General features: G+C 46.3%; 6 protein-coding genes and 2 long non-coding RNA genes across 29 annotated transcripts; 3 read left to right on the top strand and 5 right to left on the bottom strand.

Annotated features, from left to right (window-relative positions):
- Nucleotides 1-16,673: 16,673 nt before the first annotated feature.
- On the bottom strand, nt 16,674-128,806 carry TMCC1 (transmembrane and coiled-coil domain family 1). Of its 9 annotated transcripts, none has more exons than XM_074914099.1 (7): nt 128,716-128,806; nt 124,938-125,176; nt 107,480-107,536; nt 104,046-104,290; nt 29,999-30,933; nt 23,457-23,592; nt 16,674-20,927 (listed from the first exon to the last, which is right to left on the bottom strand). In XM_074914099.1, exons 4-7 carry the CDS (start codon nt 104,247-104,249, stop codon nt 20,613-20,615), a joined length of 1,590 nt encoding a protein of 529 aa, XP_074770200.1. In that variant the 5' UTR covers nt 104,250-104,290; nt 107,480-107,536; nt 124,938-125,176; nt 128,716-128,806; the 3' UTR covers nt 16,674-20,612. The 9 variants fall into 9 exon arrangements, with proteins under 9 accessions (XP_074770200.1, XP_074770199.1, XP_074770196.1 ...); XM_074914098.1 differs by lacking the exons at nt 107,480-107,536; nt 124,938-125,176; nt 128,716-128,806 and adding exons at nt 43,064-43,076; nt 71,395-71,415; nt 81,463-81,488 and having other exon boundaries at nt 104,088-104,967; XM_074914103.1 differs by lacking the exon at nt 104,046-104,290 and having other exon boundaries at nt 19,719-20,927.
- Nucleotides 128,807-129,468: 662 nt separating this feature from the next.
- LOC141964201 (uncharacterized) lies at nt 129,469-186,064 on the bottom strand. Of its 2 annotated transcripts, XR_012634282.1 has the most exons (5): nt 185,961-186,064; nt 164,087-164,246; nt 161,676-161,734; nt 140,106-140,221; nt 129,469-130,203 (listed from the first exon to the last, which is right to left on the bottom strand). It is a non-coding gene; the product is annotated as an uncharacterized LOC141964201 (long non-coding RNA). The 2 variants fall into 2 exon arrangements; XR_012634283.1 differs by lacking the exon at nt 140,106-140,221.
- Nucleotides 172,013-175,468, top strand: TRH (thyrotropin releasing hormone). The gene is made up of 3 exons (XM_074914286.1): nt 172,013-172,093; nt 173,085-173,349; nt 174,475-175,468. Exons 2-3 carry the CDS (start codon nt 173,154-173,156, stop codon nt 175,059-175,061), a joined length of 783 nt encoding a protein of 260 aa, XP_074770387.1. The 5' UTR covers nt 172,013-172,093; nt 173,085-173,153; the 3' UTR covers nt 175,062-175,468.
- Nucleotides 186,065-186,212: 148 nt separating the features above from the next.
- On the top strand, nt 186,213-201,338 carry RBSN (rabenosyn, RAB effector). Its single transcript, XM_074914695.1, has 12 exons — nt 186,213-186,318; nt 186,683-186,963; nt 189,538-189,681; nt 191,104-191,204; nt 191,857-191,902; nt 192,011-192,172; nt 193,063-193,304; nt 194,124-194,194; nt 195,797-195,883; nt 196,359-196,461; nt 196,844-196,918; nt 197,808-201,338. The coding sequence occupies exons 2-12, from the start codon at nt 186,801-186,803 to the stop codon at nt 198,942-198,944; spliced, it is 2,331 nt and encodes a 776-aa protein (XP_074770796.1). The 5' UTR covers nt 186,213-186,318; nt 186,683-186,800; the 3' UTR covers nt 198,945-201,338.
- An 846-nt stretch (nt 201,339-202,184) lies between these two features.
- On the bottom strand, nt 202,185-203,611 carry MRPS25 (mitochondrial ribosomal protein S25). Its single transcript, XM_074914703.1, has 4 exons — nt 203,425-203,611; nt 203,225-203,331; nt 202,774-202,861; nt 202,185-202,548 (listed from the first exon to the last, which is right to left on the bottom strand). The coding sequence occupies exons 1-4, from the start codon at nt 203,556-203,558 to the stop codon at nt 202,356-202,358; spliced, it is 522 nt and encodes a 173-aa protein (XP_074770804.1). The 5' UTR covers nt 203,559-203,611; the 3' UTR covers nt 202,185-202,355.
- Nucleotides 203,612-203,747: 136 nt separating this feature from the next.
- Nucleotides 203,748-248,833, bottom strand: NR2C2 (nuclear receptor subfamily 2 group C member 2). 11 transcript variants are annotated; one of them, XR_012634315.1, is made up of 16 exons: nt 248,090-248,833; nt 235,318-235,428; nt 231,884-232,084; nt 230,572-230,674; nt 229,367-229,546; nt 227,348-227,495; nt 225,642-225,735; nt 225,097-225,230; nt 223,330-223,507; nt 222,198-222,319; nt 221,571-221,710; nt 218,570-218,707; nt 216,986-217,091; nt 214,567-214,819; nt 207,204-207,250; nt 203,748-204,896 (listed from the first exon to the last, which is right to left on the bottom strand). XR_012634315.1 is itself a non-coding variant. In XM_074914699.1 (16 exons), exons 4-16 carry the CDS (start codon nt 235,387-235,389, stop codon nt 214,645-214,647), a joined length of 1,791 nt encoding a protein of 596 aa, XP_074770800.1. In that variant the 5' UTR covers nt 235,390-235,428; nt 243,454-243,553; nt 244,783-244,866; nt 248,090-248,117; the 3' UTR covers nt 207,562-214,644. The 11 variants fall into 11 exon arrangements, 7 of the variants coding, with proteins under 7 accessions (XP_074770800.1, XP_074770801.1, XP_074770798.1 ...); XM_074914699.1 differs by lacking the exons at nt 203,748-204,896; nt 207,204-207,250 and adding exons at nt 243,454-243,553; nt 244,783-244,866 and having other exon boundaries at nt 207,562-214,819; nt 248,090-248,117; XM_074914700.1 differs by lacking the exons at nt 203,748-204,896; nt 207,204-207,250; nt 248,090-248,833 and adding exons at nt 243,454-243,553; nt 244,783-244,866; nt 246,799-246,809 and having other exon boundaries at nt 207,562-214,819.
- An 8,600-nt stretch (nt 248,834-257,433) lies between these two features.
- FGD5 (FYVE, RhoGEF and PH domain containing 5) lies at nt 257,434-361,971 on the bottom strand. Of its 3 annotated transcripts, none has more exons than XM_074914272.1 (21): nt 361,847-361,971; nt 349,460-352,397; nt 319,949-320,078; nt 310,724-310,782; nt 310,583-310,613; nt 297,837-297,988; nt 295,695-295,851; nt 292,829-292,916; nt 289,864-289,914; nt 288,256-288,314; nt 281,700-281,771; nt 280,128-280,196; nt 272,426-272,509; nt 270,739-270,818; nt 266,801-266,900; nt 266,195-266,332; nt 265,004-265,106; nt 263,573-263,703; nt 261,966-262,094; nt 260,307-260,455; nt 257,434-259,553 (listed from the first exon to the last, which is right to left on the bottom strand). In XM_074914272.1, the coding sequence occupies exons 1-21, from the start codon at nt 361,857-361,859 to the stop codon at nt 259,517-259,519; spliced, it is 4,770 nt and encodes a 1,589-aa protein (XP_074770373.1). In that variant the 5' UTR covers nt 361,860-361,971; the 3' UTR covers nt 257,434-259,516. The 3 variants fall into 3 exon arrangements, with proteins under 3 accessions (XP_074770373.1, XP_074770374.1, XP_074770375.1); XM_074914273.1 differs by having other exon boundaries at nt 292,829-292,913; XM_074914274.1 differs by lacking the exon at nt 281,700-281,771.
- A 69,484-nt stretch (nt 361,972-431,455) lies between these two features.
- LOC141964199 (uncharacterized) lies at nt 431,456-434,817 on the top strand. Its single transcript, XR_012634281.1, has 3 exons — nt 431,456-431,528; nt 432,600-432,716; nt 433,065-434,817. It is a non-coding gene; the product is annotated as an uncharacterized LOC141964199 (long non-coding RNA).
- Nucleotides 434,818-462,992: the final 28,175 nt, after the last annotated feature.

The raw sequence follows: 462,992 nt of genomic DNA, 5'->3' as shown, positions 1-462,992 counted from the left end.
TAACTTTCCAGTGAGCAGTTGCTCAATACGTGCTTAAGTAGACAGGCCACCACTACTCGTTAACCAAAACAAATGGGAAAGGGGGAAAGCTTACAACACAACAATTGCTTTCAATTAGAGGAAATATCTATTGCCAAACTATGTCAGCGGGATTTGACAGACTACATTTTTAACTGTGTACTACTGAAGAACTGGCTGCACTAAAATGCAGCTTAAACTAAACAGGGATTTAATCCCCGTCCCTTCCTTCCCACAGTATAATCACCAGACTGTAAATATATTATTACATCCCACACTGCCCTTGTTAATTCCAACCAATTTGACTTACCTCAGTGGCTTCAATGTTATTCTCTCCCACGATTACTGGGCTTGTTGAGGCTTCAGTGTTGGTGCTCATTGTGGGCTTTGAAGTGAAAGGGTTAAACGCGATTAATCGTAAAATTATTGTTTGCTTTGCACATCTTAACACAATCCTAAGTATTTGGTTAAAATTTCACGTTGCTTTAAAAGATACACCATGTTGGGCCGAGTCGACTCTGTATTTGGGGTGTCCAGCTCTAAGCACCTCTCGTCTCTATGGGGCAGAACAGAGCCAACCCCGGACCAGCCCCAGATGTGCCCGTCACCAGTAAACCTCTGTAAACCCTGGCTGGCATCTCCCAGCCCCATCCTACCTCCTCAATTCCGCCTGACAGGCCCCGCACTCCACAAGGGCTGGTGGGCTCCTGCAGCTCTTACGCCGTGTCCCGGCCACAAATGTATGTGCCCAGTGCTTTTTACTAGGAAACCTGAAATGTTTCCATACCTAGGTCTCGCAATGGCCTGCGATCTGCAATTTCAAGATGAGTCTTTGACGTGTGGCACCCAGCAGCATGTGTTTTACATTGCCTCTAATAGCTGTCTCTCATTATAATGTCACTTGTGGGGTGTCGTCTGGTGTTGTATATTTTTGGACATACTGTAAACAGCGTGATCTCATTCTTGACATTTCCCTGGTGACCCCAACAGTCTTAAAGGTTTGCATATTTCTCATGTGCAGTCAACACATTCATTAATCTTAGAGGTAAGGCAGAAGTTGAAAGTCACACACATACACATACATGTATAAAAAAAGACACGTGCACACACACACATTTAAAATACCCACAAGTCCTGTACTGGACTAGTTGTAGCATTTTGAATTTTGTAGCAGAAAAGGATGGTTTCAGTTTAACCCACAAAGATATGTCTATGTACAGTCTGCATGCCTCTGTGCATATACATGTGTTTGTGTCTGACCTCACCACAAAACTGATGATGTAAAACATGCGATGTTACAAAACTGCGAACTAACAGAAACACTGACACGAATCTTTATACAAGTGAAACCAACTTTTTCTTCGGACTATCTGGACAACCCAGTAAAACAGGCACCCAAAGCTCTTCACCCACCAGTGAACGTGGCCCTGAAACTGAGCAGAAGTAGCGGTAAAGCAAAGAGAGATGGAGCAGCCTGCTGATACGGCTGAGGAAGGTAATCAAAGGTAATCAAACAGCTGAAATAGTTAAACTGACCTTTTGACACTCACTCTGTTTAAAAACACCATACAGTTAAATATCGGGGTGCTTTTATCACTTGAACGTCAGCTGCTCCATCTTTCTATTTACGCAGAGTCTTTTTGCTGTTTCGCACACATCACGTTGCACAAAGGCATGCAGTGTATTTCAGGGATCGTGGGTGTCACAGGGGATTCCCTTTTCTCAGCATCTTCTGGCCCACAAGGGTGCAGGAGCCCTGCAGATAATACCGCCCTCCCACCCAAGTTCAGCGTACGCGAGGTAGAGGCTGACACGGCGCGGAGCAGCCGCTTCATTGCGCTGAAGGGCCTGCCTGGCCCTGGAAGGGCTACAGAAGCGGCGGCGACCCTTCGCTTCCCGGCGTTCATCTGAAGAGAGAGCAATAACGACCTTTAGTAATAATGAGGACTCACCAGCGCAGGCGCTGGCCCTGCGCTGAGGGTGACAGCCTGGGCGCTGAGCTCCTCTGCCCCTCGAGACAAGCTCTGTGTGTGGGGAGGGTTTGTTCGCCGGGGCCGGACAGAGAGGAACCGGGTTCACTCACCCCATCGGGTCAGATTTGGGCCCAGTCAGATTTTGTTCCCTCGCAGACCCGAACCTTGGACTTCCCGCCACTCAGCTTCTGCCTCCTGCGATCAGCAGCACAACACCCACCCCGGGCAGGGCCCGGTTCTGTCCCCCCCGGCTCTGCAGGGCCACCCAGCCCCGAGCGCGCGGGGCCAAGCCCCGTGTTGTTTCTCTCCTCCCCGCGAGCGCCTCGGCTGTCCCCGCCGGCTGGGCCGTGACCGCGGGTCTGTCAGGGGTCGCGGTGGGAAAACACGCGTTTCACTAGGGGACTTCGGAACATGTCATGAAACATGGGGGCTTTCTCCTCCCTGCCAGTGGGTCCTTTCAGGCCAGCCAGGCAGCGAAATACCCCAAATTTGTTCCCGCCTGGAGAGCTGCTGGCACACAGGAATTAGTTGACAGGTTTGGGTCAGTTCCCGGGGGAGAGGGGCGAGTAGCACCAGAACCATCACAGCTGGCACTCGTTAGGCTCTTGCCTGCAACCCACACAAAGGTGCCCAAGACAGAGCAAGCCACCAAGGTTTCTGTAACCTGGAATCTGACCTCGTAATCTTCTTATCTCCCTCTCGGCGCTCTCTGTCCTCTCACACAGAGAACAGCTTGTCATACGAGGGCAGACTCCTTTAACCTACTTAATGGTACTTTTCACCTTCAGGGTCCTCTCATCCACCGGGTTTATCTTTCGATCAATGTTCTTCTTCTAAGTGATGTCTATTTAAGCCTGGGTTTAAAAAAAACAGCAAAATATACTTCTGGTTTCAATCAAAACTGTCGATCAATTGCCTTACTCATTTTAGCCTTGCTTTAGTGTTTAGTGTTCTCTGTGTTTAGACTTCTCTGTGCAGCACTCACAAAAGAGTCTGGGGGCCAGTCCCCGAGCTCCTCGCACACACAGGAGGTTTCCTATCTCACAGACGGTCCCATTGATTTTATTTGCCAAGCAGTTCAATAATCATCACTAGCAGGGATGACAGAGCATGGCCCATAGTAAACAGTGTCTCTGTTTAAGCTCATTCCTGGGACCGCAAGAAGGAAGGGCACATTGTTCCCAGCAGATCTAACATTTCTAGGGCTTTCAGTTAGACACCCATCTCTGGCACCAACTCTGCTTAGCAAAACTAGAACTGCAGTCCCGGGGCCCTGTCCTGCCCTCCTCTCGCTTGCATGAAACCTGCGGAGTGGCAGGATCTGGCCTGGTGGCTGTTCAGATGCAGAAGGCTGAATAAGTGTTAGCGGTTAAGCTAGTAATTAACCCGCCAGTTGAAATATCCAACAGATCCCATGTTTTCCTCCCGGTTGATGCAAATGAGAGTTGATTGTAAACATCTCATGCCTAAATTATACCTTAGAGAATCCAAGTAACACAGTTGGCCTTGCCTGAATTATTTCAATGAAAACAAGGCAGACAAATGAGGGTAATTGTCCAACTTCTTTCACTCGCTAGCTTTTGCCTTGCTTGGAAACTCTTGCAGCTGGACGTTCAGGCAGGGTTTTGAATGTAAATGTACCTCTTGCCTCCAGATCCGGCACTATTAGCCAACCTGTTTTCCTTTCATTCTGTCTACGATAGAAAGTGGAGGGGAGTAAAAAATGGGGAAGAGCTTGTTTGTGGCCTGTATTTCAAAGGAACATTGCACTCCAGCTCCCAGACGATCATTAAGAAACTGGTGGCCAATACTTTTGTTGTTGTGCTGGGGTCTCACACTTAATCAGCTTCGGATCTAATAGCTCTGATCCCATGCAAGAGATAGGGAAAGACAGCATGTAAAAACAGATCACTTTCCCTATGCCACTTTACTTGTTGCATGAAACTTTGCATCTGTTTTACACTAAGACCTAATCAGAAGAGCTCCTGGCTGGAGCTTTTAGTTCCAGAATGAGTCAAAAAGAACCAATGTCTACTTCCTCCCTAAGGGGCCAATTCCTCCCTCCTTTCATCTGCATATCCTCCCTGGACACAGCCTGCGGAGGGAGGGGGAGGGAAGCATCAGAAGCAGCAGCCAGAGAATGAATGGGTCTAGGAAACACCAAGTAACGGAGGAACTGCTCCCAGCACAGCTCTGGTTGGCATTAGGTCTGCACGGCGCTCGCAGAGGGGCCAGACACGGACACGGTGACTATCACCCACCAGCCACAAACCGGGCCTCGGCGTGGTGCCCAGGTGTGCGCCGCAGTCCCCTCACGCCCAGACGCCCAACCTCAGCCCTGGCCTTGGCGCTGCCCGCGGGTGAGCTCTGCCCACAGATGAGCTCTGCCCGCAGGTGGGCTCTGCCCGCGACAGCAGCAGGTCTGCGCCATGCGGGAGATGGAATTTGAAAGCAGCAAATGCCTTTGCCGCAGCTTCACCAGCTCATCCTCACATATGTTGTTTACCAGGATCGCAGGAAGGCTGCTGTGGGGAGCTGCTTGTTGCAAGGCCAGATTAGTAATTTGTTGGGAAGAGCTGAGGGGCTGGGCTGGCTGCTCAGGACCAGGAGGGGATGGTTTTCAGTAGCATGTTAATCAGCCCTGATGCCGACGAGTGCCAACAGAGCCACAAACAAGGCAGACTGCAAGGTGGCCCTACAGATCCCTGGCTCTGTACCTACCAGGAGAGAAATGGCAGCATGTTGAGAGCATAGAAAAATACATTTGTATTATACGTTTGCACTCATTGCCCCTCTCGCAGGGAGCAGTCGTCTTTGCAAGATGTCTAACAATGCAACTCTATTGAAAAAAAGAAATAACTCTTCACTTCAGGAGGGATAATTGTGAGCTTAAAGCCAAACACACGATCAAACACCTTCCTGATTTGAGAAAGGAAGAGAATAGGGCATTCATTTTCGAGCAGCGCAGTACACAAACCCTTCTGCTTCGGAAAAACAAATCTACGTCTCCTTATCTTTTCCTTCGCTGCAGATTCATTGACTAATGAATTCTTACCAGCTGTAACATTCATCTGCACACTTAAAAACCAACCTTGTAAAAGTCTGCTTGTCCACAGTGAGCAATTCTTTTGACGGGTGAGTAATTTGTCTCTGTGGAGGGGCTTATGTTTTGTTTATGCTTTTGCTGCTTGGGATAACGTGCAGTGGGAGTCTGCCTATTTTGCATAATTGTGTACTTTAACTAAGTGTCAAGGGAACTCAGAGTCAGGGGTGGGTAATTTCGTTTTTATTGTTATTAATGGCAACTGAATAAATAAATACAAAATAAAGAAAAATATCAAATTATGATCTCATTCTTTGATTTTTCTCAAGATTATCCCAGTAAAGGATGCAGGAGACAATATGATGGCTGGGCTGGGAAATTTCCATGGCAGTTTTTCAGGTGCTTCCTAAAATGTCCTCCAGTGAGTGTCCCTAGAGGTCCAGTATTTGTGTGATTATCAGAAGGAAGAGGTCTTGATTTTTCTTTCCTTCTTTGGTTTCCTTCATCTAACAGCTCCTTAAGACTCTGCAACCCACATTTTTCTTTACAGATCACAAGAAATAGCATCCCTTGTTTTCACACTTCAGAGAAGAGACAAAAAGAGACCTTTTGGCAAAATGTCAGATTGTGTGACTGATAACACCCCCAATCATTTCAGACTATGACTTGTGGCCATGTTAGACTCGGATGTGAAAACAAAACACATACATTTTATGTTGGCCACTTCGCTCCATTCTATTAAATTAGGACTAGTCATTAGCTGGTGGAGAGGGAGAAACATTTCCATCAAGAACTGGGGCGGGGGGGTTGTGCCTGACATCCGCTCTCCTCCCTCCCCCAACTTTCCAGCATTTTCCCCTCCAGAGATATTGGTGTGAAACCAGCTCACATGACAAATTAAAGTGATTCATAACCCAGCTGCAGTCTCTGTTGACAAGCCCCATCGCAAAGCAATCATGCAGATTTTATGCATCCAGAGCGCCAGGGAAGAAGCCTGGTTAGCAGCACACACCGCGTTTCCAGAGAGGTCTGATACAACTTGGCTGAATTCATCTACAGCACGTGAAGGCCAAATAGCTGTCACTTGACAGCAGTTAATAATGTAGGTTTAAAAGGGATATTTTCCCTGCTAAATTAAATTTCCAAGACATCACCATGCATCTTCAGCCTTATCTTTTTGTCTGGATTTTTTTTTTTTTGGCTCCCCTATCAGTCTTTAAACACACAAACAGGGATTATACAGATAAGCCTGCAGTATGGTTCATTCTGGCAGTGGCTTATCAATCATGGTTAATTAACTTGGTGGATCCATAAACTAAACAATTCAGCAGCGATTCTCTTTTCGGCACTGTCAAGTTAGAAAAAGCTTCAGTGACCACCGCAGACGTGCCAGCCTGTGCTCCGAGGCAGCGCAGCAGGCGAAGCGCAGGACCCTTGCGCTCCACGAGGGCGCCTGGGCCTGCACAGGGACGAGCAGGATACACCCGCCTCTCCCCCCCCCGCTGCCCGTTACCTCCCCCCTTCAGGAGGGCTGCACCTCACTACAGGTCTGCGTTCCTTTGCTTGCAAGCATAAAGCACTTCTGACTGCGGGCCAGGCGGACTCGCAGTTACCCGTAACGGCCAGCCAGCTACGCTGGCCAATTCATTATTTTCACAAGCACCGATTTACACACCCTGCTAAGATCACTCTGAACTCGGTGCCCCAAAGCAGGGGCCACTCTGGCCCCCCACTTTCCCTCCTGTGCCCAGCTGGAAGACTTTTTCCCTGATGAGCCCCAAACGAGGGCACAGCTCTGATCCCAGGGAGCTGCTCCACCCCCAGCTGTGCCAGCCAGACCTCCTGTGCCACCTCACGGCGACCAGCAATGCTCTGGAAATCCTGAGTCATGTGAACCAGGAGCACTTCCTCAGACTTCACCAGTTTCAGTTCCCCAGGATGGCAGAAACATGGCTGCCCAGTGCTGCTGTGGTTGCAACGCCTGAAGACCCACCCAGCAAGAGGAGGACGTCCTGGCAGCTTCTCACGTGTTTACGCATCACTCACCTGCAGTTCCCAGCAGCTCCGTGGGACGCATCCAGCTCTTCCACAGCACTGCCCGTGCCCCCCAGCAGGCCACGCTTGCCTCTCTGTGTAGCTGTGTTTCAGAACCTGGTGTGAGGAATTTCCCTTGATCTCTCCTGACGATGCTTCCTGGGGCCAACAGATCCAACCGTCTGGTCGTGGCTCCGTGTGCGCAGCCCCCACTCCAGCACATCACCGGGCAGCAGAGCAGACCCAGCTCCCACTGTAGCGGGTCCCTGAGCTAAACAAGGGCAAGCTCTGGGTGAAGCTCCAGGCAATGTGTCCATCTGACGGACTCCTCTGCTGCGGGGCCCTGACACAGCCCCACGGCCTCGCTCTCTCCCGTGAGGTCTCTGATAGCAGAGATGGCATCTATTTCACTCCGAGGCTGCACCCTGTTCTGCAAAGGCTGGCTGAACCTGCCGTGTTTTGGGTCAGGAAATACTGTGTAAATAACATCACCGTGCTCACGCTGCATCCAGAGACCCTGGATACACAGCACCGCCCGAGTTAATGGCTCACTTAAATCATGGTGCTGGGGGGCTGAGCCAAGCAATTGCAACCCCAGCTGAGCACCACGGAAGGATGCCAGCAGAGCAGAAACTGCAACTCCGAGTCGTCCTCCCCACGCTGAGCGCCGGCGAGCAGCGAGGGCTCCGGCAGAGGCAGAGGCACAGCCCTGCGGGGGCTGACCACGGTGGGCAGGGACAGGTGACAGGGGCCATTGATGGCCCTGGGCAAGACGAGAAATGTGCCAGGTCCCGGTGTTACTGATTTTATTATCAATGGAAATTTAATTGTGTTTGATTTTAAGTATAAAGAGATATTTTAGTAAAAATCATTTTACATTTATCGTATTTTGAATATAGCAACTGACTGCTACTCTAAAAATCCCCTGTACAGCCCTGTACCAAGGCCAAAGGGACTGGTCATAATTGTTTAATGGGAATGGTTAGAACCTAGGTAACAAAACACAAGGTGATTTGTAAACTGATTTATAATACATACATAGGACTAGAAGAATGCAAGTAGTTGTCAAGGTCCAGGATTAATGGGAACCGAGGGAAGTCACCGTAACAGCTTGCAGGTACCTGCCAAGAAAACCTTTAGCAGAAGGTAACTCCGGCAGGGGGAGATGGCGACCACCGACCCATGGACCACCTACTCCCATTACACCCCAGAGCCATTTCTAGACATTTCTAACCTCTACTGCGCAGAATCGGAAATAGGAGGAGAATATGTTAATGATTTCTTGGAGATTGTATGTTTATGTATGGATACTTAATGAATATGTATGAGTAAGTTCTATAGAAGGTGTATGATTCTGGTGCCCGGCATGTGTTGTTGGTGAGAGCACTCCCCTGCACGTCCGGCTGTCAGTAAAGCGGTGTCTGCTTATCTACATCACACTGGTGTCGGTAAGTTTTTATCCCGGTTTTCGGTGACACTGGGGTCACCCAGGGGATCCCATCAGGAGCAAAATACAACAGGATGAGCCAAGGCTACAGCAGAGATCCAAAGCCTGTCCAGGGCTAACGACAAGGCTGGGGGGAGCTGTAACACACCATCGGCGGGGGCACCGGGAGATGAGGCGCCTGTGCTCCATCCAGAGGGCGAGGCCAGAGGCAGGGCTGGAGAGCCGCTCCTACCGCACGCGCCAGGCCAGGCCTGCCGCTCCAGCCCTGGGGTAAATGAGCTCCTGGCCTGGCCAGGGGCTCCAGGTGGGGCTGATCAGGGTCGTTAAGGCCTGTTGGTGCCCGACACCAAATCTGCCCCCAGGATGGCAGCAGCTCAGACGGGCCCTTCCAGCGAGCGCTGAGGGAGCCAGAGGGCCAGGAGGTCCTTGAGCAAGGCACCGCCATGCAGCAGAGAGCCCGGCCTGCCCGCGTGGGACTGGCAGCCGAGGGCGCTGCGCGAGGGAGGGCGCTGCGCCCCGGGCTCGAGGCCTGGGCCCTCAAAGGGCGCCTGCAAAGAGCTTTGGGCCTGGCCAGACCCACTAGCTCAGGTTGTATCTAACATGGGACGCTGTTGCTCCTCCTCAGAGCACAGTAGGGTCTGAAAAGCAGGGAATATCTTGTCAGGACCTCAAACAACCGTGTCTCGTGGAGCAGGTGGTGGTTGCTCTGCAAAAAACCCAAAGGAAGAGGTATTTAGAGGTATTTTCACCAGTGCCTCCACTGAAGGAGAGGGGAGGAAAATAAAAGATTTCAAAATAATGACCCAGGCTGATTTCAGCTCCAGAGTAGATGAAGGGAACAGAGCTGGGATCCGCTCCCATCAGATGGAAGCAAATTGGACTATTTCCCGGACAGATTGGCCCCAGCTGGGAAAGATAGAAAGAAGGCAAGGAAGGAAGATGGTTCAAGTAGGAGAACAGCAGCTCTGAGATACCGGGTTTTTTCAAGGAAGCCAGATTAGATATATTATCAAATCAACAGCATTAGACATGGCTGGCAGTATCAGAGGAGCCAAGAGACAGAGCTTGTCAAAGCTGATAGTAAATCAAGGTGGAAAAGCAACCAGGCTCCATGTGATTTTTTTCTGAGCACAACAGAACCCACTCTGCCCCCACCTGCGGCTCATAGGGCAGAGGGGACGCACTGGGGGCTGGCGGGTGCTTCAAAATCCCTCCCACCTCTGGGAGAGACCTTAGGCAGTGGCTGGAGTCCGATGTGACTCCCTAGGAGAGCGGGCACCCTGCCTGTCACCGCACCAGAGGGACGTGGCGGGAGGGTCCAAGCACCAACATCGGGGCAGCCCATGCCCACCTCGGCAGAGGAGTGCTCAGAGTGACCCTGTGAGACCCTTCGGTGCCCGTGTTTGTGCTGGCGAAGGAGCAGCCCAGCTTCCTGCCAGCAACCCAGAGGGCTCCAGTGTCCTGTACCCAGAGCTGCCACCCGTGCTGTCGGTGACCTCAGGGGGGTCATTCCACTTCCCTGTGCCTGGCTGGAAAAGGGCTGCTCTGCTAGGCTGCTTGGAAGGAGTCCTTGAATCTTAGTTAATTAATTTATCCTTAGCCAGAGCTTCAAGCATGTGTTAGAAGCTTCCTTAGAGAAAATCTTCAGCCCTCCCCAGACTCTCCTTCTCTGAAAGGTCAGGGATGGATTGCCTGTGTGTTGTGAGAACCACCTGCACTGTCTGAAATTCTCAGGGTTTTCAGATGCTCCAGACAAAAAAAAAAAAATCAAACATCTGCAAACACAAGTTCAAAGCTGACAATAAATAGAAACACAAACAGTGATTAGTGCTGGCTTGCTCCTCCTAAGAAGCCTGTGGGTGGGGAACAGAGCTAGGGAGCACAGGTCTGAATGAACCCCAGCCTGTGTCTGTGACCTGGCAAGTTCATGCTGAAGGAGAGACCAAAGCACACCAGGAGCTGCTCCACTGGCCTCCTGGACAGGAGCTCGCAGAGGGATCTCCTTCAGCAGTCGCCAAGACAAGCGGCGGTGGGAAAGGAAGTGAGTCAGAGCTGAGGCGTGCTAATAGAGAAGCAAAACCAGCACCTTTAAAAGCCATGATGTGGCTCTGGACTGTGGGATGGCCACAAGCAGCGGAAATGGGAATGTGGCAAGAAAAAACAGCAAGTTCCTGTTCTCCTCTGCCCCCAGTCCCTGCCCAAAGCTCACGCCCACGGGGAGAGACCCTTGCCTGGGGCCCAGCCCAGGCCTCCAGCCTCTGGGAGCAAAACCAGGGCCCCGAGTGCTGCTGCCAGGGGCAGTGAGCCCCGGGGATGGCCACGGGACCTTCCTGGTCCCCAGTCTGTGCCTTGAGCCTGGCCATGGCCCTGCCTGGCATCACTGGGGGAGGACTTGGGGGCACCAGCACGGTGTCCCCACTCCCCCCCGAGTCTGTGAGCCGCCGGCAGCCGATGCAGCGCTAGGGCCTCAGTGGGGCCGCTGGCTCTCTGGCTATGCAGGGGCACCCTGGGCTGTCCTCCTCCACCCTGTCCCTGGTCTTGCTGGGGGGAGATGCCTCAGCAAGGGGAAACAGTGTGCAGCTGGGAGCAACTTCATGGTCCCGGCTGGCCTTGGCTGTCGCTGGCCCCACGGCTCCTCTGGACGCCTCGGTCTCAGAGGGGGAGCAGCAGCCTCCCGCCAGCTGAGCCTCACCATTGCCCTGACAAGATCCACGGGAACAGCAGCTATCCCCATGCGCACACTCAAAGGGAATTCTTAAAAATAGAAGGCAGCGGAGCGCGTGCCAGCTCTGCCAGGTGCCGCAGCCGCAATAAAATCAGTGCGGGGCTTGAGCCAATGCAGCCGGGAGGGGCACGGGCTTCACCCACCCGCAGTCCCCCGGGAAGCTGGCGGGTGCGAGCACCAGCCTACGGCACCGCTGCATGGAGCTGGGGCTTGACGCCTGCGTGAGGCGGCTCCAACCACCCCGCACAGCGTCAGGGCAGGTCCCCAGGGCGCAGGCACCCGCTGCCTCCCCGCCTGCTGCTGCCTCGGGGCGGCAGGCCCTGGCGAGCCCTGCACCAGCAGTGCAGGAATCCACAGGCAGGGGAAGCGAATTGAGCATAATTAAATAAAAGCCCTTTTGTAACCCAGATAGCAGCAATCTATCTACTCCGCTGCCATTATCACTCCCGCTCACCGCTCCGTCCGCGTGTAAAACATGTTTAGGTTAGCCTAGCAAGAGCTATTATCTCAACCTGTGTTTCTGTATCAGACGTGGAGACTGGGCAAGTCCATCTTTGCCACTTCTCTTCATACACTTTGTGCTTATCAGCCAGAGCAGCGGAGAGGAAAAGCAGGCGCTCCCCATGTATCAGCACCCGCAGCAGCTGGCTCCAGGCCTCCTCATGAGACCCGCGCCAGGAACGGCTTCAGCGCTGCAGCACTTCACCGAGCCGGCGTGTCAGCTGCAAGCTGCTGTCCCCAGAGCCACTGCGGCTCAGCCCCAGGCTCAAGCCTCCACTCGCAAGCTCTGCAGGCAACGCACTGTGGGGCCAGGCTGACCCCACTGACGGACTGACCTGAGTCGTTTGGAGGCCAGATGAGAAGCCCAGCTCGCTCGCTTTTTGAGTTGGTGAATTCCTGTGTGGGGGTCCACAAACCCCTCCTGCCACTGTCCATGTGCCAGAGCAGAACAAGAGTGTCTAGGAGGGCAGAGCCCCAGGTTTCCTTTTGCTGATAGGGAGAGGGGGGAAGGATTTTTAGCCCAGCTGAAAGGCGTTTCCTAGTCAGCACCCTGCTTTTACCAGCTCACAGCCATGCCTGGTTCTCGTACGTGGGCAGCCCCTACTCCACACATCACACCTTCCCCAGCATCAGCTGTGTCTGCACCCTGCTCCAGTAATTAACCACGCTATTAGCACTTGGCAAAGACACAGCTGTAAGCAGTGCTTGGGTGGGGGACATGGCAGAAAGACAATGGGCGCTTTGCTAACAGGTGAGAGCAACCCCAGGCTGGAGCTCTGCAGGCTTATCTCACCCCTGCTGCCGTGTGCCCTGTGGCCACCTCCAGCCTGGGCACTCTGCAGCTCTGCACTGCGGAGCACCCTCCTTCCCTGGCTGGTGTCAGGAAATGGGGAGTTTATCAACGTGGCCATTGCTCCTGCGCAATCGCCATCCTGTCCCCAGAGAACCTCTGAATCTCATGATTCCTTCCCCTCTTTTTTTTTCGTTTGGAGCCAACCCTGCATCAGAGAAAAGGCGCTTTTGTGAGTGATCTCTGCTGCTGGACACACAACCCCGCCAGAGCAGGGCTGAGGCCGGCCCGTGAGGAGCCCTGGCCCGCGTGGCTCCGCTTTGCTGCCAGGGCGAGTCAGTGACCGGGACAACGTGCTGCTCAGGAGCCCGTCAGCAAACACCCAGCGCACCGGGCCGGGGCAGGAGCGACAGCGGCCGGGGGTCAGGCCTCTGCCCCGCAGGGCCCCTCCGGCACGCTGGCTCTGGCAGGAGGAGCGGGGAGGAGCGGAAAGCTCCAGATCAGCCAGGTGACTGATTTTCAGGGCAGTCACAGCCCCAGCCATGCTTAGCCCCCCAGAAGCAGAGCCCTCCCGCCTTTCGGGAAAGCTGCCTCGAGAGCCATCGGCGTGTGCCGCCGGCACTGTGCCTTGGGGCGGCTCCCGCCGGAGCCCCGATGCGCGGCAGAGCCTCGGCCCTTCCCGCGCAGAGCTCGGGGCTGGGCCAGGCCTGGGCGGGCTCTGGAGAGGCCAGAGCCGGCCCCAGCAGCGACAGCCCGCGGATCCCCCGCCGCCGCGGGAGAGGGCCCGGCTCTGGGAGCAGCTCAGGGTCGGTGACGTGCCGGTGCTCGCGTGACCGAGCGGGCCGTGGCGCCCAGCCCTTCTGCTCGGGGACGCCAGAGGCGCGGCGGAGCGGGGAAACCCCTCGGGGGTGTGGGGGGGTCTCCCCGCACCCACACGGCCCCGCCCGGGGGCTCCCGCGGGGCCGCGCCGGGGTCGGGCCCGGGGGGGGCTGCGGCGCCAGGCGGGCGCCAGGGGGCGCCAGAGACCGCGGGCGGGCGGGCGGCGCGGCCCGGCTACCGCCGCCAGGGGGCGCCAGAGGGGCCCGAGGCGGGAAGAGCGGCCGGAGCGGGGCCCGGCCCGAGGGCCTCGCTGGGAGTTTTTGCGGGGGAAGGCCTGGCGTTCCTCGGAGTAGCGTGAACTAGATCGGAGCCATTAACATCTTTTAGTGAATCCCCTGCAGTTACAGCGGTTTGGATGAGAGTGGGCCAGGGGCCCCCCAGCAGCAGCGCGGAGCCCCGGGGCCCCTGCCCTGGCCCCGGCTGCCCCCCGGGAACGGGATTCCCGCCCTCCGGCAGGGCCGCTTGTTTCTCCGTGTCGCTGCGGGCTCGGCGCTCGCTTCCCGCCCGCACCCCGCCTGCGCCAGCCCCCACGCGTGGGTCAGGGGTGCTGGGGCCCAGCCACCCCCGGGGTGGCTTTTCGCGCTCGGGGCAGGGGGCGCTCGGGCTGCACACACAGAGTCCTGCCATCAGGTAGTTACCTTACAGCCCCTTTCCAGAGAGGGAGGGAAATGCGGGTGAGACCAGTGCAGGAGCGGAGTTGGTCAGAAATAAGCAAAAGATCTTTCAAAGGAACATTTCTGGGAGTTGTGAGCCGTCTGGGAGAGCGCTGCTATCCCCGCGTGAGGACCGTAACTGCCTCAGGATGCATGAGGCAGCAGTCGGGAGGATCAGAGGGATGTCATTTCCTTGAAGATGTTTTCCACCTAGGAGCACTCCACCAGTGGACGTGACCTGCTCCTCACGTGATCCCTGTTCTCTTCCAAGGATCCCTCCCTCAGGTAAGCTGGATGTTCGTTTCCAAAATACCCACTTAGGTCTCAGGGTGTGCCTGGAATGAGGATGCGCGGTAGTTCCCAGTTCCTTCCCTGAGCAAACCCAGACACTCCCTCCCCCTCAGCCCGCTCACCTGTGTCAGCAGCCTCCCCTCCAGTAACGAGATGGAGCCGTGTGTCACAGTCACCTGCTGCTCTGTGCTGGCCAAAGTCTCACGGGTCACCTCTTCAGGCTCCCCCTCCCTACCTATCACAGCCAGCGTTGGGCGTAAAAGTTTTCTTCAAACAATGCAACTGGAGACAGGGATGTCCTCAAGGCTGTCACAGTGGAGATCTGACATTTAATCCCTGCGGGATTTAAGTGTTTTGGAGTGTGTAGTGGAGGAATTTTTGAACTCCTGCTGACCTTCTGATTGCAAGGCGAGTATCAGCTGTGCACTGGCAGGTCTACACAGCTGAAGCATCACAGCTTCCCACTTTGTTCTCACTTTTCTCCTCAGGCAGCATTCCCCATTTTGTTGCCTCTTCAGGCCAGGGCTGGCACAAAGGCAGAACACACACACTTGGTGACTTATTAATTCAGAGGGGAATTGTCTAGGGAATGAAGCCCTCAGCAGAGCTGGTTTGCCCAGGGATGCACCATTTCACACTGACTCGGGCAGCAGAGGACCCAGTTCCCATTTCAGCTGAACTCCACTCAGTGAGGGAGGCTCTGCTGAGGCCAGCAAACCATTAACCAACACCATCCTTTATGAGAAAGTAGGTTTGGTGTTTGTTAAATAACCTGAAGACAGATGCCTCGTGTCAGGGAGCTCTGTCTGCCCCAGTTTCCACAATCAACACAGTGTGTTGTGTTGTGATCTGAGCTGGGCGAGGGACTGCTCCAGTGAGAAAAATCAGCCACCTCCATCCACTGTGGCAGCCCAGCACAGCCACAGCCTTGCCACATCTGTTTGTCCCCCAGGACCTGGGTGGAGCTATCAAACCACTTCCCACAGACTAACCAAAAAGCTGAGTAATGACACCTAATCCTCTAAATTACGGGATTAAAACTGTTGACGTGGGAGTAGAAGGCCCCTGCTTCCACGCGCGGTCATTATACCCCCTGTTGATCCTGAGCCGTGTTCAACAACCGTAGAGTCCAACCAGCACCTACCAGGTGGCTGCCCCAGAACACAGAAACATTAAACTTCACAACCAGCACCCATGTCCTGTCTTGAGCCAGACAGCTCTAGCAAAAGTATGATTGCACTTGCTTCATCCATAACCTTGGAATTTGCATTCTGGTTGTGGGGAGAAAATCCCTGCAAATAGCTACTTTTGCTTTTTGACCTCTTGCTGGTTTTACAGCACTTGCAGCTTTTTGTGAAAACAGAGAAAAATACTTGGGTCTCTTCCCTCTTACAAAAGTGTTTGCTATTCCCTTCTTGGTTCTGTGTTCTTTAGGCCATGTGACCAAAAAACAAGTGGAATGAGTATTTTCTTCACATTGGTGAGGAATCTGCTCGCTTCCAGATTGTACAAGTACTAAAGAATTCAGAAATTCTTCTATGAAATGCAGTAGGCAGAATACTTGTTGAGTGATGGCCCAGCCAACATCCTCTGGGCTGTCGCCGTTCCTCGGAGAAGAGGGGGTGGGCTCTGGGTGAGGGAACCCCGTCCTGCCAGCTGGATTCTTCCCCGGCAGAGCGGAGCCGGGGCCCAGCGCTGCTCCACGGCAACACCCGGTGAGAAGTACAGGCCAGGCTAGAACTGCACCTCGCCCTGCCTGTGCCGCTGGGCACCGGCCTGGGCCCGCAGCCCGCCAAGGGTTTTAGTTTTCATTTGCACTATCCTGTACAACTCCGAGAAGCGAGAGGCAGCCCCAGCCCTCCCCAGCCGGGCAGCCCGGGTTACAGACCCGCGCAGAGGGGGGGCACCCACCAGCCCCGGCTCTTCCGAGGCAGCCGCCTCCGGGCACGTCACCTCTCTAACGGCACCCGGCTCCGGGACGGGGGCAGAGAAACGCTGCCGGGTGCAAACCCCACACCTGCGGGCACGGCGGTGACCCTGGGAGAGGCAGGGAAGGAAACGGGTGAGGAAGAATGCAGTGCTGCTCCTCCTCTTCCTCTGCCCGCAGAGACCAACAGCGCAGCCAGTTTATTCCTGCCTGTGGCGTATGGTTGGTGCTGGGATGAAGTCGGGTATCGGGTCTATGGAGAACTTGTTCAAATTTGAAGTTATTAGGGCTCAGTACGGTTTTAACACATTCCTTTTTCTTGCTCACCAGCCCCCTCCCCCCAGTCCCCTCCTGCCCCAAACATCCAAACCAGGCCAGTGTTAATAGCTGAGGTCTTTATTTAAAGTTTTTTATATACAGTAAAAGTGTCACAGATAAATCTGCGACAATCAGACAAGACAAATGTAAATCTCTCTCAACAATTAGCAGCTTAAGACCTATAAACTACAGTGTTACGTTCACAAGTGTCATTTCTGTACTTTTCAACCCGTGCAAGTGAGTTTTTCTGTTTATTTTTTTACACTTTTAAAACACACTTACAGCTAAGTCAATTGCCTACTACTATACCACCTGGCATACACAACACAGACACACAGGGTTTTTAACTCTTTAGCCACATTCAGAATTCACTTAAAAACTGGCAAAACTACTCAGTCTTGAACCCCTTCATAGCTTGGCTTCTTTTGTTATAATGCTGCTTGTTTAATTAAAAAATGCATATTTTCAAAGCTGAAAGACAGTGCTTTTCTGTCCCAGTGCAACATGTACAGAAGTCAGCATTTAATCTGATCAGACCCTAAGAACTCATAGGATTGGAATAAACCAATGAAATAACTGCTGTGAGCATGCCGAGTATCATTAAACTAAATTAATGAGCCTGAGAGAAAAGAGAACTTTATAAAATTTTACATGGTAAATTTTTTTGCATCAAGATTTTCTTTCTTTACACTGAGAAAGGAAATGGGGGAAGCAGATGAACTTCATCTGAACCATGGAATTTCAATGAAGAGCTGCTGCTTTTTGAACTAACACAGTCCATTATATTCTTCCCTTTTTATAGCCAAGTTGATGTGTGCTAAACATATCTAAGCAATTTCAGAATCATGTCAACTCTGAATATAAAATGCTTTGGGAAACATTCTGCAACTCCGAGATGGCCACTAAAAAGTTTACACCCATAAGGAAGGCTAATAAAAAAGGTACTCACACGCACACTCACATCCATGGCGGAAACTGTCCTCTACACGTCATCCAGAAACACTTCATCAAGAAAGCAAACACAACCACTTACAAGGAGAGGGAGCTTTAAAGCTAGAATCACATTTCCAACAATATAATCATTGTTAAGCTATCGGAAATCATCACAGACCTTCAAATTGAAGAGGAAGGGAAACCCCAAAATGTTCTGCTAATGCAAAAGGCAAAACACATGGCAGTTGTGTTAGGATATGAAAAGTGGATGCAGCATCATACATGGCATTACTGCAGACAACTTTCTGGAATGGAAGAAACTGTCGAGAGAGAAAGAGACAGACAGACAGACATTGTCCAGAACCATATGTACATGGCCTTCACCAAACAGTTTTGAGGTGATAAGTTTCTATTAAGCCTGTGCCTTCTGGCAGATTAGCAAATGATATTTACTGAAGACAACACAGAGTTGAGACACTAAACAAAGTCGGGATATAAAGGAGAGACAAACACTTCTTCAGATACTATGGATGAGTGGCACCGAGTGTCCAGATCCATTGGCTTTCAACTCCTTCCTACACTGAGCACATAAAAACCTACCATGAGCAATTCTAGTGTGATCAGAACAGAGAAAACCAGAGGTGTAAAGGCCAGGTTTCAGAAATAAAGGCAACAAAGCTTCTCGATTATGTGCCAAATCAGTTCTTACTGTTATTCACACCTTTGTTTCTGACAGAAAACATGTAAGGGGAAGATGATAGTTACCCACGTAATTGGAATCAGCCAGAGAAGGATGGTAAACAGAATGGTTTCACTGGAGCTAGAAGCATGGTCTAGGGAGGGAATGTTAACATGATCTTTGCTCCATCTGCAACTCTGTAGAAAGCATGACTATTTTTGGCTTGAGTCAGCTGCAATTGGCAATCTGTGTTTTAAGTAGGACAGGAGCAGATTAGTGCAGGTGGTGACAGAGGTGTGCTGGGATCCCTGGGAGGGCTGTACCTGAGTTTCCTGTGACTATGGAAAAAACGGACAGAAGGAGGAAGGATGGTTGGGCAGCAGAGGGCTTGCCTCCACTGGCAACCAGAAGACCCTCCAGGCTGTTAACCTAGTTTGAGGGAACTTCTCAGAACCCAGAATTTGTGTCATAGCATAAAGTCCTAGGCTTCCATCTACATCCATCTATCTATCTATCTATCTATCTATCTATCTATCTATCTATCTTTGATGTACATGTTCTGTACAGGTGTATGTATGATTTCAACCGGTTTAGGTCACTTGGGCAACATTTGGTTCCTAGAGGGAACTTAAGCCTGGAAGGAAGGAAAACAGTAAGATCTAACTAAACACCATAAATGGTTTGAAAGAGAATCCTGGAGTCTTTTTGGATTTCATGGAGACAGAAGCTGAATCTTGGCTTTGCTACAGTGGACACCAGTCACAAAACCAGCAGAGAGCAAACACCGCTGCCTTGGACAGGAAGCCTGCCTGCCAGTGCCAGCAGGGCACCAGCAACAGCGTGCTGCCAGGCCTCGGGAGTTACACTGGAAGCTGGCATCGCCTTCAGAGCTTTGAAGAGGAATCTACACCCAGCCCTTGCCCCCGCGGCTGGAGAAGAGGGTGCTCTCCATGGCACACCGCACACACAGTGTACAAGGAAGATCTCGACACAGACACACAAATGGTCTTACCAGAGCCTGACAGGAGGAAAACTTTGGTTTCTCTTTTTAGGGGTTTATTTAAAAATCAGAGATATTTCTGAGACAACCATTCTTTTAAGTGGACTGTTGATTCAGTATTTCTTCCTTAAAAGAACCTGTCTTTTCCCTAGGAAGGGATGAAGAGAAATTCCTTATTCTTATCCTGAGGCCAGGAATGAGAGGTGACGTGCAAATGAGAAACATAAACATACTCTCATTCACATCTGGAAAAAGAAAAAAAAAGCCCTACATGGCAAAAATGTGTGGAGAAGATAGATGTTTTTCATGATGCTGCATCTGTATGCTCAGGAGGACAGATAAATGGCATATGAAGAGCGCTGCGTTCCAGACAGGCTGGCACTAGAAACTACTCTCTGCCCTCCTCAAAACTGTTTCAGGACAAGACGGCTCACAATTATTCACGCATTTCTTCATTTAAAAACATCACTTCTTTATTTAAAAGGAAAAAAAAGTAATGACCCTCCCAACCCCTTCCAAAAAAACCCCCAATAATAATAATAATAATTATAATAAAAAATCCTATTAGAAACAATAAGGAAGCACTGAGAGTTTGAGTATTACACTCTTCAAGTATGCTGTTTGGATTTTTTTTAAATCTGTGAATATACATATATAAAAAAAACCTTAAAAGTGCGACCAAGGGCTTCTGCTTAAAGATAAGTATTTCAAGGACTACTTCAAAATACTGTAGCACGACTGTGCAGTTACTGTGTATGGCATGAGGCTTCCACTTCATACGCCCAGCAAAGTCAGCCAGCCTTACAGAGTTATTGTGAGTCAGGTTAGCACAGAGCGCGAACCCAGACGCTGAGCTGGGAGAGAGATCCACACGCTGTTGTTTTTCTCGTTAAGGAAAGAAACCACTCTGAATGCATACATTTGGACATGGAATGTGAGCAGACTTCACAGTAAAAGTTTAGTGTTACAGGTTTGCTGTGGTACCATCATTCAAGGCTGTGCACTAGATTTAGCTTTGCTCATCTTAAGCTAACCACGTTCTCTTCTTCCTGACAGGTTTAGTACAGTAGTTCAAGCCACAATTTAAATTGCCCATTGGTATGCTCCAAATTTCTGTATTTTATTTATTTCTTTTGTACACTTTAAAGAATCTTAAGATTTGCATCCAAAGAGAACCATGCTACATAAAAATTATCCAGGATTCTCGCCAAAAAGAGTTCTTGAATAAAATCTAAAAAATACTATTGCAATGCATCTCGCAGAGAAAAAACGTTATTCTAAATGTAAACAAATTCACTCGGACACTTTAAAACTTCAGCGGAGTAGTTGCTGACTAATCTTTGCCACGCTTGCTCACCAAGAGCGCCGGGAGGAGGCCGACGCAGCCAATTCCTGCCGCCATCATCTGGGGGGAGACAAGAACCGTTCCAAGTAGCCGGTGATGGCGTCCCAGTGCTTCCACAAAAAGGCAATGAAAACCACTATAAATAAAGTGCTGAACGTCCTATTGCGAGTCTTCATGAGGGGCACGACGCAGTTGGCCACAGTGGAGACGAAGACGAGCAGGACGGCCATGACAGCCAGGAGGATGTTGATGAACTTCCCCAGCAGGTTCCTGGCCGTGGCGTTCTCCAGCCCCTCCAGCTGCACCACTTGCTGCTGCTGCTGCTGCAGCTCCATCTTGGAGATGCGGGTCTGGCACGCTTCCAGGGCCTCCTGCCAGCAAGAACACAGCGCTGGGCCACCAGCACCCACACGTCCCCCGCGGCGGGCGGCCCACGGCCCTCCCCTGACCGACGAGGCCGACCCAGGCCACCCGTGTGCCTTCCGCACCACCCGCGGGACACGGGCCGCCGCGCTGGGCGCGGAGCAAGCCGCGGCACTGCACGGGACCGAGGGTGAGGAGCCCCTCATGAACAAGGCACGGCAGTCTGTAACGACCACGGCACCTCACTGACGCCAGAGAGGCTCGTCAGAGAGCTGACAGGCCGGGCAGGAGTCAGCCTTAGTCGAAACACACTTCAGCTGCCTGTCCCTGCACGGTTGGACCGTCACCTCAGGCCCCACCATCCTCCCTGCCCTCCTGCCGGGCCCAGGGGAGGAGGATGCTGACAGCCCTCAGACAGCCCTTGTCCGGAAGGGGGGGGCTACCCAGCGAGCTGCTCACTTCAGCCTTGGTTTCAGGAGAACACTGAGGGTACCGAGGTGCTGTGTCTAGCCAGCACTCCTCCTCCTCCTCTTCTGGGATGTGTATTCCCAGAGCCTCTCATTTCCATCCCTTTCCTTGCAGTGGCTTGTGCTTATCAACGCTTCTGTGAGCCCATTCAACTCTCTAGTCAACCTGACAGAGAAAGTCAACAAAAATAACTAACCAAAAAGGCTCGGCCACGCTCTGCTCACTCAGGGACCTGAACGAGCCCAGGGAAAGGTGTGAGAGTAGCGAGGGTGGGACTGCACAGCTGGCGTCACAGGAGGAAGATCCCCTCCTCCAGACTGCAGCAAGCTGGGGCACTGGCAGAGCTCCAGGTGACACTGCAAGGGCTGGAGAAGGGAGATGTCTGGGAGAAGGGTCGGAGGCATGAGATTTATGAAACAGCCTCTAGGAAGTACGTGGAAGGAGGAGACTGTCCTGTACAAAACAACACCTCTAAAGCAGCGCTGACTTGGGGGTGACTGAGACATTTCTACTCTTGCAGATACAAAGTTAGAATTTTCCCATTAATCCTGACTCAGAGTTGCTTTTCTCAGACATCAAGGCCAACTTTGGTTAACACCAAGAAGTCTGCAGCAAGCAGCAGTCTCTCTCGGGCTGATCACTGAAAAAAGAACTGGGACTGTTCCTCTGCAACATCAGCCCATGCTCTTAACTGGTTTTTCATGCAGGAAAACTCAACGCTTACCTTTTCCTCAGCACTGCTGAGGAACAGTCTGTCCCAATTTGCAAATTTACACTAAAAGCACTGAATCATAAAGTGAAGATTTAAAAAAGCTATTGAGAAATCCCCATTTCAGTTTAAGTTTTCAACCTTGCTTCTTCCTGCTGTGTTAAATTAGAGAGGAGAACAAAACCTGAATATTGGAACATTCCCCCAGGCCATGGCACCACTGTCCACAGACACTGACTTGTTTTAACCTGAACTTAGAGGTCACGTGTCACCCGCTACCTTTCTCTGTCACAGCATCGTGCCTGTGGAGGTCAGTGAAACACAAAATCACAGAACAGGCTGGGTTGGAAGGGACATTAAAGATCATCTCCTGTGAGGGCTTCTCTTCAGTTACAGTCCCCGAAAGCACGGGGCAGAGGTGCTCGGCCTCCTCCAGCAGCGGGCAGCCTGGAAGGCCACTGACCCAGCTGGACCTGCAGCTGGACCTACAAGCGTGCTGGAAGCACAGCCTGCTCTGTCTCCAGAGGAAACCACCTGGCTGAAGCACTTCGGGGGGAGGAAGGAGGGAGAACTCTGACCTACAATTCTCTGCTCACGCTATAAATATCTCACATCAGTGATCAGAACCGAGATGCCTGCTAAAACTAGCACAGAAAGTATTTAAAATGGACGATAGACCTAATTCTGAATAGGCCTTTCTTTGTGAGGTTTAGCGGCTGCTCAGATCATTTCCCAGGTCTCTTGCTCTGTGGAAGGCCCTCCAGCTTCAAAATCCCCGTTTCCATAGCTTTGGTCTTTTACAGACCGAAAGAAACTTCTTTAAAAATACCTCCTTATTTGGGCAAAACCGACAGAAAGAATTGTTTCCTGCCTCAATGCAGTGGATACACAAAGCCATTTTTCCTTAAACGCTCGTGACCGCTGCTCTAAAATTAGTGACACAGAAACACACCCTTGAGAAACAAACCTCGGGTCCGTTTACTGGGAACGCTACTGTAAAAAGAAGTGTTCAGGTCAGTGAACCCTACAAAACCCTGTACGAAAAGTGGACGCAGGCCTCCACTTGGCTACAGCTCATCTGGAAGCTCTGCTCCGGACCAAGCGGCAGGCTCGCTCTGCATCGAACCCGTCTGCCGGCGCACGGGCACAGCCCCTCCTTACACAAGCCCTTACTTGGAGAGATGCCCGAGGGGCAGAGATGCAATAAAGGCCCTTCCAGAACTCGTCGATATGCAGTTTAGCAATAAAGCTACAAGGCCTAAAAGCAAATATCGAATGACGGAAGTATTTCAAAAGCGAGTGAGTTCCAGAAAGAGCGGGTGGAAGGCAGGACTGGAGTCTCCTCGTGCCTGTCACCCACCTGGATGTCCCGGGCTCGCTCGTAGGACTGATAGGCAATTTTCTCCTCCATGCTGGCCAGCTCCTGTTTTAAATTGAGGATCTCATTCTGGTGGAGCTCCGTCAGGTCATTTAGCTGCTCTTCGAGTCTTTCACATCTAAAAATGACACACATGGTTCAGCAGCTTTAATAAGAAGAGGACAGCAAAATTACACCAGTAACAATGGAGCAATGGACATCACAGACTTGTTACTGAAAACCAGTATGGCCCCCTCAGTCATTACAAACACACACATTACAGTGGAAGGCCTCTTAGAATAGAGTAACTTACTCCCCAAACTTCTGTGTAAACCAGTTTCCTTCTAATACTATAAGCTCTTCAGCATTTTCATCTACACTAGGAACAGCAATGGGCATAAAAATGATCCAGAAATAAAACGTGACCAATGCCTCAGAGCACACGATCGTCCTGTCTGAGCTCTACATGTGAGGTCACGTGGGTATCCTTGACTTATTTTTTCTTTATCTCCCATGAATGATGCAACTTAACCAGCAAAGACCATCTCATTTATAAGGAGGGCACATGAATCATTAACCTACAGGCTTGTTTTTCAGTTTGCTACTGGTGAATGGCCTGGGCGCCGTCCCGAGGAAGAGGGTGGCCCAAAATAACTGAGTTACAACAGTTCTGAGATACAGTTTTGTTTCTTATTGAGGGAGTTTTAAATTGACTTCAATGATCGCTCCATAATGTTATTTTAGCACTTTCAAAATACATTAGGGATACTTTGCATTTGTACATAGCACTTCATTTTTGGAATTTCAAGTCCAAATTTACAAGCAACTCGAGCCTTAGTACCTTTTTAAATTCAGTCAACTATTTCTAATACTTCCAAAAGGTAAACACAGACAGAGTGCAAGGCCACAGCCCCAGGGTCAGGCGCAGCAAGCTGGGCACCATCCACCCCCCCCGCTCGTTTCTCACTCCTGGTTCATGAGGAGCGACGGCCCCGATGCTCGCTAAGGCACGGGTACAGCTACTGTGGGCCTTGGGGTTTTCCACTCTGATTTTCACCATAGCAGCATGGAAAAAGCTTACTGTGCAGCTCTTACCACCTGACCCCTGATACTAGTAACTGAGAAATTTCTAAGGAACTCAACGTAGATAATTCCTTGGTTTAATCTCAGCTCCTCTCTGACTCCAACTGAATTTAATTCATACATGCACACACATGCATAAAATGAATAAACAATATTTATCTAGAATTAAGAGTTTAATTACAAGTTCTGAAACTACAACAAAAATACTGTTTCTCGGTTTTTCTCAATATTTTTTTGGTGCTTCACCAGCCAGATACTCAGAATCTGTAGGCAAAAGCTAGCCTTTAAAAATAGTCTTGGGATTCTGTTTTTAGTTGCAAAGTCTGAAGAGAATTTTAATTTCCATTCCCAATGCAATATTGCTCTAAACCAAGGAGTGAGACGTAGCACAGCATCTTCCAGGAATGAAACACGTGTGGTCAGCCAGGAGAGAGACTGAGACAAGCGCCCGCTCACACGGCTCAGGGCAGTCCTGGCAACCCAGACAGGGCACACGGGAGAACTGGTTCCCCAGGAACAACGAGCTGCAAACAAGGGAATAGCCACGTGAAGGCTGGCTAATGAAGGAGGAGCCCAGATAATTAATATTGCCATTTGTTCACACCCAACTTAAAAAAACCTCAACTTGACAACAACCAAGAAATCACAACTAAACCCACGCTAAATCCCAAAGGCAGCATCAATTACTTGAAATATATTCAGTTTGTTAATATATTACAAAGGTCTCCAGGGGCTTTATTACATAAAAAGGGACTTAAGCATTTCTGAAAATATAACAATTATGTATTTTAATCTCCTCCCACATAAATGCCCTTCATCAAAAGGCTGTTGCCAGGCAGCTTAAATCCTGTTCTCCAACAAGAAACAATTGTATTTTAATTATTTCAAAACTGTCTCAATCTACAGGAAACTTAAGGAGCCCCTGCAAATCCATACAGTTAAGAGTTCAAGCGCAACGTGCTTAGCGGAAGGGCTGGCTCCGGCCCTCCCTGCCCTGAATGCAGGGCTACGGCTTGTCCCCGAACCACGCTGCACCTCCCTGCCTGACCCCAGAGCTTTTGCAGTTTGCACCCAAGAACCATCTGAGCTTTCAGAGACTGCTGTGCTAGGCAACTGCTGGAACTGGGTTATTAAAAAAAAACAACCCACACCCCCTTGCAAATGCACCCACTTATTTTTTAAATTACATTTCCTCCACTCATTTACTTCTCACTCCTTGTCCCATTATCTACAATTTCGAAAAAGATTTTTTTTCCCTGCTGTTTTCTACTGGTGTTCAAATTAGAAAAGCTAAGAGGGGTTCATGTGACTGGCAGGGCCCAAAGCCAGAGTTTTCCTACTGGAGGATGGTTCACATTTAACTCAGAGGTATTACAAAAATAAAAGGGATGGGACACCTGTCAATAGGGTTCAGTTATACTCGCACTTCCCTCTCTAACGTGTGAGTGCTGGTGTCTATGCAACAGACTCTAAACCTCTCTGTGAATATAGCAGTGGCCCGAATGATCAAATCCCAGTTTATTTCAGGTACAGAAAATTCCTCGTTGGATTTCAGGAATTATTTTTTCACTAGCTATGTGAAATTGCTAGCCTCTCGCTTAACAAGCTGCAGCACAGAAACTTTTCTGTGTAAGAGACCAGTGCTGACTGTCGCAAGTCTCTGGGGGAAGGCCAGGGATGTGCGTACAGCAGACACCAGAGCGGTGCTGGGGTGTCGCTCTGGGATGCGGAAACACTTCCTATAGAGAAGCCACGTCACATTCCCACCCATGTTCTGAGCCCACTGCCTGGGAATCAGAACTGATCTGAAAAAGGCCATCTCATTATGACCATCTCACTTTTTAAGAGCTTTAAGGTATTTTGAAGTAACAACTTCAAAATACACAGCTAATGGAGCATAGGTAAGGGAGGGACGTGATGAAAAAGACATTTGATCTGCACTCAGCAAGGGCTCTGGTGAGTAAAGGAAACTCTGACCAAACCGACGCTAAAAGACCTTCACAGCACACTGTGGACACAGCTCAATACCTCTCTCCAAGCATCGCCCAAGATGGATCTTCTTTTTATACCTATGTTATACAAAATTTCATCTGGTCTTTATTTGTCACCCAGATGCGCTCAGCAGCGGAGTCTGTCTGCAGGGGCAGCGTTGCCCCCGTGCCCGCGTCGCGCTGTGCCTCCAGCCGGCCCTGCCCTGGCAGAGGGCACAGCTCCCCGGGACGGCTCAGGGCCTCCACGGCCGGGCCAGCCCCGTCCCACCCAGCGCTGCCTCTGCTGCCCAGCCACGCTCCAGAGAGACCTCCCCAGCCCTTCTAGGCCTCGAGGGTTCAGCACCTTTCATCTATTATAAAACAAATCAGGAGAACAGACTGAAGTCCAGCAATCAGACTACAGCACAGATCAGATAAATGAAAGCACCAGCGTCCAGCATTTTGGCTGAAGGATTCCTCCTGACAGGAGCGTGGGAGACCTCAATGCCCTTTCCAAGGATGCCAAGTTTGGGAAGAAACCCAAACCCTCGGGCTGGCTACACTCCAAATGTGTGAGCTCATGATTTCTCCACATGCAAACAGGTTCCTAAAGGGACACACAGAAAGAAAATACTCAGCAGGAACTTTACTTCAGTCTCAATAGCTCGTATCAGTAAACAACCACCACCTTCCAACCGCTGAGATCAGCAACAGCTATTTCATGGCCTGCTCCTGGTGCAGAAGGAACACAGCGATGGCCAAGGCGCCACCAGAATCTTCCCTGCTCACATCTCAGCCGCGGCGGAGCAGCACGGTGCGGTCCTGTGCTGCTGGCTGCGGGCAGGGCCTCGCCGAGGGACCACCCTGCACCACCAGGGTGGGGGACTGGGGCGACCGCAGCACCGAGTCCCTGCCCAGGAGCCAGGCAGCAAAGCGGCAGCCACAGGGACTGATGGGCAGGTGCTGGAGGCAAGGAAAGGGAGGGAGGAGATCCAGGGAGTTGTGGAAAACCTGCGACGCAAGCCACAGCTGATACACACAACTGCACGGACACGCAAGGAGAAAAGCTCAGAACTGTAAAAGGCAGAACATCTAAGAAAGAGGAAATGTACAAGGGCCACGAGACAAAACGTCACAGCACATGCTTTGTTCCAGCTTCCAGGTACAACGCGGACACTCAGTGCTGCCCTGCGAGCAAAGGCTTCTCCAGAACACTTCTCTCTGAGAGCCCTAATGGAACTCAGTGCTTGTTTTTGAAAGCTTCCCAGAAACAGAGCAAAGTTACGAGGTATTTATAGCTTTTAAAGCCAGTTATGATTAATTTGGATCTCCAGCCTCCCAGCTTCAAACCACAACCTCCATTCCCATCTTTTCATTTTTCCAGAAGAGAGCTGAGGAATGAGGTGGGTTCCGAGTCGTCGGAACAGGCACCAGCCCTCTCCAAGGCAGCGGCATCCTCTGCCCTCAGACACGTGACGTAACCTTCCAGTTCTCAGGGTGATGTTGGCTTTTATCTTCGCGATGGTTTAAAACACAGCAGCTATCAAACAAGAATCTAGATTTGTACAATAAGGCATTAACCTCACTGTAATTAACCCGTGAGCTCCCTGCGGATCCTGCAGTTACCTGCTCACCTCTGAGAGCCTGCAGAGACAAGGCCACTTAGTGTGGTTTGACTGGTCCTCTTGAAGGGTCACATCTTTAATTAATTTGCATCAACATTCCAAATGCCAGGTCTAAATTACTATCTTTTTAAGCATTTGTAAGCCAAACACAAGTTCCCTCAAAGCTTTTCGCTTGAGGCTGCCTTGGTTAGTGGTGAGGCTCTGGGCTCCCCTCAGGGGAGCACTCGGTAAAGGTCAATGGCCCATGGCAGATGTGACTGCCCATGGCACGGATGAGGACCTCCATGAACCTGGCTAATGCTTTGAGGGAATAACTAGCCAGTTTAGCTGGCAACATACACCAGTCCCCAAGGGCTTCTACTGTATTTTCAGGCCTCTCCTTCAGCTGTACTGTGATTCCACCATGAATGGCTGCTGCTGTACGTGTGAAAACCTGCACAGTGACAGACAACAGGCCCCTCTCTGCTGGAGAGTGAAGACCAAACTCCAGGTCGTTAGGTGACTTCACAACAATGAGGCACTGGGAACCAAAGCTGCCGTGCTGGGCGCCAGCGCCAGGCAAGTCGCTGATTGTCGCAAAGCAGGATTAGAAAGTGGCGTTGGTCTGGCTTTATCTATCCAAGCTTTGCAAAGCCCACAGAAAGCTTGCTGTCTCTACAGGATCGCAGCAGGCTGAGCCTTTCCAAATGTGTTCCCAAAGATCTGGCACCAGCATGTCTGAAGAGCTGTGGGCCAACTCCACGCCGCGCTGCGCACACCATGGCGGCAGGCTCAAGCGGCTGTCCCCAGCCCAGCAGCTGTGCTGAGCCTCGCAGGCTTCACAGCCCGGCCACGGGGACAACGCCGCTATGAAAGCCTGAGGCGCTCCATCGGGACGAGGAGATGGGACCCTTGCGTTTGTTATTTAAAGTTTAAAAAGTGTGGTTTAAGAATCCCGTGGATTTAGGCTGCAGCGCCCCAAATGGCTGCAGAAGGGCAGCTGGTGGCTCTTCCCTCCGGAGCCTGGGGGCGAGCCCCGGCTCCTGGCATGCGACGGGCGGACACGAGGCCGTCGGCTGGACAGGACAGGGCGGCACGGGAGCTTGCTCCCACCAGCAGCACGGGGAAGGGAGTGGGGAAGCCCCCCAGCAGCCCACAGGGTGCCTGGCGGGGAGGCAGGAGGAGCAGGCGACTGCCCCACGCTGCCAGGCTGCCTCCCTGAAGCCACCGTCACCTCTCCCTGGGGACCTGGTCAGGGCCTGGCCCTACTGCAGCGAGGAGAGGGCTGATGGGATGATGGGTTACCCACACCCAGAGCCATCCGTGACAGAGACACACGTGACATCAGCACTGCCAGCACCTGATATACAATTTAACGTCACTGAACCCTGCCGCTACGGGGCTGAGCGAAGGGGACACCCTTGCTCTGGCACACGGGCAAGGTCCCGTCCTTCTGGGGGAGCCCTAAGAAAGCTGATCTCTCTTCCTCTGGCAGATACGGATCTGAGTGTTGGAGAGGCAGGGTTGGGATATCGCCCACGTACAGTCCAGTCTCTCGCCCTGACCCAAACCCCTGCAGGACTGTTGCAGGGCACAACACTGTCTGGATAATAGTAACCTCCTGATCTTGTGGGACACCCTTCTAAACCTCTCTGGTTTGTCTTTTGGTCTTGAAAACACCATGAAATAACCTCTTTTCCTTGCTATTTCTTTCTTGTACAGAGCAAGACAATGGTATTTACAAAAGACAAAGCTGGGAGGGCAAAATCCTGAGAACTTCCCACCTCAGTGAGGCTGCTGGGAACAGCCTGCTGAGCAGCCGAGCCAGGACTGCGCCGCCCTGCGACTCACAGTGCTTAGTACCGAAACGAAGGACAACAGCACATACCTGTACCGCTCCTCCTGCAGCGTCTGCATGATTAACGAGTAATCCCGCTGATAGCGAACCTTAAGGTCCTCAAACGATTCTTCCAGTCTTGCTTGTGTCTCCCGAATCTCTTGAATCTCATGCAGTATTGCATCAAACCCTGAGCTCTGCATATCCAGAGTGTTTGTTTTGGAGCTAGAAGCTCCCACAGGGCCCCCCGTTGTGCTGTTGGCTCCCACCGAGCCCGATGTGGCACTGGAGCAGTCCTCTTCACTGCCATATTTTGGGCTTGACTGGAAGTTCTGAATAACACCTAGAGCCTTGCCTCCCGTCCCATCTTCCTGGCCTTCTTCCAGGGAGTCTTTCAGATTAGCAATGTTGTCTGCACTCCCAAACTTGTTCCTTATGAGGGAGGCAATCTCCCGGGGTTTGGAAACCACGGCTCCTGCTGCTGAATGCGTGGCTTGGGAGAAGCTGGAAAGCCCCCCTTTTACACTGTCTACAACTCCCTCGCTGAAGCCGGTGACTTTCGCTCCCACATCTTTCAAACCCTGATGCATATCCCTGAAGACATCCTTCGGCTGCCGAGGGATCCCATTCTGCTCAATCTCTCGCAGTTTTCGATGGTAATGTTCTAGTTTCTTCTGCAGCTGCAAGATGGTCTGGGCTGACTTTTGATTTTTCTTCTCAAACACTTGCTTGATGCGGGCGCTCTGCTGCTTGTCTGCATTGTTGGCCAGTTTCAGGTACTCTGCCACGTTGTCATCGCGGGCCGTTTGTTCGATTTTGATCTGCTCGGTCAACTTCAGGATCTTCTGCTGCAGGTGTGTGATAGCCACTTTCGTACGCTGCGGGTCCGGGGTCCCATCCACAGAGTCCGCGTTGATGCTGCCATCGGTGCTGGAGGCCACCGCACTGGAGGTCTGCGCGAGGCTGCTGACTTCCAGCCGCTCGATCTAGGCAGGGAAAGAGACAAATGTAAGCGCTCGTCACCAGCTTCACCGACACAAAACCTTTCCTTTCTCGTGCCACCGACTTGACAAGCGGATCTAATTCTGCAAAAACGTCCCCTTTTTCAGCTGGCTGGGGTACAGCATCAGTAAACTGAGCTTCGCGTGTTTTACGGTGTCCAGTACAAGCTGAGGAGAAGGGAAAGCTCCTCGAGCTTCAGCTGACCCGACGGCCTCAAACAACCACAAACTCGGGCACAAGCGAGACGGGGCACCGGGGTTCGGCCGGCCGAGTTCTCTGCGGCCTGGGAGTAAGGGCAGGAGTTCTATCAGCCGGGAGGAAAGAGACAGAGGCAGAAAAGAGAGCAAAGTCGGTGAAAGGGCAAACGCCGCCCCGATGCAGCGTACAGCAAACCTGCGCTCCCGCCCGCGCGGCCTCTGCGGGGCGACGACGAAACCGCCCAGAAAACGAGCGGCCTGCCGCGGTCCCGCGCGGGAACGCGGAGCCCCCGGCGCCCCGGTAAGGGGCCCCGCCCGCCGCCGTGCTGCGAGCGGCCCGCGGGGCCGAGCCCCCTGTAACCGGAACGGCGGCGGCGAACGGCGCGAGCTCCCCCGAGCGCGCGGGTCCCGCTCAGCGCCGCGGCCCGGCCGAGGCCCCGCGCCGGTGCCCCCCCCCCCGGTACCTGGGCCCGGCGGGGCAGCGCCGCCCGCCCCCCGCGCATGGCCCCGCCCCCGGACACGCCCCTTAAAGGCGCCGTGACCGCCCCGGAGCGGCCCCGCGGAGGGCGCCCCGCTCCCGGCGGGAGGCCCGGCCTCGGGGCGGGGGGTCGCGGGTGGCGCCGCTTGTCCCCGCTCTGTCGCCGGGACCCACCGGGCACGGCCCCCGCGCCACCGTCATCCGCGCTCCCCAAGGCGGCACCCGCGTCCGGGCTCCCGCGGCCGCGGCCCCGGCCCCGCGCGGGTCGGACAGGCGGGTCGTGGTTCAGCCCCGCGCACCCCCACTGACGCCCCAGGCCGTTTCATTCCAAGAGCCGCCGCCGGCTCCCGGTCACCCCCCGCACGCAGACCCGGACCCGGTCGGGGAACCCTTCACAAATCCAAACCTTCCCCGGATCGCGCCCTGCCCCGTCTCACGACCCCGGATTTAGGGCCCAGCCGGGCTCCTGCAGCAGCTCCACGCCGTCCCCGCGGTAGGAAAAGCAACCAGACACCCAGAAAACTCATCTGTTCTCTAGAGGGGTTCGGTTGCTGAAAACCACAGGGTGGGTATCAGCTTCCAGTCTGTAGCGACTGCAGAAACAACAACTGCTCCCTTAGGCGGGTTTAGCTGCAGAAACCCGGGATCTGGTCTGAGGGATCAGAGCCAGCGCTGAGAATTCCTGTTAACAGCGGGACGGACACTGCCGGGCGTTAGCGCTGCGCAGGGAACAGGCTGTCTCTGAGACCCGGGAACGCGTACCCCGAAGCAGTACACGCTCGTTAAGGCGCCTCTTCTTGTGATTGGGAATTTCATTAAGATTTTCCAAGGACTGTCACTGATCTGATTTCTTTGTGCGGTCTAGAAGAAACAAGGATCCTGCGTGCACAGGGCAGGCCTGGCCCAAAGCACCAACCAGCTCCACGGGGCACAACTGCGCAGCCCCTCGTCCACGGACCCTCCGCGTGCAAGAGCATGCGGCTCCATCTGCTGCTTCACCAACTTGCTGTAATCCGTGAAGCAGCACAGTGAAGACTTTTTTATTCAGCACACCGATACAATCTTATTACGCCTCTTAATTGCCTTACAAAACAAGCTGGCTTCTGGAAGAGAACCTTATCAATCCATTTGTAATGATCTGGATCTACTCCAGATCAAGGCATTTTAGTATTAATGGCCGATGAAAAAAAGAAAGATCCACAAATTTGATGCAAATTTTTCAGAAAGTAATTTGAAATAACTCTTCTTCCTTTTTTCCCCCATAAATAAATACTTTTGCACTAGACAATGGTAAAGGTGAGAGCGGGTGGGATTGACCCAGCGTCCCAGAACCAAGAAGCGGTTGGTCATGTCGGGCTCTCAGCTCCTCCACAGCACAGATTTGCTCTGAGGTGGAATTTGCACATTTCAGAATGTGCTGCACAGTGTCAGAACTAAGGGGACTTCAACGTCACTTTGCAATGAAGAGTTTCTCTCAGCTTAATTTATTCCCAGTTGGGTCTAATTGGTGTGTGTATGTGCGTATGTATAATTACTATAAATTACACCAATAGTACACTCTTCCTCTAAGACACGAGTTTTGTGAGAGAAAAATTTTGTTAAAACTTTCTCTTCCCTCCCCCCCCCCCCTTTAACATCAATTGACTCCAGCATCTCCCCTCAGGTTACCTTCCTGTACCTGTGACAGAAAACAAACCAGAAGAGATAGAGAAGAATAAGGCATGTTGGGATAATTACTTCATAATTACCAGCTGTGTGGATATTATTCTGGAATAACAAGAAGGGGTCTTTTTCCAATTAAAAAGTGAACGGCTGCACAAAGTGCTATTCTGGAACAGAACTGAGATAATTTAAGTACTTTCTCTGTACTGACAAGGCTTTAGAAAGGGAAGACTCAGCACAAACTGGGTCCCTGGGAAATGCTGGTGACATATAATTGATTTAAGATGACTGGCAATCTGTCCCGAAAAAATGCTAGTAAATTAAATACTGTAATGGTCAACGTGTGTATAAAAATAGAGATTACAATTCAATTAATCTATCTCCCCTGCACTGCAGTTTTCCCGTATATTGACTCAGCGCAGAGGGAGTGGAGCTGCACAACCTCCCAAGAGGAGACACACACTGAAAACACCTCGGTGTCACGCCGTGCCTCGACCGGAATCGTGAGACCTTACGCTCTCCTCCCCCTCGAGAGCTTATTGAACCCCCAGCACTGCCAACACTGTCCGTTTCCCTCCCGTTCTGCAACGCACAGCCCCACAAGAACCCGTGATGTTGCCTTTTGGCGCCGCTGAAGATTCAACACAACAGCTCCTCTAAAGGTGTCTCACCCTTCTTTCAGAACTAGTTCAGCAAACGCACGCACCAGAGTCACTCACCAAGACCACTGGTTTTTCACACAAGCAGGGCAGCTGGCTTAAGCAAGCGGAGCGAGCCTGCTGTAAGGAGATTGCTCAGCTCCTGCTTCCTCCTCCCTTCTTTGGAGCTTTAAAGATGTGACAGAAAAACATCACGTTACTTGGAATAAAAGCATATATAGGGCAAGGTGATACAGGGGAGCCCGGAAGGCAGCTCACAGTGCCTAAAATGCCCGGATTAATCAGCTTCCTGGTGACTGAGCACCAAGCAGCAGGGAAAACTAATCACAAAAAAATTCCATTGTTGTTTTGCTTCCTTTCCCCCGCTGTACAGTGATACGAACAGCAACATCCGAGGGACTCAGAGCAGGTCCTCAGTTGTAGCCCTCCTGTTGGGAGATGCTGCTGGCACAGCACAGCGGGCCAGCGGGGCCCCCCACGCCAGGCTCAGGCACACAGGTGGGAGCAGAGACCTGCAGTCTCCAGCGACAGAGACAAGTTAGTTCATAAAAAGAGTGTCTGTGGTGTCTGACCAGGTTTGGGGTTACAGAGGCTGCGACCCCGCACCCCAACGAGCGCCCGGCCTGCGCCCGCATGTCCAGAGACCGCGGGTGGCCCGGGGGCTCACGGAGTGTCCTCCCCCCCGACCCCAGACGGAAGGAGGGCCTGAGCGCTTCCTCTGTGTATTCCCAGCACTGCATTAACCCAGCGCTCCACAGGTTATTACTTTTCACTTCCCTCAAGCCTCCTTACCCTGTCAGCTGGACACAGAGTTATTTACGTCCTGCCCCCATCTGCTGAGCGGTGGCTCTCAGTTCCAAACTGACAAAGTACCTTTATATGAAATTTTTAGGGAGAGGAAACCTGCCGCAAATTAAGGCAAATAAACCAGTGAAAAATACAAGTGCTTGAGGAAGTTCTCCACAGAAAAAAACCCTAAAACCCCAAAAAACGCCAAAACCAACACAAAACAGTGGGGTTTGAAAATGGACGGCACTACTATAAAAATAGGATCAAAATTGTTTTGGAAAATATTTTACTTGACCAGTTGCTTATAGTTTTCTGCTGAGGGAGAAACCAAATGCCAGGGAATAGGAATTATTTTTCCCTTGCTGCTTTGCTATGAACGATAGCGAGGTGAACAGACCCTGGTGAATTCTCACGTTTCCAATGGATTTATTCCTGTATATTTGCCAACATGGAATACTGTATATTGTTTTTCTCTCTAAAAGAAAAAGATGGCAAACAGCACTAAGTAGAAGATTTAGAGAAAGTCTGTCTCGACAACGTTCAGGATCAAGCCCCTTCAGATCCAAGAAATTCTGTGAGTAGGAAGATACCCATAGCAAAGGGAGCTTGAGATTACTTCAAATGCAGGATTCTGAAATTTAGCTTTGCTTTTCTTGTTTCCATCCCAACATGTTCTTGGCAATATTTATTATTTTGAGGATTCAAAGAGGCTTAAAGAGACTATCTTTTACAGGTTTCACGCAGTGGTGATTTAAAACACTAGCAGACAAACATTCCTTCAACAAGCAATGTGTCACATGAAGCAGATTCAGCCTTTTGGATGCTGGTGCAGTTTCCACTGAATTAGTAACAACCCCAAATTCACATTAGTTCCACAAGTCCCACTCTTCAAGAAGAGCTGTCTTTTTAAGAGGTATGAAGCTGAGAGCTTGACAACCTACAGCTGTAGAAAAATCACAACTCTTGGTACAGGGACAGGGCTGTTAACCTTGGTGTAATTCCTCGTTTGGCCCTGCATTCCTCCTCTCTCTCTGCTTCGGTACTTGTACAGTGCCAAAAGCATCATTACAGATCTGCATTAAACCATCTCACTGCACGTTTGTATGAAGCCATGCACAGCGTGCCTGTGAGGTGCAATGAAGAGGTATTTAAACATCACCAATTACTGTGAGGTACCTTCCCTGTATTCAAATGAAGCACAATCAAGAGCCAGCAGTCACCTGCCCGCACAACACCGGCAGCACATGACTCTGAACACCGAAGTCAAGGTGGTATCAGGCCTCTGTCCCGTGAGCAGACGGCGTGTAGTGTCTCTCCTGGATCACTGCAAAATTCACCGTGAGTCCCAAAGTAAACAAAAAGGTAACACAAATTCCTCTGCCTGACCCCCCTGGGTGAGGCATTAAGGGATTTCTGACCTGCAGCTGAGAGCTTTTTCTAATGCTTTGCCTTTAAAGCTGTTACAGAATCCCAGCCCAGCTGCGGCGGGCAGGGGGCTCTGGAGGTCACCTGCTCCCAGCCTGCTCAGGCCTGGCCGCCAAGGGCCAGCAGTCCAGGACCACGACGGGTGGTTTCTGAGTATCTCCAGGGGCAAAATTTCCACACCCACATCCTGCATTCGTGGATGTGTCTGTAATCAAAACTTGGACCTGTAACCCCTTTTGTCTGTCTGCTACAACACTGTCGCACATTTGACAGTACCAGCTCTTTGGTTCACTGTTTTTCTCAAACTGGATGTTTGTATCATTGCAAATCCTGTGTAACAGCATAAGGGGGATTTCTGTTCATTCACATCTTGACTAAATACAGACAGGAGTTCTGAATAGTGCTGCACTGAACCACCCCTAGAAACAGAACTGTCCGCTCACATGTGGATTCACATAAGAATCCACTTCCCACCTTCCCTCAGCGAGTGCCCAGTGCGTGTACGTGCCCCTGCACTATGTAACATCCGCCTTGGCTTTACTGCCAAGAACACAAAAGAAAAAGAACAGGTCCAGCATGATTCCTCATGACGCATGGTACAGTTACCCTGCAAAATTTTACTGGCCGATTGAGTCTTCAGAACTACAGCAGCTTTGCATCTTAATAGGCCTCCATCTACTTACCCACAGAACTGCTGGTCGGCGTTGCCAGCAACTGGCAGCTCAAAGAGCTGTCCCTGCTCTGCTCCTAAATCCAAACCAAAACCAACACTGGCTAAGGAAAGCACACAAACAGATGGACAGCTCAAGGAAGTCTGGCTGTTTGTTTTTCATACTACAGCTCATTGGTTAGATTATAATTGGGGTTTCTAAAAGAGATAAACAGCCTTTGCCTGTGCGCAATTAACCCTCAAAGTGGCGGGAAGGTAGTCCAGGTTATGGAAAAAAAAACACCATGAGAAAACGAAAATGAAAAATGACCCTGAAAAAAAGACAAGAAAAAATTCCAGTACAATCCTTTTATCTGCCTAAGATAACAGCGAGAGCAGGGAACCAACGCTGGTAATACCAAGAGGAAATGGCTTTACACCTTGCTCACAGTAGTCAAACAATCCTGAGCGAGGATTGCTGCACCATGCGTGCGCTCAGGTACCCCTGCCAAGGCAGAGCCACGCGCGTGGCCCCCGGCAGTCCCACATGGCCCCCACGTTCTCCCTGCGGAGGGGAAGAGGTGGCAGACACCTCCCCAGGGACAGAAGGGCCTGGTGACAACAGGGCAACGTGTTACAATACACCTGAGAGCCCCGCGTGCGCTCTGGCGTTCCCTTTCTCTGGGGGTGCCAAGTGAGCAGCTCCCTGCCCGACGCCGCGCTGGCACAGCGGGGACACAGCACGAACCGCTCCCCGCAGGCCGACCCGCAGACAGGGAGATGCTTTTATTAAGTTCCTAAACCCAGTTCGCCATAAGGCTCCACAGACTCCACACCAGCAGGTCTGCAGGAACTCAACAGGAGGGACAAGTGACCTGGGGCTGCTCGAGCTGGCAGCGGGGCCAAGAGCAGCAAACAGCCAGGTACGGCCACAGGTCCTCGCACAGCCCCACGCCCGCAGCCCGGCGGATGGATGGTACAGCCGGCTGCAGGTGGCTCTGCCACGGCCTGGCCACCTAATTCAGTCCGAAATGGAGATGCGACTTCATGTGCTACTTCAAGTGTCAAGAAACAGAGCTGAGCTACAAAGCAACCACCTGTATTTTCTTCCTATCTCTCAGCAGCACAAATACCCAAAATAAACCAATATTTCAACTGCAGCAGCTGCTGGGGACAAGGGATGGTGGAAGATGCTGCTGCCACGTGACATCATACTTGCTGTATCAGAAAGAATTACGTGCAGCATCTGTCACAACCAACCCCACCCGCTTCCCGGGGGAGCTTTGGGAGAGTCAGTCCAGTTCCACCACTGGTCTGGGTGCTCCCCGCAGCGCAGCAGGGCTCGCGCTCTCTGCACGGCCCCCCTGCCTGAATCGACCTGCCCGGGGCACCGTGCCCCTCAGGAGGCAAATGCTGTCGCTTACCAAGGGGTTAAGAGGCAGCTGAAGCTACAAAGCTGACCCCCACCTCCCCCACCTGCGCTCAGGCACACGCACCCCTGACCCCGCTGCACGCTGTCCCCTCGGCGGGATGGAGACATGCAGGACCAGGCACCAGCTCTGCCCACTAGTATTTATTTACACCCTGGGGACAGAAGGGGACTGACACAACACAGCTCAACATCTCCCTGAAGATGGTATCTGTGGCCCCTTTAATTGTTTTAAAAAACCCAACTGCTGCCAAAGACCTCAGACTTCTTAAATTTTGAGAAAAGGTATTTTTGGATGTAAAAGAGTAAGGCTTGGTGGTCCAATTCTGTAATGGTTTTCCAAAGCTACAGATTAGTCAAGAAGAAAATCAGCAGTGCTGGTTGAATAAACAGGGCAGTAACATCAACGTTAAGGGTAAGGCAAGTCCAAGGGAATGAAACAACAATCTGAATGGAAAAATAGGAAAGAACTGAATTATACACAAAGGCTTGCAGGAACTCGATTTTTGAGGTGAAAAAGGATGACACAGCAAAAGATACAGCCAAAATAACATTCATGGCTGTTTATTTTAGCAGCTGCAGATTTTTAATCAAGGGAGGGGACTGCCAATCAGGCCAGAAATTACAATGATAAGGAAAGGAAAGGAGGTAAAGCTGAACAAAAATGAAGTGTAGGGACTGGGAGGAGAGGTTGGATTTGGAAACAAGCTTTTCTCAGAAAGTGACTATATAAAATGACAGAGTTGTTTGTTTGATTGTTTTAAACTCATTCTCTTTTCCCCAGCATGTCCATATCACATCCCAACACCTTAGAGACAAAATTACTGTTAGCACGTCTGCCCACAGAAACCTGGGAGGAGAAAACCCTGCGCAGTGGGTCAGAGGAAGGTGCGCTCAAGGGATGGCGAATGCCCAGAGGAGCAAGGCAAGGGGCACTTCTCTCGAAATCCATAGGGAGCACTGAGTAACTAAGTGCTGAAATCACTACGTATGCTTGTACAAACGATGCAGCCTCACCCAGGACTCCACCTAGAGACAAGTGTCACTGCAGCAGCACCTCCACAAGCCGAGGTGAAAAGCTGCTCCGGCGCGCGGGCGCAGCGCTGCCGCCCGGATCCAGGGAGCGCAGAACGCGGAGCCCTGCGCCCACTGCCTCCCTCTCCAGCTCAAGAGGTGATGCACTCGCCTGGCATTACACCTGCCAAGATGCAAAGCGTAGAGATCTACCAACCTGGAACACGGACTGTAAACAACCCCCTCCCTTCTTACCGCCCCCTCCAGCTCCATCTGCGCTGCCTCAGCTCGGCATTTCTAACCGAGCTGTTCCCAAGAGCCACCTGTGTGTCACTTTTATTAGGAAGACTGATGGATGAATGCAGTGAGAAAAGTGCACGTCCCAGTACAGGAGATCCAGATCCTCCTGAAGGACAATGAGTCCACTGAATAAATGTGATCAGACATAGATGCTTCAAACACAACAGTAACACTAGCCAGTTTTTCAACCATGTCTTTGGCAGATGGTAACAAACCCTAGTGACCATCCATCTACAGCAAAGGCAAATGGAAAAAAAAAGTCTGGATGCTGTATTTCTTTTTTCTCCTAACATTGGAGCCACAATGCACCGGAGAGTGAACTGCAACAACTCAAAGAGAGGCATCTTCTATTCTGCAGCAGAGATCAGTGTCAGAGACCTTACTGTCTCTCTCCAATTATCCAATATTCAATAAAGGGGGAGAACACATCTTACAACCTGCGAAAGGGCAGTGCCTGGCTAAATGAAACCAAAGAAAAGTACTTATTCATTTCTGAAGGTCACCGACTCCATGGAAGCAGTATGCTCTTACTCTTTTTTTACCTGGAAGAAAAATATGATTCTGCAGTTTGTTTACTACTTCCTGAAAATACATTTTGCACAGCTAAGTCAGCAAAACAAGAGGTCTCATTTAAAAGGTTATCAGTGCAAACGTCTCTCTCTGACACCGGGCTGCATTCACTAGCTCCGTCTTCATTGTATCATACAAAGCAAACCCCAAACCAACAAAAACAGAAACCCCAAAAGAGCAGCACCACGTTTGATCTTGTTTATAGATTGCAACACTCACTCAGACAGGAGCCTTTTTCATACTTCCCAGCTGCCGAAGTGAAGAGAAGCTATACAAAAAAACCAACCACAGAAATCCAACAGCAGCGCCTGGAGGAAAACGCAGCATTTCAAGGCTGATGCCATAGAACGAGGTCAAGTTCCACCCGAGATTTAAATAAAACAGGCAAATGAGACAACTAACGCTGCTCTAATGACGCTCCACCAGCTTCTCACCTTCACGGGCTCGCAGAAGTCTCTCTCACAGCACACGCAGGTACAGCAGCACCACATGAACATCACCGCGGGGCCATGCGCGGCGCTGGGCACTGCTGGGCACCCTCCCGCAGCGCCCGCCCGGCCGCGGGCCCCGGCCGCTCGCTGCGCACGCGGGGCCCCTCTGCCAGCCCAGCATGGCCACGCCGGCTCCTCCCGGCCTGCCCGGGCAGACCCGCGCCCGCGCTCCCACCTGGGCACCGATCCTGCAGCCCAGCCCCTGCTTCAGGCGCAGGCGAGGGCCAGGGCTGTGAGATTTAAAGCTACAGGGCTTCCCTGCTGCCTGCAGCACACCACGCTATTTTTAAAACTGCACCTTTGAGCCAGAAAAATTATACAGGATGACAGGCAGCCACAGTGGGAGCAGATCAATAGAATCGAGGCGCCACGGGCGCTCCCCAGCACGCTCACAACAATGGACTCGGCACCGAGATTCAAACCGAATTAAAACAGGTTCAGAGATGTGCAGTAGAACATAAATCCACCTATAAACTATACACTCTATTTATAACACCACTGAAACACTGCTTTTTAAAAATCACTAAATAAAATTCTCAGAAGATTAACATGCTCTCCCGGAAGGTTGAAACTGTAATTAGAAAGTACTTGTCACAGCAAGGACTCAAGTACAAAACAGAGCCAGCAACAGCATTTTAACCACAGCTGATGAAACCACCACCTCTTAACCACTACCCACCACCTCCCTGTCAAGGAAAGGTTGGCTTACTGTTATATTTAGAAGATGTAAAGCAAAGATTCATCACCCTGTTTGTGACAGCTCTGACCCACAGTACCTTACGCCACCAAGCCCTGCTCCTGCAGTCATTTGGAACAAGCTCCTCTCACTTCACGGCTGCTTCTCCCCTCGCGCTGTCTCCCTGCTATTTCCTGTTTGTACAACTGTTACCGCTTACTAGGATGGAGAGAGATGAGCACAAAGCCAAGCCTATATAAGCTAAGTTTGAGATCTTCAGAACCATTAATTCAGAGCATGCAAGGTGCTCCCAAGGCTAAAACACCAGGAACTGCCAAAACCGTCCCAATTAAAGTGGGCTTTTAATTCCTTGCGGCGTTAGCCACGCAGCGTGCTTGCAGCCAGCGTGGATACGGGGACATAACCCCCATGTTTTCTTTGTCTGTCCCTTGGAGCCCGACGACTCTTGGAGGCTCTGACAGACATTACAGTGGTTGGGTTTGGTAGGTTTGGGGTGGGGGTGGTGTTAAACCATTCTCTTAATTTGCAGTAACGCACAGGTACTGTGAAGAAATTCTGCACTGAAATGTTAATCCATAAAATATAAATTTCTGCAATATGACAGAGGAGAAAACTCTTGACTGACTCAAAACATGGGCAATATGGAAGAAAATATTATTAAGAGCAAAATTCAATTTTCATTAGGAAAGAAGAGATAAAAGAGGAATTAAAACCTGAAAATGTGTTCTGTAGGAACCAGGGTTAGAGAAAAAACAGCTAAAAACTCCATTGTCTTAAACTATACTGGTATGTCAGGTGGCATTTTTGGAAAGAGCAAGTATACTGTAAGGGGCATTTAGAACAGGAATTGAGAATGAAAACATTATATAAAAAAAGGACAATAAAGTCTGATTCATGCAGAGACAAGCCATGCTGGTGTGGAGATACCGAACGATACATCCACAAAAGCATTTTGTGACGTTAGAGGACACGCAGGACAAGGGGAGAAGGGGGAGGAAGAAGGAAGGCGGCAGCCCAAGCGGTACGTGGTGCAATTCTGCAGCGGGGCTGCACCCGGCCACCAACCCGTGAGCGCTTGGCACCAGCCCGGTGCAGGTGTGGGCTCCGTAGCCCAGAGCCGAGTGTCCAACAAGCACCGGCGCCGCTGTACCGGAACGGCTGCTCCTGACCCCGTCCTGTGAGGGGCTGCTCCAACACCTGTCCCATCGCCCCCCCAGCCACACCTGCCCCAGCGCCCCTGTGCAGCGTGTCTGCGGGCGAGGCGCGGCTCAGCGAGCGCTGCTGCAGGGGCCGGGGCAGCAACAGGCGCCAGGACACCAGTGAAACGAAAACAAGGGAAATTTGCCTATTGCCATACATTGAAAACTGCAACGCAGTGCCATGAAAATGATTGCAAAGACCAGAAATTAGAGGAAATCTAATTCAACTGACATTTATATTGCTAATTCTCTGCGGGTATTCTCAGGGTTAAATGGTAAGAGGGTCTCCAAGAACTGATCACCTCACGGGAATATTAGACATGGAGATTCTCCGATCACGAGAGCACGGCTCTATTCAGCCTGGCAAAGCCACTGTGAGGAAGGCTTTTACAGAGAAACGCTGGCGTAGTCACTGACCTACACCAGCTGAGGGTCCCACCCCACCTCTGCAAAATCTTTGAAATCAGCCAGACATCCTGGGCAAGCAGAAGAGTTTTACACCAATGCACTGCACTGCATTGCACAATGCTGCACGCCTGCCAGATAACTTCTGACTTTATCAGCTGTGCTCCAGACCAACTAGGAGCAAGAACCAGGCCAAAAGGCACCCACCCTGTCACAAGAGTCTAGTGAGAAATGTCCACTAGAAAAATGAAAACTGTCTGGGCTAAATACAGAAACTGAAACAATCTCTATACTTGTGCAAGTTCAGGGCACACTCTAAAATTGGAATTGTGATCTAACACAATGACAAGGCATTAAGAAAAAAAAGTCTCATAATTCACTTTTTCAAGGAACTGTTTTACATTTTTATGGCAGATTTCACTCTCGAAAACAGTATCTATACTGAGAAGCCTCTAGATTTCTATGACCTTTCATCTATTAGTGAGGGCACATCCCATCTAACAGAGAAGGGGAAGGGAGGTGAAATTCCTTGTACAGAATGTCATCAGCCTTATTCAGGAAGCAGTTTATGTTGGGTACAACCCAGCTTGATTCACAGCAATTCTACTATTCAGATAGAGCATTTTGCCACATAACGCAACAAATGAATCCATAAAAATATGCTCATTATTCTACTTAATATAATCATACAGCCTTCATGAGCTTTCCAGAGCAGTGAAATCAAAACCAACCTACCAGGCTGAATATCACCTCCATTAAGAGCAACCAGTTTCCCCCCTTGTCAGAGAGGAACGCACGCTCTTTGGTAAGTTCTGTTCCATCCCACAGCGCGGCAACAGCGCCCTGATGTTACCAGCTGTTAAAAGCAGACTTCTATTCCCAGGAAGAAATAGAAACATCGTAAAAAGAGCACCGACAGTGACTCTTCCATGCATACAAAATTCAAACGACTGTGGCAGGTGGCAGCCTGGCAGCGAGCCTGTGCAGGTCTCGGTGCCGCAGCGACGCCCGCGTGCGGCTGCCCTCGCCTCGGTTCTCCCGCTGCCCCGCTCGCAGGACCGCCGAAGCCGGCGAGGGGATGGAGCCTCAGTAACGCCGGGGGCCACAGACGCTCCCAGATGTCCAAGCCGAGAACAGGAAAAGCCTCGTAAAGGGAGCCAGCGCTGAGGGGGCAGGGAGGGGCCAGGCCCTTCGCCGCTCCGGCCGTCTCCCTGCACCTCCCCACGGCGTGGCAGCGAGGGACCTGCAGTGACGGGCAGCTTGCTTCTCTTCTATGGCATTTCCTTCCTGAAATTACTTAGTAAAACTGGAGAGAGGAGGGATGGGGGGGGGGGGGAGGGACGGACACGCAAATGAGCTTTCATACAGCTTAAAAACTTACGGAGATTAGATGCTCATATGACCCCTATAACAAGACGAGAACTCTTTCCAAGACCCGTTAAAACCAGAAACTTTTGGGAAAACATACAGCAGGAGCTAGGTCCATGTATTGGGGGAAAATCTGAATGCTGCCAAGTATTAAGTAATGAGAAATACGAATCAAGAGAGTGCGAAACTAGTGGAAAATTCAAGAACTGAGTTGTGATCTTTCCTTCCCTATGCCGTTCCCTAAAGTGGAGTTCCTTCGGCTGTGGAGAAAAGGTGACCTCTGTGCCCTCCCCCTCATCTAGAGCTTTTCATACCTGAACTGCCGTTTCTGAACACCTGAGGTGCACGTACCACTGATGGGAAGAGAAGCCAGTGTTAGCCAGCTCCTCACCGCAACAACGGAACAGTACGCTCTGCATCAGTGGAACTGGGAAATGAGGACACAAACGTAACAGTTACAGGAACACAAAACCCTGAAACTGCAACGGCAGAGGAGTCCGAACAGGCAAACCATAATTACCAAAAAAAAAACGGGCCAGCGCCATAGCAGGACATCCCTGATTTGTTTCCAAGTCCTCAAGAGACACAAGGAGCCAAGAGCTCAGGCCTGGGGCTGCGCACAGCGGGGGCTGCCCCTGCCCCCCAGACCCACCCCGGGGGCTCCCCCCGCAGGACTGACCCACCCCAGGGGAGCCCAGTGCGGCAGCACGTGTGCCCCTTCAAAGAGAAACAGCAGATCCACAGTTTGCTAGTTCATATGAAATAGGTGACTTTGTCCTGTCGAGCTTGGGATGTTGCTGTCTCTAAAGCTTTCTGGTTCAGATTTCTAAACTCCTTTACTCGCTCTGCAGCCACTGGAATACCGGGTACAACTGATGCACAGCAGGTAAGTGGGAAAAACAAGGAGGTGCTCAAACCCTGCGTGCTAGTGCTCAAACTCAACCCTTCCCAGAGCTTGCCCTGGCACAGCCTTCTCCTGCAGCAGGAACTGCACCGCTCCATTTAACACAAAGCTACATAAAATCAGAGAGGAACATTGGGAGAAATGCAGGCAGAGCCCCAAATTCAGCAAGTGCAAACCAGAAGCTTCAGTAATCTGTGGCAAAGTAAAATTTTTGTTGTCGTTGTTGTGTTTTGTTTTCTTTTTTAATCCAGTATTGAAAGTAGTCGTTAAGATCCTGGGTTTGGAATACCTGTTCAGACAGAGGCTTTATACTCGCACAGGTCCTGCTCCCAGAGGCTCGGAGAGGATGACTAAGAGGCCAAGCTAGTGCCTGCACACAGCACTTCAGTAACAGGAGAATAAGGCAGAGTATCAGCCCCTTTCACTCTCTCCTTCTGGGTACAGGAAAACTGAAAGGCTCAGGAAATCAAGATCTGCATTGAACCTTCTGAATGAGCTTCTCCAAGGGAAGGAGAAAGGGCAGGAGGGAGGGAGGAGAGTCGGAATGCCAAGCAAGTGGTATGAACCGAATTACAAGGCAGCAAAGCGTGAGCACTTGGTATCAGCACATCAAATTACATGTATTAGGTTAAACATCTAGAGATATCACATGACCAACATCATAAATGGGGGGGGGGGGGGGGGGGGGGATCTGACTCAGCCTTCCCTCATGCCCAAACTATTTCATCTCTTCCTCTGCATCAGATGCTGACAAGACCGATCACAAACATCAGAAGACTCACAGGTGATGGACTCTTTCAACGCTGTGTAGACACAAATGCAGGGCAAACACACTCAAGAAAAACTACACGTGTATCTGTCTGCTTCCATGTATGCAAAGGCTCTTGTAGCACTTCTGCCTCTTTACACATCTGGAGATTTTTTACACTTCTAAATGCAGTTACAAAGAGGGAAAACGTTAAGTGAATTGTGCCAGGGAAAAATGTCCCCCTCCCACTGTCCTTGAAGGGGGCACTTCAGCAGGAGTACAGCCCACATGTTATGAATGTTAGTCATAAAAAGCCAGCTGAGGAACCTGTTTCTGTCACTGTGTCACTCCCAATAGTTTAAAGACTAAAACTTCAGAGAATCTCTTCGAATATAAGCATCAATCAGCCATTTACACATGCACGATGCAGCTTCGGTCCTCCCCTCCAAGGGAAGTGGAATTACAGAGCTGGCAGGATCCAAGAGCAGAGGCACCTGCAGGTGGGCACTGCAGGAAGGCAAGGCAAGGCTGCGGCACCCAGAGCGTCCCACCACAGACCCCCCAATGCCAGCGGCCGGGCCGGTGCAGGGCAAGGGTGTGCGTAGGGATGGGCGGACAGATGGATGGATGCACAGGAACGAAGGAAGGGAAGTGTGTGCACACAAGCACATGTATGAGGAGAAGGAAGGAAGGAAGGGGAGAAGCAAAGGAAAAATGGCTTATTAATACCTTAAGGCAGAAGGACTGGCTTGGCAGCCAGCACATTTAAACAAGAATTACATCCAGCAGCTTATGCCTGGATGTGTATGTTAGGTTTCCATTTTCTTAACTCTTGATAGTCACAGGAGCAACAGGTTTTAAATCAATTTCTTCATCATGTACTTTTTGTGCCTGACTAAATCTGTGGTTGTATATTTTAGGTACTTTTTCATATCCAAACTAAACAGATTATGAGTATTTATCAGAACACCCGTGAACTATACAGTGCATGCTTTAGTTTTATCCACTTGCAATTGTAAAACAGTAAAATTATTGCAAACATTGTCATAGTTTTCAAATTAATCATCTATAATGTGTAGTGTGGTTTTTCTGCCAGTTCAACTAAAGATTTATGTGTCAGCAACTAAGCACAGAGCACACGGACTAAAAACAAAGCTCATAAAATCAGCTAATGTTGCCAGAGTTCAAGTGGGACTGCACACTCAACATCAGTCAACTCATTTTCAGGACTTCAGAAAGAAAACATTCTTCCTAAAGTCCAAAGAATTTGTAATTCTCCTGATCTGCTTGAAATGTAACAGGCTCAGCTTTCTTCTAACTGAACTAGGAAATCCCCCCATGACAAATCCAAAACGATTGCATTTTTACAGAAGGGTACAAACCACCTGCTTTACAGCGTACTTAAAGATCACTTTGGCTCCCGAGGACTCTGTTTAGACAGACAGCAGGGAGGAAGACGCTCAAGCAGTTCAACTCCTTAACCAAAACACAGACTGCCTAGAAATATGGATCTTCAGGAACCACCTTGCACCTCTTACTAACACTGCAAACCTTATTCCTGATACGGCACCTGAATCCATCAACAAAAAATGTCATCCTCCCTCCCTTCCCATTAGCTCGTTCCTGAAGAAAGGTTCATTTCTGTGGCTTTTTCTAAGTCAAGGTAAATGGGATCCTTAACGCTGGGAGCTGCAATAGACACACGACTCATCTCTTTAGAACGCTTCACCTCAGTTTGGGAAGTGCTGCATGACACAGTGACAAACAGCAAGGCTTTCCTCTCCTGCCTCGCAGCCTCTGCGATGGCTGTCATCAGCTGGGGTGGCATCACTGCCCACTCGCAGGTCCCAGTTTTCTGAGTACAGTTTCCCTTGCACCTGGGGTAAAGGGATCTCCGCCACACTGAAAAAATACGGAAGAGGAAAGAAAAATAGGAAAGAGAAAGGGACCTCACTTGTGCTCAATACTACTTCTGGACCCACAAACAGGTATTTTCTCTCAGGAAAAGAAACCTCTCTCCTAAACTTTTTTAAAAGCTGCTGCTACTGCCTTCAGGGGAAGGAAGATCCCCCTTAAAAAACCACTGACTTCAAAATCTTATTTGTCAGACAATAAAAGATGTCTTTAACATAAAATGGCACAATGATAGTTTGCAGTGAAGGTTTAAAATGGGCCACACTCCCTACTATTTCTCTTCACAGGTGGTAAAGCACTAAGCCTTCAGGTAAAGATCTCAGCAAGGCAACTGCTGACAATACATGCTGAAAATACGATCTGATAAGCCATTTCAGCTCAGGTTTTGTGCCTGTTTTGCAGCTGCTGACAACCTTATAAGCACTTCGAGCAGAACAAGGATCTCTCTTGGTAGGAGGTATTGATGAATTCCACTGTCTCAGTGCAGATGGAGAACCATGAAATCAGACTTTGGCAAGTAGTCGGAGGAACTAATGGAGTTTCAAAATAATTTTATTTAAATATGTAGTTGAATCTTTGCGTCTGTTTCTGCAATATGTGGTATTAAATATTTAAGAGCTCTCAAAGAACTGGATGTTCACTTCTTAGTTTTGTCCAGATACAAATTAATTGGTTATAGTGAACTCTGAATTTGTAACTTACTAAATTTCCACAGAACTCCTGTAAAGAACAACATTTACCAATGAGATTTATATCATCTAAACTTACCAATCCATACTAACAGGATGTCAGAGTATCTGCACAGATAATTAATTTACAATATTTTGCTTAAGTAAACAAGTGGAGAACTTGGATGACTTGCTATCATAAAGTCTTAAAATGAATACAGATTACTGCAAACTCAAAGCCACAAGATTTGCCTTTATCGACTGGAACTTTATATAGCCAGTGAAGAGTTAATAATCAAACACTACTCCTGGATCAATAATCTCAGTGATAAGGGGCATCTTGCATAAGACTTTCTGGTCATTATGTGGTGATGAGTAAGTTTCTGCACAGCTGCAAGACGTACTCACAGATATCTGAGCTTGATCCACCCTAACCCCCAGGCCTGGAAAGGGCCCCCCTGTCCCCTGCTCACCACCCAGGGACGGGGGCTAAAGCCACCTTAACGTTCTTGCTGGCATCTACAAATTACAAAACCGTGTGTGATGGTGAAAGCGGCAATAACCTAACGGTATAAGGTACCATTTGGATCAGAAGCACTTTAAGCTAATGCATTATTTAACATCTACCTTCTAATTTAAGCTCCTAGATTTCAAAGTCATGGCACAGGACTGGAGTTCCCCTCCTCTGTACATACCCACTGAATAAAGTCAGTTTTGGCTATATTTGTCTTTTTTAGATTTCACTCTGCACAGGACTTGCTTTCCTTGTTCCCGTTGGTAGTTTCTTGCCTCAGTTTTAACCCCCATAAGAAAAACAGCCCTTCCTTTCCCCACACACATTTCTGGAAGTGTACAAAATGTTTCTACTGGCACTTAATGAGAGAGCAAAAGGTTAGTCCATAAACATTGCATCCTGCAGCCTGATGCGCAGCGCGGCCGTACTGATGGTGCTTTTCATAACCCATTTATCTCTCCATACCAAGACGCTGAACCTCGAGGGAGAGCCCACGGCCGGCTGCGATGGGGCAGCTCAGCACTGAGCCGCTACCGAGTGACAACCCACAGCCAGAGCTGTTACTGGCCAGTACACGGCTCCGTGAACTAGGGCAGAGAGTAAACTTGTGTACCAACAGGCAGCTCATCCTTCAGGAGGCCACCAACACCAAGGACATTTCCCAAGGGCATTCACCTGATACTGCTGCACCAAATCAACTTTCCCACAGGAACGATGAGAGAAACCTGGCTACTGCCTGCCAAATTGCTACGAGACCAGCTCTGCATGCATGGTTAAGATGATGTCTACTTAGAAAAGGACTTCTCAATGTTTATAACCTAGTGTGGAGAGACTTTTAAGGGTTTTTGCTGAGCTTGTCTATTCCAGCTATTCATGCAGTGATCCAAACCCAGAGTTCAGGCCAATCTGTCCGTGCTCTGCACACAGAGCTATGGAGGAGGCCTTCGACACCCTTTCGGAGAGGGAAGAAGCTCACCCGATCTCAGCCTTTGTTCCTTTTGATTTTCCCAGGTACTGGAAAAACTGACAAATCCAGGATGACTGACTGCACCTCAGCGCAGAACCAGCAGCTGGGGGGTTCACTGACTGCTGTGGCTTCACAGCCATCCGGGACACACCACACTTCCAGCCAGGGGAAAGCAAGGGGAAAAGAGAATCAAACTTCAGCAGAGCTGGGACTCACAGCACGAAGGGGCCGCTCCTGGGCCTGTGTGCTTCCTCCACCAGCTGCTGGGGGACAACAGCAAGGGACAGGCCTTCAGAGAGAAGGCAGCTCTGGAAGACAGGGGCTCCGTTCCCCTCAAACAAGGGTGTGGGATCAGAATGGAGATGCCTTCAGTGTCCCAACACTACATGCTTCTCAGCTATTACTTTTTCCTGCTGTGACCTTATGGCTGATAGCAGGTAACAACAATACTCTTGAGGCAGCTAGAGCTGCTGGCGTGGTGTCCACTGCCTGTCTGTGACGTACGACCCCGATGGCAGGAGGCAGACCCTCGCAGCACCGCTCCCCGCAGCAGTGGTGCACACGCCGGAGATGCTCCGGCCGAGCCTGGGGCACTGCGCAGCTGGCGGCTCCCGGCCCTGGGCCACCGCCACTGGAGAAGCTCCTGGAGGCCAGCCTGGCCCCGGGCTCACCAGCACACACAACCCTTCCGCTGCCACACCCACAACTAGAAAAATCCTGAAACAGCGAACGTTGGGACGTTGCACCACTAAGGTACAAGTCTTCCTACTGGGAAATAAAACCCATAGAAATCCGTATCCCTTTAGGATATTGCTTAGAATTTGACTTTAAACCTGTGGGTGTGTATCGGCACAATTATTTTTGCTCTGGTATAATCAATGACCAACCATCACAGGCCACCATCCCAGGGAGATGATGCGCCCCGCTGAGCACGGCAGGCCCTGTCTGCCCCCGGCACTGCTGCAGGCGCTGAGCCACGCGGGTAAACACGGCCCCACGACAAAACTGGTGATGTTCCTGCTCTCCTCTAACGTCTACATTTGATCATCAGCTGCCATCAGCTCCGAGCTCTGGGGCACTGTCCCTTGATGGAGGTGAACGAGGGGATGTGGGAAGATGCGCCGAGCTCCCGAGACCTGACACGGTGGGTCTGTTCAGGACAGATCAGGGAGGCAGCTGCTGGCACCCACTGTCATTTTCTGGCGTAATGCTCTATCCCAGCTCTGACCAGCGCTGCAGAGTTTAAAACTCTGAACCACTCCTCTGCTTATTCAAGTCCACAGAACTCTTATATCCTTGCCACAAGCCACAGAAATTTCCTCATAACAGATTTATTTCTGTTTTCCACTTATCTTCCTTTGTTAGGTACAAATTTATTTCTATTTACCGCTTCTCATCTTCCTCTGTATTTTTGTTAGGTACAATGGTCCAACACCTGCAGCTGTGTGAGCCATCTCCTGTCTCGCCGGCCGCACCAAGAGTGACACTTGCCCAGCAGTAACCATCAGGCTGTGCCTGCAAGCAGGAGGTGTGTCTCCAGGACTACTCCTTCTCTCACCAGGAGGTGACAGCAGACCAGGCCTGAAGCACCTGGCTGCTGACAGGAAACAGCTCGGGTTTGAGGGCACCTTACGCTGCTATTCCCGGCCTCCAAGAAACCACTAGAGGCTGCCACTAGCGTCCCACAGGCACCACGGGGCGCAGGGCAGGGCAGAGTGTCTCTGCAGTGTCATTCACCCTGGGCACACCTACTTGCACAGCTCTGCTTTTCACCAAATGTAAAATCTGAGCATTCACAGTCCAGTTCCAATTTTTGACACAGCCTAAGATGTAATATACCTGATCAGTAAATGGGTGATGGTCTTTAAACAGGTTTAGGGTTTTTTTTTTTAATAAACAATGAATTGGTTAACCTGTTAGAAGTCTGCATATAAAAACCTTTCTTCCTTCTTCCTGATGTGGTAAAATACAAAATAAAGACTTTTAGCATACTATGCAACATTGCTCTGGCTCAGCAGAAACCACAACCAAGGCAAAATGCCCAGTCTGCATAAAGGATTAAGTTTACCAATAAAGCTGCAACCTAAAAACTGCACAGTGATGAAATGGAAAATTTCCAAGTAGGCTTGGTGTTTCATTTCTCAACACCATTGGCATGGACATCATCACACTGTCCGATACAAGTCTAACTGATAGAGAATACACCCACCCCACCAAAACACATTTCTTTTAGTCTTAACACTCTGCCTTCCTCAGTAACAACCTGGAAGGGCAAACAGCTGCGGCTGAAATCACTTTCATTTCCTTTAAACAAAATTTCACTTGTCACCTTTCAGTTTTACTGCATATCTATGTATCAAATTGATTATTTTTGGTTATCGCTGTCAAAGATTTTTGAACTACCAAACTTCACCCACTCACACTTTCTTCTTATTAAAATATTGGAAAAGAACAAAGAAAACCCCCACATCCCAACAAAAAGCATCTTCTCATTTTTCAGCAACTGTCTTGGTGGTTTAGTTTTTAGCACTGAGTGACCGAACTTCCCTAAAGTGTCAGGAGCGAGCCCATACTGACACGTGAGCTTCTGTGTATTAGTCACAGGATTTGAAAACATAAATTGTCTTGGCCACTGCAATTGCGAGGCAGGATGCATCTGCCGGAACATAATGGCTGTAGATCAAGATTTAAGGTTTTGTTCCTACCTTGCAAAAAGCAAGTGCAGTAAGTACATGCCATGATGGGTTCCTACAGCGTAGCTGACATAGGCTAATTCATTAACTCATTAATAAACTGGTCTTCCATTCATTCACATGGCTTGGATACACTGAATTTGACAGCTTTCCTCTCAGCTCAAAAATGAAAGATAAACTCAGGAGATGCTTCTTGATTTCTAAAGGAGCTTCATGTCCACAGTCATTTACTTCCTCCAAAAAGCAGTATGTTTTCCTTTTCTTTCTTTTTGTTTGCTTCTGAATGCTCTTCTGCCATGAAAGCAGGCAAAAGTCACAATATGACTGAAAATTGGAAACTATGTTTGGAACTTGCAGAACTTCCCCAAAAATCCTAAAACCAGAAAAGCCAGTGAAACTCACGGACAGCAACATACAAAATTCATCAAGTCCATCTACCAGATTTGCATAATATGATTTATGAAGTAAACTCTTAAATTACATCGTTAGAACTAATAATGTGACAGGACTGTGTTGTGGAGGAAAGCAGATTCCCCACAAGCCGTATGTGAGATGTGAATACATTCCAGAGAAGGCTCCTTTATTCCAGAATACAAAACCAAGACACAAACACAAACTATGAAGAGGGCCACCGACCACGTGGTCAAATTCAGACAAAAGAAAAGGCTGCTGCTCTTGCAGGTTTCAGAGCGAGCACTGAACACCGAACAAGAATTCCATTTCTGTGCGCACTCTGGGTTCGTGATGTGCAAGAGGCTGCCGAAGGCAGTGGCTGGCACACAACAATCCCTATTTATTCCTTTCTTTAAAGAACAAAATAATAATTTGAGCAACTTCATTGACTGATCAATCCAAAAGTCACAAGCTCTGATAATCTTTGCTCATGGTGATCCTATCCAGAAGCTCATGAAACCACCAGGCCCCTGTATGTGGCCGGAGCGCCCACAAGGATCAAACGCCCTCGAGATGTGCGTGAGCTCAACTCACAGACAGAAAGCAGGAGAGATTCTGTCCTTCCCACAGTCTATAGAGGCAGGTGGCTATCACAGAAACTCGCATTTGTGTTTGAGTATTTTCAGGTTATATTTGTCTTCTCCATCAATCTCCTCCAATTAGCATCCCCTTTTTTCCAAATGGATACTGGGCTATAGCGCATGTGACCTTAAATCCAAACGGATGTTATTGATGGTGCAGACACGGCTGAATTGATACTGTCTCTGGAATCGAGTTCTTCATAAAGCAGGAAGCATTTGCTTTTGCATTTCTCTTTAATTTATTTGATTAAAAATCTTTTAATACTACCGACTGCTCAGGAAGATACCACTGTCTTTAACCTTTTCTCACTGGTTTGTCTCCCATATTACACCCATTGCCAGTACTGGCTTTTGGTGTTGCTTTATGCACTCCGACACCTTATGAATGTGTTGTTTCTACGTCTGCTGTTTTAGACAATGTTCTTCTTCTAGAAGCTCTCTATCTAGTGCTAGTCTCGAGAGCATCTCTACCTTCACCCTTACAGTCAAAAACCGTGAGAAATATCCCTTGAACCCACTGTACCACATCTTCAGAACCCACTGTACCATGTCCTCATCGAGAAGCTTCACCCTCGGCTCAGTCTTGCTCCTTCTGAAAGCCTGATCTGCCCACGGCTTCCCCTCTGCACTTCTGCAGATTTTCAAAACCCCAGTTCCTCATAGGAGAGCCCTGCCCAGCCCGAAGCCCAGCCCGCCTCTGGGAAGCGGAGCCGCCAGGAACACCCCAAGTGCTTCTGCTGCCTTGCCCTGACCCCCATCCCCACTGGCCCAAGCCCTTCTCGGATGGGCATCTCCTGCTTCCCAACGCTCCAGCCACACGTTCCAGACACTCCACTTTGGATTCATTTCAGTTCTTTTCTCCCAAATGTCAACCCTGCAATGTGAAGGTTGCTTCTTAGGGCTTTTCTGTCTCTGGATCCTCCTCTTCGCCTGCTGCCCTCTCATTGTTTTAAGACTTGCGATGTTTGTTTGTTTAAGATTTCATTTGGGTTATGATCACCTCTTCAGCTGTTCCACAGTACAGGAAAATCTGACTAGCAATTAAATTGTTCAGGATATGACCCTAGTTCTGTAAAAAAATGAACTGCTGTTTGTCCTGGCTATTTTAGCAGCTATCTTCTCTGGGTTAATGATAACAATGAAGCTTCCAATTCATAATATCCTGCTAATTTAATAGTTTGGTTAATGTGAGGAAGTTGGAGCATCCTGAATAGCAATGACAAATTATCCTGAACAGTAAGTCACTGTCCTGGGTCAATACTTCTTAGTGGCCTTGGTGAAAGTAGAATGTCAAAGCAGTATTAAAAAAAAAGAAAAAATAAAACCACAATAAAATAAACAACGCAGAAAAACCCAAACACCCACTATTCTGTTTTACAAAAAAAGAAACCCCCACAATTCAAAATTGTTTTCAAGAACAAATACGTAATTCTTCCTTGCAGATAAACTAAAAAAAAGTTTTTAAAATATGTAGCACTGTGCTATTTTTTCCATTGACAGCTTATAAAAGAACACACATAACATGTCCCTTCCACTACAAAAAAAAAAAATCTTCCCTTTAACCCACATTTCCTTAAACTGTGGGAATATGAACAGCAGAAAATCTGATCTTTCCTGGCTTTGTTGGAGTTGTATTGAAGACCCAGATACTTGCAGCTAAACTGACGACACAAGAAAGCTGAATTTTTAAAACCCAAAGTATTAGTCATTGAAATTGAATATGTACCACACAAAAAAAAGCTGAAAACAGATTGACTAAAAATATTTTTTCCTTTCACATAGATCAGTCGCCACTTATCTTTGTACTAGTTCTCCAGGCACCTTAGCCCAGCTTTGATAATGTCTCATACAAAAACATAAAACCCCTTCCTTGTAAGCTGCAAAGGAGCAAAAGCCACACTAGCCAAGATTTCTTTTCTACTCTCAGCTCACCTTTAAATTCTGTCAGCGGCTCTACATGCTGCTCTGGCTGCTCAGCAGAGCTCCACAAAAGAAAAAAGCTCCCCAAATAAAAAGAAAATAGTTTGAATGCCTTTAGTATTTTCACTTTCCTTTGTCCCAACAATGCGGCTCTGTCCTCCGGGAAGCGGCGTACGGGCCCGAACACAGCGGCCATTCTCCCGCCGCTGCGCGGGGCCGGGCTGGCACCCCGAGCCCGGGGGGGTCCGCAGCGGGGCAGGACCTGCCCCAGCGCCGGAGGGCGAGCGCCAGGCAGCGGGCTCAGCGGGCACAGCACCGCGGCCTGAGCGGGCAGGGAAGGGCAGCGCCAGTGCTGCCAGCAACCCCGCGACTGAGGGAATTCCCTCTAGGCCGAGGGGACTGCTGGGGTTCACCACTGCTCTCTTAATGAAGCACCCGATTTTAAAGGCAACCAAAGTATTTCCAGTGACGCTGGGATACGCAGGCAGACTTTCAAAAATCGCATTTCCCTCTTGAAGAACAGGGAGTTTCCTAGAACCACCTTACTGTCCTGATAAAACACAATCATGAAATGCTAAAGAGATTGTAAACGTTATTCAAAGTTGATCTCAGCCACGCTTCCTCTGCTGTTCACATTCCTTGCTGCTCACTAAATCTGTACATGGCACCTTCTGACAAATTCTCCACATTCTGTGCTGTTTGGGACAAATTCCAGAATTCTTCAGGACTACCATGAGGGAGCCTGACCTTGGGGCTCCCTGGAAGAAATCACTCACACCATAACCAGAGAATCTCGAACCATAAACCCAAAAGACACAGACTTCTGGTACTAGAAACCTTTTCTAATCACTAAACATTCAAACCACAGATTCTCTGAATACACGGGGAATCTCCCAACCCAAAATCTTCACCCCCACAGCAAGAACAGATCACACTCTTAAAAGACAAACAGCACTTCAGCAGGGCAAGCAGTTTTCCCTATTTTAATATTGAGCCCAAGCTGGACAACAAACACTGCTTACTACAGAGCAACAGCAGAGAATAAAAATCTAACCCAGTCTCCCGAGATGACAGACAGAAGAGACTTGATTTCACCCCTTCGGCGTCGCAATAGGCAGCAGCTCACAGACTGATTTTTAAAAAGCAGACTCCAGCAGCAGCAGCTCACAAAAGTGCTGAGCCTGGGCATTCAGCGGTGCCCCAGGGCCCTGCCTAGCAAACCCGCCGCACTCACAGCCCTGCTGCCGCTCCGCTGACATCCGAGAAAGGAGAAAGGCCCGGGACATACGCTCTGGGAGGCAGGCGGCGAGCCCTCCATGGCGGGTGCGCTGAGCCCGGCGCCCTGCGCCCGCCCAGCATGCTGCGGTGCGGGCACCAGCCCCGGCCCCGCCAGGCTGAACTCTGCCTTCACAAAGCAGGACCTTGTAATACGAAGCAGTAGGACCCTGGGTGTCTTGGCAGAAGCCCCGAGCGCGTGTTTGAGAAAGCAACTGCAGCTCTGCACAAGCCGGGCGTGAATGCACTGCAGAAGAGGTACCGCGTCTGCTAAAAATACTTCACCACTGACCCCGTCAGGAACGCATCTGAAGTGAGAGTCTTGTTTTCTGGAGAATAACAAAACCAAAAAGCGAAATACATCTGTCGGCAATAGTCTCGGAAGTTTATTTTAAAAAACAAACAGAAACCCAGCGTATTCCCAAAGAGAAAAACCCCTCACTTTTTCTTCCAACAGGGAGACTGCTGGGTTGAATCACACACTTCCACCCCTTCCAGGGCTCCAGGCAAGGTGCAACCTCAAAATCTCTCCCTCTGTAGCCTGCCACAGGGGGTTGCCCAGACTTCTATCACAAGTTAAGAAGCTTTAGGGTGCCCTGTTACAGTTAGGAAGCTCAGAGAAAAGCAGGAGCCATTGAACTGGAAATGAGGCTAAAAGACGCACTGCATCTGGTGGGACAGACAGCGGGTGTCCTGGGCAGCGGGCAGGGAGCGGGCAGGGAGCGGGCAGGGAGCGGGCAGGGAGCGGGCAGGGAGCGGGCAGGGAGCGGGCAGGGAGCGGGCAGGGAGCCTTCCCCTGCCCCCTCCGCCGAGCACAAACCCGCCAGGCGCCATGGGCAGAACAGATCAGGAGCAAGACCCGGGCTGTGAATGAGCCCTCTGGGGAAAACACATCAAGGTGAAGCTTTTATTTTACGGGTTGTGCACAGCAAGCACAGCTCGTACACTCTGGGAAGCTGTTGGATGGCGAGACAGTTTATTCTTCCGGGGAAGGAGAAGCAAGAGAAGTTCCTTCAGAGCTTACTTCTCCGCAGACAGACAACTGTGCTTGCCATCTATTCCTAACAGATCCATCCTTAAAAAGAAAGTTATTTTTAAGAGAATTTATTCATCTGTCATGTTTTCACATGGATTATGTTCTGTTAATTGCTAATCAGCCTGGTTGTCTGTACCACATTCGTTCAAGGAAAGCAGAGGTGGATACTAAGTCTAAGAGACACCACACTGTGTATTTCCCTCACAGTTTTTCAGGTCACAAACATGGATATCCGCATTAGTATATTCTCTGGATCTGTAGTTACTATCTACTCAGTAGTAGTCTGACAAGTTTATGACGATCCTGTTTCAGGGGAAGTCTGCTCTGTTACCAGCTGGCCCAAGGGCGGCCACCAGCGTTCGGGCCTCAACACCAACCTGCCAACTCCTCCCACCGCCTGATCTCTGCTTCTGCTCGCAGCCCCGCTCAGTAGCAACAGGAGCAAAGGCCTTGTTTAAAGACAGGAAAATGAAAAAAGTGCAAGAGCTGCAGGAATATTTAGAAAAACTGGTAACAACAAAAGATGAGCTTAAAAACAAGTGCTCCTCTGTCTGCTCCCCTCAACATCAAAACACAAGCTTCGTTTTCTGACTTAACTGCTACCTCACTCGGGTTTACAGTTTTGGGAAATAAATGCATGTGAGGTTTCGCCAGCGAGCGCTCCTTTTGTTCTCCTAGCAGCCCCTGCCAACTCATCAGTTTTCAAAGGGAACCGTGTCCCACCCTCCTGCTCAGCACAGGTAGTTTTAGGGCTGGCATGCTCTAAATCCACACCACCAGCAGGAACCTTTGCAGAAGCTGCTGTAGGACTGTTGACAATCCTACAGTGCACCAGAATTATCACGTTACTCCTTTCCCTCACACTGGTTTCCGCTATTGTACTGCTGAATATTTGGAAAGTGAGTCCTTTCTTGTGCCCGCCTTTTCTTTTTTTTTTTATTTTTAAATTAAAATTTTAAAATTCCAGATGCCTCAATCTGGGTTAATTTAAAGCATGTTCTAAAAAAATTTGCAACAATTAATCAAGGAAGCTTTGGTCTAACTCAGGCTGGTGTGTTTCCAGGGTTTACTGTAGTAACGCATTGATCCCAATACACATTAACTCATCCTTACTCTCAATTTCCCGGGCAGGCTCTGCCTGGTATCTAGCACTGACGGCTCGGATGGATGGTAAAGTCCCACCGGGTCACAGCGAGCCCCCCAGACACAGACACCTCTCCACATACGCTACTACAGCAGAGTATTCTTCATTAACCCAGCTCATTTGGACGAATGTTCGGCAGTTGGAAGAGGACACCAGAAGCACTCTCTGTCCCCCAGCTGTGCACCCCAGCACCCCCTCACGGAAGGGAGCCCTGTATGAGGCGGCCATGCACCAGCTCTAACTGCTGAACGACTCTCCCCATGCAAAAACCTGCCCTCAAAGTAGGCACTAAAACTTCTCTGGAAGTACCTGGTTGTTTTCTGCCTCCTGACTGGAGTTTTTCCACATGTTTTTAATGAAAACTGTCACTGAGTAGCTGAAGACACCTTTGTTGTAAGACAACAAAGAGTATGCACAGAAGATCACACACAAACCTCACCCAGAAGACAGTCAAAAGTAGTGCGTGAAAATGCCCTCTCAGAAGCAACTCTGATGAATAATTGCAGAAGAGTGTCTCATGTTGTTAAAAATAGAACTAATTTTTGCATTGGCAGATGGAGTTTCAGTCATAATATCCACTGAGCCACTTCAATAATTAAGTGTTGCTTCTCCATGGCATAACAAAGTATCTAATGCAATTTACTGCCCTGTCTATAAAATGTGATACAAATGCTGTTTGCTAATTTTTCAGCAATGAAATTAATAGAAATAAGGTGTATAGTACAGCAAGCCTCTAGCTGAACTACTACCATGGGTGCCAAGACAGCTCCATTCTCCACACACAAGCTATTTAATCTCCCAGGTAATTACCTCCTGGAGCAGAGCAGTCATTTAATCTAGAAATCAGGTTTACTCAGAAGGAAGTAGAAGAAACTCTAGACTGGTAATCCTCAGTAACCTGAAACATGTGGCTAGACAGAGTAACAGAGAGCAGTCAACGCACAGTAAGATTTTTTTTTTAAAGTGTAGATAAGGTTTTAAAAGAGGTACATGTAAAATGCAGTCTTCATGGTAGCACAAACCCCGAATACTGCACAAACTAGTTGTGTATCGCAGAATCAAATTGAGTTTTTATTTTTAGATCTTCACATTTCATTTCTATTTAGAGAGACTTCAGAAAACTGCCTCCTCTCACATACTAACTAGAACACACTACATGAAGTCCTGAATGGTTATTTACTTTTATTGCAGGCCTCCTGAAGGAACAGCTATGTACAGCTATGTTCTTTTTCATTTGAAGTATTTGCTCCTATTCCCCTGCTATCTCAGTAACCATTTTCAGTCTATACGGGCACAAAGGGCTCTACATCTTCCTTACAACCCACGTTATCATCAAAATTCTCTTCCTCAAAGTCTCAGTCTAACGGGATTTCCTAGGCTACAGCATTAAACCAACTGCAATTTTCAAAGAAAGTTTATGTCCTGAAAGAAGAGCAAATATCTTAAAAGATCTGTCTGTGCTGAAGCTGTTCACTGTGGAGTTATGGAGGATGAACAGGTGGCACTGTAAACATTAAAAAAAAAAAACAAACCCCAAAACCAAACAAAAAAAACCCCCAAACAAACAAAAAAAAAACCAAAACAAAAAAGACAAAACAAACCAGCATTTTTTTTACTGCAAGAGCATTCACACACTGCAGTAGGTTGCCCACACTCCATCCCTGGAGCCAGCCAAAGCCCAGGCCATGATCCTGGGCAACGTGCTTCAGCTGCCCTGGCCCTGGGCACGGGGCTGGACCAGACAATCTCCAGAACTCCCAACTTCAGTGATTCTGTGAGCTTCCAACTTTTGGGATGCATTTTAAAATCTTCAGTACACATAATTTTGGATCTACTGCCAAATTAATTCAGCCACCGGATCATCATTTACAATAATGAATTATACCGACCTCACAAAATTAATGTCTACAGAGCGTGATTAACTACGACAGAAAGAGTCTTATGAAACCAAAGCAGCTCTCCTTAAGTGGACATCAGACCAGCAGACAGGACGAACCAGCTCCTCGTGGAGTATGTTTATGACACTGGCTGCATGCCAATATTCCAGTGGTCAAGATCAGAGGTTATCTCCTCTGTGCTGCTACCGTCCTCTGGAGGAGACAGTCAATGGCTACTCGGGTGGTAAATGCCAGCGTAATAGCTACGCGCTGCCCTTACATCATTCCAGCTCGGAGAATCTGCTACTCCAGCCATACATGGGAAAGGGCGGCGTGGGGCACTGCTCTGGGAAACGTCCAGTCACCAGAGGCCCAAGGAGGTCACGTTCACAGGGTTGGGTCCTTGCACCCACTGGCAAGATTGAACCATCCAAACCTATAAAGTCTTTAGCATACATAGTATACATACATGCCCTTCAATAAATCTTAAATAGTTTAAACACTTTTTTTTCTCTAAACTTTGAAGTTAAATAATGGCAAATATCCCTTCACCTTCCTAAAACTATTAATTATATACAGTCTTAAAAAAAAAGAAAATAGATGAACAAAACCATCTTGAAACCAAACACCATCAATGAAACCTGATCACGAAAATCAGGTTCAGTTTCACTAGGGAAAATGTGGGCCCTCCACAAGGAAATGGGAGACCTGGTTACCCAGGCTAAGGGGAAGGCTGAGGTACTCAATAAGGAGTTCAACAAGGCCAAAGCAAGGTCCTGCCCATGGGTCGGGGCAATCCCCAGCACAAACCCAGGCTGGGCGAGGAGTGGCTGGAGAGCAGCCTCGAGGAGAAGGACTTGGGGGTGTTGGTGGATGGAAAACTGCCTGTGAGCCACCAACGGGCGCTGGCAGCCCAGAAAGGCCCCGTGTGCTGGGCTGCACCCAGAGCAGGGTGGGCACAGGGCCGGGGGGGATTCTCCCCTCTGCTCCGCTCTGGGAGACCCCCCTGCAGGGCTGGGTCCAGCTCTGGGGCACCAACAGCAGAAGGACACGGACCTGCTCCAGTGGGGCCAGAGGAGGCCACGGAGATACTGGGGGGGCTGGAGCCCCCCCTGTGAGGACAGGCTGGGAGAGTTGGGGGGTTCAGCTGGAGGAGAGAAGGCTCTGGGGAGACCTTAGAGCGGCCTCCCAGGGCTGAAAGGGGCTGCGGGAAATGGGGGGGGGAACTCATCATCAGGGGTGTGGGGATAGGACAAGGGGGAACGGTTTTAAACTGACAGAGGGGAGATTCAGATGAGCTGTAATGAAGAAATTCTTCTCTGTGAGGGGGGTGAGGCCCTGGCACAGGCTGCCCAGAGCAGCTGTGGCTGCCCCCTCCCTGGAAGGGTTCAAGGCCAGGTTGGACGGGGCTTTGGGCAACCTGGGCTGGTGGAAGGTGGCCCTGCCTGGGGCAGGGGGTGGCACTGCATGGGCTTTAAGGTCCCTTCCAACCCAAACCAGTCTGTGAAGGGCCAGGGCATGAGCAGGTAAGAGGAGGATGATCCTTGAGAAGAGCCCACGTGTACTAAAAATTGTCAATTAGATGAACTGTGACAGAATTCAGGATGATATCCTGAAACTACAGAACAGCCTGAACAACCAGGTTTAATGCACCATGAAGCAAAACTCAAGCGTGCTAAATAAAATGCTGGTACTGTAAAGCTGCACAAATTTCACTAATTGTTCATCACACGCCAGACTGGTCAGAGCCTCTTGGCTCTGCAACTAGACGTAACGCAAGGGAATGAGCTGGCACTTTGCTCTCTTTTCTGCCCTCTTCCCCCAGGCTCACATTCTCTACCCCACACTGGCAGGAGAGGCGCCTTCTCCTCCTAAATCCAAGCAGGCAGGGCCCGCAGGTGTGAGCCCTGAGTTGCGGGGCTGCCCTACCCCAGCAGGGGAAGCCGAGCTCCCGACCCCTGCCAGGGCGCGTGATCCCTTCGGTAATCCAACCCTGTACAGCTGTCAGCAAGAACCTGATCCCAGCCCCACCAGCAGCCACACAGCATGGCCAAGCACACAAGCAACTCAGCAAACAGTATGGTGCAGACGGCCAGCATCAGCAAAAAAGGACCTGCAGACTAGTCTGTCCACAGTAACTAAATGCAAGAGCTTGTTTAGTGAAAAGCACTGAAAGCAGCATTAAAATTTATCCCTTCCACTACCCTGTTTTCACCAATATATACATTTAACCCATCTTACACAGAAGGTTAAAAAAACCCCCAGCCCATGCCAGCTAGCAACTCACCCATCAACCTGAGCAACAGCAACACTCCACTCGGGAGAATGAGAGAGAGTACATCTAATCCTGAAGAACTAATATAGAAACAATACAGCAGAATAAGGAATACATTATTTAGAATTGAATTTTCATACCAAACTACAACATTTAAAATTAGCATAATCATTTCACTCACTTGCATGAAGCTCCCTGACCAAGGCAAATCTGTGTGGGCTTCCACCTCCCCTACACATAATTACAGTGTGCAGCGCAGGCACAGACTGAGCTAGACACTGCCAGGGAGAGAGTGCACAGCACCACTTACCAAAGCATCTACAAATATGGGCTTCTTTAGAAATTAAATGCTGGATTAGTAAATCTTCCCGAGATACCACAGCAGAGTTCTGAGTCTTTCCCTAAAAATATTAAAGGCAGAAGAATACAAACATTGAGACCAGAACAGTGGAAGAACCTGAAGTTCTTCCCCCGCAGTTTGCTAATGAGTCTAATTTCAAACTTTCTAATTTTAAAATCTCTCTCTTTAAACACTTCAGGTAAGCTTTATTACTGACAAATAAGAAACTGATAGAGCTCCAGGTTTGGAGTTTGGGTTAGGGTTTTTTCCCTACATGGGACTGTAAGATGAAACAGCTATGTAAATGGCACAAGGCTCTGTTAAATACGGTCTGGAATATGGAACCAAACAGCACCAGAAGAGAAACCAGACATCAAAATACTGCTGTGAGAGGGCAGGATGGGTGTTTGGGCTGGAAAAGATGGAGAAAAAGAAATAACTACGTGGCTCCAAAACACATTGGGAGCTCATCTGTCTAGTTAACTGCTCCTCTGGAAGGCAGCTGAGCCCCACAGGCACAGAGAAACACCAACACAGGGAGAGAAGGGAAGGGCACTGCTCGCCAAAGACACGAAAGCAGGCAATTGTGACGGACAACTAAGAATTCCTGTTTAGTCTCTCTCCCCACGCATCCAGTGTTTTTCAGTGATTGAGGCACGAGCGGGGGAATATCTCCAGCTCAGCTGATGAGGAAATCACACCGCAATCAGCAGAGGATCTACAGTGCTGAAGGACTGTGGCAGCAGTATCAGGACCCGTTTCAAGAAACGGCTGCGCGCAGCTACTTCACCAAGTGTAAAGTGTATTCTCCAGGCGCAAGCTCATGCAGACTGAGGTCACCTCTCACGACAGCAAAGGGAACCAAGCACTGCAGAAAATGGTTTGCAGCATGAAGCTATAACAGCAGAAAGGCAATGCCAGGAGCGTGCCTGCAATGGCTGTCCTCTGGTTTTCACATACTACGAATCTACAATAATTCCATCCATTTAAACTTGTGATTTTTACTTATCCAAGGTACATTTATTTTGCCAGACAAGAAGATTCTGAAAGGATACAAAGTTTAACAAGTGGGCTAAAGATCTGACTAATGCCCAGCAACTCTCCAGTGACATCTGCAGCAAGGTCCATTTTCTACATCTGTGAGCAGCAGGACCAAGTTCCATATTTCATGAGGAAATGATATGATCTATACGCCTATAATCTTACATTCAGTGTTTCAGACACACGTGCAGAGGAAAGCGCCTCAGGCACCGATGTATACACATAACTACGGAGGCCGACGCTGACAGGCACAGCCAGCAGCACCCCACAGCAGCACCCCACAGCACCAAACGGGCCTGAGCACGGCATGAAATTCCTCAGAGGACAGTAACGGGGGAGAATAGGAGGAACTTGGGGTGCAGTGGAGTATGTGTTGTTCTGTGCTACCTCCTGCCTGGAAGAGCATTTGGCCCAAATCTCAGGGTTTTCAGAGAGCAGCAGCATTCAGAAATTAAATTTGTGTGGAACACAAGAACTCTGGTGAAAGTGAGAAGAGCTGTGGGCAGGGACAGAGGTGTGGAGCATACTTACACAGCCAAGTGCTGCTGCAGCTGCAGATACATAAAATCAAATTTTTGTCTACATGCATAATGAAAACAGGTTATCTATCCTAGCTTCATCAAAACTGGCCAGGTACCAAGAGGAGTCAGCAGGTGCTAATGTGGACCAAGCCCCTCTATAAAGCACGGCAGTCCCTTCAGCAGCTCTCTGTTACAGGCTGGACTATTTAAAATCCCATCTTCCTCCTGGGAATCAGGAGAATTTCAGAGAGAACTCTCAGAGAATTTCAGCAGAAATGTTGAACATACATATTAATTACTTTCAAATTACAGCAAATTAAAATCCCAGGATGGTTTGATTTGAAAGGGACTTTTTAAAGTCCATGCAGTGCCACCCCCTGCCCCGGGCAGGGCCACCTTCCACCAGCCCAGGTTGCCCAAAGCCCCGTCCAGCCTGGCCTTGAACCCTTCCAGGGAGGGGGCAGCCACAGCTTCTCTGGGCAGCCTGTGCCAGGGCCTCACCCCCCTCACAGGGAACAATTTCTGCCTTAGATCTCATCTAAATCTCCCCTCTGTCAGTTTAAACCCATTCCCCCTCGTCCTGTCCCCACACCCCTGATGATGAGTCCCCCCCCTTTCCCGCAGCCCCTTTCAGCCCTGGGGGGCCGCTCTAAGGTCTCCCCGGAGCCTTCTCTCCTCCAGCTGAACCCCCCAACTCTCCCAGCCTGTCTTCATATGGGAGGTGCTTTAGCAAATTAGCTCAGGTTCCCACGATTTCATACTGCTTCAAACAGTCGTTAGGATACCAAAATACAGAGAGGATGCTCCTCGAAATTTATGTTCTGCTATTCTGAATGTCAAGTCAAAAATGAGCTCAAGCATGCATTTGGTGACATTAAAAATCAATGTGGTTTAAGCCCTTAAGCCCATTATTGCTTCTCCAAGTATGTTTCTTGTTTTTTTAACAGGCTATGTCCAACCAGAATTAACTTTCAGCAGAGAGACCGAGGAAGAAACAGTGAGACATACTGCAGAGCAGGAAAAAACCACTGACCTTACCTAGCAGTAAAATGTATTAATGCTGCATTCTCTTGAAGCTATAATAGCGAGTGTAGCTATCAATGTACAGGTGGGAGCTGTGGCCTCATTATTTCCTGCTAAAAAAATACTTTAGTGTTATTTATAGGATAAAAGGAAGAAAAGAAAAAGTCCCATATCTGAATGTCACTGTACTGCCACAATGCAGACAGGGATCATGTGTGACCCATGTAAGACCTTTCCTGTTTCAACAGTCTGGGCTGTTCAGCTGCCTCCAATAACACAAACAGCAGCTCTGAAGTCGGTTTGCCCATTTGTGGGTCACAGCAGACAGTCATTCAACAGTCACTCACCATAAATATTCCCTTTAAAGAGTAGACAGCTTTAGAAGTCAGCGGCAAAGAAGGTATAGACAAAGAACACCGGAGAATATGTGTTTAACAGCCAAGGTACTGCTGCACAAAAGCAGTTTAACAAAAAATGTCAGCTAATTTTTTCTTTACCCTTGAAAATGGGAAAGGGGGGTAGAGGTACTTGTCTACATGTTACGAATACAAAGCCTTGCTGAGACTATGTCTGAGCTACAGCTATGGTAGCCTGTAATTCCACATGTGTGAAAACATTGTATTTCTGACTTTATCAAGCCATTTCTTCCACTTTCCCTCCTCCTCTGTAACCACACCTGATTTCAATGCTGGCTGTAACATCAGTTATCCACTGCCCCTGGGGAAGCCAGGGGGGTTTCCTCACCTGTGGAGTACAGGGCTTCTGATCATGAAGGATACCCACAGAACTCCTTACTGAGATTAACACTGCCAGAAGTATCACCAAGAAAAACAAAGAAAAGCCTCTGCCAGCTTCTGAATCAAAACTGAGGAGAAATATACTCACAGGAAATTACCATGCACAGACAGTATTAGCCACTCTGCATCCTCATTAGATGCATCCAATTAAAACATGCCTAATGTATTTAATTTTCCATTTCCATGTAAATCACATCAGCTTATGGTGCCCGATGACCTCTCTGGTTTCTAATACCTCTTCACACCTTTTTTTGTACAAGTCTAAGCAGTGCCCAGGTCACAACAGATTGCCAGTCCCCTGTGAACTGGGCCTGTTGTGAGTGACCTGAAAGGTAACGAGGTTTGTGAATTTTCAGCAATTTCTGGAATGATGAGAGATCCAGTCAGGATGTTTAATATAACACAGAATAAGACTCTCACTACAATATTACCTCCTATGGATTATAAACTGTCAAAACATACAGGAAGTTTATTTTCCAGCTTTAAAATGAGGGTTTAAATGTGTTTATTTCTCAAGGAAAATTGTGTGGATCTGAAGGATGATTGTATTCTACACACTTTTGTAAGAAAATCTAATAAGAATTGGTATCTCACAGTAAGAAACTGGGTTAAATCCTCTGATGCTGAAGAGAGCAGCATTTCATTTTCCTCCTGCCTGACTGAAGCCGAGTACTCAATAATTCATAGCTTGCTCCGATCGAGCTCCAGCACAGGTGCTGCACAGTCAAACCTCAGGGAAGCTACCTGCATCGTGCCTGATCATCAGTCCAAACACGCAGAAAAGATGCGCAATGCCTGCTTCTGCAGTTGGGGGTTTTATCAATGACAATGCTAAATTGAAAAGGAGCCCTGCTTTGGAAAGTCCTTTGCACTGAGCCCAGCAGTTTCAGAGAAAGCAGAGGGGGAGGAAGAAATGTGGGGGTTAAAAGTGACTGACTGAGCTATGAGGATGTAACTGTGTGACAGACCCACTCCCTCCCACCAGAAGGTAATTCATTAGGCCCAGCAGCCCAGAAGTTTGTTATAGCCAGTCCCGCAGGAAGGTCATAAACAGCAATTATTTCGAGAACAGAGACTTTTTGTTCCCTCTCCTTTGTGCCAGTAAGGTGGCTCTGAAGAGCCTTACTGACGAAGAAGTGGTAGAAGCACTTTCCATTCTCCTCCAGGAAGAGTCAGCAGAACTGAGACACTGCCATGCAAACCTCCCTTGACAATCTAACTCCCAAAGCAGCTGCCAGCACTTGGTTTATGGTGTACTCCCAAACCAGAACACGACCACCATCACAGCCAAAGCACAGAACTTAGGGACACAAACCCACTCCAGAAATGGAAATAGAAAATTCTTCAGAAAATGAGTGTATGAACGGGGTGTTTTACCTAAACGTGTGAAACAGAGAACTACCTGACACAGAGAGACATCTGCCTTCCTGGTCTCCTTTGGAATTTCACAGCTTATCAGTAAGTGCGGGAGCTTATTTGCCCCTCAGATTGGAAAGAGAAAGGAACCTAATGCTGATGGGAGCAGGGCTCTGAGCAGGTCACTGGGCTGGTGAACTCCAGAGATACTGTCCAGCCTGAACCAACTGTGAGCAACCCCGGAGGGGCAGGGAGGAGACAGAGCTTCCCCCTGCCTCTGCCAAAGAAACTCCCCATTGACAGGAACCGTACCCAAGACAGCAACAGGATCTGAACTCCTATACTGCTGGTTCATAAATGACTCGCAGATGACTTCTGCTGAGCTCTCTCAATGCAGGCGGATACTTTTTTCTCATTGCCTTGATAAAACAGAGTGCTGAATCCACAGCTTTTGATCCAGTGCTGGAAGGCCCTCTCTCTATCGGCCTGCTTCTACATCTAGAAAGCACTGGTGCATTTGGATGGAAATCTTAAGCAAAGGAGAACTGAATTCCATCTATCCATCCAATTATTTGGGAGGAAAAGGGAAAAACCAAGCAACAGAAGACCATATTTATTCACCACAATTAGAAGAGTGACTCCAGCATCCACAAGTGTATCTGAGACAATCTATCTAGGATAATTAATGGCAAAAAGATCAGAAACACTGTTTTCTAGTCCTGAGCAATATAAGAGTCAGTTCAGCTGTCAACAGTCCCAAATGGTCCTTCAAGCCTAATCTTCAGGACTGGGTTGCAAAGAGCTTCCAGAGTACTCTGTATTAAGTGTGGTAACCTTCCTTCTGGGGAACCAGTTCTCTGAGCATCCCAGATACAGGCAAGAGTAACAACGCTCATTCCCCACCACCAAGGATCCTTATCCCGCTTGAATCCATTTCCCAAAACTAAAGGAACAAAGACTAGAGCCACCTGCTAACGCATTAACCCTCAGCTAATTAGCAGCTCACTAAACCACGAACACGTTAATGGCAAACCTCCCTCAAAGCTGCTTGGCTTTTCGGGGTAGAGGGGATCAGACGTGCAGCAGCGGCGAGCAGCCTGCAGCAGCTGGAAGCACTGACCGACCAGCCCTAAACCCCTGGGCTTGAGACAGACGCACCCCGCAGGCTGGACCCAGAGCCCCGCCTGGCAGAGGTCTTACGTGGGCTGGGTTCACGTCCAAGAAGCAAGAGCAACCACTTAATTCACAGGCAAAGCTTGATACCAAGTCACTTCTATTCATCATTTGATCTCGAAGACACAATGTACCCCATTGTTATTTATCAAATGCTTATACATTCTTATAAAGAAGTGTATATTTAAAAATCAGTTTGATGTTTTTGTAAGCATTTCCTGAAACATGGTTTTATACTCCTCCTCTGAACCTTGCTATTGTAGAACTACTGCTAGTGAGCCTGAAACCCAACTGGTTTTAATTTATGGTGGTGCTATACAACCATTTTAAGCTACATTCTCATTCTCTCCCTCCAAGGCTGGGTACATCATACCTTAGCTCGGATGATGTCCACACATGAACAGACGCACGGCATCACTTACCAGCACGAGAGCTTGTGCTGCAAGGCCAATTTCAATCAAATTCATCTTGAATACTGCTCCCTGACTGTGGATATTTGATCTTTTGATTTGGCTTTTAAAGAGGCATTTGCTAATGACACCAACAGCCTACTTTTAGATGTCAGAGATGTGAGAGATGAGATATGGAAGGGCTGCTTTGTTAACTAAAAGCAACAGCCTAGTTGTAACTGTTCAGAAAAGAAATGTTTGCGCTAATGATCTTCTACCCACTGCCACATGTACTGAGCACCTGAAGGTGTCTGCGTAAATGAGAACCCCACAAAGTGGAAGCAGACAAAAGCAGGAAACCCAGTGGGCTCTTCGCTGCCGGATGGGCTGTGGGGAGCAGCACACCCGGCAGCTCGCAGCCCGAGCCTCTGCCCATCAGGTCTTGAGATCGTGCACAACTCAGTCACCTGCACTGGAATAGGTGAAGGCTTCCACCTTCTTTGAGGGACTGTAATATTCTTCAGAAGTGATGTTTAGTAATAGAAATATGTTAAGGGTCTTTCTGAAGATCCCACCTGTAGGTAGCGTCAAGATAACTTTACGTGGCTTCTCACTAATGCTGCTTCATTGCAGTGCTGCTGAAACCAGTTCTCTTCAATTTTCTGCCTGACAAACAAGTACCACGGTGTCTGCTACCTGCAGCAAGTCTTCTGCACCAGTGTACATGGACAAATGTAGAAAATTAAGTTAACGTGTAGTGGATTGCAAGTCTGTAGATTTTATCAAAAGAACGAATCTTTTCTTTCTCCAAGGGCTATCACCAGATTGTTAACCTGTACCCTGAAAGTGCTCCGGCTATAACAAACCACTGGCATGTACCTTTTATGGGGAAAAAAAAAATTCACCCTCCATTAATATGTGAAAATCTTCCTGCAGGGATTCCATTCTGTATAGTACCTGGATTTAAGAGAAACGTGTGGAATTCCTGTAGGTGACTATTACATTCAGTACTGCATGTTATCACATTTTTTTCAAACCCCTTACCAATCTAGTCTTGGTAAACAACGCCTAGGGTTTTCTCTTAATGAACGCCAGAGCTTTAATTAGGCTGCCTAGAGGTGGTGCACAGTTACAACATACTGCGACAGTGTGATGTAAGTGTATGACATGGGTCAAACCGCCGACCCAAAGGACGAGCTGCCTTTCAAATCTGCCAGATACCACAGACCCAAAATGATCCAGAATTCTTGGAATCCCTTCCACGTCCGGCTGTATGCTGAGCCTCAGCTCTCCCGGGTCAACCTGAAATGCCATCGCGGCCTTTCTGGGCGAGGGAGCCAGCACTGTGTCACTGCAGCACCACCCGGGGTGGGGGGGTCCCGGGCCGCGCTCCCCCCGCAGCCCTCCCCGCGCAGCCCCAGGAGCGCTCGCCCGGGCAGGGGCTCTGCCCGCTCCTGGCGCCCACCAACGCGTCCCCCCGCCACCGCCCGGGGGAGCACAGAGCCCCGACTCACCAGGCAAACAGCTGTATGTCCGCTTACGAGAAACGGCAGAAAAGCCAAGCTGAAGCTGATCGATAGTCCGTGCGTTTCTCAAGTGTCGAGCATTCAAAACTTGGACATTTCAGGCCCAGCAACAAAACATGGTTACAACAGTCTTTCATAGGTCTGCTGCTCACTGTTAAAATGGCTTGAATGATACTGTAGAACCAGGAGGCCTTTTTCATCCTGATTTTTTTTTTTTTAAATTCTTTAATTATGCATAAAAAGTTCAAACGCCTTTGCTCCTTGGTGGCAGCTTTTAGTCAGATCCGGATGGCTAGATGAAAGCTACATTAAAGGGAATGAAAAACTGTATTCAGCTGAGTAATGTGGCAGTTGCTCAAACTCACGACATACATAAAGAATATCTATCTGCTGGCTACAGATGGTGTCTGAGGTACATCTGATTAGCTCGAGACATGACAGCATGAGACGGCAGGAGTAGTTGGAACCCGGCCTCCTCTCCTGCAGAGCCAACCATGTGTTCAGAAAGAGCAGCACCCCTTAGCACAGCAGGGACAGGGACACGGACACCTTCACTGCGGCGCCGGCGCCCTTCGAGGCTGGGACACCTCCCGCACTCTGAAAGCAAGGCACAGGTGAAAGGACACACAGAAATACCATCGTCTGTCCAGGGAGAAATCCTTTGCTCACTGCCAATTCGCTAAAACGTCTGGATAACCCACAACCTTCTCTACCTGTCCACTGGGCTACTGGATTTGTGAAATGCCTCATTTTGAGTCCTCTTATTTCATGCAATCATGTATTTCTGGCCATCTACGTACAAATGCTGTTCTCTCTTCAGCGCTGTTATGGTACGAAAAGACTCATTTTACATAATGTTCTATAGCTGGTATTAAACAGCATTTTAGGGCGAAAAAAAATTAAATTCCAAATTAAATGAACTCATGTAAACCAATGAAAACACTGAAGGATGCAACAAATCAGTTTCTAAGAGTATTGCCAACACATTACCTTAATTAAGCAACTATTTCATTCAGAAAAGTAATATTGAAAGCACTAAACAAATGGGAGAATAGCTCCAAATCTGACAAGTAAATTTATAGCACTTTATCCTACCACGTAATAACTATGACTAAGACATAATTTCCCTACTCAATTCCAGGACTCTGAGTCTCCACACCTCTGTGATGCACTATTATTTGTGAGATTAATGGGCCTGATCCCAAGATATGCCCAACTCCTACTGAAATTAATGCTTCATGCATAAAAAGCAGAGGAATGCCTCTCCTCTCCTTTTTTTTTTTTTTGAGGGGGGTGTTGGTCTTTAGCATAAAGAAAAAGGCAACCTACATTTCACTGAAAGAACAAACACCCCCCAACTACTTTAAATTGAGAAAATTGCTACAGTTTAGCCCCATTCCAAAACAGTAGTCCCAAATACTGAAGACCTGTGGGCAACAGTTCTGCACTAATATTTCACATGCTTCACAATCCAGCCTCCAGCTGAAACACCTCCTCCACACCAACTTGAAGCTCTTCATTTCCTCTGCTCCTATTGTCCTGTTGCCAATGTCATCAGGCTGAAATAATTTATTTCTGACAATAGAAATAGTTCTTTTCCCTGTAAGCTTTTGTTCGCCACCAATAGGATCCTGGGTCCTTCGTACTGATGGTGTAGGCAGTGGGTTTCAGCACACCCCCAAGGCAGACATGCTTGAGCAAGCAAAAAAATGTGCCTGCACAAAGGCTATCCCAGGCTAAAACAAGCACTCCTTGAATTTCATTTTCTTTGGAACAGTCAGTGACTCCAGAATTGAATCTTTTACTCATTAACAGATTTTCCAAACATGATATTGGTACTCACAGGCTTCTGAGAGTTAAAATGATGATCTATGCAGATAACATGGAGAAAATATTTTTCTGCAGTTGAGTGTTTACCAACAGCGCTCAAGAAAAAAAAACAACAAAAAAAACCCTTGTAGTAAAACTTTACAGCTTGCATTCCTTGGACTCTATAAGTATGTGTCCTTTGAATGCCCTATCAAAAAAGTCGAATGATAGCACTTATAATGTGCTGCTGAAACATTACTGATTTCAAAACCCAAAAATTTTATTTAGATGTATGCATATTAGAATGTTCATAGCAATTCTTTGAAGGATTAGAACCTTGCTTAATTTCCTTAGCAATTTTTCCTATTTTAAACAGTCTCAAAGCTCACAACTCAAGAAAGGAATGTTTTCTAAGCTGAATTCCCTATTCAAATACCAGCTGACCTCATTGATACCCAAATTGCATCTTAAGAGAAAAAAAAACAAAACAACAAACTTGCTCCTCTAGTTTTCCTGTCAATGTCTATCAAAGTGTCCTGGAACTTAGACTGTTTCCAAATGAATTCATTTCTGTCTTCATTAGATGGGCTGTTCAGACACACCGCTTCCAAAGCGAGCAGTCTGAACTGCACATACAACTTCCACTTACTGTATACTAACAAAAACTTCCATTGATTTAAAATTTACTTAGCATCAGTATGGACTGAGTTATTTAATGGGATTGATTCCAATTTCCTCTTGTCTTGAATTTTGTGGGGAGACTGGTTTTAGAACCTGGAAGACCTGTTTAAGGATGGGGCAGAAAGAATCAATCCAAACACAAGAAAGGTTAAATTGCAAGTATGCAGCACAGGGACTAATGTTTTACTTACTGTAGCATCTAAATCAGGTGATGAGAAGACAGGTATTTACTAAGCCCCAACAGGTATGAAACTGCATTTAAAAAATAATAAACAAAAAGCAGGCAGGAAATGTCACAAGGTTCTGCTAATTCGTAATTGCCATGGAATGCGCTTGTCCTCTTCCCTTTAATTAAGGGCTAACACACTGTAGGGCTGTGAATTTTTACCCAAAATAACAGCTCACCCAGTGACTATAGTTATAGCAAAAGGAGGTGTCCTGTGCTCTTGTGAACCCCATTTGGCCGAGGGGACAGGAGTGGCAGCTGCAGCGGTTCCACCAGCCAGGGAGAGGCTCTGTCCCGTCGTCCCGCAGTATCCCAGCACACCAGACTTCATTTAAAACGCCAAACAGCCCTGCAGAGGTGTGGACACTTGCCAGGATGTGGCCCAGGGCGGGGGGGCTGCAGAGGCCCGGGGGGCTGAAGAGGCCTGGGGTCAGCGCCACGGCTGGGGCCCGGGGTGCAGCCTGCCCTCCGCCCCGGCTGTTTGCTTTTCCCACACGTGCTCTGCCTAGCCAGGGGTCTGCAAAGAGGCAGAGGCTGCTGGGGAGGAGAATCTCGGTTCTTAGCCAAACCGGGATGGAGACAGACGCTGCCGCAGAGACGTACCGAGGCCGCCAGCCCCCAGCATTGCTGGTTCTCAGACGGCGGGTGCCGTCCGGCCATCCACAGCTCAGCGGGCACCTGAACAGAGAAACATCCCCAGCCACTTGCGACCACCAGCACTTTGGGGGCTTCCAGAGGGGCCACTCTGGCGTTCTGGACTGCCTTCGGGCTGTCGAACCCAACGAGTGCTCTGCCGTACCATTAACTCCAAGCTCCGAACGCTTTTTACCATTTTTCCCTGCTAACCCCGTGGGGCTGCCGGCGTTGATGCGTTTTCCTGCACACAACTGGTGACCAGCCGTTTCTGTGCCCGCCCAGGCGGCTCGCGTGCGGCCGGTGCAGACACACTGGCAGCACAGAGCTCTGCCCTCAGCCCCCCGCGCCCCAGGAGCACCGAGCTGCACCCCTGGGCAGGGGACACCGGCCCCCCCACCCCGACAGTGGCTGCAGGCAGGGCTGGGAAATGGACTGTGCAACCCTGGGCTTTTTCTAGCCCAAAGGCACCAGACACACGTGTCAAGGGAAGAAAGAAAAAAAAAAAGTCTACAGTCAAAACCACACATTGAAACAAAGACTGTGTTCACCCTGAGGGAAGCTGGAGGAATAGCCCCAAATGCAGAAGTCAGTTCAACAGAGAGAACTCATGGAGGGGCCCTACTACCTGCCAATTTATCTTAAATGTAATCCCAAATACGAAATTCATGGTGTGAAAAGACACTCTAGAACTTTTCCTATTCAAGTCAGGTGCTCGTGTGCCCATCACGAAGTGTATGATGATGCAGTTACAGTCTGGTAGGAACAGGAGTGCAACAGCCAACCCACCCTGCAGGAGACACAGCGGCCTCCAAGGGATGCCTCTGGGAAAACTGAGCAGATCTGACAGAGCGGGCAAAGCCCATCTTTGAACAACCAAAATCCTCTGAATTAAACCCCTACCATAGAATCCCAGGATGGTTTGGGTTGGAAGGGACTTTAAAGCCCATCCAGTGCCAGCCCCTGCCCTGGGCAGGGCCACCTTCCACCAGCCCAGGTTGCCCAAAGCCCCGTCCAACCTGGCCTTGAACCCTTCCAGGGAGGGGGCAGCCACAGCTGCTCTGGGCAACCTGTGCCAGGGCCTCACCCCCCTCACAGGGAACAATTTCTTCCTGAGATCTAACCTAAATCTTCCTTTATGCCAGGATCCATAGTCCTGAGCTTGGAGAAGGTGATCCCTGAATATCAGCCAGCCTTCTTGTGCCCCTCTTCCCTCCAGGGCTTTATCCCACTCTTTTCTCTGCTGATCAAACACAAGTGTTTCAAATTATTTTGGAGGCCATTGCCACATCTTTTGTCAAAACAGGGAATCCCAAACTGGATGTCATGTAAATGTTGAAAACTAACTCAAGTTCTCTTGGTCCCGTTATTTCATTTCCCCTACACTTCTGAGGCCTCCCTCCAGCATAAAAGCTTATCTAGCCTTTTTGAAAAGGACCTAGTTTACATATGCAATTTTATCACTGACTGTCACATCCAGAATGGAAAGATTTGCAAAATGAAAGCAAACTCTCCTCTGCCTCTGAAGAAACACTGGCTAAAGTAGCAGCCAGCTAGTTTATCACCAGGCACTGAAGGCAGAGGGGCAAATACTACACAAGCCAAAATCTCTACAAAGGACCCCTAAAGGTAACTAATTCAGAGTAAAGTTGCCAACACTTGTAATGCTTCTTTTGATCACTGCTGGTAGGAAATTCCAATTGTTATTGCTATCCAGCCCCATGTAAGCACCTATTATAAAGTATAAAGATACTCTGCAGAGCAAACTGCCACTAGCTGTGGAATTTAATTATTAAAAGGAAAGATGTGTTTACGTAAGCTGCATTCCACCTGTAGTCTCTGTTTACATCCTTGAACATCACAAGTCTATTTGGCAATGAGCCACCCCATGCAATTCCCCAGACCCCCAGCTGGCATGGATCCGGGCTATTCTTTGGATTATCAGTAACGTTTTTTCATAAAGAGGAGTCCCTAATCCTACCTCTAATATCTCTGCAGGTGTAAGCTTACATACCCTGGTAATTACCAGTGTGGGGAGATGCTTCAAGTCTATTTTGTTTCCCCACTGCCATGGCATTCATGAAGCTGCTACACTGAGACTGGACAAACTCCTCATGAAACCTGTAACTCCTACTGCTTAACACAGAGTGCCAGAAGCTCGTTTTGCTTTTGTAAGATGGAGGTGGTATCTCAAACATTTTTCTCCACATTCCTCCAAGCAAGATGATGCAATGGCTCCTTCCCTTCTTGAGGGACCCATCTTGCCTAGAAGAGTTGGTGATATTTCTAATCACTGCCAGTACTCACTCAGCACCAGCATGGCCAGCAATTACTGGAGACCCCACCACCTCCCAGCTTTGTTTAGACAAGCCTTTTGACCAGTAAACCATGCAGGAACAAATTCAAAACTAAACAGTATGAGGAGTAACACACTGAGATGCTCCAGCTGGTTTGTCCACAGCAGGGCACTTGAATGGCCAACACAAGCAAACTCACCCTTCCACGAGGAGCAACAGGAAATTCTGAATAACTGCCCTGGCATGGGCTGTGATCAGCTCATCCCCTGCCCGACCCAAGGGAGGGCACACACACCAGTTAGAGAGGTGTGCCAGGGACAGGCTGCAGCACAGGCTGCTGTGAAGGTGAGAGACCTTCTGTCAGTTCCTCGAGCTGCATCGCATCTACCCTGAGAAAACAGTAACCTGCCACGAGCAAGTGGTCACATACGTGTCCCTCCAGCCCTGAAGGTCCCGTTAGATCAAGTCACCCAGCTGGCTTCACCCCACCACGGGTACAGTGATGTTACTTCAACTCTGCGAGGAGCACAGAATTTCAAGAGCCACAGGAAAACTGTTTGCCTGCTGCTCTATTAAACATGAGGGAAGGGTTGAAATGCATCAGATTTCCAAACCCTCCTCTTACTTCTGCCTCTCCCCCACTACCAACTGTAGCCAAGCTACATTAGATATCAGCTCTATGAACACCTCATGAGAACTCAGTGAGAGCCAGTATTTTATATATTTTAATAGTGACCACATGCACTCTGAACACAGCCAGAATTGTTGATGCTATGTATCATAAAGATCAAGCAAACCAAACGGACCAAGCATTCACCTTTTGACCATTTTAGCCATAAAAGTGGAATCGGCATGCTTTGCTAAAAGTTTTTTCTCCTTTATATTGAGTATTAGGAGAGCTCTGCCCTGAAGTTATCACACTGGTTATCACAGCCTGATACTTCTTTATGTCTGGTAAGGGTTTACCAATAGAAGATGCTGCTGTAAAAATGAGCTTACTCCAGATAGGAAAAAATCCATAAGAGCTGAGCCCCTCCAGTAGTGGATCTTATCAATAAATGCATTTTTTCCACCTGCAGCACTGATAGATGGGAAACAGCCACAGACCTGGCCCTGGAGCTCAGAAATATCAAGTCACTCTAGTTTTAACTTCCTGAGTAACTGTTTTACTGACCCGAGAAAGGACAGGGTAATTTTATTTCACATTACAAGCTTCTTTATGGGATTTCCCTCCTCAAGACAGAGGCAGACACACAAGAAAGGAGGATATAGCCATGAGCAATTCAAGCAATACAGTCTGGAAATCCACATAACTTAGCAAAGACCATTATTTACCTTTTTTGTTCTGAGACAAACAGTTCTTGAATCCCAAGCCTCATGATTCTGCACAGGAATGTCTTTAGGTGACAGTTTAAGGGACACGGTCTGTGAAGCAGTTAATTGCTTTGATATTATATATTAGTCCATATCTGTTCATAGTGAATTCAGATTGCTAAAAATGCTCTTTTATACTACATTCATCTTTACCAAACAATTTCCATCTGTGGATACAGACTCCCACTGATGACCCTACACCCACAAAAATACAAGGTCAGCGGCATAAAGAATAAAGGAAACGATCTGTCAGCACTGTGTAACAACGAGAGCTGAAGAGCAGCCCCCTGGAGTCTCTGTGTGGGGCAGGTGACCCGGAGGAAGCCGAGGTGGCACCGCTGGGAGCAGCGTCGCCCACAGCCGTGAGCGGGGCAGCACGGGCAATGCTGCCAACCCGGCACGGCGCCCACCCGCCCGGCACGGCGCCCACCAGCCATCGCTCAGGCAGGCCAGAGGAGCCTCTGCAGCTCACCTCAACCTCCTCTGGCAGAACAGAACCTTCAGAAGACAGGGTATGCATTTCGACTTAAATTGAACTGTATCTGAGGAAGTTACTAACTCCATTACTTTCCTCGCATAAACCCAGCTAAAACATCTGGACAAAGCCAAGCTGGGTCAAAGCTGGACAAGTTTGGTACTCTCACGCCAAGAGTGAGGGAATTCCCCTGCTAAACGTAACACAGCAGCAACAGCACTTCCTCAGGGTTTGGGTGACAGTAATTGCAGGCCTTCCAAGGATTGAGTGGTTTGCAGCAAAATACGTGGAAAACCCTTTGGATACTTAGGGGAAAGGCGGGGGGGATGGGGGACAGGACAGACAAAACAAACAATCTGAGTTTGACCTAGGGAAGACATTTGTTGAAACCAATCCAAAAAAACCCGTCAAGTATTTGCTTTTAAGTCTTAACAGTAAAGGTGCAATATTTATGACTCAAATTTTTAACAGCTACAGAGATTTAAGTTGGCAAACTAAAACAGAATCCAAGCAGTAACCCACAAATACTAAATACTGATTTGGTGTAAAAGAAGTAACACTTGAAAATAAGTCTGTGCAAAACTTTGAGATTCCTGATATAAACAGGTTATCAAATGAAAACATTTCATAAATTAATATACAGAGTGCTCATCCAGCTCTCCCCACAACTGCATTTCAACATTTGACAGCCGTTATGTAAATAAGAGAAAGGCATTAACCCCGTTCATAGAGGGAAGACAGAGACAGGGAGAGCTTAAAGGATTTGACCAAAGCCACGCAGTGCAAACAGCCGTGTTGGCCGGGGACAGCAGCTATCTGAGGCTAAACCTGGATCACAAAGCTGTATTTTTCCTTCCTGCATGAAGTCCTACATTTCCTTTGCTCAAGTTTTAGACACACTGATGGCAGCATTTTCCAGTTTGTAGCTCTCAAATCTGCACAGTCACATTCTCTTTGAAGCCCCCACCATCAAATGGGTTAGGAACTGGAATTTTGACCTTGCAGCTGTGTAACACAGGAACACTATTTAACAATGTCCTGTTTCACCCAAGAAGTGAATCCCCCTGGGAGCAGGTGCTCCAGGTCCTACACAGATGTTTGCCAACTCTGAAGTCTTAAGTCAGCAACCATAAAGGAACCAAAATTTCTGCACAAGAAATATTAATAAAGTACTGCTTTATTTATGTAGCCTGGCAGTCACTGCATTTTGGCTGATAAATACATTAGCAAAATTCTATCTCTTAGCTACCATTTCCCCCCAGTGGATGACAGAGTGCTTTAAAACACCATTTGCTACCCCTCCCTCCCACCCCCCAGACTCAGACACAAAGGGCCTTCCCAATCCCATGCTAACGGGCAGCAAGGAGACAAAGTTCTCATCCTACATCCAGACCTAGATAAACACAATTCACTCTGTTCCTTTGTACAACTACACTTTTTATTTTCATAAATACAGACCAAGCACTCACTTCTTCCTTCAGTTCATCATACTGGAGGAGTTTTGCGCCTTTTACAATTAAAACAAAGATGTTAAGAAGCTGTCAAGGCTCGACAATTGTTTAAGGTAGGCTTGACACCACCAGAGCTAATTCAGTGCGAGACACAATTGTGTCAGACAACACAAAAACGGAGAAAGAGCTAGAAAAACAAATGGGGAACAGTTCTCCTATAGTAATAAATCAGTGCAAACGTTTTTCCGAAACACTCTGCCTGCCTTGATAAAGAATTAAAATGGAGTTATCCAGAGGAGTTCATTGAAAGCTATTTTGGATCCCCCATATAAACAAAGCTTAGATACAAAGTTCGTTACTAACTAGATCGAGTCTCTTTTGAGGGAAGATTAAACTCCACAGTACCTATGGAGACTTTTGCTGCTTGCAGGCACAGCTCTTGACGTGGAACAAGTAAAACCTTAAAAGATACAACTTATACTTTTCATACCCCCTAAAAATGGCCACATCAATTTCTTTAAGATGAGGAGATACTCAGAAAAATCACGAATAAATAAGAAAGATAACAACTTACTGAAAAGCTATAGCTTCTCCCAAGACAGTCTATGAGATGTGAATTCTGACCTATTTTAAATGCTGAAAGCAGCATTTTCAAATCTTGATGAATGCCTTTTAAAACCTTTACAGTCACACACTGGGGGGAGACCTTAAACGTAAAGTGAAAATTCAGCTTGCCATTCAGGTGTCCAACACCAGGGCAGTTCCTATGGCCAGAGGCAGGCCTGCCGGCAGGGGACAGGGGCAGGAGCTAGGGCAGGGGCTGGGGCAGGGGCAGGGGCTGGGGCAGGGGCTGGGCCGTGCCGCAGCCCGCACAAGAGCGATCTCTCACCTGTAGTGCGCTGCGCACACGCGCTTTTATACACCGACTGATTTTTTCCAAACATTTTTCAAACTACATGCGCTAACGCATTGATTCAGCATCAAAACTGCAACTCTATACGGATTCTCTCCTCAAAAGCAGCTTCCTGAAATAAACTAGAACACCCGTAATTACTAAACAGCAAAACCTGTTCCCAGCAACTCCTTTGTTCTTCAGCAGCGCGTTAGCAGCGAGCGCTGCGGAGCACTTCCGAGCGGAGGAGCAGCCCCCGGCTCTCCGCTCTCCTCCCGGTTTTGCAGGTGCGTCGCTGGGACAATTCCCATTCCCGACTACAACGGCCGTCCCGGCCGGGTCAGCACGTTAAACCGCCGCGGCCAACCACCGCGCACCCCGACCGTCAGACCCGGTGCCCCTCTCCGCGCACCCCCCAGCGCCCGGGTTAAAGGGCTCCAGGCGGCCGCCCCAACCCCCCCGGGCGATGGCAGCGCCCGCGGAGCGGGACCCGCGCCCCCCGGAGCCCGCCCCGGCCCCGGCTGGCACCGAGCCCCTTTGTGTCTGCGGGAGGCGAGAACAAAAGAGCGCGCTGCCTCCGCCTCCCCCGGGCCAGCGGCGGCTCCGCCGACGCCCGAGGCGGCGGGACCCACCTTGGAGAGCTGCCTGCGGAGGCTGAAGCGCTGCACCATGGTCTGCCCCGGCGGCACCGCGCCCCGGCGGCACCGCACCCCGGCGGGCACGGCCGGGCCGCCCCGCGGCGTCAGGCTGCTCCGTGCCCGGGGGGCCCCGGGGCGGGGCGGGGGGCGGGCACCGGCACCGGCACCCCCGCCCCGGCCCGGCCCCGCCGCGCCCGGAGCGGCAGCCGGGAGGGCCCGGCCGAAGGCTGCCCCCGCCCCCACGGACAGAGCCCGCGGCCCCGGGCGGGGGGCTCCCGGGCAGGGGCGGCCCCGGGCGGGGGGCTCCCGGCCCGCCCGGCGGGGCGAGGCTGGGCCCCGGCCGGGGAGCGGGACGGCCAGGGCGGCCGGAGGGGCGATGCCAGGGCCGGCCCGGTACCGCGGTGAGGGGGCACCTCGGCAGCACGGCCTCTCCCCCCTCGGGACAGACGGGCGGCCCCGGACCCCCCGGCGCAGCGGCTCCGGCACAGAAACACCATCCCGCGCCCCGGGCGGGACAGAGGCGGCCCTGCCCCGCGTCCCAGGGCCCGGCCTGGCTCCGGCTCGGGGTGCGCAGAGCTGGGGGGGCACAGAAGGTTCAAAGGAAAATGTCCCTGACTGGGCCAGGCAGCTCCAGGCACAGCACCTGAGGTGGGATGCGATGGGAACCAGCACAGAACACCCTGGTGCAATCACTAGGAAACACCCGAAGAAGGTATTTATTCCCTCCTACCACCAATGTAACAAAGATCGATGGGGAAAGAGTTAGGTACGCTTTCATTTCTTTCAATGTCTTGGTGAGAGTGGCTTCTGAATCCTTAAACCGTTCCTTCTCCCCTTACAGGCGGTGGGAGTGACGGACACAGCCCCATCCTCACGCAGAAAGGGGATTACAGGGCTGCATCACTGCCCTACAGAATCTGCAGCACTGCTCCAAGGGCTTCCCAGACACCACCAGCAAGGACACCAGCAGTTCCAGTTTGTGCCGTTCAGAGGTCTGGATCCTGATGAACTGGCTCAGGCCTCTGCCAGCATGTTCATAAAAGGAGGAGGGAAACCAAAAACCCCAGACACAAGGAGGAGCTCAAAAATCTCTGGCCATAAGTCAGCTTCTCACATAGCCCTGTCTCAGCATCTTTATTCTGGATTTAGGATTTTATTTCCAAGCCCTTTTGTAATTGCCTCCTGCGTGCGATTTTGCTCTTACTTCCTTCTATTCCTCTAACTTAAAACCACTGTGTCCTCCTGCTCTGGGTGTCAAAATACCCCTCATGACCCTCCCACAGAGCTCTCGCCTCACGCGGAGCCTTTCTGGAATGCACTCACGGCAGGAGTTTTCCCACCACGATCCACCAAAGCAAGTAAGGCAATACTTAAAACATTAAGTACATCTGAACAAAAAATAATACTCTGAGGAGCTATAAAATCCTACAGAACAGAAGCCAACAGGAATGCTTTCTTACTTTTTATATACAGTCAATAAATAAATGAATGTAAGACATTTAAAGACATATCCTGCATTCTCCTCTTAAAGAAAAATAAAAAAATGGCATACAAGCCATTGCACACACATAATATCTGGATTTAGGTGCAATCCAGAATGTCAGAAAACTGATGGGAGATTTTCTACTTCTGTTTGGAAGAAGTGGGGAGGCTGGTTTCAAAGCATCATCCTGAATTCACCAAGCAAGAAACTTTGCAAATGCCAACTGTTCGAGAATGCCAGTAAAACGTCACTTTCAGCTCCGTAATTTTCAAATGCCCCTACGGGCCCCCTTTATGGACGGAAAACCAGGCAAATTCTGGGGAAGGCCTGAATTCAGCTCCATGGCCTGTGCTGGGAGGATCTACCTCCTGAGGCGTGGGCACGCAGGTCGTTGCTGGAGCAGCTGCAGTCACTGCAGAGGGGTAAGCCTGGCATACACCCACATGGACAGACAATCACCGCAACATGAGAGATGATGCAACCGTGCAGCGAGCGATAGAAAAGGGCAACAGAAATGAGGTGGTGAGCCCACCTGAGATGGTTACACACACACCTGCGTGGTTTTACAGCCAGTGACTTGAGCAAAGACGTACCGAGCTTCCAGACTCGGTGTCTGTGTTGAAGTACTGTACTAGAACAGGGCTGAGAGTTTAGATCACCAGATCCTATGCAAAGTACCCTTCTGTAAAATTTGCCCCCCAGAATACCTTTTTCAGCCTCCTGTGCGGAGAAGGGCATGCCCTGCAGCTGCAATGCACACAGCCAAGGTTTCAGAGGAAGGACAGTCTTCTGGTCAGTCACCACGTTGAAAAGCTACAGAACTTTTATAAAAATGATCACACACCATGCAAAAGCCTCAAACTGGCAGACAGGCTTCAGAAATACTAGTCACAACTCCTATAGCACTTTTCTTTGTCTTCGATTTTTGTTAACACTAACAGAATTCAGCGACTGACTCGCAGATGTATTTGTTCTGCAAGCAGAGGGTCATCACACACGGGGTCGGGTCCCACACAGGGTCCCACACAGGTTTGCGTTTCTCAGCTCAGTGATTCAGCTCTGGTGAAGCCCCTGTCTGTTGAGTTCTGCCAGGCAGGGAGAAGACAAGAGGTGTAAAAAGTTGTGGTGGAGTTGTTAAATGGTGAACACTAGTCTAGTCCTGGACACTGTAGGAAAAAATGACATTTCTAAGCAGCATGGTCACCCTTCCAACTGCCAGTTCTTCTCACTGACACTGCTGGTGCCTTCCAGCACAAAGGGACAGCGACCACTGCGGCATCTCGGCAGCTGGGACAGCCCTTCCTCTGTCCAAAGGCAAAGCACATCTGCTTTATTTTCAGTACCACGCGTCTGCTGCTGCAATGTGGTGTGCTGTCTTCTGCACGGGCACAAGAGAAACAATGCATGCTTCCTTAGTCTTTTGGTTTTGCATTGTTTGACAGTCCCTAATGACAAAAAGCCTAAAAAACCCATTGTCTGTACTAAAACACTACCGATAGAGGCCAGACTGTTGCAGTTTTAAAACCACATAAATTACTCCTCCCTGTATAGATGTTATTTGACTCAGGACATCCAAAGAAGATCCGTTACCAGTATGGGTGATGCTGTCGGCTGGCAGAGATTAAGCTAACCACCCGCTATGAAAGATTTCGTATTCCAAGTCTAATTAAACAAAAGCTTACTGTTCAAACAGCATTCAGCTCCAATCATCTACAACAGCAGCAGTTATTCAGTGCCAGCTACACAGCCTGATTTACTAGTAAAACTTAAACCCTAATAGGCTGTCATTACGCAAATCAGAAGAACATGGAATTAGATCAAAAAGTCTGCTTGGGGTGGCAGAGTACTCACATCTGACTCTTTCTACTCAGCCCACAAAGCGCGTTCTGCACCAGCCCCTGAACGCGCTGCGAACACACTGCTAACCTGTAACTGCAGTACTGCTCTGCCCTGACTACATCTATAATCCATACTTTGCAAACCAATACATTTTCATGCTCAGCCACAAGAAAGTTACTTTAATAAACGCATGGGTATTTTTAGCCTGAAAAAGGCAAATAAAATCAATGCATCAGACAGTGATTTGCTGTGTTTCCTTTCACGTGCTGGGTACATCCTGAAACGTTCAAGCAATGGGAAATTTAAAAGGATTTGATATTGCAAGAAAAAAAATAAAATTGGAAAAAAAATTATGACCACATCACTGTTGCGGTCTCAGTCTACATGATACAGACTCGGTCTAATGCGAGCCGGAGCACTCATGATGCAAATGCGACCAGGGCATCACCTGTGCTGCACACAGCTAGGACCCGACGGCATCGGCCTCTGCAGCACGCGCTGCAGCACACAGTCCCCTGTAGTGTCCTTGCACAGAAAAGCAGTGACGTTCCGGGCATACAGTGGAAAGCTACAAAAGGCACTGGAGGACTATCACCAGGCAAGTGACCCGACCTGTATGCTCCCAGCAGGACCGGGAGACTGCTCACCCGAGCAAAAGCAGCACACAGCGGCCTCAGGGCCACGCACTTCGCTCTCAGCAGACGTCTGGGCTGACAGAGAAGGCAAACGGGCAAGACCTGAACCCAGCCTATGTCAGACTCTAGACTGAAGATGGATCCTACACTGCAAAGTAGGTTCCAGCTGCTTCAGAAAGTCAGGGTACGTCTGGTCTGATGCTGAACACCTCCAAAACTACACGGTTTTGTTTCCTTCCTGCTAATTTATCCATCCACCATTAAGTGACCGGGAGCCCACATACCTGAATAACCGTCTGCACCCTCAGCGTTCGCTCTGAGAACTTAAACATCATGTACAGTTCTTACAACTCAGACATGGAATTGCAAAATGTACCCAAAAGGGAGGGCTCCTTTTTGCATTACATTTAAACGGCTATAGCATTGTCCCTTCAGTATGTGGACTTCACTACACAGGAAAGTATCTTCTGAGTAACTCTAGTCTATGAGCAAAACTGCTGGAATCAGGAGCAGCTCCCAACTCCTGGGGCCAGAGCATGTCCCAGCTGAGTTCTGACCCCAGATGGGGCCAGGCTGGATTATCCAGCACTCTCCTCAGACCTTGGTTTCAGCGGGAGAGAAGAGGAAGCTGTGGCACAATGGCCAGAAGGTCCCACGGCACGCTGCAGTGTTGTGCACTGACCCCGTACAAAGTTACCCTCCATGGTCTGTGCTAGGAACAGACACTTTGCTGCCATGCATGGTTGCATGGTCCTGTAGAAAAATGAAGGTGACTTAGGCCAGAATATTTGCCTTGTTAAGGGAAAATGTTCTTATCCTATTTTTAAAGTCATCAAACAACTTGGAGGCTGGAGATAGAGGAGACATTTGCATCTGTGCCATGAAGGGTTATGAGAAGGGTCAGTGCAGTTCTCTAAATAGAACTTGATGGGAAACTTACAAAAAGATTAAACAGAGGTGTTTGTTTTATAGCTGCCATCTAAAAGTAACCTCTACAGATGCATACTTCAGCACTGAAAACCTCAGCTGTGATATGAGAGCATTATTTGGTAGCATTCTGCCCTGTCAGTGGTAGCTCAGAGGTTTCAAAATACAGAAGTGTGTTCTGTACAGAGGAAGAGTTTCCTGCCAGAACTCGGACTCCTTCTCAAAATGCTCACTTTGCTTGGAAATACCCAGACAGTCCATTACCCCGTTACTAGGCCTTGGTTTTATAATGACCACGTAAAGCCAACAGCAAAGGAAACTGATGGGACTGAGACACTAGAAAACCTCCTCGTGCTGGCAGAGCACATACCAGATGCTCGGGGATTCTGCATCCACCAGCTGCACCATTCTGCTCTCTGAACTGGGTCAGTACGACTTGTTCTGTAGCGTGACTATTCAGAAGCCTTGTGCACACCATTCAATTCCTACTGCAGGAAATCTGTACCATCTTGAGCAGGCTCTGTGGCTGGAGAGCTGCCACGCTTACTGCCGCAGAGACCACCAGGCTCGTCAGCATTCCCACAGCAACATCCACCCGGGACGGAAAACGGCTCCTCCCAGGAACTCCATCATCTCCTCATCTTTTCTGTGTGTACACCTAGGATTTCTGTATTTCCCTGGGAACCCAATGGCCAGCCAGACGGCTTGTGAGGGCAGTGCAGTCAAACTGTCTGTAATGCAGCGTGGGAGACAACCTCCCTCCACCACCACGTCAGCACAAAACGTCAGACGAAGGGCAGCCGGGGAGGGCTGCTCCGTCCGGCTATTCCACCTGCTGGACCTGACCTTCCCCGTTTCCACACTGCCAGACAGCAGATACGGGTGGCTCTGGTAACCCCTTCCCACCCCAGGGCTCGGTGCAGACCGCCCCGGTCCCTGCCCAACATGGACACACAGTGCCTTGGCTGGGCCAGGGCCACCCGGGTCCCTCCTCCCCAGCAGGCTGCAGGGCTCAGAGCCTGGGCGAGACCCAGAGAGGTAAGGGAAAGGAGCCAGCTGGCTGAAACCTAATCCACACCAGACCGAGATGGTACTGGCAGATTAGCAGAACTGATGATAGCAATATTCTCCTTTGCTTCCGTCGCAGAGGCCTCACACTCAGCGTTTCCAAACTGATTTTTATGATCTGCATAGTCAATTAATGACTCCTACTCTTACGTAGACACACACGCATCTTTTTTCCTTGGTCCCCTTTCACTGGGCTATTATAACTCTTTTTTACCTTCCTACAGCAATTCATTCCTGTGTAATAGATTAATTGGTGAATTCCTCTCTCTCTATTCAGCAACATAAAATGCTTTAACCATTCAGAACATCATGCTAACACTTCCAAAGCTGCCTATAATGTATAATAGTTCTAAAGTCACAGACTAAAGAAGTAACATGAAAGACTTGGACATACCCAACTTCTGAAGAGATATTCTAAACAGCTTACTGCATCAGAATTCCTAGAGGCAGTGGCAATTAAATTACATACAGATAAGTATACATAAATGTGTAATATATAGACAGTCGGTTACATCTGAATATTTAGCAAATATTGAGAAGGAGTGAACTAACAGAAAGCTTTCTATATACAAACTGGTATAAAATGTGGTTATAAACAACAAACAGTATGCTGTATAAATTAAAGGGAAAGATATAAAAAAAAATTGGGAAATATTTTATATTTTGCTGTATGTACAGACACTCCAGCATCACTTACCAACACAATATCCATACATGAGACTTCCACTATTTTAACCTACTTCCACCCAAGGTATTGTCTTCATGGTTTTAAAACTTCAAGAACCTCCTGAAGAAATCAAAATTTTCTCCCTGACGCTTCCTTTTCTTTAATAAATTGGGAGGGGTTATTACAATAAACTGCTGAGTTTACTGCTGAAACAGTAAATGTTTAGTAGCAGCACTTCTGCATTAAACAAAGACAATGAAATTACGGTTTGTTCAAGTGGGTTTGCTCTCTTCTCCTAGTTTACACAAGTCCAAAATGCTTGCAGTAGAATTCAGGGTCTTAACGCGAGTTTTGCCAACAAGTCTAGGCAAAAGGAGCACAGAAGTAAGCGTGTGCTGTGTGATCCACCCTAGCAGCCAAAGGCTGGGACTCTGGCCGCGGCTCAGACCTCGCCGGCTCGTCCCACAGGGGCACGGCTTGTAACCGGGCGAGTGGCACAGCCCACAGGGCTACAAGAGAGACTGCTGCCAGCTAACGCTTCACGGCCACGCCGCCCGTGTGAACCCAGCCACGCCGTGAAGCACGGCCACCTCTGCAGGGACATGCCTCTGTTGCTCTGTACAGGCCAAAAACTCCATTTGCTCCTCTCACAATAGAAACGCGGCAAGTGGAACTTAGGTAAGGAGAATGTAAAAAAAAACCAACCCAAAACCAAAAACCCCACTACCTTGGCCAAGTCAGCAGCACTAACACTTACGACTTTTAGCAAAAAACATGCAACTTTTCATTACAAGGAGCAGTCAAAACAATCTTACCCAGTAACCATTTAGCAATTTGAGATTTTTTTTAAATTATAAAACCAGAAAGATTTCATTCAGATTGAGAAAACACACTGAAGTGACCAGATCTGAGACACTGAAGCAATCAAAATGCTGCTTCTGTATATGGAGTTGGCACGTTCCGACCCTTTCAGAGGCTCTGGCGAGGCTCTGTGCAGGGCTGTGCCGTACACCGGCTCTTCCCAATGGCCACACAATGCCCAACAGTCTCCCGCACACATCGGCACTTCTGTCTATGTGTGCACTGCCAGATTTTTTTCTTAAAAAAAGCTTTGGTTACAATTTTTCACAGTTAAACAAACCTGCTCGGGCATCCACACCATTTATCAATCACAATACTATTTCTCGAAAAGAACAATGTCCCTGACTCCACGGCTGGATCAAGTCTGATGCAGTGCCGGGAGCAGCCTCTTTCAGTGAGAGCTTTGCCTCGGCCTCGCCCGGGCCAACGCAGAACCTCTGCGGCCCGTGCCCAGAGCGAGCAGGGCACCGGCCTCCCCCGGCGGGAAGGGCTGTCCACCTGCCTCGGCCACCCGCCTCCCCTCGCCCCCCTCCTGGCTGTCCTGGTGCTCAGCCCAGGCACCTGCCCTCCCGCGGAGCAGCCCGGGGCCCCGCGGGGGTCCCCACGGCTCCAGCCCCTCCACAGGCCGGCGACACGCACGTCCCCCCCCCGCCTGCGGCTGGTACCGTCCTGCTGTAACGCCCCAACCATTTCAGGGGGGACGTGACGATGATCTTGGCAATAAGTCTAAAAAAGTAATTCAGCAGTGTTGGAAAGTCATGGATGCTTTCCATGAAAACACAGCTTATCATACACAGTTATTATTTCTACACAGTCCCTCTCCCAAACCCTAAGCCTGCTCTCCAAACCAGGAAAACTACTTCTTTTGTTACCACATGCAGGATGGAGAAAATTCAGATTTTAGTAAAAGCCACCAGATTTTATTTTCAAATTTCAAATGAACTTGACCTAATCAACTAGAGCCTCTGCCCGATATATTCTCATGAGAACACACAACTAGAATTATTTTTAATACAAAATATCTTGTAATTATTTTTTTAAAAATGCTCAGTAAGAACAGAATTTTTTGTTTTAAATATCCCTCTCATTTAGATCCTCTAAAGATCTTTACTTGTACATCAAATTCACAGGTTTTAGCAGGTTTTAAAAATCTTTTTTAGCATTATATAATGGGTGAGCAGAAATGTATATATATATGAAAGTCAAATCATTACTCTGTAGATTTAAATGAATAGATGTCCTACTGATAACCTCTTACAGAAGGACCTGTTGGAATAACCAACAGTAGAGAAATTTTCTTACTGCAGAAACTTTGAAACAAAAATTTCATGTATTCAAGCATACACATTCTCAGGATCAATGCTTTCAGTTTATTTCATATATATTTCAAAATAAATTAAAATATTTTTAAAGGTACCTATACATTCTAAATTCATTACTATCAGCCTACAGTTCTCTGCATACAAGAGGGTTTAAGTTGCTTTAGAAAAACAAAATTAGATTCAAGAAACACGTTTAAATACTTTTCTTCTAGGTTAAACTACTTTCATAATCCCTTGTATTTTCCAGAAAACCTTTGACTGTGCTGTTGCATTAAGATAATTCTCTCTCAGGCAGGGCAGGGACAATAAGCGTTATCTCCAAAAGCCAATTTAGGAGCTCCAAGCACTCCATCCTCAGGTTTCTGTGTCCCTTTCCAGAGAACTCACAGCTCCCTCTGTTGACTGAGATGCTGCTGCCACGAAAACGCTCAGCACCGACGCGGGGGCACCTTGGGAAGGGTCCCCCCGGGCTCGGCCGGGGGCTGCGGGTGACGGGGACACCCGGCCCGTGCCCGGGGGAAAGGGGCACCGAGGGGCCGGCAGCGACCCCGGCCCAGACCCCCGAACCGCCCAGAGCCCTCTCCTAGCACAGCACTCACGTTTAAGGATCACCAAAAGCACTCTCCTACATAAAAGATGTCATCTCCATCTAAGAAAATCTCAGACAGATAAAGCTGACGACTGAGCAGAAAATAGAAGCCGACCTCCCCGACCCCCAGCGGCTCGGCTTTCAGGCCAAGGGAGCAGCTGCTCCACCAGCCTCTGTGCCTCGCTCGGCACCAAACGCTGCAGACTCACCCTGCCTCAGCCACTTTACTTTTATTATATTGATTTTATCTTTTTCCTTTGGGTAAGACTCATCTATCCTGCACATATTCAATACTGGCAGAAAGTGGGACACATACATAGCACTGCTTAGACGTATTTTTTAAAACTGGAAGTAAAAATGCCTTCAAGTTAAAAGTTTTACCAGGGACCACATTGCTGTTCCTTGTCAGCACCAGACTGCTGCCTGCATTCCGCTTCTCATCAGTAAAGCTGCAGCCTCCCCATCTTTGTAAAATATTTGAACACACCGCAGCGAAGCCTCCCTCCCTCCTGCACACTGTGGGACCAGGAGAGCAGATCAGCTCTTGTATTCGGGATCTCTGGCTGCAAACTGCACAAGGCCAATAAACACCAACAGCCAAAAGCCCTATGTGCTGTGAGCGCCCCGGCAGAAATGTCAGGATACCACCGATACCTCTTCTCCCCACCACCCACTTTTTCATTTGAAAAACAGCAAATGGAGGTAAAAGGGGTACTGCAAAGAAAACACCAAAGTTTTATTATTTCAACATTCATTTTCAACTAAGTTATGGTTAGAATTACCGCAGAACAGCAGTTTCAGGAAGCTTCAGAAAACGCTTATGACAACTCTGCAAAAACGTTTATAAATAAGATACGTACCTACTGCAATCCTACAATTAGAAGTGACTTTAAATGTTTATGAGTTGCCATGGAATTCAATATTAGCACAATAACTATCACATACAGTGTTGCTACAGTGCATAACAGGCAAACAAAGCATTATCTTTCACTTCGGTGACATCACCAGCATTCAAAGATAACGTGGATAAAATTGGTTCAGCACATTTCATAATTGCTCAAATCACCATTTTATTGAAATTCACTCCCATCCTAAGGGAGATTTGGGGATGATCTTGCATGGTATTCTAATCTGGAAGACGTGAACCTGTCAAAAATATTGGTTCCACAGCTCCAGCAGCTCTGCTACCAGTTATAGCACAGACGTGTCTCTACAGCTTGCTTCATCATGACTGAACGATGTCAGCAAGAGACGTAGGGCTGAGTCTTAACAGCACTGCCTACAGAAGTTTAAGTGTTCAGCTTTGTAACTGAGGAACCAAGTAACCAGCCATTTGTGGAGAAAGAGGTAACCACAAACAGCATGTGCTCTCAGCTAAAGGACACAGTACTGCATTACAAGTATTGATTGTATTGTACATACAACGCACTACATCGTCCTGAAGATGCACTATGCCTATTAAGTCACTCTTATCTACCTTCCAGCCAGTGTGGATTGTTCACCGACATTTTATTTTCTATTGTTTCATTCCATTTCATGTTATGGTGTTAGAAAATATCCTCTTAATTCCACATCTGCTGCTATCCACTCATGCTCCTTTGACCATAATGAATGATTCTTCCCATTCTACAGCATTTACTATTATTCACTAATACATAATTACTGAAGCAGAAAGTTTTGGAAAGTGTCAGGTAATCTTATCATAAACAGTGTCTCCCTGTTACTCTGGAAGACAAAGTAGCTTGGGCAGGAAAAGGTGCTCACCACACCAAATCTAACCCGTGAAGCCTGCGGGCTTGCCAAGGGCTTTCCATGTACAGCACTGCATTCTTGGGCCTTGCTGGCATTTTTAGTCCCTACCGGCAAAACAACCATTACCCGTGGAGTAAAAACCAGGAACTTGAGATAAGTTCAGGTATTCAGAGTAAGGACACAATCCTCAAATGAAAATCTCACACTTGCTCAAGAAAATATCAGCAAGCTTGTTATGGAAGGTTAACTTACTGCCAGTCACAAGGACTTGTTCTGACTCAACCCCCCCCACCAGACTACATTAAATACACATATTTACCTAAATCTATCATCACAGTGCCGCTGCATTTCTGGATGTATGAACATCCTTTGTAGAGGGCACTTTTCCTTATTTTTGTGCCCTGACCTGCCAAGAGCAAGGATCTTCCCTGATACCTGTGAATGCAGGTGGAAGGAAAGTCTCCCTGACCCAAGAGTGTCTGCAGGCCTTTGGAAAAAGAACTATGCAGAAGAACCACGCCTTCAGTTCTCAGCTGAAAAAAATTATCTTTCTGAAGTCAGACACAGAGAAAACTACTGCAAGTTGAAAATGAGAAAAAAGAAAAACAGTTGGATTGGAAAACTTCCCAGTTAAAAGCACGCTCAGCAGAAAATTTGCAAAAAACAGGTTTGAAAGGAATCTTTACAACTCTCAGATGATCTACTGCTCTCCTCCATGGAACTGAATTGTGGAAGAGAAAAAAAATGAAGAAAACTAGAAATAGCCACCACCTTCCAAAATTAACAACAACAATCATAGACAACATTCATACACTTGTAGATGGATTAACATATTTCTAGAATTTTTGGTTCCTCTGAGATGAAGTTTAGCTTGTATGATAACCCAAGGAATACTCCATTATCTGGGAGTGGAGAAAGTTATGCATTGGGGCAACAGTAAATATTACACAAATCTTCCTAACCATTGTTTTCTTAACATAAGCAGTATTCAGATAATAGTTAAACAAAATAACAGTGAGCTTTAGAGCTCCCCCAGTCTCTGTGAGCCCTGTAACACAGCACTGCCATCGCCAGTAACATGCTGCAGGCCTCATGCTCAGCTCACGCTGCCTCAGGACCCGGCTTGCTTGCTCAGAACTTTTCCTGACCTGCTTGCAGCTTTATTTCTTTCAGTTTAGCTGTGACAGGAATTTCCCCAACTGCCCAGGTGTCTGTGGCTCATCTGCCTCACTTGTGTTTATCATGGGGGGGTACAACCAAACCACAGCTTCGTACAGACTGCAGTCACAAGCGGTTTCTCCACGTGGAACAAGACACTCGCAGCCCCACAGCACTGCCGCAGCGTGGGGAAATGCAGCAGGAGAGGCTGCGACAAGTGGAGATGCAGGATGTGACCCAGAGGAGTGCAGGCACCGGTTGGTAAGAGACGGGCACAGACCTGGCACTGCAAACCTCACCCCTACAAACAACTCGCCAATGGCCAGTTAAAGAAATGTAGATGTGGGGCTCAGAACACTGTTGGGTGTGCAGGGGAAGAGAGAACAAAGAAACACTATGTCACATAGAGAAAAGGCACCATACAGAGTAAACCTGGATGCACTGGGAGCTGCAGAACAATAAATAAAGGTCTAAACGTGTTTGCAAACACATTAAAAAATACCCCAAGCACATCCTGGGTGAGGAAGAAGGCATCAACCCGAACACAGACTCCTTCCCCGTGAAGGACTCCAGAGGCTGACAGCCCGCTGTAACACCCTCACCCCTCCACCCTCACCAGGACAAACTCACCAACTGGGACGTGGAGGAGCAGCGGAGGGGTGAGCATCACCTGAAGAAAGGAGTCATAAACTAAGAGGTGTGTGTATAATGATTTTAACAGCTTTTTTTTTTTCTGTAACAATTTGATCTAGACTAATAATGATTAGACCCTTAAGATTTCAATTATGCTAAAATGAAATTCTTGGCTCTCCTTATATACAATGTGCCTCCTCTTTGCCAATAAACAAGACTTTGAGCCCAAGGACACCCTTGGGCTTCACAAAGGTTACTGTTACCAGCCGGGGAAAGGCAGCGCCTGGCACAGCACGGTCTTTCAGAGCAATTAAGCAACTGAAGATTAATTTCTGAGCTTGTGAAACAGTCCTCAGCCTACTCCTGAGCTATCTCCATCTGCAATTAAGCCATTACAGTGACCTGCTAGTATCTTATCTTGTTGCAAGATGCAAACAGTGCAACCCTATCTCCCTACGAAGCATTTCTGCTGGGGGAGGAGAGCAGCGGCCGCTGTCACAAGGGCCGGGGCGGGCTGGCCACGCTGGCCACGCTGGCTCACAGCACACAGCTCTCCATTCCCATCTGCAGGAAGCCCAGATCTGCAGCTCCAGGTGCTTGCAGCACCACTTTTAAGAGAGAGAATGAAATACTGTTGCCCTGAAACGTTCCTCATACAGCAATCCATCCAGATTCTCACACACCTCACTCTCAGGATACAGGTAACTCCTCCTTCAGCCTCCCAAATGAGTAAAAGCTCTCCCTTCACAGTAACCCTGCAAGATTAGTGCTGTTTTAACGTGGCTCGCCTACAGGTACTGAAAGCAAAACAATAGATGTAATTTCCAGAAGGGCTTCTTGACTAGCCTGACCTATTTATATCACAAATATTATTTTCAATTTAAAAACAGCCCTTTACAGTCAAGGCTACAAAATGTTTTACTCAGGATTAATTAGTTATGAAAAAATTGCAAAAATGGTTACCACCTACGTAAGTTGAATGGGAAAGCAAAAATTACAGCATGATGTTAAGACTGCCTGTTCTTCTGGAAAATGGGTTAAAGCCTAAGCGATCTTTTATAGATCTAAACCATACTGTTTATAGCCACAGTAGACTTTCCACACAGTTTTAACATTATAAAAAACCCTCCACCTTTTGTCTTTTCACAGGTGGTTGTCCCAGGTGTGTTGCATGGTGTTTAAGACAAAAGGATTTGTGAAAAATGTTTCTGGCAAATAAATTACTCCTTTAAAAGACTGTTTACAGTTGGAGGGAAACTTCATTCTTCCACAACTCTGCCATGTATACTGAAAGGGTGGCACAGTTGAATACGCCACCGTGTTTATATTAATATATGTAGTCTGCAGACCAATGTGACTACCTGAAGAGCCATTAAAAGTAACTATGAAAAGCAAGCTTACTGTTAGTAGGTTTTTGATACTCGTGGGGTCAACATCATCACTGGAAAATATCGAGGAGTCTGCAAACTAAAGACTGTAAACGGTTATTCCAGAAACATGTAGTCAGTTTTCAAAATGTGGACAGTAACAGAATATAGATTTAAGTTGTTAACCAAAATCCAAAGATATCTGAAAGACTTATGAAAACCGATCACCAAAACTGAAGAGTCTGAGGACACAGGAAGCCCCGCCAGGACGGCAGCATGAAGTGAGTGAGTGGCGCCTTGGAGAGCTGCCCCCCGGCGATCTCGGCCCTTCTCCTGTCACTCCTGTAGCCCTGAGGTAAGCAAATGGCCACCTAGAAATGTTTGGGCCTATGGAGGCAAAAAGCTGCCAGTGCACCAACCAGCTTGGTCCTCAGTGAACTGCGGCTGATCTATCATACCTTTCTGCCTTCTTCGCGGTACCACCAGGTGTCAGGCAAGGGCTTCCACCAACCGCCCTGCAAAGCGCTGCAGAAACCCCAGTGAAGCGCTGACCTCACCAGCACCCTGCTGTGACCCGGGGCTCGGCAGGTCAGGCCCGACGACAGCAAACCGTCCAGGGACCCCAGTGGTAAAGAACCGAGGTGCTGCACATCTGTGATGGTTTCTGTTTCAGTAAGACTGATCTTGTACTTCTGCTGTGAGACCCTAACCATGACAAAAGGCTCCATTATTCAGTGTGGAAGTATATACAAATGCCAGTCCTTCCAGCAGAACTAGAGAGGTCTTTGACTCTTCTTTCAACTAAAGAGAGCATGATCTCCTCCATTTTCCCGTTCCATTATTTTAACCCTCTTAGCAGTTCTGATTATTTGAGGTAATCCTGACTTTATTCCTCCCAATATCCCCTGTTACGTTTTTGATCACCTACTGGCTGCCACACTTCTGCTCCACACACTGCTCATCTAATGGAAAGAAAATTACAGGTTGAAGTGTCTCTATTATCTAGATAATAGCGTGCCAGTAACATTTCAAACGTCAAACAGGAGGATGTTACAACTCCCCAAGGTGGGGGGGACAGGGAGGCCGATGAAATGAACCCATTGAGCGCTCCTCCCCTGTCCCGAGGGGCCACTGCCCTGCACCTTCTGCAACTGGCCGCTCTGAACTGCAGGCACGGTTACCACCTGGAAGTGCCTGAAGCATTTTTATTTCTACTAAAATTATGGTAAGACTTCAGGGTAACACTTGCCTTTATTGTTGTTTGCTCATGCCCCCGCATTCTCCTCCCAGCAGGGAAGCAGCGGGGCATCGTTCGGAACTCCCCACCTCTCTACAAAAGCAAACGTCAGCCCTGGGATAACAACCACCACCAGAACTAACTTCAGAGGCACCGGCTGCAGTGCAGCGCCTGGGCACTGCACTGCCCTCGTGGCACTGATAGAAGTTCACGCGACACAATTCTCACCAAAGTACTGCTGCTATTCTATCTCTGGAACCCAAATACTGTTCTGTTTGTCCATGTCTTCACACACAACCCATTACCTCACAAAGCACAGCGTACCAAAACGAGACCTATGCAGGCTCCGTCATGTTCCAACCTGATTTCTCAGCTCAGTGGGCTGCCTCTACAAGAAAAGATTTATGCAAAAACAGTTAAATTTAGACTGCTTGAAATGTAAGACCAAGCGAAGTATCTCAGTAAGACTTTAATTATTACATTATTTTCCATGCTATGACAATCTCATTTCTCAGTTTCTATACAAAGCCTGACAACATGCCGCAGAATTATTACACATGCAAATGTATGTAAATGAGGTGTGAGAACAAATCCAATCTGTGGTTTTGGGATGACATTTTGCCCTTCTACTTCAACAACAAATTGAAGGAACAGAGAATGGAACAATACTGTGAACTAAAAATATTTTGCGTGCAGAGGATTATTAAGAATTTACTCTCCCTTATGCCACAAAGTACTCAGTGTCCTTAATTCCCACTGGGAGCAGAGGATCTCAGCACCACACAGAATGAGGCTCATTATTTTGGAGAACCATACAAACATGAGTTAACACTTACAGCATCAACCTCTTTACAAGCAAAGTTAAAGTAGCACCACAGTTCTCCACATTTACCTGAAAGGGACTATCCCACCCCTCGATAAACTGAGAGCTGTCCCAGGCTTAACCCTATTCTTCACATTAACTAGAGCTGTAAAGATACAGAAGAGATACTATGCTTTTGCTTGTATGGCAACAGAACCTCTTTGAAATTGTATGAGCACAGCAAGCAGGCAGCTCTGTTGTCTTTGTAAGCAGCAGTGACAAGGCACTAAACACTTCGGTGGGACCAGTTCACCCAGGGAACCCGCTCCCTCGCTGAGTCCCGACCTTGTTCAAGGGGCTTTGCAGAACAAACAAAAAACAAAGGCTCTTGACTCCAAAACCTTGAAGCATCCACACATAAAACATGGTGAGGGGAAGAAGACAAAAACAACGAAACAGAAAACTCTCTTGGGTTAACAATACAATATTTTGAGATTAACCTCCTAAGCTTTGGCAGTGAGTTTAGTGTGGGGGATGTAACAGGGTTATAAGTGTGAAAAGGGAAGTGCAGGTGTACCTAACCAGGCGACAGCAGAAGACTGACCCTGTCACATGAAATAAGCAGGCTGGAGAAAGCAGAAGCTCCTGGAAAAAGAAAAATGAAGCCTAAAGAGAAATCTATGGCACACCAGAGACTCTGTATCAGGAGTGAAGAAGCATGGTAGTCAATGAGGGCTTTCAGAAATTTAAACAAAGACAAAATAGAGGTGATACCGGAAAATATCAGTACCCTATCTGTACAGCCTCTCTCTGGGGAGAGATTGCACACAGCACTGACGTCAGGCAGGCACAGGGAACTTCTTCCCCTCAAGGGGACTCAGACAAGCAGGCTGGAGAACACAGGCTCCAAGGTCTGCTTCAGGTCTTCCCTGGTCTGAGGGGTCCTGGTCTTTCACTGCTGCCCCATGTCAGTGTGGCCTGAGTTTCTAAGTATATGAGGAAATTTAATTACAAAATTTTTTTACTTTCACCGCTTACCTCATCAACATGGCCATGCTGATGAACACAAGGGGTTTTTTTCCTCTTCGGAACTGTATCTCAGATACAGCACCTAGTGTTAAAAAGCAAGTGTAACAGTTTCCAGCAGGACCAACTGAGCAAGCAAATAAACCACAAACATTAATTAAGCTCAGAACAGCATTTACGTAGGCAGAGTCAAGCATAAACTTAAAATCACTGAACAGCCTCGCCTCGCACAGAAGGATGAAGCTGAGGGCTTGACTTTGCAAAAAATGGAAGATACAGAAATAGTGTGGATGTGTTTAACGGGTCTTAAGCTTCAGTAGTAAACTCCAGGCAGAAGCGCATGGGCTCCCACTCATTCACGCTTCACAAATGCCTTTGCAACAGGTAAAGTTCCTGCCGTTCCAGTAAGCAGCACTGACAATTTCACAGCAGCCCGCAGAGGCTTTTACATGCCTCATACAATAAAAATATAACTGAATGCTAATTTCTCAGCAATCCAAGTCGGCCGACTTCCTACATCTACATGTCACAAAATCTTCTGCAGTCGCAGGCAGATCTTAGACTTAACAGCCCCAGACACCATGCAGCACTACGTGGTAACTACAGGATGCCGTCTTAATAAACAGAACACACTGCCACTAATTTCATCATACCATAGAGCAACAACAAATCATTAAAAGAGAACAAAATGTCCGTTGCTTTTTCTGACTGACAGAAAACTGAACACTGGGAGAAAATAAAGAAAGAAGGAAAGCAGAGCAGGAGTTTCTGCTACAAGAGCAGCACCAGCCGCAGCAGTACGCCTGGGCAGTGGGAGCGGGGCACTCACAGCAGCCTCGTACACCAAGTATCTGATGGGGGCAGAAGAGCTCCGTAACAGATGGCAGGCATCTACTGCAGGCAAAAACAGGCTGCATCACAACAGTGGCAGGTACCAGCAGATCAAATGATGACATGAGACATGAATCAGAAAAAGGAGAATTATATTGCTTGACTACAAGTCGTATGTTAGGAAGTTTTTGTCATTGAATCACTACTCTTCCATTATGGACGTTGTTTCTTTGTCCTCGTAGCTTGTATAGCCCATATGTTCACAACAGATGTATCAATGTTGTAGCTCAGTGATATTTTTCTAATTATAGCTGGATTTATGAAATTCTTGAAGAATTTCAAAGGAAATACTCGCTGCTGAGGCAAGGTGAGTCAAAGTATTTCCACTGTCATCAAACACCAGAATCAAGGAAGTAAAATTGGTAGTTTTATGCAAAAATGAAAAAGGCAAACTTATTTAAAAGATAAGATCCTGAAGAGCTGAGGGAGACAAATAGGCAATGTCTTGAGAAAGTAAATATGAAACAAAACCAAAAATACCAAGTGAAGGTTTGCTGTATACACAATCCATATGGACTCGAGCAGAGCCCAGGCTCCAGAGAGCTCTAAACCCTGATCACTGAATGTTATCTGCCAGATATTTCACATAAATTATTTATATTTCTTAAGCTTCATTACACAATTTAGTCTCAATGAGATTAAGTAAATTTGGAAAATGTCGGGTTAAAGTAACACTGTGCGAAACAAAATGTCTCATAAATTAAAGACAGCATTTAAAGTTTGAGTTCACACTTCATCTCTGGTGCATTCAAGTTCACTCTAATATACCTGGCTCTTTACTGACTCCATCATTTGAAGTGTGTTGTAACTAATCTTGTGATACAAATCATATTTGCAATTTAGCAATTCATGAATTTAGTAAAAAATTATGACAGTGTGGCAAACTGAATGCTAAGTTGGCTTCACAAATGCCAAACACACTGATGTCTTTTGTAAGGTGGATTTAACAAACGGCTGCATCACGCTTTCCTGATTTCACTGAATCATAAACCAAGAAGCTCTGCTAGTAATTGTATCAGTGATTTAAAATTTACGTGTAGTTGATTTTTAAATGCATTACATCTTCATACCATAAAGTCAGTAAAAGCTGTCATATGTTATTTAAAGCTGTATAATCATCTGCACTTAACCTAGGAGCTGTCTACCATTAATTTGCCTTTAAGTGAAGTTCAAGTGAAATCAACACACTTTAAGCCTAATACCTCCAGACACATGCCACAGCCAAGAGAGCACGGCTCAGAGCAGAGTAACTGCAAAGTACTATGTTAATACGGCAACACACGAGTGCTTTTCAGATTCCTCCCTTCCTTATCCAAAATCGGTGAAGTCAGCCGAGGTACTTGAACCACCATGGGCAGCAGGTAAGGCTCGCTTTTAGCTGCCTGCAAACGGCAGCAGATGAACTCCCCAGTGAGGGGGAGCGGAGTCCCTCACCACCCCGCCAGGCGAGCACATCAGGCCCCGGCCTGGCAGCCGGGTTCAGCCAAGTCTGGATCACCAGAGAGCTCCACAGCAATGGAGCAGGTCCAAGGTTAATCTGGGAAGGCAGTCCACAAGTCCGGGCTCAGATCAACAAGTCTCCCCAAGGAAGGGACGCCCTTGCTGAGCCTACACCTCACCTTCCTCACGGCAGCTCTGACCAGCACCTAGCCCCGAACACGGACAGCTAACCTTGTAGAAGTCAGGGAGCACACTCAGGGCCCCGACGTGCACATACATATTCCTCACCCCAACCGACCCACCCAGGGTGGCCAGGATGGGTTTTAAGTCACACAGCCATTTTAGCAGTGATCAGCTCGCTAGACATTTTGTCTATCACAAATCCATTCAAAGTATTTATTTCTTCTCTTTGTAGTTCTTCTTGGCCTTGCACCAAAACCTGATAAAACCAAACACCAATGCACCCCATCACTAAAAAATTTTTGAGCATGGACTGTCAATACATTTACATTTATCTCTAAGCTATATACATGTACTACTGAACTATTATACACATTATAAAGCATATACAAAAACAGTCATTAAAAAGGAAAAGAAAGATAAACCTTACATTACTTCAAAAAATTATTTTACTTATTAATGGTGCAAAAATATTTTCTTCCCCCAGTCCAATGGATTGTCTTGCACGCAGCCCACTTTGGAGATCACTGATGTAGGCAAAGGTGGTCCCGTTTCATCAGACCAGCTGACATAGCTGGGAGAAAGGACACCTCCCTCCAGGTCTTTTCCCATATCCCATATTATTTAACTGACATGCTTAGGCCTGTTCAATCTCCCTGCTCATACACAAAGTAAAGGAACTACAGTTTTAAACCAACAAACCAGAGCTTGCTTCGTCATCTTAAATTGCTGGATTTGGGTACAAACTCAGAAAACTATCAACTTTCCCCAAAATTCTCCTGAAACAAAGATCATGAGTTCACTCACAATGAAAAGAGAGCCAGTAAGCAAACAAACCCAGGGCTCAATGAGCACAGCAAAGTTAACCCGTGCTTGGAGAGCGTACACTTTTCCTAATTACTTTATTACTATTTCTATTCTTTTAACTGTTGGCAAGAAACAAAAACCTCAGATACAGCTCCAGGCAGACTGCTTTAACACTTCTCCCAAGAGAAAACTTTATAATATCATTCTAAGGCAGTGAGTAATTTATGCTAATACTTTGTAATTACCATCTTTAAACGCAAGACACACTGATTTCCAGGTGACTGTCAGGGAAATACACTGAAAGCATATTATGCCACTGAATACTCTGAGAAGGTTTTCACCTAGAGTACTTCAAAGTAGGCTTCAAGGGAGGAAAACAATGTACAAGGGAACAATCTTGCTGCAGAGGCAAGGTGAGGCCACCTCCAGATGACTGAGGAGATCTTATTTGGCCCCAATCCATCATCATCTAGCCAACATCAAAGAAACTGTAGGGCATGAGAACAAATCTGCATAACGAAAAAATCTACATGAGCTTCAGGACCATGCTATCTCACAGCATCGAGCGCCAGCAGGGCTGTTTCGTTTGGTCACACCTAAGAGCATACAAACCAGAAATCAGTTTCCCAATGCTTCCTATCTTTATCAAAGGGGCTGACCTCCAATGAACAAGCCTGCAAAGCCTTTTAGGAAAATACAGGTTATAGCTAAAGTTAAATCATAAGTCTAGTTTTTAAAAAAAAAAGGACTGCTTCAACTAAATCGATCTGGGAAAGAAGAGAGATGGTAAGACAAACATTACTACTTAATACCGTCACTAGGCTGATGCGCAGAGCTTTGCCAGGACACGTCAGAGAGCAGGTGCTGTCGTTTCTGTGAAGGCTTTTTCCACACGGGCCAGACAAACTGAAGAGACAGCAGCGACTGCACATCAGCACAGCAGCCAGGCTGATCTTAATCTGATTCCGTCAACCTGGCACTGCAGTGCAGTTCAGTCACAGGCTGCAGCCAGCGCTCCCACAGCCTCTCGACAGCACCATTCACTCAAACTGGAATTCCTCCTTTTTACAAAACACACGATAAAACAAGAGGGGAAGAAAAAAGCCATCTACGTAAACGCAAGGCTTTGTTGCAGGAACCAGGTAACGGCTGCTAAGGAGGACTACTCTGGCTGCTGCTCATCCCATCACTCCTTGCTTGACCATGGTGTGCCATCCATCCAACCTAACGTGTTTCAAAAGTAGATCTCCCTTCACTGATCAAATACATATAAAACAAGCCACCTGCCATGTGAGAAAATGACTAATGCTTGCATCTTTCAAGCGCTTTGCTTCACCACTGAAGCAGCCTTTAAACACAGTAGCATTAGTGTTTGCTGAAAGAAACTTGCTTTTAAAAACAAGATTCAAAAGGCTTAAGAAAACATACAAGGGGATGATAAAGACCAAAGGTAAATCTGAGTAACTTACTGCTGCTGCTGTGGCCTCCTCTCCACCTACATAGATAGAAGCAGCAATCTCCATCATGGACAAGTTTGTGGGAGCATCTGTAGTAGATGACGATCTGGGCCGACCCGAGCCCATATCCTGGGCAGACCTCCTGTTGATCTGCGGGCTTCCTTTCGGGGCGTCTGCCTTGCCCCGCCTGCTGTGCAGGCTCGTCCCTCTCTTCATTTTAGGCGGCACTCTGATCTGCTGGAGCACCCGGTTCAGAGCTGTGGGGTGGGTGGAGACACCATCAATTTCAGCACAGACGCTTTGGCTTTCCAAGTCCAGGTCAGGCTCCAGCTCAGCCTGAGCTTGCTGCACATCATGTGGGGAAACGGATGACCTCCTGCGCTGATGCTGGAAAAGGTGCTTCAAGCCTTGACCAATCACATTAATGTTCTCCAAAGCGTTATGGGTTATTTTGGATAATTTTTGCTCTGATTCATGTTGTTTTTTGGTCTCTTGATCTTGGGCTTTGCCTCCAGGATCAGGGTCATCACACAACTGTTCAGTGCCAGAGGGCTCCATTGATGACACCCAACAGGTTTATTTGACTATTCATACATAAATATGTCCCCTGTCTTTAAAAAGGCTTGTGTTTTAAAAATGCCAAGATTGTCAGCCAATTAGGTGTGCATTTGCTTCAAGAGTGACTACACATGCAGCTGTGCCACGGTGATCTCATGCTTATCTAATGTTAAACAAAAGAGTCATTATTATACATCCATGCAGAAAGTAGTGGGTTAAAAAATCCAATGAGCAAAACATGCCATTAACAAAACAAAACGTATCAGTTTTCCAAGCATCCCTCCATGTGGCATTAGTTGCATCTAGGCTGTACGCAGAAGCCAAAGCTTGTATGAGGCAAGTCATTCATCGCCTGGGGGAAGAAGCCCAGCACAAAGGGTACAGGAAAGCAAGAAAGGTAAAAAAGCTGTTCAAAAGAGGGAGAAGCAAGGTGAAACCAGTGGTTTTTGTTTATTAAGAACAAGCCCATAATAATATCTAACAGAACATGAGGTTAAACTTCTGAAGAGCATGTTAGTCTCTTTGGCAGAATTAATTTTGTTCCTCAACAAAGATCTGATATTTTGTGCTTCAAATGTAATGTCTGCTCTGCCTACCTGATTTTCCTGTAGAATGCCTAACTGCACAGTATTTAATATATGCAAGAAAACAACATTTCCAAATCAGTTATGCATTTCCAAATAGTAAGAAATGGCTTATTACTGCCAACATCCGCTGATGGCACTGGAAACTAGATGTGAAAATCTGTCCTCAAGCAAGAACAGGCAAGTGAAATGGTTTCAATTGGCAGTCTTGTCCATAGCTCTCAGAGAAAACAAAATGCTTTTTAAAAAGTAGATTAAGCAACCAGTCTGAAAGGGAGCAGCGCCATGTACATGTAGCTCAGTCTCTAGCAGAGAGGAAACACGCAGCTCTTCTCCCAGAGAGCTCAGCCTTACCTATGAGCCGGGCTCAGGCAGGAGCTGGTTATAGGACATGGCTGCTGAGCACTTAGATAGCAACACTCTATTGGAGAAGTACAGCAAAGGAGTGAGGAAGGCAGGAAGGAAGGAAGGAAGGACACAGTATCTGAAGAGTTTCACATCAGCACCATGAGATCACATGCTCGGAAGCCGATCATTGTTTTCTTGCAGGAGAAAGCTTTGATTAGGCTTCTATAAATACCAGATCACAGAGGTCTACCTCAATCTTGGCAAAAAGCACCCTGTGCTTTAAAAAAACCCACCACATTTTATTTGAAATGCGACATATGTTTGGGATTTGAGAGCATTTTTTTTTTATCTTAAACAGCTGCAGAAGCATAATGGACTGAGGGTACAATTAGAGCAGTCTCAATTTTGTGCATCTGAAATCTGACACAAGGGGTTAAACAGATACTCCAAAATGCTTTCCAAATTGGCATCCAAAAATATCAGAAGAACTGCCTCACACTCTCTTTTTTTCAAATGCCGTTGCTATCAGCTGGAGGCAAGATGGAATTCAGTACTTACAGAAAGCAAAACACTGGAATCATACAGGATTTTATCTCAGCACTTTGAACATGTTATAAGCATTGAGTCTAAATATATCAGCCAGTTTAATCAGTAACATATTAAATGCAAAGTAATAATCTACATCCCAGAAAAATATATTTACCCATATTCATGCAGAAATTGTATGGCAGAACAAAAAAAACCCACACACAACCAACCTTTTATTTTTACATACTTAACACTTTCTTTAATGACTTCAAGTGCCTTTACGACTAGAATTATGCTTTGACTTTTGAGCTCGCTCTTTCTTGATATTTATTTTTTCTTATGTAACAGGCTTTCCAGAAAGCTGAATTGCAGGTCTCCACTCAATTTAAGTTTCGGGGTAAAAAAGGCAAAACCAGATTTTGCTTCTCATCCAACAGACCAAACAGTTCAGTGAGCAAAATTTACTGGCTAAAAAGCAAGAGTCCCAAAATTATTTGGTGTACAAAATACAAACCTGACAGCTGATCCATAATTGCCTTTTTCATTTTAGCTAATTTCCTCAGTATTCATTTTTCAGTCAGGACTCACTGAGGAACTGCAGTTCCTATCGAAGATGCCCAGTATAGTCTCTAACCAGTATCTTTTTGATCTCCTGCACGCTTTCTGTCCAGATTACCATTGGTAATACTACTGATATTAAAGAACACCACTTTGGTCTAACTAGAATTCCATGCACTACCTGCAGTAAACTGCTTAAATTAGCCTTATGCCAATTTACAAGCCAGCCTGAAACAAATCAGCCTACAGCTGGCTCACAGACAAGTCCCGACGACCCCTGTGCGTTCTGTGGCTGCCTTCTGAAATTACGCTGACTCTTGCGTTTAAGCAGCTCCTGTGGGAGCTTTGTGGTCAGCTGCCTATTCATATTTCCATATGATGAGTCTGCTGCGAGCCTGAAAAGAGCTTTTCAAATTGCATCTCTCACATAAAGATCCTTAAAACTACTTATTTGTCCTAGTATCTACTTTTGGGGAAAAAACTACTCATAAATGTGAAGAACTGTGAATCAGCAGAATTAATTAGAACATTTATTTGCATTAAGATTCAAGTTTTGTGCTTGGTTTTTTCCCCACTTACAACAATCTTTAAATTCTATTTGAGGGAGGAAATGGAGTGTTTTATAGCATGAAGTTCAAAACAATACATTTCTTATTCATGGGAGAATACAATACATCAGGGACAAAATTCACAATTCCATATACAGTCATACTGAGCAGATGTTATAACATTATTACATCCCAGAGCATGCTAATATAGTCCTTCATTTGTGCAATTATTTCACAGCAGCACTGGGAAACAAAACAGTTCAAAAGGAGAAACTGGCAAAAACAATATTAGATAATTGTGAATATATAAACTAGTACTTGCCTCCATCACTTGCCCTTTAGCATGGCTGACATACAGCAGTCCCTCCACTGAACAAAACTGCAAAAGAAATTGGGTATGAGATGCAATTCTGGAAATGGAAGGAAAGATGTACACAAACAACAAAGTGAGCATGGTTCCAACTTCTAATTTTTTAAAATTTTTAAATTAAATTTTTTTTCCCCATTTAAATGCAAGTGCCTCTGGAAGCTGGGCTACTTAAAACTCTTTCAAATAACTGAAGGGATACAAATAAAACTGAAGTTAAAGCTGAATCTTAGAGTTAATGGAGTTCTCGTGAGGGAATGTTTTCTCTTGGGGTTTACAGCCACCAGCATGTGCTGAAAGCACAGGTAGGTTTCGGGGCTCTAGCCTGTCCACACGGGTTTTTATTTTCTCCTCCTATTTAGTCATCCGAGCGTTCTGGGCACGCTCTTGATTACGCGAGTTCACCCCGCAGGACGCGGGAAACGCGCGGCTTCGGAAGGCGAGCCCCCTCCCGCGCCCGCCCGAGCGCGGCCCTGCCCGCAGGTAACGCACCCGGCCTGCGGCCTGCGGCGCCCGCTCCCACCGGCTCCGGCCTGGCTCTGCCCGCCGCCCCCAGAGGAGGAAACGGAACATTTCACGGGTATTTCGATGATCGGTTTAACGTTGCTGCACCCGGCCCAGGGTAAGGCCAGCCGCCTGCTACAGCAACCCAAGAGGGTGACAAAAGGGCAGCTGGGCGCAGCCGCGCTGACCCGTCTCTCCAGCCGGACTCGCGCGCCGGTCCGAAGCACAGCGAAATCACCCGGGCTTCCCAGGGGCAATTAGTTACTCAAGCAGTTTTTGGAAACAGGGACACAGGCTTCAGAATACATTAGCACTCCGGAGAATACTACAAGACTCTGCACAACTGGGGCGTTTTGACTATTTTATTACACGTCAGATTCCCACCTCCAAGAAGACAGCAGAGATAAAGAAACTGCTAATCAAAACCACTGAAGTGGGATGCTAGAATATGAAGAAAGTGATGACAGCAAATACGAAGAACTTAGAAAAAATGAATGAACGCATTTCTGAAAAGGATCTTCACACAGAAGAAATTGCATTTCTACAATAGTATGAGTGGAGAACCAGGCACAGTGTGGGAAGTATTGTTAACATATGAGGTGCTGCTACCACATAACTTCATAGCCATTTCACTTGGGGTTTTTTCTTATTTTTAATGTTACCTTTTATTTATAAAAGCTGTAAGAGCTTCTGCCAGTGAGGTCTCCATAGATGTGCCCCACAGCACTCTAAGACACTGCAGGTCAACAGATGCTTTTGACTGAAATTCATTCCCAGCCTTTATACTGCAGAGTCTACTTTCCAGAGCACCCACAGACTGGCTCCGAGGTGTAAGGTCATGAAAACTACTTGTACTTTCTTCCTTGTGAATCACAGCCTTCATTGACATACAAACCAAATCTCCCATATTCTGTCAGAATTCTGTCCATTTCCTGCTAAACGTTGAAGAGCTACTGCACTGGGCCAATCAAAAGTCCTTCACTTTCCTGTACTTATGAAGAGTAGACACAGTCTTAGCTTGGGTTTTTTCATATATTATGGCTCTACTGCAGAGCCACTTATTTAGCACAAATGCTACACATACATATTAGAGAACTTGGAGGGGCAAAAATAAATCAAGTCTTGCTGGTGCTGTTTTGCTCCAGACAACTAGACCGGATACGGGGAGGAAAAAAGTTTCTTCCCACTCTTTCAGTTTTCTTCATCAAATACTTCATAACACAAAAATTTCAGGAGTTTGTAAAGCATCCAAGATGAAGATCAGAAGTCAGAAAAGAGTCTGGCCCATCAGATTTCAGTTAAACTTTATTCAGGCAAAAGTTTACTCTAAATGCATCAGTTCAATGAATTCCCTTCAGAACCAGTTACTTGTAAATAAAATGAACTCTGAAGTTAATGTTGAAACTGAGCTCAGAGATGGCTTAGCTGCAACTGGAGTACTTGTTACAAACAGTACAGAACTGCAGAGACAGGGAAGAAAAATTATTTTCAACAAAACAGAAAAGACTGCCTTTTTGTAGAAGATTTCAAATACCTATTTTTTATGCTGTATTTGAATGTCTTGAACCCTTATCATTAATGTTGAAGTACAATTACCTAAGAAACCCTCACATTTGTTTTATTCCATAAGTGGTTCAGTTTAATAGCTCAACACAGAGTTGTAGCCCATGTTAGCAGGGATCTTAGGCAGGAGATGCCATTTTTCAGTTGCTTCAGAGTAAGAATTATTTTTAATAAGAAACAGCTCATCTTAATTTGAGAAATCTCAGATTATTTTCAGAAACTCATCCCAAAATGGATTCTGTATCGAGACACACAGTTTAGCAAGAAAGACTAAAGGGGCAATAGTCACACACTGGAAAACCACATATTATTGGAACTGGGAAACCTAGCAAGTGATTTATAGCCACAGAAGGATTAAGATCTTTTAAAAATCATCGTTGTTCAGCAGCAACAAGCAACAGAGCAAATAAGGAGAGAAAGCTGCGGGTGTTCACAGCTAATCCTGTCAGAGGAACTTGTGAGAAACTGAGATGGGTGTAAAATTCAAGGGGGCTGCTGTCTGGAAAACATTCAAAGAGGAAGACAACAGTAAGAGAGTAAATAATTTGACCCAAAAAAACAACTGGATAGTGGCACGACTACCCAATACCTGGAGAAACAGATATATAACTATTAGCACAACTTTTAAGAAGTCAGAGTGGAGAACTGGGGCAAGAATGGAAAAAAAGTATGTGCAACAAGTTACTTGATGCAAAGAACATCGGTAATATGGCAGAATACAGGGAAAAAGAGACCGGAAAACAATACTACTTTTAATGGAAAGGATACCTGTAGTTTTCAGGACGTAATTATTATTCTTCCCCGTCTAAAATTCACCCAAGGAAAGATTTCCTTGAATTTTAGTGAAGTCCAAAAGAAAAACCAGGGACAGAAGATACATATAAATATATTTAAATCCCCCACCTGGCCACAACCCTGACACTGACAGTGTAGCGAGATGCGAGAACAGAAATGGAGTATGTCTGAAAGAACACACTGAGAGACAAACCCAGAAAGACTCAGCATATTAAACACCGCAGCTGGGAGATGAGGGGAAAAAAACCCAGCTTCTGTATGTGTAAAGCAAGCCAAGCTTCTGCTGAGGTTCCGCATCTAAGATTCAAGAAAAGGGGAATAGTCCCAAGGCAGCTCCTTTTGATGAAAGGGTAGGGAGTGGCAGGCCCCAAGGAATACACTGAATTCATCCAGAGTGCCCCGGACCCAGAGTCCTCAGCATCCAATACAGCAAGGCAGACCACACGGGCTGGAGAGACACTGCCCCTTCAACAGGAGCAAGGGACACAGGGCAGAGCAGGAGACCTACAGCCTCCCCAGCACTACAGGGCTAAACCAACACAGCAGGGTAACGGTAGGTTTTACCGATTTCTGCCTAATGATTCCCCTACACCCTCCAACCCATTCCCATCATTATCCAGAAGTCAAGAACGAGGACAGCTGAATGATGCATCTCTGCTACCCTTGCTCTCCCTTCTCAGAGCACAGATGCAACAGGAACAGTTTGGTGGCTGAAGTACAGGCTGAGAGACCTGACATCCTGGGCTCAGTCAGCTTCAGCAGCCTTGTTAAAAGCTCCTGAGCAAGCCAGCCTCTGTGCCTCACGTCTTCCTACATGCAAAATATGAACCGCCCAGCTCGCTGAAGGGGAAAAACGCCCAGGGTAATACCAGCGAAGGCTCTTTATTAAAATGCTTTATAAATGGAGCAAAACGCTTAAGATCCCTCTGAAGGCAACGTGTACAGATACCAGTTAAGAATAACTCAAACTTAGAATGCTAAGCTCTGAATTTTCTAAAAGTAGCCAGCTGTATTCTTTCGGTAAAAGGACTGAGTCAGCTGACACATGCACTATAAATCAACTCTTCATTCAGCAGCCCCACAGCTTACACCGTAAACCACAGGTCACTTGTATGAATACCAAAGAACACAAAAACTCACTCAGCACACTGCTAGTAAAGTAAGAGGGGCTGGCAGTGTGTTTATATATGAATTACACGATCATCACCAAGAAGTAACTTAGTAAGATTTTAAAGATATACAGGGACAGACACGGCACTGTATCTGAGCCCATCCAAAATGAGACTTATAATCTCTCTCCTAGAATCCTCACGAGCCTAAAATAGATCCACACAGTCCATCCACTCCTTTGTTAGGGGGGGTGTGCTACAAGGAGGTGTGAGCAGACCCCTGAGGTCACTCAAAAGACATTAAGAACTGCCCTCTGGAGCAGAAGCGGGGAGGGAGAGTCACCTTTTCCCACGCCTTCCCCATGCACATTAACAAACGGTCATTGCAAAGGGTTCATCAGCACAAGGTTTTATGCTTTGGCACACCAAAATGTATTTGCCACTTCTACCGCTGCAGCCATTAATGGTTCACATGCTCGTGCTGTGCAAGGGTGGCATGTTCACAGACATACCAGAAAGTGATTTTTCAACATCAGCCTCTTCTCGGATCCCCTGTTGAAACATTTCCTTCCTATGACTTTATATTTAATACCGCTGACCAACAGAACTAATGTACACAGTTTTTTTGTTCCTGAAAGCTCAAATATTAATCCTGTAAATAAGAGGAAATTGCACTCAAGTCACAGATGAGCAGATATCAAACACCCTCTTAACGAGCAACAGATCCCTTTCTCCTTCCAATTACTTTTTAAGAAACATCTTCCTGAATACACCCACATGAGAATCAAGCACCTTCCCACGGGCAGTCTCGGAACACCCACGGGCAACCTCTAAATTCCTGCTGTCCCCTTAGAGGTACTGCTCATTGATTGCTGTGAATATAGAGACCAAGGGTTCTTCTGCAAAGGCAGAAGTTCAGAGTGTAAGGACTGTACACACAAATACCAAAGATTAGGTAAGTTTCCTTGTTTATTAGGAAACTGCAATGCCCTAAAGTCAAGTGACTGGTTTTCAGAAATGTTTCTACTGACTTGCAGCACAACCGATTGCCACTGAAATCTTTCCCATCCCTCTTTGAACATGCCAGTAACTCAGTGTTTACGCTTCTGTCTGAATCAAAGCTATGAAGCAGACATCAAGCCTTCTCCAAAATTAAGAACTGTGCGGAGATACCAATACATAATAAATCCAGTTTTGGTACATGCTGTAAACATCGCATGAAAATCAAAACAAAATATTTCAGTTATATTTCTACAGCTTGCAACCTGCAAATTTAAGAGAAGACTTTCAAGACTGTGTCGCCACATCTAGAGCTGGTATTCCATGAGAGTCTGACTGTGGGGCAATGCTACTGGTTCCACAGTTTAGCAGCCCTTCTTCTTCCTTCTAGAAAGCACTGGTTATTCTTAAATCACTTCCTTCACCCTAGATTAATTTCTTAGCTACATAATTTACAGGTCTACACTGCTAACGTCGTATCTACGTGATCTCTCACTGCTGCCACCTTCTGATTTGCTTATGAACAGGACAGTCTATAGTACCCGTATCTGGAACCTATCAAAACCATTTAAAAAACATATTTTCCCGGAAAAGGCTACACACAGGCTATTTTCCATCAAAAGAATAAAGCCAGTGCTTCAAGAAAGGTACATCAACGTTAAAGAAAGATTTAGCTAGAGCCTTCTGATTTGCCAACGTTCACCATCACGTACATGATACACATTTTCTAGAATTTTCTTTGTGAATGTACTTAAAATTTCAGACAGCACTAAAAATGCAGTCTGCAGGTATTTTAGAAGATAAATTAATTTGATGGATCTGGGTAGATACAAAGAATTTTTACAAAGACCATGTTTTACTAGACATAAGAGGAAACTTGACTATTAGCAAGTCTTTTTAACAAGATGGATTAAGAATTAGTAGTTTTACAGCGTCCACCACAAGTGCAGACACTGTGGAAGAAGTTACACGAGGCCACAGTTTGCGGCTGCGCGGTTTGCCATGAGACACCGACAGCTGACACTTTCACTTGATTTCATGATCTCTTTCAGAAGAGCCACATCCTCTCATACTCTTCTTCAAAACCAAATTGAAAGGAAAGGAAAGCCAAACTACAGAATTTCCTCAGGAACATCTCTGCTTTTTGCTAAGGGGATAAAAGCTGTAACCATGTTTACATGTTCTACAAAGCAGTCAAGTGCACATTGTGAATTCAGTGCTTCACTGGAGGGCAAATGAAGGGACCTTCTCCAGTTGCAGTTCAAGCCTTTCGCAACACAAGAAGTACGACAGAAATAGCAATCTGAAGAATTTCCAAGCTCTTTTGTCCCCTGCAGCTCATTTTCAGTCCCACAGCATGACATCCCACCATTTTAGCTGTTGTAGGCACAGCTGTTTACAGGGCTGTGACATGAACCAAAACAGAAAAAATAACTCAGCTTTGAAGGAAAACAGGACTGGGGGAAGGATATGACCCACAGAGGTGGTTATAAAATCCTTGGGGTAAGGTTAAAGAAGGGAGGTGGTAGAAACAGGGCACAATTACTCCAAAAATGGTGTTATCAAAAACCTCATATCTAGAGCTATGGCCACAACAGCTGGAGAAACAGGAACTCACATGACCTTCAGCAAGGACTCTTCAAAATAAAAATAATTTCATTTTTAAAGTTCAAATACAGCATTTTATAAACTGAGGAACTACCTTCCCTAAAGGAACACAGTAAAGAAGTATTAAGCAAATATTAAAAATATTGGGTCTTCCACAAAGAAAAGAGCTCTGTAGATATGTAAATAAGAAACAGATAGACCAGGATTATAAAACAGAGGTACTGGATAACATCGTCGTTAGCAACAAGTTGTTTTTTACTAGATGCCTGCATATACTCACAATCTGAAGTCAGAGCTCACAACTGATTTACAAACAGTGAAGATCTGCCTATTAGTTGTGGGGTTTTTAATAACATGACCTAACTCTCTACATTCCAGCATGCAGGGAAGCCATAAGCAACTGCAGTGTGATTACAAGGACCCAAACAGAAAAATGCAACACAGACACCTCAGTCCCAGGTGCAGAGCCCAAACTGGGCAGCAAGGGCTGGGTCCACCCGGGGCCAAGGGCAAGATCAAGGGGAAGCAAAAAGCCCCACAGCCCAGAGGATGGCAAGAGGGTGAACACAAGATCTGTGATGTTTCAGGAAAATATGTAAGGAACAGAGAGAAAACATGGTCATCAGCACAATCTGCTCCCCTCTCAACTCAGAGATGGTGAAAGCTCCAGGGTTAGTGTGGACCATTACAAGGAAAAACTGCTACAGCAATACACACTCATAGATGTCTCATTTAAAACACAGCTTTAGCACTGAATCCTGTTTGACAAAAAAAGCCACAGTTCATTATCTGAAGAAACTGTTTCAAGCTGCTTTCTTAATTTTCACTATTGCAGGTATTTACAACAGCAGAAATATGTTCCAGTTTCACTGCAGCAGATGCAACCGTTTCATTAACGTGGCTAAGACCAGCTAGGGAGGTATTTCCCTCTCAGGCTGGAGCCTATACTGAGCAGTATAAAAGCCTGCCTTCAAATAGCAAACGAATTCTGTAGGTGCAAGGGTGAAAAGGAGTAATCCAGTTTCTTTTAGCTTCCCCCTCTTTAAAGAAATCTTTCACTGGAACAGATTTAATTCCTTGAAGCATCTCAAATGTTTCTCTGGTCAGCTGCATTCCTACTATCCACTTTTCCTATTAATATTTGCATTATCTGGATCACATTCTCCAGCCTCTGGAAAAATACAACATTACTAGGCCATGCCAAACATTTTGGCAGGAGTTTTTCAGGAAAGAAGGGGCAGGGGGGGAGAGATCAAAAGCTGCTCTTATCCTCACTGCCGGTCTGTCAGGAGATGCTGTCACATTCAATGTGTCAAAGTCGATTCAGATGTCAGGAACAAGTGAACCACTGAGTGGAAATACAGGTATTTTCATTCCACTTCCAAGGGAAGACAAAAGGTTATACTACAGCTATTTCAGGCATTACACAGACACTTATAAGCATGCCAGTCAAAAAAAAAAAAAAAAAAAAAGAGATGGCCTCTCATTTTAACTCTAGCAGATTCATCTGTGACAATACCAGCACAGAAGCTGGCAAGATTTAGCACCTCTAGTTCTAAAAGAAAGGTTTATTCCAGGCTTGGAGTTGTAAGAGAGTTAAAGCAAGTTAAATTAGCAGGCTTGTAAAGAAAGATACCATCTACCACCAACCCACACTACATGCGATTTTAACATGTGCTTTTAGCCCTGAATTTTGGAAAGTATCATCTTTACAATGACTTGCGAAAGAAGAAAGTAGAACTAACCTGGCACAGAGTGGTAAAATACTCCCCCTGATGACTCAAAACCAGTATTAATTCTCTGATCTTTCAGAAGTGTTGACTCAACTTACTGAGACTAAAAGATCAAAAGAAGTTTTCATTTGGCTCAGCAAAATCACAGTGCTTTTTCCACTGATTCGGGCGCTCTCAGTACCAGGTATGTGAAAACCTTCCACTGATATTTAGCATCAAATGAGCTACAAAGTAGAAGTTTGACTTAAAAAAATTTACAAAGACCAACTCAAATGATATTCTGTCCCAAAGTGGTGAAAAGTCTACTAATCCAAAACACTGATGACCATCCCCACACTGCAACCCAGATCGTTAACACATCTCCCTAAACACTGCACCTTAACCACTCCCCACAGACATAAAACTTGGGCTCAGGAGGAGCAGGCACCTCCTATGCGACAGTTCTCTCCATGCTGTTGAGGAGGATACCAAAAAGCTCTACTGTCTGAAGACCACTGCCACTGGAAAAGCCTGCTTGCAGGCTGCAAAACCTGACAGCTCATTGCATTAGTATTGCTTAAAACACAAACCAGGCAAAAATTCCAATCAGAAGTTAACAAGACTCACTAACAAACCGATGGCTTGCAGTGCTCTACCACTTCCAAACTGTCCTTCATATTCATGACACGGCAGTTTCATTCTTGCTCTTCAGAGGAAAATTGTCCTTCCTAATCTTTCTCCAAGTGAGGTTGCCCAGACCTTAACCTGGGCCTGGTTGAAATGGCTCTTTTTCGAATTAAGCATTAGCAAGTCCCTCCCTGCAATGCTACAAACAAAATGTTTGCCCAGTGAACACTGGCTGGAGTACTTCAGCGGACACTCGACAAGAGGCTGGGAGGACCTACCAGTAAAAGACCACCCTATCCACACCGCCCTACCTGCACCCAGTCCTAAGAGCCTGCTCCCAGCTGCCAACAGAAATAGGATACAGGCATAACGTGGTTTTAACTGGACTTATAGCCACTTTTCTAAGTCTCAGGTAGCTCATGCAAAGCTTGAGACAAGGAACAACATAACTGAGTACGTACGTACCCTACCAGGCAGAAATCGTGGCCAAGGAGCCCCTGTGCCTCAGGAACACAGTCCGAGCAGTCACAAGTGCCTGTCCTGAACACACGGGTACGGTGCCAGGCTTCTTCCCTAGTGCTGAGGAAGGAACCCAGCGTAGCTGCAGCTCCTTGTTACTGCACAGCAACGTGTGTCTGGAAACAATCTGTGTCAGCTGCAGGCACAACTGTGTCACACGGGACTTGTGATTTCCCTGCTTTGTTCACTGAAGACGAACACACGCACCCCAAGCACGCTGAGGTTCACCTTATTGCTTGTGCCCTAATATGAGACCTTTTAGTTCAAGTTTTGATATACCAGAAGCGTGATCACTGTTCTGCATTTACTCTTAATCACCTTTCTTGGCACAGTCATAATGAATATTTCACTGCAAGGTGAGATATATTCAACTTTAGCTGACTAGTCTTGAGAAGACTTTTAAAAGCAGCAAAGGCCTACACTTTTTGGACTTAAAAATACCGATGTCCACCTATGGTCCTTTTCTTCCAATAGATCTAATTATGCCTTTTTAGAGAGAACACAAACAAACTGTACAAACACAGCACAGCTAAGCAGCCACACACACAAATATGCCAGCTCCTCAATATCCACCTCCACATCCACCTGCACAAAGACAGGAGTTAACTCAGTGATTTTCGTATAAAGAAACTGGGCATGACGACTTGCTTGCCAATTGGAATCAAGTAGTCATACACTTAAAGCCTCAGCCAAAACCTGAATGTTTCCTCCCACATTCATGGCAGAGTCCACATGAAAAAAAATCCACAAAATCTTCATCCAAAGCAGCACAAAAAAGGAAGCAGATTTGTTTGAAATGAGGCTGAAGTTTACCTACCACTGAGGAGATGCAGGCTTATAACCAGAACCAAAACCAAGACCCATGTCAAAGGCCCCTTACAGAGCTGTTCAACCTGGGTGTCCACCAGCACCCCCAGGTCGCTTTCTGCAGAGGTGCCTTCCAGGCAGTCAGCCCCAGCACCTACAAAGGTGCACAGGGTGGCCCATACAGGAGACACCACCTGCTACAGGGGGCAGCTCCTCCCCGGGGGCTGGACTCTGCATTTCCCTTTGCTGAACTTGGCGAGGTTCCTGTCTGTCCGTTTCTCAAGCCTATCCTGGTACCACAATCGCCTGGTGTATCAACTTCTCAACTTGTATCGTCAGCAAAGTTGCTCACAGTGCACCTGCCCCATCACCTGGGCCATTAATGGAGAGGTTAAACTGTACTGGGCCCAGTACCCACGCTGGGACGCCCCACTAGTGCCTGGCCCCCACCAGGACTTCATGTCCCTCTGAGCACAAACCTGACAAACTGAGGGGGAACAGGCTGGATATGTGGATACTGGGGTGATGGGAGACTGGCTGAACTACTTCTCATCCACCTCAGTGCCCATGTATCTAGCCCGTTCCCCCTCAGTTTGTCCATGAGGATGCTATGGGGGAGTGTGTTCAAAGTCTTAAGCCGAAGTAAACAACACTGACTGCTCTCCCTCACCTACCACCCAGTCACTTCTTTGTGGGCAGCTATCCAGCTGCTCAGGAGTGACTCCCCCTCCTACAGCCATGCTGTCTACTCCCAGTCACCTCCTTGTCCTTACCATGCTTGGAAAAGGTTTCCAGTATTATTAGTTCCATCACATCCCTGAGATGGAGGGAAGCTGACCCACCCACAGATCTCTGGATCCTCTTTTTCAAAAGATTCCTTCTGGAAGACAGAGGTGGCTCTCGCTTTCTTACAGTCCTCAGGCACCTTCCCTGATCATCTCAGCCCTTCTGAGAGCATCGAGTGGCCTTGCAGTGACATCAGGCAGCTCCCTCAGCACTCACGGGTGCATCCCATCAGACTTGCTTACACCCATGAACTTGCTGTGTTTCCTAACCTGGTCTGCCTTCACCAAGGTCTGCTCTGGACCTTCCCACTGTCAGAAGGATGGGGGACACTCGGAGGCTCATCTTCCCAGTGAAATCCAAGATGAACACCACAATCACTGGGTACTTCTCAAAAGCCGTGTTTAACTGACCAGGCCAAACAGCTGCAGGGGCTTTTTTTGTGAAACACAGAAAACATCCTGCCCTTCCACCACGCTAATGACCCACTCTTAGACAACAATTTCTGTGGGGTATCATTTCAGATTTCCCTCTCATATTACAGATACAGAACAAAACAGTTCACACAAAGGGGTTTAATTATTTTTTACATGTAACTGATTAATATGCAGAAGTTTTGTATCTTTAGAGACTTCTCCCACTACTCGCATTCTATTACCAAACTCTTTTTAAAGAACAGCATCAATACATAGCTATAGCAGTTACATAACTGAAGGGCTCTAAGAATAGAGAACTCCGTTACTAATTCTGCTATACCTGTTCCTCACCTATTTACTCAGGCTTTCCACCATGTCCAGAGATCAAGAAAATTATACCAATAAAAACACAAATGGGTAGCGAGCTCAAAGGACCTAAAACTCCAGAGAAAATTGTGCTTGACAAGCCTCAGTGAGGGACAGAAATTTACTACAGGATGTCTGGAAAGGCAACATCAACTCAGAGTCTGAAGCCATGTTCCTCACCAAGAAAGCCAGCAGTTCTTCTCCTGAACTGCCTATCTTGCTGTTTTCCTAATTTTAGAAATAACCAAAAGTATAGTTTTAGCAGCAACTTAAGGAAAAACAGTTATCATCAAGAATAAATCTCTTCCCTATATGGGGAACTACTCAAAGGGAGAAACATCACTCCCACCAAGTATTCCCTTTTATCTTTCCTAACAGGACAAAAATACACTTCTCAGCATGTAAGACAGTACTGAGTTTCTATGGTGGTCTTGGAAATCAAGTGGCTTTTTTTAGTACTGCTTAACATACAGACATGCATGTTACAACCTCAGCGTGAACCGCAGTGTTACAGGGAACTGTACAGACTAGCTCAGGTACTGGAACAGTCCATTACCCACCAACGAGCACATGACATTACTCTGCCAGCCCAAGAATGGTGCAGTCCAAGAATAATCCTGCCTTTTACCATTATCTGCAAGAGCTAGTAAGAAGCTGCCATTGAACTAAGAGTGTTCAACAAATGATATGCTAGTTGTCTTCTAACGAGGGAGTAAGTCAGGCTCCAGCTCCTCACTGTTCCCACACACCTGCTGGGCCTTCTAAATGAGGAACGGGGCCACGGGTGTCAGCGGAGCAGAGGTGCTCAGTCTAAGCTGCCAGTCCCAAAGCAACCCAACACGGTTAGCCATCGTGACAGCTCTTTTCTCTCTGGAACACACGCTTACCTTTTCAAAGTCACATATAACATGACCACAGAACAGAAAACCCATGCTATTCTAGCGCTTCCCAAATAGCCCTGCACACACAAGAGGTGGGTCAGCAACAGCGCGCCACTGCCCGTTCCTGGAGCTTGCTAAGACACAAGTATTTTTATTAAAAAAACAAAGTGCCAATTTAAAGGGGTAAAGATCCTCCTTGAAATTTCACAACCATCAGTGCCTATAGCAATTCTCCGTGCAAGTGCACTGGGGTTTTTTTGTGATGGGCAGAGACTGCCTGAGGAGACCAGGCCAAAATTCACTGTTGGTACAGCTTCATGCTCAACTCCAGACAGCCTATTTACTGTTACCTCCACAAACACACACAAACATAACAGGGAATGGCTAAAGTCATGGGATTATAAGTTATTTGTCTCTCTTTGGGTGGAAGCTTGTAGTCTGACCTTTTATTTCAGCAAAACCATTTAAAAAAAGCTGAAGAAAGACTTTACTTCCTGGATAAAAAGCATACTTCATTAAAAGCTTACCTTTCTGCAAAATGAGTGAAAATATCTCCTTGTATACCTGAATATCCACAGTTGTGAGGTTTTACCACTGAACTGTAAGGACAAGCATTAACTGTGTCATCACAAGATACTTGTCCATTAGTGACCTCGGAGTACCTACTACCTGGAGTTTCTCTTTAAACTATTTACAGACGAAGGGCAACTTTGGGCAGTCAGATGAGCACAGACTGGCAGCAGCCAACAAGCAAAAGCACTGCTGCTCCCCTTGTTACCCTCCACTTGAAGGCTGCTATCCCCTCTGTTCTGCTCATTCTCTGCTCAATTCCCTAACTCTGCTCTTTAAAGGGATCTAAATTTTAAACAGAAAAACTACCTTAGGAACCAGAGCAAGGGAAGACAAGAAAAAAGAACAATTTCTTAACTCATTTTAGCAGCAACCAAAAAAGCCTATTTGTCTGTTCTCTAAGCAGGAGTTTGTTTGATTTGCTGTTTACATTCCTATTTGAAGGCCTCCTTGGGCAGGTTTACTAGAGAATACACTCAGCACACTCGGAGAAGAGCCGAGGGAGCCTGTTCTCAGCAGAGGAGGACTGAGGTCAGTAGTTACCGGGACACACCACGACAGTGAATGCCAAAACAGACCCCTCAATGGGCACGTTTCTTTAGGAAGCCAGAGGAGGTTGTGAAGCTAGTAGAGTTTAGCAGTTAGAACTGGTATCTTCTGGGCACCAGCATTAAGTCTGAGCTGATCCTAAAAACTACTGGATATCTTCAAGTGACTCTGGGAGTCTCATCTGTGACACACATAAATTTTGCTTTTTAAAAAGAAATGTTGTTTTCTTAAGACTGTCTCAACTAGAGCAGACTCTTTTAAGAGATGAAAACTTGAGACACTTGTGAAGGAGTTAAACCAACAGTAAACCAAAAATCACTTTGAATTCTTCTCCCACAAACTGAAATTGCACATGAAGCATTTAAAGGACTCTGGAAAATCAGAATGAAAACCTAATTCCTTCAGCACAACAAACTCTGAAAAGCAACACCTGTGCACAAAGGTGACTGGGGTGTGAACTGCTCATCAGACTGGTGAGCAGCAGCTGTGGCAGCCTCCCCACCTGCACCCCACGCGACAAGCCCTCACTCCCCAGCCCTAGGACGCTGCAGACCAGGCACTAAATGTCTCACGGGTACTCGACATGAACTAGCCAAGCTCTCCCGTCAAGAGAAGGCTCACATATCCTGCTCATGCTCTTCCCCGGCAAAGAATTTCATGTTAATCAACAGCCACGGAGCCCCACCACGCCGCGCTGTCCCCTAGCAAGGACACAGACAGGGGCCGCGCTCCGGAGGAGGGTCCCGCCGCACTGCAGCTCCCACGGCTCAGCACCAGAGCACAGCTCCCTGCCCCGGCTCTGCGGAGCTCAAAGGGCACAACACGAACAGCTCCCCAGCTCCAAGGGAACACAGAAGACCGGAGCTAGAGGTTATCCCAAAGGGAAAGCAGACACCGCGCAGGATCACAGCACCACACGCCCTGAAGGGGCTGTTTTCCACCACCAAAGCTTTTTTTGCCTTACTAGCCAGACAACCCCTGCTGGCCTGAATCTGCTAAGTTCAGTCATAACAGATCCTGACCAAAAATCACTCTTTTTTGACTTCTCACATCTAACCATTATTCAGACTCATGGTAACACACGCTCGCTGCTCCTTACAGACCAGTGACACTGCGCCCTGCTGCTGCGACCCACCAAAGCACAAGACTTGCTCAGTGCTCTCCCACCCGCAGCGATTGACTAACACGGAGCCTCTACAGGCTTTCCGTCCTTCTATCCAGCCCAGAATAGGCTGCGGGTTTTTTTCTCCAAACTAGGATACCTGGAGGTCATGAAAAACACATTTATTTGCTAACAGGATAATCACCATGGCAACTAGCTTCCAGGAAAATAACAGCCAACAACTCCAGGACAAAGACAGGCCACTAAGGAATTTGTTAAGGGAAACCAACCAGTTCACACGAATCTTGAGAAATACTGAAACATGCCAAGTTTATCTCTGAAGAAACTCTAAGTAGGAGTCTGCAAACTTCTTATCATAACCCATGACACAAGTGCAATCAATGGCACTACCATCTGTCTCAACTTCTCAGTGCCCTTTAATATTCTTTGAAACTATTTAGACACCTTGTAGGGCAGTTTTAGGGCAACATTCTCCAGTGTATACAATTTCACCTTTCAGACCATTTCTTTATACCACAAGAAAACTTTATCTCCTACTCAAATTCTCTGCCACTCCACACATTAGTAGTATTCACTTTTAATCACATGAGTTTGAATAATGAAACTGCAGTTATTGCAAACAACACTTAAATGATGCTTTTCATGAAATGAAATGCTTTACAAAGGTAGATCAACCTCATCTTAGAGAGGAGGAAATAAAGATCAAGGCCTTGCTTAGGGGTATACAGTCAGGGACACAGAATCTATGTATTCTTACAGGTTTTCAGAGCTACTGCATGGATTGTTCAATTTTCACACAACAGCAGCTTTTTTGGGAAATGCACACCAATTTTTATTGATGGAATTAGACTGTGAAGTTATTGATACAGAACTAAAGAAAGGTACCTAGTTGGTTACAGAGTCCAAGTCCCTGGTACACCATCTACAACATGCATCGAAAAGGTGGTACATTCATTTATTATGATTTATTAAATGAATGAACGCTCAAACCATTTCACTCCTGAAGCTCTGGTGGGTGTCTCCAGTTTTCATGAAAGCAGCTCACAGGAAACAAAATCCCTTTTCTGCCCGATGCTCCTTTAGTGTGCTACCACAGCCAAGTAACAACGCCCAGGTTTGACTGAGGAACACGTCTGAAGCTTCCTGCACTAAGTTCTGCCCACTCATAACAGAGGAATTTACCGAGCCATCAGCCCCTGCCCCCAGCTCTGCTTGGAGTCTGGGCACGGCAGGAGGAGTAACTGTGTGCAGAGAGGGATCCCCTCCTCAACCACAGCCCCTCGCTGCCAACTACAGCTCACACCCGCGGGGCAGACAGCCCACCTTGCGTCCTGCACAGGACCATCACCATCAGGCTGTTAACCCAGACAGGTAGGTAGGTCAGATCTGTGTCCCTCCAGTATCACCTCAGCCTGAATTGCTGGAGCTCATGAAAAAAAGCTTTTAAGGGAATTGTCTGCTGAAGACACACTGTACAGCAATGCAGCATGCTGGACGATTCAGTTAGGTATTCACTTTCAGCACATTAGTTTTCCTTTAAAAAAAAGATAATGAATAATCAGTCTCTTCTGGAGGACAGAGATGTGTTTGGCGACCTTTCGCTGTAACCCACAATTAATAGATAAGACTGCCACTGCGCTGGTGTGTCAGAATGAATGCCCACACCAAAAAGATAACACCTCCAAGCAGTTTACGAAAGGAGAGTCAACAGATGTTATCAGCGCACGCTGGCCTCTTCTAAGGCCACACGGAGGAAGTTAGCCGACTTCCTCATTCCACCTTCAGAATTCAGTATGAAAGGACAGCTAAAAGGTGAAATACAGCTATGGAGGCTGGAGCATTTCTGCCCTTCCAGAGCTGGGGTTCTCCACCTCCTGCACCCGGCAGGACAAAGCTGCAGCCGCAGGCAGAGCCCCGCGGGTCTGCACGCCGCGGGCACACGGCCCTTGCCGTGGGCACTGCTGCTCCCCGGGGCCGGGACCGCGGCACTGGGGCCCGGGCAGCCGAGCGGCTCCTCTCCCAGCCCTCACTGAAGGTCCGTCCCAGCTGAGGGCAGGTGTCTTTAACTTCACCCAAACTCGTTATCTAGCCAAGCAGAGAAACATCCCCTGCCTCCCAGGTGAATTCAACGACTGCTTACTGCCTGTCAAATGCTTGGAAGAAAATCTCTACAGACCGTGGTGGCATTTAAGAACTGAATGGGTAAACACTGAAGGCTCGGGCCATACAGCACAAGCTCTTCTGGAAGGAATCTTTTGAATATTGCTACAGCAGGTTCAAACACAGTCACCCTCCCTATCTGTCAACTAGACATTCTGGTGCTTGTACAGACTCACTGCACACATGTATATTCCACTGCTGCAACATGAATAATGGTGCAGATCAATCCGAATCTACAACACATATGCCTAGAGTGCTCTTTGCCCTGTAATCAGATGGCCTTTTCTTCCCATTTGTTACAAGTCATAGTAGGCATACCTACCTCAAAATTGCTCAGGTTAGCTCATCTCTTTGCATAGATATCCTCACAGTTGTAATCCAAATGTCTTTGACAGAGGTCTGATTTTAAAAATACTTAGAAGTATAAATTCCACAGGAAAGCCGGGGAGGGAAGAAGATACCATTTATCAGCTTCTACATTTGCAGACATCTGCAGTCAGTAGTGTAAGTCATTTTCACGGCAAATCTTGGCAACAAAGCTTCTTTGTAGAGGAGAAAGACCTGTCAAAATTAACAAGCATAGTAAGAAACACCATTAACATCTGATAAACAGCAAAACAGCACCACAGATTGAGTGTTCTTTGGAGAAAATAATTAACTCTTATTTGCAATATTGGATTTCTGTTAGCTTTGACATATTTAAAATCAGAAGCAGCCTGTTAAGTTAGCTCATACTCTAAGTACTTTAACCTATTAATTACCTCAAGGAGGAAAATACTCTAACCATTCAGATAATGTTTGATTATAACAGGGCAATTAACACAATGCCACACCACAGAGTGCCTTGTTTCAGACAAAATCTCCCAGCTCATTAAATGCCTTGATATTCACTGCGAATTTTTACACAGGAATGCTTGTGTGACCCATGTCAGACTAAAGAATTAAGCTGCTGTCCAAAGCGAGGGCTAACAGAGGGAGTGACGGAAGACCAACACAGCACAGATAGAAGGCACATACGAGGGCAGCTCCTGCACAGCATAAACATTCAGGAGCACTGACACACTTCTGAACTTACCTAATTTGGATTTAAGTTAATAAAACAAACTCTTTGGAGCAGAGACCTTCTGTGTTTGCATTTCATCTAGTATGGCAGATCTAGGTTCCAAATCAAAGCTGTTCAATATAATTATCATACAAATTTTTGTACATTTGGTACAACAGTAGGACTCCTCTTTAGAAATAAAAAAGGTCAGCTAGTTTTGCATTATCAGAAAATGCTTCTGAAAGCATGAAGAGATTTCATTTTGCAAAAAAGACATTTCACTCCATACAATTACTTGTTTCCTCCTTCCCTTTTCCTTCTGTGACCATTTTAACATGCTTGGCCAGAGGAACAATTTTAATAATATGAAACTTATATTCAAGCTTAAAGAATCAGCTCACTGTGCTGTGGCAGCATCCAGTGTCTCAACTGTTTAGGGGGTTTAAGAACTTTAAGTATTTAAATCATAGCAGACTACTGACTTTCTAGTAGACCTGCCAAAGCACGGCTAGTCTGCCACCTTCACATTGGAAAAAGTGAAGATATGGGAGCGAAATGTAAAGATGCTGGTTTACCCACTATTAAACACTGTGCCAAGTTCAGAGAATCGCAGACTGGTTGAGGCTGGAAGGAACCTCTGGAGGTAACCTGGTCCAAACCTCTGCTCAAGCAGGGTCACCTAAAGCTGGTTGCCCACAAACCACTTTAACAAGCCGCACTGTTGAAATACTACCCTCTCACCCTCAAGAGTTAACATGAGTCCTCTATTAGTTCTGAAAAAATTAATATCCTCATCAAGCGGGTGCGATCCTCTCTGCGTTCCATCAGGCAGTATGCACACACACTGCAGCAATCAGCTTTCAAACACCGCAGAGTACAGACATACAGGAGAACCACTAGCTGTATTTTAGAGGTGAGGAGACTTCAGGTCAGTCAAGGGGAAGCAACCCCGCCTGAGCAATAACTTAAACTCAAGGATTCCACTTCCCAAAGTCCAGCTTTCATTAGAGGGGGACAGCCGTGAAACCACCCAAGAACACATCAGAGCACCACACTGGAGAAGCAAGTGGAGAGAAGATGCCTCCCCTGAGACCCCCTAAACAAAAATTCCTAGAAACCCAGCCCAAGATACTATCACACCAATTATTTTTGAATGGGTCAAAACCAAATCTCTGAAAGACCAGACAAGACACTAATAACAAGGTTTGCCTAACTCCCGTGCAAAGGACAGCAGCCCACTCAATACAAAACCACCAGCTTGCAGACAGGCTCCAAACCACTCACCGGACTAGTCCAGGAGCTGACCCGCTAGATACAACCCACTTCCTGAAGAACGTACCTCTTGAAACACACAGAAAAAACCCTGTAGTCTTCCAACAATTTCTATTTTGTATCTGAATTAGAAGCAGCTTTTAATTACTGGATCCCTAGCTATGATTAAACAAGATGTGAGAGCCCAAATCATGCCAGAGACCTGCTTAAAAATCAAAGCCCAGAAACTTTTATGTGGTACATGGGGAGGGAAGCCCCAAACTTTTTAATGGCAAAAACTCTTGTTTTTTTAAAATGGCATGAAAGCCCGATGTCCCAATCTATTTCTAACACAAAGTCTACACAAAGTAGATTTTCCTCTATCTTCAGTTTGCTTCCATATTTTGCACGACTTTCTGATCAGTTGAGTGGGTTTATCAGGCAGCTGAGCGGGATGCAGCGGATACAAAGCTCCAACAAACTTGTCCATTTGGCACAGGAACCCTCTGAGGCTGCGGAGGTCACTGAGTAGTGCAAGTCCTGCAAGCTGAGGGGCACCACTATCCCTCGACGAGAGAGGATAGGATCCCCCAGCACCGAGAGGAATAATCCACCTGGCTAGGACACCTGGCCTTCCTCACCTCCGGATATTTCCAGACAAAGACTCTACCCTGAGAGGAGCATCACCCTGTTGACTAAACATCAACCCATCCACAACACGCTGCTCTTGCTTAAGTGAGCAGCAAGGGCAGCACCACTTGCTCCCCAGACCCAGGAGGACCTTCTTGCACTGGCTCAGGGCATTACTACTCCAGCGGCCACACCTGTAGCCCAGACGTGCGTTACTAAGGGCCTCCACCATGCCGGAACATCCGACTTTAAGGTTTGTGGCTGATGGACACGGTTTCTGATGAAGTGGTAGTTACATTACTGCTCCTCTACTCTCCCACTCAGACCTCCGTACCTCCAGCTCATACCTTCACACCCTCTGCCCGACAAGGAGCCTCCTTAAGTTTCCTCACTGACCAGCTCCCGCAGTGACGCCGATCCTCACCCCGCTGCCCGCAGGATTTGTTACTAGCGCAGAGGGGGGATCTCCGGTATCACCGGCTGCAGTTGCACACACAAGTTACGCTGAGGGTTTCAGCTCCAAGCCTCATGACTTCTGGGACTTGTAAAGCTCGGAAGCCACCGCTTCGTATCTGAGGTTCTCTACGGGAGGGGCCTGTCTCCGAAAACCCGTTTTTAGAGGGCACAATTTGAGCTCACTTACATGTCAGCACAATGAAATAATTAGTATCTAAATTATCGCATAAAAGACGGCTGAGGTGGGAAGGGACAGGCGAAGAATGCGCCCAGCCTCTCGCTATCTCAAAAACCGGTAAGGTCAGCCGCAGCGGCTCCTCCAAAACAAAGAGCCCCCGCACCAGCAGCGCCTGTGCAGACGCTCCCGCACGCCCGCACCGGGCCCCGCCGCCTCCCGGGCGGGGCTGGGCGGCTGCCAGGGCCTCACGCCTCCCCCGGGCCCGGCTGCGCCTCCGCGCAGGCCGGCGCCGGCCTCGGGCCCAGCGAGAGGGCGGCGGCCCCGCCGGCGAGCGCCCGGGCCCGCCGCGCCGGCCCCGGCAGCGCGGCCAGAAGGGGGTGGCCGGGCCGGGCCGGGCCGCGGCCGGGGGACGCCGAAAACGGGGCGGCGGGAGGGGGCGCGCGGCCGAACAGCAGGTCCGGAGGCGGGTGAGGCCCGGCCCGGCGGGGGGAGGATCCCCTCGGCCCCGGCGGGGGGACGGGGGACGGGGGGTCGGTCACTCACCGCCCGGGCGCGTCACCGCCGGGTGCTCCATCCCCGCGCGCCGCCAGAGCCCTCGCCCCGGCCGCGCTCGACGTCAGCGCGCAGCCGCGAGGGGCGGGGCAAGGCGGGAGGCCACGCCCGCTCTCGGCGGCTCCCTGCGCCGCGGAGCCACGCCCCCGGCGGTGCTGCGGCCCCGGCGGTGCTGCGGCCCCGGCTCCGCGGGGTGGTGCCCTGGCCCCGAGCAGGCGCCGCCGGCCGTGACCGCGGTGCTGCGAGGGAGCAGCCGCATCGCTTGTGGCTCCAAGCGTCCTGCCGGCCCCCAGCCGGAGGCGCTGGCCCTGCCCCGCTCCTCTCCGCGCGGTTTTGACGCTTCTCGGCTCCGGTTCCTCTCCCACACGCGCTCCCGACGCTGCAGCCGTCGCAGCGGCCTCGCACAGCCCCGCCGTGTCCCGGCTCCGCGGTGGCCTCTGCCTGGAGCAGGAGCCGCTGCTGCCCCAGGCCCCTCCGCACCCTGGCGGAACGGCCCGTGTGCCCCCGGGACGGGTGGGGGTCACCGGGCTCCCCGGTGGGACAGCAGGCTCTAGGAAGGCTGCACTGCGCTGCCAGGCTGCGGACGGGTTTGTGACCTCTGGTTTCCTTACGGGATAGTGCTCGCGGTTGAGATGACCATACAGAAACTTCCAGAATAGTTTACACACGTCCCAAAGGCCTCCCCGATCAGCTGCTGCTGGTTTTCCACCATCACCATCATCTTATCGGCGAGCTGGACGAAGTCTCCAAGGAGACAGCAAAGACCTGACCATCTCTCTCCACCTGGGCAGCGATGTTACCCACAGGGGCTGTGCTGGTGTATTTTTAGAAGGCTTCACCCTTTCTGGAAGCTGATTCGATGACAAATTTGCCTTGATCTGTATTTGTCTGATGCAATTCATGTATTTAGCTGCAAAAAAGTTGGAATTTATAAAACCTGTCTTTTATTTCAAACCAGGGCTCATTACTTCTTATATTTTTTCATGTAAAGCTCAAGAGTTAATGAACACCAGCCAATATCTTTCCCACTCAAACCCCCTCCTCACTGTCCCCCGTTCTCTTTCCTCCCCTGTCCCTCCCAGGTCACACTCCAGCGTGCCCTGAAGCCGGCACAGAGCCTGGCTGTAACACATCGGGGGGTACGGGGAGGGCATGAGCTGTATATGCTGAATTCCAGCACTGGCACTTGAATTACAGTCACAGGGTGTGCCGAGAAGACACGGATCCTGACGTGCCAAGAAAACCTGAAGGCAGGAAATAAGAGATGGTGAATCTTTGCCTACTAAAGCAAATATGCACCAGTGGCACAGTCAGAGCTCCGCTGAGGAGTGGGGAGGTGATGGATGTATCATCTCTCAAGGGCCGCTCCCTCCTTACCACCTTCTTTCTATGAGGCTTCAGCAGCCAAAGAAGCTTCATGGCTTTTCATAAACAACTGGTCATCTGAGGCCTGGCTGGGCGTCGCGTGGTTTGCAGGACCTAGGAAACAAGGACAGTTTATTTAAAGCTGATAGGAACTTTGTTCCTTCCCCTATCTACTAAAAAAAAACATTTTGCAGAACTAGCATGACATCATTTAAAATTTCCTCTTTAAAACGTTTTTTTACCTCTCCTTCTTTTCAAAGGTGAATAACCCCGGGCTGGGATCTTGTACCAGCACATGAGAACGGAAAGTGAGAGCGACCAAAGGCAGCGAGTGCACCCGACTGGCCGGATTCCACTGGCTGTCCTCAGAGCATGTACGATGTAAACAGCACACATGGTGGCATTTATATTCAAAATATTAATTCATTTTTTTCTTATTTATTAATAACAATTATCCAAGTAAGTAACAAATTGTTAGTGTTATATCTCCAGTTGACATTAAATTTGGCTTTAAGTACATAAGTCTAATAACTACAACATGACTGAGAATATCAGATTCAAAAGTTCAAAGGAAATCTGTGGGTTTAGACAACATATAGAAGTGATGAACCAGGTAGCCAAGGAAGTAATTAGAGCCCAATTATCCCTTTCTGCAGGTACTGGGTATTGATGTTTTGGTTTATTAATTATCTTCCTTCTTTACATACTTTCTAATAGGACTTTCTGCCATATATTTCTGTATATGATCTTGTACTGTGTAATTCATTTTCAAAAAGTATATTCAAAGAGGAGAACATTGCAAATCTACAAATAGATATTCAGGGAACAGCTTTTATGTCACAGCTTTGTCACATCTCTGTTTTTTCAGAACAGCTGAAGCCAAGGGAGCTCAGAATCTCTGAAAGCCAGACAGCACAATGTTTTTGTGCACGCACAATCCAGATCTGTAGACCTACATGTACCCATGGACAGGAGCCAACACTTATTACAGAGACTCCTGTTGTGGACTCTGAGGTGAGCTATCGCTGTAGTACAGCTCGAGAGTTTCAGGTGATAAACATTCCAACATAAAATCAGCTCACTCCTCGCACAGGAGAAAACAGTTTGGGCCTCACTGGTCTCTGTCCAACACAGTGGCTTGTGCCAGTGCAAAGTGAATGCAAAATAAGCACAGCAGTTATTTTTCTGGGCTGGTGGCATTCAGCACAGCTCTTAATGCTCATTTGCACAGAAAGTCCTGTGACAGACAGACTATGGGTCTAAATAGAAGGTAAGAGGATGAAAGCTGGGCTAAAACACTAGAGCAAATGGCTTGCATGGGGCTGAAACTGGGGAGGGTCTCTTTGTGCTTCTATTAATTGATTTTGATTCCTGTGGGGAAAAAAACAGCTTGTGGACTGAACAGATTGACCTTTCTATGCCTTCCTCAAAACGTTACCTACACTACCCTGGTCAGTTCTTGGTTTGTTAGCCAGGCCCTTCAGTAAGATGAAAGTCCCCAGCCTTGTAGGCAGGAGCCATTGTGCCTCCAGACAGGATTATTTTTGGTCCTGTTCTTGTATAATTTTTGCTCTTTCAATAGAGAGTTGCTGGGAATAAACCAAGTAGCAGACTGAAGACGGACATGAAATAACCAGGTGAATTGAACGTAGCAGACTGAAAAATTACATTCAGATTAAGGTTTAGCTCTTTAATCTCCAGTCACTATAGAAACTAACCCTGCCTGACTGCTGGGATACCATTTCAGAAGCACCAGCAGGCATCAGCTACGCTGCCAGAAATGGTGAATAAAGGACATGAGCTACCCTGGGAGTTTGTTATAGAGAGAAACACAAGCTCAGGAGGGCAGTTCTGGTTAGAATGGTGAAAAATCTTTGCTGATCTGACCTGGAAAAAATGTACCTTTTAATTCAGCATCGGCTCTGAGGGAGGCCTTATAGCAACAACCAAGAGTTTGTTTTGTCACTGCCGTCCTCCTGAAATCTGATTCCCTTTACATTCACATGGCAGTCTCACTCCTTCTTGCAGAGCATCAGGAGATGTGGCTATGTTACAGATGTCTCCCAATATCCACGTGATACAGCTCGGTTTTGCAGTACTCTCACTACAAGGGAGTTACTACTTTGATATGTACCACCAGATGTCTGGGGATAGGGTTCGGAATGATACGGGGCAAACAGAGGAGAAAAAAGGAAATTTTTTAATGTGTCGCAAACTATTTCCAATAGTTGCAGGGGGTTACTTAACAGGGTTTGGATGCCAGGCACCTCAACACAGGCGGAGGTTGGGCTTGTTTGGCCACCACCTGCAGTGAACCTTCTGGCTTCAGTGTTAGACGAGGAAGTTTTCCAGTTGTTTAACTCCCACATCTGTAGTGACTGTCCCCAGCATCTCAATGCTTAGACCACATCCCCGGCAGTTCGGCTGAGCTCGGTAGTGTGCCCCATTTAGTCTGCTGCCATCTATCCCTGCAGCCTCCAGTGGTTCACAGGCAAGCTGGACCAGTGCCCAGAGAAGACCCTGATCTGATATGCCCCAGGGGCGACGGGAGCTGCAAGACCGCTGCCCTTGAGCTGCCTAAACCGAGTGTGGGTGCGCCCGAGCTCCCACCACCTTCCTTCTGGTGGCGTGTGCTCAAGGGCCAGGTGCCAGAGCTTCTTTTCCTATACAGCACCCATAGTCGCCGGCCAGTAGGGCTGTACCTAAATGTTAGCCACACCACTGCCCTGGGTGCCGCTCACGTGCTTTAATCAGTCGGCAGAAAGGCTACTCTGCTCACACAGAGGTGACTAATATGAAAATTTCTGTAGGGAAAAATCTATTTTCTTCTAGTAACGGTAAAAGAAATGTGTTACTGTGAGGGTGGTGAGACACTGAAACAGATTTCCCAGATGTGGCTGTGGATGCCTCATCATTCCAGGTCAGGCTGGATGGGGCTTCAAGCAACCTGATCTAGTGAAAGATGTCTTTGCCCACGGCAGGGGAGTTGGACTTAGATGATCTTTAAGGGTCCCTTCCAACCAAAACCATTCTATGATTCAATGAAATGTGATTGTTGAAACACAGTATTTGCTGTAACCCTCTTTAACCATGAGCATGAGCACTCTGACATCCTTATGGGCTGAAATCTAAAGCTCTGGGAGATGTGCTCTCACTCTGTCACACTCGCATTTCATACGCCTATCATATGACAGTGCCACGGAAGAAATCTCCCTGGACACATTTTCTTCCTCATCTAGCTGATTTATACACTAAAGCATGCAGTTTCAACCACACACTGAAACAGCATCACAGCCACTTATGCGAAGAAAAGGGCCTTGCCAAAAACACGGGGGGAATAAAATAAACATGAGCCTTGGCCAAAACTGTAAGATCTGAACTGCGTCGGAGGCTGCAAAAGGAAATAGAAAAAGGACACAGACTGTAAGTCTTGATTAAGGCTCTCCAAGAAGAGCGTGAAGAAAAAGGTGCAGCATCAGCTGGAGGATGACTGAAGTCCAGGGAGATGGCCCTGGGAGAAACACTGCAACTGGTACACATGGTGACAGGTGGGGCTGGGCTAGGAGGCTTCTTCCTGCAGGGTCTAAGCACACACGGCTCTACTCATCTCTACCCCTGCTACTCCATCGTGGTAAGAAGTGCAATCATCCCAGAGCGCAATCATCCCAGGGTGCAATCATCCCGAAGTTTTTACTTGGCTGACACCACCACATCTGAGTTCCTCTTTCCCACTCTTTTCTTCCTTATTCCCTTGTTTGGTGGCTGCCACTGAAAAACACTGGGAAAAAAAAAGACACACAGGTGTAGGACACACACCTTCAGAAAATAAATGACCTCCTAATGACTTCAGCAGCTTCTTGTTCACAGCCAGACTACTCTGGTCTTGTCAGGTTTGCTAGGCTGGGCAAGAAAAGCAGTGGTACTTGGAGTGAAGCTGTCCAGGAAAACAGATGCTGGATGACACGTGCCCACGAGTCACGTCAGCGTCACTGCCTTGTCCAAATGGCAGGAGGAAGCACTCCTGCCTTGAACTCCTGTCTTTCACGTGAGAAAGAAAACCAAAGTCTCTGTTGCTTACAGGTAAGAAAGGAGCCCTGAAAATTGGCAAGTGTATTCTTCTTCTCTGGCTTACCCACTATTATTTCAATTGGACTTTGCCTCCTGTATTCACCAATCTTTACATTTTTCTGCTCTGCTGTTAGACAGGCGACTGATCACAGACCAGTGTGTGTGCTCTAGGGGCTCGTATGGTGATGGGTATGCACAGTTGCATGGCCACAGACCTCTTTCATGCATGCAGTGATCATAGTTTCATGCATAATACTGCATGTGTAAAGAATAATTCAAATAACTCCTGTATGAAAGCACAAAATTAGGCATGTACATTTGAAATACACAATGAGATAATGCATACTGAAAGAGGGGAGAATAAATTCAAAGTTGTTCAGGTTAAATAAATAATTGCTCTCTGACAAGTTCTAGCCACACCAGCAGTTGCCCAAGAGCAAGAAGAAACTATCTGTTCTTTGAAAGTAAGAAATAAAGCAGAACATTGAGTCTTGCTCGCAAATACAATGGCAGCTGCTTTGGCATATCTTAACCTTCACTGGCAGGCTCCGACAAGAATGTCAGCAGTCATAACAACATTGCTTTTGCTATCATGGCAGGAGTAAGAAGTGCTGAGCTGCAAAGCTCACCATTTAAAAAAAAAAAAGGGGAAGGAGAAAAATAGAGTTAGCCTGCAGGGCTTAACTGAAAACAGGCCATCAACTTGGAAGTGTAGAATGGAGGACAGGGGTCAGGAGTTTGCTAAGAGGATTTTCACAGATAGGCGTGCGATGTCAGTGCTCTCATGGCAAAATGACACCTGTTACTCTGGTAAATCTGGAAAGGCTGGAAAACATAGGAGATAAAGTTCTCTGAGACAGTTCCACTGGAACCTGTGGCACAGCAAGACCCAAATACCAATTCAGAGAGAGACTAAGTAACCTCAGATCAGTGTTTAAAGCAGTACTGAATCCTAGGAAAGACTATCAGAAGTCAGGACTGTAAATCAGATGTGGACTTTAACCCCACAGAGTGAACTCATCTAACGTGTCAGATACCAAATGCTACAGTCAGCCTGGATTCAAACTGATTGGGACTGAATTTTGCAGCTAGTATTCATACCTCTAATTCATACCCATGCAGTTCCAGCTTCAGGGAGGGGAGTTTTGTTTGCTGTCAAGGATGCAATGTGAGATACGTGGCAACAAAGATCCTGTTCATCCATGTGCTTATCTGGATTCTTTGTGGCTTGTCATTTCAAGTGCTATTAGGGACCCTGGATGGCTCTGTTTGGGGGTTTGCAATATAAAACAGCCCTTAAGAACTGGATTTACAGAACTGACTACCACAAAGGCTTGTTAGGGCACCACGGGTTAAGTAACCAAAATGAATACAACACTTTGAAACTGCAGGACCAAATCAGTAATGCTCACCAGTCTGAGTGGTGCTTCCAGTGCTGCTGTGAGCACCAGTGTCCCCTGGAGTATGAGGGATGGAACCAGAGGTTCAATGAAAACTGTGCAAAGGCAGAAGTATGATGTGAGCACTAACTGGGTTATGTCATTGCTCTGGCATGCAGACTGTGTTTAATTAGTAGTAGGTATGGGTATCAAGGCTAAAATAGGCTAACTCTGTCTAAAAGCATATAATGGAAATTAAATATAACGAGCATGGGCCATAGGGTCCCCCCATGCAGGGCCTGTGCTGAGAAGAGGCACGGGAGCAATAATGCTGCAGTGCTGCACACGGGGAATAGCGCGGAGCAGAAGAAACTCTCTTTGCTTTGGAACTTCTTCTCAATGGAGCGGAAAAGAATGGAGCAGAGCTGGGCAACATCTTGTTTTTCATGCTCCGGAGACTGCAGGGCATGCTGCAAAGGCTGTAAATGAAGCCTGATTTCCATGTGGCTTTGCCTGTGTGGAAGGCACTGCAGAGCAGGGAGCCAAAAAAGGCATCTCCCCTGAACTGGGCAGGACTTACCTAACAGCTAAGGTCTGCAAACACTCTGGCTCATAAACCCTGCCAGCATGTGCTGTACGTGCACCCTGTAGTGCATAACCATGGCTTCTTCATTACCTCTAGATTTATTACCTGTAAATTAACAACGCAGGGGCTGGATTTCTGAAGCAAAGACTGCCTAATGGAAAGACCCTCCCCTGGAGGGAAAAACCTATGAGGCTGGACAATGGATGAGCATCTCTCCTAGAAGAGAGGATGACGTGAGTGCTGCATCTTTCTGCAGACTCCCTTCGGTATTCACCTTCACCAGCCAGCAGCCAGCTAAGCCCTTCACGGTTTGCCTTGTCTTCGCAGCTTCCGGAGACGCTTGGGCTGGCAAAGCATGAAGCCAAAATATTTTACATGTACCAGTTGAGCCTTTCATTACTTCAACAGAAGTAACTTGAGGGAGATGGAAGACCGTCTACTGAGGGATGTAACTCAGAATTTGCTCCACAAAATTCTAGGACCTCCCAGAAAGTATCCTTCTGTATGCTGCCTGCTCTGTTAGGTGCTGGGCTGATGCAGAGGACGTGGTTTGTTATGACTGATTTTGCCTGGTTCAGTCTCTTTATAAGAAACCTGGGGACTCTTTCCATACTGGCTGGTACTTTTGCCAAGACAGAAACTTCAACACTCAGACTGTTCAGTTAGAAAGGGGTACAGAAGTTTGAAGAAGCTGAAGGAATCAAAATTTAATTAGACTTCTTAAAAACATTCGGTATGTGTGGTAATGTAATTCAAGATCAAAGGAGTATCTACCAGAAAATATAAGTTTAAAATATTTACATCCTATTTCCCCTCTTATGTTTAGCGATGACTAACATTTAGGAGGCATGTGATACCCACATGATAAACAAAGTCACAGTTAATGTCATTTTAAAAAGCCTGCAAGGCATCTGGTTAAACAAAAGTCCAGTGAAATCATGTTGCTTTACAACAGAAGGGAAGTCTTGTGAGCTGCAGCATAACAGAGAGGGAAGTTAAACCAGAAAGTGCCCTAATAAAACAATTGCCACTGCAAGCAATTTGGAAGGGGTAACATGTAAAGCTCGTTTTTCTCAAAAGTGGCTGAAAAAAGGGTCCATCTTCCTTGCTCCAGCCTTTCCCCCAGGTCTCTGGGACCTGGGATTCCTCAAGGTCGGTCTTGCTAGTAAAGACTGAGGCAATTAGGCATTCAGTACTTGAACTTTCTCCAGGTCCTGTGTAACCAGGACCCCTGTCTCGCTGAGCAGTAGGCCCACGTTTTCCCTAGTGTTCCTTTTGTCTCCTATGTACTTCTAGAAGCCCTTTTTGTCTTTGACATCCCTGGCCAGATTCTTTCCATTTGTGCTTTAGCTTTCCTAACTTCATCCCTGGATGACAGGACAATGTTTCTTTATTCCTCCCAGGTCTCTGTGTCTTCCTTTTTAGGGCCAAGAATCATCAGGAAATGCTTCAACGGGAATCTTCTCAGGCTAAATCCCAGAAGTCCAAGAATGGTAACAGTGCTTTGCTTTGAAACTCTCCAAGAGTGGTTCCTGATCAGGGGGTCACTTAGTCCCAGGTACGTGTATGAACAACTTACAAAATCCCAGAGCAGAAATTATTCCAACACTGCTATGCAGACAGAGCCATGCCCTATTACTGTACCGGTGAGCCAGCTGCTTATGCTTCACAGCGAGTTCAAACCCAGCTCCAGGTATCACAACATTTCTGTGCTTCCAACTGAGCCGAGCACTGCACCCCACACCCGTCAGTGCAGTTATCCACAGAGCCCAGCAAGAGCCAGATGTGCCCAGCTACAACACTGGCAAGGAAGCAAAGAGGAGTGCTGCAAAATGTGAGGTGTTCATTGTAGAGCAATGAGACTCTCACTGTGTTGTAAGCAGACTTCCCAAGAACTCTGCCAGCGAGTGCCTTCCTGAAGTTAGCGGCTACCTTTGCAGAAAACATTTTCTCTAGGTAATTCTTCACTTTTGTTCTTCATGGCTCACAAAGCAGAGCACAGCCTGCCAAGGAGCAGGAAAAAACACACCTTCCATTGCCAAACAGACTCTTGGCTCTGACCTCTATGTCAGAGAAGCAGGAAAGGACAGTGATGCCAAGGTTGTCTCTGAATGGTTCCTAAGACTCAAAATGTTCCTAATCCATCCAGTTTCAGCACATCAGAAACACTTAATCCAACCTGAGGTGTATCAGAGCAATAGCATATCCCCAGTTGGGTATTAAAGGGCTTCTAATTAGATCTGCTGGCTCCTGTGAGTAAATTACTGCAGCTCAGCTCTTGTGGTCCAGAAATTCTAGGGAGCGTTCAATGAAATTACAGCTTGTTATAACTTGAAGGGTGCACTTTACTTTCTACATAATGGTGTAATGCAATAATATGATGAAAAATAATGTACTTTCATTTGCAAAGTGCTCCGTCTCTTCTAAGTGCTCCAATCCAGCCAAGGAAGTTAAGAAAAGTAATTAATGCAAATAGTAATAAAAATGTAGCCTTTTCCATGTGGCATTTCCAAGCAAGTCAGCCTCAAATCACTGCTCTGGAGCTAGACAAATATGATCAGCCCCCTCTGCAGATGGAGATGCTGCTTTAAAACACATGACGTTGAGCTGAAGGGAAGTTTGAGCCTGTCACAAACACTGTGTCTGCAGCTCATGGGTGCGCAAAGCATCAACCACTTGCCACTCACTAAAGAAGCAGGGAGGATAGCAAACAACCAGCTATGTACTTAAGAAAAACTTGTGGAATTTTTCAAGAAAGTTATTCTGTGTCCTTCCCATTTGAGGATGTCGACAGAGCAGTGAATTACTGGTCTACTTTCTCTGCTGCTGTGTTTCTCTGGCTTCAATAGAGTCACAACAATAAACCAATGGACTATTAGGCTCAAATCACTATTGGCCCACAGAATAAGGGGAACAGTTCACTGCTGCATTATCACTTTCTTTTCCAGATGGGTAGGAATGGGGAAGGGAGGAGAGAAAGGATTCTTCCTCTTAATGTGTGCATGCTCACCCGCTTTTCATAACACTGGTGAAACCTGCCCAACTTTGTCAGACCAGTCACTTTACAAACGGTTTCCTGAACAGGTCACCTCATTCTCTAGAGAATGGTGTAATGTAACACTACAATGAAAAGTAATGCAATTTGATTTTCAAAGTGTTCTGCTTCCTGTGAGCAATCAGGACCTACATTAAAGTTCCTACACTGAAAGTAAAATCACTGATATCAATGATTAAAAATACAGATTCACTCTCTGTCTGACGCTCATCAAGCGAACACTGTAGCTATTGCAACTGAAACCGCCTGTATTACTAAGTTCTGATGCTGGAATGGCAAAATCACAAGCTCTACTCATCAATTTTAAAAGTGCTTTTGTTGCTCCAAAAGGGCCTGTCTGGGGCCATTTCCAGATTCAGTAACAAAGTAAAGGCAAGACTCCCACAGATTTTGATTCAAACCACACAGGGACTGGGATTACGTGAGCGACGATTTCACAAGGCAAGATGTCCTGCAAATGTCCCAGACCCTTCCCACAAGCAGAGCTCAAGCAGAGTGCAAGAGGGTTGGCACATTTCAGGGGAATGAGGAGGAAGGAGAAGAGCAAAACACATTTGGTACAAGGTGAGGGCTCTGCAGTGTGCAGGCAGCATTGTTTCTCTGGGAAAACAGGTGAGAAAAGTGCAGGTATTGGGCTAATAACAAGGAAGCGAGTAATACCCCGTCACATGAATCAGTGAAAATTAGTAACATTCCATATCCTCTAAAACATGGAGGAAATGTATTGCTCTTGCATACTTTCAGGGGATGTTTTCCCCTGGTACCAAAAGAGATGGGCCTGGACCACATCTCTTCCCGACTGCCCTTCTGGGGTGAAGGTTCGGCCGGTAGCACTACGAGGAAGGGAGCCCCAGGCTTCCAACACTACCTAGAAAAGGGCAAGAGTGTTTTTTCCTGTTACTCTTTGTCTGGTTTAAAGACTGATCACCTTGGTTTTTAGTCTTCTGGAGCTATGGCAGGTATGCAGACTGGCATGCTAGGGAAGAAACGCTGGCACCTTGGCAGCTCTGTTTTCCCAGATTCTCCTTGGTGAATTCCTCGTACCTGCAAGCAAGTGGCAGAAGATGAAGGAGCCTGCTCAACTGGGAATCCCCAGCTTAGCTGCTATCTGCTCTGTTCAGTCTGAAAAAAAAAAGCAGCTTTCGTGCTGTACTTCTTCCTACAGTATCCAATTACAATCTCTGCACAGAGTGTGGAAGCATCCAGTCAAGTTCAAATTCTACAAAATCAGTGTAAAATATTTGTAACGGTATAGCCCCTCCCACGGTGAGGCATCCGCCGTTAACTGAACTGCCTTCCACCTGCCGAGGCAGGGCAGAGCGCTCCCCCGTTTCCAGGTGCGGGGGGTTGAGGCTCAGAGGACGGGGCTCCGCACCGGCTCCCGGGGGGCACGTCCGGGCCCCGCGGCGGCCCTGAGCTCGCTGCTCGCCTCCGGGCTTTCTCATTCCGTGCCTTGCCGTGATTCTGCTGCTGATTCCCGGCGCTTTTCAGCTAGCATGAGACCCTGGACGTTTTCCCCTTGGTGCGGCACAGCGCCCGCAGGAGGAGCGTGAGCGGAACGAACCGCCCGTGCCGAAGCTGCTTTTTTTACCCAGCAGTGCCACCTCCTGCTCCCGGCCTCTCACTGCAGCCGGGCTGACAGAGGAGCCCCCGGGCCGTGCCAGCCCTGCACAGCCGGGGGCACGGGGCGAGGGCTGCCGGGGGGCACAGCCGCCCGCCCCGCTGGGCCCGGCAGCTCCTCCTGCCCCTCTCAGCCGGGGCTTCGCCCGGGGCAGCCGGCAGCCCGGGCTGTCCGGGGCGCGGATCCCGCACAGCCGCGCCCGGGCGCAACGAGCCCGGGGGCCCCTCCGACACTGCGTGCCCCCAGCCAGCGGGTGGCGCCCCGCTCCCGGCCGCGGAGCCCCTCCGCAGCGGCGGCCCGCAGCAGCGCGGGGGGCGCACACCGGGGCCGTGGCGGCCCCGGGATCCCCGCGCCGAGCCCCCGGGACACCGGCACCGGCCGCACCTCCCGCCCGGCAGGGGGCAGCAGCGCCGCGCCGCGGGCACCGCCCTGCGCCTGGGCCTGGGCCTGCGCCTCCGCCGCGCCGGGGCCAGGCGCGGTAGCGCCCTCGCTGCCTCCTCGGAGCGCTCCCGAGGGGTCTGCCGGGGCCGCGCTCCCGAGGGGTCTGCCGGGGCCGCGCTCCCGAGGGGTCTGCCGGGGCCGCCTCCCGAGGGGTCTGCCGGGGCCGCCTCCCGAGGGGTCTGCCGGGGCCGCGCTCCCGGCCCCTGCACGGCCCGTCGGGGCTGCCGCCGCCGCTGTGCCCGAGGCAGCGCAGCCCCCGCTCTCCTCCCCCTGTGCTGTCAGCGGGCTGCGCCAGGAGAACGGGGACACTCGCACCTCGCGGTGCTTTTCTGCAAGCCGGGGCCTGGGCAGTAGCCTGCCCGAGTCCCAGGCATGCCGGAGGTCTCCCACACAGAGAAACCCTCACTGAGGAAGCAAAAGTTACAAAGATAGAAAAATATCCCATTGCTCTGTTGTCATTTTAGTGTCCGCAGAAGCACCGCAGAGCGTACGCTCACTGCTTTTAACGACAGGCAAGTCGGGTGTGCTGAAGCGCCCTCCAGCCCGCACAAGCCTGATGACATGGGCAGACGGCGGCTGCCTCCCGCCGTGGGCAGCCCCTACAGCCCAGCCGAGCTCGGGGGCTGGGGAAATCCCCTCTGGCTCTTCGGAAGTGACCGAGCCCGGCACCTAAGGCGACTCAAAACCCAAAGCCGCCTTTGACCAAACATGAGACATCGCTCACAGTCGTTCCTGCACAGATCACTTCCAGGGGGTATGCTTAATTTTCTAATCTGTGCCCTGAAGATCATCAAGAACAATGCCAGCAAATACAGAATTCACAGCACTCTCCTGTCACATGGTGCCTCTCCGTTTTTCCTGGTAGCTCTGAGCTCCCACCGTTCAACTGGGCCACACAGAACCTTTTTTTTTTTTAACTTGACAAAAACTAATTTTATTTCTCTGAAGAACAAAGAAGAATGAAATGGTTGGGAGATGTCTACACAACAGATGTCTGGAAACAGATAGGCAAGCTCCATGGCTCCTTCTGGCATGACTAATCTGCAGCAGAAACACACTATTACTGCACACAATGGGCATTATGAAGATACACACACCCCCAAAGAAAAGAAAAAAGGGTCAGACCAGAACTGCACATACTAAAAGCTTACAAGAAGAGCACACACTCAAATTAGGGCTCAAACCTGTCTTTCATATCTAGTGCCCGGGCTAGAGTTTCATACTGGTCCTTTATTGCTTACTACAGAATTGTCCCCTGGACTTGGAGTAGATGCAAGTATTATTTCCTGTCAAAAACAAAGCTATTATCTGATCTTTAGCCATTCTGGACATTTCCACCATTTTTATTTCACACAGCTACTGCACTTTTCCTTGCTTTTGCATTTTTAACTCAGACTTTGTTGTGTTGAACTCCCATCTGAGAATCAAGAAAGAAACGGTTTAATTCTTCTGTTGTACCAATTGCCTGAACTGAGGAGGCGGTGGACTGAGGAAACCTTGAGAGCCCATGGGGGAGGGAGGGCACACAGCACAAGTGTGTCAGAGCAGAGGTTACAGGGTCCCACACGGGCCAGACCTTCAGGTGGATAAATGCCAGCATCTGGCTGGGGCTGGCTGATGGAGCCGCGTGTCCCCCTAAGGCAAAGGAGCGGGCTGGCACCGTTCAGGCTCCTGTCCCTAGAGTTCACAGAGCTCCTCACTACAGCATGGCCAGTGACAATTAATCAAACGTTAACACACAATTCGCTAGTCTGAACTCTTGTAAACATACCCAACAGCACAGCATCCCTCAGAGGGATTGTGTTCAGCCCTGTCTGGGACCACAGGGACTTCACAGCCTGTTTGCAGTGTCCTGTCGGCAGCTGCTCCTGCGCCTGAATGCTCGTCCTGCCTCACACCTCAGGGTCACATAAAGGCTATGGAAGGAGCTAAGCTTGGAACACAGAGTTACAGACACAGAGAAGGGTGGATTAGTGAAAATGGAGCTTTATTCAAACTATTTTAGTGCTAAGATAGATTCCGGAAACATGGAGAGATTCAGGCCAATTAGAAATCAATAAACAAACCTGACTATTATTAATTCACAAATACATTTCTGCATCATTTTTTCCCCACAAAGTTCTTTTCAAACTCCAGCTGAAATACGTAAGAAATTTTATCCGCTAAAATGCAGCTACCACTGGGGATACAGCTGAAATGTGGAAACTGCAGGCCCTTGAGGTATTCAGGCCACACGAGCTGGTTCAGGGAACAGACTGTGAAGTACAGACTTGTATAGAGCATATTCTCTTCGTTTTCAAGCGGCTGCTGGGTGTAGGCTCTGCTTTGGCTGTACTGTGTGAGCTGAATATTCACAGTCTGCCTAGAAGCACAAATCAGGCTGGGAGAAAAAATGCAAGAATGCAGGAAGTCCTTGTTTTCTGTTTTTTTTTTCTTTTTTCTGTCTTCCATTTTAACTGTGTGTATGAGAGAGAACAAGGGAGTAAGACTGGCTTGAGAACAGCGTTAAGCACACTGTGTGCCCTGAGGGGTAGAGTATCAGTGAACTGAAGGATGGTCTGAGGTGAGCAACTGATGCTGGATTTTGTGATGGAATTCAGGTTATAGAGTTCAGATGTAGATGGAAACATCTGAATTTGGGATATTTTCATCCAGAATTAAAACTACAATCTACAGATAGGAATGAGGTCACAGTACCTTGCTGTAACTCAGTTTTCTGTGTTTCCAAGTAGCAATAACAAAATTTGCTTTTTGTTATTATATAAAAGACAAGATCCTTACATAAAGGCTTTAGAGAAACACCAATGGTTGTTCCAACAGCACAAAAAAAGGCCGTGACAGTTCCATTTCTAGGCTAAATAAAGAAGTGCTCAGAATCCTCTTTTTGAAAGCTGTCCACCCCGTTTTCAACCTCACTCAGTTTACAGTCAAACGTAGTAATGTCTTGCCTATTGCCTTATCTGAGCTAAGCTTGACTCTGGCAAAACTAAAACCTCCAGCACATTTTGTTTCCTCTCTCTAACAGTTTTTTACCTAGGGATGGAACATGACTTGATTTCTGGGGCAATCCTATGAGCTACATATCCCAGGGCCCACAGCAGATGTGACTGACACTTTGGAAAACACAAAATATTAAAATATTTTTGTATCAACATTAGAAAAACAAAAATGCCTAATGGGTCGGGTATGAAGTAACTCCTGTAGGGACCAACATCATTATGGAGCTGTTAAAGAGCATTCCCAGTGCTACTGCACTGGGACAGTTTGCCTTTACTTAATTCAAGAGAGAAGAAAACAGATGGGATAGAAAGCAGCGGTCTGATGCAGGAAGGGCGTTGTGGGACTGTGTCACTGAGGGACTATCTGACAAAAATCCAACATACCTGAGCTCTGTGTGAATCCCCACCCCATGGAAAGTGCGGAAGGCTTGCAGGGAAGCTGTTGATTCTTTATGGCAGGCTTTGTCAGTCTTTGACAGCTGACTCCCACCTAGTCTTGTCACTCTTCCTGGGAAGAGCTGCACACACCAAACCGACAATATCTCTAGCGAGATGGTGCTGAGCAACAGGAGATTGCCATAAAGGTTCATTCTGGAGGACGACCAACACAGGCTCTGCCCTTGCCATTTTATTTCACAGAACTTGGTCAGAACTCAAGGAGCGTGCTGCAGTTCCAGTGCCAGCTCTCTGCAGGCAGGATTATCGTGCCAGAGACCTGTTCCCTGAGTCTGCTCCGAGCACCTGGGCAGACTGGAGAGCAGGCAGAAAAATGAGGTGCTGCAGATACCTTGTCTGCCACAGTCCAGCCCACATAATAAGAAATGTGATGAATGCTGCGAGAACAAGTGTGTAGGCAGGGGAAATATATTTAGAACAATAGTTGTTTGGGTGTAAGTTGAATGGGTGACTGTGCTGTGCGTTTCCTTAGCAGATTGTCACTGTTATTTCCATTCTCTGAAGTTAAACTTTACTCCTCCCCAAAGAATTACAGAAGCAGCTAGGTATAGCTGTATTTGAGATTCTGAGCTGGAATGGATGGACACCAAAAAACTGCAGGCATTAAACCAATGCAGACAAAAAATCCAGGATGCAGCCTTCTTATTCACCAGTGCTCTCATACCATCAGACAAAGCACTGGCAGATCAAATTCTACCAGACATCCTTCCCTCAGAACAAAACCTTATTGTGGCCTATTTCTTTCAAGCTCCAAGCTATGATCTAAGAATGCAGCTTTTCTTTCAAGTGATGATGACTAAGAGAGTATGGGGCAGGATGCATTTTTCAATTTTGTTTATACTACTTTCTATAAAGTTTTTTTCTGTGCTACCATTACAGTCTTATGTATTTACACTTCTAGGGCAGATCCAAATACTTCTTAGTCTCCAGGTGTGTAAGTGTGCTAAAACCCCTTAAGGCCCTCCCCTCAGAACCTGAGCAAGATGAACAGGAGAGGCCCAGAGGTTGTGGCTAGGTCCTACCAAGAGACCAGACAAATTTGTAGTGATGAGGCAGGTCCAAGGTCAAGCTAGGAAGATTTTAACTTACTGTGGTGAGTGATGACATTAGAATCAGGCCAATAATCAAAGAAAAGATGAGAAAAAAGCAGAATAGCTGTAAAAAAGAAAAGCAAGAAGAAAGTGAGTGGGACAGAGGGGAGACACAGCAGCCCTGGGCCAAGCTGCTGGGTTATCCTGGTACCACAGCTGGAAGATCAGGAGAATGGAGGAAGACTCGGGAGAGTAGCTGGTGGCAGAGGGGTTCTTGGATTTGCATCAGGGTCTGCTCTCAGATTTGGATTCAGGGCTGTTCTCAGAGGACAGGAAGAGCTGAAGCAGGAAGGACACCAAGAACATGAGCAGAGGGAGGTGTTGACATGAAGCTCCCTGGCACACCACGAGGCTGGGCACGCAGATTCTTCCTTTATCCCCACACAGCTGGGAACACCGAGGGCTAAAGCTCTTCTCCAAAATGTATCCTGCAGCAACAGTGGCAGAAAAGATCAAGGAAGTCTGGCAGAGAAACAGGCTGCAGAAGCGATTGCTTTGAATATAACTGAAATGTTTCAGCAGGGTCCTGAGTGCACTGATAGGCCTTAATGGCCCTGAACAGCCTCATCTGCAGCTTCCACCCACACCCCTGTGCACAGGCCCAGGAGCTCCGGTTCGGCTCCTGCTTGGAGCTGCCCAAGCTACACTGAAAGGGTACTAGTTTCTCACTCTTCCATAGCTCTGCCCCACTGATCTGGATCCTGACCATGGACTGACTTCCCAGCTTCACCTCGTCACTATGGACCTGCCTGGCAGTCACCGGGCTGTGTCTAACCCTGGTTTGGGTCACAGGACCTGATCCCGGCCCTGAGCTGTGGACTGACTTCCCGCCTTGGCTTTATCCCCACAAACAGCCCGGACGATCTGGCTCACGCTGGCTGCCGTTCTCAGGCCTCTCCCCCCTGCTGCACTGGGGTCCTGCAGTGTGAGCTCTGGTCAGCGAGGCCCCTGCCCCACTGGCTCGCTGCCACCCACCTCCCAGTTCTCCCTCCCGGGGGGAGCCTCCAGCCTCGCTGCTTCCTCATGGGTTTGCTCTGAGCCTCTGGAAGAAAAGGGGGCCTCGGATATTTATCCCTGTTTCTGCTCAAAGGCAGCTTCATGACGAGCATCTTATGGACATTATGCCTGACTTCATGTGACATCGAGAGGAACCCTTCCAGCCTCAATGTATGGGACAGTGTGAAGCTAATCCTGACATTTGTTACAAGTGCTGTACATCCAAGGCTTCATGTTGCGTCCTGGCTGAGACCATAATGAGTGTGAAGTGGCTGACAGCATTCTCGCCACCACAGCGAATCGTTCCACTGGGCTCCTGATGAATAGTGGGTGATGCAGAGGTGCTGAGACATGACAGGAAGATACAGCAGGAGGCCATGAAAGACATTATTGATCCAGTCACTGGAATGAGATGTCCCAGAATCATTACGATCAACCACAGGGTTTACTTACTCAGGAACAAGGGATCAATATTCAGACAGACAGCTTGGGAGGAATGATTTGGTGGCATAATGACTTTCTCTCTTTGTGACAATGAGTGCTAAACTCCCAGTTCCCATACACTGGGAGAGAAAAAAACATGTTTCCACTTTTCAGTGTAAGTAAAACTTGACAGGTTTGCCATCTTATTGAGGATGCACGCAGAAAATGAAGTCTGTGGAGAAGACAAAATGGATTCAAGCAGGTGAGCACAACGGACTTAGCTGCTTTTCTCAGAAACTCAGTGCTTTCAGGCTTCACAAGGGAAGTACAAAGCGCATGTGTACTCCCCCAGCTCAATTTACTGGTAAGAACCTTTGTGAGAACAAAATTGAATGTTCTTACAAGAAGGAGCCCACTGTACAGGGAGCACTTCAGGAGAAATGCTGGAAGGAAGGACAACAATAATGATGAGGCTGCCAATTTTAGACTAAGTTGAGTAGTGTAAGATTACCTATTTAACAGGACATCCTGAGAAATTTAGGTTCATCAGGCCTTTTGCCCTAGATCCATGTATGCAATAAGAAATGAGAAAATGCAAACACAGATACAAGTCAAAAGCAGCAATAAAATCTGTATTTTATATTTGTGCTGGGGGAGATCAAGTGTCATTAAATAAAGTAACTCTTCTTCAGTATAATTGTTTCTTTTTATCAGCTCACTGTGTAAGTAGCAAAGAGGGATTTTGACTGGAGGGGACTGCTGTCTGACATTAATCCACTCTGTCAATGAGCTCCTACAGGATCTTGAGCAAGGCTTGCGAGACATTTGCACGTGCCAGCCGCCACTGCAGAGCACATTCAAAGCCTGATAAAGTGGCATGTGTGCTGGGCTGCTTGAGGTGAAATAGTTAGGAATTAACACATGCATGGCACAGCTGGAACTGCTGCTCACTGCTCCAAAACCTGTTCTTACCAAAGCGCATTCTGAGCAGCCACAAGTCCCACCAGGCCAGAAGCTGATCTCAATTATACCAGTACAGGCTCTGAGAAATAACTTACTTTCTGACTGTAAGACCTACTGGAAGTTCATCTAACTGAAGAAGAGCCCTAATAAAATCACCCAAGTCAACAGACCCAGCTCCAGCCATCCCATGGGGAGAGCTGGGGAAAGGGACAGGAGGGGCAAGGCGCGGGTGACAGAAATGTTCGTATTCCATAGAAGGCTCCGGGGGGAACCGCTGAAAACAGAAGTAGTGTGCTGGCCAATACTGAAGCTATTCCCTCGGCAACAGGACTACATCACAGTTAGGGCTGGGCAAAATACAGGATTACTTTTGGAAAGGGCAAGGATGCCTTTTTTTCATTTAGGCAAGGGTCTGGAGACCAGAGCAGCGGGTTGAGGTTATTATCCCCACTAGAAAGTGCCGAGTGATGGTAGTGAGCCAGCGTGACATTAAGTTATAAAATGGTTCTGCATTTGTAAAAAAGTATTTCTTCTGTTACGGCTTACAACTAGTAAAAATAACTAGGTAGACACTTTGTGAGACCAACCAGAATCCAACCCTGCCCTTCCTCATCAGCCTGTACTTGTAGTCATGAATGCTCAGAGACACAAAGGTGTTTTATTTGGGGATAGAGCATTTCACCAGCTTTCTTCACGCCCTTCCGCCCCCACAAAAAAAGTGAAGTAAATATGCCTCAAGCTTCCTGCTGCTGCAGCTTTGCTCAGCAAACATCTCATTTTCTGTAATGAAATGAGTATACACCTACTTGGAGTCCAAGATTAAAACTATCATTTACTCAAGTGCTACGCAGTGCAGGCACCTCCTGCACATAGTTGAAGATGCTTTAAGAAATCAAAGCAGCAAGTACACACAGTGGATACAGAACAGGAATTACCTGTAGAGCCCACCCCACACAGGCACTCTGTTTATTGCTTTGTTTTACAAAGATAACTAAAATTTGTCATGCTCCATACAACAAACTTTGTCTCTCACTGACTGGGTCAGACACTGAGAAGATTTTCCTGGTCTCACAAACAAGATGCCAACAAAGAAGTTTGTTTTACATGAGGCACTGCTGGATCAATAGGTGAAAGGCTGAAAGGAAATGTAACCTACCAAGGAATAAAGACGCATTTTGCAGGAACAATGTGTTGTCATTAGGTTTAATTGGGCAAATGGTGGTGTGATCTTAAAAGCCTCAGCTGATCATATTCCCTTGAGTGCGGTATCCAATTAGGGGAAAGGTGCGTTAGATACGCCTTCCTTTGTTGTACGGCTGAAGTGGAGAGCAGGTGTGAGAAAACAAACAAGTTTGTAATCCTTGCTTTGCAAATCAATTCTTAATCACTCTGGCTCTTATTTCCATACCAGATTTAAATTTTGGATATTTATGAGAGCAACTTGGCAGCTCCCCTTTCATGGCTTAGATGAGTAATAGCATTTTCATAGAATCCCAGAGTGGTTTGGGTTGGAAGGGACCTTAAAGCCCATGCAGTGCCACCCCCTGCCCCGGGCAGGGCCACCTTCCACCAGCCCAGGTTGCCCAAAGCCCCGTCCAACCCGGCCTTGAACCCTTCCAGGGAGGGGGCAGCCACAGCTTCTCTGGGCAGCCTGTGCCAGGGCCTCACCCCCCTCACAGGGAACAATTTCTGCCTTAGATCTCATCTAAATCTCCCCTCTGTCCGTTTAAACCAGTTCCCCCTCGTCCTATCCTTCCCCCTGATGATGAGTCCCCCCCCTTTCCCGCAGCCCCTTTCAGCCCTGGGAGGCCGCTCTAAGGTCTCCCCGGAGCCTTCTCTCCTCCAGCTGAACCCCCCAACTCTCCCAGCCTGTCCTCACAGGGGGGCTCCAGCCCCCCCAGCATCTCCGTGGCCTCCTCTGGCCCTGCTGGAGCAGGTCCGTGTCCTTCTGCTGTTGGTGCCCCAGAGCTGGACCCAGCCCTGCAGGGGGGTCTCCCAGAGCGGAGCAGAAGGGGAGAATCCCCCCCGGCCCTGTGCCCACCCTGCTCTGGGTGCAGCCCAGCACACGGGGCTGCCTCACAGGCAGTTTTCCACCCACCAACACCCCCAAGTCCTCCCACTGCTATAGCCCCATCATAGAAGGCCACCAAATCCATGAGGCACAATTTGCCCTCAGTGAAGTCACCTTGGCTGTCACCAGGCACCTCCTTATTTCCCGTGTGCCCCAGCACAGTTTCCAGGAGGATTCACTCCTTGATCCTGCCAGGCACAGAGGTGAGACTGACTGGCCTGTGGTTCCCCAAGTCCTCTTTATTTCCCTTTTTAAAAATGGGGATTATGTTTCTCCTCTTCCAGTCAGGCTCCTTCCATATTAATTCCTAATACAATGCATATGTATTTTTTCAGGTCAGAACCAGTAGCTGTAATGAGACACCCAAGCAAAAAAAGACTGGATGAAGCCTTGCTGAAAATGCGAGCCACAAAATGTAAGTGGATAGCTTATAGTTCCACCATTTCCTATTTCACTGTGTGAGTATACGAGTACTGTAAGAGTAAGACTTTGATATATAAAGCCCAACTTACATCTTCCATTCCTGTTAAGAAGTGACTTGTCTCCCTGTACTACTTCACTACAACTAGCATAGGATAAAACTGGAAGAGAGAAGCCTTCTGCCGGGATATTCATAGCATGTTCACCTTTGAAATACACTCAGGGACCACAGTCTGCTTACCTGGCTAGATATGGTCCAAGAGACATCTGCCAAGAGGCCAAAGGGTAGGAGGATGGGCATTGGGATGAGTAGGAGTTTTTAGTAAGTCTATTGACTAGAGAATTCCATGTGAGTGGGAAGGACATGTGTGTTTTCATTGTGTATTACCACTATGGCTGTTTTAATTTCTCTCCTGTAGGACATTTTTGTTGAAGAGCATTAATGTTTTGAACAGAGTAAATGAAGTACACCAGCACATCTTCTGCAATGCTGGAGGCGAGGGATGGGATTTGATGGACCACTGGTCTAAGACAGTAGTGTATGACAAACTGTGTGCTATGAGGTACTAAGATTGCCAGCAGCATCCCTACAAATTATTTTGTAATCTCCCTACACACAAGTGAATTCCTAAGCCCACCGTTCTCTGCTCAATTATCAACAGCAGTACACATTAACAGCTTGATTAATAAGGGAACTTTTAATTAAAACCTAAAAGAAACAGGCATTTGACCCACTGGAGAAGAAAGTGGAAAGTACTGTTTTATTGCTTAGTATTGGATTTCACATAACAAAGTTACTGCAAAGCTGACATTTTTCCTTCTGTGTCTAAGAGCCAGGACTGAGAGAATAAGCTGGTAAACTAGGACATAAATTAGACACAAGCAAAGATCACAGCTACCCCTGGGAGAGAAATTAAGCTTGTATAAAGCATTACAGCTAACATTTTCTGAGTCATTCTGTTTCACACATTGGTACAGCACCATGCACAGGAGCATGGGTACTGCACATAAATAACTGTGGCACGTGACAGTGCAGTCAGTCAGTCTTGGTCATCATTGCCAAAACACAACAGGCCACACCACGTGTCCTCCTGTGGCTGGCTGGTGACTTCCAGGGAGCTATGCCAACATTAGGAAAGGCTAAAAGTCAACCAGTTCGCTCATAAACCACCATGAAGATCCCTCCTCGTGTTGTGCCAGGCTCTAAGATCCCAGGAAAGTCCCCAAAAGAGTGTGAATAATTCTTCGGAACTGTCAGTGTAGAAGTAGTTGGGATGCAGCAGTATTTTATCACAATTTCTCGGTATTGTGATCTACCCTGTTTAGGGATTTAGGCTGCTTCTTTTGTCTAGCTTCTGTAAGATACAAACTATGCAAAAACCTTTCTGCTCTCAAAAATTCTTTGTTTAAACCTCCCTACAATTGCAAACTGAGTGCTGTTATCAAAGCAGAAAGAACAGTGCATGAAGAGAATTTAGATTTTCTTCTGATAAAACAACCATTACTGAAAAACCAGCGCTCAGGTAATTGGTGTGATGTTTTCAGATGCCTGGTACAACAGCTCCAAGAGGGATTTTAATTCTGAAGAAGCAGCTCCCAGACCAATCCAAGGGAAGAAAAAGCAAAGGCACTGCAGTTTGAAAAGTAACTGTCTCCTTCCAGTACGGAGTTCTGGCTCAGCAGTCACTGGCCCTGCTTTGTCATCACACACCTGGGGATGGGGAGGAAGAGAGAGCAGGCACAGCTCTGCCTACAGCCTGCCTGCAGGTGCTGTGACCCATGACAAAGAGAGAAACAGAAAAGGTCATCCCTTCAGCCAACGGACACCTAAAGGCTGTCTGAGATGTGCTCCCAACACATCCCTTTCATTCTGTCTTCCCTTCCCTAGCTCAGGGGTTGAGTGCTTGGCAGGGGGCCCTGCGCTGGGCTACAAACCATAATTATTACCTGGGGTAGTGCTATCATTAATGAGTGCAACATTTTCTCATTTGTGCAGAAAAATGTATCTAAATTAAATGCAGAGCTACTAATGAAACAATAAGATTTACTACTCACTTCACTACCTTGTCAGAGTTAAGCATAATTAAGTTGTGTTCCAATTCTACCTGGAAGCACCCTATGAAGAACAACGTCACAATGCGGCCCCAGAAGCCCTGGAATTCTCTCTGGCAAGTGGTAATTAAATAAATGTTTGGGATCTTTTCTAAGTAAGCAGATAACAATAGCCCCTGACCTTGATACAATAAGCAAAGATCAACAGCAGAGTTTGTTGCAATCCTGGAATTACCTGCACTGAGAAGCAGGTCTTACTACATCAGGATAAAGGCAGAATAAGTACCTCAGTCTTTGTCCTGGCAATGTCTAGCCCTGTGCCCAGACATCCTGACCCTTCTTGATCCATCTGACCTGTACACAGAATTAAATCCACTGGGACTGAGCATTCCCTACAATCTATGCAAACAAGAATATGGTATGGATGGGAAGAAAGAGGAGTGAGATTGTCTTTTTTCAGCAATTACTTGCAATTAGATCTGATTGTGTTTAACAGTGACCCGGTTGATGCTGGTCTAAAACCAGGCTGTCCCAATTCTACCCTCTCTACGCCTCCAGCAGTGTGACTGTGCTCAATCCCTTGCACCAACAATTAGTTATAAAACTAATTAGTTCCTTGAACCAATATAATAATCTGAGAATTATCATCAACTGCTGCTTAATTACAAGGTCACCAGTTGAGTATTCTTGCTTTCTCCTCCGTCCTTATGCTCCCCTACAGGTAGTTTGTTCAGTGTGACAGGTACCCTAAGGAAAAATCCTTCCCTGACGAAGAACCCTGGTGGAGGTGCAAGGCCTGTCACCTGGCCAAACAACCTAATAAAACTTCTTTCTCTGCTGTTTAGTGGCTAAATTAGGAAGTCAGAGTGTTCTTATTTTCAAGACTCACATGAAAAGTAGTGAGACTTAATTTAAAGACATCTTGTTCAGTCAGAAACATCTAAATTGTCATTGATTGTTTTTCCTTAGTTGGATGTGTGAATCTCTTTAAAAGCAGAAATTGTTTGTTATTTCTGCTCTGTTCCCTGTTGCTAGACAGGCTACAGGGCTTGTGTCAACATTACTGGAATAAAAAGTCAGAGTTTGAACAAGTCGAGCCTAAACTCTCACACTCCTGAGAACCAGAAGGATTGCCACTGAATTGAGATGAAGAAGTTCAGGCCCAGTGACTTGGCTTAGTTAGAAGCATCTGCAAGGACCCTGGAGAAGAATCACCCCAGAAAATATCCTCATGTATGGACATTTCACAAGGGCTGCATAGATTAGGTGCAGAGACCTGTAAAAACCCCTTCCGTTTTATGGGCAGAAAAACATAGTTATGCCAACACCTTGGGAAGGTTGAAACCTAAGTCCTTCTGGAAGGTGGCTTCAGAAATGTGCTCCTATCACTGGAATCTAAAAGCAAATTAAGTCCTCAAATGAATGTTATGCACAAGTAATTATGTCCTCAAAGAAGAGAACATTAAGGTAGTTGTAGTGTGCTATCCGTTAGAACAGGACAGAAGTGTTAAGAGTTGTTTCCCATTCATATGAAGCATTTGTATAAACACTCCCTATGCTGCTCCTGTTCCCTGTTCCTTGAGACAGTAAGCACAGGAGTGAGGTTAATGCTTTCACACAGCTCTGCCCATCTCCCCTGACAGGAGAGACAAGGTGCCCACACAGACTCCTGCTCACGTTTCTACACACACTGCAGATCAGAAACTACAGTAACAGAGGTAAAAGGGACATTGACCCTTGAGTCACACACATCATCGGGCATGTGGCACCAGGGCCCTGTGCCTTCAACACCTCTTACAAAGCAGATAACTCCAGCATCAGCTACCCACACCTGCAGTACTTCAAGGCTCTCTGTCCCAAAGTGATGCATTTCTTAAGTCCACAATTCCTTTGGTTTTTTTCCCCATGCTAAAGCTTTTGTGAGTACATCTCAAGAGGTCCCTATCGAAACACAGCACTGCCAGCTGTAACTCACAGCTCTCCACAACCCAACCAACCTCTTTACCATCTCTATGCTCCCTAGCACGCCCAGATGTTTCTTATGACTTGTCACTTCAGCCACATAATCCTAAAGATACAAACCCAAGCCCCAAAGCAAGAACTCAGAAGCCTGAAGCAAGATTTCACTGCTGTGAGAGGCAGCTGGTCCCAGCTCCCACATCCCACTGATCCAGCAACCCTGCTCTTGTCCCATCTCCTTATTCAGGAGATACTGCAGTGTCCCAGTGTTCCCAAAACTATGCTAAACATTTATTTGGGTAGTAGTTTTTAAGTGGCACGTTGTGCTAAGTGCTCAGTGAGGAAACATTAAATACACATCCACAAGTGTCAGGCTGAGCCCATGGGAATGGAGGTGCAGTTGGACTCTGTTCTGCCACACAGGACGGGCATTGCGGTTTAACATTCAGGATTGCTAAATCCTTTACTTGGTAACAAGAACTGACATTGCACAGACTCATTAACAGTAGTCTGAGAAATATTTTAAATGGTAAGGTGTGGTTATTTTGCATTTTATTAATTGCTTACATTTGATTCAAATGTAATTACTACTATTTGGATGTACCTAATAATTAGTTTTTAATGCCTGCTTAATGGTCTTGCCTGGTGATTGTGACCTGCTGGCCATTCTGCACGCTCCTGTTTTGAGTGAATTAGAACCAGGCCTTTCTTATAAAGTGAATAATTTGTGAGAATAACCTTTGCACAGTTTTGTTTTCACGTTGTAGATCTGTGCATTCTCCCATCAGCCTGCTCAGTTATTATGTCTTTACAACCAGGAAGCTATTCAAGCTGAAGCCATGGTCATCCTTTGATACTTGCACTGCCTGTTTGCCTTAGTTTACTCCTTCGCTGAGGAATTACTGTGATGCTCACCAAAACCAAGATCAAGGCTGACCTGTCTGGTGATTCTCTCTCCTTCACAGTTCAAGAGGTGATTCATAAAAGCAAGTCCTCAAGGAGTAAAACCAGACTCCATATGGTCCTTTTCAGCTTGTGGGAGTACAGGCAGGCCCATCCCTGGGCCTGCAATGATCAGAGCAGCCGGAAAGGCAGAGAATTACTCTCATTTGGTGGAAGCACAAACAGGGAAATGTCAGGCAACTGTTCACATGTTTCTCCTAAAGCCGAGATGAGAGACTGGAAGCTAGGCTGCTGAGTCACTGTTTGTAAAAGCAGTAAATCCTGATAGGTACTGCTTTGCTTCGCAACAGCTACATTTTCCATGTAAGTCTGAGATTATTGCTGCCGAAACTTCAGAGAACCCAAATTACCAGGCAATCAGGAGGAAACTGATTATGGCAGTGGGGAAAGCAAAAACAACTAGCACAAGGATCCTTTCCAGGCTGATTAATGACTTGCAGCAATTACTCACAGGATATTAGAAGTGAATATTCTGTAGTTCTACCAGATTTCAGATAAGCAACAGCTATATCCTACATGCAGGAAATAAACCCTCAAGCCTGAGCTGCAAGTAAACTATTTGAATAAAAGATGTTACTCCTACTTTGCTGCAATACAGCAGTACAGGCCGAGGGACTTTGTTGGATGATGCTGGACAACTAGCAACATCATTAATAGGTATAATTGTTTCAACTAACTTACGGGTCTGATCCTGACTTTAGACTGGGCAGAACCATCACTTTCTGTGTAAGTCCTGATGAAGGACTGCTAAATGAAGCTCTATGTGCCTCCAAAGCAGGTCAGATTTGTTTACTGAACATTTTACATCAGTGTGGCACCAGTGTCTCTCCTGATTCTCTAGGGTGAGCATGACAATGAGAGGAATCAGCCCAAGAAACACCACTAAAAGATATGCAACGTAGCTTCTAAACACCAGTTACTCCCAGTATTTACTTCTAAATGAGAAAAATGCAGCTAACTTGGTATACAAGCTGTGCAGCCCCTGCCAGCAACTCTGTCTCAAAGAAAGATCCTTCATGTTTCTGCACTTTCAAGTTTTTCTTGCACTTTGTCTCCATTGGAACAAGACACCCAAAGGAGTGTCTTGAGTGACTGACGTCTAAGAAGCACTGACACAAACCAGAAGCTGATCACTTCCCTGCAATGTCAGTACAGTCAGGTCTTGGAGCTGACACTAAAGAGATTTTGAGGGGTTTTCTGAGCTGTTCTTTTCATCACTGCTAAGTTTTCTCACTCTAGAGTTCAGTTTTCCTGAAACTTCAATAAAAACTTTAGTTTTATTTAATCTGATTCCTTCAACGATTTAAACATTTCTTACTGTGTTCATCTTTCCCTGAACAAAGAAATGCTCTAGAGCTCTAACAGAAAATTGAAATTGGAATCTGAGTACTGTGATCATTTTTAGGTAGCCTATTGTCAGATGGCTGAGCAGTGTCTTCTGCGGCCAGAGCCGGAATGCAAGGAGACAGGAGGCACGCAGAGAAAGGGGCGAGTCGTGCTTGGGAGGAGCTCTGATGGCACTCAGAAGAGCACAGCTGCATCTTGCAATGTTCGATCTGGGGTCACGCATTTCATTTCTAGTACAGCCCCAAAGGTAATTACTCAACTTCTTTTATTGCAGTTCTCACCATTTCACATTATTTTAGTGCTCCTTCTGATATTAACTGACACCAGACCACAGGAGCAGCTGAAACATGCAGGTAAGTGCCAACTCAGCATTGTTACAACCTATGTCTTGTCTTGCTTGGAGGAGATTTTAAAAAAATAAAATAGAACAGCTGCCCAAGAATGAAAAGCACATCTGAATTGAAAATTTTCAGCATCATCTGGAAAATTTAATACTACAAGGACAATATGAATTATCCCAGCTAAAGATGATGGATTGATACAGTTCCCATTTGCTTCACTGGGCTCTGAACAGCACAGCAGCACCAGCAAGTGCAATCCTCTGAAAAGTGCCTCTTCAGCTCTGTCAGTGCCACAGCTGCGACAGACCAAACCCTGGAAAGAAATGCCACTGAACAGAGGAGTTGCTGTGGTCTACCAGGTAGAAAATTTACTCCAGACTGAACCAGAAACAACAGACTATTTCCTATTCATAAGCAAAAAAAAAAACACATCAAAAACTATACCTCTATCCTCATGCTATTTAATCTTAATTGTTAAAAAAATTAGTAAATTCATCCACAGTATAACTCCATTGAAATTATTGCCTCAACTCAACCCTGAAGTTTCTTGACTGCAGTCTTGAACTTGAAATCAAGGGAGTTTTGACAGGGAGAAATTTGATTCTGCTGGGCTATCAAACATTGCTGATACCAAATTAAAATAGAGGGTTTACCAACTGCTGTAGCATCCACTGAACTGAGATTACATCATTTCTCTTTGGGAGGAAACTTATTCCAGAGTCTAAGCTTCACAAAACTTATTTTTTAGCATCGTTATATGGAAACTTTCTTCTGAGACTAGACATCAACTTCATTTGATCCCCCCCCCATATCACAGCAAAAATAATAGGCAGTCACTTCATGAGTGAGTCATTTGTTTATCTCAGCGCCTTTGAAGCATGGATGTGATCAAGGACATTAACACGTTTTCTGAAGCAGAAAAAACATTAAAGAACCAAAGACCTTTAGCAACCGCCAGGGATATCAAATAAGATTATACAATATCACTCATTTAACTTGATCTTTTCACTTGGGTCTCCAGGACATACCATCTAAATTCTGCTAAAATCAGACTGCTACAGATCTGTACTACTTCAAGGGCTGGAGTTGATTCAGAGGCTGCAGTAGAGCTCTGCTGCCACTGGCACCCCCAAGAGGAGGGGACAGTTGTCAGACACACCTGGCACCTAGAGGCTGCCACCCTTCATGTATTGTCAGATCCTCCAAAGACAAAAGTGCCCAAGGCAATGACCACTGCAGCAAACCTGGCTACTCCATTTGTGTCTAAATGGTAAAAATAAACCTTTGAAAATTTCATCACATAACTGTTTTTCAGTTCCCCATTACGGGCTGTATTGACCAATGCTATGTACCTTCAAGTAAAGAAAACTGCCACATTCCTTTTTTTCCTGGGCAGTTATGTATTTACACAGCTCCTTTTCTCAGTACCTGGCCCCATGCAGAACCCAAAGTGAAGAATGAGTTACTGTTTTTCAGTTAAAGCACAAGTAATTGTAAAAGGTCAGTAAGATTTACTTTGGTGTTGGCTTAGAGATCATTTGTTACTCAGATGACAAAGGTACTATTGTTTACAGAGTACAGCTAGTGATCAACAGCACTACCTGTTCATCACACAATCCTTGGCATTTCTGTAATTTCTCAGGCAATAAGACTTGAGCTTCTCTCACTCAACATGAGCAGTAAAGGCTCAGAAATAATCATAGATTATTGCTGAGATCTTCCAGAAACTATTTTAAAAACAGTCTATCAATCAGCTTCTTGTTCTTGATGAGCCATTTCAAATGTCAAAATGTTGGGTCACATTTTTTAATAATAGCTACAAAAATGTCATGTTATGAAAGTTTTAACTCCACATCTTCCATGATAGTCTCTGAATCAGAGCCATGGAAATGCAGGTCTGAAAAGGACTGCTAAGAATTTTTTTTTACTTTTTCTCGTTACTTTACTTTTTTAATGGTTTCTAGATCTATAAGCATTTTCAAGGTAACCTGTGGATCACCACTGAGCAAATTTAACAAAAGTACTACTTTTATTAATGATCTTTTACTCCTCCCTTTGAAGGCATTCTAAACCCTGCACTGTCTCATACCACAAGGTGAAAATTGCTCCTGTATTACAGCCCTCTCTACATCAAGGATATGAAACCATCACCAGCTATTCCAGGAGCGCATTCTAGAATTCCATCATACCATTTAGATGCCAACAGAGCATTTCCAATCTGGTGGCAGCTATAGACAAGGAAAGAAAGAAATTTGGGGGAGAAAATTGTTCAATAAAGCCATCAGTGGTGTGTAGAAAGAATCCTGTGAAATTGCTCATTTAACAGGATGTTACGTCATTGTTTATGGACCAAGAAGGGTTTGTATCACACACAGTCACACCAAAGCTTCACTGGAGTCCAATCAAGCACAGCTTTTCTGTTTACCATTTTCTTGACTTAAATTTGCATGCCAGGCCCACTGGGCTTGGTGAATTCTGCTTGCTTCCCCCCCAGAAAACCCCACCTGTTAACAACACTTTTGACTTCTCTGAGAATTTCAAAGCATGTCACAAGCACCAGAGCTCACCGTATTGTATCCCTTATCACTTATTTGTGGACAGGGAACACAGAAGTCAGGCATTTAAGGGTCTACCTAATTTCAATTACCATCTATGAAAAGTCTGACTGATTTTAACTACAGTTGGATTTCTGCCTTAATGCCCCACTAAGAGTCACAGAGCAATTCAATGGGAGAGACAGAAATAGAATACAGCTGTCCCAATTCTCAGACTCCATTCTAACCAAATGACCATGTGGCTTCCCAGCTTGGTGCTTATAAGAATACACCAGCTGCTGTAGTTTGCATCTGCAAACCATTCTCTAACTGCTTTTAAACATATCTTCGTTCATAGCCAGGCTCAGCTGAACAGGCCCAGGTGGGAGGGAGTGACAGAAGAGTTGAGAAGTGTATAGATTTTGTGCCTCACAGTCCTCTCAGCAGAACCAGGTGTCAAATGACTCAGGGAACTTTTACTCCAGTGCTGCATGTTCATTCACCCGGGTTCCCCTGGGGTGCACAGAGTGTGCCAGCTGGGCAGGTGTGAAGAGGATGCCACAAGAGGACCACAGAAGCCATTTCTAAAAGCCAATACTACTCGTGATCTCAGCATGTACCTCACCGGTCACGTACGTGCCTTTGTTGTCCCATAAAGCAAGACGTTCAATATTTGGCCTATAGAACAGCTTAATTACAATCCCTGCCTCCAAATGGCAGCTGAACACCCACCGATTCTCACTTCATGCTGCTTGCGTGTAAACAAACCCATTAAGCACCAGTGAGAAGTCTATTGTTATTACAATGACTATGAAAGTTAAAGATGAAAATTACATAAAGGTCTTTGTCACTGTGTAGCCAGTTGTACAATATGAAAATCTTACTTGAACAACTGGTCATGGGGATCTTCTTCCCTGCCATTTGTACATCCTCCATGCCCTGTTGTGCATCCAGCTTCACCTGAATGACTGTGAATGATGGGCAGGGGAACAGTTCTAAACTGAGCACTCTATGAACTTCCCTTTTATTAACCAGGTAATTCACTCAACCCTCTGAAGAAGGGACTTGCTGACCTACTGTGCTCTACGCAGTGTGCACGCCTCAGCACTCTATTAGAGCTCTGACCGTTTCTGCAGTTAGCCAAGTACAAGCTGTAGCGTTTCCCAGCTGATTTCTAGCCACCAATCCACACCCCTGATATAGTGAAGGCTTGGGATTTTAAGTAGCAGCTTCCAGTTTCACTGGTGCCATTAGTGATGGGTGCAAGTGATAGAAATCAAAAGCCCCTAACTAGTCTCTTTGACACATGCTTTGCAGACACAGTGGGACTAATGGTCAGTACCAGAAAGTGTGAACTGTATCACTACTATTTGCTAAAACCTTCCCATAAACAGTCCATGCTGGAATAGAAGAGCAAAAACCCCAGTTGTCTTCAACCTGCTGGTAATGCCAGGTGATCAGCTTTCTTATAAGCCTGTCCTGAGAAGGGGGAAGAAATCCTGGCCAGGGTAAAATGACTGTCTTCCTTCTTCCAAGTCTTTTTGAAACACTGCAGCAAAGCTTACAAATCAACTGTAACTTAGCCCTGATCAGCTTGATGATGATCTACAGCTACCAAAGCTCCTGAAATATCCTATTTATGCCCAACACAACTGACATGATTACTCCATCCTCTCACTTGCTCAACCATTCCATACACCCACAGGTGTATGTACGTATGCGTGGTAGGTGTAGGTATATGTAGCGTATGTATATACACCTACATTTCATTCTAACTCCCTTCGGGTAGATGGTTTCAGTTTTACTCTGTATAGTACTTACCATAATGGGATTCTGTTCTTCGCTGTTGCTGTGCTACGGGACTCTTAAAAACCGGTACCCTAAAAGATAAAATTAGTAATCTTACTGCAGGAAGATTAACACATTGCGAGCAAATTAAGCCCTCGCAAAATGAGCAGACCTAATAACTTAGTAACTACTAAGAACAATAAAGCCACTAGAAAAAAGTCAGAAACAGTTAGTTAGTAAAAACACAGACATATTGCATATGCATACTCACAGGCACACAGGAACAACAGAGGAGAACGGAGCAGTACTTGAACTAACCATTATCTATTCCAACCAGATCAGTCCATATGACCAGTACCTGAAGTTAACTTTGTTAACACCAGATCCCTGTTCAAAATTCCTCTCTACATCTGATTCCAGGTTGCACCTCCACTAAGAACAGCTGCTCCCAGGTGTTGTATACAGGTAGGCACAAATGCAGCTGCCTTGCTGATGAGGTCCTGCACTGGCCTCACCGCCCTTTATTATCAGACCAAAGACAACCTGAAGGCAAATCACAATTGCACTGCATCCTTAAAGCAAGGCTTGAGGTCACTTTACTGAATAATTTATACAAATGAACAGCTGTCTTTTACAGCAACTGAAAGCAACAATAGGGAATAAAATTCTTTCATTTTAAAAACTGCTATAGAAATGTCTGAATTTCAAGAGGAAAGTGTTCTACAGCCACAAGGGCCAGTTTCGGAACTCTACATTCTGCTTTTACTCCATCTGAGTTGTGCTCCCACTGCGGTCTCTGCTCTGACCCCTGGCATGCAGGGCAAGCCTTCAGGAGCACCTGAGCCTTCTGCCTTTGAGATCCGAACAAGCAGGGACTGGCAGGTGGGACTTTCAAATATGCTCTGTGCTGATTGCTCCCAGTGAACTCGACAGGAGAACTAGCTGCAAGCTGACAATTTAAAATCCAAACCAGCATTTTCAAACACTTTGAGCCAAACACTAAATCTCTTATCAACTCTTACTCACAAATTTGCTCCCTTTCACACCCAGTTAGGGCTCCTCTATAGTAACCACAGTGTAGTAACCTACTGTGTTAGTAGCAAGTGTAAAGGAACAGCATAAAGGAAACAAATTAGCATGTTACTCTAATTGCTATGGGAAGTAGTGACCTCCTATTTACAAACTTCTAACTGACTTTGCAACTTACTTGACAGTGTGAATCACTTCTTAAAGGGAAGCTGGATGTCCACCATTTCTATCATAACAAATCAAGTTTCCCAGAATCGCTTCTTGCTACATCATGAAACTTGCTTCAGCTTAAAAAACAGTATTTTGGCAAGGTATACTGAGCTGTGAATTTGCTTTGTCCAATGACTAATTCCCTGTCAGAAGCAAACAAGAATCTCTTGAGTGCTGTCATTAGCAGCTGTGAGAAAAGAACAGGCTGGACAGCTGGGTTTTTTGGTGCTTAGAGGCATAGGGTCTTGGCTGTTTCATTTAGTGACATTATTTGGTTTGAAAGATCCTGAACTATGCCTGAAACAAGAGACAGGGCACAGTGACACTTTTTCTGAAGATGGCCATTTTCTTCCCAAATCACAGGATTCTCTTGATTAGAGAACTATAGAAATGATCCTGCATAAACATCGCAGAGATAATTACAAAATAAAGAAACATTACAGTGAATCCATTGAGATCTTTAATTCCAAACTGCCACTATCCCAGAAGGAACAAACTGTGAGTTAGACTGACTCTTAAGTATACAATTAAACCTGTCAAGTTATGACTCCATAATATGCTGTTTAATATTGAAAAGTCTGTCAGTAAACAAATATGTGGGATTAATATCATAAGACTTTGGGTTTTCTTCCTCATGAAACTATAAAACAATTTATCTGATACAAGCAACATGTTATTTATACCCCTTCTGGCAACACTTCTAATGCTATGTGGGATACTCCCCCTTCCCTCTAACATAACAGCCTTCCCTGGCCTTTGTGGATTTAAACTGGTGAGGGGAGTTCTGCGCATTCCATGGGGAATTTACTCAGTAATTCTATTAAGAGCTTCCATACACAGAAATTAATGTTCCTATCTCATTCAATACTCGTCCTATTCATTATTCAAAACAGAAGATCTAATCTCTCCTTATACTAAGTTTCCTCAAAGGATTTTGTATTAGTTTCAAGGAATTCAAAAGATCAAGCTTCAACAATTCTGTGTTTGCAAAACTATAAGACTCTGGGGCTTACAGTTAGAGCAGAAGGCTTTGCAATTTCTGGAATTTCTGAGAAGGAGAGTGTCAACTGGAAGTTACAGAGCCTCCAGAAGAGGCCCTTTACTATTGTTCCTCACTGTTTCCCGGCCACACTTCAAGTGACATTCAGCATTAACTAGCGGAGCTTCTAATGACTTCACCAGATTCTCTTGGCCAATTCACTCACCCGGGTTTAACTAGCAGTGACTCCCACAAGGCCTCAGAGCTCCTGTAGAAACGAGCACGCCCCACCCCTGGGGCCTGCACCGAGCGAGAGCAGAACCGTCACGGCTGGGGCTCAGTGCTGGGACAGAGAACGCGGGAGAGGAGCTGCCTTCATCTTCCTCCTAGATAGCGAATGGAAAAACTGTTACTATTCCTCAGTGGGTTTGTTTTTTGATGAATCCCACCAAAGCCACCTGTGCTGTGACAGGCTGCGCTGCCACTGCCGCCAAGCTCCGGGGTGGGTCCCTCTGCCCCAAAGGGCTCCCTCCTGGGCGCCGGCTGTGCCTGCAGCGGGCTGCGCCTCTAAGGCAGCTCACCTCTCATTAAATCCACTGAATGCTATCCAGGCCCATTTACTTAGCAAACTAATTTTGAGGACTGGATAGACACAACTTGCCTGGAACCCTGTCTCCAGCAATGATTAATATTTAGCAAAGGATCTGTAGGTTATGTATAATACCTTTTATTATCGTGACTTCCGTCACTGGGAAAAGCTGACAATTTCAGGGGATCATAAGTCCTTTCTTAGCCCTGAGAGACAACTTTCAGACACAAGTGCCTTTCCTCAGCTCTGAGAAAGGTCTGTATTCCTGAAAGCTTGCCTGCCTTATAAAGCTATACTATTAGTCTAATAAGGATCATATGAACATCATTGTGGCTGTACCCACTCCAGCATTCTAACATCATTAAAATCAAGATGAAGAGAAGCAGGAATTGTACCTTTCACAAAAATACAGTACATCCTCCTGCAGGGCAAACTATTCACATGTTCTGATGCATGAGAAACTGCATTTTAGAAAGGATCACACAGGAAGAGAGTTGTCCATCTATTACTGATACCTATCTCCAGCATCTTCTCCCCGATTAGCTCAAGTCAAGAGACAAACAAGTAGGAGTGACATAAACAAGCTATGCTTTTAGATTTTCCAGAGAAAACAAAAGAGCTGATTTGCCTCCCATTTCTGTCAGCAAACAAGTCACTCCTAATTTACAACATTAACAAGAGGAGGTTCACACAAAACAGGTTAGATTTGTAGTCACTGCAAGAAACACAATTCAGTAAATAACCAAGAGGATAAAATTGTTTAGAGATGAGAAGCTAGAAACTACAGTCCCAGTGGCAGTGTGTACATTTAACAAAAATTAACAGGATGCTTTAAGTAGACAGTGGAGATATTTCTCTCAGCTTTGCACACATAAGTAATGTCATGTAGGCAAACATTTCAATGAAGATGTGTGTCTTGTGATGCACCACAAAAAAAAACCCCAACTGTTTTGCTAAGGGAATGCTAAGTGAATGGAAGAAGTGAATGGATTCTGGTCTGACTTCTTGACTTTGGCAGTACAGCTCTGTGACCAAGGGCAAACCACTTAAACATTCAACATCTCTCAGAGAATCTGGTAACAAATGCAATGGCAGGCAGCACATTAATTTCACATAACAATATTTTCTTATCCTCTAATTCAAGAAAAGAAGTTTCTGTAGCAACTTCTATATTTCAAGATTCCTAGAGGGATGACTATACCAAAGAAAACCAATGTGCTTCAGTTACCCTTCTCTGCCAGCAACCAGAGCAAGGTGTCCCAAGGAAGATGTAAAAACGCAAAAATCTGCCAAGGAGAACTTTCTGCCTAACTCCAGGCCGTCATAGTTGATAAACTGCACAAAACATGAGTGTTTAAAACAGATCAGATTTTGGTTAGCAGCAGATTTTCTCATTATTTACCTTTAAGATCTTTTTAGGGACCAACAGTGGTGTGCCCAGTGACAGCCCTAATGCTAAGGCCCGATTTACAAGCTCTGACACTGAGCTGGCAAGTACTCAGAACAAGCAGAGGACCCAGGCTCCTGGACACACGCAGGCAGTGAACTGAGCCAGCAATCCAAGCAACAGGCAGGCTGGAGGAGAAACACAAACCTCAATCCTCACAGCCCACGCCTAAGAGTCTGACTGGATTCAAAGGAGTTGCCTGTCTCTCCATTTCTCCATTTCCCAGCCCTTTCAGAAGCTGGTGTGCCCTTGAAAATGTTTAAAAGAAAAATAAGGTACTTCATGAACAGAGTTGCTCTGGGACTCAAGGGACTTGATGCACCTGTGATAAAAGACAGTGGTTGGAGAAAGGGCCTGAAATGCAGTATTTAGGTGTGAAATGGGACAGTTGGACATCTCCGCAATTCTAGAACCGACCACAGACATACATGCACACTGGGAGCCAAACCCTGTGCTGACAACAAGCTCTAGGCAAGTCTGGGGTGTCAGTGGGTTTGTGACAGGCAGTGAAGTAGAACTTGGAAGATGGCTCTGGAGTTTGAGAAAAGAAACTCTCCCTCCTACACATTAATTCAGCTCACAGTGTCATGAGTAATTGTGCAGTGAGTGGGAAGAAAGGACAATAACACTTATAAACCTCCAGAAATCTTTTAAATAGAAAAATCAGCTGCAGGGAAAGTGAAGCAGAAAAAATGTGGCCAAAAAAAGCAAAAAATTATTCTAAAAAGAAAGATAGCATGTTAAAAGGGACAGTATTCCAGCTGTGAAATAGGAAAAGAACATTGTTCATTAAACAAAAAACCCTTTGAGGTGCTTAAATTTAACTTTCTTATTTTAAACAAAGCATTAAAGCTCTACTAAATTAGTCCAAAATAATACAAAATAAGTCTGAGCAAAGGGCCGGATGCTTGGCTGGAAATCCTGGCCATTGCACTGTGGATATAATTTTGCACCTCCTGAGAAGCTTTGCATGGGGATGTAGCTGCAACACAGGATTTCATGCTTGTTCTCTAAAGGGAGTCCTCAGCTCAGAGGTGTCAGGAAGCAGATTTTAATGAGAATGAAAACAGGCTGACCTCTCTTCATGTGCTTCTGTGAATAAGTTTTGACATTTGGCTTCTGTCAACAGCTAAGGGAACTCCTTTTACGAAATTATAAAATGAGCGAGAATACAAGACAAATGTCACCCTGTAGAATTCTACTGAACCTGACTTTTGGATCCAAAACACTCAGAAAGCCTTCCCTTTGAGTTGTCTCCTAGGGGAAAGGAACCCCTGAGCAGCATAGGAAACAGCATAGGATTTCTGACCTAGTGTTGGACTGTACGGCTATTCATTCTGGCACAGAGTATTCCTCAGAGAAAGGGAATTCCTAGCTCCTACCTGCTGGAATGAGGGATTTGCAGGCACTTTTGTGCCATGTAGAACGCCTCTACCAGTGACCAGGAACTCACCTGCAATGTCTAGAAGCCAATTTGGAGCTACTACTCCTGTTCTGATCAGATACTGGAGGTCCTTAAGTGTTCCCAGACAAAAAGAAACAAAACCCACAACTTCTTTGGAGATGCCCTATTCCTCGTTTGTGAATCTGACATCATACTGCTGCTGTAGCTAGGCATGGAGGCCTAGACACTCTCTGTGCTCACTGCAGTACTCTGTGTAATATTTCTGTTTCTAAGCACACTTATCAAAACTGCATTGCAGTCTTAGAACATAGATGTTCATTGCTGGGTGGTTCCTACTTCAAGAAGAACAGAAAGGATCACTAGCTAAATCTAATCTAATCAGGTTTCACCAAGTACTTTACTTAGATTTTTAAAAAAATTGTAAAACTGAAATATTTCTGTTCCCAGAGCTCAGAATGCTGAGGAAACATTGGTCTCAGTGCTCCTATGAAGACAAAGAATTTGTGGCCAAGATGCCCTGATGATCCTGGGCATCTCAGCAACACTTTCTTCACCCTAAACATTTTTTCTCAAATGTCTTAGTCAAACATTTGTCCTGCCAAAAGAAAATGAATTTAATTTCTAAATCTCCAAGCAACACCAAGGCTACATATGGAAAATTACGTCAGTTTAATTATCATCATAGCCAGGAATCTGAATTCAATTAAATTTTTTATGTACTGGTCCTTCTCATGCTTTTACCTGCATCAGGACAGAAAATACCCTGTTGTTACCTTCTGCATGTGTAAGGACATAAATGCAGTAATCAAGTCACCTCATGCCTCTCTGATTAACTTGACTCGTAAGTTGAACAGGATGTATCCGGACAACATTGTGACTGAAGGCTGCCGCAGGCTGTCATGGATGGGGCTATTAATGGTAACTCTAAGTACAGAGACTGTGGGCCTGGAGGTATTGCCTGTCCTGCAAATCTATTCTCTATTTGTGATTTAGAGGGTGGAGCTGATGGTTTAATAAGAACATCCCATCTACAAGAGCTGACTGGGGGTGTACCACAGAAACAAGTTTCTGTCAGAAAATACTTATTCAAAACTGAAATGCTTTGTAAATACATTTTAGCTGAAATAAAATTCCACTGAGATTTGAGACTAGCTTCCTAGCAGGGCTGTTGAGGAACCAATGCCCCAAACATCTGCATTAAGAATCAAATCTTAATGCAAATGCTCAGATCTGCTGACTCTAGAACCTCCTGACTGCTCCCAGCTGCCTGACGGTCTGTGTGGGTGAGAGAACTTCCCACTGGGATGAAGGGACAGGCTCAAGATCTGTGGATACACTCCACTGGAGAATAACAATCAGTACAAATCCCACCTTGTGCTCCAAGGGCAAGACAAATTTTTAACCTTGTTTCTTCGCAATACGTAGATAGCAACCTAGCTATCCATGCGATCTAATTTTAAAAAATTCCTGGCAAAACAAGCCAATTCACTTCACATGCTTCTGGCCTTGTGGAAGAGAAACTCTGTGCGACAGTAGTCACAACGCTTAACGTGCTCCAAATATTTTGTGTTAAAAGACAGAGGAAAAGTGATTACCTGAAGAAAAAAACATAATGAAGTAAGATTAAGAAGCTATTCAAAATTACTGAAGCCTTCAACCACACAATGAAATCATCATTTTTTTCCTTCAGAAGGCATGCTTGGCTTCAGCAGCTTATCAAGAAAGCACTGTAGGGAGTCATCAACAGAATTCTTAACAACTTCACTGTTCTATTTCGCTTTCCTAAAGACAGGTTTAAAAACACAGTTTCCATTCCATCAATGCCCACTTTAACTTATAGGCCAATATATTAATTTTTTAAACTCAGGATCCATACCATAAGAGATCTTAAGGAGTGACTACACTCAAGAAATGCCAAGCAGATAGTGTCAAGTATATGTAATTCCTGAGGAGGTTCACTGTGAATGATGCAATAGCAGTTCCCAAAATCTATGCATTAGTATTTGACTACGCTAGAAATAGCACGATGGACGAGAAGACTCATGAGCTTGCACAGAGAAATCAGGGGCCACAGTTTGGTTTGTGATGGTTGGAAGAGTCTTAAAAAGAAAGTAACAGAGGGTTGGGCGACAGGCTGGGCATTGACTGCACAGACACATGCATTACAGGAATCAGTGAGGGGCTGCTGCTGGAGCGAGCCATGCAAGGCCTTTATGTGTCTGGATTAATTCCAAACTGGAGAGAGAACTACACATAACGAATTATTTCCAGCTCATAATTACATATTATGAGGATTTTCACACTGGAGATATGTGGCAAATGCAGATTTATCAAGCTGCAGTCATACAAAGTTCCAAAGCGTAAGTCTTAGCTAACCTGTCATTTCTAGGTAGCTGAGAAATTCAGTATGTCAACTGCTGTATCACAACTGAAATCTGACTCATTCACTCAGTGCTAAGATGAAATACATTCATATGGGAGGCTATTTTTAATATCAAATTCTTAGCTGTTCCTTAAATTAATTTGCTTATAAGATTTTGTATATGTGAAAGTGTTTCAGCTGTTTAACCTTCTCTTTCCCATCTGTGTTTTTCAAGAGCCATTCTTCAAAGTGTGAGAGGATTTTTTAAAAATTCAATTCAACATGTGGATCATTTCAAGTCACAGACAAGTTCTAAGGCCAACCCCACTCAAAGGAGAAATCTGGCTGCTTTCAGTGGACTCTGGACTAGGCATTTTGTTAGGCAAATCTGGGGCTAAGCTAGACAGCTATTGCTTTGTTAAACAAGCAACTCTGGTATTAATGGAAGCATTTCTAACACTTTCCAGAATTCCCGAGATTCCTGGAAGGCCCTAGTGCATCACTTACATCTAAAAATACATAGGAACTATCTTTACAGGGAACTTTGCTTTGGATGAGGGACTGTTAGTTGCCCAGTCCTTGTTTACTGGCCCACTATGGTAAATTGCCTGTTGATCTTTGAATTTAATTGCCTTGCAGATCTTTGGTTCTGATGCCTGCTCAGGGAAACAATATTGATGTGGTCTTAGATTGGCAAAGACAGTATCTTCATAAAGCCATAGATGTGTTCTGCACATAAAGTGCATGATGTCTCAAACTCCCTTAGAAATCCAAACAAGAAAGAAAATATGTTCCACTTTAAATATAAATGTTACAAATGCAGTTATAATGCTGTAAGCCCCAATCTCTGTCCCCAGCCAGAAATCTGGAACAAGTGCAGACACCCAAGACTGAGGTAACAGCTGCATTCCACTGGAGTCACCCCAAAGAAGTCAGGTTTCATTTCCTAAAGAACTAAAACCAAGATTCTTCTTGTCTATTTTCTGATCCATCATATAAAGTTGAATGGGGCAGGGAAAAGCAGCTCTGTAAGAAGATGACCATCTTTTGTTACATTCTGATGGGTAATAAGTCAACTTGATAAACAACTGACTTCACCCTTTTTTAGTTTTAGATGGTATTTCCATCATCTCTTCAGACATAAAATGCCTTCTGCCTTAAGGAAAATTTACAGACCACAACAAAATCCACATTAGCTATAAGCATAACTGATCCACATTTAAGTGCAATGCTGTTAAGAGTATTCCTAAAACTGTCTCAGACTGTGGCACAGCACCCTAGAGAGCTGCTAAAATGCCACTGTCCTACCAAGAAAGGTGTTCTCAAGCCACGGTGACAGGTTGTTGGGTTTTGTTGCTACTTAATGCTGAAGACAAAATTTAACTTAAACACTTTGATGGCAGTGATGAAGAGGGCATACAAAGGTGTCTTTGTGCTTGAGACAACAGTAGCAAGTGGGAAACCAGAAAAATACTGACTTCACTTGGCTGAAGCCTTCCATGTAGTAACAACAGCAGAATCCCGAATTGCTTCAGTACTGTGAGCAATCCTTACTCCAGTTTCAGTCCCACATATTGTCATCAGGATCACTAATATTATCAAAGAATCACTGGCTCTTTATCTGGGCCCCCTGCACGATCTGTTTTTATTATCACCGTGGGGAAGCATATCTCAAATAGACACATGGGTTAAAGAGAGGGAGTCTTATTTCTAGTTCCAACAGTATAATACTTTTTGAAGCACAGAGCAGCAACATAACTCTGCTTTAATATCTAATGATATGCACCCCATATTCTCATGTACTGTTTATGGAAGCCTGTGCCAATAAAATACAGAATTGTGAGCCAAAAGCTGCATAGTGTCATTCAGAATAAGAACCCATGGCATAAACTTAATATAATCCATTACATTTTTTCATCGTTTTTCTTCCTCAGCTTAATAAATCACCTGCCTCTCTGCATTTACTCCACAGTGATTGCTTAACAGAGGATACACAAGCATCATTTTGTTAAGCAGAGAAAAATCTCCTATTCTCTATGCTCTATTACATAAAATTCTATATAATATCTTTAAAGAATCAAAAACAGCAATTCCTGGGAGTCGAGCACAGATATACAGAGGTCAGCAAGTAACTATCAGAGTTCTGAATGCTTTCAAAATGCAGGTCTGACATCAGTAAAAGAAAAAAAGAGAAAACAACACATCACCTAAATTACCTCACAGCTATTTGCATAAAGGGTCCAGAGGCAGTACAGTATAAGTACGGAGACACAAGCCATCCAAAGAGAACTTAGCAACAGTTCTACTGGATACTCTGTGTGTCTGTAGCAGAAAAAGGGCAACTTCAAAGCTCAGATGTGCAAACATCTTTAAAGGACTGAACACTCTCTTGGCAGATGCATCAAGCAAAAACCTGAAACTACAAACCAGGTAATTTACCAAATGATTTCTTTTTTAGCCGATTCTAACTTTCCTTCTAAAGGCTGCTCTGAGCCAAATAGCCTGTGTCATATTCTTAGTGCTGTTACCCAAGGACTTCATGGGAAGTGATAGAAACCTGATAGTAAGAAAGGTAATAAACTCATTCTCTATTTTAAAAATTTGCAGAACTTCATAAAATTGTGCATTTCTTTTATGTTCTGAAGATATAATTAAGCTAAATGAGTGCTATACTACTATTAAAGATGTATTCCATTCTACTGAAGGAACTCTGCTTAGTGGAAAATAAATCCATGACAAGTGCATTAGGAATTCCAGTGCTATCTAGAAGGAATAGAAAAACACTTGTTATCTGGGCAAGAGGTAACAGAGATAATTGTTATGTCTCTGAAAAAAAAAATAAATGAGGTGCTTCCCCAATGCAAGAAATTCTCCCAACCAACAGAGCATAGCTATCTTGTACAGACAAATACCACAGGGCTACTTAAGTGTATAGAAATAGATATTAGAAAACTAATGGACTGTTAAAGCTGGGCTTTAACTACAGGTGGAATGACAGTGCTGCAAATCCCAGTATTATTTTAAAATGAACCCTTAACAAAGGAAATTGCCTGGTGGAGATGGCTAGTGCAGGTGTATATGTCTGTACCTCATGTGGGGCAACAGCTGACACAGAATTCAAGAGGGAAATTACTCTGCTTCTTGGAAGAAGGCAAAGCAAAAATCACTGGCTTTCAGAAATATCTGTGCATCAGGAAGGTAGGTGTTGAAAATGTTCACATTTATGAAATTATTATATTCATGAAAAATGAACAAGTGTCTGGTTCTAATTATGAAGGCTCCAGATTTTTTGAAGAATACCAAATGAGCTGAGAGGTTAGTAACAGAAGTGAGGAAGGACCCTCCTAAGAGACTTCAATCCCTACGGTAGGTAGTGCCATATTTCTTTCTCAGTGTCTGGAAATATTGCTGTTATTCCTAGGTTTGTTGGCTCCACCCTCCTCGCCCGTTGCTGTCTCTCCCAGGGAAGGTGCAGAACCCCTGTCCCACAATGCCATCCATCCCGCTGCCGCTGCTGCTCCTCTGCCTGACCTGCTGTGGCCTCTGCCGCAGCGGGGGGCAGCCCCTGCCAGAGGGAAGGGAGAACATGGGAAGAGGTCCCCTGGGTGACATCCTGCAGAGATCTGAAAGCCTCCTTCTTCAGTCTGCCCTCAAGAAAGCTGAAAAGGAAGAAGAGATGAATAAAGGTATATGTAACCCTGGGGACATCCATCTGATGACGCTGGCATAGTATCAGCTGGATCATTAGATCCAGCGTACAGTTCCCAGGTTCTAACGTATTCTAAGGGGATCGCAAGGATAGGAGGTCTGTTGCAATACACTGACACAGAGTTCTCAAAAGGTGCTTTCTTCCCTAAGATCCCCCCAGTTAGGCAATGCTGTACCATCACTAAGCAGCTGCTGCACCATAAGAAGGTAGAAGCCTGCCACAGAAAACTTGCATGTCTGGCAAGTCCTTCCCTAGGGCAGCTCTCAGAGGACCCGTGGAGGACACTCCCCAGTTGCAGACCCTGTACCTAACGTTAACTGGAGGCAGGAGTGCTGCCGTTCTCCTACCCCCCCCCCAAACTGGTCTCCACACCCCAACAGCACTGGGCTTTTCTGCTGCCGTGCCCACCCCTCCCAGCCTGCAGACACCCCGCTCTCTGGTCAGACTCGGGGGCCACAGGCAGCAAGCAGCACATAGGTGTCTGCCACCGACAAGGAGCACAGAGCTCTTCTGGGGTGGGAAGAGGAGCTGGTGCTAAGTGCCCACAGAAAAAGCCTTTCTCCCTCTTCACATGAATGCTGAGAGTCGGTCACGTTGATCCAAGACCTGAAATATTAGGAAGAGCTTAAGAATGAGTAAGAGGTACTAACAGAGTTATGACTGGTAGCTGCAAATACTGAGCTGGCTTTCCAATGTCCACATCCCTGCTTCAACTTGTGTCTCAGCCCTATCCTTTCCCTGCTGATTTCCAGCTCTTCCCCATATGCAGCTTCTGTGGCTGATTTCTTCCAGCTTCTCATCATCTTTTATTCACCTTCCTTTACCTGAATCTCACACATTTACCTCAGTCAACACATTAGGTTTTGTCATTGCATGTCTCCCCATCTGGCTGCAGCTAGTTCCTATTGTATCAACCCACCCTAAAAATGTGCCAGCACTGTTTTGACAGATGCCATCCAGAGTGATCAAGTTTAAGACCATACAGTTAACTGTGCAATAAAATGGGCATAATGAGAAACAGATTACGATCCTGCACCACAGAACTTCAAATTCCTTAGTGAGGATTACAGGGCTCATTAACATTATTCTTTTCCTTGGACAGAACCAAATGCACCTCTGCCAGAATGGCTTTCCGTAAGACAATACCCTGGGAAAAAGTACTTAAGTGACCTGGAGAAGAGACAGCATCCTGGAAAAAGAGATGTTGATGAAGACACATCTTATGGAGACATTCAGAAGAGGCAGCATCCAGGGAAAAGAGAGATAGAAGATGAGCTTGGCAGCTATCTGGAGCTGAAGAAGCGACAGCATCCTGGCAGAAGGTCGTTGTCAGATCAGTATGCTGACATCCCCCGTGCACAGCTAACCTACTTGAACGAGTTAGCCAAGAGACAGCATCCAGGCAGAAGGTATCTGATGTACAAGCACCAGCACCCCAGCAAGAGAGGCTGGAATGATGAGGTAGACCTACATGACCACTATGGTGAGAAACGCCAGCACCCCGGAAAAAGGCACTGGAATTCTGACAGCCCAAATGACGCAGGCCCCTGCAACTTCCAGGAGTCCTTCACCTGTAACAAAGGCAGCTTGTTGCTTGATTTAGTAGAAAATGTTAGCAAAGACAGGGTAGAAGAAAAACGTCAGCATCCAGGAAAGAGATCAGCATGGGAGAGTGAAACAGAGGAGTGAGAACATAATTGTGTATCATTTGCGTTTGGTGAAGTAAACTGCCAGATCACTAACAAATTCTGTTCACTCCCTTTCGGCTTCCTACTGCTGACCTCTGCACCCCTCTTTCAGTGCGTTAATGTTCCCATTTAAGTTAATAGCTTTGTCACACACTTAAAGTAAAGGAACCAAAGGGCCGAGCTGAATGGGGCAGGCAAGTACTGAGAATCTTCAACTCGGGCACTTTAGGAAGTTAAGAGCACTTTCTTATGGGTCCAGACCCCAGAATAATCCCACTATGTGTGTCCAATTTTCTGTTACTGAATGACTAAAACAGGTTCTTAAATATCTGTTCTGATGCTACTAAAGTGGAATAATTATATGGGTTTCTCTCACATCAGTGGAATCAGTAAATTGATAGAGACGGAGAAAAGAGAGCAACATACGCCAATTATTTCAAAATGAAACTGAATAGGTTTTCAATTCTAAATGATACATTAATGAGCCCCGAACCCTTGCACACTACAGTCTGCCCAGACAGTAAGCACGGAACAGAGACAGGAACAGTTCCAACTGGAACAGATTAGATGACTGATTTCATAGTTTGACTCAGAACTGGCACATAAACCCCCTTTTTATCTAAGGGGCTGCACAGTGCAAAGGGTTAATGCACCCCAGAGCATCTCAGCCCGAGCTGTGAACCTGACTGCCTATAGCCCATACTAGAACTCCCACCCTGGTGCCTCCACATTTCAGTCATGACACTTGAAATCACGCCTTCTCCTCTGACATCCTTAAAACATTCCTTAAAAAGGAAACAAGCAGACATCCTTTTCTTCCAGCACGGATTTCTGATTTCTCTCCTCTCAAAGGAATGCTTTTACTTTCTGTGATCAGACTCCCAAAAGTGTTTATTTGATATGAATGATTCAATAAACATCAATAGTTAACTCCGGGTGTCCTTACTGGTTCTGCAAACATGCTGTAATAAAGTGAAAAACAAATGCAACCCAATCTAAATAAAAATAAATAAATTAACAGCAAAAGGTTTTTTTTCTAGGGACAAGCTTCTTGCGTGCTGGTGGTCAGCACATGTTTATACGTAAAATTGTATTGCTACTGAAGGGGAAGGATGATTTCCATATGGAAAGATTCCCTTCTTGAATCTTCTACCTGTATGACACAGACAATTCTGCATCTGGGCTAAACCCACAGCAACACTGTCACCAGGGAACTTTACTAGAAGTCTGATTTCCTGTTCACAGGTCTAAATAATAGATTTACTGATTTTTGCAATTAATGCACACAGTCACTGAATGCATTGAGTTATTCATGTCACTTCTTGCACAGTCAAAGAATTTAGAGCATGTCAGCATTTCACTAGAATTTATAAACAAATGTTTTCCACTGATATTCATCCTTTTCAATACCATCAAGACACATTAAGTGCCTTGAGTGTTCCTTTTAAATATGACTGTTTCCCCACTCAGTGCCTCAGAGCTCTTCCTCCATTATACTAGCTTTGCCATATGGTTTAGTTAACCTGAAGAAGAGTAATTCATCATCGCAGCGAGTTTCACTGAAGTTAGATGCTCCCAGGCGGATCTACACTCAACATGGTCTATCAAACAATTTCTAACTCAGGAGATAATATGCTGTACTGTATGTGACAGCTGGCAGACCTCTTCTGTTGACAGGGGTTTTTGATTAACCAGTGTTGAAGAAATCCTCAGGGGAGGTAGCTCGGAATATTCCATACACTTCAAATTCCTTAGCACACTTTCTATGTATGATGCCTTTTAAAATGTTCAGGTTTCATTTCATAAGGGAAAAGGTTTCTCTAAAGAATACCATTTCATACAGCATTTCTGGCAGGGAATGAATGCTTCTTGAACCTCAGGGAATACTACTACACAAGACCACCACCACTTGTTATAAAATGTCCAAAATAAGTGAAAAACAGGAAAGAAAAAATTAACAAGTGGGTAAACGTGGGCAACAGCAACAACACATCATAGCTCCTGCAAGACAAGGATGCTGCTGTGGCTGCTACAAAAAAGCCAAGGTGGGGAAGGAAGAGAAGCATGAAAGCCCAAGATAAACATTTCTAATGTGCAGCTACAGCCGCTGGTTCAAGCTATGAGGTCACTGCTGACAAAATCTACCATTCTGAGTAAATCTCACATGCGCTTTATTGTCAGTAAATCAATCACATATTAAGGAGAGTGTGCTCTCCTCTCAGTGCAGCCAGTGAAAAGCTAGCATAACTGGTTTTATCCAAGTCTAATTTTTTCCATCTTCTGTATTTTAGGTTCTGGGCACTCCACTGTTTTCAGAGAGGACACATTTTGCCAGGGGCTAGTCATCTGTTTTAAGACCAAGGCTATCATTACTGTAATTTTCAAAGGAATTATGTCTATTAGTTTTGAGTTGTTTTGGGGATTTTTGTGTTGGTTATGTTTTTAAAAAAGCCAATCCTGAGCTGGCAGCATTTTACAGTAAATCAGATTTATCATGCCTGCAGATTTTAAAATTTGCCTCAGTTTGGAGCTGCTGAAAACATACTTGCCTGGCTGGGAGAGGCACAAGCAGATACTGGGAGAGCTCTTTTTTAAAAGAAATTGAAATCAAACCCAAAAAAACACAGTTACTTAAAAAGATCCCTTTGTTACTCCAGCAAAAGGTGTCTGGAACATGACAGAAACACTCTCAGGGATTCCTGGGCAGGGGTGAGATTTCCACTCAGAGAAGCACAATGCACAGCTCCTGATGCTGGCTTGGCATCTCCATGAACAGAAAAAGAATAATACGGAGATTGAAACATAAGACGAAAGTCCTGAGGTTTTGTTAATGACCTGGGTTTGAAAATCTTAGAAACTCAAAGAGGATGACCCTGGAAACAGAACTGAATACAGGACAACTTTCTGCTTATTTCCCATCTATGTATCAGTCAAAAGAGCCAGCAAATCTGCTCCCGAGGCACCACAAAAATGCAACCATCATTGCCAAGTAGCCAGAAAAGTGACAGCCCTGACAGAAATCCCAAGAGGATGAAGTAGGATGCTCTTAACCTTCCACAGATATTTGTCTAATTATAGCTAGTTATAGTTCTCCTTAACCCTGGGATACCTGCACCTACATGATTATTTTGATTATGCTAAACATGGTTCATGGAGCTACATTATCTCTGAAAAGACTTGGAGTTAGAGCTACAAGTACAACCTAGGAAAGGGTAAAATTAACCACCAAATTAAAATTTTACAGGTAGGTTAGAACTTGCACCTGATGGGGATCTGATAACCTTATTTAATCCCATACATTTGTTGAAACATAAGACCATTTACAAAAAGGGAACAAAAATCCCAGTTTTCTTCATTTTATATTAAATTTCCCCTTAAAACTTTCAAAAGCTAGCATTTACTTCCAATGGAGAAAATGACTCAGCCATTCTATTACTTGCATAAAAAGACTGTTACTCAAGAAAAGGGAAGAGACAGTTTTCACTGGGGAAAAAAATTGCATATTTTAAGAGTGCCACTTCTTTTTTTTAAATAACTCAATACAATATTTCAATCTTGCCAATAAAAATTTTCCAGATTTTTGTTTTGATTGAAAGTACATTTTCTCTCAGTACCTGCACGAACATTTCACCTCCCCATTAACTTCTACCTGTCTGCTGCAGCGTTGCAGACATACCACCACGCAGGTATGACACTCCTCCTGCAGCACCCTCTCAGAGGGCTGCCTGCCATTTGTGATTTGACACTTTGGGGACTATGAAACACGCATAAGCACAAGTTTTGAAGTTTGTCAGATTTACCTGCACCCTAAAAACTTTTGGGCTCTGGAGTCTGGCTAAAGGACCAACCAGAAAAAAAACAGCTTCTATACTATAATGCTCTGCTTCTTTGAATAGCAAATATAAAGCAATCTCTTAGCAACAGTAACTACAGACTATTGAGTTACAAGGTAAGAATTTATTAATTGCACATCCCTCATCATCTTATTTTTATTGTATACCTTCCCCTCACTGTCACTCCATATTTGACTTTAACATCCATGCAAACATCTACAGATGTTTCCTGCTTCGCTTGGTCACACATAAATGTAGTTGCACATAAGTGCTTAAGGGGCCTTTAAGTCGCAAAGTTCCTCGATGAAGGTCACTATGTGTCTGTAGGACAGCCTGTGGCTCTTCAGGAGTGATAACAGATCAACTGCAGATCTGGTCCAAAGGCCATGGAAGTCAGTGGAAGAGTCTCCCTTGTCCTCTGCAGAATCTGGACTAGGTCCACAGCTGTGCACTGGCCTGTTTTGCCAATTATCAGACCTAGCATAAAGGACACAGCCAGCATAAAGAGGAACCAATAACCAGATGGTATTTGACACAAAAGGGTCAGTACACAGGTGATTGCTGTGGGCACAAGTCAATCAGGTTACACATATCAACATCAATCCCAACAACGACACTACACGACCAGCAATGGCTGCAATGAACAGTGAAACGCAGTCTCCCATAGAAGGGACAGGAGACAACCGAGTCAACAAGCCAAATAGATAAGACCAAGGAAGCCACCCACTGAATCTCTCCACAGCCCGCGTTTAGAAAGGCCATACCTGAGTGGAGCCCAGTCCCAGGGGGGCGGAAGGTCCTTCCCAACAGGGAACTCTGCAGAATGCATCCACCTCACAGACAGACACTCCGCTCTTCCTGCCAGGGGTCCCAGCTGTTATCCCCGAGTGGGACACCTGACCCTTGTTTACTCAATGCGGAACACCTGGGGCACATTTACCCAATGGCTCTCCCTGCCAGGCCGGCCCCACCCTGGAGGGAAGCTTAAAGGGAAACTCACCCCCCTTTGTGAAGGGCTGTGGGAGTCACCCACATGTCAACCTTAATTTGGGGCTTGGGGTTGGAACCCCAGCATTTCATGGCCCTAATGTGGCACCGCAGTCATGCAAAATCTTATTTACGGCTTTAATTGAGACTAAAACAACCACGCACAGATGAGTTCTGTGTTTACTGCAGTTTTACATTTCTGGCATGTTACCAGTTAATTGAGACATAAGGGAGTTTGATTCTTAAAGAGCAACTTTTACAAGTGTCTTCAAAATGAGCTTTGTTTTCAGTGGGAGGGGAGAGTCGATGTGAACAAGATATATAATTAACATTTCCTGCAACTATTTCCAACTCCCCTCACCATTACTCTTCCTGTGCCCTTATCAGCCTTGACCTCTCTGCTAACCCACTGTAATTAGCACAGGCTGAGTGTTTCCAAGGGACATGTAGCCCCAACAAACCCCTTTATTACTACTTCTAATGACTCATTAGTTGAAGCAAGTTTGAAAACATCATTGCCACAGCTGAAGTGGAGTCACTGCTTGCCTGGTAACTTACTCAGTTAACATTAAACAGCCAGCTGCAATTTTAAAGCATCAGTCAGGACATTGCTATGATTAAAAACTATGATCAAAAGCAGCCAAGTGGAGCAGCACTGCAGAAGGGATGGGCCTGGGTGAGGTCTAGGCTGTCCAGAGACAGGACACAAAAGATGCAGACAGGGAAATACTTCAGGTTTTAGGAGACAGGTATGTGGACTATCAGCATTAGAGTGCAGAAGTCCCACTTCCAACAAGAACAGCATCAAGGCCCCAGGGTAATGAGGAAAGAGGTTGAACACAGAAACCTCTGATAAAAACAGACGGGGAAGTTCCTTCAGAAAACTTAGTTATCTACCTGCATTGAGATTGCTTTTAGACCAGTGTGAAAACATTTGTGGTTTGTTTCCCTTGATGAAACCATACAGCTTAAAAGTCTTAAGAGGGAAACCCAGAAAAGGACATTTATCAGTTTGACAATTCACTTTTCTTACATGAAATGCAGCAGCACAGACCGAAGGAGGGTAAAGCAGAACCAACATCTTACTGATCACAAATTGCATTGGTACGCTGGAGCTTAACATTGGTTCCTGACAGAGTCGGGCATGTCAGACTATATAATGGAATGATCCTAGCCAAAGGCAAAGACAGCTCCCGAGTTTATTTCAGCCACTTGGGTTTGAACTGACAGCCGGTGATGCTGACAAGAAAGCAGCACCTCACAGACACGGGCACAGGAGGCGTTTCCTCGTTTGCTCACCCTCTAACACACAAGACACCTTCCTCACCTTCACAGGAACTGGAGAGAGGGAGAATCTGGACTTTGTGAATCACACAAATACTCCTGCAAAATGAGATGGAGGTAAACTGAGATCCAACTTGCCATGTCAAGGGGAGGTAGTTCATAGCCACCTTCTGTCTATAATGGATGTCCTGACTGAACACAACGGAGTATGACGCAGCCTAGACACTTTAACGGGTGATCAGTATAGGGAAACTGCGAGATTATGACTGGGAAAACCAGGGAAAGTGACCTGCTTTGAAGAGGTTGTCTGAAATTTTCACAGAGAAGCATATGTTTCCAGCATAAGTTTCACAGAGAAGATTAATTTTCACAGGGAAAGCATATGTTTCCAGCATAAGTTCCCTCTTGATTCCAAAGCTGGTACTGATGTGTGGGGTGCCTGAAGAAGCTATTGTAAAAAGAGAAGAGGAGGAGGAGGAGGAGAGAGAAAAGCCAAGACAAATGGAAAATATAGTAAGACTTTATGAAAGGTTCTCTGAGCCAAAGCAGTCAAGACAAAAAGCAAGCTCTCTGAACAAGCAGTTGCTGAAGACAGCAACAACAGCCCTGCAAAAAATCACAAATCATTCACTGCTGAATACCCACTGCTGAGGACATTCTGCTTATTGATTTTATACCTGCTGCTTTCAGGACGGGAACTGCTTGCTGCACAAATTTGTATGGGAAATAGAAGACAAGAGAGGCTATAGGAGACAGCACCCAAATATGGGTGTGCTTGAAATCTGAAATGAGCCCTGAACATAATCTAGACATTGTGGCATATGGATCTTACAGTTAAGACATTAAATAAAATATAAACACAAAGGAATTCAGAATCCTCCTGTCTCCCTTCTTTATAATTCACCAACTTTATGTAAGAGTGGTGCCATTCCACGGCACTCAGAACCAACATGCCAGATTCTTCAGCAGTGTTAAGGGACCAGATAAACTTGTACAGAGGACTAGCCTGCCAGTACTGAAGCAGTTAATAGGCATATCAGATAAATGGGGCTCAACAAGTTGTCAGCTGCAGCTCTTACAATCACCATGCTGTCAGTTTTGATTGATGAGTCTGCAAACACAGGAAAAATCATGGGTTTGGCATGGAAATAGAGCTTCTATCCTCTCTACACAGACTAATTAAACAAATTTGTTTTGTATCAAAATGTTTACTATAAGCAGCTTGAGTATATTGAATATATGAGTTTTGTTAAAAAGAGCAGTGATATGCAAATTTTTTACTTCTCTGAACATAATTAAAAATACAGAAAACATTGGTTTAGGTCCACCTAAACAAACAAACAAAAGTTTTCTCAGATAAATTAAAGGATCATTTTATGTTGTAGGAAGAATTCTGTGGTACCCATTTCAATGTTAGTAGATTTTAAAGGAATTTAAAAAAATGTATTAAATTATAAAATTGAATTTAGGCCAATTTTAAACACAGCATCAATTTAAATTAACTGTTTGGTTTAGGGAATACTTAGGAAGATCATTCTGACTTTCCACTCTGCTTCTGCCCCAAAGTCTATATTGAACTCAACACTGTTAATTTTCAGATATTTAAAACCTTTTTTTCAGTGAGTAATCCATATTTGTGCAAAAATGTTCCAGTGCATTCCTTGAGAAGTAGACAGGCATCCTCAAGAATTACTTCTAGTCTACAAAGAGGTCTCCTGTGCTGGGATCAGATTCCACTACTTAACATTCCAAATGGCACTGAAGATACTCCAAGAAGTTGAAGAACACGTGTGAACCTAATGACCACATTTCTGAAAGGACTGTGCCACAGCTACAGGGCTGACGGTGTCCCTCTTCTCAGTTGTATTCCCACCAAAGTGTCTCCTCTTGGTCATTCATGACCAATTTAGCAACGGATCAGGTCCCAAAATTCACTGCTGGAGTTACTACAACAGCTCACAAACATATTTTACAACTTATTTACTCAGTGTTTACAAAGGACTTTGAGTGCAGCGGAGCAGGAGGAGTTACGTAAGGGATGTGGGGGTTTGCAGGCGGGGCAGTACAGGCCTGACTTTGGAAGACTTTCCTCTCCTGCCCTGCTGCTTTTGCATTGACTCACAATGGTGAGCCATTAGGGATTCAAATTCAGCCCCCAACGGCATCTGGAGCATTTCAGTAAGGTTTAATTTGTCCCCAAACACCTCTCTTCCCATTGCAGCTAGCTGGATGAAGACAGATTAATTTTTGAAGAAGTGTAAACTGGATTGCTTTAGACTGACCTGGATTTTTTAATTTTGTGAACACTCTCTGTGTGGTAAAGTGTGATGAGCCTGACTAAGTGACAAGCAGCCAAAGACTATCCTCATTTACACCAGCACAAATCTAGATCATGCTCCACCTCTCTAAAGGGACGTGGGGCCTTAAGGAGCCCAGGAGCCCAGATTTCCCTTTGGGAGCAAAGAGACACCATTCAACACACGGCTACAGCCAGCACACTAACTCTGTACTGTCGCTTGTGTCATTCTCTCTGAGAGACTCCCAGTAAGAGTCTAATACTCTCATAAAGATCCAAATCATTTTAAAGAGGTGCAATCATTTAATTAGGAATGAGTTCCTCAGGAAGTGCTAAAGACCATTTATATTTAGAAACATGCAAACAAGTGGCATTTTTCTTTGAAAATGTTGAATGAAATTCCTCTTTTCAAGAGTGATTGACACAAATGGTGTTTTATCAGTAATTCAAAAAGATTCATTTGGTGAGATGCATTCTCATGTGGTCAAGCGTAGAACAGAGCACAATTAACTCGCTAAAGATTCAGTGAAATGTTTGATTTCTAGTGCACGTCGCAGCATGTTACCACCCTCATCACAACGAGCTGCAGGCAGCCCTCCTCACTGCATTCTTTGTGTCCCAGCAGGAGGCTCTCAGACTTCCATCCTTCTACCCACCACTCCAATAAGCCTTTAAGGCTTCCCAGCAGTTACTGGAGCTGTAGAGAAGGACAGGTTTAAGGAAAGACCTTGTTGTTCAGTACAGCCTCGCTTTTCCTTAGACCTGATTCTTACTGCTTCTGAAGGAGAGGAGAGGCGCTCACAGCTCAGGAGGCAGGACTATCCTTCCTGCTGCTGGAGAAAAATCTTCCAAACAAGTCGCTAAGCGGCCCCATGTGCTGTGAAATGCCCTGCGAGTGCCCCAGCAGGTCTTCGGCCGCTCTCAGACGGGCTCGGTGTGCCATCTAGTGACAGGCACGTCTTCCCTTCCTCACCCGGCCCCGTTCTTGTCCCTTCCCTACGCAGTGAGGAAACCCAGGAGCTTTGATGAGATGTGCACGCTAGAAGGCTTTGCCAGCTCAGGACCATACTGAGCACATCTTGGCAGGCCTGTTCCATGTGCTGTTAAGTCCTTCCAGCTAAGCCTGGAAGAGGCCAGAAATACACTTATTATATAACAAAAGCAGCATGAAAAGTCAGGTGATTACTTCTAATTTTCCCTTTTCATCCGTTAAGTACCGTCCTTCCTTACAGATGCTGCTCGTTTCATTTCCAGTCCCAACAGGCTGAGTACTTTTCAAGTTTTAAAATGAAACTGGTAACACTTTAAAATATTTTCAGGTTCTTAAGACCTTGAGGTTAATACAGCTCCTTATTAAACTAAAAAAAGTATCAATCATACTTTCTTAAAAAAGCTTAACAGCTTATAATTTACCCGAGTACACTGTGGGGAGAGCACCTGACCAGGGCAGCTTTTACAGCATGATAAGATCTATTACAGTTTTTAGTATCAGAGAAATTGGGTCTGTGTTTTGCATGCTGAATAGGAAGGTGACTACAACCCGGGTTCTACATTATTTCCACAGCTGCCTATTTCTCTGTTCATAACTGAATCAAGACTGCATGGTTCTAGAAAACCAGAGCATAATAACAGGAAACTGTATATGTAAAAAATCCAAGAGTTTGACTGTATATAACATTCATTTACTCCTATAGTTAGATCAGTTCGGTTTGAAGTCTTGGATTTCCCATTATACTTTTGCTGGATGATGGAAGAATAAACACAAACCAGGTGAAATCCACTGGTGATGTGATAATGTACTGAGAGTGATCGTGTAATAGCCGGCCGACAAAGGCCAGATTGCACTCTTGCAACGAATGGAAATCACACAGCAAGATTTGACTTCTGAAAATATAAATACAGGCTGAAGAGAAATCATTCCTGTCTGGTTGCCTGTCTATGCATAACAGCCTTTACATACCTTTTTTCCCCTGAGTAGAGATTTTTCATATTATTTCCACTAATTTCTTTGTAACAATGATGCCCTTCCGTGCTAAAAGGATGCAACGCTAGAGTGAACAGCCCTTAGTTCAGTGATAAAGCAGCCACGCTCACCATCACCGTTACTAGTGATGTTGCTAAGGTCGCTGTCATCGATTTACACAACTGTTTCTCCGGCGACCAAGGCAAGCAGTGGTGGGACTCCTGGATTCTCTCTGTGGCTCTGAGTAGCATGTCATCTGGTTTACAGGTTTGGATTTTGAACGCCTTGGCAGGCTGAGAAAGGAAACAGCAGGCTTGCGGTTGTTAGCGCCGCTGGTCCTCTTCCCAGCACGCTCAGGAATGAGGATACAAAGCACAAACCCGCCAGCAGAAGAGGCGAGTGTTCTGTGAGGTGCCCCGAAGCAGCGGGAGGTCGGGGGACACCCCCCCCCGCTCCCTCCCGCCCCAGCGCGGCAAGGCCGCCCGCTCCTGAGGGGATTCTGGCGGCACTATCTCACACCGCCTCCCGCACACACACCTGCCAGGCTCGGGACGCTGGAGCAGCGACTGGGGCCCTTTCCAGGGGGGCTGAACACAGGGGGCGGGTATCGCGGCGCCGCCGCCGCCGCCGCCTCCTCCTCCTCCGCCTCCTCCTCCTCAGGCCCCTCCTTCCCGCCTCCATCGATAGCTCTGCGCTTGGCTGCAAACGCCTCAGCTCGGCCTGGCGCCCGGCCCCACCCTGTCCCACCCTTCCCGCCCATCGATCTCTCGGCGCTCGCCCCGCCCTCCGGCGGCCTGTCCCGCTCCCGCGCAGCCGGGCGCCGAGCGGGCGGCGGGAGCGCGGCGGCCGCGGCCTCCCTGCGCTGGGGACACGCACCTGCCGCCTCGGCCGGGAGGTGAGGCCCGGCCGCCCGCCTCGGGGCTCGCGGGGGCCCTCAGCGGCCGCCCCGCCGGCGCCAGCGCTCGGCCCCGCCCCGGCCGCGCGGGGGGCAACGGGCCCGGCGCGCGCTGCTCCCTGCGCCTGCGCGGGCGGCCCCGGGGCCGCGCCGGGCCGGGCCGGGACGGGCGGGGTCTCGGCGCCGGCGCCGTCCGCAGCCCCCGGGTGGCCGCTCCCGCCGGAGCCGCGGCGCGAACGGGCCGCCCCGCCCCGCCCCTGTCCCCGGGCGCTGCCCCCCGCATGCGGAGCGGCGGGACGGGGCCGGCGGGAGGGGGCGTCCCCCGGCCGCGCCCCGCCCGACGCCGCTGCCGCCTCTCTTTCAGGAGGCCGCGGAGGATGATGCCGCTGCTGCGCCGCTAGTCCCCCCGCCCCGTCCCCGCCGGGCGGCCGCGCCGCGCCTGAGCCCGGGGAGCCGGCGCTGCCCCCCGCCGCCGGGCCGCCATGGCCGCCGGCTGCCCGGCGCCCTTCGGGGACCCGGGGGAGATGCGGGAGGGCTTCCTGTGCCCCCTCTGCCTGAAGGACCTCCAGTCGTTCTACCAGCTGCAGGCGCACTACGAGGAGGAGCACTCGAGCGAGGACAGGGACGTCAAAGGGCAGATCAAGAGTAAGAACCGCGACGGCGCCTTAACGCGGCCCCTTCCGCCCCGGGAGAGACGCGGCGTGTGCCCGAGCTCCGCGGCGTCCGGGACGGGTCGCGGGGGGGCTCTGGGGTTTGTCTGTAGATCGCCTTAGGCCAAGGCATCATTTTTACGCTCTTCCCAATACTTACAGTAAGTAAATTCTAAAGCGGGCTCTTAGCAGGTTCCGCTCTTCCACTGCCTGATTTCGTGCGTGATTTTTATTATTGGCCTTTTGGGTTTCTGAAAATTCTTGATTTATCCTGTAACCCACACGAATTCCCAAACATTAACTTGAGGACCTGACAGAATACGGGGAATCCATGGCACTTGCCAAGTACCAGTTCCTTAAGCCCTTGTTAAGGTGTAGTCACAGTTAAAGTGTCAAGTTGAGGAAGGCTGTTGGTGGGAAAAGATGGAAAATAGTGTGGGTGCTGGAGCTGGCAGTAGATGCTGGGAGTGTCCCAGGGTCGTGCTGTGGATTACCAGCTTTTACTGGTGTTTGAAAAATCACTTTCAATTCTGCCTAACTAAAATATTTCTGTCTTTTTACCCCCCTTGCATACACAGTGTCATTTTTACATTGAGAGAGAAATGTGCAGAAATTGCTGGTAATTGTGTGTGTTCCCTGCAAACATCTTTCTGGTTTTATTATGCTAGATAGTGGCCTGACAGTCTTGAATTTTCACTCTTCACTGCCCCCCCCCCTCTTTTTTTTTTTTCCTGAGATTGATGATTATGACTTCAAAAGTCTCTTGATGAAAAGTTTGTGTTTTTAACAAGCGTATCTTAAGGGTAGCCCAGTTTAATACTTTGTGAATCTCTAAGTTGCTCTCCATCAGCCTGGCCACTGCCTGGCTGGTAGCGCCGAGCTCTGGGGGGTGAAGGCGGTCCGTGCTGTGTCACTTCTCATCGTGGGTACGGTGCTGTCAGAGCTGAATCACAGATGCTTCTGTGGAGTGTGTAAACCAGAACAACAATGTGTTTTTTCATTGTGGTAAGAGGAAAGCAAACAACAACTTAGGCTTGGTAAGATTTCCCAAATGCTTTTGTTACTTAGTACAAAACACCGGCATTCTGATTTTCGTTCTCTCTTGTGTTCTTTTGCTCTAAAATAGTGTACTGTGACTTCTCAGGCTGTCTTTTCCATGTGCTCTTGCATAAAACATGTTGCCTTTGTCTGCTTACTTTCTGTCCTCGTTGTTTGTGTCAAGGTGTATCCAGGGCAGTCCCTCCTAGAAGAAGGAAGGTCAGCAGAATCACCTATTGAAATGACCTGTTTTAGGGACTGGTGTTCCAGATGTGCATCACAAGTGGTTGCACAACTTTGTGCTGAACTCCAGCTATCCTAATTGTGGAGGAGAGGTGCTTACAAATCACCTCATTACTTAGTTGAGTCATACTGAGGTGGATAAGTTTGAATTCATAGCAAACAAGTTTGTGAAGTTTGTGTGAAAAGCTTTTGTGTCTGTGGCAAAGCCATGAGGTGTCTCTGCATCTTTGTGAGTATGACAGACTTTCACAGTCTCAAGTGCAAATATGTTTTCTATTTAGATAGTGTAAACTTAAGAAGCTACAGCATCTAACTGGTGTTTGCTATGCTGGCTTGAGAGGAGCTGGGGGAGGAGGAATCCTGTTTCTTAAATGATGTTACAGTGCTAGCAAAGCCCTTGCCAACCTGACACAGTTTTGTGGAGAAGTGTGTTTTGTACCACTGCGTGCCACTGGGGAGGTCTGCCTGAGGGGCGGGCTGGCACAGCCCGAGTGGCTGAAGCCTGGGGGACAGACTCCAGGAAGGTCAAGGGGGAAGTTCCATTGTTTTGGACACTAAACTAGAAAATCAGAAATATGAAAGGATATGCTAATTCATGGTTCCCAGCAGCTTGTTGGAAAGATTGAGGTATATAAAAAGATCTAGTTCACAGAGATACTGAATGTGTTTGGCAGGAGAAGTAGTAACCTCAACTTTTGCTAGCATCCAGAGAGGAACATAACTGCGAGGGCAACAAAAGCTCTGAAGTTTCAAGTTCTTGGTCTTTTTTTTTGGCCCAGGAGGCTGCCCTCCTCTCACTAGCATTCACAGGAGATAATGCAGTGGGCTCTTAAATACCTCTGAAATTATTTAGGTGTACAGGCGCACCGAAATTCTTAGTTTGTAGTTTGTGCAACCAGATAAAGTGTTGAACATCCTTGAATCCTAAGGAAGTTATTGGGAATTAAGAGAATTAAGATACTGTGTGATGTCCCAGAATGCTGTGAAGTGGGACCCGCATTATAAGGCAGCTTACTGTTTTATGGTGAAGTCCCTGAATGGAGTGTCTGAAACTACTGTTTTGTCATTTAGAAACCTTAGTGCTCCTTTATGACAGATAACAAAGAGCGTTTCATGTTGTCTGTGTTTCTCTGAACCACACTCTGGTTCTAAACAGAACATGAGGATAAACCTGTCATCAAGGAAAAAGACTTGTGCTAAAAGATGAGGAATATTCCATCCTGGTTTCCTGTGACAGACACTCTGTGGCTGCCTGCTGTGTTTGATAACTTGCATTTATCTTTTTCAGATCTAGTCCAGAAGGCCAAAAGAGCAAAGAAGAAATTGCTGAAGCGGGAAGGAGATGACAGAACTGATTCTGGATCTCAGGAACGATACGAGTCATTCAGCTATGGTGGAGTAGACCCGTACATGTGGGAGCCCCAGGAAGTAGGTAGGAGAGCCTGCACGCGGTACGCCCTGGGGATAACTTCTCTCTCCATCTGAACTGGGAAGGTGCTGCGGTATTACTGAAGCCGCAGGGGATTTTCTGTACTGGTTTGATTCGCTGTAGCATGGGGTTATGGTTTGCAGACTGATTTTGTGCAGCCTGCCTACGTTGTGTGTGGTGATGGGGAAAATGTGGATCATGGAAAAAAGAAAAGATGTATAGAAACAGTAACCCAACTAACCTTGAGAGCAGGATGGCTGTTTGTCATGTCACTGTGCCTGAGCTGTTGGACCTGCTGAGTGTATGTTTACCTCTGTGCATCTAGCTTTGTTGAGGTGTTCTGCAACTGTCTTGTGGTTTTTTGCAAAACAGATAATCCACTGATTAATAATTAAGCTATAGCTATATGAAATCTCCAGCTGTTGAGCTACACTTGTTAGTTTACATGACTGACAAAAAAAGCTTGTCCATTGATTTAGTCTTTCAGCTTTTTCCTTGGATTCGGTGTTGATAATATCATTAAGAAGAGGTTACTTTAAAAAAAAAAAAAAAAGGGATGGGGGGGGAAACCTAAATAAAAAAACCCTACCCTAAACCCACATCTCTGAATATAAATCTATGTAGAATTTCAAGGATGAGTTGACCAAGCCTGTAACTGCAAATGCTGCTACTGGAAATTGCCTCTTACTGAAAGATGAGTGTTATTTCCAGGGGGAGGAGGCAGCGCTGTCTCTGGTGGATCCTGGGAAAGTTTACCCTGTGCCGCTGACAGACTAGGACTTATTCCTTTAGGTCTGCAGAGTCTGAGTTCTGTGGAATATCAGCAGCAATCATAAGATAAATACGAGCTAAGAATAAATTCAGGCAGTGAACTAGCAGAAGGCTTTTGAACATTAGCGAAGTGAGAACTGTTTTCTGATCACAGTGGAGATGATGACCCTTAGGGATTTTAGGATGGGATTTGGTGGCTTTGTGAAAGGGACCGTGTGATGTCTCCAAAGCAGTAGATTAATTTACTTACCCAGAGCAGACACTTTCATTCCTGTGAATTCAGCTTTGGAGGTTTTTTGGTTTCATGGTTAGCATGAGGAAGTGAGATTCTTACATAGGTAGTATCAAACATCTGATTTTGTGTTCTACCAGTCAGAAGAAAGACTTTTTTGTTTGCTTGGGTTTTGTCTGTAACTGGTTTTTAACACCTGGCTCATCTTACTTGGAAAAGGATCAGAACTTAAACTTGAAACCAGTGTTGTCAAGTATGAATTGTACATTTCTTAAATAGGTGCTGTATTGTTCTTTTGTATACTTGGTGATCAGCTTTCTATAAACCTGAAATGTCAACATGGATTTGATTCGGACCCCTAATGCATTTAAATCCCTACAGAACACCTGGGTGACTGTGAAAACTTTTTGCTCTCTCTCCAGGTGCTATGAGAAGCCATCTTTCTGATTTCAAGAAACACCGAGCAGCCAGGATTGATCACTATGTAGTTGAAGTCAATAAGTTAATAATCAGGTTAGAAAAGGTAAATTTGCTGCTTTTTAATATTCCAGGCTTCTAAATGTTTCCTAGATTTTTTTTTTTTTTTAAATCGTATTTTAGTATGGTGTGCCCATTTATCTAGCAGTGCAATTTTTATAAAGGATACTAAACCATGACGCTCTTCACATGTTATTGTTTACCTTTTTTATCCTTGAGTACTGTGCTTGGTCTGACCCTGTCCTGTGGAGGGGATTTCTGTTTCTGTGCACTGTTTCCAAGCTGAAGATGCTGCTTCCGTGTGTTTCAGGAACTATCTGTTTTTCTGTATACCTTCTCCATCTTTTCCTTTACTAAGTTTGTTCCTAATGTTTCTGTGATGATTATTCCAGTTTCTCATTCTTCAAATTCTACCAGTGATACACTTAGATTTTGGCTCAGATGCAGTAGTCGGATGCTGTAAGGATTATATCCAAAATGCTCTGATTTGTACGGGCTTGGCAGTCATTGTTTAGCAATGCTTCAATGAATATGGTATTAGAAATAAATAGGAAAGTTGAAGGAATCTGGTGTAAAACACACTGAGACTCCTATCTCTTAAAAATGCCAGGTTTCCTGTTGAGCTGGGTTGTGTTGTTTGTTTTTTTTTTTTTCCTTGCAAAACAGTTTTCTTAAATGTATTGTTTATCTTCTACTAGCTTACATCGTTTGACAGAGCAAACACTGAGTCAGCTAAAATAAGAGGTTGGTATGAGCTTACCTCAGACTATTTGCTGCTGTAGTTTAACCAGCCGAGGAATTAACTGAATTAATTATACTGTGTGTATTCCCTCCCCTCTTGCCTGAGCACAGCTATAGAGAAGTCTGTTGTGCCTTGGGTCAGTGATCAGGATGTTCCGTTCTGCCCGGACTGTGGCAATAAATTCAGTATTCGGAACCGACGCCACCACTGCCGCCTCTGTGGGTCTATTATGTGCAAGAAGTGCATGGAGCTTGTCAGTCTTCCTTTGGCAAGTAAGTGCAGTGTGTGGTGTTAATTCCTCCTTTCCTTGGCTCACCCAGGGTGCTAACTGCATCCTGGATTTTTGTCATTAGAAAAAAAGCTGCTGGTAGTATTCTGCCTGTGTGGACAACTTGGTCCTTAATGTGTCATTCCGTTTCACGCAGACACTTGTCTGTGAAACAGTAAGAAGAATTTCTCCATTCTTTGTTCCTTCTTCAGCTCTGGAAGTGTTACATAACCATGAAAAAGTTACTAGAAGTGGTAGTAGTATATACTGCTAGTAAATATAATTAATATTTAGTGTTTTATTCTACTGAGTACCATAACTATGGAGATATTACCTTTAGGAATTATAACTCACGAGGTTCTTAACATTTAAAAAGCTATTGAGGCTATTCCCAGTCTTGCCCATGGTTGTCCAAATGCTGACATGAAGTAAATTCATCCACAAGCCTTTAAGAAACCCTTCAAAGTTTAATATCCTTTTAATTTCTGGCATGTTGGAGAGGAGACCGTATTTTTGGTGGAAATAAATTTGTGCTTTTTGGAGTGTTCAAGCACACAACATGGACAGCATTAACATAGCTGTTCTTCAGCTGCTGCTCTACAGCTACGCAAGCTCCAACATGAGATTGCTTCTAGGCATAAGGGAAGTAGCTGGTTCTCAGCTGTCTGCTCTGCAGCCGCTCTGAGAATGGAGCAGGATTTACGGTGAAGACCCAGATTCTGACTCGCAGGCTTGGTTGTCATGGGTTCCTTGCATGTCTTTCAGCAGCCTGTTTCAGCTTGGTTTTCTAATATTACCTGCATGTAAAGTTTCTGTTAAAATGCAATTAATTTGCATTGGTTAAAAGATATTGGCTCTCCAGTCACTGTAAAATGACCTGTGTATAACTTTTAGGCAAACTCACTAGCGCCAGCAAAGAGGCCTTGGGCTCTCACACGAGCCCCAACTCCTCACCCAACAGTGTCCATGGCTCCCGCCGTGGCAGCATTAGCAGCATAAGCAGCGTGAGCTCGGTTCTGGATGAGAAGGACGATGACCGAATCCGTTGCTGTCGGCACTGCAAAGATACCCTGTTGAAAAGAGAACAGCAGATTGATGAGAAGGAATACACTCCAGAGATTGTGAAGCTCTATGAGGTAAACCAGCCTCTTTGCCGCCGTCACCCTCAGTGTCTCTCTGCAGTAGTCACTACTTGGCTTTGGGCTTCTTGTCTCATGTCTGAGCTCCTACTTTATGATTTAATACTCACTTGTGTTAGACTCTGCTGGGTGCTTATGCCACATAACAAAGGTATATCTGAAATAACAGAGCCAGCTGCCATATAGCGTTTGTACCCCACAATAACTTCATCAATTTAAGATACATCTTCATTCTCCTCATGTGGAACTCACAGTTCCGAGATGCCCCTCTCTTACAATTGTGAACCGTGTCAGCTGCAGTTCCTGTTCAGACCAGTGCAGCCCAAAGTGCACGTAAGTGTAGGACTTGATGTTGTCAGCACTGTTTGTCCTCACACTGATGGCAAATGCTTTTTTGAACCAGCTACAGCAAATCAACAGCATATGGCCGGAACATTACGTTCAAATATGCTTTGAAAGCAGGTACTGGCAGTCATCAGGGATCTTTCCAGTAGAGTCCACAAACCCGCCAGGTTAGTGTTAATGGGAGTTTCTGTGGTGCTCTTTGTGAAGAGATTTAAGGCTAGAAGTTGTCCAAGTCATCCATTAAAAAGCTTCTGAATTCAGGATTCACCTTGAAGGGCTACAGGGAGTCGTTCTCTGTTCCTGACCATGCCCTGAAGGATAACTGGAGGGTCTTGTCATCCTGAAGAGTTAAATGGCTTTCATCAGTTAACTCTCAATGTGCCCAGGCAGCATGAAAGGTATATGTTGGCATGTTCTTGTATTAATGTTTTAATATAAATTCTTTTTTTTACACATTTTGTTTTAAACAAGAAACTCCGACTCTGCATGGAGAAGGTTGACCAGAAGGCACCAGAATACATAAGGATGGCAGAATCACTAAAGTAAGCCCCACTGGCTGATTTTGTTTATGAATATATGTATTTTTCCTCCCCAAATGAGTAAGGAAGTGGCGTGCTAAGGCAGCAAGAGTGTAAATTATAAGGAAAGGCTCTGTTAGATGATCTGTTGTCATTTGGATGTTCTTCAAAGTAGAACTGAATTAATTATTAATGGTAATATTGCATACAGAGAAGTCCTGATTTATTTTTTTTTCAAAGCCACTTCCCAGTGAGGCACCACTGTCATACTTTGACATGTCATCTTTGCCAAAAGAAAGTACAAGGTTACAATTCTTGTGTAAATGAGCCTCTTCAGAACAGCTGACATCGGGTGTTGCTGCCCTCAGCCGGATGGTGCCCGTGGCTGTCGGGCAGTGCCAGCACAAAGGCAGGTCTGAACCCCTCAGCTGTTCTGGTGTGAAGCAGCCTTCACCTCACAGTTGTTCTGGGTCTGGCTGGCCTGCCCTGGGCTGGAGCAGAGGAGCAGCATTCAGATATCACGCTTCCGTGCATCATTTCTAGCAGTGTCCTCTCACGGGGGACACTTAAATCTCTCCAGCAGCGTCTGCAAGAGCTTGCCAGGTTATACTTCTGTCTTGTATAGTAGAGAAATACACATACTGGTCCTGAACTATGAAGCACATCCATTTGTGAAGTTACAGTTAACAAATATTTCTGTACCTGTCCTTTAGATCTGATGGTTGTAGAAGGATTGGACTGTCATTCATCATAAAACTGTGTTTGTAAAAACACACCTTCCAAAAGGAAGAAAGTATAGAAGGTGAAAAACAGAAAACAGGCTAAACTCTTACTGCTTTTTGTCATAACTTTATGAGAGCTGGTGTTACGTGGTTTGGCAGCTGGAGAAAAGTAAAAGTACGAATATCCTGGATAATGAAGCATGTGTCACCAAACAACAGACTTTCTACTGATGAAATTAAAGATTTCTGACTAGTAGTGAGTCCCAGAAACTGGAATCATATGGGTAGTGAACTTGCTTTTGAGAGAGTGATCCTTATCTCTTACATTTGTGATATAAAAGGAGAGAGAAGCTAAGAACCGGTGAAGAGTCTTCCCTGTTAAATCCTAATTTGTTTTATCAGTGAATGTGAGATTGCAGTAAAGTGTGTTACCCCATGTGGGGTTGTAGGTTTTTGTTTTCTGACAAACATTAGTAGATACAACTATTTTACTTCAGTGCTATAGCTACTTATTCAAACAGTCAGGGTTTTTTCTGCACTCAATTGCCTGGAAGAAAACCACTTAATAGATGCATTTGCTAAGTATGTGTATGTTTTAGATACTATTGGTAGAGTGGTATTCTTGTATTAAAATACAATTTATCCCATAATAGTAAGTAATAATGCAATTATAAATAAAGTTATCTTCTATGAAGTGTTCATGTTCACAAGATGATTGTTTTCCACTTCTGTCACAAAGGGTTTTTAAACACAGTGAACTTGAAATAACATTATTCAAGCCCTTTATTGTTAGCTGTTCTTACCATTGTGAATCTTAGTCATTTTGGGATAACTTGTAGTGTTGGACATGTTGTTAGCACTGTGTGTGTGTGATGTGTGACTTAAAGTTGTATTTATTTCATAGTGCTGGGGAGACAACCTACAGTCTTGAACATGCTAATGACTTGAGGGTGGAGATTCAAAAAGTATACGAATTTATAGATGCCTTAAGGTAAGAGATCTCTTCCCCCCCACCCCAGCATATGTGTATCTCCCTCTGTTACAACTTCTCTGTACAGTTTTTCTCAACTGTTGGGATCTGTGTTTGTGTAGCATATACCTGCTTATTCACATAGATAATCAGTTTGTCTGCTCAGTTGTAAAGAGCATGTGAAAAGGTAGATGCTGTTGCTGTGCACCATCCATTTCTAGTTCCTTTTCTAGACTTAATCATGCATTCCTCTGCAGTGGAAATAACTGAGCACAGGGGAAACAATAGTGGCACACAGGGGGGGGGTTATTTGGTTTTGGTTTGTTTTTTAAAAAAATGGTGGGAGTGGAAAGTGTTATAACTTGTAATATCTAAAATGGTTTACCTAAAAAAACATCAGAAAATTTTCATCCAATATTGTCTCTCTACCCTTCTGTTGCTTTTTCACTGGCCCTTGTTTTTGAACTGATGGGGCTGTATGTTTGCTTTGATTCAGTAAGAAGATTTTGAGTCTGGGCTTGCATGAAGATCCCCAACCTCATCCTAAAACACTACAACTTCAGAGGATGATCAGATATTCAGCTACACTTTTTGTTCAGGTAAATGTTGGGAGCTGAATGTAAATTGTATATAGTGTTCTTTTCTTTGCAAGGATCCCTGTGGTTTGATACTATTTTGACAGGAGGTTTAGTTGTTTATGTTCTCTGTTCCCCTAATGACTTATGGAAGCCTTAAATGGGCTAGCTTGAATGCAAACAGTGGTATTAGTTGAGGGACTAAGAGGAGGTGTGGGCCTTGGCGTGGTCTCTGGCCGAGGTGTGAGCCTGAGCCTGGCTCGCAGCCAGCAGACCCGCTCAGACTTGCAGCAGTGACTGCAGGGGCACAAGCACCTTTTACTCATTTGTGGGGTGTTCTGTTCAGGTACTTGAGAACTGGCTGAATGCCTGCATGCGACACTGTAAATATTTCACTTTTCACCAGGAAAAACTTCTTGGCCTAATGTCGCTGCCAACCAAAGATCAGTATGAAGAACTGAAGAAGAGAAGACTGCATATGGTAAGACAGGCTACGATCTGTTACTCCTTGTGTCAGGGCTCCTCCTGGTAGCTCAGTGTCTATAAATAGTTGCCTTTAATGCTTGCTTTCAGTTCTTTTTATTCCCATGTAGATCATTCCGTGCCCTTTTTCAGGGATTGTTTAACACCGTTGTTGCGTTCTATACAGAACATAAGTAGTGTGTCCTGAGCAGCTGAACTAATCCAGAGAGCAGCAGTGACTTGGCTGCACGTGCTGTTCCTGATGCAGTGCGTGCAGAGCAGGCCCTCAGCTGTATGTTGGCCTGCTGGGGTTTTCAGACCATGTTCTGGAGTTCATCTGCACAAGCAGAATTTGGAGACGTCTTTCAGTGGTGATAAAGGGCGTATTAGAATAAGGATCCCTCTTTAGAGAGAGTGGTTTTTGAGCTAGGAGGGAGGACATTGTTAACTGTAAACTAAAACAGCTTTATCTTGAGAGGGAAGTTGAGAAGTCAGAATCGTGGCACTCCAGAATCTAATGGTATCAGTGACCTTTAACCCTGATGTTGTAGCACAGTGTTTGTGTAGTCGGATGGGATGCAGCTACTGTCCGAATCGGTCTAGACCTCTCTTTGCCCAATTGCATTAGGCTTTTTGCTCTGTAAAGCACTGTCACTGCTCCTACTTGCCCTCAAGTTTGTTGAGGCAGATGTCATGGGATTTTGATCAGTATTGTCACAAACTGAAGGGAAGCATTTAGGTAATAATATGAAAATATTTACTTTTTCTACAAAGTAACCAAAAATGCAGCTGATCCCTTTGAGTGACAGCCAGCAATGTCTAAGATCAGCTAACTTCTTGTACCTGTGGATATTTAGAACAGAATTTTTCAAGCTCAAGGTGTTCTTACTAGATGTTTTTTGTTTTAGGTGGCTCTTGAAACACATGGAAAACAAGAGGAAAAGCAGAAAGACTTTATCTCCAGATCTGCAGCCGCAGTTAATGGTGATGCAACTCCCCTGAAAAAAGGAAGAGTCAGGAAATCTGAAGGCTGGTTACCTACATCTAGCATACCAAGAGAGAGTGAGATAGCAGACCCTCTTCTTCAGCAGATTGACAACATCACGTCCTTTATTAAGCAAGCAAAGGCAGCTAATAGGATAGACGAGGTCCATATGTTGCAAGAGAACCTGAGGCAGCTTCAGGATGAATATGATCAACAACAAACTCTGAAAGCGATTGAGCTTTCTAAAAAACAGGCAGAAGAGGAAGAGATGCAGAGGGAGGAACTTCAGATCCTTCGTGAAAAAGAGTGGGAAAGAGAACACCACAAATTCATGTCTCGGCATTCAAGGACACGCTCCTTAGACTTCAGAGAAGTCAAGCAGCATCAGCATGAAGTTGCAAAAGAGAATCAGAACTTGACAGCACATACATTGCATTTGGATATTGCTCAGATGAAAGGGGATCCAAATTTTGAAACTGCTGCTGTTGAGCAGCTGCCAGCTAAAGAGCACTTGATCTTCACGCTCAAACCCCAGGATGTCACCCAGTGTGACAAAGACCATGGTCAGACAGTCTGTCTAAACCCCTTTGAAGATGAGGCAGATACCCCTCAGTTAGAGGAAGATCCTACTAACCCATTCACCAAAGACACTTCTCCGGTGGTTTCTTTCTCTAACACAGCTCTGCAAAGAGATAAAAAAGAATATAATCCATTTGAAAATGAGGAGGAGGATGAACAAACTAATAGAGCACCTGGCAGTACTTCAAACCCTTTTGAAGAGGATGAAAATCCATTCCAAAAGCTGGGGGGCAGCTGGAATTCTGGCAATCCATTTGAAGAGGGATCCTCTACCAATCCCTTTGAAGTGGAGGATGGCAATGAAATCTCTGGAGAGGAGGCTATAGAGGAGGAGCTGCTTCTCCAGCAGATAGATAATATCAAAGCTTACATATTTGATGCCAAACATAGTGGACGAATGGATGAGGTGGAGGTACTGACAGAGAACTTAAAGGAATTGAAGCGCACATTAGCAAAGCAGAAGGAGAAATCCAGCTGCTGAGGCAGCAACAGGGCTGTGTAATAATTATTTCTGCTGTTAAATATGGGAAGGTAGAGCAGATACTTATAAGCAGGAATACAGATCACAAGAGGGAATTGGAAGGATCGTGACTTTTATGCACTTTCAGTTAGGCATTTCCACTACTACTCAGTCTTGAAGAGAGAATTACTGAAGTATGCTGCTGGTCTCAAACACTTATACTAGGAAATTTTAAAATAACTTGTTACAATACTTTTAATGCTAACTGGTCTTACTGTGTGCTTATTTTGGTCAAAGTGATTAAGTTCTGGTAGGGAATTATGACTTGGAAATGGCTGCAACGTGGGTTTGTCATCTTTCCCCCTTTCTGTGGTAGTATTGTAGTACTGGCCTTTCAAGTGGGGCTTTGACTAAAGAGATGAAAACTTCTGAAACTTCTGCGTCCTCTGGTAACAACAGTGTGGTGTTACAGGCTCTCTTAATTGCCTAATGGGGTTATGAGAAAGTGCTGTTAAAGGCCACTGTGGTTCTCTGAGGTGCAGAATAGACAGGCTTGCAGATCAGTTACGTGCAATGCCAATACATGAAAGGGATTTTAAGACAGAGAACAACTTTGTAGCTGATCTTAATATGAGTAACTTTTTAATGTGTTTATAAAAATTCCCAAGTAAAATTTGGATGCTGTTTTTTCATCACTTTTATTTTCCCATTTTCTTTGGGCACAAACTACACTGTAATAGAGTGCTGTGCTGGATGCAGAGACCTGCTTGTGTGGGAACAAGTATATACTCATTTCCAGAGAGTAGCATCTGGCTAGCACTATTTCAACCTGTAATATAAAGGGTGACCCTCCAATTCCTAATTATCTTACGGAATCTACGCATTTCTTTAAACTCTCTGGGTGACAGAATGATCATGTTTGTCGTATTTGTGAGACTGGAACCCTTTTTGTAGCATTCAAGGATCAAAAATCTTGTTTACAGTGGAGAGTTGAAGTTCCACTGAACTGGAATGCTGTGCAAGCTGGGAGACAAAGCCTGCAGCTGTGGCAGTGCTAGGTAGCAATTCCCTTTCACATTTGCTTCCCCTCGGAAGCTGTTACGAGAATAAGGCATGTCTGTCTTAAATGAGAACCTCCAACTGGAGTCCTCTTGTGATCCTGTGGCCAGGGCACGGCCAGAGCCTGTGGCTGGGGTGGAGGGCTGTAGGCTGGGCTTGGGGGCTGCCTGAGACTGCACCAGGGCCAGGTCCGGTGGTGGGAGGTGGGGCCTGAGCTGCTCTTGTCTGAGAGGTGCAGGTCCACCGTCAGGCACTGGTGTTTGAGAGGGTGTTGGGGAGGAGTTAGTCTAAAGGATGTATTTATTTAAAGCTGAAATAGAGGAAAATCAGGCAGATAACACTGTATAACACTAATAATAGCAGGCTTACTCAGAAATGTAAAGGAATGGGACCTGTCTTTTAACTATGTCTCTGATAATATATATTAGTGTAGCTGTAACCCAAGCATTGCATAATGTTTTAGAGACACAAATAATTACGCTACTTAAAGAGCAGGAAGTCTAGTTTTATTTGCGGTAAGTGGCAGTAGGGACTTGTGTAAGCATTGTTTGAGAAACCCAAACCACCTATAGCCTCACTTAATAGTGTTAGTAACTGATCAGAGTAACTTAGAGCACCCAGTTAGGGACAGCTGATGTTCTTACTTGTAGCTTAAATCCGAAGTGAAAGGTGTGCACAACAGATTGTCTTGAGACCGTGAAGTTTTTATACCGAGATGTTTTACTAGAGTTGAGTCCCTGCGTGCTATTTTTGTACCAAGTGAAATGAAGAACAGGATTCTGAAAAACCTGCACTCTGGCGCCAATTTATGAAGGCAGCAAAAAATGTTAAGATAGGTAAACATAATCCCTGGAATCGTTTAACAGCAATAGTATAAGGTAGTTATTTAAGACAGTCTTGTCTGCCAGTCAAGAGGATTGCTCCCTGAGGTACTGTAACACAAAGGGGTTTTTTTTGGTATCAACATGAACAAAATGTTTTAGTGGCTTCAGCTTTCACATTTAAACAGTGGGGTTTTTTTTCCTTGTTGCATCTATCCTGCCTTGTTTGTATTTTCAGTCTAATACACTAATACAGTATCCTTATTGTACATGTAATATATTTTTGCAAGCAGGTAACAGACTAGCATACCTCATGGTCTTTGTCAGTGTTAAATGTGATAGACTAGGCGTGATACTAAAGTAATCTCCAAAGTGAAGGCCTTATGCTGGTGTTTGGACTGCTCTGAGGCTCAAGGAATGAAGACATCTTACCATAAAGCTCAGTAACTAGCATTAAGTTTTGTTAAAATTGCATGCACTACTCTGTATGGAAACTTTGTAAACAGAGATGAAATAAAACAACATGTTTATTTTGTGCTGTTTGTCCCTGACAGTTTTTACAGGACACTTCCATCAGTGTGAAATACTGTACTTCACCATTAGCTCAGAAAAGCTGAAATACAGTGCTACAGCCTGACTTAAAGGTAAGTGCAATAACCACATTCCAAGCAACAGAGTACAGTGTGTCTCGTGTAGTGTAATTGTTTGGCAAGGCAGAAGCTGCAGTGATTTAGATGGGGTTTTTGACCATGTGCAGGGAGCAGGAGTGTTTGAGGTTGAGGAGTTACAGCACTGGACTGTGAAGCATAGTGGACTTGCTGGCTAGAACTTGCTGGAAGTTGATAAATCTAGACACAGTTTTCCCTTGAATGTCTCTTTTAAGGAAGACTTGTTTAAGTAATTGTTTTAAGAGGAGCTTTGAATTTTTTTGAAAGGCAATAAAGATAATTGTAAAGCTTATCTTTCAAGTACCTACTTACATGGTCTTTGCTGCTGACATTCTTGAGTTGATCAGTGCTTCTCAGAGCTGCAGTTATCGACTGAAAAAGTTACATCTTGCTCTAAATTAGACTTCTGTTTCTGAGTGGTAACTAAATAACTAAATACAACTTACTCTGTAGTTTGAGCCTGGAGTTACATTATGATTTGGCCATCTTCAGCTGGTACACGACGGAAATCAGCAGAAACACTCTTAGACCACTGTGTCACTTTTATACATTGTGGAATTCTGTGCTGCTTTGAAGATGTAACTTTTTATAGCTAACATGGTCCTGGTTTTGCCATAACCTTATACAGGAGTAGGAAACGGGGCTCTAGTCATTCTGTTTTCCTTGTGTGCATTGTTGACTGCAATGCTTTGTAAAACTGGCACAAAAAAAGCTGAATTTAACTTTTATTTATTTTTTCACTTATTCTGGTTGTAGCAGTAAGAAGACTCAGATGAGATTGTCTGTATTATCTGAACTTGTTCCTGTGTCCAGGAGCTGTTAGGTCTTTCTCTCACTGAAGTGAGATCATCCAGCCCTGAGGAAAAACTGTATGGCTTCAGATGTCAAGCTGATGCTTCATCTTTTGTAGCAGCTTTATATTTTCCCCTCATCTCTTTGGGCAGTGGCACAAAAGCAGGGCAGGGAACTTGGCCTTCAATTTCACACATGCATTCTCGCAGATGATACTTCTTGGGCCCAAAAGTTGCCGGATGTGATAGTTTTTTCCTTTCCCTTTCCTCTTTTTCAAGTGTTTCTCTAGAAAAGAGATCTGTCTGTTACTGTAAGAATGGCACCATTTCCTTTCCCTTCCCTGGACCCAGTCTAACAGAAGGATGGATTACCAGTTTCTAGCTTGTGGACTTTATCTAGCTCATTGTCAATTTTATCTGGGAAAAAGGGCATTTCCTCTTGTATACCTGTCAGGAGCTTGCAGGGACTGTATTATGATGTATGCTATGTGTTGGCTGAAGTGGTACTTACTGGCTTTTCCCCAAGATTTTTTTAATGTGCTCTGTTATTTCTTTGCTGGTTTTCTCTTCCACATCAACCAAAACTTGTTCTCCGTTGTCTGTCAAGAAAGATCTGCAGTAGTACGTCAGACAGCCCCCCCGCCCTCCCCTGCCCCGTGCCGTTTCACAGGAGCTGCCACGTCTTTTAAACACCCAAGGGGAGGACGCACCCCCCTCCCTCCCCGCTGCAGCCCGGCACAGGCGGCTGTTTGGGTTCAGCGAGCGCGGCTGCAGCAGCCCGGCGCAGCGGCGGGGAGGACGCGATCTGCGCTGATGCGCTTTTCCCAACACGCTTTTCCCTTCCTCCCAGGCTGGGGCCGGGCGGGAGAGGCAGACGCGGGCTCAGACCGCGCCGCCACCGGGGAAACCGCCGCCGCCCCGACGGGGAAGCGCCTCCTCGGGGCCGTCCCGGCGGCACCTACCCAGGTAGAAGCGGAGGAAGGGCGAGGGGGTCATGTTCCTGAAGAGCATGATCTGCACCCAGGGGTTCTTGTACTGGATCTGGGGGATGTTGAAAAACACGAACTTTCTGGAAAGGAGGAGAAAGACGCGCCAAGGCCAGGCCCGATGTCTCCGGGGCCAGCGCGGCCCGCCCCGCGCCCCCGCCGCGCCCCGCGCTCACCTCGCCCCCTCGCTGCGCTCCCCCGCCGTGTTGTAGTTCACGGTCATCACCTTCACCGAGCTCTTGAAGATGACGTCGCCCTGGCTGAGGTACTGCAGCGTCCGCCGCACCGGGAAGCGGCCCTTCATCGGCATGGCGCCGGCGGAAAGGGCGGGAACGGCGCCGGCGGAAAGGGCGGGAACGGCGGCGGGCCCTCCCTGGGCGCCGGCCCCGGCCCCGGCGGCTCGCTCCCGAGGACGCGCCTACTGAAAGGAGCCCCGACCCCCCCGAGCCCCGTGTTCTGGAGACAAAGACACGCAGAAAGAGGGCAGGGGAAAGGGCGCGCAGAGGGGTGGCGTTGTCAGAGCCGGGCAGGAGCAGGAACTCGTTATTTAACAGTTTAAGGGGACACACGAAAGGGCTGCCCTGGGGAAAATAATTAAAGGTTAATCACATGCTTTTTTTTTTTTTTTTAAATTTCATTTCTGTTGCTTCCCTTTGCAGTAACATCCTGATGCAAATTACATTTCTGAAACATGCTATTAATGGCGAGGAGGTTTTGTTTGTTTACTTTTTCATTATTACTTAAGCAGCTGAAGAAATATAAAAACCAACTCCATTTAATATATTATTTGGCACGGCATGAATCAATGTACACTTTTTGTAACAAGTCAGCTCTGTCAAACAAAAAATGCATTTTGTGCTCAAGAAAAATTTGCCTTGACTCAATGCATGAGTTTATGCCATGGGATATACAAACGCCCTGAAACGTTCCCTACATGGAATTCTGTCAACACACACGGATCCTGACTAGGAACAAACACCCTTCTGAGCTCCTGTCATTGTTTCTAGATGCTCTAGAGATAGAATAACAAATGCTCTGTTGTGTGGACACAATTTCAATTGGCAGAGGATCCACCTTTTCAAACTTGGGCAACAAAAACTCCTGCTTCACAGCAGGCCTCTAAATGAAACGGACCTTTTTTTTCCCATGCATGTTTTTCTTGTAGACAGCTGGTTTTAACAACTGAATCCTAAAGTCTGATTATCCTTGTTTCTGCCAAGTGAAACTTTCCAAGTTGTATGGTTTCTAACAGCAGTTAACAAGAAATGAACTATCCATCATCTTCTCTACATAAATACATGCTGTGTGCCTCAACCACGTTATGTATGAAATGGAGGTCTGGAACAGAGGCCAAGTTCCTTACCTCTGTTATAATATGCATGTGTGAAGGGAGCTGAAACTACAGCCAGTGCATCTCCTTAATTTAAAAGCTGGGGAAGAGGAAGACGCTACCAGATAAAAGTAAACATAAAACATTGTCTATTAATAGCTACCTCTCTCCTCAAAAAATTGAAGAAAAACAGAAAGCTCGAGAAGATGAATTAAAACCTTTAGGAAAAGGTCCTTCTCCTGGAAGTAGCTCCCTGGCGTCAGTAAGGTTCATGGGATTTATCTTCTGACTGTAGTGAAGGTAAAATACTGTTTCTCCCTAGAAGATAGTAAATTAAGTATTTAGCTTAGACACCTAATGCTTAAGAAGAAATTAAGTGAACTTAAAAATAAAACTCAGGAATGCATTTATATTTGTAATTCACTTTAATGGTATAAACCTCATTTAGGTAGTAGTATTAAGCCACAACAATATAATGCCACATTTAAACAGCATTTAATAAAATGCATAAGCTAAATCATGCACTGCAATACTCTATATACAAACACAACAATGCAAATTCCTCTTCATGACTGAAGACATTGATTAGATATAAAATTCAGATTAAAAAAAGGAACATGCTATTATTTTTAAACGGTATCACACATAACAATGCTGATTTCACAAAAGAAGCTGTGAGAAATGAACAACTTCTGCAAGGTTTTTAACTTGAAATTAAGGTATAATGACATAAACAATTTTTCTAAATTATAATGAACAGAGACTTCCAGAAAATATCCCAAGGAATGAAAAGTAGATGATTCCTTTTATAAAAATTTGCTATTTTTGTAGGAGCCCCGAACGCCTTGGTATGCCAAACACATACAACACTTACACAATGTGCAGTTCTTCAGTTATGAAATTGTTTGAACACTGGCTGGCAATGTATTTTGGACTATAGATTAATTATTAAAAATATTCCTACACTTAACATTGATTCCATGTGTGAGAAATTTAACGTATAGGCTCTGTAAGTAACCTGTTTTCCTCTTAAAGCATATCCTTTTTATTTGAAATTTGTTCAGCCCCACTTTTAACCCACAATCATTGAAAATATTTTAAAATGGACCCGTGCCTTATTATAATTTATCTAAGATAATTTTAAAAAATGTAATAGAAGCTAGTTATTCAGGGCTGTTAGATACCTGGCAGTAGATGTGCTTCTCAGACTTTTTGACTTCTGTGATCAAATACAGAAAGCTGATCTCACATTCCAGTTTCCACAGACTGTTACAACAGAGCCTTTATTGTCACTTAAATTTGAGCGCATTTTGTCCTTCAGAATACAAACAATTCAAAAGTGTGTATGAAACATTCACAATTTTAAAATATGTTCTTTTTTCTAAATTCATGTAAACAGATTCAGTCTTGATCAATACTCCAATTGGCTTTCTAATCTTTAAAAACATTACTGCAGTACAGTGACATTAACAGACATTCCGGTTTCCATTCAGCCTTGAAAGAAGAAAGCAAACATTATTCAAACAGCACTGATTGTCAAGACACCAATGAAGGACCACCTGTCACAGGAATTCCTGCTATTAATTTAAATAATTTTCCTACTAAAAATCTCAAAAAAAAAGGTTTGAAATGTTAAAATGGATGTTTTACATTTTTTTTCTACATTTGAAACAAAAGCTTACAAACACTTACTAAACGGTACAGCAAGAAATACAGAACATTCTTAGCATTTTCCATAGCAAAGACTTCACAAGCAGAGAGCCTGACTCTGAAAGACACTCATGGTTTACTTTAAGCCTGCAAGAAGCTCACATTATTTTAAGTGGTGTCTGCTCATCTGCTTGAAGTACAGAAGATGGAAATAAATGCCAAGAAAATTCCACTTTACCTTTTTAGTATGACAGAAACAAGATTTGCTGAACTACTCCCCTACACAGTCTGTGAAATGCTTTTTAAAAAAAATAAAAGGTCATAGAAATACTTTACAGAAGGCTTCCTTTGTAACTTGAATCATCAGAAGGGAAAAGGAACAACTACTTCTATTTTGATTAATTGAAATGTCTGAATACTCCCTACGAGTAATGAATTGTCTTACTGCAAGCCTGGTTTCATCAATGCTCCATCCACGTGCCCAGCTCCCATGGGAACCCGGGGCACTTCACACGCAGGGTGCAAGATCCGCACAGGTTACAGTCTCGGGAAGGGACAGACGTGACAATGGACCTTAGTCTGACAACCCCAATGAACCAGCCATCTCTGTTTAGTTTAAGCTAGACAATGAAGAGATTAACTTTGGAAAGTGAACATACAATTGAAATGCATCATGAAAATCCTAAATCAGTCTTGATGCTTGCCAAGAAAGAAACTAACTGCAGCCTCCCTCTTGTTTAATTACTACTGTAACAGAAGTGTTTCACTGAACAGAGGACACACAGTCTTTGTTTAACTAACAGTTTGTTTTCATGTTATCATTGCGGCAATATAAGTATTGATTTTTGGAACAGCATCCATTGCATCCTGTTCTGTATGCTGCAGTTCAATGATAAAGGGCAAATTGTTTTGCTTCCAATTAACCCCTGCTGAAGGCTTAAAAAAAAAAGAAAAAAAGTAAAATCAATCTCTTACCAAGTTTTGCTGCAAAATAAAACTTTACAAAAAGGTCTCTCAGGAGGCTGAAAGAGAATGAGTATATATTGAATGCAGGGAAGTTATTTTCGATGACTATAGTTATTTATTTATTTTTAACAGACATTATATGTTCAATTAACTATTCACTGGCAGACTTCTACATGTCAAATCAGAAAAGGTAAAGGGAGTAATGTAAAAGCTAGAAAATCCATGGCATATATTTATCAGTTCTGAACAGAAAATACTAAATTCAGGCTGGGTTCAGAAAAAGGTACAAAGCTCTGAAATTCGTGAGGATTCACCTGCTTAAGTGAGGCTTAGCTGGACTAAGAAATGAAAACTAGGAAGCTCTGGATTGGCAAATCAATGAAAAGCTTTAACATATAGAATGGTATGAATACATGACTACATATCTGTACATATATACATACACTACACACTTTCTATACACTGTACATAATATATTTAGACAGATAGGTATAAACATGTACATTCATACACACATACATACAACTATGTACATATGCATTAGCTGCTCGAGTGAGTTTTAGGATTGGACATGCAGAAATGCACAACGGTGGGAGGCACAAAGTAAAGACACGTAAAAATCTAACAAATCCTTTAAAAAGAAGAAAATCAGGCATGAATTTAATCATAATAAGCCATTTTCAAAACATCTGTGTAACTCAGAGGATACAACAGGCTGTGGGAATTATGGAACATTATGACAGCATTATCTGTGATGAACGCTGCAGGACTTCACAACAAAATGGTCAGTGATAAGGTAATTCTTGGGTGTGATGCTTTCCAAGTCTAATATATTTAGACCTTGAGCATTTAAACTTTATGAAGAATTTTACTTTAACTTGTAACTTCAGTATAAATAATATTCTAATCTTTTTTGCACAAGTAATTTCCCATATAATGTCGATAACATTGACTGCAGCAGAAGTAGGGTTGTAGCATTATCTACAAGAGGGGTTATGGCATTTTTCATCAAACAATAAGCCTGAACTTGGTTCAGGAGAATCTACTGTTAAAATAAATCAGCAACTTTCATTCTAAAGTAAATGTTTTTCATTTTCTCCCCTTTGCCATGCCCCCTTGGTCATTTTTCATATAAAGCTGCTTCTAAAACTAATTCGCTGTCATTCAGGATCCAGCTGATGCTGGCAGTTTGTCCTTCCTCAGACCCTTCCTCTCTCCCGTGTGGGGTGAACACAGCCTCATTCTGTCCACTCTCCCTGGACAGAGGCATTAGGACTGCAGATGCTGTGGGCTGCTCCCACAGCCACCCCGTGCTTAGCATCAGAGCCAACCACCACGGCAGCTCTTCTGATGTATGGAAGTGTGGCAGAGTACTGGGACAGACAGGAACCTACTTCTTGTTTGCCTGCTACTTCTGATTTTTCTCTTATGGGCAAGAGTAGATAAAGAAGAACCAACCTACTCTGCTTTTGTACTCTAAAGAATAACTGAAGGAGAAGGATTTCAAACAGAAAAACAAAATTTTAATCCTATTGGTTTTTCATCTTCTGATGCACCTGTGTGTGCCTGACTGACCTGTTCTACTCGTCCCACCACCCATTTCAAACAGGGCCCCTGACTGGTGCCGTTACTGCATAAAGCTTCCATTGCTGCTGCATTGGCAGTATCTTCACCTAGGTAATTTCCAGTTCCCTTCTCCTGGCTACACTGTATTCCTGATACCCTTGCTACTCATGCTACTTGGTGCTTTTTAAATTTTCCCTTACTAATTAAACATCAGGTAATCAGGGAAGAATCCTAACTACCCTCTTAGCCTTAATGGGCAGGAAGATGTACTGACATCATCAGCAGCTTGGATGAAATCATCCAGGAATCTATGAAAGTCCCGTGTGCTACACACCACAAAAACACCAGTGTGCTTTACAGTCTCTGCCAAAGAAACGGTCAGGGAAACTGGTTTCCCCTGGAAGCTTCAGCCCCGACTTGTTTTCCCTGTCACATCTGAGAACATGCCCTTTGCCAAAGGGTGCTCTCATGGTGACTCCGCAGAGCCAGCTGTACTCAGCACAGAAATCTGATTCCGTGCTCTCGCTAGAGGCATCACGGCTGCCCCGGGGCCAAGTGCTTCAGGCCATGATGAAAAGAGACTTGGGAAATGGTACCAAGTAATCAGTGGTGACTAACAACAGTTTCTTGCCCAGGAGTGCTCTGAAAACTAAGCCTCCTTAATAATCTAACGTTTTAAGGCAGTTAAAATGAAGGTGTGTATGGTTTGTTTGAAGGATCTCTCTTTGCAGATTATTTTTTCCTCTTCTACCAGCTCAGTGCCAGAGTAACTCCACTGGCACCAAAAGCATCGTATCTAATTTACAAGCAATGCAAACAGGCAGAGAAGGATGACTTTTGCACATGGTCTTAGTTCTGTCTCTTTAGTCCAAGGTAAGTAAATTAAGGAAAGAAATGCAGTATACTTTCTTGGTCTTGTCACAAATGCAATAGAAATAATTATTACAAGGATAACCCATAATGCTCCTACACGGTTATTGGTCATTGTTCTATTTATCTACAAAACTCAAATCGAGTTCCTTTTCAAAAGAGTTGGAAAACAAATGAAGCACATGGAGAACTCATTACCTCTCCCTGCATGCCCCAGTTTCAGTCAGCACAGAATTCCAACATTTCTCTGAATGAATCAGTACCAGTACACACATGTACTCAAGTTCAGATAGATCTAGTCAGACAGTTTGTCACTATTTTTCTACTAATTTCAAGAGCAGCAGAAACAGGACCTCAAAAATTCTGGAGAGAGTGAATTTTAGGCACTAAATAGAGCTTCAGTGAGATGTCAGGTTTCTCAGAATCACTTTCAGACTGTGATCCTTTGACTCCTAGTTCTGTAAACATAAGTTTGGCACTGAAATTTGGCCTTTATGAAAACAAGCTATTTCCATACTTAAACCCAAGAAATATTTTTTTAATAATTGTTACAATAATAAAAAACTCCCCTATCCTGCATTCATAAGAGAAAGTTTGCACTTGCAAAGCAGAAACAAAACGGAACTAATTTAAAAGTAAAGCTGGTAAGATTAGCCTGTCACCATCTTCCAGTTACTGGCAGGGGTATGAAACAAGCCTCAGAAATTACAAGAATTACATCAGCACTGTAGTATTTTCTGCAGAGACAGTTTGAACCTTGTATGAGCCTGCAGCTGTACGGTGGACATGGTTCTACCTTCATTATGGTAGAGTGGCCTGAAAGCCCAATCACCAGAAGAGGCTGAAAATAATGACAAAGGTTAACATAGAGCAAGAACACCTTTGTGAGGCCTGTTTTCTTCAGATGTGCCTTTTTCTATTGCTACCAAGCAACACCTGAACTGCTGGCAGAAAGAATCCCTTCATCAGTTCTGTGCCTCTTGAACATCCATCTTCTATGGATGGACATACAAGGAAAAGATTTATCTGAATGAGCTAAAATAGCTTCACTACGAGACTACACCAAGATCAGCTTGGTAGGCCAGAGGGTCGTGCTGCCAGAGAGGGACTCCAACAAGCTGGAAAAATGGACTGACAAGAACTTCATGAAGTTCAAAGCCCTGACCCTGGGGTGGAACAACCAGGGGCCCCCCAGCTGGGGCCACCCGGCTGGAAAGCAGCTCAGCAGAAAAGGGCCCAGGGGGGCTGGTGGACACCATGTTGACTGTGAGCCAGCAACATCTCCTTGCCACAGCGAAGGCTGATGGCACCCCGGGCTGCGTTAGGCAGAGCCCTGCCAGCAGGCCGAGGGAGGGGATCCCTCCCCTCTGCCCGCACTGGTGAGGCCACCCCTGGAGTGCTGTGTCCAGTGCTGGGCTCCCCAGTGCAAGAGAGACAGGGACAGGCTGGAGAGACCACGCGGGTGATGAAGGGACCGGAGCACCTCACAGCTGAGGAGAGGCTGAGAGCTGGGACTGCAGCCTGGGGAAGGGGAGGCTCGGGGGGGTCTCATCAGTGGGTATAAATACCCACAGGGAGGGTACAAAGATGGAGCCAGGCTCTTCTCGGTGGTGCCCAGTGACAGGGCCAGGGGCAGTGGGCACAACCTGGAACACAGGGGGTTCTCTCAAACATCAGGAGACGCTTCTTCCCTGTGAGGGTGACCGAGCGCTGGCGCAGGCTGCCCAGGGAGGTTGTGGAGTCGCCCTCCTTGGAGACATTCAGAAGCTGCTGGACACGGTCCTGCCCAGCTGGCTGTAGGTGGCCCTGCCTGAGCAGAGTGACTGGACCAGATGACCCTCAGAGGTCCCTCCCAACCTCAGCCGTTCTCTGATTACACTCGAAATTTAGCACAGAGGAACCCTACCGCACTGGAGAAGACAGTTTACAGTTTAACATGGCAGTGTTTTAAGTAATCCCTTTCAGTGGCTCTCCATCATATGCCAAATCTTTGGCTCATTTTTATGACCGCCTTTGAGCAGCATGTTAGAAAGAAGTGTTAGGTTATCACATCTGTCTTATTATTTATAGATAATATTCAAATATGCAAAACATTTTAATTCTGGATATTCCTTAAGCTCTAGGATCTGCCATCTGCTGTCCAAATTTCTACAATCAGAATTGTTAGTCTTGGAATCAAAACAGTGTATAGTTAGAGAAAGTGCTTTTTGTTAATGGCATAAGGACTAAGTTAGCCTGGTCCTGACTAATGCAAGCCAGCAAATCATGCTGATGGTGCTATACAGAGAGAGACCTTATAGTTTTTAGGTGGCAATACCAGAATCTTAAGTATTTCATCTATTAAATGCATGCACAATAAATAAACCCTGGATATGGATTGCACTGTTGTTACTTCATTTACACAAATTAGTATTTTATCCCCCAAATCCAGGAAACTATTTGTAGAGTAAGTGACTACCAGATATGGATCAAGGATATTGTTATGTGGCCTTGCATTTGCAGGGAGTGTAGTTTATTTGTAAACAGAGCTGCATGATATTTACCATTCTGATTTAGAAATATAATACAATGCATACATTTTATTTCATGCAATCCCTCTGTTCCCAAAACACTGTGGCGGCTTTATTTTGCTCCCTGAACTGTTATGCTCAGAGCACAAGTAAGAAATATTTGGAAAACAATTTTTTGCACAGAAAATGGGGGCCTTCTACTTGAAAAATTGGAAGTTAAAATGATGAAATAATGAAAAAGCCATCTGGTGTGTATGTAAATTTGGGAAAAGATACCAATGGCTAGTTTTTGTGCTAAGGAATATTTCATTTGTCACTAACAATGCTTCCACGATTTTTACAAAATACTGAAAGCAAATTAAACTGCATAATCTTTTTTTCCAGTGAAAAATATCACTATAGTTCAGTGCATACTGCTTTTAGAACAACAATGACATAACCCAACAAAATTTTAACAAAAATGGCCACAACTCTTTCCAAGGCAGCTACTTCTGATGTTGTTAATATCACAATTAATTTTTAAGTCGTATACCCTTAAAACAGGGACTGTGCATCGGAAGTGCTGGCACAATCACACAAGAAGTTACACTGCAACAAAACAGCTACTACAAAATTCTGCATTCCAGTTGACTTAACATTCGGAGTGCGGACCTTCCATCTCATTAAAAATATGAAAATTTCATTTGCTATAGCAAAAGCCAAGATAAACGAAGGTGCAATATTAAATCTCTGCATGTATACTGGACTCTTTGTAACACCCTTTTGAGAAAAGAAGATTCTGAATGCTGTAACAAAGGTAACTGTAGAAGACATTAATGCATCCAGAAGCTAAAATTAAACAGCCTTCTGTGTCACACTGAGTGCTACAAACGGAGCCTCCTGATGAAAATGAAGTGTACCAGGTCAGGACTTTTTATTACATCAGAAGCCTCATCTGGAGCTGCTTAAGGTCTTTTGGCTACAATTCCAGACCCTTAAAAGACACAGACACCAACCTGGTTGATGTTTCTAAATAAATGTCAATAACAGAACTAAATCAAAAGTGCTGAACTTACCATCAGATTTTTGTCACATAAAAACACCTAAGTAGAAAATGATTCTACCATACAGATAATTAAAATAATTGATGCATCTAATGAGCCAGGATCAGATGAAGGTATTAATTGCCATGGGTTTTTTAAAACTTTTGATTGTTTGAAATATTTAATGTCAATAAATTATACTAAAATGAAAGCAACGCTAGCAGCTAATGGGCAATACTAGAAGACATGTCAATGGCTCATCACTCTAGACAATTAAAAAGTAGTAATTTTATAACACCATGGTGTATCAGTCATTAACTGCAATTGTACATGACTGACTGTAAATTCAAACTGTATTTCAGTTTCAGACTGAGTCACAGGAGGGCTGAGAGCACTGCAGAACTGGGAGTGCTCAGTCAGGGAGGGGTGGGAGGAGGGGAGAAATAAAAGTAAGACCTTTGGAATATCCTCCTGCTGACAGCCAGAGGTTCTACACATTTCAGGGTTTACATTGTACCTCTGGCTGGATGAAGAGGGTGTTTAGGAGTACAGAGAGGAGGAGTAAATTTGGAAGTACAAAGAGCATACTCAAAGAGCATCACACAGCTCTACCTGAAAATGACTCTTCTTCCAGTTAATGACTGATTTTCCTCACAATCAAAACGCTTCCTATTAGAGTAACATTTGTCATGACTGTTGGTCTGAATAGAAACTTTAAGGAACCTGAATATTTCATCATTACTGTGGCAAGAAACACATTTTTTTCCTCCTAGTTTGGGTAATTCCTGTAGCACGTAATAGTCACTACCATTCCATCGTACTGTGGATTACAACTGCACTAATTTAACAGTATCGTTTCATATAATGTGGATAGCTGATTTAAAAATCCACATTAATATTTCATGCATAACATAAGAGCAAGTGACTTTTTGTAGAATAAATGATTGTCTCCTACATTTTCACAGAAATCACTAGCATTTTGACTAAGGACATAGGCAATTTTTTCCATTTTCCATACTCATAAGCAGGATGTTGATGACGTTGTCACTTTGACAAGAAGTGCTTACAAAGTGCTAGTATTATACCCTGGCATTTATTAGATATTAATTCCAAGGATATTTTTTAATATATACATACTGTTCTTTTTAAAGTAATTTTATTACTAATCTCTGATATTATAAAACTCTATTTTTAACCACTGGTAATTTCTAAATACAAAGCATGTGAAAAGTATGTTCTGTAATCTATAGCCTTTTAAATGAAAGGCATAAAAAATATTCCTTGTGGCAGAAAAGGTCCTATAACAGGTCTCCTAATAGCTGCTTAAATTTTGTCAATGTCAGCAAACAGACAAGGACAAATCTGACAGGAAACTGATAACAAGTTGGAAACATCTGTACATACCAAAATGCTATTCTTCTAACTTCGTAATTGTATGTTTTTACGAAAATTACTTCAATCCATCAAATTGTGCTGTTCCCACTATGCAGATGTGCCAGTTATTTGACCATTATATTCTGCTGTTTCCATTTTGAGAATGTAGGGGATTATGCTGTCAATGGGAACATTTCCAATGAGACCAGTAAAAAATAGTTCCTCGGTAATGCTAGAGCTCATCAGCCTAAGTGCTGGCAGGCGAACTAGAATCCGGGCTAGCCTGAAAAAGAAGTTCAGTGGATTATAAATACATGTAATACCAGTTTAAAATACTCTGTGGCTGAAGAATTGGATCTACTTTTAGTATTACCATAACTCATGAATGGGAGTAAAGAAGCAATTTAAGCTAATTGAGCTACCATAAAGAGTGGTTACTTTTCTATCTTGCATGGGAAATGAAAAGCCACCATCTTTCTTGGTGGTTTTCCAGTGAAAAGGACATATTAATGCCCTTTGTAGATACAACGTGTATGTACAAACTCAGAGTTCTCCTGGTCTGCTTTTGAAACTCCCAGCTCTACATGTACTTCATAGTTCAGGACAACACTGAGACTAATAATATTCATACTGACTAGTGAAAATATTTGCACAATTTATGAGTAAAATGCTTAATTAAAATTTAAACCATAAACAGCATAGTCCTGAGTTACCTAGCAACTTAATGACAAACCAGATAGCAAGAATGGGATGGAATATGTATAAAAGGAGGTTAGAGAATCTGCTTCTGATGAGAAAGTGAATTTGTAGGGGTGTGTTGTCACTCATACATATGGCCAGATGCTGTGGGTTTTTATGTACCAGGATGTTAACAGACATCCGATATAATGAAGTGATTGTATTGAATTTCTGGACTTTCAATGCATTTGAAATTTAGGACAGTAATGAAAGCATATCTGCTTTCATTCATATGGCAGATGTACATCACAAAACAAACAAATTTCTTGAACCAGAGCTGTGTAATACCAAACCTTAGGTGGCACTGAACACAGACCTCTGGAAAATTATTAAGTATCTATGGAGAAAATATAGAAGGTCTGTTCTGGTAATATATCGTATCCTGTAAACTTAAGGGGAAAACTGCAAAGAGATTCAAGCTATGCTGCTGTTTTTGCGAAAATTTTAACACCTGTGCTTCTATCTCAATTTGTGCCAGCGTTCAGTTGCTCAGAAATAATCAGATTTGTACTCTAACTTATCTATGGGTGAGCATGGGGATACAGACACTATCAATTAAAGTACAGGACACTGTTTGGGAAATATAACTCTAATTTCCTTCCTTAAGCCACTATTAAGAGGCATAAGTATATGTAACAAATTCTAAATTCTTTTTATGGCAGATATCCGGCATCAAACCAGAATAATTCAACTGTATAAAGAAGAATGTGGCATTTGAGGATATTTCTGAAGTAGAGAATCCCATCTTCACTGCACCTGACTGGGAATCCTGATGCCCCTTCTGTTGCCCCACACAATGTGAACTGTAAGATCAGTGAAGAAAACAGTTTCTGAAGTGGGAAAAGCTTTCTCTTTTACGGGCTGTTTGTTTGTTTGTTTTAAAGTTACACTACCCTCAGACTTTGCTTAAATATATGGGACTGCATGCTTCTTTACATGGGGATACCTTTCACAGTAAAAGGTAATATGTTCTAGGATATATTGATAAACAAAAGTTACAATTTCCCTTGTAGTGCAGAGAATCATTGTGCTGATGAAATTTATAATAGTTTTGATACAGATTATTAGAAAATAGGATAATTATTTCTAGCAAGTAAGAAACAGGAACAGTTGAGAGGTTAAAAAAAAAAAGATACTTTAAAAGAGAAGTCCTTGGAAATTTAAAAAAAAAAACAAAGGAGGAAATAAGTAGGATGTGAGAATTTCTTATAAAGAGAAACTTAAGAGTTGGCTACTGTTCCCCACATGTAACCCTTATTTTTTCAAGGTTTATAAACTGTGAGTTTCGTTACTTTTCTGCATGTGTAACTTGACAAACATTGAAAGGATGATAATCAGCTTTTACTATCTCAAAGCCTCTTTGACAACTTTGAATTAAAGACATTTGAGGTAGTTGAGGCAGTTATTCTTAGACTTCTAATAAAGTAAGTCTGTTTACTTTTCTAAACATGGCAATAAGACTCTCAAAAAAACAAACTCAAAAAGAAGTATTCAAGTTTAATTTATATGGAAGAAGCTAAACAGTTGTTCTTACTTCTACCTTTCTTTAAACAAACCTGCTTGCTTTTATGAACAAGGTTCTAGTTCTTTCTCATCAATAGTCAGAAAAGAACAGATGTCAAAAAGGAAATTTGTACATTAATTATGTTATTTTGTACTTTTGCAAGCTGCAGCCCACAACATTACTTTGGGTACTATAGACAATAAATACCTATAAGTATCTTCTGGATAGGTTTTTTGTACATAGTCCTGCAATTCCATCTGTGCCTTCTCCTGGAATTTTTCTATTTGGGTTGAACTGGTCAGACCAGGGTGATCTAAAGAAACAAAACATTTCTGTATGTCGATTGTTTCCCTATACATTGTGAAATATATGTAGTTATAAGATTCTTGCATTTCATTCCATTTAAATATTTCTCTTGTATTGTGATGTTTAACATGTTAGCTGTATAAAGGAAACGACTCAGCATTTGCTTCCTGGCATCAGAATCAGATTGCTCACTTCTCTCTGTGTGTATCCACAAGAAAGTGGAAAAAGATTAAGCCTGTAGTTATGTACCAGGCAATGACACTCCTAGTTTACGTTCCTAACCTTGCTTTTTCAAATGTGTTTGTGATTTTGACTAACTATGCTGACTGAGTGGTATCTAGGATTGTTTTCTTGACAGATCAATTTCTTGACCTTCCTAAGTCTGTCTTGTGTTTTAATTCAGCTGGCTCAGCTCCTCAAAGACAGTCACATAATCAGAAAAATACCCAAAATACCACATATCTGACTATGCCCAAGTATCTTCAGTGTTGCATTCAAACTGCTCTTCCCTTGAAAAGGGACAGAGCTAGCTTAAATTTGGAGTTTCTTGCTCCTACAACTTGAATAAAAACCCTAATAAAGCTAACCCTAATGATACAATCTGCAAAAACAAATCGAAAGCAAATTTCAGGACACCAGTATCTTCTAATTAAAGTAAGTTTTATTATAAAGAGAAAAATAATATAAATGAAAAAAAAAAACCAATACCCCTGACAACAAGATACTCCTTTTCTTTGTATTTTCCTAAATTCAAAATGGTAAACACATTTGAATTAAAGTAAATAATTTACATTTCTGAGCAAGAGTTTCCCTTTCATTGAAGTCTGTCAACAGTTCTAAATTAACCTTTCTGTGTCCCAGGAACATTTCTCCACCTTCCCATTTCTTTAGTGTCCTTACCTTATTATTCCAGAAAATCTCAAGTGTCTTCTTGGAGTTGATCATGTTTTAGTTGTCTGCTGTCTTTTTTTTTTTTTTTTGGTAACAAATCGAAGACAGCCTGTTTACATTTAGTTTGGAGATTTCGTGGAAGCTCCATGTAAAATACAGTGGTATTTCTGCTCATATTTCAGTGATTCCTCTTATGAGTGTATTAGAAATATTAAAATTGAAGCCAATTTCTTTTTGTCACTGTGTGAATGTATTTCCCCTAATCCTTCCTGCTATTTGCTTCACTAATATCACTAGTACACGTCCCAGATAACTTAGTACTCACAGATTCTCACCTGAAGGTAACAGTCTAGTCTTCTAAGGCGGGTGTACAGAAAGTACCCGATATATCAAAACTGTAAATAACATGGATGTTGCTCCAAATTTATTTTTAAAACACATAATGTTTGTGATAAATCATTATGGAACAATTGTTTAATCTACAGCTTAACATATCAGTCTCATCTCAAGACATTAGTCTCATTCAAATAATTGCTAAAATATTCACATATGAATGCTTATTATTTGAAAAGACATGGTTACTAAATTCCTTACCAGGGCTAAAGAGGACTATAGCTTTAAGGTATGCATATTCATATCCATCAATATCAAGCTTGGCCATGCTGTTACAGAACTCCTGAAGTTTCCAGATGTGTTCCATGACTTGCTTTATTCTGTCTCCAGAAAGTTTATCTACAAAAAGATATTGCGTACTATTTCACATGAGCTCAAGTATATCTGATATATTTACTTGTTTTATAAAAGGATATTGGTGAAGTGACATTTTAAAGTCTTTTGTGTCATTCGCTATCTTAAAACCACTTAACATGTAAGGATAGCCTGAATAATTATGGAAGTGAAGATTTATAAAGCCGAGTCAGACACAGGGCTAGCAGTTAACTCTTTTGCGTAATTTTGCCAGTACAGCATAATCTGCAACACCAGTCTTATTCTGGTACTGTTCTGAGCAGAGAGTCTCAAATGATGGTGAATTATTCTACAAATGGCTAGAGTGATTCTGGCAATGAAGGGAAGCACAAAACAAATGCTATCACGCAATCCTAATTTTAAATTCAAACATCTTTTCCAGAAATCAATGCAAGAGCAGCAATAACGCGCTACGTTTTCCTCTATCTGACTTTAGAAGTGAATTTTTCGTATACTGTGCTAAAGTGTCTTTTTTCTTTTTGATGAGGTAGATTCACTTAAATGTATGTACACACATTCTTTGATCATTTGAAATATCATGTTCCTTATGTTGGCTTCATATTCTTTCTTAAAATGTTGATTCAAAAAAAATCTTCCATGATTTGTGGATAAGTTACAATTGAGTGGTATTAGCTGCTCAGCTGGGGAGGGAGAGATTTCTATTTTGGTAAATATACCTTCTCTCTGACTGCGTTTGTGCAGACTAGTCAAAGAATGAAAACCTTAGAGATTACGTTAAGACAAATCTGTGAATATATCATTACTGTTATCGAACTTCAGAGATAAATCAATTCACAAGAGATAAAACTTTTTCTCAAGAAACACATTAGTATTATTTTATTCCAGCCATGATATCTAATGCTAGTATTTCATATAATTGTAACTTAAATATTTTACCTTTGTCTGTATAGCTAATATTGTATATGATTGCTTAGACCCGTGTGCCTTAAACTGAATCTTTGATGTAATTTATGATTATTTTACATATTTTTTGAAACCACAATAAAAAGATTCAACAGAAGAAACATTTTTTGCACAATGTCTTGAAATAAAAATGAAAGCATAATCTAAATTTCTAATTACATGAATTGTGATAATGAGTTTTTAGTTACTGAAGATGGATCAAGACAGACATGATGTAATGTTTTTATTTCTATATTAAGTAGGGAACAATGGTGCAGAAATAGGAAAAGTGAAATTTAATTCCACAGTTTTCAAATAGCCTCATCACTAATATGCTTCCAAGATAAAGTTCTGAAATTTCTTACTTTTTTTTGAATTTTAAAGTTATAATACACAATATGGTAGCTTTGCAGAAAAGATAAATAAAACAAATCATCAACAAATCATAGTAAACCAAACAATCCTGTTTTCTTGGCCAGTCTCAGGTAACATAGTATGACTGGCAGTACAGGTTGTAAAACAATTTTTTTTTTTTTCTTCTTTTTTGAGACTGGGAATAGAAGTGGATCCAGTTTAAGGCTGTAGTAGCCCACCACTTACTCTGCCACAAACTCATTGCTGGGGTTTAGGTAGAACACACAGCTCTATTCTGACAGATACAGCTAAAAACCCAACTCTGTGCAGAACATACAATGTGCATACTTCCCTACTGGTCTTTAAAACTCTTGCCTTTCTGTGCAGGAAAGGAGCATCAGTTTGTTTTATTTTCAGGGCTGTCCAGGCTCTCTTAAATTACAAAAATAACCTCAACACCCACCCCTCCCCTCTTCATTATGAAAGCATACTATCCATTTATGAATCAAATTTCTGTCTAATTTACTTTATCATAATCAATTTAATAAAGTAGATTAAGACAAATACTAGGACTGAAGGATATTAAACATATTATCTACTTTTTTAATATTTTATAGTTCTATAATCAATTTTCATTCTCCTCAGTAAAAGCCTATTTTCTAATTTTTGCTGTATGCACAGTAATGGCACCACAAAAATCATCAAATGGATCACTACCAAATAGTATTCTGCAACTACTTTTAACTCACATTTAAATTTAAGCTAGTTTTCATGTAATATGCTGTGTTTGCAGAGTTTAAAGCTGCTAGTGTTGTTTTTTTCCTCCTATTAAAAAAGGAATGTTACTTTCACACTAATTAATCATATTGATTGGGAGCAGCAACCTTAAAGAAAAGAATGAAAAAAAGCGCAACCCTAACAGATTATAATCTATTCTAGATATAGTCATCATTATCAACAAGCCAACACTGAATTAAAAAATAAAGTTGCATATATCTTCTCAAGAGTGTCAAGAAAATAGGTGGTTTAGTGCTTCACAGGGTACTTCAAAATACATTAATCATTACTGCATTATAGCAGCATCCAAAACCATTATGCTTGCAAGAACAGTCTTGTTGTGATACTTGGCAAATGCTATAGTTTTATATTGCAAAGAGGAGAAGGAAAGTTCTGGAAGGAAAATAATCTGGTGTGGCTTGGAAGAAGACGTCATTATTCTAAGAGGGGAAAAAAAATTTTTAAATTAATTTGGAAGGGATGAAAGCTCTGTGAGCACACCCAGCTTTAGGATACACTTGTCTTTCTCTGTACTGCCATCAGATGTGGAAGACAGGAGAGTACGTCCCCCAGCCTTATGCCTGTTTCTTCTACGGTACTTCTATCCCCCAGAGATCTCCACGAGGTCAGCGTAACAAACCTGGCAGGTCACCAGAGGAAAGGTAATTATGCAAGAGAAGGCTTCTCCTTCCCCTGGGTCCGGGGGAACAATCCTGCCACTGACGAGGACACACCTCGTGGGAAATGCTATGCAAACATCTCTGCAGCACTGACAGGACTGAACATGTCCAAGAGTGACACAGTGAGAACGTACCTTCCTGTATGCTGTTCTGGAGGTGGTTGACAATGGCTGCGAGGATGGTGGACAGACTCATCACCTGTGCACACTGTGCTAGGCCCAAGGTAAACAGCTCATTCCAGCAGGCACGCACGAGGCTGGTATTACAGTCCTGCCTGTAGGCAACAATCCATCAGACAACTGTAGGTAGGTTTTGTATCAGGTTGGTATTACCCTATGTGCAATTATGTTAATTTTAACAATTAATAATAAGGATTAATATATTGCAAACCCCTTTACTAAAAGGCATATATTTAGGGCATTACAAGTATTTCAAAAAGCCAAAAGAAGTGATGGGCCAACTACAGGAAACCATTTTGGGTTGTCGGTAAAGCAGTGCTCTACAAATCAAACATCTGCTTTTGATTTGGCTTTAGCTTCTGTAACCACAGTAACAGCAGATATTGCAGTTCTCCCCTCCTCTGCCATCTTTTATCTTATTCTTCAAAAAGGAGAACACTGCATAGTCTTCACACATTTTAAAGAATTCATTAAAAATTAAAACAGTATCATCATTTAAAAATTCAAAACAGCTGAAAAGTGTTCAGATCAGTGCTTAAATTCATTAGAAAGCAAACTGTTCAACAGAATATGTCCATTTACCCAAGAGCTTGAAATGCAGGTATAGACCTAGCCCAGTGCATAGAGAGGAAAAGTAGTCGTGACGCTGACTCACAGATGTAGTGTACGTTAAGGTACTCCGGCATGGGACTGGGCATTGTCAGCTGCAGAGAAATAAAAGTACAGTACAACATACACAGTTCAGACATAAACCAGTTTTTATTATCAATGAAATAACCACCAAAACCACTCAAACTACTCTCACAGTCTGTCATAAGCAACTGTGTGACGAGAAATTGTCAAAGGAAAACTGTACTAAAGAACTCATTACTACTGGCAAGGAATGCAAAATGGAACTAGGAGACACAAAATTATGTGGGAGAGCGCTCAAATGTTTCCTTTTAAATGTTTTAATACTCATTAATTAAATCTATGAATTCCGTTGCTCTGCGGAGCATTGGCTAGCATCACAGTGTTATAAAAGATCTTTTGAAACATTTACAAAAGAAGCAAAATAAAATATAAAATCTAAATATCTCAAATGGGAGTCCTGTGACAGGAATCTAAAGTCACGAAACACCCTTAATGGGAATAAGCAGGTTATGATAAATGTTTGACTATATTAAGTATTACTTATTTCAGTCATGATCTTTGTATCTCTTGGAACACTGCAATTTGATTGCAGCAAGATGAACACCCTTGTTATTTCTTACACACTGTTTATCAAACATGGCTTTGTTCGTATTCAGTTGAAGCTGAAGCATCTCTAAAATGCAAGACCTTTTTTGGTGGTCTAACCATAAGCATCTAAGATGGCACTGTAACCTTTCTTTATATAAAGGAGCCTTTTAGATGAAAGTTTTACACTATCTGGAATTATAAATGGATTAAGTAAGATATCATACTATGTGGATGAAAGTGAGTATCAACAGCACCGGAAAATGAAATAAATTTTAAAGCATCCTTCTATCTATGAAAAGGTCTTATGAAATAACACCTATACTCTTTAGATATGGCATGCAAGAGTGAACGTTATATTAGAAGCTTTCTAACAGCAGATGTTACCCTATCTTATATTGCCAAAATTAAACATAAGAATAAAGAAAACACAGTAAACTAATTTTGGGTTATGTCTTACGTGTTAGTTTAGTTAGACATTCAGAGAAGCACATACCTTAAACGTGACATGTGTATCTGTAAGCAGGGGTCCTTCCACTTCAATAATTGGTGTTGACTGATCTCTACTGATTACATGAATATTCCCTCCTCCTGTAGGATCCATCCCATCTGCCAGGTTATGAGCGGCTGTACCATCTGTGGTATTAAGTGCTTTAGCCAAAGTATCAAATGCCCTGGAGAAAAAAAAAAAAAAAAAAAGTCATAACAGTGAAAGAGTGCTTCCTCACACCTCAAAAAAATTCAGAGTAATGATCAAATTAAACTCCATAAAGCATTTCCACTTAGAGGTGACATATGCAGGAACTGTTTATGCTGACACAAGGTCAGACTTATTACAGCCTGTCCCCTCTGTACTGTTCAGACATTAATAATAGATCTGCCCATATATCGCTGGTAAAAGGTCTCCCCTGTAAGGGGGGAACTTTATACTATTGTAAATCCCGCTCTAATAGTTTTATACTAGTATTTGTGCTAGTAAAGGGCATTATTGCACTTACCATTCACTATCCCCTCCTCTCACCTTGGAATGTTCAACAGAATATGTGAGGATTATTGACCAAATGCACTCCCTGTCCTTGAAGTCCAGTTTCTCAGAATAGTGGCAAACAGTGTGGATCTCTTCTAGACAACATGCCTGAATTTCCTTAAGATGAGATATGGCCAGACACTCCTGATCTCACAGTACAGACAGAGCCTTAGAAACATTGTGACAGTAACATAAAACAGACTGGTCCCTGGACTCCTTTATACTCGAGCTGTAGCTGGGCCATTGCCAAAGTAAGGCAGGGTAAATTAACTTTTTATGATAACAGAGCTGAGATTTAAAGAAGCATTTTGTGCTCCAATTTCATACCAGCAGACAGTAGCGTGGTATAGTGCTGTTTTGCCAGTATTTTTGTCAAGAAGTTGGGTGTGTGTGTATTGGATTTTTTTTTTTCTGCTTTAAAGAAAGAGTACCAGGTTGACATAAGTTGAAGTTGCAGTGTCAAGTGTTTTTAAATATCAGTTCACTCACTTGACAAGTTTAAATAAAAGACTTAAGAACCTAGAGTTAAGCTTCTCAAAAATTTTCCACTTGAGAAAGAATGGACAGTTTTGAGGCCAAGTATTTTATTTATTACACTATACTGCCAACTTTTGTCCTTCAACCCACCAACTCCCCCCAAAAACCTTCAACAAAAACCCCACCCATGCAGATCTCAAGTTCTGCGGGAAATTTTAAGATTCCATGTTCCTACTCCCCATTTTTCTTATTACTAAAGACAACAAAGACTTCAAACTCCTTCTAAACATTAAAAAAAAAACAACGTTTATTAATCTTAGTTTAACAACATTTTCCCCTACATTACCAGCAGGTATTATGACAGCACAATCTCAAAAAGAGATCTGCAGTAATACAGACCCCTAAAGAGCAGGGCTAAGGGCACGAGCATTGCACAGGAGAAGCTTCCATATAACAAGCCTATCAAATAAAACAATACCAAAGTGTCGCTATTTTCAGACTCTCTCAAGGTCACAAACTAGTCATTTATTATTTTCCCCAGTAAGAGATCTGGTCTAGCTTCAGAACACTACATTTATAACACAGGACAGTTTTTCACAAGAGAACAGCCAAACCTGGATTTCTAAAGAATTTTGTGTTTCAAAGCAGGTGCCACCTCTACTATGTTTGGTGTCAAAACACTAAATTACTTTCGTGAATGAGTGTAAGTACACATGTACAAATTGGATTGATAATTAAGATGCAAATGTAAACGCATACCGTGTAATCTCACTTGCAGATTGCTCTTCTTGTTGAACTTCAGAAGTATCTCCGTTATTTAGTGACTCACTGAGATTAGCAAGCGATGTTACAACATTGGCTAGTGTTCCTAAAGCACCCTGGCTTGTTTCAGCCTAAAAAGGAAGAACCGTATTAGTAGATCGAAATTTTAGGTGATGTATCATACATAAATTTTTCCCATTTTTAATCTCTGTGTTCTTTTTCCCTTATACCTCTTCCTTCCTCCTGAACATCTACCAGGAGAACAATGTCCCACAATGATCTTTAAATCCTATTGCAGTCATCAATCCCAGCCCTGGCTGACATGCCATGTGGGAACCCCCTACAGCTGACCTTCTGCAGAAATATGCCCATGAAAAGAAATCATGTTCCTCAGGATTTGATCAGCTCATTACCTCCATTTGTACAAATCTTCAGACTTAGCCCAACCTTATCTTCTCAAGAGCAAGTATGTCTATCTACACAGCTAAAATACTCTGAACAAATAAATAGATATGTTCAGAACTTAACTGAAAGAATAATACCTTGGAGTCAGCAGCTAGGAGGACTGTACCATCATCCCTGATCAAAGGCTGCTGAATATTCACAAGCATTCCTGGATCAAGAAGACCTGCTGACCTGTTCAAAAGCATAAGGCATGTGACAGTCAATAGTATTTTACATTAATCAGAAGGACGTGTAACAACCTATGTCAGAATAAGAGGCATTACCAATTTTTAAATTAACAATTTAATGAAGCTCAAAGTTTATTCATCAGAATTTACATCTTTCTGAAACAGTTTCCAAAACTAGCTTGAAAGACAGGAAGACTGGAATATGTTTTCCTTTCCTGTGCAAAAGCAATTACAGCTTCCCAAACAGATATCCTCTCATTTGCTTTTTATGATGGTTTATTCTGTCTTAAGAAAGCTTGTCTTCTCATGCTCTCAGAATTAATTTAATAGCTCTAGAGTTATACGTTAGACTTCAGAGGAAGGCATAACTGTACATTCCAAGTTAGACAACAGACAGCACTGGAAAAAAAGTTCTCTTAGAAAATACGTTTTACATTCCAAAATACAGCCATAAACACTCATGTAATCAAGGTCTGCTTAAAGTCTCTACTGCCTTTCCTTCTGCTACTTTTTGACCAAACATCCTTTCCCTTTGCTGTATCTAATTTAGGGAGACTGGGAAATTTCTGCAGGCAGCAAGGGTAAGTTTGTTACTTATAGAACACTCAAATCTGCATAACCCAAGACAGATGCTCACACAATGGGTTCAGGCCACAGGGAACGTGTAGTTTAAGGGGTCCGAGACTAACGCTGTGAACTACTGCAGGCAGCAACTTATCCCCTGTTATGCAAATCTGAATCCTACATAAATAATAGAAGGTCACACTTAATAATACTGTTTATAGGACTGTAAGGGATCTGTAGCACAAGGAAATCTAAAGAAGCAAATATGTCTGTGAGCAGTACTTTTAAACAATCTGACTTGCAAACCAGAACAATTCTCCAAGAAATTTACAGCCCAGTCTTCCTAACTGCAGTGTCATCTGTTGAACAAATAATGTGAATATTGAGATCCAGTATCTTTAGGTGGTTATTGTGCACTCATAAACTAACTGGACCTACAAATTTTAAAATGCAATATTTAACCTAGAGTTCTTTTAAATTCTATTCAGAAAAAGACAAATCTGCCTCTGTTTATTACAATATGCACTTCCATGCCCACTGCCTGTAGACAACTGAGAGTACGGGAACCATCTCAGAATATCTCCCTGTATCAAAAGGAAGCTGCTGTTGCTTTGCTGTTGTTGAAACCAGCCTCTGGAGATCTGAATCAGCAGACACTGCAGTCTTTTGGTACTGTGCTTAGGGGAAGCAAGTCAGACTGAGTCTGCCATTTGCAGATTTGGTTTCAGAGAGGTGCTAACCTGAATGCTTCACAACGTAAGCCTACATGCTTTTTGTTTGAGTATCATATATTTGCCCTGCCTGTGCTTTGACTTGACTGGACAAGAGCCAGCTCTGAACTGAAAACCACCCAGCTGTACTCAAGACATAAAAACTTCCATGAGAAGCAGAATAGTCTAGGTTGGTCTTGGTAATGGAAACAGATGATTTGTGAATTGGAGCTCTTTTCTATCCAATTCTTTAGAGCAGAGGGGAAAAAAAGAGTACAGGTGTGTCTGCAAAGTCCTATACACAACAACCTTGAACCAGGCCCATTAAACTGAGGTACTCACCGTGTCCCATCTTTATCTGCCACAAATGTTGGAGTTGCTATTAGAGGGCTTCGTAGATCTTTTCTGATATAGATTTTTTCAGTGGAAGCTGCACAGTTGGTTGGTTTTTCACGTTGCACGTCAAAAGGCTTTCTTTCACTTTGAACCGCTACATAAAGACAGAAACATGGAGATTTGAAAGGCAATAATTCAACTGAAAAATGCAGAAAGTAAAATTCTCACAGTAGGATTTCAGTTTGCACAGTTATGATGGTGTACCAACTCAGTGCAAAACTGGAAATTTAATATGAAGACTGATGAAACAGAGGCTCCAGTTTTACTATACCTGTGATTATGTACATTTTTAACTAAGAAAGTCACAGATTGATCACTTGCTTTAAGTTTTGCTAAACTGGAGTCAAAGCTTACTATTTCATCAGCATTTAATAAGATGGAAGATTCTGCAAAATGTGTTTTCAAATTGTTTATTTTTTTTACAGGTAAAGCTATACCTAAATGTTAGACACAGTCATACCCTGGATGATTCAAAACAATGCAAACCGAGAATGAACACAGAAAAAGTCAAGACAGGCAAGTTACATGAGAGATGCAGGTTAATTCCCTGGGAATTAACTCATGTTTCTGCATGACAGGCAATTGACTCACATCCATTCATTCCACCCAGTTAGGGAACACTGTTCCAAAACTAACTTTTTCAGAATTTAAAATATTTTTACTTGTTAACTTGAAGAAAATAAGCTCAGTCTCCAATGTGCCAAACAAGTGTGGTAAATCTTTTATTAAAATAGTAATTAAGTGAAAAGTGCATCTTCATAATATTAACGTATTATTATTAAACAGATTACAGAAAGTTATCTGGAATCTAGGTCACTAAACTTTGCAAACTCCTCTACAGTCTGGGAGAACATCTGACTGCATTGATTTTTCACCTGAAAATGACTATAATAGAATGAATAAAAGACCAATTTATCATACAGCAGTTATTGCTCTAGAAGATTAACATTATTAACAAACAAACAAATTCAACCCTCCTCTATAGTCCTTTTGTATGCAACAGTAAAATACACGGATACGTGTCTCTGTATACTCATATCCAGCAAGAGTTACTTAGCTCCTGATTTTATCTCTACTAATATTGTTACTGTCAGCAAAATTTAGGGGATTAAAAGTAGGTATATCCATTTTGTTGGTTTGCTGGATACATGGACCCAACGCCCAATGAGTCAGTAAGCGTATATCCAAATCATATTGGGATGAGAACGGTTTAGCTTCTGGAAATGCAGAAGTTTCCCTTGCACAAACATCCCCCCCTACACTCAGCACAGTGTGTGCAAAGCACAACAATCATCACTAAAGATCTGGAGTTCCAGAGTGCAAATACCACAAAGATCTCCCTATTTACAGCTTAAAGTTCTGCCTCCCTTGAACTGGCTGGGACTTACCCTGCCTAGATCAGAGGGAAAGAAGAGAAAGGGGCGTTTGGATGCTAGTACTGGAGTTGTATGAAGCACTGCATACAAACATGAAAGCAGTTGTTTAGAACATGGCAGTTTATACAGTGCCTCATAATACAATGCTCACAAATAAACCAAATAAATATAAAAATTTAAAAGGAAAAAAAAGGACAGAAATATTTTCTATCACTGATTGAAAAGCAGCAGAAATAAATCGGAAGAAAAGCACATTCTGAATGCGGAACATCAAACCCAGATTTATGCCCATCCATGTTAAACTATTTTGTATTATAAACATACACTGTGTTTGTAACATGCATTCTAAGTGTGGCTCTAATTGAGCTCCTCTGAGACTACACTGGTATGAGACATGGTTCAAAGCAAATCACTGCTGCACCACAGACATAAAATGGTGATGAAAGAAAAGTATGGTAGGTGCTTTGGCTGCTGAAAGTTCTGTTGCCTTCAAGCAACATACACCAAGATGGAGAGAACACACTAAAAAGTTGTAGTCCACATTTATTATTTGGTAGGCACAGTATCACACTGGGTACTTAACACTCACATTCCATTTTCATGCCCATCTCTAGACATTTCTTAAGCCTACAGAACTGGCAGCGATTCCGATGGTGTTTATTGATGATACAGTCCTGGTTGCTACGACAACTGTAGGTCAAATTCTTCCTCACACTCCTTTTAAAGAAACCTTTACATCCCTCACAACTGACAGCACCATAGTGACGACCTAGGAAACATATATATTATTAGATGGAAATTACTTATATTTTGAGCATATAATTATTTATCTTAATGAAAACATTGCAAAAGTCAGACTTTAAATTTATTCTGTATTCTTATCATTGTTTTGGACCATGAAAGTGTTGTTAAACAGGAGGTTTCTTGTTTACCTATTGTCAGGGCTTTCTGGTGGGAGAGTGGAGAGAAGAGGGGAAGGCTAAGCCTATGAATGAGAGGCCTGTGAAGTGGTAGTTCCCATTCTGGACAATACAGATGCAATGCTATCTGCTGTTACAGATTACTGGTTTCATGAAAAGAACACAGAGGCTAAGAGTTGAAGTAATTTCAGAATATAAGTAATTTTACAATAAAATCTGAAATGCAATCTTAATATTAAATATCTATCTGTATAAATTCTGACATGGTTTTAATTATATAACACTTAAAAAAATAAAAGAAAGCAAGACAGAGAGACAGAAAAGTTTCTCTGTAGCATAAAAGCACAGTCTGCTTCCTTGGCTAATGTAGAAATTTTACCTCATAGACTCCTTGTTACTGCATGGATTTGAAACACTGAGGATTCACTTGATCTCTACTTGCCTTTTTCTGCAATAGTAAAATACCAAAATCTACTGGGAAGTCTTCAGTTCGTTAGAGAGCACTAAGGAGTGTTTTCCTGGAGCGGGCAGACTTTTCCAGGTGACATGTTTATTGCATGCTTTCCCTTAGCTGTGGGGAACTGGACCAAATGCTTCAAACAGTCTCAGTTAACAGAAGCTATTAAATCATTATTTCGTCTTTCAGCACATGCCAATTTATCACACACTCCAGTTGAAGTACAAACTAATATTCCAAGCAGAGTTTAACTATTCTGTGTGTACAAAGTATAATGTTACATTTTTCCATTTTAGACTCAATTGCTTTTGCCATCAGCGTGGCTAAAAATCAGTTAAAGTACATGAAATCTCCTCCCTTCATCCCAGTCATCCTTTCAATCACTTTCCTTGAATACTGCTTTCTATGCTTCCTTACCTGATGCTTTATCACCACAGACTACGCAATATTCTACTACCTGGGGCCGCTGAACATCAGCTTTTCCTAGCAAACGTTCCACTGAAGCAGAGTCTGTCACTATCTGAAAGAAAATTCCATAACAGAAAGAGGTAATTAGCCAATATTTTCTTCTGACATGAAAGTAAAGAGCTTTGCCCACAGAACAAGATTGGTGTATCAACTGAGAAGAGGTGGCTGAATCTGAGAGTAAGTACGACATGTGGAATGAAATGAAGTAGTATAAAATGCAAGTTAAGGAGAGTTTTTACTGTCAATAGCGAGACTGTTCAAGCAGTCATAGCAAAACAAGTTCCGAGTAAAACTCCTAGCTTTGTGCAGTACAAAGAAGCTTCCTCCCTTGTGCAGTCAATGGCATTCTTCCCTTCTCACAATTACTCTCAAACAGCTGCTATATTTTAGCCAAAGACGCTGTATTTCAGAGGCTGTTCCCATCTATCCCTTCTCTAGCTATTAGGGGTATATGGTTCAGAGAGGACAGTCTGAAGCTGAGATCCATTACAGAAACAGCTTCTGAAGGCCTTGCATCTCAAACTTCTGTTCAGAATATTCCACTTAAAGGCAAAAAAAATTTTAAAAACTCCACCCCTCTGTAACATTAGATAACCCTTTTAGCATAGTAAAATCAATTTTAGAAGACTGTTAATACCATTTTTCAAATATTTACTAAGAATGATACTTCTCCTTGTAAAACATTCTCTGTTGTAACAGTAGCAACAGGGACCAGGTGCCTTTTTTTTTCCTAGAACTTCTAGGAAGAAATCTCAAATTTAACTTATTTGTGAAATATTGTCTCAGATTATTGTTTATATGATTTGTTTTGCAAAACTCCTGTTGGTGTGCGTTATGCTCAAGACCCCCAAACAACTATGACAGAGGACAGCCTCTGCTCCAAAGAGCTTTTACTGCAATGTCTTGATACTGCATTGGGAATGTAAATTTGCTCAGGTGAGCAGTATCTCTGTATATCTGTGAACCCTGAACAGACCATCTGAAATCCTGACACTCCTCACAAGTACCATCTTAAGTCTTTGGAATTTTAACGAGAACACACAACAAGGGGTGATGAGTGCAACAGAATGCATGAGGAACATGAAGACAGGAGGATTTATGATTGAGTGACGAAGACTACAATTAGTATGGTCTAATCCATGTCATTAGATCTTTAGAGAACTATTGCAATTTGTCTTAAAGCAATTATAGACTTAAATAATCTAAAAAACAAAAACTAAAAAGCCAAAAATCTATGGTCCATCCCAATTACTACATTTACCTGAATTCTGCCTGGCACAATGTTGTCTGTGGTGGTAAAGATAAGCTGTTTGGCATTGGATGCCTCAGGCGCAGCCAGTATCACCTTTCCTGCACCAGTTCCATCTGGACTGGCTAAAATAAACTGTTGCTTTGGAGACACAGCCGAGTCCACTGCTGTCACTATCTGGATTTTTTGACCTGTTTGCTGATCTGTCACAATCTGTAAAACACATTGAAGACTTTTATGAGCCACAGTAAACTTTACGTTTTAAAACCTTTCATTCTGTCTCAGAATTATATGATACTCTCTGATAACTGTCCTTGTTATTTATTATTTTGCTGTTTGTACACTTATTACACTGGTGCAAAGTTATTGCATCTGCCTATATATGTGCAAAACAATAAAATCAAACCAAATGTCTATAATATATATGTATCATACCTACCACAGATGGAAAATACTAGACAGTTGTGAAGAGTGTGAGTCTGATATCGTTAATAATGAAGAAATAGGGGGAGATACTGTAATCATATTTAACTGCTCAAAAGGACTTACATATAGTGGGTCCCAGACAGAGTAAGAACAAATATAAAGTTAAGGATTGTGGCTGATGAATGACAGGGTATACTCTGCCTAATGAGACAGCATCACAGAAATTTCATGGAATCCTACAATACCTTGAATCCGATGGGACCCATAAGCATCTTTGAGTCCAACTCCCTGCTCCTCACAGCTACCTAACACTAAACCATTTCGACTAAGAGCACTGTCCAGACACTCCCTGAAGGCTTGGTGCTGTGAACGTTCCCTGGGGAGTCTGTTCCAGGGACGAACCACCCTCTCAGTGAAGAAAGTTTCCCTAGTGCAAAGCTTTTGATGTTGTCCTGCATGACATCCTTGTCTCTAAATTGGAGATACACAAATCTGACAGATGGACCACTTGGTTGGTAAGGAATTGGCTGGATGGGTGCACTTGAGAGCTGCCATTGACAGCACAATGTCTGAGTGGAGACCATTAATGAGCAGCCTTCATCAGGGGTCGGGGCTGGGACCGGTGCTGTTTAACACCTTTGTTGGGGACATCGACAGTGGGATGAGGCACCCTCAGCGAGTTCCCCAACAACACCGAGCTGTGTGGTGCGGTCACACGCTGAGGGCAGGGATGGGCCATCCAGAGGGACCTGGTCAGGCTGGAGAGGGGGAACGTGCAAACCTCATGGAGTTCAACAAGGCCAAAGCAAGGTCCTGCCCATGGGTCGGGGCAATCCCCAGCACAAACTCAGGCTGGGCGAGGAGTGGCTGGAGAGCAGCCTCGAGGAGAAGGACTTGGGGGTGTTGGTGGATGGAAAACTGCCTGTGAGCCACCAACAGGCGCTGGCAGCCCAGAAAGGCCCCGTGTGCTGGGCTGCACCCAGAGCAGGGTGGGCACAGGGCCAGGGGGGGATTCTCCCCCTCTGCTCCGCTCTGGGAGACCCCCCTGCAGGGCTGGGTCCAGCTCTGGGGCACCAACAGCAGAAGGACACGGACCTGCTCCAGCGGGGCCAGAGGAGGCCACGGAGATACTGGGGGGGCTGGAGCCCCCCTGTGAGGACAGGCTGGGAGAGCTGGGGGGTTCAGCTGGAGGAGAGAAGGCTCCAGGGAGACCTGCACAAAGGAAATGGTACTCAACACTGGGGATGAAGACAGCCTACTACTGAATTTTGGACAAGACAGCTTTTCAGGGACTCTTTAGATTCTTATATTTACAGAAGAGAATAAGCCATTTTAGGTCTCATAAGCATAAACGTTTCAGTGCATTAGTGTATGGAGTCTACAAACATAACTCTCTAAAGAAGCTCGAAGGTTAAAGGACAATCATTACCCCTCAGTCTCATTGCCATAAAACTGTTAAGTTGTTAAGCTCCCCAGAATTTTGCCTGCGAGACTTCTTCAGCCTCCATCATTTTCATATAGGTCTTAACTAACAGGACAATTCACAGTGAAATCTAATCTTGGATTATGACTGACACCACTGGAGTATTGCCTGTATTTGTTTTGAGGAATAAGGAATACTCTTTTCTCATCCTAGTATTCTCCTTTACTGTGGAGTCATAGGTTTTTTTCAAAAATATCAGTGTTGTAAGGAGGTAGATTATTTTGCAGAATTGAACAAAAGTTGCAATGTAAATACCTTATGAATGCTGAATATTCATTATGCTTCAGTTATACATCTTGTGAGAACATCTACCTTGCAATGAAATATTGATACATATTGATATGGTTACTCTACCAGGCAAAATGGAGATTATGCTACCAGACAACTGTATCAACAATAGAAACCTTCCATCGTAACAGAATCCCGAGAGTCAGCATGTGAAACTGTCAGTGACTGTCTGATTCCACTTCATGTTGATAACTTTAAGGAATAACATCTTAGATAAAATACATAGGTAAGTGTTGTTAACTGAAGAACATCTCCTCAGTGCTGTCTATAAAGTAAAATCATAGAGACTTCTTTGTAATTTTTCACGGATCAGATATAAGCACTGCTGATAATAAATAAGACAAAAAAATAGACTGGATAAGAAGTAAATTATATTTAGATTCATAAGAAAAATTAATGTACATAATTATACATGTTGCAATCTGAATCTTTGAAAATGGTATTACATTAAAAAAATTGTATCATGTATAGTAAGTATAATGACAATGTCAAAACCATTTCAAAGGTGTTTTCAGGGCTGTTCATGGGGGCAGTACCCACCCACCCTGATCTAGACATATCCCAAGACATATCCCAAGAAGATCCAGCCTGTGATGAAGGCTGCATTGCCAGGACTGTTCCAAATGCCCTGGGGCACAAGCTCCTCTTCTCCAGCACCACCTCTGGCAAGAAGTACATGGGAGTATTGTACGGGCCCACAACAAGGCCAAGGAGGGCAACAGCTCAGTGTTACAGTAGTGAACACTCCGGTAACATTAACACTTAACAATTCTTACAGCATTTGTCACCACACACTTCCTGATACCTTAGTGGTATCTTTAGATTATCCATCAGTAACCGACCCACTGTGCAGCACTCCCAGAGGCTAACACTATCCTACACAGGCTCCTCTCCCACTGGCTCCTAAACGTGAGAGAGAAGAATGCCCTTGGAGATAATCTTAGGTGTTCTGTTGACAATGTCTGCCATTTGCTATGGCTAGAGCTCAGCAGATTTGTAAACGTAGGCTAAGTTTAACCTCTGCAAATATTCCTCACTGACTACATCATCAATACAATTATCATTTACAGCCAACTAGTCACTAAATACATGCAGAGGCAGTAGAGTTTTAGTTCGCACTAAAAATTATCTGTTCTCACAAAATTTAAGGAAGTCCTCCATACACTTTGGTATACTTTTTTATAAACCTAAGTGGGAGGAGGAGAAAAAAAAAAAGTAATAGTTAGCTACTTAATCAATGGATTTTTACCTGAATGCGTTGTGGTGAAGCTACAGAGGAGTCTGTGGAAATTATCTGGATACGTTGGGAAGGGCTGGTCATCACTGGAGATTCAGATAGTGAAGTCTGAACAGTCTGCACCTGTAAATAACATACAGAATTTTCATTTACTGTTACAGTACTGAACACTTAAAAATACATATATTTATTAAAGATCAGATGGTCCTGTAGCATAGAACCGACATTAATTGGAAAGGTTACAGTCATTAAACCAACTTGGATTTGTTTTCATTAAATTATCAGAATGTTGGCTTTTTGGGGGAATAGAATGAATCTGATAGATGATCAAAACCACAAAACCACACCAACCCCACAACTACTCCCCCCAAATAAATCACTGGGCATTTACTATGTGATCCTTCAGTTTACAGAAGTGCAGAAATACTTTTTTCAACTTTTCATTATATATTTGCTTCATTTTTGGCTTCTGTAGAACAAAATATACCGTATACACAATAATGTATGTTAAATATTTCACCTTTTAATAATTTTAAAGTATTTTATGAACTACTTTTTTTAATTTTCAGGCAGCCCAGACTTATAAAAGCTTTCTCTAGGCCCCTAAATAAAAATGTCCTAAACCCCAGGAACACAGAAGGGAGAAGAGATATATGGAATCTGGTGGAAGAGTGCACAGAACTATCTGACCAAACTGGGCTTTAATTTTTATGTCTGTGACCTTATTTTATCTATGAAGCCTTATGAAAGTGTGGTGTCTATGCAGCTCACTTAAAAAATGAAATTGCTGTTTTTTCCTAGTAGAACAACAATTTTAACTGTCCAATAAGTATTTTTAAAGTGAAAAGTTAAAAGTAAGATGGCTGGTTATCTGGATATCTGCGTTTTAGACAGTAGAATAAAAGAGAATTCCAGTTATTCAGTGTGCTCATATCTTTCCCCCTTTTTTATTGTCCCCCAATTTCTCTTTTTCCTGCTTCGAAGTGGTGCAGATTCTTTCTGCAATCCATGCTCAACACATCGCCAATATATTCATCATGTATTCAGGTGTATTCAGTTAAGTCTTGTTATTCTAGTGAGGATTTCGCTGGCATGACAGATTAAATTTGGCACTACAACTGAGTATTACTGTTGTTCTATTCTCTATCTTTCTAGAGCACCAAACTATAATGCAAATATAGTTCTGAATACCTACAGAGAGTTTGAAAAACATCCCTTGCAACAGAGGAGAGGGAAAGCTGAATCATTCTGCTACTTCTAATATAGCAACTTAGAAGAAAATTACATAGGCTTATTTGTGTTGTACTCATTACAAAAGCTCTGCTTTCTTTGTGCATTTTACAAGTTACTAGTCTGTCACATGGCTCAATGTTTTGTGAGAAAATTCAAAACCAAGGAGATTAATTTGGTTCTAAAGCCATACACTGCATTTGTTCACCAGTATTTTCAAAAAAGTTGCCAAAATACTTGAACAGTCAGCATACACAAGATTACAGCAACTCCAGAGGTGACATTACTGTCTGCAGTCAACAGCACAACACGGATACTTTTTCTGTCACATTCTTTATTGAAAGTTACTATATAAAATAATGGAAAACCACAATAATATTTAAAAGACTGCTAACAGCAAATTTTACAAATGCAGCATATCTGAATAACAAGCACTGCAAATTCTAACAATACGATATAAATTTACACAGACATTCCATTTCAACTGGAATAAAATACTGCAGTGATGTACTCTATACAGAATGAACAGAATATGGCACTACGGATTTCTTCTACACTCAGTTTAACCCTTAACTACTTATTTGAAAACAACACATCTAGGCCAAAACTCTGTTTTTTTGAAAAATGTTCTATCAGTGACTTTGCAGCCTAGACTTTTATGTAAGTCTGCCTAATGCTAAATACTTACATTTTAAAACATATTTTACAATTTCATAATTTAAAATAATTTTATATTGTAAATGGTATCATTTACAATACTTTTGATGGTAAACAATAATTTGATTTTTCACAGATACCTCCTAAATGCACATTTATATTGGAGAATCTATAGGACTGTGTTTAGTGTATGACCGATTACAATAACTGCACTCTATACGGCAATTTGAGAGTATCAGATTAGTATCTGCAGCGACATGGCCAAACCCAAGAAGCTCACAAGTTGTTTTTATTAAATCCTCTTTTAAACAATCTTAGAATGATTTACTTATGAAAACCTATACAGCTGGACAACAGGGTAGTGTCCATTTAGTAATTATATAAGATTGAATGGAAAAATCTTGATTTTTTAAGTTTTCTTGTTTAATATACTAAAAAGTTCATCTGTGATGTAAAGAAAGAAAAACCAGTTTTGATAGCAAGGAAAAATTATTTCAGTCTCTTTGGAGAAGCAAAGGTGTTAAAATCCACAGCACTTCATGAAGCCATAGTGTGCTACTCTCCTATTGTACCATAAGCAGTCCCACGTACTGTAAAAGTAAAACCTAAATCGGATATACCATCTCTAACTATCTTTCACACACAGGTCACAAAAGTTGCATGATAAATGAGGAAAATGTACAGGAGAGATGTAGGAATAGTAGAATCTTCTAATTATTGGAGGATACAAGGCATCCAGCAGCGGAAAACAAGATGAGAAAAAAAACAAGACTTCCAAAACCAAGACTCTTAGAGGACACATTTGAACAATGATCTCCTTATCTTCCATGCCAAATTATTATCTAAGCTATGCACCCTTTGAAAAGTTTAAATCAGAACAAGAAGATGTTCTAAAACTGTCTTCCAATTCTTTCACCTTCAATTACAAAATCCTTAGCCTTTTTTTGAAGCATTTTTGAATGTTACACCACAATGCACTTCAGGCAGCTTGAAAATAAATAGAACTATTTTTCCATGTTGTTCAAGGATTTATAGCAGCTTATAAAAAGAATGCCAGTATATATATGGTAGTTGCACTAAAATTCTTCTTGAAATATTTGGGAACTAAACAACCGTTTCTTTTTTCTGGATTTGTAAAGTACCTGCTGTGAAGGGGTCCTAGTGTACAACAGTGGTTCCAGGTACTATGTCAATATGAAAACTAGTGCTTTATGCTTTAGAACACTTCCTCAGTTTTTACAGAATGGACCACATCCTCACACAAAGAGTATTTTGACTGATCAACTCCAGTCTCCTGTAGCACGAGTTATTTCTCATCCTCACTGATGACTAGTTGGATATCTTAAGTCTAACAGCAAGTCCTCTATAACGTTAGGTAAGTTTGAAACCTGCTGCCATTACATGCTGATATGTCATTTTCATGTCTGAATATTCAAGAACATGTATTTATTAAACTGAAATCAGGCACTATTTTAGTTTTCTCTTGGCTTAGAAGATATGGTGTACCAATGAAGAATAACTTGTCTAATACCAATAAATGCTTCACTATGCACATATAATTTATTTTTATACCTTATTAACATGCATACACACTCAGGATGGTGTAGGACTCTGAAATGCAAAACTTCACCTTATTTTAGGCTTGCCTACTTAATACTCAGGGGAACAAGAACAGGTTTACATTTCTGACTGCTACTAAAAATCTCAATTTATTTTCCAGACTGAATACACATGCCATTGGTTCACAACAGAACAACCATGGTAAATAAATCAAATGCAAAAAGTGAACATATTTACAAAGACTGAGGAGCAAAAAAGCTGTCAAAACAAAATGACAGAAAATTAAGTTTCTACCTTGGGCATTGTCACACATCTACAAAGGATCAGGACAGATAAATATGTGATGCTTTATTATGGTCCTACCCAATCAATCGCACCAAGTTTGACTTCTTAAGTAAAAATATAAAAAAAGAAAAAAAAAAAATAGTAGTCCAAAAGTATGCAACACTCAAAGTTCTATCAGAGATTTAAAAGGTTTACTTCAGACAGCTTAAAGAAATACTATAGGAAAAATTAAGTTATCATTAATTACACTCCCAAATAAATTGAATCAAAGTATTCTGGAAGCAAATGGCTTGTAAGTACTCATATCAGGAAGATTATACAGTTTAGCATTATATTAGGTTCACTTACAGGATTAAACATAACATTGACTATTTTGATCTGTTGTTCAGAAGAAACATGACACCGTGAAACCCATATAATCTTTAAAGCAACTGTTTTGGAAGCTGCACACGCAAAAACCTAGTCCTCCAAAGTCAATAATGGTACATTTCTGTAATTCTAATATATTTTTAAAAATCAAATACACTTTCATTTCTTTAAGACTGGAAGGAGTCTCAAATGATAACCTCTTCAATAGATGAGGAAAGAAACAAAGTAGGCCATATATCATAGAAAACTTCAGCGCACCACGTTTTACCGAGGCTTAATCAACAATTCTCTAAAAGTAACCCCTAACGCTGTGGCTCAGACAGAGTCAGAAAATGTAATATGTAAAAGAGCTCAAACCCCCCTTATGTCCCTACACAAAACACATCAAATACACTCATTTTAAAAGACAGGGGAAAAATAATGTTCTTTAATGCACTGAGTATGGTTTCTTTCCTAGAGCTCCCTAGCTGTACACTGCACAGACTCTAGTACTTACAGTGTCAAATTCCTCCTGCAGTCTTATTTACATTTTTCCTCAGCAAACCTCTGAGGGCAAAACAATCCGAGAGAAATGTCGAGGTCACTTTCAGTCAGATCAGAGATATTTTCATCCCGTCTCCATTACTGAGGATTCCAATCACAGAAAGCAGCCAGTATTGTTTTAAAATGCCCTCTCTGTGACCCTGCTCCTCTGAAGGTCAAGTACACTATCACTCCCTGTAACCAAGGAAGCAGAATCGACATGTTCCTGCTGTTTTGCCAGCTGCTGAAGGAGTTTGTCTAACAGTAAGATTAATTTCACCTGGGGAAGATAGTCCCAGGTTATCAAGCTTTCCTCTCCCCCTGTTCTCTGCTAAGCCCCTCAATCTGCTCACTCTCTGTGAACTGTAAAACAGCAAAAAGAAACACAAGGAAAGAGTTTGCCTGTATCTTGAATTACTTTCAAATCAGCAAAATTAAAAGGAAAATCCACCACATTCCCTGTGAAGCATCTTTAGCCTTAAAGTTCATTAAGCTAATGTATTTAAAGGAACATAGGCCTTTCTAAACTAGTCCAGGGCCCTCAAATATGAAGTAGCATAATCAGTCTTAATACACTTAAGAATTCTTCCAGGAAGTTCACAACACACATGTGATCACTTAAATTCCTTAACAAAACATTCATATGAGGCTGCAGTGATGGCTGACAAATGGGTGAAAACAGAAAATATTTTTAAATTCTTAGAAAGTGAAATTTGTTAAAGTTATGGTATGTGAAGTTTTGAGAAAAATGACCACATGCTTGACAAGTTTTACATCAGTAAACAATGCCTCCCTCCACTACAAGGCCTTATGCCACAAATGCATGACCTAGGCAACTTTAAGTAGCACTGGTATTTTCTTTTAACTTCAAGGACCCCACCCTAGCACAGAAATGTGCTCAGTATTGAAATTACTTTACTTGATAGAAAAATAACAATTATCCATTGTACAACTCTAAAAATAATTTCTATGAATAACGCCTGTAACTACAGGACTGTATTTACAGCATGGGTACAATGTAAATGTTAGGTCAACTGTGATCTTCTGGAGGGAAACTGAGACGTGAGAAAACCCAATGAAATTTTAGTTGGATTTTCCTTGTGCTTATTTGACACCACGTTTAGCCCTGTCACTCTAGGCTTTTATTTGTCCAATTCATTCAGTAAAGTCGTTTACGATACTTTATGAGCAGCTGTCTTTCCTGGAACAAAATCCAAATCCTGAATATAATAATGCTTTATTACTACATAACCCTCTGTTCTGAAGTAGACTTCCCAACTCTGAAGTTTGGAATAGCTCTATTGCAAAGAGAAGGCAGAACCCTTCTAACACTTAAGCAGAAGTGATATCAAAACACATAGAAAAAAAAGACTAAAAGTTGCTTGTTTCCTGAATCAAAAGACAAACTAGCAAAATTAAAATGTACATATATAAAATGTATATTGATTTATTTATTCTGATTTTGTTCTGTAATTTTTCAGTAGTTCACTTTGATTATACATTTTAATTGCAATCATATTATATTAAATCTCCAATATATAGGTATATATAAAATCTGTATATGTATATAAAATTGATAGTTTGAAGCTAAGCTCTAGACATTCCATTATTTTTTATATGTCCTCTGAAACAAATAGGGTTTCTTCATAGCTACAGTCAAGTCACATACTGATTTACTAAACTGACTTGCCCAGTGTACACACATATCTGTGTGTGTAGGGGTGTTTGTATGAGCAGATGTATATATCTAATAAATTTCTGTACTTAGTAACCAAATTTTCAACACTTTCTATAGCTTATTTCCTCACTACCACACTGATTATGAAAGCAGTATCTGATAAATACATTAAAGGAATAAACAATTGGCGACATAATGCAGGAATTTTTAAAGCCTCTAAGCTCCTCTAACTTAAGTAAAAGAACATTTTCTATATTCACACCACTAAAAGCCCAAGTAATTGTATTGCTTGAATAAACCAGTCAGTTCTCACTAAGCAACAACCAATTTCAGAATTATTATTAGTATATAAAAGAGAAGAGAAATCAAAGTAAGGCATAGTTAAGCAATCACAGACCAGATATGTTCAACTGCACACAGAAACTGAAACTATTTTTACAAGTTTTTTCTCATAAAACAGTAAATAATTTCAATGAAAAATATGGTACCAAGTTTTACACCATAAAAAATGCTACCTCTCAAATGAAATCAGATTTATTTTTCTATAGATATTTTTCCTAATGAACTTCTTTAGCTATTAAATTAATAATAGGCTTTTAAGAAAAAATTATTTATTGCCTGGAATGGAAATGTCCAAATGTATTTCTTTCACAGATGTAAGATATATCTAAAAAAAGTTTCAGTAATACTCTTTGGAATTAACCGTCCTGACCACTTGGGCCCTTGGTAGAATGACAGATAAAATTCAGATCCACCACAGAAGAACGCATTTGTAGTTTAACCAAATACTTTCTTATTAAACAATATACAAATCTAATCTAAGTTGGTGCTGGGACTGAAGCTGGGCCACTGATATATTGTGCAGCACCAGTACTAAATAAATACTTGAGAAAAGCAGTGTTATTTATTTTTGCATTAAGGCTAAAGTATTTTTTATGCTTTTCAGAAGCTACTCAGAATGGGGAAGAAGTGTTGAAATTCTCTCTGAATCCCCTAACTGCTCTATGTCCTCCAGCCTCACAAACTGTTAGTAAAGGCAACTGCAGACACTAAAAATGGAACACTCTCACCCAATCTGTTCAGAAACACACAGTTGGAAAAATGCAACAAGCAACACTGCTATAAAGCAGAAGCAAGCAACAGCAGTGAAACCATTATAAAGACAATTTTACAAAGTCCCAAAAATAGAATAAGTACAAAAATACATGCAATGCTGGAGCGCACTCAGTAACTTCTGTGCTACATTCACAGTTTCATGGAAAATAAACCTGATGAACTATTGCTCAAGAAAGAAAAATAACATACGGCCTACTTGCATGGCAGTCTGATTTGGTGCTTGGTATCATAGTTCTCAACAAACCCATACACTACATACGTGGCAATTACATAGCAAAAATGATGCAGATATAGCTAAACCTGCCGATATCTGCATTAAGTTACCCTGTTCGCAGCTTGTCTTCTCATCATTTAGAACTTCAAATTCGGTGCATGATTAATGATATTCTGAAAAAGCCCCTCTAAAGCCAGTGCCAAGTTTCATGCTACATTTTCTCTAAGAAGCAGTGAGTACAAATACAGAATTTAGCATACTTCAAGAAAACTAGTAACATATTTACCTGTATTAAAAACTGTATCTGACAGAAGACACAAATAGCAGGCAGCCAGCCATTCATAAAGAAATGGTTCAATGTTAACACGGTCACAGCATTAATTAATTCTTAATGAGATAATGCCGCTCATAACTGTTTTTCCATGAACAAAGTTTTCATGGTGTTATGCAGTGGACAGGCATATAATTTAAGGAGGAGTTGAATACTATAAAGAGATGAAGCCCTCTATTTACCCACCGGCCAGGAAGAAATCACAGAGCTTCATACACTCTTGAGATGGAGCGATCTCTCCAGTGGCAAGATACAACCATCACACTATGTTACCACGGTGCATTTCCTGCACGAGGAATTACAAATGTCACATATTTTATGTGCCTTAGATGTGATTATAGCACTCAAGTTCTATGAAAATAGTATAAGGTTTGCCAGTATTTCTGTTACAGGTTTTTATTTCCAATTTGTTTGGAAGTGTTTTTAAAAAATGCAGCTTACCAAATTGGTACCTGGTATAGCAAACTAGAGTGCAGATTCACTTGTCAGTTTTCAGTGGGAAATGTTAGAATTTTTTAAAACTACTCCTTAGATGTTATTTCCAGGATACTCAACAGGCCATTTTCCACACTATTTAAAAAGAACCAAATTTTTTTTAGAAAAAAGTTGCTCTAAGAATGAATTCTCAAATCCATTTCTGAAAACACAATGACACACATATTTCCTTCATATATAGAGCTTCTTCTTTAACTAAAAGAATTTTTTAATACCCAGGTGTAACCTTAGTTCAATAGGGCAAAACCCATCCCTGAACTAATGTATGAAAAGTGGCCTTGTCTACAGAGGTCTCTTAGCCTACTTGCCCTTCATTATTTATGAAATCCCTTAATTATGTAATCATACAATAAATCATAGTAAATTTAAAGGACATTAAACCAAATAATTTTAAACAGACAAATTCTAGTTTATTTTTTGACTGAAGTTTGCATACTGAGGGAGATAAATAGGTTCTTTTCTATGGCCATGATCACATGCAGTTTCAATGTTTATCAGCTGATTTAGACATTTTAGCTGAGCATTCATGCTTCAGTGAATATACATGAAAACAAGACATCACTTAATAACACCTTAAATAGATTTTGTGCTCTTTGTATCATACGTGTTGGCAGAAAATATAAAGACTGATTTCAATTAGTCACCCTATTGTAAATTCAGTATAGTGCATAAGTAAACAGGTAACTTCAAACCCTGTTCTGGATTTAGTTGACAACTCAAGAAATGAGCAGAAACCTTTCATGTCCAAAATGGCCAAGCTAATAATCAAAGGATCAGAAATTCTGTTGTATTAATTTTTTTAAACAATTCATAATACAGCCAAGTTTCTCTACAGTTCATGCTGAACAAACCACATACAGATTGCACTGGTTCCTTGTTTGTCCCCAAATGTAAAGCAATACTATTCTATAAAGATTTTCTGTTCCATTTATGCCTAATTGTAAACAGCAAGGACTCCCTAATACGTTTTTCATTTCAAAAGCTCATATACCAACTGTTGTGATATCATCTGTCACTCACCTCAGCCACCTGCTGAGTCTCCACTACCTGCTGAGCCAGCACCTCCATATTGGTTGTCATGGTGAAACAAGATCATTAGAGAACCTGTTTGAAAAGATGCCAGCAACTTCCATCAGGCACAAAAGTTACGTTTTTTTCTTCTTATTAAAGAAATCTCTGATATGACTTTTTGATAATTTACAATACTGTTTGGCATATCTGACAAATAAGAAAATATACCATGGATGCGTGTGTGTGTGCGTGCGCACACATATATATACACACGCATACAGGTACATATACACATGCATACTGGAGCCATACTGTTCAAAAAGCTGAGGCACATAGTTATTTTACTTTATAATGCCTCTAATATACTATTTTTACTCTATTATTTATGCTGCAAAAAAGATATGTTAATTTCACAAATTAGAAAGGACTAATTTGAGTGTCAATTACTGATGCGGTCTGTGGAATTCACAGATCTCTAAGGCACTTTCCTCACCTCAAGGGAAGAGAAAGCTTATACTGCTGTTACATTATGTGTTGCACAAGGAAACAGCAATCAAAGAATGCTGTTTTGAGCAAATTTTTATTAAGGCGTTCCATCAAACTGCCATGTTCATCCATACTCATGGTAATCTTGCACAATAAGAGAAATAAACTGTTACGTCCAAAATGTATTTTCTATTATCTAAACTATTTTTTAATTATAATGTGATAGTATTGTCACTCTGAGGAGAAAATACTGCAGAATTGTTTCATCCTGCTGTGTCTGTACCTTCAACTTTATGCTCTTCAGGGTTTAAAAAGAAAAAAGATGAAGTGAACAGGAAAAGGAAGAAACAAGAAAAAACCACTTCCAGTATATTTTAAGTGATTATTATAAGGTTTGTGTTTCTCCAAGGGTAAATTTAATTAAGATTTCAAATTCATGCATTCAGCTTTTAATTTTGACTTTCTTATTAGAGGCAGAGTTCAGATTATAACCACATGTAGGTAATGAAAAGGCGTTCCTGAATACTGCCCATCTGATGTTTTACCAAAAACCTTCTGTTGGTACTTGCAAAATATAAAATTAAAAAATACAATGAACAATAGTTAAACATGTAACAGAAAAATGCATGCATGTCTCTAGCCTCATACCCCCATTCAAACGCAACTTCTACAAAGCTAACGTTGAAAATGTCAAAATTCATTGTTAGAAAGATTAAACCATACTGTGGTAAATTAAATGTGAAGATTATTTTGTCAATGGAAGAGTATTCATAACAATGCATAATCAAAGTTGAGACATTCCCTGTGGAAATCGTATTTATGCCAGCTTCTCATACAGCTTGTCATTTTTATTCAAGTGTTCTACTTGCACAGTAAGCTTATAAACCATTTCCACCAGACCTATTTAATATTGCAGCTGCTGGATGGCTTCCCAGTTGTTCAGTAACTGCTTTTCAGTGTTCAGCAAGGAAGATAACCATATGCTCCTAACATGCTGTTTTTTCAGTACTTTAAGGTGAAGGAAGTCCTGAAGATACTTTGTTCAGAAGAATACCTTTCTAAGACCCAATGAGGTCTTTGCTGCGATAAGGCTCTGACAGATTTGCTGTTGGTGTTGTTATCCACCAACATTTTTTCTACTTTCAACCTTCCCAAAACAGCAATAAGCTGAGGCTATCTGATCAAATCCAACTGAAAGCCCAGAGACCATACACAGCCATGCCAAGCAAGCCTGTTAATGATGTTGGCTCCCAGAACGTGACACAAGGCAATCAGCTTCCTAAGGAAAATGCTGAGCGGAAGAGTTCATAAGGAAAAAAACCCACACAACAAAAAACCCACAAAACCCCCCACCAAACCAACAAAATAGGGGAAACTTGAAAACTGCAAGGAGAAACCATGAGCACCAGAAAATATCTTCAATGTAACAGGGTGGTAGCCAACTCCACACATATAGATGCACTGCTGTCCAAAATATGGCATAAAATCATTAATCTCTTCCTAAATTGCAGTGAAATCTCAGCATAAAGTCATACACACCATTTGATATATTCTACAGGTATGGCCCTACTGGGATGACATGGCAAAAGGCCCAAATGAAGCTTATTGGAATTTGTTCCTTTGTCTTAGGGGAAGGGGGTTCTTCACATGGCGCGCGTGCCTCAGCGCGGCGGGCAGCAGGCCGCACGCTTCTCCTCAGCGGGAGCCTGGAGAGGGAGACAGGAAAGGCGGGGCTCGCAGGCTCGGCTCTGCCGGGAACCTCCGCTACGCTGTCACCGCGGTGGGAACCGGCAGGAATCCGCGCACCGGCCGACCTGACAGAGCGCGGGGGCTCCGCGCCCGGCCAGCGCCTCCGGCCAGCGGCTCCGGCCCGCTCCGCCCCCGCCGCCCGGCTCCCGCCGCCCCCTTCCCGCCGCGCTGCCGCCCGCCCCCATTGGCTGCGGCGCGCTCGCGGCCCGCCCGCGCGCAGGACGCCCCACCCCGCCCGTCCCCCGTTCGGCCAATGACCTCATCGGGACGCGGCGCTCCCACGCACCGCGCCGATTGGCTGAGCGAACCGCCCGTCAGGCGGGTGGCCCCGCCTCCCGAGTATGAGGGAAAACACCCGAGGGACGCGACTAAGCACAAGATGGCGGCGCTGGCTGGCGGCCAAGTCCCAGGCGGGGCCGCCGTCGCCGCCGCCATTAGGCCCCCCTCCCCTCCGGTACATTCTTATGTCAGGCCAGGAGAGGCCCGGGCACGGCAGTAGGGAAGCGGCCGGTAAGATGGCGGCGGCCTCAGCCCCGTATGCAAAGTACCCGCCGCCCCCTCCCCTCCGCCCTCCCGGTGGCAAAGGTAAAAGGGTCGGGTTCAAGCCGCCGCCTCCGCCCGCTCAGACTCCATCTTCTCTCTCTGTGTCCGTGTCCCGAGCTCGGCATCGCCGCGACCATCGCCCCTGCGACCCCCCGGACAGCGGACTGCTCTCACCGAGACCGGACCGGCTCCGACCTCAGGCGGCCCCCACTGCAGCCGAGCGGCTCCGCCACGGGACTCCCGCGCCGGATCGACCCCGCACCGCACAATGGTCCTCTCTCTTCCCCTCTCCTCTCCCTGTTCCCCCCGGAGCTCGGGCCGGCCTGCGGCGCGGCCGGTCCCGCTTTCCAGCAGAACGCCGGAGCCTTAACACCCCCCCACCCCCCTCAAACCGAGCGTTACCCGTCCCCTCCTCCGCTTCGCCGCTCGCGGGGGTGTCCCGAGCAGGGCCCCGGTGCCGCCTCCCCGCGCCCCCTCCCTCTTCCTGGCCCCAACGAAAGAAAACCGGGCCGCCTCAATTTTAAAAAACGATTTTTACCTCAGGAACTGGCGCCAAACGTGCCCTGGCGGTGACCCCGACCCGGGCCCAGGCGGGCCGGCCTTGGGGGACGGTGCCCAGCGGCGGCCCTCCCTCCCCCCGTGAGGGCGGCGGCGGTGAGGGGGCTAACGGGGCCCGCGGAGGGGAAGGGGGGGCCGGGGCTGTACCGGGGGGCCGCGCGGGGGGGTGGTGTTTTGTTTTGTGTGCCGTGCCCCTGCGAGGGGTCAGAGTTCGTGACCCCGCCCGCCGCCGCCGCCGCCCGGGAGCGTTCCCCCGCTTCCTCTTCCCAGCGCCAGGCCGGCCGCGGCCCCCTCCATCCCCCCGCGGGGCGGGGCCGGGGACGGCGGCGGGGGAGGGGCTACCTGAGCGCTCCGCCGGGGCCAGCGCTCCGCCGGGGCCAGCGCGCCGCCGGGGCCGCCCGCCCGGCGCGGGGGGCTGCCGGGCCCGGAACGGGCTCTGGGCGGCGGGAGCGGGCGCTGGGCGGGCGCCCCGCCCGGGCTCCCTCCGCCGAACGGGAGGGGAGGGCGCTGTCCCGGTTCGGCCGCGGCTCTGGCGAGGCGGCCGGCGGGGCTCCCCGCCGCTGGAGGCGGCCGGCGGGAGGCGGTTGGGTGCGTGCACAGGTGGGTGTCGGTGTTCGGGGACATCTCGGCTCTGCCCAAAGAGCCAGAGCCAAAGCCGGGCTTGCAGTTGATGCTGCTTCCGCAAAGGCCGCGGCCAGGCTGCCCAGAGCTTTTGTTTCCCTTTGGCAAGTCGGTGTCACTGAGCAGGGCTCGCTCTCCCCGCGGAGCTGGCTGTAAGCGAGGCTCGCTCTGACTCCTGGTGTGCGACTGTGGGCGTGAGCCGGGTTGGGCAGCGGAGGTGGTTTAAGAGCTCACCACCCTTCAGGGCTTGTCTCCTGAGGCTGGTGGGTATCGACCCCTGACCCCAGTTCACAGTCGTAACTGCGTAGCTGTTTCTTAACCTGCCTGTATCAAAATTATCTTAATGCTCCTACTAAGTTTCTCTTAAGTCTAGTAATTCTGACAGAAGTTAATTCAAGGAGTGGTCAGATGAACAGTAGAACTGGAAGGTGTGAAGTGATAGTAACTCCCGAAAGGAAACCTTTGGAAGAGAGAGCAGCTGAAGGCAGGGATCACTGACACGGGGTGCTCTTGCCTAGCAGTTGCAGTCAGCACCCTGATTTGATTTTTTGTTGTTGTTAGAACTGGCTATTTGGGGCAAGCGTATGAGATGTCAAGAACTACGCCTATGAATTATAGCCTTACTGTCACAAAACTGAAGTTAAAAACATTAAAGCACATGATGTACAGATGTGTTTGCAATACACAAATAAAGTATTTCAAAAACTGTCTCAGGTGTTTGTTCTCTACTGTAATGTTAAATATATAAAGAATTCTCAAATTCTGAAAATATGGACATTGATATACATTCAAAAGCAGATTTTTTTACTTCATAAAACATACTGTGAAATTTTTTTAACACAGATACCTTTAAGGTTTTTCAAAATTCCCCTAATAGCCTCACTGTAGAAGTAGGTTGGCTGTTAGGGTAGGAATATATTTCGCTTGTTGTAAATCAAGGATAATGACTTGTGGAGCAACATCTGTGAGCACAGTGTGTTTTTTAAATAGAGGCTTTGGAAAAAAAGCCCACCCTTTTTAAAGTGAAATAAACTAGGAATAAATTGCTGTTAGTCTGGCTTTAAACTCTGAGATGTGCATCTGTTGGATCATGGTTGTAAGCAAATTTAAAATGAACCTTTATTTGCTATCCTAAAATGTTTTAATCAATCTCAATTTTTTCTCTTTTAATTATTTTCACACCAGCTGTATTCATGGTTAGGTAGAAAAGTATTTCAGTCTTGCGGTCAGAGAATTCTGACAAGACCTAGTATTTCTTGCCAGTCGTTATGTTCAGTTATGAATAGTTGTGCATTATTCAGTGATGGATTGTCACTTGCTGAACAAACGAGAGGAGAGTCCCACCATGAATAAAGAAGCTTGATTATCTTTATGAGCAGGAACATCAGAATATATAGAATGGCGAGGAAGTAGACTAGGATTAGTAGACTTTCAGTTAAATTTATGCTTTATATAGAAATCTCTATAGTGATGATTATTTTGAGCTCTACAGGGAAATGGTGTGTTATTTTTCCTTGATAAAAACCCCATATTTTAAATACATTTGCTTCTGCTCCCTAGCAAATTATCTTGCCCACACTTCTTAAAAGGGAGGTTCAGCATTTCTGTAGCTTTGGCTGCTAACATGTTCCTTTCTACTTTTTGGATCTCTGGCTGTCAGTATATGGGGTGGATTAAAATTTTGAGCTTTTCAGTTCATGCATAGAGAGAGGCAGGACTTTTCAAGGGCTCCCAGTAACAACTACCCTAGGTGTTTCTGTTTCAGCATTTGCTTTTCTGTAGTAGTTGCTCTGTAATTGCTTAGGAGATGTCTTTTTTCCACAACACAACAAGAACCACATGTTCAGAAGTGTGCAAGAGTGTGCTTGGGGGATGTGGTGTTTTTTTAATTTAATCCTTTCCATAGGTATTAATATTTGGTAGCTCAAGTGAAAATGTAGACACTTGCTTCCATAAACTGGTATTTAGGTTTCCAAAGTGTTGTCTTGATATTACAGTGTATATTTGCAACCAAATGTATGTGTACTTGTGCAAGGTGGCTTAGTGGAGTAGGATAACAAAAAAGACCGGCTGTCACAGGCATGTGTTTTGCTGATTAAGGATACCAATTAAACTCAGACACCAGAGTGAAAGGAGCAGGCATATTTTATTAGAAATAACTAAATAACAGAAGAATATGGAAAACACGCAGTCAGGAAAGACGGAATAGTGCACTCACACAGATAGGAAAATACAGGGTAACGCATCAAATCCTGACTGCCTGAGAGAGAGGGAACAGCGATTAAAAAAGATCCCTCAGCACCTGCACCCGTTGCCATCACCCAGACCCGCAGGCAGCCCCGGTTACAGCGAGGGTTTGCAGAGCCTTTCCCGGCAAGTGGGAAACCCTACGCGGTGCGTCCACCCGTAGGTGAGGCCTCCAAAGTCGCTGTGAGCGGGTCCACCCTTCTATACCCCAAAATCGGCAAGCCAGAAGAGCTGGCACCTTGGTTTGGAGCGGAAATATCTGGTTTCAATCTCACATTAGATTCCCCCGGAGCCTGGCCAGGGCTCAGGGGAGAAGCTAAGGGAGCTCCTCTGCTTACCCAGGCAGACCAGGTGCAAGGGCTCACGTCAGGCCACAGGGCCAGACTACGGTCTCCACGACCCGGTTATTTCATCCCCACACAAAGAAAGATAAATGTACATTCAAGAGAGCCACGTCTTCCACACCTGTTTCACTAACGATGACATACTGAGTGAGCAGCTTCGGCTCAGGGCCTGTTGTTCAGGCTTCGATACTTCCACTTTTTACATCGGAATAGGTGGTTGGTTATCACTTAGTAAAATACCTGTTAGCACAATGGTTAACAGTTATAAAATACACAGGACTCGTCTACAAGTCAGCTCTGGCTTGGCCCTATTGTCCAAGCCTTAGCGCTTCAGGATGCTGTGCCCATAAAGCAGGTGTGTGCTGATGATAATTTCAAAGCGTGTGATTTCTTCACTCCGTTGGATGTGTACCTGAGGGCACAGCCTGCTTCGGCAGCACTCCCCTTCTGGAGTTCTGTGCATTGTGAGAATTTTGCTATGGGAGGATGTCGCACTGAAGGTTTCTTTCTTTGGAGCCTAACTGATCTAGTGGTCAAAAGAAAGTGGGTTTTTGTCTGTTTACATCATTGTGCTTTTGAGCATTTTATTTCTTTGTTAAAGCCTAAGGTCAGGTACTTTGGAAAGTAGAATATTGCATTTAGACCAGTGGTCTAGTCTGTTAAAGCAAAATTCTGTATAGTTGAATGTTGCCATTAATTCTGTATTTTCAGTGTTGCCAATGACTGAGTTAGTTACATTGCTGGAAGGCAACATACACAGAAATGCTTTGAAGGTGTGTTTTTCCTCTGGCTGAGTGGTACTGGAAGTGAAAATGCAGTAATGAGAATTGGATATCCTATTAAGCAAAGCCTGCAGATACCCTATTGAATGTTTTACAGAGTAAATTGAAAATAAACCAAATGAGATTGCTTAGTGTTATCTTGCAAAAATGTCCCAAGGTATACATTGATAGTTGTGAGGAGGGGGGGGGGATTGATTGTAAGTTAAAACTACATGCTTTCATAGGAGTATGATTGTATGGAAATAAAAATATTGGTATATAACTTCTGAGTGTGTGATTTAGTTTTTCTTGTGTTTAAAACCACAAGTTCTGAGTTCTGCTGTGTAGTGTACTTATCTCTGTAACTACCTGAAATTTCATAAATGTTAAATTTGCAACTCACAAGTAATTGGTTGTGATAGTGACAGACTTATTTCTGTTATTTTTTGGATGCCTCTAGAAGTAGATGACACATACTGCCTGTGCTCTAGTGAAACCTCTTGCCTGTGGGCTTATTTAAAGTTAGTAAATAGCTGGAAAACACCGTAACTCCATGTGGTGGTGCCATTCTTACCCCTCCCTGCCCTCCTTTTTGGGCTGCTTGATGCCAGGTGTGATTCCATCCACATTCCCCCAAGCCATGCACCAATCTGTGGCGATAAGGACTGATAACCTTGAGGAGCCTGGCCCCTGCCCCCCCAGTTGCTTGGAAAGGGTTATAATGGCCCATCACCTCCTGATGGCCTGGCACACCTGTGCCTGGGATGGGATCGGATGGAACAATAACAGGGTTGCATGTTATTCAAATTCTTGTGCAGCTGCCGGAAGGCACCGGATAGTATTTGACAAAAGTCCATTATCTTGGATCCAATAAACTGCGGCCACCAGAGAGGCCCTTTGAGCTCTCCTGGATGGCAGCGGCCTGTGACCAGCATCTCCCCTGAGCTGGGAGCCTCTCAGGTGTCGTCTGCTCCAGACGGAAGGCCAGGGCGAAGTCCCCCCGCTCGAGTCTCAGTTATCGCCCGTTGAGGAATGCCAAGGCATTGTGAGTATTTGCTCTAAACTCGAGAGGGAAATTTTTTTTGAGCTCGCTTCTGTTTCACCTGTTCATTGGTGTGTGTGTGTGGGTACGTAGCCTTGCCCTTGTTCCTGTTTGTTTGTCCCTTTTGTGTTCATTTTACTGAATTCAAACACCTTTGTTTCTGTACGTATATGTCTGGTTTGTGTATGTGCATGTACATATGTGTATAAATTAAGGTACCGTTAAGTAAGAGTGAATATTGTCATTTTAGAACCTGAATAAGTCGCTTTCTGAGTTATTTTGTATTGACAAATAGTTGTTAGTTATTAATAAATCTAGATTATTTTACTAAATCATTACCGTGTCAATACTTTCATCTGCGACACTCCAAAATGCTATGTGATACACCAAATTGAAGATAACAAATGGTTATATATTCTTTAGTGTCTCTTCCAGTTGCTGTCCATCTTTTCTTTCTCTTTTCACAAATTCTTCTTGTTCCACTTACTGGCAAGTCTCTGACTGAAAGGCAGAATGGAAAATGCTGGAGTCAGACATGAATTGTTGCTTTCCCCCTCTCTGCTTCCTGCTTGGCTAGTTGAGGGAAGGTTTAGAGGACAGGAGGAGTTGTCTGCTTATTCTTCTTGGTTTTGCTACCAAGAGAAGGCCCTGCAGCAGTTTGAGCTCTGGCACAGAGTGTAACCCTGCACACAGCGTAGCTCCACCGTGCTCCCGGAGATTGGCAACAAAAACACAGTGAAGAAAGCTGCACCAAAATTGTGACAAGTTTTGCTGCAGTTCTTGCAATAACTTCAGTGAAATACAGAATTACACTGTATGCCCTTAACTTATTAAATAAGCAATGTTGTATTAGATCATGCTGAAATTTGCTAGATTTATATACACGGACCTCTAAAGGAACATTAGTGGAAAGTGCTTGTATAGGCCCTTTTTGGCTTTCGCTATGATTGGAGAGAAATAAAATCAATAGAAGATGCTGGAGATAAAAGACATCAAAGAAAACTGAGATATTCCACAAATAAAGGTCAATAACGAGACTGGCAGCAAAGGAAAGAATTAAATCCCTCTACCTTACTATGGTGAGTTGACTTTGGACTGCAGCCAGGTGCTGACCCTGTGAAATGCTGGGGTTCCAACCCCAAGCCCCAAATTAAGGTTGACATGTGGGTGACTCCCACGGCCCTTCACAAAGGGGGGTGAGTTTCCCTTTAAGCTTCCCTCCAGGGTGGGGCCGGCCTGGCAGGGAGAGCCATTGGGTAAATGTGCCCCAGGTGTTCCGCATTGAGTAAACAAGGGTCAGGTGTCCCACTCGGGGATAACAGCTGGGACCCCTGGCAGGAAGAGCGGAGTGTCTGTCTGTGAGGTGGATGCATTCTGCAGAGTTCCCTGTTGGGAAGGACCTTCCGCCCCCCTGGGACTGGGCTCCACTCAGGTATGGCCTTTCTAAACGCGGGCTGTGGAGAGATTCAGTGGGTGGCTTCCTTGGTCTTATCTATTTGGCTTGTTGACCTGGTTGTCTCCCATCCCTTCTATGGGAAACTGCATTTCACCATTTATTCCACCCGTTGTTGGTCGTGTGGTGTCATTGTTGGGGTCAGTGGGATTGATGTTGATTATGTATAATGACTTGTTTGTACCCCCAGCGCTCACCCATGTACTGACCCTTTTGTATCAAATACAATTTGGTTATCTTTATGCTGGCTGTGGCCTTTATGCTAGGCCTGATAACTGGCAAAACACCCTGCCTCTCACTTCCCTCTCCTCAACAGGACAGGGGGGAAAATGGGATGAAAAAGCTCCTAGGTCAAGATAAAGACAGAGAGTTTACTTGCCAGTTACTGTCATGGGCAAAACTGGCCCGACTTGGGGAGCTTACTGCCCGTTAAAATAGGGTCGGTGGCGAGAAAGCCAAAAATGAAACCAAGAGCTCCCCCGGGCGCCCCTTTCTGCCTGGCTCCAGCTGAGTCCTTGCCTCCCCCTCGCTCCCCCCCGGGCGGGGCGCGGGGAGCCGGGGCGAGGGGAGCCCGGCCGCGGCCCCCTCCTCTCCTCCCGCTCCTCCGCGCAGGCCGCGCTCCGCTCGGGGCGGGGGGTCCCCAGGGTCCTGCTGGGGCCCGGCCGGTGACCTCCGCCCTTCGGCGGGGTCCTTGCCTCGGGAGGGGTTCGCTGCAGGGCCGCCCCGAGAGGAGGAGGGAAGAGCCCCCCTATTTCTGATTGTAGGAGACAAAACCTGTTGATCCAAGAAATCAGGAGTGTTTATCATGTAGTGGCTCTACTTGGAAGTGAAATTTTGCAGAGAATAAGCTAGAAAGAGTTTTTATTTAATAAATTTCATATAGGGAAATTGATTTTTTATTAATATTTGTAGAAAGCAGTTTTAAGAACAACCTGCAACTGCTCTACACTCATGACTGTGAAAAGCAAGATGCAAAATTCTAACCCTGCCCCGAAAGTCACCTGAAGTGACCTCTCAAATAACACATTCAATTATTACTGCAGGACCTGACTGCTCTCTAAGGACTGTCAGTGTAGATAAAATGTAATTCCAGTTCCTGTGTTGCTTTCTAAGATCATATTTGTCTGATGGCGAGTGCTGCAGTTAATAATGTGGCATATAGGATGTGAAATGAAAATATAGGCAACTACTAGGCAGTTTAAACTGCCCTTCAGTTTCTTTTAACCTAGAGGACTGAGGAAAGGACAAAAATATTGTACTATAAGTAAAAAGATGGAAAAAATCAGAGCATGTTTATGTAAAATATATTTCATGCCTTTCTAAAGCATATAGATTAGAAACAAGCTGCAACACTTCTCCGGGGGAAAAAAGCTTTTAAAATAATCAAAAGAATGTAAAAACCTTGTCAGTAGTAATATATAATAAAAGAGTGGTAAAGAAGGACAGTACTGGTTTATGGACACTTAAAAAAGATTCCTGGTGTTTGTTGTTCTGTGGAAAAGGAGGACATTCAGAATACCTGTGAAACAGTTTTTAGGAAAGATCAATTAAAAAAAATAAAATTGGTACAATTCCTTTCAGAGACCCAAGTAAATCTGCCCTGGAGTCTAGATACTTTCTTGTCAGAAGTTGTTCAAAAGTGCTGTCTCACTGTTACCCACACTGAAGGACCTCATCGTCTTTAATACATGGAAGTGTGTATGTTACATTCCCAAGAAACCCGTGAAGTCAGGTTAGTGTTTTCAGCGCAGCCTGTAGGAGGTTCACAAGTGACAAGGCAATAATACCCTTCCCCCTTGCTGAGTGTTGGCGCTTCTACCTTCACAAGCAGTGATCCTCACTGATCATGGTTACGGCCGGAGTAGTCTTTATTGCTTTTGTACCAAGGTAGCATGCAAGCAGGAGAAGCCTGGCTGGTGTTCATAGCGTGTTGGTATTCATAGTGAGTTTTTTGTCAATCATCAAAGCGACACAGAATCAGCTCAGGAAAGGTGGGAGCACCAGGGCTAGACCAGCAGTGCTCGTGTAAGTGGCAGGGGGTCTTGTTACACCTGAATATTTTCCAACTTGGAATAGCTTGTAGTTTGAGTTGGAAAAATAATAACTGTTTAAAAACCCCAGATTTTTAACTAGGCATATACAGTAAGATAGATCTAAATATTAGCTGCAGATAATGGCTAATAAGTCAAATGCTTTTCAATAAGTAGTGAAATAGGCAGAAAAACACTGAAACAACAAATGAGATTAGTTTGCATCTGTGCTATTGACTGAGTAGCTAGTACATTGTGACTTATTACTGATTTTTTTTTGAAACGTTTGTGAAGGTGTGGAACAAAATCTTTGTTTTGAAGGAGTCATACTAGCTACAAGTTAGGAAGAAAGAGCTGTTTGTGAGTAAATGGCATATAGTACACCCAGGATCTGTATACCTTTATTCTAAGATATTAACATTTTCTAAAAGGTAATTACTGGATTAACTCTGAAATGAACATGATTTCTGTCTTTGCTTAGCTTTGCTCAAATTAGATTAACAGTTGGACTGTAATCGAGGATGTTTTCTTTTTTATTTTGCTTTCTTTGTGCTGTATTGAGACCATTTATATCTGTGCCTGAAGTAGAGTTGACTGGTAGGAGGGCTTTACAGGGGAATGCAGTGTGGACTGAACCTCTTCATCATAGCAATTAAGTCTAAATCCTGTTTCTACCAGAAGGCTTCCACTACCATCTTCTGATCTGATGCTTTTTCTTAGTTTGTTAGAGAATTGGTTAATAGGTAAATGTCTGTTAACAGTAACTGGAACTTCAAAGCTGGCATTAAAGAAGGTAAAAATAACGTAAAGGAGAAGCCTGTAGAACTGCAGTTATGTTTTGCTCTTTTATTTTTTCACATTACTTAAAACAATGTTTAACAGCACTGTATCTTATTTTTTACAACAAAATATTTTAATGTATTAATTTCTTGCTTACAACTGAAAACTTCACACAACAGTTACTAAAAGCACCTAAATCTTCATAATACTGTTGGTCTGTAGTGCAGTTTTGTTTTGTTTGGGACCATGATTAGAACTTTTACTCTATTCAACATTCTCTTATTTCATCAGTGCAAAATGTTTTTAAGGGGGGATAAACATTTACAGTGTATTGGTAGCAAGGCCATGGTTCTAACATGAAACAAAGAATTAACATTGGTGTTCAACCATTAACTAAAGAATACAAAAGTTCTACTTTTCCCACACTTGGTTTCTGTTTGCATATGATAATCTATGCTTTATGAAAGTATCATCACATGTATCAAAAAAAACCCCAAACAACTATATTTTTATTTAGTGGTAGGTGTGTATTTGTTTTTTTAAGCTTGTTTTTCCTGGTGATAAATTGAACTACCTTTATCATTTGGATACATATAGAGACCTGTAAAAATATGGACAATTCTAAATAGTTCATTAAGGTGAAAAATTCAGATACTCAGCAAGCTTCTTGAAGAAAGGGGAAAAAAAATGAAAGTAATAAAAATTCCACCCCAATATATTTTAATGTAAGTAAATTCTTGAACATGGTATTTTTATACAAAGATATATTTTAATCATAAATGCCATTCTATTTCTCAGTCAAATATTATGACAAATATAAGACACAAAACCATTATTGCAATGATTACAACACCACTTCTCAACCTTCTTTATAAAAAAAAACAACAAAACTAAAGACCACACCCCCGAAACCCCCACAAAATCCCCCCCAAAGGAACGGAAAACCAAACCCCCAGACTCCAGAGATCTATATCCTCAGCTGGTGTAAAGCAGCACAGCATCTTTGCAGTCCTGCAGACACGTGGCTGCTGAGAATCCAGCCCTGGAGATGTAGTGCACGACAGCAGTCTGATGCAGGATGCGTTGAGCCGCGGGAGGTGGGAGCGCTCCCGCAGAGCAGGTTCAGACAAGTGCATTGCAGCCCACCAGCGTATTTCAAAGTGTGCTGGTTCTATGGGTTAAACTTTTGATGGCATCTTTCATAACAAGAACAGCTGAAACAACAGGAGCTTTGAAAATAATGATAGACTACTTAAATAGATGATAAAAATCTTAACACTACTAGGTAGACTAGTGTTAAATAGAAACTGTCTGTAGGTTTATAATAAATTAAAAATAACCTTTGGGTTTGAGTCTGATGCAGTAGTTAGGGTGATACAATTCATTGTCTGTGTTTGTAGAGCTACTGGAGTGCATTTCAAAGTACTGCAGTGCTATGAAATTAAACCCTTCAACACAAATTATACAGTGATCTGTGTAGATTTATAAACTGATAGTCAATAATTAACCTGGATCATAGCCAATGAAGCGTCGGTAGACCAGGTAAATTGAATGTGGTGTTTGTTCGTTTTCTGTGGAAGCAATTTGGCATATGCGGGGCATAATTTCATGCTGGCACTTGTTAATGGACAAGTAATAAATCAGGCCACAGAACTCCTTAGAAACACGAAAAAATGAAGCTGTAGTTCAACAAAAATAATAAAGTGCTTTAAATGAGCATTTGTTGTTTACTACATTGTTTCTCATTTCATGGTAGACATCAAAACCAACCCAACTAAATATGATAGTGCTCTACACTAAGTAAAACTGAGCTTACTGTAGTCAGTATTCCCATGTATTTTCTTCTCAATGTTAGACTTTGTTTGCTGTGGGATCAGAGGAGAAGCTTATAGTACAGGTTGAACTTGCACAGACATAAAGATCACCATAAATATTCTCTGTTTTAAAGTTTCATTTGCAAAAATGTGGATGTAAGAAGGAAGCAAAAAGAGCAATCTGCAGACAGTTCATATCCAGTGTATGTAGCCAGTTTGCCTGAGATACACTGTTCAGTCTTGTAAGACAGAAGAGGGTGGCTGGAAATGTACAGAAATCTGAGAATTCATTCCAAGTCCATTGAGTGATAGCTGCTATAATATGGATGCTTCTTCCATGGCTTCAATCCACCTAAGAAGAACAGGAAAGAAAAAGTGGTACATATAACATTATATGCCTTTTAAGAACATACGTAGTTTAAAAAAAATAAGTATTTCAAGAACATAAAGCCTGAAGAGGATTGTATTTCCCATCCCAGCTCTAATGAGGAACTATAGTTTTGTGATTTAAGGCAGGTAACTGGGCACTAGGGCTCCTGTGTTCTACTACAGCCTTTACCAGTAATGTGTTGTAAAATTTCAAAGGTAGTACAAGTGCTTAGAATAGGAGAGATGAAACCACTGAAGTATGTTTAAAAGCAACGAAACCTCCCATAAATGCTCATTTCCTTCCCTGTGTATCTTGAGGTGCTGGCATTTTTATTACTAATTAATGACTATTTTATTATCTGGAAGCAGTAGCATTAGAATGGGAAATTAAACAATTATTTGTTGATGAGGAAACTAAGAGATGGATAAATAGAATACAGAAATCGGAGAAGTTTCTGTACAGTGTTCACATTTGACAGACTTGTAGGCATGACCCTTGAGACTCAGCCCTCTTTACCTATACAAGGGAGCAAATTCTCCTTCCTAAAGGAGCTGAAAAGCACCAGGTAGTTATTTAATGGCACCCAGGCCAGTCACGTGCAATTGGGATTAATCAACATGCTGCAGGCTGGTTGTTTTCTCTGTTATGAAGGCCTTCTGAAGTGAAGGAGAGGGAAAAGCCCTACATAAGCTTTTGGACTTGCACGCTGGCTAGTGTGGAATTCTGCCCCCATACCTCTGTGCTGAATTGTTATCCTCTGCTCGGAAGCTGTAGAAGAGAGTCCGCTTGTGGTAGAGATGGAAAACTGTGTCCATGCTTCCTTCTTCCTTTTCTGGGGCAATGGTGAAACCCAACAAAGGCAAACTTTCTGTGGCAACTTTGTCCTGAAAGCAAACAAGAAGTGAACCAAAATTTAGAGAGAAGGCTTGTAACATTTTGAGGGGTCTTTCTGAAAACCAAACAATGATGCAATGCCTCTGTGACAGGGCTGCAAAAGCAGCAGTGTGAATATTCCGTTGGATTGCTGGCTCTTGCCTAAACAGGAGCGGTGCTTGCGCACTGCCCGTGTTTGTCTAGTCTTAGCTCGGAAAGTCGAGTTCTGCACGCTCAACCACGTGGCCGTTGCTTCAATGGCAATCTTTGACATAATGGTCCAGGAGGCAACCGAGAGGCTACTGAGAGGATGGGCCAGTAGAGCAGCAGTTCTGAGAGCCTGAGACCCGCTCACAGTTACGTTCCTTTTCAACCATTTTTATTTGCTGAGTGCAAGTAGGTACCTTTTTGGTACCTTTTCATGTCCTTTCATAGCACTAGCAATTTTTTAAGAAATCTGCACTGTGGCAAAAAGCACCCTTGCTTTCCAAAATGCTGCTTTGAGATTTCTGAGCTGATAATTCAATTAACTGTTAATTTACTCCCAAGAAATCTCCATGAATTTTGCTTGCCAGACACTGCTTTGTACAAGTTAAAGAAAACAATAAGCCTTAATCAAACTTCAGTTTAGCCCTTGTTGATAGCTGCATTTTTGGTCACTGTGTGTAGGTAATGTTTTCTATATGTGTATGTTGCCTTTGCCTCTGCTTTTAGAAGCTAAATTACAAGCTGGGAATGCAAAGTGTAATTATCCATTCATTGCTTTTTCCCTATTGTTGAACCAGAAATGGTCACTTTTAAAGTTGTCAGAGGTAAGGTAAATGTACTGCATACAGAATTTGATGCTAATGGTCTGAATTGCTGGCCAAATCATTAACTCTTTTGTGCCTCTATCTCCTCATCTGTTTAGAGGGGATAATGTTGCTTCATGCAACCATCACAGTGGTGATGAGTTTAAATAATTGATGTTTGCAAAGTGTTCTGAAGGCTTAAAGTACCAAATATTGTTACTACAACAGTTCTTGCATAGTGTCCTTTGTTCAGCAAAATGAATTGTTATGCTTCTGCTTATAAAGTCTGGTTATAACTGAGAGATTTTGTATCACACTTACTTCAAGTAATTGTATTGCAGCTATTCACAAAGGAGAAGAAATTAAAATACAAAAAGGGACTGTGAAGAGACAAAATACATAAAAATTACCTAGTTGATATCCAGCCTCCTTGGCTGCAAGGAGGAGCTTAGAGGCCAACACACAAGGCATTATTCTCACCTCTGCAGACTGCCTCCTGTTTTCCTTTTTGGTACTGGTAGGACAAACAGGATTGTCCTCCCCACCAGAAATGTATCATAGCACCATCTATCTGAGGGCAGCTCCCCGGGGACTTGGTCTGTGAGGACCAGGCCTCAGAAGGCAGGTAGGTGTGAGAACTGCCATTTATACCCTTCACATTTACTTGTGCTGCCTGCAGGGAGCAAAGAAGGGAACTCAGGAAACTATTTCAAGTAAGGTTGCACAGTACCTCGTTTGCTATGTAGGTGTAGAGGACTTTGCCTTTGATAACAAACCAGCGTTTCTTCCAGTGTCTTTTGCCTCTCTTACATCTGCTGAGGTAACCACTGATGGTAGCTCCCTCTTCTGAGGCTGCCACCTGGAGCAGGGTAGGAGAAATCAGGATTTGTAACACCAAAGCCTTTTCCCCTCCTGATGAGGCATGTTTGCATCACACCAGACAACCAGATTTATGTCTGTGAAACCATAAGTAGACCATCAAAAACACTAAGACAAGAAAAATATGAGCATGGTATTATGTTTTTTTCAACTGTTGGGAAGATGTGTGGTTAAACTTAGTTCTTGGTAACTCTGATGGAAAATTTGCAGTTGAGTTATTATCGAGGTCAGCAAGTTTACAGTTGTGTTCTGAGAAGCCAAACTTACCCCTTTTTTCAGGTCTGTTGTTTTGGTATATTAAAAGTACCTGCTTCCAAGAGGGAATTACAGTCTTGTGGCTGAACACTTCCAAGATGCAGTTATATTTAGGACTTCACAATAGTTTCGTATCAATTTATGTTAATCACTTGACTATGACTTGGTTTCATTTGTGAAATAATATTTCTGGGAAGTTACCCCTCTCGGAGAAGTATTTTGATATTGAAGTGCTTAATGTTCTTAAAGATCCAGATTTTGATTAGATGAAACTATACACACACAATACAGTGTATGTTATTAGTTACAATAGTAAGCTGCAATTGTATAGGATTTAGAAACAAAGGGCAGATATTCAAAACCAGGTTTTTGTAGCACTGACAGAAGACTGAGCAGTAATATAGCAGTGTTTTGCAGCAGAACAGAAACGTTCTAGGACCAGGGTAAATTTAGCAAGTTAGAAAAAGTTACGGAGCAATGCTATTGTGAGACAGCTCATACTAATAATTATGTGCTGCCTCCTTGTGGGTACAAAGGCAATGCTTTTTTCCTAATGGGGCTGAAATTTTGCCTGCCAGTTCTTTCAGTATTCGATTTGTGTGTTTGTATTACGTGTTTGCGTGTTTGGCTCAGTTTCACCTCAGCACAAACAAATCTCAAGAAATTCCACTGTCTGACTGTACGGTGACTTCAGCAAGATGTCTGCACCCTATTTGTGCCTGATTAAACATGTATGCTCCTGATTGCCAGGGACTAGTCTATTCCTTAAGTAAGTGGTATTTCATTTCTCTTGAAATCAAAGTAAGATTTCAGAAGTAAGAGTCTTGTCATAAAAGGTAGCTGGTCAACAGCATATCATGCTCTGTTGATTCTTGTAATTGTCTGTGATCTGCTTTGTTGTACTATCTAGTACCTTGAAGTTGTCTTAGTGTTCTAAAGACTGCACAGGCTGATGAGCAAATTAAAGTACACTGCTCTAACTGTCCTTTTTCAGTGGCCTCAAGAAGATTCTGTGGTGTCTTCAGAGTTCAGATTATTTTGTATTTCAAAAATTGTGAAGAACAGAAAAAAATAATTGCATAATGACAGTAGACCAAGGCATGGGCTGAGCCCACTGCACACAGAATAAATAACCATAGCTGCTGAAGTATAAGCATGTAGTTCTCTACAGTTCCTTGCCTTTCTCAGGCAGCTTGGTCCTACCTCCATAAGAGCCGAAGGGATCTTCTTCTGTTTCTTAAAAGATGAATAATGAATATTGTGGAAGACAGAGGAGAAGGCACTGCTTGAAGACCTGGATGAAGCTGGAGGGAAGCTCACACTTAGTGGCCGCTCTGCAAGATTAAGAAAATTCAGAGAGGGAAGGGGGAAATGAATGAATCGGTACATATCAGATTAGGGGTAAGAGACACACAATACATAAGGCAAATGGAATGCCTCCCCCATAGCTGTTTTTTATTTTAGCTTTTCTTTCAAATCACCCCTTTAAGCATGATTAGATGTATGGATTTCATAGCAGCCTAGGTTAATGGTAATAACCTACAGTTACTTAAAAGCCACCTGCAAGAAAGCTTACAAAGCACAAAACACAGCTTGTTTTCCTCTTTAATTTAAAATCAGCATTAGGCAAATGGCTTTTCCATCTATTCCCCCTCCCATGTTCTGCAACATCTTTGCAGGATAGAGTCACTAATGGGACATTCTTTTTGTATGAACTATTCTCTTTGAGTTCTGCATGGAGAGTTATTCTGTCTCTGTCAATCTCCATTAACCCCACTTGTCTGGGTTCATATCTTCATGATCTCACTTCTGGCAATACACAACTGGAAGCTCTTAGTAAAGCACAGAATTGTTAGAGCACAAATGTGAGTTACCACTTCTTGGACACACAGTGGCTTGGCCATGCTTTTTGGCTGTTGTGACAACATCTGTTCACGTGTTTGTTTGGCTGGTGTGAATTTCTTTACTCAGGATGGAAAACCTAAATTTCATCTGTCCCACCTTTTTAACCTTGACAGTGTAATGTACCTTCTTTTAGAGACTGTCTACATGAATAGTTGTGCAAGAACATTATTTCCTTTTCATTCTCTAAATGATTATTTCCTTTTCATTGTCTAAATGCCTCTTAAACACTGACAGGTTTAGGGGATCAACCACCTCTTGAGAAAGCCTGTTCCAGTGTTTGACCACCCTCTGGGTAAAGAAAAGTTTCCTCATGTCAAGTCAGAACCTCCCCAGACGAAGCTTTGAACCATTCCCATGTGTCCTGTCCCTGGATCCCAGGGAGAAGAACTCAGCACCTCCCTCTCCATGTCCCCTCCTCAGGAAGCTGCAGAGAGCAATGAGGTTGCCCATCAGTCCCCTTTTTTCCAAACTAGACAAACCCTGGCTTCTCATAGGACATAGTTTTTAATCATTATTTTGGTTTATCAAAAGGCCAAGGGAACCCCAGAAAACCTGGCTTGCTTTAACAGGTTTAGCTGCCATACAGCCTGGGACCTCAATACACATGCCTCGTGCTTTCAAGAGAAATTCTGTTTAACAAAAGCAACACGGTAGGCAGATCCTAAAGCCTCCCCATTATACAGGCAAGAAATGGGTTTGTCAGTTTTGCCAAGAATGAAGGAATCTTACCTCTTTTCTTAAGTTCCACGTAGCAGCTGTCACAGACTTTTGCTGCTTGATCTTTGAGGTACTTCATAGGGTACTTGTTTCTTGAACAGTTTCGACATACAATCTGTTCCAGCAGGGAGAAACGCACATCAACATAATTTAAATTTATACGTATGCAGATAGAATTTATATGTATGCTCATACAAATGAGCTGGTTGGGAGAGGAAGATGGATAGTGGACCAGATATGACTCTCTCCTAAAACTGTGGCAGTCAGGGTAAGTCTGCTGGCTGGAATGTGGTTGGTGTAGGTGTACAGAGTTGTAAGTCAGGCAGAACTGATCACTCTATTTGGTTGCGCATCATTGCTGCGCCCACCTCCCCAGGAACTCATATATTTCCTATTAGTGAATCACAGAAAGTCCACTTCAATAAGTTCACTGCTGTTTTCATAGCTTTGTTAGTAACACTGTTTTCTTAGGCAAACTTGGCTATCCCTGTGTAGGTACAGACTGATTTTATCTGTGCAATTAGAAAAAAGAATAAGTAAATGTTTTTTCATACTAGCAAAAATTACTGGTAGTTTGATTAAAAAAAAAAAATCACTAAGACTAAAAGACAGCCATGCTTTAAAACAGGACTTCAGGTTTATGTGGATAAACAGATCTCTAGAGTCAGTGATAAAGGGACAGAACTAAGAAAGCTTATACAACCTCTTGGCTTTAGGGAAAAAGGTAACAGCTCTTCAGTGGACCACAGAAGAAACTTTACCTTTGATCACTGAGCAAACCACACTCTACTGCTGAATTTCTTCACTTTTCTTGGAAGATAATTTTACAGCTGTTATTAGGGACATGTACTAGATGTGCTACTGCTTTGGTCCAGAACAGAGCCTGTAGTTTTAGTATATTGCTTCATTGCCTCTAGAGCTAGCTGTACATCAGATATAATGGCTGGACTGGGAACAATTACCCTATAGCCTTCAACTGCTATCCCTCGGGAATTAATTTGACCCTCAAGGCAAGGTTAGTGTTGTTCCTACTAGAGTCATTAGAAACGTTATTACCTAATTTAGCAAAGCACTATCAGGTTCTGTGAGAAGGCAAACTCTGGTCCTGATGTTGCTACAAGTTTGCAGAATTTGCAGCAGCAGTGGCAGCCAGTGTCCTAGAGGTGTGAATAAAGCCTCCCGAGAAGCTTGTACAGCTCTTACCTTCCCGCAGGCATGGCAATGATGTCGCCTCAAAGTGAGGGTAAAGTCACAGCCACAGTTCATGCACATCATGACATGGGACACAGGTACCAAGGTAGGAGGCCTCTCACCCAAGGGTATTCCAAGCCTTTCCCTTAGCTTAAAATCAAACAAGAACAAATGAAGCGTCATCCATGCTTCCAAAGTCCACTCAGTCAGCCCTGCTCCATCACAATACAATTCTCTCATTGCCATCTCCCTTCACCTGTTAAGATCCCCAAATTTTCTAATTCCTAATGCACCTTGTAAGATACAGCTGCTTCAGCACTGAAAGATGGTGGCCAATCAGTACATGGTGCTGTTAAAGGCAGAGTCACAGCAGGTAAAAATTTACCCTACAGGACAGAATTTCCTTCTGAAAAACTCCTATTTAAGCAAAGACTACAGAGTACAGAATGTGATTAACATTTCAGAGGTGGCCCATGAGCTGTGATGAGCTTCCTTGTTGAACTCTGGCATACTTGTTTAAATGAAAATAGAAGGAATCTCGCCACTAGGAGCTCCTCCTTTCTCTCTTTCCCTTCCCCTTTCCCCTTTCAAATATTGAAAGACTTGGCCTCCTTTTACCTCCACGCTGCTGTGGAACGTGGAAGTGTTGTGAGCTTTGTAGTCGTCTGGGATGTGCCTGCTGATGCAGCTGTACCAGTCATCCCTTTCCGAGCAAGAGCTGTGGAATGAAACACATCAGAGCAATCAATACCATGTACAGCAGGGACCGACTTTGCTATACACTGCTCAGTCCTAGATCACGTAGGACTATATAAAACGTCTCTCTGTCCTGTCTGCCCTAGCTTTCAGGCACCCACCCTAGTGCAGTAGTGTTGGCATGGGTTGCTCAAAGTAGGTGTGTTTATGCTCATCTCAACAGTGGGACGCTTAGATGACCTGCATGTTGGGTAATGCGGGAGTCTGTCACCTGTGGTAGAGATGTGAATGCTTTCATTTCCTTCTAGCTCCATCACAGCCGATTTCCAGTCTCCTTGGGAAGAAGTTCTGCATTCCCTCTAGTTGCAGCTGTGCATGGAGGCCAGCACTTCTCCCAACTGGCCCCTAGATGCCCCCTTTGCACAAGGCAGAAGAGAAAGCACTTTGTGCTTCTCCGCCAGTCCCGCTATCCCAGAAAAGCAGCAGGGCTCTCAGTGCCTGTTACTTCCCAGATGCATTTGCTCCATTGCAGCAATAAACTGTCTGCCTGCGTTAGCTGGTTTTCCTGCTGCGACTTCAAACTGTGAGCCCGTCCTTCTGAAACTGCACGGCTCGAGCTGTCCCAGCAGCAGTCACAGCAGGGAATGCGGGTCGGTGTGGTCTCCCCTCCCCTAGTCATACCAGCCACTCACATTAAAGCTACCCACTAGACTTTGTTGTAAGAATCAGCAGCGGCATCATTGCCAGCTGCTGTTCAGCTGTGAGTTCCTCACGCTGTCCTCATGAAGGCCACCAAACAAGATGTCTGGGAACAATTTGTCTTTTGTGGTCTTAAAAAAAAATAAAAAAACACAACCCAAACCAAAAACCAAACAAAAAGAGAGGAGATGCCAGATTTTCTTAGTGATTTCTGACTTAGCATCCCTCTGCACTGTGAGCATAAGTGCTTGTCTGAAAAACACCAGCCTCTGTAAAATTCAACAAGCCTGGAGCAGAAGTTGGAGCAGAAACTCAGCCAGTGTATCTGCTGCATATAGGCTAGCTTCTGCAAGCCAGGGGACTATGTTACAGGAGATCATCTCTGGCAAGAGTCACACTACTAGTCAGTCCTTACTACTACCAAAAGTCCCATCAAATTACACTTTCTAAGAAATCTGAAGATGTCTGTATCTTCCGGACAAATAATGTTCACAGCCTGCAAGGCAATAAAAGAAGTCCTGGCTTCAGCCTTTCTCTAGCTAATTTTTTCCCGGAATTTCTCTTCACTTGAAAATTAAGGTATAATTTTAAAAAAAGAGAAAATCATGGCCTGTATTGTGTTGGAAACTAAAGCTACTTTGGGAAAGACAGATAAATAGGACAATTTGCTATTAAAAGCCTGATATCTAGCTGGCCCCTTTAACCTTTTCTCCACTCCATTAAACATCTCTAGGCAGTAATCACAGGTTATTAGCGTCTAAATGTGGGAATAACACCTGTCTGCTGATGAGTAAGATAAATTATATCAATTGGCGCTGGCCCATTCTTAATTAGCTATTTAATTGGTTGCATGAAGGCTCAGAGGAATCTTTGCTAAACGTCTGAGGTTCAGAGAAGCTCAGACCTTGATTCACCATTGCCACATTTGGTCCTTTTGTGATTTTGGGGCTGTACCTTTTGTGCTGAGCTATCACTCATCCAGTTTGGCTCATATATTCTTCCTTAAGCAAATAGAAAGAGGTTGAAATTGTCACTGCAGTCTCCAGGACAGCAGGGGACATCCATGGAACACAGGAACTGAAATGGGATGGGATGAGATTTTGTCTCCATGCTATCGCTGTCACTCTGAATTAGCCTTTTAGGAGCGTAACACTGCATTCCCCCAGCGCTCTGGTATTGTCTGTGGGCACTATATGGCTACCCGTGTCCAAGAAGGACACTTGTGAAATGCAAAGGTATGAGAGCAGTATGAGCCTTCTCCATAAAGGCTCTGTGCTCGGGTCTGTTACCAGCTCACTGTAAGCCAAGAACATGGCTCTTCGAGTGAGGGAGCCATTTTCAGCAGATGTAAAGTCTTCACCTGCTCATACAGCCATGCTGACTTCTGAGCTTGGGTCATCCTTGTTCCTTTAGACCCTGGCACTCATGCTGTATTGCCTCAGTGCATTCACTTTGTCTCCTACAAGTGTAAAGGCATTGAGGTTTGGGCTGCGGTTGTTAACAGCTGGCCTTCAGTGCAGACTTGCAGCACCTCAGTGTGAGCAGCAAGATACGGTCTCTAAAGATGCGTGAAGCTTCTGGTACTTTCTGTCTTTGGTCCTTTTGGTGAGTGTAGCAAGCCAAGGATGTTGTACATGGGGTCAGGAGAGCACATGTCCCATCAGGGTCTCATCAGCTCTGCCAGACAGTACAGAAAGGAAGCGGAAAAAATGTTCTTGGGTGGTTTATGGCAGATTGGTCCCAGAATGAGCAGCGCAAGGAAGGGAAAGGGGTTCTCTACCCCAGTGCTCTGATAAGAGTCAGTCTCCATCTGGCTGTTATAGAAGGGCAGCCTTAGTCTCAGGCCCTGGTTCTATCTGCTGCCAAAGAAGCAGCTCGCAGTGGCCTCACATGCTTTGTTTAGGGTAACTAAGCACAGACTTGGTATGAGTACAAAAGGCAAAGAAACAACATAGCAATGCGAGCACAACGTCCCAGGCTTCTCACTAGGGGTGCCAGCTTCAGCTGCCCTGAATCAAGGGGACATGCGGCAGTTATTTCCTCTCTACAGTACAGAAGGACTGTGCACATCCTGCTTTTGTAACTGGCAGCAGGTAATTCAGAAGTGCTGTGTGTGTATTTGGAGGGTTGTGATGAGCGTGCAGCTCTAAGAAAATCTCAGATATTTTCTCATTTGCTGGTTATAAAAGGAAGTAGACAGGAAGGCTTTGACAGGTTTGTGCCCACAGATGGCAAATGCTCTGGGAGGGATGAGAGCTCTCAATTCTGGTTCTGAATAAGAAGTCACGCTCCCTGTCTTTCTACTGCACTGTGTAATTTGGGGGAGTCTGCTGTGTTTCCAGCCACGGTGTAGATGGAGTCTGGGTAAAAGCATTGAAGACCCTGTAATGTGGAAGACTTTAATACCGCTATGTCTTTTGTATTAAACTGCACCTAAGAATCAAGCCAGCCACCTATCTGCTGTAGCTCTAGGTAAATTTGCAGGATAATTTTTGGCTAGAAGCATGGAAAAAATACAGTACACTGCTATCTTCTGATCAGAAACTGATCTCTTTCTGGCATTAGCTTGTGATCCCAGGACAGAGATCCTCACTCCCCAGTTGCAATCAGTACTAGCACTACACAAATTCATTAGTGAAATACCTTTTATTAGACAGACACATGAGGTTGCCAGTAAGGTTTAATTTTGTCTTTGTCATTTAAGCATTATTAAATGCTTTTATGTCTGTTGCATGGTACTACCTAATTACTGTTTTCTCCAGCAGTTTTGCAATGCAAGTGGTATGACATGACAAGTGAAATTAAAAAAGGGAGGTATAACATACTCTTAGTGTCACAGGGAAAAAGTGTGAAGGATAACAGAAAGGACTGGGCCTTCCTAGTAACAGACTTTCTTCTCTTTGCTTTCTCTTTAAGATGTTACCAAGAGCCAACTTTACTGGGTATATGAGTTGAATTAGCTACAGTTTGAGCTTTGCATTTATAATGAATATCTTCATTGTGTGCTCAAGCACTCAGCCATTGTCTGTCACAGTATCACAGACTGAAATTGAGTTAAAAAAGAATGAGACACCAGTTAAGTCTTGGGTATCGATTAGACTAATCTAGAGATACAGTTCTAGAATGTAACAGCCTTTGCAATGGCTGTTTGGGGACAGTACCTTGCTGACAGGGTCAGGCAATATTCATCGTATTCAATCTTCAGGACGTTTTGGGCTTTTTCTGTCACTGGGCGGCTGACCTAGAAAAATGCCATCAACACAAATGTGGACATGAGTTAAAATGTCTATAACCAGTATGCCATACAAATATCAATGCATATGGGTCTGCGATATCCCAGCCATCTGTTTCAAATCTCAGTGGAAACAGATGCACAGGTAGGATTTTCTGTCTTTACTATTGCTGGTGTAATGAGAAATACTCTCTTTCAATATGGTGGTGGTGCTAAAGGAAAAAAATAATTTAATCCAACTGTAAAGGTAAGGATGAAGTATCAAACAGGATTCAGTTTCAATCTGACAAGATTAGGAGATGTCTAGTCTGACAGGTGTCAAGAGCATTTTGGGAAAAAGTTTTGGCTGTTCTTGGAATGAAAAGAAAAAACTTTATTCCTGATGTGCAGATATTACACAGTGAAACACTTCAGTGAATGCCTCTCTGCAGCAAGGCTTTTTAAGAGAGAAAAAAACCAAAACCCCAACATTTAAAAGCTGCAGCTCAGCTAAAACCTTTTCCCTGTCATGTAGTTTCCTACTAATAGCAACAGCCACTTAGGAGAAACATGGCTTCATGGTACTGCTATGTTGTTATCACCAAGCATCTATTAGGCCTGTGACTCAGTGTTTCAGATGTACCCCAACAAGTATCTGCTCTGCAATTCCTTTTCACTTTATCCTAGAGTGTTTTGGCAATTCCTGCCCCATCTGGGAACCCACAGTTAGTTGTGGACTATCAGGTCTCTAGGGTGATCAGCCTCCCACCTTTTCGTAACGCCTCAACCCACCCATATCATTAATAATGAGTAATTCTCGTCTTGCACGTTTCCTTGATCCCCTGACTCCTGACTTGCCACTTCAACTTCTCTTTCACATAAACACAATTTGGCATATTAGCTATAGAACAGTTACGAAGGTTCTTGGTGGGAGGTATGAAATGGACAGCTAGGTAAGAAGCAAAGACCACCCCAGCCCAGTATCTCCTGTTGCACAGGTACTCGTGCCAAGAAATGCTTAGAGTGTAAGAACAGGACAATCGTGTTCAGTTTCTGTAATCTGCAATTTAGAAATTTACTGAAGAAGATACTGTGTTTATAGCATTGCATGTTAATAGTTCCCAATACACCTTTTCCCCATAAAGTTGGCTAATCACTTTTTGAATCCACTAATGCTTTTGATGAAACGGTTAAAGGGCACGTGAAGACCAAGCAAATGAAAGCTTATGTAAAATTTGAGTGATAGGAATTTTAAACCAGGCAGACATCAGCCATGGTGAATATGTTGTAGGGAACAACCATGCATTGTCTGGAGACGTGGAGAGAAGAATGGACAAATTGGGATAATAAATCGTTTCTGTCTCCAGTTTCATGATCAGATGGTAAATCTGATTGTGGCTTGTATTATTTATGCAGCCTGAATAAGGCTGTCATACTAAGTCACAGCATTATAGATAATCTTTTATATGTTTGTTTTATATTATTTTTCCTTCTGTCTCCAGTAAGAGGCAAGGGAATCCCCTGATAACAGGTCCATTCCCTCTTTCCCCTTGCTGGATATGAGACATAAACCAGCAAAGCGCTAGCAGCCCACTATACAACTTTAATTCCAGCCTATAATACAGATGAGGCATTACCTTCATGCCTGACACAGCCAAGGTGTTTTTCAGTCGGTATTTGCCATCCTTCTGGGGATATGTATACAGCAGAACATCATTCATCTATATGAAGAGAAAGACAAAATCAATAATTTGCAATATGGCTTGCGGGCCTGCCCATTACTCCTGGGGGACACCCAGAACAAGCAGTAACTCGATGAACTGCTAGGACAGTTACTAAAGACAGGCCCAGGCCACGCAGCTTAGATCAAGACTTGCGTTTCCACAAAACTCTGGGGAGTCTGCATGCAGGACTTTGATTTCTTCCCATTTTTGACTGTTGCTTGTGGCTAAACAAGTAGATAATCAGCTCTTTTTTATTCAGCTTGGGTGGAACAGCTGCTTGTTTCAAGGGCAGTGCCACGTTCAGGTTGGGAAGGCAGGCTCTGCATTGACTACCTGTCGATACCAGCTGACTGCCCAGGATGCTGCAGCTCTGACTCTCTCGGGGTCCCCCTGACAGTGAAGCTGCTGTGAGGGCAGGGGTGGGGCTGGGCTTCACGGACTGCCATTTTCTGGGCAAAAAGGAAGTGGAGGTGAGCAGAGGTGAGGTGCCACAGTCTGGAGGAATGATTCTGGAAGGAATTTTGGGGATATTTGAGAGCAGTAACTGTACTTTACTGCTAGCAATACCTGCCTAGACATCCGACAGCTTTGCTGAGTCTGTGAGCTGCAGCAGAGAACACAGAAGGGCAAAAATGAGAATGTTTTCTTCATTTTGATGGGGAAAAAAATCTGTACCTTAACACCCCAGATATTGCCATAGTTCTCACAGCTCCTTGCAGAATGAATGTTTTTCAGACAAGGCCCTACTAGATGGGGTCAGATCTTCTCTGCTGTTTGCCTAACTTAATCATAGACATTACTGCAGTTTTTTACCTTGTGCCAACAAACAAAAAAATGAAGCAGAACTGGACCTTGTAGGTCTTTGCTGGCCTCTCCTTCCCTTACTAGTAGAAGGAATAGCAGTATCAGTGGGCCTTAACATTGCCAAAGTAATGCTTGTGTGTATGTGTTCTCTGCTTTACTTGAATGAGTGGGTCATGTTCTCTTGCTGTTTTTTGAGAGGCCTCTCATCAGTACTGATATGCATAAACGCAGTCAGCTCCTTAATGGCTGTACTGGGATACTGTGAACAAAGACATGCAAGGCAGTGTAAAACCAAGGCATAGATAATACTGTGTGATGGCAGAGACAAGGCATCTTAGATGCAGAAATTCTCATGAGATTAAAAGGTAGACAGACACCAGCTTCACTTGGACTCCTCTGTGACAAAGGCATTTAAATATAGCCAATTGGATGGTAATAAATAATATTATATTTTGGAAGGAAAACTGTGATAGAGAGATGCAGAGAAGAAGGGAGGAAACTAAAGAATGATTTGGCAATAAAATAATGTATCCTGTATGACTGGAATTGTTGGGGTCTTGATACTACTGCTTGACCACCTAAAACTGCTGGTGTAAAATTTTCACTAATATGCTTGCCTGAAAAAAAAGGAAAGTGGCACCTTATGGATGTTTTCTTAAAAGGTTGTAGTTCAGCTTTCTCACAGAGCAAGAACAATGGTTAAAGAAAATTTACATCAAATTAATACTCATGGGATTAAATCCTTGTCATCTTGGATTTAACAGCAAAACTGTTGTTGCCTTTATTAGGGTCATGAGTTAACTCATGGACACCAGTTTGTTAAGTAGCTGTCTGATTCACAGCAGATCAGGCTTTTATGTTCATTAGCTGCCCATCTTTAAAATGCTGATTCATATTAACATGAGGCAAAATATACCAGAGTGACTTTCCCAAAACTTTTACTACAAATGTTACTACTTTTAAAAATTCAATTGAGTTTTACTGAGTAGGGTCAGCCAATATTTTTGTAGAAAATGCTGAAACGTTTCATTCTAACATTTTAACAAAAAGACTCCGGTGCTCTCCTGCATTGGCCACTCCGCTGTATATTTCTCTGTGTCCTTCTGGTAAGTCTTAACTCGTATGGAGTTGAAAGCTCTTTTAATGTAACATTTCTCTACTGAGGATATAAAAGTATACTATCAAGTCAGAATAGGAGCATCATGTTCTCTGTAGTCTATTTACTCTTGCAAATGCAATAGAATTTCCTTAGAACAAGGTGACAAACGGCTTTGTCACAGAGTTTTTCTGTGATTTACTTATCGCTCCATACATCACCCTCCATGCTAACATTAATCCAGTCAGCACAGTGACACCTGCACCGTGTTGACCACATGATGATTCCCAGTTTAGCCAGGGCTAGGCATAACCAGAAGATTCATCTCAACCTGCTGTACACTGAGTATCTACGGAGCTAAAGTATAAAAACTGAGCAAATATAAACCTTTCAGTGAAAAGCAGGTGAAAGCTATTTTCACTTGATATTACTAGTAGCAACAAGGACTCCAGCAGCCAGGTGGAAAAAAGTAAAAAGGCAGGCAGACGTTATTGCTAATATTAAGAGGATACTCTGCAAAATAAGAGAATAGTAGTGAATCTCATAATTGCCTGGAGATTTTGCTGTCTCCTGAATGTTCAAAGGATTATATTAGAGAACAGGGCTTCCTCTGCCACTCATCAGTGCCAGTACTTAGCGCTTGCTTCAAACCACAAGAAAAGGTAATGAGTTATGGGCACTAAGCCCAAGGAAGTGAACTTCTAAGAGAGATATTCAGAATTCTGGCATAATGTGCTACTGGGTTTCTTGAACAGCAGACCCTATTTATTTATTTAAAAATTAACATATTTCTTTAAAAAGCAGCTCATTTTTTTATTACTGTTGATTAAGGATGACACCCTGGTGCATACTGTTGTCATGACAGCTCTGGTTAATATCCCAAGATTTTATTAAACATTAATGATGACTTTGCTTTGTAATTGCCTACTGGAGGTTTTTTTTTCCTCCTTCTGTTTTTCTTCCCTCACCATACGTAGAGGTGGGCTGTCACTCTGAGGTCCCACCAGCCACAGCTTGACACAGTGAGGTTAGGACAATTATTTCAAAGCTTGCTAAGCGAAGCAAACATATGCAGAAAGAAAGAAAGGGTTTGTGCTTGCTGCTGTCTCCCGTGCCACATCTGGAGGCCACATCTTGGAGGCTGAGTGGTGGCTCTGTGAATGGTAGGGACAGAACTAGCGCCAGTACCAGTGGTTTCATGCATCCTCCTGCCTCACACCACACAGTTCCCTGAAGCAGTGAGGACTGGGCTGTGATAAAAGCTGATCTGGCAGCCCCTCAGTGGTGGAATCTGTGGTAGAAGAGATGGAGCCACAACCCCCAGGGGGGTTGCCAGAAGTCCTTGGTCTTCAGACCCACTTCCTGTTTGCCAGAAAACTTTTGAATAACTGGGATCCCCAAACTGCTCAGATGTTGATATGGGAGCAGATATTCCTATTCTGCACTGCTCCATGCAACAGACAGTCCCCAAAACAACAGCTGATAACACAGAGAAAGAGGGATATGTTTGCTTTTTAATTTTCTTTTTTCTGTTACTACTTTTGTTTTTTCCCCCCTTCTTTTTATAATCCCCTCTTTTGTGATGGGAACCCAGTAACATCAGAGGTCAGTGCAAGTTTTCTAACTTAGTGTCCAAATTTATTGGTCCAAACAAGTTTATGCCCTGCTGAACTGCTGGCATCCACACATAATGCAAGCTCTGTCTAAAAGCTGCCACATTTTTAGTTTTTCTGAATGTTTTAAAGGGTCGTTCATTATGGACCCTGTGTTGTTCTATTCAGGTCTGTGTTAAACATCCTCTGAGTGTCAGTGGAGATGCCTGAATGTGTGCTGGGGCTGCATTTTCCAAGCTCTGACTCCAAAACCTCCTATACTACAGCCCTGCCAGCTAGAGCATTGAACAGTCTCCCGTTTGATAGCAGCTTCCCACACCCCACTTGCAACACAAGCAGCCTTTGTAGAGAAATTCTTGGAAGGGTGAGATAAGAGACAGTGTCTGAGTTGCAAAGCCCTGTGGTTGGGGGGAAGTTAGGGGGCCTGCCAGTGTCAGCAGCCCATACTGTGCTGAGAGAGGCCCCAACATCCTTGTAAACAGAGACTGGACTCAGGAAACAGGCACACAGCAACTCTCACCGAACATCCTGCCAGGAAACACCAGATTCAACAATACCACCAGCCTGCACAAGTAACTTTGTGATACAACATACATCTGCAGAAACACAGGCACATCAGAAGTCCTAAATGTGTGTCCTGGACACTCCTGTCTGGATGGGCTGTGCACAGACATACACCACTCCTTACAGGGGGACATTCAGAGCACAAGCACGCACACCACCAAAGCACACCCGAATGCATGGGACAAGGAGGAGCCTGGCATGCACCCAATTTTTATAGCATATTCTAACTACATCTTTAGTTTGGTGGGCTCATCTGCTGGGATGTATAGGGGTTAAATTATTAGGGTTATCGTTCAGTGAAATTCTTCCACTGACATTCTCTTCAGGTCTTGGGCTTGACTTGGCTTCAGTCAGTAAGTTCACTATTAAAAACTTCAGAAAATGCTGTGCATGTAAAAATCTGTTTTGAGTAGCTAAGGTAAATACACTTATTTCATCCAAAGCTAAATCAAGCTACACTTACACATGTTAACTTCTGGTGATCTTTTTGAGTGGCAGCTGGCATGTGAAGCATCAAAAAGCCAGTTCCGAAAGGGTTTTTTTGATTAATAAATTAGGACAATATCTTATCCTAACTTGAGTTTTGCTAGTGGCTTTAAAGGATTATAATATGGTCCTCAGAAGATAAGGGCTTTAAATAAATGTAGATTTTAAGAGACAGTGTTTAGGAGATTATTCTAGTCTTGGGGTCTTGTGGATTTGGGGTGTGTTTTTTTCTTTTTTTCCACACAGTGTCCCTAGGCATCAGAATCAAGACAGCACATGGACTGGGCTAGATGCACTGGAAGAGGGAAGGGTATGTTCATGCAGGCTTTGGCTGTTACAGAAAAGTGTTGGCAGGGCCTTAAAATTGATGCAGTAGAGATGCTATATGCCAAGGTGAAAATATGTTGCCATAGCGATACAGTAGTTGTCTTAACTGTATCCACAGCCTAAATAGTCCATTAAGTGATGCACGAGTGGTGGTGGCACAACAGAGGATCCAGGGCATTAGCAGTGACAAGCCAAACCACTCGGGTGTTAATGCAGGAATTACCATATTCCACAGTGACTGGCCTTCCTGCAGTTCTACCATACATGGCATTGCTCTGCAACCTGGGGAGCTTTCAGTGTACAGGAGACTTAAGTAAAAAAAATCACTGAACCCAAAGGCAGATATTTGCCAATGAGTTTCAAATTGTTTCCAAGATCCGATCACCCCCATCCCACCGCAACAGGAGACATAATACAGGAGCTTGAAGTGGTTGCAACTTTAGTGTGTTAGAGAAGGAAAGAAGACAGTTTCATATGTCTCTTGGTTCTTGAAAATCACCACTATGATTTAGTCTAGCTCCACCACATACTTTTAATGACAGTACATTTGGTCACAGTTTGCCTTTTTGACTGAAAGGAAGGAGAAAACGCAGTTTCTGAATACTGCGAGCATCTGTTGACAACAGGACATTGGCTACTGTAAAGTATCCAGCTGCCAAGAGACACTTTGCAGTTAACATCCGGGTCTGTGCAGCTGAACTCTCCCCAGGAACCAAAAATAGTTCCTAAACTACAAAGTGCAAGAAACTCCTTTCTGAGCTTTCTTTGTTTCAATAATGCTTTCAGCCTCTTGTGACCTTCAAGCTGATACAACCATTTTGGACTACTTGAAATTTATCTCAGTTTATCCCAAATTTAAATTACTTTTCTCTCAGTGTTAATTACCAGCCTGATTTCTGATCTTTCTTTTGGATTCGCTATACCACTTATAACAGCTATGTTTGTGACACTTCAGTGTTTGCAATAGTAGTGGATTATGATGGCAGTTACAAACACACTGGAAGACAAAGTGGTAACAACTTATTGGAATTTGGTCCCAGCTTTAGCCACAACTCCAAAATGTATTTGTAATACTAGCAAAGGTGAGTGTGTTAGAAGAGAGATCAGTAAGGAAGCAAGTATCATCTGTTATTAAGTGGTCATCAGTAGGCTTCAGAGTTACTACTGCTGAGAATACCATTTCTTAAGGCCAGCTCCTGGAGATTTTGGCAGGGCCGTTTTCCCTTGGCTGCAACAAAGTAATGATTTTGACATTTACTGCTGTTGTTACAGTCCATTGGTGCCAACTCAGTAAAACAGCACTGCAGCAATCTCATATTTAAAGATTTGGGTGAAATCCATCACTTTCAATACAAGAAAGTCTGAATTTTCACAGAAGGCAATGAAGCCATCAGAAGAGTGTGCCAGTACTGTGACCCATCCCATCTGATTTTTGATTATGACTGCAGTACATGATCGAGGAGGCAAAGCTTATGCATCCGCTCACGCACAAATACGCAGTACTAACAAGAGGGAGAAATAAGAAGAATTAATGGCAAATGTATGACTTTTGTAGTAAGCCATCTCTCTTCCTCACAATGGTCCCAGGGTGACAAGCTGCCAGCATTAAGAGAAGCCACAGCAAATACATATTCTTGGCATATGAGCCATTTATTTTAAAATAAATTCTGCAAACAGGACTTTAAATGTTAATAGCAGCTGTAATGCTCAATTCTTTATGGTTCTTTTCTGGGAATGTTACCATTAACAGGTAACAAACTCCTAAGACACAGGCAAGTACTGTTTTTCCCTTCATGCTGATAAATGCATAAAAATGCCTGTGGTTACACAATAAGCCACCTGAAAAGCTGAGAACAGAGCTCGGAAGCCTGGAGTCTCAGATACTCTCTAACGGCTCAGTGTTGTGTTGAAAGGGCTCAAACCAGTGAATTTCTGATTAAGTCTAAACTGTGTTGCAGGAAAGTTTTGCTTGTGTTTGTTTCCCAAGGACTCCTCAATTTTTTTCCCAGGCCTCTTTGTCTGTAGACAAAAGTAAAACGCTCCCTATATAACTCACTGATGGCAGCCTTCAGTGGGCACTTGGGCGAACTGAGATAAGGGGGAACTTGAACAAAAGGACACATCTAGGAAGGATGATCTCGCCGATTTAGGAAGACTACACCTGGACTTTACCTCAGTACTGGGAGCTGACACCGTGAAGAAGACCATGTACTTCTGTTCTCCACCCACCGAGGCCCCTCACGCTATTTTTACTACACATGCTCGGACTGTGTAAATGAATTCCGGGAACTCATGATCATAAGACACCCCCTTCCAGGAAATCTAATGAATACGTGTGATTTGTGTGTGTGTAAACTGATGTCCCTTGCTGGTTCGTGGGAGCCCTTATGGTGGAGAATCCCCAGGGCGGCCCCAGCTCTACTGATAAAGAATTCCTGCTGAACAGTTCCATTGGATTCTGACTGGTGAGTGAATTTCTTCATAAACTAGGAAGCGTGTTAATAGCATGTCTCAAACAGGGGTTTTTCATCTGTTTTGATTTGCACGTACTTTGATGTATGCAGGGCCAGTGGGATGTGTGTGGAAAGGGCTGCAGCCCTGTTAGCAACAGAGACTGGCTCACCACACCACATGGTTGAATGACTTGCAGCCTGCATCTGCTAGGATTCAGGGCTGTGTGAGTGCAGGAGAAGATACGAGAATAAAAATATAAAAGAAATCTTACCAAGAACAAATGCCGAGGGTGCCTGTTTTTGCCAGAGACTTTCATCAGCGTTCCCTCTTTAACAAAGACCTGAAGGAGAAAACAGCAGATTGTGTAATCCTGAGACTTATTCTGAATCTTACTTAGAAAAGAGAATATTCCTCCTGGGGAAAGAGCTACTCTTAACTGCTTTCATCAGCACTGGAAGAGACACCTCAACACTTGCTTCTAACCATCCTCCTTATGATCTGGCTTAGGCTTTTCCTGAGTTATCCCTGCTGCTCTCATGGCTTGCATTTGGATCAGTACTGAATGGGGTGGAAACCCGCTTCTCAACCCGCTGCTTCTGGACTATGCTCGGAGGTGACTGCCACAGGTGGCAAAGCTAACATGTAATGGGCTTTGGAAAAGAACTCTTGTCCTTAAAAATCCTCTAAAATACACCAAAAAAGAAAATCTGAAACCTTGGCTTTCAGCACGCTACATCCACATAACTGTGTCTGCATACATGATCTGGTACGTGTTTGCAGACACAACACTTTGTTGGTCCATATTGTTCACTGTGTGTAAGTAGGAGTATGGATGTAAGCAGCTAAACCAGTGTATTGGAACATGACTGCAATAACATTTGAAAAGGTCTAGAATAACTGAACTACATCAGTGGATTAACAGTCACCTCTTCTTTTCAGATGGAGAACAGAATCCGGGGTAGTTTTCCACTATAGAATTATTTATAATCGAGGAGACCAATCCTGCAAATTCTGTATGCTGGGCTTTGCAGAATGTGTTAAAACATTACCTGGCAAGGGCAAGGGAGAATACTGATGTTAGAGGAAAAAGTAGAGGTTGACTGCAGTATTTGGCTGCTGAGGATTCTTATGCTGCGAGCATGCATGCTGTGAAAATTGATTCATGAGTTTTGATAAAGATATTGGTGGACTTAAGGGAAATTTAGAGCTGCAGAACTCAAGAAAGAAATCTTTTGAAGTGTAGAGGCAAGTTGGAGCTGAGGAAACAGGACAGGTTTGAAAGCCAGGAGAATAAATTTGCATTTGATGTGAATGGCAAGATGAGCTATACACTCTCTCAGATTTCTGTTCATGTATTGCTTAAAAATGATGGTTTGCATTGAAAGCACCACTGGGGAATGGTGAGGATAAAAATTTGAAAACAACTGATCTCCCCTGATTAAGGCTCTTACCTTGCCAAATAAAACTCTGATCCTTTCAAGGCTGCAAGCAATTCGTGCTAGTGTTGCAACCTTTCAAAAGGAGCATACAGGGAGGAAAATAGCAGCTCTATCAAAACGCACTGCACACGGGGTGGCTGAGGACAGCTGGAGTGAAAAGTCAAATGGCTGCTCTGTGTAAAAGCAGGGGCAATGCATGCCTTTCCCAGCCCTAGACTCTCGGCACATCTCTTTGTGCACTGCCAGGGTGATGACTTTTTACACAAACCAGTGCTCCAGCTCTTATCGCAGTAGCTCGGTAAACAACACCTGTAGACATCTGAAATCTTGCCATCCACACAATCAGAGATATAGCTGGCCGGAAACAATGCCCTTATCAGCACAGGTCTGCCTGCAGCACTCACCCTTCCTGGCTGGAGGAGGCCGCTCTGCCCTCTCACACTGTGCTCAATGTGAACCAGCTTCTGCAAGTTTTCCTGGGGGAGAGAAACAGCGTTTAGGAGACTGCGTGGTGACTGTTCTGTAGACAAGCAGGCAAACCTTCCCTCACCCCTCCTCACTTTTATTTCTCTACAAGTGGTGTGTTACAGAATTTTAGGTTTCAGAGAGGACTGAGCCCAGGGGTTTTATGCCCAGAAAGTCTTCTTCCAGCCTTACAGGCTTACAGGTTTTATAAAACCTCACCACCTGCATTCAGATGTGCTGTGGCCTTCTACAGTCCTTTTACCACTGATACCTCAGTTCATCTTCAAAAGGGCTGGCTAACTCCGTAGGGTATTTATACATTGGCCTCTTTGACTTTCTTGCTCTGGGAACTAATAAACTGGAAGCAGAGACAAAGTACAGTGTCTGCTCCAAAGGCCTGTACATTAGTGGCGTGACACGGATAATCCAAAGCATGCTTTGATACTGTAAGACTGTTGCTAGGATTATCTGGAGGTTTATATTCAGTGATAGCAGATTAACGGATTTGCAATAGGGGATTTAGAAGGTTAACTAGTAAGCAGGCAGTGAAGCTGCATATCTCTTTTGATGCTTTGGAAAAATTGGGAAGTTCATGATCAACCTCTGAGACTATTAACTGTCTACCCGGCCTTAAAGCACAGTCAGTGGGCACTGGCATGTGGCATGAATTTATTTATCTGTGGAGATGGTAAGATTAATCTAGCTAAGTTATACACCCAGATATACCACAGACTGATGACCATGTTTGATATAGCTTCATGACCTGGCAGACTTTGACTACAGTTTTCTGCTATGACAGATAATGGTCTGTTTTCCTGCGCTCCATTGGCTGACATTAAGATACCCCTGGGCTTAGTTAAGCTCGATTAGATGGTACAGTGTATCTGCCTGATACAAATCAGTGCTGTCTACAGAATCAGCTAATTAAGAAAGCTATCACAGATACCAGAAGGAGCATATCCATGTCAACATGATGGTCTGTCAAGGCTAATTTACCCTGGATTTCAGCTAACACAATTAATGTATCTATCGCAGCTTGCTTTTTGAGATAAGCCTGAAATACCTCCATATGTTACTGCCCTGGTGAAATACTACCCATGTTTAGGATGATACTAAGTTTAGTTCTTAATCAGTAACCTCATATCAAGCATATGGAAACACCTATAAGCCTTGACCAGCACAGGGCTGCGTTGTGACCCTGCACTATAACTGGCAGTTGACATGTTTTCAAGAATTTCAGCCATCAAGTATCTCTTTTGCAATGCAGGAAGCATAAATGGAATTTTTCAGGTCACTTCTAAAATACTATAGGCCAGCAAGATGGAAACAGAATGTATAAACTAATAGCACAGGAAATACCAGGGCTCATGGGACAGCTGACATTTGCAAAGGACCTTCCCATCACTAAGGGGCATTTTAGCCCTAGCAGAACTTGTCTAATTGACAGATTTCACAATGGACACAGTTCTTCATCTGCAGAAAAGGCAGTGCACTCTTGTGAGCACACTCATGGCCAGTGCTAGTGCTACTCACTGGGGCCTCTACAAGAGTGAGAGGAGGAGTTGCTGCAGCTCGGACACACCTCAGCTTGTCCTGGGGCTGCTGGCAAGGCGGCCTGGTGTAATGCTGACACGTGCAGTACAGACACATGTTCACCAGGAAGGGGACACATATGTATCAAACTCATTTCCTGTAGGAAGTCAAACAGCCATCACATGTGAAGGACAGTGATTTATCTGGGAATGTGGGCAGTTTCCCTACATTCCCCTAAAACTCCCTATTTATATCGTTTTCTTCATTCTCAAAACTATCATCGTTTTCCTTTCAAATATCCTTCACAAGCAAGATTTTAAAATGAAAACAAAGCTCCACCCAACTAGTACTGCAGATGTGGGTGGCTGAAATCCTTCCCTGGCCATTTTAGCAGTGAACTGCAGCTTCATCGTATTATCATTATGTCTGTGCAGGAGGAACACCTCCTCAAGGAATTCACCAGCTGTTAATAGCGACAATGATTTATAGCTCTTAGGGTCTCATGGCCTCTAACAGATTGTAGAAGTTCAGAGAGCAATACAAACCCTGCTTAGTTCAAGTAACAAATGTCTCCTAGAGTTACAGATAGACTTAGTGCTCTGCAGTGTTGCCTTATGCCTCTGTTTGCACAGCTGTAAATTGCAAATAATATTTTCCTACTTGATGAAAATGCTGTGGAGTTAATTAATATCAGAATGTGTCTGAAAATCCTGGGTTAATAGTTCCCAGGGAAAAACTGCTAGAGTGTTATTATCATAAAACAAAAAAGATAACAATGAGTCGTTGATATTCTGCAGAAAATGTAGATCACAATTCAATGTTCCTGTCAGATTTTTGAAGTGTAGATTGATGAGTTGATAAGTGGCAGCAGAAATCTTCCTCCTTCAGGTACATGCCAAGTCTAAATTATTGCTTAGAACTTCAACCAGGTACCTGATGAGTTATTAACGCTCTATCTTGAGTGGCATTATTCAGATTGTTCTGTAATTAGAGTAGCTTCTTAAATTCTATGCATTTTTTTAAATCAGACAGAAAGAAAAGAACTGTCAGTTGTGGCTTTTGTGGATGAGATATTCAGGAGGACAACCTCTGATTTAGCAGAATATTGAGCTTTGATTCCCATGAACCTGCGTCTTCACAAAACCCACAGCATTCACACAGATGGGAAAGAAAGAAATTTTGTTTCATCTCTTTGAAAAAGAGCAGATGTGCTCCGATGTGATAAAAAATGAAGTGTAAAAATCTGTGGAATTTGTGATGAAATTGTTCCAAAACAGACATTATTAACAGCAATTATTATACAGTCTGTGACATCTGTAAAACTTAGATGATATATTGATGTTCTTCAAATTAAAGCATGACTTAGTGGAGCTAAAAATCATTGCATGGTAATGCAACAGAACAAATTTGAATTTGGCCACTTACACTTCTAGCTCCGGAAAAGTATTCATACAAATCTCTCATAAATCTGAGTGAAATCTAAGGAAGCAGAGGAGCCAGAAAAAGGTGTGTGACCTTGATCTGTTAGGAACTGAGCTCTCAGCCTCTAATACAGGTAACCCTAAAACTTTGAGATTACTGTGGAATCTTCTCCTGAGATCTCAGTTTTATGATGAAATATTTATTATTTTTATACAAAGAATACTTTAATAATGGAAAAATATGTTTATAAACTTGTTGCCTGAGGAGAAAGAAGATCAGAATCAAACCTGTAAGAACTTTACTCATTAAGTTTGTTGTTTCAGAGTCATTCTGTAGAGGGGCCAGATTACTTTTTTTTTTTTTTTAATGATAAAAGTCTAGGCTTCTTAGACCACATCCTCCCTGCCATCTACATCTGTTCATTTGTCTTGGTAACAGAATAGTGTTTATGTAGTAATTAACTACTGGTGATTGCTGTCAATGCTGAACATCACTCAGAATTAATATGTATGAATGAATTATTTCCATGCATTTTGCTTTTCTGTTATGCTTCTTTCTCACTCCTTTTCTTCTCCTCCTTCACCATAACATTTGGCTAAAATGAACTACCATTTCATCTACAAAGACTTTCCTCCCAGCTCTTGTCCCCATCCTATATACTGTAATGGCTGATGAAAAAATAATTTGTGCTGATATGCAAATTATCTTTACATAAAGCTGAGAATAAACAACCAAAGAGATCAGCATAGCTGATAGTTTACACTCAGCAAAGGTGTTCAGGCTGTCTGCTTGCTGAAGCAGAGTGTGCTGCTTTGTTTACAGGACTGACGTTTGAAACTTTTCCTTAACAATCAGGAGGAGTAAAAAAGCGTTGTCTTTAAGAGGAAGGTTTGAAGGTTTTGGGTTGTAATGGAGCCACATCAGCCAGCACATGGGCTGATGCTGTTGTATGAATGTGTTCTGAGGCAGATGTGCCGGGGTGGGGTTGGGGTGGAGGAGCTTGCAACTGAAAAGCAGAAATGGACTTAAACCAAATCAACAGGTGCAAACTTTTAAAAGTTTGCATTGAGTGAAAATGCAGATTGGAATTTTGAGTTTTGACCTTAAAAACCTCGAACTTCAGAATGTTCAAAATCTTGATCTGTTGTCATAGCTTGAGATCCTCTCTGCACAAACCCAGAAACCTGCCAGTTGGACTTCATGTTGATCTGTGGTAATTTTGCCACTGGCTTCAGGAGAAGCAGGTTCAGAGTCTCTAGCTATCAGATGGGGAGGGGGGCAGATCTGGGAAGACAGGTTTCTCTAGTCAGGAAATAGTAAGTAGTTTTAACTACAACATCCCTTTTCTGATACAGATATTAGACAGCTTTGGTTTTGCCTGTCACTGGCCATGAGGAGATCATCACTGAACTTGGTGCTCTGAAACAGCCCATGAACACATGGGCTCTGTTTATGATCTTGGCACACATATCAGAGACATGGGTTTTAAACCTGAGCAGCAAAGATTTCCAGATGTGAGCAAAAGTTGACATTCTTGGCTCTTGGGTTCATCTGCTGCAAGCAGATGCTTCCACTTCTCTGAACAAAGCAAGAAAGTTTCAGTTTTAACAGATGAAGGGCACATTGGGTTTTGAGACTCTTTCATTCTTACTTCCCAAGCTGTTGCAAGAAACATCCTTCATCTAGTCGACCTACTGTGTTTTTATGATGTCACATAGGGTGAATTCAGAGCCTCAACCCGTGCCTCCATTCCCCTGCAGCCAGAGGGCAAAGACCTTAAAGGGAATACACTGAGCCAGCAGTGCTGGTGTGTAGCTGTGGTGGCCTCTAGCATGTGTCTTTCCCTAACAATTCCTCTGCATTCATCCTTTCAACCTTAAAATCCTACCTGAAAACAAGTTCTTACTAAGAAGGTTAATATTTCCTTTCTTCCCTTTGGCTGCATTGATGCCCAGGTGGTTTTTTTCTCTTTGAATTTTGTGTTTTGATGCCTGCATGATTATTAACAACCCTCTCTCTGCTCAGTAAATGAAATAATAAAGAAGTGAATTGAATACTCTTTATAGTTAACCATAGGGAAGGATGTTTGCAATGCCAAAGAGTTCTTTAATTTAGAAAAGGCACAGCAAAATCCCAATACAGGGTGTTTAAATTCAGCAATGTTCAAATGAGAAGTAAAATATGAAAGCTTCCCCAAAAAGATACATTCCCAGTCTGTTGAAATCCCTGTGCCCTGATGCAGTGATAAAATACTTAAGGTGAGACACCTTTTGAGAAAGAACCACTTCAGTGTAACCACTCACTATTGGATGAAATGCAGGATGCCTGGCATGGGGCGCTTTGTTCTCTAACATGCATGCTGTTGAACACAAACCACGTCATAGTCAGCATGTTCCTTAGCGACTGCACTCCTTGGTAATCTAAATGCCCTGAAAAGGAGTGCTTAAAAATGGCATTTCTTAAAATTCTGGGCTCTATTATGACTATTTTCTAGGTCTAGCAAGCCTAGACTTTCATCATAAAAAGAAACATAATCTGGCCCCTCTACAGAATGACTCAAACTACAGTTTTACTGAGCAACATTTCATTAGACTGCAAAGACTGTAGGTACTTCTAACTACTTGAACTGAATGCTAGGTTTGTGCAGCCAAAGCAAACATGGACCTTGGGAGAGAATTTAGCTGCAGGTGTGGTTGGCTAATATGACAAAAAGAAAGTCACTGCCTTTAGTTATTACCCAGAGGTCCACCAAGATGATTTCCCCCAGAACCTCCTGGTTCCTGTGTCTGAGAGACTCTCTGCTGCCTCCTGTGCCTTCCACCACTGCTTCTTACTGATGACAACAGAAAACTCCATTGTCTTAGACAAAAATCAGTCCTAGATCCTTGGAAACAAATGACTGAAAGACCAGCTATATGCAGGCTATCTTTGCCAGTAAATTAGGACTCTAATGTCATGTAAGCAATATTAATAAATCACGCTGACCTTACAGGAACTGTTCATGACTTTGGAAAAGTATGTAACTTATTTAGGTACCTAAATCCGAATGAGCTCTAACCTATGAAAGTTTTGGCCAGTCTATTTGGTTGTGTGATCATTTGCAAGACTATAAACTATGACCTATTCTTCTGAAGTAAAATGTGAGTCCAGAATTGTGGAAAAAATATGTAAATTAGCGCAGAATGTATCTTTGACAGTACATTTGTGATGTCTTGAACATTCCATAACTAAAAACATCCCAGGCTAGAAATAGAACCATGAAAATTTCCATCTCCCACTTCATTGCTTCACATAACATTTCAGCAACTCCAAGAGGGAAAAAACTTTGTGCTGCTTGCTGCAGTGACTTACATCTTGCAGAGCTGCACCAAAGGGCATAGACCTGCTCTGTATCTGCACTACTGCAAACCAGATCTGTATAAACCCTTGAGTCTCACCCTGAAGGAGGCTTCAGAATTTAGCAGAGATATGTATTCACTTCAGCAGATGTTCCAAAAAGACACTATTGATCGGGAGAGCACATGTCACGGTAGAACTCACCGCTTGGAGCATGCTGTCATTGGCTCGGTCCGTGATCTCAGAAACAATGAATAAGGCAGCTGAGGAATGAAGCAAAACAAACACTGTATATCACATTAAAGAGTAGGAAAATAACCCAAATGCCTTCTGTTTTGCAACGGCATCTTTAAAAAAAACATCCTCCCCAGCAGCAGCTCCTTTAAGTTCTTTGGCACCTTTAGAATGCAGCTGCCCAGAAGATTTAAGACATGGCACAGTGCTGTCAGATCCCCTTCCCTTCTCTTGTGAAACTCTGCCTCATACTTGTGCCAACTAAGAAAGCTCACCAGGTCACTTTTAAGCACCTAGCATGGCACAAAATCTTTTTGTGATGTTTCTAGTTGCAGATTTTTGGTAACTGGAGCTTGTAGTAGGGAGAGATTAATGTAACCCAGCTTTGGCCATCCAAAAGCATGGCGATCTAAGGTGATCCATTTCCTCATGCTGCTGAGGCAGAGGACAGGTCATTCCTTTCTGACAGAGTGAGTATGAGATGGTGACATGAATTAACACCTGGATTCTTCACTGGCAACTAACGTGGTCTGCGGCATGTTTGCTGGCCCCAGGAGCAGCGGCGCAATGTGGGCCAGGTCCTTATCTCAGATCTCTTTCCCTGGGGAACAGGGCATCCTTTCTGTTTCGGGGTGTAACCTGGGAGCATGCTAGCCATCCCTGGCCACAAATGTGACAGGCATGTGCTAACCACGATCAAGATACAGTTGGGGCTGCAGGGCTGCAGCATCTGCCCTGGCCTTGTTTAAATTGCTGGTATATCTGTAGTCCCACTGTCAGTGACTAAGGTCCTAAATCTTAGACAAGACTCTACTCTTGATGAGAACAAACTGGCCTTCAGTCAGTTGCAGACCTTATTGCTATGAGTTAGTTTGGATTTACGCTCCGTGTTAATGGAGAGGTGAACTGGTTTCATTAATGTTCTTGTTTACTCCAGCCTGACAGCTACTTCCACTGAGGCCACAGCTAAACCTTGCTTTGACTTTGCTGGGAGTAAGAGACTTCTGCTTTATCCATCTGATGTATTGGAAAGGATGGTGTTAGCACCTGAACGTGTAGATTTGTTCTTGTTTGTGCAGTACTGGTTTTTATGCAGTGGCTTCTAAGTTTAGGCTTGGGGAATCCAGAATACAGACACATGATTCAAACCTCCTGGGTTTCTCCAGAGAGTGCAGCAGGCATACCATAGGTCATGTACACAAACGAGCAGGTGGACCCATCCCAGTTGACTTTACAATGACCAGGCCAAATATGGACAGAGCCAAAGAGGACCAGGATTTCCCCGATGACTGGGGCAGGACTGCAATATCTGCACCACGCTTGTATTGGTGATTTTTTCTCCTGTAAGTTCATCATGTCAAAACTGTAGGAAGCCCCCATATTTCAATGAAAAAAAGACGGGGTTTTTGCTCTAAATAATTTGTCTGAATTAGTAACTGGTTCTTACAGATCTTACATCTAACCTAGTAACACAAAATCTTGAAAATAATCCTCTCCCATATACTACCAGTAGAGATTCTGTACCTCTTTAGAAGCAGATAGCAAAGCAGAATTTTTATTCTACCCATTTCATTTTACCTTGTGTGGCTTCATATTCTGTAGAATCAGGGCAAAGATTATTCAAGTAATCTGTAGAAAATAATCAAACACAGACATCCAGTAATCACAATACAGATCCATATTTGTAGTGTTGTTAGCTAAACCATAAAATCCTAATCAAAGAATCCCAGGATGGTTCAGGTTGGAAGGGACCTTAAAGCCCATGCAGTGCCACCCCCTGCCCCGGGCAGGGCCACCTTCCACCAGCCCAGGTTGCCCAAAGCCCCGTCCAGCCTGGCCTTGAACCCTTCCAGGGAGGGGGCAGCCACAATAATGTCCCATATCACTTTATTCCCAAATAATTAAGTGTATATAGCCTCTTTCCAAAGCAAAACTCATCTTTGACTGCATTTTACTTTGAGAATCAAATGCATGTATCATTGTTAGATTTGGACTCATCACGTAACTGGGCAGATATAAATGAATAAACAGAGAGTGACAAAAGTATTTCCTTATTTTTCAGGCAAGAGAATTGCTTAGTAGCACCACTTTACAAATAATGGTTCCTCTAATGAATTCTAGTTTCCCATCTGAATGAATGGTGTTTGCTGTAATGACTGATTTTCTAGATAGTATATTAATGATATGCATTTTATAGACATAGGCAGGAGACTGGTTCTGTACATGCAGAGTTCAATGACTGCTACTGAACTCAGTCCTATTCTGAAGATAGATTCTGTAAAGTACACACAATAGGACTTTCATTTACAGGAATTATATTTGCATTATATATAAACCTTTGGCCTGTCAGTTTTACTTGGACTACTTGCCTCGGATCATCTCTCTGTTCTTTGTCTGGGTCTTTATGCTTTTATTGACTGTAGTACATGAGTGCCACCTTTTCAAAAGCCTAATCCTGAAATACTTCATTCTTACCTTTCTGATGAATCCAGACTCCTAAATGCTGCATCCAGGAACGAGGCCTCTGTGCTGAGAATGTGCTGTGCATGGATATCTGTGCCATTAACATCCTATCCATATATGTTTCTCTTCTAGTGCTGTGCCCTCCCTGGCATCCTGAAATCTACTGGCTTTTATGTGCATTCAGGAAAGCCTCTGTCTGTACTTAGGCAGGAAGGGGTTGTGGCGTGCTCTCAGGCAATATTTAGCATTGCTTTTCACAGCTGCAAGCTCTGTCCTTGGCTATGGACACTTTACTGAGTTGGCAACTCCTTTTGGCTGTAGTGTAGTAATTGGCAACCGGTATCCCCATGAAATACCCCTCCTTATCTGGTAGAAACAGCCAGTTATGAACACACAGGTACACCTGCATTTTAATTTTTTTTTTTTTAATGCTGTCTAGAGAATTTGAAGGACTGCAGTGTTGCAGACCCACTCTGTCCTAGCAGACAAAGATGGGCTTGGTTTCTTGTGGTGAAGAACTGAAGCAGTAAACCGATTTACTGGAATATCTTCATCCACCAGACCTTATCTCACTACACACAAAAGCTTTCATTTTCCCAGTTAGTGCCAGTACCTGGGAAAAGGAGGAGCTCAAGTTGCTTCAAGATAGGTGGAATCCAGTTGGCGGAGCCGCACTGAAACCCTTCTGCTCTCACAAAATACCATGTTTGAATTTACCTTGTGGACCATAGAAATGGGCAGAGAAAATGGAGCACAGTGGGGGTATTTCTGACAGGGACATGCAAAGTCCTTTCTTTTAGATGTAGTATTTGTGTGTGTGCACTAAAAACACTGGGAGGATCGTGTGAGATTACCCAGTACTGCAACCCCCAAGTCTGGAAAGTTGCCTTTAATGTAGACACACCCAGAGAGGGAAGCAAGTCAGACAGAAAAAAAGTCCTACTATTGACATCCGGTGCTCATTTGTTTTGCTTGTACTAAAAAAGCAAAGCCAGCTGTGAATAATTAGTTGCATCCTTCATCAAAGTGTCTGGAGCAGGATGAAACTGCTGATAATCTGTGCCGTGATTAAAAATTTCATATGGTCATTTTGTTCTGCTGCATTTATAGGAGGCCCTTGTAGTATGCTGTGCCCATTGCTGGTTGTTGAGTATGGGCAGGGTTTATGGCTTCCTTTTTACCATCCCATGCATAACTCATCTTGCATCCCTCTCCACCCACACGTATATACGTACTCCTAAAGCACTTCTCCATCTCTAGGTCTATGAACCCTTGCTCTTTTGTTTGCAGATCTGACTAAATTACTTGACAACACTGAGATTCATTGTTACATTTCACCATTTCCTTCCCCCACCAGATCATTCGTTCCAAACCTAAACTTCACAATTCTTTCTAGGGGCCACATCCTGCTTCAGAAAGCTTGCTCCCTTCACAGACTCATGCTTGCTAGATTTGCTGTGGCTTGCAGAGAACGGGGTACCAGAGGGAACACAATCCCCCTCTGAGAGGATCTGGGTGGGAGTGATATATAGGATCCTGAATGTAAAGGGAAGGTGCTACTGTAAATATAAAATCTGTAAATGTTCTGTTAATGTAAATTTGGATTTCTGCCTTCTACAATGCAGAGAAATTGGACTGGGATTTTGACTCAAACTTATTACTTTACCTTAGGTGTGATGTGCTTAGGGCACAGTACTGGGTGCAGCTGCTTTGTGGATGGTGCTTACCACCGCCATCCCCCTGCTGGGCGCTGCTGTCCCCTCCTGTCTGATAATATCCCTTGGCATAATTCTGCCTCTCCTAATTCACAGAAGGGAAAAGCCAAGAAGGATGGCTGAAAGCGCCTGACTTAATGCTTTTTTTGTAAACTTTCAGCATGGTTTTGCTGAAGAAGTGCCTGCTCCTTCCCAGGCTCTCTAGCATTTCCCAAATCTTGTACTAAGCATATTGAAGTTCCCAGGAAATCCCTCACTGCTTCAGCCCTGTTTTAGCTGTCTTGGCATCAACGTCTGATGCTGTGGAGGCACAGAACATCATGGAAGGGTTTCCAGTGAGTACCTTTGAGAGTGATTTTACTGACCTGTGAGCAGCACACGGTACTGGAAGACACGCTGGACCACTCTCAAAAGCTGGTGCTTCACGCTCTGAGGGCTGCCACCAGCGTTCTGCTGTCCTCAGTGGAAGGGAAGGGAAACACAAAGATCAGGGACATGTGAGCTCAGCAGCAAACTGTTGTCTCTACCTGTTGTACTATGAAAGTCTGCTACCAGGTGAATGCACAGATTCCCTTGAACCATTCCCAGTTTACCCAGCTTGCTAGGCAGGCGGTATTGTCTTTGTGGCTGTAAAGAAGTACTGTGAACAGTTAATTTCCTGTGGCATCATTCACAAATGGTTTGGGCTCAAGAGGGAAAAGGCAGGAAATTGAATACTGTTTAGAAGTTAAAGGTTGGATAAAGATTTTAGGGTGGCGTTTGAAGAGAGAGGTATCAGATCTCAATAAAGCTTGTCATCGTTCTGCCTGCAACCTTTTAGTATCTTATTTCAAGACATGGAATTGAGCAAAATACAGCAGAGCATCTCCCTGTGGTTGAATTGGAACTGACTGTCCAAGGGTGTTTACAAGAAAATAAAGCAAGATTGTGACCTGATTTAACACACACATGGAAAACAAATAGCATTTTTCTCTTCAGCTTTACCCTTTAGGTTCAACTCATTGTGTGTCACCACATATCAGGCCCAGTCAGCATGCCAGGCCTTGAACCTCATAGAGTTGGCCTCCGGCTGCGGATCCACCCTGTCCAGTCCCTCTGCAGAGCCTCCCTACTCGCCCAACGGTAGGAGTCGTCTGCAGGCTTACTGAGGGCGCACTCGATCCCCTCATCCTGACAGATATTAAATAGAACTGGCCCCAACGCTGAGCCCTGGGGAATACCACTGTGACCTGCCACCAACTGGATTTAACTCTGTTCACCACCACTCTTTGGGCCCAGCCTTCAGCCAGTTTGTTACCCAGCGAAGAGTGCACCCGTCCTAGCCATGAGCAGCCAGTTTCTCCAGAAGAATGCTGCAGGAAACAGTGTCAAAGGTTTTGCTAAAGTCCAGGTAAATGGCATCCACAGCCTTTCCCTCATCCACTAAGTGAACTGCTTTGTCATAAAAGGAGATCAGGTTAGTCAAGCAGGATCTGCCTTTCATAGACCCAGTCAAGTTTCATGGGGTCTCAGTGTTCACTGACCAACATTTCTGAAGTGTTTGCCACTCGTGAAGGGACAAAAGGAGAAGACGCATCCGACTGTTTAAAGGAAGGCTGGCAAGAGACAGCATTTTCCAAGGCAGTAGATGTTTCATGTTACTGTATTACTCTAACTGGCTGACTATTCTCACCAAATGTGTGTTCAGGGTTGTACTGAGCGTTCCCAATCCCTCACACTCAAAGTCAACGGTGCCAGAAGCAAGATGAGGCCCTAAATTCTGTGTTAGCCTGGAAAGCTAATAGTGGTCGTGATTTAAAAAAATGCAATAGGAAAGGGCTGAGAGACACCTCCCCCTACTTGTGTGTGTATGCATGCATTCAAGAGGGCAAGAAGTTAGAGAGCTCACTAGGGCAAAATCCTGCTAATCTCATCCTAGGAAAAGCCTCATCTGCTTTCTTAGAAGGAAGAACTAATTTTCAGGGTTGATAAGACAGAAGTGCATAGGTGGCTGAGAGGGTTGCTGGGAATACAGGCTCTGAGTAGAAAGCCTGCATTTGCCAAGTTCATGTTCAGAGCAGTGTGAGCCACAAGAACTTCCCTTGGCTGCTAACAGGAAATAATTGTGGTAACTGCAAGGTATCTGTTTGTAAATGCTGACTTCCAAATGTCTTTTGAAATTCATTGTTATCCTTAGTATTTCACATGAGCTGCAGAGAAAAACACAATCCATACCCCACAGAGCTGGCATTCTAAGTAACCTTTACGGTCCAGTCACTCATTTATCCTTACAGCCACTCTGCCACCCAAGTATTGTTATTTCTCTTACCAGATAAAGGTAATAAGAAACAGGGGTTCCAGACCCACAATAAAGCATCATAGCTTTTAACCATTTTAGCTTGATAGAGTCAGTGTAGCCCAACTGATCTTTCCCATCCATATATGGGTTTATGCTTTTGAAATGATGTGAAGTGGCCACATTGTCATGTAATCAGGAATTATGGTATTTCTGCCACATGTATCCTGATGGTGTTATTCAGCATGGATGACTGAGTTAACACAACTGGAAACTACATGTTTCTTGCTACAGGGCCAGAGGTTACAGGCCTAGAGGTTACAGATGGTTGAGGGAGGTGAAAAGAACCCTTTATGCGTCTGGCCAGTGGAGTTTGTGTCTTCCTGTGCAGTTCAGTGTTGCCTGTCACAACATCCTCTGTAAACAGAGGAAGGAGTTCACAGGCATTTAAAAATGCAGAGAAATGCAATTTAAAGGTGATGTGGGTTGATTGCTGCCAGTAGCTAAGCACCTATACAGGCTAGCCCTAACTTCATCCTGGCCAGACCCAGTACAAAAGAAAGGATGGAAAGTGGAGTGAAAGAAGAGAAGATATGAAGAGATGGTAATAATAACAATTAATACATTCTCAGAGAGCTTGGTAAGTTAATATGTGACTGAGAAACTACTCCACTATGTGCATATATTTCAGCAAAATACACTCACAGGCCTGAAGATTCATAAACATACATTCTGAATGAACACACAGGGCTGTGTGGGCAACAGACACAGAAACAGAAACACATCATGCTCAGGTGAACATCTCGCATCAGTTTTAGCACCAGGATGTGTGAATAGAGCTATCCTCCTATTCTACCCGGTGTGAACACCAGTGGAGTTGCAGAAAAAAATACCTTTGAGCAAGACCTGTGGCACAACCATGCATTACTGCAGGTAAAAAAACATGGGAGCCTTACCTCAAACTCCTGAATTATGGTAGCCAGCTGAGAACATTTAAGGCAGGTTTCATCTAGCAAAGCCAAGTTCCTATCAAACTGCATAATGTATGCCATGTGATGATTCAGCCTTGATTTTCTGGAGAGAAGAACATCAGCAACACTCTGGTGTTCCTCCCTAAGGCCACAGAAAGAAAAGAAGCAGCAAATAAATAAATAATTAAATACTAATGAAGAAGAGCCATACTTCTTTCTCTTGTATTAGACCCACAGTGGCTAAGGACATTGTATAGCTAAAGCTGGGTCAAAAGGCAGGAAGGAGGAGTGCTTCAGTGACACTGGACAGCGAAACGGGCTGCTAGAACGGGCACCGCGAGGGGCTGGTCCTTCCGCTGTGCCTTTGCAGTGGCAGCACTGTCTGTCTGTAGGGGGTACAATGTCTCCTTTCTGGACACAGCTTCTGCTTCTCTATACAGACCTTCCAGCTGCTGCGGTGCTTTTGAGCGCTGGTTGTAGGGGATAATACACCATCTTCAACTGTAGCATCATCTGCTCAGCTGTCCTTCACTGTGCCCTTCTCAGCACTGCCCCACCATCATCTGTCTCGGCACCCAGCTGCACAGTATTGAAATATTTACGAAGTATGTACAAGGACAGAACAGGACACAAGCTGAGATTACGAAAGAGTAATCACAGTTAAGAGAGGAACATGAGTTCCTGGGGAGGTCAGAGCAAACAGCGTGTCTGGGGGAGCACGGGCATAGGGAAGGACTCACTGGAATGTTCAAGGGTGGTGGTGACCTGGGAACGTGTATGAGCACAGCCCTATGCCGTGTGTCGTTCTGTTTTGTTGGCAGCCTTTGCAGTGCAGCCCCTCTTCCTTCCCCAGTGCCACAGGGTAGTTCTGCACGGAACCTCGGCGCATGTCCAGTTGTGTCCCTTTTGTCTTAGGGAGCAGGCAACAAGCTACCAGAGTAGGGTTGTGACTTTGTTAGAACACAAGAAGTCATTTTAGATCCCAGCTGGAAACGCCACTTCTGTCTGTGTTATGAGTGTATAAATGATAGATTATTGATGAAATTTTTAAAGTCTTTCTGCCATTTGTGGCAGTCCCTTGGTGGACACAAACCAATACACAGTTAGTTCCCTTTAGCCTTTTCTTTCCTTGTGTGCTTTGACTTGAAAGTGCAGGGCTGACAAGGAGAGCTGTGCCCTGAATTTCGGATTGTTGCTGGAAAGTTCTAATCTCATTGACTTTAACTGCTCAGTGGCAGTGCTGGGAAAGGATCAGCCACTGTTATTGACCACTGCCCCACTGCCTCCTGCAGTGCAGCAGGGTGGAGCTCTGGGTCTGCACGCTCCATCATAAGTTGTCAGAGCCAGAGTAGTTCAGTCTAGGCCGGGGACTGCACTGGCTGCTGCAGGTTTAGTCAGCTCTGCAGAGGTCATTTCTCTTAGGTATTCTTATTCCAGCAGTTCTGTAGACAAAGGGCTGGCAGCCTGGCTTAAGTCAGAGGTCTCCTTAACTGAATGAATTTTGGAGCTTTGTCTGTCCTAGGCATGGTCTTACTCTCTCATGGAAAGTCTTTGCCCTGTGAGGATGTTTGGTTTAGGTGGAGTCCCTCGGCAGGCTGACAGTGTCTGTTTGGCTTGGAAGCCTGGTCTGTGCAGAGCCCTGCCTTGGTGCTGGGAGCGAGGGGGGTGTCCCATGGCTCAGAGCTGTGCAGTTGGCTGTGTAGATTTCTGTAAGCAGATGGTCTTCTTTAGGACCAGTCCTGATGCCTGCTGTTCCTGCCTCCCATGGCATGAGCCTGTGACCTTCAGGCCATGAGTGTGAAGCTGCTTGGTGAGGACTCCGAACTGGCATCAGAGGATGATGCACATGAAGCAGGCTGTTCTCACACTGCCTGAGGGGCTGTTTTGGAGGTATGGGCTGTGCACTGTGCAGATGTTTCAGCATTTGGTTTCTTAGTCTGACAGCCTCTACACTGACTTCCTTCCAACCAGTATGTAAAATCTGCTAAAGTCGTTCAGGTTCTACTCCTTTAATCTCTGCTGGAATCCCAGCCTCCCTGCTAGTGGGGTCAAGGGAACGCTCATGAGTTCACCCACCTGCTGTCCAGGGTATGTTAAGGCCTTCAAACCGTGCCATTCCATACTTACCATTTAAGGACTCTTTCCTCCAGTTCTCCCAGGATATCTTGGTGTAATTCATAAATTTCAGGGAGTTCGCTTAACCCCTGCTTGAGTTTAACTTCTTCCTGTTCATTTTCGTCTTCTTCTCCAAGCACTTTCAAGACACCTTCATAGAAATCCTGTGAACAACAACACAGAAATAAAGCAAACAGACTTACAGTCTCTTTTTTTAAATTATCATTACAATTTCTTGATTCTTAAACTATGCTTTCTAGGAAGTAGAAGATATGCCATCAACAGTGATAGAGTATGCTGAGTATAGCAAAGGAGATCATAGCATATGTTTTCTTTCATCCATTAGTCCATACACATTTTCAGCTGAATTCCACAGTGCTGTCAACCCAAAATTGAACATTTCACCTGACCAAGCCATCAGACCCTTATGCATACAATGAGTTTGGTGTCTTTTTATTTACCTTGCCTTTTTCCCCTGCTTTTCTGTATGTAGTTGGTCTCAGTTTTATAGTGTTTCTTAACCAGAAACACAATTTTTAAAAATGATGAGGTTCTCCTGTCACTTAATTCGGTCCAACAGCTTGACATGAAAACCATCAGTGTCTACATGTCTTGTGCTAAAATTTGCAACACTCGTCTCCAAATCTGAACTTAAAGAGGGGAAGAAGCTATAAATTTAAGCTATGAAACAAATCATTTTCCCTATGAAACCTGAGACCTTTTTTCCTCATATTAGAAACGGTTTTGATCCTGAAGTGATTTATAAATTATGTGACACAGGAGTAATTTCTTCTATATTAAAATGAAGTCAGCTCTGGTACATAATAGGTCACCTGTTTTAAGAGTGGATAGCAAAATGTTTCCCCAGCTTTGACTTGGAAGTGAGGAATAAGGCCTCCATCTGAAACTGCAGTGATAATTTGTATTAGACCCCCAGGTATTAGAAAATCATCCCAACAGCAGCCAGCAGATGCTTTCTGTGCAAAATATTGCTCGAAGTCTCCTTCATCCAGAGCTCTGGATGCTGAAATGTTTCCAGGTCAAAGCCTGATTCGACAGAATCCATCTTCTCTGCTTCAGATTTGTAAAGGAGCCTTTGCTGGCACCTGGATACACTGGAGAGACTGGCCCCTGTGGTGCCCTTGCCCCTTCCACGTTCCTACCAGCCACTGCTCCTTCCCCTGTCTGCTGCTGCCAGGCACATCCCCTCCTCACAGGCAGTGCTAGAGAAGCTCAGGCGTTTAAAGCTGCCTGGGCTTGGTGGAGGTCTGAAGGCAAACTGGCAGTGGGGTGCAAGGCAGTGCACAGCGCAGCAGGGCAGGAAAGCTGGTGCTGGGCTGGGGTGTGACTAACACTTGGTGTGAGGCAGGTTCCTAACCCAGGGATTCTGGCTGCCTTCGATGGGAGCCAGGGCACTGTAACTAGATCCTGTATCTTTATAGCAGTATCTGCTGTTCAAAAGCAGCAGTCTTCATTCAATGAAATGAAAAGGGTGTGATTTCAGCACCTGCTCTTTCAGTATTGCTACAAAGTACAAGTAATAGTAAAGCATTAGTATAGTATTCAGGGTTCGCCTGAGGATGGTTCTGCAGAACTGTTACAGGTTTAATTCTCTGCTGTATCCCCTGTAAGGAGGTGACTGTGTGTTCCTCCATCAGGATCAGGTTGGGCTCTTACTGTTGAATTTCCCATTTCTGCTAGTCAGGTCTTCATGGGCAAAGTATCTGGATCTCAGTTTTTCTATGAAAGCAAGTGAACAATTAGAAACCTAAGTGCGTCACAGTTTGTGATGGGAGCAGAAACTGGGCATTCATATACAGTTGCTTAGAAACTAATTTTGTGAGTGTCTTTTCCAGTCTTCTACATCCCAATAAGACACGAAGTGCATGGAGGTTTTATTGCACAAGATGAGGAAAAAAGGGGTGTGAGTGAAAACTAGAGTAAATAGAACAACAGCTTAGTAGAGAGGCCACATTAACTGTGAGGTCTGAAAGCTCCTGATGACTGGTTCTGGTGCAGCAGCTGCAGACTAGGAGATTGAAAAGCTTCCTTCCTTATAAAAATACTATCTGTCCTTACCTGACCTTTCTTTCTCTTTCATGTGTGAAGGTAAAGCTAGGAGATTGTAGCATTCTCCCTTATTGCTTGCTAGCCTACACATGCTGGTGTTTTTTGTTTTTTTTCCAGTAAGTACCTCAAATCGGTTATTGTTTTTAACTTCAGCATTAAAAATTTCTGAACAGAGGCTTTGTAGCTGTGTATGCTCAGATTCACTGAGTTTGAAGCCAGGAGGGACTGTACTGGTGTGGTATGATCTAGTGTGGTTTGGTCAGTACTCCAGATCACAGGACTTTGTAGAATATAGCATTACTAGGAAAACAGCCAACTTTGATTTAAGACAAAGTCTACCACATGTTATGGATACACTAACACTGCATCCTGAGAAAAAAAGACAAGTCCCAAATGGGGCTCTTGGTGATCTTGTGAGGGGTCAGGTAGCTCATAAGTGCATACAAAGCCCAAGCGTCTAGTCACAGCAGAGCTGGTGTTAAGGCCCTGGCTGGATCCTGTCAGACTAAGGCCATCACAGCAGGACTTGTTCTGCCAGCAGGTTCAAGCTGAGCTCTGCTTCAGCCCAAGATCTAATGTGAGGGCAAGCTTTAGTGTCTGACCAGTCTGGCCAGACCCATGCTGTGAATGTATTTTTTCACATGCTACTCTGCAAACAGTGAGTTATTATTAAAATAAATGTTTTTTTCAAAGATATATTAAAAACATTGTCTGCCCATAGAAGCCAATTCATCAGAAAAAAAGCGCAGCTGCTTTAACAATCGCTGAGAAGGTGATTCTGCTGGATGAGTTATTAGAAATGGCAGATAGATTTTTTTTCCACTCACAGAGACTGTTTCCTGGCCTTCTACCCCACTGTATATGATGTGGCCAAATGTGCTGTGAAAGGAAGCAGGGGCTTGATAAAAAGAAACTTCTAAGGTCACACAGCTCATTGAAAGATGCCAAGTTGTTTCTATCCGGCCCTGAACCAGGATGGGATAGGTTGAGTACCTTCCTCTGTCAGGATCGAGTGATCGTGAAATCTATTGTCAAAAAGTCAAATTCTGCTCCCTGAACTTTTAGGGACAATCTTATGAACTTCCCTGGCTGTACTAGGATTTACCATGGCATTTTTCACGACTGGCTTCTGTCTAGTTAAGTTCTATAAATACATGGACTAGTTAAGGAGGGGTGTGAAAGAACTGATTTTGATGAAACTTGCTAATGTCCAGGTGTAAGCAACTCAACAGAGTACGTTTCACTGGGGATCCATATTTTACATTAGATAGTCCACGTCAGTTTGATTTAATCAAAGTAGCTGTATTGATTTCAGCATGCTGGGGATCTGGTGGTATGACTGCAGTCATGCCCAAAGGTTCTATAAGGAGCAGGAGGGCCTCTGGGCAAAGAACTTAAGAATTCCTCTCTCCTTGCTAGTAAGAACTGACTCCAGGCAAGAGCAGATTTTAGTCTCGTCAGACTCACTCCTGGCTTTTCTGTTGTGACACTGTCAACTGCCGTGTACACAGTGGCTAACTATGAACTGGAATGACTGGAATATTTAATAGATACTAGCCAAAAGGGAAGTTACACATACACTTAGGTTTTTTAGCAACTATGACAGAAAGAGATCTCGAGGGGCTGGTGCAAGGGCAGAGGAGGGCAACGAGGCTGGGGAAGGGCTGGAGAATCAATCCTGTGAGGAGCCAGGGAAGGAGCTGGGAGTGTTCAGTGTGAGGAGGAGGAGGCTGAGGGGAGCCCTCATCCCTCTCTGCAGCTCCTGACAGGACATTGCAGAGAGGCTGGGGCTGGGCTCTGCTCCCAGGGGATCAGGGACAGGACAAGAGGGAACGGCTGGAAACTGCCACAGGGGAGGGTCAGGCTGGGCAGGAGGAGAAAATGTTTCCCAGCAAGAGTGGTCCGAGAGTGGAACGGGCTGCCCAGGGAGGGGGGAGTCCCCATCCCTGGGGGGGTTTAAGGGTCATTTAGATGAGCTGTGGGGGGATGTGGGGTAGGGGAGAACTTTGTAGAGTTGGGCTGAGGGTTGGACTCGATGATCCTGAGGGGCTTTTCCAGCCTGAATGATTCTATGACTCTGTGAAAGCATTTGTTTTCTGAAAAAACATTAGAACTAGGTTAAAAAAAAACCAAGCAGGGATGACAGTTTTCTTTTTGACTAACTATATCCTGGATAAAACAAGATCATTAAAATTTCTGAAATAATGTAATTGTGCTTCCTAATTGTCTGGGTCTGATTTCCACAATGTGTCCTGCCCCAGTACTACAAATAATCCCAATGTTGTGCTATTCCAGCTCCCATTTTTTCTGGTGTGTGAGTGAGCCTATCTAATACACTCCAGAGGCTTTCCAGCCAACCAAGCCAGTCAGCCTGTCTTCTGGATGCTTTTCCTAACTCAGAGGACTCTGCAACATTTCAAAGTCCTCAGTCATCATAATTAATCCAGACTGCGGAAAGGGAAAGGGTTCTTTCAGTTTACTGTGTCTGGGGAAGTGCATAGCTGTAGTAAGTTCACCTCTGACGTGCTTAGGTATCCTATTATGTTACACAAATGTCATCTTTTCCAAATTAACATGGAACAGCTCTGAATCTGTCCACTTTCCAGCATAACTGAGCAACAAGATTAACACTCCTTTCCCACAGCATCTCAGTGGTTTTAATTAATCATTAATTGCCAGCTCCTTTGACTATAATGAATTCTCAGACAAATTATTTAATTCCAGTTGCCTGGATAGCCAGCTTTCTCATAATTAATAAGAAACCTGCAGCATAGCAGTAATCACTATAAACATCCATTTAAAGTAAATAAATGATGTCACTATTGAAAATGCTGAGTACCTGGGAAGCCATTAATCAAATGCAAAGTGCTTTTGCAGTCTCACTAACGCTGATCAGTCATGGCACCTGAGGGTCTCCAAGTCTGTCACCCAAGCCCCATATCTAGGCATGGAAGGTACCAAGCACTGAGTCCATATAATTCCCTGCTGGGTCAGAGCTTTGTTAGAACTGAAGCATGAACCAACATCGTTCGGCTCCAGGCTCTGGCATGATGGCCACAGGGCTCAGTCTCATCTGGGGGTGGGTGAGCCTACAGATCTCACTCCTGTCTTATGCCTACACCTGCTCCAGTGTTGGTGTGTGCATGTGGAAGCATTAACTCAGGCTGGCTAGGTGAGTGGCGTAGAAGGTTAGCAGCTGTGCTATAAAAATACATTTCTGAAACAAAACTTTTCATTCCATTTTGGGCACTCATAAATAAGCCCTTTACAGCCATCCAATGGCCAAATCCCAAACATCCCTGAAATAAACCCTCAAATAATAAAATGAAACAAAGAGGATCAAAACCTACAGCCACAAAAGTTTGTCCATTGTTTTTTTCTTCTTTTGTTAGTACACATCACTAACACACACAAGTTACATTTTTTTTCCCCAAGAATGCCTCTGAAGAAGTTCTCTGCTGGGAATGGGGTCTATAGCCTGGAGCCTGTTCTAAGGGCATGAGACAAGGTGGAATGCGGGGTTAGTTTCAGCAAGATGTTATCGTCTGTGTGGAACACTGCCTAACTGTAATATGCTTGGCTCCTGGAGTACAATCTGATACCCTCTGTGAGGTGGTGAAGCTCGCTGTAGGGTGCTGAGGTGTGAAGTACTTAAGAGACGTTGGCAGTGCCTGCCAATGCTAAAAGGAAACTGTGATTACAGGAGAGTTTTGGAAAAAAAAGATTTAAGTACCTGGTTCAGGGCTACAGAAAGGTAGCCCAATTTACCTAGGATCAGCAACCTGGAAACCTCTGGAGCAAACAGGTAGTTATCTCCAGGTACTCCATCGAAGGAGTCAGCAATGCCAGCAAACAGAGGGTTTTGGTAGAGCACTTAGCAAGAAAGTGCTCTGTGGGATTCAGCATCTGTGTGAAATGTGATACTCTAATCCAAAGGTGAAAGGGGTAGTTAATGGGACAAGAGTTAGTTCCAGGTTTTGCTTCCAGGATTTTGTGAGCAGATGCAAAAACATTGAGGTTGTGTCTTAAATCTCTCCAATAATGGGGCTGAATATGCTTTGGAGTCCAGCTGCCAAAATCAATTATTGTAGCAATCTTGTATGCGTATCAACAGCCATTTTGCAAGATGGATACATCCCATACATAGTGCAGTCCTTTCTGCATTTCAGCCCTGCTGCCAGTTAGCCTTTATTAGCCTGAAAACATTTAACCTTGCAGGACCCTAGTGAAAGGAAGAAAAACTAATCTCTTGTCAGCTAAACCACTGCTTCAGGCAAGTAGTTTACCCAGGAGAAAAAACTGCCTGTATATATATGTGTGTGTGTGTGTGTGTATATATATATTTGCTATGTTGGATGATTTCTTTTAACTTCTACTTGAAAACAATCCAGGATACAAAAATTCAGTCTGTATCCAGAATATCTGTTTGGTTTTTCTGTATAAAACAGAATGGGCCAAGTTAGATCAGTTCACCCAACAGTGTGGATACCTGGGGAGCCAGGGACTACTGCAGCCAGTCTAGTAGGGGTAGTTAGGAAATGACAGGACTGAAATCAGTCTCTACCTTCACTGTAAAAAGTTGATGGTTCTGCCACCTGCGGTAGGCTGAAATCAAGTATGTAGATTAGAAAGGTGAGTAGACTGGAGGAGAGAAAGTTAAGATCTTGATTTAAAGGTGTAGCTAAACAGATAGCTCTATTTGAAAGAAAAGCTTTTAAAATTCGTCAAGAAATACTGATCAGTTGCTGGATCTCCTTCTTGGTTTTGTTATTTGTTCATCTCCTAAAGCAGTGGTATATAAGACACTAATCCAGTCATAATGGAAATGGTAGTTTTTGTGCATTGACTACAATGATGGGAGAAAGCAGCAGAAGGGAGTGCAACACCATGGTACTGGCTTTGCCAATAGTAATTTACAGCCCTACAGTTGGACCAGTAGTTGCTCTGCAGGTGGGAACGGAGGTTCCTTCTCACTGGCTCTCAGCACTGTCTTCCCAGCAGCAGGCCTGCATTTGAGGCAGAAATTGTGAACTTCTAGTAGATGATGGTAGTTGTAAAGCAGAGCCACACTTAAACAGATCAAGAGAAATACCTGACAGGAAAAGGATTTCTGTGACCAAAAAGTGCACATGATACGAGAAGGACCAGATTGCTAGACTCTGTGTCTGGATTAGAAAAGCTCTGAATGCCTGCAGTCTAGTAGCATCTTGAGTTCTGAAGCAAAGTCTCTACCTGCTCTTTGTCTCCCTGGAAGGAAGAAAGCTTCTACCTGCAGTAACGCACAAAGAACAGAGTTCAACTGCTTCTGAAGTATCTTTATAATGTTGACAATGAGGGAAAGAAATCTTAACTCAAAAGGAGTCTGATCAGGCTTTAAGAAGCTAATCATCTGCTTTCTTGCAGTCACCTAACAGAAAAAACTGTACAAATTTATACCAACCAAAGGTCTGGCCTCTAATGTTGTCATGGCTGAATCAGCTTTCCTGCTTACGCCTCTACTCTGTGTTAGAGAACAGGAAAGGACTGATGGACTGGACTAGGATATTTCTACAGTTTTCAAGGAGAATTCTGGTTGGGGAGATATGTGAGTTTCCATTAGGGAACAGAGCTGAGTAAAAAAAAACCAAAAAGGGAGTGTACAGAGCAGATGCATTAGTGGAAAACCTTGGCTATTTCTCTGCCTCGGTCCTGGTGAGGGTCCAGCAGCTGCACAAGTCACCTCTGCACACAGCATATTTACCTTGTTCACACCACAACTTCCACCTGGCATCCAGACTTTGATACTTTTTAGTAAATAATGAAAAATCCATGCATCCAAAAATCATTCTGCATGTGTATCTAGAATTGTAATTGCTTCCCAAATCAAGCTGATATTTTAATGAACTGATAGTATTGGGAAGTAAACATATTTGACCCTTTATGAGTTGGCCAGGGAGGACCACAGGAAATCTTAATGCAGCCCAAACCTTATACAACTGAAGTCTACACTCATTGCATAAAATGGTGCAGGCTTTTACAACCACAACTTCTAAAACGAAGGTGGATTCAACAGATACTGCATATTGCAGGATCCAAGGCTCTTTGGGACATCCAGGCATTACACCTGAGGGGAGAGTGAGGACTTCAGAGGGGCAGAAGAATCTCCATATTAAAGCTGAATGCAGGCATGAGATGCTGTGCAGTGTGCTGAGAGCTGAGTCTGCGCCGGGGGTGGTTCCTGCAGGTATCATCTTCATTGCTGCCAGCAGTCTCTCTCCTAACGATGAAAGTGGCACCCCTGAATTAAAGAGTGGCACATCTCCTGTAGCAGAGTGAGTGACCCTTGATCTGCACTGAGCAGTGATCTTCCCAAATTTCTCATCACTGAGCTCAGCAGAAACAATGCTAGATGAACAGCAGAAAATACTGTCGCAGCAGACACAATTAGTCTCTTATCCAGCCACTGCAGGGTACAGTCTAGGTCAGGAACCCTGACCTCCACACACGCTCACATTCAGTCAAATACACTCATTCATCCAAAACACTGCAAATGAGTTTCAGAACTGGCAGGCAGTGGAGTATGCATTGCAAGTACTGTATCGCTGGGGCCTGTTACCAGGGAACTGTCCTGATGCCAAATGTGCTAGTGTGACTTCCCTCTTCTTTTAAGAGGTACACAGATTATCTGAAAGCTATTTTGGCTCAACTTTCCCATTGCAGAAGCTCCCTGGCCAATGCAAAGCTATTTTTCCCACTGCCAATGAAGACAACAATGAATAAATAAATAAGAAAACCCCAGCCTACGCTTACGAGGGCAGGCTATTCATTTGTGATGGTTCATCCTCAGGCTTTTGTGAGAGGTTCAGAGGGTCTAACAGCCAGCTAGCTCTTCATTTAACCATCATGTTTCATTCAGTAAAGCATTTAATTAGGAAAGTAATGTCTTGATTGGTCCAACAGAATTTTGAATATCATCCAAGAAATTCATGATAGTAAAAAAGGATCAGCCAGTCATTCACTGGAAGTGTAAATAATTAGAAAGATGGAGTTCTGTTTTGTCTAACATGTAATAGTGGCTCCTAAATCAGATGTTTAATTTTTGTTCTTGAGAACGTGCTGCCCACAAGTTTCTGAAAGTAGAGTTTAACCATTGAGCCTGACATCATGATAATCTGCATTTAGGTACCTTTGAGTTAGTGTCTTGAGCACTGAAATTATTTTTGCTCTTTTTTATTTCCAAAGATTTATTTTGCAGACAGAAGCCTTGGGATGCCCAGTGCAGGGTTGGATCCCAAACTGCTCCAAAGGCTGGAGAACCAGCACATGTTGTATCTGTTCACGTCATATTCGTATCCATATCTTCAAATGGGAAGCATAAATCTGGGTCTTGGTGTTTCTAAGAATTGTGACCCAATGTTAAAAGGAAAATGCAAACCAGGAAGTAAGATCAACTTTCTTTAAACTGGGAGGTGCTGGGGCTGGGTTTTTTTTCAGTGCAGAACTGTCCTTTTAGGTACTTTAATTCAGTAAATGCCTCGAAGGGAAGTAATAATGACTTCAAAGGGGTTTATACACAAAAAAGGTGATTTTATGTACAAAAGCCAAAGACAAAACAAATGTGGTCATGGTACACTATCAAGCAAATGCCTGATCCCATCAAACTTACTTGTGACTCAGACTGGGATCCTGAGGCAGTCTGAGTCACAGTAAATTTGATTTGTGTACATCTAGTAAAGTAATTTGAAACAGACTGGCTAAAGGGAAGCAGACAAACGAGACTCTTGGTCCTTGAAGGTGGTGTGTGAAATGTCAGGCTGAGAAATCAATCTGCAGCATTTTTGTTCAGGAGCAAGCACTAAGGAAAAGATGACAAGTGCAGCCTGCATTACTGGGAAGAAAAATAAAAGAATGATGAAGTTTGAGGATTAAATGATCCTGAGGGAAATGCAAAGACTAATCAGCTTTTGAGAACTAAATTGTGAGTACCAAGAAATCAGGGACTTGGACTGCAAGGCCCTGCCAGTCCCATCGACTCAGTCCAGAATGAGTTCCTAACTCCCTGCTCCAGAGAACTGCATTACCTTTGAGTAGGGCAAATAACAGCTGACCCTTCAGATTATTATCACTGCCACCACACCAACTGATACCAAGTTTGTGAGCTAACACAATGTTTCCACTCTTAGTTCAATAGCAGAGTGGGTGTATGGAAATGTCATCATTTTGGCAATCAATCAATTTATTAAAGTCTCTGCTGAAAGGCCAAACAGATTCTGTTATGATGAATGAATAGTAGCTCCAGCCAAACCTGGAAATGAGATGGAAAACTGCTCTGGCTGCAGGCTTAAGAAAAGCCTTCTTTTTCCTTTCTGAAAGCAGCTAGGGTGTGGTTTAGTTCCTTGGCTTTCTTACCAACATGTGGGTTTATATTAGAAGATGAGACTTGAGACTTGAAGATGAGCATTTAGAAACTTTCTTGAGAAGATTGGTGACGGGCAACAGAGAGAACCATTTGCCTGAGCTGAGATATGCTGTTGAGGAAGCCTTTGGTCCTAACCTATGAGCTGTAATTTTTATGAAGATTCTTTTTATTAGAGATTACCAATCAATTGAGTTTGGAGTCCATCCAGCTGGAGGGGAGCAGCATGCACTTGCATCCATAAGTGTTTCTAAACTAAAAAAATTTAGCAAAGAGATAAACCAGAATTGCCATCCCGCGTTAAAGTTGTCAGCTTGTAAAAGAAAGCAAAAATGACATTTCCTGTTCATTCCAAATGATTTCTACAGGCAGAAAATAGGATTATTGTGAAAATCATGAACTCTTCATTTACACACATAGCCTTGGAGCCAAATTCACCACACAGGGGTTTACCAGAGGAAGGAGAAAAGGGCAGAATAACTGCTGAAGGGACAGGGGAAGCCCTGAAGCATCCCTTTCCTGGCCCAGCAACTGCACAGGCAAGGCAGCCTGGCAGTAACATGATGGTATTGCCACCACGAGGGTGTGCAGCCATCCATGCAGGGGCTGCAGGCACTGAGGCACATTGCAAGATTTGGATCTCTATATTGAAGACTTTTCAGGCCATGTAGTGAGCCACGTCTATCTCCTAGAGCTCTATGGAAAATGCTAGGATATAATGTGAAGGAGAGGCCTCTCCTAGACATCTCCACTAAATATCCTGCATTGTACATGCACTTGGTTCAGCCCTGCATTTACATACTGCCCATAAAGTACAAAAGTACTTGGAAATGGGAAATTAAATATATTGGGCATGTTTTAATTGGATGCATCTAATGAGGATGCAGAGTGGCTAATACTGTCTGTGCATGGTAATTTCCTGTGAGTATATTTCTCCTCAGTTTTGATTCAGAAGCTGGCAGAGGCTTTTCTTTGTTTTTCTTGGTGATACTTCTGGCAGTGTTAATCTCAGTAAGGAGTTCTGTGGGTATCCTTCATGATCAGAAGCCCTGTACTCCACAGGTGTACACAGAAGCCCTGTATAGCCACAGTTGAAGAAACCCCCCTGGCTTCCACAGGGGACAATGGATAACTGCAGCTGTGGCTCACTAGTGTCAAAGAATGTGTCTGGCTGTGCGGAAACCAGAGGAAAGCCAGGATGGATGAAGCAAATGGCTAGGCAGGTTATCACTGATTTATCAAAATATCAGTAGACTCTAGCTAAGCAGCCAAGTCCCTTAAAATGTTTGGTTCCCAGCTGACCAGCTTGGCAGTTTTGCTTTGTTGACGTCATTGTCTGCAAGGTGTTTTGTCACATTCAAGGCTGCCCTCCTGCTTCTGTTGCTCAAGCCTGAGAAGGCTCTTAAGCACTGCCTGCTTGCCTGAGAGGCACAATGAGCAGGCAGCAGTATGATGCCGACCTCATTACTTCTATCTTCATTAAGAGTTCCTGTCCACTGTGAGGGTTTGGGGTGTTCTTCAAGGACAGCCTGAGGCTACTTTTTGCCTTCTGGGGGAATTTTTTTCCAAGCAGCAGTGGGGACGCTTTGTGTGGTGGTTGCTATTCCCTACTGCCTTGCAACTAACAGCCAAGAACAATGTTGAGAGCAAGGCTACCTAAGCTACCTAAGCTCCCGGAAGCAGCGGCAGCTCTGCTAATGGGACACAAAGTCATCTGGGACAAAGCCACCCGTGGTTCAAACCATGCAAGAGCTCTCTTACCAGGCACTGCATGTGATTCTTTGTGTGTATTCCCTCATGAGTTTCTGACTCCAGTCTGTGTTTTGCCTGTGGTGACTGCCTGTGTCACAGTGTGGATATCCAGGCCACGCTAGATGTTACTGATACTGCACTATCACAAGAAAGAAGCTTTAAAGGAAGCAGAGTGAATCCATTCAAACCAAATCCCCATGCCTTGTAGCTCTGCTCCTGTGTCTCTCTGAAGAGAGAAAGTTCACCCCTGTTTATCACCATCTCCTTCTCTGCACGAGGCTTGTTCTAGATCTTACACCAGACTTAGAGCCCCAGCAAGGGCTGCTGGCCAACACTTTTCCCTGTGAATGACAAGTACTAGATTTGAGGATCTGTAGCAAGAGCAGATTAGTGGCAGACATACATTCCTTTGCAATGGTTCACAGTAAGCCATTCCTTCTCAAATTGACCTCAGTCCCTTCAGTGCTTTTATGTCTTCTAAACTGCAGCTAAGTACAATAAAAGGGCAGTTGGGTTTCAGTGATTAAAATTATTTACTTACCATACGTAACAGCTGGAGCATCTCCACGTATCTGGGAAAAGAGGCAAACTTTTATTAATTGCTGTCAAACTAATGCTGATGGGTTGATTGCGTAGCTTCAGTTTCAGGAGAGCAACGGATAGGTTGTAACAATGAACTCACACTTTTTCTGAAGACATCAGCTCCTGGGCAATGAGGTAAGCTCTGGACTGGCCTTCTTTCTGTAGACAGCAAAAACCAGAAACAATTAAGAGATGTCTCATTCCAAGGAGTAAAGCGGTGTTGGAGAGCACTTTGAACTGACATATTTCTTTAGTAAAAATAGTAAGCAGGCTTTTATTCTTTGTTGTTCAGTGTCTGGCATCCTGGAGTCCTTCCCATGACAGGGTGTTTCTGCAATTCAAATACTAGTAATATAGTACAATATAATAGCTGTTAGGGTAGAAGTCAAGTTGGAAAAAACATGTTCTAATTGAAGAAGTTTTCTCTTGATTTTTACAGGTCCAGAATTTGTCAGAGAAGCAGAAAGTGCTTAGCTTTGAATAGGCTAGCTCCATGGCTGCTGAGGCTTATACTATGTGCTTAGTACTTTTAATTACATGGAAAATGGTCATATTCCAAACTGTTCTGACTGCTATGACACCTGTGGAAGCAAATGGGGCAAAGGGCTTTATTGCATGCTAAGCAAAATGTCTACACTAAATGGCCATAAATATCTCCGCAAACAGGTCAGTTCTCCATCAGAAAACGCTGTTTGAAATCTCAGTGGCATCTACTTAACTGTTAGGCATCTCAGAAGTCAGGAAACTGTGAAAGAAGCAAACTGTATGGCTCTGAGGTGCAAGTGCCTATTTAGGGTATTTTGCTCCTTTTTCATGACTCATCCTTATGGTAAGAAATTACCATATGTATGCTTTGAATCACTTACTTTTGGAGAACTACCCTACAGTTTATTTAATAGAGTGCACTAGAAAGATCTTACATTTTTTCCTTAGTTTCACTTTCCTGCTGGGAGCGAGTATTTGATTGCCCCTTTCCCCCTCTTTCCACTCCTGAAGATCATGATGTGCCTCTCCTGCTTGTCCCAGCTGCTGTAGGAACACACTGAGTTGTAGTTCTCTCTCGTTCTCCCTGCGCAAGTATAGCAGAGCAAGTGCAGGGGCACTGGCCCCGCGCTGCCTGCCCCGCACGCCCGCGCAGCCCGGCCCCGCAGCGCCCACCGCACCCGCCCTTCCCCGCGGCCGGGCCCGCGTTCCCTTCGCAGCACACAGGGCCGCACTCTGTAACTCCTCTTATGATTCATATCTCTTAGCGGGGAGGCAAAACACGTGGACCCCGCTGTCTCATGGCCTGTCTAGAGCGAGTTTGAGACAGTGTCTCTAGGCGTTGCCTGTTTCTGTTATTTAATTGCTATTTGTTTAACCAGGAAATGAACTCTGAGATTGAGGACAGTGTCCGGAGACAGACTTCTGGGAATAGGGGATAGAGGGGGTGCAGGTCCCTCAAGCACCAAGTTTCTGAAACAAAGTCTAAGTGATGATTATAACACTGCCAAGCTGCCACCTTTTCAGTAACCTTTACTCCCTGCAGTGTGGCTCTTCCCACTGCCCCCGGGCCTCACTGCACGCCTCTGCCTATCCGGTGGAGCCATGTGGGGACCCTTTCTGCTGCTCGAGTCTTGTCTCCTAGCCTCATCAACCCATCCGCTCTAAAACCAAATGCTTAATAAAATGCTTGTAATATACAATATAAAATTGCAGTATATAACCGAGATATCTCTCCATTCTCTCCACTCTGAAAAACATGCTGGTGCCAGGAAGGTCATAGAATCACTTTAACCAGGTTAGGAGGTTGTACAGTTGCTATAGCTCAGCTGAAGCAAAGGTGATACTGTGCAATCATCCCTCCATTGGCTAACAAACTAAGCCCTACAGCCCTCCTACAAATGGATACCAAGTGTACTGATGGAAAACTAAGACCTAGAGGTGACTTGTGACTTGCTCAGAGGTTTTCCTTCTCCACCAGTGATGTTTCCCAATGTATAATGCAGCACACCACCACCAGAAAGCTTTTGTTTAGAGCAGTGGAGATCTAAAAGCCTGCAGCTCTTTACAGAGCACATGAGTGACCACAGCTGATGTTAAGTACTAGTTCTAGGTAGTTCAAACTGAGAAACTTTAGGTTTCGTGTCCCTTTTGTGCCTTCTGATAGAGCAAACACTTGGGCTGAGAAGGGGCAAGTAGTGAACAGTGGAGAAAGGTGGCTGATGGCCCATGCTGAATGTGCTCATGTGGCACTTCACTGTTGCAGGATTCCCTTCTCTGTGTGGTAGTGATCCCACTAATGTAGGGATGAGGTCTCCACATGGAGTCATTTATATGCTCTGGCTTTGTTCTGAGCAATGCCAAGGGATCTGAGTGTGCCCTAACAGGGCATGCCCTCATCAGATGGTGCTTTGGTGGCAGTGCCAGTCACTCCCCTCAGCCCAGTGCCAGCTCTCAGTTGTCCTGACCCAGCCGTTCGCAGGACCTTGATCAGAACCAGATTGGTGTCCTGATCCAGCTTAAAAAATTGTGGGGCTGGGGGTGAATCTGCCTCCATGGGGCTGGAACAGGGTTGTGTGGCCTAAGAGCAGCACAAGTAGATCACAGAACAGTTAGCTAAACCTGAAGCATTAGTGCTGTGCAAGCCACTCCTCTGGAGTACTCGGGGAGCAGCCCTCTGCATTTCAAAAGCAGGGTAACTAGTCAAGAACTAGAAGCAGCAGCACCATTCTTGAGTCTGTCACTGGCTTGCCATGCTGACATGGACAAACGGCATCTCTTTGTGCATTTTCCTATGTGTGTTATTTCACAGACTCTTCAGGGTAGGTGCACTGTAGCTGGATGGTACCCAGCACAAGAGCACTACTGTCACAATCAGAGGCTGACAGCAGTTTGCAAGCTTCAATCTCTGAGCTGAGTGACTTCATAATGCCCCTTTTGTAATTATTATGAACTATGTAGCAGTTCACAGTGATGTCACAGTGGTGCCAGCAGAAAACTGAGGCATTACAAGAACAAGTGACTTTTTCAGGCTGGCTGTGTGAATCAGTGAGAGAGAAGGAAAAGCAGTCCACATCTCCTGTCTCCCAGTCTTCCTTGAAGAGCTAGATTGCAGTTCTCCTGGGGAATCTCTGTAATTATATAAATCAAGAGCTGTCCCTTGAAAGGCATCTGAATTGGGCACTACCTCAAGGCACACAAATCTGTCATTCCCAACTCCAGCATGTTTCAGTTCTCTGTGTGTGTGCATGTGTGTGTGTGTGTTTTAATATGTGAAGGTTAAAGGTTTGCAAAACAGAATGATTAATGGAGGCTGGAAACCAAGTCCACCCAGTGGAAATGGATAAGGAACAGCAAAGGCAGTTTTATGTACTGCTGCCACGAGACAGCAGCTGCCCTGCTGCTTGTGAGAGCTTTGTGGCTAAGTTTGGTGTTCCCTGTTTGTGTGGGGTGCAGGTCCCCTCCATCTGCTGTACTGGATTGCTGCCCCCCTTTTCATCCACCGCCTTTTATTTTGATACCTGGGAGAAGGGCACAGCATCTTCTCTCTCCAGTGCTGCCCTCGCCAGTACAGCATTGGGGACCGTTGCTGTATGAAGAATCAGGTCCTGCCCTGCAGCACACCATCATATCATGGTAATGAGCACCCTCCGGTCTGGCTAGGGTCAGATACATTAAACCTAAAGTCCTGAGTGACTGGCCAGAATGCTTTGGGTTTTCACTGGTATAAAGGCCAGCTACATCTGGTCTGAATTCCTTTTCTTTTATAGCATTTTGCTCTGGTTACATGCTATTGACCTCGCTGCAGACTTTCACGTTTTGCCACTAGGGTAAGATCACACCTCTCATGTGCTGGTTGTATTCAGCTCCTTGTAACACATCACTGGTTTTAGACTAAACTCAACTGTATTTGCGTACTTTTGGACTTCCCATACAGTTATCAGGCAGGCAGATCTGTGTTCTGGATGAAAGAAATGCCTTTATGTTCCAGCGATGGCGTTATTTCCTAGGATTTGTATTAATTTATTTCCTGAGTGCTTTATAGACTAAAATTCTTACAGGTATTCACCCAGATTAATCACATTCTTTTCTTATTGTCGTTCTGAGATTCTATTCAGATCAAACTCCCTCCTGTGTTTATAGACTGGTTTAAGAGAGCGTTTTTAATTGTTCCTTTGCCTAGCGGATTAATGTAGGATTTGCTATGTGTCATTCATAACTAACAGAGTTCTTAAAATAGCTGATTAGTTGCTACAATATTCCTAGCACTCTGCTTACCCTGCCACTGCTTTCTCCTTCCAAAGGCACTCTGTAAAGGAAGACTCAGCCTCTTATTACTGTGGTGCAAGTTGTGCAATTGATCACAGTCTAAATGCCTTCCATTGACTATTTGGGTTATTTTTAAGTCTGTTACTTTGTTTGATCAGCATATCTTTTCCATGTGTGTGACACAGTCTGGATTACGCAGTGTGATGGAAATAGCTCCTGAAGCCCAGTCCAAGTCAGCATGTTTTGTAGTGTTGTTCCAGGCTCTCTGCAAGATGCTGGAAAAATTAATTCTTAAATTGGTAGGTGGGTTCCTGCCCCTTACCCATCCCCACAGAACACAGAAGCACAGAACCTGTGCTTCACCTTCAGAAAATTTTCACACCACCATGGGGCCTCCACTGCATCTCTCCACTGTGGTTTGTCCCACAGGTGTTTGCCGTTCCCCAAGCCCAAGCGAGTTTCCCAAGCAGAGCTGTTAATGTAGTGGTAGGAAGGCAGATGCATTCCTGATACTGTGATCTCAGTGAATCCCTTGATGTTCCCATAATGAGCCGAAAGGCTAGCACCTAGCTTTCTGCCTTGCCTTTGATCTCTAATTTGCATTAGATGGTTTTTCTTTCTTCTCTGGATCCAGCATAAAAATCACTCCCCCCTGCTGCATCCTTATCTTCAGCCAGACAGAGGGTTAGGTGTGGTAAAAGAATTGTCTTGGGGCTCCCTTCAGTTTCATAACAATTGGAGGTTGTAGGAGATTAGTGACAAAAGGGATCAACTGGCCAGAAGATCCAGTCTTAAAAAGTATCTACAAGAAAGGAACTGAATACTCTTGCTTGAAGATTGTGATACTAAAGTGAGAGGCACAAGCTGTGGAGGGCTAGCTGATGGTCCAGTGTATGCAGCATCTTCCTCAAACTACTGAGGCAATTAAAAAACTCAAGATTGTAACCAGCAATAGGCAGAACCCACCAGCATGTGTTGATTTTAATCCATTTCAAAACATGGCCCAGAGCTTCTCAAAAGTAGACCTTCAAGGTTATATTGGCTCTATTTCTGATCTTTTGAAAACTGGAAATTTTGACTGCTACAAAAACTTAAGTTCTGCCAAATGGTACTCAGTTTGAAGTTGGTGTCTAGTCAAATCTGACCTTTTAAGCCCATTTCCCCTTTAGTTCCTTCAGTGCTTGTTAGCTGGGTGGGTCCAAGATGGATTTATCTGTTTTTAGAAGTAAAAAACAATCATGAAGTTCAGGTTTGAATCCAGCTCAATGGTGAGAGGAAAAATCTGGAGTTCTACATCGTGGACTTTGAGCATTTGTCTAGTGAGTGAAGGTTCAGCAGTAGGAGATAAAGTCCTTATTTTGTTTGATATGAGTTTTTTGTTCCTAACTGGAATCCCTAATTTATTTATTTTTTCTGTAGGCAGCCCAGGTGCCATCATATAACCTTGACAGCCCAGTACAGAAAAGTCATGTGTCACCTTATGATAAATTGGGAGGGATTTAATGAAATGAACATATATAAAAACACATGAATGAGGGATGGCCCAGGAGCTCTTCTAAATTAGCTTAGCAGGAGGAAAAAAAAGAGTGAATCTCCATTATTAGTGTAAGTGAAAGGCATTGCTTTTTATAGTATAACCAAGTAGAATCACAAAGCTTATAGCATTCCCTTCCTCTGAGTTCTCTAGATTGTTATCATATGCCAGCAGACTGAAGAGAAGGAAATAAAGTTCTTATTTAACCAGAAAAAAAAGAATTTTCACTGTTAGTCTTAGACAGAAGAATCAAAACCACCAGGTGACTTCTGATGACAAATGCTCAGCTTCTCGAGGTCTGAGGTACTCCCAGTGGAATAAAGGCAAAAATTTAAAACCCACCTCCTGTTTTACATTTTTATATCTGCCCCATTCCAAATAGGTTTTTAGTAATAAAAATTCCTGTAACACAATAGAGATAAGCCCCTCTTTGCTTGCTCTTTAAAATAAAGCTGATAATTTAAAAAATACCTCAACATATATTATGGACTACAATTCAAACTGTTTATAGAACCAAGGGTTCTAGCAGGCCCTAAAAATTTCTCCACACTCCTGTGAGTCTGGTCTCCAGGAGAGCAGGGATTCAGAGGATACAAGCTGCTGAAACAATACCAGGAAATGTGTGTACAAAGCTAATTTTTAAGATCATATTTACTTTTAAAAATGAGCCTTAAAAAGAAACACTAGAGGAAAAATTTCTGTTGCAAACTGGAACCCTTGGGAAGATTATCCAGCAAACAGACTAGGAGAAAGCAGGTGAGAAAAAACAAAGCATGCTGCTTGCATTTTGGTGCAGGAATTCATTCACGACAGTGAAAGGCAGCAGGTAGGATTCAGCTCAGTGCAAATGAAAGTCGTATCTGAACACAGGGAGGAGATTTTGTCACCTAGGCTGTTTCATGCCTTTATTTAAACAAAGTTTCCCTGAGAAGGAGAAAAACAGAGATCAAACTAACAAACCTCAGATTTTTGTGTGTGTATGTGTTTTTTAAAATCCAAATTCAGCTCTTAATAGGCCAGCCCCAAACAGTTGTTTTAACAAGATTAGCTCATTTTGAAATCCATGGTACTATTTTTGGCGTCCAGACCAACATGTCTCTGCCAGTTCTCCCCAGGCGATGGTGCTTCTGAACTCTGTTGTGTTGTACAGCCACTCTGTATTGTCCTGAGGGTTTTGCTGCAAGGGACACATCACTTCATCAGGGAGCTGGACACGTGCTTGCACTTTGTCATTACAGAGATGGGTTTTGACAGAGCACCCAGAAGATGTGCGTGAGAAGGCAATAAAAGGAGGCGGAACAGCAGGGTAAGAAAACCAGTCCTCTGTAAAGACACCAGTGCTTTCTGAGACAAGAGCTGTGTACAGATGGAATTTATCCCGTTCACTCTTAATTACAGTGAACTGGAAGCCCTTGTCTGTGACAGAGAATCTGCAGAGTGGGCTGCATGAGACCTTGGAATATTCCCGCATCACTGTTATTCTGTGGCTGACATGGGTGAAAGACAAGTTAAATATACTGCATTCTTTATGTCAGAACACTGCATTGACTGTTCTCCCTAGGAGATGGGGTCTTCCCTGGCCACCTTTTGATTATTGCTTTGCAGGCCCTGCAGCAGTGGTGCTGGGGCAAGAGCCCTGATGCTGGGTGGCCTCTGGATGCCCAGATCAGGCATCTCCTTTAACAGACAGGGTCCTGGGGACAGCTGGGACCCTCAGGGTTTGTCAGGATGGGCCCAGGAACCCCCCCAGTCTGTCCGCAGCGATGTCTGCCCTGCCCTGGGGAGGCTACAAGAACAAAGGAGCTCAAAGGTGTCTGACTTGGCTTACTAAGCAAGTGGCTCATCCAGGGATGAAATTACTGCTGCTCCAACCTCTTTCTAAGAGTCTGTAGCTAGAGCCCAGTGGATTGCAGAGTGGCTAGTCTTCCCACAGCCAGAATTAAAACAGATAATGTCTACTTTCCTGACCTGCTTCTTGGCATGGTAAATAGCCACGTGCACTAATTCATCAGCCAGCTTGGAAATACGGTTCTACTCGGAGATGCTTTAAGAGAGCTCCCCAGAGCTTGTGGAGGTCTGGTGCTGTGTATTGTGATCCTTGCTGACAATTAGCTTGGGAAGCAAAGGCCAACCAAAGAACCAGACCTGTTCTGATGTTCTCTATCAGGTACGTGTAGACGTTTCACCTGAAGAGTGGGAGGGATACCTCCAGTTAGACTCTGAAGCACATGGTTGTTCTCTAAGTGCCGCCGCCTTCTGTGCCAGCTACGCAGTGTGGTTACCCCAGCACAACAGAACAATTAAAATGCTTGAGATGCAATAACGGAGACATTTAGAAAAACATAATTTCCTAGTGTCTGGAGAAAAAACGCTACAAAAATGGCAATAAAATTGGTTTTAGCAGCCTTGAATTTGCTTCCAAGTGCATAGGGACTGCATGCATTTCCCTTGTGCGCTCAAGCCACAGTTTAATTCAAGTCATTTCTCCACTGGCATCACAACTAAGAGATGCAGAGAAACCTGACCAGCTTAGATAGCACACTCGTGTATGCTCTATAAATTCTAGTGGTTTGTCAGCTAACTAATAGAACTGAAATGAAAAATATTGTTCATTTAAGAGGGAATGTCAGAAATTTAAGGGCTTTTCCCTTTTCAAAACCACATGAAAACAACCAACCAAAAAAGTCATGAATCTCAGAGGAAGAAATACAAGGTTGCTTGCAACTGTTTCATTTGTTTCATGTCAGCAAGGAGATCAAACCACAGTCTTTTCCACTGGTACCAGAGTGTGAGAGATGAGAGCTCAGCACCCTCCAGGGTAGACCTAAAAGGTGACACAGTGTACAGGGAAATCAGAGGAGGAGGCCATTACCCCCCAAGATCAGAGCAACAGCCATTTCATTTGCCCTTCACTGTCATTATGCTTGCAGTTTCTTTTCCTGTTTCTCAAGAGCTGATATCCTGGTAAGGGAAAAATTCCGCTCCCCTCTCTCTACACCTGCACCTAAACAAAGCTTCACATTCTGGAAATGCCTGAAGAGATCTGATCTGTGCTTCTCCTTGACAGAATGGACCCTTACTTGGCCATCACTGGGTTTCAGAGAGGCACCTGCAGGTGCAGACTTCTGCAGGCTCTGACACATGCCCATGACCAGACACAAGCTGTCTACAGTCAGGAAGCCACATAGCTGTACTGACACTGAGAGAACCAGTCCCAGTAATGTATTTGTCATTGTTTTATCCAGTGTAGTTATAAAATTCTCAAGATTGCAGCTAAATCCTTCTTCTGAGCGAGACATTTTTCCTGACATTCAAGTGAGGCCTTTCCTGCTGGCTGTTGCCTCCACTGACCATTTTAGGACTGCAGTTCGGCCTTGCCACATGCTACAGGGGTAAAACTGTTGCTAGTGCACTGGCGGAGCAAAGGATTAATGGCTCTGACACCAGGCAAAGAGCAGAGAGAGTTGATAATCCAGGTTCTTCTGCAAATTGTTTCTCCCTGTCTGGGTTTCCTGCATTCCCTGTTTCCAGCTCTTTTACCTTGTTGATGAGGCTGGGATCACCCGGGCTGCTCTCCTCATCTTCTGAACTCTTGTGTTCCTCATCTGATGTGACGACCTCCACTGGTATCACAGAGACTGGGCACACCTTGTAGGGCTCGGTGTAGGCACTGCAGAGAGAAGGAACAGACTGCCTCACTGGTGTGATGACTCCAGACACCCACTACTGCTCAGACATAACAGATCCACACATTGTCCAGAGGTAACCAGGCAGGGGCAGGGAAGTCCCTACAGGCCTACTAGGCTTGGAAAGCAAGATTTCTCAAGCTTTGTTTTTTTGCTGCCAGGTTCAGCAGAAACCATTTAGACAAGTAGAAGGAACTGAAAGGAGCAGTGGAAAGTTAACTGAAAGCTTCTGGAAAGGATCAATGTTCTGGCTCAGTTTGGAGGGAGAAGTTTGTACTTAGTTGCAGCCAGAACTGCTTTGTTCCTCCCTAGTCACCCTCCAAAACGGATGTAATAAAATCCTACTAACACCTCAGTGCTCATTAAAAATGGAAGTTAGATATTGTAACAATGGGTTTTCTGGGAAAACATCAAAAGGATGAGAAAAGTGTAATTGTAATACCAATTACATCAATTAAAGCACAAGATTCAGAGCATAGAATCATTGAGTTCTTTTCAGCTTCAGAAAGCCGGAGAAAGTCATGTGATAAGAGCAATGGATCTGGTGTGTAATACAGGCCAGTGGCTTCCCAGCATTTAGAAAAAGAAATCCTTTTTTAAAATTAAAATTGCCAGTGATTTCAAAACCTCCACAAAGCATGACTAGAGATAGGTTCTTCAGATGGTTCCTGCCCTTTGCCTTAGAAAGGTATCTTTTATTGCTGATCTGAATATGCCTAGCTCCAAATTCTAGATCCTGGATCTTGTTAAACCTTTGTCTGCTGAATTGAAGGAAATCTTAGGAATTTTGTTACTGTGTAGGTACTCACAGGCTGTATTGTCCCTTCATTTTTGTCTTTTATATGAAACAGGTGAAGAGCTTGGTGTCTTACTATGTCATGCCTCATATCATTTAATCATTATAAAATATCTCAACTGTATCCAATTATCCATTAGCATTACCCAATTTACTAACCATGTTAGCACCAGTTTTTACTACCAGCCAGTTTTAGTAGTGTTCTTTGTACTGCAACACAAGACTCAATATTCCAGCACTGGCAAAAGAAGTGCCAAGTATACCAGTGGCAACCACCCATATATTCCTGCCTGACTTCACTGTGTTTTTACATTCAAGGATCACATTGATATTTTTGGCCACGGTATCATTCTGGGAGCTTACATACATCTCACACAATACAGCAGCCCCAAGTCTTTTATATTTCTAGGGGCAGGTTCCAGCGTTCAGCTGACTCTGTTGTCTTGAGAGACAAAATCTGACATCTCTGCGTGTTCCAGCAGACATCTTGGCCAGCCAGGTCGGTCTGTAACATGGGCCTGGCTTACTCAGTGTATATGATTTCTTTAGTTCTTATTTCCTCTAAAACATTATTAATTTGCTTTAGCAACTCTGCCTCATCAGTTTATTTTTCTTTGATCTCCCACTTGGGGATCCTGGGTGTGAACAAATCCAGAGCTTTAAAGCCAGTGCTCGAGTGACATGAGGCTGGGCAGAGACAGGTTAAGGGAAGTGGGAGGGCAGTGAAGAAAGAGACTCCCAAGGCCACTGATCAGATCCATATTTCATTGCGGAAAGGAAACTCCCTACATATCTGCACTGGCTTCCAAGCTGCACGCAGGGCTCTGTGTCTCCCATGCAGGTGCGGCTGCCAGCCTTTCTTTTATGCTGCCAGCTTTTCCCTCATGTGCAGAGTCAAGGAGCTCTCACGAGCTGCCCGATGCATTTGCCGTGGCTGGGCGAGGGCCAAGCAGCCGCACTGTTCCTCACCATTGTCTTCTCTCGTTTATTATTAGTGTCTGCAGTTTTTCAGTGTGGGCGGCATCATGGCACTTCCGAAACCTGCGTAGCTACAACAACACAGGGGCCTCAGCTCAAGTAAAAGCAAGAGCAAGGCAGATAGAGGAACAGCTCAGGAGGCTTATTAATAGTTCAGCCAGTCTCTCTCCTTACTCGCACAGCCCTTCTGCAATTTGTAACTGTTTGCCCCTGCAAACGTGAAATTAAGTCCCTCCCTCCTTTTCTCTCTCTCACTCTCTCTTTCTCTGATAAATGACGGCATTATGTTAATGTAAGAACACATTATAATTTGGGAAGAATGCCTCAGTATATTAGTCTGGTGATCATTATGAATGGCATTATTAAAGGCTCATACAGTACCAAAACTTGCAATATTGCTGAACTGTTGTATGGGCTTCATTGATAGTAGGCCTGCACTCCAGTGGCACTAGCTTGTGTTTGCAGAGAAGTCCCAAAATGCTGTGGGTCTCATTTGCACATGGGATGGGTGCAGGCATGTTTGTGTCACCCTCTACATCCTGCCCTTCTCTAGTCCCTGCAGTGCACTCAGGTCTTCACTTCTGAAACTGCTCTATATTGTCACAGAGCTCCTGGGTAGTACACCTTTCCTGACATCCAGCATGTGTTTTACTCCAATGAATTCACATCCTTTCACCCATTTTATATGTCTACAGTCTTGTGGTCTCCTAGCAGTCCTAGCTCCTGAAGATTAGAACTGTGCCCAGGAATTGGTCACCATATGAAGGTGCCCTGGACATGTCACTTGGTCTCCACTAAATCCCACTGCCAGGTACCCAGAGGAAAACACCAAGGATGCAGGGATAGGTGGTAGATGACTTCTGAGGCACAACAGATTTCAGGAAATCTTATAAAAGGATGATACGGAGAGTAATTTTAATGCAGGGCAAGGTCCCACCCACAGAGCAAACCCTTCAGGTATGTCCAGTTACCATAACTGCATATTAAGTCTTTTATCTTAGTACAAGCAGCTGTGCACCCTGTGAGAATCACCTGGACGTGTTTTTCACTTTCCAAGGGTCTATGTAGGTTGCTTTTGATGTTGGTCAACTGCCACTATTGGATGAACCTTCAAACTCGCTATTTGAGAACAGAAAAATAAGTGGCTTTGTTAAAATAATAGAATCACCAAGATTAATGAGATGCAACCAGTGATCATGACAAGAGTCCGTCGCTAATACTAGGGAAACAATCACAGCCAACTTCATGCGCTGAAGTTCTTCTAAAGCAGTTCAGTTTCCATTGATCTCTGAATCACAGAACGGCTGAGGTTGGGAGGGACCTCTGAGGGTCATCTGGTCCAGTCACTCTGCTCAGGCAGGGCCACCTACAGCCAGCTGGGCAGGACCGTGTCCAGCAGCTTCTGAATGTCTCCAAGGAGGGCGACTCCACAACCTCCCTGGGCAGCCTGAGCCAGCGCTCGGTCACCCTCACAGGGAAGAAGCGTCTCCTGATGTTTGAGAGAACCCCCTGTGTTCCAGGTTGTGCCCACTGCCCCTGGCCCTGTCACTGGGCACCACCGAGAAGAGCCTGGCTCCATCTTTGTACCCTCCCTGTGGGTATTTATACCCACTGATGAGTCCCCCCCGAGCCTCCCCTTCTCCAGGCTGCAGTCCCAGCTCTCAGCCTCTCCTCAGCTGTGAGGTGCTCCGGTCCCTTCATCACCCGCGTGGTCTCTCCAGCCTGTCCCTGTCTCTCTTGCACTGGGGAGCCCAGCACTGGACACAGCACTCCAGGGGTGGCCTCACCAGTGCGGGCAGAGGGGAGGGATCCCCTCCCTCGGCCTGCTGGCAGGGCTCTGCCTAACGCAGCCCGGGGTGCCATCAGCCTACCTCTGGGATACCGTGATTTTAGGTGTCTGTGAAGTACCTTTCAGTGTGGTTTTGTAAAGAATAACCCTTTTATGGACAAACAGTAACCTAACTTTATAAAGCCATGGTAAAGCAGAACCACTGCATTAAATTGCAAGCTGCAATCCAGGATAACACAAAGGAGAGGACTCTGCTGAACAGGACAGGGATTGCCAGCCCTCTTCCCTCAGGACACATGTCCAGGTCATAAACCTCACAGTCACAGGTGGTACTTACTGGTTCCCAGTGACAGTTTCTGAGAGCCCCATTAGTACACAGTCTTAAAAATGCACACAAACCGAGATGAGAAATTACTTTGTGTAAGCAGATGCAGAAACACTGAATTAAAACAACTGTTGTATTTGAAAATAAGCTCCATTTCAGGAATTGTGTGATCTTTACCTATGAGTTTCTAACATGCTCTTGAATGAGAGTCTGTGAAACTGTAAGATGCTATAGGCTGGGAAGGACAAGTGGTGATAGGTGCAATGATCTCATGAACCAAGAATGGAAATCATAGAATAATGTGGGTTGTAAAAGGCAGGGGTTTGTGTTCAGGCCTTAATTAACTGATGTTCACAAACGTGGGAATTGGGTATTATGTTCTCAGGTGCTAAGAATGCTTAACCAGTAAGACATGACGTTACATCAGGTCTCTATCTTCGCTGCTCTTTGTAACTTTTTTTTCTCTCAACTGTGGCTTGCCTCCTTCAAGGTAAGGTGTGTATTTGGGTCGTAACTCTGCAGACCAGTGACTAAAATCCCCTATTCACCTGGCCGAGCCCTTCTTTAGTTCACACAGCCTTAATCATCTACCACTTAATTACACTATGAATCTAAACATGTCTTTAAGGTAAGCAGACCTAGACAAGCTATAGTAACATGGGTTACTACACATGTAGCCCACGTGCTGATGGGCATACATTTTTTCAGGCATCTGATTTTGGTTTTATTCTTTCCACAGAAACAATTTTTTTTTGCTTTTACGCTTTCTCCTGTCATTTCCCTGACTCTGCCCTCCCTCCCTTCTTGAAAGAGTGAGCAGCAGGGGTTGCAACTTAGCTAGGAAAGTACATAAACATTGTTGATCATTATATTCTTCTCAGTCAAAAAGCTGGACAGACCCCATGAGATGTCTTCTAGCATATCTTCATGACCAAGTGTCTTCTGTAAATGTCAGCAGCATTTTCAGGAAGTCTACTTAAGGCTAAGAATTCATTAGCAGTCCTAAGATATAAAGTGATGTTGAGTTTCAGAGGACATCAGTTTTGGTGGAGGAGAGACTGAGCAATTCCTTATAAGAAAACCCAAGCAATTCCTTGTATTTCACAATGAAATGGCTCTAGAAATGATGGGGAAAAAACACAGACAAGACAGAATATGGGAAACTACCTCAGAATCTGTGATTAGGTCATTGCAACAGGCCAGATTTCATAGTGATTGCCACCTTGACTGAGCAGGAACACGTAGAGGAATTTGATAGAGGGAGTGAAGTGTAGATGGTTCAGCTGCAGACAATGATCAATAAAGACTATAGTTAGGCACCTCGCCAGCAAGTCTTGGTGGTCAGAATGACAAACTCTGCTTCTTGCATAAATCTGGGCACAACAAATTGCTAATTGTGGTCCCAGTCACTTGCTATTTCATTTGGTTTTTCCCTTGAATCCAGATCAAGCAGGACAGTGCTACTCCCTGTTAGGAACTTCCGTCTTTTCTCAAAGAGCTTACTTGGAACTCATAGCAGCTGCTGCACTGAACCTACAGTAGCTTGAGCTATCACGGCGGCAGCGTTTCTCAGCTCAGCTGCCACCTGGTTGTTCCCTAGTGCTCACTTAAGAAAGGCAGGATTTCTTGGTGTTGTCTCCCCTGCAGCACTGGGGATGTACGGTTTGGTTTGTCTGTGAGTCTATCAAGTCTAGGAACCCAGTGCCCCAAGAAACCCTCGTCCTTTTGAGGGGAGCCAAAAAATACACACAGTGTATAAAAACCCCTTCCTGATCATTGTGAGTAATCAGCATGGATTGGACACATGTCAACAGGATGGTTTTTTTGAAAGCAACTACTGTTTTGTTGTGCTCCATTGCAAGGAAAAACCCCACAACAACCCACAGCAGTTTTATTTGTTTTTTCGCTAAGTTTATTGTCAACTCCTAAAAAGAAAATGTCCCTCTAATAGGTCTGAGAATGCGGATAAATAAATAGATCTGTCACAAAAGGATATCTTACCTTCATTTTCCCTCTTACTCCTCCTCAAAGCCTCCTCAAAGTCTTTAAAGACCTGCCATAATAACATCAGTGTTTATTGAAACAATATGGTTGTTCATCAGCTACAGCAGTTTTCTCTTCCTCAGAGTTCAAATGGATCCTGGCACTTGGTGTGACTTATAGGGCATATCTAAGTGCATGTAAGATGACACCGTGCCAAATTCATTACCTTAAACTACACCTGCAACAAGGCTAAGTTTATATATAAAATTAACCATTACAACTACAATTTATAGCATATAATTTATACTTAATTATGCATATGTAATCTGTAATTATATCTAGTTATATATATGTGAGTCATAAATGCTTAAAACCTTGTGTTTCTTTCATCTGCTAAATGATATTTTTCTTTAGCTCATTAAAAGCACTGCTAAGTAAACTTACTGCAAGCAATAAACTTTAATGCAGTGGAAGTTGCTAATAAAAGCGTGGGCATGGAGAATAAGGGGAGAAATAGTCCAGGAGTTGGTAGTATCTCAGTAGACATGGTAATCCCCAGCTAATTCCTTGTAGCAATGATATGGCTGAATGAGAGCAGATTGCCGACACATTATCTGCTGCTCCTCCAGCAACTGTCTGTAATCACTGCAAGGGTTAGCCAGCACAACAAAGGAAGCAATGGGCCTTCTGGGACAGCCTAACCTTAAACTGACTGAATAAAAGCAGGAGGAGGCAGTGCAACAGAAGTCTTCCATTTAGCACCAGTTACATTATAATTAGGAGAGCTGCTGATAGGTACAGAGTAGGGAGAAGCTGTATAGATGCACTCTGCTAGTTACCTGTGACCGTCACCTGTGAACACATACTGGTACATCTGGAAGAAGGTGTTCTGGAGTCTGCAGACTCTCTGGTTATCCTGCCCCTACAGTGAAGTTTACATTTGACCTCAGAGGAAAAGGATATGTGGACTGAGCTGAGGATGGATCCATCAAGGAGAGGGAAGCTGCACTAATCACTGTAATAGCACTGGCTCCTTTGTTAATGAAGTCACAAATCTCTGCTACCTACGATCCCTCCCTAGCACAGGTTGGGACGAGTCTGAGTGCAGATGGTATGTGTATGGGAAGTGAGGGAGCCCTGTGGAGGTACATAGCAGGTGTAAAATCTCACAGAACGTGATTTACAGACTGACAAATACTGTATTTTGTCTAGCTTGAATGTGTAATTGAGAGAATCACAGAATTATCTAGGTTGGAAAGGACCCTGAAGATCATCTAATCCAACCGTTCGCCTAGCACAGTTCCCACCTACAGCATATCCTTAAGCTCCAAATCGACCTTACTCTTGAACACCTCCAGGGATGGGGACTCCTCCACCTCCCTGGGCAGCCCATTCCAACGCCTAACAACCTGTTCTGTAAAGAAATGCTTCCTAATATCTAGTCTGAACTTTCCCTGGTGCAACACGAGGCCATTCCCTCTTGTCCTGTCGCTTTCTACTAGGCTAAAAAGGCTCAAACCCAGCTCTCTGCGGCCTCATTTCAGGGAGTTGTAGAGGGTGCTAAGGTCTCCCCTCAGCCTCCTCCTCTCCAGACTAAACAATCCCAGTTCCCTCAGCCACTCCTCATAGGACATGTGTTCCAGACCCTGCACCAGCTTTGTAGCCCTTCTCTGGACATGTTTGAGTAACTCTGTGTCCTTTTTGTAGTGAGGGGCCCAAAACTGAACACAGTTATCAAGGTGCGGCCTCACCAGCGCCAAGTACAGGGACAAGATCACTTCCCTGTCCCTGCTGGCCACACTAATCCTGATACAAGCCAGGATGCCATTGGCCTTCTTGGCCACCTGGGCACACTGCTGGCTCATATTCAGCCAGCTGTCAGTCAACACCCCCAGGTCCCTCTCTGACTGGCAGCTCTCCAGCCACTCCTCCCCAAGCCTGTAGCGCTGCTGGGGGTTGTTGTGGCCCAAGGGCAGCCCCCGGCATTTGCCCTTAGTGAAGCTCATGCAGTTGGGCTCAGCCCATGGCTCCAGCCTGTCCAGGTCTCTCTGCAGAGCCTCCCTGCCCTCGAGCAGATCAACACTCCCACCCAACTTGGTGTCGTATGCAAACTGACTGAGGGTGCATGCGATCCCCTCGTCTACATCATCAATAAAGATGTTAAACAGGAGTGGCCCCAATACCGAGCCCTGGGGGACACTACTCGTGACCGGCAACCAACTGGATTTAACTCCGTTCACCACAACTCTCTGGGCCTGGTCGTCCAGCCAGTTTTTTACCCAGCGAAGTGTGCAATTGTCCAAATCTCAAGCAGTCATTTTTGCCAGGAGAATGCTGTGGGAAACGGTGTCAAAAGCCTTGCTAAAGTCAAGGTAAATTATATCCACAGCCTTTCCCTCATCCAATAAGCAGGTCGCTCTGTCATAGAAGGAGATCAGGTTTGTCAAGCAGGACCTGCCTTTCATAAACCCGTGCTGACTGGGCCTGAGCATCTGGTTGTCCCTCATGTGTTGCATGATGGTGTTTAGGATGAGCTGCTCCATCAGCTTCCGGGGCACTGAAGTCAAGCTGACAGGCCTGTAATTTCCTGGATCATCCTTCTGACCCTTCTTATAGATGGGCGTCACGTTGGCCAATTTCCAATCAGTCGGGACCTCCCCGGTCAGCCAGGACTGCTCGTAAATGATAGAAAGTGGCCTGGCGAGCACCCCAGCCAGCTCCTTCAGCACTCTCAGGTGTATCCCATCTGGTCCCATAGACTTGTGTACGTCTGTGTGATGCAGCAGGTCACTGACTGTCTCCTGGATTGCAGGGGGGTCGTTCTCCCAGTCTCTGTATTCCAGCTGCGGAGGCTGGATTTCATCAGTACAACTAACCTTGCTATTAAAGCCTGAGGCAAAGAAGGCATTAAGCACCTCAGCCTTCTCCTCATCACTTGTTACCAAATTTCCTCCTGCATCTAGCAGGGGATGGAGACTCTCCCTGGACTTTTTTTTGCTACTGACATACTTATAGAAACTTTTCTTGTTATCCTTGATTGCAGAGGCCAAATTAATTTCCAGTTGGGCTTTAGCCCTTCTGATTTCCACCCTGCATAGCCTCACAGCCTCTCTGTAATCACTGTGTGTGGCTAGCCCCTTCTTCCAAAGGCTGTAAACTCTCCTTTTCTCCCTGAGTTGCAGCCAAAGCTCCCTGATCGGCCAGGGTGGTCTTCTCTGTCATCAGCTTGTCTTAGAGCACCTGGGGACCGCCTGCTCCTGAGCCATTAACTCTTTGTTCTTAAAGAGCGCCGAGCCTTCCTGGGCCCCTGTACCCTTCAGGAGAGTCTCCCAGGGGGTCCTTTCAAGCAGGTGCCTAAACAAGACAAAGTCAGCCCTTCTGAAGTCCAGGATGTCAGTCCTGCTTAGCTCTCTCCTGACCTCTCTAAGAATAGAGAACTCTATTATTTCATGATCGCTGTGCCCTAGTCGGCCTCCAACCTTCACGTCGTCCACCAGCCCTTCTCTGTTCACAAAGAGGAGATCCAGCAGGGCGCCTTCTCTGGAGACTTGCCCTTCTTTTCATTCCACACCTATCCTTCAAATGGCCCTGCAAATTCTAACCCATTCCTCAGCAGTGATCACATAAATTCTTTAGGATTTTAAGAATTTATTGTTAGCATTAATGAGAAGTAAGTATTTAACTGAAGGGGTTATCAGTGGCAAAAATACCCAGCCAAGGTTATTGAAGACTATGTATTTTTGTTTGCATAACACCACAAGTGCCCTTGGCTGTCTGCTCGTCTCTTGGCCACACACACAAGTGATGTTTTGTTTCCTCCTCTTAGAGTCACTAACTGCTTAAAAAAACCCAACCAAACAAACAACCAAACAAAAAAGCTGAGTTGGTGGAAATCTAAACTTAAGGTCTGTCACTTGCACTAGGTGATGTAAGTCCTGTGTACCAGTAAGGATCAGATTGCCTGCAGTTTGCTTTCAGTGAATCTGTACATCAAGTGATGCATCCTAGAGAAAGGCTCATAAATCTCACCTGCCTTCTGCTTCATGGTCTGTGCTCCAGAAGTGATCATGAGAAAAGGGGAGTGCTCTCTCCTATAAGGTATTTATATTAATGTATCCCTGGAGCTCTCAGTTATGCTTTATGATACCTGTGGAGTATCCATCCTTTCCATCAAGTGGCTCTTTATACATCTGAAATGCAGCTGGTTAGGATGTGCTGGCCATGTCCCTCCAAATGCCAGTGCAGGAGATCCATCACAGGTAGATCTATAAGGTATGGTCGTGTGTGTTGGGTCAGACTTACAGTGTCTTTCTGCCTTGCAACTGAACTTGCTCAGACAGTGTAAGTGTGATAGAAATGTGTTGGTCAGTCGAGCAATTCATCATCTCCCTGAAGCAGGGAGCATTTGTGTAGGGTTCAGATGTTGAGCAGTTCAGTGCCACAGTGATTCCCTCCATGTTAATCATATGGCAGGGAGCAGGCCCATGGGCGATTCTTGTGACTGGACCCATCTCCAGGGCAAAGCAAGTGTGATGTGGCCAGGGAGGACATCTGGATTCCCCCATCCCAGCTCCTGATCACCTCCTTCATTCTCACGTGTCCCTTCAGGGACAGGGGACTAATAAAATTGGATTTCAGTATTCCAAAATGCAATTTCTGGAGAAGGAGACTGGGTGGCTTATTGTTATTCACAGGAGTGTGACACGGTATCACCAGCCAGCCTGAGTTAGCTTCCTTGGAGTAAACTGTTTTCTTTTGGAAGTAGGTTTCAACACACTTTCTGTCTAAAGAATGATATGAACAAGTGCAGCACTTAAGGAACCTCTGCTGTGTTCCTATTTGAACCAAACAAATAATTTGTCTCCATAAGGTATATATATACAGCATAAAGATGATCCAAGCTAATAATACTTGGAGTTCAGGCAAAGGATACCTTGCTTAATGGTTTCCAGAAACGGAGCCCAGGGTTGTGTGCTCAGGTTTTAACCATCGTGGCAGCATTCAGTTAACAACAACTGGATTACCTCCCTGCTGCCTTCCTCTTGCCTTTCACTCTACATCGCCAGTCAGTGCCAGAACAGAGAAAGAGAGAAGGATATTTGACACTATCTCTAATATGATTTTTTTTAAAAAGAAAAAAAAAGGACCCAACCTTTTTTTCTGGAGAATCTGCTAATTTATTTTCTTTGTATTTGTTGCAAACTGCAAATTTGATGATGCAACTTAATTACTGCTAACATACTTGAAGGGCCCAAGAGCCCCCTGATATATTTCCTGAAAATTTCTTATGGTTTTAAAAGTGCCTGCAAGTGTAGATCAGAGCAGTATTTGGTCCACAATGTCACCACAAGACAAAGAAAGCAGTAGAAGAGGCTAGAAACCACATCCTTGGTCCCGCTCCTACAGCAGAACAACTGTGATTAAAAGCTGGTTTTGCCAGTAATTACCAACACATGGGTCACCATATTCATTGTTTCCACATAGTGGGGATAGGAAGTAAGTGAACTCTCTGGGTTTCTGGTGTAAGTGCTGACTTTTGCTCTGCCTTTTTTGGGGGGACATAATGTCGTTTTGTCTAGGGTGTTTGATCCACTCATTTGCAAAACGGTGGTTCTGTATTGCTAAAAGACAATTCTTTCAATTCTTTGCTAAAGAGAGGCAGTGGTGTTGAGTTCAGCTAGGCCTAGGTCCACCAAAGCTCTGAAATGAATGTCAGTTACGACCCTAAATATTTTTCTGTGTGTATCAGTGATTGCATTGGCAATTATTTGTCCTGCATCAGCAAATCAGGTTTGTAGGAACTACCTAGGAAGGTACAAACAGGTGTTCTCTCTCCGTGGGGTACAACCTTGACAAGTATAACCTCCTCAAAGCCAACAGAGCGAGAATCCGATATGCTCAGTTTACAAGGTAAATTGCTGCCATAACCTTCCCATCCACAGACCACAGCCTGTGCCTTCTGACTCCTCTGTTGTAGGGATCCAAGCTCATGACTGGATATCATGTCCTGAATGCAGGAGGGAGACCAGAATCTCCCCTGGACACAGTTGGGTTACACAAAGCCCACATGAATAAAATCCCCTCCACACAGTGGTGAGGGAAAAAAAAAACAACAAACCCCTTCTATTATTGGACCAAATGGATTGAATTCAAATTTTTTCTACATGCACTGTTCCTATACCTCACTTTATTTCAAGTTACATGCCCAGCAGTTATGAGTTCAAACTCTGTCTTTCTCAAACAGTGACATCATTATTGTGAAAAATTAAAATCATATGAACTCAATGCAGTGATGGTAATTGGGAGAGGCAATAGGGTGCTGAATGACCCTGTTTTATTACAATTGGTTATTTATTCTCTTGTATCTGTTTCTAAATGATTTTTTAAAATTAATTCTGCAAAAGGAAGGCTCATTACTGAAGGAAATTAAAGTCCAAATGCATTTAAAGCCAATAAAAGAATTGCCTATTAGTGCAGCATGTGTTTAGCCAGTCAGTTCCCTGTTATGGCAGATCATCACGGCAAATATTGCAGCTGAAGTCTGAAAAGGGCAGGAAAGACATGGTGTCTGCTAATAACATTCGCAGCCTGACAAGGCAAGGTTGCCCAGGGATAATCACATTTCACACTCCGAGGCATAAGCTGTTTGCCTGCCAAGGCCAGAGAGGAATTCTTCCTCGTGCTACAAATGTTTCAGGTTGAATTTTGCTCACTCCTGCATTGCTGTGATGGAGGATATAGGAGAGGGGGACAGGATTTTTGGTCAGGTGCAAAAGGCTTTTGCTTTGTCCTGAATAACTTTAGGGACAAAACTGTCCCACCTTCAACCACTGCTCCCGGGGTGTCCCGGAACAGCAGTGCTGGTGCAGGTCTAGTTCTGGAAGGGAATGCAGGCAGTGAAGAGCACACAGGGCTTTGGGCTCCATCTCAGGGAAAGTCCTCTGGCCTAGCCTGGGGTAGTGTAAGTAGAGGAGGGCTACGAGAAGGCCTGACTGAGGTTTCACTAGCCATGTCCCAGACGTGCTGGGATCGATGGGCTGCTCTCGCTTTGGAGCACCTGCACAGCTGATCCATGCCTCAGGCTCAGCCACCATAAAACCTGGGGTGCACCACTGTCTGCGAGCACCATTCCCCTTCCTGATCCTGCGGCTTTAAACCACTGGAGAAAACAAAACAACAGTAAAAGCTGGACATGCCTGAAAACAAAACGTGGCGTCCTTGGGCCTCGGACAAGTGGCACACCCCCACCCTGCTCTCCCAGGCATGCTGGAGAGGCAGGAGGCTGTGGCAGCCTCAGCTTGCGCTCAGGCTGGCCCTCCGGCCCTTGTCCTGCATTTCCTGTAAACAGGGAACACTTCCTCCCCAGAGATGACCTGGCAATGAACTAGCAAGGGCTGACGCTCGCTGCGCCGCACCCAGCTCCCTACCATGCCAGAAGGTACAATGGGGTGGCTGATAATACATAATAGGTTATTAAAGGCAGCTCTGCCCCTTATAGACTCCTTTGAGCACATTATTTACATTGCATGTCAGCCACCACAGAGCTTTTACTTTCATTAAATCATCAGCTTCACAGGCACCCAGAACTCCTCTATCCAACAGCACCAGCAGAGCTCTTCTTATGCTTCTCTTTTTCTTCCTTCCATTGCTAAATCACAACCCTCTTGTTCTCCACCAAACTGTTGTTCCCCATCTCTGGTAACCTTTTGCTATGCTGAACCTTGCAGTGCTTGGAAATCTGAACTGAGAGGGCCAAAATGAAGACCCCACTGCTTGGCAGGGACAAGTCTCCTTTTTGTGCTATGAATCTCTTCTTCCTTCCCAGACTGTGCAGGCCATACATCTGCATCATGCTGAAACTTTCCATCCTGCACATCTGTCAAGGGACAGAAGATAACAAGGAAAACTCTGCTATTTATCGTGATGGGTTTCAAGCAATTTGCTGAGCAGCCCCTAGCCACAACACAAATGGCCTCTGACAGTGAAACCACTCAGCACTTTTGCCCTATTCTCCTCTATAAAATGATTTATCTTAGTGACAGCCTGACTTTGGATGCAGTGGTGTAGAACTGGGAGAAATTCACCCTGACTTTCATGGAGTCACTTTATACTTGTGATCTTTGAGGAGAATAAGATCCTCTGATTTCACTCTGAACCCTCTGTAAGACTTAGTCTTCTCATAGATCAGTGACAGAGTAAGCCAACCACCTAGAACTGCCTTAAGGAGAAGGAAAAGGTATCTCCTGTAAGGAGTGACCTTCAGCTAGTCACCCGATGGTCTTCTCAGAGTATAACTACACCTCTGTGGGGAGACCACTGTCTGGGAAGCCAAACTGAAACCCCTGGCCTACTACAAATTCTTTGTTACTGTATTTGGCATGTTTCTTAGCATCTTTGTGCTTTGGCTGTCATTTGTGTAAAGTGGTTAATCCCAGAGCAATGTCATCTTTAAAATATAGGTAAGATTGAAGGCTTTGGACACTGCAGATCCCTGCCAGCCTGTAAAACAGAACTGCTCTGTCTATCTTCCTTGGGTCACAGTTTTGCTTCTGTTCTTCTTGTTGACTGCAAACTGGAAGGGATTTCACTACTATGGTCCAATCCTTAAGTCAAAGAGGGATAGGTACCCCCTGGATCATGCCCATGCTTATTTGAGTTAAAGCAGAGTGATGTTTACAATTTCACAGTCAGGTTTGCTGGGGTCTCTGTTTTCTGCTGGGGGTGGGAGTTCTTGGATTAGAGGCTCTCAGATGCTTTCAAGCAGCCAAGCTGGCACAATTGCTGCACAAAGGCACAGACTGGAGAAGAACACCAGTGATGGAGGATTTAAGCAGTGATACTTGGCCAAGGAATGGCAATTTATAAAAAAATTGCAAGTAGACATTTCAGAAAAAGGTCTGTATCAGTTGCTTGTGGGCATTTGGCAAATGGAGCGAGGCAGAACAAAGGCATGTTGGCAGTACACAGCGGGCTCCCCTGGAGACCCTCAGTGCTGGTGGACTGGTTCTGTCTCACAAGCGTAATAAAGAGTTATAAAGTTTTAAATAGTTAAGAATCAGTCTGGGTCCAGATGTGTTTCGTGGCTGCACAAGGAGGTGATTTACTACACTGACCTACACAGATCTAGATTGGCTTGACAAGTCCTGTTCTTTAGTGTCTTTAGGTTTGTACAATACAGCAGCTGCTCTGTACTTTTGCACATACAGTCCTGAAGAGTACAGCGGGGACTAAGCTATTGATTCTGGAATCTAGCCTGGACTGAGGTGGGATTAGGTGTCAATTAGGCAAACGTGATCTTTACAGCAGCGAATGGATCCAACTCATTATAATCTTTTCAGAAGATATAGCTTAGCGTAATTCTTAAGTGCTAATGGAAGTGAAAACTCAAAGGAGGATGCCAGCTTGGAAATGGTGTCAGTGAAACACAAACACAAAACTGAACTTGAATCAATCATCATATGCTGCAGCCAGAATTTTTACTCATATACTTATTAATAGACATCTGAATTCTTGGCACCTGATTGCGAAAGACAGCAGAACTGGTGGAAGACAAAGTGCTTGGTTTTGTGGTGGGAAAAAATCTTGAACTTTTTTTAAGCTGTTCAGAGTTGTATCAGGAAAAAGACTTAAAATTAGTATTCCTAAAGCCTTTTAGATAACAGAGAAAATGATACTTCCAAAGCAGGTAATGACAGTTTTCGATTTTTCTTTCTTTTAAAAAAGCAGATTTTATTCTTAAATCAGAATTAGTAGTAACACACCACTAATACTCCACAAAGTCTGAATCTGCTATGATACTCAGACAATATATGAATTTCTTGCAAGTACTGCCTGGCTTAGAAGTGAAGTCACATACACCTTGCATGATAATGAGTCCAAATAAGAGAATTATCTCTAAGCATTGTTATAGCATTACTGATTTTGATTTCATTCATGCGCAAGTAGAATAACAGTTGGTTATGCACGTGGGGGAATAAGGAAATATGGAATTTCAGAAGTGGTGTTAGGAACAGCAGGGCACCCATGATTTTTAACTGCCACTTCCAGAGCCGAAATGACACCTGTAATGTATGGCTCTAAGGTGAATAGGTTTTGCCCATTTAGGTGTCTGAATGGGGTAAAACAAGCCCCTGGAACAATGTAGAGGAAGAGGACACAGCCAAGGTCAAGAAGAAGGATGGGACTAGGCAGTAGTGGAATAGATCAGCTTGTATTTTTTTTATATCATAGTCTGGGCTTTAATTTGGGCTGCACAAAGCCATGGGGCCCATAGGGAGTATACGCACACCAGTGTGTCCTGGTGTGTGCACAGTCCTGCGTGTCTTTGCAGTGTGTGCTGCAACCACTTTGGGCTGTTTACTTTCCACAGGGCACTGTGGGCAGGAAAACCAGTGTACCAGAAAGGAGACCAGTGCCAGGAAAGCTGGGATCCCTGCGAGCCATGGAAATGCAGTGAAGCTGCCTACTCTCTTCACAGCTTTGAAGGTATCCAGGTACATGCTGTTACCATCTCATGTTGCGGTTCTCTGCAGCTGCCCTCTGCCTGCCGCGCTGAAGCAGGGCTGTTGGTTTTCTCCCTGCTCGGGGAATGGATGTGCACCAGTAAAGAGATGTGTGACATTCACAAGCTCCCAGTGCTTGGCTGTGTGGCTTGATGAGGGGAAAGCACTGACACACTCAACAACCCCTCTGCAGATGAGCATTGCTTTACAGATGGGGGCTTGAAGCCACCGGCTGAAAATGTTGTGAAAGGTCAAGGGGTAACATCACTCTGAAAAGATCTTGCCTGGCCCTATACCACCATCTGTGTATCATGGTGTTTTGCAGCAGGTACACTGTTCTCTGTCCTAAACCATCTGTTCACATACCATTGAAATGAAAATCACCATCTTTACATAGGTCATCCTCCAAGACTTCCCAATAGATCTTCCCAACTCCCCATCATGGTCCCATTCTCTGAAGTCCCTGGCCTGTCACACCCATGTCATGGTTTAAGCGATGCCATGTTTATCTATGTGAAAAGTCCTCAGATACTTTTAAAAGCATCCTGCTGTAGTACTGCTCCTCTTTATGCCTTGAAACTTCTTGGTTGAATTGTCATCCCATTCACCCAGCTTGTCATCTGAGGTGCTTGCTTTTACACAGACTCTGAAAGTCAAATACTCTGAACTCCTTCACAGCTTAAAACAGTGCTGAAAAATGTGTTTTATCTTCTACGTGTAGAATGACAAACTCTTGACTACTGCAGAATCTGGACTGTTCAGTTTGTAGAGGACTTAGCAGGAGACAACTGTTTTTCTTTGCTGCAACATCTGAAACTTAGAAATTTATTTTTGATTTTCCAAAAAATGAAAATAAATTATTTCAGATGTTCTAGAAATGAAGCAGCACTGTCTCCATTTTTGGTTGCCCTGAGACCAAAACCTGTGGGTATTTCTTTCTCCCTATGGTGGTGTTTTAGGCGCTGGCTTGTGAGGAACTCGGAATCTAACTCCCAGTGCTGACTGATTCAAAGTGATCTGAGATGAAAACCAGACCCGGGAGAAGCAGAGACCGAGTTTTCTATATTTTAGGCTACAGCATATAGGAGTTTCCCTTAAACTTTGTCAAATCAGATACATTGTTCACATAGAGTGCTTTCATAAATTTTTCCCTTTTGGAAAATGTTTCATCTCACTCTATTTTCAGGTACTAGCATGAATTATCAGTGTGGTCAGATCTCAGAGGTACAAATAAACAGAACATACCAGTGGACCCCAAATAAGCATCTGGCACAGTATTGTTTTCTCATCCAGATTCCACTTACATAGTCACTTTTCTGACTGTGACATATTTACTAATGTTTTTCTGACTCTGAGTTCTGGATTGAGTTAGAAAAAGAGATACATTTCACAAAAACTGTCTTATGATATGGCACATATCGGAGACTGGAGATCGGGGGTATGTTCCTGATTATACTTTCTTTGTTTATTTTTGGCAGTGTAACCTAGTCACTAAAACTTGGAACCAGAGTCTTTATGTTCTATTTTCATTTTATTGCCAGTTCGTTATTCCATACTTTCCATGGAAAATACACTAAGTTCAACATAATGAACAGCATGCTGCCCTGCAGGACTCTTAAGATGGAAGGGGAGTTGTCATTTCCTTGTACTAGCAGATCAGCTGCTTTATCAACAGCATGCAGCCAGGTCTGGGAACAAACCAGGGGAAAAATGCAGTGAAGCTGGGATCAGAAGGAAACCTGTCTAGATGACAATAGTAATATTCCCTATTAAAAGAAAAAACAAACCACCAACCAAAAAACAGAACAAAGTATTTTTGACCAGAGAGTTAACAAATACCTCTCTTACCGCTGTCAGCATTATTCCAGCTGTTTGTGCTGCCAGAGCCACAAAGGACTTCATACAGATTATACAACCTTTCTTGTTATCAACCAAAAGGTCCTTCACTCTTGAGGGCCATTTTCATAGATGGTCAGCCCTGGCCTAAACCTCTCCCTTAGAGACTTTCTGAAGCAGTGGTAGTTTGTGCTAAATGTGTCGTAGCCTCATGCCAATTTTGCTACTAGGAGAAAGTTAGGGAGTTTTAGATAGCAGGTCCCTTGAAAGTACAAGCTGAAAACTGAGCTGCCTGTTGCTCTCAGGCCAGCATATGCTTCTCCTGTCATTTGGTCATGGGGTACAAAAACATTGAAAAAATGAAATTGTCTTGTTCCTGCACCATTGTTACAGTGCTTCTTAGTGCTGGTGCTGCGCCCTCAGGCAGCATGAGGGAGACTGTGTGAGAATGCTTCTCTCCCTCTCAAAGACCAGTCCGGGACAAAGCAGTGCCCAGTCTCTTGGGTTTTAAAGTTCCTGAGCTCCTGCAAGCTGGGTGTGCATAAATACCTCCCTATCAGAAGGGCAGGAAGGTTGGGCAGCTTTTGCTATCAGTTTTCGGAGCAAACTGAGGATATATGAAAGGAACTGACACTACTAAGAAACCTCTTATCTTCATGGTTGTCCTTCCAGCAGGGATTCCCTTTGGACTTGAAAGCACATATCAAGATTTGAGACTCAACTACCCTGCAGCCTTGCCAGGAAAACAAATGGAGTTCCTGGAATTCTAAACTAACCAGGACCTTGTATCTGGCTTTTCTTTCCTGACATTTGGGGGAAACATCAAGTGAATTGAATTTTCTTGTGTTTCAGAGATTCACCCAATTGTTAAAGCAGAATATTTCCAGAAGGAGAGAAACAGAGCTTAACTGCTAAAATGTAGGGCTGAAGGAATCCTCAGTGACTCCCCCCTGTCTCCTAAAATGTCAGTTTCAGTTCCCAGATTAAAATTAGAGCTGGCTGCAGTTTTGCTTGGCTGGGGCTTTTTTAGTTGAAAAATCAGGCTTGGAATGATTAAAAATTGCATAGATTTGTGACATTTGGCTGGGATTAATCTACTAATTAATTCTGTCCCCATCAATAATTCTGGAAAATTAAAACCATCTTAACTCTGCAATTTAAAAGTATGTTTTAATTCAGAATTTACTTCAGTATCTATCTATCTATCTATCTATTTTTTTTTTTTACACTTGCAAATGAAACAATCAGAAAAAATGTTGGAAACCACAGGATTCATAGTGTTGTTTTTTTTTTTTCTTGGACTTCACAGTTAGGCACACATACTTTATTTCTCTTATAGCCAATGAATCAGTGTTTTTCCTTGGAACTTCAATCAAATGTCAAGATAAATTGTTTGTCCAGCACAGTTTAAAATATGTTTTTACATTTTTGTCATCTCACTATATATCACTCTCACTGTGGCTCTTTACCCTGAGCATGTTCACTGTGATGTGTTTTTTATTTCACTGCCATTGTCTGGATTTTTTAAGCCTGACAATATGAAAGCAGAGAGTTTAAAGGAAAGCTTTTTAGGTGCTCAGTTTTAGCTCACATATTGTCCTTATCTATTTAAGGACCAGAAGATCTGACTTCAAAGATTGTACTTTGTACAAATCTTTGTATAAAAGTACAAAGATAGTACAAAGATTGTACTGTATCCAGTGCATTACTTCTGAAGGCATGTGTGCTAAGGAAGAGACCTTTCTGAGCTCTTCTAGCCATCTCTCAGAACTAAGAATGCAGTCTGACACCTGAAATTTAGTAAGAGGGTCAACAAGCTTCACTGAGAAACTTTCAGCAGAAGCACCAAACTAGCTATTTTTGAATAGGTCCACCTGCCTAGAGGGCCGCTCAGGGAGATGTAGCAGGTTAATACCCGAGTTTTTGGCCCAGATTTACTAAATGTATTCAAGATGTAAGGACCAACTGCCTAAAGAATAAAGAGGTGTTTGATTTGAGACAGCTGAGAATGGCTGGATGGAGACGGCTGAACACAGATCCAACCAACTATCACTTGTCTGAGTTCACCAGTACGTAGCTGCATTTCCTTTGAGAGTAAGTCTGTGGACATCCCTGTGATACTGGTAAAGCTGGTGTAGCATGAGTCGGGCAGAGCACCAAAAGGTGTTCACTGATGATAGGTCTAAATCTCCTTGCTCTAGGCCTTTGAAGGATAGCATCTAATTAATCTAGCCAGTTACTCAAATGGAGGCGTCCTTTTAGAAGCTCTTTAAGAGGGGTCTTGGCAAAACAAGACAGTGCCTTTTAAATATGTTCTTCCATCCATTAACTCTAACTGTCGATTAAGATAAAATTAATTGTTATATGCCACTGAACAGCAACTCTTTAAGGCAGTTTTTACATTAACCCCTCTTGGGTCTTGTAAAAGAAGAATTCTTGTAGCATAATTAAAAATGCGCTGTACTTTGTAAATAACTTTGGTAGGTGGCACAACAGACCATAAAGTACTAGATTAGATTCGCATTTAAAATGCAATAGCATTCTGTTGGTTTTGTCACAAATCTAATCTAGAGATATACCTTATATCATTGAGCAGTGGATTCTGGAAACGCTGCAGAACTGTGATGTGCAATCTCTCATTCAATAAATCTTCTCAGTAAGGCTTGGGGTAGGGGTGGGAGAGGAGAAGGCGTGCATAGAACACTCACTGACAGTAAAAGATATGACCGTTTCAACCCGCCGCATCTTGCCAGTCTGCAGCCTCATCACCCTGTCTGCAGTACATGCTTTTTTCTGTGTGGTGCTAGGAATGCTTAAATCACACCTGTATCACTTCTGTGTCCCGTAAGCATCATCTGCAATACACAGCAGACTCTCTTCTCTTGTGTAACTCCACTGAAATATATTTCTGGTTCATATAATGGAAACAGATAAGACAAAGAAGTCTACCCAGGCTTATAAGCCCTCAGGACATGAAGATGACCATATGTACACATTCCTCCTTCTCTGCACTGTAATTTGATCAGAAAAGTAGCCATCAGAATGGAGTCCAGCTGCCTATGAAGCCAGCATCTACTGAGGACTTGGGACCATTTCCTGGGAGGTATCTGGGACTGTGGTTCCTCGTAAACAAAGCCAGGGCTAGACCCGGCAGGTGGCTGCGCAGTGGCAGCCCTCTGAGGCTGTGCCTGGGGAGCACATCACCTTCCTGACTACCTGGACTGTCCCCTGCATCCCCAGCATGAACCAGGACAAACAGCTCCATGGATATGAGGAAACGGGAGAGCAACAATGAAACTGCTGTAAAAATGATACCTAAATCTGGACAGTGCATTAAAATCTCTTCTTCTTCAGCATCAATATGACATGACTGATACTGTCCAGAGACACTTCTCAAAGGTGCTTGTTTGAAAACTCCATCAAAAAGCATTTAGTAGCTATCTTTCTGTCTTTGATGTCTTGGAAAGACAATTCCCTACCCCTCTAGGGTGGCCCTCGGTGTGGGCAGCAGGGCGAGGGGAGGATTCTCCCCTCTGCTCCGCTCTGGGAGACCCCCCTGCAGGGCTGGGTCCAGCTCTGGGGCACCAACAGCAGAAGGACACGGACCTGCTCCAGCGGGGCCAGAGGAGGCCACGGAGATGCTGGGGGGGCTGGAGCCCCCCCTGTGAGGACAGGCTGGGAGAGTTGGGGGGTTCAGCTGGAGAAAAGAAGGCTCCAGGGAGACCTTAGAGCGGCCTCCCAGGGCTGAAAGGGGGGAGGGACTCGTCATCGGGGGGGGGGGGGGGGAGGGAGGGATAGAACGAGGGGGAATGGGTTTAAACTGGCAGAGGGTACAATTAGATGAGATCTAAGGCAGAAATTGTTCCCTGTGAGGGGGGTGAGGCCCTGGCACAGGCTGCCCAGAGAAGCTGTGGCTGCCCCCTCCCTGGAAGGGTTCAAGCCCAGGTTGGACGGGGCTTTGGGCAACCTGGGCTGGTGGAAGGTGGCCCTGCCTGGGGCAGGGGGTGGCACTGCATGGGCTTTAAGGTCCCTTCCAACCCAAACCATCCTGGGATTCTATATCTTGTGCCCAAACCTGAGCAGCAAGGGGTTATCTCCTGCAGACTGCTCCCTGTCTCTGAGCAGCTGGAAGTCCTGCATTAACTGCTATCACCTTCTAACTCCCTGTGGCAATTCAGACAATACTAAAGTAAACAGAAATAAAGACATGACTCATGTCAGAGCTGGCTGTGGCTATTGTCAAGAATTTCAATAGGCTGTGCACAGCCTGAAGTCAGGGTATAGTACTGGGATCCCTTGCTGTGCAGTGAACTTAGAAAACTTTCTTTCAGATTTATGCTGCTAAATGCAACAACTGATGAAAGCTGCTGAGATTTTCTTTTCCATCATGTTCACCAGATCACAAGTAAAAATGGCTCTTTTCCTTGTCTCTAAGCTCAATCCCTGATTAGTGCTTTGCTACACCATTTTTATGGGACTTCCTCTCATCTACAAGATCCAGAGCACAGCATGTGTTCCACATAAACACTATGTATAGATTTTATATATGTATAAGGTTTTTAGAATAATATATGTTTCTTGAAAAAACCCTCTCACAGTGTTTATGATCGCCATGTTTCTCCTTGGGTTAATAACTGTCAGCAGAATTCCGTAGAATAAACCCATACAGGTCTTTGAGGGACCTGAGCACCATTGGAAGGGCACTTCTGTGCTACCTCCATAATTGAGATTATCGCCAGCCCTGGGAAGCACTTGACGTATAAAAAGGAAATTCTCTCTCTTGTAAAGCTTCTCTTCAGTGCTATGGTACACGGTAACTTAGTGCAGGCACAGAGCAGGGATTTATGAGGCAGAGAACTAGGAACTGAGTGGAACCAGCAGCTAGGATTTGTTCATCTGAGAAACCAAAAGGAGGAAAGGATGGGAACATCTTTCCCAAAATAACTAACTGAAATTTAGGCTCAGTCTGTAGCTGAGGGCTTAACTTTCCTACCAAGTCCGGATGCCTTGAGAGCCTGCTTTGCATAGGTTTGTCTCCAGGTCTAGTCTAGAGTTAACTTGCTTCTACTTCAAATGCGGGGTAAACTAGCATGTACTGATGTTGGCAGCACTGCAATTAACTGTACACAGCAGTAAGCCAAAAGACAGTTTGAACAGTGTTGAAAATGGGGATCTTTTGGGGGTATCCTGACCATGCCTGTACTGAGCAGCTCTAGGTGGGACAAGCAGAAAAGAGTATGAGCCGATTTTATCTTCTTGACAAAATTCTGCAGTTTTACTCTAAACAAGAAACTATGGTAACTGGGCTGCTCTTTGGGATGAGAACAGCATTGATATATGCAGCATCTGGTCAAACATATTGCAGAGCAAAACTTGCTCTTCATGACATAACAAATGATGGGTCTTTCTTCTGCCTCTATCCTCTAGAAAATGCCAGAAACTTCTGGAAATTTGGTGCTGCTTCTCCTTTCACAAGCCCTCCTTGTGTATGAGGCTCTTTTGCTTCTCTCTAGAATTCTTAGCCCTCATTTGCTCTTTGTTGAGGCAGAAACAACCATAGCCTTATGGTTTCCTTGGGGCCAGAATTCAACTAAATTAACTGTCAATCGAAGGGGCAGGCTGCGTCTGTATTAAAAGCAATCAGGGGCTTTAGCTATACCTACTGCTGCTGCTGCATTTATTCAGGGAGTGAAAGGCTTCACGAGTTTCTAGTAGCCATTCTCTGTGCTTATCTGATGCAAAACCACAGCTGTATTTCTCAGAGCTGATCAAAATGGTGACACTGCTGCATACCAGCACCCTTCGGATGCTAAACCACTGGTCGTACCTGCTTGTACTACTTGCTCAGACTTTACCAAGGAGCCCTAATCCTTTTCCAGTTGGCAATTATGTTCTTTTTGAAAGAAAATTCTAATTGAGAGAAAAATAAAATGGAGGAGAATGGGGAGAAGAAATTGATGAAGAAACTCCGATTTATTCAATTGATTTGAAGAAACAAAGAGGTGGCATCTTCAGCTCCTCATCCTGCTTTAATGGGTGCAGTTACATGAAGGTTTAATTCAGCTCACTCTGCAGGACTTCATAGAACAGCCCTGAACATTTGCTTCTGCCTTTGTATGCATCAGACTTATATGTTGTGCCTCTGCTCTGAATAACAGCCTGTAGGTTAACTGCCACTCTTACTGAGCCTCAGTTCAGCAAGTCCTTGTCAGATTTTTGAACATGTTAGAGATACAGATAAACAGCAGAGCTGAATTCTGCACCAGCCTTTGATAAAGAGCTATTCTCAAATCATACCATGTACCATTAACCTCATGAGTCCTTCTCCCCAAATAAGCAACTCTGCCTTGCTTGCCCATCTGTCCTTCACTGCAGTGTCTGAGCACCTCTCACATGCTGCCACTTTGATAAGCTGAGCAGTATCACTGTATCAGGTTTTCTAAGAACCTTCTTTTTATTTGGAAACTTACTGGTCTTTTATGTAAATTAAAGCATTGTGAATTTCCTTGAGGTTATATAAATGACATTGATTCACAATTATAACAAAAGACGTAGAATACACTTGTATATTTTTTACGGTTTTAAATATGACAACACTGATTGTCCTTTGCTGTTTGAGTGTGTGAACTATTTATACTGAAGCTTCCATTAAATAATTATCTCTAGACTTTCACCTTATCCTTCATACACTGTGCCATACCACACTGTGCCTCTCTAAGGGTTGGTGATTTAATCTTATATAACATACGTGCTTCTCATTTGAAGGAGCAGAGAGAGCCAGGAATGTGACACCTTGGTTTTACTGTTAAAAACATGTGCTATGTTGGAAGAAATTCACTGTAATGGTTTAAATTTCACATTAACCATAAGGGTGTATGAAGGGCTGAGCAGCATGTTATTCAGACCCTTTTTAGGCAGAGAATTCAAAGATGTTTATTATGCTCAGCTTTTGTTAGGCTCTTTTTGTGTGTATGTTACAGAAGGGTAGGGAATAGGTGGTCATACAGACTGTCCCTGGCTGCAGTCTTGAAGCTCATCAGTGACTGATGACCTGCAGGGAGCAGAGAGGATATAATCACTTAAGTGGCATCATTTGATAGAACCGGTTGATAAATCCAGTGGTAAGGCAAGGGGACAGCTAAATACTCATCGGAAGGAGAAGTAACTTCATCCCCTGGATTTTTCTCCTTTTAAAGGAGTGGGATTTGCATTCTCTATGGCCCATCAACCACAGGCAGTGGTTCTCTTGCTGTCTTACTATAATATGATTTTGTTACACATCTTGAAATGGGTTTGCGCTGATGTAGTCCTTGTGATCTTGCGTGTAGGCCTGGCAGAAGCCCAGACTGACTCTGGCTACGCACAGAGAGGACTGCTTACAAAGCTTTTAGTGTAGCTGCTGACCCATGAAGCATCCTCTCCAACGCTAGCACTTTGGGTGCTGGCACTGTTGTATCAGTCCCTAAGCACCCGTGTGTTCCTGCTTCCGTCTGGCCAAATGAAAGAAAAGGTATCACTTCCCTGACACACACAAACCATGGAGTTTTTCCTGACTCTCTACTAAAGACAACTTTTTCTCCATCTTCTTCTTGAAGAAGCACACTCCTTGGGAATAAAACACATTTACAAAGAAACAGGATAGTGAAGAGGCACTCAGCTTTCTTGATTGTACTAAAGCTGAGAAGCACCAGATAGGTGCCATATGTCCTGAAAAGCAGTGGAAAGTCAGAGCCTTGGGAGTAATTTACAGGCATGAGACTGCAATTCTAGAGACTTATTAGGAATTACCATGAGCCTTGGTATAATGGCACAAAGCACTGGAATCCCCACACTGGCCCCTAAGAATTCACTTGAGAGTCAAAGTCTGAGCAAGTCCTGCTGCTGGTTTAGTACAATATTTAGACTGAGGTTCTTCTAGTATGTATGTATGACCATTTTATCTAGAAGAATAGGGGAACGTACAGGTAACAGTAACACGGGCTTTTAGTTCATTTCTCATGAATATTCAGCCTCACAGTGGGATTAGCTGTGGAACTGCAGGTATACTCCTTTTATTCCCCTCTTCTCCCGATCTTATTTCCTCTCTGGACTTTGAGCATCTTAGCAGAAAGAAGGATTGAGACTTAGCAAACCTGGTAAAACCAAATTATCGACTCTTAACAACTGATAGCTGTTGAGGGTCAAGGCAGTGCTATAGGTTACGGTGTCCTGTCCCCGAGGTGCGGCACAGCTGTCTTTTGCTTTCAGCCTGAACAATTGATTTGTGTTGCTTTGCACTTTGTAGTGCAACTCTTCAGAGAAAAGGGGCTAGAAAGTGACTTTTCAAAAGCAAATGAAAATTGAATCTGATTCAGGCTATGTGGACTGGGGAAGATCAGGGGAATTTTGTCCAATTCCACTTATGTCCCATTAATTCTATGCTGTACAGAAGGCTAATGATGATCTATACTGTCATACACCCGAATCAGAGTTTAATTATTAATACCAGATAGCTCAATTTTGGAGATACACAATAACTGCCCTTCAGGGGGCAATATTCCCAGTTCTATTCTGGCAATGGTAATTCTAAGTTAAGATATATTTCTAGAACACTTTTGTTATTGGACTTTTTCTATAAACGTGATTGCTTCTAATTATAAATTATTGGTTTAAATCTACTCCACATGGTCTATCCTTTTTAGCAAGAAAATTAAACAGTGAATCTTCTTATCTGTCAATTCCTGCAAGCCCCCCTCCCGCCCTGCTTTTCCCCAAACACACACAGTAGTAGTGGTTCCTGGATTATTATAATCTTTTATAGCACTCTCACATTCTGTTCTCTGAAATGTAATAAAAGAGTTGTACTGGGCCATTCATCAAAAATGTAGCAATTCCATAAGGTATCAGCAGATGCTAAATACCAGTGCTCTGCAGGTGAATGCACCGAAGAGTTCATGGGCTCAAGTCACATGTATGTCAAGTGTTTAATCCAACACACTGGTACTCTCAAATGGTTGAAATAAGCCTCGGGATATGAGCAGGCTAGAGTTCAGAGTAATTTTTATCCCTGTGCAGTTGTGGTAGAGCTGTGTTTGATAGGTATTCATATTAGAAAGCTTAAGTCCATTGAGAGGTATCTTAGGCAGAACTGTTGTAGCAGGAAATAAAACATCCATGTCCATACATCATGTATGCATGTGTGAACAGGTTCGTGTACACGTACTTGTACGATTTGCTTTGCTATACGATTAGACCTTATGCCATTTCTCCCAGTATGCCATTGGATGTATATTACCCATTCACAGTTCATCAAAGCTCTTCAGGCCTATCTTTGTCCAAAACATTCTGACAAATACAGCAAATAATAGCTATCTCAGCAGCCATGTATGTATGCTGCTGTCTGCCTGATGCTCTTCCCCTCCACCCCGGTTATCTTGATAAAGGGGTTGTTCAGGAGCCTAGCCTTCACTTCTCCCCCACCAGCAAAAACAGCATGCACAACAAGCAGCAGACTGAAAAATTATGTTCACGCCTTGACCTTGGGACTTCCTGAACCAGTTTGGATTGGCTCTCCCTTTGAAACAACAGGCTTCCACAGGAAGTTCATAAATGGGCCCAAGTCACAGCAATTGACGTAGTTTTAATATTTTTAACTTGGTTCTTCAAGAACTACCTAAAATGGGCGGCGTTTCACGGACACAAAGAACTGGCCGGCTCCTCCAAGAGCACACGTCAGTCGCTGGGCGCGAGGCAGACGCAGACAGCAGCGGTGAGGAGGCGTCAGGCCCCACTCAGGCAGGTCCCGCGGAGCAGGAGCTGCCTCCTCAGGCCGCACCCTGCCCTGCCACAGCCCGGGGTCACGCTGCTGCTGCCCCCAAGGCTGTGGGCGGCCAGCACCTCTAGAGAGCTAAGCCATGGGCCTGTGTCCCAGACCCCTCAGCTCCAGGCACATCTGGATCCACAACTTAAGCACTGATGCAGTCTCTTTCTCTCTGTCAAGCTCCCCTCCCCTACCCCCACTAATTCTCCTCTCTCCCAGGAAGACAAAGCACTCTACATCATTGTTGATTTAGAAATGGTTCAAGACTCCTTCAGAGGTGTTAAAGAAAAGTTCTTTTACTCCTCAAGTCTGAAATACTGAATGAGGGATGTGTGAAATGCCCAAGGTTTGTTCCATTCACAGTGACAGGGGAGAGGACCAGAAAAAATAAATGTTGCAAAGAAACAGAAGTATTAAATCTTTAGAAGGAGAACAATGGATGAAAATGGACAGGGAAACCTTGCTTTTAAGATGTTTAACATCTTCACACAGCCCTAACAAAATGCAACTGCATTAAAGACATTCCTTTCATTCATTTGCTTTGCATTTGCTTGTTTACTCATTACCTGTTTAACATGAACTTAATGGAAAATACTCTTCTTATTTACATCTCCGCACTCCACTGATTGTATGCTATAATCTGATGACAGATTCAAATTCAAAGGTCTCGAGTGCATTGCTCCTGTGTAACTACGAAAAGGACATTTTCTTGTTTGTAAATAATCTACTGAAATGGGATGAAAGATTGTTAGCAATGCACATGATTCAGACAGAGGTATTTAATTCATTTATAAAGCAGCTCTATCAAAGTGCCATAATGATAGGCTTTAAAGCAGCTTTTAATTGTCTAGTCTGATTAGTTCATGATCTGGGATTTTCTGGTCTAAACTGATGTAACTCAAAAGAGAAATTATATAGAGAGTGTTGCTTTAAGAAATTGACAGGAACGAAAAAATAAAGCAGAACCCCTTCCATGAAGAGGCTCTCCTTTCATTCACTCAGGAAGTCAGAAACCTTTCTTAGTGAAGAACAAAGCAAGCTCTCCCCGCCACCCCAAGCCACAAAAATTAGATCTATTGGATAAACCAAGTATTTTTAAATGTTCTTTGGTTCGTATCTGTAAACCATAGGACCCATATCCACTGGACTTACTAGTATACTTTTACAAGGTAGCAAGTTAATCTGGTGTCTTTTTTTCACTGATAAGACTTATCTTGTATTCTTCCAATCTTTCTTGTAAGCATTTCCTGAAAGGGGTGTAAGCCAATATGAAGGATCTGCCCACGATACCTAGCAGGGGAGGCCTTGCCTGTTTGGCCAAGGCTAGCAGGTCTTACAAAATAATTTATTACAGTACCTTTCTGTTTCCTGGTCTGTGGTTTGCTGCTTGTTCTCAAAGCCAGTGAAGCTGCTCATATCCACATAGCCGTCATTCTCATTAGCAGCAGATAATGCCCTGCTGGGATCTTCAAAAAACTCAGTAAAAGTTCCTGTTCTGGTGGATCTTCGAGGAGGAATTTGTATGTTTTCATAGTCAGAGCTCATAGCAGGAATGTTCTCATAGTCAGATGTGTCAGCATTTGGAAAAGAAATGGACCTAGGTTTTGTTAGTGGGAGTGGCATAAAAGGAGGTCTGGACCTGTCCTCAAAGGACTCCACCCTTGACACGCTCCTGCTGAAGGACTTGGGCGTTCCTTTTCTTTTACCATCCTTATAGAAAAGAACAGCTGAGGGAGACTCAGATGCACGGAGTTTCCCCACATGTGATTTTAGTTGAGGTGAGCTACTTAAGCTCCTCCTGTCCAGCTCCATCAGCCTCGGAGGCCCATGGTAGCTAGACTCTGATGAGGACCTTGAAGAGGAAACATTAACATCTACATGGACTTTATTTTCAGTTTTCTTCTTGAATTTTAGAGTGAGGAACCTCTTAAAAGAAGATTTCTTTTTCTTGGAATACTTATCAGGCGAGTCATTCTCTATCAAAAGTGAAGGGGAACTTTTAGTGATTGGCTTTTTGGTGATGTAGGCAAGTTCAAAAGGAGGTGGTATATCAACAACTGAGGATGGAGTGGATATGCCACATGGTGAAAGATGATTTCTCTGTGAAAAACTACCTGAGGAACCATTGACACAAGGCAAAGATAAGTTGTCTTCTGTCCTTTTTATTCTACCATCATCCAGAATGCAGCCATCGCTTTCTCTGTAAACAGAGACAGGTATCTCTCTCCCTTCGACAGAGTAGGATCGGGGATATAAAATGAAACGTCTTGACTTGGTTGGTAATGCTCTGTTGGCTTCCATTGGTTTTCCTTCCACTGAAAATAAATTATTGCTTAAAACTGTCCCAGAGCCATTGTGGGAAGATGGTAAATCAGTTTCAGGTCCAATCTCTTCTGGAACTGTTTCTGGGACATAGCCCGGCATTTTCCCAGAGAGCGAACGTGTTCTAGTGACAATGCTTTTACGATCAATGGGCAGCAGGTTGTTTTCACCATCCATGCCTAATTCATCCCTTTTACTGTGATCAGCTCCTAAATCAGTCTGTTCATCATGAGCAATTTCATTTTCTGCAGGAAGCACGTAAGGGTCATCTAGGGAGTCACTGCTAGTTTCTCTGTCCTCTGATTCTTCAGGCACAATGACCACTTCAGGGACTGCTAGATTTTCATGCAAGACATATTTGGTCCCACATTCTACATTCCTTTTACCACACTTACAGACTTCTAAGTCTTCCTCAAGTGGGACCTGTTGAGGTGGACTTGGGACACTTTCACTGGGGATGTTTGCTTCCACCTCATTGTCTTCAAGTTGCAGCTCATCTGACTTAGAAGTTTCCACAGTACTTTCACTATGCTCTTCAACAGTCACATCTTCTTGCTCTGGCTCCACCCCTGAACTACCAGGTAGGCTATCAGAGATCACACCATCTTCATCCAGATTGGTCCCTTCTGTTGGAAGATTCTCATCTGAAGGTTCCATGGGTATTTCCTCACCACATTCATTCTCACAAGGAGTAATTTGACAGCCATCATCCGTATTCTCTCCAGTCACAATTTCTTCCTCTCCTTTCCCAGAGTCTTTGTTTGCTTCACAGGCTACCTCTGACGTTTTCTCCTCACCTCTCCTCTCAGTGATCTGGCAACCATCACTGGCATTTCCTGTGTTTGTATTATTGTGCTCATCTGGATCTGCTTCCTCCTCTTCAGCTGCTGCTTGATGGATGGACTCTCCTAAACCACTTTCAGCACTGGGTTCATCTTCACATGGTTCTAAGCCAGGAGCTGTTTCTTCGCTGGCCTCATTAGGCATGTCAGGGCTTGCACAGTCATCATTTTCTAACTTCCCTTCCATGTTCAAATCAAACTCTGCATGAGCACTGTGGTCACCACCATGTGCTAGACACTTATCTCCCTTTTCTAAAATCTCAGGCAGTTCCTCCTCCTCCTGCCCTGCCTTCTCACAGTCTGGGATTGATTCATTTGTGGGTAGTGGCATTACAATGGTATCTGTATAGATATCGCCCATTAGTTCCTCATCTCTATTCAAAACGTTATCACTGTCAGTCTTACAATCACTATTGTCCTTAACCAGTTCCAGGTTGTTAGAAGTTTCCTCCTTGTTTCTGGTTTCACTACCATCGCCTACAACATCCTCATCTTCATTTACATTCTTACAAGCATCATTATCCCCATCAAGGGCATCTGAGGACTCCTCACAAAGTGCTTCAGACTGGTCACAGTCTCTGCTTGACTCTTCAGAGTCTGGTTCCATGGGTTCAGCAATTTCTGAAGAGTTACGGTGTGCATCTTCAGTGCCTTCTTGATTACTAGTATCCTCATCATTAGCAATGTTATCCTCTTCCTTCTCTACTTCTGGAGTTTCTGAGACTTCATTTTCCACAGAGGAATCTAGGTTCTGATCATGCTCATCTTCCAAGTCATTACAGTCATTGCTGGTGAGCTGAGCTTCAGGAACTACAATGTATTTGTTATCTGCCTCAGATGCCAGGCAATCAGCGTTGCATTGGTCTCCTTCATACAGCTCTCCCTCAAGACATAGCAGTTTCCCATTTGAGCATTTATTTAAGTTATTGTTGGTATAAACACTGGATTTGCCCTCAGTGTTAGCTGAGAATTTTGGCTTGGGAGCAATAGGTGGTTTGGGACCCCTAGACATAGAGTTTGGGTTCTGAAGAATATCAGCCCTTGGCAGTGAAGGAGAAAATTTGGAGATAGCTACTGGAGAAAGATGACCGATAATCTTTGGTTTCGGTGCTAGTGGTGGCTTTGTGATTTCTGGAGAAAAGAGAGAAAAGGCATGTTAGTCATCTTGGTTTATTATTGAACCCAGCAGAATATATCCTACAGTAGACTTTTATCTTATACCAGTGACTTCTAATGCAGGAGTCCAGCCAATAAAAGCCTTAGCTCTGAAAAGAGATCTGAAGGAGGAAAGCATATGCACTGCACTTCCATGGGACACGGTTTAAGATCAAAACCCAACTGAACTGAACTAGATGCAGCCCTAGCACACCTGGGAGAGAAAGACATATAGCTGCAGAGCCAAGGGTGTATTATACACAGACACCCACAGACGGGTAACCCTCCCCGCACTCAGAAGTACTAATGACACGAGCGACCTTTGATTCATCCCTGGCAATCTCTTTGGCCTAAGATTAAGTATGAACACTTTGATTCAGTGATGCTAAAGTGTTTCACTGCAGTGAAAGAAATGCTTTTCAGCCATAGTAGCTGTTCTTATAAGACAGTACAAACACTCCGTAGCAATGATTTTAATTTCAATATGTACTTTGCAGAATTTCAGCACTGAACAAAATTAGTTCTACCAACAGATCAAGGTTTAACTCAACCCAGCCAAACTGAAGTGAAGACTTGGTGCCCAGCCACACAGTCTTCGCATCTGCCATTACCATGGTACCAAAATATGGAGTTACATTTTGTTTGTCCAACATCATCATCACGAGGGATAAGACAGTTTGCTAAAAGCTTGGCTAATACTTTACATTGATTATGCAGCTGGGCTATAATGCACTGAATGAAATACTTCAACCCCAAACATGAAAAGAGTTACGGGTCTGAACTTCAGTTCAATTATCAGTGTACAGCTTCTTCAGTCCTTTATTTAGTCAAAAGATCCACCATCCTCCTGCCAGGACCCCTTGCAGGTACAATCTTCTCTGAACATCAAAATATACTTTAAAAAAGTGAATTGTCTTGCAAAATATGGCTAGCCAAGTTCTCTAAACTATTTCTAGTGGAAGCGCTGACATACATGTAGGGGAATTCAAGCAGATTGACAGTAAACTAGATTGAAGCTAGATGAATTGAGTCATATATGGCCATTTGACTCAAAGTACAGTTTGCATGCCACAGCCATTTCCAGCTGTCTTGGTCCTGAAATTCATATTCTTTAAATAACTAAATGAAATGCTGAAAGGCTGCATAAATAGGCAACAATAGGGATCCTCCCTCACAAGATTTTAGATGAGATGAAATATGTGGTGTGAAGAAGCCAGTGCACCAAACGGTTACAGATGGTTATGAGAAGGGTTTTGCTCCTACTAATGTTTCCTGGCCATCGATAGGTAATTGCATGGTTAATCAATCAGAAATCTCTAATTCTTTTTAAATTTTAATTAACGCATTTTAGTGCAAAAAGGGGAGCTTTTAATTGTAAGGAAAAGCACAGGACAAGCTATTTCACCATGAGAGAGACAGGAACAATTCTTTGTGCAAAATCTTCATGCCCTACACGCAGGAAATAAGAGACCAGCACCTCAAGAGACACCATTTGGGACATAGGTCCTTTGCAAAATCCTATCCTAAATTATGGTATAAGTTTCAGGAAGTGTAGCTACTGTGCTGTTATAATTTGAGTATTTTGGAATGCAAACTTTTGACATCTGGAAGTGGAGACAATTAAAATTCAGCTGTGCACCATAGTGAGAATAATATAATACCGAATGATGAGACACCAGAGAGATTTTAATCTAAGTTAAAACCTGAGTCAGTGATCTCAGTTCAGTTTGGAAGGAGTGAAAAGTCTGTTCTAATCAGGCACCTTATCACATACACTGATTAACAGTTATTCTGTATCTGGGGTTTTATCCAGTCCAGCTTCACATGTGGAAGACTTAAAACAACTTGTGGAAAAGGAGGGAGAGAGAACTGCATATTTGCCAGTCTCCAGCACGGCAGTGTGTGCTCCCATTTCACAGTATCCTCTGCTGCTGTGAGCTGCAGGGCATCTGTTAATTAATGAAATCACAGAATGGGCAGCTGATCTTTTCCTCCTGATTATTTCAGCAACGTTATGTGCCAAACATTCCCTGTTACTTCGGTTGCAGCCAGCAGCAAATCTGCAGCAGTTGAAGGCTGCAGAGTGCTGAAAACTCTTGCCACTTAAAAACAGGGAGGGAATAGAAGTGGATAGAGTATCTTGTAAGCCTGGCTCCCCAGCCAGATCTACCTTTTAAATTTTTAAATCAGTTATTGCAATGACTGAACATCCTAGACTGGTAGTAAAACACATGAAATTTTTTATCAGCTAAAACTGAGTCCTTACACCTTTCCGACCAGAAATCAGCAATGGACCCCTTATTACCATAATGAGGCATTTTTACGACTAAATCCAAGAAAGAAACATCACTTTGGAGGTATTATATCACTTCCTGCAGTGTCTGGCTTTTCCTAGGAATGTCTGTTCAAGAGTAGGACACAAATATATCTACTCTATTCCTGGGATATGACAAGGCTTGAGCAGTCTCTGCTTTATCATCCTTGTTCTTGTCAGACAGGGTCTGTACTGAAACACTGAATAATGAGAAAAAGGCTGGACTGTAGAGAACGCCAGGATCTCCCAAGCTTCATCTTATAAACAAATTTGAAATAAATAATGTCATGAACTCATTTCCTTTATGTAAAATAACCATGCATACGTCCACTTAAAAAAAAAATATAGCTTAAACACAGTTCCCCGCTTTCGCTCCAGTGATAATTTTCTACAGCAAAAGGAATCAAATAATCTTGAGTTTTTCCTTCTGCTACCCTCAGTAACACTGCTAGTGGAAGAGAACTTATGGCAATGGACCCGTTCATAATATGGTAATAACAGGCATTGTGATGTCCTACTCTTACCCACTTGTGCCAGCTACTGGTCACTACTAATTCCTTCCATTCCTTCCACTACTAATTCCTTTCCTAACTGCTCTCTCTGTGTGTTGATCTGGCCTTTCACGAGGCTCCTTAAACAATTTTCCTTTTTTTTTTTTTTTTTTTTTTGGAGGTGGGGACCTATGGGAGAAGTACAAGTGTTTGTTTAAAACATAACCCAAACAATTACTGAAAAGAAAGAACCACTGTTTGCCTTTTATCACCACAACTTCATTTCTGCTTCCTTTGCTGTCTGAGCCACTTGAAAGATTCTGGCTGTAACTTCTAGATGGACACAAAACAACATTGCACCATAAGGAATGTGTATGTTCACAAATAAACGTGCATGTTTATTTTAGGATGTGTTTTATGTTGGAGGGAGACACACCCACCTTGTGCTTAAAAGGAAACTCTTGGGGAATAGGAATTTCTTTAGCCTGCTCCTCCCCTTATTGTTCGATGCTTCCTTGTACTGACAAGGACGGCTTCCTCTCCTTACCCACCTTCCTTCAGGCAGACCTGCATTTCATCAGGGTTTCATTCCTGCCATGGCCCATATGAGATCACATTATTCCCCTCCAAGTTTCTAAGCAGTAAACAGTAGCCCAGCAGCTCTTCTGGAATGGCGACCAACCCCTACAGCCTTCACTGTTCAGGTGGTTCTTTGAAACAGTAAACATTTTGTAGTGGGTTACTGCCTGAAACATTGCCACTTTTAGTGTTATCCAGATTTAGGAATTAGCCTAGAATTTAAGGCTTATAAGGGACCATCTCTACCAACAGCACCACCCCCCCCAACAAGCAGCTGGTTTGGGATGACGACCTGATTAAACACTGAGGTTTCACATTTGCAGGGATATTTGTAGATACGTTCCAGGCCCATGGTCTCTGATGGTGGCCCAAGAAATTACTTAGTTCCACAGTGCAAATACTAGTTCCAGCCTTGGCTGGTGCCACAACCCAATTCAGGCATCTCTTAAGATGCTGAAAGTAAGTTTTTCTGACCAACGAACTTTTGTGGATCTATGTTTTCTTTATGCCTTTTGCATTAATTCAGCTCAGACACGTGTCAAAATGGGAGACATTGAGGACAGAGGACGGAAATGCACTGTGTAGTTCAGGGATCTGCACAGCTTTCAGATGGAAGTGACAGTGCAGGTGTAGCAGGTGTAGGGACCGCACTGCAGGTGTAGGGACCGCACTGCAGCAGTGGGCTGAGACGGCACCAGACCTAGAATCCCAGTGGAAACCAGTGCACACAAGTCCTGTCTGTCACTGCTTCTGCCCAGGAAGAAGGGATTGAAACCCACAGATGGAAAGTCCCTGAGGAACAGGAGGTAGAGGGAGAATATCCAGACAAGGGCATCAGAAGGTCTCATTCAGCTCTGATCAAGAGCTGTATGATTTCACTCAGCTATATCAGAATAAAGTTAAAACTTGTCTTCTAGAAGGCTTTGGTCTGAAGTTAGCAAAAGGTGGACTATACCTTAGTGTCATGCTTATCTTATTCCTGTAATGAATTGCTCATTTATGAAGTAAAACCCTATTTCCAGCTAGTGCTGCCTGGCTTCTATCTCCAGCATTTTTTAATTTTCCACTGGCTTAAAGACCCTTCTATTATTCAGTATTTCTTGAGGGAAGACATACACTTCCTTGCAGTTATGTCTTGGTACATTCTCTTTAGTAAACTGAGCAAATGAACTCATTAAGTCTTTGCAGTTGGACAGTTTCACCTTTCCAGAAGTTTTGTCTTTTGGATTTTTTCTGAACCTTTTCCAATAGCCCCTATAAAATACATGGGGCAGACCTATGGGAAGAATTCGACAGTGAAACTGTTGATGCTGTCTATAGAGTTCAGTGCTTTCTTAGACCCAGTTCTTACTATTCTCCATTAGCTTGTTACTGCATCAGGCTGACTTGATTGTCCATTACAGCCTCTAAATTGTTCCCAAGGCTGTGTTGCCTGTTTGTTGTCTATAAACTGATAGCTTTATAATATGCATTAAGTGTAATTTATTTGAACGGATCAAATGTAATAATCCAGATCTGTTTATAAAACCGCCCTGCCTACTTTGTTAATTACCCTTTCACCAATCTTTACATCATAAAGTGAGCTTTGTCACCCCATAATTTTCTATTTGCTTTCCTACCAAGGAAAATGTTGGACAGTATCAACATGCTCCTGGTCCCAGCACTACAGATACTACCACTTGATAATGTTACAGACCTAACTGCCACAGAGATTCACCACTGTCGATTAGCTGGTCCTCAGTCTAATTACCCAGACTTTATTCCTGTTATATAAATGCTTTTTCCTTAAATCAGAATGCGCTACTAAAGTACTACACAGACATCTGTGTGTGTCTTCACATCTATACAGGTGCCTTTATCAAGCAAATCTGCAAGTTCTTCCAAAGCCTGGGATCAGACTCCTCATTTGAAGCAAGCAAAGTCCCACTATTGAGGAAATGAGATAAGCAACCTTAAGAATAGCAGTAAATAGAGGAACTCATTTACATGTCTCTTGCCAAAACACTATTAGAGACATAAAAATTACTCGGACCTGGAAGGATAGAAGTTATTTCACGGTAGCATTTCTATTTTATGAACTAGGCAACAAAGAACCTATCCCATATCAGCAGCCATCACGTTCACACTCCCTCTCACATCATAGTGAGCTGTTACTGTTGACAACAAGCCACATGTGCTAAACCCAGAAACTCATGGAAGCAGTGCGACTGCACTGTGCAGGCATAGGCAGAAGTTCCACACCTCAGCTACCAAAACAACGCCAAGCTCTTACAGAGCAGGAATTCTGTACCTCTGTCTATTGCAGCTTGTCTAATACATGGTTTGTATTTTGATTGTGGTGCTTAGTCCTTAGAGAAGAAACTGTTCTGAGAGAATGGCAGACAGAGCTTCCTATCAGAGTAAGAAATGGAACAGACAGTTCTTCTTTGCAGATGAAGAGCTGATTTTGGACCTGGCCAGAACATGGGCACCAACCACTGTAGTAATGCTGCCAGAAATGTAAGGCAAGCCAAGCACAGACTCTCTAAAACTCATTTATTACATTTCCAGTACAGGAAACTGTAGGTTCCAACCTGTAATTACAATTCTGCCAGCTGTCCAAGTCAGACAGTGAGGGTGTGTTTGAGCTGCCTATGTAGATAAGCCATTTTAATGTCATTCTGAATTAAGTACCCAGCATAAACTGTGTAACCTGCTTCAATATGTTAGAAATTAAATAGATGAGGTAGCATGATTCACAAGGAAAGTATATTCCCTTTGAGGGGCTCAGCCCATAAAACATCAGTGCTGTCACTGGTAAGACCCCAGGATGTACTGTAAATAACCAAGATGTCATTAATTTTGTAATATTTGCTGCAAAAGTAGCTCTCTGTTTTATAGCATGTAAATGCATCACTTATTTCACACCGTCAGAGGAAAGTTTGAAATAAGTTAAGTAAGAAAACAGTTGTATGGGAGTCACTTGAAACGGGAAACGTATTTAGACTACGATTTTCTAGTGATGTAGGAGTGCAAGTCTTCCTTTCAAATTGGACCTCAGTCCAGATTTAAGTATCAGTTCCCACTTTGACCTGAACAGGAATTAGATACTTAAGTGTCTTCTGCGAATTTGGGCTTTAGGCACTTGAGATCTGAGGTACTGTTCAAAACCAGCAGGTCACTGGCTCCTAAATGAAAATGGTATTTCAGCTTCTGCATAAATCTGATACTTCTGAAAAACATCTATCTTCTCTTATAAGTTCTTCAAATGTGCGATCAAAAGTACTCTGTATATAGCAAGAAGGTTCCACTTAGTGTGAAGACACACCTGTAGTCAATAGTAACTGTCCCATGGGAATTTTGTCTTATTACAAATCTTAATTGAAATATTAACAGCTAAGCTGTCAGAGCACATCCCATTTTGCAGAGATAAAATGCTGTTCTGAATCCACCCTGTACGATTAGATCAATGCATTATGACTCTGGGATATCAGATCGATAGCTTACAAATTTCTCTTACTATATAACTTTACTGCAGCCATCTGTAAATATAGTACAACATCGTAACATCCCACAGAGAAACACTGCTGGGGAAAGAGAAAAATCTAAAGACAATATAATCAGAAAAAATCTTGATCCTGAAAATTCCCCAGCATTTTCAGTGTCCATAGCAGACTGTACATACAAGTCTCGGTAGGGCTGGGGGGCGTGACTGTGAAAAACTACATGTACATGACAGTTAAATAATCTGGATTCTGAACTACTCTTTTTAGTGTGGCGGTGTTTGTGATGATTCCAATTTGGCTGTGATTACACAACAGGAAGTTCACACTGCAGCAGACAGCTTACATTCACCTGTTGTTTCACATATTGCTTCCTTGGGGCTGAAGACGTTGGTTACAGTTCTCTGACACGTACACATGGCAGCTTTTCCTCTATCACTTTCAGTAGCAGCTGAAAGAATATACAGTCTGTTTACATGTCTGAATTATCTGGAATCTAACATCTGTATATTCTTCCTATGGGCAGCATCATTTCAGCACCTGGCAAACAAATTGGCACTGGGAGGCTGGAAGGGCCTATGCCTGAGGCTGGGAGCGGGGGTCTGTCTCTTGTCTCCTACCACAGATTTCCGGTGACCTTGGGCGGATTGCTTCATCTTTCTTTTCATATCAGTTCCACATCTCTGAGGATAATCCGTATTTCCCTTCCTGTTTTCTCTTTGTCGTTATTTTAACTTCTGTCGGATCAAGGCTGCCACAGATGCCTGCACATATGACCCTGCATACTGGTACTCTAAGACAGAGACTGCTAATGCTGGTCCCTGAGCTGTGCCCGTTCGTAAATGCCCCTCTCCTTCAGTCAGTAGGAAGTTCTGCTTTGCACTGGTGGGAAAGACATTCCTTGCATTGTGTGAATATACAAAACAAAGGCTGAGAAGGGATATGAGCACTCTATAAATACAACCTGGAGGTAAACACTACAGGAGGAAAGAACTATTTTTAAGCAAAAGGACAATGTAATTGCAAGAATAAATGGTGATGAATCTGGTCTGGAAACTAGAAGAACTAGCAGTGGTAGGAGGTTCTCAGTTTTGTGAGAGGCATAGCAGAAGAGCTACCTAAAAAGGTTTGGGTTAAGATATGATTTGATGTATTAATAAAAGGAGTAATACGGCCTTGTGTTCTGTAACAATGGGTACTGCTTTTGGTAGTGAAGGTAGTCCCAATCAGTCCTACATTCCTGAAAAATTAAAACTGCTAATAAAATTTAAGTCTTTACAAATGGATACATCTGATATTCCTTACACTGCACTTCCAGTGACAACAGGATCAGATTAGAGCTGGTCTGTTTTAAATAATGGAGAGATGAAGAAAGAGAGGTTGGAGCATTATGGCTAAAGCAATTTCAGCTGGCTCACTTAACTTGCAAGTGAGTTTGTCTCCTGAGAGGGACAGAGTCTGGTCCAGACAGGATCAGAAAAGAGAATGAAAATGTCACCACTTTTTGGGTGGGAGAGTCTCACTGCCCCCTCCAAGGGGAAAGCGAACCTTTTGCTTTCAGCCCAGAGGAGTGGTATGAGATAACCGATAGAACAGCAGAGGGCTGGGTTTGACCTAAGAGATCCTTTCCGATCCTGTGTTCCTGTGCTTTGGCAAACAATGATTCACAGTTTCCCAGCACATGACAGTTGTAGGGCAAGGTATCTAGCAGCAAAATCTGGGCTTCAGGATGTACCAGTGCAAGCAAAATGCCCAGCAACCAGCAACATTCACCTTCTGGAGCAAGGAAACGGTGGAAAAAATTTAGGGCGAACACAAAGCGTCTGTTTCTCTTCCTCTTTAACTCTAGATATAGCATTAGATTCTTCTAAATAACTCCAGAGTTAGTACTAATTGTGTCCTGGATTGTGGTGCCTTGTACACACATGCCTCGCCTCCGAAAATCAGAAAATGTTGGTGGAGAATTAAAGTTTGCCCCAATTTTGCAGAGACTTCTCTTAATGTTTTAGCTGTTGAGTGTCTTGTCTTTACTGTCCATTCCCTCTCACCCCATCTCTTTAACGCACCTTCCCAGTTTCCACCAAGGAAAAATTCGGAGAAGTTAACAGAAGGCAGGAGGAAGGGTTTGGGTCTGCCTTGGAGAGAAAATTCTGCAAAAAACATTACCTCCCCCAAACAGACTTTCGGGAGGGAAGTGACAGCACCTTTCCTGGGGGCTTCGCGAGGGGTTGAGGGGGTGCAGCGCCCCGACCTGCCGCTCGGGCTGGCCCGGACCCGCCGCCTCGCCCGCGCGTGTCGGTTGTCCCGGTGCCGGTCCCGGGGAGCGGGCGGAGGTGCCCGGAGGAGAGGCGCCAGCCTCGGTGGCACGGCCGGGGGATCGCCGCGGCGGGGCGGGGCGGGGGGTGCCATCCCGGCGGCGTTGGCCCCGGAGGCGGGGTGCGCCGGCCCGAGGGCAGGAGGGTGCCGGTACCGGAGGAAGGAAGCCCGCCCGGCGCTTGCCGGCCCCGGGGAAGAGGCGTCCGGCGGCGAAGAGCCACCGCGGCGCGCCCGCGCACTTACCGCCCTTGTTCATCTTCCACCGCAACTTCTCCCGCCGGCCGCCCCGGGCGCTCGGCGCAGGGTCCCGGGGGGCCGCCGCCGCCTCGGCCGCTCGCGGACGCGCCCGGCCCTGCAGCCCCGCCGGGCCCGGGAGCGGGCGGGGCCGGGCCGGGCCGGGGGCGGTCAGCGCGCGGCCGGCGGGGCGGGGCGGGGGGCGCGGGGGCGGCGCCGCTGCCCAAGGGCGCGGACATTGAACGGCGCGGCGCGTCCCCGGCCCCCCCCGCGACTCCCCCCGCCCCTTCCACCGCCCTGGTGCCTCTTTCCCCGGCCCCTTCCCTCCAGGCCCCCTCCTGCCTTTTCCCCTCTCCCCCGCCGGATCTCCTCCGCCCCCCTCCTTCCATCCTCCCCGCTCCTTCACCCGCCCTCCTTCCATCCTTCCCTCCCCTCCTTCCATCCCCCCCCTCCCTCCTTCCCTCCCTCTTCTATCCTTGTCCCCCTTGTCCCTCCTCCCCTCCATCCTTCCCTCCCCTCCATGCTCCCCAACCCATTCACTCCCCCCGCTCCCGCACCATCCCCCCGTGGGACACGACCGCCCCAGCCCGGGGCAGCCCCCCCGCCCCGCCAGCCCCTGCAGCTGGCAGCGGTGTCTGAGTGCGGGGGAGCCGGGGACGGCCCCTCGCTGCCACCCGCGGCCGCGGACCGCTCCGGGCGCTGCCTTGGCCCCTCGCCCGTGAGGCAGCGCGCGGCTCGGAGCAGTTCACACGGGCATCGCGTGGCCGGGCCCGTCGGGCTGGCAGCAGCGCTGACCCCCAGACGAGGTTGGATCGCCCCTTCCTCTCGACGGAGACATTATACAGCCCCGCCGCCCTCCCCGGAGGGGCTGGCACCGCGCACGGCAGAAAGCGGGACTTGGCCGCTTCCCTCCCCTGGCACAGAAGCCCCAGGGGCGCTGAGCTGAGCCCAGCGGTCGCGGCCCTCGTCAGGGAGGGGCCGCCCCCCCCCCGGCCCCCCACGGCAGCAGGCTGGGGAGCGGGAGAAGCAGCACATGGTACCTGCCCGAGCCCAGGCGGGGGGAGCAGCCGTCAGGTCCTGCTTGGACATTTTGAATCCCACAGAAGTCAGGACTATTGCTAACACCATGCAGAGCAACTGCCTTTTAGAGGCTGTTAGTTCTGGTTTTGCACAGCGCCTGATAACTGACATGGTCGCGCTGGCAGATGCTCTGTAGTACAGCCCAGGCTCTTTCTCCTGACCTTTCGGTGCTGTCTGGCTGTGACGGATGGGGTGCAGGGTGCCTTGCACAGTAGTGCACAGAACTCAGAGGAGAGAAAGCAAACATTGCGGAAATGGGAATTAAGCCCTTCTTTCTGGGGCCTTGAGTCTCTGCTGAGGCTGGTATCCAGGACTGCTGGATTCTGGTTCTCTGGGCGACCCTGGTTGTATCACAAGCATTTGCAATCCGGTGTGGGTTTGGAGACACATCAATTCACAGTAGCAGCTCTTTCACTACTGCTCTGACTGACAGAGATGGAAAGGCCTGTGTATTCCCTTACAGCGTTACATGCTGCCGTGTGCCCCGGTGCATGCCGTAATATGAGTTTCCCTGGCCCACCTATGGCCTTCTCCCATCTTCATGTACTGGTCCCTGGTTTATTCTTGTCACCTCCAGCAGTGATGTCTGTGTCAATCAACACAAATAACTATGCCAATAGAAAGCATCATCTGATGCAGCTTCAGGAATACAGATTTAGGGTCTGGCAAAGTGTGGGAAAAAGTTTATGTGACAGAATGGAAACGAAAGCACAAGTAAAAAACTCAAGCACAGTACAGGTGATTTGGAAAAAAAAAAATCCTTAAATATGTTTTCCAGGAGAATAACTTTTTGGTTAAACAGCCGCAAAATACTAATGCACTAGGGGAGAAGGCAGCAGGAAGGAAAGAAACATGTTTTCACAGAAGAACTGAGAGCTGCAGAATTTGGGGGATTTTCCAAATAACCTGAAAAATCTGGTCTAGACAGCAAAGTTTTCTCATACCTAGATACATAATGGAAAACCATGGGTGGAGTGTGTTACTAGCAAAACAAAGCCTTTGTAAAAGAGATTCTGCAAATAGACCAGGTGGTCGTGTAGTTGCTGTGCTATTTCTAATGTGCACTTCACTCAGAATCCTTTCTGGTCTGCTGTAGGGCAAAGAACTATGATACTTCATAGGTTTTGATCCAGACAACCAATTTGTGAAAAATTTCACGGAGCAAACAACAACTGTTTTCCCTCTCCTCTTTTCTGTGAATGGAGGTAACCACTCCAGCAGAACCCTATACGTGACAACAAGGGGATGACTGATGCTCCTTGCGTTATGCCAGTACTCAGAGTCTGGCTGAGGGGCAGGCATTGCCCATGATAAGTTTTGTGACCTAGCTCTGGAAAGGGTGAGCGCTTCTCACAAATTCCTGTCTGCCTGCTCTCAAACCTGCTTCCTGCCACAAAGGGCAGGATGCCAGGGTACCTCCAGGAGTCGCTGACTCCTCTCTTTCATCAGATTTGATTGGTTTGAACTTTGAACTAGTTTGTGTTGGTTAAAAATGCAACACATGCACTGCCATGAGATACTGCGCTGTTCATCAAGGAATGTATTCTTGCGCAGTTCAGGCTAATTTTGGACCCCAAGGACTCTGCTGCATGGGCAATTAAGCTACAATTTGGGTGGAATAGGGAAAAAGAGACAAACATCTGTTCAGTGATCACTATCTTAAAAAAAATCGAAAGTATATTTAGTAAGCAAAAGGCTTATAATTCTCTTTATTGTCAGCCTAAAAGACAATCCAGGGGATAATTTCCTGTAGTGAAATGATGAAAAGCTTTAGGAGCTTTATAGCGAAATGCAAATAAGAACCATAAAAGAACTGCTTGAAATTTGTCAGTTTATCCTCTAACCCTCTTAAAAATAACGGGGAATGATCTGTATTACAAATGGAAGAAGGTGAATGCACATGAACGTGTTCAGGAAAGGCTGAAGGGTCAAATCAAACTTTTGTAGTCAGAAGAGGAGCCTCCACTTGTGCAAGCATACGCTGCAGTGAGGAGTATTGGAGGGTGGAGGCCACACCACATAAAACACTCCTCGGAGCAAGCAGATTTCAGCACAGAGGAACTATCTTCCCCAGGGAGAATCCATGGCTTAATTGACTAGATGTAAAATCAACACATCTATTTTCATTACTCAATTACTGAAAGAAATGAAGCATGTATTTTTTAAGTGATTCCAACTAATTTTTAATAATAAGATGTCTTGTAATAAAGGATTTACTTAAAAACATAATCCAACTATCCATTTAATAAGTTTGATGAATTTTAAAACTCAGGTGAACTTTTCTAGGCTTATAGGTCCCCATCCAGCAGATGTTTTAAATACATGCTTAAATCTAAGCAAGTGCATAATCTGTTTTAAGTAGGGCTAGCTACTCCATATACTTAAGTGCCCTGTTAGATCAGAGCTATCTGGGATGTTGGAGTCTTATTTTTTATGATTGCAACATAAACTAGCACTCTGCCATTTTAATGAAGCTCTAGAGACCCTGTCTATCATACTAAACTACCTATGCATCCTAATTGTTATTTTTAACACTCTTTATGTTATTACGTAGAGGTGTTCTTCAAGATGAAATCTGCTTCATTATAAGGAGTATTTCAGGGCATGTTTCATGATCTTTTGCCCTGCTATCTCTTCTTCATTAGGGTCTGTAGGTTTGGGTTTTGGGTTTTATTTTTTACTGGTTTGGTGTCAGTGCCCTTACTAAAATAAATTTTCTAGCATAAAACTAAGAATACAAAGAATACAGAATGGGGTGAGGGGTGGGGTGCCCCTGCAATGACATTGAACCGAACTTCCTGATTCCTGGTAGGTACAATTTCAGAAACCAGCATCACCTTATAAATCTTTATGTGCATCTGGTCTTAGTTTCCTGAGAAATCACCTGTTTTCAGATATTTTGCTGTTTCCTGGTGCATTCTAGCTGGTAGCATGCTACCTGGGAAACCACAGGACAGGGAGAGGTGGTTCAACAGCACTCATCCCTGCTGGTGATCTGGCAAAGCCCAAGCGTGTAGATCCGTAAGACAGAATACTCAGGGCAGCTAATCCCATGTGCTTGTCTCTGTAAGGGTGCCTGGGACATCTGAAAGGCTTAATGTGTAGGGGAGAGTCTGGTATGTTGCCATGGATCAATGCCGACCAGGTCTGCTCTAACATTGTTGTACATAAGCATTTCAGTTATTCATGGGTAAGTTGGTGCTGCATGTCACGAAAAGTGAAATCATTTACTAAAGCAGGATGGAAAAAAGTGAGTACATGTTAATAACCACAAATGTAAAATGTGGGCAGCTGTGATAAGTATAGTAATAGCCACTACGGTAAATACCGATAGGTAAACACTTTTTAGATATTTATCTTTGCTGGGAAGGAATAGTGCTGGGGGCAGTTGTAGACGGATGACATTGCTGCCTGATGACAAATTTCTGTGTCCCTGGAACTTTATATATCCTGCTGTATGTTATTTCTCCCTCACTTTCTTGGTTTCTTTCTCCTCTTTGCTCAAAAGCCTGCCCAACACAGGGAGGCTTAGAACCAGAATAGTAGGGAGTGCTGTACATGACAGCTTGTCACTGGCCAGCAGCCTGGGGAGCCATGAGAGCCCTTGCCAGAGAGCTGTTGTGTTAGGATTTAAGGTGTGTTGGCAGGGATGTTTCTTAGGTGTGTAGCACTGGAGGATCCTGCTGCTTTACTAGTTTTAAGTAAATGCTCTCTTGAGAGTTGCTGGTAGAAAAGGAAGCTGAAGGACCATCCCTTGGGTCATATCTCAAAGATCAGTGGTGAACCCTTCTTTAGAAGAGAGACATTCAAACAAGGGTTGTAAAGTCTTATGGGGACTGAGATCAAATCCTTGACTCTCCAGGAGCCCATCGACTAGCTAAACTAAAAGTGTCCTAAAGTGAAGCTTGCTCATGTCAAAGTTGATAGTTGTATCTCCTCATCTGGATGCAATCTGGTGCAATACTTTCTGGCATATAATTTCTTGCTATTTTTGAGCACCAGTGTACCTTTTATAATAGTTTGCTTGCTGCCTTCACTCTGTGTTTGTGCCCTTCTTTACATCAAAATGGATAGCAAAGGACCTGTCAAACATATGTCACAGTCTTGGCCCTGAAGAGTTTACATCCTAATCAAAGCAAGAGGAGACAAGTGAAGACAAACACAAAGGGAGTGGGAGATATAGGAGAGTTACAGCTACAAGATGGTGAATATTGTCTCCTGTACCAGCAGCTTGTTACTTTGTAGCATATATGTTTTGCAGTACCTATTTTCTTGCAATAAGAGTAAAGGGATTACAGTCACCACTGATTCATGACTAACATGGAAAACAAGCAGTCCATTATCTAGTTACAGGAGTTCATCAGAGACTGCAGGAGATACCAGATTTTGAAGGATGGTTGGTGTGTACAGACCTCAGAATGCTTTAGGAGAGGGAGGCTAGAAGAATAGTGGATTCAGTTCCTGCAAGAGAACACTCTGTGTTTGTATTGCTTACAAAGGAATACAACTGTCAAATACTCTGAATATGTCTTTGACTCTCACTTAATCAGATGAACATCTCATTGTTTCGCTCACTATTTTCGGTAAAGGCCCCCTAGCAAGAGCGCCAGTCCTCTTAGGAAGGAGGTTTCTGTGCTTCCATTCAGGTGGATGGTTCCATCAAGGTTCCTCTGATGCATCAAGTTTCTGAGATTTCTATTGCTTAGTATTTTTGTAAAAAAAGAGTATTTGTAGGATTTGTACAAAATTTGAGAGCTTATACAATGCCACAGTTGGGTCCATTCATTCCCCACTGCCATGGAGATTTTCTTTCCTTCTCAGCTGCCCAGATGCCTCATTCTCAAGTCCTTGCTCAGCTTTGGCCCACGTGTTACCCAGGCAATGCTTCGTTTAATGTAACTGAGCTTAGGCAAGGATGTGTCCAGAAACATGTTTATCAAAGGCATGTGACGATCCTGCACTCCGAAGCACTGGGGGCCCATATTTGCGAAATGCCGGTAGAGCTCTACTGGCAACAAACAGAGAAGTAGCTGAAAATACACATCTATGGATTTACCTACTGCACTTAGTCTTCTTTTTCTCCATCCTTTCACACCCTTTCAGACACTGTCTGTTACATAAAGCACCAGAGGAAATAACATCACATCAAATCAAATTGTGAGCTGGGATCTGAAGGATAGCAGATGGGTGCTTCAGACATCATTCAAAGTGAGCAAGTGTTAAGTGAGGAGCAATACCACCGAGGGTCAAGTGCTGTGCAGGTGTAGAAGTGATGTCAGTGAAAGAAAAATGGGGCACTGAATCAAAAAGGCTGAGACTTGGCATAAACAAAGTCAAGAGCAGTTCTAGCTTCACTGGGGCCACAGCTTGAATTCACTCCTGGAGGTCAGCAAACTGTCTTGCTAAATTTCATCTGAAAAAGGGGAAAGAAACCCCACACACAGCTGGAGAAATTTCGTCTGATTGCCTGCATTTGATGGGACCACGCATCTGACAGCCCCAAAACGTGCAAGTCTCCCTCAGCAGTCAATCATCGAGAGAAAACATTATGGCAACAATGGCTATTGCTAGCTCTGAGCATTGTTTTGAACCACAACAATCAATTACATGCCTCATTTTTATTGGGGCCATATACTGGGTGCAGTGTGCTGTGTGAGAGCTACATATAGGGAGGAAGCCGAACGCCCATTTCCTCTCAGTATTTGGATTTGTTTTGGTCTCGCTCCAGTGTCAGTCTTGGTCCAGGCACCTTCCACCACAAGCCCTCCCCTTAACGCCTCCGCCCGGCCATCGCTGGGGCCTTTCTGGCCGTGGTCACCCCCACAGCCCCTGGGCCCGAGCGAGCTGGCAGCTGCGTTCTCCATTTCCTGCCCAGGCATCTGCTGCCCGATTGGAGGAAAATGGTTCTTAAACCTTCTTCAAAACAGGAAGCTTCTCTTCTCCCTGTTTCCTGAGGTACAGGAACCGTCTCCGCAGCAACCCCTGGACAAAGAAGGCTCCTATTAACCACTGGGGTGCCATAACAAATACAATGGGAGGTCATAATTCAAGCTGTAATCTACCCCAAAGGCTGGGAAGTGCCTCCCTGTGCACCAACTGCTCCCGGCCCTCTCTGCCCCCTGCTGCCTCATTTGACAGTCTGGAGGTTAATTAGCAGATGATAATCCTATCCATTGGAAGCATTTTAAAACAGTTTTCATCTTCATGACTAAGGATTGATCCTGTGTCAGCAACCTCTGGAACATAATTTTGAAATACTGTCCCTCTGCCTTTGCACTGGAGAGATGACTGAACATGGCAACACTGTCACCCTCTCAGTTGTTTTCCATGGTGTATCCTGATATTGTGTCATCCTTTGGTTTTTTTTAATGGCCACATCTTGTATCCCACATGTATTGTACGACTAAAAAACACTGACAAAAAAAATACTGACATACTATGTGTTGCTCACTGAGTAATTTCCCACTTGTGATCAGGCCTCCTTGAGAAGCCTGAAGTGGAGCTTTTAGAACATCGCTTATAGTTTGAATGCAGCCTGTTGTAGTCCTTGAGAAAACTACACACATGCTTATAATTGGCAGTTTACATCCCTGAAAGACCATTGCTAGCAGAGCCGGTGGAGCACAGCTGAAATGAGTATTAACTCCTGTAATTCTGTATTTGCACAGACAGTCAAAAATTTGGCTTTAAAACTCAAATTTGGTGGGTTCTCTTAAAGAGCATGCAGATCAGCTGTATCTGGTAGGGGGTTAAAGGGCACCTCGCAGAATAAGAGCGAATGCAATAGGTGAAAATAGTAAACAGTGAGAAATCCTGTTGGATTTGGACTTATTTTTGGATGTGGACATAAATTCTACCTACCCAGTCACCTTTTCACAGCAAATGCAAAGCCACGGAGCTGGCCCTGTCTGCTCCACCCATAAAACTGAGCCATTTGAGTGTTTTTCCCAGTGTTGAGGCTTAAGGAAATAGAGCAGTAGGAAGTTATTCTTTCCTTTGCATTCAGATCCCTTCTCACCAAATACTTCCTGAGATTAGAGTGCTACAGGGGAGGATCCCCTCAGACTATCCGATTTCCTGCCAGCAAGCTATGCTGTTGATTCTAGAATGGCTGCCTTCAAAATCAATTATTTCACATCTGTCTGTACCCACAGTAGTGTGCTGTGTATTACTGATCACAGGGGAAGCTGTTAAGTACTTGTGGCTTATGTCTGCTGTAACCCAGGCCACCTCAGTGCCTTTGCCAGTAGTGGACAGAGACACCTTCTAGCAGAAGGGTTTCTCATTAGGTTTCCTGTGATTTTCATACACACAGAAGTGTGTCCTTTCACTGCAAGTGACTTCTAAAGGGAGAAGCAAAGTTTGCTGAGAGAAGCAATTTATTTTGATAGATTGACCGATCTGGGTCATAGAGCAGACAAGCTCACCTTCGTTCCCCTCACCAGATTAGGTGAAGAAACAGTAGGTTTTAAACTAAATACGAGCTGGATGTACCTTTTCTTGTTGTAGCCTAGTTATAAATATAAGAAGAATGTAATGAGACACAAGATTGCTGCTATGGTGTTTCCAGTACATCACCCTTTCTGTGACTTGTTCTCTGGAGGAAAAAACCCTAAACCTAGCTCTTAAAAGTTGATGTTACACAGCATGTGGAAAGGTGGTATGAAAGTGGTGTGATCAGAATATGGAAACATTTTTCACAGTGGCCCAGAGTGGGGGATAAACTTATTGTGATGTATATGTCCCCTGGAGCCAGCTCTGCTGAGAGCCAAAAACTGGGATGAAGAAGTTCTGAAATGCCAAAAGTTTCTTATCTTGAGCATCTCCCTCCTTGCTTCTTCAGTCTTTCTGATAGGCAGACAAGACCATTTTTTTCTGTTCTTCCATATCTAGAGCAGGGCAAGTGCTTTCCAGCTTCCAGGGTGTTATTCCATGGCCTGGCTGCAGTGCAAGTCAGAGTGCTTCAAGTGGAAGTGCATGTGAGGAAGGGTGTGAGGCATTCCTGCAATGCTGACTCACTTCTCACTGAACCAGGCAATTAACTTTTTCAGCTTGTTCTTGGGCACTGGTATGTGTGGTGAGAAGCCCCACCAATATTGATGATGGTTTGCTAGCTGAGCACCACGGGATGCCTGAGAGCCTTATGGAACCAGTGCGCTCAGGTGGCTCCTCAGTGGGGCGGCGGCACTGGGATCTCCCTCTTCTGCCTGGCGTGGCTTTGCCTCTAGCAGGCATTTCTAAGTCATTGTAGCTATTCAAGCATGTAAAAATCTCTTTTGTTCCTAATTTTGACATTAGGGTCAGACTTCGCCAGGAAGTCTGTGGAAGTCTGTGGAAAGTATCTGAGCAGCTCACTCCTCTGGAGCACTTCTTTGTTGTTCTGTAGGCACAAGTGCCACAGTAACGCTGTTCCTGGAGGAATCAGTCCTCAGTTGCACATTTTGAACATTTTTTGAATCACTGGTGGAAGAAGGCGTACACAAAACAAGAGAGTGTCTGTACAACCATTTTGTCAAAGTAGGGCAAGAGTATCTTCTGTTCACTTTCTGGTACTACTTTCTTTCAGAAGTATTGAGCCCCGGAATTAATGAAACTTGTCTTCTCATAAATTTGTGTCATGGTTGCCTTTCAAGTCAAACATAATGTGAAGTCTGATCTAGGGATCTTCCCTGTAGCTGTGGTATTAAATAAAAAAAATTCCGGATTCATTACCATCTGATAAAGAGTGGACTCATACTGCAACTTCTCCCTCTGCAACTGTTTCCTTCTCTCTTGTCCACATGCCAGTCCCTGACTCAGATCTTCAGTGACAGGGTATCAAGAGGAGAGGAGGAAAGTTCAGCTGAAGGGATTTTAATATGGAGGACTGAAGTAACAAGACACGTGGTAATTGTGTATGCTGGGTGGTAGTATTTATGATACGTCTAAAGCTGGGTCACGGATCCCAGAGTCCACTTTTGATCCAAGCAGAGAAAAAGAAGGACACAGTTTAATCAAGTGACATTATTGGAAGCTATTTAATTTTCTTAAGTGTTGTGATTTATAAGGACAGATAAGACACACTAACACCTCGTTATTCATATGCCTGTGAAGCAGTTGGCCTCTCCCTACTCCCTCAAATATCCATTAATGTAATTGATTCTAACAATGGAGATACTGTCATCATTGTCTCTATCCCTTCTCAGTGCATGGATCCAGGAGACTCCGGTGTGTTCCCAAATGTTCCTGCCCTGCACCATTTTTCAGGCTGTTTGTTCAGAGGTACGGAGCACCCACTAGCTCATACATTCTCAATGTGGTTAAAAGTACTCTGCATTCCTAAAATCAGGATATTGGATTTTCTTTTTTTTAAAGAAGCTAGACAATATTTTACCTGGCTTTCCATCACTCCAGGACAGCTTTGGTTTCCTCTAGCTGTGGCTGAACCAAACCCTTTTCTTGGTCGGTCTGAGGGCATTTTTGTATGACTTACTTAAGGCCACCGTGATGGAACCAGTTGTGTGTCAGGATGGTTTTAGCCCATTACTTCCATATCATTACGATACAGATATAGTGGCCTCTTTAAATTTCTTGCAGTGCTCTGCACACCTCTTTACTGAAGCCATTAGAATTCAAGTCATACCAGTTCTGGGACATTTTTGCATCTCTCCACATTTTCTAAGCATCCTTCTTCCTGCCATGATGAAGGATTCTTCTCCGTCCTGTGCAGTGCTGGGGCTTCAGCATAGTGGACACTAAGGAAATTAAGTGGGAAAATAAAGAAAAGGACTTTGTTTTACCTTTTTTTTTTTTTCCTTGGGCACCTATTTGTGGGAGAAGAGTTTAAGTCCATTTTTGGCAGGTCCTGTTGAGCACTGGTGTGGAAGGACTCAGAAAGTGTGTTTCCTTTGGGAGCAACTTTCCCTGCTGCAAGAGGAAGAGAGAAGGGAGCAAGAGGGGCTGGGAGGAAAGAGGTCTGTTTCTGGAACTCACTGTAAACTGTGAGGGGGATTTAGCTCCTAGTTTATGATGTGCTTACATACCCGTGGGACCGTCCTGGACCCTGACACCTGCCAGGCTACTCACGTTAAACCAGAGAAGGGTTTGGGGTTTGGCTTTGGCTGGACTGTGGACCTGGTGTATTCTACAGAGACCGTCCCCACTGTGGCTCCTTCACCCTCAGAAAGAGGGACTCTCTGAGGGCAGTCTGCCAGGAGCCCTGTTGCTCCAGCTGCTCTGAATGGGGTGGACACAGCCCGTCTGCCCACCTACCCATCCTTGGCTGATCACTCTACTAGCCAGCTGCCTACGGCAACTGGATAAATGAGTGGGGGTTTACATTTTCTTCTCCATGGACATCCATACATGAAGAAGGAAAGCTGTGACTGACAGGGAGGCAAAACCACACTGGATGGTACTGCAGATCTGAGCAGGAAAAGACCTCAGTGTTTTCTGGGGAGCAGTAAAAAAACCCAAAAGCAGCAAATAAAAAACATGTTTTTCACAGCAGAAACTTCAAACATCCTCTATTTTTCAGTTAAAAAAGGACCTGTTTGTTTCTGGCTTTTAAGAAAAGAATATTATTTTTTGTGTGCTTTGCCAACAGCTGATAAATATTTCTGTGGATGGACTTTCAAAGAAAAACATGTTTTTCAGTCTCTACCAGCCTTTTACTTCCTTGCTTTACACAATTGCAGGAGAGAGTGAGCAGTGAGGAAGGCGGGGGTAGTTGTGCCTTTTGCTATATGTCTTTTTTTCCCAGATCCAGTTTTGCTTACAGATATAAGACTAGGCAAAACATGTTTTCCTTCATCAAGAGAGGAAACTACAGCTATTTTTTCTGCTGGCTTAAAAAAATATATATATTCTTCTGCTCCAAAGGTCAAGCTGATGACCCGTGTTTCATTTGTAAATAACATTTTGAGACATGCTGTTTTCCAGATTGACAGCTGAATGAGTGCTTGTGAGGGCTTGTGATTTAGAAGAGTAAGTGCCAAAAATATTAAGAATGGTTGTAATTAGGCTTCTGTTTATGTATATAAACATGATGTTCTTACAGGTATTGGTATGTCGATGCAAATCCATAATCTGAGTCAAAATTCAGAAATGGACCTGAAGTTACGAGCATGGTAAAAGCTGAGAAATTGTTTAGTATTATTTATGTTGCATTTATTGTAGATTATACTTCTAACAGAGTAACTTGTAACAAACATCTTGGGTCTTATTTAGACACGTGCATGACATCAAGGTGAGCTTTTTCTTCATATCTATGGCATAGGTATCCCGTATAAATAGAACTAAACCTACAGGTGCTAATTATAGTGGTGCAAGACCTTAGTAGGGCTTAGTACTGCTCATGACTGCACACGTTTTAGAAAGTCATGTGTGTGCATGTAAATGTACAAGCATGTCTTATTGAGTGTGTATGAAATTATCAGATGCAGTCAGCAGGCCTGAATCCTTTAATTTTATAAAGTCCAGCCTCAGCTTATTTGAACTTGACCTGCAGAAGTGCTGACTGTCTGGAGCTCTAGTGGCAGCTGTAGGTGCTGTGGATGTTAATGGCCTAAAAATCTTTAATTGTCCTTGCAAAAAGCTGAAGAATCTGAGTTTTAGTGGCCGCTTTGAATGTCTCTTTATGGATATTTTCTGCTTTTAAATTCTTACTTGCAGTCTGACTTACACATTCTATTTAATTAAACTATTTCAGCTTTTTGGTGGAGTGATATGAGTGAATAGAAAATTATATGACTTTACACAAAGACATTGTTTTACATTTCCCTGGAAAGCCATATGCCCAATGAAGTGATCTTGTGTAAATAAAACATGGCTGTTTGGAATTCTAACAAAAGTAAAAGTGAAGTGAAGTCTGGGGTCTTCATATTGTAGTAGATGTTGGTGAAATAAAAATACTTGGTCTGGCTTGACAGTTTGTCTGGTGAGACAGATACACACAGCAACACAACTTTAATGTGTGTTAAACATGGAGTACTGTGTCAAATAGCATTCCCTGTTACTGTAGGGCACCTGACTCTCATCTGTCTTCTTCAGTTGATTATTTGTGGCAATAATGACAGAATGTCGTAGTTGTTAGTGACATCATGCTGGCCTGGATTTGATATGCGAAGGGAAAGCTTCTTTTTATCTGGGTATTGGAAGAATCAAAATTTGCATGGGGGCTGTTATCCTGGAAGCTGCTGTGGTTTCGCCCTGCCTGGCTTCTTTCCGCAGAGCCTGTCCTTTCCCCGCTGCCAGGGGCATCTCCTGGGGTGCTGCAGAGCTCTGCCTAGTGCCACTGCCTGCTGTGAGTGCCATTTGTAGGGGATGGGAGATCAATGCCTAGATAGGGCAGCTGCCTCATGACCATCATGCCTACTGTACTTGTCCCAGGGATCTGGCTGGTTCCCCAGTGGCATTGCTGTGTTGGGAATATCACCTCATTGGACAGGTACACACCCTCTCCGGCCGTGCTGTCTGTGGCTGAGCCGTCACCTGGCATACTGCATAGCTTAAGGCTATGTCTTGAACCCCTGCCACCACCACTGCTGTCTGAGCAGTTCACTGAGCTCATTGCTGTTTCTCCGGGGGAAGGTCTGCTGTTCATTTTAATGTGCCCATTTTCCCTGGGGAACTTTCATCTTTTTGCTTATTTTTATACCTGTTGACTTCCTCCTGCTCAAATGCTTTTGGGAAGGCTGCTGGGGTCTGTACCTATTCCCTGGAGCATGACTTGTATTAATTGCAAGTCATCAGCAATTTGGCAGAGACTTTTCTGCCCAAGAGTCACCAGGGACAGAGAGAGAGGAATGCCATCTCTCCCTGACCAGGCAGGTGCAGCAGGCTACTTTCAGACACATGCTACTGATTAAATAACTGCTGGTGAGCACCGCAGTAAAACTGCCCTGTTGCTTTTGAGCACTGAGTTAATGTGCTTTTTTAACTTGAGGAGAGTTCTAGGAAGGCAACAAGTTCTCCTTCCTCAAAAACCCAGCACTTCTGTGTAATTATTTCCTTGGAAAAATTAGCTTCCTGTTTTCAGCCCCTCTCCAAAGAGCTTCGTCATCCCCCTGCGAAGCTTTCACTTTGACAGCCTCACGAAAGGGTGCAGCTCCTGTGCCCGGGGCCTGCTGCCCGCAGTGCCACCCTCTCCCACGGGCTCGGCCCTCAGCTGCCCCTTTCTTGGGCCGCCTGGCAGATAGAGCGTCCCCCTTTGCGCTGCTGCAGGAGAGAGACACTGCTCGCCTGAGCTCGCATGTACAAATACAGCTGCTGCTTATTGCCTTGTTTTTCAAGGAAAGCCGTCAGTACGTTCAGAGACTCAGGGAATTTCCACTATTTTTCTCAACGTCGTCGTCCCCCTCCGCCCCCCACTTGGCCTTCAGACACACACATTGTGTTGTTTTGACGTAATTTCAAGCAAATATTTTGCCACGGAGAGTCAGTGCAGGGTCACAGAGGTCCTCCAGGCTGGGGCTTCAGGCTTTCAGCCCTCCCCAGTAAACAATAGCTCTATAACTCATTAAAACTCTCTTTTGATTACTTTTTCCTGTTTCTGATTGTTTTGGAGCAGCAGGGGTGGATTCCACACTCAACAAACTTCTTTTTCCTGCTGCTAAATTTAAGTGTCTCTGAACTGAAAGGAGTTGCTAATCTCTTTGGCAATAACTCCATCAAATAGAAATTACAACTGTAAACAAGATTTTAGGCTATTTATGAATGCTACAAGGGAATAGTGACTTGGTTTTGCAGAATAATTTTTATCTCTAGGAAATTTTTTTTACCTTGCTTTTCTATTTAGACAGAAAAATTCCCCAAACCCTAGCATTTTCTCTCCTGGTTACTGTAGCCTCCTCATTTTCAGGTTTAGTGAGAGTCTTTTTCTCCCATCACAGCCTGCATAAACAAAGCTGGTAATCGCCTTCCTTGCTTGTCTCCTGCCCTCTCCAAATTCATGCATTATCTTCTGCTTCACATCATCAATTCAGCACTCCTACCTCTGTCTCCACGGTTTTTCACTGCACGGTTTTCTCCTGCTTGCAAGTCCCCTGATTTATATGACCTATTTGTAACACTCCCATGCCCAGCTGAGTTTTTTTTCCAATTTGTACATTCCATCATCCTTTTTTATACCAGTTCTGAAATTTTTCGACTGCCTCCTTTTTCCTTTTAGGCCAGATGTAGGTTAATCAATTAATAATTTTCTTTAATGGGCAGGAGGGAGAATTTAGGAAACTGACTTGCGGAGAATCCAGTTCAAAGGAAAAATGTGTGCATGATCCACATCCTTGTATCCCACACACTGCCCACACACATCTGGACCCTGATCTGCTTACTCTGTACAAATCTAACACGAAACTATTTTTGTAGGTATATTGCAAAAAGTAATAAAATAACCCTTTGAAATGGAATCTATGTAGCATGGTTCCACGTAGGGATTTAAGTAGCAAGACAATAGTCTATTTACGTTGTTTTTAAACATGAGACTAGGATCTATGAGGGAACAAAGTATGAACATGTATACAGGTACAGTGTGTCCTGAACACCTCTTGATCAGTTTGCTGTTATTCTTTGTTAAGTGTGCCTAGAAAAAATACATTTTTCCTGCCCGAAAACCTGACATCTTAAACAAAACTGAAACAGACCACAAGACACTGTAAGTATTGATACTTTCATTACTTCTGTTGCTGTTGGCTCAGTTTTAAGTATCCTGTGACCAGAACATCTGTGAGATGACACAGTGTGGTAGATCCTTGGGTGGACTCTATGCCTAGAAGGCAGAATGACAAAAAGACACTTCCTGGAAAGAAGTACACAGCTTTTTCTTTTTAGCAGTTTGGCTACTAAAGTTGTCCTTTGCAGTAGGATCCAGGGACAGTGAGGGAACTGTTCTGTCTTTAGCAGGTGCTCTGTAGCCCTGCAAAGTTTGCTACCAAAGTAATGAAACTATGGTACCCACCTTTAGGGACTGTGGCTCCAGGTGTAATTGGCAAATCGGATCATATCTGCTGCCCTGAACTTGATGGAAATCCTTCTGTAAACCTCCTGGAAAGATCAGGAGGATAAACCAGTGTCCTCCAGAGGGTTGAATGACTGCCACTAAGCTAGTACACAGCCACAGTTTACTATTAGGACATGCTTATTCTCAGCAGGTTTCCAGTGGTTTCACCAGGGTTGTTACACCAGAAGAGAATTTGGCCCGATGTTTGTCTTCAAGCTACCTCCCAGGACTGTGCTCCCATAATGCCATGATTTTGATTATTATGTAGTTGACTTCAGTTAAACTACTGACGGGTCAAGTCAGCTTAAGTGACTGATCGTGGTAGGTCATACATACTGTATCTTACCATATATTGGTATGACCTGGCCACCAAACAACCTCACAATGCCTTGGCTTGTTAGTTTACAGCCTGGTTTTGAAGATTATGAGCTATTAATCAGGGACAACTGAACTGTCAGGCATGTAAATATACATGATATCCTTATTGTTCACAGATATTTACATATGTATTTACACACATACACTGGACATTGTGTGCATATGTATGTGTATACATGTGTTTACTGTATATAAATATCAATATGCACACACTGATAATTGTTTTTTAAGAAGAATTGAAGAAAATAGCATGTATATGCTGTCCTAAAGAAACCTTGAAAACTAGAGGAAAATAATTGTTTTCCTGGAACAAATATTTGTGTTTCAATTTTCATTTGGCATACTATGTAAGAATGTGACTCATGTTTTTGTGGAACACAATTTTTAAAAAAAACGCAGAAATGAGATATGAATTTTTACAACTGAGCTTCAAAACTGTCTTTCTAAATTAACACCTTGAAAAGACAACCTAAATATAGGAGGTGTAATTACTCTTCCCCATTTGCTATAGCTCTGCTCTCCAGTTGTATTTTCTGTTTTGATTCTGCCATGCAGCATGCAGTGTGACCTTTGAAAGATAGCAGTGAACTTCCTAAGTGTGTTGGCAGTGTCTCTGGACACACATGAGGTGACCCCATCAACCCCAAGATCCAGATGTGAAGGACTGAAATGTGTTTTTCCCAGCAACAACATTCGGTTCTCTGAGCACCTTCCTGACTGCTCTATTACAAGCATTTCTTGGCTGACTCCCTGGCTTGCTTTAGAGCTGCTGTGAGGCTTGTGGTTAGGGTCGTGTATGGGAGGAAGGCTGTTCCTTCACACTGTTTAGCTAAGGGAGAGCATGGAGAGCCCACATTTGTCTCTGGAAATCTCTACGTTCTGCTCAGCTTCAAAGATAAGATGGGAGGTGGGGATGAAATGATAACAGCTGGCTGGAACAGGGTTTGTTTTCCATAATGAGGTCAATTAGCCAAGCCATAGGAGAAAAGAAAACCTTCATATTTTTCCAGCTCTTCTGAGACCTTTCAGAACCAGCTTGATAAGATGCAGGCACCCTTCTGACTTATAATAGTCTCAGATGGGATTTATTTTCTGAATGGTAGTCTTACCCAACTAAGCTCTTCTATTAGCAATGGGTTTTGATGGTTTCTGTGAAGCACTGGGATACTTTGGGGTGTGAGTGCTGTGTGAGCACTTCGGACAGAACATACCTAAAGAGAAGTATTTGTCTATGTTTGAAAGGGCCAGGCTGCGAAATACCTGAGCGTGTGCGCTTTGGCAGAACACCAGAAACAGGGACTCCAGGAACAGACTTTTTGTTACAATTCTAAAAACGTCTCATGTGGGAATGGAAAGAGGTGCAAATATAAAGGGATTGGGAAGAGATTAGGTCAGAAGCATTGTGACTTTACAACATTTGAACTTTTAAACAAAGCAGCTGTAAATGCAACAGCACTTCAGGAAAGGTGAGATGTTTGCCAGACTTTGCCCAAAGTGTTCGGGTGCCGTGTGAGAGCTGAGAGCAGGCCTGCGTGTTTGGAACGAGGGATAACTTTGGAGATGTATGGTTCTTGGATTCATTGTGCTTTCATTTACCTTGGAGTTACTGTCACCAATACACTTTTATTCCTTAAAACATCAGTCGGTCACAAAAGCAGCTCAGCCACTGGAGCCTGTAACATGTTGCTGCCAGTGCTCACACAAGTGATGACTGGAGCACCCACGTATTGCTTAATACACACCAAGAGTTTCCTACTCCCTGGTGAGTGGCTCAGCAGAGTCACGTCAATGGTGACCTTCAGTGTAGGAGCCTTTTTCATTACAAAGAGTTTCATGCAAGTCTGTCACCTTAGTTTACAAACAGCTAGGACCATCCTATGATTGTTAATGCTCACTTTGTTTAGTCTTACCTTTTTATGGAATCTTTTAGCTTTCTTCTTCTACCAAGACTTTGTTGTTGTGAGTACCATCTGAGAGGGATGCAGAGGAGCAGTTGATGATTTGATGGCTATTGCAGGTTGGGAACAAATGAGATTGCAGTTTGAAATGCTGGGGTTTCAGCCCCAAATTAAGGCTGACATAGGGGGTGACTCCCACAGCCCTTCACAAAGGGGGGTGAGTTTCCCTTTAAGCTTCCCTCCAGGGTGGGGCCGGCCTGGCAGGGAGAGCCATTGGGTAAATGTGCCCCAGGTGTTCCGCATTGAGTAAACAAGGGTCAGGTGTCCCACTCGGGGATAACAGCTGGGACCCCTGGCAGGAAGAGCGGAGTGTCTGTCTGTGAGGTGGATGCATTCTGCAGAGTTCCCTGTTGGGAAGGACCTTCCACCCCCCTGGGACTGGGCTCCAGTCAGGTATGGCCTTTCTAAACGCGGGCTGTGGAGAGATTCAGTGGGTGGCTTCCTTGGTCTTATCTATTTGGCTTGTTGACTCGGTTGTCTCCCATCCCTTCTATGGGAGACTGTATTTCTCTGTTCATTGCAGCCATTCCTGGTCGTGTAGTGTCGTTGTTGGGATCATTGGGATTAATGTTGATTATATATAACCTGATTGACTTGTACCCCCAGTGCTCACCCATGTACTGACTCTTTTGTGTCAATACTATCTGGTTATTGGTTCCTCTTTATGCTGGCTGTGTCCTTTATGCTAAGCCTGATAATTGGCAAAACACAGTTATATTCTATGCCTTTTCAGCCGGTTGATTTCTCCAATGCTGCTTTCATAACTATCACCCAGCAGAGGATACTGAGGTCCTCAAGAAGCTGAAAGAGAGCACTGTTAGCAAACAGTAATCCAGCACTAAGAATAAGCAGGGAACTTCTTTGACAGCCTTCACTTTAATAGATTTATGATATACACTTTTAGCAGTTCTCTGCTATTGAAATGTGCTTGTAAAATGAAGTTATTGCATTGACACTTACAAAGAAGAATGTGAAGCTTTCTAAAACCACAAAGACTGCACACTTCTGACCTACCTTCCACCCCATTTATTCTCAACACATGGATAGCCTGTGCAAGTAGTTCTTGGGGAGGTTTGCTTTTCCCAAAAATGATGAGACAAGTTATTCTTAAATTATTATAGCAATCAGAGTCTTAGGGCATTATGAAGGCAGTGGTGCAGGGCAAACCCATCTGCCTTTCTGCTGGACATTAACCTAAAAGCATTAATCATGAACCCTCATGCAGGTACACTACCAAGTGATGTACAGTGTTTAAATACTTGTTAGCTGGAAGGTCAGAGATAAAGCCCATGGTTAGAGCTCATCATTTCAAACAGGTAATTTATGTACAACTAGTGGAGGGAAATGTCTCTCGGCATAAGTGGCAGCAGTTCTGATGAAGTCAGTGAAGCTCTGTTGCTCTTTGCTAGGGCTGAACATCTGTGCTGCATGAGCAGCTGTGATAGAAATTGAGGCCTTTTTCTCTGTTTTTTCTGAATCGCCTTAGAGCACTAACATGAACACTGCTAAGTGCCTGACACTTCCTGCTGGCAGCTCTGAAATCTCTTACAGTAGAGAGAAGTTCCAGTACAAGCCTTGGGGATACTATAAACCCCATGGCAAAGATAAAAAAAAATATCCCTTTTGTAGTAAAAGCAAAATCTGTGTCATACTTGTCTTAAATATTACTGATATCCAAGGACTTGTGAATTATATTCAGTAAGTGCCTTCTGTACTCACTAGTTCATCAAATTCTTTGCCTTATCCTCAGAAAGGACATGTGTTTCCGCTGTAAAATGATAGCATTTGCCATTTTGCCTTTTTACGGATCAAGGATAAAACCTTTTTGCACTGTCTGGAGGTGGGACTGGTACTAGGTGACAACTAATGGGTTTAAAATCTGAATGGGAACGTAAAAGTCACCTTGACATAATACCATACTCTGAGATATTGTTGCTTGCACAGCATGACTCTTGTTCCTGCCTGCATGCACAAGCATGGTTTGCTTGTGGTGATCTTCAAAGAGATATATTTCCATATATCTTTCATGCTTCTGTCATCACAAGCAATATACCACTGTGGCCTATGCTGTCAGAGATACAGACAGGCTCATATGAAACATAACAAAATGCAGTGGTTGTATATATTAAGTTAATGACTCATTAAGATTTATTGTCAGTACCACTATGTTTTTACATCTTTTTTTTAGCTACTCCCAGTATATAAGAAAAGAGTATGGAGCTTCCAGGTGTGTGATATTGAGACTGAAGGCTTTGATTTAGCCTCACATGAAGAAATAGGGCATGATGCAAAGACCTGTGCCTTACAGCTAGCAGAGACTGAAGGAGGAGCACAGACAGCCATCATGGCTGGAAAGATGGGCTTAGGCACAGTGGCTATAGAGAATTTCAGACCTCCAGGCATGGCATGGAGGAGCTCCTGAACCCAATTCCAGTGACTGGATTTAGATCACTTCAGCCCTATTAAGAAGAGGTCTCCTCCTGTAGCAGGGTGAGTCATGTGTGGCTCAGGTTAGATTCCCAAACTAATTTAGTTTAGCTAATTTATCTTCCCACAGAGCACCTCAGGTGCAGGGTGATGCTAACTGATACCCAGATGTCTTTGTTCCTCTGTGAAGGACAAACCTGGTATGGGATGAAACAGGAACCTTTCAGTGTCCCCTTGTTTTGCCTGGAGGGGATGATGAAGTAAGTTGAAAAGCATAGAGTTCAGCCAGGTAAGGACCCCAAATCCAGCACCAAAGATAATATAAGGATGAGATGCTGGACAGCAGTTGGCCAGCCTTGTCACCTGCACTTGCTGCAGTTAATCTCAAGCACTTGCTGTCCATAGGTGCTGTACTTCCAGCATCCCAGCTTGTGCTTGCACTGTCCTGAAATGTCTGACCCATGCAATATCTACAGTGCAGACACAAAAATACATCTATGCTTGCAAATTACAGCTGTTCCCAAGACTGTCAGAGCCTTCAGTAAATTTGTGAACTGTATATATCAGTGAGGGAACCTAAATGAGGAAGAGTGGCAGAGCAGTTGCACTCGCAGCCAGCTCCTGCAGAACTTCTGTAGCGCTCTCCATTACTTAGTGGAAGTCAGCAACTAAATGAAACTTGGGTTTTTGTCTCTCACTGTCTGTAGAAGTCAACTCAGAAAATAACTATATGACCTGAAATGCACTCTAGGCTTTGACATCTGCTGAGTATCAGAAATGCTTGTGTCTACTGGAATACATGCTGGGGGGGGGAGAGGTTTTAGTAGGCAAACATACACTTCTGTCGCTGATGTGAATTCAGAGGACATGTGTATCTTTTATCATGAAAGATCCATGCAAGAAACATCTTTTCAAATTAGAGAATATGTATTTTTAAACCAGGTGTTGTGTTCATTGTTTTAGGAGCTTGAAAAAGCAGTTAATGAGCATCCCTGTGAGTGAGGCTCTTTGTGGGATTGAAGGCAGAGACATACTTGTGATTCCTGCAGGTTTGTGCGGGTGGACGACAGGTTTGGAAGAAAGAACTTATCAGCCTGGATGTGATTCCAGCTTGGCTTGAGTGTTCAGGTAGTGACCTGATCAGCAGGCTGACCTGAGGAATGCAAGCAAGATGATTTATTGGGGAAATATCCAAACTATTCAGGTCAAAAATCTATCCATGACAAAAGAAAGCCCCATCTCTTGAGCATCATTTCTCAAAAAAGACTAAAGTTGTCCAAACAGAAAGGACTGGATTATAGGTAGCCCCTCATAAGTGATTAAAGGGGGTGTGAACCTTGCTGACTCTGCATTTCTCTTTAATGGGAAGTTATCTCTACATCCACGTGAACCTGTGGAACAAGCTGCACAGATGTACAGAACACTGAACAACTTAGCCTAGAAAATGTTTTAACCTGTATCTCCTGTAAGGACTTGAAGGTGTCTCCAGTATCTTCCAGCTTTTGTGTTCTTCCACAACCCAGCCCTTCGTGTTCTGGAGTGCTTCCAAGTCCAACCCAGCTTTGCAATTTCTCTGTTGCCTCAGTTTCCTCCAATGCTTCCCTTGGAGTCCTCGCATGCCACAAAGTGGATGCCTTGTACCAGTGACCACACCATCTCAGCTGGCCATATATTTCCTGATTTTTAATTGGTTTCACTGAACATTCAGGGCTTGCCAGTGTTTGTGTCATGAAACCTGGTTTTCCAAAAATCTACAATCAAGCTATAAAAATGTGTTCCAGACTAGAAGCTTGACCATGTGCTTTGAGCTCAGTAGTGGAAAGTTGTAAACACCAAAGAGTCACCTTGGCTGTCTTCAATGAATGGACGAGATTGGATTTCTCATTTTTTTACACCAGTTCTGGTGAAACATTAACCTTGGTCTGATTGTGCTAAATTAATACAATTAATGTATCTGGGAGCTTTAGTACTTTGAGATCATTGGTACAGTTGGACAAACTTTCATTTTTCAATTTGTCTTGTTCAAAAATCTATGAAGAGGTTATGAGGAAGATTCATTTAGTCCAAGCTAAACTAAAGCGAGTATTTTGGACAAAAACAGAAATTCAGCTCAGAAAATACAATCTCAAAATCCACCCAGAGTGCTTCTTTCAGCTTGAATGGAATGCTTCATTTTTCCTTTTATTTCTGTGATTATCTGTGTTTTCTAAAATTCCACCTTCAGGACAGATTTAAAATGAAAATGCTCTTTCAAAATGAGGAGTTGGAAAGAATTGTCTGGAGGAACACTGAGAGGAAACCTTTTTGGATTTTTCAGATTAAAAGATTTATTCAAAAGACATTGAAGTATTTTTTCATGTTTTTCAGAGGTCTTCCCTTAGCTATATTTGAAAATTACAGTAATTTGTCAGACCCAAGTAAATCAACTCCACATTAAGTTTCACTTTTTGATTAGTTTACTATTTTCAAAAAGTTAAATAAACAGCCAGCTCTAGTCATGGGCAATGAACACCTGAGATTAATAACAAGTCCCTGTTGTTTGAAGTGGATTTGCCATCTTTTGTGCCTTAGGGAGTACCTTGTACAGCCACCCTATCCCAGCCACAGGGAGTATTTCTGTAGCCACCAGCCCTGTCCTCTGTTACGATTGCTCTTTGACCCTACATCATAGACTCCCTGCCACCTCCCAGTGCTGGATATTCTACAGACCCAGAGGTCACAGCTTGCACTCTGCTCCAGGGTTACAGAGGAAGTTACTTCATTCGCATTCCTACACTTGTCCACAGGGGTATGTATCCAAGAGATGGAATTAGTGAGTCCTTTAGTCTTTAAGATGTTATTGCTGCTGCTATCTTTTTTTCTTCTGCTGTGAATCAGTGAACTTGTTTTTGCTTGCCTAAGGTGTCCAGAATCTGCATCCAACCTGTCACTGAATGGCAATCCACCCATCCTTCCAGATTTCCTGGCTCCTTTCCTGTGCAGCTCTGACACATGGTGTCAGCAAGGTTTGACTGCTTCCATAAAGAGCTCTGGGGGCAACCACTTGAGAAAGGGTGACCTAAATAATCTGCAATTTATGCACTAAAGGTGTAGGAGCCATCAGCTGACATTGATGTTGAGAAGACAAATCTTCCTGGACATTTTAGACCAGACTGGAAAATCAGGTACCTTTGGCCATCACTTATGGCAGAGACCAGACATCGTGGAAGCGAGATTTGCCATTGGGTTTGCCTTGGCAGCTTGCTGTTGAACCCACGTGCTGTATATAATCTGCATAAATTAAAGCACACCTTTCATTGAGTGTTCAGAAATAGATCCCATGAATGGCTTGTATTTGGAACAAAGATTGCTCCGCTCAAGTCTGTTATACAAGTGAGAGTGGATCACCAGGCTTTCCACGGAGATCCAGATTATGGCTATTGCCATGAAAATAAAAACTGATCTTGATTTCTCTTAGACAGTTCTTGCCAAGGAGTTGAAGCAACTTGTCTCAAAATTTAGTAGCAGCTTCCCCCAGACACAGTATGGTATTTATGTAGAAGGCAGTTGTCAGGACCCCATGGTGCTCTGGCACCAGCAGATTGCTGAGCATCATCTTCACAAGGATGGGTTCACTGGCCACACACAGAGAAATGCAGCTGCCATCTGCATCCCAGGTAGGGTAAGGATGAAAGCAATAGTCTGTGGGGACGTGATGTGGGGGATGAACACAGCCTGAAGATCTTTGTGTCAGGTTTTCTCATTTCCCAGATCTGAATCTATCTGAATTTTGGCTCATTCCTAACTGCTTTATGAGGCATCTCAAGCTGTGTAAACAGTAATGTAATAATGGTAGATCACAATGCACTCATCAGAGACCATGAAGAATAGCCTACAAGCCAAGCAATATGCTCTCTCTAAATGATATAATGCTTCTTGCAGACAGGAATATTAATCACCCCAGGAACTGACAGGATCTGATGGAAGAGACTATTATTAATATTATCTCCCTTGGAAGTATTTGCATTGGAAATAGTGATTTTAATAATGCCAGAACAAAATAAGCTGTGTTGGTCATTTTTGTGGCAAATGAACACTGAGAAAGGCAATACATAGACTAATTCATGAAGGAGGTGGACCAAATTTCTCTACTGACAGCTCAGACATTACTGGGGGGAGGGAACTTTTTGTTTTAAAGGTTGTATTTGCTTCATCAATCGTCAAAATCTTGTTAAAAGTCTAATTCGGTTATCATGTTCTTGTTGCTGTCCAGAGACTGAATGTATTAGAAGGACTTTATATACAATTTCTGCCACAAGCAATTTACTATTATTTTATTATTCTAATCTGGCTGGTTCCCATGGAGTCTCTGGAACCAAATCATATCAGGAAGATGAATATTAACAATCCTATCTGTCTCAGGAGAGCTAATAAAAGAATGGAGATCTTGTGCCTTAGTTCAACACAGAACACTATGAAATGTCCAAGGAAGTGTTGACATTAGTTCTCATGATTGCGAGTTCGGTTATTTACTGCTCAGCTTGAGCACAAGCCTTTTCCACACCTGTGCCAAGACTCAGCAAGATTACTGTGGAAATCATGAATTTATAGACTAAATAATGATGTGTGTGGCAGAAGCAGAACGGTCATCAGGGTTTAGTAGCAAACCAAAGAGCCAAGAGGGCTGTGTTTGATTCCTTCCTTTCATACCTTCTGCTTTGCGCATATGTGCAATCTCTTCAGAGTACTATATACCAATTAATAATGAACAAACAGATAAACTGGAGCAGCATCTTCAGGCAGATAGCAAATTGTCCAACATTTTTTAAAATATTAAAAATACCTATGGGGTAGGAGTTAGCTCTGAGTACCCAGCATGAGACATTCAAGCTGTGTTGATGGCTGTGGCTAGGAGTGAGGCCACCGATGCTGCACTTACCTGGTGGGAGATCTATAATCAGGCATTTGGCTTTAAAATTTCTCAGTCAAAAGGAGGAAAAATAAACAGAAATTGAAAAATTTTAAAACCTTTCTTTCTGGACCAGTTCTCTTTAGTAGGGGTATTGGCTAAAGAGAAAATTCAGGCTCCTCTCAGTCTGCAAGATGCACAGAAATTAATTACCCACATACGAATTATCTTATCCCTGCAAAGGGGGTGGTAAGACCCTTGTTTAGTTGCTTGTGTGACAAGATGCTGATAAATTCTGAGAAACCCCTCTCTCTGGCTACCTCCATTCCAGAGCTGAATTATTTGAACAGGGGGGTAATGCTGCTGTTCCAGCCTCTGCACATTGGTGCCTGGGATGGACATCAAGTTCAATTCAAGTTTTTAATAGCCTTTGGGCTGAGACTTTGTTGTTACTATGGCCTGGTATCTCAGGCCTCTATTCACAAGAATGTCCACTCAGGACACTGGTTAAAAGGGATTTCTATTGAAAAAGGCCTGTTTGTTTTGAGGAGGGAGGGGGGGGAAAGGTGGGAGTTAATTTGTGTCCTCTCCACAAAACAAACACTTAAGAACTTAATTAAAAAATGGTGTTACAATGGTGGCTGTGCAATACCTGCTTCCAGTCTCCTGAGCATGAGAAATACATCAGTCAGAATAGGCAATAATGACTATTTATTGTTTCCTGGTGGCTGCTTGGCCTGTAGCTGGCTGTGGAGCTGGACCACTCTGCTTTGCTTAGTTTTCTCCTGGTCTTGGTTTGAGCTATGCTTTTTTCTCCTGCGTGAAGCCTCAGTCAAAAATCCTAAGGGCTGGTTGCCTAATGTGCTGACTAAATTCTCATACCAGGATCAGCCACCACAGAGTGATCATATGGATAAACTGTGTGAGGGACTGTGTCAGTTTGGGATAAATAAGGCTATCTACAGTCTGTACTCTCAAGTTCAGACCAAATGCAACATGCACATGTGACACACAGCAACTTCATAACATGCACCGGCATTTAATATGCTTTTGTTTTCATCTGTCTTCATCACAAGTTGTGAAACAAAAGTATATACAATGCTATTTTCAGCTTGTAGGTGCTGGTTTCCTCCTCCTTTACCAGCATTATCAATAGGCTTGAATTAAAGTGATGTTGTGGGTTCAACTGTTTAAGATGGTAAAATGAGGCAGCATTGCAGGCTTGCAATATGGACACATTTTCACTTGGAAATACCACTTTCAGCCGTTCCATGTTTTTTTCTGTGATAGAAGCTACTTCATAAAACTGGAAGCAAAAGTATTTCCAACACCATTGTAGATGTTTCAGGCACTTCTCCTGCCTTGCCACCTGTTCTACAGAGATCTAAGCAAGCAGACTTCACATATGTTCCCTCTCTGGTCCCCTGACACAAATAGGTCAAAGAAGAAAAACCTCTGCCAGTGAGAGGAAGGCACTAAATAGAAGCAACCACATGAGATGCCTGTGAGTCTCTGAGAGGAGGACCCCCTGTTAGGTCAGAACGCGGCTTTCAGGAGCAAACACCTAACACTTGTACCCCGTCAGGGTCATATTGTGGGTGGTGGAAATCAAAGCCAGCAACACCTCAGTGCTGCTGGTTGTCACTTCATGTCAAAAGTCACAGATAATTTTCTTGAACTTGCTAGTGAAGGACTGGACAATGCTGGAAATACATTGCCTGTTGAGCCACCCCCTCCTTCATTGTGTTCTGCTTCTTGTGGCCCTGCAGTGGCCCCACATCTTTCTGCTCTCAGGAGGGAGATGTCTCTGAAGAGAGAGGGTCCAAGCAGCACATGCACAGGATTGGATTTGTCTTTGTGTTCCCATCCTAAGGGGCTTCAAGGTCATTTAGGTGGGAAGGGAAGACCTAGATATATAAATTATGTCCCTGTGGTTATGTGAGAAGGGTTCCTGTATACTAGATCACTGTTTAAACACATCTCTGTCTCCTGCCTGTGAGAGAAACAGGAAAACTCCTTTCATTGTCAGATTTTGTCTCATAGATCTAGAGAAACTGTTTTAAAGAAGGAACAGAGAAGTAGTGAACCTGGCATAAAAGCAGGACGACCTTTTCTGTGTTGATTGCTCCTGATGTATTTTTTTCCCCATGCTTGTTAAATACAGTTGTCTCCTAGGGAGCTTCTGTCTTCTAAATGAAAAAGGAGGTTTAATTTGCCTTTTCACTCTCTTGCAGCCTCTGCTGTAGTTTGGTAGTATTCGCAGGGCTTTGCAGAAGTGTGTTGAGCTGAAGTTAAACTTTGTGCTCCATACCAAACCAGTGCCCACAGAGGCATGTTCTTTTCACCTTCTGCTCCATCAGGTTCACTTAAAATCTGCTGGGAGGAAACAAGAAAATCAGAAAATCCCTGTGGGGCAGAGAGCTATTTGAGCAGTATTGAGTGCTGGCAGCTGCCAGAGGCATGCCAGAGGAATGTGCCCAGGTGGCATGTACCACAACATAGCTGCTGCCAGAATTCTCCTCTTGCCTGGTAGAAAATACCTAATAGGCAGGAGGGTGATCCTGAGAAGAGTCATGCTTCATACCAGAGAGGCTGCTTGGGCTCCCTGCTTGTCTGAATGTACAGAACTATGCCTGGATGAACAGAGGATCAACAAGTGTTGTTGACTTGTATTGATGTCTTAAAAGTAGACATTCCTGTAGCTGGCAAGGAAAAGGTGGAAAGCCTGCAGGTGGTGTAGTTAGGGTAAGCATGTGCTGTGAAATCCAGGTCTATCTCAGGAACAGGTTGTCTAGTTTTGATACTCTAGACCAAGTGCACACTGGGAATGGGTAATAAAATGAAAGAGAGGCAGAAATTAGGCACAGACCTACTGCAAATTTATTTTCTTGGTCTGATCCTGTGCCCCTAATGCAGCTATCCATCCTGGTTCTTTAAACCCCCCCCTTCTTGTTCCTTGGCCTTCACTTCCTCTGAGTTGTGGAGACATGAGGAGAGCTGCTTTGCCTTGCCTTTCAAGAGGGAACACATCAGTCGCCTCCCAGCCTCCACCAGCTCCAAAGCTTGCTCTATCACCAGACTTCACCTGGGGCTGTGAGCAGAGGAAAACTCAAAGAATTAGATAGGAGAAATGCCTCCACCAGGCTGACTCCAACAATGACAAAACCATCCCTTAGTCTTCAGGCGTAGTGCCCTGTATCTCTGCCCATTGAAGCACCAGCCAGGCATTGCTGACAACTTATTACTGAATGTATTAAGATATTTTTCCTGCATAAATAAGAGCAATAAGTCTATGGTTTTGAGAGTTTGTCTTTACCTTGCAGTAATTTATTATCCTATTATCACTCTTTGCAAACATCTGCACTCAGCACTTCCTTCCTTGTAGCACTGAAATACTAAGTGTTCGTAAAGCTTAACCATCAACCATAAACTCAATAAACTGCTGTATGCACTAATGTGGAATTAAAACCTTTATTTGGGTGATTTATTTCAGGCACAGATGTGACAAAGGAACCCATAAAAATTACAGGCTGCTTGTTTTTTTTTTTTTTCTGCTGCTGTAACACTTGCAGTGATTAGTTGGCATTTTAAAATCTGTTTGGGTGTTGGAGAGGGTTTTTTAATTCTCAGAAACCCAACAAAACGGAGAAGCTAAAAAGTGATGTATTTTTTACAGCTGGAATCTTAGTAACTATTCAGTTGATTGGCTGCCTGCTTGCCATTGCTTAATGCTTGCCTGTAATGAGGCACAACTTGCAGACCTCTGTTTTTTTCATACAGACTGTGCTGGGGGCAGAACTTGAGCAGAGTGTGATCTGGGTAGGCATGGGTCAGTGGAGACAGGAAAAGTGGAGAGAGAGACAGGAAGTTCAGAGGCTTTCATCTCAAGTTTCCAGTTCATACCTGACTGGTCTCTGAAATGACTATAAGTAGGATCAGACAACAGGCTGCCTCTCCTCTCTCTCTCTCTCAGCCTGAGTAAGGATAAAGCAGTGAGGAACTTCAGAACACCCTGTGACGGCATATAGGGAGGTTTGCTTTACCCTTCAGCATCATGAGAACATAAATAGCCAGTGTACTAGGTCAGACCAATGTCTCAGTGTCTTGCACCTGGTTGGTCAAAAGTGGATGAACAGCAGGGAGTATGAGAACACACTGAGCGTATCACCATCCTCCTTGAGAATGCTCTCACTCTCCAGCATCTTCAAGTTCATTTGTAGCCAAAAATGGTATCTTTGTGTTAAAAAGCCTTTCACTAATGAAGGACAGAGCTTTCACAGCCAAGACCAGTAGCTGATTGTGCCCTTTGCAGTGACATCTGTTTTCATAACCTGATGGCTTTGCCTTGATGTATTTGAACGTGTTTATGTCTTAGGGCAGTTGCTGAAAGTGCTGGAGGGCAATAGTAAATGTATGCAAGCATTAGGCAGGGTAATTATAAAGAAAATCCAGGAAGGTTTTAACGAAATTCACTGCAATATGGAAACTTCAAAAGGCTACTTCATGTTCTGCTTTGTTCTGCAAAACAAAATCCAATAGAAATTAAAGATGTAGAAAGAGGTAGGGTTGTTCATGCACAGCTGCAGTTTGGTTATCCAGCCAGGTATTGTAGGTTCTTCCAAGATGTGGGGATTTTCCATCTAGGGTTTCAGTTCAGTTGCTAGCTAAGACAGGAGAAAGGTGGAAAAGTAAAAGACTATCCTGTGTATGGGTTTGGGGCACACTGGGGGGTGTGGTGACAGGCTGGTCTATATATGTGATGGCAGATCCAAACCTCACTGTTTCCTTTTATGCACAGTCTGAAGGTAGGGATATGAAGCTATTATTTATGAGTGGTAACTGCAAAACTGTGTGATCACATCAGGGACAGGCAAACCTCCTGATATGGAGCAGACCTGTTTAAAAACCTCCCATAAGAGTGGATGTTTCTATGAGTGTCTTGAGTCTATAAAGATGATCTTTTTTTCTGTATCAAAGTGGAGCTGCTCCCCAAGAGGAAATCCTTTCAACAAAGTTACTTTTAAATGAACCCACACTAACCCAGTCTAAAATTGTGTGTGTATGGGGTGCAAGGTGAATGTGAGTCAACAGTATTACGATATTGTAGAAGAGATGAACAAATACTGGGATGTTTAAGTAGAGTCAATTCTGCAAAGCAATTATGAAATAATACTTCCACTCAGTGCTGATAACTTTTTTGTTGGAAGCCCATACTCAGGCTGGGTACCACATTTCAGATGTGGCCTAACTGGAGGAGAGTGATAGCATGAACAGAGGTCTTGCAAGTATGGCCTGGAAGTAGACTGGTGGAGTTGAGATTTAAGAAAATAAATGTACCAGGGGAAGGATGTGGCAAGGAAAGAATAAGCAAACAATCCAATCTTCTTGTCACAGTTGATAGGAAAGGAAGTGGCAAGTTTAAATTACAATGGGACTGTTCAGTTTAGAGATTGGGGAAAACCATGGCTGTGGTGCAGGAAAGACTTGCATAGGTTAACTGGGCAAACTGCAGTGTCTCCACTGCTCAGGGTCTTTGAGAGCCAGAGAGACAAGTATCTCTTAGCAGGAACGGACTGGAAGAATGCCTGGGGCCTTGTTAGTTTGTAGTTAAGAAGCAAGTACACATTTTTGCCACAGTATGGGTGGATTCACAAAGGATGTACATTCCTTTGCAACAATTATTGGAAAATTGTGTTGTTCCCCCTGCTGCCTTGAACTGGGAAAGCAACATTGCTGGAAGTGGAGTGGCTCAGCCAGGTTGATTCGCTTGGAGATCTTTCAGCATGTTCTGCAGAAGAAAACACGATAAGTACAGTCATTGGGCTAATTTTCCATGTGCATAATTATATTTTGTCTAACTCCCTTCCCTGCTATGCCAACTGGGAATGTTATTTTACCTTCCTGTCTTAAACTGTTCTACACTTCATCCCAGGGCATTTGAATCATCCTTATGCTATCGTTAGCTCTCGCAGTTCTCAGTTTTTCTCCCATTGTCCCTGATTAAGCTAAGTTACTTCAGTAAACCCTGTTTCTACATGCAGGTGATTTTCTGTGGCTTGTCATAAACAAATTTCTTCCTTCATTGCCAGTTTCTTCCATAAGGAACATTTAATAAAGTCAGTTTGTTGGAGGAGTGTCTGACATAAATCAGGCTGCAAAGGTTGCTTAGTGTTTCTAGGAAGGCTGCTAGGGCATCCAAGTAGTAACATAAATCCTAATACCATTTTGCATGACAGTACAGATTAATTCCTTTTGCTTTGCACATTATTCAAGGACAGTGTATTCTAATGACTGACATTTATTCAGGAAACTTTCCTGGAATGGCTAGCATTTAATCGCTGTGCCAATTCTCATGCTTAGAGATAACAATTATGTTCCATACTCCTAATTACCCTATTCTCTGACAGTCCTGCTCAGTCATAGTGGAGGCAATGCTGCCAGAATCCAGCCAGAGGTTTTTCAATGTAATAATTCAGTCCTTTTGACTAGCATTGGCACAGAGTATTCGCGAGTCGTGCTTTGTGGTACCTTCTGCATTGTGGTAAGAATGGCATTTACAGACTCTGAGAGAGAGCTTCTGTCTCCAGATTTGTCCCTGTTAGTACCTGACCCATGCACTTGTTCAAGTCAATAGAAATAAGCACAGCAGGTGATGAAACATAATTGAATACTCACTGGAGACCCAGGCCAGGGTTCTGCCCGCTGGCTGTGCCTGTGGTTGTGCGTGCATTGACGGGAGATGTCTCACACGCTGCAGGTGCTGCACAGGACTCTGCTCAGGCCCAGGACTTAGTGCACTGAGGGACTGGTGTATTCCCCAAAAGTGAATTGAGCCTAGGGCTTCACCAGGATGAGGAGGAATGCGGAACATATCAGAGAGGGGCAAGAGGCAGGAACAGCACACAGTCACTGTACAGGCAGGCAGATCTCTGCAGCTTTTGTGACTTAACACCCAGCCTCTCAAGACAAGCTCTGAAGACATTTGAAGGCTATTTAGATTTGGAAGAACTCACTGGTCAGCCTTCTCTGCTGTCAGACAGAGGTAAATAATCAGAATGTTCCTTTGCTACCACCTACTAGGCATGGCTGGGAGGTGGTGATGTTTCTGGAAACAGCATCCAAAAATCTTGCAACACAGCTCTGGTCCCTGGATTCCTGAAGTCATAAAAATCGATTTAGCAAAGCTTCTCATTGCTCTGGACTACCTCTGCAGTGGAGGAGCACTGTAAGGAGGGCTGTTTCCAATACTTCTGTTATGCAACAGTGTGGCAGAACAGAAATAAGATTTAACCCCTCCACATACTCTTTAAAAACCTATTACTATTTTTCAGAGGTTGTTTGAGTGACATCATTATGAGAATATGGTTTTCAGGAGCAATAGCTCTTAATACTGAAAGCAGAAATCTTGCATACACCATAAATACAATGCAGGCACAAGTTCTGCAGCACTGTGACATCCCATTTTAGGGAAGATACTATCCTGATTGTTACGATAGATGCTGACTTCTGTAAAACACATCCGTCTGCTGTTGGGTATTGAATTAGGTGTGGCCAGCACATGGGACTAGAAACTCCAAAGGTATAATCTTCAGTCTGGTGGGATATCCAGATACCCAGATATTGCTGGGTCTGTTATAAAGATGGAGGCACATTTATAAAATACAGCTACTAATCCTATTTTTGGACTGCACACATCCTTGAGTACAGCAGCATTTGAGTGTGAACAAGTACAAGTCCAGCCTGTCGTCAGCCTGTTTAATTTGGACTTGTTCCCGTTTGTGCTTGTTAGTCCAGCGCAAACAAACTAACATCATGTGTGTAATGACACTGCATGGGAAGAGCAGCTCCCATCCCAGTAGGGCTGTCGAGAGGAGGACATGCTGCTTCCGCCCATCCTGGAAGGACTTGTTCTGTGAGAAGGATGAGAGTCTATGCAGAAAGATTATGAAATCTGATGAAATAGAGATTTGAGCTGCCTGGACTGTGGTTTGTTTTTTCAGACCCACTATTCTCTGAGTCACCTGCAAGACTATCATATAAGTTCAAAAAATAAGCAGCAGGTAATTTGGAACTGAAGTTTCCAAAAGCTTTGCTTCAGGCTCTGTAATCTCCCTTTCCAGATGCTGTCCATCAATCTTTAAAACTAAATCTTTGCTCTTTTTCCAAAATATGCTGCTAAGTAGAACAGCCACCCAGCCTCAGTGTGACACATGCAGTATTGACATTTCTTCATGTCCTCATTCATGTAAAAGCTGGTGCTACTTTAAGCTACAGTAACTAATTTACAGTTGATATTTTATCTATCATCAAAGTTGTTCTTTCATGGACTTGACCTTTGTTTGGATGGATTTATGACATGCTTTATGTTGTGTTTCTCTGCATTTTAAGTACTACAGTTGAGTAATGAAAGGATAAAACAAATACCAGCAGTTTGTCTGAATGAGCTGTTTACAGGGTGGGAGAACTCATATGAACATTCATCTTGTGTAAACAGTGCATTAGATATCCTTTAATACTGACTTGTGCTGTTGCAGGGAATGTGTCAGGCAGGAAAAAGGCCACCCCTTGTGCAATATATGGTGGCCCACTGGATTTATTTCTGAAACTGCTAGACTGAGACCGGAGAAGCTGGAACTTGACGGAAGGGACCGGAGGAGGGCTGGCAGCTTTTGTATTAGATTCTGTGGCTGGTTTGTTTGAACCCTGCCACAGATCCTTGTATAAAGTATTAAAAATTCAGTGGCTGAATGGTTAACTCCCTTCTGAGCCTTGCCCAGAAAGGTCATTTGCTGCACAAGCACTTCTTCCTTTGGATCTTCTGGTCCATTGTAAACCCTCATTTGTCACCCATAACATTCAGATTGATGGTATGCTGCCTTCAACCAGAACACATAAAGGTTCCTGTGAAATTTTAATGGGTTGGAGCACAGTGAGTGTATGTGGAAGGGAAATGAACTTGGACTCTCCCTCTGGGTTGTATTGCCTTCTTTTTCTGTGCTGCAGTTGTATATTGCAGCTGCAAGAAACCTGTTCACATTGACAGTGAATGAATGTTTGGGAAATGGTATGTTTCCCCATGCCAATGCTGTGTCCTTGAGGACATGTAGTGTATCCTAAAATTCATATTAAATTTTTCCTCTGTTTCTGGGATGCTTTTGGCTGGCCTTTGACTCAGTGTGGGACCAGCCTGAGCTCTGGAAGAGAAGATTCAACATTATGACAGAGATCCACTCATGTGCCTGTCTTGCTAATTATTAGGCCTAGCATAAAGGCCACAGCCAGCATAAAGATGAACCAAAAACCAAATTGTATTTGATACAAAAGGGTCAGTACATGGGTGAGCGCTGGGGGTACAAACAAGTCATTATACATAATCGACATCAATCCCACTGACCCCAACAATGACACTGCACAACCAACAACGGGTGGAATAAATGGTGAAATGCAGTTTCCCATAGAAGGGACAGGAGACAACTGAGTCAACAAGCCAAATAGATAAGACCAAGGAAGCCACCCACTGAATCTCTCCACAGCCCGCGTTTAGAAAGGCCATACCTGAGTGGAGCCCAGTCCCAGGGGGGCGGAAGGTCCTTCCCAACAGGGAACTCTGCAGAATGCATCCACCTCACAGACAGACACTCCGCTCTTCCTGCCAGGGGTCCCAGCTGTTATCCCCGAGTGGGACACCTGACCCTTGTTTACTCAATGCGGAACACCTGGGGCACATTTACCCAATGGCTCTCCCTGCCAGGCCGGCCCCACCCTGGAGGGAAGCTTAAAGGGAAACTCACCCCCCTTTGTGAAGGGCTGTGGGAGTCACCCACATGTCAACCTTAATTTGGGGTTTGAGGTTGAAACTCCAGCATTTCAGTGCCTTTCACCACCTTTTCTGTCGCAGTCATCCCTCTATCATGCTCAGTATTCAGATCTACAGGAACAGTACACACCTAACAATGCATCATCTAGTATACGACACAGTGCATTTCCAGAGTGCTTCCTCAGCTGTGCTTTTATGAGTTCAGACATAGAGTTGTTTGTCCAGCGCCATGCAGAAGTGTTTCTTCCTGCAGTAGGTTCACTACCAAGCCCAGCGCTCAGGTTTCTGTAGCTGTAATAGAAGATGTCATTACATATCAGTATAGCCATCTGGCTTCTGCTCTGACAGTATCAGCAACCTTTTTGCAGAGAAGGAGGGCAACAAATACTGTGTTCTGAGAAGGTTTAACATCCCAGGCAAACAGTGTGCATGCCATCTCTCCACCAGTGGGGTCTGTGCATGACAGTGAGAACCACCATCTCTGGGCTGATAGCTTCCAGCCTGGCAGGAGTAATTTACTGAACTGTGTAATGATGTGCATTGCAAGGTTTGCTTTAGTAGTGCATATACTACACTGGAATGATTCTATGATTTTTTGCCAGGGAAGAAGTTCACTGGTTTAGCTGCCTGCTGGCATCACTTGCCTGAGATTAGGAATCATAGAATCATAGAATGATTTATTTGGGTTGGAAGGGACTTTAAAGCCCATCCACCTTCCACCAGCCCAGGTTGCCCAAAGCCCCGTCCAACCTGGCCTTGAACCCTTCCAGGGAGGGGGCAGCCACAGCTTCTCTGGGCAACCTGTGCCAGGGCCTCACCCCCCTCACAGGGAACAATTTCTGCCTTAGATCTCATCTAAATCTCCCCTCTGTCAGTATAAACCCATTCCCCCTTGTCCTATCCCCACACCCCTGATGGTGAGTTCCCCCACCTTTCCTGCAGCCCCTTTCAGCCCTGGGGGGCCGCTCTAAGGTCTCCCCAGAGCTTTCTCTCCTCCAGCTGAACCCCCCAACTCTCCCAGCCTGTCCTCACAGGGGGGCTCCAGCTCCCCCAGCATCTCCGTGGCCTCCTCTGGCCCTGCTGGAGCAGGTCCGTGTCCTTCTGCTGTTGGTGCCCCAGAGCTGGACCCAGCCCTGCAGGGGGGTCTCCCAGAGCGGAGCAGAGGGGGAGAATCCCCCCCTGGCCCTGCTGCCCCCCCTGCTCTGGGTGCAGCCCAGCACACGGGGCCTTTCTGGGCTGCCAGCGCCTGTTGGTGGCTCACAGGCAGTTTTCCATCCACCAACACCCCCAAGTCCTTCTCCTCGAGGCTGCTCTCCAGCCACTCCTCGCCCAGCCTGGGTTTGTGCTGGGAATTGCCCTGACCCATGGGCAGGACCTTGCTTTGGCCTTGTTGAATGGGGCCTTTGTTTGCATGGGCCCACCTCTCCAGGCTGTTCAGGTTACTCTGGAAGAGTAAGGTTTGGGAGGAGTCAAGAGGGTGGGAGAAGAGACATAGGATGTTGGGAAGTAGGAGGTGAAATTTTATCTAACCTGGCAATCAAACAGCATCTACAGTGCTCCCTTCCTCCTGTAGGCTTGTTAAGAGGTCTGGCCTTCCTGTATACCACCCTGATGCTTAATTAAGGAAACTGCTGCTTGAGGGCTGGCATAATAAGATGATTATGCTGAAGACATCTGTAGAATGATAACTTGTTGGGGGGAGAGCTTGATACTTGCCAGGGTGATCTGTGATGCATCAAGGGTACTCTTGCCTATTGTCTGTAGCCTCTGCTGCGGTGAGAAACATCTGTCTTTAAGAGAAATGGATATCAAATCAATAGCCTTGTAACCTTAGGGTGATGATCTCAGATGTGAGGATGAATATGGAAAAAATATTGGCATAGGCGGTTTCTCTAATTGCACCGAGCCATCTTGGTAACCAGTGTGGAAATGTCCACATAAAAATCCTAGCTTTTTTGACTTCTCACCCCACTAAGAAGGTCTTGCCCTTATTTGGGCTTCCATATTCATAAGCACACAGTTATGCCCAGGAGTTCAGTATGCTGGTGATGACCTGCAGTTCCAGTGCAGTCCTCATCATTGTGTTTTGTTTTTTTTCCAGCACACATGTGGTTTGTATGTGTGCTGTGTTACATGGTTTTTGATCACAAATTAATAACAGCTATTAAGATGAACAATAACCATACCATACAGCTGAAAATCCTGCAGCACTTTACAGATGGTAGGGAAGCCTCGACATACCCTTAACAGATGGAGGTTTTCTGGAAAGATGCTAAATCCAAGGTCACTCAAGGTGGTTATTTATTTGGGGATATAGGTTGGGATCCCTATGGGAGCTGTTCTGTGGAACACCTAATATTTGGGGCCATCTCCACTTCAACATGCTCAGCTTAGAATAGCTAGTTGTCTCAAAGACTAGGTGCAAAACCATTGTCTGTTGATCACAGATTTGATCTATGTCACTTACCTGAGGGGACTTAGATTCAGACCTAGGAACTCTGTCCTGGGTGATGCTGACAGGTTTAGAGGAATTAGGGGACATTGAATCGCATTAGTAGGAGCAGGTTTAAATGAAGAGAGGTATTCTTCCACCACTTGAGTGCGCAGTGTATGAACACTTTGTAGCAAGATAGGATTTCACTGCCTTCACTTCCCTGGAGTGTCACATGTAGCCTGGGCTAAATTTTTCAGGGAGCAAACTGGTCCCAAAGCACAAAGCCTGTATTTCCTGGCTATATATTTCATGTATATATGAAATCAGTATCCTTCCAAAGGATGGTGGTTCTTAAAGTAAGAATTAATCTTTGTTGAATGCTTTCAGTGCCAGAGGCAATAAGACTTGCATGTAGCCAAGGAGGGTCTCCCAGGGGTTGTGTCCTTGCGTTGCAAAACCTCTCCTGTATTGCCCAGGTGTGCTCTCACCTTGCTGGCATTGCAGTCTCTGCAATGTCTCTGCCTGGTCTCTGCAAAACAGAAAGCGTTTACCATTCTTGCTTAGACATTGACAATCATGGGGGAGAGGGGGATAGCTCATTTAGCACAAGACTGTTTTCTTGCTCAGGGCAGATAAAGGAAAGATCACAGTTACCTTGTGAAAATGCATGCCTGGGTTGCTGCACATGTGAAAACTCTTACTGTGTCCTTTAGTTGCAACAGACCTGCAACCGAAGGAGGTCAATTCCTTTGAACAATTAGTACAGTAACTTGCACGAACAATCTCTAAGTGAGCTCTTGAAGTCTACTGATGAGTCCTTCTGTCTGACCACTGGATGGACCTCTGTGCTTTTGCATCTGCCTGTATAAGACAGAAATAATAGTGCCTCAGTCATTAGAAGCAGTGTTGTTGCAAGGCTTGATGTTGGAAGCTCGTGTGCGTGGAGAAGCTCTGAAGTTCAGGTGTTTTCACTTATAGCCCCCACAGAGCATGAGATTTTGCTCTTAAAGCTCAGTCAGCCATCAATGGATGACTTTTTTTTTTTTTTTATTGTGCAGTGGCCAGAACCATGTTTAACATTTCCACACCTGAAACATGTCCAGATCAGCACTGATCTGAGATATGGTCCATAGTCTTGTCTTGACATCAAGAGGAGAAGTGGATGATGTCAGCATTTATTCTCCCAGATGGAGCCTGGCTTGTGTCTGTTTCATTCAATAAAACATTGTAATTTAGGTGAGGAAGAGAAAAGACTCGAAGTGCAGATCAAAAATTGAGACCGTGAAGATTATTTCCTACAAAGCAATCAGATAACATGCATTTTGCCTGGATGGTTATGAATATTAACCATTGCTTTTGTCATATATGAGTTACCCTACCTCTCTTCCACATTTCCTATATGTTTGGAGGAACCATAGTGACTCATAAACCAGAGTGTGTGGCACTGATTAATTTCCCCTCTCATCATACATACTGTATGAATTTTTGAAATGCACCGTAAGATATATTGCTAGGTTTGAAGACCGGCTGAAGCTTGGAAGGAACCCATGCCCTTAGTCATGATGTTTATGGGTGATGAGAAGGAACAATTGTTTCATCCATTAATGCTGCCATGCAATGAAAGAGCATGACATCAAACTAATGTTGTTCTCATTATGCTTTTTTAAATGAATCTGTAATATGATTGACTGCAGTGATTATGGAGATCATATAGGTGCTTTAAATATTTGGTTTCTATAACAGGAAAACTCTTCCTGACTCTTTTTAAACTGTGATGCTTATTGTAAATGGAAAAAAAGCAGAGAAATTCCTTGTTCAGGTCTGGGAGACTGAGAAAACTGGGATCAGATCAGAAGAAAACAGAAGTGGGACAGATTTTTCTCACAGTTACTGCAAACACAAACAATAGGAACAGCGCTCTTTCTGTATGCTTAGTAGACCTGGTGTTGATGGAAGGTCTGGGGGCTGACAGCTGTAGCCAGTGTATGAATGGTCAGTGCAGAGCCAGGACAGTTGCCTTCAGCCTCTCTTGGGCATGAGGAGCCACTGCCAGTCGGCTCTCCATGTCCGTCGTTTGAGTGAAGAGGGGTGTTTGGAGCTGTAACTTTTCATGACATGCATACATCTCCCATAGGCTGCCAGACAATCATTAGGTAGTAATGGCATTGCTTGCTGCTGATCTGGGTTGGATTTCAGCCTACAGGGGAAAGGCACTATACATCATTATCAGACCCTTGAGCCATCTAGTCCTCTGTAAGCGTATATTTCTGCTCTATAGTCAAGCTTGTGCACAGCAATAAAATCTATTTGCTAGGCAATGTGTATCTCTTTCACCCACAGGTGGATATAGTTATATACAGTTGGTTGGGTTTAAGAAGGCTAGGTTGTAGCACTCCCTTAAAAAGGTTAATTGTTTCTGGAACCAGATGTGAATCTCTGCTAGGCTATAAAAACAAAACGCAATGGAGCTGTTTCAGACTTTCCTGTTCCTGTTGACATGGAGAGCTGTGAGACTGTGCGTCGCAGTGTGAATTGCATTGATTTGTTGTTACAAACATTAACAAAAAGGTTTTGAAAAGGTAAATGAACCTAAACTGATTTCTTGCTGGACAAGGAATAAGGATGACATCTCTTGTGTGGTCACACATGGGATTGTGAGTTCCACAGTCAGTTACAAAATAATACAGCTGACGAGGTGATCAAGTATAGATTATGTCTGTGGCTATACCAGAAATAACCAACAAAGTGAATAACACTAATGTAATAACCAAGATGCTCTAGTCTTAGCTCTGGCATGGCTGGGAGCACAGGGCTTTTAAATTGCAGATCAAAGCATAGTAGTAGAGAATAATCTAAAAGCATGAAACCCTTGTGGTATTGGTTTCCATTCTCAGCCTGATTTGTCCTGTGCATCACCAGACAGTCTGTACTGGAACAGTTTTGAAGTGGGTTTTCAACCTGGAATTACAAAGAGGTGAAGTACATTGGTCATGTGTGGTTAGGTTTTCCTCGTCAGCAGTAAGAGGTGCAGAGGGCAGTGGGGTCTAGGTTCCTGATGTGAACTCTGAGGGATAAGAAGATCTGCCCCAAACAGGAGGTACTTTCCCACCAGGCAGGGATGCACTTTTATCACAGAAATGCCTTCCACCACCTCAACCCTCATGAAGAGCTGCAGCCTGTCTGCATCCCAAGGATGCTGCCTTTCATAATAGGCAGTAGAGTGAAAAGTAACATCTCTGTCAGAGTGTCCAGGGACAGTAGATTTGTTAGGACAGGTAAATATACAAAGGTGTTTTGATTAAAAGTATTGTAGGTGGCTGGGGATGAGGCAAACAAGAGATGCAAAGTGACAGCAAAGCTCACATTGCTGACATTGACTGAACAGCACATGGTGACCTGGTTTTAGCACTTCTCAGTCCCCAACACCTCTTAACAGCCGAGTTAATCCTCCCGCTGCAGAAGAATACACCATAACAGCATTTACAGCAACAGGTTTCAACAGCAACAAATCTCTTCCCATGTAACTCCTAGGAAATGTGGAGCCAGAAAGGGCGATAAATTCTGTAAGGAGTGAGATAGATTATCTATCAGTAAAACAGGTAAATGTATGGAGGAAAAGACGTAGTTCTGCTGTCACTTGTCTTTCTAGTGTGTTTGCTGGCTTGGACATGGTTACAGTGTCATTAAAAACAATCAGAAATAGGCCCAAATCTAAGCAGAATTTGGATCTAATTAGAGACTAGATGTTCTGATATCTATAAGGACATACATGTTGTAATACAGGACTCCAATCTATGTATGTCTACATTTATGTGTATGGGAGGCAAGGGTATTCAAGTGTTAGGTTTCTCCCTGTCTACTTATATTTAAAAATCCATATACCTGCTGTCTGCAGGAGCAGCTGCTACTCCCAGGAATGGAACTGTTGTGTTTTACGAGGGACATGTGCAAACTATGCATGATGGAGACTTCAGTTTCTTTCTTTCCAGATGTTTGTGTTGCTTGAAATGGAGATATTGAATCTGAAATGATATGCCAATTCTTTGGGAGAAAACACAATGATTATTGGGCCAAAGCAGATACCCGTATCAGCATAGAAGCATCTAGAATCTGTACCTGAAGGAGGCAAAAACCCCCACTTCTAGCACTGTATAGAGGAGAGCTATTTTGTGGAGATACTTTACGGATCCTGGATCTCTAGCCCTAACTGTCAGCAGACCTTCACCACAACTGGATAAACACCATCGAGTAACCAGCCTTTAAAAGATAGTTGGTGTCAGTTGGAAATACCACTCCCCAGTCAGACTCTTGTGGGTATTAAGAGAACCTTGTATATATTACTCTGTTCTTCTTGTTTCTGTAGCCTGCAATTTTCACTTTATATTGAACTCTTCCTAGAGCTGTAAAATTTCACTTGGCTTTAAATGTTGCCTTTCCCTCAGCAGACTATGGATGAAGCGAAGTCTAATAAAAATCGAGATTTATTAGCCTTTCTTAGCTGTCCCCAAGACTTGAGAGGGAAGATTATTGGAGTAACCACTTCAGATAGTCAATGTGCTTGCAAGAGGCATAGAACTTATATCAGATGTGGTTGGGTAGGGGCCCTGGTGGCACTCATTTACTCCTAGTACTGCATTAAATGCAAAGATACTAGTTTTTTTCAGAGTGTTTTGATTCCAACTGTGTGAGATAAAAACACAGAATTAAAGTGAATTAAAAAAAAGAAAAAAGAATAAATATTGATGACAGCTTCTCATGTAGCAAAACATTGAACAGGAGTGTTTAGCCTGGGACAGTGAAGGTTCCAGTCCTTGCAGAGCATCTGCAGGGCAGGGACCCAGCTGTGCTGGCTGCTCTTCGCTGGTGCTGGTGGAAAGAGGACTGGCTTGCACATGAGATATATGAAGAAGTTTTTTGAGAGTTTTTTTTCTAGAGGTGGAAGTCAAGGCAGAAGTTGTGGCAGATGTGTGCGATGTGAACATGATCCTTATGTCTTGCCCATGCTGTAAATTAATCTATATTAGGCCAAAATCTGAGCATTGTAAGCAAGTACCACTTCCACCTGGGTGGATCTGCAGCTGCTTTCCACTGGTCAGCATTTGATCAGACAGTAAGACATAGGGCTCAGCACCACCATTTTATGGGTTGTCTGATCAGGATTGCACTTACCCTACCTAACCTTTCAAACACCACTGAGGAGAGTGGAGAAACAGTTAATCATTAAAGGGCAGGCTGAGCCATAGCTGGATTTAAAACAGCTCCACGTGAGAGTCAGACCACACACGGCCCAAAAAGGAAATTCCTGCAATGCATGGGTTGCTGAAGCATGTTTGTTGGCTTTAGATAACAGCAGCCATAAGACCTTTTAGACTTAGTGGAATAGAGAACAAAGGCTTTTGATTTTGGTGTGAAGTGTCTCAGTGAACTCATTGCTACTAGACAGTAATATGTGCACCAGTGGAAAAAATCCTTTGCATGAGGACTTAGCAACCATGGATGTTTTGACTTTGCAGACTGGTGACAGGGACATATAAGACCAGGCAAATGTAGAAACCTTGTGATACTTTAAAAGATCATAGTAAAGATAGAGCAGAATGTTCTGCCTGCTTTCTGTGCTACTCCAGAGATACCATGCAGCCTTAAACTCAGCTTAACTAACCAGTTCAATGGATTTTATCATTATGCTTTACAGTATAAGAACAGCATACAGCAACAGGAATATCACTGAATTTGAAACTCAGCCGGGAAAGGCTAGAGCCCTTCCTTCTCAATTCAGCCATCTCTTACAAACGTTGCAAACTGATGGGTTTATGCAGATGTATGATTATTACACCTATATTCACAGATGCTGTAATGCAGTCATGCATGTAATGCTGCTGGGGGACCTCTTCCAGGATAAAATGGTCCCTTGCTACAGTACAGCAGAACTGTGTTCTGGAACAGCCACAGTATTCTTCACTTCTCTGAAGTTTCAGGATGTTGCTTACAGTGCAGTACAGGTTGGATATTTTTTGTAATGCCCCACGTCACTGCAGCATGGTGGGTACAGATACATCCCAGGTAGCTGTCATTAATGAAGCTGAAGACTCTGGGGACAGTGCAGCAAATTTTTTATAGTGTTGTATTGATGAGGTTGGTGGGGGTGGAGTTGACATTCCTGCTGGATGCATCCCTTCGAAGTCAGGAACTGCATTTCTCACTCATCACTCAGTTACTAAAGCAAGAACTGGAAAAAGCCCATCTGATTTAGCATCGACCAAGAACTCCAGCATCCAGCCAGCAGCCTCATCAGCTCTCTTCCTTCTTTCTTGGGCAGGTTCTGCCTCATCCATGGCCTTTGGACTGCTGCTCTCTCCTCCAGTGTGTTTTTCCCATCTTCTTGCACCACACCATTTTAAAATGGGCCAGAGAAAGTATTTAAGAGGGACTATGACGTTCAGTGCCATTGCTGAATCTTGAGATTGCTTCCTGCCTTCTTCCCTGCAGCTATTTCCAACTCCAAGCGTTTCAGATGAAGGGTACATCCTGTACCACTGAGTATGGAAAAGGCTTCCAGAGTTATCTCCTATTTTAGCATATTCTAGGGGCTTTTGTGGCTGTATTTAAAACCTTTCTACCTAACACAGGGAGAATCACTCATCCTTTTCCTTTGTCAGCATTCACTCGCTAATAGCTCTCTGTTGAAAACTATTTTGGGGTCTATGAACTCCCTAAGACAAAATGCCTCTTGCTGTGCTAGAGCCACCTCTTGCTGACTCACTGTTGCTGTCCTTGTTCTGTGAACAATGACAAAACCTCATTTTTCCACTATTCCTGGAAAACAGCAATGCTAAATCAGAAAAATCAACAATGTTGAGGTGGAAGGTACAACAGGAAAGTGAAATTTTTTCAATTAAACCAAGAAAGCCTCCTTAGATCTTTTTCATTTGAAAACACTGCTTTCATTCTGACGGCAACAAGCAGTCAGACCCTCTTGCACCTTCTCAGATACCTCACAGTAATCCAGAGGAGATGAAATCCCAAACCCTGCTGGATGAAGCTAGCAGGAGCTCCTCAAGTGTTTGCTTTGTTGGAAGGAAAAATTAAATGACTGTTTCCTTAATAAAGAAAAATAGGTAACATGTTTAACATAATGAGATAATAATTGTTTACTCCTCTGGTATATTCATTACACCTGATGAAGTCCTGTCATCATAATCTCTAGGTGCCGTGAGTTGATCTATTAGATTTACGCTGTAATTCAGCATTCATTAGCAGCATCATTATTTTAAAGGGTTTATAGAAATGGGGTGTCAGATTTACATTCTATTTTTTCAGTTTTAGCCCTTTTTTTTAAGCAACACTGTCAATTTAAAAGCTGCATAACGAATGTCTTTCTCTGTATAGCCAACTGCACAATTTTTGAAATCTAATTTCGTGTGCACAATCAGTGTCTGCTGTTTTCTCTGCCTGCTTCTGCAAAGGGAAGTCAAGACAGCCACCCTCATTTTGCTTTATAGCCAATTTCACTTTCAGGTTCATGATGGAGGAAAATGTGTAGTAAGCAGAGTGGGAGGATCATAAAAACCTGCTTAAAAGCAACTGTTTTGGTTTAAACGAAAAGAAAAAAAACAATGCTGAATGGTTCTGCTGCATTACATTTATGCACTTGCATATTGAGTATTAGAAAATATCATATGTGTTGAGAATGCCTAAATTACCTTCCCTGGCATGAATACAGTTTTTTACCAGTCTTGGCTTATTTCTTTTTAATAGCATACTTTAGAAATTCTTTTAGGTTCTGATTCGTTGAAGGCTTTGTGCACAACACAGTTTAGATAATTTTGTTCCTGCTGTGACAGAGTAGGTAGGCAATACCAGAACCAGCATTAAAGCTATTCGAGATACATCGCTTCAGGCTGGCGCAGCACACTGGCTACGTGGCTGTCCTGGTTTTGATCCAAGTTCTTTGAAGGAGGAGGGGGTGTAAAATTTGTGTTACTGTATTGTCACACTGGGGTTTGGGATGACATTGGCAGGACAGTGGCTGCAGTATATACCTTTTAAATCTGCCAGTTCAGGACTTAGGTCTGGCTCAGGTTTAACAGGCAGCTGAACACTAGTAGAGGGTGTTAAGTGCAGTCCTATTGCATTTGCTGCCCCTTCTGCACTTACCCATGTGTCTCCACTCTTTTCCTTGGTATCTGTCTCTCAAGGTGAAATTGTAGTTTCATCTCTCCATGGCCTGGCTGGTCTTTTGCATCTTGGCTGAAGTGCATGCTGCTCATTGCAACAGGGGCCTTTGGGGTAATGTTATTGTCTATAAATTCTAATAGATAGTGTCCTACATGGCTGCTGAGAGAACCGTGTCTCTGTGATTAATGAATCTTCTTTAACTGCCACTTCTCAGCCTTATTACAGCCAGTAAATCTGGATGGATTTTTTAAACCAATTTCCCATATTTTTGGTCAGTGCTATCTTAGCATATGTAAGTAAATCTGGTTTTCCCTTTTCCATATATTTTCCCATTTTTTTTCCACTGGCTATCTGATTCTTCAAATCAAGATAAATTTCCCTAGGTATCACCATCCTCCTCCTGGATCAGTGTTTCAGGGCTGGCTTAGGTAACTAGGTGTCATTGTCCTTGAATTACTGTGTTCCTTCCTTTCTCTCTACAGTATACAGAAATGGCTTTGGTCAGTCCTCTCCAAGATGCTACTTTGTCCTACACACTAATTCGATCTTAAAGTTGATGTGTAAGCCTCTTAACAGCAGAAGCATACAGCAGTCCCATAAACAGTTTTCCTAGCTGTTCAGCCTGGGGTTTAGCCTGTACATTACCCTGTCCCTGCTCAGTTCTGCCCCAAAAACTGTTACTGGTGGTTTCCTGGAGCAGGTGTTATGCTGTGTAGCAGCTGATGAGATTTTGTTGGCTCACCTGAGGCTGTGAGTGAGTGTACCACAGTGTCCGGGCACATGTGAGGCCTGAGAGCCACAGTGAGATTGAGAAAACCTGTGTCCTGCTTGGGCTAAGGTCTGCACAAGGCAGGTTAGTGTGAGCCAGGGCATCTGCCAGTGGGTCACAGGTACATCACAGCAGAGACACTGCCCCAGAGGTGGGAGGGCTAAGAGAGACACCAGCCCCAGCTAATGCTGGGGCCTTTAGAGTCGACTAGAGGAGCATCATGGAAGCAAGAGCGTGGGCTCCGAACTGGAGCTGTTCAGAGCTTTGCTCCCTTGCCTGGCACCTGGGGCAGAGCCTGCTCTCCCATGTCCCCAGGTGGGTCAGAAGGCACCTTCCTCTGCAGAAGAGGGAGAGGTGCTTTTCATTCTCATGATGCCTCTCATCAGCAGCCTTCAGTGCTCAGAAAAGTTGTTGACCATGTTGACAGCTGCTTTTATGCTGCCTTTTTTGACAGAAAGGATTTTTTAATTCCCTGTTTCATCAGAAAATGAAGGCCCAGCCAGACTGGAAAGACTGTCTCAGGGTCACGTTAGTGGAGGATCTAAGCCTGCGTCTGTGTACTTCAGAGCTCTGTGCAGGCACTATTTGTGCCTGCAGTTCTGCAGCTGTTCATTACTTGTCACAATTGCATGTTAGTTCGCCCTGAGCGCAGATGTGAAAGCTGAGGCTTAGCTCTCATGGATCGCCATCTTTTGCTGTAATCAGTAGATCCTGCTGGCCAGAGTTCTCCCACACTGACAGAGCATGGAGTAAGCTCCTTAAAAGATACTTTCACATCATGATAGTAAATGGAGGCTTAAATGTGTTTTACACCAAAGAGTTTCAGGATAAATAATCCATGCTGCCTGCAGAACATATGGTCCTGAAGTGCTGCAGATGGGTTTGAGCTGCTGAGGTTGTAAATTACATTTTCCCAGCTGGAATTAAGTCCCATTATGGGAATGTGTTCCTGACTCCCAAATTGTCAGTATCTCTGTTACGGGGAGGTGGTGAAGGGTATCTCCTTTGCAGCCACTGTGTCCTTTTCCTCAAGGCAGCAGCCCATGACAGGTCTGAGAAATCCCTTGTTTTGATTTGTGTGATGCAGGATACTATTAGCAGCCTCTGCAGAGGCAAAGGTGGCTTTTCTTAACAGGAAAGCTGATTCTACAGAACAGCATTGTTGTTGCAAACCTGCTCTTAGTTTAGTTCTCGTGCTTGGAAACAAGTCCAGTCCCAGCTGGTGTGTCGTCCAGCTAGAGAGGAGTGCAGAAGCAAGGCCGAAGCGCGTGGATTCCGTGGCAATGGCCCGTTGGCTGAGGGCTCTCCCCCGCGCCCCAGGGCAGTAGAGGACACTTTGCCTGCTCCGACAGGGCCAGTAGTGCCCGGCTGTTGGGGCAGCTGAGAGGCACAAAGTGTCCATAGGCTGTATCTGGGCAGACATTCCCATGGCAAAGGACCATGCTGGTTGCTGTTGCTTGTGGCCTTGGAGGACAATCCTGCTTAGTGTATGCCACTCTCCTGGAGTCCCTCAGTTCCACCCAGTGCCTAAGGCAGCGAGCGGGGCCATGCAGGTCAGACCAGGGCTCTGTCCAGCCCAGCATCCTGTGTCTCAGAGCAGCAAATACAGATGCCTTAAGAGTGCAGGTAGGTAATGATCATCCCCCAGGCTAATTTCCCATTCTCCAGAGATCTGTGGCCCAGGATTTCCTAGACCCAGGGGGGGTTTCTTTCTATTCAGACTTCTGTTACCATTTTTGGTCTGCTTAAACTATTGTCATTCACCTGCCTTGTGGCAAGGAGCTCCATGGTTTCATTATGTGAGCTGCACAGAACCACCTCCTTTTGGCTGCTTGGACTTTGCAAAAAACCTGGTATATTTAACTCAGGACACTACATCTTTGATAAATACTTGTGCTATTGTGTTCATGTCTGAGACAGAGTCCTTTTCTTCCACCACTGCAGAACTGCACTGTCACGGGAGTTGCATCTGTTTTCTCCCTCATGGGTGATGTCTGGATTTGGGCCTAATAATGTTACAGTCAGTGCTTTAACAAGGTTAGATCTTAGGGCAGCATAACAGAAATCCAACATTTTGCATTTAGTGAGGGGAGAGAGGGGGATACCTTTTTATGGCCCACTGTAATTGTAGTGCCTAGCTCCCATGGGGAGGGAGATGTTCTTAGCAAATGAAAATGGATTGTCCTCTCCTGATCTTAGAAGTCCATGTGTATCTCCTACTGTTTTCTTTCTCTCACCCCTTCCTCCCTCCTGCCCTGCACATTTATATACTTGAGTAAAATCATGCAGCAACTCTTAGATAATGAGAATGAGTCTGCATGGGGAATAACTACACATCCACACCAATAAAATGTTGTTTTAATGAAGGCAATTTTCTGGCCCATATTAATTTATCACACTCTCCAGAGAGCACTTTGTTATGAAGATACACTGTCAAATGCTTTGCCAGCTTTATTGAAAGGTAAAGAGCAAAAAAGCTCCCAGATCTGGCAAAAAATTGTTATAATTGTTCTCAGAACCTGTGTGATTTGCTGTCTTTATTGAATATGTACATTATACATAGTTTAATTTTCCTTTATACAGTTTATTTCTGAGAATCTGTTTCCCCAGAACTTTCAGTATTTAATACCATAAATACTCCATATGAAGAATCATTAAAGATCACCCTTAGAAGTATCAAGAGGATTAATTTAGCCCATGGGAAAAGGCTTGCAAAATCATTTATTCTGTGACATTTACCTTCCCAAAAGGGGTCAGGAGCTAAGCAGGCTGAAGAAGAGACCTTTGCTTACTGTCATTCTCTTCCTCTGCAAACTTGGACCTCACTGATGTCATTCTCCTTTGCAAAAGCACATCCCTGTTCCTGTCTCTGCCATGTCCACCTGCTCTGCTGTGGCTGCAGGAGCTTGATGATGTGTTTCTCAGTGCATGTTGGAATCAAGGTCCCACATTCACCAGACTGAGAGAAATGGGAATGAAACCCTTGTGGAAATGAGAGTGATGAAGCTCCACAGCACTTAAGTATTTTCCTGTGCAGATAACACAGCTCTGTAATGATGGTGCTAGAGGCCCAGTGCAGAAGCTAATCTTGGCCAGCATCCTTACCACCCATACAGTGAAAGACTGGCACTGCTGCCCACCTGGTGAGCTCATCTCCTTTCCAATGGCCACAAGCTTGAAGTGTGATGAACTGCATAACTTTGGCCCAAAGCCATTTAAGCCACACTCCTTTTGGAAAAAAAATGTGCATTTTTTTTAAGATCTAGTGCAAATACATGCAGTGGTTCCCTGGACAACCTTCTTATCCTTGAGCAGTGTGGTTGTCAGTCACCTGGCAGAGGCTGCTTGCCCGGAGCCTGCTCTCCAGCTCTCGCTGCAGTGGGAGGTGCTCTCCAAATAAGGGGAAGGACGGTTTAATAGGTCACAACTGACTCTGAAACCTCTACGTGTCTTAGCTGGAGTCATAACTTACAGGCAAATGTCACATGCAGAGACCTGAAAAGGTGAGACAAATTGACCATAGCACATCCTGAATTACAGCAAATGGTGAGCCCTGCTGAGTGACTGCCTTTGCTTGTGACCAGCGAATTCTTGACGAGTTCCTCTGTCATCCTCTGCAGCTGGCTCATGAGACCGTGCAGCGCAAAGGTGACACTGCTCTGGCAGATTTCTGTTCCGTGTGTCTGAGGAGTTGTGGAAGAAAAACACCAGCTGCTTGCACTGCTGCTATCACTCAGACCTGAGGTCACAACCCAACCATGAAAGGGAGGGAGGAGAAAGTGGTAGAGGAGGTCATCACACCAGGTCAGTGTGGCCAAAGCATCACCACTGAGGAGGAGCCAGGTTTTGAGACTGCACTGTGACCTTGGTGATACCGTAACCTATGTTTTATTTATTTCCTCTAGCTTTGAAATGGGGTTAACATTTCTTCTCAATCACACTGTAGTACGGCAAAATAATATATACTAAAAAATAAGTTTTTGCAATCAGGCTGGCCTGACAGCCCTGCTACTCATCATGCAGTGCTGATGGCAAATCATTGTTTAAAAGGTCAGCACTTTAAATCCACAATATCTAGCACTGCAGCTTGTGCTGCACTGTGCCATTTTAATGAACAAGTTTCTTGTGGCAGGTATTTATTAGTGTGTCCTTCATTCTATTTAAGAAAGATTCCTGCTTTACGCCTTAAGGACCAAAAAGAAAAAAAAAGGAGAGATAGGGAAAAAATAATAAAGGGATAAAAGTCCCAGCCTATTTTAGACAATTGTTGAGTACATTGCACTTCCCTGACCATCTGCATTGTCAGTCCCCAGAGGATATATATAACAGCTGGATAATAATTGAGAATTATGTCTTGGAAGGCACCTTATAATCTGATGGATAGTTTAAGGCACTGATTTTCTTCCCTGCCTATGCTAACAAAACATGACAGGGTGAATAATCAGGTGAAGCCAAGAACAAAATCAGCACAAAAAGCTGCCAGCGGGAGCCTCTTGTCAGCCCTATGCCTTCAGTTACTAAAACGTAGAGGTGTTTCCTATAAACACTAAGGCAGGTGTCATACTGAGGAATGCTGAGCATTTCCCAAGAAGTGCTGAGCGTTCAAAGTCTTCCTTGGGCTACTATAGGTGCTCAGGAGCTTTTTGGAGGAGCTGAATATCCCCAGGGATGGGGCTCTTGCAGCAGGAATGTGCACATTAGCCATTTAGTCTCTGCACAGCATACATTTGCTCTTTAGAAATACACCCACTCCCTGTCATTCACTTTTTTTGGTGACCTTTAAATGCACAAATTAAAAGGATACTGTCAGTGCAGAAATAACAACATGATGGGGTGTAATATGGGACAAATTCCAAACCTATAGATTGAACTAAAAATCTGGGAACCATTTAAAACAGATCCTGTAAACAGAGCAAAAATAAAAACAAAACAAAACAAATCTTGGGACCTTTCCTCTAATGATGGTGTTTTCCTTTCTTTTTCTTCCTTTTACGCTTGAACTGGAAACAAAGGATACCAGTTTGATTTCCCACTTACAGTTATTTTCACTGTCATGTATCCCAGACGTCCTAAGACAACGTTGCTTTCCCTTGACTCACAGCATTATTAGGGATTGATTACAAGAAACAGGAATATTCTTCCACAGCAGACTGAGTTACTGACACTAAATTAGGTCATACTATTTAATATTTACAGCATTTTTTTAAGATATCTTGAAGTGTGGTAGTCAAGGCTGGTTAATGTATATATCTCGCATTGGTCTCTGTGTGTGTTCAGAAATCAGTGTCCCTTTAAATGATACTCTGATCTTTGACCATTTCCTCCTCCATCCAAAGATAATGTTACATTAAAATGCCTTAGTTCCACATATGGTTTATGCCACCTCCCAGCATCGGCCTGATGCTGCAGCTGAAACCAGCAGACTTGCTCATTCATCCTGTGCTTGCACCATCCCTCATATCTGTGCTACCCTTTGTGTTAGCTGTATGGTGAAATGGAGTGGGAACTCATCTGAGTAAACCGTTTAGCTGGCAAAACCCACCCTCCATATTAAATCTCCCTTTGGTTTCGGCTGAATCCATGCCCAGATCAGCCAAAAATATACTATGTGAAAAAACATTACCTGGCTCAAGAGAGTCGATGGTCCAGCTGCTATCAGTAACTGAGAGACTTCTGTGGTTCAGATACCAGGGGGGTGTTTGTGCAGCCATGTTTTAGCCTTGGTTTCCCATTTGAGGCTGTTTCTGTAGTAATGCCAGATAATATATATAATATGCCTTAGCAGTCCCTGCACCTGAACCCAGATCTTGCAGGTATTACTTTTTAAAATTGTTTTGTCATTCAATAGCTAAGGTGGCTGAGGATTTTCTTTGTTCCTTCTTTCTCAAACAGCCACACAGAGTTCCTTTTCAGGGCAGGTGATGGCTGACTTCTAGCTTTCCACATTAAAAAAAAAAAAAGACATCTTACCTGGCTTCAGCCAGCCTTCAACCACCAGAATAAATGGTGTCTCACTTCTTGACTGACTTCCATTTAAAAGTAGCAGCCAAAAGTATGCTATAAAAAGGAAGCAAGATGAGAATTTTGTGGAAGAGAAATGAAGATTTCAGTTCTTCCAGACAGCCATGGGAACTAAATGTCAATCAAAATGTTTTTGCTGCTCTAGGAAATCCTCCTTCCTCCACCCCTCAGAGAAATCAATAGTGCATAGGATCCTGCAAGGGGCACTCAGCTGGAAAGGGAAAGCCTTAATGTCAACAACTGGTGATGATCCATTCCTAGGGTGAGTCCAGGGGATGGAAGAGATAGATTAAGCCCCATAGGAATATACATTAACTTGAAAAGGGCACGACTGTTATCAAGCCAGCTGCTTGCAGTCTGGGGATGCAGACTGTGTGTGGATGGGTTGTTTAATGGAAACTTCAGCATTTTAGTGCTGCTAGTGATATGTACAGATGTTTCTAACCAGTGTGTAAAGCTGAAATGCAGTTAGCAGGACTCAGAGTTTGACTCTTGGAGGCTGCTGCCTGGCTCTGAGGGCATCCAAGAGGAGGATACCTCACCCTTGTTCATGACTTTAACTAAAAGTAAGTATGGCTTTTTTCTATATTGAAGTTAAATAAGCCTTACCTCTTTGTCCCTGGCAGTGCTTCTATGATGTCTGTTCTGGCAGAAACAGTGAGCCTGATCCCTCCTCTCATTATGAGACAGGGAGACAACACATATACTGGTGCTCACAGAGGCTGCCACCCAGGCTAAGGACATATCTGAAGGACACACCTGAATTCTACCCAGAGATCCTTGTGGCAGCAATTCAGCAGTGAAGGCTTGGAGGGGGAAAGCCTATCAGCTTGTGCTGACACCCTCAAAATCATTGTCCCCCAGTATATATTGTCTCCCACAGAGCTCTGTTTAGGAGTTTCCACCTGTATCCCTTTTAAAACACTCTACAGCTTCTCTCTGTCTCTTTTTACAGTCCTGAGACCAGTCAGTTATAGAAAACCAAATCTGCTGTTACACTCTCTGGTACTGAATTATCCATACAGGCTGTTATCCTCACTTTCCTTTGCTTCTTTCACGTTTTTTGAAAACCTGTTCTGTGGACCAGGCTCACTCAGATCCTGCACATTTCATAGCTGTATGCTTTCTTCAAGGATGCCCAAGAACAGCACTGTCTACTGGCTAAAGGCAAAACACTCCAGGTGAATATTTGCTTGTTTGTCTTCTCTCTCATTCTCTGAAGCTTGTATTCTTTAGGACTTGTCACCCAGTAAAAAACCACCAAAACAATCAAATGAGCCAAGCCACTTTTCAGGCATCTTTTCCGGTGCTCTGAGAGATAATCAGTTTCTTTTCTTCTGTTTTTACCTCAGTAACAGGTTCTTCGGTGTATCTTGGAAAGGATCTTCCACAGGGACAGAACTGAGGAAGCAGAGAGAAAAGCATTCACTGGTGCTTCAGGAATAGAAATTGCAGAAAGCAAAAAGACAGAGTTTCTACCATGATGATATTCTCTGGCCCCTAAGGAGCATGAAGTGGCAGCCCTTTTTACCTCTCTTGAAACACTGAGCCTGAAAGTAAGCTCCAGGCACAGCACATGAGCACAGTCACTGGTTTGATGTGCAAGGCCCCAGGCCCTTGTTCTAAGTTTTGCCAGCAGTCCTTAAGCATCTCATCACTATTTCCTGGCCTGTTCTGATGTGGCAGGACATATGACTTGACCCCAGAATGTGGTGCTGATCTCACATGAGCTCCTGTCACCCTGTACTGCAGTCACTAATGAGCCAGTGTCACAAGGCAGCTAATCTTTGTAACAGTTTGGGTCTTGTATGCAGCTTCCATAAACAAGCAAGCAGCCATCTATCTCTGCACTGCAAGAGGTAGAACCAAGTGTCACTATAAAGAAAAAAAGACTTTTGCTGAGTAGAAACCATAAACCAAAAAAAACCTCAAACCCAAACCAAAAAACCTCCCTGTTCTTGAAGGTCTTGGATTATCTCCTTCCCACTGAAAGCCCATATTTGCTTTGAAGTGGAATGGCACTTGCTCTGCATGTCTATAGTTATGTCACATTTCTGACCAACAGCTATGCTCTCTGAAGAGGACACTTGCATAATTTAAAACAAAGCCAAGCCTTTGTTGCCTCATTCTCTAGACAGGAACTGCAACCTGTTCCTCTTCCCAGATGAGGCAACATCCTGCCAGGAATTCTCAGGAGTCTCTGATGATAGAGCCAGAGTTCAGTGACAAGAACACAACATGGATGCTATTCAGGCTATGTCAGTGACTCACCACGGTATCTTAAGTGATCCCTTCTCCTTGTAAAAATGGGTAAAATAGTGTTTATCTATTCCTGTAATGCCCTGTGAGATCTACAGTGATAAAAAATGAAAAGGAACTTGTAGTTTATTATTGTAGGACAACTAAACAATGGTTAGGATTTCAGTGAGACAGGCTACTGGTAGTGGCGCATGGTTATAGGGCTCTGTTTGGGCTTATGGAGATGAAAACAAAATGTGGAGGACAACACATGAGAAATAATAATAACAATACAAGTGATGGGAGGGGAGAGAGAACCAACACAAACTGGGGCTTGCTGGGCATAGATACTTCATTTTTCAGAGATACTCTTCCTGAATAGTTCTTTACACCCATACTTGCCTCAAGACACAGTTATGCAATCAACCTAATTTCTAAAGGTTTTCTAAAGGGTGAAGTTAGGAGTGAAGCTTCATAAAACTGATGCCAGCTGATAGCTTTGGGTAATGAAGTGATAAACTGAGTCCACTGGAGGTACTACTGGTACTACTTTGCTGGTAGACAAGGAACACATAGCTATAAATTTTCTAGGAGTGGATTCAGAAATTTTTTTCTTCTCTTGAGCCTTCTACAACTTTTAGTCCTTGCTAAAATCTTGTTATTTTCACACTTCCAGCAGACACCCACAGTACTAATATGAAGATGTTCTTGAAAGAGGCCACCAGGATCAACTGTGGGCCTAGCCTGATTTCTGTAATTGTTTGCTGATTGCAACTGCCTTTGTTTTTAGTGTGTAGTGAAGCCTCTGCAGGCTATATGCCTTTTGGGCTATTCTGCATCTTGACCCAGTAAGTGGAACATTATCCACTGGGCCCTGCTGCACTAGTGGATAGGACACCTTTTTCTTTGTATTTCTATCTCATTGCTTTGGAGGACGGTTTGTGGAGGTTGAAAAGCTTGCTGAAAGATACCTGATTTCATAGTCAGAAAGGCCTTAGGTTATTCCTTGTGTTGTTTTACTTATGATTGTCCTGATAAAACAAAATGAAATTTCTCTTGCAACAAGCCAGAAAGGGAATTGTAGCTTTACCAAGAGAGATTTCTGCTATCGGGAGATCTGGACATCCAAGTGGTAACGCTGTGCGATGAAGCTACTGCTTTTTCCATTTGTGAGCTAATGGCTTCAATTTCCAGCAATCCAGCCATCCCTGTGGATACTGATTATATCTTGGCTGTAATGCAATGAGATGCTTAGCTATAGCAGTTCTTGTCACCACAACTAAACTTATCCTTATGTTAGCAGCTGGAAATGAAATTGTGAAGCTACATTCTCAGCATCTGTGAGGGTTTTGCTGTCTTCCTGCAAAGCATGGATATAGATTAGGCATATCCCATATTGCCATCACGGGGTAAAATTTTAATTTCCCAGAAGCACTATAAGCAACTGGTGGTTGCATTACTGTTTGTGACAGAAGTTTTATTGACACTAATAGCAGGTGTTTCATGTGAACAGCAAAACATAAGCAATCATACTCTGAATTGGAGTGGCTCAACAGGATTGTACCGATAAACAAAAAGCAGCCATATTATCAGTTCATTTGCATATACATCAGAAAGTTAGTTGTATCACTGCTCTTTTAAGTACCGGACAAGAGCTACCAAACAGAATCATAGAGATGCATTTTAGACATTTTTTTCCACAGGAGCAAGGAATGATCTTTGCCCACTTTATTCTTCTACGTTATTCAAGTGATGGCCATCTTGTTTACATGGTGGAGGTTGGTGAGGACTGAAGAACAGGGGCTCTTACCAGTAACTTGCATCTGGCCTTCAGAAAATCAGTAGAATTGATTGGTTGGAAAAAATATAACCTCCAGAAAGAAAGAAATACAAAACTAAAATATTGCTGCTAAATCTGTACCAATATGTTTGAGAATGCCACTGCTGCACGTTCTGGGAGTTGTGATTTGTGACCTCATCCTTGTCAGCAGTGCAGGCTCATGCTGCAGTGCAGTCCTCATATCAAACTGCAATCTGCTCTTGCCTAACAAGAGGCAGAGCTCCAGAAAAGTCATGGAATATGAAATCCCTGCTTGATGCCTAGAGATGGGGACCATCTATTTTTGTGGTATATTAGTTTTTAGCCAAATGTCTTCCAGATTTTCTTTTAATGAAAACTTTCCCATAAAGAACCACATTTTCTGTCAAAACCTGCTTTATCAGAAAAATGTTCACCAATCCAATTTAATAACCTTCTTATGCTTCGTTTTCCCTGTAAAGAGGAGAACTGCTCTGACAGTTGTCCCGAAGAGCAGAGTAATACATACAGACAGGCTACTCCTCCTTCCATTACTTACTTTAATTCAAAAGTAAAAAACTATTAGCAAAGTTCCAGCCTCTGTCACTACACTCAATTATTCACAGCAGTGGACAGAGACAGTGACAGACTGCGCAGGCACAAATGCAGTTTGGGGCTGGGGCTCCTGGCACTCTGGTAATTTATTGCTGCTGATGATGCAGACTCTCAAAAAGTCAGGGACTTGTGCAATGCACAGTCTATCAGTACCTGAAACATAAACTGGATAACCCAGTTTCTTAGTCCCAATGGAACTGAAGGGAGGTTGTTCACTGCATGAGACACATAAGGTAATGCCATTTTCTTTAGTTTCTTGGGTGGTGAAGCATTCACTGCAAAAATACTGTTGCAACATTATTACAGTTAAACCAAAAAAATGAGACCACGAGTGCTTATACAGAGCTAGGCTACATCTTGAACTTAAGGCTCTCAGAAAAATATCCCTATATGCTGTACTGTTATGTGTTAAGTCTTCCCTCAACAAGAATACTGAACTTGGAGACCACTTGAAGAGATTTGATGTGAACAGGCAGGACAAGTCATTTAATGCATCGCAAGTTTTTGGCCACATTCAGCCTTTCCTGAAAACTCAGTACTAACTTTTATCTCACTGTCCTTTGGCCTTCAGGAATTTTCATTTTGCTTTTCAACTTTTCATCATTCATTTTCTGTGTCAAATGCATCCTATTAGACAAGTGATCTAACTTTCTGGCTGTCACCCCACGCTGCTCACAATGATGGGAACAGAAGAGAAAATGTCTGCTGGGCTTTCACATTTCTGACTCACTGCCTGTCCCTGACAGTGTGGTTGGGAATTTGTATTTCCGAAATATCCCACACTAGCCTCCATCAGATGGGAAGACAGTGAGTGCTACTCAGGCCTTGTTTATATGAAGATAGTTTTCCTTATTTACAACATTATTATAATGACTCAGATCTTGTCCATTTGGGGCTGATCTGTGTCACCCATCTTTGCTCTGGCCACCCCAACAACTAAAAGGTATCAATTTTGATAGAGTTTGAAATGACATCTTCAATCTCTCACCTTTCTTGATTAATCACAAAACCTGGATTCATCACATCTTCATCACAAGCTGGATTCCAATCTGTTCCCATCTCCCTCAAACCCCTTGTTTGTTCAGCAGATTTTCCAGTTCTCTCACTATACAGTCTCCCCTTTGCCCATCACTCCTTAATTAGAAAAATCTTTGTTTGGAGCTAGCCATGGTACCCCAAATCCAGTGTTAGACTTTTAGAAGTTGACCCATCCTATGTGAACTTTTGTAAAAAGCTATCCTACCAGAGCTTTAAAAAATGACTCTTAGTTTAACAGACTGGCCAGACAGATACTAGTAATTCTCCAGTGTTAAATTTACCAAAATACAAGAACTGGCACACTCAAACTTCCTAGGCCATCTGTTTTGTAATGTTTCCCAACTACTGAGTGCTTTGGAAGGAAGTGAAAAACATCCCATGGTATAACAACCCTGGTGTAACTCATCTATCAGAAAAAAGTATCCCCTTATCTCTCCTGCCCCTCCTCAGGAAAACATCTGCTGAAATCAAAACCAAACGTTCCTTGAAGCAAGGAATGAGTAAAATATCTGTCCCAGCCAATCGTGCACACAGAAATGTCTGATGCTGAGAGAAAAGTGCACATATCAGCCGAGCACTGCAATTTCTTAAGCTGCTCCTGCCAGTGGTGCAGTTTCAAATATCATAGTTTTACAGAAACCTGAGTGCCCCTTCAGACTAACAACTTGATCCCCACAGTGAAAGTTTAACTTCCCTTACTGTCACACCAGTGCAAGGCCCCAGGTTCCAGCACACAGTGAAGTGTCCACATCCAGTACAAAAGCAACAAGCTTTAAGTGCAAAATAAAAGCAGGTAGATCCTCTTCTGCAGTTGTGTGAGTGAACCCTGAAAGACGTTCACTCCCACCTCACAGAGAACTGTCAGCACAGAGAATACCAGAAAAATTAGTCACGTTAAGTCACCAGTAGAGCAAGGTTCCTGTAAAAATGCAGAATGCTGATGCCACTAAAGGAGTAATACATGCTTCAGGGTTAGTTGGGTTTTTTTAATTGTTACTAAGTGATCCCTAGATACCAGCCCTGATTAGCCCTAATCCTAAATGCACTCCATGGGACCACAGTTTGTGTGTGCTGTTGTGATGGAATGTATGTATGGAAACACAGGGATTCCCTTACATCTTCCTATCACCTAGAAGCTACTGCTTTTTCAGAGATTTTGTTTGGGTAAATTTGAAGGGATTTCTTTATCTTTTAATTTAGCAGGATTCTGTTATGGATTCGGCCTGACTTCTGCATGTTCAGGGCACGCAGATGTTTTCTATCATGTTCAGGTCTGTTGCATACAGCAAGCGTGGGAGGTCCAACACTTCCAGGAAGGCCCAGCTGCTCTCATAAGACTTAGCCACCACTGGTGAACTTGGATCATGCCGCCTTCCACTTATTGCTACTGGTTTTATTTTTACTGTCTTGAGTCTGTCTTCGTTTGATGTACTGCTTTATCTTGGTTTTGTCTTGATGACTCAGCTCTCACCCCTTTGTGGTTCAGCCACAGAATAAAGGGGACGTTCCTGAAACTCTCAGTGATTTAGGTTCAGATTTAGACTCTGGTTTAGCTGTTGAAAACCATGTTCTCACTACCTAAACACCAGTTACACACACCGCTGGCCTCCAGAAGCAAGAGCTCTCATTTCCTGTAAGGATCTTGTCCTTAAGTGTGCATGCTTTGGATACAGGGTATGGAAGGTGATCAGAGCTGTACAAAGAAATGCACAGACTTTGGAAAGCATAACCATTCACAGACAAAGCCTGTCTATATTCAAAGCAGTGCTTCTGGGAGGTGTTCCTCATGCCTTGGCCATGCCTCGCTAGCGCTTTGCAGCCCCCTGAACTTGAGAAACGGCAGATGAAGCTGTATGTTAGTAGATTCAACAGCCTGCTCCAGTGCATCCCATTCTTGGGGAATGCTGGAATGCCCTCTCTGTAAGCCACTCTGCAAAATGTCAGCAAAACCCCAACCATATTTTTACCCTCATCTGAGTTGTGGAGAAGCAGAGCAGTATTTGCCTGTCAGAGAGGCTTAGAGAAAGAAAAGCTCTCCATGGTGGATTGAGACCAGCAGCTACTATTTAAAAGCTCAGCTGCTCTGAGTTATGGTCTTGAGCTCAGATCAGCCTTGGTAGCAGTTTTCCTTGAAGATCCCTCAGATCAGCAAGGGAAAGACCTCAGTGTGGTAAAGAACTTCTGTTCTCCATTGACACCAAAGAAATTAAAGGGTTTGATTTCCAGGTTGTGTAGCCTTCAAGGCAATTATTTCCTACTGTGTGACTGAATCTGTAAGGTGTTGTTGCAAGCCTCAACTCAGAGTATGATCCAACCAATGTTTTCCTGAGTAAATGGAAAAGTCTTGGCACCCCTTCAGATTCCCTACAAGTCCTGGAGGCTCCTAACCAGCACCTCCTAGATGAGGTTAGCTGCCACCCCAAGCATGCCCAGACGGCCCTTACAGCTTGTTCTCCCTTCTGTGTAAGTGTAGCACTTTGATTTAAGGATCTCACAAGAACCTGAAATACTTGAGGAAAAAACATTTCACCAGATCTAATTTTTGGATGTGTTTGATTTCCCATGTTTCTCCACTTAACACTGTTTATTAACTGAAGAATCTGCTTATGACTTCATCAATACAGCAACTTGCCTTAACCTGGCCATGTTCATGTCCACATACCCCCAGCTCTTCTCAGTCCAGAACCGACTGCAAACAGACCTCAAAGTGACACGGGCTTCTCTCCCCCTCATTTCCTGCTTTACCTAACTTTGAAACTGTCCATCAGGAAGTGACCCATCTTGCAGTCAAGGCAGGTCTTGCCAATGTGCTGCAGTAGGTTCTTCTCGCTGCAGTCATATCCGTTGAAAACACAGCCCCTGCGGACCAGCTTCCTCTCCAGTGTACATCTGTTGACAAACAGTCAGGAAGAAGAAAGAGAGGAAAAAAAAAAAAAAAAGAACAACCTTGCTCTGCAATAAAAAAAAATACAAATGCAAAGGCTTGGACTAAATGTCTTCCCTTTCCTGTTTTGCTCTGAGCTCTTAGATCTGTTTTCTCATCATCTGATGCTCTGATTGCTGCACATTCTTCCTCCATGGCATGTTAACACCCTCACTGCTCGCTGGAGACCAGGAGCAGGGCCGAGGGAGTCTGAGAGTGCACCTCTACCTTTTTGTACATTCAGATCCTTCCTGTCACCCTTTCTGTACCCAAATGCGTGCCAGTAACACTTTTTGGGCCTCCCAGAACCTGTGTTGTGCCAACAGGTGTGCACACACTGCTGCGCACCTGACTGCATCTTGCACCCATGTAAAGACACTGTCCCTACTCACTGTGGGCTCACATGACTGGCAGCAGCCCTGGCCATTAGTCCTTGCTGTTCGCAGCTCCACGGAGAGCTTAGAGCAGCCATGGCAGACTGTACTGGGCCACGGCGGGCTGTGCTGGCTGGCACTGAGGGGCCATGGTCCTGACAAGGCAGATACAACCCTCGGGGGGGCTGCGGGAGCTACCGGGGAGAGGCCTTTCACCCACCCTGGCTCGGCCTCGGCCAGCCACTCTTCACGCAGGGCCATGGCCTGCACTCAGCCTCAGCGTGGCGTGGCGGGCATCAGGAGAGGCCAGGGCAGGGTTTTGGATGAGGAGGAGGAAGGGCAGACACTGGCTGTGGACGTGCATCGCCTGGTGACCTGCTGGAGCATCTCGTGTTATGGACTTTGTGCTGCAGTCTGTTTTTACTGGAGGGAGGTGTGGAGGCACCTCTGGACTAGTGTGAGGTGCTTCGTGCCATCTCATTTTCTCTACTGAGATGAATTCTGTTAGCAAACTAATAAGACCAAGCTCCCATCTCTTGCATCAGAGAAGCTGGAGACCTTGGTAAATACTGCAAATGGATTATGTAAACTGCTCTAAAGAAATAGTCTCTGCTTATCATCATATACATCTTTTGAGGATGGGTTGATGACTCCTCACTAAAAGAAACAGAGCAGCTTTAAGTGTCAGAAATCCATCTGTTTAAGGAAATTAGCTGTTGGTATGGATCACTGGCTAACATGAGATAGAGACAGGAGATTTGGTGAGTGAAGTAATTCCAGCCTTCATGAGTAAACGGGGAATTAAAAAAAGGCTGTATATATCCTGCCAACCACAGCACTCTGGAGTGGTAGAAAGAATGAAGCAGGCTTGAAAATAAGCTCAAAAAAAAATTACAGACCAATATCCAAAACAGTGGACTGAAAAATTACTTTCGGCACGCCCCCTCCGCGAAATGAGGACAATGACGACACCCGAGCTGATGGATGGGGACCGACCCTGAGCTTGGCACCTTTTCTTAGGGCTGAGGAACCGAGTCCCTTCACCGTTTTGCTTTACGGGAGGGACCGGTTTCTCCCGTTCGCACTCGGGTCCGAGCCCCGCGGAGTGAGGAAGTGAAGGGAGTGAGGAAGTGAAGGGTGCGGGCGGGCGGCCGCCGCGCCGGGGAGGGCGAGAGGGCGGGACCAGGGCGGGAACGGCGCGCGCCGACGTGAGGGGCGGAGCGTCCGCCTGAGGCGAAGGGCGGGAACGGCGCGCGCCGACGTGAGGGGCGGAGCGTCCGCCTGAGGCGAAGGGCGGGAACGGCGCGCGTAGCAGTGAGGCGCCGCGCGGCCGCCTGAGGCGAAGGGCGGGAACGGCGCGCGCAGCAGTGAGGCGCCGCGCGGCCGCCTGAGGCGAAGGGCGGGAACGGCGCGCGCAGCAGTGAGGCGCCGCGCGGCCGCCTGAGAGGAGCGGGAGCGGCGCCCCCGGAAAAGGCTGCTCGGCGATCGGCGCCGCCTCGGCGGGGACCTCATCGGCTCGGCTCGGGGCGGGCGGGGGTGGACCCGAGTCGCCTGTGGGGGGGCGAGCGCCATTGTCTGAGGGGCTCAGGAGAGTCCTGGACCCGCCAGGCGCGGCAAGGTGCCTGGAGCAGAGGAGTGCCCGGCGCGGTCGTCCCTGCAGGAAGTGCTGGAGCACCGGCTCTGGTGAGAAAAGCCGATCTGTGAGGTTTTTTTCGGGGGGGAAGGGGGGGTTGGAGGGCGGCCGGGGTTCGGGTGGTGCTGTGGGCACTTCTCGCCGGGGACAGGCGTCCTTCTCAGACCTGACGGCACACTCCTGCCCTTGCAGCAGCTGGTGGCGGAGAAGGGAGAGATGTCCACTGCGTGTGGAAGGACCTGCGAGGCAAGAGCGAGCGGGAGGAGCAGCGGAGGAAGTCTGGGCAGCAAGAGGAAAGAGAAGGGCGCTCTGAACAAAGCGCCGCTGTGAGGGGCGGAGCGGTCGCCTGAGGGGGACCTGCCCGGGGAAGGGGCGAGCAGGAGTCGAACCTGCCTGGGGAAGTACCGGATCGACTTGGGAACAGGGGGGGACGGACGGGACGGGAGCCGCCTTGGAGAGGGGGTCGGTGTCGTCGCCTCGGCGGGGGGGGGGGAGCAGTGTCGTCGCCTCGGCGGGGGAGGGGGGGGGGAGCAGTGTCGTCGCCTCGGCGGGGGAGGGGGGGGAGCAGTGTCGTCGCCTCGGCGGGGGAGGGGGGGGGGAGCAGTGTCGTCGCCTCTGTGTCGGGGGGGGGGGGGGGGAGCAGTGTCGTCGCCTGGTGGGGGGAAGTGGGGTGGTGTCATCACCTGGGGGGGGGAGTGTCGTCAACGGCGGGGGGTGGGGGAGCGGAGCTTCCTCAGGACCGGTGAGAGGGGACTGGAGCTGCCTGAGGAGGGACGGCCATCGCCTCAGGGGCGGTGGAGGGTCCAAGCCTCGCTGAACGCGGCCAGGAGCCCGGAGGAGAAAAGCGCCCGTCGTAGACATCCCTGCAGGAAGTGCTGGAGCATGGACTGGGTGAGAAGCCAATCTGTGAGTTTTTTTCGCAGGGAGGGGGGATGGTGGTGGTGGTGGGAGGGCGGCCGGGGTTCGGGTGGTGCTGTGGCCAGCTCTCGCCGGGGACCAGCATCGCTCTCGGACCTGACGGCATCCTCCTGCCCTTGCAGCAGGCGGCGGAGCGGCGTGGAGGTCTCCGTCCTGTACCGCTGCAGGCCAAGAGGGAGCGGGACGAGGCGCGGAGGAAGTCTGGGCAGCAAGAGGAGGCAGGAGAAGGGCGCTCTGGGCAAAGGGACCTCCCCGTCACCGGGGCTGTGGTCGCACCAGCGTGTCGCCAGGACCTTCGGTGCCCTGGCCGGCTTTGTGCCGGGTGACCCCCCTGTAAGCAGGGCTCGGGTCTTTGGGTTTTTGCCGGCCTTTTGCCACGTCACCCCGTGGTCAGGCTGCCGGGCAGGTGGCAACCCTTCAAGGGGGGTGAGCGGCGCCGTCTCTGCGGCCGGGGCGGGAAGCGGAGCTCCTGAAGCGCGCCGTGGTGGTGAGCCGCAGCCAGGCCGGCCGGCCTGTAACTTGGGCGCGGGGGGGGGCCTGGCAGCGGGGCCGGGGCCTCTGCTCTGTCCTCCGGGTGGGGGAGCTGGCGCCTGGCTGCGCCTTCCTTCCGAGCACCAGCTCCTCGAGAAGCAAGACAAGGCATCGTGAAGGAGCTGCGAGGCCAGAGCGAGGGAGAGGAGGAGCGGCGGGCTGAAGAGAGGGCTGGGGGGAGAGGCGGGAGCTCAGGGCAAAGGGGCCTCCCCACGGCACCGTTGCCGGCACCTTTGGTGTCCTGGCCGGCGCTGCGCTGGGTGACCTCCCTGTAAGCAGGGCTCGGGTCTCTGGCCTTTTGCCCCCTTGCCCCGATGGTTTGGCTGCCCGGAGAGAGGGGCGACCCTGTAAGGAGAGAGCGGCACCGTCCCCGCACCGAGGGGCAAATGGGGCTCTCTGGCCCCCAAGCCCGCCCTGTAGGCAGGGGAGGGCTGTTTCCCCGGCCCTGGCGGCTTTCTGCCTGCTGGCGGCCTGGCCAGCGTGACCCCCTGGAGTCGGGGCGCGTCGCGGCACTTGTCCCTTGGTCCCCCGCGAAGCCCCGTGGCACGTTGAGTCCCTCTGGGCTCCGTGCGTCCGGGGGGGCAGGTCCGAGGCTCTGCTCTCTTGCTCGCGGGAGGGGACGGCTCCCCAGACATTGGCTGCACAGAGCTCGCTCTCTCTCCTGGGAAGTTTTCTTTCCCCCTGTCCGTGTCCGTGTGCCTGCCTGTGTCCGCTTCGGTGCGAGTGAGCGAGTGAAGGAGCTTCTTGTTTAGGCCCCTGTTGAAATCGCTGCAGCGTACTTAGCTTAAACTTCCCGGGAGGGAAAGAGGGGCTCTGTGCAGCAACAGGGGGTCGGTCCCCGCTGAGCCCGCGACCGGAGGGCGAGTCCCGGCTGGCCCCTCCTTTCCAAGGACGGAGCCAAGCCGCGCGGTCGTAGCATGGCCGACGCGTGACCCGCCCGCTCTCTGGGCCTGGGTGGCTGCCTGTCCTGCTGGTGACCTGCCAGCGTGCCGGCCCCGTACTCGGGGCGAGTGCCACGAGCCGTGGAGCCCTCTGACCCGACGGCCCTGTAAGCAGGGTTGTGCCCGTCCCCCGCCCTCGGCAGGAGGAGCGGGTAGCGAGCGGGCGTCTGCGGCCCGCGGCCTTCGAGGGCAAAGGCTCGGCAGTTGTGTCCCCTTCACCGAGAACCGCGGTAGCCTCTAGAAACGCAGGGAACGGCCCTGAGCCAAGTACCTGCCCCAGAGTCCTCGAGAGCCTCCCAGAGTTGCCCAGGACGCTCTTGTCCCACAGCAGCCGTGGTGACAGGGAGGGCCCTTTGCCCGCAGCCCCTTTCTCTTTCCCCGGTTTCAGCGTGCCGCTCCTCCTCTCGCTTGCCCTCGCCTCGTAGTTTCTTCCGCAGGCCACGGATGCCTCTTCCTTCTTTCTTCTCCGGGAGCTGGTGCCTGGAAGGACGGCGCGGTCGGGCGCCAGCTCCTCTGCCTGGACGACGGGGAAGCCGGCCGCCTGAGGGACCTTCCCTCAGCGTGCTCTGGCCCCCGTCCCTCCCTCCTCCCTCCTGCCCCCTGCCCCGGCCTGAGCCGCCTCAGACCCCATTTTCTCACCTGGTGGTGCCCGGCGGCCTGGGGGCTTAAAGCATAGAGGGAGAGGGGACAGGGGTACGGCAGGGCAGGGGGAGATTTAGGGGGACAGGCAGCACGGGTGGGCCTCAGCCGCCAGCCCCTTGCAACCAGCTGCTCCGCAGTGACGCGGCAGCTTCTCCCAAGCGATGAGGAACCCCCCTCGGGAAGTTCTGCTTCCCCAGCCCCCAGAACCTCTTGGGAAAGGGCCGCTGCTGCCGATTCACCTGCCTTCAGGGCAGACAGCGCCCAGCACTCTCGATAGTGCTTGGCTGGCGCCTTGTGTGGGGCGGCGGCCCTGTTAGCGGGGTGCGGGTCAGGGTGCCCCTGTAGCGGAGAGGAGGGGCCTCGTGGGCCTTTGGGACCGGGGCTGCCCTGTAAGTCAGGGCCTGGCCCGTGCCCTGCAGTCCCGGGCACTTTGCAGTCCCGGCAGCGGCTCGAGCCCCCTGTAAGCAGGGGCGCAGCCTCGGTGGCCGCCGCTCTGCATGCCCAGCTCCGTTTGCCCAGAGTGCCCGACTCCGAGCCCAGCTCCAGCGCCGGCCGCGACTCCACGTGTGGCAGCACCGGAGCACCGATTGGGTAAGAAAAGCCGATCTGTGAGGTTTTTTCGGGGGGGCGGGGGTATAGGGCTGTGTGAGGGCGGCCGGTGTTCAGGTGGTGCTGTGGCCAGCTCTCACCCAGGACCGTCGTCGCTCTCAGACCTGATGGCATTCTCCTGCTCTTGCAGCAGTTGGTCGTGGAGAAGAAGGGAGAGACATCCACCGCGTGCAGAAGGACCTGCGAGGCAAGAGCGAGCGGGAGGAGTAGCGGCAGCGGTCCGCCAAAGAGGCGAGAGAAAGCCTTCCTGGGCAGGGGATCTCCCTGTCACCTGGGCTGTGGTCGCCTCCAGCGTCCCTGCCCCTTTGGGGATGTTTTCTTTGCCTCGTGAGCAAGTACTCGGCTCTTGGTAGTTCTCCAGTTTTAGAACCTGCTCCCATTCCACCTGACGATGACCCAACTTCCTGAAGTTTTCTCAAAACTCCTTCCTGTACTTGGATGTGGTTGCACCAGCCGTGGGGAGCGGGAGGGCTCTGCAGCCACCCGCAGCGCCCTTTGAGGCTGCGTGGGATGCCGGGGGAAGAGCAGTCGGGAGCAGGGTTTTGGAGGTGGATTCCCCTGCTCTGAGTGCTTCTCTTTCCGCACCTGTACGGGGAAGGAAGCGGCTGGATCTCAGCCTCTGGAGGAGCACGTTCCTCTTCCCTGCCCCAAAAGGGCGTTTGTGCCCACCCTTTTCCCATCTGTTCAGTGCCGGGGGTGCTCAATCAGATGCTTTCTCCAACTGCGTGTTCCCCATTTAGCTCCTTTTCTGCCCAACTCGGCTTTAACCGCTGCCTGCCACGTGGCGCTGCGCGTGGGATTTTAACCTTTGGCAGCCGCTGGAATGTTTGCGGCGTGTGTTGGTCCTGGCTGCTTGCAAGGGGACTCTCGGGGTGAAGCGCTGAGGCTTGGACAATAGGGCCAAGCCAGAGTTGACTTGTAGACGAGTCCTGTGTATTTTATAACTGTTAACCATTGTGCTAACAGGTATTTTACTAAGTGATAACCAACCACCTATTCCGATGTAAAAAGTGGAAGTATTGAAGCCTGAACAACAGGCCCTGAGCCGAAGCTGCTCACTCAGTATGTCATCGTTAGTGAAACAGGTGTGGAAGACGTGGCTCTCTTGAATGTACATTTATCTTTCTTTGTGTGGGGATGAAATAACCGGGTCGTGGAGACCGTAGTCTGGCCCTGTGGCCTGACGTGAGCCCTTGCACCTAGTCTGCCTGGGTAAGCAGAGGAGCTCCCTTAGCTTCTCCCCTGAGCCCTGGCCAGGCTCCGGGGGAATCTAATGTGAGATTGAAACCAGATATTTCCGCTCCAAACCAAGGTGCCAGCTCTTCTGGCTTGCCGATTTTGGGGTATAGAAGGGTGGACCCGCTCACAGCGACTTTGGAGGCCTCACCTACGGGTGGACGCACCGCGTAGGGTTTCCCACTTGCCGGGAAAGGCTCTGCAAACCCTCGCTGTAACCGGGGCTGCCTGCGGGTCTGGGTGATGGCAACGGGTGCAGGTGCTGAGGGATCTTTTTTAATCGCTGTTCCCTCTCTCTCAGGCAGTCAGGATTTGATGCGTTACCCTGTATTTTCCTATCTGTGTGAGTGCACTATTCCGTCTTTCCTGACTGCGTGTTTTCCATATTCTTCTGTTATTTAGTTATTTCTAATAAAATACGCCTGCTCCTTTCACTCCGGTGTCTGAGTTGAATTGATATCCCTAATCAGCAAAACGGGGGGAGATGAGGTGGCGCTTTCCAGAGCCGAGGTCGGTGTCGGTTTGGCTTTGGGCTGAGCTGTAGCCGCCGCGGCGCTAGTTCCTGGCAAGGGGACGGACGGGGGAGCTGTCGGGGCCAGAGCTGCCGTAAATATAATCAGACAGCTTGCTCGGGTTCTCCAGCTCCTAGCGTACGCTCCAGAAGAGCGGCTGAACGCGGGCAGAAATGTTCCTGGATTTATCTGGTTTTTTTAAAAAAACTATTTCTGCTATCACCAGGATTTGAAAAACTAAATTGGAAAATGTGAGTTTAGGAAAAATATCTAACAATACGTGTGCTTTTAATAGTTACTGTACTGGTCTCCCAGGGACCGAAGTTACGCTGTTTCGTCCTTAAAGCAACTCTGCGCTCCCGTGTCGCGTTGTCACAGGCTTTCCTCCCCCTTCCACCCGTCCAAAGAGCCCTGAGGCTGCTCTGACCGACACTTCGGTCACCCCGCTGAGTTCTGGGTCACAAGGCGAGACTGCGCTGCCCTGCGCTGCGGCCGTGCCGGAGCTCCTCCCTCTCCGGGGGGTTATAAGATTTGGCAGCGTTGGTCCCGTCGGCCCGCGCACCGGAGCGGTCTCGCCCAGCGGCTGCTCCCGCTGCCCGGGGAAGGTTCCCCCGGCGGGGAGAGGCGACCTGCGGCGTGCGGCTGCGCCGGGCGGCCCCCGGAGTGCGCGTGCGCGGCGGCGGCCCCGCGACCGGAGGACCGGCGGCCCATAGAGCGCGAGCTCGGAGGAGCGACGGGCATCTCCGGCGTTTATTAACGGTGCTGGTCGCTATAGTTACCGGGGGGGGGGGGAGCGTGGGCCGGGCCGGAGGAGCCGCAGGGGCGGGCAGGGAGGCTGCAGGCAGCGACCCCTCCCTGTCCGGGGCCGGTGCTGGAGGAGGAGCCGGTGCGAGCCGAGGCAGGAGCGGGGCCGCGCGGCCGGGCGGCTGCGGGGAAAGGTGCGGCGGGACCGGGGGCGGAGGCCGCTCCGCGTCGGGGCCGGGCGGCGGCGGCGCTGCCCGGAGCCGCGCGGGGCTGCGCTCGGCCGGGCTTCCGGGTGCGCGGGCGGCGCGGCGGGAGCCGTAGTCACGTGCAGGGGGCTTCCGGTCGGCCATGTTGGCTCCCCGGGGCACGCCGGGAGCTGCAGTTTCTGCGCTCTCGGTTCCCCGCAGCCGCGGCGCTGGCGGGCGCGCGCGGCACGGCGCAGCCCTCGGTACCGGCGCGGCCCCGCGGCGCGGCCCGAGGGGCGGTTTTGTGGCGGTTTCCCGCGGGCTGCCCGCGGCTCCCCGAGACGCGGTGTGCCCCCCGGCCCGGGGGTGCGCATGCGCGGCCGCGGCGTCTCCCGGGAGTGCGCGTGCGCGGCGGAGGTGAGTGTTGGGGCTGCGGCCGGGCCGGTCCGCGGCAATAAGGGTCCCTGCCGCCTCCGTGCCCCCTCCCGAGGCCGCGCGTGTCCGTTCCTGCCCCGGGGATGCCGCCGGCTGCGCCCAGCTCGGGCTGGCGTGGGGTGTCTCTGCCCGGCCTGGCGCTTCTCACGGCTCGGGGGCCAGAAGGGACGGGCGGAGCCGAGCCTTCCCGGCCGTGGGCAGCGGGGCGGGAGCCGCCGCGGCTGGAGCTGGAGGGGCCGGAGAAAGGGAAGGAAGGAGAACGTCAAGGGCATGTGGGCAGCAGCCGCCTCGCCCTGCAGGGGGAGAGCGCCTGCCTCTCCGGGTGAGCGAGGAGCCCTCTGCACAGTCCGCAGCGGGCCGGACCCAGGCGCGGAACGGCCGCGGAGCGAGCGAGCGAGCGAGCGAGGCTGCGTGTGTCGGAAGCCACGTCTTGTAAGAGCCGAGAGACACCCGCGTATTCTTTTAGGGGGAGGTCAGCCGGGCGAGTGGAGTTTCAGAAGAAGAGGAGGGGCAGGAGGAAGGAAGGAGAAAGAAGCATCTGACCTGTCCAGTTCTCCCGGCAGTGCCGGGAGCGAGAGCCGCGGTGAGTCCCGGGCCCTCGGGGCCCTGTCGCCCCCCTTGTATGTCCCAGTCCCTTCCCGCCCTTCTCTTTCCCATGCTGTGATTTTTTTTTTCTTCTTCTCTATATCTTTTCTTTCTTTTCTTCTGCCTTGCTCCCCCTTCCTCTCTCACTTTCTCTCTCTTGTCTTGCTGCTCCCTTTTCTTTTTCTGTCTGCACTTCTGACTGCTTGTTCTGTACCTTTTGCATCACTCCTCAGTCCATTTCTCTCTCGATCCTTCCGTTCTGCTCCTCACTTCTCGGTTTCTCTCTCTTTCCTCTGTCCTACTCCTGCACGTAGTGTGTGATTGAATGAGGTTCTGTGTCTAGCAGGCCTCACCTCGTAAGAGCTGTGAGACACCTACATCTTCTCATAAGTGGAGGACAGCCAGGCACCTGGAGCTGTAGAAGAGGAAGGGAGAAGGCAAACAGAAGGAGGAGTCTGACCTGTCAAATTCTCACGGCAGCGCGGAGAACTGCAGTAAGTCCCGAGCTCTTGGGCCCCTCTCATCCCTCTTGTGTGGCCTGGTCCCTCCCTGTCTTTCTCCTAGACTCCTCTCTTTCTGGTGCTGCTCAACTTTTTTTGCTCACCTGTATCTTCCGTCTTGCTTGGAGCATCTCCCTGTCCCCATCTTGTAGGTCTTCCCTTTCTCTGCCCTGTACCCTGCCGCTCTTGTTGCCTTTCTCCATCCCTCTCTGTCCAGCTCCCTGTTCCTATTGATGCCCCTTTCTTCTTCCTGCACCCGCTGCTATTCCCTGCGATCTCCATCTCTCTCTTTCCTGCTCCCTTTCCCCCGTTTTTCATTCCTACCTCCGTCCCTCATAGACTGTCTGGCCTTTTTCCTCGGTGTCTTTCTCTCTGGCTGACTCCCTTCTGCTGTTTTTCATTTCCTCCCTATCCGTCTTGTTGCCCATCGCTCTTTTGTCTTCTCTCTCTCCGTGTGTCGCTGTCTGTCTTCCAGTCACTGGTCTTTAATTCCTCCCTCTTCCCTGTAGCTTGCTGCTATTTTTTTTTTCCCTGTTCTCCATCATGCTCTGTCGGGTGCCCTGTCCCTGTTTATCAATTCCTCCCTCTGCCCTGCGGTCTGTCTCTTTTCACCATTTAATTTTTGCCTCGCTCGCTCTCTGTCTGGCTCCTTGTGCCGGGTTTGCGAATTCCTTCCTCTGTGCCCCGTACCCCCTGTGATCTTTGCTGCTTTGTGGCCTGTTTCTGGCTGGCGCTCTGTTACTATTCAGTAATTCCTCTCTCGATGCCTTGTAGTCTGTTGCTTTTGTCTTTTCTCCATCTCTCTGTCTCTGTTTCCCCTGTTTTAGAATACACCCCCCCACCCCCACCCCCCTTCTTTCTGTATGCATCAGGATTAGTTTTTCGCTCCAGGTCTCTTTTTTTCTGTGTCTCTGTCCCTGTTTCCTAATTCTTCCTTCTCTGCCCTGTCACATGTAGCGATGTGATTTGTTTTGTGTTCCTTCCCATGGTTTGCTGTCCTGACTCCCCATCGCTGTTGCTTTTTCCTCCCTCTGTGCCCTGTTCTCTGGAGCTTTTTGGTCTTTCTTCCATCTTGCTTGGTCTAGCTCCCTGCTCCCCCCCTTTTTTTTTTTTCCCCTCCATGTCTGTTGTGCCACCCATCCCAGCTTTTTTTTTTCTGCATCTCTATGCTGCTCCTCGTCCTTCTTTGTTGGTTTCTGTCCTGCTCCTCCTCCTTTCTGCTGCCTGTTTTCTTCTCTCCCTGCTGCTTTTTTTTCTGCATATCCACGTTGGGTTCCCTGTCCCCATCCTCTCACCGCCCCATTGCTCATCTCTTGTTTTCTCTCTACCCCTGTACTAGTCAGCTAGCTGCCACCTTTCTTCTGTCTTCTTGTGTCCTGCATCTTGCTCCTCATGTTTGGCAGTTTCCAGCTCTGCCCAGCAGCTTGTTGCTCCAGGAACCGACTGACTGTTCCCGGCTGGACTGAGGAGCGTGGCTCCGGGAACAAGCGCCAAGGTGTGCCAGGGGCAGGGGCAGCATTAGGGGCCCTGAGCCCCGGAGCAGACTCACTCCCTTCTGGGACTTGTTCTGTGTGTGACTGAATAAACACTTGCTGTCTGCCGGCTGCCTTTTGTGCTTCCTTTGCCCCAGGTGAGGGGCTGGGAGGGGTGATGATGCTCTGTGGGGGTGGGTGATGGCCTCCAGCTGTGGGCTGGGGCTGGAGGGGCCCCAGGTGTGGGCAGTGAGGCTGATGGCAGCGGCCCCTCCCTGTAAAGGGCTTGCTCCGGGTGGAGGGGCGGGTGCTGCTGTTAAGAGCAAGGCAGCCGTCGGAGGGGTCGGTGTCAACCAAGGGAGGAGCAGAGCAGTCGCTGAGCATTGCTGGGCCCTGGCTGCACCGAGGGAGAAGGTGAGTGGAGCCGTGCCATCAGCTGGCAGCTCCTGGGGAGGATGGCGGTGCCTGCAGGGTGGCAGTGTTGGAGGTGGTGGCAGGGGCTGCCCCGAGCCGGGGGTGAGGCTTCTGGGTGCATTGGTGGGGGTTCGGAGGGGTGAGCAACGGTGCTGCTGCAGGGTCAGAAAGCAGAGAAAACCGCCTCTCGCAACCCAGCGGGAGCTGTGGTCCTGGCGTGTGGGGTTTCTGGCCAGCCGCGTTGGTTCCCTGGGTCACGCTGGGATGCGGGGTCTTACAGCGCTTGGCGTGCAGGCGGCCGTGCCGCGTTGGCCAGCGCGTGCCAGGAGCTGTAGGTTCTGCAGACTCGGCTGCCAGGCAGCCGCACCGCTCGTGGGCGCCCGTAGCGCGGCGCAGTCCTCGCTACCGCCGCGGCCCCTGTGGCGCAGCACGAGGGATAGTTTTGTTGCCGCTTTCACGTGGATTCCCGGGGGCTTCCAGCTGCTCCCCACCAAGCGTCGTGCCCGTTCCTCGAGAGCGTGTGCGCAGTGACGTGCCGCTCGGCCGCCGCTCGCGCGGGGGTTGGCGCTCGCCCGCGCTAACCGCCGCTGCCTGGCAAACGCCACACGGTGCTGTCGGTGGGCGACACAGAGGTGGCCCCGTGCCCCACGCTGCCGCCCGCCAGCAACGTCAGTGCGATGCTCCGATGCCCGTGGGGGGGTGCGGCCACGCTCGGTGCCCCCTCCTGGTAAGGAAATGCTGCCGCCGCCCCACGTCACGCTGCCGGCGGGCGCTCGGTGCGCGAAGGGCAGGACTGCAGCGCCGGCCCCGCACAGGTGTGCGGCACCGCCAGAGCCGCCTTCCTGCTGCCGCAGCGTGAGGCTTGCTGGGCGTGATTCCTGGGGGTGGGCGAGGGCCGAGGCCGCCGGTGAGGCTGGCCCGCCCCTTTGGCAGGTGTTGGGGCCCCTCCTGCCTGCTGGCCACACGGCAGCGGTGGGGCAGGAAGCCTAACACCGCCTGCTGTGTCAGGCCTCGGCTCTCCTGGAGGTGATCTGGGCCGGGGGAGCCCCAGGGAGTTACCCGAGAGCTGGGACAAAGGCAGAGGGGAAGAAGATGGGTGTCCCCCGGGGGTTGGTGCTGGGTGCCTCCCCAGCTTGCCAGAGCTCCCCTTGAGCTGGCACTGGCCTCGCCCGCACCGTGTCCTGGCCCCAGGTCTCGCACCTCACCCTGAAGCCCGTCCCGTAGCCCCAGGTCACCCCCGAGCCCCGCGGGGATGGCGGCAAGCCGGCCCTTGGCGCCTCCGCAGGAGCCCCTGTGGAAGGGGGGCTCCGGCCAGGGGCGATCTACGGTAATAACGGCAGTCGCTTCACCTTCTCCCAGAGGCCTCACCGGGGCCGCGCTTGCCTGTTCCTTCCCTGGGGATGCTGTCGACTGGACCCACTTCAGAACTGTGTGGGGTTCTCTGCCTGCCCTTGTGCTCCTCGCAGCAGAGAGGTGAGAAGGGACAGGCCCCTGGGACGTTTTCTGGCTGTGGACAGGAGCTGTCACAGCTGAAGCTGCAGAGGCCTGAGAAAGGGAAAGAAGAAAATCAAGGGCATGTGGGCAGCAGCTGCCTTCCACTGCAGGAAGAGAGAGCCTGCCTCTCTGGGCGAGGCAGGAGCCCTCTGTACAGTCCGCAGCGGGCCGGACCGCCAGCGTGCGATCAGGGTCCGTGCGCGTCACCCAGAGCGCGGTACGGCCGCGCAGCGTGCGAGCGAGGCCACACGTGCAGGAAGCTGCGTTCTGTAAGAGCCGAGAGACACCCGCGTGTTCTTTGAGGTGGAGGGCAGCTGAGCGACTGCACCTCCAGAAAAGGAAGGGAGGAGAGAAGGAGAAAGAAGGGTCTGAATTGGCAAATTTTTCCTGGCAGCGCTGAGAGCGACACCTGCGGTGAGTCGCGGACCCTCGGGCCCTGTTGCCCCTCTTGGACGTTTTGGGCTGTCCCCTGGCCCCCTCTCTATCCCATGCTGCTATGATTTTTGTTGTTTTTTTCTTCCCTGTACTTCTGCTCTCGTTCGTTCCTGCTCCCACTCCCTCTTGTGTCTTCTTCTAGCCCTCCCTTTTTCTTTCTTCCAGATGCTTGGTCCTGCTCTCTCTCCTCCCTTTGTTTCATCCTCCCTTCCTCTCCTGTAACCTAGTGCTGTTATTTTCCTTGTTCAGTTCTTGTTTCAGATCGGCTTTGGGGGTCTCTTTTTGCCCACAGTTTCTCTGGCCTGTTCCCAGGCATTGTTATCCTCTGCGAGCCTGTCTGCCGCTCCATGTGCCTGCCTGCCCATTTCCCTCCCTCCTGGTAATCCCGCCTGTATGCAATGACCGAGCTCAGGCCGCCCCTGCTCCTGTATCTCGGCTTTCGGCACGCCCCCGGCGCTTTCGGCACGCCCCCGGCGCTTTCGGCACGCCCCCGACGCTTTCGGCACGCCCCCGACGCTTTCGGCACGCCCCCGACGCTTTCGGCACGCCCCCGACGCTTTCGGCACGCCCCCGACGCTTTCGGCACGCCCCCGACGCTTTCGGCACGCCCCCGACGCTTTCGGCACGCCCCCGACGCTTTCGGCACGCCCCCGACGCTTTCGGCACGCCCCCGACGCTTTCGGCACGCCCCCGACGCTTTCGGCACGCCCCCGACGCTTTCGGCACGCCCCCGACGCTTTCGGCACGCCCCCGACGCTTTCGGCACGCCCCCGACGCTTTCGGCACGCCCCCGACGCTTTCGGCACGCCCCCGACGCTTTCGGCACGCCCCCGACGCTTTCGGCACGCCCCCGACGCTTTCGGCACGCCCCCGACGCTTTCGGCACGCCCCCGACGCTTTCGGCACGCCCCCGACGCTTTCGGCACGCCCCCGACGCTTTCGGCACGCCCCCGACGCTTTCGGCACGCCCCCGACGCTTTCGGCACGCCCCCGACGCTTTCGGCACGCCCCCGACGCTTTCGGCACGCCCCCGACGCTTTCGGCACGCCCCCGACGCTTTCGGCACGCCCCCGACGCTTTCGGCACGCCCCCGACGCTTTCGGCACGCCCCCGACGCTTTCGGCACGCCCCCGACGCTTTCGGCACGCCCCCGACGCTTTCGGCACGCCCCCGACGCTTTCGGCACGCCCCCGACGCTTTCGGCACGCCCCCGACGCTTTCGGCACGCCCCCGACGCTTTCGGCACGCCCCCGACGCTTTCGGCACGCCCCCGACGCTTTCGGCACGCCCCCGACGCTTTCGGCACGCCCCCGACGCTTTCGGCACGCCCCCGACGCTTTCGGCACGCCCCCGACGCTTTCGGCACGCCCCCGACGCTTTCGGCACGCCCCCGACGCTTTCGGCACGCCCCCGACGCTTTCGGCACGCCCCCGACGCTTTCGGCACGCCCCCGACGCTTTCGGCACGCCCCCGACGCTTTCGGCACGCCCCCGACGCTTTCGGCACGCCCCCGACGCTTTCGGCACGCCCCCGACGCTTTCGGCACGCCCCCGACGCTTTCGGCACGCCCCCGACGCTTTCGGCACGCCCCCGACGCTTTCGGCACGCCCCCGACGCTTTCGGCACGCCCCCGACGCTTTCGGCACGCCCCCGACGCTTTCGGCACGCCCCCGACGCTTTCGGCACGCCCCCGACGCTTTCGGCACGCCCCCGACGCTTTCGGCACGCCCCCGACGCTTTCGGCACGCCCCCGACGCTTTCGGCACGCCCCCGACGCTTTCGGCACGCCCCCGACGCTTTCGGCACGCCCCCGACGCTTTCGGCACGCCCCCGACGCTTTCGGCACGCCCCCGACGCTTTCGGCACGCCCCCGACGCTTTCGGCACGCCCCCGACGCTTTCGGCACGCCCCCGACGCTTTCGGCACGCCCCCGACGCTTTCGGCACGCCCCCGACGCTTTCGGCACGCCCCCGACGCTTTCGGCACGCCCCCGACGCTTTCGGCACGCCCCCGACGCTTTCGGCACGCCCCCGACGCTTTCGGCACGCCCCCGACGCTTTCGGCACGCCCCCGACGCTTTCGGCACGCCCCCGACGCTTTCGGCACGCCCCCGACGCTTTCGGCACGCCCCCGACGCTTTCGGCACGCCCCCGACGCTTTCGGCACGCCCCCGACGCTTTCGGCACGCCCCCGACGCTTTCGGCACGCCCCCGACGCTTTCGGCACGCCCCCGACGCTTTCGGCACGCCCCCGACGCTTTCGGCACGCCCCCGACGCTTTCGGCACGCCCCCGACGCTTTCGGCACGCCCCCGACGCTTTCGGCACGCCCCCGACGCTTTCGGCACGCCCCCGACGCTTTCGGCACGCCCCCGACGCTTTCGGCACGCCCCCGACGCTTTCGGCACGCCCCCGACGCTTTCGGCACGCCCCCGACGCTTTCGGCACGCCCCCGACGCTTTCGGCACGCCCCCGACGCTTTCGGCACGCCCCCGACGCTTTCGGCACGCCCCCGACGCTTTCGGCACGCCCCCGACGCTTTCGGCACGCCCCCGACGCTTTCGGCACGCCCCCGACGCTTTCGGCACGCCCCCGACGCTTTCGGCACGCCCCCGACGCTTTCGGCACGCCCCCGACGCTTTCGGCACGCCCCCGACGCTTTCGGCACGCCCCCGACGCTTTCGGCACGCCCCCGACGCTTTCGGCACGCCCCCGACGCTTTCGGCACGCCCCCGACGCTTTCGGCACGCCCCCGACGCTTTCGGCACGCCCCCGACGCTTTCGGCACGCCCCCGACGCTTTCGGCACGCCCCCGACGCTTTCGGCACGCCCCCGACGCTTTCGGCACGCCCCCGACGCTTTCGGCACGCCCCCGACGCTTTCGGCACGCCCCCGACGCTTTCGGCACGCCCCCGACGCTTTCGGCACGCCCCCGACGCTTTCGGCACGCCCCCGACGCTTTCGGCACGCCCCCGACGCTTTCGGCACGCCCCCGACGCTTTCGGCACGCCCCCGACGCTTTCGGCACGCCCCCGACGCTTTCGGCACGCCCCCGACGCTTTCGGCACGCCCCCGACGCTTTCGGCACGCCCCCGACGCTTTCGGCGGGCGGGAACGCCGCGCGCCGACGTGAGGGGCGGAGCTTTCGCCTGAGGCGAAGGGCGGGAACGGCGCGCGCAGCAGTGAGGCGCCGCGCGGCCGCCTGAGGCGAAGGGCGGGAACGGCGCGCGCAGCAGTGAGGCGCCGCGCGGCCGCCTGAGAGGAGCGGGAGCGGCGCCCCCGGAAAAGGCTGCTCGGCGATCGGCGCCGCCTCGGCCGGGACCTCATCGGCTCGGCTCGGGGCGGGCGGGGGTGGACCCGAGTCGCCTGTGGGGGGGCGAGCGCCATTGTCTGAGGGGCTCAGGAGAGTCCTGGACCCGCCAGGCGCGGCAAGGTGCCTGGAGCAGACGAGTGCCCGGCGCGGTCGTCCCTGCAGGAAGTGCTGGAGCACCGGCTCTGGTGAGAAGAGCCGATCTGTGAGGTTTTTTTCGGGGGGGAAGGGGGGGTTGGAGGGCGGCCGGGGTTCGGGTGGTGCTGTGGGCACATCTCGCTGGGGACCGGCGTCCTTCTCAGACCTGACGGCACACTCCTGCCCTTGCAGCAGCTGGTGGCGAAGAAGGGAGAGATGTCCACTGCGTGTGGAAGGACCTGCGAGGCAAGAGCGAGCGGGAGGAGCAGCGGAGGAAGTCTGGGCAGCAAGAGGAAAGAGAAGGGCGCTCTGAACAAAGCGCCGCTGTGAGGGGCGGAGCGGTCGCCTGAGGGGGACCTGCCCGGGGAAGGGGCGAGCAGGAGTCGAACCTGCCTGGGGAAGTACCGGATCGACTTGGGAACAGGGGGGGACGGACGGGACGGGAGCCGCCTTGGAGAGGGGGTCGGTGTCGTCGCCTCGGCGGGGGGGGGGAGCAGTGTCGTCGCCTCGGCGGGGGGGGGGAGCAATGTCGTCGCCTCGGCGGGGGAGGGGGGGGGAGCAGTGTCGTCGCCTCGGCGGGGGAGGGGGGGGCGAGCAATGTCGTCGCCTCGGCGGGGGAGGGGGGGGGAGCAGTGTCGTCGCCTCGGCGGGGGAGGGGGGGGGGAGCAGTGTCGTCGCCTCGGCGGGGGAGGGGGGGGGAGCAGTGTCGTCGCCTCGGCGGGGGAGGGGGGGGGAGCAGTGTCGTCGCCTCTGTGTCTGTGTGTGGGGGGGGAGCAGTGTCGTCGCCTGGTGGGGGGAAGTGGGGTGGTGTCATCACCTGGGGGGGGGAGTGTCGTCAACGGCGGGGGGTGGGGGAGCGGAGCTTCCTCAGGACCGGTGAGAGGGGACTGGAGCTGCCTGAGGAGGGACGGCCATCGCCTCAGGGGCGGTGGAGGGTCCAAGACTCGCTGAACGCGGCCAGGAGCCCGGAGGAGAAAAGCGCCCGTCGTAGACATCCCTGCAGGAAGTGCTGGAGCATGGACTGGGTGAGGAAAGCCAATCTGTGAGTTTTTTTCGCAAGGAGGGGGGATGGTGGTGGTGGTGGGAGGGCGGCCGGGGTTCAGGTGGTGCTGTGGCCAGCTCTCGCCGGGGACCAGCATCGCTCTCGGACCTGACGGCATCCTCCTGCCCTTGCAGCAGGCGGCGGAGCGGCGTGGAGGTCTCCGTCCTGTACCGCTGCAGGCCAGGAGGGAGTGGGACGAGGCGCGGAGGAAGTCTGGGCAGCAAGAGGAGGCAGGAGAAGGGCGCTCTGGGCAAAGGGACCTCCCCGTCACCGGGGCTGTGGTCGCACCAGCGTGTCGCCAGGACCTTCGGTGCCCTGGCCGGCTTTGTGCCGCGTGACCCCCCTGTAAGCAGGGCTCGGGTCTTTGGGTTTTTGCTGGCCTTTTGCCACGTCACCCCGTGGTCAGGCTGCCGGGCAGGTGGCAACCCTCTAAGGGGGGTGAGCGGCGCCGTCTCTGCGGCCGGGGCGGGAAGCGGAGCTCCTGAAGCGCGCCGTGGTGGTGAGCCGCAGCCAGGCCGGCCGGCCTGTAACTTGGGTGCGGGGGGGGCCTGGCAGCAGGGCCGGGGCCTCTGCTCTGTCCTCCGGGTGGGGGAGCTGGCGCCTGGCTGCGCCTTCCTTCCGAGCACCAGCTCCTCGAGAAGCAAGACAAGGCATCGTGAAGGAGCTGCGAGGCCAGAGCGAGGGAGAGGAGGAGCGGCGGGCTGAAGAGAGGGCTGGGGGGAGAGGCGGGAGCTCAGGGCAAAGGGGCCTCCCCACGGCACCGTTGCCGGCACCTTTGGTGTCCTGGCTGGAGCTGCGCCAGGTGACCTCCCTGTAAGCAGGGCTCGGGTCTCTGGCCTTTTGCCCCCTTGCCCCGACGGTTTGGCTGCCCGGAGAGAGGGGCGACCCTGTAAGGAGAGAGCGGCACCGTCCCCGCACCGAGGGGCAAATGGGGCTCTCTGGCCCCCAAGCCCGCCCTGTAGGCAGGGGAGGGCTGTTTCCCCGGCCCTGGCGGCCTTCTGCCTGCTGGCGGCCTGGCCAGCGTGACCCCCTGGAGTCGGGGCGTGTCGCGGCACTTGTCCCTTGGTCCCCCGCGAAGCCCCGTGGCACGTTGAGTCCCTCTGGGCTCCGTGCGTCCGGGGGGGCAGGTCCGAGGCTCTGCTCTCTTGCTCGCGGGAGGGGACGGCTCCCCAGACATTGGCTGCACAGAGCTCGCTCTCTCTCCTGGGAAGTTTTCTTTCCCCCTGTCCGTGTCCGTGTGCCTGCCTGTGTCCGCGTCGGTGCGAGTGAGCGAGTGAAGGAGCTTCTTGTTTAGGCCCCTGTTGAAATCGCTGCAGCGTACTTAGCTTAAACTTCCCGGGAGGGAAAGAGGGGCTCTGTGCAGCAACAGGGGGTCGGTCCCCGCTGAGCCCGCGAGCGGAGGGCGAGTCCCGGCTGGCCCCTCCTTTCCAAGGACAGAGCCAAGCCGCGTGACCCTCCCGCTCTCTGGGCCTGGGTGGCTGCCTGTCCTGCTGGCGACCTGCCAGCGTGCCGGCCCCGTACTCGGGGCGAGTGCCACGAGCCGTGGAGCCCTCTGACCCGACGGCCCTGTAAGCAGGGTTGTGCCCGTCCCCCGCCCTCGGCAGGAGGAGCGGGTAGCGAGCGGGCGTCTGCGGCCCGCGGCCTTCGAGGGCAAAGGCTCGGCAGTTGTGTCCCCTTCACCGAGAACCGCGGTAGCCTCTAGAAACGCAGGGAACGGCCCTGAGCCAAGTACCTGCCCCAGAGTCCTCGAGAGCCTCCCAGAGTTGCCCAGGACGCTCTTGTCCCACAGCAGCCGTGGTGACAGGGAGGGCCCTTTGCCCGCAGCCCCTTTCTCTTTCCCCGGTTTCAGCGTGCCACTCCTCCTCTCGCTTGCTCTCGCCTCGTAGTTTTTTCCGCAGGCCACGGATGCCTCTTCCTTCTTTCTTCTCCGGGAGCTGGTGCCTGGAAGGACGGCGCGGTCGGGCGCCAGCTCCTCTGCCTGGACGACGGGGAAGCCGGCCGCCTGAGGGACCTTCCCTCAGCGTGCTCTGGCCCCTGGCCCTCCCTCCTCCCTCCTGCCCCCTGCCCCGGCCTGAGCCGCCTCAGACCCCATTTTCTCACCTGGTGGTGCCCGGCGGCCTGGGGGCTTAAAGCATAGAGGGAGAGGGGACAGGGGTACGGCAGGGCAGGGGGAGATTTAGGGGGACAGGCAGCACGGGTGGGCCTCAGCCGCCAGCCCCTTGCAACCAGCTGCTCCGCAGTGATGCGGCAGCTTCTCCCAAGCGATGAGGAACCCCCCTCGGGAAGTTCTGCTTCCCCAGCCCCCAGAACCTCTTGGGAAAGGGCCGCTGCTGCCGATTCACCTGCCTTCAGGGCAGACAGCGCCCAGCACTCTCGATAGTGCTTGGCTGGCGCCTTGTGTGGGGCGGCGGCCCTGTTAGCGGGGTGCGGGTCAGGGTGCCCCTGTAGCGGAGAGGAGGGGCCTCGTGGGCCTTTGGGACCGGGGCTGCCCTGTAAGTCGGGGCCTGGCCCGTGCCCTGCAGTCCCGGGCACTTTGCAGTCCCGGCAGCGGCTCGAGCCCCCTGTAAGCAGGGGCGCAGCCTCGATGGCCGCCGTTTTGCATGCCCAGCTCCATTTGCCCAGAGTGCCCGACTCCGAGCCCAGCTCCAGCGCCAGCCGCGACTCCACGTGTGGCAGCACCGGAGCACCGATTGGGTAAGAAAAGCCGATCTGTGAGGTTTTTTTTTGGGGGGGGGGGGTGGCTATAGAGGAATAGTGGTGTGGGAGGGCAGCCAGGGTTCGGGTGGCGCCGTGTCAGGCTCTCGCCGGGGACCGTCGTCCCTCTCAGGCCTGACGGCACCCTCCTGCTCTTGCAGCACTTGGTGGTGGAGAAGGGAGAGACATCCACCGCATGCGGAAGGCCGTGCAAGGCAAGGGTTAGCAGGAGGAGCAGCGAAGGAAGTCTGGGCAGCAAGCGGAAGAAAGAGAAGCGCGCTCTGGGCACAGCGCCGCTGTGAGGGGCGGAGCGGCCGCCTGAGGGAAAGAGGAGCGCAAGTCGGCGCTGCCTCAGCAAGAAATGGATCGACTCGGGGCCGAGGGATTGGAGCCACCTTGGCAGGGGATCAAAGCTGCTGCAGGGTGGGGGGCCAGTGCCGTCGCCTAGGAGGGGCAGCAGAGCTGCGTCAGGGCGCATGGGGGGGACTGGAGCTGCATGAGGAGGGACCGCCATCACCTCAGGGGCTGAGGAGGGTCCAGGCCCTGACGGACGCTGCCAGGAGCCGCCAGACGCTGCCAGGAGCCCATTGCAGACGAGTGCCCGTCACGGTCCCTGCACGAAGCACTGGAGCACCGACTGGGTGAGGAAAGCCGATCTGCGAGGTTTTTTCGCGGGGTGGGTGGTGGGAGGGCGGCCGGGGTTCGGGTGGTGCTGTGGCCAGCTCTCGCCGGGGACCAGCATCGCTCTCGGACCTGACGGCATCCTCCTGCCCTTGCAGCAGGCGGCGGAGCGGCGTGGAGGTCTCCGTCCTGTACCGCTGCAGGCCAAGAGCGGAGGAAGTCTGGGCAGCAAGAGGAGGCAGGAGAAGGGCGCTCTGGGCAAAGGGACCTCCCCGTCACCGGGGCTGTGGTCGCACCAGCGTGTCGCCAGGACCTTCGGTGCCCTGGCCGGCTTTGTGCCGGGTGACCCCCCTGTAAGCAGGGCTCGGGTCTTTGGGTTTTTGCCGGCCTTTTGCCACGTCACCCCGTGGTCAGGCTGCCGGGCAGGTGGCAACCCTTCAAGGGGGGTGAGCGGCGCCGTCTCTGCGGCCGGGGCAGGAAGCGGAGCTCCTGAAGCGCGCCGTGGTGGTGAGCCGCAGCCAGGCCGGCCGGCCTGTAACTTGGGCGCGGGGGGGGGCCTGGCAGCGGGGCCGGGGCCTCTGCTCTGTCCTCCGGGTGGGGGAGCTGGCGCCTGGCTGCGCCTTCCTTCCGAGCACCAGCTCCTCGAGAAGCAAGACAAGGCATCGTGAAGGAGCTGCGAGGCCAGAGCGAGGGAGAGGAGGAGCGGCGGGCTGAAGAGAGGGCTGGGGGGAGAGGCGGGAGCTCAGGGCAAAGGGGCCTCCCCACGGCACCGTTGCCGGCACCTTTGGTGTCCTGGCCGGCGCTGCGCCGGGTGACCTCCCTGTAAGCAGGGCTCGGGTCTCTGGCCTTTTGCCCCCTTGCCCCGACGGTTTGGCTGCCCGGAGAGAGGGGCGACCCTGTAAGGAGAGAGCGGCACCGTCCCCGCACCGAGGGGCAAATGGGGCTCTCTGGCCCCCAAGCCCGCCCTGTAGGCAGGGGAGGGCTGTTTCCCCGGCCCTGGCGGCTTTCTGCCTGCTGGCGGCCTGGCCAGCGTGACCCCCTGGAGTCGGGGCGCGTCGCGGCACTTGTCCCTTGGTCCCCCGCGAAGCCCCGTGGCACGTTGAGTCCCTCTGGGCTCCGTGCGTCCGGGGGGGCAGGTCCGAGGCTCTGCTCTCTTGCTCGCGGGAGGGGACGGCTCCCCAGACATTGGCTGCACAGAGCTCGCTCTCTCTCCTGGGAAGTTTTCTTTCCCCCTGTCCGTGTCCGTGTGCCTGCCTGTGTCCGCGTCGGTGCGAGTGAGCGAGTGAAGGAGCTTCTTGTTTAGGCCCCTGTTGAAATCGCTGCAGCGTACTTAGCTTAAACTTCCCGGGAGGGAAAGAGGGGCTCTGTGCAGCAACAGGGGTCGGTCCCCGCTGAGCCCGCGAGCGGAGGGCGAGTCCCGGCTGGCCCCTCCTTTCCAAGGACGGAGCCAAGCCGCGCGGTCGTAGCACGGCCGACGCGTGACCCGCCCGCTCTCTGGGCCTGGGTGGCTGCCTGTCCTGCTGGTGACCTGCCAGCGTGCCGGCCCCGTACTCGGGGCGAGTGCCACGAGCCGTGGAGCCCTCTGACCCGACGGCCCTGTAAGCAGGGTTGTGCCCGTCCCCCGCCCTCGGCAGGAGGAGCGGGTAGCGAGCGGGCGTCTGCGGCCCGCGGCCTTCGAGGGCAAAGGCTCGGCAGTTGTGTCCCCTTCACCGAGAACCGCGGTAGCCTCTAGAAACGCAGGGAACGGCCCTGAGCCAAGTACCTGCCCCAGAGTCCTCGAGACCCTCCCAGAGTTGCCCAGGACGCTCTTGTCCCACAGCAGCCGTGGTGACAGGGAGGGCCCTTTGCCCGCAGCCCCTTTCTCTTTCCCCGGTTTCAGCGTGCCGCTCCTCCTCTCGCTTGCCCTCGCCTCGTAGTTTCTTCCGCAGGCCACGGATGCCTCTTCCTTCTTTCTTCTCCGGGAGCTGGTGCCTGGAAGGACGGCGCGGTCGGGCGCCAGCTCCTCTGCCTGGACGACGGGGAAGCCGGCCGCCTGAGGGACCTTCCCTCAGCGTGCTCTGGCCCCCGTCCCTCCCTCCTCCCTCCTGCCCCCTGCCCTGGCCTGAGCCGCCTCAGACCCCATTTTCTCACCTGGTGGTGCCCGGCGGCCTGGGGGCTTAAAGCATAGAGGGAGAGGGGACAGGGGTACGGCAGGGCAGGGGGAGATTTAGGGGGACAGGCAGCACGGGTGGGCCTCAGCCGCCAGCCCCTTGCAACCAGCTGCTCCGCAGTGACGCGGCAGCTTCTCCCAAGCGATGAGGAACCCCCCTCGGGAAGTTCTGCTTCCCCAGCCCCCAGAACCTCTTGGGAAAGGGCCGCTGCTGCCGATTCACCTGCCTTCAGGGCAGACAGCGCCCAGCACTCTCGATAGTGCTTGGCTGGCGCCTTGTGTGGGGCGGCGGCCCTGTTAGCGGGGTGCGGGTCAGGGTGCCCCTGTAGCGGAGAGGAGGGGCCTCGTGGGCCTTTGGGACCGGGGCTGCCCTGTAAGTCAGGGCCTGGCCCGTGCCCTGCAGTCCCGGGCACTTTGCAGTCCCGGCAGCGGCTCGAGCCCCCTGTAAGCAGGGGCGCAGCCTCGGTGGCCGCCGCTCTGCATGCCCAGCTCCGTTTGCCCAGAGTGCCCGACTCCGAGCCCAGCTCCAGCGCCGGCCGCGACTCCACGTGTGGCAGCACCGGAGCACCGATTGGGTAAGAAAAGCCGATCTGTGAGGTTTTTTCGGGGGGGCGGGGGTATAGGGCTGTGTGAGGGCGGCCGGTGTTCAGGTGGTGCTGTGGCCAGCTCTCACCCAGGACCGTCGTCGCTCTCAGACCTGATGGCATTCTCCTGCTCTTGCAGCAGTTGGTCGTGGAGAAGAAGGGAGAGACATCCACCGCGTGCAGAAGGACCTGCGAGGCAAGAGCGAGCGGGAGGAGTAGCGGCAGCGGTCCGCCAAAGAGGCGAGAGAAAGCCTTCCTGGGCAGGGGATCTCCCTGTCACCTGGGCTGTGGTCGCCTCCAGCGTCCCTGCCCCTTTGGGGATGTTTTCTTTGCCTCGTGAGCAAGTACTCGGCTCTTGGTAGTTCTCCAGTTTTAGAACCTGCTCCCATTCCACCTGACGATGACCCAACTTCCTGAAGTTTTCTCAAAACTCCTTTCTGTACTTGGATGTGGCTGCACCAGCCGTGGGGAGCGGGAGGGCTCTGCAGCCACCCGCAGCGCCCTTTGAGGCTGCGTGGGATGCCGGGGGAAGAGCAGTCGGGAGCAGGGTTTTGGAGGTGGATTCCCCTGCTCTGAGTGCTTCTCTTTCCGCACCTGTACGGGGAAGGAAGCGGCTGGATCTCAGCCTCTGGAGGAGCACGTTCCTCTTCCCTGCCCCAAAAGGGCGTTTGTGCCCACCCTTTTCCCATCTGTTCAGTGCCGGGGGTGCTCAATCAGATGCTTTCTCCAACTGCGTGTTCCCCATTTAGCTCCTTTTCTGCCCAACTCGGCTTTAACCGCTGCCTGCCACGTGGCGCTGCGCGTGGGATTTTAACCTTTGGCAGCCGCTGGAATGTTTGCGGCGTGTGTTGGTCCTGGCTGCTTGCAAGGGGACTCTCGGGGTGAAGCGCTGAGGCTTGGACAATAGGGCCAAGCCAGAGTTGACTTGTAGACGAGTCCTGTGTATTTTATAACTGTTAACCATTGTGCTAACAGGTATTTTACTAAGTGATAACCAACCACCTATTCCGATGTAAAAAGTGGAAGTATTGAAGCCTGAACAACAGGCCCTGAGCCGAAGCTGCTCACTCAGTATGTCATCGTTAGTGAAACAGGTGTGGAAGACGTGGCTCTCTTGAATGTACATTTATCTTTCTTTGTGTGGGGATGAAATAACCGGGTCGTGGAGACCGTAGTCTGGCCCTGTGGCCTGACGTGAGCCCTTGCACCTAGTCTGCCTGGGTAAGCAGAGGAGCTCCCTTAGCTTCTCCCCTGAGCCCTGGCCAGGCTCCGGGGGAATCTAATGTGAGATTGAAACCAGATATTTCCGCTCCAAACCAAGGTGCCAGCTCTTCTGGCTTGCCGATTTTGGGGTATAGAAGGGTGGACCCGCTCACAGCGACTTTGGAGGCCTCACCTACGGGTGGACGCACCGCGTAGGGTTTCCCACTTGCCGGGAAAGGCTCTGCAAACCCTCGCTGTAACCGGGGCTGCCTGCGGGTCTGGGTGATGGCAACGGGTGCAGGTGCTGAGGGATCTTTTTTAATCGCTGTTCCCTCTCTCTCAGGCAGTCAGGATTTGATGCGTTACCCTGTATTTTCCTATCTGTGTGAGTGCACTATTCCGTCTTTCCTGACTGCGTGTTTTCCATATTCTTCTGTTATTTAGTTATTTCTAATAAAATACGCCTGCTCCTTTCACTCCGGTGTCTGAGTTGAATTGATATCCCTAATCAGCAAAACGGGGGGAGATGAGGTGGCGCTTTCCAGAGCCGAGGTCGGTGTCGGTTTGGCTTTGGGCTGAGCTGTAGCCGCCGCGGCGCTAGTTCCTGGCAAGGGGACGGACGGGGGAGCTGTCGGGGCCAGAGCTGCCGTAAATATAATCAGACAGCTTGCTCGGGTTCTCCAGCTCCTAGCGTACGCTCCAGAAGAGCGGCTGAACGCGGGCAGAAATGTTCCTGGATTTATCTGGTTTTTTTAAAAAAACTATTTCTGCTATCACCAGGATTTGAAAAACTAAATTGGAAAATGTGAGTTTAGGAAAAATATCTAACAATACGTGTGCTTTTAATAGTTACTGTACTGGTCTCCCAGGGACCGAAGTTACGCTGTTTCGTCCTTAAAGCAACTCTGCGCTCCCGTGTCGCGTTGTCACAGGCTTTCCTCCCCCTTCCACCCGTCCAAAGAGCCCTGAGGCTGCTCTGACCGACACTTCGGTCACCCCGCTGAGTTCTGGGTCACAAGGCGAGACTGCGCTGCCCTGCGCTGCGGCCGTGCCGGAGCTCCTCCCTCTCCGGGGGGTTATAAGATTTGGCAGCGTTGGTCCCGTCGGCCCGCGCACCGGAGCGGTCTCGCCCAGCGGCTGCTCCCGCTGCCCGGGGAAGGTTCCCCCGGCGGGGAGAGGCGACCTGCGGCGTGCGGCTGCGCCGGGCGGCCCCCGGAGTGCGCGTGCGCGGCGGCGGCCCCGCGACCGGAGGACCGGCGGCCCATAGAGCGCGAGCTCGGAGGAGCGACGGGCATCTCCGGCGTTTATTAACGGTGCTGGTCGCTATAGTTACCGGGGGGGGGGGGGGGGGGGAGCGTGGGCCGGGCCGGAGGAGCCGCAGGGGCGGGCAGGGAGGCTGCAGGCAGCGACCCCTCCCTGTCCGGGGCCGGTGCTGGAGGAGGAGCCGGTGCGAGCCGAGGCAGGAGCGGGGCCGCGCGGCCGGGCGGCTGCGGGGAAAGGTGCGGCGGGACCGGGGGCGGAGGCCGCTCCGCGTCGGGGCCGGGCGGCGGCGGCGCTGCCCGGAGCCGCGCGGGGCTGCGCTCGGCCGGGCTTCCGGGTGCGCGGGCGGCGCGGCGGGAGCCGTAGTCACGTGCAGGGGGCTTCCGGTCGGCCATGTTGGCTCCCCGGGGCACGCCGGGAGCTGCAGTTTCTGCGCTCTCGGTTCCCCGCAGCCGCGGCGCTGGCGGGCGCGCGCGGCACGGCGCAGCCCTCGGTACCGGCGCGGCCCCGCGGCGCGGCCCGAGGGGCGGTTTTGTGGCGGTTTCCCGCGGGCTGCCCGCGGCTCCCCGAGACGCGGTGTGCCCCCCGGCCCGGGGGTGCGCATGCGCGGCCGCGGCGTCTCCCGGGAGTGCGCGTGCGCGGCGGAGGTGAGTGTTGGGGCTGCGGCCGGGCCGGTCCGCGGCAATAAGGGTCCCTGCCGCCTCCGTGCCCCCTCCCGAGGCCGCGCGTGTCCGTTCCTGCCCCGGGGATGCCGCCGGCTGCGCCCAGCTCGGGCTGGCGTGGGGTGTCTCTGCCCGGCCTGGCGCTTCTCACGGCTCGGGGGCCAGAAGGGACGGGCGGAGCCGAGCCTTCCCGGCCGTGGGCAGCGGGGCGGGAGCCGCCGCGGCTGGAGCTGGAGGGGCCGGAGAAAGGGAAGGAAGGAGAACGTCAAGGGCATGTGGGCAGCAGCCGCCTCGCCCTGCAGGGGGAGAGCGCCTGCCTCTCCGGGTGAGCGAGGAGCCCTCTGCACAGTCCGCAGCGGGCCGGACCCAGGCGCGGAACGGCCGCGGAGCGAGCGAGCGAGCGAGCGAGGCTGCGTGTGTCGGAAGCCACGTCTTGTAAGAGCCGAGAGACACCCGCGTATTCTTTTAGGGGGAGGTCAGCCGGGCGAGTGGAGTTTCAGAAGAAGAGGAGGGGCAGGAGGAAGGAAGGAGAAAGAAGCATCTGACCTGTCCAGTTCTCCCGGCAGTGCCGGGAGCGAGAGCCGCGGTGAGTCCCGGGCCCTCGGGGCCCTGTCGCCCCCCTTGTATGTCCCAGTCCCTTCCCGCCCTTCTCTTTCCCATGCTGTGATTTTTTTTTTCTTCTTCTCTATATCTTTTCTTTCTTTTCTTCTGCCTTGCTCCCCCTTCCTCTCTCACTTTCTCTCTCTTGTCTTGCTGCTCCCTTTTCTTTTTCTGTCTGCACTTCTGACTGCTTGTTCTGTACCTTTTGCATCACTCCTCAGTCCATTTCTCTCTCGATCCTTCCGTTCTGCTCCTCACTTCTCGGTTTCTCTCTCTTTCCTCTGTCCTACTCCTGCACGTAGTGTGTGATTGAATGAGGTTCTGTGTCTAGCAGGCCTCATCTCGTAAGAGCTGTGAGACACCTACATCTTCTCATAAGTGGAGGACAGCCAGGCACCTGGAGCTGTAGAAGAGGAAGGGAGAAGGCAAACAGAAGGAGGAGTCTGACCTGTCAAATTCTCACGGCAGCGCGGAGAACTGCAGTAAGTCCCGAGCTCTTGGGCCCCTCTCATCCCTCTTGTGTGGCCTGGTCCCTCCCTGTCTTTCTCCTAGACTCCTCTCTTTCTGGTGCTGCTCAACTTTTTTTGCTCACCTGTATCTTCCGTCTTGCTTGGAGCATCTCCCTGTCCCCATCTTGTAGGTCTTCCCTTTCTCTGCCCTGTACCCTGCCGCTCTTGTTGCCTTTCTCCATCCCTCTCTGTCCAGCTCCCTGTTCCTATTGATGCCCCTTTCTTCTTCCTGCACCCGCTGCTATTCCCTGCGATCTCCATCTCTCTCTTTCCTGCTCCCTTTCCCCCGTTTTTCATTCCTACCTCCGTCCCTCATAGACTGTCTGGCCTTTTTCCTCGGTGTCTTTCTCTCTGGCTGACTCCCTTCTGCTGTTTTTCATTTCCTCCCTATCCGTCTTGTTGCCCATCGCTCTTTTGTCTTCTCTCTCTCCGTGTGTCGCTGTCTGTCTTCCAGTCACTGGTCTTTAATTCCTCCCTCTTCCCTGTAGCTTGCTGCTATTTTTTTTTTCCCTGTTCTCCATCATGCTCTGTCGGGTGCCCTGTCCCTGTTTATCAATTCCTCCCTCTGCCCTGCGGTCTGTCTCTTTTCACCATTTAATTTTTGCCTCGCTCGCTCTCTGTCTGGCTCCTTGTGCCGGGTTTGCGAATTCCTTCCTCTGTGCCCCGTACCCCCTGTGATCTTTGCTGCTTTGTGGCCTGTTTCTGGCTGGCGCTCTGTTACTATTCAGTAATTCCTCTCTCGATGCCTTGTAGTCTGTTGCTTTTGTCTTTTCTCCATCTCTCTGTCTCTGTTTCCCCTGTTTTAGAATACACCCCCCCACCCCCACCCCCCTTCTTTCTGTATGCATCAGGATTAGTTTTTGGCTCCAGGTCTCTTTTTTTCTGTGTCTCTGTCCCTGTTTCCTAATTCTTCCTTCTCTGCCCTGTCACATGTAGCGATGTGATTTGTTTTGTGTTCCTTCCCATGGTTTGCTGTCCTGACTCCCCATCGCTGTTGCTTTTTCCTCCCTCTGTGCCCTGTTCTCTGGAGCTTTTTGGTCTTTCTTCCATCTTGCTTGGTCTAGCTCCCTGCTCCCCCCCTTTTTTTTTTTTCCCCTCCATGTCTGTTGTGCCACCCATCCCAGCTTTTTTTTTTCTGCATCTCTATGCTGCTCCTCGTCCTTCTTTGTTGGTTTCTGTCCTGCTCCTCCTCCTTTCTGCTGCCTGTTTTCTTCTCTCCCTGCTGCTTTTTTTTCTGCATATCCACGTTGGGTTCCCTGTCCCCATCCTCTCACCGCCCCATTGCTCATCTCTTGTTTTCTCTCTACCCCTGTACTAGTCAGCTAGCTGCCACCTTTCTTCTGTCTTCTTGTGTCCTGCATCTTGCTCCTCATGTTTGGCAGTTTCCAGCTCTGCCCAGCAGCTTGTTGCTCCAGGAACCGACTGACTGTTCCCGGCTGGACTGAGGAGCGTGGCTCCGGGAACAAGCGCCAAGGTGTGCCAGGGGCAGGGGCAGCATTAGGGGCCCTGAGCCCCGGAGCAGACTCACTCCCTTCTGGGACTTGTTCTGTGTGTGACTGAATAAACACTTGCTGTCTGCCGGCTGCCTTTTGTGCTTCCTTTGCCCCAGGTGAGGGGCTGGGAGGGGTGATGATGCTCTGTGGGGGTGGGTGATGGCCTCCAGCTGTGGGCTGGGGCTGGAGGGGCCCCAGGTGTGGGCAGTGAGGCTGATGGCAGCGGCCCCTCCCTGTAAAGGGCTTGCTCCGGGTGGAGGGGCGGGTGCTGCTGTTAAGAGCAAGGCAGCCGTCGGAGGGGTCGGTGTCAACCAAGGGAGGAGCAGAGCAGTCGCTGAGCATTGCTGGGCCCTGGCTGCACCGAGGGAGAAGGTGAGTGGAGCCGTGCCATCAGCTGGCAGCTCCTGGGGAGGATGGCGGTGCCTGCAGGGTGGCAGTGTTGGAGGTGGTGGCAGGGGCTGCCCCGAGCCGGGGGTGAGGCTTCTGGGTGCATTGGTGGGGGTTCGGAGGGGTGAGCAACGGTGCTGCTGCAGGGTCAGAAAGCAGAGAAAACCGCCTCTCGCAACCCAGCGGGAGCTGTGGTCCTGGCGTGTGGGGTTTCTGGCCAGCCGCGTTGGTTCCCTGGGTCACGCTGGGATGCGGGGTCTTACAGCGCTTGGCGTGCAGGCGGCCGTGCCGCGTTGGCCAGCGCGTGCCAGGAGCTGTAGGTTCTGCAGACTCGGCTGCCAGGCAGCCGCACCGCTCGTGGGCGCCCGTAGCGCGGCGCAGTCCTCGCTACCGCCGCGGCCCCTGTGGCGCAGCACGAGGGATAGTTTTGTTGCCGCTTTCACGTGGATTCCCGGGGGCTTCCAGCTGCTCCCCACCAAGCGTCGTGCCCGTTCCTCGAGAGCGTGTGCGCAGTGACGTGCCGCTCGGCCGCCGCTCGCGCGGGGGTTGGCGCTCGCCCGCGCTAACCGCCGCTGCCTGGCAAACGCCACACGGTGCTGTCGGTGGGCGACACAGAGGTGGCCCCGTGCCCCACGCTGCCGCCCGCCAGCAACGTCAGTGCGATGCTCCGATGCCCGTGGGGGGGTGCGGCCACGCTCGGTGCCCCCTCCTGGTAAGGAAATGCTGCCGCCGCCCCACGTCACGCTGCCGGCGGGCGCTCGGTGCGCGAAGGGCAGGACTGCAGCGCCGGCCCCGCACAGGTGTGCGGCACCGCCAGAGCCGCCTTCCTGCTGCCGCAGCGTGAGGCTTGCTGGGCGTGATTCCTGGGGGTGGGCGAGGGCCGAGGCCGCCGGTGAGGCCGGCCCGCCCCTTTGGCAGGTGTTGGGGCCCCTCCTGCCCGCTGGCCACACGGCAGCGGTGGGGCAGGAAGCCTAACACCGCCTGCTGTGTCAGGCCTCGGCTCTCCTGGAGGTGATCTGGGCCGGGGGAGCCCCAGGGAGTTACCCGAGAGCTGGGACAAAGGCAGAGGGGAAGAAGATGGGTGTCCCCCGGGGGTTGGTGCTGGGTGCCTCCCCAGCTTGCCAGAGCTCCCCTTGAGCTGGCACTGGCCTCGCCCGCACCGTGTCCTGGCCCCAGGTCTCGCACCTCACCCTGAAGCCCGTCCCGTAGCCCCAGGTCACCCCCGAGCCCCGCGGGGATGGCGGCAAGCCGGCCCTTGGCGCCTCCGCAGGAGCCCCTGTGGAAGGGGGGCTCCGGCCAGGGGCGATCTACGGTAATAACGGCAGTCGCTTCACCTTCTCCCAGAGGCCTCACCGGGGCCGCGCTTGCCTGTTCCTTCCCTGGGGATGCTGTCGACTGGACCCACTTCAGAACTGTGTGGGGTTCTCTGCCTGCCCTTGTGCTCCTCGCAGCAGAGAGGTGAGAAGGGACAGGCCCCTGGGACGTTTTCTGGCTGTGGACAGGAGCTGTCACAGCTGAAGCTGCAGAGGCCTGAGAAAGGGAAAGAAGAAAATCAAGGGCATGTGGGCAGCAGCTGCCTTCCACTGCAGGAAGAGAGAGCCTGCCTCTCTGGGCGAGGCAGGAGCCCTCTGTACAGTCCGCAGCGGGCCGGACCGCCAGCGTGCGATCAGGGTCCGTGCGCGTCACCCAGAGCGCGGTACGGCCGCGCAGCGTGCGAGCGAGGCCACACGTGCAGGAAGCTGCGTTCTGTAAGAGCCGAGAGACACCCGCGTGTTCTTTGAGGTGGAGGGCAGCTGAGCGACTGCACCTCCAGAAAAGGAAGGGAGGAGAGAAGGAGAAAGAAGGGTCTGAATTGGCAAATTTTTCCTGGCAGCGCTGAGAGCGACACCTGCGGTGAGTCGCGGACCCTCGGGCCCTGTTGCCCCTCTTGGACGTTTTGGGCTGTCCCCTGGCCCCCTCTCTATCCCATGCTGCTATGATTTTTGTTGTTTTTTTCTTCCCTGTACTTCTGCTCTCGTTCGTTCCTGCTCCCACTCCCTCTTGTGTCTTCTTCTAGCCCTCCCTTTTTCTTTCTTCCAGATGCTTGGTCCTGCTCTCTCTCCTCCCTTTGTTTCATCCTCCCTTCCTCTCCTGTAACCTAGCGCTGTTATTTTCCTTGTTCAGTTCTTGTTTCAGATCGGCTTTGGGGGTCTCTTTTTGCCCACAGCTTTCTCTGGCCTGTTCCCAGGCATTGTTATCCTCTGCGAGCCTGTCTGCCGCTCCATGTGCCTGCCTGCCCATTTCCCTCCCTCCTGGTAATCCCGCCTGTATGCAATGACCGAGCTCAGGCCGCCCCTGCTCCTGTATCTCGGCTTTCGGCACGCCCCCGGCGCTTTCGGCACGCCCCCGGCGCTTTCGGCACGCCCCCGGCGCTTTCGGCACGCCCCCGGCGCTTTCGGCACGCCCCCGGCGCTTTCGGCACGCCCCCGACGCTTTCGGCACGCCCCCGACGCTTTCGGCACGCCCCCGACGCTTTCGGCACGCCCCCGACGCTTTCGGCACGCCCCCGACGCTTTCGGCACGCCCCCGACGCTTTCGGCACGCCCCCGACGCTTTCGGCACGCCCCCGACGCTTTCGGCACGCCCCCGACGCTTTCGGCACGCCCCCGACGCTTTCGGCACGCCCCCGACGCTTTCGGCACGCCCCCGACGCTTTCGGCACGCCCCCGACGCTTTCGGCACGCCCCCGACGCTTTCGGCACGCCCCCGACGCTTTCGGCACGCCCCCGACGCTTTCGGCACGCCCCCGACGCTTTCGGCACGCCCCCGACGCTTTCGGCACGCCCCCGACGCTTTCGGCACGCCCCCGACGCTTTCGGCACGCCCCCGACGCTTTCGGCACGCCCCCGACGCTTTCGGCACGCCCCCGACGCTTTCGGCACGCCCCCGACGCTTTCGGCACGCCCCCGACGCTTTCGGCACGCCCCCGACGCTTTCGGCACGCCCCCGACGCTTTCGGCACGCCCCCGACGCTTTCGGCACGCCCCCGACGCTTTCGGCACGCCCCCGACGCTTTCGGCACGCCCCCGACGCTTTCGGCACGCCCCCGACGCTTTCGGCACGCCCCCGACGCTTTCGGCACGCCCCCGACGCTTTCGGCACGCCCCCGACGCTTTCGGCACGCCCCCGACGCTTTCGGCACGCCCCCGACGCTTTCGGCACGCCCCCGACGCTTTCGGCACGCCCCCGACGCTTTCGGCACGCCCCCGACGCTTTCGGCACGCCCCCGACGCTTTCGGCACGCCCCCGACGCTTTCGGCACGCCCCCGACGCTTTCGGCACGCCCCCGACGCTTTCGGCACGCCCCCGACGCTTTCGGCACGCCCCCGACGCTTTCGGCACGCCCCCGACGCTTTCGGCACGCCCCCGACGCTTTCGGCACGCCCCCGACGCTTTCGGCACGCCCCCGACGCTTTCGGCACGCCCCCGACGCTTTCGGCGGGCGGGAACGCCGCGCGCCGACGTGAGGGGCGGAGCTTTCGCCTGAGGCGAAGGGCGGGAACGGCGCGCGCAGCAGTGAGGCGCCGCGCGGCCGCCTGAGGCGAAGGGCGGGAACGGCGCGCGCAGCAGTGAGGCGCCGCGCGGCCGCCTGAGAGGAGCGGGAGCGGCGCCCCCGGAAAAGGCTGCTCGGCGATCGGCGCCGCCTCGGCCGGGACCTCATCGGCTCGGCTCGGGGCGGGCGGGGGTGGACCCGAGTCGCCTGTGGGGGGGCGAGCGCCATTGTCTGAGGGGCTCAGGAGAGTCCTGGACCCGCCAGGCGCGGCAAGGTGCCTGGAGCAGACGAGTGCCCGGCGCGGTCGTCCCTGCAGGAAGTGCTGGAGCACCGGCTCTGGTGAGAAGAGCCGATCTGTGAGGTTTTTTTCGGGGGGGAAGGGGGGGTTGGAGGGCGGCCGGGGTTCGGGTGGTGCTGTGGGCACATCTCGCTGGGGACCGGCGTCCTTCTCAGACCTGACGGCACACTCCTGCCCTTGCAGCAGCTGGTGGCGAAGAAGGGAGAGATGTCCACTGCGTGTGGAAGGACCTGCGAGGCAAGAGCGAGCGGGAGGAGCAGCGGAGGAAGTCTGGGCAGCAAGAGGAAAGAGAAGGGCGCTCTGAACAAAGCGCCGCTGTGAGGGGCGGAGCGGTCGCCTGAGGGGGACCTGCCCGGGGAAGGGGCGAGCAGGAGTCGAACCTGCCTGGGGAAGTACCGGATCGACTTGGGAACAGGGGGGGACGGACGGGACGGGAGCCGCCTTGGAGAGGGGGTCGGTGTCGTCGCCTCGGCGGGGGGGGGGAGCAGTGTCGTCGCCTCGGCGGGGGGGGGGAGCAATGTCGTCGCCTCGGCGGGGGAGGGGGGGGGAGCAGTGTCGTCGCCTCGGCGGGGGAGGGGGGGGCGAGCAATGTCGTCGCCTCGGCGGGGGAGGGGGGGGGAGCAGTGTCGTCGCCTCGGCGGGGGAGGGGGGGGGGAGCAGTGTCGTCGCCTCGGCGGGGGAGGGGGGGGGAGCAGTGTCGTCGCCTCGGCGGGGGAGGGGGGGGGAGCAGTGTCGTCGCCTCTGTGTCTGTGTGTGGGGGGGGAGCAGTGTCGTCGCCTGGTGGGGGGAAGTGGGGTGGTGTCATCACCTGGGGGGGGGAGTGTCGTCAACGGCGGGGGGTGGGGGAGCGGAGCTTCCTCAGGACCGGTGAGAGGGGACTGGAGCTGCCTGAGGAGGGACGGCCATCGCCTCAGGGGCGGTGGAGGGTCCAAGACTCGCTGAACGCGGCCAGGAGCCCGGAGGAGAAAAGCGCCCGTCGTAGACATCCCTGCAGGAAGTGCTGGAGCATGGACTGGGTGAGGAAAGCCAATCTGTGAGTTTTTTTCGCAAGGAGGGGGGATGGTGGTGGTGGTGGGAGGGCGGCCGGGGTTCGGGTGGTGCTGTGGCCAGCTCTCGCCGGGGACCAGCATCGCTCTCGGACCTGACGGCATCCTCCTGCCCTTGCAGCAGGCGGCGGAGCGGCGTGGAGGTCTCCGTCCTGTACCGCTGCAGGCCAGGAGGGAGTGAGACGAGGCGCGGAGGAAGTCTGGGCAGCAAGAGGAGGCAGGAGAAGGGCGCTCTGGGCAAAGGGACCTCCCCGTCACCGGGGCTGTGGTCGCACCAGCGTGTCGCCAGGACCTTCGGTGCCCTGGCCGGCTTTGTGCCGCGTGACCCCCCTGTAAGCAGGGCTCGGGTCTTTGGGTTTTTGCTGGCCTTTTGCCACGTCACCCCGTGGTCAGGCTGCCGGGCAGGTGGCAACCCTCTAAGGGGGGTGAGCGGCGCCGTCTCTGCGGCCGGGGCGGGAAGCGGAGCTCCTGAAGCGCGCCGTGGTGGTGAGCCGCAGCCAGGCCGGCCGGCCTGTAACTTGGGTGCGGGGGGGGCCTGGCAGCAGGGCCGGGGCCTCTGCTCTGTCCTCCGGGTGGGGGAGCTGGCGCCTGGCTGCGCCTTCCTTCCGAGCACCAGCTCCTCGAGAAGCAAGACAAGGCATCGTGAAGGAGCTGCGAGGCCAGAGCGAGGGAGAGGAGGAGCGGCGGGCTGAAGAGAGGGCTGGGGGGAGAGGCGGGAGCTCAGGGCAAAGGGGCCTCCCCACGGCACCGTTGCCGGCACCTTTGGTGTCCTGGCTGGAGCTGCGCCAGGTGACCTCCCTGTAAGCAGGGCTCGGGTCTCTGGCCTTTTGCCCCCTTGCCCCGACGGTTTGGCTGCCCGGAGAGAGGGGCGACCCTGTAAGGAGAGAGCGGCACCGTCCCCGCACCGAGGGGCAAATGGGGCTCTCTGGCCCCCAAGCCCGCCCTGTAGGCAGGGGAGGGCTGTTTCCCCGGCCCTGGCGGCCTTCTGCCTGCTGGCGGCCTGGCCAGCGTGACCCCCTGGAGTCGGGGCGTGTCGCGGCACTTGTCCCTTGGTCCCCCGCGAAGCCCCGTGGCACGTTGAGTCCCTCTGGGCTCCGTGCGTCCGGGGGGGCAGGTCCGAGGCTCTGCTCTCTTGATCGCGGGAGGGGACGGCTCCCCAGACATTGGCTGCACAGAGCTCGCTCTCTCTCCTGGGAAGTTTTCTTTCCCCCTGTCCGTGTCCGTGTGCCTGCCTGTGTCCGCGTCGGTGCGAGTGAGCGAGTGAAGGAGCTTCTTGTTTAGGCCCCTGTTGAAATCGCTGCAGCGTACTTAGCTTAAACTTCCCGGGAGGGAAAGAGGGGCTCTGTGCAGCAACAGGGGGTCGGTCCCCGCTGAGCCCGCGAGCGGAGGGCGAGTCCCGGCTGGCCCCTCCTTTCCAAGGACAGAGCCAAGCCGCGTGACCCTCCCGCTCTCTGGGCCTGGGTGGCTGCCTGTCCTGCTGGCGACCTGCCAGCGTGCCGGCCCCGTACTCGGGGCGAGTGCCACGAGCCGTGGAGCCCTCTGACCCGACGGCCCTGTAAGCAGGGTTGTGCCCGTCCCCCGCCCTCGGCAGGAGGAGCGGGTAGCGAGCGGGCGTCTGCGGCCCGCGGCCTTCGAGGGCAAAGGCTCGGCAGTTGTGTCCCCTTCACCGAGAACCGCGGTAGCCTCTAGAAACGCAGGGAACGGCCCTGAGCCAAGTACCTGCCCCAGAGTCCTCGAGAGCCTCCCAGAGTTGCCCAGGACGCTCTTGTCCCACAGCAGCCGTGGTGACAGGGAGGGCCCTTTGCCCGCAGCCCCTTTGTCTTTCCCCGGTTTCAGCGTGCCACTCCTCCTCTCGCTTGCTCTCGCCTCGTAGTTTTTTCCGCAGGCCACGGATGCCTCTTCCTTCTTTCTTCTCCGGGAGCTGGTGCCTGGAAGGACGGCGCGGTCGGGCGCCAGCTCCTCTGCCTGGACGACGGGGAAGCCGGCCGCCTGAGGGACCTTCCCTCAGCGTGCTCTGGCCCCTGGCCCTCCCTCCTCCCTCCTGCCCCCTGCCCCGGCCTGAGCCGCCTCAGACCCCATTTTCTCACCTGGTGGTGCCCGGCGGCCTGGGGGCTTAAAGCATAGAGGGAGAGGGGACAGGGGTACGGCAGGGCAGGGGGAGATTTAGGGGGACAGGCAGCACGGGTGGGCCTCAGCCGCCAGCCCCTTGCAACCAGCTGCTCCGCAGTGATGCGGCAGCTTCTCCCAAGCGATGAGGAACCCCCCTCGGGAAGTTCTGCTTCCCCAGCCCCCAGAACCTCTTGGGAAAGGGCCGCTGCTGCCGATTCACCTGCCTTCAGGGCAGACAGCGCCCAGCACTCTCGATAGTGCTTGGCTGGCGCCTTGTGTGGGGCGGCGGCCCTGTTAGCGGGGTGCGGGTCAGGGTGCCCCTGTAGCGGAGAGGAGGGGCCTCGTGGGCCTTTGGGACCGGGGCTGCCCTGTAAGTCGGGGCCTGGCCCGTGCCCTGCAGTCCCGGGCACTTTGCAGTCCCGGCAGCGGCTCGAGCCCCCTGTAAGCAGGGGCGCAGCCTCGATGGCCGCCGTTTTGCATGCCCAGCTCCATTTGCCCAGAGTGCCCGACTCCGAGCCCAGCTCCAGCGCCAGCCGCGACTCCACGTGTGGCAGCACCGGAGCACCGATTGGGTAAGAAAAGCCGATCTGTGAGGTTTTTTTTTGGGGGGGGGGGGTGGCTATAGAGGAATAGTGGTGTGGGAGGGCAGCCAGGGTTCGGGTGGCGCCGTGTCAGGCTCTCGCCGGGGACCGTCGTCCCTCTCAGGCCTGACGGCACCCTCCTGCTCTTGCAGCACTTGGTGGTGGAGAAGGGAGAGACATCCACCGCATGCGGAAGGCCGTGCAAGGCAAGGGTTAGCAGGAGGAGCAGCGAAGGAAGTCTGGGCAGCAAGCGGAAGAAAGAGAAGCGCGCTCTGGGCACAGCGCCGCTGTGAGGGGCGGAGCGGCCGCCTGAGGGAAAGAGGAGCGCAAGTCGGCGCTGCCTCAGCAAGAAATGGATCGACTCGGGGCCGAGGGATTGGAGCCACCTTGGCAGGGGATCAAAGCTGCTGCAGGGTGGGGGGCCAGTGCCGTCGCCTAGGAGGGGCAGCAGAGCTGCGTCAGGGCGCATGGGGGGGACTGGAGCTGCATGAGGAGGGACCGCCATCACCTCAGGGGCTGAGGAGGGTCCAGGCCCTGACGGACGCTGCCAGGAGCCGCCAGACGCTGCCAGGAGCCCATTGCAGACGAGTGCCCGTCACGGTCCCTGCACGAAGCACTGGAGCACCGACTGGGTGAGGAAAGCCGATCTGCGAGGTTTTTTCGCGGGGTGGGTGGTGGGAGGGCGGCCGGGGTTCGGGTGGTGCTGTGGCCAGCTCTCGCCGGGGACCAGCATCGCTCTCGGACCTGACGGCATCCTCCTGCCCTTGCAGCAGGCGGCGGAGCGGCGTGGAGGTCTCCGTCCTGTACCGCTGCAGGCCAAGAGCGGAGGAAGTCTGGGCAGCAAGAGGAGGCAGGAGAAGGGCGCTCTGGGCAAAGGGACCTCCCCGTCACCGGGGCTGTGGTCGCACCAGCGTGTCGCCAGGACCTTCGGTGCCCTGGCCGGCTTTGTGCCGGGTGACCCCCCTGTAAGCAGGGCTCGGGTCTTTGGGTTTTTGCCGGCCTTTTGCCACGTCACCCCGTGGTCAGGCTGCCGGGCAGGTGGCAACCCTTCAAGGGGGGTGAGCGGCGCCGTCTCTGCGGCCGGGGCAGGAAGCGGAGCTCCTGAAGCGCGCCGTGGTGGTGAGCCGCAGCCAGGCCGGCCGGCCTGTAACTTGGGCGCGGGGGGGGGCCTGGCAGCGGGGCCGGGGCCTCTGCTCTGTCCTCCGGGTGGGGGAGCTGGCGCCTGGCTGCGCCTTCCTTCCGAGCACCAGCTCCTCGAGAAGCAAGACAAGGCATCGTGAAGGAGCTGCGAGGCCAGAGCGAGGGAGAGGAGGAGCGGCGGGCTGAAGAGAGGGCTGGGGGGAGAGGCGGGAGCTCAGGGCAAAGGGGCCTCCCCACGGCACCGTTGCCGGCACCTTTGGTGTCCTGGCCGGCGCTGCGCCGGGTGACCTCCCTGTAAGCAGGGCTCGGGTCTCTGGCCTTTTGCCCCCTTGCCCCGACGGTTTGGCTGCCCGGAGAGAGGGGCGACCCTGTAAGGAGAGAGCGGCACCGTCCCCGCACCGAGGGGCAAATGGGGCTCTCTGGCCCCCAAGCCCGCCCTGTAGGCAGGGGAGGGCTGTTTCCCCGGCCCTGGCGGCTTTCTGCCTGCTGGCGGCCTGGCCAGCGTGACCCCCTGGAGTCGGGGCGCGTCGCGGCACTTGTCCCTTGGTCCCCCGCGAAGCCCCGTGGCACGTTGAGTCCCTCTGGGCTCCGTGCGTCCGGGGG

Source organism: Athene noctua, chromosome 10 (genome assembly GCF_965140245.1).
Source record: "Athene noctua chromosome 10, bAthNoc1.hap1.1, whole genome shotgun sequence".
NCBI classification, from domain to species: domain Eukaryota; kingdom Metazoa; phylum Chordata; class Aves; order Strigiformes; family Strigidae; genus Athene; species Athene noctua.
Note: the sequence above shows the minus strand (reverse complement) of the source record. Positions and strands in the feature narration are given on the sequence as shown.

Excerpts from the sequence above, each read along its gene's own strand:
- TMCC1 (XM_074914095.1), bottom strand. The coding sequence starts at position 104,591 with ATGGAGCCCTCTGGCACTGAACAGTTGTGTGATGACCCTGATCCTGGA. Across the intron at positions 45,154-104,041 it reads GGCCACAGCAGCAGCAGTAA|TTGTACCCGGTATTCCAGTG; the intron begins GTTACTCAGATT and ends GCTGTGCATCAG. Across the intron at positions 23,593-29,998 it reads CTGCAGGAGGAGCGGTACAG|ATGTGAAAGACTCGAAGAGC; the intron begins GTATGTGCTGTT and ends TGTCATTTTTAG.
- RBSN (XM_074914695.1), top strand. The coding sequence starts at position 186,801 with ATGGCCGCCGGCTGCCCGGCGCCCTTCGGGGACCCGGGGGAGATGCGG. Across the intron at positions 191,903-192,010 it reads TGAGTCAGCTAAAATAAGAG|CTATAGAGAAGTCTGTTGTG; the intron begins GTTGGTATGAGC and ends GCCTGAGCACAG. Across the intron at positions 194,195-195,796 it reads AGGATGGCAGAATCACTAAA|TGCTGGGGAGACAACCTACA; the intron begins GTAAGCCCCACT and ends TTTATTTCATAG.
- TRH (XM_074914286.1), top strand. The coding sequence starts at position 173,154 with ATGCCATCCATCCCGCTGCCGCTGCTGCTCCTCTGCCTGACCTGCTGT. Across the intron at positions 173,350-174,474 it reads GGAAGAAGAGATGAATAAAG|AACCAAATGCACCTCTGCCA; the intron begins GTATATGTAACC and ends TTCCTTGGACAG.
- NR2C2 (XM_074914697.1), bottom strand. The coding sequence starts at position 244,842 with ATGACAACCAATATGGAGGTGCTGGCTCAGCAGGTAGTGGAGACTCAG. Across the intron at positions 223,508-225,096 it reads TCTGCAAGTGAGATTACACG|GGCATTTGATACTTTGGCTA; the intron begins GTATGCGTTTAC and ends TTTTTTCTCCAG. Across the intron at positions 214,820-216,985 it reads TATCCAGAAGATACTTATAG|GCTAGCCCGGATTCTAGTTC; the intron begins GTATTTATTGTC and ends CTTCTTTTTCAG.
- MRPS25 (XM_074914703.1), bottom strand. The coding sequence starts at position 203,558 with ATGCCGATGAAGGGCCGCTTCCCGGTGCGGCGGACGCTGCAGTACCTC. Across the intron at positions 203,332-203,424 it reads GAGCGCAGCGAGGGGGCGAG|AAAGTTCGTGTTTTTCAACA; the intron begins GTGAGCGCGGGG and ends CCTCCTTTCCAG. Across the intron at positions 202,549-202,773 it reads AAAATCTTGGGGAAAAGCCA|AGAAACACTTGAAAAAGAGG; the intron begins GTAAGTACCACT and ends TCTCTTTTCTAG.
- FGD5 (XM_074914272.1), bottom strand. Across the intron at positions 270,819-272,425 it reads TGGCTGTGTCAGGCATGAAG|GTCAGCCGCCCAGTGACAGA; the intron begins GTAATGCCTCAT and ends GCATTTTTCTAG. Across the intron at positions 265,107-266,194 it reads ATTGCCATGCCTGCGGGAAG|ATTGTATGTCGAAACTGTTC; the intron begins GTAAGAGCTGTA and ends CTGCTGGAACAG.